Source organism: Lithobates pipiens, unplaced genomic scaffold (assembly GCF_037356315.1).
Source record: "Lithobates pipiens isolate NorthernLeopardFrog02 unplaced genomic scaffold, aLitPip1_a1.2 Scaffold_18, whole genome shotgun sequence".
Lineage (NCBI taxonomy): Eukaryota > Metazoa > Chordata > Amphibia > Anura > Ranidae > Lithobates > Lithobates pipiens.
This window is the reverse complement of record NW_027507758.1, coordinates 178,088,490-178,665,205: the sequence shown is the minus strand read 5'-3', so window position 1 is coordinate 178,665,205 and position 576,716 is coordinate 178,088,490. Positions and strand designations below refer to the sequence as shown.

The 576,716-nt window shown below is 41.5% G+C and overlaps 1 protein-coding gene across 5 annotated transcripts; it reads right to left on the bottom strand.

Annotated features, from left to right (window-relative positions):
* Positions 1-92,625: 92,625 nt before the first annotated feature.
* LTBP1 (latent transforming growth factor beta binding protein 1) lies at positions 92,626-559,494 on the bottom strand. Of its 5 annotated transcripts, XM_077486431.1 has the most exons (35): positions 559,156-559,491; positions 509,343-509,413; positions 451,529-451,820; positions 398,118-398,296; positions 341,044-341,211; positions 292,045-292,092; positions 285,363-285,587; positions 282,393-282,661; positions 258,313-258,415; positions 249,085-249,156; positions 222,024-222,146; positions 205,570-205,734; positions 191,966-192,157; positions 191,668-191,687; positions 190,261-190,342; positions 188,065-188,163; positions 185,686-185,811; positions 183,980-184,105; positions 182,963-183,085; positions 177,335-177,454; positions 170,769-170,894; positions 168,337-168,459; positions 163,794-163,916; positions 153,124-153,249; positions 145,182-145,307; positions 137,995-138,117; positions 135,326-135,469; positions 119,857-120,024; positions 119,495-119,581; positions 116,472-116,600; positions 110,730-110,870; positions 106,533-106,703; positions 101,021-101,146; positions 95,322-95,474; positions 92,626-93,652 (listed from the first exon to the last, which is right to left on the bottom strand). In XM_077486431.1, the coding sequence occupies exons 1-35, from the start codon at positions 559,422-559,424 to the stop codon at positions 93,480-93,482; spliced, it is 4,911 nt and encodes a 1,636-aa protein (XP_077342557.1). In that variant the 5' UTR covers positions 559,425-559,491; the 3' UTR covers positions 92,626-93,479. The 5 variants fall into 5 exon arrangements, with proteins under 5 accessions (XP_077342557.1, XP_077342554.1, XP_077342553.1 ...); XM_077486428.1 differs by lacking the exon at positions 137,995-138,117 and having other exon boundaries at positions 559,156-559,494; XM_077486427.1 differs by lacking the exon at positions 292,045-292,092 and having other exon boundaries at positions 559,156-559,492.
* Between the last annotated feature and the right edge of the window lie 17,222 nt (positions 559,495-576,716).

Genomic DNA, 576,716 nt, shown 5'->3' with positions numbered 1-576,716 from the left:
GGGGTACAAGTAGACAGCTACACTGACAGTCTGCAGGAGCCTGACACTGCACCAGCGATCTGCTGATTTTGGTTGTAATGCTTTCCTGGCGACTAAGAAAAAAAATTGTAAATCCACATGTTTTTACCTGCAAAAAATTTGCATTTATTCTTATTTTTTTTTTTTAAACAGTGAACTTATCCTTTAAACCAACAAGTGCTTTTTCCCCCCACTAATTTCAAATATATTATCTTTCAATATAAATAATGAATAATTTAGAGACTAGATATACGATTTATTATAAAGTAATACTTTTAAAAGGTAAACAATACATATTTTTTTATAGGGGTGTATATATCCCCCCCCAAAAAGGGAGAACTGAAGAGGAAGAGGAAAGAGGAAGAGAGGGACATGGCTCTGAAAAAGGGACAGTCCCTCCAAATGAGAGACAATTGGGAGCTATGCTGGTGCATGCAATCTGATATTATTCAAATGTATGGCAATTGTTTATCCATGCTAGACTTGTCCAGTATTTGTCGCTGTGAGTGATAAAACAAAACATTATCTTTTGTCCCTTAGTGCCATCTAGTGGGCATTTTAATTCATAATAATTAAGGAAGCATATGGTCTTTTCCATGAATTTTGGATCTACATAGTTAAACTTAAATAGATAAATAGGTTAAAAAACAGACAAATATTAAATAATAATAATATTCAGTCCCTAAAAACTCAGTTTTAGGGCTCATGCACACAGCTGTCCAGGGCTGCAGAATGTAAACTTTGGCTGTATTCCCTGCCCAGAAGCTGCAGGTGCTGCATAGAGCTGCGCACAAACATGAATGGCTGTACACATCTGTAGGTGGGTATGTGCTGGAACTTGCTTAAACCCACACATGCGTACAGATGTAAAACTCAGAACACAGTAAGTATTTGGGGTTTTACGTTTGTACGAATGTGCAGGTTCACACAGTTACCAGTGTATACAATGCAGCTGTATGCAGCACCTATGGCTCCCTGGTGGGGAAATACACCCAAACATTCCATTCCATGGCCCTAGGTGGTGGGGTACTTGAGCCCTTAGTCAACAGGAAGGCAAAACAAACAATTAGAAAATATCAGTTTGATGTTTGTAATGTCATCAGAGTGTGTTAATGCTTTATATATATATTTTTGGGTATTATTTATGTATTTTAAAGGTGGAGTTGGGCTATAAGAAGCAAAGTAGAGTGATTGTAAATTTAATGTTTGCTCCCTCTAGTGGTTAATCTACAAACAGCTGTGTTTTTTTTTATTATCTTAAAGTGGGGTACCCCCTAAAAAAAATAATTAAAAGTCACAAATACTGCAGCTGCTTACTTTTAATAATCGGACACTTACCTGTCCCAGGGTCCAGCGATGCGGGGGAACGAAGCCCCCCCTTGTTCCCCGCTCCACTCGCGGCGCCGTCATGCGTACTGTGCCGTGATACGCCGTACAGTCACCTGGGATACGTGACAGGTCCCAGGTGAATGTGCGGCGCGAGGGGAAGTGATGTCACCAACCCGGGAAAAGAAGAAGGCAGACTACGAGGGACCCCCTAGCAACAGGTATTTCGAGGTGAGTAAAAATGTTTTTTAATTTTTTTAACGAATTTTAAGCAACTTTTTATTTTTTGGTGGCAACACCACTTTAAAGTGGTTGTAAACCCACATGAAAAAAGAAAAAAAGACCTGCAAGACAAAGGCATAATGAACTAGTATGCATAGCATACTAGCTCATTATGTAATATTCACCTGTGATCGAAGCCCCTGCTGTGGTGCCCATACACAGCACCAGCCATTGGCTCCCGCTGCTGTCAATTACAGTCAGTGAGCCAATGAGGGGAGAGAGGGGGGCGGAGCTGAGCTGTGGCTTTGTCTCCTTATGTGCCTCTATTGCAAGCTGCTTGCTCAGCAGGAGGGAGGGGCCAGGAGTGCTGGCGGGGGCCCAAAAAGAGGATGATCTGGGCTGCTCTGTGTAAAACCACTGCACTCGCAGGTAAATATAACATGTTTGTTATTTTTATTTTTTTAAATGCCTTTAATATCACTAATGCATTCTTATTAAAGTAAAAAAAAAAACTTTAGTGTGCAGCTCTGCCCTCTCGCCCCAATACTTGCTGAAGCCCGATCTTGATCCAGCAATATGCACAAGACCCGAGGCTCTACTGGGTCTGTCCCTCCTGATTGGCTGAGATGCAGCCCAGTCAATTACACCCCAGTGAGGCGAAGGTGGGGCTGGGCCGTGCTCTCTGTGTGTTATGGACACAGAGAGCCAGCTCAGGAGAGAGCAGGCACGAGTGCCCCCACAGCAAGTGGCTTGCTATGGGGGAAAGGGGGAGGGACCTAGAGCACCAGCGGGGTACCCGAGAAGAGGAGGGTCGGGGCTTCTCTGTGCAAAAGTATGACAAATTTGTTTTGTTTTTTGTTTTTATAAAAAAGTTTCATATAGAATTAGTTTGACTTTGTTGCCATGCATTGTGACCATGTATCTTAGCAAGGTGTGTTGGGGTGTAAATAAGATTTAATGACACTGCCGTGTGCCTAGACAAGGAATGTTTTTTGTGCGTTGCAGGAACACGCATGATTTTGTATTAATTCCCACAAATTTGAACCCAGCTTTAGACAACTTCACTGCTTCTATAGAAAATTATAGAAGTAAACGTTTAATATTTTGCAACCTAAAGTGGATGTAAAGGCAGAAGGTTTTATACCTTAATGTATTCTCTGCATTAAGGTGAAAACCCCCAATCTCAATCTAGCGCTGTGCATGAGAGCAGCATCTCTCTCCTCTCTCTCCTTCCTCACTGGACATGGTTCCAGCTCCTGGTGCTGTCAGTCAAAACCTGATAGGAGAGAGCAGGGGGTGGGTCTGAGCCACACTGTGTGTGTCAATGGACACACAGAGCCCAGCTCTCTGTCAAGCCTGCTTAAGTTCCCTTATAGCAAGTGGCTTGCTATGAGGGCACTTGGAAAGGGTGAAGAGCCAGAAGTGGAGGATTGGGGCTACTCTGTGCAATACCATTGTACAGAGCAGGTAAGTATGACAATAACAGTCCTTTAGATGTGGTGGCTGCACGGGGCCTGTGCAGAGATTTGATTTTTGTCTACACCGGTAAAGGTGCATTTTGCTGCCCCCACCATCTCCCACCCACAATGGCAGTCCATGGTGCACCCTGAGGGAGACAAATTCAGTAAAAAAAAAAATAGATTTTTGTACATAAATGTATTTTATTACACAATATTTTGGTAAATAAAAAAAATGAGGTTGTACCGAGTAACTTAATACCCAACATGTCAAACCTTAAAATTGTGTGTGTGCTTGTAAACTGGCAAATAATTTCAGTACCCTGTATTTTATCATCGACAATGCTTTCAAAGCAGTTATGCTCTGGTGCTAACATTGTTGTGACATGTGAAGAGCAATTGCTGTCTTCGTACGTAGGCATCCCAATGCATGTGTTTTTGTCTGGGTGTGTGTGGCGTCCAACATTTTTTTTTATTTGTCACCTTAACTTTATTTGTCGTAACTTTTTTTTTAACGTGACTTTTTTGCAATCACATAGAGGACTGATAGTATTTATGTGACAGATGCTCTCTATGAGACATCTGGGGTCTATTAGACCCCGCATGTCTCCTCTGTACTTTACTGCAGGTGATGGAACACACATCGCGTTCCAGCAACCACTTCCCTGGACACCGTTCCTGGAGAATGACAGCACTGATGACGCATCATACATGTCACTTCCTGGTCTGTGCACAGGAGGGGGCTCAGTGGACGGATGACCATTGCGCTTCCGCCACCCTTGCCAGCGACACCTGCCCGGTGCCTGCAGGTGGAACAGCGGAGCACAGTAAACATGATGAGGGAGCAGTACATTGTGGCGGCTGTGTAAGTGATCAGCGGCTTCAAAGTCACTTGTATCACTTCCACTTTGAAAGCTTACAGTTGGCTATACAAAAGAACATACACTTCTAGCCGGAAGTGTGTTAAACACATGTCTGCAGTACAGGTAAATATCTGAATTCCCAGCAAATTTTACTGCCCCCTCCCCCCATTCCTATCCTGGCACCCTGAGGTGGCTGCCTGTGCAGCCTTATGATGGTGCTGGCCCTGGATGTAGGAGAGCTTACAGGCTCAGGTCCAGTCACTGGCCTGCACTGTGCAATAGAAATAACATATACTTGTGGTCAAACCTCTGTTAGGTTCTAATGCTTCCTGGGAAAAGAATGGGTTCTACTCATGTCCTTCTTGGTGACACCAGGAGCTTCACTCGTGCCTCCACCATTTACCAACAATTGCAGTATCAAATATTAGTGAATTAGCCCTGAGTTAGAGTTATATAGCCTTTGGCGGCTAAGCAATCCAAATCAGTTGGGGACATGATTCTGAGCAAATACAGGCATACCCCACTTTTAAGTATACAATGGGGTTTATTTACTACAGCTGAAAAGTCAAAAATCAGGCTGACTTCTGCATAGAAACCAATGAGCTTCCATGTTTTGTTACAAAAGCTTAATTGAACAAGCTGGGGTTAGAAGCTCGTTGGATTCTATGCAGAAGTGAGCCTCATTTTGCACTTTCCAGCTTTAGTAAATAAACCCCATTGTGTACTTAAAAGTGGGGTATGCCTGTACAAAATGCACATTAGCTTTGTAACTAACCAAACTTCCTTCACTGAGCAGAAGGCTTTATTTATCTGATTCACCAATTTATTAATAGATTTTATCCATCTAATTGCTCTGTAACAAGGATCTGCATTATAGCAAACCTTCATTCATTCATTCATTCATTGATTACATTCACTATAACAGGATCCGGTGCCAATATTCACAAAGCTATCACACAAGGACAAGGATCTTTCCAGTAAGTGATCATTTTGCTAGTTGGAAATAATAACATTGTAATGAGGGAAAAACAACAGGCTTACTGTCTGGATCATCAGGTGAAGCTAAAAAAAGAGCCTAAAAAAAAGAAAACAAATGCAGCCAGCACATCTAAGCCCTTGTACACGCGGTCGGATAATCTGTCGGAATGAGTCTTATCGGACCGTGTCGTCAGATAATCCGACTGTGTGTGGTATGCATCGGACTGATTCCATCCGAATCTCCGTCCGACCCAATTTTCCAACATGTTGGAAAGATTTCCTGACCAACTGGGCCGGTTGGACCTAATCCGATCATGTGTAGAGCATTTTCATCGGACCAAGTGCCACGCATGCTCACATTCAAATTCCGACACGGAAGTGCTCGTTCAGGTAAAACTACTGCTCGTAAGCGATATAGCACATACGTCACGCTGCAAAGTTAAAAAATCATTCATGAAGCGCATTCTCTTGTTCTTTACAATGCTGCAAGAACCAACTTCTTTTGATGCTCATAGTCTCACACACTTCTCCCGAACGGATTTCATTACTCTTTTTTAACCATTTCAGCAATACAATTTTAGTTTGCGTCACATCTACACAATGTTTTTTTTATTTTTGGGATGTTTTTTGGGGGGGGGGGGATTCCCTAAAAATCTCCTTTAAAGACACTGCTCATTTCTCCTTTTTTTTTACTTTTTATTTTTGGGTGTAAACTTACAACAACAACATTATTGTATTTTTTAGATTTTCTTTTTCTTTTTTAATCTACAGGAGGTTGTTTAGTGTTGGTACCCTTTGTTCTTTAGTTCACTTTGTATTTTGGAAATGTACCTGCCTGCTCACAAACAAACTGTACTTTTTGAAGGAAAACACATTACACAAGTATTTCATCAAACAAAAATAAAATTTATTTTGTTTGCTCGAAAATAAAACTAGGAACGCAGCACTGGAGAAACTTCTTAACTTTGGTGCAGCCTTTGGCCCCCAGGGCAGACATGAATAAATGAGATATAAAAAAATTGGTGGCCTGAGGAGTAGATATCTCAGGGAGAGAAGTCTGCTCCTGAAGTCCTAGAGAACAGGAAATTCAGATGCCATTTCTGTCCCCAGGATGGTGATCTTCAAGAGGCTGCATCTTCTGGCACACCTGACTCATCCCAGGCCATCACTCTATGGTCTTCCTTTGTGACTTCCCACCAGGCATCCTCCCAGGCTGTGGCTGGGCTCCTGTAGCTGGGGCAGGAGGAGAAGGAGGGCGTTGGTGGACCTCCTGGCTGCCACTTGCCACAGCCTCCCCCCGACTGAGGTCTTCCTGTGTATGAAAAGGGGACATAGTTTTAGTTTTTTGATCATCAATCACAACATTTTGTGCTCCTGGCTTTTGCTATTTGACTGTTACCAAATAGAACAGACTATCATTCTGACACCAGCATTTTTCTTTCCCGTCCCAATCATTTTTGGTCACTACTGTCTATTGAGATGTAAACCACTTGGAGAAATCTCAACTTACTGATCAATAAGAACATCTAGTTAACATCATTAAATGTAACACAAGAAATATGTTCAACAATGCAATACCTGTCTTAAGCTGGGCCCCACCACATGGTGCTGCCTGGAAGGCCCAGGTTGTACATCAGAAGCCTCAGCCTATTTCTGCCCTCTGTGTGCTAATTAATCTTTGTTTACATTCTCATAGGGGAGAGAAGACTCGGCAAGTATGAGGACACCAGGGACCATGAGGACACCAGGGACCACACCCCTCTCAAAGAAGGGCAACTTCCAAAAGAAGAAACAGAGGAGCAGGAGCAGGAGGAGGAGGAGGAGGAGGAGGAGGAGGAAGAAGGAGAGATTGTGGAGGTTGGCCAAATTGTCACCACAACAGGTGAGTGTCGGAGAACACAGCTTCAGGTAAGCTCATCAATGTATATCATCATATTTGGATTACATGGTGTGTTTGTTTGTTTGTTTGTTTTTCTAGGTCATGTGGAGGAAGATTCCCGTTTTACCAGTGAAAGTGCCCAGATCTTGATCGGGGAGATAATGGTGTGCAATAGGGATTTGGAAATTGTACAACAAAACATCAATGATGTTAAAAATAAAATGAAGAACATCATTGATGTTTTGGGGAGAGTGTGAAAATGAAAAAACTAGATAGGGTTTTATTTTTGGTTTAAAAAAAAAAAATGTTGTATTTTGCATAATTCCAAATTTGGAAGATGCACAGAGTGTGTAAACATGCGCTATCTCCCATCATGGGGGATCAATGTACATGTTTTGTGTAAAGTGTCTGAGATGAAGGGGTTGCAGCCCCAAAGCATGTACATTGATCCCCCATGATGGGAGTTAGCACATGTTGACACACTGTGTGCATCTTCCAAATTTGTATTTTTCAGGGGTCACACCCCATGTGATGAAGGCAATATCAGCCCAGTTTGTACATACTCATGTCTGATATTGTCTTCACTTTTCCAAGTTGAACTTTGTAAGTTCCTGTGTTCTGTATTTTACGCTTTGATACATGCCTGTTTACACAAAAAAACAAGTAAAAAATAAATATGATTAAACTCGGTTTTGGATACCCAAAATATCTTGGTTTGTTGTAAAAACCTTTACTAAACGCACATATGAATGTGCTTGTATTAAAAAGTTGAATTCTCAACAATGTGTAGCTTCCTTTTTCATTGGGCTTAAAATGTATTTGTAGTGAAATTTGAGTTTGTGCTGAGAAGGAGTGTGATTTACTAAAGGCAACTCCACTTTGCACTCCAAGTGCAGTTTCAGGTGTACTTTTGCAGTGCACTTGTAGTGCATAGTGGATGTGCCTTTAGTAAAAAGCACCCACAGTGAGGTGTAAATTTGGACAATCATGCCATTTTCCTGCCATGGTGCTGAAAATGAGCATGATTTAGATCAGTAATGCACTACACATTAGTTAACAAAAAGAAGATGTGTGTGTGTAGCAGACCCACAACATAATAAGATTATCTGAAGAAGAGATTGTCCCCTCATCTCACTCTGAACTTGGGTTTGCACTGTTGGTGAAAAAGCCACAACTTAAATAAAAAAGGCAAAGTGGGAGGCCACAGTCTGCCATTCCTGTTGCGTTGAAGGACACTGTGTAGTGACACAAGAAAAAAAACTAGTAATTTTACAAATCAACATTGCATGCAGATTAGACACCCATATTTTTTGACAAAATTAGTATAACATTTTTTTAACTGAGTATTTAAAGCCTAAAGTATAAGGTCCCTCTATGAGAGTCCTAAACCCCCCCCCCCATCTGATGGGCCCTTGATAAAAAATTAGGTGGGATGTTTAGGACAGGTAACCCTCTCTACTTGATTGAGAGCTGAATGCCTAAATAATGTGTGATACTTTGTGAAGCCCCTCCTTAGTTACACTATTGGCAGCCCACCGGACAGGTAAGAAGTGTCAGAGTAAAATCGAAGGACATTTTGACATTCTTCTATTACATAGCAAGAAAATTAATGTGTAAGAAAAATCAAAATATCATTTGAAAGTATTGAGGCAGGCCCTTACACTACATGCTTTGGTGAATTTGTCCATAAATGTTATCATGAAAAAGGTATTTAGAGTGTGTATTGGGTTGGGTCAAGTCATCAGATAGAAGATTGCTATCAGCTGAGGGGGTTCCTAATGAGTTTGGCACAACTCCAAAAAACACTAAAAAGGTCACTTTGCATGAATTGAAGCACACACATCACATTTGTAGAGATTTTAGGGGGTGTTTAGGGGAAAGCAATACTATGGAGCTGACAAAAGACATTGTCAAGTGACTAGACTATAGTTTTATGGGCCAAGAAGAGCATGGTGGGGAAGTTAGTGAGGCAAATCTGCATGAGGACAAAGGGGCAGAGCATATGAATTAGAGCATATTGCAATTATGGTAATTAGGGAATGAGGAAAGAAATGCAAGACATTAGCAATCATGAAATACATAGAATGTGATGTTTAAGGATAAAACTTAGCATAATATAGTCCTTCTGCAGGAGCTGAATGATGGCAGAACAGGTCTCTGGAATAATGATCCCCAGAGCCTGGGGGGAGATGCCTGTAGAGAACTTGAGGTCCTGAAGGCTTCTCCCTGTCGCCAAGTAGCGCAACGTGGCGATGAACCTCTGCTCCGGAGTGATGGCTTGCCGCATGCAGGTATCCTGCCTGGTGATATAAGGGGACAGCAAAGCAAGCAGACAGTGAAAAACGGGGTCCGTCATCCTGAGAATAATCCAGAAATGATCAGGATTATTCTCGCGGATCTCACGGAGCAAAGGCATGTGGGAGAACTGGTGACGCTGGCGCAACCAATTCTTGGTCGTCCAAACAAACTGTACGATGAGTACGTAGATGAAACATGTTTGGAAAACGGTCGGCTGGTCAGAACGGACACCAGAAAGCAACGCTAAACAGCAAGACCTGAAAGGACGACCTGAATAGCAGAAGCAAGCAGACAATAAAAAATGCCTTTCAAAGCGTATTATACCAAGATAGAGTCCACAATGAGAAGCAAATACTTAACGACTGCACGCACTGATTATCAGATACGCAAAGACAAGCACAAACTGAAGAGCAGTAGCGATCTGAATCACTAATCTGAAAAGCGTGAATCGTCTTTCACCAAACTTCTACTAAAACACGAGATCAGCAGAAGGAGCCCAAAGGGTGCTGGACGTGGTGCTGAACTTCCTTTTTCTAGTCCCCCCGTACACGGCTTACGTCACCGCGTTCTTGGCAACCGCGAAATCAGACAACTTGGCCCGACCGTGTGTATGCAACAGTTTCGGACACAATCCGTCGGACTAAATCTGACGGGCAAAATCCGACGGATTTGGTTGCCAAAATCTCCGACCGTGTGTACGTGGGCTAAGAATTGGTGAGCTGCAATCTAATAAATGTTTGCTTTTGGGTTTAGTACTGCTTTAAGAGCAGCTGGCTGCACAAGTGTTAGCTACTGGCTCTGAAAGGGAAAAACATTTATAAATGCATTCTCAAGTAACATTTATACACAAGTGATGGATAAGATAGGGTTAAGTACTACAGGATGGACACAAACATTTACCTGTCTATAGTATTCAGTTCAAAACAATAGTGTGATCATTAAAAAACAACCCATTGGGTAGAGCTGTAAATCTCCAATAAGTGCAAGTCATGACCTATAAACATCATAACAGCTTGTTCCAGTGGGGGTCATACAACTCTGGGTGATTTTCCACCTCCTGGATAAGAACAACCACATTTGTGTCAGCCATACTTAGAGGAGATCATGGATTGTATAAAAGTCACTTTCTGTGTGCTGACCACTATCATTTAACAGAGCATTCTGGTAGATTAGATTGTTCCAGCATTGTTTTTTGCATCATACTGACATTTTATAAATGTCTATCAAATGCTCCATAACCCCTTCCCGCCGAGCATATGCAGATGTGTGTACTCGGCTTCCGGGGGTTATAACGGGATGATGCCCGCAGCTGCAGGCATCATCCCATTACCGTTTTTCAGAGCTGGTGATCGGCTTTCCAGCCATAACAACCAATGCAGCTAAAAGCTGCTCGGCTGTTACCGGGGCTCCCATTCAATCGTTAGCCCCGATGAACAAACTGCCGCTTCTGGTGGCTAGGGACAGACTAGAATGAAGCCGTAAGAGGCTTCATTCTAGCCTCCTAATAGTACACAGGGAAGCGACATCATGACGTCACTTCCCGTTTACTCGGCTGCCAATGGCGCCGGATTTAAAAACAAAAACAAATACAGTATTCAGAATCGCCGAAAATGGCGATCTGAATACTTTGAAGTGTAAAGGAGGGATTGGGGGTCTTTTAGACGCCCGATCCCTCCATAAAGAGTACCTGTCACCATCTATTACTGTCAGAAGGGATGTTTACATTCCTTGTGACAGCAATAAAAGTGATCAAAAATGTTTTTTTTTTTAAACAATTTATTAATTTTAAAATAAATAAGAATTTTTTTTTTAAAGTGCCCCCGTCACCACGAGCTCGCACAACAAAGAAAACGCACACGGAAGTCGCGCCCGCATATGTAAACAATGTTCAAATTACACATGTGACACTGTAACCTGGTAAATGGGAAAAAAATGTAAAGCGTCGCCTATTGAGAATTTTAGGTACCGTAGTTTGTCGTCATTCCACAAGTGCATGGAATTATAAAGTGTCACATGTTTGGTATCTGTTTACTCGGCGTAACATTATCTTTCACATTATGTAAAAAAAATTGGGCTAATTTTTCTTTCTTTCTCTGTTTCGTTTTTTTAAAATGAATGAAAGTGTCCCTTTTTGCCAAAAAGTTGCGTTTAAAACACCGCTGCACAAATACAGTGTGACATAAAATATTGCAACAATCGCCATTTTATTCTCTAGAGTCTCTGCTAAAAATTTTAACTTTGGATTTTAACTTGTAAACACCAAATGTCAAAAATAGGCTTAGTCATGAAAGGGATAAACACTATTGTAAGCCATGTTTACTGAATGACCCAGCAGGAACAGGAAAAAGTACAACACAGATGCACCATAGAGTTGCATTTAAAGAAACATATCATCCATAACATCTCTCCCTTTTAGTGTTAATAAATGAACATTATTAAATTCAAAAGAGGCACAGCAATAACGCAGTCTATAGAATAAGTCTCATAGGTGGTTTTGAACATCTACCACTACAGGTGAAGACTGGCCCTAGTGCAAGGATTCCTTTAGCCCTCTCTGAAGTTACTAGGCTCCTCTCATCACGTACTGGCATGCTCTTCACTTGACAGCTGTCGGGTATACTTGCTTGCCCAGAACAGTCATTGCCGTTGGTATGAGGCATTGCCTCTGTACACGCCTCACTGTCAATGGGTGAATATGTACTTGTGATACTGAGTGAGTCTGATCTATCAACAGGATACTGAGATTCAGGCTGCTCTGCCACTTTAAAATCCACTCGATTGCGGTGATAGAGAGTTCCTTCAATGTCCACAAGATAGGAGCGTGGTGCAACCTTTTGCAGACAAGTACCTATTGTCCAACGGCCTGTTCAATCTCTAGGTAATGGTTTCATATGGATTTGTTCCCCAATATTCAATTCTGGCAAATATTGTGCCTTTGACATTTGTCTCTTAATCCTTAACTTTTCTGTAACACCTTTTATGACAGAGGGTTCAAGCAGCCTATTTGCTACCGGTAAGGAGGTCTTTGTAAAATGGCCTTCCATGGGTCTTTACCATCACATTGTACTTTCTTGCATACATTTTTAACAATCTTTACAGCTGATTCAGCTTTGGCATTAACCTGTGGATGACATGGTGAGAAAGTAACATGCTCAAACTTCCTTTCAGTGGCAAATTTTCAGAATTGTAGGCTTGCAAACTGAGGGCCATTGTCGGAGATCACTGTATCTGGTTGGCCATGAAGTGCAAACTGAGCCTTGCACCTCTTAATTGTAGCTTCAGTGGATAAGTTGGGAAGAAGGTCTATTTCCCAGAAGTCTGAATAATGATCAACTGCATAGTTGAATAAGTCCATACTGATAATCTGCCACGGACGTGTAGATATCTCATGTAACATCATGGTTTCTTTTTGTTGTAAATGGGCATATTCATTGCAGGTGGGGCAGTTACTGACAAAGTATCTTTGGAGTATCACAAGCTTGTCTGTAGCATGCTTCACCACCAATATGGCTGGCGTGTATGCATAATAACATCTCTGCTCTCAGTGACTTCGGCATGATGACCCTTGGACCTTTGTACAAGATACTGTTTGTATGCTGATCTCATCTCTAAAGGACCATTATTCCCTTACAATTCCAGGCACTACCTCTTTTTTATCTGGTCACCCACTCAAAACAATAGACTTCAAAGTTGCATCACTGTCAGTGTGCTGTATGAGTTGATGTAGTCACTGATCTGTGACATTAAGATAGTCAGCTTGATTGATATCAGCAAAGAAATTTTGTTCCTGTTGCAGCAGACAAATTGTATGCTGCTCATGCTCACCTCCAGGTGCCACATTATCTGACGTAGCTCTGCTCAGGGTATCGTTGATATACATTTCACATCCTGGCTTGTAGACAACATTGAGGTTGTAATGCTGCAATGTAAGCATTCATGCTCTTCAAACGCTTGGGAGCACACAAAAGGGGCTTTTTGAATATAGCTATCAGAGGTTTGTGATCAGTTTCAGCTGTAATTGAATTCCGTCCATAAAGATAATGATGGAAATGCTGGCAAGCAAATACAATGCTTAAACATTCCTTCTCAATTTGAGTATAATTTTTCTCAGCTGAAGAAAGAGCTCTGGACGCATATGCAACTGGCTGACCTTTCTGCAAAAGGCAACAACCTATACCATTGTTACTGGAGTCACTTTGTATCGTAACAGGCTTTGCGACATCATAGTATTTCAACACTGGGGCGGGGGTGACCAAGCATTTTATATCCTTTACTGCCCGGACATGCTTGGGAAGCCAGTGCCAAACTGCATCTTTGTCCAAAAGTCCCCTTAATGGCTCACACACCTCAAGTGTGTGAGCAGGAAGTGTGGCAGGAATTTTGCTAGGTATGTAACAAAGCCAATAAATCTCTGTACCGCTTTGGCATCAGCAGGCTGTTGCATATCAACAATGGCTTTAATCTTAGCCCGGTCAGCTTTTAAGCCTTCTGAAGACAGGATATGTCCATGGAAATTGACTTTTTCCATCTTTAACTGCAATTTCTTTACACTAAGCCCCAGCATCACGTGCCTACAACGATCAAGTAGCGCTGTTAACTTTTCGTCATGCGCAGCCTCCTAATCTGTATTACCGCAGCCAACTATAAGAATGCCATCAGCTATTGGCTCAATTCCGTGAAGACCACCTAATAGTTCATGCTGCTTTTGCTGGTATACCTAAGGTGCTACAGAGACTCCAAATGGTAGTTTGAGCCGTCTCTTTCTGCCCCAAGGAGTCCAGAACGTGGTCATGTAGCTACTCTTTTCATACAGTTTGCACTGTAAAAAGGCATCTTTAGCATTAACAAGTGTAAAGACACGTGCTTTAGGTAGTTTGTGCAAAATATCATCGAGTGTTGGCATTAAGTAGTGTGACCATTTCAGGGCCATATTCAGAAACTTGTGATCAATACATATTCTGAGCTTTTCAGGCTTTCTGATAAAAAACATGTTACTGATCCAATCTGTAGGCTCTGATACTGAAGTTAAATGTCCTTCAGCTTCATAATATTTATCTAGTTGAGCTTAAACCTGTGGCTTATTGGCGATATGCACATTGTTTGGGGCACATTGTACAGGTTGAATGGTAGGACCAAGTTCAAAATGAACCTCTCCTGGAACAAAGACTATCGGGACCTCAAACACATCACTGTAGGTATGAAGAATTTGCTGTTTTGTCAGTGGCCTAGTCAGAGATTTTGCAGGCTGATTATCAACATCATGTAGCTCAGCAGGAACGGTGAACAGCATCAGTCCAAGGCCTTCACGTGTTGAACCCGATAATATTGGTTTCTGATCGGTATCAACAATCCCAAAGTTGTTATCATCCATAACAACTATAGGTGTTTAAACACTCATGTATGCTGCATTCTGTTTGGAATAGCCCCAATGATTCCATTAGTTCCTCTGAATACTTGAACTAAAATTTTAGTTTGGTGCTACTAGGGTGAAGGGGTGCTCTGGGTGCCGGTTTCATTTTGTCCTTTATACTCGTGATATTACATGTTGCACCCGAGTCCAGCTGGCAGGGTTGGATTATATTGTTTAATCTGAGGTTTACAAACCATTTGTGTTTTCAGCAACACAAATACAACCCTTTGTGTTTACAGCAGCGATGCATTCTGAGGAGTAAAACATATCAGTGCTACGCAGGTGTGCGTCCTCCGGAGCTGACATTTGCTCAATTGTGTGCAGCTTCCTTGCTTCCATTTTACTGGAGACACGCACTCTTGCAAAGTGATTTGGTTTATCACATGCAGTACAGATTTTCCCATATGCAGGACACTTTTCTCTCGTACACGCATATTGCTACAATACTTGCATGATGCAGGCTTCCTCCCAGGTTAGTTGTGTAGGTGACCCTTGTGCTGGAACTTATGCTGGTGGTTTTTGAAGCTTTGCTGTTGGTTAGAGGCTGCATTGATATTGTCAATTAGTTTATCCTGCTCCATAGCTTTCATATGTTTGTCAGTAAGTTCTGCAGTGCGACATATCCCAATTGCTGTTTGTAGATCTAAATCATGTTTCCTCAATAGGTGGCGGCGTGTGCTTTCACTGGTGACACCCAAAACTATTTTATCATGAATAAGTTCATCTCTCAGAGAGCCATACTCACAGCTTGCAGTTTTTTCTCTTAGCCATGTGACAAACCTGTCTATTGATTCACAATCTTCTAGCTTACAGCAGCCAAATATATATCTTTCATATATGAAATTTTTAGAGGGTCTGAAGAAAGCTTCTAATGCATCCAGAATGGTTTTGATGTCACTCTTTTTCTCCTCTGTGAGGTTCAGATTATGCTTGAAAACATGGAGGCATTCACTGCCCATCACCCTTCTCAGTGTGGGTGCTTGCACTGCTGCAGGCTTCTCATTTAACTCTGTGGCTAGGGAGTAGTCCTCAAACTCAGCCCTGAAATGGTCCCAGTTGCTGCTGACATCTCCACTCACCCTCATTGCTTCAGGCAGTGGAATGCTGTTGGCTGCCATGCTGCTGTTTTCCTTGCTACAAATACTCAGCATCCAGGACAGGACTGCAATTGTCAGGAGGCACAATCAGTTCCAAGAACACTCACATCAAGGCTAGCAGGCTCTCAGCGACAATTGTGCAGAAAGAGCATGGATCCAGAAATCTTCTGACATCATGTTTGATGTGATATATATAAAGAGACAGCACAAGCCAACTGTACAGAAGCCCTGTTTACTGAATGACCCAGCAGGAACAAGAAACACCACGCAGGAAGAAGTACAACAGAGATGCACCATAGTGTTGCATTTAAAGAAGCATATCATCCATAACAACTATAGGTGCATTTACAGAGCTTTGGAATGGAAGCGGTTGACATTGACAAGCTTCACTGCCTCCCAGACTCAAAACAATGCAAATGTTAATCAATTTCTAATTGTGAGCAACTCTGTCCGCTGTCCATTTATACATTATAAAATGCATTGCTAGGCATTTGGGGAGCTGTAAAAAATGCATCCTAAATGCCTATTGTTAATGCCTTTATGAAAGTGGTCCAAATTTGCATATAATATCTGATTTCACTAAATAGCAGGCCCAAAGATAATGTCTTACATACAGACACCAGAGATCACGTACTTCATTAGCAAACAAAGAAATGAACAGAGTAGGCAACATCTCAATAAAAACGGGACAATTTTACAGTCAATGACAACTACATACAATTTGTCAGTGATATTCAATTCCTATGTCTAGAACAACAAACAAATGTATTCCTTAAAAACTTCAGCACAGACATACCTCAGAACACAAACTATTATGGTACATATAATTACTGTAATTGTGCCACTGCAATTTGGTACACATTTACAATGAGTATACTTACCATGACATTTTTGTGTGTATCTGTGCCCAGTGACAAATTCATAGGCCCTTAGAGAATCTAAACCCAGTGCCCCATTTGTTGGGGGATTCAGACCTCCTAAACTGTGGACATTAGAATTGAAATTCCCATATACGTTGACTTTAATATCGTCCTTTTTTTTTATTGGGATGTTGCCTATCGTACTATTGATTTCAAGGTTTGCTAATGATGTTTTGTGACTGCTGGTGTCTGTATGTAAGATATTAGTATCTTTTAGTCTGCAATTTACTGGAAACAGATATTACATTGTATATGTAATGGATATATACCCTTTGGCTTTTGTATTCATTATATTTTACTTGTATATAAATTTTTATATTCATGACATGACCATTTATAATCTTTGTTTTTACTCCTTGTTTTGTAGGCCTAATGACGGACAAGTGTCTCCCCCCCCCCCCCCCCCAAAAAAAAAAATATATATATGTTGGATTTTGCCTGCTATGAATTGGACTCGTGGATGTTTGTTTGGTGCTCTCATTGGATTGTATGACAACCCAGTATGACTTGTCGAGAATTGTCGGCTTCCCTCAAACCAGAAGAGCAATGCTCACGTTTTCGATAAGTAGGTAGAGGTCTTTGGCAATCTAAGGTTACGTGACCCCACTTACTCCTTCCCAGAACTTATCTGGCAGAGTGTTGGATCCATCTTGGCTACTGAAACCCAGTTATAGTTATATATACCTAAGCATACAAATGGCAGATGTCTTTTACTTTTATAATTTTGAAAACGGATGTTTACATTTTTAACTGGTGTTCTGAATTTACTTTGATGGACTGAGTTACCTTCTGGGGTACTCCCTGAATTTCCTTTGCTCATTTGGACAGATAAGGAGGAAGGAAGCTTAATGACCTATTTTAGATGCCTCTGGACACCCTAGGAGAGGTGCTCTAGTCAAATTATTTCATATCTATCTTCATATTGTGCAATGTTGTGGACTCATTAAACTGTGTATAATTTAGTTTGATGCCTGTTGATAGGTGTTGTGTTGCTTCTTTTGAAGTAATCAGCTGAATGATAAACTCAACTTTTTTTCAACTCTTCAGCAGAGCTTGGTTGGGACAAGCTTCTAATGAAAGCAATGACTATTCAGATGGCCATGATTTTTCTTGTGCTACAAGTCACAGGTAGAAATTAGCCCGCAGACTTTGTCTGCTTTAATGAATCTATGGTGCATTTTGCATTTCTGTATTGGATCTTTTTATTCTTAGCAATATCAATATGCGTTTCTTCTCTGGAATTGCAGGGCATCTTGTGGTGAAAATGTAATACTGCATGCATTTATTTTCTTATAAGGCACTGGTTTTTCTACATTACACAGCAAATTGCTGTTAAAAATTATGGGATTTATGAATGTACTGCTTAACCATAAATAGCATATGTTTAACTTTTCTAATGTGAACATCATTCTAATTGATTTAGAACAAGATTTACATTAAATATAAACCTATGACCCCATAATCCATCATTTTAACGTGCACTGTCCGTGCGAGACTAAACAGGCATGGCACTAGCTCACTTTTCAATTTTACATTTTCATTTTAAAATGAGAAGTGCAAATTAAGAATGACAGTGCTCACAAAATGTGCTATTTAAAGGCAATAATTTTGCTCATTGTAATTATTTTTTTCTCATTTCACTAATTAATATTACACATTCTTGGGTTCAGCATTTCATACCATTAGGATTTCTCTGTATTCTGTAATTTTTCAAACTATAATTTGATTTTACATTTTAATATTCGTAGTCTTTTTCAGACTGAATGCATCTACAGAGCTTTGAAAAATATTCACACCCCTTGAATTTTTCCACATTTTGTCATGTTACAACCAAAAACTTAAATGTATTTTCTTGGGATTTTATGTGATAGACCAACACAAAGTGGAACATAATTGTGCCTTGGAAGGAAAATGGTTAAATGATAAATGTTTTTCAAAATTCTTTACAAATAAATATCTGAAAAGTGTGGCGTGCATTTGTATTCAGACCCTCTTAGCCCTTGTACACACGGTCGGAGAATCCATCGGAATGTGTCCTATCGGACCGTTTTGTCGGATAATCCGACTGTGTGTGGTATGCATCGGACTGTTTCCGTCGGAATATCCATCGGACCAAATTTTCCAACTTGCTGGAAATATTTTCAGACAAACTGGTCCGATAGGACATACTCCGATCATGTGTAGCCTACTCCGACGGACAAAGTGCCACGCATGCTCACATTCAAATTCCGACACGGAAGCACTCGTTCAGGTAAAACTACTGCTCGTAAGCGATATAGCACATTCGTCACGCTGTAATGTTAAAAATTCTTTCATGAAGCACATTCTCTTGTTCTTTACAATGCTGCAAGAAGGAACTTCTTTTGATGCTCATAGTCACACACACACTTCTCCCGAATGTATTTCATTACTCTTTTTTAACCATTTCAGAAATACAATTTTATTTTGCATCACATCTACACAATTTTAGATTTTGTTTATTCTTTTTTGGATGTTTTTTTTTTTAATTCCTAAAAATCTCCTTTAAAGACAGTTTGCTCATTTCCCTTTTTTTGGGGGTGTTTTTTGTGTGTAAACTTACCACAACAACATTATTTTATTTTTTATCTTTGGTTTTTCGTTTTTAATCTACAGGAGGTTGTTTAGTGTTGGTACCCCTTGTTATTCATTTCACTTTGTATTTTTGAAATGTACCTGCCTGCTCACAAATAAATTGGCCTTTTGGAAGGAAAACACATACACAAGTATTTCATCAAACCAAAAAACCTTTATTTTGGTCGCAATAAAATAAAAAGAGGAACGCAGCGCTGGAGAAACTTGTTACTTTGGTGCAGCCTTTGGCCCCCAGGGCAGACATGAACAAATTAGAATATAAAAAATTGGTGGCCTGGGGAGTACATATCTCAGGGAGAGAAGTCTGGTCCCAAAGTCCTAGAGAACAGGATGTGGTTCTTCATGAGGCTGCATCTTCTGGCAGACCAGACTGAACCCAGGCCATCACTCTCTCGTCTTCCTTCGGCACTTCCCACCAGGCATCCTTCGAGGCTGTGGCTGGGCTCCTGTAGTTGGGGCAGGAGGAGGAGGGCGTTGGTCAACCTCCTGGCTGCCACTTGCCACAGCCTCCCCCGACTGAGGTCTTCCTGTGTATGAAAAGGGGACATAGTTTTAGTTTTTTGCTCAACAATCACACCATTTTGTGCTCCTGGCTTTTGCAAATTGAATGTTACCAAATAGAACAGACTATCATTCTGAGCCCAGCATTTTTCTTTCCCGTCCCAATCATTTTTGGTCACTGCTGTCTCTTGATATGTAAACCACTTTGTTAAAACACAACTTACTGATCAATAAGAACATCTAGTTAACATCATTAAATGTAACACAAGAAATATGTTCAAACGATGCAATAGCTGTCTCAAGCTGGGCCCCACCACATGTTGCTGCCTGGAAGGCCCAGGTTGGACTTTGGAAGCCTCAGCTGGCGGTGAAGGATGCCTTGAAGGAAGACTGGAGAGTGGTGGCCTGAATGGTGGCCTGGGTACCCCCTGGTCTACCATAAAATGCAGCCTCTCAAACTAACCCATCATGGGGTAATAAATTGCATCTGGATCTCCTGCTCTCAAGAACTCCAGGTGCGTCTTTCTCTCCCTGAGATATGTAATCTTCATGGCCCCAATTTTCCTATTCAGATAGGCCATGTCTGCCGCGGGGACCATGATCCGCACCGAAGAAAGAAGTTTCTCCAGCGCTGCGTTCCTCTTTCTTATGTTGTAGTAAAACTCATTGTGGAACTGCCACAGGCAGGGCATCTCCTTGTAGAGTTTGAGGAATAGCCCCATAAAATTTGGGTTTTTGAATGGATTCATATTGTCTGCAAGACACAACACAAGACAAACCCTCAAATACTAATAATGCCATTAAAAACCCTCCTAATCTTGTCCCAACATCAGCCTCGATAGAAGCAGTCTAGTCTAGTGATGCACCAAGTTAAAATTTTTACCTTCGTTTGCTCGATCGTCGTGTCCGCGCCTCACTCTCTTCACAGATCGTACGGACGATACACGCGTGTTGCGTTTTATATACAGTGTGCATGCGTGAAACTCCGCCCGCCACTGACGTTCTTTCTAGACTATTCCCTGCCCCTTCGCCTCCAGCGCAGTGGGGAGAGCACATGGTGGAGAGAACGCAGGTGCGCACTAATAATGGTTCCACTAACGAGGAGGAGGGTGAGGAATGCCCGGAGCCTGAAACGTTCCGATCCAGGAAGAGAAGATTTAAGGCCTCAAATATGTCTTTTGGAGAGATGTTGGAGATGGTGGACATATTGAACAGGACCGACTATGATGGTAAGTATGGACCTTACCCAAACCAAAATATCAGAAAGGCCAAGATCATGTCTAAAGTTGTGAAGAGTCTTCATAAGAATTTTGGGGTATGACGATCCAAGGATCAACTGAGAAAACGCTGGTCAGACCTGAAACTGAGGGAGCACGAGCAGTACCTAAGGATCAAGCATGTTCTTAAAAAAAGTAAGTAGTTGTCGTGTGTTCATATGATTATTCTTGCTTGCATACTGCTCCAATGTGCTTTGATTTCATGTTAAAATGGCCACTTTCAAGTTCATGGTTTCATTCGTTCGTAAGAAACATCGTTCTGCAGGGAAGTATTCCAGCTTAACAAAGTGTCCACAATAATGTTCTCACCTTGGAACTCAGCCAAAAAAACACAATTGTACAACACTTCCAAGCAATTTTTCATATTCCTATTTCCGCCCTCTGTGTGCTAATTATTCTTTTTTTACATTCTCATAGGGGAGAGAAGACTCGGCAAGTATGAGGATACCAGGGACCACATCCCTCCCAAAAAAGGGCAACTTCCAAAAGCAGAAACAGAGGAGCAGGAGGAGGAGGAGGAAGGAGAGATCGTGGAGGTTGGGCAAATTGTCACCACAACAGGTGAGTGTCGGAGAACACAGCTTCCGGTAAGCTCATCAATGTATGTCCCCATATTTTTATTACATGGTGTGTTTTTTTGCTTTGTTTTGTAGGTGATGTGGAAGAAGATTCCCGTTTTACCAGTGAAAGTGCCCAGATCCTGATTGGGGAGATAATGGGGTGCAATCGGGATTTGGAAAATATACAGCAAAACATCAATGATGTTAAAAATAAAATGAAGAACATCATTGATGTTTTGGGTAGAGTGTGAAACACAAAAAACTAGATAGGGTTTTATTTTTGCTATTTTAAACAAAAAATGTTGTATTTATCGAAATTACAAATTTGGAAGATGCACAGAGTGTGTAAACATGCGCTATCTCCCATAATGGGGGATCAATGTATGTGTTTTGTGTAAAGTGTCTGAGATGAAGGGGTTGCAGCCTCAAAGCATGTACATTGATCCCCCATGATGGGAGATGTGCATGTTGACACACTGTGTGCATCTTCCAAACTTGGATTTTTCAGGGGTGACACCCCATGTGATGAAGGCAATATCAGCCCAGTTTGTACATACTCATGTCTGATATTGTCTTCACTTTTCAAAGTTGAACTTTGTAAGTTCCTGTGTTCTGTATTTAATGGTTTGATACATGCCTGTTTACACAAAAACAACAAGTAAACAACATTTTGATTAAACTCTGTTTTTGATACACACAATTTCTTGGTTTGTTGTAAAAACCTTTTTGAAACGCACATGTGAATGTGCTTGTATTAAAAAGTTTAATTATCAACAATGTATGTCTTCCTTTTTCATTGCGCCAAAAATGTATTTGTAGTAAAATTTTAGTTTGTGCTGAGAAGTAGTGTGATTTACTAAAGGCAACTCCACTTTGCACTCCAAGTGCAGTTTCAGGTGAACTTTTGCAGTGCACTTGTAGTGCATAGTGGATGTGCCTTTAGTAAAAAACACCCACAGTGAGGTGTAAATTTGGACAATCATGCCATTTTCCTGCCATGGTGCTGAAAATGAGCACGATTTTGGTCAGTAATGCACTACATACATTAGTTACAAAAACAAGGTGTGTGTGTAGCAGACCCACAACATAATAACATTATCTGAAGAAGAGACTGTCCCCTCATCTCGCTCTGAACTTGGGTTTGCACTGTTGGTGAAAAAGGCACAACTTGAAAAAACTGGCAAAGTGGGAGGCCACAGTCTGCCATTCCTGTGGCGTTGAAGGACACTGTGTAGTGAAACAAGAACAAAAATTAGTAATTTGACAAATCAACATTGCAAGCAGATTAGACACCAACATTTTTTGACAAAATTAGTATAACATTTTGGGAACTGAGTATTTAAAGCCTAAAGTATAAGGTCCCCTTATGAGAGTCATCACCCCCCATCCCTCCCCCACCCCCATCCCCCCATCTGATGGACCCTTGCTAAAAAATGAGGGGGGATGTTTAGGACAGGTAACCCTCTCCACTTGATTGAGATCTGAATGCCTAAATAATGTGTAATACTTTGTGAAGCCCCTCCTTACTTACACTATTGGCAGCCCACCGGACAGGTAATAAGTGTCATAATCCCAAAAAGAAAACAAAATGGAAGCACATTTTGACATTCTGCTATTACATATAAAGATAATTAATAGGTTAAAAAAAAATATGCTTAAGTGAATTAATCCAGAAATGTGCTCATCAAAAAGGTAGGTATAGTGTGTATTGGGTTTGGTAAAGTCATCAGATAGAGGATTGCTATCAGCTGAGCTAGCAGTTGGGGGGAGGGGGGTTCCTAATGAGTTTGGCACAACCCCAAAATTTTTAAAAATGTCACTCTGCAGGAATTGAAGCACACACATCACATTTGTAGACATTATAGGGGGTGTTTAGGGGAAAACAATACCATGGAGCTGACAAAAGACATTGGTAAGTGACTAGACTATAGTTTGATGGGCCAAGAAGAGCATGGTGGGGAAGTTAGTGAGGCAAATATGCATGAGGACAAAGGGGCAGAGCATATGAATTAGAGCATATTGCAATGATGGTAATTAGGGAATGAGGAAAGAAATGCAAGACATTAGCAATCATGAAATACATAGAATGTGATGTTTAAGGAGAAAACTTACCTTCATATAGTCCTTCTGCAGGACCTGAATGATGGCAGAACAGGTCTCTGGAATAATGATCCCCAGAGCCTGGGGGGAGATGTCTGTAGAGAACTTGAGGTCCTGAAGGCTTCTCCCAGTCGCCAAGTAGCGCAACGTGGCGATGAGCCTCTGCTCCGGAGTGATGGCTTGCCGCATGCAGGTATCCTGCCTGGTGATATAAGGGGCCAGCAAAGCCAGCAGACGGTGAAAAACGGGGTCTGTCATCCGGAGATAATTCCTGAAATGATCAGGATTATTCTCCAGGATCTCACGGAGCAAAGGCATGTGCCAGAACTGGTCACGCTGGCGCAACTAATTCTTGGTCCACAAACGCCTCCCCTCCCTGTTCATGGACCGGGCTTGTGTCAAAGTAAGAACCCCAAAACGAAGCCCGTGCACAGCACAAACTCTACGACAAGTACGTAGACGAAACATGGTTTGAAAACGGTCTGCTGGTCAGAACGGACAACCGATAAACAGTAAGGCCTGAAAGAACGACCTGAATAGCAGAAGCAAGCAGGCAATAAGAAATGCCTTTCAAAGTGTACTATACCAAGATATAGTCCACAATGAGAAACAAATACTTACTGACTGCATGCACTGATTATCAGATACGCACACACAAGCACAAACCGAGGAGCTGTAGCGATCTGAATCACTAATCTGAAAAGCGCAAACCGTCTCTCACCAAACTTCTACTAACACGAGATCAGCAGAAGGAGACCAAAGGGTGCCGGACGTGGTGCTGAACTTCCCTTTTCTAGTCCCGCTGTACACGGCTTACGTTACCGCGTTCTTGGCAACTGCAAATTCTGACAACTTGGTCCGACCGTGTGTAAGCAACAGTTTCGGACTAAATCAGTAGGACAAAATCCGTTGGACAAAATCCAACGGATTTGGTTGTCAGAATGTCCGACCGTGTGTACAAGGGCTTACTCTGACACCCCTAACTAAAATCTGGTGGAACCAATTGCCTTCAGAAGTTACCTAATTAGTAAATAGAGTCTACCTGTGCGTAATTTAATCTCAGTATAAATACAGCTATTCTGTGAGGTTTGTTAGAGAACCTTAGTAAACAAACAGCATCATGAAGGCCAAGGAACACACCAGACAGTTCAGGGATACAGTTATGGAGAAGTTTAAAGCAGGATTAGGTTATACAAAAATAGCCCAAACTTTGAACATCTCATGTAACACTTTTCCATCCATCATCCAAAAATGGAAAGAGTATGGCACAACTGAAAACCTACCAAGACATGGCCATTCACCTAAACTAGCAGGCCAGGTAAGGAGAGCATTTATCAGAGAAGCAGCCAAGAGGCCCATGGTAACTCTGGAGGAGCTGCAGACATGCACAGCTCAGATGGGAGAATCTGTCCACAGGACAACTATTAGTCGTGCACTTCACAAATCTGGCCTTTATGGAAGAGTGGCAATGTTAGGTTCCTGGTGATGAGCCTGACTTGATGGAAGAAGACTTCTCTTACAGCTCTGGTTCAGGGACCACTGGAATGGAGACAGTGGACCCGTGAGCGCAGCGGGGTAGGAGTGTCTGACTGGAAGCAGCGGCTGGTGGCTTCTGGATGCTGGAACTGCAGAGAAGTTGGCAGACAGGCAGGCAGCGATCAGCAGGCAAGGCAGTGGCAGCAAGAACCGGGTGCAGCACACTTGAACAGCAGAAGAGTAGTCAGGCGGGCCGGGTCACAATGGATAAGCAGACAAGTGAGTACAGCAGGCAGAGAGTAGTGCAGGCAAGCAGAGGTTCGGCAACAGAGGTACAGTCCAAAGCAAGGTCAGGCAGGCCAGGGTCAGAGCAGGGGAGGTCAGCGAGGTCAGACGGTAGCTGGGTCAGATATCACAACAGCAGGCAGATAGCAGGTAGTTCGGGTACAGAGCTGCAGACAAACAGCACCGAGTAGATGCAGCAGCCTCCTTTATAGGCCCACTGGCGCCAAACTGCGCTAACACGCACGCCACGCGCCACGCACATCGCGTACGCGCATCCGCCCGTTCCGTGCGGGAGAAACCCTGACAGGCAAGAAGAAAGCCATTGTTGAAAGAAAGCAATAAGAAGTTCCATTTGAAGTTTGTGAGAAGCCCCATCTGGGGGACACAGCAGACTTGTGGAAGAAGGTGCTCTGGTCAGATGAAACCAAAATGGAACTTTTTGGCATAAAGCAAAACACTATGTGTGGCAGAAAACTAACACTACATATCACCCTGAACACACCATCCCCATCATGAAACATGGTGATGGCAGCAACATGTTGTGGGGATGATTTTCTTCAGCAGGGACAGGGAAGCTGGTCAGATTTGGTTGTGAACATGGATGGAACCAAATACAGGGCAATCTTAGAAGAAAACCCGTTAGAGTCTGCAAAAGACTTGAGACTGGGACGGAGGTTCCCATTTCAGCAGATGAGCAACCCTAAACATACAGCCAGAGCTACAATGGAATGGTTTAGATCAAAGCATATGCATGTGTTAGAATGGCCCTGTCAAAGTCAAGACCTAAATCCATTTGAGAATCTATCCAATCTGACAGAGCTTGAGCTATTTTACAAAGAAGAATGGACAAAAATGTCACTCTCTAGATGTGCAAAGCTGGTAGAGACAGCCCCAAAAAGACTTGCAGCTGTAATTCAAGTGAAAGGTGGTGCTACAAAGTATTGACTCAGGGGGGCTGAATGCAAATGCACGCCACACTTTTCAGATATTTATTTGTAAAAAAAGTTAAAAACCATTTATCATTTTCTTTTGACTTTGCAATTATGTGCCACTTTGTGTTGGTCAGGCATGTACTGGTCATTGGGACTACCAGGAGTTTCCCGGTGGGCCGATGGCTCAGTGGGCCACTCTGATGTAAGGGGGCTGCTGATGGGACACTCTGATGTAAGGGGGTGCTGATGGGACACTCTGATGTAAGAGGGCTGCTGATGGGACCCTCTGATGTAAGGGGGCTGCTGATGGGACCCTCTGATGTAAGGGGGCTGCTGATGGGACACTCTGATGTAAGGGGGCTGCTGATGGGACCCTCTGATGTAAGGGGGCTGCTGATGGGCCACTCTGATGTAAGGGGTCTGCTAATGGGACACGCTGATGTAAGGGGGTGCTGATGGGACACTCTGATGTAAGAGGTTGCTGATGGGACACTCTGATGTAAGGGGGTGCTGATGGGACACTCTTATGTAAGGGGGCTGGTAATGAGACGCTCTGTTGTAAGTGGGCTGGTGATGGGACACTCTGATGTAAGGGAGTGCTGATGGGACACTCCAAATATAAGTGGGCCAGTCTGGATGAAGTCCAGGGCCAAATTTCTGTCCCAGTCCAGCCCTGGTGTTGGTCTATCAATTTAGTAACATGACAACATTTCAAGGGGTATATATACTTTTTCAAGGGACTGTACATTTACAGTATGCATATGTATGCATACATGTATTTATTTAAATATTACATGTTTTAGTTTTGTTTAACTTATTTATAAATTATTAAATGTATTTATTTAAAAAGATGTATACATTTAACAAATTATGTAAAAATGTACAGTATGTATATTTAACATACATATACAGTATCTCACAAAAGTGAGTACACCCCTCACATTTTTGTAAATATTTTATTATATCTTTTCGTATGACAACACTGAAGAAATTAAACTTTGCTACAATGTAAAGTAGTGAGTGTATAGCTTGTATAACAGTGTAAATTTGCTATCCCCTCAAAATAACACACAGCCATTAACCACTTACAGACCGGACCATTTTGCTGGTCAAAGACCAGACCACTTTTTGCGATTCGGCACTGCGTCGCTTTAACTGACAATTGCGCGGTTGTGCAACGTGGCTCCCAAACAAAATTGATGTCCTTTTTTTCCCACAAATAAAGCTTTCTTTTGGTGGTATTTGATTACCCCTGCGGTTTTTATTTTTTGCGCTATAAACAAAAATAGAGCGATAATTTTGAAAAAACCTTCCAACTTTTGAACTTCAGGATGAGGGACACTTGAGGGAGGAAGCAACCAGCGGCATGCAACGTGCACATGCTACGCACACTACAGCATAAGTGGATGTGGTCAAATGTAACAGTGGGAGGGGCTTAATGGACATGTTAAACAAAAGGTTAATGCAGACGTTGACCTGGCCCCCCCTACTACCACCTGCCACTTCCACCGCATGCCAAGATACTCCAAGTGGCTAAATAATCATTTCAGATCTTTATTTACATATTGAGAGGATCATTCAAAAGAATTTGGAGGGACATGTCAAAATGTGGACAGTTTCTCCAAAATCTTTTGACTACTCTGGAGCAGGGGTAGGCAACAGATCAATCTGAACAAAATGAAAAAGATCACCGGGGTTTGGCGCCTTTTTTTGTTTTTATAAATTACACAGCAAGGCCTAAAATAGGGAAAAAATATACTAAAACAAAATATCACTGTTAAAATATAAACTTAGACTACCATAAAAGTGGACAGTGTCAGAAGGGGAGTGAACAGTGTCAGTAGAGCAGTGGATGGTGTCAGTAGGGGAGTGAACAGTGTCAGTAGAGCAGTGGACAGTGTCAGTAGAGCAGTGGATGGTGTCAGTAGGGGAGTGAACGGTGTCAGTAGAGCAGTGGGGAATGAACAGTGTGTGGACAGTATCAACAGAGCAGTGGACAGTGTCAGCCAGTGTATAGTGTCAGTACGGCTGTGGATGGTGTCAGTAGAGCAGTGGATGGTGTGTGGACAGGGTGAGTTTTCATTTTAATCACATTTTTTTGTTTACTATTTTATTTTTACATTTTTTTTTAGCAGCCATGTTGGGGGGCCTCTGATGGAATATCAGGGGTCTAAACAGGCCGCTGATGACTCACTTTTGAAACAGTGAAAGTGATTGAAGACACAGACCTCAATCTCCATCTATGCAGCCTCAGCTATACAGAATGAATGAACAGGAAGAGCTCTGCACTGTCTTCCTGTTCATTCATACACTGAAGCATAGTAAACTGAGTTCTCCATCCTGAAACATCCCTCTGCAGAAGCCATAGGCTTCATCATATAGTCACATCATATATATATATATAAAACACTTTAAAAACAAACATGAGGAATCATATTGCTTAATATTAAATTCCTTATATATATGTATATACCGGTATATATATATATATATATATATATATATATATATATATATATATATAATATATATATATATATATATATATATATATATATATATATATATTTCTATAGGCAGGGTTATATAGGCAAAACAAACTACCAGAGCATACCTACATGTTTAACTGCTTGCTGCCTGCTCACCACCAAATGATGGCGGAGCAGTGCAGCTCTCGTTCTGGGACGATGTCATATAACGGTGCCCCAGATCGGACGGGGGGCGCAGCACGGCGATCGTGGCCATGCCGTGTTGCTAGGACATGGCATGACCCCAATCCCTGCGGCTCTTTAACCATGTGATCGGCTGTGTTCAATCACAGTAGTCACATGTAAACAAGGAAGTACCAATAATCGCCTCTCCACACCTCATACTGACAGAGTGTGAGGAGAGGAGAGCCGATCAGCGGCATCTCCTCACAGGGGGATATGTAGAAAAGTATTCAGGGCACTTATCATCAGTGCCCTGATTACAATAAAGAAAAAAAGTGTCACCAATCAGTGCCCATCATTGCCCGCCCACCAATGCCAGCTATCAGTGCCCACCAGTGGCAGCAATCAGTGCCCACCACTGCCCACAAGTGCCACCAATCAGTGCCCATTAGCGATGCCAGTCAGTGCTGGCAATCAGTGCCACCTATCAGTGCTGCCCTTCAATGCCCATCACTGCTGTCAATCAATGCCCATCAGAACCACCCATCAGTGCCCATCAGTACCGTCTACCAGTGCAGCCTATCAGTGCCCACCACTGCCACCTATTAGTGCCCACCAGTACCACCCATCAGTGCCCATCAGTACCGTCTACCAGTGCAGCCTATCAGTGCCCACCACTGCCACCTATTAGTGCCCACCAGTACCACCTAACAGTGCCCATCAGTGCTCATCAGTGCCACATATCAGTGCCAACTATCAGTGCCCATAAGTGTGGCATATTAGTGCCTCCTCATCAGTGCCACCTAATTAGTGCCCATAAGTGCCACCTCATCAATGCCCACCAGTTCAGCCTATCAGTGCTCATCAGTGCTGCCTCATCAGCGCACATCAGTGAAGGTGAAAATGTACTTAGTTACAAAATTTACTGACAGAAAAAAAGTAAAAAACTTTTTTTTTCAAAATTTTTGGTCTTTTTTGTAAAAAAATAAAAAATCCAGCAGCGATTAAATACCACCAAAAGAAAGCTCTATTTGTGTGAAGAAAATGATAAAAAAATTGTTTGGGTACAGTGTAGCATGACCGTGCAATTGTCATTCAAAGTGTGACAGCGCTGGAATAATTTAAAGATTATTATTAATAAATAATGGGTACAGTAAAAATATCACTGGGGGGAAACGGGTTTGGGTAGAGTACAACCAGATAATCCATTTTTTCTTTTGCGGATACTTACTATGAAATGAAGTGGCCCACCACCCCCATGATCTGATATGTATGTGTATGTGAAATCACATATAGAACATCCCCTGAAAAAAGGGGGAACGTATGATTAGACATCATTTTATAATATAGTGGATATTTCTAATTCTTCGTTAATTCTTCCAGGATTTAAACTATCTAGTGATTATATCCAGTATTTCTCAGGCTCACATGGTCTATGGAATCTTTGAGCCTCAGGGAGATTTTTTCAGGATTTGTTCTATGATCCAGACTTCCAAGCCCTCTGTGGACCTGGTATGATGTTCAGCAAAATGACAGGGGACACTGTGTTTGTCCTTGCCTGTCTCTATTTTCCTTTGGTGTTCGCAAAATGTTTGTCTAAGTGTTCGTATAGTACGACTCCCATATAGTAAGTGGCAAGGAGGACAAACAAGGCCATAAACTACAAAATCTGAACCACAATTATAAAAGTCACCTATTATTTTTTACCATGTTTAATGAAAGAACATGTTTTACATAAAGGCTTTCTACATTGAAAACATACCCTTAAAGGGAATCAAACAGGTATGTGTGGATCAAGTTTTTTTAAGTGGCTTTAATTTACTAAACGCAAATTTGTTTTTTAGGTTGGGTGCCTTTCTATAGGTTATCCTGGGGGTACCTGGTAAGAGGGGTTTGAGGTGAGGATCTTCCAGTAGTATTTGCCAATGTTTTTTTAGAATCTCTTCCATTTTTCTTAAGTCTGTATGGAATTTTGTAATAATATGAGCAGACTAATAGGAACTTTCTTTTTTGGTTATGGGGAAATCGTATTGTAGATAATGCTTATATGCTTGATCCACTAAAGACTCCAGATAGCCTTTGTCTTTAAATTTGTTTTTGAGTATGAGACTTTGTTCCATGTAATCAGATGTTTTTGTGCAATTGTGTCTTAATCGGCAGAATTGTCCTTTAGGAATATTGCTGGTCCATTTACTGTATGGTAGTGACAACTTTTGTAGTGAAGCAAAGAGTTGCCAGCCGTGGGTTTAAAATAATTTTTTCCATGTATCTCTTCATTTGTGTAGTATAGGTCAAGATCCAGGAACGCAAGTTAGAGACAAATTCATCGATGACACCACCAGCGCCATCCCAGATGAGGATGATGTCATTGATGTATCTCCCGTTAAATATGAGGTGTTTTAAATGGGGGTTGTTTTGCCAAATATGTTCCCATAGGCCCATGGCAAGGTTTGCATAGGATGGTGCAAAATTAGCGCCCATTGCTGTCCTTGCACTTGTAAATACTATTGGTTCTCAAAACGGAAATAGTTATGAGTCAGGCAAAATCTGGTACAATCTAAGATGAACTCAGCCTGCCCGTGACTCATATAGGGATCTTCAGAAAGAAAATGGTCAAGGGCTGCCAGTGCCAGTCCAAAAACATGAGGGATAGACGTGCAGAGTGAGTTGACATCCAATGACATCCAAATATACTCACTTTCCCACCTGTATGGCTTGAGTAAGTCCAACAGGTGAGTTCCATCATGGATATAGGACTGTAAGCCCTGGGCTAAAGGTTATAGATGATGGTCAACATATTTGGATAGACCGGACCTAATACTGTCCATTGCAGCAATAATAGGTCTACATGGAGGGTTGGTCTGGTTTTTACGTATTTATTGGAATGTGATAAAAATACGGAGTAACAATCTCTGCGTAAAAGAGAACTTTCACCTTTTATTGATAATTTTTTGTTGAATAGCTCGATCAATTAATGAGTTGATTTCTATTTTATATTCGGGCAACGGGTTTGTGCTTAATTTACAATAAGTCAGGTGATCCACGAGTAGGCGGTCGGCTTTCTTAATGTAATCGATTCGATTTTGAATAACAATTCCGCCGCCCTTGTTGGCGCATTTGATAATCAATTCATTTTTAATTAAAGATTGTAAAGCTGTATGTTCTTGAGTGTTGAGGCGATCAAGTGGTCTGTGGTGTTGTGTAAGAACACATTTTTTTGAGATCTGAGAATACCATATTATAAAAAGTGGTAAGATGTGGGCCTTTAGATTGATACAGATAGAATATAGATTTAAGTTTTAGTTTGGAATGTATAACTGGTGGGGGTGTATGCAGATGTGGTGTGTGTGTGTGTGTATATAGTTCAAGTCCTGTATAAGAATCATCATGATAGAGTTGTTCTAACATCTCAATCACGTCGGTGTCAAAATCAAACTCATGTGACTCCAATGGAGGCTCAATTGTAGCAATGTTATCCACATTTTCTATGTTGAGAACATTTTTTGTATTTTTTATCTGAAAAAATCTTTTAAAATCTTTTTAAACATAAGTTTCTAATGTACCTATTCAAATTCTTGAATAATACAAAGGGATCAGGCTTACTAGATGGAGCAAAATTGAGACCCCGAATTATCAAGGATGTTTCTGCTGGGGATAGGGTGTGTTGGAACAGACTGAAGATTTTAACAGTTTGTGATTTTTGGACGGGTTGACATCTGTGTCTACCTCTCCCCCCTCTGCAGCCGGTGAACTTTCTTTTTATTTGAGCGGCTGGAGAGGTGTGGGACAATAAAAAAGAACCATCTAGGGTGGTATTAGATCCAAAAGTGATGGGTTCACTATTAGTGACCCCCAAGGCGGTAGTGGCCAATGTACTAATGTTGTCCTCGGCTACAGTAACATGTAGTTCACATATAATGTCTACTCCCATAGTGGTAGAGGTAATGTCTGATCCACTAGTAATAGAGGTGAAGTCTGGTCTCATGGTGATAGAGGCAGTGAGTGCTGTTTTAACTGGATAAACTGGATTTATCATTTTTGTTGGGTGAGTAATAGTTGGGGATATGTGCAGGGGAAGATCATTACAAGGCTGTCCAATTGTCATAAAGAGATAATGATCATCAGTTATCTGCATTGGAGTCACTCGTGTCATGCAGCAATGTACTATTCTTAATCTTGGTAGAGATCTCGGGACGGCAATTGTAAAAATGATTAAGGCCAGTCAATAGTTTATTCTGTGGTGGTTTTTGAATAGGAATGTTGTTTCTATGTGTATGACTCATAGGAGAATGGAGTCGTAGAACATTGTTATGGCCATGAATGATCTGTCCTTTCAGTAATAGAGGTGGAGGGTAGGGGGGTGGGCATTAGAGACAGAGGGTAATGGGGCATCAACTTGATACCTCTGGTAGGGGAATGGAGAGTAATTAGCAGGTAATGGGTTAGATATAGGTTTCTGCATCCATGTAAAGAAAATCTACCAACAAGAAAACCCCTCGAAATGGCAGGACTTTTTAGGCATAAACTGTGAGACTTGCAACACACGTTTAAAAAAGTTATACAATCATTTTATTATACCAAAAATCAACAAAATAAGAAAAAATGCATGAAAAAGTACAGAAATATAAAATGTTCCAACATCAAATGGAATAAATTCTTTCAATGTACAAATATGCTCAAATTACAACAGCATTATCTATACATATTCAATTATGCTAGTATTCTGCACATGATATATCCTACGCGTTACGGAGATTCTCTCCTTCTTCAGGGATCCATCATTTTTTGCAGCTCTTATTCAGAGATTTGATCTACAATAATAAACATAGATACATATGTACATGTGTAAAGGCAGAAAGAAAAGGGGAGAAAAAAAAAACCTTAATACTCACACATAACATATATAGATTTAATGTAGTTCTACACCTCCAGGTACCTCTAGATATATCTACCGGGAGGGCTCCACGATAAGGCCCAACACGGGGGGAAAAAAGAAGGACAATAGACGCCCCTCTTCTCAAAGTCGCAAAAGTCGCATCAAACGCTGTGTGGAACTGTGAGAAACGTGCGTGGTCCCGGGGTCCCCCACAAAGATGCGAACCGGGATCGCATGGACATTAGAGTCTACATATGGAGAGAAGAGGAAAACAGGAAGGTAGATGCGCATACCCAGAGTCCTGCCATTTTGAGGGATTTTCTTGTTGGTAGATTTTCTATAACATTGGGACGTTGTCTATATCAAATTAAAATACATATAGTACCTCCAAAACTTTTAGATTTTTATCAATTGTGGGCAGTAGATGCCAGAATCTTTTTTCCCCGTTCTAGAGGAGGCATATAGGTATATATACCAAATTAAATAGTAGAAATACACATTTTCTATAGTACATGTTGTTTCAGTGCTGTGGTGCACTGGAAGAAAGGTAGAAGGCTTCCCCCATTCTCCCTTTTTTTTTCTCTCTAAAAAATGGCAAACTTCAAAGGCAAAGACTGGGAAACACGAATGGCTGGATATTTAGCCAACTTTGGTCAAACTGAGCGTGTGGAATCAGACTTAAGTACTTTGTTTTTTAGATTGGGGAAATTGTTGGAAAAGAAGTCATCATTGTACTGGCATATAGACTCTTTTGAAAAGTATATTGGAGAAGATATAAATCCTTTTGGACAAATCTTTCCCACTTTTGAGGTCAAGGATACGGACTTCAAGGTCCAATGGGAAAAAATATTAAACAAATGTTCAAAGGAAATTATGTCATTACTAATAGAAGCCTACAAAAAACAGATGATTGATTTGGATAAAGAATTGGACCAAGTGTTTGGCCTATTACATCCTTTACAGAATCAACCATCGTATAGTGAATGAGAGAAAAGTATGACGGAACACTTGGAAAAATTCAACAAAGAAATTTTGATTAAAAAAGAAAAGAAAATAGTGAGGAATAGAAATGCCTTTAGAGAAGGGAAAGCCTATAAATGGCACAGTTACCAATCAACAAATAGAGGTATTTCTAATCTCTCAGAGACCTATGGAAGTAATGTGACTAATTCTGTCTCTAACACCTTACCTCCTCAGCATTTCTCTTCCACTTCTAGACATAAAGGAGCAGGACGCAATAAGAGACAAAGACACCATGACGACTCACAGGAAGAAACAGCGAAAAAATCGCTTAGAGGACAAAACGTGCATCCTAGACAGAGCTCACAAATTTCGGGTGTCTTTCACCTTTCGGTAACAAGTAACTCACAAGTGGGTGTGGCTACGGAACTATCCTTTATCTCTTCCTTCGAAGACATGCATGATCATGCTACTTCTAGACACCCTGTAGATAAGAGAGAGACATCTACTCCCGTTGCACCTATCTTCTCTTCTTTTCAGAACTGCCCTGTCACAAACATGACAAGAGGCAACAAGACAACTCATGTACCAACCACGACATAGGCAAAAATACGACTTTTGTACCCCATAACCAAAAAAATATAATAAATCTATCCTGTTACAAATTATCCGATCTTGAGGTGAATGTTCTCATGAGGGGATTGGGCTTCTGTCCCAAGGAAAACTTTAAGAAGTTCGATTTGATAAGGGACTTGAATCTCTTTGTGAGAAGGCTACTTCTAAAAAACATGCACAGTAAAAGTCTAGACCCGAACACTCTTTTGAGTAAGGAAGAAGAGACAGCCATTAACCGTCTCTCTCCTCGATGAGAATGACCAGTCTGAAGTTATTGATAGTTTTGACATTGAAAAACTTTTGAACGAAGTGGGAACTGAGCCGGATGACAAACCAGGGGCTCAGTCTCTACTTCGGAAAAAATCAAAACAGTACCCAGCACCTAGCTCCAACCCGAACGCGGCAACTTTTTTAAAATTAGTATCGAGGGATGTGAACAAACTCAGTAACAAAGATTGATAATATGACACCAGGGGAAAGACAGGCCCTTAGGAATCTATCACAGAACAGTGCCCTGGTAATTAAGCCCTCTGACAAGGGTGGCAACACCGTTGTCATGGACAACAACCAATATATGGCAATGTGTAAAAAGATCCTCAGAAATAGAAATTGGTACCGCCCAATCCCTAACTACATGATTGAGAAGTTTAATAAGGAATTTTATGATCTTATAGATTCAGCTGGCCAGAGAGGTATTATCAATGCAACTACATGGAAATATATAAGAACCAAGTATCCCAAAATTCCCACTTTTTACTCACTCCCGAAAGTCCATAAAAATGAAAAGGATCGCCCCATCATCTCGGGAAGGGGCTCAATCTCTGAGAATCGGCTAATCGATGAACATCTTAGGCCCTTTGTAACCAGCCTGCCATCCTACGTAAAGGACACGATACATTTTCTCAAAATACTGGATGATTTGGTCATCCCGGAACATTCCACATTGGAAACTATAGATGTGGAAGCACTGTATAGTTCGATACCACACTTTCTTGGTTTGGCTGCAATACGACATATTTTATCACAGCAAATCGAAGAGAAATGGCCTTATAGCGACTTTATCTTACAGGCTTTAGAATTTATTTTGAGTCACAATGTATTTTCCTTTGATGGTTCCCTCTACGTCCAGGTGGCGGGGGTGGCGATGGGGACTTGTTGTGCCCCATCGTACGCCAACCTGTACCTGGGGGAGTGGGAAAGATCCTTGATGGCGGACGAACAAATGGCGATGTACACTGACCACATTTGGATGTGGTCAAGGTACATCGACGATGTATTTTTAATCTGGGATGGGCCGGTGGAGATGCTATCAGATTTCTTGGTAAGATTGAACAAAAATGCATTCAATCTTGCATTTACAATGTCCCACCATTTGGATGAAATAACATTCTTGGATGTTTCATTCATTTGGGGCATGGGGAGCAAGGTCCAGACTTGTTTGCATAGGAAGTCTACGGCGGGAAACACAATCCTTCATGCCACAAGTTTTCATCCTCGCCCTTTGATCGCGTCGATACCCTTTAGTCAATATCTGCGTACAAGAAGGAACTGCTCAGATGACAAAAGCTTCCAAGTGGAAGCTAAAAAACTGCAGCTTAGACTATTAGAACGGGGATACTCGAGGTCATCATTGAAAAAGGCTTATAAAAAAGCACTGACAAAGACAAGACATGAATTACTGTATGGCCCTAGGCCAAAAACTGAGAATCAAAATGATAATAACACTAGGATCATAATATCGTATTCAAACCAACATAATAAAATCCGCAATATCATACAAAAATACTGGCATTTCTTGTCTATGGACCCGAGTCTAAGCAGATTTGTACCAAAGAGACCCCTGATCACCTTTAAGCGACCTACAGCGATAAAAGATCGCATTGTACAAAGTGAATTTAAGGGGGAAAACCGTGGCGACCCCTGCAAAACCAAAGGCACATACACATGTGGGGGCTGCACGTTTTGTCAATATATGCATGTGGGCCCCACATGTGTGTTGCCTGACAGGAAAAATTTAAGGCAGCTAATTTTGCCAATTGTAAAACAAAAGGTGTAGTATATCTGTTGATATGTGATTGTGGCTCATTTTATGTAGGGAAAACGAGGGTCGAACTAAGATCCCGTCTGTCCAAACATGTTTGGAGCATGAAAAAAGCTGTCCCTGAGTTGCCACTGGGCAGACATGTTCTGTCATTACATAACAGTATCTTTCCAAGAATCAAATGCCTGGTTCTTGACCAAATGCATCCAAGTAACAGAGGGGGAGATTGGAATAAGATCCTTTTGCAAAAAGAATTAAAATGGATTTTCCAATTAAAAGCCACAGTTTTCCCAGGCCTGAATGAAGCAACTAATTACAAACCGTTTTTGGAGGGTTTTGTATCTGGGGGAATCGAGAAATAATTTGATTAATCCTCCCCCCCCCCTTTTTTTTGTTGAAGTCCCACAGGTCAATGGTGTGTTTCTGCATACAGAGATGTGTGTGGAGGGGGGGTCCACCCTGATGCGATCCCGGCACGCGGGGGGGGGGGGGGCGGTTATTAGGCGGATGCTGCGCGGGGGACACTGGAGTGTCCACCTGCGGGGCTTGCTTTCTGCCATACCGGCCCCATATATTTTGCAGCTAATATGGCGCTCCATGTAATAGATCTCATGTGATGGGGGGTGCTTCGGCACTACCGGGGGTGCACTCGTGTATGGGTATCGGATTGCTGCCGGGGAGGTGGCCGGGTACTGTACGTGTGAGCGCACATCGGGAGTGGGTGACTGCGGTATTTACCTAATGCCCCACTCCCAGGATCATTGCAGGGCATTATGGGGATTGAAGTCCTGTGATACAGGACCCACCCCATACACAAAGTCAACGGGGAATCCCAGCGCATATGCTGCGCACGTGCGCCGGTGGGAGCGTGACGCATGACATCACCCCCCCCCCCGCACGGCCGTTTGGAGTGTGGGTGAGGGGGTGACGTGGAGCGCCGCGCACTCGGGGGACCGCCTCTGGACATGTTTGGAGTCAGCAGATGAGGGCGGCAATTATCGCTCTCACCTGCTGGGAGGGATAATGAGGAAGAGGAGGGATATTTAAATGAGCCATTGAACAGCACAAACAGAGGACAAGTGAGTGAAAGCCAAGCACAGTGCACGTAGGAGGGCTCTTCTCTGCCTGATTCCATCCACTCCTTTCAGCAGTGTGCCTGAATGGCAAGATTTTGGAGGTAAGCTGTTTTTGAACATTTAAATAATTAATGGCCCCCCATGATAGGTGAGGGCGTTTTTCGGTGAGGCTATAAGTGTGGTGGGTCTACACCATTAGTAGCACTATCTCTGGCTCTTTGTTTCAGGGACAAATAGAGGGGCGTCTCCAGAGGTGGTACTTCCAACTTGTGGTGGGCTCACATACTGCATTACTCCTTCTGCTTTTGATACAGAATGGACAGGCTTCCAAATACAAGGTAAAGGGAGACATGCCCATATTTATGTAAGAGACACATTTACTGGGATTAAGGGGGATCGTGCACTATGGTACACGGTCCAACTCCTCTCTGGGTATGCTCATCTACCTTCCTGTTTCCTCTTCTCTCCATATGTAGACTCTAATGTCCATGCGATCCCGGTTCGTATCTTTGTGGGGGACCCCGGGACCACGCACGTTTCTCACAGTTCCACACAGCGTTTGATGCGACTTTTGCGACTTTGAGAAGAGGGGCGTCTATTGTCCTTCTTTTTGCCCCCATGTTGGGCCTTATCGTGGAGCCCTCCCGGTAGATATATCTACAGGTACCTGGAGGTGTAGAACTACATTGAATCTATATATGTTATGTGTGAGTATTAAGGTTTTTTTTTTTTTTTTTTTGTTGAAGTCTCCACAGGTCGATGGTGTGCTTCTGCGTACAGAGATGTGTGTGGAGGGGGGGTCCACCCTGATGCAATCCCGGCACGCGGGGGGGCAGTTATTACGCGGATTCTGCGCGGGGGACACTGGAGTGTCTACCCGCGGGGCTTGCTTTCTGCCATACCGGCCCCATATATTTTGCAGCTAATATGGCACTCCATGTAATAGATCTCATGTGATGGGAGGTGCTTCGGCACTACCGGGGGTGCACTCGTGGGCTGTATGGGATGGGATTGCTGCCGGGGACGTGGCTGGGTACTGTACGTGTGAGCGCACATCGGGAGTGGGTGACTGCGGTATTTACCCAATGCCCCACTCCCAGGATCATTGCAGGGCATTATGGGGATCGAAGTCCTGTGATACAGGACCCACCCCATACACAAAGTCAACGGGGAATCCCAGCGCATATGCTGCGTACGCGTGCCGGTGGGAGCGTGATGCATGGCGTCACTCCCCCCCCCGCACGGCCATTTGGAGTGTGGATGAGGGGGTGACATGGTGCGCCGCGCACTCGGGGGACCGCCTCTGGACATGTTTGGAGTCAGCAGATGAGGGCGGCAATTATCGCTCTCACCTGCTGGGAGGGATAATGAGGAAGAGGAGGGATATTTAAATGAGCCATTGAACAGCACAAACAGAGGACAAGTGAGTGAAAGCCAAGCACAGTGCACGTAGGAGGGCTCTTCTCTGCCTGATTCCATCCACTCCTTTTAGCAGTGTGCCTGAATGGCAAGATTTTGGAGGTAAGCTGTTTTTGAACATTTAAATAATTAATGGCCCCCCATGATAGGTGAGGGCATTTTTCGATGAGGCTATAAGTGTGGTGGGTCTACACCATTAGTAGCACTATCTCTGGCTCTTTGTTTTAGGGACAAATAGAGGGGCATCTCCAGAGGTGGTGCTTCCAACTTGTGGTGGGCTCACATACTGCATTACTCCTTCTGCTTTTGATACAGAATGGACAGGCTTCCAAATACAAGGTAAAGGGAGACATGCCCATATTTATGTAAGATACACATTTACTGGGATTAAGGGGGATCGTGCACTATGGTACACGGTCCAACTCCTCTCTGGGTATGCTCATCTGCCTTCCTGTTTTCCTCTTCTCTCCATATGTAGACTCTAATGTCCATGCGATCCCGATTTGTATCTTTGTGGTGGAGCCCGCACGTTTCTCACAGTTCCACACAGCATTCGATGCGACTTTTGCGACTTTGAAAAGAGGGGCGTCTATTGTCCTTCTTTTTGCCCCCGTGTTGGGCCTTATCGTGGAGCCCTCCCGGTAGATATATCTAGAGGTACCTGGAGGTGTAGAACTACATTGAATCTATATATGTTATGTGTGAGTATTAAGGGTTTTTTTTTTTTCTTCCCTTTTCTTTCTGCCTTTACACATGTACGTATGTATCTATGTTTATCATTGTAGATCAAATCTCTGAATAAGAGCTGCAAAAAATGATGGATCCCTGAAGAAGGAGAGAATCTCCGTAACGCGTAGGATATATCATGTGCAGAATACTAGCATAATTGAATATGTATAGATGATGCTGTTGTAATTGGGGCATATTTGTACATTGAAAGAATTTATTCCATTTGATGTTGAAACATTTTATATTTCTGTATTTTTTCGTGGATTTTTTCTTTTTTTGTTGATTTTTGGTATAATAAAATGATTGTATAACTTTTTTAAACGTGTGTTGCAAGTCTCACAGTTTATGCCTAAAAAGTCCTGCCATTTTGAGGGGTTTTCTTGTTGGTATATTTTCTATAACATTGGGACGTTGGCTATATCAAATTAAAATACCTATAGTACCTCCAAAACTTTTTGATTTGCATCCATGTAAAGACTTTATTATTGGTGTAATCCTTAATATCACGCCTAAATTTTCCTAATTTGTTATAGATAAGGTCACATTGTTGTTTTTTAGTATTCCTTTTAAGGATTTCTAGCCAGGGTAGGTTAATTTTATGGCCCATATCGATTATCTCCTGAGACAAGGTTTGCACTGACTTCTTAAGTTGTTAACATTTTTGAAGTTCTGTGTTTCCCCAAAATATGTATCCATTTGGCCGTGCAGAATTCTGCCAGACTACTGCCCTCCTTGGCATCTTCAGATTCCTAAAAGGAGCCGTTTTTAGAATTCGGAGACCTCTTGTGAGATTCGTTTATCCAAATGCCTTTCTAAAAAATATTTGTCCCACCATTGTGAATTAACAGAGTGCATGAGGCGTTCAAGTTTTTTTAATCTCCCACATAACTTGTATGTATATATGCGTGTACATATGTATATGTGCATATATATATATATATATATATATATATATATATATATATATATATATATATTGGATTAAAAAAAAATATTTTCATAAAATAATGTCATTGTGCCAATAATGAGATTAATTTATTTCCTTCAAATCTTAACAAACATCACAAATATGCTTTAAACATGTATGTACGCTCTGGTAGCTTGTTTTGCCTATATAACCCTGCCTATAGTAAGATATACTATTAACAAACATTTATCTAACATCTTATCTTGAGCAATATGGTTCCTCATGTTTGTTTTTAAAGTGTTTATATATAATTTTATATGATGTTCTATTGATTTTTGCACTGAAGATCCATGTCTATTGTTTTATATTTTTATATTGTATTGTGAACATAAAGAAGGATATATATTTACATATCTTAATAATGGGCTTCCGTCTAATTAAGATCATGTAAGCCTCTATTTGTATGAATAGCATGATATTGCTTCTTTCCCCACTGGGTGGCAGCACCACCAAGGCACATAAAAAGGCTGATCACAACCTATTCAATTCAGCTTAAGAAGGGAGAGCGCTCTAAAGACATTCCCTTAGAGCGCATGCTCGGAAAAGCGTCGCCATTACGTCCGTGATGCCACGGATGTAATGGCGACGCTTTTCCACATGCTGTGTTCCAGCGCTTCCTTGTGATCCACCAGCTGCCCTCCAAGCCTCACTTTGAACTCCGCTTGCACACCGAAAGCCTCCTGCTGGTCAGGACATCGGCCATACATGGACTCACAGGACGTGACCCCCCCCCCCCCCCACCCCCACCCGGAAGCTGTATGTGAGATTAGTGTAACTGAACTCTACTGTGCCTAACTAACGATACTTAAATGTGAGTGATTTTAATGTGCTTTGCCTACTAAATTACTAAGAGGTGCCATACTCACAGTGAAGAATGGTGGTCCTAGTCAAAGTAGAGTTCCAAATACCAGTCAATATGGGCACAAAGCCTTCAGGCTTCTGCTAGAAAGCTGAACATGAGGAGGAACTTCATCTTTCAGCATGACAACGACCCAAAGCATACATCCAAATCAACAAAGGAATGGCTCCACCAGAAGAATATTAAAGTTTTGGAATGGCCCAGCCAGAGGGGGTTCAAAATTAGTTTAGGAGTGTGCATACTTATGCAACCATATTATTTTATTTTATGAGTTGTACAGTTTATAGGTCACTCTAAGGCTCGATTCACACCTAATGCCAATGCGGCTCCTAGCAGGGGTCCTGTGTGTCCTGGTTCTGAATTTTTCAACTTTCTGGTTCATTGAAGTATATATGAAATACTACATTTTCAATATTTCATGGTGTTAAACTCATGAAATTCATTTTCTAAAGAAAATATATGCAAAAATAAATTTTAAACTAATTAACAGATTCCATGTAGAGCAACAATTCTTTTTTCAGATCCTCAGAGAGTTCTTTGTCATGAGGTGCCATGTTGAACTTCCGGTGACCAGTATGAAAGAGTGAGAGCAATAACACCAAATTTAACACACCTGTTCCCCATTCACACCTGAGACTTTGTAACACTAGTCACATGACACCCGGGAGGGAAAATGGCTAATTGGGCCCAATTTGGACATTTTTCACTTAGGGGTGTACTCACTTTTGTTGCCAGTGGTTTAGACATTAATGGCTGTGTGTTCAATTATTTTGAGGGGACAGAAATTTTACACTGTTATACAAGTGTCATTTCTTCAGTGTTGTCACATGAAAAGATGTAATAAAATATTTACAAAAATGTGAGGGATGTACTTACTTTTGTGAGATCATGTTTGTGTGTGTGTGTAGCGGTGTAGTAACAGACAATCCACCAACTCCCCCTGCTGCCAGACTTCATACATCACTTAGGCCCCTTTCACACATGTGGACCGTATGTCCGTATTTCATCCATCCGTTTGCGGATGAAATACGGGCATACATGCATCCCTATGGGATAGCGGGTGTCTGCGGATAAACATCCGCAGACACCCACTATCGTCCGCCTCCGCAACTGTCCGATTCTGCAGACGGAGGAAAATCCTATTTTTCTATCCGTCTGCAGAGCAGATCGGATGAACACGGACAGACGGTCCCCATAGAGGAGAGCGGAGATCTGACAGGGCGGTCCCTGCACAGTGTGTGGAGACCGCCCTGTCTGCTGCCGGCTCAGCGGGGACAACGGAGCGATCCCTGCTGAGCGAGCGGATCATCACGGGGCGGATCATTACTGATCCGCCCTGTGTGAAAGGGGCCTTAAAGAGACAATGAACATTCTTTTGCTGGTTTTGTTTTTGTTGTTTTTGTTGTTTTATTGGGGGGGGGGGGGGGGGTACAACTTGGATGGGGGAAAGGGTATATGGGATGCCCATAGAATCTTTTAATTATCATCATATTTTAAAGATTAAGCACAACAGCACATAGTTAGAGTCAGAAGAAGTGAAGTGCATATATTATGAGTATGATCTCTCCCTGCACCTCCATGCAGACTGTTGCTCCTCCTCTGCTTAACTCCCACAGACTAGTCCTTCCAAGAATTCCCCATCCATTACCGTGTAAAGGATGAGGACATCACTCTTGACCGTGTAAAAATGATGGTCCCAGAACTTCTTTTCCTCCTGCACAAACTTAATTCCTCCTGCACAAACTGATTTCCCCCTGCACAAACTTATTAATACTGAGGTAAAGTAATATCACATCTTCTTTGGGCAAGAAGGACCCACTCTGAATGAGTCCTTAACCACTTGCTTACTGGGCACTTAAACCCCCCTCCTGCCCAGACCAATTTTCAGCTTTCAGCACTGATGCACTTTGAATGACAATTGCGCAATCATACAACACTGTACCCAAATGAAATTCTTATCATTTTTTTTCCCACAAATAGAGCTTTCTTTTGGTGGTATTTAATTCCAGCTGGGAGTTTTATTTTTTGCTAAACAAACAAAAAAAGATGCAAAAAAAAAAAAATCATGTTTCATAGTTTGTTATAAAATTTTGCAAACAGGTCATTTTTCTCCTTCATTGAAATGCGCTGATGAGGCGGCACTGGTGGGCACTGATAGGCTGCACTGGTGGGCACTGATAGGCTGCACTGGTGGGCACTGATAGGCACAGTTAAGGCGGCACTAATAGGCACAGATAAGGTGGCACCGATAGGCACAGATAAGGCAGTACTAATCGGCAATGATAAGGCGGCACTGATGGGCAAAGATGGGCACAGATAAGATGGCACTGATGGGTGGCACGGATGGGTAGCACTAATGGGCACTGATCGGTACCACTGATAGATGGGACTGATGGACACTGATAGGTGGCTCTGATAGGTGGCACTGCTGGGCACTGATGGGCGGCATTGATGGGCACTGATGGGCACTGGTAGATGACACTGATGGGCACGGATATGTGGCACTGGGGTGCAGCACTGTTGTTGAGGCAGATTGTGGGCACTGATATGTGGCACTGTGGGTACTGATGGGTGGCACTGTGGGTACTGATGGGTGGCACTGTGGGCACTGATGGGTGGCACTGTGGGCACTGATGTGTGGCACTATGGGCTCTGATGGGGGGCACTTTTTTTATTATTTAGGTGGCACTGGCAGGGGGCAGGAGGGCACTAATAAGCTGGCTGTGATCGGGACCACTGATAGATGGGACTGATGGACACTGATAGGTGGCTCTGATAGGTGGCACTGCTGGGCACTGATGGGCGGCATTGATGGGCACTGATGGGCACTGGTAGATGACACTGATGGGCACGGATATGTGGCACTGGGGTGCAGCACTGTTGTTGAGGCAGATTGTGGGCACTGATATGTGGCACTGTGGGTACTGATGGGTGGCACTGTGGGTACTGATGGGTGGCACTGTGGGCACTGATGGGTGGCACTGTGGGTACTGATGGGTGGCACTGATGGGGGGCACTTTTTTATTATTTAGGTGGCACTGGCAGGGGGCAGGTGGGCACTGATAAGCTGGCTGTGATCGGGACTGATGCCCCGATCATGGCCGCCGGTGATCGGCTTTTTTTTTCTCTTCGCAAGGAAAAATAGCCGATTACCGGCTCTGTTGTGTCACATGATCAGCTGTCATTGGCTTCGATCCATGATCAGGCGAGTCTCATAGACTCGCTAATCACAGAGCGCGCCGCACGTGCCCCTCAGGGGGCGCGCAGGCCGCTCGTGCATAGGACAACGTCAATAGACGTAGTCCCGGCAAAGCAGGTCCACTCTGTAGCCGTCATTCGGTTATAGCGCGGATCCCTAGTGGTTAAACAGGCTCTGATTGCTCACTGCTACTAGGCCTGAGGCCTGCAGTACCTCTCCATGGAGGCCCAGTAGTTTAAAAGCTTTCTCATGGATGGTGGACTACTGTTCCCAGCCAGCCCACCTTGCAAATCCTGTGCCCTCAGGCCACATCGATTTGACACAGTTGCCCACAGTCTCTCCTCTGGTCCAGGACTCCCCATCATTCACCGTGTAAATGATGAAGACTTTGCTAATAACCATGTAGAAGCAAAGTTCCCTCACAGACTTCCTGGCACATCCAGCCCTCCACTTAACACTCACCGACCTTTCACTACCATGAGTCTTTGATGAGGAACTTGACCGGACCATATGTTCTGACAGCTTCACCTGCCCCTCTGCTCCAGGAGTTCTTTATCACTGACCGTGTGATGACAAAAACAATGCCAATGACTGTATAGAGGCAAAGTTCCTTCACAGCTCTGCCTGGGCCACCTCCTGCCATCGGTACACCCCCCACCCCAATGGGGGTGCCCTCCTGCTGCTGCCTTGTATTCCATTCCTCACTTCACTCAGCCGACATTTCCCCGGAGTGGCATGTTACCTCAGCTTATATAGGAGGCCAGTCCCCTGCCAATACCAGATGGGGATTGGTCAGGGCTCCCACATGAGCTCCCTGCCATTCCAGTTCTCTTCTTGAAGGTAATTGCTCGCAACATATATAACATATACATAACAATATATATATATGTTCTGAGCAATTAGCTTCCAGAAGAGAATTCTCAGAGAGGTGATCCAGCCATGTGCAAGGTTAAGGGCTTCCTGCCCATGTTTATTTGGTCAGCAAAAAAGCAACAGTCAAGGATTCCCATGCAGGGGTAGAAAACATTACTTCAAAGCAAAAGTCCACCAAAACAAAATGTAAGCCTCCAGAATAATAAATAGACTTCACTGAGTCTGCTTCAGTCCTGCAGGCATGGTCCCTCACAGCCTCCCTCCTTCTCTTTCACCACCACAGATTAAACTCAGGTAAGTTAAAATTATACCCCAGGTGGATCAAGATGTGGCCAGTGATTAACCCCTTGCTGCCTACAGACCTCTCACTGCCACCCATTTACCTTAAGAATCTCAAGATTCTATGTGGCAGTCATACATCATCAATAATCGACAGGGGCTGTTTGTCAAAATAGATCAATATTAACCACTTGCCGGCCGCCGCACGACGATATACGTCGGCAGAATGGCACGGGCAGGCATAAGGGCGTATATATAAGTCCCTGCCTTCCCGCGGGTGGGGGGCCCGATCGGGCCCCCCCCGGTGCCTGCGGCGGTCGGCATTCGTTCGGGAGCGATCCGGGATGAGGGGGCAGCCATTCATTCATGGCCACCCCCTCGCGATCGCTCCCGACGAATAGAAATGCTCCACGACATCACTTCCTCTCCTCACAGGAGAGGAAGTGATGTAATCTCTCCTCCGTGTCGGTATTTTTCGTTCCGGCACCGAGGAGAGAGGATCGGTGAGTTGCACCAACACACCACACGTACAGTAGAACATGCCAGGCACACTCACACCCCCCCTTTACCCCCGATCACCCCCCCAATTACCCCTGCCCCCCCCCCCCCCCAGTCACAGTGACACCAATTGCATTTTTTTTTTGCATTGGTGTCATTTGTGACTGTAATAACTGTTAGGGCAGTTAGGGTTAGCCCCCTTTAGTTCTAATGTGCCCCCCTAACCCCCCCAATAAAGGTTTAACCCCGTGATCACCCCCCGTCGCCAGTGTCACTAAGGCTGGGTTCACATTGCAGCGGTTTATGAGAACGAATGTGATTCGCACCGCACTGCAGTGCAAATCACATCCGATCTCTGTGCGATTCGAGTTCAGCCATACAGATAGTATGGCTGAATTCCCGCCGCACCCGCCGCAAATTCGCACGGGACCCTTTTTTTGGTCCGCAGCAGAATCGGATCGCATGGGTGTTCACACCATGCGATCCGAGTTTGCAGATCGCACTGCGATATGCGAACTGATCTGGGGGTGTCATTAACATTTCACTGACACTCCCAGCAGTTCGCATAGGGCAGTGTGAACTGCCGCCGGGAGGCATGCGATGCGGGAACCCACCGCGGATTCGTGGCGTTCCCGCATCGCTCCAGTGTGAACCCAGCCTAATAAGCGATAATTTTTCTGATCGCTGTATTAGTGTCACAGGTGACGCTAGTTAGGCAGGTAGGTATTTAGGTTCGCCGCAACTTTTTATAGCGCCAGGGACCCCCATATACTACCGCATAAAGCCCCCTGATTGCCCCCTAGTTAACCCTTTCACCAGTGATCACCATATAACTGTTACAGGTGACGCTGGTTGGTTAGTTATTTTTTTATAGTTTCAGGGCACCCGCCATTTATTACCTAATAATAAAGGTTTAACCCCCTGATCACCCGGCGGGTGTCATTTGTGACTGTAATAACTGTTAGGGCAGTTAGGGTTAGCCCCCTTTAGTTCTAAGGTACCCCCCTAACCCCCCCAATAAAGGTTTAACCCCGTGATCACCCCCCGTCGCCAGTGTCACTAAGGCTGGGTTCACATTGCAGCGGTTTATGAGAACGGATGTGATTCGCACCGCACTTCAGTGCAAATCACATCCGATCTCTGTGCGATTCGAGTTCAGCCATACAGATAGTATGGCTGAATTCGCGTTGCACCCGCCGCACCCGCCGCAAACTCGCACGGGACCCTTTTTTTGGTCCGCAGCAGAATCGGATCGCATGGGTGTTCACACCATGCGATCCGAGTTTGCAGATCACACTGCGATATGCGAACTGATCTGGGGGTGTCATTAACATTTCACTGACACTCCCAGCAGTTCGCATAGGGCAGTGTGAACTGCCGCCGGGAGGCATGCGATGCGGGAACCCGCCGCGGATTCGTGGCGTTCCCGCATCGCTCCAGTGTGAACCCAGCCTAATAAGCGATCGTTTTTCTGATCGCTGTATTAGTGTCACAGGTGACGCTAGTTAGGCAGGTAGGTATTTAGGTTCGCCGCAGCTTTTTATAGCGCCAGGGACCCCCATATACTACCGCATAAAGCCCCCTGATTGCCCCCTAGTTAACCCTTTCACCAGTGATCACCATATAACTGTTACAGGTGACGCTGGTTGGTTAGTTAATTTTTTATAGTTTCAGGGCACCCGCCATTTATTACCTAGTCTCGCTAGTGTACCCCTAAATTTAGGGGTGTCTACTTTCCAAAATGGGGTCATTTGGGGGGGGTTTGTGCCATCTTGGCATTTTATGGCCTTCAAAACTGTAACGCCCTTAGAAAGCCTGAAGGCGGTGCTTGGATTTCGGGGCCCCGTACGCGGCTAGGCTCCCAAAAAGTCCCACATATGTGGTATCCCCGTACTCAGGAGAAGCAGCAGAATTTATTTTGGGGTGTCATTTCACATATGCCCATGGCATGCGTGAGCAATATATCATTTAGTGACAACTTTGTGAAAAAAAAATAAAAAAAAATAAAAGTTTGTAATTTTCCCGCAACTTGTGGCAAAATATAAAATATTCCATGGACTCAACATGCCTCTCAGCAAATAGCTTGGGGTGTCTACTTTCTAAAATGGGGTCATTTGTGGGGGTTTTGTGCCATCTTGGCATTTTATGGCCTTCAAAACTGTAATAGGTAGTGAGAAGTGAAATCAAAAATTTACGCCCTTAGAAAGCCTGAAGACGGTTCTTGGCTTTCGGGGCCCCGTACGCGGCTAGGCTCCCAAAAAGTCCCACATATGTGGTATCCCCGTACTCAGGAGAAGCAGCAGAATTTATTTTGGGGTGCCATTTCACATATGCCCATAGCATGTGTGAGCAATATATCATTTAGTGACAACTTTGTGTAAAAAAAAAAAAAAAATGTTTTTTTGTCATTATTCAATCGCTTGAGGCAAAAAAATAAAATATTCAATGGGCTCAACATGCCACTTATCAATTTCCTTAGGGGGTCTACTTTCCAAAATGGGGTCATTTGGGGGGGGGTTTGTACTGCCCTGCCATTTTAACACCTCAAGAAATGAGATAGGCAGTCGTAAACTAAAAGCTGCGTAAATTCCAGAAAACGTACCTTAGTTTGTAGATGTGACAACTTTTGCGCAAACCAATAAATATACAGTTATTGACTTTTTTTTTACCAAAGACATGTGGCTGAATACATTTTGGCCTAAATGTATGACTAAAATTGAGTTTATTGGATTTTTCTAATAACAAAAATTAGAAAATATAATTTTTTTTCAAAATTTGCGGTCTTTTTACGTTTATATCGCAAAAAATAAAAATCGCAGAGTCAGTCAAATACCTTTAAAAGAAAGCTCTATTTGTGGGAAGAAAAGGACGCAAATTTCGTTTGGGTACAACATTGCATGACCGCGCAATTACCAGTTAAAGCAGCGCAGTGCCAAAGTGTAAAAAGACCTCTGGTCATTTACCAGCAAAATGGTCCGGTCTGAAAGTGGTTAATATTATTGTAATATCATTAATATAATATTAATTAAATATATGCCATATCTGACCTGGTGACCGCATGGTTACCACACTAATTGACACTAATACTGCTAGGTGAAAGTACTACGCCACTGTGCTACCCATGTTGAAATTGAATATTGCAGCAAAATCCGGATTTATTATTTTAAAGATCAAATCATTTTTATTTGTGGCTGGAGTTCTGCTTTAACCGCTTCTGGACTGCTCGCCATACATATACTGCAGCAGGGGGGCCTGGCTGCGCAAAATCACATACCTGTTTGTGATTTTGTGCACGCGGTGTTGGGGGCACGACCGAGCCACTTCCGCTGTGGTTGGACACAGTGGGAGCTAATCAGCATGTCCGGTGATTGTTCACAGGAGACCCGGAGCAGCGGTGTGCCTATGTAAACAAGGCACACCGCTGATCTGTCAGTGAGGAAAAGCTCTAATGTTTCAGCTATGTTTCAGCTAAGCTGAAACATGATCTCTGTTTTCCTCCAGTATAACACTTCCCCAAACAGTTATAAACCACCTCCCTAGGACACACTTAACCCCTTGATTACCCCCTAGTGTTAACCCCTTCCCTGCCAGTGTCATTTATACAGGGATCAGTGTATTTTTTTTAGCACTAATCACTGTATTGGTGTCACTGGTCCCGAAAAAGTGTTACATAGGATCAGATTTGTCCGCCACAATGTCACAGACCCGCTAAAAATTGCTGATCACTGCCATTACTAGTAAAAAAATAAAATAAAAATAATAATGCCATAAACCTAACCCATAGATTTTAGATATGATAAATTTTGTGCAAACCAATCAATAAACATTTATTGAATTTTTTTTTACCAAAAATATGTAGCAGAATGCATATTGACCTAAACTGATGAAGCAATTACATTTTTACAAATTTTTTATTGGGAATGTTTTAAAGCAGAAAGTAAGGAATATTGTTTTGTCAATTGTCGCTCACTTTTTGTTTATAGAGCAAAAAATAAAAACCGCAGAGGTCATCAGATACCACCAAAAGAAAGCTCTATTTGTGGGAAAAAAAGGAAATAATTTTTTTTTGGGTACAGCGGTGCACGACCGCGCAATTGTCAGTTAAAGCAACGCAGCGCCGTATCACAAAAAATGGCCTGGTTGGGAAGTGGGTAAAACCTTCTGGTGTGAGAAGAGGCTGAAGGGGTGTTTGAGTCTGTCCTGCCACCCTGATCTAATCTGAGAAGGGGGGAGGTTGCTGTGTCCACCACCACGACCACCACCCAGGTATAGGGTAGCTGAGCTTATTGGATAGTGGGGGGAGGTATTGCTGTGTGTCTACCACCCACCTATATTAGTAGTAGTATAATATTAAATATTTAAGTACACCATTTGGTTCAGAATATTTTTTTTTCTGGTTTTCCTCCTCTAAAATCTAGATGCGTCTTATGGAGCGAAATATACGGTACCTGCTCTGTGCAATGATTGCACAGAGTAGCCCCAAATCGTATCTTATGGGGTCCCCAACTGGTGTTTTAGGCCCCTCCTCTTCTTGGTGCATCCACATAGGAAGCCACTTCAATGGTGATGCACCTGCATGCTCAACTCTGAGCTGGACTGTGTGCGTCCATTGATACACACAGCGGGGCTTGGCCCCTCCTCTGCGCTCTTCTCATGTGAATAGTTTGGCAGCAGCAAGAGCTAATGGCTCCCACTGCCTCAGCAAAGCCTGTGAGAGTGGGGAGAGGGGAGAGAGCTGCTACAAATAGGCACAGTGCTGGATCATTTGAGGACTCTGGTAAGTATTTTTTTGGGGCTGGGGGGCGATGTTATTTGGACATTGTTTAAAATAATGCAGGGAATGCATTAAAGTTAAAAATGTCTAGCTATTAGGGCCACTCTAACTTATAATATGCTCTTTTGACTTCATCTCTTTATAAAGAAAATGCATATTCTTGTTTTTTTTTAGTTTTGAACTCCTTACGCCAGGTTATTTTTTTTTATTTTTTTTTTCATACTTGACTTACGTGCAAGTAGCTATCCATACCAGCTTTGTGAAGCTCACAAAAGCAACAGCTTTTGCTAAGACTAAAAAACTGAGGAGCTGAGGGAAGGGGTGCTTTAGTTGGAGGCTGTACCTTTGTAGAGTTTAGCAACTATAGCAGGGATATGCAATTAGTGGACCTCCAGCTGTTGCTAAACTACAAGTCACATCATGCCTCTGCCTGTCATGCTTGTGACTCTCAGAGTCTTGCTATGTCTCATGGGAATTGTAGTTCTGCAACAGCTGGAGGTCTGCTAATTGCATATCCCTGAACTATAGTATCCTACAATCTCAAATCCTCCTTTACAGTGTTGTTTCTCTATATCTCCTAGATTGTAAGCTCTAACGAGCAGAGCCCTCTGATTCACCCTGTCTTGAATTGTATTGCACTGTAATTTCTACCCTAATGTTGTTAAGTGCTGCGTAAACTGTCGGCGCTATATAAATCCTGTATAATAATAATAATAATGATATATCTGGTATATGCGCGTATTATATTTGAAACTTACATAATGTATTGACATATTAAAGCCGAACTCCAGGACAAGAAAATATTGTCTAAATACAAGAGGCCAGTGTATTTTTATTTAACCACTTCAGGACCGCCGTATTGCCAATGTATGTCAACACAATGGCACAGGCAGGCACAATCACGTAGATGTACGTGCCTGCCTTCCAGCGGGTGGGGGGTCCGATCGGACCCCCTCCCGCTGGATACGGCGGACCGGTTCGCTCCAGGAGCGCTCCGTGATGAGGGGATGGCCGTTGGTTTTCGGCCACCCCCTCTGGATCGCTCCTGGCCAATGAGAAGCTTCCTCCCACTGTGTATTGTTTACACAGGAAGGAGGAAGTGATGTCATTCTCCTCGGGGCGGTCTTTTTGACCGGACTACGAGGAGAAGACTAATAGTAAGTGTGCACCAACACTACACTGACATGTAGGTACACACAGGCACACAAACCCCCCCCGATCCCCCCCCCCGATCGCCCCCCGATCGCTAGGTACCCCGATATACTACCCAATAATGGTTTTAACCCCCTGATTGCCGCTAGTTAACCCTTTCACCCCCTTTTGCCAGTGTCACTAAGCGATCGTTTTTCTGATCGCTGCATTAGTGTCGCTACAGTCGCTAAGTAGCTAGTTATTTTTTTAGGTTCACCGCCAGGTTTTTATAGCGCTAGGTACCCCGATATACTACCCAATAATGGTTTTAACCCCCTGATTGCCGCTAGTTAACCCTTTCACCCCCTTTTGCCAGTGTCACTAAGCGATCATTTTTCTGATCCCTGCATCAGTGTCGCTAGTGTCGCTAGGTAGCTAGTTATTTTTTTAGGTTCACCGCCAGGTTTTTATATCGCTAGGTACCCCGATATACTACCCAATAATGGTTTTAACCCCCTGATTTCCGCTAGTTAACCCTTTCACCCCTTTTGCCAGTGTCACTAAGCGATCGTTTTTCTGATCGCTGCATTAGTGTCGCTACAGTCGCTAGGTAGCTAGTTATTTTTTTAGGTTCACCGCCAGGTTTTTATAGCGCTAGGTACCCCGATATACTACCCAATAATGGTTTTAACCCCCTGATTTCCGCTAGTTAACCCCTTCACCCCCTTTTGCCAGTGTCACTAAGCGATCATTTTTCTGATCGCTGCATCAGTGTCGCTAGTGTCGCTAGGTAGCTAGTTATTTTTTTAGGTTCACCGCCAGGTTTTTATAGCGCTAGGTACCCCGATATACTACCCAATAATGGTTTTAACCCCCTGATTGCTGCTAGTTAACCCTTTCACCCCCTTTCACCAGCGATCACAGTATAAGTGTCACTGGTGACGCTGGTTAGCCAGTTAGTTATTTAGGTTCCCCGTCAGGTTTTTATATAGCGCCAGGGACCCCCATATACTACCTAATAAAAATTTGAACCCCCTGATTGCCCCTAGTTAACCCCTTTCACCACTGATCACCGTATAAGTGTTACGGGTGACTCTGGTTAGTTTGTTTTTTATAGCATCAGGGCACCCACCATTTATTACCCAATAAAGGTTTAACCCCCTGATCACCCGGCGGGTGATATCAATTAGGTTTTAGGGTCAGGGTCTGCGTCGCCCCAGGCAGCGCTAGGTTAGTGCCAGTACCGCTAACACCCACACGCAAAGCATACACCTCCCGTAGTGCTATAGAATCTGAACAGATCAATATCTGATCTGATCAGATCTATACTTTTTTTTTTTTTTTTTTTTTTTTTTTTTTTGCATCAGTATACAGCACGCCATAATCTCTCTTCAACAAATTGTGGCTAACTTTGCGCCCTTGTTACTTTAGTTCCTTCTTCTTATCGCCACCATTTTGCCTGTTGGCAGTGCTATTTTCACATCACATGCAAACCTTTTTTTTTACATTTTCCTCTATTTAATTCTTTGTTTATTTTGTTAAAGTTTCAGAGAAGAAGTATATTACAAAAGGTATGCTACCCATTCCATTTTCGTATCTATCCCCAACCCCCCCCACCCAAAACTCACTCCCTCCCTCCCTCCCCTCTCTCTCTCTCCATCTCTCCCCCGCGCTCCCTCCCTCATTTCCCCTCGGATCCACTCATTCTGAGATATTCCGTTGTTTTCTTGAACTCCAGCCATTTTCCCCACTTACTGAAGTAAGTTTCCACTTGGTCCCCTCTTCTAGATATTGATTCCTCCATTGATCTTACCCACTCTATTTTGCCTAACCATTCCCTCATAGATGGGGGTTCGGGGGTGCCCCATCTCTTTGGGATCAGGCTTTTTGCTGCAATCAATAAGTGAGGAATCAATGAGTTTTTGTATTCCCCCAGTGTTTTGTCAGTATCATGAAACAGACATGTCCATGGTTCCTTCTTTACCTCTTCCCCTGTTATTCGGAGAATATTTTCTATAATTTTCTCCCAGTATGGGCCAATCTTTCCACACTCCCACCATATGTGTGCAAAGGTTCCCACCTTATCACAGCCCCGCCAACATAATGCTGGTATACCTGCTCTCCGCTTATGCGCTCTTTGTGGGACAACATACCATCTTGCCATTAATTTAAATGACATCTCTAATGACATATTGTCCCTAGATATTGTACCTGCTATTCTTAAGATCTTCTTTCTACGTTCCTTATCCCCCACGGTGCCCAACTCTTCTTCCCATTTTTTCAGGAATAGTGGTTCCCCTGGATCCTCTTCCTCCTGTAGGATTTTATAAATTTTGGACATACTTTTTTTCTTGCAGCTCGAATCCGAGAGCATTCTCTCCATTGGTCTGAGATCTCCTGTCCCTCGGAGTGGCCGAGGCAGAGTCTGAACAAAATGTTTAATTTGTGCATATCTCCAGCTATCTAAGTTCCTACTTCCCCATCTTTGTCTTATTTCTCCTAAAGTGCAAAATCTATCCCCGTTCATCACATCTTTCAGTAAAATATCATCTTTTTTTGCCCATCTAGTGAAATATACAAATTCCTCCTTCCCTGGTTTAAAAAAACTTGTGTCTAATAAAGAAATTAAAGGTGAGTTGTACTGCCAGTGATTTGATTCACCCACTTTATCCCATGTTTTGAACAAATTAGTAGTTAGTGGGTTAGTGCTCCTCCCTAAATCGCGAAAATCCCGTGGTATCCAGATCCTTTTTCCTAGATTAACTCCGCTTTGTGTTTTCTCTATATTTACCCACCCTTTATCCCCTTTGTCATACACCCAATCCACCACTCGTGAAATTACTGCTGCCTGATAGTATCTTCTAAAGTTTGGGGCTGCTAATCCCCCTCCTGCTTTCCCCCTTTCCAGAGTCGCATAAGAAATCCTGGGATTCCTACGTCCCCATATGTATTTTAAAGTTAGAGTTTTAAGTCTCGTGAAGAACTCCTGCGGAACTTTTATTGGGATCATTTGGAACATATATGTCAATTTTGGTAAAATGAACATTTTTAACGCATTTACTCTCCCTATTAGTGACAAGGGTTTATATCTCATACTTTTAATACATTCTTTGACCTTATTTAATATATATGTATAATTGGCCGCGTATATAGATGACAATGTGGGCGTAATTCTTACCCCCAGATAACTCAGTTCCTCCCTACACCAAATAAAGGGAAAAGAGCTCTGGAGTTCCTCTTGTTCTTTTTTAGGTACTGTTATGTTCAGAATTTCAGTTTTTGACATGTTGATCTTAAAATTTGTCAACCTCCCATATCTATGGATCTCCTTAATTATATTTGGGAGAGTCACCCTGGGTTCTGAAGCATAAAATAATATGTCATCTGCATACGCAGACACCTTATACTCTTCTCTACCAATTCTCACTCCCCTTATATCTTCATTTTTCCTGATCGAGACCAACAAGGGTTCCAAGGCCAAAACAAACAACATTGGGGACAGAGGACACCCCTGTCTGGTTCCATTATATAATTTTACTACCGGGGAAAGGTTACCGTTAATTTTTATTTTTGCCGTCGGGTGGGAGTAAAATGCTTTTATCCATCGCAATGTTTTTTCTTTTAATCCCAGGTATCCTAAGGTCTCAAACATGAAGCCCCAGTCGACCCTGTCAAATGCTTTTTCAGCATCCACAGATAACAGGGCGACTGGGGATCCGCTGCTTTCCACTCCATGAATCAACATGAGGGTTTTAAGGCAGTTATCTCTACCCTCCCTTCCCATGACAAACCCCGTTTGGTCGCTATGGACCCATTGGGGTAGTAATGGTTTTAGCCTTTCTGCTATCACTTTTGAAAATATCTTCACATCCGTATTCAGAAGAGAGATCGGTCTATAGCTCCCCGGGGTTGTTGGATCCTTCCCCTCCTTTAATATCAAAGTTATGTAAGCCATCAGTGCTTCTTCCCTAAGTTCTTCCCCTTCTGCGACTGCGTTCATATACTCGCATAGTTTGGGCGCCAGTATTTTTTCAAACTTTTTATAATAAAGGATTGGGAACCCATCCGGGCCTGGACTCTTCCCGGTTGCCATCCCCCTTATTGCCCGCACCACCTCGTCTATCGTTACCGGGGCGTCTAACCTCTCTAACTCATCCTCTGGAACTGTAGGGAACTCTATTCCTGTTAGGTACTCGATAGTATCTTTTTTATTCCTACTTTTCTCCTTTCCCTGTCCTACCTTATATAGCTGGCTATAATAACCATGAAAGACCGTTGCGATTTCAGGAGTGGAGTGCTTCATTTCCCCCTTTTCATTTTTTATTTTTGATATGAAGGACACATTTCTTCTCTCCCGCACTACTCTTGCTAACCATTTCCCAGATTTATTCCCCTCCTGGTATCTTATACTCTCTACCCAGTGGTTGACTCGCACCCTTTCCTTCTCCATAAGTCCTTCTAATTCTAGCTTCTTATCTTTTAGTTCTACTCTCTCTGGGATCCCCTTTGGTCTTGTTCGTTGCTCCAATTCCCAAATCTCTTTATTTAACTCTTGTAACCTTTTCCCTGTTTCCTTTTTTTTCCCTGTCCCAATGCTTATTAAAATTCCTCTTATAAATGCTTTATGGGTCTCCCATATCGTACCCCTCATAACCTCTGGGGAGTCATTTCTTATAAAGAACTCTTCCAGCTCTGTTTCGATCCTACTTCTAGTCTCTGGGTCCTGAATTAGCGCTTCATTTAATCTCCATGTCTCTCTTTTGGCCTGGTCTGTTGCTAGCTCCAGCTGTACCATAACTGGGGCATGGTCAGATAGGGAGATAGATTTTATTACTATGTCTTTGAGTGCTGGGAGCATTTGATGTTCAATCAGTACATAGTCGATTCGTGTAAATGTCCCATGTACCGATGAATAAAAAGTATAGTCTCTGCTATTTGGATGTTTAATCCTCCAAGCGTCGACCAACTGAAATTCTAAAAGCATAGCCTTTATCTTTTTATATCTGAGCCCCGTCCATCGGGGGGACCCCGTTGAAGAGTCCACCCGAGGGTCGACGCACATATTCAGGTCCCCTGCCACTATCAATTTACCTTTTCTGAACTCTGCCAATGAATCCAGGACCTTCCTTAGGAATTTATCTGGGTCCCTATTTGGGGCATATATGTTCGCAAAAGTGTATACTCCATCCGAGATTCTTCCCCTTATGAACAAAAATCTCCCTTCCGGGTCGGCCATTTGTTTCTCAACTTCGAACCTGACACTTCTCTCGAATCCTATTGCTACCCCCCTAGCGTAGCGTGTAGTAGAGTCACCATAGAACCATGTAGGGAACTTCCAAGATGTCAATCTCCCTCTAGCCTCGTGTGACATATGCGTTTCCTGCAGACAGATCACATTCGCCCCATATAGTTCTAGCTCCTTGTTTACTCTAAACTTTTTTTGGGGAGTACTTATACCCCTCACATTGTATGTTATCAAATTCAACCTTGTCATATCTCACTCATCCTCCTCCCCTCCCCTCACCCCCCGCCCCCCGCCGGGGGGGCGGAAGCTCCCCCCCCGCCGGGGGTCGACGCGGGGAGCGAGAGGAGGGGGAGACGAGAGAGCGCGAGAGAGAGTACATGCCCCCTATTTGAGAGAGAGATTGCCCCCCATCCCACCCCCCCTTCCTCCCTCCCCCTTCCCGGCTACCTCCCTCCCCAACCCCCCACCCCCCTCCCCCCCTCCTCCCTTCAGAGGAGTGAACAAATTCCATTTTTGTTCCTCGCATAGGTGTCCCGGTGACCCACAGGTCACCTTTTGCCCGCCTAGCTTTCTTTGGGAGGGCCGCCTCAATCACAGCCTATCGAAGCGCCCGCGCCCCCCCCCCCCGCCCCCCGCCCCCACCCCCCGCTCCCCAGTGATGGTGATTATACCCCGTCCCTCCCCCCCCTGTCCCCGACCCTAGACCACTGCATAGCCCCACTGCTTCCATTATTCCCCACCCCCTCCTCCCATCCTGGAATTGATGGTGGGGGGATTTCTAACCTATTACAGAAATCCGTTAAGTCCTCTGGGAACCTTAATACTGCAGTGCGGCCGTCTCTCCTTCCCCTAAGACATGCTGGAAATCCCCATTGATAGGGAACATTTAATGACCTCATCAGATCTGTCAGGGGTTTAAGAAGCCTTCTTCTCCTCAATGTTTCCCCCGCCAGATCTGAGAATATCTGTATCTCCGATTCCTGAAACATAATCTTGTCCTTCCTTCGGATATTCTCCAGTACTAGCGCCTTTTCCTCGTAGAAATGAAATCTGATTATTACATCTCTTGGTTTTTCTGTGGCTTGGGGCCGATATCCCAAGACTCGGTGCACTCTATCTATTTTTAGTATTTCATCCTCCGCTCTTCCTAGAATGGGATTAAACAGGTCCCGCATCACCTTAGGGAGTTCTTCATTTTTAAATTTTTCTTCCAAACCTTTTATCCTTAAATTTTTCCTTCTTCCGCGATTTTCCTGATCCTCGATTTTATATAGGATTGCTCTATTTATTTTTTGGGCTGATTTCACTTGTTCGCTTAGGTCCCTCAGTTTCTGTTCATACCCATTCATTCTTTCCTCCATTTCTTCCACCCTACCTAGTACTAGACCAATGTCCGCCCTTATCCCAGCTATATCGGATTTAAGTGAAGTTTCCACTTTAGTCAATGCCTCTGTAAATATCTCTTTCAACATGCCCAGGGTCGCTTGTGGCTCCGCCAGCACTGGGTCTCCTTCTATATCAGATTGAATTTCAGGTTGAGTTTCGGGTTGGGGAGGGGCCTCTCCTTTTCTCCCCGATTCTTCCCTTCTTTTAACCTTGTCATCTTCTCGGGAGCTAACCCCCCCCATCCTAGTGCGAGTTGGGCATAAGTCCTTAGGTTTTTCCGCTCCCCGCCCCTCTCCCGTCTCCATAGTTTTACTGATGCCCGCGCCTGATTTTCTTAATGTCTTCTGGCTGGGGGTTTCCTGGCTGTTTTCCATCGTACTTGTCTCCCCCACCAGATATCGTTGTATCCCCCCAGGACTAGTAGGTCCCGCCCCTCCCCTTTTATTCGTTTTCCCCCGCATACTCCTTTTGTAGTAGGTCAGCTCCAGAAACTCAAGACCTTTTTCAGAGCTAAAGTCCTTTTCCTTTTCCTATAACTCTTTGTGGGGTACAGGTTGCTTACGTCCCTTTCTAGGAGCGGGGCACTTCTATCAATTAGGGAGGGGTGCTGAAGAGATTTATTTTGCATGGGAGTTTTTCCTTTCTTCCCCTTCCCCGTTCCTTCTTTCACAAAGTAGGGCAGCGCACAATGGTGTAGTTCTTCTCCCTTATGCCAGTCTGCCAACGGGCGACAGCAGATGCTGTTAACGAGCAGTGGACACCAGTCTGACTCTCTACCCAGATAACGCACTAGGATTCGCCCTCTTTTCTTTTTCTTTTCCTGCCCCCCCCCCCTTTTTTTTTTTTTTTTTTTCCCCTTTTAGTCACAGGTACATGCCGTAGTTCAATTCCCGCGTCAATTCCAGCATTTGCCACCTGTGTCTACCTGTCGATCCACGGTCGAATAGGCGAAGGGGCAGATAGTCGCAAGCGAACGCTAACCGGCCTCACTACTTTGTACCTCTGTATGAGAGATGTATGTAAAAGAAAGAGAAAACTCCACACTGCGTGGCTGTTTGTCTGCCCTTCATATATCCATCCACCTCACACAACTTCTCGTCCTGCAGGGTTTATATCCAACTGATCAGACAACATTAATAACAATCCGGTGGTCTGGTAGTGAGCGTCACACTGATAGCAGTCATTAGGAGGGTTATAGCTATACGCCTTATCACTTTAAAAAAAGGAACCATTTCATCGATAATTTTAGTCAGTTTTAGTGAGTAGCGATATACAGGTGATCAACTGTCCATCCCCCCTTCTTTCATCCACATTACTTGCTCACCTCACCGCTCCGCTGCTCCTCTGCTCTGTCACTGTTATCTGATCCGTGACCTTACCTACGCATGAGGGGGTAGAGATGTCCGTGGAGTCAGGTCGGCTCAGTGGAGAGGGGGGGGGGGCGCGGGGCTCCGCACATTGCTGCCGTCCTACCGTTGTGTCCCTGCTTCACAAGGGGACGCTCTCTCTGCCCGCTCTCTCTGCGCTGTCTTCACCTGGGGCGTCCGCTCTATCTCGTGCAGGCGAACAGCTGATGGCAGGCAGGCGGCGCGGTCGACACGGAAGGCGGGAGGCGGGGACGACTCAAGTTTCTGCCTGGAAACTTGAGAAAATCCATGGCATCCAAAAAGTGTCCCTCTACATCAAAAGCGGTTTTAGACCAGCTAGAAAACAGTGATGGTATATTAGAATCACTTGCAGAATTGAACGATAATGATTCGTGGGGAAATTTGTCGTTAGACGTTGAAAGTGACGACAGCGACGATTCTGCGAATGAGCAAATTTCAGTGTTTTTGATTTGATTACATTATTAAATACAATGTATTGTTATAATATTATTTGTTATAATTATTTATTATTCTATAATTTATGATTTCGTGTTTCAAACTTTATCATACCCGGGATGTCTACTAGTCTCTTGGACAGATTTAAGCGAGTTATTCCTAAGAATTAGGGGCCTACAATATAAAATGCCAAATATCCATGTGTAACAATGTACCACTTTGAGCTTCAAAAATCAGACATAATCATACCGCCAGAGAGGTTTAATGTCTACTGGATGCTTCTCATCTACTGCGCACAAATGTCACTGAGCCAACATGCAGACTTGTCTCGCCAGCAGTGAGCAGCTAGGGTACCCTCACAGGCCTTACAGACCTTTACTATCTGAATCTACTGGCAAACCACATCACTGTCTTCTGTCACCTCAGTCACTATAGACAGTCCTTGCCAATACAAAAATACATTTCAGATTTAAACCCATTCTGGAGATCTCATTGCAAGTCACTATATAGAACCAAAGGATTACTAGGATAGCTCAGCAGGAGAAGCGCTACTCTCTGGAGCATGACCCTTAAGGTTTTGATGACAGTGCTGAAGCTAATAAGTGGAACAAGGCAGCAAGGCAGTGTAAGAGTATGTATGTTGGTGTATGTGTATGTGGAGGGGCAATATATACTATAATGAAATCTGCACACTAGGTCAATGCAGATGGTGCAGTTGTGTCACTGTCAATTGACGCAAAATGCACCATTTCTGTTACTGTAGTTATGTTTCTTTCCACTGAAACTGAAAAGTAGCAAAGATGTGCTCTGTAAGTAGAAAATAATCCCAAAGTGTTGTCTGGAAGAAAGGTTGCGGAAGGTAGACGAGTTCAGAGAAGAAGTGATCAGATCTATACTAGCGTCCCCAGCAGTTTAGGGTTCCAAAAAAACGCATTGTTAGCGGGATCAGCCCAGATACCTGCTAGCACCTGCGTTTTGCCCCTCTGCCCAGCCCACCCAAGTGCAGTATCGATCGATCACTGTCACTTACAAAACACTAAACACATAACTGCAGCGATCGCAGAGTCAGGCCTGATCCCTGCCATCGCTAACAGGTTTTTTGGTAGCATTTTATATTTAAATCCGGAAGGCAGTGCTTGGTTTTCGGGGTCCCGTACGTGGCTAGGCTCCCAAAAAGTCCCCCACATGTGGTATCCCCGTACTCGGGAGAAGCAGCAGAATTTATTTTGGGGTGTAATTTGACTTCTGCCCATAGCATGTGTGAGCAATATATCATTTAGTGACAACTTTGTGCAAAAAAAAAAAAGTTTGTAATATTCCCGCAACTTTTGGAAAAATATAAAATATTCCATGGACTCAACATGCCTCTCAGTAAATAGCTTTGGGTGTCTACTTTCCAAAATGGGGTCATTTGGGGGGGTTTTGTGCTATTTTGGCATTTTATGGCCTTCGAAACTGTGATAGGTAGTGAGGAGTTAAATCAAAAATTTGCACCCTTAGAAATCCTGAAGGTGGTGATTGGTTTTCGGGGTGCCGTGCGCGACTAGACTCCCAAAAAGTCCCACACATGTGGTATCCCCGTACTCAGGAGAAGCAGCAGAATGTATTTTGGGGTGTCATTTCACATATGCCCATAGCATGTGTGAGCAATATATCATTTAGTGACAACTTGGTGCAAAAAAAAAAAAGTTTGTAATATTCCCGCAACTTGTGGCAAAATATAAAATATTCCATGGACTCAACATGCCTCTCAGTAAATAGCTTGGGATGTCTACTTTCCAAAATGGGGTCATTTTGGGGGGTTTTGTGCTATTTTGGCATTTTATGGCCTTCGAAACTGTGATAGGTAGTGAGGAGTTAAATCAAAAATTTGCACCCTTAGAAATCCTGAAGGTGGTGATTGGTTTTCGGGGTGCCGTGCGCGAATAGACTCCCAAAAAGTCCCACACATGTGGTATCCCCATACTCGGGAGAAGTAGCGGAATATATTTTGGGGTGCAATTCCACATATAACCATGGCATGTGTGAGCAATATATCATTTAGTGACAACTTTTTGTCATTATTCAATCCCTTAGGACAAAAAAAATAAATATTCAATGGGCTCAACATACCCATCAGCAATTTCCTTGGGGTGTCTACTTTCCAAAATGGGGTCATTTGGGGGGGATTTGTACTGCCCTGCCATTTTAGCACCTCAAGAAATGAGATCGGCAGTCATAAATTAAAAGCTGTGTAAATTCCAGAAAATGTACTCTAGTTTGTAGACGCTATAACTTTTGCGCAAACCAAAAAATATACGCTTATTGACATTTTTTTTACTAAAGACATGTGGCTGAATAAATTTTGCCCTCAATGTATGACTAAAATTTAGTTTATTCGATTTTTCTTATAACAAAAAGAAGAAAATATCTTTTTTTTTCAAAATTTTCGCTCTTTTTCCATTTATATCGCAAAAAAAAAAAATCGCAGAGGCAATCAAATACCATCAAAAGAAAGCTCTATTTGTGGGAAGAAAAGGACGCAAATTTCGTTTGGGTGCAATATTGCATGACCGCGCAATTACCAGTTAAAGTAGCGCAGTGCGAAATTGCAAAAAGACCTCTGGTCCTTAAGGTGTTTATTGGTCCGGAGCTGAAGTGGTTAAATAGTATCTTGGTTTGCTTTGTGTATTTCTCCAGATCTATGCAGTGCATCTGATGTAAAACTTTAAATGTTAAATTATAGTGTAGCGCTATATAAAAGAAAAAAATATATTAAAACCACTTAGTGATGTGACAATAATGTATAAGTGTCAAGATTAAATAACATTCCGTAGTGCTTCCCAGACTGCACCACGCTTACATGAAATAATGAAAAAATATGATAAACCAAAGAAATCAAATATTGTGAAAAAAGTCCAAAGAATTTATAATATGAAAAAATCCAAAGAATTTATAATATGAAAAAAGTCTATTATTTGATTCAAATTAAATCCAATCCACACGTGAGAGGGAAAGAGCCATCCACCTTCTTCCTATGAAGACCACATGCAGGCACCCTGTGGTATATCCATCACCAAATAGGATGTAGGCTTACCAGATAGAATGGATCCAAGCGAATATACATTCGAAGGATCAATCAGACTTCAGAATACTCTTATATAGAGTTTATCCAACATAAAAGACTCTCCAAGGAATTTTCAACCAAGTACTCAAACGATGGGAAAATCTTCCGCTTTAAACTTCAACGCACATTGTAGAACTCATATAGAAAAGAAATGAGGGCCACAATAGTGTAAATCCGTTTAAAAATTTTTTTAATAAAATAAGTAATGAACTTACATGTATCCAATGAATTAAGCGCTTATATCATATAAAAATAGAGCTGCAGTAGGAGTCCCGACGCGTTTCGTCCTCAAAAGACATCATCTGGGGTACTACTCCACTGCAGACCACTTACTTATATACTGAACATACTAATTTGGGCGAAAATTCGATCTGCCTGTGTCACCGCATGTTACTTCCGGTTTGACCTGGCATCCGGCGTGCGTTCCACGCCTCGTTGCCGTGTTATTTTATAACCGACCCCATAATTGTATATCGCCAGATAAAAAAATAAAGCCTTTCATAATAAATGTCAAAACCGGCCTTATGAGCATTCTATAATGCAGAGAAGTGAGTATTTAGAGACCGTAACGCTATACACAATACGTCACTTCCGGGTCACGGGTACCAGTGAGCTAGTTGACCAATCAAAGGGCTGACCCACAAATTATTCCAACATCACTTCCGGTCTTCGCTGGGCTGCGACGGAAGTGATGTCGACCAGACAGAGGCTGAGACGCACCATACCTCCAGTGCTCCCACGTGGGGATGCGTCAGATCCCGGAAGCAATGTGGATAGAAACGCCCCAACGCCAGCCAACAATGGAACGCAAATAGACGTGCGCCGGAGTGCACATTTCATGAACTAAAACTTTATTGTAAGGATACATCGGACATTAAAAATAACGTCAGATAATCACGCTCCACTACCAATTGCTAATGGAACGCAAATAGACGTGCGCTGAAGCGCACATATTCAAACAGAACCTATGATAATCCCAGGTCCAAAAAACAAATAAGGGGAAAAAAAGAAAAAGAAAAAAGAGGCAAAAAAATAATAAATTTGTTTAAAAATAGATAAAGATACACTATCCTCATATTAAAAAGGTAAAAAGATACAAATAACGTAACATATATATTTAGCAAAAATATTACATGCCAAATTATGCTTTATCGGAAGTGTCAAACTATACAGGATAAACAGATTTTTATCACGAACTCATTACAGTGGAACCTCAATCCCAGAAGTTACCAGGAATGGATATACACATGGTAATACACATATGTGCATATAAGACCCACCGTAATTCCTTGTATGCCAGTGAATACATAAGAACATAAGGACCAATGCGTTGACACAAAAGGCAGATAGAATTCTATCCCACAAACATTACGTTACATAAATAGCAGCTACACAGAAAATAAAATATACAGAAAAAAACATTGTTCACATAAGATGAACCCCAAAAATTCAAACAGCTGGAAACTAGAACCATCAGAACAATTGCCATTTATTTAGACCTACCCATCATTAATGAACACATTAATGTCCCATTCTATATTTAAACCAAACGGGACATAAGATCGAATCGTGTATATCCAGTAGGTCTCTAACTGGGAAACACCACGAGTCATGGCTCCACCCCTCCAAGGGGGTGTGTATTTATCGATAGCCAAAAATTGTGTGCCTGTAGGGTCACTATTGTGACATTCCCTATAATGTTTCGGGACAGTATGTTTAGAAATCCTACTTTTTATCAGGGATATATGTTCTCCTACTCTAGTTGCAAATGTTCTCGTGGTCCTCCCCACATATTGTTTCCCACATGGGCAAGTTATTAGATATACCACATATCTGGTACTACAGGTACAAAATGTCTTAATAGTATGTGTTCTATTAGTTGTTGTTGATGTGAACTCAGTTGTTTTGTGCCTACCAACGGTGATCGAATTTTCGCCCAAATTAGTATGTTCAGTATATAAGTAAGTGGTCTGCAGTGGAGTAGTACCCCAGATGATGTCTTTTGAGGACGAAACGCGTCGGGACTCCTACTGCAGCTCTATTTTTATATGATATAAGCGCTTAATTCATTGGATACATGTAAGTTCATTACTTATTTTATTAAAAAAATTTTTAAACGGATTTACACTATTGTGGCCCTCATTTCTTTTCTATATGAGTTCTACAATGTGCGTTGAAGTTTAAAGCGGAAGATTTTCCCATCGTTTGAGTACTTGGTTGAAAATTCCTTGGAGAGTCTTTTATGTTGGATAAACTCTATATAAGAGTATTCTGAAGTCTGATTGATCCTTCGAATGTATATTCGCTTGGATCCATTCTATCTGGTAAGCCTACATCCTATTTGGTGATGGATATACCACAGGGTGCCTGCATGTGGTCTTCATAGGAAGAAGGTGGATGGCTCTTTCCCTCTCACGTGTGGATTGGATTTAATTTGAATCAAATAATAGACTTTTTTCATATTATAAATTCTTTGGATTTTTTCATATTATAAATTCTTTGGACTTTTTTCACAATATTTGATTTCTTTGGTTTATCATATTTTTTCATTATTTCATGTAAGCGTGGTGCAGTCTGGGAAGCACTACGGAATGTTATTTAATCTTGACACTTATACATTATTGTCACATCACTAAGTGGTTTTAATATATTTTTTTTCTTTTATATAGCGCTACACTATAATTTAACATTTGGAATTTATTCACTATTGTATATCCTTGTGATCGTGTTAGCAGCTCCTTTTTGTATATAACTTCTGGGGATAGCGCAGTGTTGATTGTCATTGACAGTTTTTTTGGATACACATTGTTTGGATATATACATTGCTGCAAATTCCCCCCACTCTTCCCTCCTTTTTTTCTTTTAATAAGTCACTGTGGGGATGGATATTTTTGAATATCGAGCTTTACACAAAGTTAACACAGATGGTGTATTTGTTGCAACTGGTAGTAACACAGAGGTGGGAGGGATGTTTATGAGACTTAAGAATATTATGACATCTGAACTCCACCTACAATGGGATGTAGTGTTCCTGCAACAATATATTGCGGAGCACATGGTCCCAAGAAGTCTCAGGTGGGATGTAAACCCCCAACAAGGCGAAATTGATTTGGACACTTGGTTTAAATATTTTAATGAAGCAGGAACCAGTCTTCTGGGTTTCCTGATTGCTAGGAAGAACAGCAGGATGGCTCTCCTTGACCAAGAAATTAAAGAGATCAAAGATAAATTGGGAGTATATAAGGATACCCCGGAATATAACTCTCTTTCCGCCAATTTGCGGAATCATTTAGAAAAGGAAGACAGGGAACAAAAATATAAGAAACAAAAGAAGTACTCCAGAGATGTTAATGATTATAAGACAGGCACTGTCTTTGGGTGGCAGAAATTTAGCCAGAATACGCCTGCCATGGATCTACAATCTATGAGTGGATCTCAATCTGCAGGCCCTGCGGCACCTGAGAGGGTTGACATACCCCCCAGGTCTTATAGTGAAGCAGTACAAAGAAGGCCGTATGATGGCCCACCATCCTCCCAACAAAGGGTACTCCATTATACCCCTCATACCCCCAATAACCCCCAAAGAGGAAGGGGTAATAATCGAGGCAGAAGGGGAGGCCGTGGGTTTAATAGAGGACGTCCGTATAATCATAATGCTCATCAATATGGAGAATATAACAATTCACCATATTACTCTCCATCACCCAGACGTGCCCCCCCCAACCCACATTATGAGGGACCCCAATATACAAATATGGCTATGGTTTCTACACATAATAGGTTCTCCCCGTTGAGGGAGGTATACGACAGAGATAATAGGAATAACACATATGTACCATCTGTGTATAATCCACCTAATACCAACTATAGAAATCAGGATTTTCGGGAGGATCCACACGCCCGAAAAAGGGACCAAGATCCAAGAGAGGGTGCAGAGGGGGAGAACGAGTACAAAGGAGGAAAAAGAAGGCGAGTTTAATAGGACAGGGCGTTTTTAACTTGAGTAAGAAAACCTTTTCTCAAGCTGAATTGTCAGTACTTGACAAAGGATTGAAGTATGCACCTCCCAAACAACTTAATAAGTTTGGCACATTTATAGACATACATAAATTTATAAGAAAAATTAACATTCAAAGGTATTTAACAACTAACCCCTTTAGGACTGATTATCTAGCGGCTACATCAGGAACGGTACATTCAGGGTTGGCTAACCCATCTTTATTCGTACCCCCTATACCCACTGCGCCAGCTGTAAAAATATTTAAGGATTTGTTACTAAATGATCTGGATAAATTGCCCGCTAGACGTGTAAATCGACCTTCCTTCTCGACTATTGGTTTTAGATCCTTGTGTGAGCAAAGGGATGTCGTCATACGTCCAGCGGACAAAGGTGGGGGGGTTGTGATTTTAGATAGAGAACATTATGAAATGGAAATGCAGAGAATTTTGGATGAACCAGGTACCTACAAACGACTCCCCAATAATCCCACGAATTTATATAAGAGACAACTTAAAGATCTGATAAATAGAGGTTATGAATTAAAAATTCTGAATAGTAAAGAGAAAGCATTTCTAGTTCCCATCGCTCCTCGGATTCCCACAATCTACTACCTACCGAAGATCCATAAGAATCCAGTAAACCCTCCTGGTAGGCCTATAGTGAGTGGCATCAATTCGGTCACTTCACGCATAGGCCGTTATATTGACTTTTATTTGCAACCCCTTGTTAAGAAAACCCCTTCCTATCTCAAAGATACTGGGGCTACAATCAGGAGACTTGAAGGTATTGAGCCTTATGAACATTGTATTATGGCCACGGCGGATGTAGCGTCCCTTTATACATGTATCCCACAAGGGATGGGGATTGAGGCTGTTCGGCATTATTTAAATCTTGATGACTCTTTGGCATCATTCCAATGTGAATACCTTGTGGAGCTTTTGGAATTTGCCATGGAGCACAACTATTTTTGGTTTAACGATAATTTCTATTTGCAACAACAGGGGGTTGCAATGGGGGCAAAATTTGCCCCTAGTCTTGCGAATTTATTTATGGCCAAATGGGAGGAGGATGTCGTCTATGCCCAACGGAACCCTTCATTGGTCCTATGGGCTAGATATATAGACGACATCCTCCTCCTATGGAATGGCTCTCCAGAGTCCTTGGGGGAATTTTTCGATGATTTGAATCGCAATGACAGGGGTATTTCACTTTCAGTTGAAATGAGTTCCTCCAGGATTATTTTCTTGGATTTGGAGATAGAGATTGTGGATAGTAAATTTGTGTTTAAAACACATTTTAAACCAACAGACCGAAATAGCTTCATTTCCCTGGACAGCTGTCATCACAGATCATGGTTAAGTTCGGTTCCACGCAGCCAATTTTTACGTCTGCGGAGGAACTGCACTGACCTTGATATGTTTAAGACTCAGGCAGAAATCCTCAAGCAGAAATTCGAGGCTAAGGGATATGATGCCAGCATTCTAGATGGTGAAATACAGAAAGCTATTGACATCAACAGGGAAACTCTCGTTGCGGAAAAAACATATAGGGAGTCGGATGACACTTATAGATGGTCTATGCTGACATCTTTTTCGATACAGCATAGACAAATTAGGACCATTATAAACAAGCACTGGGATGTGTTGAGGAGTGATCCGGTTCTAGGCTCTAAGTTGCCAGAACGGGCAAAGGTTCTCTTTAGGGGAGCACCCTCTTTACGGAGTTTAATTGCTCCTAATGTCATCAATCCACCTAGGCGCCCATCGTTTTTCCATAATCTAACAGGCTATTATCCCTGTAAGAAATGTATTGTGTGCCAATTTAACACCGTTGGTAGGCACAAAACAACTGAGTTCACATCAACAACAACTAATAGAACACATACTATTAAGACATTTTGTACCTGTAGTACCAGATATGTGGTATATCTAATAACTTGCCCATGTGGGAAACAATATGTGGGGAGGACCACGAGAACATTTGCAACTAGAGTAGGAGAACATATATCCCTGATAAAAAGTAGGATTTCTAAACATACTGTCCCGAAACATTATAGGGAATGTCACAATAGTGACCCTACAGGCACACAATTTTTGGCTATCGATAAATACACACCCCCTTGGAGGGGTGGAGCCATGACTCGTGGTGTTTCCCAGTTAGAGACCTACTGGATATACACGATTCGATCTTATGTCCCGTTTGGTTTAAATATAGAATGGGACATTAATGCGTTCATTAATGATGGGTAGGTCTAAATAAATGGCAATTGTTCTGATGGTTCTAGTTTCCAGCTGTTTGAATTTTTGGGGTTCATCTTATGTGAACAATGTTTTTTTCTGTATATTTTATTTTCTGTGTAGCTGCTATTTATGTAACGTAATGTTTGTGGGATAGAATTCTATCTGCCTTTTGTGTCAACGCATTGGTCCTTATGTTCTTATGTATTCACTGGCATACAAGGAATTACGGTGGGTCTTATATGCACATATGTGTATTACCATGTGTATATCCATTCCTGGTAACTTCTGGGATTGAGGTTCCACTGTAATGAGTTCGTGATAAAAATCTGTTTATCCTGTATAGTTTGACACTTCCGATAAAGCATAATTTGGCATGTAATATTTTTGCTAAATATATATGTTACGTTATTTGTATCTTTTTACCTTTTTAATATGAGGATAGTGTATCTTTATCTATTTTTAAACAAATTTATTATTTTTTTGCCTCTTTTTTCTTTTTCTTTTTTTCCCCTTATTTGTTTTTTGGACCTGGGATTATCATAGGTTCTGTTTGAATATGTGCGCTTCAGCGCACGTCTATTTGCGTTCCATTAGCAATTGGTAGTGGAGCGTGATTATCTGACGTTATTTTTAATGTCCGATGTATCCTTACAATAAAGTTTTAGTTCATGAAATGTGCACACCGGCGCACGTCTATTTGCGTTCCATTGTTGGCTGGCGTTGGGGCGTTTCTATCCACATTGCTTCCGGGATCTGACGCATCCCCACGTGGGAGCACTGGAGGTATGGTGCGTCTCAGCCTCTGTCTGGTCGACATCACTTCCGTCGCAGCCCAGCGAAGACCGGAAGTGATGTTGGAATAATTTGTGGGTCAGCCCTTTGATTGGTCAACTAGCTCACTGGTACCCGTGACCCGGAAGTGACGTATTGTGTATAGCGTTACGGTCTCTAAATACTCACTTCTCTGCATTATAGAATGCTCATAAGGCCGGTTTTGACATTTATTATGAAAGGCTTTATTTTTTTATCTGGCGATATACAATTATGGGGTCGGTTATAAAATAACACGGCAACGAGGCGTGGAACGCACGCCGGATGCCAGGTCAAACCGGAAGTAACATGCGGTGACACAGGCAGATCGAATTTTCGCCCAAATTAGTATGTTCAGTATATAAGTAAGTGGTCTGCAGTGGAGTAGTACCCCAGATGATGTCTTTTGAGGACGAAACGCGTCGGGACTCCTACTGCAGCTCTATTTTTATATGATATAAGCGCTTAATTCATTGGATACATGTAAGTTCATTACTTATTTTATTAAAAAAAAATTTTTAAACGGATTTACACTATTGTGGCCCTCATTTCTTTTCTATATGAGTTCTACAATGTGCGTTGAAGTTTAAAGCGGAAGATTTTCCCATCGTTTGAGTACTTGGTTGAAAATTCCTTGGAGAGTCTTTTATGTTGGATAAACTCTATATAAGAGTATTCTGAAGTCTGATTGATCCTTCGAATGTATATTCGCTTGGATCCATTCTATCTGGTAAGCCTACATCCTATTTGGTGATGGATATACCACAGGGTGCCTGCATGCGGTCTTCATAGGAAGAAGGTGGATGGCTCTTTCCCTCTCACGTGTGGATTGGATTTAATTTGAATCAAATAATAGACTTTTTTCATATTATAAATTCTTTGGATTTTTTCATATTATAAATTCTTTGGACTTTTTTCACAATATTTGATTTCTTTGGTTTATCATATTTTTTCATTATTTCATGTAAGCGTGGTGCAGTCTGGGAAGCACTACGGAATGTTATTTAATCTTGACACTTATACATTATTGTCACATCACTAAGTGGTTTTAATATATATATATTTTTTTTTTCTTTTATATAGCGCTACACTATAATTTAACATTTGGAATTTATTCACTATTGTATATCCTTGTGATCGTGTTAGCAGCTCCTTTTTGTATATATAACTTCTGGGGATAGCGCAGTGTTGATTGTCATTGACAGTTTTTTTGGATACACATCTGATGTAAAACTTTGCCTTTGCACAGAAACTTCCTGTAACAAAGACCTGCTGTATCTGCAGGGTTATTGGTCTTTTATCCACCCCCTGTTGTTTACTATAGGCATCTTGTAATGGGCTGGCTTGCAGTTACAAGTTCCCACCCACAGCTCCATTCTCGGCACGCTGATGATGTCACCACCATGATTTCTGGGTTTCTAAAGGGATTCGGTGCATGCAAAGTAGATTTAATCTTTGTGGATACTGAGAAATATATTTAAATGAAAGAATTTTCAACTTCTATTTCTACTTTAAAACAATGACAAAAAAATTTTTTGCACAGTGTTTGCCTTTGAAAAGTTTTCCAGTATTCTTGACTAATGGACCTGTGGTTCGACAACTGACTAATTGGGGAAACAAAAAAGAAAAAAACCTGGCTAAGACCCCTTTCACACTGGGCGGTTTTCAGGCACTTTAGCACTAGAAATAGCCCCTGCAAAGCACCTGATAACTACCGCCCATTGCAGTGCGTCTTTTCACACTGGGGTGGTGCGTTGTGGGACGTTATGAAACGTCAAAGCATCTTTGGGGTGGGTTGGGAGCGATGTATTTAGCGCTCCCAAAACTACATGCCCATTGCAATGAATGGACAGCACTTCAAAAGCACCTGAAAAGCATTTTGAAAGCGCTGCAAAGGGTAAAAAACACCCTACTAGCGTCGGTGCCCAAAACAGCGCTAAAGCGCAGCAAAAATGAGCAGCGCTTTGGCGCTAACGGCCGGCGCTGCCTGTGTGAAAGTACTCAACAAAGCACCCCAAATCAGTATGGTGGGACATAACAATTATGAATATTCCAAATACACACATGTAAATGTCATATGTAAATTACAAAATAATTTTATTCAAATAAATCAAAAGAAAAACACAGGTATAAAAGCACTTGTCCATGGGAAATAAAAACAACCACAAACACCACTCCTCTTCTTTCCCCATAAATTGTACCTTACTCTTATGTATCCATATGTACATTATCTAACAAAAGTGAGTACACCCCTCACATTTTTGTAAATATTTTGTTATATCTGTTAATGTGACAACACTGAAGAAATTACACTTTTATACAAGCTGAACACTCACTACTTTACATTGTAGCACAGTGTAAATTTGCCGTCCCCTCAAAATAACTCAACACACAGCCGTTAATGTATAAAATGCTAGCAACAAAAGTGAGTACACCCCTAAGTGAAAATGTCCATTTAGCCATTTTCCCTCCCCGGTGTCATGTGATTTGTTAGTGTTACAAGGTCTCAGGTGTGAATGGGGAGCAGGTGTGTTAAATTTGGTGTTATCGCTGTCACTCTCTCATACTGGTCACTGGAAGTTCAACATGTCACCTCATGGCAAAGAACTCTCAGAAGATCTGAAAAAAAGAATTGTTGGTCTACATAAAAATGGTCTGGACTATAAGAAGATTGCCAAGATCCTGAAATTTAGCTGCAGCACGGTGGCCAAGAACATACAGCGGTTTAACAGGACAGGCTCCACTCAGAACAGGCCTCGCCATGGTCGACCAAAGAACTTGAGGGCACGTGCTCAGCATCATATCCAGAGATTGTCTTTGGGAAATAAACATATGAGTGCTGCCAACATTGCTGCAGAGGGTGAAGGGGTGGGGGTCAGCCTGTCAGTGCTCAGACCATCACAGCGCACACCGCATCAAATTGGTCTGCATGGCTGTTGTCCCAGAAGGAGGCCTCTTCTAAAGATGATGCACAAGAAAGCCTGCAAACAGTTTGCTGAAGACAAGCAGACTAAGGACATGAATTACTGGAACCATGTCCTGTGGTCTGATGAGACCAAGATAAACTTATTTTGGTTCAGATGGTGTCAAGCATGTGTGGTGGAAACCAGGTGAGGCGTACAAAGACAAGTATGTCTTGCCTACAGTCAAGCATGGTGGTGGGAGTGTCATGGTCTGGGGCTGCATGAGTGCTGCCTGCACTGGGGAACTACAGTTCATTGAGGGAACCATGAATGCCAACATGTACTGTGACATACCCAAACACACCTCTAAGAAGACCAGTGCCTTGCTAAATTAGCTGAGGGTAAAGGGGATGGACTGGCCAAGCATGTCTCCAGACCTAAACCCTATTGAGCATCTGTGAGGCTTCCTGAAATGAAAGGTCTCTAACATCCACTAGCTCTGTGATGTCATCATGAAGGAGTGTAAGAGGACTCCAGTGTCAACCTGTGAAGCTCTGGTGAACTTCATGCCCAAGAGGGTTAAGGCAGTGCTGGAAAACAATTGTGGCCACACAAAATATTGACACTTTGGTAATCCATACCCAATGAACCTGGGTATGGATTACCATTCCATATGTATGTGACCACCTTCTCCCATAGGAAGTTGAATCCAAGAGGACTGGCCATCATGCAGGGGATGCCTATTAGGCTGCATTCACACCTGGGCAGTTTTGATTTTGCACAGGTCAAAGGGTCGCCAATGTAAAAAACTGAAAAAAACCACCTGTGATCTGCCCAAAAAGAAGCTTGTGTACTTTGTTGAGCTTCAAGCATTTTACTTCAGAATACGAAATGCTCAGATGTGAACAGGGGCCATTTAAATGAATGGGATTTTACTTGTTGGGCGTTTTAGGAGCTGAAAACGCTCTGGTGTGAATGAAGCCTTAGGCACGGATAGTTATCCAAAGGAATAAGCAGATACAAGCTGGTTTCATCAATGAACATGATGGTTGTAGACTGGTATGTAGAAGACTACATGCAGGTATATGCAGTAAAGTAAATTTATTTGTAGGCCGCATTGCAAGGGAACCTATGAGTGTAATAAACAAAGTATACACACATAACAGGGGCTCAGCATCATAGACCTTCTATGCATACACAGTAAAGCTGCCCAAATGACATCCCCTGCAGTATATCCTGCTACAATTCACACATTTTCATGTCATGCAATCCAGCATATGGATTGCATGAAACCAGCTTTTATATGTCTATTCCTTTGGATAACTATCTGAGCCTGATAGGTATCCCCTGAGGGCTGGTCAGTGCTCAAAATATCAACTCCCTACGGAAGAATGTGGTAACATTCATATGAAATGGTAACCCATGTCCAGTATCTTTAAGTTACAGTTCCTTACATTGATTGAAATTATGGACTTAGTTGAATGAGCAGGTGTATCTGTACTGGATTGAATCATACTACGTATGACACAAAGAGAATCCCGTCTACAAGAATGGTTTCACCAGAATTCCCATACATACAGATACATAGAAGGAGGACACAATTTATGGGGAAAGAAGTGGAGTGGTTTTTGTGGTTGTTCGCTTTTTTTTTTTTTTCTTGTCAAATTTGTTTATTGAATTTTAACGTGGTTGTTCATTTTAATATCTGTGTTTTTCTTTTCATTTATTTTCTGTTGTCATAGTAATAATTATGAACATGCCGAATATATACCCGCTAATGTGTTATTACAATGTCCTACCAGATAGATTTGGGATGCTCTGTTGAGTCTTAGCAAAGTTTTTATTAATTTTTGGTTACCTTATAGTTTGTATACCGGTGACTATATTACCCCAGCAAAAATTATATATATTGTGGAACCTAGAAGAATTTTTCATGTATTTCCTGAACAGACTAATTGGCCCCTGCTATAGTTCCCTTATGTTATTTGAATACACACATAAATTATACATCTAAAAAGTAGTGTAGTAGTAATATGAGTAACAGATGCATATAATTCAACTTAATAGCTCTGCTTGTGATGCCGTTACCTCTTATCTTCATACAGGAGGTCAACGATTTTACATTTGATGTGTCAAAATTGAGGTAAAATGTAGTAAAGAGTGAAAATATTCATTAGCCGCTAAAAAAGTTTTATTTTTTTATTCACTGGGAAATTAAACAAGGAATATTGCTGACTGTAACGATATCACGTCTGAGCCAGGATATATTGTAACTAGTTGCCATTTTGTGTGGAAAGCAGCCATGACAGTTTGGCTACCTTGTAAACTTACTTACATCTGTAAAACTCCCCCCCCCTCCCTCGTCTTAGGAATTCCAAAAGCTTTTAAAATCTTCAAAGGGAAGAAAGGTTATCTTAGCAGAGAAAACAAGGCTCAAGTTGCCTGGCAAGATATTGCGGCCTGTCGTAAAACTGTCACTTTCTCCATTCAGAGAACTAACAGATCCTCGTCGTAAATACTTCCAACAAGATAGCGTGCAAACAGATTAGTAACGTGTTGAAACTTTAACATTTTTTATAACTTTCAAAGCCATCATAGCACAGCCATAATATGGATATATTTGGTTTCCTCGGATAATTTCTAACATTTCAAGTCCAAACACCCCTATGTCAGGTCATATGGGAAGCCACTGGGACCCCTTACTCCTCCTAGATAACCCTGAAATGGGAAACCTGTCATGTGTGGACTTGTTTTGAAGCAAATATCATGCTGATCACTAAAATGGATATCTGCAGTCTATAAACAATAGAGAGGCAGAGAGATGAATATGTATCATAAGTGTACCTGGGACAGGGTCATGAGTGTAGACACCTCCCAGCAACCAACCCCTAAACAAGATGACCAGACGATTGGTCACTGGTCGCTGTCAACACCCCCTTTGATTTGACAGAAAAGAGGAGAGGCCAAGGCAATAGTCAGTTCTCCTTTTACCATCCAAGCCGGAACATCTGCCAAGTTTGAGAACCGATTACCTTTGCTCATCGATTGAACTCTGATCAACTCTTGGACATTAATTGCAAGTATTCTACCTTCTCAATTCTACCTTATTTCTTTGTGGCTGTATATTGTCTTTATTTTTTGAAACATCCTTTTTCTGTAAATGTTTTATTCGCACCAACCTTGACCTTTTCATAATAAATCCTTATGTTGAAAAGTGTTAACCTTGTCTTTAAAGCTCTTGATGCAAACTATAAACGAACCTGTCTCTTAAAAGGGCGCTACTGTGGTAGAGTAAGGCACTGAGCAGACCTGTCTGTGGTGGCAGTGTGTGTTGCAGGCGCTTATTCTAAACTTATAATTGGTATTGCTAAAATTACGAGTCCCCCCGGCTCTGTCTATAAACGGGGGTGGTGGCAGTTAAAGGGTTAATTGTGTAATTAGCCCAGTGACAATCGCTCTCAGGCTGCCCGCACCTAGATTGTGGTCCCGCAAGCTGGAAAATCTTTGTGCTGGGTGCAGCTGAGTGTGGCATTGTTACGTAAGTGACAGCGTGGTGTTAGGTTGGCCGGTCCTTTGTCGCCAGTTAGCGAGGAGGGCAGGGATCTGACACCAGCGTTCGTCACATATTGGCTGGCAGCGTAGCGGGATAGTTTCGCATTAAGAGCATTCAGTGCATTGTTAGGAATTAGCTCTGCACTGAAGGATTGTAACCTTTGTGGAAACAGTCCTTAGAGACAAGCTGGTGCACATTATTTTTTTTTGTTTACTTTTTTTTAAAAAGAGATATACAGCAACAGCTCCTTTCTATGCCTTCTTCCTATCTCTGCTTTCTGTTCTATCTTTTCTGCTTGCAACATGTCTGGGTTATCAGCATATAAAAAGATGAGCAAAAATGATCTGACTGCTGAGTGCACAGAAAGAGGAATTGATGTCGGTGGCAAAAACCGTGATGGCTTGATACATGCCCTACATGAGTTTGATATCCGTGCAGACCAGAACCTGGGGGAAACTGGACCAGAAAGGGTTTCCGCTACTCCAGAGTCCAGTGGTTCAGAGGCGGCCTCACCAGATGGGCATGCAGAGACTGACACTGGACTACCACGGATTGTTACCTCCAAGCCATCGCCAGAGCAGGCCAGCATCAGATTGCCTGGAACCAGAATAGACTGTCCTCAAATGCAGGAAACACTACAACACCTCAGGGAGACGGATCCTGTGGCATACCTGCAGTTTCTCGAGCGCCAGGCTGAGAGAGAGGCTGCGGAACGCAGGGCTGAGCGAGAGGAACGCCAGGCTGAGAGGGAGGCTGCGGAACGCCAGGCTGAGAGGGAGGCTGGTCGTCGGCACGAACTGGAGATGGCTAGGCTCCAGCAGCAGCGACAGGTTCAGAACCTCGGATCCCTAGAGCACAGGGATGACTCTCTGCCAGTGACCCCAGCAGCCAAATTTCCAGTTATGGAAAAGGACAGTGACATTGACGTGTATCTACTGTCGTTTGAAAAAACTTGCCATCAGTACCATCTGCCCCCAGCACAATGGGCCCGGTACCTGACGCCAGGGCTACGAGGCAAGGCCCTGGATGCTTATGTTGAACTGTCAGAAGAGCAAGGCGGTGATTATGAGGCCCTAAAGGCTGCAATCATCCAAAAGTTTCAGCTAACCCCGGAAGTGTACCGGAAGCGTTTTAGGTCCTTGCAAAAGGGGCCTGGGGACTCATACCTGGATGTGGTAAGTCGCTTACGCACCACATTCCGGCAGTGGACTAAAGGCTTGAAAGCCGATTCTTTTGAGTCCTTGGAAGATCTTATGATTGAAGATCAACTTTTGCACATCTGTCCTACAGACGTCAGACAGTTTGTGCTGGAGCGAAAGCCAACCTCTGCCAAAGCAGCAGCAGAACTGGCAGATACCTATATCCACTCTCGGGTATCTGACCATCGCAAGGCTCCTCCAAATGGCTGGAAAGGAGGGAAATCACACCTGGCAACCCCTCCTCTACCTACCAACCAAGTTCCTCAGCGGCCGGAACCTGCAGCTCCTGGAGCCAAAGCCTTTGTGACTGACAACCGCAAATGCTATAACTGTGGGAAAGGCGGACATCTCCGGACACAGTGCCCTGAGCAGAAGAAGACGACAACCCCTGGCCATCCGGCCAGCAACCCTTCTGCTGTGCTGCTCGTCGGTGGAAAACCTCCAGGAACCAATGCCAACTTGCAGCCAGTCATTGTAGGCCAACGAACTGTAACAGGCTTTCGTGACACTGGAGCCGAAGTCACTTTGGTCAGACCAGAGGTGATAGAAAAAACAGACATCATCCCAGAGAAGTACCTTACCCTGACCGGAGTTGGGGGAACCTGTTCCCATGTACCTCGTGCCTATGTTTTCCTGGATTGGGGTGCCGGAAGTGGGATGAGAGAGGTGGGTGTCTCGGAGGAGATCCCCACTGCTGTGTTGTTGGGTTCTGATTTAGGTACCCTTGTTTCTTACTATGCCCCTGCTAAGAGCACCCTGGATGCTCCCACGGAACCTTCTGGACCTACCAAGGTACTGCTTACAGATGTTGGGGTAATATCTGGGCAACCTGTGGATGGGCAGAGGGAGGGGGAGGGTGGAGTTGAAGTGCAAGGTCCTCCTTCAGAGACAGGAGAGGAGGCCCCCTTGCTAGTGAAGGTACCTGATGTATGTTCCAATGTTGCTGAACTGATAAAGGTTAAATGTGATGATGATGATGACAATAATGATGATGATGATGCATTGCCAGTATTGGTGGTCACTCGCAGTGCTGCAAAGGCAGCCGAGGTGCAGGCACTGATCGCAGAACAGCAGGAGGAGGTCTCGGGGCCCTCTCCCTGTTCTGACCCAGTGGACTCCACCTCTGTTGAGCCTCAGCAGCCGTCCTCGTTTGCCACAGGACTGCTGGCTGAGAGTTGTGGTCCTGCCTTTGAAACTGCACTGCAGACAGACCAAACACTAGCACAGCTCAGAAGTCTAGCTGATCGCCCCCCTGCAGAGAATGACAAACAAAAGGTCTACTGGGACAAAGGGAAACTGTATAGAGAAAATTTGCTTGCAGAGGGGAATGAGGCTGACATAGGTGACAGACAGCTGGTGGTACCCAGTCAATTTAGGGGACAGCTGCTAAAAGTGGCCCATGAGATTCCCCTTGCAGGGCACTTGGGGATCACTAAGACCCGAGGGCGGTTGGTACATAACTTTTATTGGCCCAGGATGCTTGCTGACATAGCTGACTACTGTCGGTCCTGTGTTACCTGCCAGCGAGTTGGCAAGGTAGGGGATGTCCACAGGGCTCCACTAAAACCTTTGCCTGTGATTGACGAACCTTTTAAGAGGGTGGCAGTGGATATCGTTGGGCCTTTGGCCATCCCTAGCAGTTCAGGCAAACGTTATATCCTTACAGTTGTCAACTATGCCACGCGTTATCCAGAGGCGGTGGCTCTCCCCTGCCTCCGGACAGACAAGGTCGCTGATGCTCTCCTGGGAATCTTCACAAGAGTGGAATTCCCAGCCAAGCTCATTATCGATCAAGGCATTCAGTTTGTGTCTGACTTGATGCAAGCTCTCTGTCAGAAAATGCAGATGATGCATATCATGGCCAGTCCTTATCACCCACAAACCACCGGCTTGTGCGAGAGCTTCAATGGCCCTTTAAAACAAATGTTGCGCACCTTTGTGCACTCGCAGGGCAAGGACTGGAAACGATATCCGCCTCATCTGCTGTTTGCTTACAGAGAGGTGCCTCAGAAGTCCACAGGCTTTTTGCCATTTGAACTTCTGTACGGACGGAGGGTAAGAGGGCCCCTGAATCTAATCTGTGAGAACTGGGAGGGCAAGATTGCCGACCCAGAGGTCTCTGGTGTAGATTACGTCCTAAAGTTCAGGGATAAAATGGAGACGCTGCTGGAAATTGTGCGGGAAGAACACCTGGTGCACCTGTCACAGGTCCTGGACCAACTGACAGCTGCCAATCTGACCATCAAACCCAGTAAGTGTCAGATTGCCATGACCGATGTGCAGTACTTGGGACACCGGGTAGGAAGAGGCACCCTGAAACCCGAGACAGGGAAGGTTGATGCCATCCTGGCATGGCCTACCCCCCAAACCAAAAAGCAGGTTATGGCTTTCTTGGGGACCGCTGGCTACTATAGGAAGTTTGTATGTAACTATAGTAGCCTGGCTAAACCTCTGACTGACCTAACCAAAAAGAAACTGCCCAAGGTGGTGTCTTGGACACCAGAATGTGAGCAGGCCTTTCAGGCCTTGAAGGAGGCGCTGGCCTGCGCCCCTGTGCTACAGGCTCCAGACTTTACCCGCCGTTTCCTAGTGCAGACTGATGCCTCTGCCTATGGATTGGGTGCAGTCCTGAGCCAGGTGGATGATGCCGGAGAGGAGCATCCCATCCTCTACCTGAGCCAAAAGCTGCTTCCCAGGGAAGTAGCATACGCCACGATTGAAAAGGAGTGTCTTGCGATCGTGTGGGCTCTCCAGAAGTTACAAACATACCTTTATGGACGGCACTTCACTGTGATCACAGATCACAATCCCTTGAGCTGGCTAAATCGTGTGGCTGGGGAGAATGGCAAACTACTTCGGTGGAGCTTAATTCTACAGCAATACGATTTCACCATCCAGCATAAGAAAGGCAGCACCCATGGCAATGCTGATGGGCTGTCGCGACAAGCCGAGCCTGCAAGAGTCGGTTGCGTCAGGAGGGAAATTGTAGTTCCCTCCCATGCAACCACCTAAGGAGGGAGGTGTAACGATATCACGTCTGAGCCAGGATATATTGTAACTAGTTGCCATTTTGTGTGGAAAGCAGCCATGACAGTTTGGCTACCTTGTAAACTTACTTACATCTGTAAAACTCCCCCCCCCCCCCTCCCTCGTCTTAGGAATTCCAAAAGCTTTTAAAATCTTCAAAGGGAAGAAAGGTTATCTTAGCAGAGAAAACAAGGCTCAAGTTGCCTGGCAAGATATTGCGGCCTGTCGTAAAACTGTCACTTTCTCCATTCAGAGAACTAACAGATCCTCGTCGTAAATACTTCCAACAAGATAGCGTGCAAACAGATTAGTAACGTGTTGAAACTTTAACATTTTTTATAACTTTCAAAGCCATCATAGCACAGCCATAATATGGATATATTTGGTTTCCTCGGATAATTTCTAACATTTCAAGTCCAAACACCCCTATGTCAGGTCATATGGGAAGCCACTGGGACCCCTTACTCCTCCTAGATAACCCTGAAATGGGAAACCTGTCATGTGTGGACTTGTTTTGAAGCAAATATCATGCTGATCACTAAAATGGATATCTGCAGTCTATAAACAATAGAGAGGCAGAGAGATGAATATGTATCATAAGTGTACCTGGGACAGGGTCATGAGTGTAGACACCTCCCAGCAACCAACCCCTAAACAAGATGACCAGACGATTGGTCACTGGTCGCTGTCAACACCCCCTTTGATTTGACAGAAAAGAGGAGAGGCCAAGGCAATAGTCAGTTCTCCTTTTACCATCCAAGCCGGAACATCTGCCAAGTTTGAGAACCGATTACCTTTGCTCATCGATTGAACTCTGATCAACTCTTGGACATTAATTGCAAGTATTCTACCTTCTCAATTCTACCTTATTTCTTTGTGGCTGTATATTGTCTTTATTTTTTGAAACATCCTTTTTCTGTAAATGTTTTATTCGCACCAACCTTGACCTTTTCATAATAAATCCTTATGTTGAAAAGTGTTAACCTTGTCTTTAAAGCTCTTGATGCAAACTATAAACGAACCTGTCTCTTAAAAGGGCGCTACTGTGGTAGAGTAAGGCACTGAGCAGACCTGTCTGTGGTGGCAGTGTGTGTTGCAGGCGCTTATTCTAAACTTATAATTGGTATTGCTAAAATTACGAGTCCCCCCCGGCTCTGTCTATAAACGGGGGTGGTGGCAGTTAAAGGGTTAATTGTGTAATTAGCCCAGTGACAATCGCTCTCAGGCTGCCCGCACCTAGATTGTGGTCCCGCAAGCTGGAAAATCTTTGTGCTGGGTGCAGCTGAGTGTGGCATTGTTACGTAAGTGACAGCGTGGTGTTAGGTTGGCCGGTCCTTTGTCGCCAGTTAGCGAGGAGGGCAGGGATCTGACACCAGCGTTCGTCACACTGACTGCTCCACAATTTCTAAGTGCTCCACAGCAACAGACGCCAAGAAAGACAGAAGTTGATCAAGTATAAGATGTTGTTGCCTGTCGATCTAGAAGAAGAAAAAAAGCAAAAATTCTAAAAGTTATGTATTTCTACCACAGGATAAAACAAATGTTCCTCTCTTTTATTTGTCATTTCGATTATTGTATTGCATACGTGTGCCAAAGAACTAATCAGGCAATGTTCCCATATCTATCCCTTGGGGAGTTTGTTGGTGTTTAGACATATGATACTGTGGCAGACCCTGCTAAGGTAGAAAACTCTCTTGAGTGGAAATTTCTATCCCTTAATGTGAAGAGGCTCAACACTCCTGAAAAACATTCCCTGCTCCTCCTGAATCTGTTCAAGCACAGGGAGCACATAGTATTCCTGCAGGTGACAACCTTCCAAACAGATAAGGTCCCAAAGCTTTCTGACTATAGATTCCCTCAGGGATTCCACTCCACAAACGCTCAATCCAAAACCAAAGGTTTCGTAACATGCTGATTGTCAAAACTCAGTTGATTGATCAACACTGAGACAAGGACGGTTGATACCTGTTCCTTAACCACTTGCCGACCGCCGCACGACGATATACGTCGGCAGAATGGCACGGGCAGGCATATGGGCGTATATATAAGTCCCTGCCTGCCCGCGGGTGGGGGGCCCGATCGGGCCCCCCCCGGTGCCTGCGGCGGTCGGCATTCCTTCGAGAGCGATCCGGGATGAGGGGGCGGCCATTCATTCATGGCCACCCCCTCGCGATCGCTCTCGACGAATGGAAATCCTCCGTGACATCACTTCCTCTCCTGTAATGTAAACACAGGAGAGGAAGTGATGTATTCTCTCCTCCGTGTCGGTATTTTTCGTTCCGGCACCGAGGAGAGAGGTTCGGTGAGTTGCACCAACACACCCCACATACAGTAGAACATGCCAGGCACACTCACACCCCCCCCTTTACCCCCCGATCACCCCCCCAATTACCCCTGCCCCCCCAGTCACAGTGACACCAATTGCTTTTTTTTTTTTTGCATTGGTGTCATTTGTGACTGTAATAACTGTTAGGGCAGTTAGGGTTAGCCCCCTTTAGTTCTAATGTACCCCCCTAACCCCCCCAATAAAGGTTTAACCCCGTGATCACCCCCCGTCGCCAGTGTCACTAAGGCTGGGTTCACATTGCAGCGGTTTGAGAACGGATGTGATTCGCACCGCACTGCAGTGCAAATCACATCCGATCTCTGTGCGATTCGAGTTCAGCCATACAGATAGTATGGCTGAATTCGTGTCGCACCCGCCGCACCCGCCGCAAACTCGCACGGGACCCTTTTTTTGGTCCGCAGCAGAATCGGATCGCATGGGTGTTCACACCATGCGATCCGAGTTTGCAGATCGCACTGCGATATGTGAACTGATCTGGGGGTGTCATTATTTCACTGACACTCCCAGCAGTTCGCATAGGGCAGTGTGAACTGCCGCTGGGAGGCATGCGATGCGGGAACCCGCCGCGGATTCGTGGCGTTCCCGCATCGCTCCAGTGTGAACCCAGCCTAATAAGCGATCATTTTTCTGATCGCTGTATTAGTGTCACAGGTGACGCTAGTTAGGCAGGTAGGTATTTAGGTTCGCCGCAACTTTTTATAGCGCCAGGGACCCCCATATACTACCGCATAAAGCCCCCTGATTGCCCCCTAGTTAACCCTTTCACCAGTGATCACCATATAACTGTTACAGGTGACGCTGGTTGGTTAGTTATTTTTTTATAGTTTCAGGGCACCCGCCATTTATTACCTAATAAAGGTTTAACCCCCTGATCACCCGGCGGGTGTCATTTGTGACTGTAATAACTGTTAGGGCAGTTAGGGTTAGCCTCCTTTAGTTCTAAGGTACCCCCCTAACCCCCCCAATAAAGGTTTAACCCCGTGATCACCCCCCGTCGCCAGTGTCACTAAGGCTGGGTTCACATTGCAGCGGTTTATGAGAACGGATGTGATTCGCACCGCACTGCAGTGCAAATCACATCCGATCTCTGTGCGATTCGAGTTCAGCCATACAGATAGTATGGCTGAATTCGTGTCGCACCCGCCGCACCCGCCGCAAACTCGCACGGGACCCTTTTTTTGGTCCGCAGCAGAATCGGATCGCATGGGTGTTCACACCATGCAATCCGAGTTTGCAGATCGCACTGCGATATGCGAACTGATCTGGGGGTGTCATTAACATTTCACTGACACTCCCAGCAGTTCGCATAGGGCAGTGTGAACTGCCGCCGGGAGGCATGTGATGCGGGAACCCGCCGCGCATTCGTGGCGTTCCCACATCGCTCCAGTGTGAACCCAGCCTAATAAGCGATCGTTTTTCTGATCACTGTATTAGTGTCACAGGTGACGCTAGTTAGGCAGGCAGGTATTTAGGTTCGCCGCAGCTTTTTATAGCGCCAGGGACCCCCATATACTACCGCATAAAGCCCCCTGATTGCCCCCTAGTTAACCCTTTCACCAGTGATCACCATATAACTGTTACAGGTGACGCTGGTTGGTTAGTTATTTTTTTTATAGTTTCAGGGCACCCGCCATTTATTACCTAGTCTCACTAGTGTACCCCTAAATTTAGGGGTGTCTACTTTCCAAAATGGGGTCATTTGGGGGGGGGGTTTGTGCCATCTTGGCATTTTATGGCCTTCAAAACTGTAACGCCCTTAGAAAGCCTGAAGGCGGTGCTTGGTTTTCGGGGCCCCGTACGCGGCTAGGCTCCCAAAAAGTCCCACATATGTGGTATCCCCGTACTCAGGAGAAGCAGCAGAATTTATTTTGGGGTGTCATTTCACATATGCCCATGGCATGCGTGAGCAATATATCATTTAGTGACAACTTTGTGAAAAAAAAAAAAAGTTTGTAATTTTCCCGCAACTTGTGGCAAAATATAAAATATTCCATGGACTCAACATGCCTCTCAGCAAATAGCTTGGGGTGTCTACTTTCTAAAATGGGGTCATTTGTGGGGGTTTTGTGCCATCTTGGCATTTTATGGCCTTCAAAACTGTAATAGGTAGTGAGGAGTGAAGTCAAATATTTACGCCCTTAGAAAACCTGAAGGCGGTTCTTGGCTTTCGGGGCCCCGTACGCGGCTAGGCTCCCAAAAAGTCCCACATATGTGGTATCCCCGTACTCAGGAGAAGCAGCAGAATTTATTTTGGGGTGTCATTTCACATATGCCCATGGCATGCGTGAGCAATATATCATTTAGTGACAACTTTGTGAAGAAAAAAAAAAAAAAAAAAAAGTTTGTAATTTTCCCGCAACTTGTGGCAAAATATAAAATATTCCATGGACTCAACATGCCTCTCAGCAAATAGCTTGGGGTGTCTACTTTCTAAAATGGGGTCATTTGTGGGGGTTTTGTGCCATCTTGGCATTTTATGGCCTTCAAAACTGTAATAGGTAGTGAGGAGTGAAGTCAAATATTTACGCCCTTAGAAAACCTGAAGGCGGTTCTTGGTTTTCGGGGCCCCGTACGTGGCTAGGCTCCCAAAAAGTCCCACATATGTGGTATCCCCGTACTCAGGAGAAGCAGCAGAATTTATTTTGGGGTGTCATTTCACATATGCCCATAGCATGTGTGAGCAATATATCATTTAGTGACAACTTTGTGAAAAAAAAATAAAAAAAAATTAAAGTTTGTAATTTTCCCGCAACTTGTGGCAAAATATAAAATATTCCATGGACTCAAAATGCCTCTCAGCAAATAGCTTGGGGTGTCTACTTTCTAAAATGGGGTCATTTGTGGGGGTTTTGTGCCATCTTGGCATTTTATGGCCTTCAAAACTGTAATAGGTAGTGAGGAGTGAAGTCAAATATTTACGCCCTTAGAAAACCTGAAGGCGGTTCTTGGCTTTCGGGGCCCCGTACGCGGCTAGGCTCCCAAAAAATCCCACACGTGTGGTATCCCCATACTCAGGAGAAGCAGCAGAATTTATTTTGGGGTGTCATTTCACATATGCCCATAGCATGTGTGAGCAATATATCATTTAGTGACAACTTTGTGTAAAAAAAAAAAAAAAAATATTTTTTTGTCATTATTCAATCGCTTGAGGCAAAAAAATAAAATATTCGATGGGCTCAACATGCCACTTATCAATTTCCTTAGGGGGTCTACTTTCCAAAATGGGGTCATTTGGGGGGGTTTTGTACTGCCCTGCCATTTTAGCACCTCAAGAACTGAGATAGGCAGTCGTAAACTAAAAGCTGCGTAAATTCCAGAAAACGTACCTTAGATTGTAGATGTGACAACTTTTGCGCAAACCAATAAATATACAGTTATTGACTTTTTTTTTACCAAAGACATGTGGCTGAATACATTTTGGCCTAAATGTATGACTAAAATTGAATTTATTGGATTTTTCTAATAACAAAAAGTAGAAAATATCATTTTTTTTCAAAATTTGCGGTCTTTTTCCATTTATATCGCAAAAAATAAAAATCGCAGAGGCAATCAAATACCATCAAAAGAAAGCTCTATTTGTGGGAAGAAAAGGACGCAAATTTTGTTTGGGTACAACATTGCATGACCGCGCAATTACCAGTTAAAGCAGCGCAGTGCCAAATTGTAAAAAGACCTCTGGTCATTTACCAGCAAAATGGTCCGGTCTGAAAGTGGTTAAGCGCATGCTACATGGCAGACCACTGACTCGGCAAATATGTACTGTCCAAACACAGGACGGGTATCTTTTTTTCTGTCACAATAGCACACTCCTGCTAGAATTTACTCAAGGGACTGTGGTTTTTGGGGAGGATTTCATCACACCCCTTGCACCCACATTGGATACTTTGACAGGCATGTCTGCCCTCCCCTATCACACGCTTTGTGCAATTAAAAAATACCTTGCAAACCTTCATATTCTTGATTATTGGAATCTCTTGTACCCCTAAACTAAGGATTATACTTTTTTCTCCCCACATAAGTAATACTCCTGGATAGATTTCTTCTTTTTGACATAACATGAGTTACAATTCCTAATTGAGGCCACAGATCAACATCCTATTACCATGACCCTCATGATTCCTGAGCAGGTAAAACACACACAACTTTGACAGCTAAATGCTTTTTGAAAGATTCTCAAATTCTGGCATGTTCTAAGGGAATACATTGCAATTAATCACACAACAGATGTATCCCCTATTGTTTAGTGGAAAGCCCACAAGAATGTCATTGGGGGGGACTGATTGTCCAAAGAGGAGGCTTTGTGCTTGGACAACTCTCTAACTATGAAAGAACTTCATATGGCCTTGAAACAAATGGAATTGGGTAAAAGCCCCAGGTCGCACAAGCTTTCAGTTCAATATTATAAACATTTCAAACCTACCCTTGCTGCTCATTTTGTTAAGCCATTCAACTCCCTAGTGAAAATACAGCTGCCACCACATGTGCTTGAGGCACATATTGCCATAGGTCCAATGGAGGGAAAATATCTTAGCCAGGTCTAATTATCGTCCCATCTCCCTCTTGACTGTGGATGTGAAACTGTTTACCAAGATTCTGGCTAATTGCCTACCTTTTGATTCTGAGACTTATATCCCGAGACAAGTTGGTTTTGTCCCTGGCCAAGAGGCACGGGGGGTAATACCATGAAAACGATTAACATTTAACTTTTGGCAAAACGTTTGACTGACTGTGGCTTCTCTTTAGTTTAGTTTAGTCTCTTTAGAAGGCCCTTTATCAAGTAGTATGGGGCTATTTGGAGGCAGTCTTGCAAAAGTTAGGTTTTAAACCTCATGTTTTGCAAAAGAATCATGGCCTTATATACTAACCCCATTGCAAGGGTTAAAGTCAATTACCAACTTTCTGACGCTTTCCAGTTACATCATGGCATGCAACAGGGATGTTCATTATCGCCTCTAATTTAAATTTTGATGCTGGAACCCTTCTACATTTCCATCCTGACATTACGGGCTTTCCTATGGCAGATAAAGAATACAAACTGGCTGCCTACGCTGATAATATGTTGCTGTTTATCACGTAGCTGCATACCTTCCTCCCTAACCTCATGGACGCTTTGGATGGATTCTCACACTTATCTAATCTTCACATTAATTACTCAAAATCTTTGGCACTTAATCTGGGCATGCCTTTGGAAGACGTGGCCCACTGTAAATGTTCCTTTCCCTTTACTTGGCTAAAGAATGCGATAATGTACTTGTGGATTGTATTCCCTGCCGGCATGTCTCAACTTTACACCCAAAACTTCACCTCCGTAGTGCACCGGATTAAAGAAGACCCAAAACATAGGACCTCAAGCAGCTCTCATGGTTTGGATGTGCAACAGCATTAAAGATGGATGTCCTTTTGCGCTTACTGTACATCATGCAGGCAGAATTGTTCTACCCTAGGCGTTCTTTCAGGCAACTCATCGTTTATTTCAGAACATCTTGTGGTATGGCAAAACTGCAAGACTAAGAGCCCTTTTACACTGCTAGCGTAGCCACGTTAGCAGTAATGCACAGCTAGTTTTAGCAGTCCTGTGCGAGCTTTTAACCCCAAAAAAGAAGTTAACAGTGCCCGCAAATCGCTGCTGCCGAAGTGCTTTGCAGGCGATTCAGCAGCGCTGTCCATTGATTTCAATGGCAGGGGTGGTTTAGGAGTGGTGTATACACTGCTCCCACACCACCCAAAAGACGCTGCTTGCAGGATTTTTTTTTCCGTTTCTGCAAGCGCATCACCCCAGTGTGAAGACACTCTGGCTTTCACACTGGAGAGGCTCGAGAGGCACTTTACAGGCACTATTTTTAATGCTAAAACACCTGAAAAGCACCTTCAGTGTGAAAGGGGCCTAAGCTTATCCACTTTATCCTACCCAAAAGCAAAAGAAAGGGACTGGTCTCCTAGACCTGCAGAATTACTATCTAGAGGGTCACTTGACCAGAGTGGTCAACAGGGCCAATCACACTCCGTATAAAGATTGGGCTCACTTGGAACAGGCCTCCTTAGAGGCCCCACTGGCATATGTTCTGCATAGCTCTTTCCTGGTTACGGCCAGGCCATATGTTCATCTCTATGCCTATCAGTTTTTCTCATTGGGGTGGGTTTATTGACTGGACAGCATTGGCAAGCCATGTGCCCCAATTGACAGTGCCTTTTTGGACATATCTACAGCTCTGGCATTACCTGACAGGCGTAGCTGATAAACAGGTTTTTTTTCAGGGACCGAATTCCCTTTGAGTCGAAATATAAAAGGACATTTCCACAGAGGCACTTGGTTACTGATTTCTATTTTCTCTTACTTGTGGCTCATTCGTCCAATGCAGGACCAACTTTTGCCGCATGGGAGAAGAACCTTGACTGCCACTTGGAACAAGAGAAATAGGAATAGATCAATTTGCTTACTCAAAAAGGCATGTTTAATGTACACACACAGGAGAACATCTACAAAATTTGGTCACCTCTGTACTTCATACGATTTTCCTGTTGGCTTCTGACGATTGTTGGCATTGCGGAGACACTGAGGATACTTTTTTTCATGTCTGGTGGAGCTGCTCAAGCATAGTATTTGCTGCACCATATCAAACGTTTGGTTTGATTGAACAGCAAATCACTGACTCTACATATAATAAACGTTGCTTGGTTCAGTGTCCCCTTGCACTACAAAGATGCTACCCCAACGAGTGTGTGGGAATGACTCAAGTGCATGGAGGAGTTGGAGTAATTGACTATCTTTGCTCAAGACAGAATTTCTGCCTACATCAAAACCTGGGTTTGCTGGCTCCAATTCAAAACATCTGATGACTACAAAGCTATTATGGCTCAGGCGTAGACACAGGTGCTCAGACGTCTGAGGGGACCCCGAATTGTGTTGTAGCCTGCATGGTTGATAAGATTTTGGCTGCAGGAATTACTACGATATTGAGCCACAGTTGGGTCAATCCCTTCCCCCTTTCTTGACCCCCACCTGGCTTATTGTTCATCTTGCTCTACATTCCTCTCTTGACTCCCTCGCTACCTGGTTTGTAGTGGTTACCTCTCCTGGCCGCCCCCCTTTCTCCCCCACCCTTATTTTTCTGTTGTTGTTTTGTCTTTGCCAGAAATCCTGTGTATGGTCCCTGACTGGCTGTGTGGCTGCCTGGTATCTGGTGCAGTCAACGAAAATATCTCAGATGTGCGTTTTTGAGATCATGGGATACTTTCATAGGTTGGGCCTAGGCCCAATGTAAGTCCTGTTGTTTGTTTTACTTCAAGTTTGTTGGTGGTGATGTTTCTGATAGACTATATGTTTCAGAGTATTATTGGTTCGTTGGATATAAATCACTACTTTGTCTTTCATATGTATCGGTTTTACAGTGCTTTTGTAATGTACCCATTTTTTCCTTTCTCAATGAAATTTTTATTGTGAGGAAAAAAAAGACATGACACTGAAAATAGCCTGAATGAACAACTGTCATTTCGTGTTTATGGGTATATCTAATATTGAAGAAAATAAAATATTTATTCTGAAAAAAGGGAAATAGCCCAAAATCCCACCAAGCAAGTGTAGGTGAAAAAGCCTATTTACTGATCCCATTTGCAGCTTGTTCTTTGTGGATATTTGGGTCAATCTTTACCAAAAAAAAAAAAAAAAATCTTTTATTCTCCACTGACAAAAGAGTTACTCATACAAAAATCATTGTGAAATATTTCACATTAAGCATAAATTCTTCACACAATGAATAGCTACACTACTTCATCAGTAAAGTGTAGAAGAGTTGTGATATGTTCAAATTAATAAAAAAAAAAAAAAAATTAAAAATATTTTTTTTTTTATTATTGATGTTTAATATACAGCTTTAATATGTTAAGAAACTCAAACAAGATTTTTTTTTCCATATTCGATTTACAAATTACATTTATGGACAGGGAAACATGTATCCAATTTAATGTACATTAAGGGATGCAATGGTTTTCCAGCAGCTTTGAAACTTGGCAAGAAAAGTTCTAAAGAATTTAAGTGCAGTAATAAGACAAAAGGCAGAGTAAAAAATAAAATCAATATGATTTTCCAGCCAAGATGTACAAAAAGTTAAGAATAAAAAAACAAAAGGATGTCTGCTCCACAGGGCAAACAAGGAGGTTTAAAAGTCATTGAACAATATTTCCAAAGAACGGCAAAACAGTGTGAAAAAAGTCCATAGGAATTTGCCCTACAAGATATTTGCACCAAAATATAACAAAAAAAAAGTTCTCATCTCAATAGTTCTGATACAGTATCCAATGTGCTGCATCGTCAAAAAAGTGTTATAAAATGCTCCCACCTCTAATAAAATTGCAAGTTAATAAAGCGATAGTACAAAATAATAATAACCAGCTCAGTAACATCATTGCTTTTGGCTATTTTTTCCAATAAGTTTATGCAAGATCAGACTATATACTTGGGTGGTTTATTCCGTTAGAGAAAATGTGTGCTTTTGGTCTGTAAATCTGATGCAGAGTAACGTCCGACATTTTATTCCGCTTGCAGATAAAAAGAACTACTGTTGTTTCCCACAAAACTGTCATTAGAGGTTATGTTCCACCTTCATCTCAAGTAACATACACATCTTCCATGCTTTCATACAGTGCAGAGTATATGGGCTGAGAAATTGGAGCCAAAGTCCGTTCTACTCCAGTTCACTGTCGTCTCTATCTGAGTTTATTGCTGTGCAGTAGTTGGGTTTATCTGATGGTATGTAGCCAGGCAGACACACACATTTGTATGAGCCCTCTGTGTTAATACACTTTGCATTCTTGCACAGTGACATCCTGCTGTTCAGCTCATTGCACTCATTGACATCTAGAAAGAGAAAATACCAGGTTATGCTATTAGTTACATAAAGGCTTTTTCTTCTTTTACTTATAGATAGACTTCATGTTTTTCCTATAAAATACAAATACACGCCCCTCACATGAATATTAGATTTATAAGTAGGTTAAGATTTATGTGGTTCAATAAAACTGAAATGACTGTCTTTGTTTGGTAAGGAAAGGTCAGGATTTATTATAAAGTGTTATTTTTATTTTGGGTGCCACTTTGAGAACAACCTGTAGTCTTAAAGCACTGCTATGTTCATAAAAATATATTGTAAATATAAACTATATCTCCTATATGGCTTTATTAGGTTCACCCAGGATTGTCCCTTCTAGAGGAACACATTTTGAAATGCTTTAATTGCATTCAATTATGAGAGAACTTTTATGATACAAGTAGTAGTCCTAAAATCATTTCCACCGCCAAAATCTTTTTTTTATAAACAATGGGGGTTATTTACGAAGGGCAAATCCACTTTGCATTGAAAGTGCACTTGGAAGTGCAGTCGCTATAAATCTAAGGGGTGGATCTGAAATGAGTGGAAGCTCTGCTGATTTTATCATCCAATCACGTAAATACTGTTTTTTATTTTCCTTGCATGTCTCCCTCGGATCTACAGGAACTTTACTTCCAAGTGCACTTGCAGTGCAAAGTGGATTTTCCTTTAGAAAATAACCCCCAATGACTGTCAGTTGTACAGTTAATCAGAAATAAATCTGGAGGGGAAAGAATGTACTTCTAGAAATCCATTCTGCTCTTCAGTGAGCTTGTAGCATGCATACTGTATATACACAGATAAAATAGGTGCTGCTAACTGGCTGGGCCTTTTGGGGTTTCCAGAAAATGTCTCGGAGAGCAGGAAAAAAGCTATGAGTTATAATTTGCACTCTTGCTCGATTTGATTGGATATATTAGTGGGGCTGATGAATATTCAAAGTCACCCTTTTCTTCAGTCTTCTCACATTTCTAATTAGTGATGTTTGTTACTTCTCATATCCACTTTGTTATAATGTATGTGATAAAGCCCAAAATGGCATTTGAGGATTGTAACTGATGAGAAGTCCAATGGCAAGATATTTTACCTCTATGTCAGTCAGCCTCTGAAAACAAGCCACGCATGGAAGATAAAGACCCTACACATACTTAAAAAAAGTTCCAAATTTCAACTTGCTTTAACATTTTTAAACAACTAGTAAAAAAATTAATTTAAATAAATTTATGTACACAAGATAAGTTGTAGAATGAGAGAGCTTGTTTTCTAATTGTATTTACATCACTTAATTTATAATTAATTAAATAAATTATTAATTTAATTCATTAATTTAATTTATAATGATCCAATGGATTAGGTGACAGATAAAACCTTTTGCCACTTTAATAAAAGACAAGGCTTAGGAAATGACAAGGACATCCATTGAACAAACTCATTGATACAAATATTTTCCAAATAAAGCTTTGCATTTTTAAATAATAAAAATACAACTTCGGGTTTGTTTAATTTCTGATTTATACTTTGCTATTATGATATATTTACTCTGACAAGCAGAAGTACCCCGTGAACCCACCAGTCGCACCTCTTGGGACCACTTACTGCTAGTTAACAGCCTGCGATATAGCTTAAATGTCAGTATAATAGAGTGCAGGTTTTTCTTACCAACACAGGTCATTTTCATGATATCCAGGTGGTATCCATCGAAGCAATCGCATGTGTATCCTTCTTGTACTCGTACACATCTACCATTTTCACATCCGTTCAAGATGCCACACTCTTCTGCCTGTAGCTCCTCATATTGCCCACCTCCCACACCTGCACAGATAATATATACATAAAAAAAAAACAATTAAAAATGTGGACAGAACATTGCTGCTAGTTCATGTTTATTGTCAGTAAGCTGTATTCAAGGAATCCTTTATATTTTTATACACATTTTACATTACCTACCACCAGAGGGCAGCACAGCTCCACATTAAAATGTCATATTGACAAACAGTATATCTTCAAAAGTATAATTTACAAGTCAGCTATAGTTTGTAGATGTATAAACAGTATGTATATGCTGCCTCAAAAATAAACAGAAGTACTATATATATTAGGCCACCAAATACCGTTTTATAGAAAACATTCAGAAAATCAAAACATTGATTATATTTTAATAAATTATTTTGTTTGCTTTTATGTTGAAAACTGAAAAAAAAAATCTACAATAGAATTACAGTCAATTAAAGAGAATCATATTAGTCATGCCACCTTTTATAAATATATCAGTAATCATAAGTAATCATAAGTAAATAAGCTTTCTGCAAATCACTGAGACATAGGACGCTATAGATCAAATATAATTAAAGTTAATTATAACTTAACTTAAACTTAAGTTAAAGGAGGTGATATTAGGTACAGAACCTAGCCAACTGGTATCTATGAAAAAAAGCTCAATAGTCACATTATCATCCATAGCGTCCTAACATTGCCTGGATATGTTTGAATTGTGGACACTCAGTGAATGTGGCTTTGTAAAATTTGGTGCAGGTAAAAAATATTGGGGCGGGCCTGGTATAATAGTAGTTTATACATTTTCAAAAGCATATACATTTTCAAAGCATGGCCACTCCAGTACTGAGAATGTTTAATAAAAAAATAATAAATAGTATGACACATTTGATTTGACAAGTCAACAATGGCCCCATGGATACGAATGCTGGACATAGTGAAACCTTTATCATATATATAAAATATAAAGACTAAACGCAGCATTCCCCCACCCCCCCCCCCCCCAAAAAAAAACAACAATTAAGGGTCCATGCACACTGGCTTAAAAAAAAAGGCTGCTTCTACAGGAGCTTTGCGTTTTTTAATTCATAATTCTTTCCATATTTTATATAGGAATATTCGCCTTAAGTGTTTCATATGAAACTAAGTTAATCTGATTAATTATTCCAATTGGTTTCATAATTAGTCCCTCTAGTCTTATAAAGGGAGATTTTAATATATGTGTGTTATATACTTTTTAGCCACTAGATGACCTCAGTGGGCCCAAGGTATGAGGACTTTAGTACACTATTCCCCACTGACCACCAGAAATGGTGAGGGATTAGGCAGAAGCTTTGTATCAACAGATTGTTAGACAAGTTTAGTATATAGAATGGATCTGCTTTTGATTGGATTTGTTTTTTGTATAGGCAGTTTAGGAGGCATATAAATGGAAGTGACGGGTCGGGTCACGTGACCCCTGATGACGTCAGACACACATTAACAAAACGCGTAGGGTTGAATTTGCACACATCCCTTCCTGTTTACAGAACGCAGGTGGAGCGCAAACTGGCATTCCTTACTTCCTACTCAATGCACATTTTATTTGATGTTGTGTAAGTGCATATTTTAAATACTTTGAATAAAAGCACAGATTGGTGAAGATTGTCACCAAGTCACCATTTTTGTATTGATTCAAAGCAAGCACCTTTTTTTAATATTTACAGCAAGCACTTTATTGAGTGGCAAGCACTTTGTTGAGGACTTCTATTAATTATTTATGTATCACATGGAGCGCTTTTTAAGGACACTTCAAGCTGTATCTGAACAGGCACTTCTGCAACCCAGCTATCTGTTTTGGAATGTTTCATTCATGTCAAAGCCACTACGCACTCCTCTAGGACAGACCATTCTTGTGGAAACATATCATTCATATGCTAGAAGTTTGTTCTAGCTAAGCTCCCCTTCTCATTTCAGTGTGCTGCGGCTGCTGTAGAATCCTACATTTCCATTTTACACATCAAGAGAAAATCTATGCCCACAGTGAGGAACAACAGTTCACATATAAGTCAATTTAACACAGATTTTGACACCCATGTCATTACAAAGTACTGCAGTAAAGGCATGTGGGGGAGCTTCCAGATCTAGCAACATATCTCTAGACATATAAGGATTATTTATTATCTCAACAGATCTGTGCTGCATATGATGTGCTCATGGCTCCAGCCACAGCTTGACAATAGTGCACACCTGGCTACCCTGCCCATTTCCCCCCCGGGTGACAAGCATCACTATATTTTGCTGTGAGTGCACAATTAAAATGCAGATAGGAATGTCTACCACATTGTAAATTTGCTGCATATGCACTAAAATGACTACATTGTATGGCTAAGAATCTGTATTATATAGCACAGAGTTTGTATAGATACCTACACTGTGCCCTCTGATTCCTACTTTATTAAACTGTATCATAATTGTACTGTCTATGCAGCGTTTACAGCATAAAGGCAAGCTATTGGCACTATATAAATTCTGTATAATAATAATAATTGCCTATGTCCTATAATTTACCATATAGGTACATTAGAATTCTATACTTGTGCTGTGTATTGTTCTAGATGTTTGTATGACCAATATGATACAAACTACTGTCTTTCCTCCTATGCATCTCTGTGCCCAGTCTTCACTTCTACTGTGTGCCCACTTTCCAGTTCTTCTCCTATTATTGTGCACCTGCACTTTAGTTTTCTTCTCTATACTCATCTTATCCTCCTTTGTGCTAATTTTTACATTTTCACTCTCCTTTTTTTGCATTTTTGCTGTGGCATTAACTTTCTTCCTCTGCACATGCTTACCAGTCTCTATCTTCCGATTCCTCCTCACCTGTGCCCACTCACTGGTTTTCATTGTATTTGTTCTGCACACCCACGCTATAGTCTCTATTCTCCCCTTGTACAACCAATCCCAAGCCTTCTCTCTCTCTTCTTCCCCATTGCACTTATTTTCCCATATCTTCTTTTCACCTCTTTTGTGCCCACATACTCTATATGTTCACTCTTTCCTCTACATACAGTATGCATTCAGATCCCTGTTGAACTCATACTCTCTGCCGCCCATTTTGCCATATTGCTCTGGGCTCTCTCTGGTTCTTTCTCTCTTCCTCCTACTACATAGCCTCAGCTCTTCTTCTCTCCATCAATTTTCCAGGTCCTGCTTTCCACCGACCACAAGTCCATATGCCAATCCTGCGATTAGCATCAGTTCTGGAGAAGCTGCAATGCAGAGTTGACTAAATACGTTGCCTACAGACAACAACCTATTGGGATCTAAAGCTGTGCTCCTTGGTACCATTCCATCAGGGCTGGGCTCAGCCCTTCATTCTCTGAGCTGGCAGCTCAGCTGTCGGCTAATTGCCAGTTCCCATCTCTCTCCACAGGTACCCAGCTGTTGATGAACCTGCTTGTCAGTCCTCCCTATTTAAGCTGTCCAGTCCAAAGGAGCTCTGCCTTCACCTTGGTCACATCACAAGAAAGTATCTCCTGCATTCCTGACATCCCTTCTGGCTCCAGATCCTGCTTGCTGTTCCACTACTTTGATCCCTGACTTCTGCTTGGCTGAATATCCGTTCTGGTTACTAAACTTTGGCTATGTTTTGACTAAGTTTATTCTTTTTATCTTTATTATTAAACAAGTGTGATTTAACTGCACTTCTGTCTTGGTCTGATTTCATGGTTTCTGACACATTCATAGAGCAGCTTGTTCAAACTACACCGAAAAGGTCCTATCAAGTACAGGAGGAATCAGTTCTCAAAGAAATCTTAGTAAACCTCTTGGATCACTGCAAGTTCTTTGAGCTTGTAACTTTTTTTACTTACTAAAATTATCATGTGATCAGTGTCGATTTATACATTATTCAGGTTGTTAATGGACATGTTATAAAAACGTATACTGTTATTAAGATGTCCCTTACATAAATGGCCTATGATCTCTTGGCTTAGATAATTATGGTACTCCCACTAACTTTGAGGGTTCATTCACATCTAAGCATTTTAATGCAAGTCAACCCATGGACACAGGTACATTTACATTATAGTTTAACCAGACACATTACCTTTAAGCCTGAAACAGGTAGGTGTATACCCCCTGAAAAATTACTATGCTTTCTGATTTATATATAATAACTATTAGTTTCCAATAGCCAACAGTGCATCTGGTGTATATATATATATATATATATATATATATATATATATATATATATATATATATATATAGTGTGGCCATGCCCCCTATTCATAGAGTGGACAGTTGTTCAAATGACTGTAAACAGAAATGGTGCCAAATTGGCTTTCTGCTGAGTAAGGCAATTTTTTTAAACTTACTAGTTACATTGTAGAAATGTGTAATTTAATAAGGTACCTAAATTATACAATTTAGACTTGCTTGAAATGAGAAATACAGTATCCTCTTCAATTCTCGAACACAGTGTCTAAATGGTTAGCACTTCCACCTATCAGCACTAGGGTTGTTGGTTCGAATTCCAACCATGGCATGACCTGCCTGGAGATTGCATGTTCTCCCTGTGCTTGTGTGGGTTTCCTCCCACATGCCAAAGACATATTGGTAGGTTAATTGGCCACTGAATAACTTGGCCCTAATATGTGTATGTATGAATGTCAGTTAGTTACCTTAGATTGTAAGCTCCTTGAGGTCAGGGACTGATGTGAATGTACAGTATAAATTGTCAGTGCTTTATAAATGCCTGTAATAAATAAAAATATTAACCACTTTGACCTCGGCTAGATTTACCCCACTTCATGGTCGGCCAATTTTTTGGTGATACGGCGCTGCGTTACTTTAACTGACAATTGCGAAGTCATGTGACGGTGTACCCAAATACAATTTCCGTCCTTTTTTTCCCACAAATAGAGCTTTCTTTATGGTGTCATAAAATTATAATAAGCGTATATTGATTGGTTTACCCGAATGTTATAGCATCTACAAACTATGGGATATTTTTTTTAAATGCATTTATGCAAGTAATGGAGGCGATCAGTGACTTATAGCGGGACTGCTATATTACAGCGGACAATCGGACACTTTCCGGGAACCAGTGACACTAATAGGGTGATCAGTGTTAAAATATGCACTGTCACTGTACTAACGGCTGGGAAGCTAAACATCAAGGATGATCAAAGGGTTAACTGTGTGCCTAGCACAGTGTGCTGCTTTCAGTAAGGGATGAGATGGATTCTAGTTCCTGCTCTGCAGAGACACAGAATACATCCCTTTCCTCACAGGTGATGTCATTTGGTGCTCAGTGATTGCAGTATTTTAGTCTGCATCGGCCCAAGGTAATACATAAAACCTGGCCTGTTATTGGGCCCTAAGGACAGGGTTGATGACCATTGTATTACGTGACAACTTTATGCTTTCTATTAATTTATTATATGTGCATGTTGTTAATTGGTATGTATGTACACCAATGGCACAGTAATGTAGCCAGCCTGTATATAGCAAGTAGTGATCAAAACATTACAATATGTTAACCTAACATGAACAATCAGATCACACAGGCTATGCTATGCCCCTGCTCTTTTACTTACGTTCTTGCAGGTTGAAAGGATCTGGCTGTGGTTGTGGCATATAGTGGTCTGAAAAGTGAAGGGCATCTTCCCCATAAGGTTGCCTGAACCTTGGCACACGAAGGTTACATAGCTGTGCATAATCATCTGCATATGAAAAGATAAACAACGTTAATGTTAATCCAGATAGTAGGAACACAAAGTTCAAGATCTCTTAATGAAAATCCAGTTACCTAGAACAAAGCATCACTTGGCTTTGTAATGAAAGTGTGGGTGGAGAGTCAAAGCTGACATTTTTGCCAGCAAGATCTGACACTGGCTGTTGCAAATTTCTTTTGATAGTCAGCAAATTTGAATTTATGAAATGCATGTCTATCTGCTTAAAGATCAGCACATTTGAGTACACAAAAAATATTTTTAAATGAAAACAAGTGATTTTGCTATTTACTTTTACAGCGTTTTACCACCTCTGCAAGTTGAATATTCAGTTAATCTGATGATCGAGAATTCGACAAATTTAAACCTGTGGGGGTAGTCCACTCACCATATTAAAATGATCATCATAATGTTATAATGTTGGTTGCCCCCCCAAAAAAAAAATAGCCCCAAAAAGTATCCCTTGAGATGTATGAAGGATACTGAATCTTGACCTGTTCTTTTGTTTGATGTTTTTCAAAATATAGGTCTTTCTATTATAGGACTGCATATACCACATATGCCTTGTTTATGCATTGGATCTTTTTGTTGAATAGGATTCTACCTTTTGTCATGGCATTTAAATAACATGAGGATGTGATGTTTGCTGACATCCCGGCCAAATATGGGATAGCTATGTCATTTGAATTGTTCTGCTTCTCCCTTCTATCAGTCTATTTTTTTTTTCTTCCATTTTGGGTTTCCATAAGTTTTAAAAGCACCTTTAAGTTGTTTGTATTCCTTGGTCCTTGATCTTAGTGCTAGTTGTCACCTTATTGCCCTATGGTTCAGGGTTTAATTAACACCCAGTTTGTGTTCAGTAAGTGACTGGAGTCTAATGCCGTGTACACCTGATCGGAAATTCGGCCAGCAAAAGACCAATGAGAGCTTTTGGTCGGAAAGTTGTGTAATGGTGTGTGCTCCATCGGATTTTTGCTGGCCGGAATCCAGCCAGAAAAAGATTAAGAGGATGTTCTCAATTTTTCAGTCACAAAAAGTTCCGATTGGAAATTCCGATCGTCTGTAGCAATTCCGACGCACAAAATTCCTACGCATGCTCGGAAACAATTTGACACATGCTCGGAAGCATTGAACTTAATTTTCTCGGCTTGTTGTAGTGTTGTACATCACCGCGTTCTTGGCGGTCGAAAGTTCAGCGAACTTTTGTGTGACCGTGTGTATGCAAGCCAAGCTTGCACGGAATTCCGTCGGAAAAACCATCCAAGATTTTTCTGATGGAAGATCCGCTCTTGTGTACGCGGCATTACACACATCCTGGTCAGTATGGGAATTACCTGCTATCAGATGAACTGCCACTGATAAGCCACGCTGTGCCCAAACTGCAGCACAAGTGCATTTTAGATGTTTTTAGCTGTGGTCCTATTGACTTTTATTAGCTTGCACATTTTTTATACATTTTCTGAAAGCACGCCAAAGTCGCGGCATGCAGGACTTTTGGTGCGCTTTCAGAAAATGTGGCAAAAAGCTTGCAATCTAATGGAAGTCAACGGGACCATAGCTAAAAACGCACATAAACTGGGCATATAACCGTGCTGCGCCACTGTAAACTTAGACTTAGAGCGGTAACACCTGCCCCTTATTATTCAATAATAATCAAGCAAGTCTGGTTGTATTCAATTCACAGCCACTAAATATCTCATGTCTTGAATGACTGACTAAAAACCTTCATACACAAACACAAGTAACATCTGGAGAAATCAACCACTACTTTTGTGTTACTCAAAGTAAGCATTTTTTTCTTGCAGGATTTACACTTTGCTGAGAAGGGAGTCACTCCGAATTTAAGTTAAGGCATGAATACATAAACAATATTTTGTGGTATCTGCAAATGAAAAGTTTAGGAGCAGAGAAGATGGTAATTACGACATTAATCTCTAACCACAAAAGTACCATGTACATTTATTGGTTGCCAGAGGTCAGATTAAACGGCAAAATTTGATGGTGGATAGTACTCTGTGCATTTTCGTTGCCACGTGTGCTGTTGGCCATGGAGACTATGAAATTTATTAACACTTACAGTATTTATGTGCAGCCTATATTGTAACTCAGTTGAAAGCAGGTAGGTGGCCTCAGACTGGGGAAAACAGTTGAGTTGCACAAGTGTTACTTTTATCATAGTAGAACAAATGCACAAAACACCTCAAAAAGTAACAAAAATATTGTGGCTGGTTTGTAAAAACTAGATTAAAGGAGTCGCTTTTTTGTTGCGGCAGCTGTGATCTTGGTGGTTTTAGAGCTGCCTGATAACTTGTATTGGACTAAAAATACTTCTAATAGGCCCCTGATTTCTCCATAAAGAGGGCCTGTCATCTTCATTATGCTATACAGGGCTTGTTAGTTTAACTACTTCAGCCCCAGAAGATTTGGCTGTTGAATGACCGGCCCTGCATCGCTTTAACTGACAATTGCGTGGTTGTGCGATGCTGCATCCAAACAAAATTGACATCCTTTTTTCCCACAAATAGAGCTATCTTTTTGTGGTATTTGATCGCCTCTGCCTTTATTTTGTTGTGCTATAAACAAAAAAAGAGTGACAATTTTGAAAAGAAACACAATATTTTGTACTTTTTGCTATAAATATCCCCATTTAAAAAAAAAAAAAAAGCTAATTTTTTTCTCAGTTTAGGCCGATATACATTCTTCTACATATTTTTGGTAAAAAATAAATTTGAAACAAGCGTATATTGATTGGTTTGCACAAACGTTGTAGCGTCTACAAAATAGGGGATAGATTTATAGCATTTTTATTATTTATTTTTTTACTACTAATGGTGATCTGCGATTTTTATTGTGATTGCAACATTATGGCGGACACATCGGACAATTTTTACAAATTTTTGGACCATTGGCATTTATACAGCAATCAGTGCTATAAAAATGCATTGATTACTGTAAAAATGGCACTTGCAGTGAAGGGGTTAACACTAGGGGGCGATCAAGGGGTTATCTGTGTTCCCTGGGAGGTGATTCTAACTGAAGGGGGAGGGGACTGACTAGAGGAAGTGACGGATCGTGGTTCCGTCACTCAGAACAGAACAGGGAAGTGTGTGTTTTCTGTGTCTCCTACTCGCGATCGCTCATGGTCGGTGTCATTGAGACCATTGGCCACGAGCTTCGGTACCCCCGCTGTGCAGCGGGCACACATGCCTGCTATCCCGATCCCACGAGCCGACATATATGATGGCAGCTGGTTGGCAAGCGGTTAAAAAATTTAATTGACAAAAAAAAAGCAAATGCAAGCATGTGTCGGGTGTATGTACATGCAAAACAGAATAATTGCACCACACATGTTACATATCACTGCAAACTCTGGAGTGACAGCAATTATTCTAGGGCCATCATTCACTGTCATCTCTAAATTGATGGCTTTTATGTGTTGCCTATGGACAATTTAGGGTGGCTTTTTTTTCGGCATGCACAATATTAAGCCTTAGGATCTATTAAGTCAACACAACCTCATCTTTTATATTTTACCAAAAATGGATATTGTTTTTGTGAGCAATAAAATTCATTAAGTATTATGACAGTGGGGAAGGTGACAAGAAGGAAGAAATAGAGTCATCTGCTAACCACCTTGGATGGTATCTTTTTTAAGAATAGGCCGTTCTTCTACACATCAAAACATTGTTGAGATGAGATTTTGGAAGGAGAGAAGAACAATCGCCTTTCCTAGCTGCTATAAATAAAATGCTTGTAGATATTAGATGACAGACCCACAAATTGTCCCTTTTTTTTGGCCATATCAGGTGACAATCTAATGTCCATTGAGTCACCTGTAAGCATTTATTGTGGATGAAGTGATTGTTTAGATTCCGTTTCATATAAGTTGATGTTGGAATTGTTTGTACACTTCTCCTGCCCACCTCTATTGGCTTAACAGGAGCATTTGTACAACACAGGCAGGAGCTTTGTCTGCAGGCACTGTGGGGTAGTCATATCAGGCACATTTGCCCAATTCTCTAAAGTCTATAACCCGCTTCGTAACAGTATTTTCCATTCTTCCACGTTTTACAGTCATTGCCACTGCCTATAGATCTTATGGTAGCAAAACAAGTCTCCTAAAGGCTGATAATATTTTAAGTTGGAATGGAAAAAGCAAAAAAAAAAGCCCCACAGCTATTCTCCCATTAAGAATGAAAAGGTAAATTTACAGCTGAACTAATTTTGAGGCAAGACCCTGAAAAAAGACAATTTATAGCCTGTTTTCCAGATGGCTGTAACTTTGTTCAGACAGCCACGCATCCTTCCTCATGTCTGGGAGCTGCATCAGCACACTCTTGGGAAATGAACTGGTTAGGAGGGAGTGTGACCATTTTCAGAAACCTGAGGTTTTCTATTTCAACATTGCTACTGTACACTTTTGTCTAAGTAAACACTTTCCGGGTTTTATCTCCACGCTTCAGAAAGACAAATTATTCTTTGCTGCACAGACATTACGCTCTTGTCTGAAACCTATCATATAAATCTCTCAAGCAGAAACCATGATTAGGTATTATGGAAACAGTAAATATTACCAATGTCTATTGCGTGCTGGAGCAACTCCAGGATATATATGTACGATCCTATGGCTTCAAAGTGTGAAAGTTCATTTGAGAGCCAACGCATACACTTAAACCACTTCAAACAGGTAATATTCACCATAGACCTCAGTACATCATGAATAGGTGTGTTCTTTATTAGACTGCTGCTTTCTGGGATCAAACCATTGTACTAATTGCAAATGCATTCAATCGAAAAAACAAAGTTCTTGTGTACCTGTTCCCGAATGAAACTTTTTAAAAATACACAAAGGGCAAAAACTTTTTAGTAACGGTACTCATAGACATGAGATGACAGAAAACAGAAAAGTCATTACAACATGTATATGAAGTAACTACAGACAATTCTGGGCAAAACTTCCTTGAGAGGAACACAGATCTCCCTGTTTTACTTCTGATAAACTGAATGTTCAATTTACCGAGAGGGAAAGGTAAGGCAAACACCCCCAGAACGCCTATCCTGCCCTTCACCATAGTTTATAAACAGATAGATTATTAAAAGTAAAATAGGGGGTGTTTGAACTACCAACAACAGAATCAGATGCCTGAATGGCATAACACCCCCCCCCCCCCTTCCCAATGCACTTCACATGTAGATGTATGTACAGCAATACATAGGCTCTTAAGTCTAATAAAAACAAAAAAAGCATGTACAGATACCTGCAAGCATCTGTGAGATTGATAAGCTTTGCTCTGGCAAAGTGGAAGAAAAAGTTCAAAAATCTGTCTACATCAGAGCATCTACATCTACATCCAAGTCATTAATTTCACTGGCTCACCTGAGTCCTTCATTGGGCAAAGAGCACACTGCATGCCCCATGCTTCCCCATATAAACAGCAGCATTCTGTGTAAGTAGTCTGCCTTTCAACCAAGGGTTGGCTGCACACATAGTCTTCACTGAGATGCTGCCAGCATACATCTTGGAACACATCGGTTTCTTCTGTAGGTTCTGTGAAAAATCAAATTGTGCATCATTACCTAAATACGCACTGAACCACTGAATAAATGCAAAGTTGTGATAAAATGGCCCATATCTTTATCAGTACAAAACTCCAACCAAAAAAAAGTAGATCATCTTTATAGACAATACTCTAGACAGTGTAGTTTAAAGGATAGCTGTGTGTTCAGTAAAAACAAACATTATGCACAGAGAAGGTAGGAGTGGGCTTCACCCTCATAATGGCCTCGCTGCACAGCCAAGTCTTTGTGCTGTGTTCACAGCCTCCTCATGCTGCAGCTCCTAAAAACAGACCCAGCTGTAGCCACAGACTAAAGCTGGCCATACACCTATAGATTATCTGCAGATTTTCTATGGTTAGATGGAAAAAGTGCAACAGATTTCTCCATGTTCGCTAAACTGTGTAGATGGGGGAATCTCCCACTTTTTCCATCTAACCATAGAAAATCTGCAGATAATCTATAGGTGTATGACCAGCTTTAGAGCAAGTAGGCAGGGTCTGCATCATGATAGCTTAATTGGAATTAACCCTTTTCTAGGGCAAAATAGCAATAAAAGCTGTTCTAAAGCCTTAAGGTTCTTGACCTTAACCTCCCTGGCAGCATGATTATTTCCGATTTTTGATGCTCAAAGCTGTACGTTTTTCATGGAAATTTATATTGTAGGCTTGTAATTCTTAGGCCGCGTACACACGGGCGGATTGTCTGCCCAACTTAGTCCGCTGAACTGTGTTTCAGCGGACAATCTGCTCGTGTGTGGGCTTCAGCGGACTTTTTCAGCGGACTGTCTAACGAACCAAGTCTTACGGAATTTCCGTAATTTTGTCCGTCCAAACTTGGTTTTGTCCGTCCAAACTTGGTTTCAGCGGACAGTCCGCTCGTGTGTAGGCAAGTTGGACGGACTAAGTATGGCGCATGCTCAGAAAGGATTTACACGGCCGAAGGTTGCATTGCAGTGTATAGGACGTCGTTTTTCTAGTCCCGTCGTACGTGCTGTACACGTCATCGCGCACGCTTTCAGCGGACTGTCTGTTCATCGTGTGTGGTCAAGTCCGTTCATTCAAATGTTGGACGGACTGTCTGTCGGATTGTCTGACGAACTTAGTTGGGCAGACAATCCGCCCGTGTGTACGCGGCCTTAGGAATAACACACTTAAATCTGTCCAAACAAGAGTTTAGTAGACATCCCGGGTATGATAAAGTTTGAAACACAAAATCATATATTATAATATAATAAATAACTATAAGTAATAACAAATAATAATAAAAATTATTCAATAACGTAATCAAATCAAAAACACAGAAATTTGCTCAGTTGCAGAATTGTCGCTGTCATTACTTTGAGTTTTTGATGACGGATTTCCCCACAAATTACCATTGTGCAATTCTGCAAGTGATTCTAATTTATTATCACTGTTTTCAAGCTGGTCTAAAACCGTTTTTGACGTAAAGGGACACTTTTTGGTTGCTATGAACAATCTACAGTTTCCAGGCAGACAGAACAGTATTTATAATATAAATCTGCATGCAGGGCACTGGACAAACCACTAGGGAAAAAAGGGATGTGAAATGATTTAATACAGTAATGTAATCTGTAAGATTACAGTGTACTGTATGTATTGTGTGTTTTTACCTTTTTGAATTAGGCGCCGTGCTCCATCCCAGTGCGTTACAGCGCTCACAGGGAACGGAGCTCAGCACTATGATAGATACGGCGGAGGACATGGCTCACACACACAGCGGGAGACATCGCAGGATCCTGGGGACAAGGTAAGTAACTTTGCCTGGATCCTGCGCTGCGATCCCGTGTGGCTCAGGGTTACAGATTTTGGTACTGAAAATTCATCTTGAGCTACACTCTGGATTACAGCTAAGGAGGTTAAGGTATTCTATGCATCAGGGTAAAAACATTCTGCTGTAGAGGAGTCCCCCTGTTCCCCCATACTTACCTGAGCCTGACTTAAATCCAGCACTGTGCATGACAGCAGCAGCTCTCTTGACTCTGTCCCTCCTCACTGGGCAGATTGATAGAAGTGTTGGCCATTGACTCCTGCTGCTGTCAATCAAATCCTATGACGAGGGAGCAGGGGGTGTGGCCAAGCCCCACTGTCTGTCAATTGATGCAGGCAGCGAGGCCTCGAAATGAGCCCGCACAAGTGCCCCATTATCTGCTTTATATGGGAGCTCTTAGTGGGGAAAGGAGTCAGGAGTGCCAGCGGGCGACCTGAGAAGAGAATGATTGGGTCTGCTCTGTGCAAAATATGTCATGTTTATTATTTTAAAAGAAAGCTTTAATATGACTTAAACCTACTGCTTTAAATTCAGCCCTCCTCTACCTAATATGTGCCTAACATTTTTTACGAAAAACATTGAGCTTTTAAATTAAATTAAGAATTTTTAAAGGGAATGTCTCAGAAAGAAAACTGCGCGAAGTAGAAGTATCTGAACCAGTCATTTCTGATTATTTATAACCTCTAAATATCCATACAGATGATAAAAAAAATACACTCCACAGTCATCACAAAAAATGTTTTATTAAATTGGTTTTTCAGGTTATAAATTCATTCCAGCTATCACGGACAAATGGTTTCCAATAATGATGACTCTTTCACGCCACAAGAACCTTTTCAGCTATTTGATTCTGCTTCTTTTTTCGTCTCCTGTATGAATATTTAGACTGTTTCTGTTTTTAATTAGTGCTTCGGAGGAAGATAATTAAGAGTTAGCTAAGAAGCTGAACTCCGTCTATCTGTATTGAGCAAGAAGGTGGGGGATCCCCATCCCACATAAGTGTGGTTGTAAGGCCTAAGCCCATTTTACCACCAATGTAAGGTGGCACTTCTCAACTGACCACCAATATACAGTAAGTAGGCATTTTTTACTTTTACTGAATATCAATGTAAGTGAGCATTCTTCCTTCTACTGATCAAAAATGTAAGACAAAATATTTGTGTCCCCCAATAAAGGGGTAATGCATTACATATTATCCCTGCAATCTATAGATTATTTGGCACATTACATACTACAGACAACATCTCTATACATTATTTCATATGCTACATATAGCCCTGCACATGCTGTGTTATTTGTTACATGTTACTCACTCCTGCATACTATATTCTTTGTGTGTTACATGCCCAACAACGCTGCACTCTAAATGTTGAGGATACATAGTTGTAAGTAGTACATTACATAATCCTGTTTTCTGTAGTCTTTATGCCGGGTTGTAAATTACATATTACTGATCACTGCATGCTATTTTCCCACTTGCTGAACCCCCATCACAAAGCTGCTATTCACATGCAGGTCATTGAGGCTGCAACGTCTGAGCGGGCACATGATATATACTATATACACATCCCCCATTGTTACCTTCCTTCCAAAAAATGTTAGCTGCTCTGTACCGGTGGTTTCAATATTTTCTGATTTACTAACAGAAAACAAGTATGCAGGTCAAGAAAGTCATCAAAATATCAAAATTCTTAATTTGCATACTTTTTGATTATGCAACTTAGAGTATCCAAATGCCAGCTAAAAGCAATTTCTGAAGGAGAGTTTCGCAATGGCAGCCTCAGTAGTTTTCTAATAATAAATTACCTTTACATTCCGCAAACACCAGATTAATGGCATCATTGCAATTGTTGGCAGTTGAGCAATCCAAAGTACAACAGCTACATATCAATGAAAAATAGAAAGCAAGGTCATGTCTGCTGAATGCAGTTTCAAGGTGTCATTTTCACCATTAGATGAGCAGCATCTTTTGGAGTTTAGTTTGGTAATATATCTTGCGTTGTGGCATCTTACAAAAAACACAGCTGGGAAATGACCACTTGGTTCTCTGTCCACAAAGTAGGCAGCCACAGGTTGCCATATCTGAAACGGACCCCTCTGCCAATTCCTTCCATTTCTTCTTTTTAGGTTGTTGAACATTTTCTATTCTTCTTTCAGAATAGTACTCAACTTAGTACTCAACTAAAAGATGGCTATAGGTCATAATGTACAATTTTTGGTAACTTACCAATTACATCCAGTGGTCTGATACACCTTTTTCCTGTAGCATCCAGAACCATCGGGCGTGTGCAGAAACAGCTGTATGATCCATCCGTGTTGATACATTCACCATCAATGCAACTGCTTGGGTCATCACATTCATTGTTATCTACAGTAGATAGGAATCACAAATGTATTAACAGTACAGATGTTATTTCCAATTTTTATGAGCTACTGTTATCTGAAATGGGAGTATTTCCCGACAACTCATTTCCACTGGGCACAGTCAGTAGTAACATAAAGTTGTGCATTGTAGCTGTATTTGAATGCTTAGTAAATAATTAGATCAGGCTATGAAATTTGATATAGTAATAAAGGAGTGAATAAGCCATTGGATTCCTTTGTTGTGGCTTTAAAATTGACTTTTTGCACTCTGATACTTTGCTAGGTTTAAGGCATTTTTTGCTTACCTAGCAAAACTCTCAGACGGATTAGCAAGTGGTCTACACTTGAAGACAGAAGAAGGTGATTTTGTGAAGAAAGTGTGGCGTTAGGTTACACAAATTAGCTGGATAATCACCCTTCGCTAGAAAAGAATTCCAAAATGGACCTGCAAGTGAACTTTACAGGTGTGAGCAATTCGCCCTCATTAACAAAATGGTTCATATTTCCAAGTCACTCTGATTTATGGAAATTCAAGGATATTTTACCAAGGGCCATCATGTTCTTTGAAAAAATAAAGTGTGTTATCAACAGATTTGTTTTAAAGAAAGAAAACCCAATATATATATATATATATATATATATATATATATATATATATATATATATATATATATATGATGTTAACAAAATGCTTCATAATACTATTAACACAAGTTAATCTGTGCTTTTCATTAAAATTGCACAGAGTTCAGGCAGAAAGCAAGCCATATTCACTGATATATAACTGGCAATTTAAACTGCTTTTAGAGGCAACACTAGCATTTCTACATGGCAAAAGAACTGTTAACTGCAACAGCAATAAATGTGGTAGAAATTTACCATAAACCTAAATACCAATAGGTGAACAAATCAAGGTAGAAAACAGAATACTTAAAGAGGGATTCCACCAAAAAAAAAAATATTAAAAGCCAGCAGCTATAAATACTACAGCTGCTGACTTTTAATAAATGGACACTCACCTGTCCCGGGTTCCAGCGATGCCGGCAGCCGAGGCCGATCGATCGCTCGGCTCTCGGCTGCTGCAGTCACCATTCTAGGTGAGGGAATCAGGAAGTGAAGCGAATCGGCTTCACTTCCCGGTTCCCTACTGCGCATGCGCGAGCCGCGCCGTGCAGTAGGAAATCTCCGCGCTGTCACTGGGACCCGTGTGTGTCCCAGCAGACAGCGCGGCAGGGCAGGAAATGGCGTAGACTCCCACGGGAGTCTATGCCCGGAAGTGGGTGAAAATACCTGTCTTTGACAGGTATCTCTACCCCCTCCCCCCTGAAAGGTGTCAATTGTGACACCGGAGGGGGGGAGGGATCCGATCAGCGGAGGTTCCACTTTAGGGTGGAATCCCGCTTTAATATTTTTCTGCAAAAATAATTATATTTATGTAATGACTTTATTTATTTATTCATCACAAGGTCGGGATGGGGACCTGGATAAAAAACGATTACAATTAGAAACTAAATGGATCTACTCATTGCAAGTGACCCATTTTCCGGGGCTCAATGAGGGGATCAGCTATAAGGCATTTTTATAATTGGCTAGTATAGTGTGTACTTTGGTCCTAAGTATATTTTGAATGAAGTATATTCCAGGTCCTATTCCCACCATCTTAGGACATCTTTTGGGTTGTATGGGTCCGACAGCTCCACGGTGGAGATGACCTGAGTTTTTTGCTGCCTTCACCTTCCTCAATCTGAGGAGGTCTATGTTATTGTTTGATACGATGAAACATCTGTATTTTATATATGGCCACAGTCTCAGTGTGGGGCTCTGTATGAGATATATCTATGCTATATTGGTGCTGTACTTTGTGCGCTTATGTATTTTGTTTCGTGATGAAATTGTGTGGCTCAATGTAAAATAACATTTAACCCCTAAAATGTAATATATATATTTTTTCCTCTCGAATCCCGTGCCATGTGGTCTTTAGGCTATAGATACCGGTACGGACACCCAAGGGTGCATGGGGGGGGCATTGTTCCTCGTTTCTGGGAAGGTGTGTCTCCCTATGGGCCCTCTCTGGATGCTCCCTATGGGACATAGTTCTCCGGAGCCTATGTACAGCCTGGGTGGATACATTCTCCGCCTTCTGGCCCCTTTCTTTTCTAGGAGGTGTCTGCAAGGAGATGGTTTCCCCTTGCAGATCAGGCAGACGCACCGGAAGTGACATTCACTTCCGGTTCCGGTGGGTAAATCTGTGCCTCGTGGACGTCCGCTCTTTGCGTCCACGTGGCGTCATCACGCTGTGACATTACACGTCGCGTTTTGGCGCCATGGAGAGGGTTATTTAAACCCGGTTTGCCGTGTGCTAAACTGGGAGTGTTTTGGAGCTCGGGTTATACATGTGTATACATTCACAGGTAAAAATTCGTTTTGATTTTGGATTTTATTTTTAATTGGTTAGCTGTTTATTCTGTATCCTGATATGTTGTTATACATATATTATCTTTTAACACAGCACATATACTGGATTGTTGGTTTGAGTCTGGTCGGTGTCATATGCCCGCTCTTCTCTGGGGGTGTGTGTGGCCGTTTAGGCGGGGCAGATTCCCCCACCCCCGTCAGGTAGCTTTGAGGCATATTGTGTCAGCAACTCAGGGTCTTTGCAGGTGAGAGGCTATCTTTTTTGGTGCTTTTTGGGATATCTTATGCACAATGAAGGAGCGTTGAAGGAGCGTTCAAGACGGTGTTTGTGCTTTGTATGCTTCCTCGCTGATTTGGATTTCAACATCCTTTTTTCTTATTTTCCTCATAGACTTTATTACTATTATTATCTTTATTTTTAATTTTTTTCTGTCCATAGATTCTGGTGCCAATTACTAACTTTAGGCTTTAGTCCTTTACCCGATCTCCTGGTATTAACTTTTTGTCAAGCTTTTTTGAGTGGGAGGTAGGTGCAGTCCTTGAATTTTAACCTGGTTTGGGACTCTCTCCTGCCCCCCTCTCTCTCTATCTATGTTATTGTAATATGTGTCTTGGACCATATTGATGTTATTTCAGGTATGGATTTTTATCTTTCAGAGTTACATTTAGCAACTTTACCCTCTCTATGGGCTATCTGGCCTTCTATTGGACCCCTATTGGCTGTACGAGGGATGAGAGTGATGGGGAACTGTGCTGATGGGAATTAACCCCTTCGTTGTTTATCTCCTCTTTTTGGAGGTAAGGAGAATATGCGATATTATGTTTTGCATAAAAGCAGGGGGTGGGTTTCGGTCCATAAAGCCCTTTTATGTATGGGGTTTTGAGCCACACTTTTGTAGACATGATTCATATATCTTTAATATTATATGTAACAAACTTTACTAATTGTTTGATCTCTCTTTGTATATATATAGTATGCAATATGTCTCTTCTTGTTTGGATTGAATACTCCGTGTCCCTTGTTCCTGAAGAAGCCGATTAGGCGAAACATGTCGAATAAATCGGGACGGCGAACATAATTCTCTTTTACATGTTGGAATGCTGTGATGTTTGTTTCCTTGTACTAGGCTATATGTATAGACTGACAGGAACAGAAATAATTGCAGGTTTCATATGTCTGTGTTTTTATACTGTTCAAATAAATATAATCTTTTATTTTTAATGAGTTGTAATGTGCTATATGTTTGTAATTGGTACCTCAAAGTCCCCCACCTCCAAGCTCTTTGTATCCATGATTCTCTTTGGGATGTTGGTACTGTAATGTGAATATTGAGAACAGATCCGTATCCAATAATTTTTTAATAATTCTATTTAGGGTCCATGTCAATGTTTAGACTCCATGGGGGAGATTTACCAAAACCGGTGCTCAAAGAAACTGGTGTAGCTGTGCATCAGCATCTAACTTCAGCTTGTTCAATTAAACTTTGGCATTAAAAAAAAAACTAGAAGCTGATTGGTTACTATGCACAGCTTCACCAGATTCTGCTTTAGTACATCTCCCATATGTTATTTCTAATCTAGTATCTGACAGTCTGATAAAGATAAAGGTGTACATTTATCAAACAGAGAAGAGCCGAGATCCTGATGATCACGGCTGATCTCTTAGGTGTGCCAGTTTATGAAGCTGTGATGAGGCGTGGAGAACATGTTCTTCACTTCTCATCACAGGACACACCCTTCTGTCATTCACTTTTACACAGATAACCAGTTTATGAAAGTGAGATCTGAACATCTCACTGGCCATCTTGGTAAAATATCTCCGTCCCAGATCGTTCAGCTCAGAGGTGGAGAATATACCCCCCTTCTAGATTGTAAGCTCTAATGAGCAGGGCCCTCTGATCCCTCCGAATTGATTTGTATTGTAAGTGAACCTATGGCATTTTTTGTGCTTTTTGCATTTTGCAGATTTGCATTACAAAACATGTTCCGTAGGAAACCATGTTAAATGAACTGTAGAGCAAATCTGCAAAATTCAAAAAGCACTAAAAATGCATATGTGTGAATCAGGCCTTTAATGGGACCCCAAATGCAGATAGTAGACATGTATTTTGCCACATGTTTTGTTATTTGACAAATACACTACCAACGTATGCATTGAAAAAATGCTCAATGCCCAAAAAATTTTCAATTTGGCTTTTTGGGCATTTTTTGTGCTCATTTTGGTACTGTTTTTGGTGCACTTTTTGCTGCTTTTTTAGCATACATTTTGGTTTGTTTTTTTAAAAGGCATTTTAGCACATTTAAAAAAAAAACTGAGTTAAAAAAGCGCCATTGCTTATTATTTTCATGTAATCACATGGGGGTTGATTTACTAAAGGCAAATCCGCTCTGCACTACAATTGCACTTTGAAGTGCAGTCACTTTAGATCTGAGGGGAAGATCTGAAATGAGTGGAAGCTCTGCTGATTTTATCATCCAATCATGTGCAAGCAAAAATGCTGTTTTTTATTTTCCTTGCATGTCCCCTTTGGATCTACAACAACTGCACTTACAAGTGCATTTGCAGTGCACTTGTAAGGCATAGTGGATTTGCGTTTAGTAAATGAACCCCATGGTCTTTTTAGGCTGGCCATACATTATACAATTTTTTAATTCAATTTCCTTTAGTTTTACCTTCAACTGTGTAGTACAAGGGCCTGCCTGATTGCATACAAATTGAAAGTGTTTAGGTTTGACCTCATATTATATGGTTTTGGTAAAGCACTTAGGGCAGCGACACTTTTAGGGCGCAAAGTGCCACGCTGTACATCCCTGTTCTCCATTTCAGGGACAAATCAGGGCAGAATCTTTGCCTGAATTCGGCCCTGAAACAAAGGCAAAGACACACAGTGCAGTGTGCTCCACAGCCCCCCCGGAGACATGTGAACTGGCTCCATAGAGAGCCAGTCATATTCTCCTGCTATACAAATTTGATGCGGAGAAACCTGCATCCAATTCGCATAGGTGTGAACCCAGCCTAAAGTAAAAATGGTGTTTTGCCCAGTTCCAATTACACAGTAGCATTCATCTCTAACTCCGCAAGCATATTGCATGATGGATAGCCATTTAGCCATTGAGGTTAATTGTGGTACAAGCCTCCAACTTCATGATTTATACAAATTGATAGCTGATAAATACAAATTCGACTTACCAAAACACTGAAGCTTCACAGGATCATAATATGTGCCTTGTTTGCAATAACACTCATAGCTTGAATCAGTGTTTAAGCAGAAGCCATTTTTGCATATTTCTTTTCCAAATAATAGGCATTCATCAGCATCTGAAAGAGTCATAGATATATTAAAAACAGGATAAATATGTTGTGAAGTTTGATATCTTTATGCTATAACTATTGACACAAAAGAAAAACAAAAATCTACAATGAAATAAACCATCTACAACACAAAAAGCACCAGTCTAGATTTAAAATTAAAATAATAGAAATAGCCATCACTCATTAAACATTGTATTAAAAAAATAGGTGTTGGTTGCAAATATTTGCAGATCTATGTGGAAACCACGCTGCTTCATCAAGGCTATTCTGTATAGTGTGATCTCTAATCTAACAAAGTACCAATCTCAAGACATACACAACACTAAGATTAAAGATAGTTACTGTACATCTGGAAGTGACTAATTCCTCCTTTATTTTGGATTTAAAATTAGTCATGAAAGGTATAGGTCACTGAGAAGCTGCAAGACAAAGACAATTTACAGTCCCTTTTAGACCAATTACAGGCATACCCCACTTTTAAGTACACAATGGGGTTTATTTACTAAAGCTGGGAAGTTCAAAATCAGGCTCACTTATGCATAGAAACCAATGAGCTTCTAACCCCAGATTGTTCAATTAAGCTTTGGTAATAAAACCTGGAAGCTCATTGGTTTCTATGTAGAAGTGAACTTGATTTTGCACGTTCCAGCTTTAGTAAATTAACCCCATTGTGTACTTAAAAGTGGGGTATGCCTGTACCTGTTATTGATTACCACTAGGCATACATCAGAACAGATCAGGCTTCATATGTGAAGACAAATTTGTATGACATGTAGCGGTACCCCCATGGGGACTGCTGATTTTGTTCATTTACCTTTTGTTGATCACTCCACTTCTGATCCCCCCCATGCAAAGACATGACACCAAACAGTCAGAATTCCAGATTTATATTGCTTTATTTGGGAATAAATCTGTGGGGCTATCCAGTGAGGTATATGAGATGCCCCTTCTGACCCCATTTTCTTTAAAGCTGCAGCTTAATCTATAGCTGTAGCTTTGTTACTTAAACCCCCTGTAGCGATCCTTTCTTTGGGTCCATTTCTCTTTAGGATACAGCACTCTCAAGTTAGACAAATAAGCATTACTCTAAATAATCCCTTCTGCCAGACTGGTAGATATCCTATGGGTGTTGAACTCAAAGTCACAGGCCATCACTGCCTATTTTCCATGACTTATATATCAAACTTCCCTCAGTCCTTGAAAGCACTCAATACTGTGTTCCTTGGATGCACAGTATGAAGTTCTGATTTAGCTCCTCTGGGTTTGCACTCCCTTTGCTCTCTCCCAATCAACAGTCCATGTTCTACTCACAGAAAGTCGATCACCCAGTTCCCTTCTACCGCTTTGCTCCTACTTCCTACTCCTCCGACGCTGCCCGGAACATCCCCTGAATAGGGACGTCCAGTATTTCCCAAGCGCTACATGTTAGATTCGTCTCCAGGGGCCAGACTCTCGGGCCTCCCTGGACTCGCCTCCTTCTCAGAGCCTCCGAGATCTCTGAACTCCCGGGCCTCTGGACCTGAACCAACCAAACTCCGAACTCCCCAAGAGCATGTTAACTAACCATTGGTCAATCCTCTCACATGGGTTTCCTGACACTCAGGCCTCAGCCCATCCTCTCTTTCCAGCACAATCCACTGTCAAGCAGAGAAGGTATCCCTGAGCCCAAATGTAGGCGGCCACACCCCCTTCTACTCTGACACTTCCAACCCTGAATCAACAACCAGGCCTAATAAATAACATGGCCCTGGCTAAATTTGTCTCTATATCCTACACTATCAGAAAAATACTACCAAGCCCCTACCTAAAAGTAAAGGGCGCTATAGACATATCTGTGTTTATATCGGTTCTTTCAGCTTGAGTTTTATTACACATTCCAAAAAAACAACATATAAATTACCTGAACTCTGTATGAGCACTGTTTGCAGTAAATTGGATATTACGGTGCAATCTCCAAATGGGAAGGCAATGACATGAACAGTGAACTGTGTAACATGTCACTGCTAGACGAATATGTATAATAATAATAATACATATACTCTAGTAAGAATGGCAATACATATCTCAATTCCAGTCTGCATTTAAACTATGCTTACATTGGTTGAAATCTCAACAACAACTGTCATTCTATGGCAGACTTTAAATGTATCAATGAGGAAGAAATATGTTAGACCACAACAACATGTGTAGAGTAACAAATGTTGTTGAGATTTCATGTATATGGATGGTGCCTACATACTGAGTTGGATTCCACTCCCTTTTTTGTTTAGTGTATGGCAGTATATGGCTTGCAATTAATGGGTGTAAATTAAGCCATGTACAATTCCCTGGGGGTGGAAACAGGCATGCGTGACCATTGCAAGTGACTTATCACATGCAGAGCTTTTAGAAATCATCAGGCACACATTTTTGCTATATGGAAGAGTAAGAAGGCTGAACAGTCTCACTACAAAAATTCGACCATGATGTTGGTAAATCCTGGTAAATATAAGGCTGAGCAGATATCACACCATCCATCATTCTTCTTTCTGGATGGACTGCACTGCCACTCTGAGTTGCAGGGTTTGTGGTGGGGGGCAAGGTTATAAGACTCAAAGGAAGGAGAACTTGGTTAAGTTAATGAAGGTCAAGGAAGTGTTTTGCTCAATGTATTGTTTTTATTGTAGACCACAGTGTAACTGGATATGGTATGTGTCTGGACTGTCATACAGGAGCCTTTAGGTGTACTTAAAGCATGAAACTATATTAAAGAAAACTGGAGCTAATATTGAGCCGATACTTTAATCAACCAATTACATTTTTTGCTGCATTTAATAGTGTATATTGACGTATTTACTATAGAACTGCACATGTTTGTTTTCTGTTTCCAGGTTTGGAAAAACAGGCACAAATATTCTAACCTTCATAGGTCAAGCCATTGCCCTCATAGAGTGACTCCTTGGACGGGACATATCCTTTCCCTTCAGGGCAGAGTAATGCATAATCATCTGAAAAAATCAAAGAAAAAAATAATAAAATAATAATATATAATAATAATAATAAAATTGTTTTATATAAATAAGGTTGTGCCCATGTTTATGTATATGTTATTCATGCTTCATAAAATACTGTAGCCTCAGTTTTTCCATTCTCAAATACAGGTACATATATTATTGAATGAATAAAAGAGCGAACATGTATTTTAGACTACCTTATAGGGGTGACATGTGATTTATAAAAATGATATGCATACTGGCTTTTAATATGCACTTTATGTACATACCAGAACTTAAGACTGGACAAGGGAACATCTCGCAAGTGTCTCCCCAAGCAGCTCCAAGAGTACAGCAGCATTCTTGCTTAGTAATATTTATAGTAAGAACATTCTCACAGAAATTGACATTATTGAGGTTATAGTAGCATTGCTTCTCTTCTTCATCATAATGCTCATCTGCAGGAAAAAAATACATAAAAAGGGAAATATGATGTTATACAGCTTTTACTGTATAGAGTTCATCATCTCAGATATTTACTTCTTTCCAAAAGTTAAAATGAATAACTGGATTTCAAAACCAACTAGTAATAAACAAATATATGAATTAAAGAAAACTTTCCAGATATTTCCTACCAAAGCTGAGAGGTCACTAGGTTTTTGTAGCAGGTGCTATCTGGAAGGGCTGCATAATGAAAAAGCTGGTTACTTACCGTATTTATCGACATATGACAAGCACCGGCGTGTAATACGCACCTACACTTTAAGAGGGAAGTTTGAGGAACAAAACGTACATTTAAAAAAAAAAAACTGTGAAGCAAAGTAAGGGTCAGTGCCCATCTGCAGCCTCACCATTGCCACCAATGCAGCTTGATCAATGCCCATCTGCAGCTGCAGCCTCACATGTGCCATCAATGCAGCCTCACCTTGCGGCTACCTCGGAGGGGACAAGGAGGGGGCGGGACAAGCGCCTACAGACTACATAGAGCGAGAATCTTCTGTTTACTCAGCGGCCTCTTTAATACATAGTTCTGCCTCCTGTGCTGGCTATAATAGACAGAACAGTGGTCCAATGCCAGCCCAGGAGACAGGACTTCCTATTACAGATGATGCTAAAAAAACAGGAGATTCTCACTGTATGTAATCTGACGATGCTCGCCCTGCCCCCTCGCTGTCCCCTCTGAGGCAGCTCAAATGGAACGATTGGCGTATAACACAATAAATACGGTAGTTTTATTTATTTTTATGTAGTTTTATATAACAGAGGACTGCTATAGTGGGCGGCACAGTGGTGTAGTGGCTAGCACGCTCACCTAGCAGTAAGAAGGGCTGCTGGTTCAAATCCCAACCACAACACTACCTGCCTGGAGTTTGCATGTTCTCCCTGTGCCTGCGTGGGTTTCCTCCAGGTACTCCAGCTTCCTCCCACACTCCAAAGACATGCAGGTAGATTAATTGTCTTCTGTCCAAAATTGGCCCTAGTATAAGAATGGGGACCTTGGGTTGTGGGCTCCTTGAGGGTAGGGACCAATGTGAGTGTGCAATGTACAGGGATAGGGACAATTGCAGGCACGCACTCAGGTTGAACTAGATGGACTGGTGTTTTTATTCAACCTTACTAACTATGTATGTAACCTGCTTGCTGCAAATCAACTCATTTTATGTAGTCGTCTGATTTTTTTTTTTATATCTGATCTGATTTTGATTTCAAATGCACAACTGCTGTTTTTAAAAATATGCCAAGTCTTTTCAGCTCAATCCTTCTAACAAATCGGATTTCTTAAATCTGTTAACAAAAGGAATTGGTTTCTCTGTTATTGTGGAATACTGCAAATCATACCATTTTTAGTTGGTAGCTACAATAAATAGTTTATTGTGACTGAACAAAAAATTATATATAGATCACTGCAACTTTAAACACAAGTTGAAAGAATAGCAGCCACATAATGAGAAGGTTTGAAACAGAAGTTAAAAAATGCTACCATAATTTGCTGCAGGTTCATTTTATAGCAATGTAATGTAATGGTGAGGGAGGACAGAAGCATAGTCATCACTTACTCAAAATGATTTTAAGGTTAGACATTCATGGCCACTCAAGCTTATTTTGAATTGGTCTGCACTGATGCTCTGACCTAAAATATCCCTCCACACAGGGTACCTTTAGAGCTAATTAAACCATGCACATACTGTAGACATAGTCCTAGATGACATGTTAATAGCAGTGCAAAGAATCTAATTAGGATATATCTCTTTATATTGTGCTTAGCAAAGCAGTTAAGTACAGCCGTATCCTAGAAGCAGAGAGTGGTGGGAATGTTCTAGGTTGGCCACGCACATCTGCACTAGGGCAGACACATACAACAAATTATTATGTTTATCTTGATTAGAATTTTCTGGCACTTTGCATATTAGTAGTCCGCCAGGTTGCATGCGAGATTTTTTTTAGAATTTTATTCAGTTAGTGGAGCACTTGGCTTCTTTGTCTTGTTCCTTTGCCATCTGTTGCCAAACTTGTGAGAAATCTATCTATATGGTGCCTGAAAGGACATACGTTTGCTGTAATTTCTCTTTAGCTAACCCATAGGGCACTGTAAATCCTTTGACATGTACACAATGTTTATTTAGAAGCTTTATAAACTCATGGTTTTGGGTCAGTTTTTTTTTTTAAACATTTATATGTTTTTAAACTGTTTTCTACCTCTATTTAGCTAAATATATATACGTTTCAGTTTTTCCTTTTGATGGGTTACAATAGAAATCTAACCAGCTCAGCTAGAAACTTTAGAAACAGTTTAGAACCTTAGAAAGATTTTTTTCCCTCTTTGCTTATTGCAAGAAACATCATATCTGTTATACCCATTTGTGAATTTACAGATTTCCTGGAACACACAAAGGTGTCATGCTGTACAGTCTGATAGCCTGGGGAAAGACATATGGTAATCCAGCTGACTGTGTCTGATAACTTGCTGTAGTTGTAGGAGCAAATTTAAGGCACAAATACTCTGCATTCCTGCCTTCATTGCACTCTTTTTAAACTGGATTAGATGGGAGGTTTTGACAGTTGACATTACAAATGGCATAACGTACTCAGAGGCCCTAAATATATTAGTAATAAATGCAATGAAGAAAGTTGCTGAAGTGTAATTCCCTGCTGAAAGAGCACACATACCTCTATACATGGGCAATAGAAGTGTACTCGTTTAGGAATAGAAGTGTACTCACTGAAGCTGTCTCACCAGATTTGCTGTGTATTATTTTATCAGCAGCTGGTACATGAGGATTACCAGATTACAGAAAGAAGTGGGGAGAACTGGTGCAATACAGCAATGACTGGATGGAAAACTCAAGTTCTCTGTGTACAACTGAAGTTGCTGGAGGCATAGAACACAAAATTCATACTGCATTCTCTAAAGGTGTATAGAGACCTTACTTAGGTTATAGCATGCTTGGAAGGCCAATTTTACACCTGCTACAGATGTGCTAGGGTTTGGGAGTAATCTCTCTGTCAAATTAGTAGCAATAAGCACCCAACAGGGTATTTAGGTGCAGTGACAAAATTGTTACATGGTGAATGCATTACTGTATATGTCTACTTTGAAAATTTTTATTTGTGCTCAGAGCATTACCATGGTGTGTGAATTACAGCATGCTTTGTGTATGTAATTTATAAACTGCACCGTCAGGTTAAATGCTTGTGCTCACAATTCAAATATAAATATATTTTGCATAGAGAAGCAAATACTGTATGTGTTTCTTTGCAATCCATGTAGAGACACCAGAATTTAGTAAATTTAATGTCGTGTCTCAGCCTTTTGCTAGTGTCCCAGGAGAGTGGATCTCTTTTCCTCTACGGAAAAAAAATTAACTACCGTATTTATCGGCATATAACACGCACAGGCGTATAAAAATATAACATTTTAAATAAAGAATTTTGAAGCAAAATAAGGGTCAGTGCCCATCAATGCAGCCTCAACATTGCCCATCTGCAGTTTGATCAATGCCATCTGTAGCCTCACAATTGCCCATCAATGCAGCCTGATCAATGCCCATTTACAGCCTCACAATTGGCCATAAATGCAGCTTGATCAATGCCCATCTGCAGCTTCACAATTGCCCATCATTGCAGCTTGATCAATGCCCATCTGCAGCCTCACAATTGCCCATCATTGCAGCTTCATCAATGCCCATTTGCAGCCTCACCATTGCTATCAATGCAGCCTGATCAATGCTCATATGCAGCCTCGCCATTGCCATCAATACAGCCTGATCAGCATCTGCAGCCTCACCTCAGATTACTGCTGCCTCGGAGGGGACAGAGAGGGGGGCGGGACAAGCGCCGTCAGATTATATACAGTGAGAATCTCCTGTTTACTCCGCGGCCTCTTTAATACAAAGTCCTGCCTCCTGGACCGGCTTTTATGATATACAGAACACTGGTTCAATGCTGGCACAGGAGACTGAACCTCCTATTAAAGAGGCCGCTGCGTAAACAGAAGATTCTCGCTGTATGTAATCTGACGGCTCTCACCCCCCCCCCCCCCCCCGTTCCCTCCTAGGCAGCCCAAATTGCAGTATCGCCATATAACACGCAAACACTATTTGCGTCCGATTTTCAGCGTGAAAAAGTGTGTGTTATACACCAATAAATACTATAAGTATTTAGTTTAATTTTAGATTTTCTTCAATCAAGACACTGTACACTTCTGATATTTTTTCTTCACTGACTTCAACCATGACTTCAAAAACGTTGCTTGAGCTAGTCTCTACACAGCAGTTATCCAGATCGGAGTATCCTCAGCTACAGCTTTGGGAGGCTGTACCCAAACCCACTGGACTGAAATTTTGTGGTATTAACTTGGACTGTGACTTAGTCTCTGAAGACTTATTCAGAGCCTGGGCTCTGCAATATGGAGCTTTCCAGACCTCAGTGTACTAGTTTAGCCGCAGAGTGCTCTCCAGGTGCAGAGCCAGGCACAGTCTTTGGTGTGTCCCAGTCTCTAAGGACACAAATATTCAGTAAGGTTGGCAAGGCTGAATCACTGGGACCTATCGCACAGTTAGTACCTTTGGGCCACCACAATCCTACAACAGTGAAGGCTTAAAGTGGTTGTAAACCCACAGAAACAAAAAACAAAAGAACAAAAAAAACCTAGAAGACAAAGGCATTATAAGCTGGTATACATAGCATACTAGCTCACTATGAAATACTTACCTTAAATCGAAGCTCCCACAGCCATCCTGGGAAAACCTCTGTGGCAACGACATGTCTCCCAGAGTTATTTCCAGTTATCGCGGGTTCCGGTGCTCTGATTGGCCACAGCCATGATGACGTTTACATCAGTGCAATTTGAACTGTCAGAAAGCTCATGTTTTTGCTTCCATGAGAGCCAACAGAAGAAAAAGAAGATTTCTGGGACACTGACAAGCAAAAAACGTTAAACCAGCCCCTGTGCAACCCAACCTCCATGTCTCAGTTTTTTGAGCATGCAGTACATAAGGCTAAAATTACAAAAGGGTGGTACCTCTGTCCCTCAGATGACTTCAAAGAAAATTATTTTGTGGCAAGTACAAAGGTTTTCTTTTCTTTATCAACCATTGAGGAACACAGGAATTTAGTGTTGCTTGGACATTCGAGACATGCAAAGCAGTCCAGCTGAAGGGTGGCAACAGCACAGCAGCTGAAGAAACGGCACGAGCGAGCCATTTCTTCAGTGCGCACGTGCTAATGACGTCGGCACATGTTGTTATAGTGAATATCTCCTAAACTGTGCAAGTTTATGAAATATTCACAGTACCTACAGGTAAGCCTATAATAAGGCTTACCTGTAGGTAAAAATGGTGTGTAAGTTTACACCCACTTTAAGTAACTGAGCGCTGACATCATCTTGTAGGTGTTAGTGTTGTGCGTAAACTCCAGCTCCATACTCTTTCTCCCACTGTTCAGCTTAGAGGAAGCAATTTCCCACTTCTGTACCTGCTTTTCAAGTGTTTAACGGATCTGTAGCTCTCCGGTCTGGTTGCACTGCTCACCTACACTGATGTGGTCCCTTCTAGCTACAACTATCTTCAACATCTGCTGCTTGGGTTTGTAAATACATAAGGCCTTGCCCTGCTTTGGGCTTTTTTTCTGCTACTCCATGCAACATGTCTTTTAAAAAACATACAGAAGACAGTCTCACTGAAACGGGTGAATTTTCAAATATTGTCCATTTCTTTAGATATTCTTGTAATGAATTTCACATCTGTGAGATCTCCCAGTGGCTGTTGCCCACCCTTCAGCTGGACTGCTTTGCATGTCTTGAATGTCCAAGCATCACTAAATTCCTGTGTCCCTCAATGGTTGATAAAGAAAAGAAAATGTTTGTACTTGGCACAAAATAATTTTTTTCTTTGAAGTCACCTGAGGGACAGAGGTCCCATCCTTTTGTACTTTTGGCCTTATGTACTGCATGCTCAAAAAACTGAGACATGACGGTTGGAGATTGGGTTGTACAGGGGCTGGCTTAACATTTTTTGTTTGTCAGTGTCCCTGAAATCTTCTTTTTCTTCAGTTGGCTATCATTGAAGCAAAAACATGAGCTTTCTGACATTTCAAATTGCACTGATGTAAACAATATTACCACAAGTTAAGTGAATGCAGAAGTATCAGATATTCAAGTGTAAAGCCCTAACGAAAACACAATCAACACCCTAATGGTTACCAGACTATAAAATAAACAGGCCTTGGAGGGGGGAGATAGACTTTGCCAAACACTTTAATTTACCATTTGCATTTTGTCTGTGGAAAATAATACTGGATCAAATAGCACAGATGCTTCAAGTTTATAAGATTATAGAGGAACTATGTTTTTTTTTCCTTTAAGCCATCTCTTTAACACATTTATTTTCTTTCTTTGTCACGAATAGTACAGTTTTAATGCCAAAACCATGACAATCTACAAATCATTTACTAAGCTGTATATCACTTATTATATATAACATTCCTCCAGCAATTTAAAAAAAATTATAAGAAAAACAACTGAACAATCAGAATATTCCGTAAAAAGACAAAAGGAGAATCTGGACAAAGTAGCCATCAGACTGCTTTATATTAAGTTTTGGATAGGGGACTTTTTTATTAATAAGAGAACCTTACTTTATATTTTGTACAATTGCTTTGAGTTGCATTCATCAGAACTTATTGAAGCCCAAGAAGGTAGTGAAAATAGTAGTGATCTTTGTTTAGCATAAAAACCAAACACTATAAAGTTGATATTGTTTGAGCTCCACTCCCTGTGGGTGAAAAAAATCCCAAAGAAAGCCTATCACGTTTGAAAACGCCTCAAAACAAGTTGGTGACTAATGACAAAGCTCATGTGCTCAACCGAAAAATGATCACTAAAACTGGCTTGTAGTGTAAATTTAACCACTTCCAGCCCAAGGACGTCATATGGTGTCTTTAAATTTCAGTGGGGATATCTGAATGATACCTGCAGCCATTTCCAACAATAATATAAAAAGCGCAAAAACTTTTGGAAGATACCTCATAGTTAGTTTTGTTCAAAAAAGGCACCACCCCAATCCATTGATTCACTTACAGAGTTTGCAGCTTCTTTATCTTTTAATTCTAGCTAATATTCCAGCTTAAAGTGGTTCTATAGCCTTAACGTTTTCACCTTAATGCATAGCTGCCCCCCAGACCCCCCCCCCTTTTCTTACCTGAGCCCGATCCAATCCAGCGATGTGCACGAGCACAGCGGCTACAGTCGCTGCCTCATTCCTCATTGAACAGATTGATAGCAGTGGGAGCCACTGTCGCCCGCTGCTGTAAATCAAATCCTATGACACAGGGGACATTGCCGAGTCCCGATGTCTGTGTCAATGGATGCAGCAGGAGTACTCGGGAGCAAGCCCGTAAGGGTGCACACAAGGAAAGAGGCTAACCGTGGGGGCACCCAATGAAGCGGAGGGGCCAAGAGTGCGGGCGGGGGACTCCAGAATAAATATTGGGGTTGTTCTGTGCAAAAACATTGCACAGAGTAGGTAAGTATTGGCCTGTTAGTTATTTTTATTTTTTAAAAGAAGAAGGTTTACAACCACTTTAATATAGTGCTGTCACTGCTGCCTTAAGTTTCCTGTTTCAAGGTGGCTCCTTTCTCATGCAGCATCCTATGGAACCCCCCTTGTATGCAGAGTCTACAGTTGTGTTTCCCTACATGGTGTTCATCAATAGAAACACACAGCCCTGTAAGAGCCCTTTCCCACTGCCAGAGTGGGGGCGTCAGTGGTAAAGCACATTTTTGCGACGCTTTTCGGACACTAGCAGGGTGCTTTTAACCTCTGCTAGCGACCGGATAAAGGGTTAAAAGTGCCCGCAAATTGCCACTGCTGAGGCGCCTTGTTTTCAATGGGCAGGGGCGCTTTAGGATCAGTGTATGCACTGCTCCCTAAAGTGCCTCAAAGAAGCTTCTTCCAGGACTTTTTGTGACATCCTGCCAGTGCAGCACCCCTTTCACACTGGAATTGCAGATAAGGATTTTTTCAGGCGCTAATTTTAGCGCTAAAGCGCCTGAAACATGCCTCCAGTGTGAAAGGGGTCTTAGTTGTAAATTGCAAGCACTAGGTTGAGAATTTCAACAAGTAGTTTTCTTAGTAATATTTTTTGTGTTCAATGATTTAAACTAAAAAAATGCTGATTGTGAAGAAAGTAAACAACTTCTAAAGTATAATCCATGCTGCTCTTGTTAGATAAATACATTTCTTCGTGGCCCATAAAGGCAACAGAATAACTAGAATATCTCCCTGGATTTGCATTTTACTATTTATTACTGGTAGCCATTTATATTTTATGTTATTAGACAGGACTAAAACAAAAGGCTATTTCACATTATTATATTTCACATAGCTCTAACATTGAAGAGTCCCCTTTGTATACAAAGGATACACTTTTTTCAGTTGCAAGGAGTGCCCTTATATAATCCCAACAACCCTAAATTGATTGCATTTTCCATAAGGGCTTATATTTACGTTATATATTCAGTATTTATACAAAGTGATCATAACACCCCAATAATTGACTCTTCTCAAGGGTGAATACATTCAGTTTTAGTAAATCTAGGCCCATTCACAATAGGTGAATAAGGGAGAGTCTGATCCATCACAGGACTCTCTCCTCCATTCACAGATCATGTTATGGCCAGTGTAATTAATAACATAACTTTCCTCAATGGAGGAGGAGGAAGCGGGTTTTGTCCCCGCCAGACCAATCTGTTCTGTCTGAAGACCTGGAGATCTTAACCACTGCAGCTCCAGAAGTTTGGGAGATCACATATATCTGCAGTGAAGAGTTCTCCAAGATATGGCTGCTCACCCATTGTGGGACATACTTCATCACAGGTGAATGATCTGACTAAAGATGTGTGAATGTTTTACACTATGGAGCATCTTCAGCTTTTTTTTCTTCTCTGCAATGTGGACTGTTGGTGGTAAATTGCCCCTAAAGAGAATTGATTGGCTGAATGAGGCTTGGAGGGGTTAAAAGACCACCTGGAATATCTTGGTTATAGCATGGTTTACATTTGCGGTGGATGATTATTGGTTGCTGCTGGATAGCACACTGAATACTACTGGATACTTCACTGAGATTTATACTTACATGGACTGCACTTTGTATTAGTGGTTATTATTGGATACCACATTTAACCTCCCTGGCGGTACGATTATTTCAGATTTTAGGTGCTGAAAGCGGTCCAATTATTTTGAATGAAAATTTGCAGTTTTATATTGTAGGCCCGTAATTCCTAGTTATAACTCACTTAAATCTGTCCAAACCAGAGTCTAGTAGAAATCCCGGGTATGATAAAGTTTGAAAAATGAAATCATAAATTATAACATAATAAATAACTATAAATAATTATACCAAATAATAATATAACAATAATAAAAATTATTCAATAATGTAATCAAAAACACTGAAATTTGCTCAGTTGCAGAATTGTCACTGTCATTACTTTTCAGTATTTGATGACGGATCTCCCTACAAATCGCTATCCCTCAATTCTGCGAGTGATTCCAATTTATTATCACTGTTTTCTAGCTGGTCTAAAACCATTTTTGACATAAAGGGACAGTTTTGGTTGCTATGGACAATCTCTAGTTTCCAGGCATAAAGAACAGTTTTTATAATATAAAACTGCATGCAGAACACTGGAGAAACCACTAGGGGATGTGAAATAATTACATACAGCAATGTAATCTGTAAGAGTACATTATACTGTATGTAATGTGTGTGTTTTACTTTTTGAATTTGGCGCCGTTCTCTGTCCCTGTGCATTGCAACGCTCGCAGGGAACGGAGCTCAGCGACGTGATAGATCGAGCGGAGCACTGCTCGCTCGTACAGCGGAGGGACATCGCTGGATCCAGGGGACAAGGTAAGTAAGCTCATCCTGGATCCAGCGATGCAATCTGGCTCAGGGTTACCGCTAATGGTACTAAATTTTCATCCCGAGCCAGACTCGGGAATACCGCCAGGGGGGTTAAAATTTACATGTGCTTAGTTTGCATCTATTGAATTTTGCCATTTTGTTTGCTTACTTTCACATTTTCATGGTTCACAAGGTTTGAATTAAGAAGGATCTATTTGTTTAACTGACTTCATCTGCAGATCATCCCTTTGATTTGCACATGAATGAAACAGAGTAAATAAAAAAGTAACAATGTTACTAATTATCTCCTTAACTTATATCTGAACAGTGTTTATGTATGAAGATTTGGTAGTGTTTTTAGAGTCTATGTTTTTGGTATGCTGATATAAAAGCTTCATGTGTCAACAATTGTTAATCGCTCTGTACTATTCACTTATTTATTTGTAACATGCTCTCCTTATGAGTTCAATATACACAATTTGTATCACTTGGCACCTGGAGATGGATTTGGCACTATTGTCTTCTACTGTATTGTTTTCTTGTTCTTATAATGTGATTTCTTTCTCTTTGGAAAAAATATTTTTCTTCTTCAATAAAAAGATTATGAAACTAAGAACATTGCAATAGCAGAAAGAAGAATGTTAGCTGTCTTCTGACAGTTCATCATCCTTACACCAGGCCTGACCTGGCAGGGATCTACGGAAGTTTTTTATTCTGAAAACTGCATCAATCCCATTAGAAACTGGTGCATTGTCTGCACTTGATTAATATTACATGCTGACATAGAACGGTGCAGATAGATCTGAAATAGGGCTATCTGCTTAGTTATTGTGGAGCACACCACAAGGGCCAGGCTCCCTGCTTTAGGTTTAAATTTAAAGTCATAGCTCTCTTTAGGATTCCAACATGGCCCCAATAATGCTATACTGAGAACATTAACAAACATCCTTGTAAGTCTCCATTTGTCAGGAATCCAAATTTAGTCCCTGGAGCTCTATTTTCTCATCACTTAACCTCCCTGGCGGTATGATTATTTCAGATTTTTGGTGCTGAAAGCAGTACAATTATTTTGCATGGAAATTTGGGTTTCATATTGTAGGGCTGTAATTCTTAGGAATAACTTAAATTTGTCCAAACCAGAGTCTAGTAGACATCCCGGGTATGATAAAAGTTTGAAAAATAAATTATAAATTATAATACAATAAATAATTCTAACAAATAATAATAAAAAGTATGCAATAATGTAAGATTAGATTTAGTGTTTGATGACAAATTTCCCCACAAATCATTATCGCTCAATTCTGCAAGTGATTCTAATTTATTATCACTATTTTCTAGCTGGTCTATAACCACTTTTGACATAAATGGACACTTTTTGGTTGCTATGGACAATCTCCAAATTCCAGGCAGAAAAAAAAGTATTTATAATATAAAAGTGCATGCAGAGCACTAGATAGACCACTAGGGACAAAGGGGATGTGTATTTTTTTGATACAGTATTGTAATCTGTAAGATTACATTGTACTGTATGTGTACTGTATTTTTACTTTTTTGAATTTGGCGCCATTCTAAGTCCCCAAGCATCGCAGGGAACAGAGCTCAGCGGAACTTGGCAATGTGTGAATCGAGCGAGGAGACAACTCGCACACACAGAGACATTGCAGGATCCAGGGGACAAGGTAAGTAAGCTCATCCTGGATCCAGCAATGCGATCCAGAGTCTGGCTCGGGGTTACCGCTAATAGTACTGAAATTCCACCCCGAGCCAGACTTGGGAATACCGCCTGGGGGGTTAAAATAGCTCCTTTTTCTGTCCTCCTCAAAATTCACCCCACAGAATCTCACATATAATGTAAACCACAAAGAAGTGTTTCTAATAGTGAAAAACAATATGACCCATGAAAAAATGTGTGATACTCTTTATAACTTGCCTTTTACATACAAAATAAGAAAAACACTGTTATTATAATGTAAGAGATTGGATTATCAGTGAAAACATTACAGGGCATGGGAGGCTCTAGTTTGTACCCTATACAAAGACTGGCTTTGGGAAGATTCAGAACCCTAAACTACAGCCGTGGCCAAAAGTTTGGAGAATGACACAAATATTAATTGTCACAAAGTTTGCTGCCTCTTTGCCATGAAAATGAATTTAATCCTATACAAAAACATTTCCCCCTGCATTTGTGAAGAAGGCTTTAGGGGGCCCAAGAAAGTCCAGCAAGTGCCAGTACTGTGTCCTACAGTTGATTCAGTTGTGGGATCGGGGCACGGCTAGTGCAGAGCTTTCTCAGGAATGGCAGCAGGCAGGTTAATTGTATCTGCCAGCACAGTGAGGCGAAGACTTTTGGAGGATGTCCTGGTGTCAAGAAGGGCATCAAAGAAGCCACTTCACTCCAAGAAAAACATCAGGGACAGACTGATATTCTGCAAAAGCTACAGGGATTCGACTGCTGAGGATTGAGGTAAAGTAATTTTCTCTGATGAATCCCCTTTCCGATTATTTGGGGCATCCGGAAAAATCCTTGTCCGGAGAAGAAAAGGTGAGTGCTACCATCAGTCTTGTGTCATGCCAACAGTAATGCAACCTAAGAGTATTCATGTGTGGTGTTGCTTCTCAGCCAAGGGAGTGGGCTCACTCACAATTTTGCCTGAGAACACAGCCATGAATAAACAATGGTACAAAAACATCCACGAGACCAACTTCTGCCAATCATCCAAGAACAGTTTGATGATGAACAATGCCTTTTCCAGCATGATGGAGCACCTTGCCATAAGGCAAAAGTGATAACTAAGTGGCTAGGGGAACAAAACATTGACATTTTGGGTCCATGGACAGGAAACTCCCTGTACCTTAATCCCATTGAGAACTTGTGGCCAATCCTCAAGGAGCGGGTGAACAAAAAAAACCCTGACAAATTCTGACAAATTCTAAGCACTGATTATGCAAGAATGGGCTGTCATCAGTCAGGGTGTGGCCCAGAAGTTGATTGACAGCATGCCAGGGCAAACTGTAGAGGTCTTGAAAAAGAAGGGTCAACACTGCAAATATGGACTCTTTGCATTAAGTTAATGTATTGTCAATAAAACCCTTTGACACTTATGAAATGTTTGTAATTATACTTCAGTATGCCATAGTAACATCTAACAAAAAGATCTATAAACACTGAAGCCGCAGTGAAAATTCATATTTGTGTCATTCTCAAAACTTTAGGCTACAACCATATAAATCAAATATTGTAATTCATTTAATCTAGAACAAACCACTGGTATTTTCCATGGTTACAGAAGGGATGTAATGACTAAGTTACTGTTTAATTCAAAATAAAGAAAGTAAAATCTTGTTCAATTAAAGCGGCTTTTGATCTAAATACTGAATAGACCTTCCTATGGATCCATTGTTTTTAATGCTCTTAATTTCTAAATTCCTTCTTTCCATGTGACCAGTCCAAGTTTAATTATTAGGAATTTTGAAATAAATACCATACTGGCAGCAGCTGCAAAGAAAGAATTTCACAATATCCAATTAGTCTATACGGCAAACAACTGCTCATTTCCCAGCAGAGTTACCTTAACATGACTGAATAGGTGCCCATTGTGTTATTTTTTTGGCAGGCAAACTATACTCTGGGTAAGATCAGTTTATCTACTTTTCTACTTAGGAAGAAATGATAAACAGCATACCACTTCAAACTGTCCTTAGTAAGCTTGCTTTGCATATAGGCATCTAAATAAAAACTTGAACATAGACATTAGATAACAGCCTATATGGGGAACCTACATACCCTGTCATCTACATACACTTTAACCTGGCTTTACACAGTAAACCCTAATACAGGCATACCCCACTTTTAAGTACACAATGAGGTTTATTTACTAAAGCTGGAAAGTGCAAAATCAGGTTCACTTCTGTATATAAACTAATGAGTTTCCAGGTTTTATTACCAAAGCTTAATTGAACAAGCTGGGTTAAGATGCTCATTGGTTTCTATGCAGAAGTGAGCCTGATTTTGCACTTTCCAGCTTTAGTAAATAAACCCCATTGTGTACTTAAAAGTGGGGTATGCCTGTATTGAACTTCTCACAATTGCTCCCTTTTAGTCTGTTACATATACCATTAAAAGTAATTTATCTGTTCAATAAGCACAAAAAATAGTTATGGCAGATATATTTTAATCTAATAACTTACATTGCTTCCAGCTATTTTTGTGGGCTACAAAACACCTCACTTTATGTTGTGGTGATGATGGTGGAGGTGTTCTGTACTTCTGTCCTAGGTTAACAATTCTGCTTCTTCATAGATACAGTACAATGAGTGAGCATTGTTACCCTAAAACAGGATGCGTGTTGCAGACATGCTGTTTGGTGCACTACTTTTCCCATGGTTTAGTAAGTTATACAGTCCATTCAAAAGAATGGGCTGTCAACACGCACTGCACAGGAACTACAAAACACGCACTGCACAGAAACAAGTTGAGAATCGCATGGAAACAGTGGGGTTGATTTACTAAAGGTTAAACAGACTGTGCATTATTCAAAGTGCAGTTGCTAAAGTAAATGAGGTAAAGCTTCGCTTTGCAAAGAATTCCCCAATCATATGCAAGGAAAATAAAAAAATAAAAACGCATTTTTGCTTACACATGATTGGGCAATGGAACTCAGCAGAGCTTCTGCTCATTTACTAAGCTCTAGAGCAGCTGCACTTGCAGAGTGCACAGTCTATTTGCCTTTAGTAAATCAACCCCAGTTTTAACAGGATATAAGAATAGAAGGAGACACTTTACGAAGTGTCAGTTTGTGAACAGAATTCGGAGGATGATTTCTCCTCATCAGATTTGCTTTCTTCTTTACAGGTGACTCCTCTGTTGGTATTTCTGTTTAAGTGTCAAAATCACTTTAGGTCAATCTCTATTAAAATGATGGATTACCACTGGTGTCCATTGGTGCAAATAATCTGCAAGATGTTTGATGAAACACCCATTTTATAAAAAACTTTCTGATGTTTTTATGTTATATGTATAATAGGCTTTGCTCTGGTAAATTGATCTTATTTGAAATACTTTGAAGACATTACTCGGGACAGCTTTATAAAGAAGTAGGAACATATTTTTCCCTAACAAAATAGTGAAATATATATTACGACCTTGATAAATAGGCCCCAAAGAAATGCAGGCTTGTGAAATAAAGCAATGCAAAAACAACAATGACATGAAAAGTGCAGTAACCAGATTCCACTTTGTGGAAGTCTGATCCATACAAATTACTTTGGAGTGGTTTCTATAGGTTACTCTGATTTGAAATTGGCTTTTTTTTCCTTTTCGAAAAAGTCAAACAGAAATGTAATTATTTGCTTTACCTGGCATGCTGCGGTATCTGCATTGCCCAGTCATCGGGTCATATTCCTGGTTATCATCAGCACAAAGGCAGAGGAATGAGCCTTCTACATTTTCACATCGGGCCTCACCACAGACTCCACTCAGCATTTCACATTCATTTACATCTGGAAAATGGAGAATTGTTATAAGGATACATTCCTTCTTACTGACAGCTCTTCACAGAACTGCTCTTTTTATGCCAGCAAAGTTGCTGGCACAAGCAAACCCCCATGTGCACAATTAAATCCTATAGCTGGTGAGCTGAATTAAATAAATACTAGAATTTCCTGACTGTGGAGAAATGCTTATTGTGCACTGTTGGTGCTAAAGTATCAGTCCAGGAAAGTATGCAGTATGTCAAAGCAAAATTCTCAAACTTCCAGCAATCAGGACTATTTCCTTTGCCCTGTCCCTATTCACAATGGAATGCCAGACAGCTACAAAACACTATTAAAGCACATTCTTACCTGCCAAAATATTCATAATCAATTCAGCAGGAACCGGATGACTTTCAGTACATGTGAACTGCTGCCTGTTCAGCAGAATGGTCTGACGGTTTTGCTGGACAACCAGCATTCGATCAGCGCTTGTAGCCAATGGGTGCAAACGCTGATCAATATATTGTGAATACAGAATACTTAGCAGGAGAGATCCCTGCATCACACATTACTGTTTTTTTTTTGTTTGTTTGTTTTTTGTTCATCCTGTGGGTTGAATGAAAAAAAAACTGATATGAGAAGATTGTTCTCCAATCATATAAGAAATGAAATAGCTATAGAATACCTCAAAGCTCAGCAAACAGCCTTAGGCTGCTTTCACACTGGGGCTGTGCGGGCGTCGGCGGTAAAGCACTGCTATTTTTAGCGGCGCTTTACCGTCGTTTTAGCGGCAGTCTGCGGGCGGTAGCGGGGTGGTTTTAACCCCCGCTAGCGGCCGAAAAAGGGTTAAAACCGCCCGCAAAGCGCTGCTGCAGCGGCGCTTTGCCGGCGGTATTGCCGCGCTGTCCCATTGATTTCAATGGGTAGGAGCGGTTTAGGAGCGGTGAATACACCGCTCCTTCACCGCTCCAAAGATGCGGCTAGCAGGACTTTTTTCACTGTCCTGCCAGCGCACCGCTCCAGTGTGAAAGCCCTCTGGCTTTCACACTGGAGTGAAAGGGGCCGGTTTTTTTCAGGCGCTACACAGGCGCTATTTTTAGCGCTGTAACGCCTGAATACCGCCCCAGTGTGAAAGCAGCCTTAAAGACAATTGCAGAGGCAAGAAAATATAACCTATTGTTCCTTCAAAACAAAAGTGGAAATGAAATTAGGACATAAGTAAAAGCACTCATTATTATTATTATTATACAAGTTTTATATAGTGCCAACAGTTTGCGCAGCACTTTACAACATGAAGGAAGACATGAGGAATCAGAGGGCCCTGCTCCTTACTTACTCATACAACAAAAGACATGGTTATCTGGAGAAAAAATATCTCACTCAGATTTAGACATTAGATATCTTTTAGATGTTCCAAATACCATATGATACGCTGCATAAATAGTCCTAATGTTATGGGGCCATAGAAAAAATCTAGCTAAAACAGTTCAACCTGGTTGATCCTTAAAGTGGTATTAAAGGTTCGGCTTTTTAAAAACAAAACAAAAAACAAAACACAGAGCACCCCCGATCCTCTTCTTCTCAGGTCCCCCTTTGCTCCTGGCTCCTCCCCTTTGACCAGTGCCCCCAATAACAAACCGCTTGCTATGAGAGCACTGGTGTGTGCTCATTCCCGAGTCCTGCTCTGTGTGTCCATAAGACACATAGAGCCACATCTAGGCCCCACCCCCCACTCTGTCCCAATGGCTCCCACTGCTGTCTCAGCCAATAAGGAGAGGGAGTACCAGGACCGCCGAGGCTCTCGTGCACATCGCTGGATCAAGAGGGATCCCAGGTGAGTATTAGGATGGGCTGTGTCCCTGAAGGGTTTTCACCCTCATTCACATATATGACTGTATCACTGGCTTTAAATCTTTTTTTTTTTGATCAGCAAGCCAGTTGATCAAAATAATAAAAAAAAAATTCCCCCAGGCACACAATTAAGGTGGATGAATGAATCCTGTGTTATTGTATTCTGACAGCAGGGACTCATCTGCTGCCAGAATACGCTGATCAGTGCTGCAGTCTTTTGGATGCATGTGCTGATCGAGTGGAAATTTTCCAACATTCTCGTTCAAGAGCAGTTGATTGTTAGACTCACTTCTCTTTAGCAGAAACGGCCATAGATGGATCGGAATTTGGCCAGTCCCTGCTGAACCTGGCAAATTTTGATCCATCCATAACCATCTTTAATTTCTCTAATTATGGTTGACTTGTGTCTCCTTTGGACTAAGTAACTTCACACCTTGTGTCTTTGGTATAGATGTCAGTGTTGTAAAATCAATATGCTTTGTAACTTCAAATTTACTTTCCTTTTACTGTTACTTCTTTACCCCTTTCAATGCTGCATGAAAATATATAGTTACCTGTGAAATACTCAAATTGATTACGAGACAAAATTTGAGATCGTAATTATTAGATATAATACAGAGAGTATAATATATGGCAATGTTGCAGACATGCATGCTTTTTCATTCCAGTTCTAAAACAGGGGTTAGAAACTGACAACTTACCCACACACCCTTGCCCATCTAGTGAGTCTTGGTACCCCTGGTAACAGAGGCAACGATATGAACCATTGGTGTTTTCACAAAACCCTTGAATGCATAGCGTGCTGTTAGTACATTCATCAACATCTGAAAATGAGACATGTTTTTGATCAAAGGACATGACACAACTATAATAAGACACCCTATACACTGATTTGTGACAAAAATCAACAACAAGCAAATTATGCATACATAAATGGTAGCTCCACACTTCTTTCAATATGTCTCCATAAGTTAAATAAATGTCTAACTTATTTTCAGGAACAAAAAGATTTTCAATGTATTTTTATTTTGTGCTCCGTTTTGTTTTCTGAAATATTTATAATTGCAGGGCCAATATCTGAGGTGTACAGGAAGGACCACTGGAATATCTTGGCACCATAGGTCAGTAGGGTGTGTGCAATGCAATACAGGATATTGGGGAGACACCAACACATTGTGTTCAGGAAGAGGAGCTATAGAGAACAAAGTTGTATTTGCAGGTACTACATGGGGTCTGGTTTTAGTTGAATATTGTGCTGATTGGAAGATGGTAACATGACTGGTGGATGAAGAAAGATACCTTTTCCCAAGAATGCTCCCATATGGGTTCTGACAATTGATATAAACGTGAATCATTTATTTTAGCCGGACTGGAAATAACTCAGACTGGACCATGTCCTGGCTTTGAGTGTCCCAGGTAGTCTCCTGGATAGGGCTGTTCATGGTGTGCAAGAACACCCAAGAGGGATTATTATTTAGCCCTCCTCCTAGGCGAGGGGTGGAGAGAGATCTTGTCAATTGCTGTGACTTTGGTTGAAACTTCTTTTTGTGAACCTGCATCAATGGAAGTTTTATTTATGCTGAATCTACTGCTTGACTTGCATAAAAGCGTAGATTGTGATAATGCGTAGTGTACTTTTTTTAAAGCTGATTTATTAAAATTCCCTCACTCCACTGGCCTCAAATGATTTTTTTGAAACATTGTGGCACAAAAGATTATTACCACGTTAGATGAACACTTTAACATCTGAAGCAAAAAGATGAATTGACTGCAAAGTGAGTGTTTAATGCATGATTGAAGCAGCTCAGTTTCTTCTGCAGTTTCTCTGGAACTATTGGCATTAAAATGTGTCTGTAGTCTCCTAAATATAACTATGTAACCTATATACTTTTTTAGCGGTCTAATATTTGATTTAGTCCACAAGCAACATGGTGGGCTATGCAGCATGTAAATGTTTTTAACTTAAGCATTTTTTTGTAATATTTTTAAGCTTCTCTAATTTTTTTCAAATATTGGTGTTCCCAACGTTATTCTATTTTGTATTGTCTTATAATGCTTCATTTGGTGGGTAATATAGAATATCCCTGTGTACCATGGTTCCTGACAACATGTCTAGCTATATCAATCAAAAGCTCAGTAATCACTTTCCAGGAACATTCTCCTCTCTGTTTTCTATTAAATTTCATTGCTTACTTGTAGTTTCAAGTATGTGCACACAGCTAAGTTTGCATTGGAATATATTCACACATATTGGTGCATGCAAAAACATTCCATAAATTAGAAGAAAACTGAGCATTTTCTTTTAACACATGCAAAGCTTTTGTGCTCTCCAATTTAGTAAATCATGATACATTTCTCTAAAGTTTGTGGTTACAATTATTTACAGAGAAAAAAAAAGAAAAAAAAAGGACAATGATGTAGATCAAGTTTATTTATCCTGCTGATCACTTTTTACCTCTATATATATGTTTAAAAACTAACTATGATCACATTCCCAGAGGACTAGCTGAAACTCCAGTATTTTTATATTTTATATGCTGTGCATTACAATGCAATGCGCATAAATATTGAAAGAGGTCTATATACCACATTTAAACTTTACATTGTACCATCGCAGTGTTATACACACCATAATATATCTCCAGTATTTATTCAAAACAATTCAAAGGCCCCACAAAATAATGTGTTAAAATTGGCAGCATTACCCCTACAGTAGCTGTTAATAACTTGCACTTCTCATCTGTAGTCCCAGCAGTAAGTGAACCGTTCTTACATAATGTGTCTGTTCCACAAGAGCTGTATTATTTTACTTGTTGTGCACAGAAGGATTTAAGATGTAAGACAGAAGTCTGCAGGAGCATCAAATATATTGTTTAATGCAGATAGCAGACCTGCGGTGAGAGCCTTTTAAAGACTGAAACGTATCCACCAGATGGTAACAAGATCAACATTAAGTCAAAGTGTTTCTTTCCAGCAAACCTCTAGTGATTCTACAGTCAAAACCACTTCACAACAGTTCTTGAAATACCAGCCAGAATAGATAAATATTCAACAGGAATTCTCTGGTCAGTGTGGCTGAATTCAGCTTGAGAAATCGCCAGATTTTCATAAAAAAAAAAAGTGAAAACCCGTTTTTATTGGTGTTAGGGGTCAGCTTTAAATGTGGAACTTGCAGAGAGGTACTCCAGACGCCAAAGTGCATTTAAGGGCTTCCTGCTTGTGTTTATTCATCTCCGTTGCATCACATACAATAAAAGAGATTCCCTAGCTGGGGTCGGAGTCAGAACAGTCCAACTTACAAGAAAATATTCATGGCTAGATGTGAGACAAGGACCTGCAGGCCTGTTCCAACATAGTCTGCATGCAGTCTCTTAATGAAACAGACCCCCCCCCCCCTGCACATCTCAAAAAAAACATTTTAAATGTTTACGCAGATTGGGAAATGGTGTGACCAGTGGTTAACCCCTGTCTACCACATAAAACATCAAACATTAGAACCTAGGCAGCAGGTAAACCCAATCTATGACTCTGTCCTGGACTGAAAGGGGCTGTTAGTCACAATGGGTAATCATATCAGTAACTGTCACAAACTGATGGAAATCAGGTCTGGCATGCATCCTTTTATGCATGTCTACACCTCTTAGAGTAGGCAAATATCTTTCAGTCACAATTCTACTGTCACAATCTAGAGTCAGGCTCAGAGGCCAGTAGCTATAGCAGCAGTGAGGCACTTACTGACCAGCTAGATAAGTACAGAAGCAAGTCACCCTGGTGGATACCTGAGGTGCGGAGTCTAAGTACTAACCGATGTTCACAAGAGCTCCTGATGGTGGAGATAGGTTTTGTTGTGTGTTAGCACCAAGTCCCAGCCCTCAGGATCATCCCACCAGGAGGTTAGCAAGCCGGGGTCCAGTAACTGATATAGCCAAAAAAGTGGTTTTAGGTTGGGATCAAGCAGAAGCGTAGTCAAGGAACAAGCCAAGGGTCAGTAACGATTGGTAGCAAAGATACAAACAGCAGCAGGAGTGACAAAAGAGGGATATTGGCTGGAGAGAGCACAATAATCTGGCACACAGGAAGAGCAAAGGTATGCATTTAAGTTCATGAGAAGAGAAAAAGGTTCAAAGTTCAAGACAAACAAGGTTCAAGGCAGGATCATTTAAGGAATTGTCCAGTGAGCATTCCAGCATTTCAGGTGGCTCAGCAAGAAAAGACATCACCTGACACAACAGAGTTCGCAGGTTCATATCTGGGCCCTGACACCTACAGAATCATAGGGTCTGACATATATTTTTATTACCTATAGGGATATGTCAGGATCCCACAGAAATAATTAGAATACAAATTACTCAGATTACTAGATACAGTTGTCATAAACAAGTGATTAATTGAATGTAGGATGAATAAAATATCCCTTTAGATGGTGGGCAATCCAATACCTCCCAATAGGGCTATAGGGGAAGACTGCTGCTTGCGACATCCTTTGACTGTCTTCAGGCATGGACTACTGACTGACCTTCCTAAAGCCTGACAAACCACTGCTTTAAATTCCAGCCTGTGCATACCCCCCTATATTTGTGTCATGACTCATATTTACATATGGCATCATTATGTCGGTGAGCTACGTCATCACATTTTTGCATAATTGACTTCCCTAAATCCCATCCAGTGATCCCCAATCAACTGTGGACAGGGCATTCCCTGCCTCGCAGCTACAACGATCATGGTTGGATCAGACCCCAGTCCCTCTAGGCATGCAGTCCACACCCATGCACTTCAAATGCTGTCAATGACAACTTAATGATGATCTAAGTAGACAGGAATATAGGTGGGTGTGCAGAGTTAATGAATACAGGGCAACATGTAAAAAAACTTGGTGGGTATCATCAAAAATTAAATATGAAAATTCTAATCAAAGCCAGCGTATATATATATATATATATATATATATATATATATATATATATATATATATATATATACAGGGCAGGACTTACCATTGGGCTTGACTGGGCTCAAGCCCATGGGCCCCGCCCAATAGGGGGCCCCGCAGAGATACATAGCCAAGTGTACTCGGCTCGGCTCCGCTCACAGTCCCGCCCTATGATGTACATAACACAGGGACTGGGCATGACTGTGAGCCGAGCCGAGTACTCTCGGCTACTCTCGGCTCCGCTCGGGACTGCGAGAGGACCCAAGAGCCGCCGAGAGTCGTCAAGAGGACCCGAGAGCCGCCAAGAGGACCAGAGAGCCGCCAAGATACACAGGACTCTGTATCTCGGCGACACCATTTTTAAACTTCAAGACTGCAATGACAAGGTTGCAAATGACAAGGCTACACTGACAAGGCTGCAATGACACTGGACAAGGCTGAAGATGGACACTGACAAGGCTGCATTGATAAGCATTTAAATGTAATTTTTTTTCCCTTAAACTTCCCTCCTAAAAGTTTTTTTCCTTAAAATTCCCTCCTAAACTTGGGGTGTGTGTTATAGGCCGGCGCATGTTATACGCTGATAAATACGGTAATGTATAGACGGTAGGGCCCAAAAGTGACTCAAGCCCAGGGGCCCCCACCACCCTAAGTCCTGCCCTGTATATATATATATATATATATATATATATATATATATATAAAATCACTGGTTTCCACTTAGTATATTTGAAAATAGTACTGTATATAAGGTAATGCATAGGTGTGCACAGCCTATAGCATTAGGGTGTGCACCCCAAAGCTCAAACACACATGCCTGTCTCTGCAGCCTCAGTTGCACGGGACAGTGAATACATTTGGAAGTGCTCTGTGCTGAGTGGCTTCCTGTTCATTCAACATTATGAATAAACACAGTGAGTGCTTGTTTTCACTGTGTTCATTTAGAAAAGGAAGGGGCCGGAAAATTACATATTTACTGGCCCCTTCCCCCGCTCTCCATCCTGAAATGTCCCCACAGCAGCAGGGAGGAGAGGAGGGAAGCCAGCAGTACTCCAGGGCAGGTGAGGGCAACACAGGGGGAAGCTCAAGCAGTAGGGGGATTCTAAACCACACGTAGTGATTAGGGTGTGCCCAGGCCCACCTGGCACACCCCCTGCACGCACCTATTCTATTCTAAATTGTTTGATTGATTTATGTAGTAACCTGTAGGTAGCTGTCCTAAATTTGTAATACAAGTTCTCTCACCCACAGTTTAAACAAAGCTATATACATAAGCTCTCATCACAAAATCTAGCACAGATGACTAGATATTTCTAAAATTTGGCTTAAGCTTTGGAAAAATCAGAGACAGCTGGTCCTGACTGTGTGGAAAGAATGAAAGCTTTTGTATATGGACTACAAATACTGAAAGATGTGCTCATATTGTAAATAAACTCTTTTCACCTGATCAATTATCAGCCAAATGTGGCCGGTACTTAGCTCCACACTTACTACAATACATTTCAAGTGAAGAAAATGTCTGTATAGCTTAAAAAAATATGGTAACTGCTTTGAATCGGTTGCTGGACTACCGAACAGTCAGGTATGGCGACAGAAGACTAGAGAGGCAGCAGACAAGTTAATCATAGAGATAATTGGAATTTCTAATCGTGACAGCATTAAAAAAAAATCAAAAACCACAGAACAGCTATATGAAGGCTATATGAAAAACATATTACAAAGCAAGTTCAGTTTTGTAAATTTTTTATAAAGTGTCTAGGATTTTATGCTTTCTTGTATTGACTTTGGGCTGACAGTAAGGGTGTTCCCTTGGACTTGAGGTTTCTTACTTTTAACACCTGGCTTTACTAAGCTGATTCTGTTTCATTTTTACAATTTTCTGGGAAAAGATGTAGGGGTTTTTGGGGTAACGTTAGGATTAAACTTGGACTGTGCAGTGTGAGAATTGCATTTGAGTGCAGATATATGGACACCAGTGTGCTTACTGCTTGTAATTGCTGTTTTAGATTTAAGATGGAACACACTTGTGGTCTGGATATCATTTAGGCAGAAATACAATTAATTATGAACCTTTGTTTAAGACCTGTCTGTAGAAAGCCAAATGCAAACATTTAGTCAGTACTTACTTTCTAAAATTTTGTTTTAAAGAATTATGTTCTATGTTTATATAGGGTTTAGCTATACAGTGCAGGCAATTTTTTATATTTTTTTAAAGTTGTGCATTGCTGCCATAGACTTATTATTGGCATCCGATCAGTTTTGTAGTGGTCAAGTGTTAATTTCCATGCTTTATTTTCTCTTTTTTGCCAGTGAAAACACAGATTCACAATTCTGTGAATTTAGAACTTGCTGAATGTTAAATTAGGGAGAGAGGAAATGGATCAACTAATATTAATACACTGAAATTTCCACTAAGTGGAATCAGAGGCCTACAAGCCTTACCACCTGTACTCTTAAATATAAAAAGTAAAAAAAAAAAAAATAGATAAAAATGTGTAGCCCTAGAATAAATCACAAGATTCTCTGAATAAAACCTACATAATAGGAGAATAAAAATATAATTATGACTATGGCCAACAAGAACTGTTCTTTCAAATGTTCCATACAAGAGGATTGTAGTATCATTTAGAGATCACTATACATGGGCTTTATATAGAGAAACAACCAGTCAGACAAAGGGGTTGATTTACTGAAACTGTAGAGTGCAAAATCTGGTGCAGCTGTGCATGGTAGCCAATCCGCTACTAAATTCAGCTTGTTCATTAAAGCTTTGACAAAAAAAAAAAACTGGAAGCTGATTGTTTTCTATGCAGAGCTACACCAGATTTTGCATTCGTCAGTTATTGTAAATCAACCCCATAGAGTTACAAAAATGTACAAAGTGCAGTGACTGATATAAATTAGTTTAGTATTAGTCCTGAGTATCCAAGTGGTGCCTCAAAGTAAACAGCATACCATCACATGATCTTCCATCAGGAGTTGTAGTAAATCCTTGTTCACATATGCAGTGGAATGAGCCAGCAGTATTGAGACATTCTCCATTTGGAGAACAGAGCTCTGGATTTTCACACTCAATAATATCTGAAACAATAAATCAAAGAGATTATCAACACCAAATGTTCAAACATATAATCAGGGTTCCAAAGTTGGAAACACCTATGTGTTATGTGCAAATGTGTTATGTGCAAACACCTTCAAATGTCTTTTGCATTTAGATTGTTACTGCTTTTACCGTAGGGAGAAGAAATTGTTTTTTTTATATAAGTCGACCTCTCTGCAATAGATAGATATATATATATATATAGTTAGATAGGGCACTCTTGTGTTGGCCACATGTCTGAAGGCCTAGGCACATATTTATGAGACTGAGATACTGAAGGTGCAGAACAGATCAAGAGGATCAAGGTTTCAGATGGCCAGCACAGAAAGGGGTAGAATGTTTAATCCCAGAAAGGATTATCGGGCCTTTCAATTACTCTGTTTTGATCTACGCCAGAAACTTTGTTAACTTAAGTTTTGTTTTTGATATTTTAATTTATGTCTACTTTAGCATTTTTTAAATGCCCGCTGTACACCTGCAAAAAATAACTTTGGCCTACTAATTAAGTAAACTGACGCTCTTAAGTAAGCTTACTCTGTTGCGACCGACATTACCACTCAGACGGAGTGGAAACCCTGGAGGAGTATCTACAGCCCATTAAACGAGAACAGACACATTTCCAAAACCATACAGTCACACATGCCACTGCATTCCACAATACTCATTGACATTTAGAATATGTGAACAACAGAAGGTGGAACGATATACGTGTCTGTGGACTACTAGAGGTGACCAAGGACAAATATTTGCTGCTCATGCTAATAAAACAGGCATGTAATATGAAATCCATGAAATTTAACAGTGCACTTACACAGCTTCTTCAATCTCCTCTAACAACGGCATTCAGTTTTGGTGAGATTCTCCCTTTAGCCCTACAGCCAGAGCTGGTAATTACACCCCCTTGTGCTTCCTAGAGGACCAATTTACATTCTACAAAGATTTAATATACCAACCCTGCTATTCCCATGTCTGGTACCCCCTCTCTACAGCTCCTCCTCAACAAGACTTGTGAATCTCGGTATCTACCAGAAAACACCACTTGTAGTTCACTCCATTCCACACACTCTGACCACCAGGCTCACCTATTATGGCCAAACAAGGCAGATTGTCGTTCTGTCAGAAGGGAAGGCACAGATCCTGTGTTTCTGCCAAGCAGGAACACAGATTTTTGCCTTCCCATATTCAAAACACCACAACCTAGGAACATAGTTAACTCTTTGATCACCCCTGATGTTAACCCCTTCCCTGCCATTAGTACAGTGAATATTTTTTTTAGCACTTATCGCTGTATTAGTGTCACAGGCCCCTAAAAAGTGCAAAACTGTCAGTTAGGTGTTCGATTTGTCCCCTGCAATCTCGCAGCCCCGCTATAAGTCACTGACCATCAGCATTACTACAAAAAATAATAATATATATATATATATATATATATATACATATATAGCTATATACATATGTATATATATATATATATATATATATATATATATATATATATATATATATATATACATATATATATATATATATATATATATATATATATATATACACACACATATATATATATATATATATATACCATGATTTGTAGACACTAAAACTTTTGCGCAAACCAATCGATATACACTTATTGAGATTTTGGATATGTATTATAGCAGGAAGTAAAAAATATTGCTGTTTTTTTCAAAAAATGACAAAAATTTTATTTGGGTACAGTGGGTATTGCAAAAAATCTCCTGGTCAGGAAGGGGGTAAAATCTTCCAGAGCTCAAGTGGTTAAGGTAAAAAAAAACTTCTACCTTTACAACCACTTTTTAAGTTATTATGGCATGTCTGTTTATTAATCACTAGATTCTAAAATAAGCTAGACAGGCCTGTTGAGCATTGCAACAAGTCAATCCTCATGCCTGCTTAGCATGAGCTCGGGTTTGGTCCAAACTTGGGCGCGGACCAAGCCTGGCAGGAAGCTGTCACTCCCATCTACTGCTGCCTAATCAACTGTGGCCAGGGCATTCCCTGCCCCACAGCAACATTGACCATTCAACCTATTACATGGTTGAACCTTCCACCAATTACTCTAATCATTCTGCTCACACCTATGCACCTCAAATGTTGTGAATGGCAACTCAATGACTGCCTTCTTAGACAGAAACACACTAAATTTACTCTCAATTTGCACTTATGAAAATATTTTACAAAAAAAAAAGTCGTTGAGCCAGATATCCACCTTCTGAGAAGCATGCAAAGCATTCATGTGACAACATTGTATTTCTTTAGCTTCTCAAAAAATGCAGCCATTTCCTTAAGACAGGACTGGAGTCTAAACTTAGAACACTTGAAAATAATTCGTATCAAGGCCCTCCTTTTCTGCTTTGAATATACAACACCAACTAAAAGTCTTGGTGCTGGCAAGAGCTGAAAAGGCCATTCTAAGACTTAGTCACCCTTATTGTGATAAAAGAAAAAAAATGCATCATCTCTTACTGCACTGCATTCCATATATAACTCAAAGGGACCACTAGAGTATGCCCCATAAAACATTGCAGATGCTTTGAAACACTTTTATAATTGTCTATAAAAATTGTGTACAATGTCCAAGCCCAAGAGCTGCACACTCAGACTAAATAACAATATACCTATCCAAGCTCAATATCACCAAACTCTCCCAATGATGTCACCTTCCTAACCAAATCCATCAAGACTGGGTAAATAACCAAAATGGTACAATTACTGCCAAACAACAAAGCCCTTGGCCCAGATGGACTCCCATTCTTCTACTACAAGACCTTTCTCCCCATGATCCAACCTTATTACTATCCCTCTTCAATATCTTCTTAAAAGACAACCCTATAATTCTTCATTCACACATCATTCATTATACCTAAAGTGGAGAAGGGCCCCTTATATTGCTTCAGCTATCTCCTCATTGCCCTACTAAATTTGAACCTAAAGATTTTTACCCAAATCCTTACAAAACAGACTCACTTACTCTGTTGCCTTCTCTTTTTTTCAGACCAGGTGGGTTTTATTCCCTTTAGACAACACTAGACATACCTTTGACCTAATGAAGGTGGTCAATAAAACTAACTCAGAACCTTCCCTTCCATGTCTAGATGCTGAAAAAGCCTTTAATAGGCTTAGCTGTCTTACAACACTCATCTACACTGGAATATCTGGCAATTTTCTTACAGATATTGAGGCTCTTAATTCATCCCCCTGCTGCAGTAAAGACCCCGCACTCCACCACCTTACCATTTCAACTATACAATGACACACCATGGTTTCCCTCTTCACTCCTTAGCTTTGCTTTCTATATTGAACCCCTAGCTTCCCCCATTAGAAATAAAAAGTAAACAGGTAAAAGATAAACCCTTTGGTATTTTACTGAATCTGACCAAACTGCTAACAACCCCCCTTAACCTATCGTTTCATTATCAAGCTACAAAGTTAACACCTCTAAGCCCTTGTACACACGGTCGGACATTCGGACGGAAAATGTCCGATCGGACTGTGTTGTCGGAATGTCCGATGGACAAAGTTTTAGCTGGGCTATAAAACTTTCCGACATGATCTGATCGGACTTTGTCCGATTGTGTGTAGAGAATTCCGATCGGACAAAGTGCCACACATGCTCAGATCAAATTCCTAGACCAAAGCTATTGGCTACTAGCCTTAACGTAGTCCTGTCATAACTAAATAACGTCATCACGTTCTGAACGATTGGATTTTCCGACAACTTTGTCCGACCATGTGTATGCAACACCAGTTTCGGACAAAATCCGTCTGACAAAATATGACAGATTTTGTTGTCGGAATGTCCGACTGTGTGTACAAGGGCTTAGACAGAATCCCACTCAATTAATATGGCCAAATCTATGATTCTTCAGTTAAAACCCTGTTATCCCTACATGTAAAAATGTGCTTCTCTTAATTATTTGGGGGTTTACATAACATCGATATTCCGCAGTTTGTATGAGCACAACTTCCCATTTTTAGAGAGATAACTGCTGAACTGGCCGAGATTCAAACCTCGTATTGCCTTCCTAACACACATTCTATGATTCAGCACTGGAGTGAGCATTCCCTAATAAAACAACGACACCTGGTAGATGGAGTGAACAGGAGACTGCTTTCTTTTTTTTGAAATTCAGGATAAATACTCTGGGGAAGCATAGTGGCTTAGATTTTAGTATTTCTGTCTGACAGCACTGATAACGCATTATTTTTTACTTTTTGTTATAATAAATATCCCCCAAAAATATATAAAAAAACATTTTTTTCCCTCAGTTTAGGCCGATAAGTATTCTTCTACATATTTTTGGTAAAAAAAAATCGCAATAAGCGATTATTGATTGGTTTGCGCAAAAGTTATAGCGTTTACAAAATAGGGATAGTTTTATAGCATTTTTATTAATAATTTTTTATTATTTTTTTTTACTAGTAATGGCGGCGATCAGCGATTTTGTATTGTGACTACGACATTGTGGGGGACCCATCGGACATTTTTGACACATTTTTGGGACCATTGTCATTTATACAGTAATCACTGCTATATAAATGCAGCGATTCCTGTGTAAATGACACTGGCAGTGAAGGGGTTAACCAGTGGGTGGCAGTGTAGGGGTTAAGTGTTCCTAGGGGTGTGTTACTAACTGTGGGGGGGGCGGGCTTTCATTTAGTGAACACTGATCTCTGCTCCAATCACATGGAGCAGAGATCAGCGTCACTAGTTGCTAGGCAGAATGGACAAATGTTGTTTACAATGGCACTTCTCCATTCGGCCGCTCCGTGAGACGATCGCGGGGATGCCCGCGGCGATCGAGTCCACGGGTCCCGCTACCGGACTCACGGGGGTCCCGACCAGCGCGGGAGCGCGCCGGCGGTGGCGCGCTCCCGATGGCAGGGCGGCAAATTTAAAGGGACGTACATGTACGCCCATTTGCCTGCCCGTGCCATTCTGTCGACGTACATCGTCGTGCGCTGGTCGGCAAGTGGTTAATATAAAATCCTAATGTGTAGTACTAGGTAGACATGCTATCCAAAACACATCCAGCTGCTGAACACTGCTCCCTCCTTCCTGTTCTTAACCCTTCCTCTTCTCCCCCAACCATGCCTTCTACAACACTACTCACCTCTGATTCCTTCCACATTGTCTGGAATTCAGCAGACATAACAAAATAATTTATATACAGGAGAAAGAAAAAAAATGGGAAGGAGACTCAATGTCCATATGGATTTACTGGTACCACGCCCCCTCATAAAAGACACTAAAAGATAATAGAGACCCTACTATTTTATTGCAAGCTAAGAAGGCATGCATGCAGATCTTTAAAGGTAACACACCCAATTTAGTATAAAAAATATAATTTTTATTGTACAAAAAACTTAAAACTAAAAACTCTTATAAGTTTTTTTTTGTACAAAAAAAAAGCTTTTTATATATTATATTGGGTGTGGTACCTTTAAAGACCTATTAGCTTGCAATGATAGGATTCATTTATATGCATGCCTTCTTTGGGTAAACACTCACAATTTAGATCCACAGAAGGCCTCTTCCTCTCGCAACATAACCTACCTTTGGCTACATAGTGTCCTGCTTCATAAGGACCTTTACAGTATTGTTTCCTAGAAAGTTCAACTTCTCCACCATGAGCAAGCTGATTTTACTGTTTTCTGAACCTTCACCTCCTTACCTTCTCTCATCTTAAGCTGACATAGGGAACACTATTCCACTATTGTTCACTATTTACATCATGTCTCCTGTAATGTTGATTTATTCCTATCTATTTCTAAAATAAAATGTTATAATTGAAAAATTAAGAACCCTAATGTTTAAGTTCGTTTTTTTTTATGCAAGAAGGTTTATATATTTAGCATCGCATAATTGTAGTTATACGCACTTCTCTCTGGTTTTCTTGATATTGTATGAAATGCATGGCGCTGCTCTGCATATCCTGAACTTAAGTCTGTTCACCACAAGGTGGAGTATATTACCAACTATATTTCATAAGAATACATTAAAGGTAGAACATTTATAATGTACACATAAAAACAATTTAAAGAGTGCCTCCATCCAAATGTATTGCGGTTTTGGACAAAGTGGGGAAGTGTTAGTCTTTGCCAGTTTTTTTTTGTCATCAATTACATTTCCTTCGCTATCTGTCCTAATAACAATATTTAGACTAGGATAGGAAGGGAGGGAAACTCTTAAAAAGGAACAGAGCACAATATAAATCAGGTAGTTATTTAAGATGTCCTCTACTAAAAATTATGTTTGTATTGTTATCTGTGTCACTTTTAGATATTAACCCTAACCCTAACTTCCTGTCCCAATGTAAATTTTATAAGCAGTAGGATATAAAAATATATCACTCCAATCAGGCCACAGAAAGTAAAAAAAAACTGACAGAGGCTCTAACCCTTGTAAATAAGCAGTCTGTGCACCACTATTATATATACCATTTAGCAACCAACAAAGGTTTTTTTAGGGTGCTTAAACCAATTTCTTAGTACAATAATTTTAAATATATTGAGTAAGCACACTAAATTGTAAAAATGTTTCAGCAATAAAGTTATATTAGGCATATACATACAATTTTATAGGTACACATCATACATCAAGCATGATAGAGCATAGGTATTCGCTCCACTGTTAAATCCAACTAAAAAAAAATGCATGCATATATACAGGTACAGTGAGCCCCACTTAAATCACATAGCAGCGGATGTTCAGAAATACATGTGCAGCCAGGTGTTGGGCTACAACAACATGGAGAAGGAGACCTAGCTCTCTATTCACCTCTCTCCTGCTACTGTGATATTAATGTTATGCTGCACCATCCTCCTCTAGCCAGCAGGGGGTGAGCTAAAGCCAAGTAAGCCCATAGATTTCTCTGCAGACCGCTGAGAATGTCTACACTATAATAGTTACACTACAGACCCCAATTTGCACTGGGCAGTAGGAGTGAAGAGCTGATTTTTTTATTAAACTGCCTGGGAAAGTTCTTCCTCTTAGCACCGAGGGAGTTAGAGGGAGAACACCTCTGTCTGGATATTCGCTAGCCAGCTGGAGACCATAACAGTAGAGATCCGAGCCGGAGACTGGGAGTGAGGGCACCAAGGGGCAAGGCAGTGCCGCCCACATCACAGCACCTGAACCACTGCAGTAAAGAGACTGGAGCGTCCACTCACCCTCTACTTCCCACTGCTGATCACTGGAGGTTTTTTTGGGGAGAGACGGAGGAGGCCCCCTTCTACAGTAAGTGGTCACATGCATCCCAGGGACTGGTGAGAGGGCTATTTACCCATTGCTGATACAGCAAGCAGGGACTGAGCCACTGAGAGCAGGACACCAAGTGTACCCAATCCATACTGCACCTATAATGTACTCTACCATTCTTATTCCAAATCTTGATGCACCTATATCAACCCTATACCAAATTATACCATACTTGTACCTTTTTTTTAACATCTGAACCACATCTACCTTGCACCTGTGTAGAGACTATACCAAACCTACACTGTACCTATGTGTGCAGGTTAACTGGGACATTCGTTAAGTGCAAAGACCCTCTTAAAGGGCCCCAATGATAGTCAGAAGAACATCCCAAAGCACTGCCCCTACCATAATTATTAAGCAAGCTCCCTTTGTTCCTCTGCCCCCTACCCTAACAAGGGGTCCATGAAGTCAGGGCCCAATGTGCTTGGTAGAAAAGACATTAGAAAAGATTTCTGTTTATTATGAAAAGGGAAATTCTGCCTGAAAAGGTGAACTTAGCCTTTAACAACCCTTACCTTGACACCGCCTTCCATCAACGAGCAGGAAGCCTGGTGGACAAATGCATTCATAAGAACCGATTGTATTAGAGCAGCTTCCTCCTCCCTGGCAAGCTTCATCCATCTCTTGGCATTCATCAATGTCTGCAATCAAAGTTTTGGCAAACAAAGCAATTATTCCATGATTGGATGGCCCATTATTTTTAAACCATATTACTCTCCAGCTTGACAGAACATAGTTGCTTTATTGTATCCCAAGGAACAGACTTTAAAATAGCAATTTTAACAAATGATGCCTAGTGTGGGCATATTTCTAACAATCGTCTTACTATGATGCACAAGCTTTAATTTGGGACAGACAGAATTCCTGCCTTCAAAAATGTGAACAGCCATTGGCAGGAGCTTAAAATGCATGTAATGTTAGTATAAACAAAATACGGCAGATTTACATTATTTGGACTGGTAATATAGGTTGCAAAAGGCTACAATATGTTTTACTTTTCAGAATGTCATAGAATACAACACAGCTTTGTGTTATTCATAATTCTATTATTACAAGAAATACTATCTGCACAAACTCAGAAAAGTTAAACTTTTAATAAGAGGCCTTTTCAAATTCAATTGGCTTCATAAAGTAGCACAATAGCTAAGCAATTAGCATTTCTGCATTGCAGTGATGGGTTGTCTATGTGGCTTTTTCCAAGTGCTATTTGCTTTCCTCCCAGAAGCATGCAAGTAGATTTACCCACCCATACTGGCGAATTGTGCTATATGGAAGGGTTAGGGAAAATGCAGGTAAATTCCTTTGGTGCAGGAACTGTTGTAAATGGTTAAAGTAGAACAACAGGCATTTTGCATAGAGTTAGGGAGAGTTATATCCCCCATCAGTTTTGCCATCTGCGTCCCATTCGGGAGATTTCTCTTCATTTCCTACCCCATAGCCAAACCAGGCTTAAAAAATTTAAAAAGCAAATTAAAATCCCTGCAAATTAAGGGAATATCCTGGGTCCCTCCAAGTCAACAGAACTAGTGTTCCCATTGGAAGATTTCCCCCCCTATTATTGTTTTGAGGACAACCCAAAATTTGGGATTTATTTATTCTTTCACATTCAATGGTAACGGTAAATGGGACAAATAGAGAGGGTGAATATTCCTAGCAGGGGCAGAGGTAGCAATAAAAACCTGCCAGGTATTCTAAGCCATCTCCACTCTGTCCAAAACAAAAAAATAAAAAAATAAAAATAAAGTTATACTTTAAACTTTTTATATTAAATTCTCTGAAACAGTACATGCCAATAACTACATTATTGAATACATGAGAAGTAATATTACATTATACAAGCTTTAGGACTTTTTTAATATGGAATTATAAGTCTACTACTTTAACACTGGACTCCAGTGCATTTACATGTGTTTATCACACAAAGCTGAAAACACACGGCAAGCCATGTAAATGCTATGGTATGTAATTGGTATGCCAATTTAAATGCTAGCATTTGTAGGTGTAGAATTGGAAAATTGACCCCTGTGAATGGTTAAGGTAGATAAAGTAGCTAAGCAAAAGGTGATTTCTGATTAAGTATACCTAAAGACTCTTGAATGACAGCATAAACAAGTACCCAATGTCATATGCACAAACCTCCTAAAATAGGCAAAAACATCCTTTCTTTTCCCTGATGTCAAATCTTTCTTAATTTGTGTCTCACATGCTCACCCTCCCAGACACACCAGCTTACAGTAGGACGGTTTCCGTAACAGAGGCAGTGCTGTAATTCAAGAAGCAGTGAGAAGGACTAGGTGTGGCCAGCTGCTGATTGACAAGCTACAGGCTTCTGAACCAGCAATGACAAGATGATGGGACCATCGCCACTGCAACACTTTTCATCCCAGTATAGTGCAGGCAGGCATTGGTCTACATGAAAATGGAAACTTTGCTGTAAATTCAGGAGTAGTGCAATAGGTTGGGTTCACATCTCTATGCATTTTCCCTTGCTTTTGTTGTTTATGTTCTTTAACACACATTCCTGATGCATTTTACATGCATTTTTTCATGTTTTTTTATGCTCTTCCACAGACTTCAAAGGGCTATAAAAACACAGGTAAATGCATATAATATCAGACATGCCTCATTTGTTACAACATAGCACAGAGATGTGAATGGCCTTAATGCAATCAAAGTATTTTGTGACTAATGCATTTTTACCTGTGCACAATGCACAGGTGTAAAGAGAACTGGCGGGTTCAATAGGTATTTGTGGGACTTTTCAGGAGAAAACTGTAAGTGAAGATGTTCTTTCAATTAAGCCCCCGTACACACGGTCGGACATTCCAACCAAAAAATACGTCTGATTTTTTTCCGACGGATTTTGAACGAAACTGGTGTTGCATACACACAGTCGGACAAAGTTGTCGGAAAATCTGATCGCTCGGAACGTGATGACGTTAGTTCGCTACGACGGGACCACGTTTGGGCTAGTTGCCAAAAGCTTTGGTCTCGTAATTTGATCTGAGCATGCGTGGCACTTGTCCGATCGGAATTCTCTACAAACGATCGGAAGTCCAATCGGATTTTGTTGTCCGAAAATTTTACATCCAGCTCTCAAACTTTGTTGGTCGGACATTCCGACGGAAAAAGTCAGATGGAGCCCACACCCGGTCGGATTATCCAACAACAACAACAACACGGTCCGATCGGACATTTTCAGTCGGAATGTCTGACAGTGAGTACGGGGCTAAGAGCTGAAGCACATATATTTTGGTAATATATAAACGGTGTGTTGCAGTTTTTCAGTACTATCATCATGTAAAGCAGAGCCATAGCCTTTAATTAAAAAATATAACTGACTAACTTTTTGATGAACACCTGTTTATGTTCAAGCATAAATCTAAGACATTACAGAGATTGTCCAACAACAAACACCTACTACTTGGTATTAGTACCCAAAATGGTTTCCGGGGGGCCCTTTGATCTAGCGATGTGATTCCGCTCTGAGACCGCTCTTCACTCCCATCTGTTGGTGGTATAATGGTTAAGGCAATGGACTGCTAATCCATTGTGCTCTGCATGCGTGGGCCTGTGCATTTTCCTCTATAATGACAGGACCCTGCTGCAGCCCATCCAATAGGAAGTGTCCATATCAGACAGGCACTGACACTGAGGACACATGGTAGAGGCTACAGGTAAGTGAAAAGGACTTTTAAATAAGGTTCTTTTTTTATATAGTGATTAATTACGGGCTGGTGTGGGGGGAACAGGACTTTAAATGCACACATATACTACGACTGGTAAGATGCAGCAGTTTAGCCCAGCCACAGTGCTGTGCTATTAACACACATAGAGATGTTAGATAGGACCATGCACCAGAGGAACTATGGATGATAAATTCTGATTAACAATATCATTTAACAGTATCTTCTTTATATTTACTGGTATTATGCAGTAAGGTTTAAAAGCATCCCTTATGACCTCCAAATGGAGGTACTATTGCAGGACCATTCAGTTTAGTATCCATCAAGCGTGAAATTTTGAAAGCTTTAGATGGGACATTTGTTTTTTTGTGCCAAAAAGATAATCCTATCAAGTGTTAAAATTCATTTCATTTCTTGTATTTTTTTCATTTTTATTGCGCAACCTTCTGTCCATGATTTCTTTTAGCCGCCATTAGAAGACTGTGACAAGATAGCAGACCTCACACTAGATTTAATTCATTAATCGGCATTCCAATGAATTCCCCATACCACTAAACAGCCCGCCCTAAAGCTTTTATATCCAGCCATAAAAAGTTTGTTTAACAAAAATATTTGTTTTACATAATTAATCTGTCATTTTTTACATTTCAAGTGGAAAACACATGGGAAACAAATGGAATATCACCATCTATGCCCCACAAGCAGATGTTTATAATACATGTTCTGTCTGTTTTCATTAGGCATCATACATATTGAAAAAAAACTCTGGGTAGTGTTAACCTAATTGCTGGAACACATTTGAGGCTTTTTGTTACTTTTGATCTATTTGTTAATGTAAACTGGCCATATGTTTTCAAGATTTTCAAAGTGCTCCAACTATAAACAATGCCTTTTCAGAAAGTAGTTTCAGAAAGTTTGATATGGATCATTTAACAACATTGGAGGAAATAATTTTTCAGAGAACCATAGCATCAAAATAAACGTATATTTATAATTTCATGCTGTGATAAAAAAATGTCAAAATAATACTGTAACCAAATTGAAACATATAAGAATTGAATGTCCATGACCAATGTTAGGCATAGGAAGCACCTGCATTGGGTCCAATCCAAGTCTGAGTTTCTGGGTGTAATATTTAAGAGTCTGTGTATATCACTATTCCGTATCATCTTCTGCAGCTGTTGGCCTCTTCTGTACTATCAGTAATATACTGTATATATATATATATATATATATATATATATATATATATATATATATATATATATATATATATATATATATATATATATATATATATATAATTTTGTGTGTGTGCGTGTGTGTGTATATTTATATATATATGGGTGGTGCTAAATACAGGGATATTCTTGAGCAAAACCTGTACCACTCTGTGTGTGATTTGAAGCTAGGAGTGAGGTTCATCTTCCAGCAGAACAATGACCCCAAACACACTGCTAAAGCAACACTTGAGTGGTTTAAGGGGAAACATGTAAATGTGTTGGAATGGCCTAGTCAAAGCCCAGACATAAATCCAATAGAAAATCTGTGGTCAAACTTAAAGATTGCTGTTCACAAGTGCAAACCATCCAACTTGAAGGAGTTGGAGCAGTTTTGCAAGGAGGAATGGGCAAAAATCCCAGTGGCAAGATGTGGCAAGCTCATAGAGACTTATCCAAAGTGACTTGGAGCTGTGATAGCCGCAAAAGGTGGCTCTACAAAGTATTGACTTTAGGGGGTGAATAGTTATGCACATTGACTTTTTCAGTTATTTTGTCCTATTTGTTGTTTGCTTCCCAATAATAAAAAAAAAAATCTTCAACGTTGTGGGCATGTTCTGTAAATGAAATGATGCAAATCCTCAAACAAACCATGTTAATTCCAGGTTGTGAGGCAACAAAACACTAACAATGCCAAGGGGGTGAATACTTTTGCAAGGCACTATATGGCAGCTCTATCTTTCCTTCTGTGACTTCAGGTTAACAGGAGAAAAAGAACCCCTCTATAATCTTAGTATATGAGCACCAGTGGAGAAGATAAGGAGTGTCTGGATTTGTGCTCCTAGGGAATAGATCAGGTAGAGAGTAGGGAAAATAACTTATATTTATATAGAACTGCAAAAGATTCTCATGCATATACTGACAACATCAACTTGGCAGGACACTGCAATGCCTTAACCCCTTTTTTTCTGTCACTTTCAGAGAGGTGGCAGCCTGAGACACTAACAGGGCTCATCTATACCACATCTTCAGTGGTTACAAGCCCACTTGAAGGATGTCGTAGCCCAGGTCACTTCCATCGATATCAGACCATACACCAGTCCAATGCTGTCACACACACATTGAATTAACAGTACTTTTGTCCTTATGTGGGCATTTCTCCACAATTTTCATTTATAAGCCTCCAATTTAAAGCATCATCACCACAGTAAGGAAGTTTGTTTTATTAAAAACACTCAAAATTAAAAGAAAAGGGACAGTGATATATTACCATTACTGTACACTATGCATTTTTAAGAATGATTAGCCTAAAATGTATGCAAGACCTTTAAAATGTTATAAAGATGGCAGGAATTGATTTCAGCATGAAGAAAAAAAATATTTTATAAAGCAAGCAAGAATTTTTAAGTAAAACTTTTTTTTAAGTAATTTAGAACTTTCTAAGCATAACACTTTCTGGAAAAAATCTGAAGACCAAGGTGAATTAGCAGGTATCAGCCTTCAAGCCCTCACCCTTGCCCCAGTAAAAGAATATGGAACTCTGTGATACTTAGTGGGCACTAACTATATCAAAGCTTAGGCTGGAGATATATTGTCCCGCTTCCAATTTTATATGTGTGTCTTATTGAGGTTTAAAAAATCAAAGGTAAAAAATAAAAATGAATAACTAGCAAACAAATATACAAATACAATTTCTTCTAGCTTTAAACAAAATGAATGTAGGCTATTTTCTGAAATGTTTTTTTCAAAAACAATGGCAATAAAAAAGAAAATGTATGAAAAGAGTGCTATAGGTGCTGGGGAAAGTATTTGAGGAGCAACTCGGATTTTTAGGGCTCTTGCACAATGCTGCCCAAAACACGCCATTTTATCAGTACTTTATATTTTATGTCTCTGAATGCAATTATTTTGTTATCTATAGGCAGATGCATAAAATTAAAATAGAAAAATCTGCATCCAAAGTCAGTAATTTACACTAGTATGCATATAAATGCGTGTAATTGCATGCACATTCATATACGTGTATGCGTGTAAGTTAAAAGGAATGGAAGTAAAAATTTATGTGCCTATATACGCACTGTAAATGAAGGCACTAAATTTCTGTATCTAATGTCATGGAAAAAGATACTACATTAAAAAGATGTGACTACATAACCCCATTCAGTAAGCAAAGTTTTAAAAACAGTGTGAGCATTTCAATAGATCTGACTGATACCAAAAAATTCATCATAGGTATATTTCCAATAAAATAAAATATCTGTTCAATTATGTGCTATTTATGTGCTGGCTGTAACCACTTGCCGACCGCCTAACTGGAAATATACGTCATGATTTTGATGTTAAATATTGGGGTCATGGCGGCCGATAGATACCCTAACCCCGGTATAATTGTTTCCCCTAGGCGGCCGGCTTTCTTATAAAAGTGAACCCAGCAGTGGTTTTGCCATGGAATCACTTTTGGAAGCGGCAGGAGAGCTGTCCACCATCCTGGGCTACCTTTATCGATCGCTGAGCCTGGGAACCATCCAGCGTTGGCAAGGTCTTTGCATAGAGATAAGCGATTGCAAGTATTCACCATTCATCTCTATGTCATTAGAGGACTGGAGTGACATGTTTTCTTTTTCTTAAAGCATAAGTGAACGCATACGTAGGTCACGCCCACATATGTAAACGGTGTTGGCACTACACATGTGTGATGTCGTCTTGAACATCTGAGCGAGAGCAATAATTCTAACACTAGACCTCCTCTGTAACTCGAAACTGTAGAAATTTTCAAAGCAGAGATTTTTAAGTACCTTAGTTTGGTACCATTCCACGAGCGCAAACAATTTTAAAGCATGACATGTTAAGTATCTAGTTACTCAGGGTAGCATCATCGATCATATTATACAAAAAATATGGACTATATATTATGTCTTTTCTTTTTCATTCATTAAAATTTATTTTTTCCCCAAAAAATTGTGTTTGAAAACCGTTGCACAAAAACCATGTGACATAAAAAATGTCAGCGACTGCCATTTTTATTCTCTTGGGTCTCTGATAAAAAAAATATATAATGTTTGGGGTTTCTAACTAATTGTCTAGCAAAATTTACTGATTTAATCTTCTGAATAACAAATGGCAGAAAAAGGTGTAAGCTTTACGCAAAAAATGAAAAAGTGAACCAAAATCCTACACCCTCCGCACCCACTCAGACCCTGTTGCACTGACCTCCTTGGGTGATTATCTGTCACTTTGTGTGCCACTGCAGCAGTGTGGCAATCTGAAAGCCTTGCTCTTCTCTGTCTTTCTTTTGGGATGGATCAGTGCAATTCTGATTAGTCATTTATTTTTTATTTATTTCAGGTACTTATGTAGCGCTGTCAAATTGCGCAGCGCTTTACATATACATTGTCATTCACATCAGTCCCTACCCTCAAGGAGCTTACGACCTAAAGTCCCTGGCACACATCCATACATATACTAGGGCCAATTTACACAGGATGCGATTAACCTACCAGCATGTAGGTTGTGTCTGTGTGGGAGGAAACCAGAGTACTCAGAGGAAACCCACGCAGGCACAGGGAAAACATGCAAACTCCAGGCAGATGGTGTCGTAGTCAGGATACAAACCAGTGGCCCTTTTTGCTGCTAGGCGAAAGTGCTATCCACTACACCACTGTGCTGCCCAGTCATAGTGGTCACGTGCCAGCAATTTAAAATTTCTCTGATTCCTCTCAGAAGCCCAGAAGGAAAGGCAAGGCAACATCTTCCCCTTCAGTTGCCACAATGCCAATGATTAAGATGATCCCTATAATTAAGCCCTGCTGTGGGTGAAATATATTGGGGCCTGGCTTTGGGTGGGAGTGAGCAGTGCACTGTGATTGCAATAAACATTGGCTGGAGTTGAACATCTTTAGTATGCTGCCCGTTATTTGGTGATGGTTTACATTTATATAGCCTAAATCTCCATCTACATTCTATTACAGACCTAGGCACACAACATTTTGGAAGTAGTATTTAATTTAAAGCAGAACCCTGGGAGGAAAAAATATCCATGCAGTGGGGCTGTGCCCGCACTGCATGGGTTAACTGCTTGTGTTGTCTAGGGTAGAGGATTGCCAAGATGTACTTACTAATTAGCAAACAGCAACTGTATGTACAACAAAGTATATGTACTGCTGTAGTAAACAGTACATAATGCACAGTGTGCAGGATTCAGGCATACCTAACACAGAGAGTACAGAAGGCAGGACTAGTGGGCACTGTTGCTGTCACTGCTACAACCTGCAATGTAGTCAAAAACCAATAAGTAGCAGTCCATCACCTGCCTGGCAGCAAGCCTTAAATGGTTACAAGCAAGCTCCTAAAATAAAATATAAAAATACTCTCCCTTAAAGAGGAACTGCAGTTTGCTCACATAATTTGTAATAAAAATATATTTGCCATTCTAAAGCTTCCCTCCAACTACTTTGCATATTATTTTATATATACTCTGATTTTGCACTTGCCAAATATGCTGCAGAAATATCCCTCCACCAAGTCTGCCTGCATCCATTTTATCTGTGGGCATCTGAAGCTGGTGCCTGTTCACTTCCTGGATTTACACATAGAGGCACACCTCCAGCTCTGCATCTTTCATTGGCCCTCTTATGACTCACCCTCTCTCTTCCTGGCAAACTCTCACGAGAGTGAGAGAGAGAGCCGTGCATGATGTTATAATCATAGGCTAATGACCAGAAAAGAAACAGGAAGTGGGCTGTATAAGGTATTTACTGGCAGAAAAAATAATGGTTTCACTATCCAAAGTCAAAACAACAAGGGCAGAAGATTTAATAGATGGAAAGTTGAAAAAAAAATACTGAAGGTCCGCTTTAATGTGCATTTTTACCCTACAAAAATGGCAGATATACTGACCTGACCAGTGAATATCAGCCAAGTGGTGACTGCATGGGCCACCAGTTGGTCAGGCCTGCTTTATATGGATAGGTAAAAAATTACAATTATTGGGTGTGTGAGTATCCATGCCCTCAGGAGAACATACAACACAAGCATGATGATATCTTTCATAGTGATTTCCTACTACTGAGCATTTTAGCTTTAGTAAATCAGAAGCCCCCCAATTCGCTGGGACAGAAAAAAGTAAACAGATCAGCAGTGTTAACATTTCTGGTAGCAAGCTTGTTCTGGGTTAGTGATTCAGAAAATATTCAGAAAATATTCAAGCCAGAGTTAGTTAGGCAACTAGTTTTAGAAGGATGTTAGTGAAGGCACCTTACGTATTTCTCAGGACAGGTTTTGACATACCAACGTTCCTAAACCATATTCCAAAATGCTGACTATAAACTGTAAAAGTAGTTCAAGTATTCTCTAGTAATAAAGGGAAACTTGCACTTAGAGAAACATGAAGATTTCCATTGTGGCCTCTGCTTATGAAAAGGCTAGGCTAATCAAATGGTTTCGATATTCATTGACCTGCAAATGATGACTTAATTCTGGTTTGGGCTGTTTCATGCTTGTGTTAAGTCACAAACTTGGAAAGTATTGAAATCAGAGACAGACAGGCAACTAGCATTTTCGTATAGGAGATAAGCAATAACAGGCAAAATGTCTAAACCTGCAAAGGTTTCCAATGAACTGCATTTGAGTCATTAAACATAGGCTATTCACTTTGCAAGGGAATTCAACCCAGAGCTTAGAGAAAAATTCACTTTGTGAAATTTCACTTTGCACAAACATCCAATCATATGAAAGGAAAATAAGAAACAGCATTTTTGTTTGTACATGATTGGATAATGGGAAGTCAGAGGAGCTTAATTTAATTCACTAAGCTCTTGGTAAAATGTATTTTCAAAGTGAACTATCTTTAGTAAATCCACTCCAATGAAACAAATGACAGTGGAATAAAATACTTCAATAGTAAGAAGAGCCGGCAACACTGTAATCCTCGTAGGTACGACTAAGGCTATTGCCGAAACGCATCAGTTTTATTGTTTTATTGTCACTCTGATGTACCAATAAACGACATTTCAAGGATTACAGTGTTGCCGACTCTTCTTACTATTGTTGCATTGGAGTGTGTTGGGACACATTGTGAGTGGACCTGGTGTATGGATTGAGTTGTCCCTGCAGAGAGCGCTGTTACCTTTCTTCTTTTCCATAGTGGAATAAAATACTGTCACAGCCAAATGGGGAGGGCTATTGTTTTATATCATAGGGGGGTCAAAATAAATAATCTACTTTTTCTTATTTAAAAAAAAAAGTAATTCTATAGAAGTAACATTTCTATTTCAACGTTACCTTCACATTGGTCTCCAGAAGATAATAGCTTGTAGCCTTCATTGCATATACAAGTGAACGATCCCCTGGTATTCCTGCACTGTCCATTGTCACAAAGGCTTTGAACTTGGCATTCATCAATGTCTGATAAAATAAGAGTCAGAAAACAGAAAATAAATGTATATCATGTCCAATTTATTTTTCTTATTATTATATTCCTGCTATATTGCAAAGTAGTATATAAGAAAATAAAGAATAAAAAACACTATAATTCTGAACTAATGTAATCAGAGAAAATCATATAACATGAATGGTTAGCCATAGTATCTTCTTGGTGCTTAGTAGGCCTTACACTGTTAAATGATCACTATGACTAACCCTTCTCTTTAAAGAAGCCTATTCTGCTTCTAACTAATGCACTGTGTTACTTCCTCCATCAGCTCCCTGCCCCAGTCTGTCCGATCAGCCCCTACCCCGTCCACCTTTAGGAGTTCCCTGAAAACTCATTTATTCAGGGAAGCCTATCCCACACCCACCTAACTGACCACCCCCCATCAAATCATTCTCTGCAGCTATTACCTTTTGTACCACCACCCCCTCCCTTTAGAATGTAAGCTCTACGAGCAGGGCCCTCCTGTACCTTTTGTATTGTACTGTAATTGTGTTGTCCCCCCTATACATTGTAAAGTGCTGCGTAAACTGTTGGTGCTATATAAATCGTGTATAATAATAATAATAATAAGCTCATCCTCCACAGCTATTACCTTTTGTATCAATTGACCCTCCCTTTTTAGATAGTAAGCTCTAATGAGCAGGGTAGATAGTAAGCTCTAATGAGCAGGGCCCTCTGATTCCTCTTGTTATGTAACGTTAATATCTGCCTTAATTTTGTTAAGCGCTGCACAAACTGTTGGCGCTATATAAATCCTGTATAATAATGACTATATTATAATTACATAACCAAATTCTGAATTTCAGGAATTCTGTGCATAATTAAACCAACCACTTTAAAGTAAACCTTTGCCAAGACCACTAAAACATCAATGACTGCCACAATACTGCTAGTAACATACCGTTTAAAATCTTTAACTTTTAGAACTCTGCAAAGGACTGTTAGAGTGTAATGTTAGATGTAAGATTCATTTGGGAGAGCCAGGGACAGATAGTAGATGTCAATCACCACTTATTCTCTCTACTTTTGGTGTCTACACCTTTCAAAAGTGTAAGTGCCTTCTGAAAGGTAACGTGTCTTCCTGTATCACTCAAGAGTTCACTTGCAGGTTTAGATACCATGTCAAGGAAAAAAAATGCACAACCAGAGCAGATCTGCACCCTCCTGTGGGGTACATTCCACAGCCCGACAGGAAGACCAATCAAGATTATAATCAGACTGAAATTGAAATACTGCAGTGTCACAGATGTGATATGGCAAAGAGCAGGGTGAGCAGATCAGGCACAAAGGCAACGTAAATGCTTTGGCTGTGAAATTTCATGATAAACTGCTTCTCTAGTTCTGGTCTCTACTAATAATCCCTTAGGGATGAAACATATCAGAGGGAGGCGCTCATGTGGTCTGTTGTTTAGATCAATAAAGTTAACCAGGATCAGATTTGGTGTGCAGCTACCATCAATATATATTTGAACATTTTATCGCTTAGAAAGCCAGAAACAGTGGAGGAGTAGACGGAGCCGCCTGCAGAAGTGTCCTATTACTTGTCCCATTTCCTGTGCCTCTAATTATCGCTAGGGATGGTAGTGATGTAGAGGCCACAGTGCAAATAGGGGAATTCATCTGATACACTCAAGATTGTCAAACCGTGCAGCTCTGCAAGAGAGTACAAATCTAAGTCATGGGCTGCTGGACAGCAGGTGTTTTTGTCTCTTCATTTGCAGTCGCCTTAAGCACGTGTAATTCGTTTGAGGTCCATAGCCTGGCCACTGGTTCACTTTCATTTCAGTTCTCTTGATAGAAAAAAACGCTCTTATAGAGCATTTTTGTACACAATTTAGGAGAGTTTAGCACTTTTTCTGCCAGAAAACTCTGAGCCCAAAGTATGCCTGTAATCATCCTAATGTGCATAGACACATAGGATAACATTGAGCTGCTTCTACAGGCAAAAGCAACCATTTTGAAGCCAGTGTGCATGGAGCCTAAGGAATAGGAATCCTTTTCTTAAATATACAGTATATTTCTTTTTGTTTTAGTTTAGATTTATTAGATGTTAAAGGTCACTTACAACATTGTATCTAGTTACATTAAGTTATGTCTGTTGAAAAATCCCAAGGGTTATAAAATAGTTATTAAAACGTCAAATATAAGCTTAAAGGTTTGATGGAGTTTAAAGTTTAAAGAAGTCTGATGTGTGCAATGTATTAAAATACAATTTAAAAGTATGTTGTTTTAGCCTGCTATGATAAAAAATAAAAAGTTATGACCCTGACGTGTTTGATGACTTAAAGAAAAAAACTTTCAGAATTACTATGGAACCAGGCTTCTATGGACTATATTCTACTATGAAAAAATTCCTGTTATTTAACAATTGTTTAAACAATCACAGACGTCATGGAACATTAAAAAAGTGTTTTATGTACAGTATGTCTAGCCATGTAATAAAATCAATGGTGTATTAGACTTAGACATAGACATTAAGTATGCCTTGTTAACAGTAAAAAAGAGTGCAGAGCTCATAACTTGAAAAAAATGCTAGGCAGAATAAAAACTGCTAGTAATACAAACAATTTCTTTCCAGTTTCTGAACTCTGGAAGCAGTGACAAAAAAGACAGGTACAGGGTTAGCACTGCCTATTGTCTCCCTTCAGCTGATCTTTTCCCATTACCGACCATGCTTTGTTCTGTCTTGTGTGTCTCTGTTTGGAGGTGGCTATCTTGGTAAGGGCAGAGCTTTTCTTCTTCATATCAGGGCTTCTAATGCTGCGTACACACAACTGGACTTTCCGGCAGACTAGATCCGACGGTCTTCCCGACGGACATTCGGCAGAGTTCTGACGGACCTTTCCCAACTAATGGACTTGTCCACACACAAATGGACTAAATGGTTCCTTTGAAAGTCCGTTCATTTTGAACGTGATGACGTAAGACGGGACTAAAAAAGGAAGTTCGATAGCCAGTAGCCAATAGCTTCCCTTGCGTCGTATTTGGTAATTCGGACCAGCATACAGAAGAACAGTTTTCCCGATAGAAATTGAAGCAGTCGAACAGATTCGACACATGTTCTATTTCTAGGTCCATCAGATTTCTTATGTGAAAAACGATCAGATTAGCCCACATGCGATCAGATTGTCCGACGGACTGTTTCCGTCGGACCTAGTCTGTTGGAAAGTCCGGTCATGTGTACGTGGCATAACAAGAACAGTGAGTAGCATAGGAGTGGAATCTCCAAATTTAATTTCAAATCTTCTGAGACCAGCATTCAAAGCAGCATTACCTTTGATCTCACTCTGCAGATATACAGTTATGAGGCTGTAGGCATCCTCCCATACCAGAAAGCACACTAATATTTTTTCAGGAGGCATTCCAGACAAAGAGTAAATTTTTTAAGGTGTTGTTTAGGTACAAAATTAATTCCTCAATTTTCCGGTATAACATATAGCAAAACTTCACTTTTTGGGTTAATTTGCTATATGTCCAAATTGCCCTAAAAAGGAAAGTATTCCCTAAATTTCTGCAAGGTTACTTGTACACATAAATAACCCTTTATATTTAGAAATTACCTAATATTAATGAGGAATAAAGTACTGAAAAAAACCCCCTCTGTATTCTGATGAGTACCCTGTTAGCATGTTAGAAGCTATACTATGGAACCTGTATTACCACTTACAGACTTGTAGATTGATATTATTATTATTATTGATATTATTATGACCTACACATTAAAGTGGATGTAAACCCTCATATATACCCAATGAAGTGTACAGCCTCAGATGATACACAGAGATGAAACAAATCTCGCTACATACATTTTGTCTTCTGCTTGCTATATTCTTCAGAAAGTACATATCATGTTAGAGATTTTTTCTTCCTGTTCACCACTGGGTATGGATTCTTGGCATCTACTGTGTGACAGCTGATTGACGGCAATTCACCCCCCCCACATAGGTAAAGGCAGGAAGGAATGTGCAGAGCTGTGCTGTGACAAGACAAACGCTCTGCTAATCAATTCAAAGCACCCACCCCGACACAAAATTCAGGCTGGTTTTATCTCCATTGCCAGAGAACTTGTCAGAAGTTATCATGCTGATAACAGAAGAACGGAGCAGCAGAAAGACACAGGACTTAGGGCTTTGGAGAAAGATAGGAAACACTAAACATATATGTGCTTAGGTCAAATTTCATGAATCAGGTTTATATCCACTTTAAGGCTTGAAAGTTTTATTCACTTTTTAAAGCGGGGGAAACAAACAATGAAATTTACAAGACTGTAAATACAAGGGTCATGTAAAAATATAATACTTAAAAAAAAAAAGGAATAGCAGCTGCATGATGTGTATTATACTGTAGCTGTATTAAAGCAAGCAAACAAACATTCAGTTGTATTATACATACCATCACACTTGTCGCTGGCTGGGCTTAGCTGATATCCTGAGTTGCAGGAGCAGACGAAGGAGCCTTCAATGTTATGACATTTACCATTCAAGCATAAATTACCAAGCCGACATTCATCTATGTCTGTAACAAACAACATTTGCCAATTTACAGCACTTCTAATGAATTCAAAGTGCTCCACATAAGAACATGCACTTCCTTTTGGTTGCAAGCAAATTTCAGCTCAACTCTTACTTTCATCAGATAAAGAACTGCATTGTACTTCTGCATATTTTATGGTTCATAAATCATTTTATGTTTTGTCTGCTGAAAGCATAGAGCATTTCAACTGACAACTGTCCCAAAGGTGCCCATACGCAAGTATTATTGTACTTGTTTCCAAACATTTGTTTCTACGACTGCATCTTTGAGACACCACCACTGGACTGGTTCACTGAAATTCTGTAGCTCATACCTGTTCTTCAGTGTAATGACTGCCAATGACAAAATATTCATTTCACACCTTTATAGAAGTCAGTGAGAAGAAACCTTGTTGTAATAGTTTGCTAGCAAACAAGGTGATATGTTATAAGTATGGATTTTGCTAAATCTGATTTTCATTATTTACCTAGTTGCTGTTTACCATGTTTGATTAGTTGCCTTTATTTCCTGCATGGATCTCTTGACCTAGCAACACCCAACTATACTGACAACACTGGGTGCAGTGAACTCCATCTAAATGATGCCTGCATACTTTGAGTGTGGGGAACTAGAAGCCACCAACATGGGACCTGTGGGGCTTCTCCTCTCTCAGGTAGGCACTGATGTCAATGATCCAATACTAAGCTCCCTCAAATTTAAGGGGAACTTCACCACTAAACAGTACTGTTGGTCACTGGTGACCACTTACCACCAGCCACGAGCAATAGGAAACAAACGAATAACCATAAGTTAAAAGGGGCACTTACTTCTGACCATCAATGAAGAAGTGCACTTACCAGTGACCACCAACATAAGAGTTACTTACTACAAGTGTGGCAATTTTCACAGGCTATTAATTTAAGGCAGATTCTACCATCTAAGGCCGCGTACACACGGGCGGACTGTTCATCCAACTTTGTCCGCTGAACAGTGTTTGGGCGGACAGTCCGCTCGTGTGTGGGCTTTCAGCGGACAGTTTCAGCGGACAGTTGGACGGACAAGGTTTTTCGGAAATTCCGTAAAACTGTCCGCTGAAACCTTGTTTCAGCGAACAGTCCGCTCGTGTGTAGGCTTGTTCGTCAAACAAAGTTGCGCGCATGCTCAGAAAGGATTTTCACGCCGAAAGCTATAATGCAGTGTATAGGACGTCGTATTTTTCGTCCCGTCGTACGTGCCGTTCACGTCATCGCGCACGGTTTCAGCAAACTGTTCGTCCGTCGTGTGTGGCCATGTCCGTCCATGCTAAGTTTGAGCGGACTGTTTGCCGAAACTGTTGGACGGACAAAGTTGGGCGAACAGTCCGCGCGTGTGTACGCGGCCTTAGAAAGGAGATGCTGAACACTAATGAAACGAGGCACTAATACCAACGTATGAGGGAACTTCACCACTAACCACCATTGTAAGGGGGCTCTACACTGACTATCAACATAAGTGGGCACTTCAGCATTGACCAATGGTGTAAGGGAGCACTTCGCTACTGATCACCAACATAAAGGGGTACTTCTCTAACTGATTATTAATGATCAATATTGTGGATACCCCAGACCTACTCCTGACAGATGCACTCAAACGCCTGTTTTACTCTGTAAACTATGCTGTGCAATACATAATTCTGAATGCTGCATTCTTTGGGCTATGCTTTACAATATGACAACTGCTTAGTGTATACCAGTGACATACAACATTGTCAGAGCAGTCATACTACGCTACATAATACTGCATATTGCATTGCCATTATAGCAGTAAAGTACTAGGTGTCTCAGGACCACACCCCCAACAACAATAAGTCTAAACAAAGCAGGTTCCTTTGTCCTTTTTTATGCTCATTCAGGATTGTCTGTGTGAGCTTGTGAGTAGCTTTATGCTCCCCACTACTGCCTCCATGTGTAGTGCTGGGATTATTGGATGACTTCCCACTTGGCCTGTCTCTTTTTCCTTTGGGACTTTTCTGCTTGTTTTTTCCACCAGTGTTTTACTTGTTTTTTCTCTCCCTTTACTTTGGGGGTGTTCCTATATCATGTGGTTTACTTATGCAAGTACGAGATGATATATTTTTGTAATATTATAATATTTATATGTATTTTCATTATGAAAAAGTGCACACTTGTGTTTTTCATAGACTGTTGCAATTGACAGTGGGCATCTTTTCAAGCACTCTAGGATACAAGAGTTCCTGTTTCTATCCAAGACTAATTCTGAATCCAGCAGAAGAAACAAGACAAATGTAAAATTGTACTGGAACATTTAATTACCAATGCACTGTTTGCTGTCAGAGGTTGATTCATATCCTGTTCGGCATGTGCACATGTATGAACCCTCCAGATTGGAGCAGTCACCACCGGCACACAGAGATGGGTCTTCTTGGCATTCATTGATGTCTAAAAATTTGAGAAATGCAAATCAGTGTACATAAAATAAAAAGGTAAAAATGTGCAGGAAATACAATACATAGATGAGCACAATAACAGTTTTACTCATTCTACCTGCATATGGAATCTGCTTTTAATTTACATATTTTCTATGCCAATTATCATAGAAATTTAATAATGATGCCTATGTTTATTCACTTAACTGATGCATAAAAATAGTTTAAAAATAGTGATTTCAATTAAAGAACAGGGTGTATGAAACCTTAAGCCCCCATTCAGACTATGTTGCACAACATCAAAAGTCAAGCATATGTGCAATTTTTGTTGTTGTTACACTACATGCATACAGTGCCTTGCAAAAGTATTCACCCCCTTTGGCATTTTTCTTGTTTTGCTGGCTCACAACCTGGAATTAACATGGATTGTATAAGGATTTGCATCATTTAATTTACAGAACATGTCCACAACTTTGAGGATTTTTTTTTTTTTATTGTGACGCAAACAACAAATAGGACAAAATAACATAACAAGTCAATGTGCATAACTATTCACCCCCCTAAAGTCAAAACTTTGTAGAGCCACCTATCACAGCTCCACGTCGCTTTGGATAAGTCTCTATGAGATTGCTACATCTTACCACTGGGAGTTTTGCCCATTCTTCCTTGCAAAACTGCTCCAGCTCCTTCAAGTTGGATGGTTTGCACTTGTGAACAGCAATCTTTAAGTCTGACCATGAATTTTCTATTGGATTCAGTTCTGGGCTTTGACTAGGCCATTCCAACACATATACATGTTTCCCCTTAAACCACTCAAGTGCTGCTTTAGCAGTGTGTTTGGGGTCATTGTCCTGCTGTAAGGTGAACCCCCGGCCTAGCCTCAAATCAGACACAAAGTGGTACAGGTTTTGCTCAAGCACCATCCATATTTCCTTCAACTCTGACCAGTTTCCCAGTCCCAACTGCTGAAAAACATCCCCAGATCATGATGCTGCCACCACCATGTTTCAATGTGGGGATGGTGTTCTTTGGGTGATGTGATGTGTTGGGATTGTGCCAGGCATAGCGTTTTCTTCGATGTCCAAAAAGTAAAATTTTAGTCTCATCAGACTATAATACATTTTCTTCCTCAATACATTTGAGGAGTCTCCCACATGCCTTTTCCCATTTAGTTTTTTTGCTAAAAGTAATGGCTTTCTTCTGGCCACTCTGTCATAAAGTCCAGCTCTATGGAGCGTATGGCTTATTGTCGTCCTATGTACAGATACTCCAGTCTCTGCTGTGGAACTCTGCAGCTCATCCAGGTCCTTAGACCTTAGGTCTCTGTGCTGCCTCTCTGATTAATGCCCTCCTTGTCCATGAGTTTTGGTGTGCGGTCGGTTTCTTGGCAGGTTTGCTGTTGTGCCATGTTCTTTCCATTTGGTTATGATAGATTTTATGGTGCTCCTAGGGATCATCAAAGATTTGGATTTTTTTTATAACCTAACCCCCGACTTGTACTTCTCAACAACATTGTCCCTTACTTGTTTGGAGAGTTCCTTGTTCTTCATGGCAGTGTTTGGTTAGTGGTGCCTCTTGGTTAGGTGTTGCAGCCTCTGGGGCCTTTCAAAAAGGTGTGTATAGGTAATGACAGATCATGTGACACTTAGATTACACACAGGTGGACATCATTTCACTAATTATGTGACTTCTGAAGGTAATTGGTGGCACCAGAGTGCACATGCCAATTCAATTTTTTTTTTTCCTTAAAAAATTGTTTTATGTATATATTTTTTACTTCACCAACTTAGACTATTGTGTTCTGATCCATCACATATAATGCAGATAAAAAAAACACTGAATTAAAGGCTGTAATTTAACAAAATAGGTAAAAAGCCAAGGGGGTGAATATCTTTGAAAGGCACTGTAGGGCAGCCAATTTGGTTCAATGGGCAAACACATGCAAACACGACAAGCTCATGCACTTTTTTAAGCTTGAAGCTTTTTGTGGTTTTTAACCATACGTTTTACTGAGTTTGCCAAACTTTTTGTGCATAAAAATGTGCATCTCACTTGCCATGTTTGGAGTGCCATTAACAATAAATGTCACCACTATTTTGAAATGCGTTTTTGTGCATTTCACACTACTGTAGTGTGAATGCAGCCTAATAGCTGCTCTGAGCAAGTCGGCTCTTCTTACACCCCTTTCACACCAGGGTGTTTTGCAGGCGCTATAGCGTTAGAAATAGAGCCTGCAATCCGCCCTAAAGAAGCTGCACTATTCTGTGTAGTGTGAAAGCCCCGAGGGCTTTCACACTACAGTGGTGCACTGGCAGGACGTCAGAAAAAAGTCCTGCCAGCAGCTTCTTTGGAGCGGTGAAGGAGCGGTGTGTTTACCGCTCCTCCACTGCTGCTCCCCATTGAAATCAATAGGGCAGCACTGTAATACCGCCGGCAAAACGCAGATATTGCGGCGTATTGCCGGCGGTTTTAACCCTTTCGCGTCTCCTAGCGGGGGGTAAAAGCGCCCCAAATGCGTGGTAAAACGCCGCTAAAAATAACGGCGTTTTACCGCCGACGCAATGGGCGGTATGGTGTGAAAGGGGTCTTATAGTGCACGTATAATTCCTTTGTTATATGTTAACTGCTAACTGCATTTGCTAAATTGCCCTTCATATGCCCCTTTTGCTTTTTAGAAGTCAATATTCAGGAGGACACTTTTCAGTCAAATGCTGTGACCCTTTCTTTTTATTATTTTAGAGAAACAATCTATACAAATCCTGAACTCACTGTTTTTAACATGTTTTTACTTCATACGATTATATTGCTATGAAACTTTCTTTGATTAAAGGGGTTATCAACTCATATATAAAAAAAACTATGCCAGCCCCTCTATTAGAGGCTGGCATAGCACACTATGTCTTTAATTTTACAAAACGTGCAGTATAAATACCTAATTGGAGCTGTCTTCAGGCTGGTGACATGACTCACAGACGCTTTCCAGCTCTGATGGATGGCCTCTAAGGGAGGGGCCGTGATCTCCCTCTTATGTCAGCCGGGGAGATTACATGACTGCTCGTCTCCTACACAGAAGCCCTGTCTCTGAGCTGTAAAGCGGCTGTGAGTCATGTGACTGGCCTGAAGACAGCTCAATTTAGGTATTTACACTGCTCGTTTTGTAATACTAATGACATAGTGTGCTATGCCAGCCTCTAATAGAGAGGCTGGCAGTGAAAATGTAATGATTTTATTTTACAAGCAATAGTGGCGTGGGGGCAGGGCCCGGGCCAGAGACATACACAGAGGCAGATGACAGGGAGGGGGGTGAAGGGGGAGAGAGGAGAGAAAAGGGGACAGGGTATGATGGAGGGATCCACTTAGACCACTGTAATCAGGGCAGAGCTACCCAGGTTATCGTGGTCTTTTTAGAGAGGGGATACCGAAAGTGCAATGTTCAGTTTTTTTTTTACAGTTTAGAGGGGGCAGATTACATAGCACAAGTGCTCTGCTGTGTAATCAGCTTTAAGGGACCAGAATCTACATGTTTTTGGGGTTAACAAACACTTTAAGGATCCTGAAGTGCACTTGTGCTCAGTCTATGGGCATTAAAGTATTTAAATATTCTTCAAATATTTAAAATGACTCTGTCAAGAGTAAAGTATGGGGTTGCCATTGCTGATAACTGTAGTTGCTGAGCAGTATCTGACTTTTGCATCGCAGGCCCAGAACAAGTATGCTTTAAAGGAGAAGTGCAGCCAAAGCTTGTTTGTCTGTACTTCTCCTGTGGATCAAAGGAGTGTAGTTCGTTTTGCACTCCTGAAGCTCCCTGTCGACTGACATCACCAGTGGCGGCTGGTGAAGTTTTTGGATGGGGAGGTGCCAGACCCCGCCCATCAATTTGGGCCCATACCACTTCTCATAAACCACGCCCCTTATATAATCCACCCAATCCGTCCCCTGTATTCCACTTCCTTCCACCCATAGTTTAAAAAATTCTACAGGTTGCATCTTTTACGTTATAGAGGAGGTCTAGGGCTAGAATTATTGATATCAGTCTAATGATCGCAGTGATACCTCACATGGGTGGTTTGACCACCGTTTTCATATGCGGCCGGGCGTAGTACTCATGTATGCGTTCGCTTATGCACGCGAGATCGTCAGGACTGGGTGCTTTAAAAAACATTTTTTTTTCTTATTTATTATATTTATTTTTTCACAGTTTAAAAAAAAAATGGTGTCACTTTTATTCCTATTACAAGGAATGTAAACATTCCTTCTAATAGAAAAAAGCATGACAATATGAGATCTGGGTCAAAAAGTCCTCAGATCTCATATTTACACTAAAATGCAAAAAAGGTTTATAAAAATGTCTTTGTCAGCAAATTAACTGTGAGTAACAACAAGCAACAGAGCAGACCATTACTTTGCACTTTGCTGAATAAGAATACCGCATGGCATGATGTGATCCTCCTGCAAGAAGCATGAAATCATATTGTTTCTTTTACAAATTGCTTATTGCTCTAATAATAATTCCTGCACAGCACACGACAGAGTGGTCTAGTAAAGGCTTAGGCCGGCCGGGGTGCATTTGGCAATTAATTAAATTAATAATTAAATGTTTTTCCCAGAGACAGCAATTATGCCACTCACCTCACTGTCTTGCAGCTCCGCTCGGGCTGAGGAACGGAGCTGCCGACATCACTTCCGGGTTTCGTGAATCAGCCAAAAGCCAGAAGTGACCTGCCTGTCTTTGAATGACAATGCTCCCGACCATAGAATCACAGTGATTTTATGGGCGGAAGCTAGTCGGCGTTCTACAGTGCGCCGCAAGGCGGGTTTTTAACCCGCAAATGAAGCGCCATGGATGCAATCTTGTGACATCTCATAGTGCACTGCGACCGGCGCCACAGTACACTATGTTAAATAAAAAATTTTTTTAAATGTCTTAAAGGGCCTTCTGGACATCACATATGGTCAGGATTCATCTACATGCCTAGACTAGCACCCGGATCAGTCTCTCAGCAAGCTGCAGAGAGACTGAGCTTACCGTTCTTGCCCACTCCACAGCCCAGCATGAGTGGGGGCAGAACAGAGAGCCAGTAACTGACAGTCACCAGCTCTCTGCTAAGGGAGCTCTGAGAACCGGTTGTCAGTAATAGAGCCGGCGGGAGACAGATGCAGCATTGTTCCGATGTTGCATCCAGCTAGGTAAGTATGATTCTAAAAGAAAGAACATTCCTATACTTTTCTGTTAAAGTGTTACTAAACCCAGGGGCCCTGTATTCACTATATCTGGTCTACCACAGTACACATGGAACATGGAAAAGCAATTATTTTAGTAAATATAAACTGCTAAATACCTTTTCTCATCAGCAGTTAAGCAGTCTTGTGACTTCTAGCAGTGTCCAACAAAGCACTGGTTAAAGCTTGTAGGAGAAGTTTTCTGACTGCCTTATGAAACTGCAAGACCCCTGACTCGCTGTCTGGACAGTGCTACTTGGCCCTGTGCTGATCACATGCACTCTCCCAAGAAAAACTCTCTAGCAATACACACCAAACGGAGCATGTGCAGCCTGACTCCATAGGTTCTGTCGTATCAAGAAATTATCAGGGGACAGTGGAGGGAGGGAAGGATCTTTGCATACAAGATCCAACAGCCTTTTTACACAATGCAGAGGATTAACCCCTTAAAGAGGAAGTAAAGTCTCCTTGTTTAATTGTACCTACAGGTAAGCCTATGATGACAGAAAAGAAACGCTCCTGTGCACGAGTGGATTACCAGACAGTCTATATAATGTCACAGGCCTTGCTCAAGGATAGGGGTAGCCTAACAGTCAAAGATATAAAAAGAAAAGAAGGGGCGAAGAATTCTGAATTGCAAGAATTCTACAGTTGTTTGTGAGTAGTTTTCTTTTTTATCACTTTTAATAAGTACATATCCAAAGGATAATGCACCAGGCTGGTGCGCCCCTTCTTTTCTTTTTATATCTAAGCCTATGATAAGGCTTACCTGTAGGTACAGTAAATATCTCCTAAACAGTTTAGGAGATATTTACTATATACCCTGCCGCTGACATCATCGGCGCATGCGCTCTGAAGGAACGGGTGCTTATGATGTTTCTTCAGGGCCCTGTATCTATTCCTACATATAACAATGATATAACAGTGAAGTATGCTTTGTTTAAGTTCAACTTTTCTATATCACGACAGGCCTAAAAAATATACGATGTAATATTTATTTTGTAGATGTCTGGAAAACCCTCACAAAAAACAGTAAAAACCTTTTCTTATATATATTGATGATTATCGATAGGGTTTTCAAGATAACGAGACTCAAAAAACGATAGAACTAAAGCCAGTTAGTAGCTAACAGAACCTATTGTGTGTTCTTTTGGAAAACAATAAAGTATGGACATGGATGCTAAAAGTCCAGATCCTTCTATTTGAATACACATACTATGAAAGCAAACTTACCAAAGCATCTGCCATTCAATCCTCTATACCCTTCAGGACAGGGTATACATGCATACGATCCTGGGTTATTGACACATCTGTCATATGGACAAGTAGTTGAAGTCAGACATTCATCAATATCTGTTAAAAAAACAAGTTAAGATGAATTAGTATACTGTGTTTCAAAGAACTAATTAAATGATACCAGGTATGGCTTGAAAAAGCTAATAAAGCTCATATATCTGCTGAAAATGTATAGTAAAGATTTTAAAGATTTAAAAAAATGACAACATGTAAAATCAGTTTGTAAATGTCATTTTTTTTATATGTAACTAAACAAGTCATCAGCATAATGTAATTTAAATAATTTAAAATATTATAAAGGAGTATAACTAAGGAGGGTTATAGTTTCATAATTTTGTAGAACTATGCTGGTTCTGGAATGATCTACATTCACCTTAGGCCGCGTACACATGGGCGGACTGTCCGCCCAACTAGGTTCGTCAAACAGTTAACAAACAGTCCGTTCAAAATTAGCATGAACGGACTTGACCACACACGACGAACGAACAGTCCGCTGAAAACTTGCGCGATGACGTGAACGGCACGTACGACGGTACGAGAAATTCAACGTCCAATACACTGCAATGCAACCTTCGCCGTGTAAATTCTTTCTGAGCATGCGCGAGACTTAGTTTGTCGAACAAGCCTACACACGAGCGGACTGTCCGCTCAAACCAAGTTTCAGCGGACAGTCTTACGGAAATTCCAAAAAACTTTGTTCGTCAGACTGTCCGCTGAAACTGTCCGCTGAAGCCCACACACGAGCGGACTGTCCGCTGAAACACTGTTCAGCGGACAAAGTTGGGCGAACAGTCCGCCCGTGTGTACGCGGCCTTAGAGTCCATTCACACAGGGGCAACTTTGGATCCAACTTGAAGTCGTCTCAAGTTGCCTCAAGTCACGCAACATGATCAAATCAATGTAAGTGAATGAGAGCCGTCTTAATGCACACTACTGAAGTTGCTCCGACTTCAGAAAAGGTTCCTGTACTACTTCAATCTGACTTTTAGGCAACTTGTACCCATTGATTTCAATGGAAGTTGCCTCCAAGTCGAATCCCCTGTCTTAACTGAAGCAACTTTCCAGGAAGTAAAAATAGTTTTCTAGGAAAACCCCTCCCTCCCACAGAGCTGATTATTATGTGATTGGCCACTGGCAAAGTCCCCTGTCCTGGAAGCAACTTCAAGTTGCCTTGTAAGTTGCCTAAAGTCATGCTGTGATTCATACTCAAGTCGTGTCCAAGTTGCCTCCCGAAGTCATGTTGCCCCTGTGTGAATGGACTCTAAGGCTTTACACCATTAAGAAAGTTTAAAATGCTGGCAGATAAGCTTCATTACAAAATCGAACAGCAGCTTAAATTGTCACTAAACCCATTAAATAATACTCATATTCAACACCTTTACTGGAAGCCATATGATGACAGCCTAGGACAGCAAATCATTTCAAATAACTTTAAATCCTGCACAACCACATCTTCCTTTCGAAGAGTGGCTATGTTTACTTGAATGTAGCCCTCATCTGCTCACTCCCTTAATGTACTAGAGTAATATGTGCTGGTGACGGAGACCAGCCCTTGCTGACGATTGCCCACAAGCTTCAGATTGACAGCAGGAACATGAATACAACCATTGGGATGTAGTAGTTGAGCCTCTGGTTTGTCCCTGTACCTTTAAGGGCGAGCGGGACCCCTCCGGGCATACCTGCCCTTAATTTTTTATGTATTTATTGCTGTGTGCACCTTACTCTAAAACTATGTTTTTAATTGGAGGTGGTTTACATTTTTGTATAGCTATGGATCACTCCAGACTTATTGAATCATATGATTCAAAACAATTAATGTGACTTACAATTTTACTGAATTATATCACAGCAACTGGTTAGCAAAAATGTAGATAGCACTGCATATAGACAAAAGCTGACCATTCTAAACCCTCACAATAATGGTATATGTTTTTTACAACCCATATATCTCTCACTTTTGCTATACAGCTTGGCCTGTAAAAATTAAAGAACTGCTAGAGGATCAACAGGTATAAAGGGGGGGAAGAAAAAATGACAGTGTTCATTTTATTGAGCGACCACGCAATCTACAATATATTACCAAAAGTACTGGGACGCCTGCCTTTACACACATGACCTTTAATGGCAGTGTTAGTCCGTAGGGTTCAATATTGAGTTGGCCCACCCTTTGCAACTATAACAGCTTCATCTCTTCTGGGAAGGCTGTCTACAAGGTTTAGGAGTTCATCTATGGGAATGTTTGACCATTCTTCCAGAAGCGCATTTGTGAGGTCAGCCACTGATGTGGGCGAGAAGGCCTGGTTCGCAGTCTCCACTCTAATTCATCCCAAAGGTGTTCTATCGAGTTGAGGTCAGGACTGTGCAGACCAATCAAGTTCCTTGACAGCAAACTCGTTCAACCATGTCTTGCTTTGTGCACTGGTCCAAATCATTTGGTGAAGGGGGGATTATGGTGTAGGGTGGTTTTTCAAGGGTTAGGCTTGGCCCCTTAGTTCCAGTGAACTCCCACTTCAGTGGATGGTCAAGAATAATGGTCAAACGTTCCCATAGACACACTCCTGAACCTTGTGGACAGCCTTCCCAGAGGATTTTAAGCTGTTATGGCTGCAAAGGGTGGGCCAACTCAATATTGAAGCCTACGGATTAACACTGGGATGTCATTAAAGTTCATGTGCGTGTAAAGGCAGTTGTCACAATACTTTTGGTAATATAAGGTATGTAATTTGTTTAAATTTGGCCATAGTTCCACAATAATTATAAATACACAAAAGTGCAGTCCATAGACTAGTAAAGAGAGGGCCCACACTGGGAGCCAATGAGGCTCTTCGGCAGTGCTCATGTGCTTGTAGTTATCATGCTGACAGTAAGCAATATAACCCCATCCTTGTTCTGGCTATGATGTCTGGCAGTGGTACGTTCAATGCATGGGAAAATGAAAATGCTATATATTCTGTTTCACAGTTGTGTATTTTGTAGAAAAGTAATGCAAGCAGTTATTTCAGCAGATTGGCTATTGTTCTGAAAGTGCCCCATATTAAAACAATATACAGATTCCACAACGTGTCATTAAATTAATGTAGACAATATTTAAAAAACATTAGTTTTGATGGTATATTCTATGCAACAGTAAAGTTTCTTATTGAAAAACTTTCATCTTCACATATAAATATTTAAACTACTGATAAATCATTACCAAATAACTTTGTGAGACATAATACAGATAAGATTGTGCTAATAAGCGCTAAGTAGGTGTGATCTCTGTGGCATGGTGACCATGTAGCATGCACATAGTAGACAAGCACTGAAACGTCACATGAATAGAGCAGTCACTGTGAAATTTGCCAACCAGCAGATCAAGGGAATGTTGCAAGGATAATCTTCAGCTTCCAACAAGTTAGTTCAAGATTACAATCATCAGAAAATCCAGAGAGCCTACATTTCAAAGGGTAACTTTCAATTTATTTTCAGCACCTGTCATATGCTTATTTAGCGTAGATCAATGAATAGCCAAAATGCATTTACATTTACTCATTTTTCAGATATTTTAAGGTAGGCATACAAAATAGCATAAAAGTGAAAAAAAAAAAACAATGAGAACATTTTTCTATGACAAGCAGCCAGTGTATATAATCTGACAAGCACCATGATAGGTCACTAACATACAGTATAAAAGAAACATGCACTTAGAGATGAGCTCGGTGTTCGACTCGAACGCATGTTCGTCTCGAACATCGGCCGTTCGTCTGTTCGGTGAATTCAGAACTTTGTGGACCGTTCGCACCAAATTCATGTGGCATGAACGGCCCACAATGCACTACGCCATTGCAGTGCATTGCTGGCTCATGATTGGCCAAGCATGCACTGTGACCCTGCATGCTTGGCCAATCACAGCGCCGGCAGCGAGGAGAGCCATAATTGGCCACAGGCAGGATGCCTGTGGCCAATTATAGCTCAGGGGGTTTAGTACATGCCCCACACTATATAAGGCCACCAGCGCGGCGGCCTTGTGTAGTGTGTTCAGGCGTGCAGGGAAAGAGCTAGATAGGCAGGAACAGTGTGCTCTTTTCTCAGGCATCTTAACGTTAAAGTGGTGCTGTGTGCCTCCAGCACAATATACACCTGTATCTACCCTTTATTGCTGTTTTCTCTAATACAGCCATCTGCAGGACTTAGTGGGTGTTGTGTGCCCCCAGCACAGTATACACCCGTATTTACCTTTTATTGCGGGTGTTCTATAATACAGCCATCTGCAGGAGTTAAAGTGGGTGTTGTGTGCCTCCAGCACAGTATACACCTGTATTTATCCTTTATTGCTGGTGTTCTCTAATACAGGCATCTGCAGGAGTTAGTGGGTGTTGTGTGCGTCCAGCACAGCACAGTATACACCTGTATCTACCCTTTATAGTTGGTGTTCTCTAATACAGGCATCTGCAGGAGTTAAAGTGGGTGTTGTGTGCCTCCAGCACAGTATACACCTGAAGATACCCCTTATTGCTGGTATTGTCTGTTGCATATCTTGCATATTAGCCTTTAAAATTAGCACTTTTGATTTCGAACATTCGAGTCCCATAGACTTTAACAGGGTTCTAAAGTTCGTACGAATTTTCATTCCGTTCGAAGGTTCTGGTGCGAACCGAACCAGGGGGGTGTTCGGCTCATCCCTACATGCACTAAACAAAGCCCCAGTCCCAAACAATGTGTACACAGAGCCATCTTATTATGCCAAGCAAGTAATGCAGGCCATAGATTATGAGATTTTCTTTCCCTCACCACAGGTTGACTGTGTTGATGAGGGAATGACTCCTTTGGAGCTATTATGGGGAGGTGGGAAGCTGTCCCTGCCAGGAGAACACAGTGATGACTGCTAGCGGCTGTAGTCACTGGCAATAATCACACACTTCAACTCCTAAATGCTGGTTGTACCAAAGACAATTGATGAATCGACTTGGGCACAATCAGCCTGCTCATAGATGGATTGAATCTTGGCTGGTCCTTGCTGACTTGCTGAGATTCATTCCATCTATAGCCTGCTTAATACTTCATTACAACAAGTATATGAAATCAGTGTGCACCTCATGCTGACATTGTTGCTTTATGACATGCTAGTGCAAAATAGATAGCAGATGGCATGGCACTATTTAGCTAATGTGTAGTTGGAAGTTGGAGAATGTGCTGATTAGTGAATAACAGTATTGTCTATTGAATTAGCCATACGTATACTATCTCAGCTAAGCCCATCTCCACAAGCACCATGTGAAAATAGTAAATCCTGTGATGATACACTTTGGCTGTTTGAGAATTTTGTGTGCACATCAATATGCAACAGCATATGTCCATTTTCTTTAGTAAATCAAGCCCCTGCTGTGTCGGTATGGGAGAACAAGCCTCAAGCCATGCATTACACACACAGGGATTTCTTTTTTACTTATTTGATCATTGATTTGAAAGCCTTGAATTATATGAATAGACGTTCCACTTGAGAAGGTCAAAGTAGCAATGTATTTGCAAAGTCAAACAAATATGTCAAGCAGAAACTAATGATTAATTTCATGGTTTTCCATTTACCTTCACATTGACGTCTTCTATTCATGAGGAAGCCGTTGTCACAGTATTTACATTGGAAAGAGCCAACAGTGTTAATACAGAGGCCATCGGGACATGCATCTGGTCTCAAACATTCATTTACATCTAAAGAAAAGAAAATGATACATCTTTAAACAATAATATCATAAGACCTTTCAATTTGGTTTCCAGCTGACATGATTTTTTACGATTGCCAAAAAAAAAGTCAATGTTTTGTTTCAACATGGCAACCTGAAGGTTTTCTCTACACTGTTTGTATACAGGACATCCCCCCAAAATTTTCTTCTAGTTTGTGTGATTATGAAATTGTGTTCACCAACAACTAAAGGCTTCTGTATGACTATTTAAACAAGTACCCAATCTAGTTACTAAGTGATCCACAAGCCTCATAAACTAAACAAAAGAAAAAAACTTTCTTTACCTTTCCTGATCCAGCCAGGTCCTCTTTTATTTGTATCTCATATGTTCCCCCTCCCAGACACTGCAGCTCATGGTAAGAGGGTTTGAGCACCACGATTAATTATGCCAATTTAAAAGGCAGTGGGCAGGACTAGGTGGGGCCAGGTGCTGATTGAAAAACGAAAGATTTAAGAATCAGCAGTGATAATGCTGATACCCAGAACCTACATGAGAGTGGTGACTCTGCACTGAATTCAGGAGCAGTGCAGCATCATTGCGACACCATCACAAGAAGCTGCATTAGGTGGAATTCATTGGCAGGCTCGTCAGTTATTTGAGGAGCATTGCAAGGACACTAAAAGAAAACTCTAGGTAAAGAGGCACTTGTGCTGCAGCATAAATGTTATTTTTAACAGCGGGCCATAATTGTATGCATTTGCAAAAAGATACAGAAGATCATGATCCTTCTTTGTCCTAATGATCCTTCTTTGTCTTTTTTGTAACAGTTTATTTTGCTTAGTCATAGTTTATGCTACTAGTATAAAATAAACTCATTCTTTTGCTGACCATTGGTTATCCCTGTGACATCATATTACATACCAGTGCAATCAGTTCCCTGTTCATTGGCCATGTATCCTGCTTGACAAATACATAGAAAACTTCCATCTGTATTTTCACATCGCCCCTGTGAGCAAAGCACGCGATCCTGAGAGCACTCATCAACATCTAAACAAAAAGATATTTATCAAAAAGAGAAATACATAAAACATGTTATGTGCACATTTTGTCAGTTTCCCCTTTAATTGAGCTGATATGCTCCCTGGCACACAATGTGAAAAAAAATAAAGTGAACCTGTCAAGAGTAAAGACTATAGAGGCTACCATTGCTGACAGCTGTAGCAATCTTTAATAGTTTGAGTCACTGACCCAAAAAAAGTACGCAAATCAAGGAAGTTATAATCAGTCTGCATACTTTCCGGGCCATTGATTTAAAGTATTGAAGCAAAAAGAGAAATGTAATAGTCAGATAATTTGCATTTTCAGAAGAAGAGTATAGCAATTGCAGCCTCCCAGCTTGTCTAATGACAGAATTCCGTTAATGCTAAAGGATAGCTGTACTTTTTCACAGTATTCCAATGTAAATGCCATGATGTCAAAAACGAATATGCCTATGAGATTTCTAAACAACGTAACTCTATAAAGTAGAATCTACAACAGTGGCTACTAGATAATTACTAGAAATACTTACTAGATACATATGGTTTCAAATATGGTCTTTGACATCACCAAAAGGTTGCTCAAAATATTCAGTAATGCTACAGAACACTGTCAGAACTACGGATAGGGGGTTATTTACTAAGGGGAAATCACTTCGCACTGCAAGTGTACTTGGAAGTGCAGTCGCTGTAGATCTGAGGGGGACATGCAAGGAAAATAAAAAACACCATTTTAGCTTACACATGATTGGATGATAAAATCAGAAGAGCTTCCACTCACTTCAGATCTACCCCTTAGATTTAGAGCGACTGCACTTCCACGTGCACTTGCAGTGCAAAGTGGATTTGCCTTTTGTAAATAACCCCCATAGTGTGGGGGTTATGGACAGATGGACAGAGAGCAGAGAGGTGTGGTTGGTGATCAGGGCATATGCAGAAGAAGGCAGTGCGAGACTGGGGACATATTGTGAGAGACTTTGGAAATCTGGAGATCATTGCCATTATATTCTTTTTACATATGCTTCCTTATCTGTGCTCCTTACAGGCCCTTATAATTTAGGGCTCTGCATAGGAAGGGCCAGTATGGATGGATTTTTGTCTGCTTCTCTCCCCATACATGTCTATGGGAAGGAAAAAGTAGCTGAATCAGGTAAAATGCAGGTCAACTGCACATGCAATGAAATCTGTATAATCTCAAAAGCATTTCAAATTGTTGTCAAAATCATAATCTTGCCTAAAAAATGCTGCTAAATTCCTGTAGCAGAAAAAAAATGGTTTTATTATTTGTTTAATATGTTGATTATCACTGAAGATAATTTTATCATATAGACTGTTTAAATACTCTCCATCCTTTTTCCTGTCATTATCTGCTATCTACAACCTACTAATCACACAAATGTGCTGCAAACTATAAATAAACATTTCATTGGGGGATCTCTGAGATCTGCAAGTTTTTCAAAGGTTCCTCCATGGTCAAAAATGTTGAGAAAGGCTGGACTAGGTACACATTTATTATGATTCTTGCATCCAAAACTTTACACTCATGAACGCAGTTTTGTTTGAAGATACAGTGATCATAGAGTGTCTTACCCACACATTTGGTCTGATTGTTATTCTGCTTATACCCTTCATGACAAACACACATGTATCCTACAGGTAAGTTGACACAGAAGCCTTCCCCACAGATATCAGGATCCACTACACACTCATTGACTTCTGCAAAATTAAGCATAAAAAATGTTAAAGCTGCATATGCATTATAATGATTTTTTATACTTCTTTCTTTCATGGTGACATGGACATTCATAGATAGGCAACTCCTATCCTCATATTAATTAGTGGTTCCAAATTAATAATAACTACTGCAGTAGGGAACAGACACAAAATATACACCCCGCATTTTTCCAAAGAACTGTTCTGCTTTATTATTGATGCACTTGAAGGTTTTTATACACATTATTACGTAGGTATCGCATTAATATTACAATTGTACTTTTATGGTAACAAGGGACGTAACATAGACAGGCTAATTCTAATCAGGACTTGAAAGAATGCAAGCATGTACTGAAAACATTATTAGTGCTGTGTACACAGTGAGGGCAGTGTGCAATACTTATAAAATATAATACAATTATTTACAGAACTTACAAATTTCCTTTACAATGGATTCCTGTATTATATACCATCCCTATTAAGTGCTTATGGTACTTCCTGACTAAACATATTAGTGTTACAATTACCATTTAGCATTTACGTACTGGAAAAGATTTACTAAACTGGGTATTCACCTTGCAAGCGAAACTGTACTTTGAAAGTGAATTTTCCCCAGAGCTTAGTGCAATCATCCAATCACATGCAGGCAAAAAGGCTGTCTCTTTCCTTGCAAAATAAAATTTCTTTTGCAAAGTGAACAGCCTATTTTCCTTAAGAAAATCAACCTCATTGTCTCATGCAAGGTGACACATTGTAGGTAGAAATGGGGCCAGCTGATCAATTACCTATTTTCTCCATGTTTTGTTCTGTTATGGTTCTGTCATTTACCTGCATAAGATGCTTAGTTGTCACAAATACTTGTGCTCCGTTTATACAAAATACAGGCAAGCAAAACACATTTGGCAGTCTAACTAAGATGACTTAAAGTAGAACTATAGGCACATTTGTTTTTCTTTTTCGGTTTTAGAAAGAGAAAGCATTTACCTTCACTTCCTGTTCCATAGCCAAATAGGAAGTGAGAGGAAATCCCTGCAAATTAAGGGAATTCCTTAGGGGCCCCCAGCTCGCCAGAACAAGTGTCCCCATTGGAAGATTCTCCCTCTATTACTTTTATGGGGACAACCTCAGAAAAAGAGAGGGCAAATCTCCTTAATGAGGCAATAGACAGCAATAAAGACTGACAGGGCGTCTAACGTATCTCCACTCTATCCAAACCTAAAAAAAAAAAGTTATGTCTTTAGTTATACTTTAAAGTGGAACTTTAGTCACAAAATTAAATCCTGCTAGACCACTTTAGGCTGGACCCTTTTGCAGGTATAGTTATATAAAACATTAAAATTAAGTCCCTATACTGTTTAAAACCCAGTAATACACTGCCACACCCTGCTCTGCACATGCTTAGTTGCCTCCCATTTTGAGGCATTTTAGGCACTGCTGAATTTGTAGAGGCTGATTTGCTGAAGTGGAATTAAACCCTCCTATATCCTTTACAGACAAGGAAGCTGCTTCTGTTTGATCTAAAACTGCCACGGTGCTGCATGTGTTATCAGTTATGACAGGTAATTACAATTCTGGAATTGCTATTTTTTAAACCGTTAAATTGATGGGTTTAGTTCCCCTTTATGATTTACTGCTGTTCAGGAGCTGTGGGCTTCAGCAAAATGGCAGCCTCCAGCCAGAAAAAAAACAGGAAAAATGTTGGTGACAACTTACAACACACACTAAATTTGGTAGCATAATTATTAAATGCGGAATTAATTTTCCTTGCTAAAGAACATAACATAAATCATTTTTATCAAGTTGTTATGGATAAAGTTCAGCCCTAATAAAATATGAAAACTCAACACATGGACCATGAGCAAAAGGGTGTTATGGGTTCCATAAGGATTTATTTACACTACTCAAAACAAGTCAATGTCATCCAACAAATTCCTATAAAATTATATGTAGCTGTGGCACCCATTGGAATCTGCCATAAGCATTGCGTAAGTTTGGATTTAAAAGCAAGAGAAATAAAATAGAAATGTGTTTTCAGTTAAACTACATAACAAAAGGGTGTTGTACTTTCTTAAGTGCATTAAAATGTATTAAGCTGCTGGAAATGCTTTACGAAATTGCACAGAGGAGGAAGATAGTGCATTTAGTTTAGAAAGATATAACTGTTATTATGAGATATGCAAAGCTTTAGAATTTGTTTTTACTTTTAATTTACCTATATGGAAATTCAATGAGTTTAGATCAACAATTATCACTTACCTGTAACTTGAGTTGGAGCAATAACTTGACTAGCACTTGACTTTGAGACATCAGGGGCTATTTCTACAGGTACAGGTGGGGATGACTTCTCAACAACTTCTGCAAAATGCAATGAAACAATATTATAAGGAAATTCATTTGTAGAATACTGGCCACACACACAGCTACCATTTCAAAATGTAAGTTGCTTGACCGTTTCTTTTTATTAGTTTCTGTGTCACATTCACATCTGTTCCTGCCTTCAAAGAGCTTACAATCTATGGACCTTAACTCACATTCATACATACTAGGGCCAATTTAGACTGGATCCAATTAACCTACTAGCATGTCTTCAAAGTGTGGGAGGAAAACCACACAGGCACAGGGAGTACATGCAAACTCCAGGCAGATGGAGTCATGGTCGGGATTCAAACCAGTGACCCTTTGTCTGCTAGGTGAAAGTGCTAATCACTACTCCACTGTGCTGCCCAGTTAGAAATAAGTAAACTCCTACTCTGCAAACCTGTTCCAGGTCAGTTACTTAATAAGTACCAAAGCCAAAGAATTTGCATGACAGCCAGGAAACTAACATTTTTACAAAGATGCCAACACTGGCAGCCTCCATATTTCTCTCAGGATAGGTTTTCTAAAAATGATTATAAATGATCACTTTGTAACAAAACCTATTCAGTTTAAAATAGAAATAAAAGACAAAACATTTTTGCATAGATATAAAAGAAAATGATAAATACCTTTTTTCCCTGTTTTTAAGTGATCACATTCCATCTCTTCTCAGCTGCATAAGAGCAGCACACTGAGCTTCCCAGTGAATGGCTGTGCAGTGGGGGAGTGTCAGGGCAAGTCTGATCATTGAAGGAGAGCACACTAAGTTCCTAGCATAGCTAGAGAACTGACCACAGTGTGCTCTTCTGCTTAGTGTGGTCTGTTTTTAATAGGAAAGCAAGGGGACTGGCAGGAACACCAGGGATTTCACACAAATGAAGCAATACAAAGATAACTGGATGCTTTCTCATACAAGTACATGGTAAAGCAGGCACACTTTAGGAATTTGAAGTGCTGGGGTAACAAACACTTTAAGTTTATAAAATCAGGGAAAATATTTAACACACACACACGCACGCACACACACACACATTTAAAGGCATTATAAACCTTCTTGCTTCCACCTTGTGTTTTTCACCTGCATAAGATGCGCAATGATTAATGTAGTTTCATGGTGTCACAGCCTGTATGCACAGCCTAAAGTATCTACATTCCGGTGTCAGAAGTTACTGTTTGTGTTTAAACATGAGACCTGATATGGCACTGTACAGGTTAATGCATGATCCCTGTCTGCAGTCCAAGAACTGACACTTTCTGTGAAGAAACTAAATATCCCACAATCCACAGGGCTTTCAGTCTAGCACTAGTGCAAATGCAGTAATTAGATGTGACAAGGCCACATACAGGTAGAACATTCACAGAGAGATGTGTTTTTATCACATTAGCACTACCATATTTGTGATGCAACACAAAGGAAATAGCAAGGCTTGCACATTGCATGACCTAGAACAGAAAGTTGTTTGTCTTTTTAGTGAATAAGGAAAGGTAGATGAATGAATACATGGACATAGGAGAATCGATGAACCATGACACTACAAACTGCAACCACCACATGTGAGCCCATCATTACAAAGTAAGGCAAACACATGAGACAGGGAATATAACTATATTAATACCTAGTGAAAACAACAAAAACATGTAAAATTGCAAAATGGCTTTAAAGAAGAGCAGCATGTCAGCTGCATAGGATTGTGCCTTGGTTAACTGATGCATTAAGCGGCCATTTTTGAGGCCCCTGTGCACTTCCCTGTTAACTAAAAAAACTAATCGGCAACATCTAACTGCTGATTCAGTGTTCAATGAGCAGGTAGATGACACAAAAACTGTGTACACATATGGCCATTCAGTGTGGTAAATATCTGAGAATCTCAAGAATGGATGAACAGATTTTTTCAGGAAAAGTAGTTTTCATACATGTATTTTGAATGTGAATTTAGCTGTTGGCTTGCTTTATCATTTTCTGCACTTAACCAAACCTCTTTCAGTGTGTTCATTGCCTAAAATCTGAGGAAAGACAAGCCTTGTTCTCTTCCAAAAGCAGTCCAAAAGCACAGACATTAAAGCAGAACACTTCATGCACAAGTGATGTTTTACCTGGGTACTGAGAATCTAAGGTTATTGTTGAAATTCCAGATGACAGCTGAGGTTGCCCCTTATCAACTCCAGTTCCAAGGTACTTAGAAAGGACAAATAAACATAATAAGTACAGCACCGAATAATACTGTGAAGTCTTGTTGATGACTCTACTAATCCAAGACCTATTCCATATTTTAAATAGCAACTGCCTTTAGAGGGACTATTTATCTGGCATAGCTGTGTCACAATTATACAGTAAATGAATACAAAGCGTCCTCTAACTGACTGAGATGAAGAGCTGGGCTGATGACATCATGATCTCCAACTTAGCTAATCAAAGGAAGCTTTGCATTCACTCACAGAATACAAAGCTGCATAAGAATTAATGACCTATTTTGTTTTGTGTGTGAGGTGGGAAGTCTCACAGCCGATACCCAGCAGTGTGTAGTGTATGTAGCTTCAGCTACATACAGTTCATACAGTACTTAGAGCCAGTGCAACAGTTAGTGAAGGAAACAGTTGGTTTGAACCAGCTTGGTCCAATCTATTTAAAGTGACAGGAAACCTGGAGATCAGCTTTAAATTAGTGATTTACAATCAAACAGCACAGCTCGATCTGATAAAATATTCTCTGTGCTCTATTTGCGCAGAATTAAATTACATGCACTTTCATTAGGGCAAATGGCCCAAATAAAAACTCTTTATAATTCAACCTCCTGATCTGTAGATAATTTTTAAAATATTAAAACACTGACTCATTTAGTGCCATCAGAATTACTTGATGAGGCATCTTTGAATTTAATGGCCTGATAGGGAAATTGCATATTCCTTATAAAGATTGGCTTCACAAATATCTAATAAAGCCTTTAATATCTTGGTTAAGGAGGCCATATAGGGATGTACGCATAACTTTACCTTATACCAAAGGAATGTTATTGTTAATTGAACAAGTCCTTGAGGAATCCTATTGCAAAGGGAGTTGGCTTGGGGGTTGTCGATCCCTTATACAAAATTCTAAATATCACAGACCAAACTGGAATAGGTTTGTCTCACACCAGAGCTTGCAACCATGCAAGCGTCTGGTCTGGTCTGATCATCTGGCCATGTTGCGTAACAGCAAACGGGACCCATGGCGGAAACAGCATCTTTAGTTAAGTATTCTTGTCATATTTTCTTTATCTTTATCTGTATCAGTCATTACTTTTAATAAAGGTTATACTTTTAAGTATTTGTGTGATCTCTCTTTGCACATATCGGACACAACCTCAAACACCATACTACTTTAATATTATAATTGTTATATCCATACTGGTGTATGATTTAAAAAAAAAACTGTTAATAAAATAAAATTCAGATACTCATGTGAACCATTAAATCACCTACTTGTTTATGGAAATAAATAATAAAATATTCTGAGATCATTACCTGATCTGTTGTAGCAAAACCTGTGAGAAGGATAAAATAAAATAAAGTCAATAGACACACTAGATAAATTAGCATAAAATCTAAATACAGTGCCAAAACACAATAACTAAATTACCAAAATATAAATAGTATGTAATACTAGACTTAAACTTGAAATTTATGTTGGCGAATGAAAAATTCAAAAGAAAGCTATTTGAAGTATCTTAAACACTTGAAAAATTCCAAGATAAGGGCTTAATATTTTTAAAATGTCCGCTTAGTGTTGTGTAAATATACAAATGTACATATCCTCACTTACCTTCTCTTCCATTGTGATCTGGAGCGTTTCTCTGCGAAACAGACAGAGCTTCTACTGGTTCTTCTTTTGTTATGACTGCTTGAAGTGTTGTCCTGACTGGAGGTTGCACAGTAAATGGTCTAACAAGTGCTGGTCCTCGAAGCACAGGGACTGTGTAGCCCATTCCACCAGGACAGATTTCTTTGAAAGCAGCTTTAATAAAGAGAGAAAAGTATACAGTACATAATCACTATGGTGGACCGAGGATTTTGGTGAGGCACTAAGAATGTCTCCTAATAATCATGTGTGTAATGTAGTGCTCTGAACACTAGAAGACCCTACAGAAATGTGTATAGTGGCATTGGTTGGGGTTTGAACCTCTTCATGTTAGACGTTGAATATATATATATATATATATATATATATATATATATATTAATGGGTCAAGCATGTCTACTGTACTTTCACTGTTGTCAGATGACAAGCACAAGAATTTACCATAAAGAAAGCACTGAAATGATATGCTCTAAACTTGTAGAGCGTTGATATCTGTAAAAAGCCACATAGCCAAACCAAGGAAATGCCTAACTACTGGATTTGTTTAAATCTGGGCTGGCTAAAAACATTTTTTTACAACCTTGTTTGTAGCATGGAATTAACACAAGCCCATGTTCATGGGTGCAAGGCTCCTCATTGATGTCTATGAATTTTGCGACATAAAAACCAATGGTCTCTGAGCCTCGGGCAACCCCCTCCACCAACTCCCCGTTCAGCATAGCAAAGATTCTGAATTTGTTCCAGCCAATGTTTCTGACTTAAGCCCCATACACAATATCAGATTTTCTGCAGATTTTTTGTCTTCAGATTTACCAAAACCATATAATATGAGAAAAGGTTTTTTAAGGTAAACCAAGCCTAAGGGAGTGGGATGTTAACGGTGCAATGAGTCAAAAACTGTATTCTTATTAAAAAAATTACAAAATTTATTTATACATAATTCATAAAAGCAGAACAATGATCTGTATAATCATACTGAGGTTATATACAACTTTGTGGTCCAATAGATGGTAAAGTTGAGGTAGTTGCGATTGATTTATCCCGACATGTTTCGCTTAATGCTTCATCAGAGGATAAGCCAACTACCAACATAATAAATTCAAAAAAGAGAAAACATAAATTAATTTCACAAAATACATTTCTTTGTACATAATTCATACAAGTAATCGACATATATAGTGTTTAAAGGACACGAGTGAGGTTCAAAAAAATGATGGAAATATGCTCACCCCCATTTTACCGACCCATTCGTACCCCAGGAAAAGTTATATGACTACCAGATGGATAGAGGAATGCAGGGCAACAAGTACAGCAGCCAGGCAATATAGCTGAATTTCAAAATACTAAAGATCCTAAGATACCTACCTTTTATGCGCTCCCGAAGGTTCATAAATCTATATTAGAACCTCCGGGAAGACCAATAATATCTAGTTGCCAATGTTTAACGGAAAACAGTAGTTCACTAATTGATAACTATCTACGTCCACACGTTACATCATTATTTTCCTATATTAAGGATACGATAGACTTACTTAAAACAATTGAGGGAATGTCTTTACCCCCAGATTGCTGGCTTGTCACGGTCGATGTGGAATGTCTCTACAACGCCATCCCCCATGATAGGGGGGTGGGAGTTGTGCGGACATTCCTCAGCGAAAGAGGCCCTCGAGGTGCTAGATATACGGACTTTGTAGTTGAACTGTTGAACTTTGTGCTTAGACACAATATTTTCCAGTTTGATCAGACCCATTACCTCCAGGTACAGGGGGTTGCGATGGGGACCAAATGTGCCCCATCGTATGCCAACCTGTACCTGGGGGGATGGGAAAAATAACTATTCTCGCGAGAAGATATGATACCCATGATTGAAAAGGTCCTTGCCTGGTATAGGTATTTGGATGATATCCTTATTTTTTGGTCTGGGACTGAAATTGAATTAAATCAATTTTTCCAACAAATTTTGATTAATGACTATAACCTCTACTTTACTCTTAAATATGATAGAAGGGAGGTTGAATTTTTAGACCTAAAGATTCATGTTGACTCTGAAGGCCTACTGACCTCCTCTATCTTTAGGAAGCCGACGGCTGGAAATACCATTCTACATGCCAAAAGCTCACATCCACCATCCCTGATAAGATCTATACCGTATAGTCAATATCTCAGGCTCAAACGAAATTGCAGTCAGGAATCAGATTATAAATTAGCAGCTAGAGAGCTACATGATAGACTAATAGTACGTGGATATACCCACAAATGCCTGAAAAAAGCATATAATCTAGTCCAGCAAAAAGATAGGAATACCCTTATTTTTACTAAAAAACCTGTTAAAATAACCAAAACTGTAAGATTAATTACTCGACATTCTAATCAAAATAAGAAATTTAGAGATATAATACGGACATTTTGGCCCCTACTATTAGCCGACCCTGTGGTGAAGAAATATGTTAATGAATGTCCTGAGATTACTTACAAACGCGCTCCCTCCTTGAAGGACCGTTTGGTACATAGTCATTATATTGACTGTGATAATGAATCCAAAATAGGGAAATATGGTTCCTACCCATGCGGACATTGCGATATGTGCAGATATATGGCTAGCTGTAGTAGATTTAGATTACCAAATGGAAATTGGCACCAATTGAAATCCTGTGTGAACTGCTCCACACCTGGCATAGTGTATTTGGCGCAGTGCCGGTGTGGAGGATTTTACATAGGCAAAACAAAAAGAGCCTTCGCAATAAGGATGAGAGACCATATAAAACCAATCCTTAATAAAAAAATGACCACAGCAATTGGTAGACATATAGGCCTACATCATGACTTTAACCCAGACTATATTAGATTCCAGGCTTTAGATCATGTCCCACTCTCTTCAAGAGGGGGGAGTGTTGACAAAAAACTCTTACAAATAGAAGCAAGATGGATATATAATTTAAAAGCAATAATATTTCCTGGGTTTAATGAAAATTTGAGTTATCGATCATTTCTTTGAGGACCTTTGGTCTGGGGTTTTTGATTTTTGGGGGGTGGGTTGGGGGGATGATATTTGCTGTGTTTTTCCCTTGTTCAGTCTTGTTTTGTCTCGTCCTGTTTTTTATTAATTATTGTTTATATGGTTGTATATCATTTTGATATGTCAAATATATTAATACTTATCTGTGATACTCCATATTATTGATATTCAAAGTAGATTGTGAATTCTGTTTTTGGGACACGAAATTAAATATATATACGGATTTCGCGATTGATTTGGTCCATTATCGCGATTGTACCGATTGATATATTGGGGTATATATACATATATTTTTCTGCCCCCCTTATCTATTTGTATTTTTTATCCCCCATTGGTTTTTATTTATAAATCTTTTCCATTCCCCACGTGTGGTCTGGCATGCGATTCATGATTTGTTCGAATATCGCATGTAATTATGATGCATGACTCCTGGTCGGCAGCTTTTGGCACTTTGGCATTGGAGAGGAGCATATGGACGCCCGAGGGCACCTTTGCTGGATCGGATTATATCTGATTGAGCGGGCTGCCCATTGGTTAGCGGTGGTCCCTACGTGCGAGAATGGGGAAACACACACTCTTGGAGCAATATGTGGGTGCTAGCCAGAGCGTTGCTTTAGCTGCGCTCTGGCGGCCCCCTCCTGTACGTTTCCCTGAACACCAGTGTTTGCACCGAGGCCTTGTGGGAAATGTAGTCTCCAGATTCCCCTAATGGCTCTCTCGCGCAGGCGCACTGCCGCTGTTTACGTCCGCATCGAGCCGCTGACGTCAGACGCCGGCTCGATGGACGGCGGTATATTTATTGGGACACAAAACATTCGGCTCTATTGTGGGGGAGCCGCGCTAGGAGGAAGTCCACGCTTGCTGGCTGGTTAGTAGCTTTAACATTTGATTGCTGAGAATGACTCTCTTTCTTTATCCACACTTCAATTAATGGTAAATGTATTTTTCTTTCTTAGATATCGTGTAAACAGGTTGTAGAGCCCATGTGAGTGTGCTATCACTCTGGGCTTGTCTTAACCTGAAGGAGAATTCCTTATGCACTTTGGTGGATATAATATAATATCTGGAAATAAAATATATTAAGGAAATTCTACTTTATCATCAGTAAATGTAAGTGGATGTATTTAAATAAATAGTAATTGGGCCCCACCAGTATAAAATATTTGTTAAATTAAAAATGCAAAAAATCTTGAAATGATTGCTATATTAAAATATAATTCTCTTTTTTTTAAAAAGGCTACAGATTACTCCTATATACTGACTATAGTATAAAATATAATAACAACATAGCTCTTATTTATAAATAGTATGCTGATATGATACAATTTTTCTGTCCCAATTAGCCGCCGTCTATGCCCTCTCCAGCTATATTGCCTGGCTGCTGTACTTGTTGCCCTGCATTCCTCTATCCATCTGGTAGTCATATAACTTTTCCTGGGGTACGAATGGGTCGGTAAAATGGGGGTGAGCATATTTCCATCATTTTTTTGAACCTCACTCGTGTCCTTTAAACACTATATATGTCGATTACTTGTATGAATTATGTACAAAGAAATGTATTTTGTGAAATTAATTTATGTTTTCTCTTTTTTGAATTTATTATGTTGGTAGTTGGCTTATCCTCTGATGAAGCATTAAGCGAAACATGTCGGGATAAATCAATCGCAACTACCTCAACTTTACCATCTATTGGACCACAAAGTTGTATATAACCTCAGTATGATTATACAGATCATTGTTCTGCTTTTATGAATTATGTATAAATAAATTTTGTAATTTTTTTAATAAGAATACAGTTTTTGACTCATTGCACCGTTAACATCCCACTCCCTTAGGCTTGGTTTACCTTAAAAAACCTTTTTTGATATTTCTAAAAAGGGATGAGGTGTCAATTAATGGGGTACTGATGGAGGTTTGAATCATTTCTTTGTTTGACCATATAATATGAGGTCAAACCTTAGGAGTTTCAATTTGTATGCAATCAGGCAAGCCCTTGCACTACATGGTTTTGGTAAATCTGAAGACAAAAAATCAGCAAAAAATCTGATAGTGTATATGGGGCTTTAGACTTTACTATTGTAGATTGCTGTGAAGAAATGTGATGGGCTATGTGGTGTATTTTAGATGGCCATTCTAGTTTTTTTTTTTACCTTTGCCAATGGGTTTTATCAACATTTCCCCTATGACAAAAACTGGAATGTAAACTAAAAAGGCCAGCTAAATTGTATCTGTAAATCATCAGTAAGCAAACTGTATAAATAAGTAAAATACATTTCCCTTACTTGCAACAACCATTTTACAACAAGCCCAATATAAAGAGGATGTATATTTGTTCAAATGGTCCATCAAGCATACGCTATGAAAATATAAATATCACATAATGTCTCATGCGGGATTGTTCTATTTTAACAAACGCAAGAAGAAATATTTTCATTTCAAAAGAAATTCATTATATAGTTGAAGTAAACATAACTTTCTTTTGATTAGTACATGCATGCTAACACAAGTTCTAAACATATCACTGCACTCAAAGTAAAAAATACAGTACAGTACAAAGAACATTCAACTGCTGAAACTGCATACAAAAGTAGCATACCTAACAAATGTCACACAACATAATTCATTATTGCTTAGCTAGAAGGGCTAACACCAAAACACAGCAGACCATATGGCCCTAAAATCGTAATTATTACAGTCATATTTAGGATGAAATTGCTTAAGCTTAAAGCTAATGTAGAACTAAAGCAAATCAAATGAGAAAGTTTTAGAAAAAATAAGAAGAAAGTACAGAAAGAAAACTACAACCCCAACTAACTGTGATACGTTAAAATACATCTTCACAAAATGTCCACAACACCCATGTAACTGTGTTCTCCTTGGACAGTGATCAATCGGTAACACACTACGTTGTAAAGGACTGAAATCCCTGATCAAGAAAGCACTTGTACAGGCCCATTTGAAGTTTGCTAATGAACATTTGAATGATTCAAAGTAGAACTGGGTGAAAGTGTTGTGGTCAGATATGACCAAAATCACACTCTTTGGCATCAACTCAACTCGCCGTGTTTGAAGGAGGAGGAATGCTGCCTATGACCCCAAGAACACCATCCCCACCATCAAAACATTATACTTTGGGGGTGTTTTTCTGCTAAAAATGGGTCGTGGATGGGTATTCCAGCATGACAATGACCCAAGGCAACAAAGGAGTCGCTCAAAAAGAAGCACATTAAGGTCCTGGAGTAGTCTAGCCGGTCTCCAGACCTTAATCCCATAGAAAATATGTGGAGGGAGCTCAAGGTTCAAGTTACCAAACATCAGCCTCGAAAACTTAATGACTTGGAGAGACTCTGCAAAGTGGGACAAAATCCCTCCTGAGATGTGTGCAAACCTGGTGGCCAACTACAAGAAACATCTGACCTCTGTGATTGCCAACAGGGGTTTTGCCACCAACTACTATGTCATGATTTGTGAAGGGGGTCAAATATTTATTTCATTCATTAAAATGCAAATCAATTTATAACTTTTTGAAATGCATTTGTCTGGATATTTTTGTGGTTCTTCTGTCTCTCACTGTTAAAATAAACCTAATACAATTATCGACGGATCATTTCTTTGTCAGTGGGCAAAAGTACAAAATCAGCAGAAGATCATATACTTTTTACCCTCACTATATAGTCATAGTATGTGCTGGACACACCAATCTGTAATATTTCACTATCCTTTTCTCAATACAAGTCATTCATACAATTTTTTTGAACACCAAAATCACTGCACAAGTTATAATGAAGTTACTTGGGAAAGTGCCTATAAATGCATGATGCATATTGGAATGAAACTACCGCCGGTAACTCTTTCCATTGCCTAGCAGGTCTAATTGTCAACACTACAGAAGCTTTTGCAGAGAATCTTGCAATACTGCACACATTATATATATATATGCTTGAGGGAGTTTATGATGAACACACATACGAAGCGGTGTCCTTTGAAGCCTACCTAAAAGCTCCAGTTATGCCTAATGCCGTGTACACAGGACCGGACTTTTCGGTAGAAAGGGTTCCGACGGAATCATTTCATCAGATATTCTGATCGTGTGTGGGCTTCAGCGGACTATATTTTTTAAAAAGTATGATAGACCTAGAAATAGAACATGTTTTAAATCTTTCCGACGGAATCAATTCCTATTGGAAAAACTGTTCGTCTGAAGGACCAAATACGACACAAGGGAAGTTATTGGCTACTGGCTATTGAACCTCCTTTTCTAGTCCCGTCGTATGTCATTACGTTCTAAATGAACAGACTTTGGCGTGATCATGTGTAGGCAAGTCTGTTCGGACGGAACTCTGTCGGAAAGACCGTCAGAGTTTATTCTGATGGAAAGTCCGGTCGTGTGTACGCGGCATAAGTGATAGTGTTAAAGGTGCAGCCTCAACAACGTCAGTGTATCCTTTCAAAGACTTTGTTTTGCCCATCAAATTATTTGAATCAGAAAGGTAACAGGCAGCCCAAGAGTAATGTCATCTTGCATCTAGAATTGTATACAAGTCCTGGGCAAATATATGGAAATCCATTATAATCAAAATGAAATAATAAAAACTGATTGAAAATTTTTCAAACTTTAAATTAGACTGTACACTGGGTTTCCTGTATGTACTAGACATGTCCGATAGCTCTATCAAATGATAGATTTTCTTTTTAAGTGCATGCAACCAAACTGTTTAATTTGGGCAACAGCAGACACCTTACTTTTAGTCCTTTTATAACAAATGGAATCCTATATAATACAGTAGTTCTGGGATGCAGAAGCTAGTCACTCCAATTTAGAAGCCAGGAATATCTGCAGAAACAAGAATATTTCCACTGACGTCAATAGAGCAGTTAGGAGAATTGGCTACTTGGCTCCATGGATTTGCCCAGATTTGCAGTACAGATGCCATACTCCAATAATCACAACTTTAAATAACACTAACTACGTAACTCAGAGCGTAACAAAGGTATCAGGAGCAACTGTAGTTTACAGTCTCTAGGATTAATAAGGAATGCATTCAATTATACACTTAAAACTGAACTCCCGGCATAAAAAAAAATAAACAGATGAAATACATTTGTGGTTTGATATGGCAAATGTTTTATATCTCTGCCTATCCAGTTACAAGATTTACACAGTTCTGCCAACACAGTATAACCCTGCCTGGGCAGAAGATCAAATTTTCTCTGCTGCAGTTAATATGGTGGTCTGCAGGTCTTGTCCCCCTTCCAGCCTGTGAAAGGAAAAGCAGCACACTGTTGAGCCCACCTTTCTATTACAGTAAAACCTTGGTTTAAGAGTAACTTGGTTTGAGAGTGTTTTGCAAGACAAACAAAATTTTTAAATAAATTTTGACTTGACATACAAGCGATGTCTTGATTTATAAGTAGTGTCATGTCACAACCGAGTATAAAAGAGAAGAGAGGTACCTCTAAGTGTAGCAATATGGTTACATTTAGTGAAGGTACAACATTTAGCAACATATAGCTACACTAAAGCCCCATACAGATGATCAGATTTTCTGACGGGAAATGATGAATGTCAGGCTGTTGGCAGAAAATCCCACCGTGTGTATGCTTCATTGGACAATTGTTGTCGGACTTTCTGCCAGCAAATGTTGGCTACCATGTCTTTACATTTTCCGCCAACAAATGTGTGTTTTCAGATTTTCCGATCGTGCGTACACAAGTCCGTAGGACAAAAGTCCAAAGTACAACCACGCATGCTCCGAAGCACAAGCAGTCAGTCTTGTAAACTAGTGTTTGTAATGGAGAATTGACATTCGTGACGTGGAAAATTATGAACTCTCCAAATGCAGCGCACAATTCTCTTCTTCTTTAATGGGATAAGATGCTTTGCTGGTGATACTGATAGAGTTATTGTAAACAAATTTTCAAAGGCTTTTTTTTCTAGTGATATCAAGAATAATATTATTATGTTTTTTTCTGGGTTTTTTTGTGCAAGTTACCACAACACCACTATCCCTTAGTTTATAAGATCAAAGATACAACTATGTTAATGTCCCTTGTCAATTTTACATTGTAATTTTTTAAATGTAACTGCCTACTCCCAAACTGTCATTTGAAGTAAATCATTATTTAACCAAAAAAATAATGTCAAAGCAATAACTCCAAGGCCAATAATAAATAACATGTTATCCCCTCCGATTCCGCAACATGGCTTGTTGATCAAAAACGAACTGAAAAATGCTAAATGAAAAACACGTAAATAAAAGCGCAAATCAATGCTCACCAAACTTCTACTAACACGAAATTAGCAGAAGGAGCCCAAAGCCCATAGTACCTCTAGTATACACTAGGTTCGTAATTGTTGCCCAATATTTGTGTGACCATGTATATGCAAGACAAGTTTGAGCCAACACCCTTCGGACAAATTTACACGGTTTTGTTGTCGCAAAGTCCGATCGTGTGTACGGGACTTTAGAGGCGCATCTCTTCACTTTTATACTCTGTAGATCCTGCTGGATTTTGCTTCTAATCCCCCTGTGGAGGCTGCCATTTGTGGATGGTTTTTATGGTTACACAACCTGGTTACATAGCTATAATATTTTTATATGGACTATACACTGAATAACTTATGAATAAGTGGAATGAATCATTTGAGTTTCCATTGAGTTTTTATGGGTAAATTCATTTTGATATACAAGCATGTTTCTGGAATGGATTATGCTCACAATCCAAGGTTTTACTGTATTCTGTTTTCTAGTCCTAATAGCATGTCCGTTAGTAGCACAGGAGTACTGCTGCACAACTGATGGGTTCCGTGTGCTGCTTCTTCCTCTCCCTGTCTAATCACTGTTGTACATTGGGTTGCAAGAGACAGATATCATATCAAAAGTTAGATACTTCCATTTCTTACATTTAAAAAAACACATTTTAACATGTTAAATAGCTGGTATGGTTGAATAAAGACACCAGTCAATCCACTTCATCCTGAGTGCCTGTATCTACTATTTAGAAGCACATCTAAACATTTTTTGAACTTATCTACATTAATGAACACAGAGCTGTGTTAAATTATGTATTTTACCACTGCCTGGATTTCAGCTTTAACCTAAAGTTCTAAGCTTCTAAAATGGGTAAACTGTATCTTGTGGAAATGTGCTTGCAGCTCTGTGTCCATAGCTTGATGTCTTCAACTGACTCATTAATTAACATAACACTTAAAGCGCTTGTCAAACACTTACCGACTTTGACCTTTAATCAATTTAGAAAACTAACTGTGTGACCAAAAACAACAAGCTACTCAGCCCTGATTTTTCAATAAAACGAAGAACCGCAAATATAATGCTGTTTTTGTATACACTGTTGCATAATGTGATAAGGCTTAATTACAGTAAGTAATAGTACTTATGATTTTTATGGCATATATTATCAATGGTATTTCATGGAAGAGCTCTACATAATATAAACTCAAAGTACTGTTAAAAGTGATTCTAAAAAGGTAATTTTTTTTTGCTTTAAAAATAAAAATTGGTATTACCTGCTCTGTGCAATGCTATTGCATAGAATGGTCCATTACCTCCTCACCTGGATTCCCCCAGCAGCCCTGTAGGCTAATCCTTCCTGCAGGGGCCCCCTCAAGCAAATCATGTGCATGGGGCACCCATGTAGGCACACACCTGATCTGGATTGTGTGTGTGTATAGACACACTCAGTGCTGTTAAGCCACGCCGGGGGGGGGGGGGGGCGACTTTAGAACTACTTTAAAGTCAGACATTGTTGTCAATCTAACCAAACCTGCCATTTTAGGTGGACCTTGGTAGCTAGAGCTAGAGATGCCACAGGTCTCTTGTAGGCCTTACACAATCTGACAGCAAAATCTTTCATAATTGTCAGGTATTTTAGCCAGAATCAGAAACTGAAATGTCAGCTGTTGGTAGGTTGACCTTAAATAAACTGACTTTTTTCCTAAGTTCCTAATATGCAGTCCTGTAGCTAATACCCTAGAATTCTTCTTGCACCAATCCCCCCTCAAATGCATCATGGTAAATTAATAATACAGTTTACACAGAGCAAGATAGCGGAGACACTATTTTATTGTGTTCCTAGTTTCTTCCACATCCTTTAAAGTGCATTTTATGGGCTATGCCATGTCCATTAAAGTAGTACTAAAGGCTTTATGCTTTTATGCATTCACAGCATACAGGTAAAACATGCTCCAGTACATGTATTACATCCTGTCCCCAAAAACGTACCTTCTGTCTCTGTCACCACCACCAGCTTCGGGATCGATCAGGCCATTATCTGAACTTCTTTCATGTGCAGGAGACACTGAGGGCAGTGGAGCAATCAGTTTCAGCTGCCATCAATCAAATTTTGGGAGGGCAGGTGGCATGGCAGGGCCTTTCTAGCGCTGGGTGTGTCTCTGGACACACACAGCACCAAAACAGAGAGTGTATGCACAGATGTCTCCTTAGCACCCAGCTGGGTAAAGGAGACACCCACAAACAGGTCTGGAGGATCTAGCAGCTTTGGGAACCCCGAGGACAAATAAACAATTTTAAGAACAGGTAGAAATGTCAAGTGATAAAAATAAGTCTAGATTGAATCTTTTAAACTTAAAAAAGAGAGTTTCATATCACTTTAAGCTATGTCTAGCCTGCACTGCAATGACAGTGCTTCAGTGACCAATAAGAGTGCTCTCATTAGATGGAGGATAATAGAGACAGATCTGGTGGGTGGGGCATAGGTCAGAAGTTGGTGAGGTCAAGGCCCTGTTACCAAACTAAAAGCAGTGGTAAACTCTAAATGTCTTTCTGTCAATGCACTATATAACTAAAGCCGTATATAACAATTCCATTCTTCAGTGAAGTATACCATAACAATTTTTGCACCAGTCTGACCTTGGCAGCATTCTGATTGGTTGCTGTGTTTTAAAAAACCTAAGTAGCGCTTAAGATTTCCAATTCGAAGGACTGGTTTATTTTTCAAATGCAAGCAATATTTACATATGTGTTCAAAGCAGATATTTCATGCAGTTTTTTTTTTTTTGTATTTCTAATGCACGCTGGGTGAAAATACAGAGATGTGAATAGAAACATTTACTTTAGTTGTACAGATCTCAATGTGTATTTTGTGTGCATCTTTTTTAAGCACCAGAAATGTACAAGTGTGTACAGGGCCTAAGACCACTGACAATTTATGTGCTTGTTAGTGTCATGGAGATCACATACTAACTAAATGATCACATGGGGATTACATACTCACTTAATGTTCAAAAATCTACAAAATGTGATATTGTCTTTTCAAAGCTGAACTGGGGTTATGCTGTGTTGTTAGTTATTTACAATTTTAATAAACCATCAGTATTTTTCTAAACACTTTAAATGCAGGGGCTAGAGTTGTGTCTCCCTACCCTGTATGCATTAATAGAAACACATAGCCCCATAGCCAAGGATGTCACATAGTAGGTGAGGTTGAAAAAAGACACAAGTCCATCAAGTCCAACCTATGTGTGTGATTATATGTCAGTATTACATTGTATATCCCTGTATGTTGTTGTCGTTCAGGTGCTTATCTAATCGTTTCTTGAAACTATCGATGCTCCCTGCTGAGACCAGTGGAAGGGAATTCCACATTCTTGCCACTCTTACAGTAAAGAACGCTCTACGTAGTTTAAGGTTAAACCTCTTTTCTTCTAATTTTAATGAGTGGCCACGAGTCTTGTTAAACTCCCTTCCGCGGAAAAGTTTTATCCCTATTGTGGAGTCACAATGTCCTTCTAAGAATCCCAATATCTTTTTAAGGTTTACATCCTTTATTAAACATGAAATACATTCTGAAAATGTATTGGACTTTTCATTTACTCAGTGTATCATAGATCTACAGGTTTACAGTTAATGTAAGAAGGTGGGACACTGGCACAGAATATAATGTAATGTACTGTAACAGATAGTTAATAAGTAACATTTTACATTTTATACTATAATATATTTAACCACTTCCAAAAACAAAAATAACTTCATTGTATCCTAACATTTATGAAATAGGCAGTTATTACAGTTAAATAACCTAACTTTTTTTTTGTAAAATTACCATCTACCCCAATTGCAGCTGAAGGAAAACCATTTTCATTTCTGTAAAAGAAAGTTGCAGGCCATAGATGAGGCATTTTTTTTCCTTTTAACCAGCGGGTTGAATGAAAAAAAAAAAATAATAATAATAATTTGATTACCTCATTAACACACTTGGTGTTGATCAGGAAATTGATCAGGGACTCCCTACTGTGAAGCTATTGTATTATGACAGCAGGGAAAATTCCCTGCCATCATTATATAATGATCAATCATTATCATTATCATTAATTTATTGGTAAAAAGGGGTATTAAGGCTATTTTAAACTGGTTATATCCATCTATGCTCCCAAAATAGATTTTATTAAATTAGTTTTACCTTTGTAGAGACATAGAACAAATGAGTAAAGACGTTCCTAAAACAGTTTTATAAACAGGCAACGCTGTCAAAACTGATACAATATGTCAAAAGCATCAGTTCTTAGACTTACCAGTTCCAATTACTGGGCACTTTTCACAGTTGGGCCCCCAGGCTTTGCCTACACTGCAACAGCAGAGCTGCCTAGTAAGTTGAACAGACAGAGGATGCATGCACTGCTTTGTAGTGCTCACAAGCCGGTAGCATGGTCCCTTCTCAGACACCAAAAGATTTTCAGCTGTGGGAAGGAGGACAAAAGAAAGTTAATGGAGAGATACAATCCATATTTACAGAACAGTTTAGATATTATTCTCACAGATACTAAGCAACAGAAGATTGTCTACTGGCATACTGCTAATACTGGCATGCCTTTTATACCAAGCCATGGGCATATTTTCTATTTGTCATGTAGGTATCTCAACCTTAAGCTAGATGAATCTGAGAAATGGCTTAACCCTTTACTCACTTAAAAATTAAAATGGCAGCAAGGACCTTATTTTGTGTTGCTGCATAATGACTAATCTTTCCATATTTCATTGTTTTATTGTTGAGCAAAACCTGCTGCCACGCAGGTCCTCTGAATCAATAAAAAAAAAATCACAAAAAGTTACATTGTAAATTTAGGATAAATCCTATGAAAAACAGTGGGAAGAACTCTGAGAGCCAGAACTCCACGATTGCGTTGGCTTGCCCAAAGTTATTATAGCCTATTCCTTAACTCATATAATGAATGATTTGATTTGCAGCAATGAGTCCACAGACAAATATAGATCACTGTTGTATTAAAATTTACAGCCATGGAACTGTACAATTCATCAAACAAAGACTGTGGGATTGATTTACTAAAGGCAAGTAGACTGTTCACTCTGCAAGGGAATATTCACTTTGCAAGGGAATTCTTCCCTTAGCTTAGTGAATGTGGTGCAAATTCCCTTTGCAAAGAATGACATTGAAAAAAAAAAACTGAAGTTTTGCTTGCACATGATTGGATGGTGACTGAAGGTCAAAAGAGCTAAGTTAAGTTGATGGCAACTTTCAGTCTATTTGCCCTTAGTAAATCAGTTCCACGGTCTTTGTTTCCAGCATAAGTCATGTGTTATCCATTTGACAGACTCTGCTTTTCTCAGCAGGAATCGCTCCGTTGATCACCGCTGAGCCAGTGGATGACAGGTCCGTCTCTGCTCACTGTGCAGAGGCGGACCTGTCAGATCTCCGCTCTCAGCTATGGGGGATCGGATGAAAACGGATCTGCCTGTCCATTTTCATCCAATTCGATCCTCCAGATGGATGGAAAATAGGGTTTCCATCCGTCTGAATTTAGCGGAGCGGATCAGATGCCTACAAGGTCCCCATGTGTGCCCCTTTTATACCTGCTTTCCGATCAGGTCCACCTGTCAGTTTTTCAGGTGGACCTGATCGGATGCTCCATTCAGCCCTATGGAGCAGCGGATGTCAGCGGTGACATGTCTGCTCACTTCCGCTGCTGTCCGATCTGATCCTGTCAGTGAAATCCAGATGGATGGAGACCCTATTTTCCATCTGACTAGTGCATAGGAACGGAAGAAAAGGTGGTCAATTTTCATCTGATCTTCCCATAGAGGGCAGCAGGGCTCTGACAGGTCCATCTCTGTACAGTGAGCAGTGATAGATCTGTCATCTGCCGGTTCAACGGGGATCAGCAGAGCAATCCCTGCTGAGCAAAGTGGAGTCCCCCGGGTGGATCGCCCGTGTGAAAGAGCGCTTAGGATCAAATGTTAGAGAATGTTACATTTACCTGCCACACATATTACAAACATTACAGGTAGTAGTTATTACATTGTAGGAATGATGAGACATTCGCAAAGCAAATTTTTCATAAGTAGATCCAATAGTACGTTTCTTCTGCACTAAACGGCCTGCCTGGCCACCTTTTTTATTTTTTTACTTCAAGCTTCAGTATAACTGCTTTAAACTAACCACAGGCTTAGCAATTTTTAAAAATTTTCAATAGCTTTTATTTATAAAAATGTATAAAGGTAAAAAAGATGGTAATGAGCTCACCACATAGGTAACAATCTGATTTTACAATCTCCTTTAGATCATCAACTATAGAGTACAAGGGCCTGTATGATTGGATACAACTTGATTGGCTAGTTCAGACAGGACTTTATATTGCACAGTTTTGGTAAATCTAAAGTTATTTATACAAAGATTGTACAGTCAGATTGTAACGTGTGTGACAACCCTTAAGTGATTCACAGTAATCTGCCAACTGATGCTACCTGCAACCTGGAAATCCTGGTGTTGAATTTTGATAATGATGGCCTTACACCTGAAGAATTTGAATGTTCGCTCGTCCTACCCCTTGAAGTGGGACTTTGATATGTGCATGCACATAAGACTATGATTTTTCAATCCCGGAAGCACATTTATTGACTAGAAATTAGTTTGTTCCCCTTTAGATTAGACAAAAAATTTCAATCCTTGTCCTTCAATTTATTTTTTTTTGCTTTGCTTTGTTTTTTTTTGCTTGCTCTGAACAAAACTGACTGTTGAGTCGTCCCCTTTAACTCTTAGACAATCAAAAAAACTTTCTGAAAACAAAAATATTCTAACAAAATTCTACAGGTGTAAGGCCAGCTTAAGAAAGAGGGAGTAACAACTCATCATCATAATGGGATGGTTCAAGAAAAATACTTATTTAGGACAGATGGTATAAAAAGGAACAATTCTAGATGTAAAACACCGTACTAGAGTTAACGCTATGTAGAAAGAATTTTACAAAGTTCTCTTCACTTGTTTATTGGCATTACACCAGCTGCTTGTTAAGGGGTAATATTTCACCCTTCCTGCCTGTGGTACATATTTCTGATCGTAGAATGCGTGAAACAGCCTGGCAGCAGGATCCAGGACTTCGGGCGAAGGCAAAGTGCCAGTCTCACTTCATGAGACAGCAAAGTGATGCTGAGGTCTGCCAGCCATAATACATTATAAACTACATATTTCAGTTCCAACTTATGGAAGTAAAAAAGACTAAATAAACATGACGGAGAGGAGAAATTTTTATAGGCCCAATAAAAAGAAAGATATTGCCACTTTTTGAATTTTAATAATGATACTGTACATAAGGATAAATGCTTTGTTTTGATTGCAGCTCCTTCCTTTTCACATTAGAATTCATTGCACTAAAACCTTCTGTATACAAAAATATTTATTTTCCAGGCATTTATTAAGTGTAATTTAAAGTTATCCCGTCATGATGGCTCCCTGGGCCTTAGTAAAAAGCAGCCCTGTCATCTGGGAGTGTGGCATTTAAAAATAGTGTGCAAGACTCTGTGCATTTTAATTCTACTTCATTTTAATTGTGGATTGATTGGGCTGTGGTTTGAAAGGTGGATTTGGGTTTCTATATATAGGTTACAGCTCCTGACCTTAAAGCAGTATTAACCACTTTACCCCCTTCCTGACCAGAGCACTTTTTGCGATTCGGCACTGCGTCGCTTTTACTGACAATTGCGCGGCCGTGCAACATTGCACCCAAACAAAATTGCTGTCCTTTTTTTCCCACAAATAGAGCTTTCTTTTGGTGGTATTTGATCGCCTCTGCATTTTTAATTTTTTTGCGCTATAAACAAAAAAAGAGCAACAATTTTGGAAAAAAAACCCACATTTTTGGGACCATTGGCATTAATACAATGATCAATGCTATAAAAAATGCATTGATTACTGTAAAAATGTCACTGGAAGTGAAGAGGTTAACACTAGGGGGCGACCTAGGGGTTAACTGTGTTCCCTGGGAGATGATTCTAACTGAAGGGGGAGGGGACTGACTAGAGGAAGTGACAGATCGTGGTTCCTAGCTAACAGGAACACACAATCTGTCACCACTGTCAGAACAGAACAGGGAAGTGTGTGTTTACACACACTCGCCTCTGTTCTGTGTCTCCTGCTCACAATCTCTCGTGGCCAGTGGTCATCGCAACCGTGGCCATGAGCATCGGCACACCCTCTGTGCAGCGGGCACGTGACGGGGTGGGGTATTATAGGCTTACCTATAGGTACAAGTTGCACAGAGGGGTTTACAACCACTTTAATACTGTTTCTTACTAAAAAAAATTTTTTTATTAAAGTAACAAACATGTTATACTTATCTGCTCTGTGCAATAGTATTGTACAGAGCGGCCCCTGAACTCTTCTGTCTGCCCCTATAGCAAACCTCTTCCTACGGTGGAACACATAGCCTGGCTTCGGATCAAGCCTGCACGTGTCTCTATAGACACATATAATATGCATACCTCCCAACTTTTTGAGATGGGAACGAGGGACACCTATTAGCCAAAGTATGTAGGCATAGGAACACCTCCTGCCATTAAAGGAGAATTATACAAAAAAAAAAATAGTTCAACCCACCAGTGTTTTTTTTAGCACTACTATTCCTTTATACTGGCTTTTGAAATTTATAAATGCAGTCATTTAGAAATTGGATGAAAGGTTTAGCACTTGGAAAAACAAAAAAAATAAATAAAAAGTGCATTTTATATACATAGATCAGACCAAAATGAGGGACAAATGGGGAGGAAAGAGAGACAGAGGGATTTTGATACAAATTAGGGACAGTCCCTCGAAATCAGGGACAGTTGGGAACTATGAGCTTGATCCTGCCCCCATCTGCCTCCTCACTGGATTTGACTGACAGTAGCAGGAGCATATGACTCCCACTGCTGTCTCCATATCTAGGGAGGAGAGAGAGCAGCTTAGTGCAGCAGCTCTTGGGTACAGCTTTGGATTGATATCGGGTTCAGGTATTTGTAGAAAGCGGAGCGGAGGGGGGCGGGGCGGGGCGGGGGGGGGGTTGGAAGTTTTTTTTTTATATTAATGTATCTTAATGCAGAGAAGGCATATAGGTAAAAAAAATAAAAATAAAAACTCTGCCTTTAGAACCACTTTAAAGATTTCAGAAACCTGATGGAGCAATTTGTTGGTTTTTAGCTGTATTCCCTAATATACACAATACGGAATGAGTGAAATTATAAAGACTGAATTAAGGCTCTATTCACACTTGTGTGACATGACATGTTGCAGCAAATTTGTGATACGACTTACATCCAGAGAGTGTTCAAATCAAATCAAAAGTCAAACTCAAGTCATGCTCCAAAGTCACACTGGAAATCGTGCGACTTTGGAGTAACGCAAGTGTGAATGGAGCCTAAAAGGATTTTTGCTAGCATAAAATTGGCTAATTTAAAGTGATGTTGCACACAAAAAATGATTAAAATTCCTTAAAAAATAAAAATAAACATTTGGATTTTTTTTAAACTTACCTCTAAATGTCTGTTACTAGTGGGTCCCTCGTAGTCTGCCTCCTTCAGTGCCTGGGCTGGTGACATTACTTCCCTCCGGCGCAGGAAGTGCTCAGCTCTGCCCTCTCAGTCACCTGGGTCCCAGATGACTGCGCGGCCAATCACAGCGCCCGGCGTCGCAGGCGCATGCGTAGTGGGTGCCCGGCTGTGGCTTCACAGTTGAAATGGCGCCGCCGCCGAGTGGAGGGGGGGACGAGCGGAGCTTCGACCCCCCGCATTGCTGGACCCTGGAACAGGTAAGTGTCTAATTATTAAAAGTCAGCAGCTGCAGTACTTGTAGCTGCTGACTTTTAAAAAAAAAAATTCAAATGGAAACTCCTCTTTAAGTAAACACAGTTTAACTTGAAAGTGAATGTTCACTGAGATCAGTAAATAAGGTTAAAGTGGTTTTAAAGGCATATTTCTTTATTAAAATAATAAACATGTTATACTCACCTGCTCCCCGAACCTCCACCTCTGGGGTTATTTCCCCACCAGTGATCTTATTTCCTCCTCTTCTGTACCACCCCTATAGCAAGCACTTGCTGTGGGTGCCGATGTGCGGGCTCGATCCTGAGCTGGGCTGTTCCAGTCCATTGACACACACTGTGCAGCTCACCCTGCCCTTGCTCTCAAGGTTTGACTGGCGGAAGCAGGATCCAATGGTTCCCGCCACTCTCAGCCCAGCTTGTGAGAGCACAGAGACAGGAGAGAAGAACTGCAGAAGGACACAGCGCTGTATCAATACAAGACAATGTGTGGGGGAAAGGGGGTAGTGGTAAAAGAACACAGCAAATGGGAAAATGTTTTTTACCTCAATGCAAGGTACGCATTGAGAGCCCTTTTACACTGAGGCAGATTGCAGGCATTTTAGCACTAGAAATAGCGTCTGTAAAGCGCCTGAAAACTGCCTCCCATGCCGCCCGAATGTGAAAGCCCGAGTGCTTTCCCACTGGGGCAGTGCGCTTGTGGGAAGTTAGAAAAAGCCAAAATGCCCCTGCCCGTTGCAATGAATGGGCAGTGCTTGCCTGAAAAGAGCTTCGGAAGTACCGCAACACGGGTATTTTTAACCCCATCTTTGGGGTTAAAGTGCACCGCGAGCAGCCGAAAAAAGCCTGCTTAAACAGCAGTAAAGTGCCGCTAAATCGAGCAGCGCTTTACAGCTAACGCATGGCCGGCCCTAGTGTGAAAGGGCTCTAAGGTAAAAAACATTTTACCTTTTAGAACCACTTACCCCTTTAGTAATATGCATCTTACAGGCTACACTCAGAATGGCAGAAATGAGCAACAGTAATACCTATAAGCAGGATCAGAGAAGCAGATGGCAAATTTTATGAACATATACTGTATGCTAAAGACAGCTGTAAGTATTTGATCAACCATTAGCAATCTGTTAAAAAGTATTGCTGAGATTACGGTGTTCTGTTCATTTGGAAAACAATGGCTGCTTGAGAGCGAAATAATACATCACTATTAAAACCGTAGGTAATTGGTTATAACTTATATATTATACAATGTTTTTGACCTGTTAATAATGTCCTGATCTATAAAGCACAGAACACGGCCTTGTACTAATTTAAGCACTCGATTTATTTAAATACAACAGATGTTTCAAACATGCACTTATGTGCTAGAGATATAAGTTACCTAACTATGTTCTTACACCATCAATCAAATGAAAATGAGCTTTGCTCTGAATAGTAAAAGTAGACTGCTCTACAACATAAATTCTCTGTATAGCAGGCTGCATATATCTCTTAATAATGTGGTATGCAGCGTAAATGTCTCTACTTCTCCTGGGAGAGAACATCTTGTCTCTCTGACATTTTATCTGTTGCAGCCAAGTAGAAAGCACTCAACAAGCCAAAATAAACAGCAATGGTGGCTAAAAATGACCCTGTCTAGGGTTCATTATATATAGCAAAGTGCATGGGACACAAAATAATGCCTTAAGTAGACAGAGAATATTACTCCTACACATAGTCTGAATATAGAAATGCCTCCAGACAACTCCACGGCACTACTAAGGGCTAGGAACTTGAACAGAGCCACATTTCATATTTAACCACATTTCATTATCTATTTTTGATTTAACTATTTATAAACCTCTGATGTAAATAAATATCTGTCTAGCTACACACTGTATCAACTTGTCGTTCTCATTTGATAAATGATATCAATATTACATGACAAATAATATATGTAATTGTGTATCCATAGCCAAAATGTTATTATCAACTTGGAACGGATTGTGGAAGGGTTTCCTGAGAGTTACAACAATGGACCATGCATGTGTAATATGTGTACATATGGTCATCCGTGGCCTCCACTGTGAGAGCGTGAGACAGGGCAGCAACACAGGAGGGACAAAGGATCACCATGACAGGAGAGCCCATCATCAGATATTATTACTATTATTTAAGGTACAAATGTTTAAGATAAACTTTGAAACAATAGAATTGAGTAAGGGAGGCTTACCATATTGATTAAATACCATATTAATTTGGTGCCGGTTCACACTAGCGCGATGCTGGAACCAGCGCAATTCCAGTGCCGGTTCCCGCATCGCATCTTCTAGAACTCGCAGGCAGTTCACGCAGCCCTATGTGAACCATTGCGAGTCTCAATAGAAAGTTAATGACACCCCCAGATCAGTTTGCATATCGCAGTGTGAACTGTGAATTTGGACAGGAATCGGTAAACACCCATGCAATCCGATTCTGGTGCAGACAAAAAAAAGGGTTCTGCACCATTTTGGTCTGAATTTGCATTGCACAGACATCGCATGTGATCTGCACAGCAGTGTGGTACTGATCTGATGTCTGACATTGCTCTGGTGTGAACTGGCACTAAATGGGAAGCTAGTTTTAATTTTGTAACTACAACTAAAAAAAATATGACAACTTATAATAAAATAGCATAACTGTATAAGAAAATGTACTAATCAATACCATTTATTTAACACCTACAGCCCGGAAGATTTTACCCCCTTCCTGACCACAGTACTTTTTACAATTTGGCACTGCGTTAGGGGGTTGGTATGGTTACAAATGTTTGTCCGGAGGAGTGGTTGTAAACCTCAAACATGAAATATGAACAAAGCATATCCCTCGAAAGTGTGTACTTGCCTCAATTAAGAGCACAAAGTGTTGTCCTGTTCCACTGCTATCAGCATGAGTCCTTTCTGACAATCTTTCCTGACACCAAGAGAAAAAATGGTGACAGGGAGGGACCTCCAGCAGATTGACAGCCTCAGCTCTGCTACCGTGAGCTGTGTGATAAAGTGTGTTTCTTCCCTCAAATCACCAAAAGCTTTCCTCATTGAGCTCCGTAGAGTGTAACTTCAACTCTCTGCCCCCTTTTTTCTGCACTCTGACAAGATTTATAAATCCTGGACTTTAGTTTACTTGTTTGTCTGCAGTCTTCTCTTCTCTACATCTGTCTAAACAAAGGATTTGTTTAATCTCTGTTCATCATCCATGGCCAGTCACTTCACTGGGTATATGTAAGGGTTTACAACCACTTTAATATATTACTCCAGGGCCATTTGTAGATATCCAAAGGAAAGCTACATTTGACTTGCTTCTACTGTACATCTCTCATGTACAATTAGTAAGTTCTGATTCATAATGCTTTTACTTCTAACTGCCAACCATACTGCACTGGATACCCTAATAAAATCCCCCCTTGAGTGCCACCAGATGCCAGGACAGCTGGTATCTCGCATTTAAGTCTGTCATTGACAGTTTGGGTCCCTAATGAGAGAAAGGGTAAGTATGAATGTTGTGTGTATGGTTGTATCAGTGTTGCTTGCTCTAGTTTTTCTTTGTTTTTGAACCCCTCGTGGCCCTCATTTTTTATTTATTTTTTGTTTCCTTTGGATACAGAGCTCTGTGTCACTGTTTTACTAATTATGCAAAACCTAAAATAAACAACTTTAATCTTTTTTGGGCCTGGGCATCTAGACATTAATGACTTCAGAATACAAAAGGGTTAAGGGAAAAATGGTTTGCATTTGAGATACACCCCAGTTCCTTTTTGCATTCTCAGGGGAAGAAAATCAGTTCAGAAGCCGAATAGGATGTACAGTACAGGGTTTACCAGACAAGGAAAGCAATCGTACTCCATGAAATCCAAATGTAAATTAAAAACATTTAATTCCAAATCTTTCCAAACTGCTTCACAAATATGTATCAGAAAGAAAAAACAAACGCATATTTGCTCAAGCACTGATGTTCTGGTCTGTGCTACAACATTTCTACTGCTTAGCTGCCAGGTGTTGAAAGGAAAAATATACTCAAAAATGTTCTTGCATATAATATCTGGTACGAAGAAAGATATATGATTTGAAATTTTATGAGAAAATTGGGGTTTGAAACTTTCTTCTGTTTCTGTGTTTATCTATATGAATCTGAGCCAACCTAGTCGTGTCTACAATTATAGAATAACCCTTCCACGGCATGTCACATATACAGTATCCTACATATATTTGAAATAAGGCATGAAAAGGCACAGGAACTGGAGACATGCCAAAGTAGAAGGTGCAAATTACTGTCGTTGACTGAGAACATATAATTTTACCTTGGTCACTTGCCACATAAACTCCTTTCAAAAAACCATAGTACTGCTTTTGCCAAAATATAGTACTTATTATTGTAATTTCAGTAAATCTAGATCACCTATTAAAAAAAGGTTTTTGCAGCCAAAGACATGTGAATGAAATTGAAGAAACTCAAGAAAATCTGATACAGATGGTGACAGGAACTACCTGTCAGAACACAGCAGATTGATCAACTTCAGCACAACCAGCCTGTCCATAGACAGGGCTGGCGCTACCAATAGGCAAGGTAGGCATATGTCCTAGACCGCACATCAGTAAGGGGCACCATGCTGGCTACATGTGGCGGTGAGGAATGAGCACTCAAGCTGTGCTGCCAGACAGACTGCCAAAGAAATCAAAGAGAACTCGCTTCCCAGCCCCAACCTCCACCCCCAGGTTGCTTGAAGTTCATTTCGGACTCAATGAGAAAGTGCTGTCGCTTCCAAGATGACAGTGCCCGTCCGCTCTCTCTGCTCAGGTATACGAGGAGGCGGCACTGCAGTGGTAGTTCCAGTGCTGGCTGCAGAGTATCACTGCTAGAGAGAGTGAGGGGGGAGTGCATGTGCAGGAGACAGTGAACTTGTAGAACTACCTGTCTGGGTGTGTTCTCCTCCCCGTGTGAATCCTCCTTCCCCTGCCGCCGCTTTCATCCAGCAGGTAGAAGACAGAAGGTCTTCTGAGGTAAGCAGCGGGGCTGTGGAGGAGACTGGTATACAGGGAGGGGGACAGTGGAGGAGACTGGTATACAGGGAGCAGGGCTGTGGAGGAGACTGGTATACAGGGAGCAGGTCTGTGGAGGAGACTGGTATACAGGGAGGGGGGCTGTGGAGGAGACTGGTATACAGTGAGTGGGGCTGTGGAGGAGAATGATATACAGGGAGCAGGGCTGTGGGGTAGACTGATATACAGGAGGAGGGGGCAGTGGAGGAGACCAGTATACAGGGAGGGGGCAGTTGATGTTGTGCACCTTGGTACCAATGATTTGTGCCAGATTGATGTGTGCTCTGTACAGAAAGATTTTCTGAATGATTAAAGAGGCATGGTTCAAGGATTCAAATAACTGAGACATAACTATACCAGGGTACACACTATATAGGAAAGACAGAGTAAGAAAGAGGGGAGGTGGAGTTGCCATATATGTCAAAAATAGCAAAAGGCTAATGCTAATTCAAAAAAACAATTGAAATACTTGAAACTCTCTGGGTCTGCCTTCCAACCAGAGAGGGACTTTCCCTTATAATTGGAGTAACATACAGACCCCCACAGACTGAAGACTATGATAATCTGTTGAATGATGAGATAACCCAAATGGCAATGACGAGAGAGGTTTTAATTGTGGGTGACTTCAACATGCCTGACATTAACTGGAATTCAGAGATTTCAATAGTCGTGCTTTTTGATCTCTATCTGATAGAGTGTGTATCACACTAATTACAGGTAGCGCAGTGTACATATTTTATCTATTTATCCTAGAAGGAAAAATATGATAGGATCACTAAAGCTAAAACTGGACATAACACATGTTGAGGGATACCTGAATGTAACAAACCATTTAAACAATTACTTTTCTTCAGAAATAAATGAAAAGTTGGGGCGTCATATTGGTTCTTGTAACGATGGCACATTTTCAGGATTTCTAGAGACAGAGGTAGCAGGTTAACTGGTTTGGTTAAAGCTTATTAACCTCCCTGACGGCATGATTATTTCAGATTTTTGATGCTCAAAGCGGTACAATGTTTTGCATGAAAATTTGCCGTTTTATATTGTAGGCCTGTAATTCTTAGGAATAACGGTGGCACAGTGGTGTAGTGGTTAGCACTCTCACCTAGCAGTAAGAAGGGTCGCTGGTTTGAATCCCGACCACAACACTGCCTGCCTGGAGTTTGCATGTTCTCCCTGTGCCTGCGGTTTCCTCCAGGTGCTCCAGTTTCCTCCCATGCTCCAAAGACATGCAGGTAGGTTAATTGGCTTCTGTCAAGTTCCTCCACCCAAAACTTACTCACCCATGTCTTTATAGACCTCACTTTGTGCACTGGTCGAAATCATTTGGTGGAGGGGGATTATTGTGTGGGATGTGACTTATTGTGTGGAATTGTTTTTTCAGGGGTTGCATAATTGTGCACACCCTTGAACTAATACGTTGTTGAAGTAACATTTGATTTTATTACAGCACCCAATCTTTTTGGGGTATGAGTCCATCAGCATGGTACATCTTGGCTTCTGTCCAAAAAAAATAAAAAATTGGCCCTAGTATATGAATGGGGACCTTGGATTGTGGGCTCCTTGAGGGTAGGGACCAATGTGAGTGTGCAATGTACAGGGATAGGGACAATTGTAGACGCTCACTCAGGTTGAACTGGGCGGACTGGTGTCTTTATTCAACCTCACTAACTATGTAACTATTTAACACACTTAAATCTGTCCAAACAAGAGTCTAGTAGACATCCTGGTTATGATAAATTTTGAAACACAAAATCATAAATTATAATATAATAACTAACTATAAATAATTATAATAAATAATAATATAATAATGATAAAATGTATTATATAATGTAATCAAATCAAAAACACAAATTTGCTCAGCTGCAGAATTGTCGCTGTCATTACTTTCAGTGTTTGATGATGGATTTCCCCACAAATCACTATCGCTCAATTCTGCAAGTGATTCTAATTTATTATCGCTGTTTTCTAGCTTGTCTAATCTCCAGTTTCTAGACAGAAAGAACAGTATTTATAATATAAAACTGCATGCAGGACACTGGACAAACCACTAGGGACAAAAGGGATGTGAAATAATTTGATACAGTAATGTAATCTGTAAGATTACAGTGTACTGTATGTATTGTGTGTTTTTAACTTTTTGAATTTGGCGCTGTGCTCTGTCCCCGTGCATCGCAACGCTGGCAGGGAACGGAGCCCGGGGGGTGTGATAAATCAAGTGGAGCTCTCACACACAGCAGGAGGACATTGCAGGATCCTGGGGATAAGGTAAGTAACTGTACCTGGATCCTGCAATCCGATCCTGAGTGTGGCTCAGGGTTACCGCTTTTGGTACTGAAATTTCACCCCGAGCTACACTCGGGAATACCGCTAAGGAGGTTAAAGCAATGGGCCCTGATGGTATTCATCCCAGAGAACTTTGAGATATAGTTGTTGGACCATTAACTAATCTTTTTAATTAAAGTTTTTTACCAGAAGTTCTCCATAACTGTTAGACAGCTGATATACCTATCAACAAGAAGGGCAGTACGGTAGAAGCTGGCAATAACAGGCCAGTGAGCTTAAACTGGTTCTAAAGTCATAACATGTTTTACCCTAATGCATTCCCTGCATTAAGGTAAAAAATGTCCCAGTAGTAGCACCCTCCCATCTCTTTAAATACCTACCCGATTTTCACTTAATCCAGCGCTGTACCCACCTGCAATGGTTCTTTCCTCTATCCCTGAATTCACAGGACACAGAGGCAGCATCAAGAGCCATTGGCTCCATCTGATGTCAATCAAATCCTGATAGCAGAGAGAGGGTGCCAAGCTGCACTGTGTGGGTGTTTATGGAAGCATGCAGCCCAGCTCAGGAGCAAGCACACATGTTTTCCTTCATAGCAAGTGGGTTGTTACGGGGGTGTACAGAATCTGGTGCAACTTGTGCATAGTAACCAATCAGCAAGTTTTTTTGTTAAAGCCTATGTTGACCCAAAAAAAAGAAAAAACCCCGATCCTGTTATCTTAAAGCATGTCATACAGCACAGTGCTTGTGCTGTGTCATTTGGCTGTATAACCTAAAAAACCTGGCTGATCCTGCCTGGCAATACCCTCCCCCCTGACATCATAGTCTGTTTGCATGATTCCATCAGCCGCAGCTTCCCCGACTGCAGCTATCCCTGTGTCTGTGTTTTCTGTCCTCCACCCCCTCCCCTCCCTGCTCGTACTTGGGCCCGCTCCCCCTGCTCCTCTATTATCTATCATAAATCTTTTTATCTCCTCTGTATCATTAGAACATCTGTCCCTGTGCCTGTGTAATGTAAAAACTCAGCCGATCTGTAGCTGTATAAACGTCTCTCAGCGCCCAGCTGATTGTCGGCTCTCTTTCCCCCTCCTCCCCACTGACGTCAGCGGGGCGGCTCGGCCCCACCCACTGCAGCTGTGAGCCGAGACAGAAGAAAGGAGGGCAATCAGTTGTGCACCCGGAGAGGAGCTTATATCGTTACAGATCTGCAGAATTTTTTATATTACACAAGCACAGGGACACACGTTCTTATGCTACAGAGGGAATAAGAAGATTATATTACAGTGGCTTAACAACCATTTTAAAGCTTAACTGAACAAGCTGAAGTTAGAAGATGATTGGTTACTATGCACAGCTGCACCAGATTCCGTGTGCACTAGTTTTAGTGAATCTCCCCCAAATGGTTGATATCCCTTGAGGTGTCTGCAACATGGAACAACATTTGGCACTGCATTAAGATTGGTCAAAGCAGTTGAACCTTCAGTTCAATGTTTCTAAATGTAAAAAAAAAATTCCTAGGGAAAAAGAAACCCTTATTTCAGAGAAAACAATATGGCTATGCAGTGGGAAAAGCAAAAATACATCTAGGATGCATCACTAGAGGGATAATCAGCAGGAGGAAAGAGGTCCGGATTCTCCTATACAGATCTTTAGTCAAACATCATTTAGAATGCAGTGTCCAGTTCTGGAGACCTTGCTTAAAAAAAGATATTGATAAGATAGAAGGAGTCCAGATGAAAGGTCTGAGGGATCAGGGAACAGGACTAAAAGCTTTACACATTTGAAGGGAGTGAATAAAGTTCAGGAGGGCAATATTTTCAATATGATGCTAAGATCAAGAACACAATAACATTATTATAATTAGCAGGAAGTAAGTGGAAAGTTTATGTTAGAGGAAAGCATACGATGTGCTTCCTTAATATTTAATTTGTGTTTGTTGTTTAAGATCGAAGGCAGAATCTTCATTATTTATTTTGTTTTATTTATTTTTATAATTTTTTTAAGTAGGCAGAGTGCAATTATGTTTATTACTGTTTGCCACCACTTTTTTTTGGAACCACTCCTCCACAGAGTATTGTTGGGCAAAATGTTTTTGAGTAGCAAAGACTTTTTCCGGGGTAGGGTAATCACTACACAAGACAGATTGCAATGCACATACAGTGGTTGTACACCCTGTACATACACTTTTACCTACAGGGAAGCCTATATTAAGGCTTACCTGCAGCTGCTTGAAATATTTACCAAAAAGCCAGCGCTGATGACTACGGCATGTGCACTGATGTCTACGGAGCATGCGCACTTTAGAAAGGGCATATCGTGAGAGCTGGAGTTTGCGGCCCCGGAAGGAAGAGGGGTGAAGATGCATAGTAGCCCATTATGCTTTACCTTTGCAGGGAAATAAAGAGGAAGTAACACCCACCAGAGTTTAAGTCAGTCTTAACATGTTGAGCACTTTTTAGAGAAAGTTAAAAGACCAGTAAATTTAGGTGTGGCTGATGCAGGTAGTTTCAAGTCCACAGCCTTGGACTTGTAAAGCATGTTGCACCTAACAGAGATGTTATACCAGGTGTGTCTTAGCCCTTGTACACACGGTCGGAGATTCCGACAACCAAATCCGTAGTAATTCCGGAAGAGGTCCGGAAGTGATGTTGCATACACACGGTCGGACAAAGTTGTCGGAAAATCTGATTGTACATAACATGATGACCTATTTTCCTTACGACGGGACTACGTTCAGGCTAGTAGCCAATAGCTTTGGTCTAGGAATTTGATCTGAGCATGCGTGGCACTTTGTCCGTCGGAGTAGGCTACACATGATCGGAGTATGTCCGATCGGAGCATTTTGTTGGAAAATTTTACCGGCAAGTTGGAAAAGTTGGTCCATCGGATATTCCGACGAAAATAGTCCGATGCAGACCACACACAGTCGGAATATCCGACAAAACGGTCCGATAGGACACATTCCGTCTGAATCTCGGACCGTGTGTACAAGGGCTAAGAGTGCACCTAATGCAGAGTCTAGTGCAAAGATAGCACATTCCAGTTCTTACAGCAGAGTCCTGGTATGTCTTTCAAGATTATGCAGTGAATCAGCCAATCTGGGAAGCTACAAAATAAGCCCAGAGACTCTGCAACAATGGAAGAATCTTGCTATAAAAAAGTCTTTAAATATCGTGGAAAAGGTTTGTTTTTCCTACAAAAGAGAGAAGCTGTCCTTTCTCCTAGGACACTGGAAAAAAAAGAATGCTGGTAGTAGGTGGGTAATACCAGTTTGTCCTTACAGCTGTGTTTGCAAATGTCCAATCTACTGAAGGTAGAAGCATAATCCGAGGTACCTAAATACTAAATTCTGTGTTCTATTCTGTGTTCTGTGTTCCTTTACGTATGACTAGTAAAAAGATGTTTCACTTCCTTGTGGTACATACGCAAGAACATTTATAGTCTATCATGTCTACGTTTTATTTAGTACTCAGTGCTAAAATGCTCAGCAATGGAAGGAGCAGAAAGAAAGAAAATAGGATGTCTTTCAGCGTTTTACTAGTGAGTAGATAAGGTTCAGTAGAAGGTAAAAAAGTGGGATGAATTAATGTTCTTACTTACCAATGCAAGATGAATATGTAGGATCTGGAACAAACCCTTGTTTGCAGGTGCACCTATAGCTTCCCGGAGAATTTAAACAGTCCCCATTTGGACAAATACCCTGCATGTAGCATTCATTAATATCTGTAATTTAAAAAAAGAGGTGATACTGAATGTATAATAAATCAACACTGAACTTGTTAAACAAACCTGATCATTATAAAAAAAAGGCAATGGAACAACAACATAATTACTGATCAATAGATATAAATATAGACAAGCACTATGTTACTAAAAATAAACAAAAAAAAAACATATTTGTAATCTAACGTCATAATGATGAAAAAAAATGTCTTTGCCTTGGTCAACTAACAACTCTTTCTAAAAATATTACATAAATTAAAAAAATGCGCTGAAATGTGTGAAAAGAATGAAAGAACAACTTGGTAGGCATGTCTATTACTTCCAATGAATGATATGAATTGGGGTGGTTATGAGTGGCTGGAAACCACAGAACATTGCAGTATTGACGTCACACTTACATCTTGAGAAATGGGCACTTTCCTAACTGCTTCCTTGGGTATGGTCTAATTTGTTTATAATAGAAATGTACGTATATAGTGAGCATTTTTCTTATCTTGGAATAGCAGAGTTATCTCCTGAATTCCAGAATTGAGAATGATGCTGACTGGGTTTATATGACCATTTTGTTTGTTGTTTAGGTCGAGTCTGGCATGCAAACATTATCGATCCGTATTTTTCTTTCTGTGCATAGCCAATTTACCCTCTTTTGCCTAAGCTTACAAATTTACTACCAATATCTATCTATCTACAATTATATATAAAATAAAGGTAAATTAAGCACTTGCCCCAGATGGCTTACACCCATGCATCATCAAAGAGTTGAGCTCTGTGTTTTGCAAAGCCATTGTTTCTAATTTGTTTGGAGACTCTTTAATAACAGTCGTGGTACCACTAGATTGGTGCCTATATTTAAAAGGGGATCAAAGTCTTTACCAAGTAACTACATACTGGTTAGTTTAACTGGAGAGTTTAATAAAAGACTGGATAGAAGAATTTTTGCTGGAAAAAAATATTTTAATAAATGCAAAAGAAAGTATGAATTTACAAAAGATTGAAGTTGTCAAATAAATCTGATTTCTTTTTAAGCAAAAACGTAGACAATTGAGTGGCTGTGGATATAGTATACATAGATTTCGCAAACACATTTGACAGTTTCTCACACATGGCGAATGTGCAAGTTAAAGTCTACCAGCTTAGAAGTTTCAGTTTGTAAATGGATAGAAAAATGGCTAAAAAACATATTCAGAGTGTTTACTGATTAATGGTCTAAAGGTTATTAGTGATGTACCCCAAGGTTTAGTGTAGGGACCCTTACTTATTATAAATGATTAACAGTACTATTTCAATGTTTGCAGAAAACCAATGAAGGTCTACTAATCCAAGCAGCCACAAAAGCATTCATTGCCTCCTCTAGAGGATCCTTGTACCTGGAGACAAACTTGTCCAGTTTGTTCTTGAACCTGGAAACCAGCAGGTTCACATCTGGCATCCTCCACACTGATCCTGGAACAACTACATGGCACCCCTAGGTCCGGGTATTGCCAGTTGAGGAAGCCTGTCTGCCAATTGTCTAAACCTGGAAAGTACACAGGACAGGATACAATCTACATTTACTGCAGCAAGACTTATCGATGACCCCCAGTAGAATAGTCCATTGCTGTAGAGACAATCAAATTGCTCTGAAGTTTCAGAATGTTGATTTGGAGAGGAGATCCCACCAATGACCAATTCCCCTGCACAGACGAGGTGCTCGGGGTGCCTTCCCAATCTGATAGACTGGTGTCTATTGTGAGGATCCTCTAAACAACAAGAAGGACTCTCTGGATTCTAAAGAAGGATTACTGAGCAACCAGGCCAGGGACAGCCCGATCCATGCTGATAGATGAATCTGTCTGTCTAGACACTGGCTTGACTTGTCCCATCATATCAGAATGTTGCATTCTAGATGCCTGAAGTAAATTTGGGCAAATGAGACGGCCTCAAAAGAGACTATCATCAGACCTAAGGCATGCAGAAGCAGATAATTGTACGGCTCTTGGTAATTTCCAACAACGAACTCTGAGGACTCAGCATCCATTGGAATCACTGTAACTTCTGAACAGGCAATTTCACATTGTATGAAAGAGCCTGCGTCACTTAACAGGGCATCATCTAAGTATCCAAAATGGTGATCCCAAGAGAATGGACCAGGGCTAGCATAGCGGCCATCCCTTTACTGAACACCCAAGGTGCAGACAAGAGGCGGGATGGGTAGACTACAAACTTGTAGTGTAGGGGCCCCACAGCAAAGGGGAGGAATAGCTGATGCCCTAAAAAATAGAGACATGTAAGTATGTCCACAGTCAGAAAGTCTTCCTGGTGAAGGGAAGCAATGACAGGTTTGGTATATTCCCTGCAGAATTTTCAAACTTGAATCAAGACATCCAAAGGTTTCAGATCCAGAAATGGGTGAATACCCCTCTTGGTCTTGGGGACAGGGAACAGTAAACAGGTTTGAGTAAAATCCCTGGAAACACTCTACCACTGAATTAACAGAGTGGGATGTATGGAGATCTGCTCATTTTTGCAGTGACACAGGAAGATTGGAGGTTAGAAACCGAAGAGGGGGCAGGGAGAGAAGCTTTGCTTTATAAACCTGGGATACCAACCCCAATACTGAAGAGTTTGCGCCACATGCTAAGCACCTGTTAACAATCATCTCCCTACTCTGGAAAGTGTGGGCCCACCTTCATTTACAGGAAGACTTGTCTGAAATTTGGCAGACCTTAAGTGCCAGACCTCAAGGGAAGACAGGGAGCCCTGCTTTGGGGCTTGAGGCATTGGAAAAATTAAGGGGATGTTTCTTAAAAGATAAGGAGAATAGGAGACTTTGAAGTTTGTTCCTTAGGCTTCTTCTGTTGAGGAAGTTGGGTGCTCTTGCCACCAGTAGCATCCCCGATGATGTTGTCAAGAGCTGGTTCCACGGTCCAGTACTTTACCCAAAGTGTCCTACCTATAGAAACTGAGACGCATGCAGGAAATGAGACAGGAGGTTTCCAGCAAACTTTCCACCTGGTGGAATCAGTCACTGAGGAATCAGTATTGGCAGGAGTTCTATTTCATTTAAGGCCTTTTGACCAACCAGAAATGGTTTGACAAAGTAGGGTCAAAGCTGTAATCCAATGAAGGGGAGGAACGAAGTAAGAATGAAGCTTTAGAAAGTGCTTCAAACTGCCTATCGGTCGAGTCCCTAACCACTTGCTATCCAGGTCAATTTTAACATTTTTCAGATGTTAACGTTAATATGTTAAAATCAGCATTTTTGGTAGAGAATTACTTAGAACCCCCAAACAGTATATATTTTCTGAAAGCTGAGGCCCTGGAGAAAGAAATGGTGGCTGTTACATTTTTTCTATGTCACACAATATTTGCGCAGCCATTTTTCAAATGCAAATTTCCAGGAAAAAATACAATTGTACAAAAGAATTTTAGTGCACATAAACATACTGTCATACCCAATTTTTGGGTAAAATATAAAAGATGATGCTGCCTCAAGTAAACAAATACCAAACATCAAGATTTTAAATTGTGCATGCTTGTGAAATGGCGACAAACTATGGTACCTAAAAAGAGCTTGTCAGAATGCTTCCACTCTTCATAGAGAAATAGTTGGAAAAGCGGGTGCAAAGTGTAAGTGTTTAAGGCCTTACAAATTTTAAATGACCCAAGATTTGAAAAAGCACCAGGAGAAGCAACACAATGATCCTTTAGTTTTAGAGTGGTGTGTATTGCATCAGTAAGAGCTGAAATTATTTCATTTTATTTGGGAGTGATATCAGTACACTGCGACTCCTCAGGGCAAAGGCCATAATTCAAGCCCAGAAGCAACTCAAAATCACACTCTCTGCAGCCAATGGCTCAGAAGCCACTAAGACTATATACAAATCAATATAAAATCTTCAGAAAAGAGAAAGTAAACACACTTATGGCCTCTGCGATCAGAGGCAGCTAACAACTTTGTAATTTGGGTCACAAAATCTTGTATGATCATGGTAAAAATCACAGTTGAGAGGGGAGAGGGTCCAGCCACATCTAATCGAGCCAATAAGGACTGGAATAGAGAACAAAATTCCAGGATGCAGACATCAGCACTATCAGAAGGCGCATTGCAAGCAACCCCAGAACTATTAGTAGAATGTGAGCTGAGGGGACCCAGTAGAGTGGGACTCAGAATCAGACATGTTGCGACCATGTGGCTGTAAAGCAATGTATAGATTCAGGCTAGGAGGAAAGGCCTCAAATACTCATGACAATAAGATGGCTGATAGCAGATGAGGGTCAGATAGCTGGAGGTGAACACATTTACTGTAGGTAGGCAGCAGGAACAGTTAAAAGATTAAAGTTTCCAGAAACCCTATGGAAGCTGGCGTAGCCGTGTGAAGATACTTTTTTGGTGCTGCATGGTGGGACATAGAGCATTGAACGTGCATGCGACACTAAACTCAGTGGATGATGTCAGTACTTGATCCCACAGATTTAAACCCTATTGCAGCAGAACCAATGGGAACTGGCTATAAAGGCGCCAAGTGACTCTAATAACTAAAGTAGCTCTCTGTGCATATTCCAACTGACTTACTCACTGAGTGAGTCTTCAGAGACAGGGTAAGTGTTACGTTTAAGTGGGTTATCCTGGGCTGGCCTACAGCTTTTTGTTTGCCCATGTCCAATCTACTTGTAGACAGCCATATGAGCAGAAGGTTAAACACTTTCTGTGTCCCTCAATGGACAAGGAAGAAAATGGGTGCTTTGCAAACTACAAAATAGCAAATCAGGTTTCAGATACACATACACAGGTTGATTTACTAAAGGAATAACATGTATGTTAACTCCATTGTATTATTTACTAATACTGTTGAAATGTAAAAACTTGGCTGTCACAGTATGCAGACAAATTAATCTTGACATGAGCCCTTATTCACATGGGCAGTAAATGAAAACACTAACCAAGCCAAGCATGCCTTTAGCCATGCAGTTTGGCACAGCTTGAGTAAAAAAAAAAGGTGATCTATGTCCTGACTGAACAAGCAAAGATTTGAAAGTGGCTGCCAAATTTACGCTCCTGGAGACATCTGTGGGCCTCAGACATGCAGGGTCAAAGTGATCAAGTTGAAAAAGGGGGAAATTCCTGGATTAGCTCAGCAGTGTATTTATGAAAGATGAAACTTTGGCTGGAATGACTCACATACGATAGCAAAATATGCTGGTAATGAGCTGCAATATTACATCATGTAAATGATAAATAACTCACAAAGAATAAGGCTATACTGTATATATGTTTTAGGGGAATTGGAATCTGCAAAAACTCTTTACGGTAAAACATATGTTTATAAGTGTGCTAATTTTATTGTGAATATATATATATATATATATATATATATATATATATATACACATATATAGCATATATAACTTCATAGCTAATTGGATACAGGTTCTGCATGTTTGTGAAAGGACTACCAAATTGTATCCTCACACCATTTGCCCTCAACCCATGATGTGGACAGATAGGCATGCACAAGCTACAGCTTAAAAGATAAAGATAAAAAACCTTCAGTATGCCGCCCCCCGGGGCCAACTTATACATACCTAACCCCAATCACAATCCAGCGCTGTGCTTAAGAGCAGCGGCTTTCTTGGCTTTCTCTCCTCTCTGGACAGAGAGGCAGATGCGGGAACCATTGGCTGCTGCTGCTATCAATCACAACCAGTGAGCAGAGAGTGGAGCGTGGTGCTGAGCCACGATCCGTGTGTCAATGGACACACGGGATCGAGCCTGCACATGTGCCCCCATAGTAAGCGCTTGCGATGGGGTGCACTTGGCAGTGGGGAGGAGCTAGGGGCACAAATAGGGAAGAGGAAGATCAGGGCTGCTATGACCACATGTAGTGCAGAAGGTTATCTGTAAAGGTTACTGTAAAAGAGCACTAAAAGTAAAAATGCTATAATGGGAGTAAGATGGTGTGCATGTTAAAATATGTTTGCCAAGTGCACATACACAATTTCCAACCCTGCTGCTTGGCACAAAGGTTCCATTAACAAATACCTGTATGTTCAGGTTTTTTGCTTCAAATGCATAGCATATGGGTCTTCTGACCTGTGGCTTTGATTAGTGTTTGCCAGTTTCATAATTTCATAATGAGCAATTGTGATGCATGTGATATTTTTTTTTAATTTTCAGATTTTTTTTTTAAACATGTCTTCCACAATGCACCTTATCAGAACAAAAGGCACACAATCAGCATTATTTGGAAGTGCAGTGCACACTGCAATTTAGTACTGCAACACATGCACAAAAAATCATCGTACAACCAGTTAAGTTCTGGGATCTTGTTTTCAGTCATTTCCCCTGCCAACCTCTATTTCACTACTGTGTCCTATAGTAGCATGGAGGTTGGCAGGAGAAACAACTATACGCAGAAGGGTTCAGTTATTGTCACTTTCTCTGAAGATCTCAGAGGAAGACTTTTCTTCAGCAGAGAAGGGTCCATCAGCACAGGCAGCAGGAGAGATAAATATAGGGAGGGAGTTTGGGCAGGTTTATTTTCCTACTAGGCTTGGATAAATCAGGCCCAGTGTGTATGTCCAGTTATTATTAAACATCTAGTTTGTTAATAAGTACTGTATATACATACAATACAAGGTGTAGCACCCCTAGAGGAAAATGGAGATACAAGAGGATTTGAAAATAGCTGAAATGTGTCAATACTTTAACGTTTTCTAGAGAAAAAAAAAAACCTTGCATTGCAAGAGTTTTTTCAAACTTACAAAGTCCTATCTTTCTCTGTTCTAAAGAAACTGTTGTTTGCCTAAGCATTCCTTTTATCAAAATGACACATAAATGGTAGGATTTGCCTTTATTAGCATCATCTGAGTAATCTCAAATTCGTCAGAAGAAAATAAATATCAACAGTATCCAATTAGCTATGAAGAGGTTCAGGCTGGGTTCACCCTGGAGCTCATGACGTGTGAAAAGCAATGTTTACCTATGAGATCCACCTTAACTGGTCTGACACAAGTTGGTCCGACTTTGAAAATGCTGCCTGCACTACTTTGGTCCAACTTTGATCCTACTTCAGCCCATTCAATATCACTGAAGTCGAATTGTGGTCTTAACTGATCCGACTTCGGCATGCGACTTGTGCTCTGAGGATCTCGAAGGGGAACTCCCTGCCAAATGTAAAAAAAACAAAAAACGGCATGGGTTCCCCTCCAAGAGCAGACCAGGCTCTTCGGTCTGGCATGGATTTTAAGGGGAACCCCCATGCCCCCATGGGGCCCCCGGAAAATCCATACCAGACCCTTATCCGAGCACGCAGCCCGGCAGGTCAGGAAAGGGGGCGGGGACGAGCGAGCACATTGCCCCCATGTTGATGGGAACAAGAGCCTCTTCCCATCAACCCTGGCCGTTGGTTGTCAGGGTCTATGGGCGGGGGGCTTATCAGAATCTGGAAGCCCCCTTTAACAAGGGGGCCCCCAGATCCCGCCCCCCCCCCCACCCTATGTGAATGAGTATTGGGTACATTGCTCCCCTACCCATTCATCTAAAAAAAGTGTAAAAAACAAAACGTACTGTAGTACACGTTTTTAAAGTAATTTATTAAGGCAGCTCTGGCCTCTCTTCCAATCTCTTTTGCCCTTTCCGGCTCTTCTGCCTCCACCGCTGATGTCTTCTACCTTTGCCGGTTTTTCTCCCCTCTCTGGGTCTTCTAGCCCTCTCCGGTTCATCTCCCTCTGTCCACTGTCTTCTGCATCTGCTGGGTCTTCTCTGTTATCTTCTCACTCTTTTGCCGGCTCTTCTCCGTTGTCTTCTCCCTCTGTTCTTCTTCCGATGTTGACTCAGCGATCTCTCCCGCTCTAATGCTGGGTGCACGGTGTGCCACTACTTATATTGGCATAGGACGGGGTCACCAGGTGATGTCATCCAGAGGCCCCACCCCTGAGACTACTTCAGCCCATTGAATATCGTTGAAGTTGAATCAAAGTCGGATCCTCATCCTAACTGATCCGACTTTGGCATGCGATTTGTGCTCTGAGGAACTTGAAGGGGAACCCCACACCAAAAAAAAAAAAAAAAAAAAGAAGAGTCCCCCCCCCCCAATTCCATACTGGACCCTTTGGGTCTGGTATGGATCTTAAGGGGAAACCCCACACTAAAATTAAAAAAATAAATAAACTGCGTGGGGCCCCCCAGACCATTATTTGGCGTTGGGGTTCCCCTTAAAATCCATACCAGACCGAATGGTCTGTATTGAGGGCGGACCCTATGCCATTTTTGTTTTCTATTATTTTGGCAAGGGGTTCCTCCTCAAGATTCATACCAGACTCAAAGGGCCTGGTATTTGTCGGGATTAAAGACAAATCCCGTTCTTTGAAGTCGAAGGAAGTAAGACATGAAATAGCAGGGCAAAGTCGGATCCACAGTCGCACAACTGTCGTGTCGTACCAGTGTACCCGGCCTCAGTAAGTAAGAAAATATAAATTTTTGACAGTTTGACTGCAAATTTTTTATTTTTTTTATAAAAGTAGAATTTTTTAAGGAGATGGCTTCACTAATGATAACCAATCGATGATTGACATGATAATTGACTAAATTCCAATCTGTATTATATCTGTATTAGACAGATATATTATTGGATGTCAGATATTTTCTTAAAGGGGATTTAGAGTATAAATAGGAAAGCCTTATTTTGCTTCTGATCCCTTCTGACTCTGCTCTACAAGTTCCTATTGTCTATCATTTTAGGGGTTCTAACACTCTATCTGCTAGTGAAATGACGAAAAGAATCATCCACCTATAACAGTGCTTTCTGTAGGCCACATGGCATTAGAATGGTAAGATTCAGTCAATAGAAGAAATTGAAATGACAAAGATGTTTATAGGGGGTATAGGAAGTAGGGACCTCACTGCTTTACAGTTTGCAAAAGTCTAAGGCAGAAAGTTCTTATTTTGTGAGCGATAGCTTCCCTAAACAAAACTTGGATGAGATGCTATTAAGAACCAATTATAAGGGAGCTTAGAACTAATTAGGCCCCTTTCAACATGGGCCAGATCCAGTTTTGTTCAGCAGGGGATCTTTCTGCTAATCCCCTTCTGAAATGAGCGGCCGGATAACAGGTCTGTGTCCACTCCGCTTAGGCAGAGCAGACACGGACACAACCCCCTCTGCTCTATTTGTAGCCAAATGTAAACAGACTGGCTGTCCGTTTACACCTAACTGTCCTCCAATCAGATTCGCCCAAATGGAGGGGAATGGGTCCCCTCTCCTTCCAAGTCCATTTACACCTGATTGCCCATAGAGGAGAATGGAAAGTCTAATTGGCTAAAAAACAGACAGCCAGACCCAATCACACCTCTCGTGTGAAAGGGGCCTCAATATCACTTCTATGCCAAGATATAATGGAGGGGATTCAATAAAACTGCTGTGCCACTTTTCTGCCGATAACTGCTCTTGTTAACCACTTAAGCCCCGGACCATTTTCCAGCTAAAGGACCAAGCCCCTTTTTGCGATTCGGCACTGCGTCGCTTTAACTGGCAATTGCGCAGTCGTGCGATGTGGCTCCCAAACAAAATTGGCGTCCTTTTTTCCCACAAATAGAGCTTTCTTTTGGTGGTATTTCATCACCTCCGTGGTTTTTATTTTTTGCGCTATAAACAAAAATAGAGCGTCAATTTTGAAAAAAATGCAATACTTTTTACTTTTTGCTATAATAAATATCCCAAAAAATATATAAAAAACATTTTTTTCCTCAGTTTAGGCCGATAAGTATTCTTCTACATATTTTTGGTAAAAAAAAATCGCAATAAGCGTATATTGATTGGTTTGTGCAAAAGTTATAGCGTCTACAAAATAGGGGATAGTTTTATGGCATTTTTATTAATAATTTTTATTTTACTAGTAATGGCGGCGATCAGCGATTTTTATTGTGACTGAGACATTATGGCGGACACGTCGGACAATTTTGACACATTTTTGGGACCATTGGCATTAATACAGCAATCAGTGCAATTAAAAATGCACAGATTACTGTAAAAATGTCACTGGCAGTGAAGGGGTAAACCACTAGGGGGCAGTGTAGGGGTTATGTGTGTGTTTTTTTAACTGTAGGGGGGTGTGGCTTGGTGTCTGATGTCACTGATCGTCTTTCCCTATAACAAAGAACAGATGATCAGTGACAGCATCAGTAGGAAGCACGAGGAGAGGTTTGTTTACACATACCTCTCCTCGTTCTTCAGCTATGTGACCCAATCGCGGGACACCGGCGGCGATCGGGTCCGCGGGTCCCGTGGCCACGGTTACAGAGCTCAGGACGGGGTCGCGAGTGCGCCGCCAGCGACGGGGTCGCGAGTGCGCCGCCAGCGGCGCGCTCGCGACCCATGGCTGGGCACTTAAAGGGAATGTACAGGTACGTGATTGTGCCCAGCCGTGCCATTCTGTACATCGGCGTGAGGCGGTCCTTAAGCCGTTAATGTGTTAATTCAAAAAACAACTGCAACAGTTTTGGTTCTGACAGCAGCTTATGCACCAAAGTCAGGTAGTTCTATTTTTCTCCACTTCTACATTACGGTGTAACACCTGCACCAAAATCAAGATAAGAGAAAATATTGACAGTTTGTATCTTACAAAAGTATAGCTAGTTCAGACCAATTTTCTATTGACGTACAGAGACAGATTTTGCAACAGTGTCTCACACGCATTCTAAAAGTGGCACAGTATGCACCAAATTCAAGTCCAAGTTCTAGACAGATACATGAATTTAGAGCGCGTTGTGCCTTTTTAGAGAACACTCAAGACACTTTTGCAAAAGCTGTCTGCACCAATCTTTCTGAATTCCAGGTAAAGTATTTAAAATAGCACACCTATTTTTAAATTCTTAAAATTTTGCTTTTTGCAGACTTTCATCTTATCAGATCCATGGTGTCAGTCTACTTTCCACCACTAAAATTCTAGGGCTTTAGAATCAGCTTTTGTGAAGAGTCCAAGAAGGACTTCATTTAGAAGGATCAACTAATGCTGAGTCGTCAGGATCTTGCCAAAAGTAAATGTTCTCTGCAGGTCTCTTTCCTTGCTAAACGTGTCCTGGAGTCTTATTTACTTCTACCTCTTTTCATCTGAGATGATATATACATGTGTGCTCACATACTCACAAATGGAATTTCATTCAATCAAAACAAAATCCCCAAACTATGTGCATGAGTAATATTGTAGGTATGGCAAAAAAGCAGAGAAATTGTTCGGCTATGACAGCTCATATTTCTCTGACACATAGCTGTATATAACCAGTAAAGTCAGACATTTAAAGAGCCACAATCCTTTAAAAAAATCCACTAGGTGAAAAATCTCCATTTGATAAAAATAAATCTTCATTAGATACAGTAGACAGAACATGAATAACTGCTTACTTTTCAAGGAATCCAAAAGACAGAGGAAATGAGGTACTGAATTACAAACACTTGAGCCAAGGTCAGTGACTCAGAAAACATTAAAATGAAACGGATCTGAATGACAGCCCTGCAACATGCATTACAGAAAAAGAGGTCAGCATCACTAAAAAAATGAAAGCTTTAGTTTTGGGTGGACATGTCAAAAATAATATGTTTAGCATTTTCTTCCAAGGCATCTTTGTAATTTATTTTTAAGTGAATGGACTAAAAAGGTTGTCAGAGATCAACCATCCAGTAGCCGTTTATACAGAACATAGGTTGCAAAGCTCTATAATTCATCTTTTGAGAACTTATTACCAAATGTCCTACTTTTCACTAGCATATACAGTAAAACCTTGCATAATTCGTTCCAGAAACATGCTTGTAATCCAAAGCACTTGTATATCAAAGCAAATTTCTCTATAAGAAATAATGCAAATGATTTGTTCCACAACCATTTACTCATAGGTCTTTCAGTTTATAGTCCTGTAGCAGAGCGTCCCACAGAGAGCCAGGAGTCCTGTTCGGGGTTTATACGTCTCCCAGGCTCCTCTCGTAACACATTCAGAAATCTCTGATCCCTGATCCAGTTGGTCTTGGTCCTCTTCCCCAGGCTAATTTAAGCTCACCTGAGCAGACAGCCTTGTCTCTCTGCCTGGGACATACAGACAAAGTTGGTCCGTAAAGAGAGAAAGGATGGTAAAAGCTGTTAAGCAGTTTATGTAGAGACTGACAAGCGGTAGGCTTGTTCAGCCTGGTAGTTAGCGGCTGCATATTGTATAGTTAGAGCCGAGACACGGCTAGGATTTGTGTTTTAATATTTTTTTAGCATCACAATTCACAGGTTCAATCATTTCAGCTGTAACCAAAGTCACTAGACTTCCAGAGTCCAGCAAGGCTGTAATAGGCTTATCATTAACAGTCATTTGGTTTTCCCATATTTGGCGCTGAAGTGCATGAAACAGCTGCAAATATAGACTGTCTCCTAATGGAAAAAACGCACTGCATCGGTTCATCTGTCAATGGACAATTTGCTGCAACATGTCCCAGTTCTTGGCAACGAAAACACCTGACGTTTCCCCAGTTTGGTTTGCTGCCAGGCAGTGGCTTCCCTTGTTTGGGACGCCAAACTTCAGTCCTGGCACCAAAATTTCTCCCCCCTATTTCCTTGCCATATTTACCACCCACTTCCCCGGAACAGTCTTACCGGTTGCCTGGGGAGACCGTGGCAGTTGTAGGGGCGGTGACCAGGTTTTCTGCAGCAAAGTACCTTTCAATGAGTTCCACCAGGTTGTCCGCTGATTTGGGGTCTCCTTGACTCACCCACTTCTGCAGGAGAATTGGTAGTGACCTCAGGAACCGGTCCATGACCACACGCTCCACTATTTGTGGCCCAGACAGGGACTCCGGCTGTAGCCATTTCCTCACCAGGTGAATTAGGTCGAACATCTGCGATCTTGGGGGCTTCTCACCTTGAAAGAACCAGCTATGGACCCGCTGTGCTCAAACTGCCAAAGTAACACCAAGTCGTGCCAGGATTTCCCGTTTGACCTTTTCATAGTCTCCCGCTTCTGCTGATTCCAAATCATAGTAGGCCTTCTGCGATTCTCCAGAAAGCAAGGGAGCAACCAGTCCTGCCCACTGAGTTTAAGGCCAACCTTCCCTCTCATCGGTCCATTCAAATGTTAGCAGAAAGGCCTCTGGATCATCATCTGCGGTCATCTTAGAGAGAAAGCGACCCACATGGATGACTGAGGGCTTATCTCCAACATCATCAACTTTAGCAGGTGACCACTGTGCTAGCATCTCCACAACCTCAGCCTAGGTTTTCCTATCTGCTTTTGCATCAGTGGCTAGCTGTTCAAACAGCCTCTGTGATTGCTCCTGTGCAATAGCATTAGCTTGCTGTTGTGCAGCATTGGCTTGCCATTGTTCAGCGTTTACTTGCTGTTGTGCAGCGTGGAGTGCAGCGTTTGCTTGCTGTTGTGCAGCATTGGCTTGCCGTAGTTCAGCGTCTGTTTGCTGTTGTGCAGCGTTGGATATCATCAATTGTTTTAGGATTTCCTCCATGTTTAGTCACTCTAGGTACTGGCCTTTTAAGTAGTAACTTACTACAGCTGCCCGCATTCTCCACCATATGTAACCTGGGGGACAGGTAGCAGGTACAAAGCTCCCTGGGATGAGCAGTTGCTCAGACACAGATACCAAATCCAGTGATGTAGTGACAAACAGTGCTATGTTTATTTGTGTTATATACAAGTCCATATATAGGTGGTGTACAGTGTTCCAGAAAACAAATAAAGGACAAAAAATAGCAAAACACAAATCCTAGCCATGTCTCGGCTCTAACTATACAATATGCAGCCCCTAACTACCAGGCTGAACAAGCCTACCACTTGTCAGTCTCTACATAAACTGCTTAACAGCTTTTACCAACCTTTCTCTCTTCACAGACCAACTTTGTCTGTATGTCCCAGGCAGAGAGACAAGGATGTCTGCTCAGGTGAGCTTAAATTAGCCTGGGGAAGAGGACTAAGACCCAAACTGGATCATGGATCAGAGATTTCTGAATGTGTACGAGAGGAGCCTGGGAGAGGTATAAACCCCGAACAGGACTTTTCCTGGCTCTCTGTGGGACGCTCTGCTACAGTCCATATAAAAAGATTATAGCAATGTGATACATTGTGTAACCATAAAATGTCCATCCACAAATGGAAGCCTCCACAAAAGCACAGAAGAGGCACACAAGAAGAGGAGGATCCAGGCTGCTCTGCGCAAACCCAACTGCACAGAGGAGGTAAGTATAACATGTTTGTAAAGTCTTGTTTAACCGCTTCCTGCCCGCTGGCCATCAAATGACGGCTGGGTGGCCGGCTCTCGTTCTAGGTCGGTCTATGACGGCCTCGCAGAACGACCGCTCTCACACACCCCCGGGGGCACACATTGCAGCGATCGGTGGTGCGGTGTGTCAGTCGGACACACTGCTACACCGATCTCAGTAAAGAGCCTCTGGCGAGTAGAGGAGAGCCGATCGGGGGGGGGGGGGGGCTGTGCTGATTGTTTATCAGTGCAGCCTCCCCTCGGATGCTCACCCAGGACCACCAGGATGCCACCAGGACCACCAGGGATGCCATTGCACTAGACCACCAGGTATGCTACCCTAGACCACCAGGGAAATGCCAATCAGTGCCCAGGCAGCTGCCAATCAGTGCCCATCCCCAATGCCTGCCAGTGTCAGTGCCATCAGTGATGCATATCAATGCCATCTATCAGTGCTGCGTATCAGTGTCATGTATCAGTGTCCAGCAGTGCTGCCTATCAGTGTCCAGCAGTGCCACCCATAAGTACCCATCAGTGCAGCCTTTCAGTGCCCATCAGTGTCGCCTATCAGTGCCCACCAGTTCCACCCACAAGTGCCCCTCAGTGCCGACTATCAATGCCCATCAGTGCTGCATATTAGTGCCACCTACCAGTGCCAATCAGTGTCACCTATCAGTGCCCATCAGTGCCACCTCATTGGTGCTACCTCATTGGTTCTGCCTTATTAGTGCCTGTCAGTGCCACTTTATCAGTGCCCATCAGTGAAGAAGAAAACGTACTTATTTACAACATTTCATAACAGAAACAAAAGAAAATCTTTTTTACATTTTTTTTTATTTAGGGCTTTTTTTATTTCTTTAGCAAAAAATAAAAAACGCAGGGGTGATTAAATACCACAAAACTAAAGCTCTATTTGTGGTAACAAAACAACAAAAATTCTGTCTAGGTATAGTGTAGCATGACCGCATAATTGTCATTTAAACAACAACAGCGCTGAAAGCTGAAAATTGGCTTGGGCAGGAAGGGGGTGTAAGTGCACTGTATTGAAGTAGTTAAAAAAAAATCACTTTAAGTAAATAATGAAAAGCAGCCCAAAACACAGAACACAGATGTAAGCTCATAAAGCAGAAAAGCAGGCACCCCGTTTAGCTACATATATTGGAAACATATGCAACTTAACACATTTTTGTTGGAAAGCATATTCCAAAAAGACACTATCTGTAAAGGAGAGCTCATGGGAGCTGGTAGACATTGTGATGTGCGCCAGTAATACATACAGTTAGAGCAATATTTTTTAAGAAGCTTTTTTTTTTTTTTGGAACACACTTTTTTTTTTGGAAGACATAATTCAGTACCTATCACAAGGCAATTATCTTTTGTATTCTGGGATAATGTATGTTTATGCCATTTTCCCGCTAAGTGTTGCTAAACCCACTACAGTAAAATCAGTCTGTATATGCAGTAAAGCATGCTTGTTATACTCACTGTGAAACCTAAGGGGTTAATCCTCTGCATTGTGTAAAAAAGGGCTGTTTGATCCTCCCCTCCTTCCACTGTCCCCTGATAATTTCGTGATAACACAGAGTCTATGGAGTCAGGCTGCACGTGCTCAGTGGTGTGTATTGCTAGAAAGGTTTTTTTTTTCTTGGTAGGGTGCATGTGATCAGCACAGGGCCAATCAGCACTGTCCACACAGAGTGTCAGGGGTCTTGCAGTCTCATAGTGCAATCAGAAAACCCATCCTACAAGCTTTAACCAGTACTTGGCTTGACACTGATAGAGGTCACAAGACTGCTCTAACTGCTGATGAGAAAAGGTATTTAGCAGTTTACCTTTACTGAAATAATTACAGCTACCATATTAATCGCGTATAACACGCACTTTTTTCCCCTTAAAATCAGGAGAAAATCGTGGGTGCTTGTTATACGCCGATTCCCGGCTGATTTTGATCGGAGGAGCGAGCGGCGCCGATATACATACATAGCCGAGGGTACTCGGCTAGTCCCGGCTCCGCTCACAGTTATGCCCATGATGGACATAATACAGGGACTGGGCATGACTGTGAGCGAAGCCAAGATTAGCCGAGTACACTCAGCTATGTATGTATATCGGCGCCTCTCGGCTCCGCTCACAGTCACGCCCAGTCCCACCACTGGACCTGTGTTATGTCCATCATAGGGCGGGAGGAGCCGAGATGCACAGGACGGCTCTGTGTATCTCGGCGGTGCCATATTTAAACTGCAGTGACACTGACAAGGCTGCAGTGTCACTGAGCAAGGCTGCAAAGTTACTGGGCAAGGCAGAAAATTACACTGACAAGGCTGAAATGTCACTGAGCAAGGCTGCAAATGACACTGACAAGACTGCAAATGACACTGCCAAGGCTGCAATGACACTGACAAGGCTGGGAATGACACTGATAAGGCTGAAATGTCACTGGGCAAGGCTGCAATTATTATTATTCAGGATTTATATAGCGCCAACAGTTTGCGCAGCGCTTTACAACATGAGGGCAGACAGTACACTTACAGTACAAATCAATACAGGAGGGACTAGAGGGCCCTGCTCGTTAGAGCTTACAATCTAGAAGCTGCAATGACAAGGCTGCAATGACACTGGACAAGGCTGCAATGACACTGGACAAGGCTGAAAATAACACTAACAAGGCTGCAATGACAATGACAAGGTTGCAATGACACTGGACAAGGCTGAAAATGACACTGACAAGGCTGCAATGACAATTACAAGGCTGCAATGACACTGGACAAGGCTGAAAATGACACTGACAAGGCTGCAATGACAATTACAAGGCTGCAATGACACTGGAACGTCCATCAGAAGGAGGGGGATCGCGCGCGCGTTCCCACGTGCGTGCGTGCCCACGCAGCGGCGCGATCTCGATGCGCTTGTGTCACCCGGACACGGCGCATCTCGGATCGGAAGGAGGGCTCTGTGATTGGCCGTCCTGATCACATGACGGCCATGTCTAATCACAGCCGTCATGTGATGTAAACAAACAGACGGTTGCTAGGCAATCGGCTCTCCTCTCCTCACACGGAAGTCGTCGCTGAGGAGAGCAAATCGCTGCAGCCGGCTGGGGATCAGTGAGTATGAGCTGTTTTTACAGCTTTTTACTCACTGATCACTAGTCTAGTGTAATACACACATGTCCCCACACATGTCCCCAAAACACACATGTCCCCAAATAATAAAAAGACATGTCCCCAAATAATAAAAAGACATGTCCCCCACATATGTCCCACTAAAATCACATGTTCCAATGATTATCTGCACACATATGTCCGTGATCACCTGCACACATCTGTACATGATCATTTGCGTACATATGTCCGTGATCACACAAACCAATTATTATACACTTAACGGAATTTTTTTTACCAAAAACATGTAGCAGAATACATTTTAGCTTAAATCTATGACAAAATTAGATTTCATTGGATTTCTTTTAAAATAAAAAGAAGAAAATATTTATTTTTTCCCAAATTTCCACTTTTTTTGCGCTTATATCACAAAAAATTAAAAACAGAGTCGTGAATAAATACCACCAAAATAAAGCTCTATTTGTGTGAACAAAATGACAAAAATTTCATTTGGGTACAGTGTAGCATGACCGCGCAATTGTCATTGAAAGTGCGAGAGTGATGAAAGCTTAAAATTGGGCTGGGAAGGAAGGGGGTGAAAGTGCCCTGTATTGTAGTGGTTAATAATACATGCTTTTTGAGCTTGGGGAGGGTCTATATGATGTTATCGTTACAAACGCTTATAGACGCAAACGCGGTAAAGTGTGGCTAAACGCGGTATGAAAACGCGCCAAAACGCGCATTTTTAAACGCAGGTTTCTGCTTTTTAAAACATGCATTCAGCAGAATTTGCATCGGAGCGTCTCGTGTGCATGGGGCCTTACATATAGATTCAGTTACACATTTGGATCTATTTATATTTTATTTTTATTTTTATTGGGTCCACTATTTGTTGTTGGTTGAATAGAGAATACAATACTGTTTACATTTCTATTTAGTTGAAGTGGCAGCTGCAGGTATCACACTAGTTTGATCCAGGAGCGCAGTGGTTGGAATACAAGTAGAGGAGGGCTCAACTTGCTTACCATCAGTTTTGGTAAATGGTTTATCTCAAACCTCAACAGCTACATCTGCAGGACAGGTTGTTCTGTTGGAAAACAGCAAATTTACCAGGTGAAAATAAAGGAAAGGAAGCCTATAAAAGAAAATTAGTGCAGCCACTACGTCTAATGCCGCGTACACACGTAGCGGACTATCCGGCGGACTTAGTCCGGCGGACTTTCCGAACGGGCTACTTGCCCACACACGGCACTTTTTTTAAATGAACGGACTCGTCCACACATGCGGAGGAAAGTCCGCTCATTTTGAGCGCGTCTCCAGGTAGGCGGGGCCCGCGAAGGAGACGTAGCTGGCCCCATCACCTGGTATGGACTTAAAGGGGAACCCCAATGCTGAAAAAATCGGCGTAGGGGTCCCCCCCAGGTCCACATCAGACCCTTGTCCGAGCAGGCCAGGAAAGGGAGGGGACGAGCGAGCGCCCCTCCTGAGCCATACCAGGCCGCGTGCCCTCAACATGGGGGGTGCCCCCCGAAGTCGGAAGAAGAGGGCGGCGGCGAGGAAGAAAGCCGGGCTCCTCCGCTAGTAAAAGAGCTAGAAGAAGATAGCGGAGGAGTCCGGCGAGAAGACCCCTGAAGATGGAAGACCCCCGGAGCTGTGCAGTAAACTATTTTAACCCTTGTGTGTTGTGTTTTTTTTAACTTTTTTTTACAGGTGAATGGGTAGGGGTACATTGTACCCCATACTTATTCACATAGGGTGGGGGGCCGGTATCCGGGGCCCCCTTATTAAAGGGGGCTCCCGGATTCTGATAAGCCCCCCCGCCCACAGACCCTGACAACCAACACCAGGGTTGTCGGGAAGAGGCCCTTGTCCTCATCAACATGAGGACAAGGTGCTTTGGGTGGGAGTGCCGCGCGGCCCCCCCTTCCCCAAGGGACCCCCCATGTTGAGGGCATGCGGCCTGGTACGGCTCAGGAGGGGGGGGCGCTCGCTCGTCCCCTCCTTTCCTGGCCGGCCGAGTAGCGTGCTCGGACAAGGGTCTGATGTGGACCTGGGGTGACCCCCACGCCAATTTTTTCAGCGTTGGGGTTCCCCTTTAAGTCCATACCAGGTGGCGGGGCCAGTGACGCATCCTTCGCGGGCACCGCCTACCTGGAGATGTGCTCAAAATGAGCGGACTTTTCTCCGGGCGGGAAAAGTCAGTTCATTTCAAAAGTATGGCGGACTGGCATATGCACTGCCGGATTGTCCGCCAAAATGCAAGTCCGGCGGGAAGATTGGAGTGCAAAACTACTTTCTAAGTCCGCCGTACTTTCAGGTAAAAAAAAGTCAGACGGAGGCACACGGGGGGATTGTCCGGCGGATTTGAGTTTGCCGGACTTTTCCACCCGATTGTTTGATCGTGTGTACGCGGCATAAGAATTGGTAAGCTGAAATATAATAAATGTTTGCTTTTGGGTTTAATACAGCTTTAAGGTCAAGCTGTATATACAGAAATAAACATGCCTAATTTTTTATCTGTTGCAGAAGGGGATAAAACTCTGTGTTGGTAGTCCTAGGAGAATCAAATCAGCTTCAATATAGGGTAGACTCGGGTCGCAGAGTGCCCACCCAGGTGTGTTACAACAGCAAATGAATATTCGCTGTTGTAACACTGATCCTCCTACTGGCCAATCAGGAAGCCGGGTTGACACCGGACACCTGACTGGCTGAAAGGACAGGCGATCTTATTGGATGCCTAGCAGGAGGAGGGGAGAAGCTGGAAGCTGCCATGGAGAGTGGACTTGAAGATACTGCACCAAGCTGCCTGCCACCCACCACCTCCACCGATGGGGTAAGTGCCGGGCCGTCTGGCAAACATCGGGGGTGGGTGCCGCTCGGGAGGGGGGGGGGGAATTGATGGGTGGTTGTTTGCTGCCCCCCCCAAAAAAACCCCACCAGCTGCCACTGATCAAACTGATCTTCCCTACCCAAGCAGCAGCCCAGCTCATTTGCGGTATATGCCTCCCAAACACTGCCCTAATCAACAGCGCTGGTCAGAGAGGGAGAGTGATGCTGATTAGAGCAGTGCCTAGTGGGGAGTGCTGGTATGTGAGAGCTGTCAGCCTACTTTTCTACGTGCTGAATACAAAGGGTTTTTAACCTAATGAGAAAATAGGAGAGAGTTTTTTATTTCTTTTAGCTTACTAGCTTTATATTAGAGTTTTGTACAGAAAAATACATAACGTATACATATAGCAATGGGTTACTGTTACATACTTCTGACCACTGCACTCTGTATGACTTAATGTGCTTAAAGACTACAGTCTACTGTATGTTGTTAATTTTTAATAACATTAAAGTAATTGTATTGTTAAAAAATACAATATGGCTTAGGTAGCAATTAAATATGCAACTTTTTATTAAAATAGGTGTTCTTAGCTTGGCATTACAAGCTGATTTGAGGTGAAAAACTATTAAAGTGTAGTAATATGAAAATAGTTCATCTGCCCCCCCCACAGTGCACAGTGCCCACAGCTTATAAATATTATTTATAAAATACTGCCACTATATACCTTTTTTGGCTGAGCTGTATAGTGATAAAATGCAGTTTATCCAGTGCTGAGAGTTCAGGTAGGAGGGGATTTCCCCTTCAGCCTATATACATGCCCACATGTATGATGTCAATATCATGTGACCTGGCTAGCTCTGAGAACAAGTAATTATTCTCTCCAGCATAAAAAACACAACTGAGCATTGGCACTTTTTTTTGGGGGGGGGGGGGGTTACTCTGTTTTCCTTACAATTTTTTTACACAAGTGTGTGGGGTTTCTTTCAACTTAAATTTAAGAACTTATGTACTATTTTGCCCTCACAAAACATATATTAGTTTCTTCATTTGAGTAAGTACTCCTGCTATTTCTCTTCACAAAGAACCTTTCCAATCATACTAAGCATAGAAGCAGATCCCCGACAGCACGATCAGTTCCCTGCTTCTTCCTTGGGACCTACAAGACTCTGCGCCGACAGATGGCATGCCTGTATTCCCATAGCCTGTCAGCTTGAGTAATGTAGATCTCCATGGAGAAACTAAACTGGAATCTGTGACATTGGTGGAAGCCATTGATGTTAATGTTTAGACACTGCCTCCAGCCTTCAAAGCTGTGAGAAAAAGAGGAGAGCCAGTGGTCAAGTGACCACAACTAAAAAAATAGACACAAGAAATGTTTTGAGAGAGTAGTAAGAGTAGAGTGTTATTATGGTTTTTCAAGCCAAGACTTAACAAGTACTTGAATAAACTTGCTAAAGCATTTTAGTGTGACTTGCACCTTATTCTTTACACCCACTACATGCCAAGGCACTCTCCTGAGACTTATACCTAGTACACAGGATGAGAGAATCAGACGAAAAATACGACTTTTGAGCGATTGTCCGATAATCTGATCATTAGTACACAGCTTTCGAGAGCCGATCATCAAATATTTGAAGGGACAGAGAGAATTTTTGTAACTTTAGTAACCTATAGGTTTTCAATATTAAGACTAGCATGCAAAAAAAAAAAACAGACGATCATTAGTCCGATATTTTTATAGTGTGTACTAGGCTTAAATGCAGCCTGGAAACTTCTTTATAGTAAGTGGGCTCGGGCATTCAGAACGCATCTTACTTGGTTGCCTGGGGGTCATCTCATTTTAGCGTTATAATATTATATATCTCATTTAGCGATAATATGGGTACACACCAAAGAAAGGAGCCTTGAATTATAACAATCTCCCTATGCCACTAAAATGTTAAACTAAAGGGGAAATGAAAAACAGTAAAATACACTTGAAAAAGTGTATGTAAAGCCAAGATGTTTTGTTTTGTTTTAGATGGTATGGATGGTAGGGTATGAAAAGTCTAAAACCCTAACCCTAAAAAAAAAAAAATGTTCTGCCTGTGTCCCATAGTCAACAGGAAGTTGAAATCTCAGATTGAACAGAAATTCAATTTTTGAGAATTGCTAAAGGAACAGGTAAACCTATTGGAGGATTTTCCCTCATCTCTTGCTGTGGTGACAACAAAATGTGAGATTTCCCCTCACTTTCTGTCTTACGATGATCACCAGGACAAATAAAGAGGATGAATCATCTTGAATAAATGGATGAATATGGGACACATAAAGCAATACAATCTATAAAAAGAGTCTAAAGCCGTGTACACACGAGCGGACTTTTCAACGTCCAAAGTCCGACGGACTGAGTCCGTCAGACTATTCGATCGTGTGTGGGCTGCAACGGACTTTTGACTCGCCAAAGTCCGAAGGACTTTAGAATATGGAACATGCTTCAAATTTTCCAGACGGAACTCCGCCGGACCCGGGTCCCTTCGAAAACTCCGCTCGTGTGTGTGCTATTCCGACGGACTAAAACCGACGCTAGGGCAGCTATTGGCTACTGGCTATGAACTTCCGTATTCGAATCCAGTCGTACGTCATCACGTTCGAATCCGTCGGAGTTTAGTGTGATTGTGTGTGGCCAAGTCCGCTCCGCCGAAAAGTCCGTCAGAACTCCGTCGGAACTCCGGCAGAACTCCGACGGAACTCCTTCGGAAGTCTGTCGGACATAAGTCCTCTCGTGTGTATGGGGCTTAACACTTCTCTGCTCTGTTCCAAACCAAAGAACAAAATGCTGCCTTTACATGCATTTTAAGAAATAACCCTGAGAAAGTAACTGTAGTTTACACAGAATTTTTAATACTGCACAAATTTCCCATAACAAAGGCAAGAAAATTATATAAATCATTGCAACTAAAGCTCATTAAATAAAAGTTCTTCAAGGTCATTTATAAAACAGACTACCTTGTATCTTAGTAAACTAACCCACAATAATTTAATGACGATATATATAATACACTAAAATTTGAATAAATTAGCATTCTTCTTCAATTTTCCCTTGAAGATACTTGCGAGAAAATACAATAAATCATAATAAATCATTCCTTTGGAAAAAGATAAATATTGCTCTAGAAGCTCTACCAGTTTCCCAAATAATCCAGTGCCACAGATGGTCCTTTGTTGCTACTGAATGTAATAGAGGTAGCTGGTTTCTCGTATTAGCTACCAAGAAACAATCAAGCTGTACCTATTAATCACTTAAACATCTCAGACTGAGATTAGATTTTAAGAAACATTATCATTTATGGAACAAAATAAATCCTCACATTTAAACCAATGGTGTCTGAGAAAATTTTAAAGCAGCCCTACATGCCTTACAAAGATGTAATCTTTATATAAGGTTTATAAGGTCCTATGTGTGTGTATATATATATATATATATATATATATATATATATATATATATATATATATATATATATATATATATGTAAAGGGCTATTTTTCAGCAGTAACTAGGGGGAACTCAGTTTCACCACAGTTGGCTCAGGTCTTCAGCTCCCTGCTCACCACTATCACTTGGTAACACTGAAGTCCAGCTACGTTTACAAGTGGTAGCTTATCTCAGGTGCCCAGGGTTCAGTGTAGTCATGGGCAGGAGAGGCTGCGTGGTAGGCTGCACCCTCTGTGGTCTCCATTTTTTTCCTGGTGACCAGTTGTTGATGCTCCTACTGCATGATCTGCATATGACAGATGGTGGAGCTTTTAAAGAGGGGGAGAAAATGAGGGAAGTGGAGGGAGGGGGTTGAATGCAGAGGGAAGAGCACCTTTTTTATGCCATTTGGTAGGTATGAGTGTGTGGCGGGCATGGTTGAGTTCCTGCACCTAATTTCTGAGAAAAAAAGCCCTATATATATATATATATATATATATATATATATATATATATATATATATATAATATCCCCATATGAAATTGCCTGTGAACTGGAAAAGGAAAATTAAATTAGATTGCTGGCCCAGAACAGGTGGAGAAGATTTAACGCTTTGACAAAGCCACGAAAATATATGTTTTAGTTGAGAGGCCTTGTGGGTGTCTATAACAAATTCATGGGCGGTGTGGATATGTTGGACACATTTGCAGCAAAATATAAGTTTCCTTTGAAATCCCGCCGCTGGTACATTTACATCTTATAGCACACCATCATCCTAGCTGTGATCAATGCATGGCTGCTGTACAAACAGGACTGCAAAGCACTGAATTCTCCCAAGAAAAAGATACTAAACAAAAGGCTGTTTCAAGCCCAATTAGTATCCTCCCTCATCCTAGTTGGTACAACTGTCATAAAACCAAAGCGAGGTCGACCAGGTTCAATCCATGGGAGCCCAATTCCGCAGACAGGGAGCCCCTTAAATGACAGGAAGAGACCATCCACAAAAAAAGGGAGTCCTTCAAATGGCACCCCAGTCAAAAAGTCACCTGTACATCCACCAAAAGACATTTGCAAGGACATGTATGGACACTTCCCTATAAAAACAATTAGAGGACGCTGCAGACAATGTGGTAAAGGATATACAGTACCAACACACTTTGCAGCAAGTGAAATGTCCGCCTCTGCTTCTCAGAGGACAAGAACTGCTTTTGGGACCATCATAACTAAGCATAACTAAACATGGCTATAAACACAGCTAAATATAATATGTGTCAAAGTTTTCATTCAATGCATCAATGCAGTAGGTTTGTAAAAACAGTTTGAACATAGTTTTATAATAAATGATTATTAATAAAAAAAATGACTTGCATCATTATTATTTTGTGATAATTAGTGTATAGATATATAGGCTACTGTTGAGGGACTTAAGCAGAAAGCCCTTTAAATAAACTTTTTATTGGTCTATACATTTATTCTGACAGTATGAGTAAAATTACTGAAATTCTGCTACCAAACAGGCCCAATGTTGCAAAATTACAACATTCTCCAAAACATGTTCTAAAACTTCAAAAAAAATAAAACCCAGTGATTTCTACATTAGAGGCCTCCTACAACAATATCTAAAAGGTGAAAAAAAATGTTTGTCTTGTCAATGATATTCAAAGCTCCTGAAGAAACTAGTTTATGAGTGAAACATGTCGAGCATCATACTACATCGACTGAGTTCACAAATGATTCTTCTCGATCTCTATGTATTGTATGGATGTATATCTGTATTTATAGTGCTGTTTTAGCAAAATTTGTTATTTTTTTGTATAATAAATTTCTATGAAAATTTAAAAAAAAAACTATTTTTGAGTTATTGCTATGTGATCTTCTTTAATGTATGTAATGTTTGATACCGTTAAAAGTCCCGCTTAGGCTAGTCACCTCTAGTCACCTCTCCTCCTGCTTCCTTTTTTTAAATTAAATACTTGGGATTTGGTATCATTTTGTTTGGTTGGCTTCACGTCATCCTCTAAATTAATTAAACTAACAGCTAAAGCTAGTTTAGTGCCCCTGGTCTCTTTCAGATAGCACGGAGAAATTTCAGAATTTCTTGCTGCCTATAGGATCCACTCTAGCCTGTTGAGTGGACAATAAAGGGGCAGTCGCACAATAATAAGGTCATTCCTCAGCTCTCCCTTCCTGGGAGTGCCTCTTTGTTGTCTGAGGTGGCAGACACTTGAGTGAGGAGCAGTATAGAAAGAAATTGCTGGTACTTGCCAGTAGTTAGTCAAAGCTGAGCCCCTCATAGATCTTGATTTGCAGAATAGGCAATATTAACGTTGTTAATAAATCAATGATGATTTTGATTTATTAACACTTTTCTTGTTGTAACATGATATTAAGAATTAATGTTGATTTTGATCCGTTATCAATTTTCTTATTTTCATTATTTTAAAAGCTATGGCCATTATTCTGCATAAATATAACTTGGGCCTCCATTCACACCTGAGTATTTTGGAGCTTGAAGTTCACAGTTCCAAAATATTTAACAAGCCATGCTTCTGAATGGTCCCTGTTCATATTTGAGTGTTCAGGTGCTAGCAGTTCAATGCCTAAAGCTCTAAAAGGTACAAGAGCTACTTTTAAAGCAGAATGGGCCGTTTTTTTTTACGAAAAAAGGATTAAGAATGTGTGTTACATATGTTTTTTCAGATGATACTATAGTAAAATTCTACTGGGCCAAAAATGTGTGGTCCTGCTCCAAAGAAGTTCCTATTCTGCATCTCACTACCTAAAGAAAGTGTGAAAAAGTTCAGAGAGCTCTGATTGGGAGCTGATCAGCAGACCTTTTTCAGTCATGCCCCTTCAACAGCAGCTGGAAGAACAGAACCTGTGCTAATCACATGCACACTCCCAAGAAAAAAAAACTCTATAGTAATACACACCAAACTGAGCATGTGCAGAGTACCCCCAAGGCTCTGTTCTATCAGGAGATGGGATTGGGGACAGTGGAAGAAGGGGAGGATCAGAGAAGAAAGGATCACACAGCCTTTTTACACATTAACCACTTAGGTTCCACAGTGGGTATAGCAAACATGGTTTACTGCATATACAGACTGATTTTACTGTTTACTGTGGGTTTAGTAACACTTTAAGTCACATAGAGGATAATAACATTCCTATTCAATTCTAATATTTCATAGTACCGGTAATAAAGAACTAGTGTTTTTCACCAAAATAGAGTAACCATTGCTAATGACATTTTTTGCTTCAGCAATACAACTGCACATCAATGTTTGTAAATATATATGTAATGTAAACTTCGTTTCTGTTACTTACCTTGGCAATATGTGCCATTGATGCGTTTGTAACCTTGAGGACATTCCATATACTGGGAATATGCTGGATGACCTGAAAAAAAATGTACGCCTTCAGTAAGTTGTTTTTAAATAAACCTAATCATTAGTTTATATTATTGATTCCCCATGTTGCCCATTAGAGCGCTCTCATGCAACAGTAAATCTATAAGTAATATTTAATATATTTTTACAGCGCACCAGTAATAGCCAATCAAATAGACGTGAAAACACTTTTTATAGCTTTAGTTTACCTAAGCTTATTTATGGTTGCATGTGATGTGGCTAGCATAGCAGCAATGTCTGTTCAACCTCAAAAGAAAGTAGGACTTGCCCTGGGCTCATTTAAATACCACAGCCCTTCTAATTGCAAGTTGTATCCAAGACAGCTTTCACACATCTCTGCAATATGCACTGAAAAAATGTCAGATGCAAAAATAAAAGCTACTACACACCAGCTGTATCACAAAAGTCTTCATTTGTCATATACATTATCCACAAGCATGGCAATGCAGGCTTGGAAAAACCCGTTTGTAAATGGATAGAAAACTGTCTAAAAGACTGTATGCAGAGAGTTGTGGTTAATGATTCATACTTTGAATAGTCTAAAGTTATCAGTGGTGGACCCCAAGGTTCAGTGTGGGGACCCTTACTTTTTAATATATTTATAAATGATATAGGGTCTGGGATTAAAAGTAACATTTCAGTTTTTGCAGATGACACCAAGGTATGCTAAAAATATGCATGTATCATACATACTAGGGGCAGTACAACTGGGGGAATCAATGGTGGAGAAGGATTTGGGTGTTCTGATAGATCATAGGCATGCAATGTCAAGCTGAGGCATCAAAAGTGAGCAAAATCCTTTCTTGTACAGGTGATATTCGAAAAATGTGAATATCGTGCAAAAGTTCATTTATTTCACTAATGCAACTTAAAAGGTGAAACTAATATTATGAGGTTAGACTCATTACATGCAAAGCAAGATAGTTCAAGCTGTCATTTGTCATAATTGTGATGATTATGGTTTACAGCTTATGAAAACCCCAAATCCACAATCTCAGAAAATTTGAATATTACATGCAATCAATAAAACAAGGATTGCACATAGAACAATATTGGTCCTCTAAAAAGTATAAGCATGCATATGTACTCGATTTGGTCCCCTTTTGCAGCAATTACTGCCTCAATGCAGCGTGGCATAGAAGCTATCAGCCTGTGGCACTGCGGAGGTGTTAAGGAAGACCAGGAGGCTTCAATAGTGGCCTTCAGCTTTTCTGCATTGTTCGGTCTTACGTCTATCATCTTTCTCTTGGCAATGCCCCATAGATTCTCTATGGGGTTCAGGTCAGGCGAGTTTCGTGGCCAATCAAGCACAGTAATCCCATGTTCATTGAACCAGATTTTGGTACTTTTGGCAGTGTGGGCAGGTGCCAAGTCCTGCTGGAAAATGAAGTCACCATCCTCATAGAGCTCGTATGTGGAAGTAAGCATGAGGTGCTCCAAAATCTCCTGGTAGACGGCTGCGTTGAACCTGGACTTAATGAAGCACAGTGGACCAGCACCAGCAGATGACATGGCACCCCAAATCAACACAGACTGTGGAAACTTCACACTGGACTTGCAGTGTATGCCTCTCCATTCTTCCTCCATGCTCTGAGTCCTTGGTTTCGAAATGAGATGCAAAATTTGCTCTCATCAGAAAAGAGGATTTTGGACCACTGAGCAACAGACCAGGTCTGTTATTCTTTAGCCCAGGTAAGACGCTTCTGACGTTGCTTGTTGTTCAAGAGTGGCTTGACAAGAGGAATATGACATTTGAAGCCCATGTCTAGGATCCGTCTGTGTGTGGTGGCTCTTGATGCAATGACTCCAGCCTCAAGCAACTCCTTGTGAAAGTCCCCAAAACTTTTGAATGGCCTTTTCACGATAATCCGCTCCAGGCTGCAGTTATCCCTGCTGCTTGTGTACCTTTATCTTCCACACTTTTCCCTTTTACATAACTTTCTATCAATGTGCTTTGATACAGCACTTTTGGGAATATCCAACTTCTTTTGCAATTACCCTTTGAGGCTTTCCCTCCATATGGAGGGTGTCAATGATGGTTTTCTGCACAACTGTCAGGTCAATAGTCTTTCACGTGATTGTGATTCCTACTGAACCAGACTGAGAGACCATTTAAAGGCTCAGGAACCCTTTTCAGATGTTATGGCTTAATTAGCTGATTATAGTGGGATATTTTGAGCCTAGAATATTTCACCTTGTCACAATATTCTAATTTTCTGAGATTGTGGATTTGGAGTTTTCATGAACTGTAAGCCATAATCATCACAATTATGACAAATCAAGGCTTGAACTGTCTTGCTTTGCATGTAATGTAATGAGTCTATCTCATATATTAGTTTCACCTTTTAAGTTGCATTAGTGAAATAAATTAACTTTTGCACGATATTCAAATATTACCTGTATTAAGAGAGATATAGACAGCAGAGAGGGAAATATCATTTTCCCTTGTACATGTCATTAGTAAGACCTCATCTGGAATATGCAGTTGTTTTGGGCACCAGTTCACAAAAAGGATATTGAAGAACTAGAGAAAGTGCAGAGAAGGGCAACCGAACTGATAAGAGGCACGGTGGAGCTCAGCTATGAGGAAAAATTAGAGGAACTGAATCTATTCCCTCTTGAGAAGAGGAGATTAAGGGGGGGTATGATCAACATAAATAAAGACATAGGTGGTCCATATAGTGAACTTGGTGTTACATTATTCACTTTAAGGTTATCACAGAGAAAAAGAGGGCACTCTTTATGCGTATATCTAATTGCCTCTTGGGGGATCAGAAAGGATTTTTATTTCCTCTGCTGGAGCAAATTGGATCATGCTTTTGTTTTACCTGCCTCTGGATCAATTGTGGGTATATGATTGTGTAAATAGGATTGCATAACGTTTTTTTTTTCTTCTATTGGTTGAACTTAGTGGACTTGTGTTTTTTTCAACTAGACTAATTATGTAACAATGAAAGTCCCTGCCCTAGAGCCGCCCTGATGCATTTCACCCAATCAGGGCTTAGGCATGTCATTTCCATGCTCGTGGAAGATTTATACAATAAATTAAAGCTTTTGTGATACATCTGGTGTACACTGGCTTTTCTCATAGCTTCTGGTTTTTGAGTGTAGAAGGCTTAGCTTGCCTCTAGCACATAGTGTTTGAGTGGCCGAGGGGGAAAGCTGCATGGAAGAGAGAGTTATTTCTTTTTTTGATGTTAGAAAAAGATTGCGATACATAATTTTGTTCTCTGAATTTCCCCGCACATGTAACAGGAATCTAAGTAAGTGGATTTGGTTTACCTGCAAATTCCAGGCTTGCGGCATTTAAAATAAACCTTTGGCTGTAAGGAAAGTATGGCTACACAATTAAACACATGCAATACCCTGGTCCAGAGAATATTCCCATAGAAGGGAGAAAGAGTAAAGCACTTCTTACACAACATAGCAATTTAGTGCCTTCAACTGTTTATAGTATGTATCCCAGGGCTCTCACATTAGTTCTGCATGATATACCTTATTTTGCAATGAAGCATATACAGTATAGTGTGTCTGTCCTGTCAATGAAGGCAAAATAAATTGTTAAACTTTGATTACTTTTCTTTTCAAATAAACCCAGGGCATAGAAGGAGAGTACATTATGAATAAATTGTAGAAGGGTTAAGACAGCAGTGTATTGTTAAATGAACCAGTTGTGCTGCCTTATTATATGTTATTAAAGTACATGTGTAATGAGATAAATATAAAACTTTATACAATTAAAAACACGTCAGACTCCCATCCAGCCAACATAGTGTAGGCTTGAAAATGGCCTCGGCCCATGAGTCTGCCCCCTGACATGTTCCGCTCTGCCCATCGGAGTTTAATCATAGGGAATGCTTAAGCTCCGGTGGGCAGAGTGAAACATGCCAGGGGACGTGGCTTTGGTGGAAACTCATTGGCTGAGGTAGTTTTCAAGTCTACACCAGGGTTCACTTGACGGGAGTGTGGTACTTTTTTGATTTTATACATGCATCACTTCAGATGAGCACCTTTGGCAGCCTGCACCTTTCTCTCTGGTGTCTGCAGGAGTCTGGCTTCAAAATCTAGCAACAAAATATATAACTGTGTTTGCTGACCCCCTCATTCTGTATGCTGAAAATTGCAATGCTTTCTAAAGTCACTAACCCACAAAATGCATTGGGCAAAAAGAATCAGTTGCCCCTGGCCTCCACCAGACTGTGTCCTATTGGTGGTTCAGTGAATTCTTCTTGTCCTAATGTACCACTCTTCACTAAAGTCACTTCTTTCCCTCACTACCACGGTTGAAGAAGTGATAGTCGAGGTGAGTGGTGGAATGATCACATGTCCCAGTGCTCACCTCTATAGTCCCTGAGGAATTCTGATTACATCAATTTCACAGGATCTACCTAGAAGTTAGAAAGTGAAACTCCAAGCTATTAAAAAAACACTCTATTTATGTAATTATTTAAAAAATCATTGAATGTATTTTTAAAAAGGTGCTCAATTACTTTAAAGTCCATTGGCCTTACATTAGATATTCCAAATCCCTGGCATTGGAAAAATAAGGCTGAGGGAATTTAAATTACTAAACAGATCACACTATGCTATACTAGAATGTGCTGCCTTCCTAATGTACCAGGGACTGAAAGAAGGGAGATGGTTGCTCATTTTCAAGGGGGTGCACAGAGGACCTCGTCAATGTGCAGAAGTTCTTTAGTAGAGCAAAGAGCATGCTGGAGTTAGGGAAGTGACACAAATATCTGAAAAACTGCAGACCCTGAGGAGTAAAGTTATCCTCTGGTTAAACAATGAAACAGGAGGGTGGAAATCTAAAGTGCATATCCGTTGTGCTTTGGCTGTTTGGCTGGTATTCTCAATAAGAATTTACAGAGGAGCAATAATTATATATTAAACTTATTCATAATCAAATTACTGAACACAGGATGTCAGGGGAATTAAAGTAAGCAATTCCATTGACAGGTTTCTGAAAAAGAGTGTTCCAGGAAAGTGCTAGCCTGCCTCTCCTAATCTGTTCCAGTCATATGTCACTTTATTTAAGGGCAGGCTTGGTTTTTGACACTGACCTTTTCACACCTAGAACGTTCCCTTTCCAAGAAATGAAATTCTCTATGCATTCATATTAACAACGTTGGTTCCTAGAAGCATTTTACTGCATTTGGCATTTAAATCAGACATTTATAGCCAGCTTAAACGTCATCCTGGTTTCTGGTTTCCAGAAATAAGGACCTGGACATTACAGTGGAGAGCTCATCCAATTTGTGATCTCAGAGTGTTCAACACATTAGCTAAGTTTGTAGGATCTCTTGAGCATCATGTCAGATAGTGTGCTGTACCAAAAGATTTTCTGCTGAAGATCAACGTAAGAGAGTGGCTGTCATGAAAAGCTTCAAATGTTAACATTTAAATATTTCACCTAAATTAGACATTAACAGTGAAATAGAAGCTCTCATTCAACAATAACTATTTTCAATCCTTATGCTGCTAGCCTTAGTAAATAGATAGGAAGGTATATTATACAGACACTCCTAATTTCTTCACCCTAGAAAACTACTGCAGCTGCTGACTGTTAACAGTAGGATACCTACCTGTTTAGGGATCCAGCGCTGTCCTCACCCAGGTCGATCCTTCGTCGGTCATCGGTCCCACCACTGGCATGTTTACTTTGGAAAGCTGGCTATAACTGCTTGCAGGCTTCGGGGAAGTGGTAGGCCAACTTCCGGTAAGATTGCAGTGGATACCTGTCAAAACCAGGTACCTGCATCGTGTCAAAAAAATAATAAAGTGTGAAAACTTAAAGAGGAGGAGGGGAGGAGGTGAGGAGGCTAAGAAGTGGAATTTCCCCTCTTTAATGACTTAGTTCCATTCCTATGACTAGGTCTTTAAGTGAATTGGTTACTAAATGAGGAGCAGCCCCTTACCAACATATCAAGCATAATGGACTGGTAGAGGGTTTGTGTCAATCATCTTTAGATATTGTTTTAATGTCACCTTTGTACTATTTATAACATTTGTGGTATATATATATATATATATATATATATATATATATATATATATATATATTAGATAAACATTTAAACAGTAGTGTACTGCTGTTTCCATGATCAAAGTTCTGATACAACATACAATACCGACTGATGTTGGAGCTGGTCATAAGTCTGAATGGTCATTAAACAGGTAGGTTGCTAATTGAGAAGGGTCTGTATTTACTGGCCTAGGCCAAAATGATGTTATACATCCTCAGAGTCCTCATTTTTTCTTTTCATCTGGAGGAGCTTTCTCATCTAAACACACCCTTCTGATTGCATGTTTGAGCTAAGGGCAGAGCCTAAAAGTGCTAGGGGGAGTATTTTTCTAATTAATTTCTCAACAAAATAAAACCTAGAGACATAGATAAAAGGGAGAGTTTGCTTTGAATTTTAAAAATGAATTAAATACATGTTTCAGTTTAAGGTGCTCTCTGCTTTTATTAAGAATGCTACAACCAACCTGTACAATCTAGCAGGTTGGAACAAATTACAATCCCCATAATGTAGCAGCAGCTCCTGGAACACCTGGGCATCGAAGCAGATCACAGTGGCAGAGGCCTGGAAACACTTGGAATATTAAATGTACTGGTAGTGCTTTCACCATTTCATCTGTGCAAATCTAAATGTACAAAATCTAAACCATTCAGATATAGATAGTAAGTAATGCCAGCAGTGAAATATATATTGCAAGGGATTCTTGTTTTTTTACCATAGCAGAGGCGGGAAAAAACACTGGGTTCTCTCTCCCCTGGGCATGATGGATGGTATGTTACTGCCTTAAAAAGAGTACTGATACGTTTGTCAAAAAATAAAATGTCAATGAAGAAAATCAGCCTAAACCAGATACAGCACTATTCCTGAAAAGGAAAATTCAATTTGATGCCTTTTTATATAACAATAAACACACAATCTCATTACTTGCATAGTCTGGTAGCCATGTACAGTAAGTTTCGTTTTTCATTATTAACTAGGCTGAATAGATTTTTTCCAGTAAAGTTCCAGTCTTTCAGAAACAACTCTGGCAGTTCTGATGCCAAGCCCCGTGATTCCAAGAGACATGTACCCTGTGGAGACTTGCACTGCTGGCAGATTAGAACTAAACACTTGCCGTGTCCTGACTGGAAACTTACAAAATGGGAACCTGCAGGGAATGTGCAAAAATAACAAATGATGTGCTGGAATACATAATTGTATTATTTTCTCCCAAGTTGCCCTGGAAACTTGATATAAGTTTGAGAATAAGCCATGAAAGTGTGTCCCACTCCCAGACATACATAATGAAAATGATTCATTGTGAGGAGAGAACGCTGTACCTTAGTGCTGTTTGCCCTAAACATGATTCATTCTCTTTGCCATGTTGGAAACTTGGAGAATGAGTCAGGTCCTTGGGGTTGCTTAAATATTAAATGAATCAGCGTTCATCAGTCAGAGCCGCCTCCTCTCACTTCTTCATCATCATCAAGCTCCTGCTAAATTTGTATGTGTCTGCACAAGTATATCTAACAAAGCAAATTGAGCCTGTGACTGCACATATTTAACCTTTTACATGTAATTAGAGGTTCTAAAAGACACATATGAGAATTACAATTGAATATAGAAATACAAATGTCATTTAAAAGGTCACACACCCTTATACAGAGCTTGTCTACCATTTTAAAGGGCAAAACTTTGGAGTTTTAGCCAGACTCAGACAATGTCATAGTCTTATTTGAATATAGTCTGCTTTATATGTTTAAAAACCTCTTGCTAATTGCATAATGCTTATATGCAGTGGCAAAAAGGTGGGCTTTAAGTCCCCACTGCCACAGCAATGTGAGCTGGAGCTTGGAGCACACGCTCATGGTCCGCTCCTAGCAGGACAGGCTCCATATCATGTGACCATTGTAAAAGCCAATCATGGTAGTCAAATTATACAAAAGCTGAAATGCCCAGTGCTGCCAAGCATCTCTGGAACAATATAACTCCAGCATGCCCCCAGCCCAGCCCCCCATTATCTTGTCAGAACAATGGAGAAGAGCATATTATACATTTTCTAAAGGGGTGGTCGGTTAGCTGTTAACACTCCAAACCTTAGTTCTTTTTCCTCTTTGTTGCACTAGCCCAAAGATTTTTCTCATACATGCTCCCATGGTCTCCATGATACTTAAAGGAGAGGTAGGGCCAAACATCTTTTGAACCTACTTCTCCTGTGGATCACAGGAGTACAGTTAATTCTGCACTCCTGTGATCCAGATTCTGCTGTCAGTTGATGTCACTCAGCCAGTCCAGGCTATGGATCGATCCCAATTTGAATGTCGGGATCCACCCAAATGCCTGAGCAGCTGGCTCAGCCTCTCAGAGTGCTGCTGGGAGACTGAGCTTGTCTCTCCTGCCCACTGCACAGCCCTGCGCTCCAGTGAGCACTGGAGGGACAGAGCAGAGAGCCAGTGACTAAAAGCCACTGGCTCTCTGCTCACTGAACACAGGCAACTGAGAAATCAGCTGTCTTTAATTGCTCAGTTCACAGTCTAAAGGGGCAGGGGAGACATGCAGCATCCACCTAGGTAAGTATGACAGCTTGTCCCTTTTTATTACTACATCAAAAAGAGCTTCTGCTTAAAAGAGAAGTGTGGGAATATAAAAAACAAAAAAAACAAACGTAATGGGAATGCATAGCTTGTTCATTGAGTTTGTTCGCTGATGATACGACACACAACTTCTAATCACAACAGATGTTATGAACCATATGACCTTTCTCATAGGCTCTTAGGTCGATAATCTCCATTAGAGAGAATAACATATGCCCTGATGGAACAAGGTTGACACTACTGCTCTTTGTTTTGATGAGGAGTACATGACATGTAAAAAGAATGTCAATAATCATTCTGCGATTAATATGAAATTATCAGTCCTAATAATCTATAGTAATTATTTTCCTTTTAAGGAAAATTTAAATTTTCTGAATATCTCTAAACAAGGAGGTGCTTGACTGTATGGTCAGCAAAAATGGAATTCAACTATCCCTCTATATTTGACTGTCACCCTGCTCTATGGTGCACTAGTATGTTTGATATGCAGAGTGATAGTGTGGATTCTGTAGCATACATGCAGATAACATTTTTGACACTACTTACTAGCTTTTTTTGGACATTTCATGCATTTGCCAAAGCCCCAGGAAGTACCCACTGTTCCACAACAATCTTCTTGCTTTGAAAGTCCTGGAAGTGGCTTGCCACACTTTAAAAAGAGAAAAAGAAGACAAACGATTATCAGTGACTGTATATAACAACATACCGCTGACCACAAAAGAGTGGTAAAATACAAAAATGTATAATAAAACAGCAGAAAGTAAATAAACTCCATGCAGACATGAGAATACATTTGCAGCTTAGGTGTGATATTAAAAGAAACCTGTATTGAAGGAATTTGTAGGTTACCATTGACTCTACTTGTAAAAAACATAGCTGCTTGACTGCCATACTGATCCAATAGTCAATAACCCCAAACAAGTATGCAGATTAGAGTTCTGACTGCCCTTTGACTTTCTAATATGCATGTGTGTTCCAGGTCAGTGGAAATCAGAGAAAGCTGGGCAACTAGTGTTCTTGAGATGGGGTTAGCCAAAGCACCCTCTCTCACCCAATTTTTTTTAAATTAGTGATTGATTTTAAAAGGTAATCTAGCTCAGATGTTACACATTTCTTTTATCAGGTTGCTAAATAATCAGTCACACTATTTTCTCTACCTTTGTAAATTCACTTTAGTGGTTGCCTAAACACTAGAGAATAAAATGTATGCAGCCTATTTAGATACTCTTATCTGGAAACCCTGAGACTTCAAAACGTATTTGTTTGTGAGGAGGCTGGGGAACTGTTTTTGCTATAAAAGCGATCCTGCGTGCACTGTGCAGGCAGATCTCATTATCAGCTGTAAACTAACTGTTTTTTTCTGTCATTGGGTTAAAAATGCAGAAATTAAAGTGGTTGTTAACCGACTGTATACATTACATGCAATCCCCTATGTTAGAAAATGTCCTATGCTGCAGTGTCTGTGCTTTGTAAAAAAAAATATGCCCATTACTATCTTATTCACAGCGGCACTCATGTGACTCCTCGCTGCTCCCTCTCCCAATCTGACAGCTAGAGCAGGAGGGCCGAGAATCCCCCGCTGACATTAGTTGGGCGGAGGGAAGGAGAGGAGGAGAGAGCCGAGATGTCAGCCGGGGAGGAGGAGAGCAGCGGGGAGTCATGTAAGCGTTGTGCGGGGCTGTGAAATAAGGTAGTAATGGGCATATTTTTTACAAAACACAGACACTGCAGCTTAGACAGTTTTCTAACAGATGGGATTGTGTGTACTTTTTACTGTTATTTCAATAGGATGGGGGGGGGGGGGGGTCCTGACAAAGAGCTAACAGGCAGGGAAGGAGGGGGGACAGAGTATAGAGGAGAGACAGGAGAGCTGTGAATAACAGAGGCACGTAAACTGACCATGGTGTCAGGGCTCAGCAGCCATGATAAACCGTGGTCAGTTTACAGGAGGGAGGGCATAGCCAGGCAGGATCAGCCAGGTATTTCAGGTGATACAGGCGGCCAAATTACACAGCAGAAGCACTTTGCTATATAACATGCTTTAAAGGAACAGGATCCAATTATTTATTTTTAGGGTTACAAATGCTTTAAGCCTCTACATTGTATATTAATGTGAGGAAGTGCAGCCTGTCTCGAGCCTTGTTATTGAGACAGACTCACACTAAACCTGTTTAGAGATGCCTGAAGTCTGCAATGACACCTTCAAAGAAGCATCTATAAAGGTGAGAAATGCATTTTTATTAATTTGTGTTGGTATGCTGTATAAATGGGAACCTACAGTTTAACAAATGTTTAGTAGGATTTTCCCAACTTTGACTACAAAAGTGGAAATATACTTTAGGCAACTTGCCCCATTTATTTCAGCCTATTAACATTTCCAAAGAATAAAAAAAAAAAAACTTGGATTCAGTCATGCAACTTTGACATTTTAGAGTTGTCTGCTAGCTCTGCACCTCTAGATACTAAAAATACAGCAGGTTAGCCTAGTCTATAGAAAATAAAGCCAGGTTTCCAATTTTAATGGAAAAACAAACGTCAAATTGTAAATCCTTGGGAGTCACAAAGGAAAAAAGTGTTACATAAATCTTAACATATTATATATTAAATAGGACCAGAATGGAAATACCATTCCTAGGCGTAGGGGTCTACATTTTCAACAACGTAAAGGCAAATTTTGATAATTCCAAGACTGTACAGGTCAAAATATAATAGAAAATTTCTATACAATTTACAAGAGAGGTATTGTAATTTTTATAAATAATTGCAGATGCTCATAAGCAATCATACATTAGACAGAAACAATAAAACATTATTAAAAAGTTTCTGAAAAAAGAGAACTACATGGAATTAATCATTTTCCAGAGAAAAACTTGGACATGCATGTGTTCACCTATGGAAAGTCTAGCAAATATAGTATGGTATCCACTGCAATCAGTTACATTCTTCATTTTATTTTCAGTCAGCACTGCAGAAATGTTAGAGACTGGTTGGGTGTTAAGGGCAAAAATAACACTATTCTGTAGATCACCATCATGCATAAGACCAAAGGCCTCACACAACTGTCATACTCAAATGACGAGTAAACATTGGATACTGTGGTGGGATCCCTGGGTACTTTTCTGCCTCCTATGCTTCCGCAGTCTCACCTCATTGTAGGTGGTGGAATAATGGATGTCGGTGGGTGGCGTGGATTGGCCACGCCGGCACTTACAATATGGCTTGTTACCGGTTAAACTGTTACACGATGTCTTGTACTGTTTGCCTTATGTTTACTTATAATGTTTTGGATGTGGTCCATGTTGGTCTACCATCTGTACTGTGTCTTAATTGATTGCAATAAAGGAACATTCTGGTTTGTAAAAAAAACATTGGATACTGGCATACATACTAGGCATCCACCCCCACTCCCCCCCTTCACATGTTCATGAGGCCTTACAATGTTTATCTCCAACCCACAGCTATTCACACTCTACTGTATGTATTCATACTGCTTATAAGCAGTGGTCAAAATTACTTGACACTGTGGTATTGATTTACTTAAAATGAACAGTGCAAAATTTGGTGCAGCTCTTGTCAAAGCTTAATTGAACAAGCTGAAGTTAGAAGCTGATTGGCTGCCATGCAGAGCTACACTGGATTTTACACTCTCCAGTTTTTGTAAATCAACCCCTATATGTTTCTGTACTGCTAGACAGGTGATGAGGTAGAGACTAAATTCAGCTTCCTCGGGAGTATGATTGAAGATAATTTCTACACTAAGCATAAAACACATATGAGTACAATGACCTTCTGTAAATGAAACTCTATAGTTCCATATATTCTAATAGTTCCAAATATTTACATTATCATTGCTAAAATAGAAGCTTTGGGGAGTGCATATGGGTACCAAGGACAGACACTAACGCCCTGTACACACGGTCGCAAATTCTAATGGAGAAAATCTGATCGTGTGTGGGCTATTGGCTACTGGCCCGTTTATAGTCCCGACGTACGTGTTTGATGTCACCTCGTTCAGAACGATCGGATTTTCCGACAACTTTGTATGCAACACAAGTTTCGGACAAAAACCGTCGGATAAAATCAGACGGATTTTGTGGGCAGAATGTCCGACTTTGTGTACAGGGCATAAGTCCTCAACTTCCAAAGACAACTACAAGCTCATATGGTATTGTATACGAGATCTAAAAAGAACAGAAATCAGAACAGATATAGTATATGTTATATATTGTCCCCTCCAGTTTTAACAGTCACAACAAAGGAACTTAAAGGTATACAGACATCTCTTGAAATATTTGTTAATGTCAAAACTGTATATGACAGTAAAATGTATATAATCTGTACTAAGTATTGAGGCATTGCATAGATTCTATTTTTATTAGAAAATACTTTGTTGGGTACCTTAAAAGTCTGCCTTTCTCTGACTTCCCATTTAAAGTTATCATAATCTGGATGTGGTGCACTTAATAGATAAGCCCACGCATAGGTTGTTATATAGTTTGTTATTGCAAACTTTGTCCCTGTTGGGCCTTTCTTTCACCCCCTTTCAGAACCAGAGGTGGTAAAAAAAAAAAAAAATATATATATATATATATATATATATATATTAATCCACTGGAAACTAAGACTTTACAAAATATTTTTGTCAGTAAAATGGATAAGTGTTACAACCTATTACTAATGGTGTCTTCCTTTCCTTATGACAACTGTCATCTACCCAACGCCCCCCACCTCCATTCTCTTGCCCTGCTGTCACAGGCACTCACAAGGTTAAGAAGTAAGATGAAATATATTCAAGGTTGTGACAGACAGCAATACAATTTCCTAATTCGATCTAATAAAAAAGTTTGGATAGAGTTTAATAGTGAAAAGGATGTTACTACCCTGGCCACCCCCATGGTTACAACGATACCACATTCCTAGGCAGTCTGCACGTGAGGTCTATTGTTCTTAGTACTATTGTTATGAGGAAGGCATATGTTCATTTGTTAGCTAAAAATGTATCCATTCTTTAAGAAAAAGTCCCATAGAATTGGATCCACTCTTACTGAGAATGAAAACTGGCTTATATAGTTTTCTAGTATGTTGCTAAGAGTTACTGTCCTTTGCACATTACTTGTTGGGGTCCATTTCACTATCCACTCTCCATTATTCTTTGCAGTACTACCGCATGGCAAAGTCTATATTTGGGACTCATTGAAAAATGCAATTTGTGGCATGGAGCTTGCAATATCTGACACAGTTCTCACTGGCTAACCTGATTGCAGGAAAGCCTGTCATTTGGAGTTGAGAGGCTACACGACCATATTCCCCACCAGGCTTTAATTTAAACAATTACTGTTCATTTTTACGGATCTCCTTTCGCTTCTAATGTTCAAAACTGGAGCTAAGACAACTTACCGGAATGAATCAGCTTTTGTATGAATCTGAGCAGTAGTCAGATCCACAGGAGAACTTTTAATTAATTTTCTCATTCCATGTTGTGTCCATCACAGAACATTTCATAGAATTCTCTTTTGTGGTAGTGGACTGAGGTAACTAAACAAAAGAGTTTACGCAGCTGGGCAACACTGCGCCAAGGAGATAAATCAAATGTACAATTCCTGAAAGAACCTTCCAAAACTAACACCACTAATATTTGTTGCAAAGTATGACATTCCTACCCTATTCTACTGTAGTGTGTGAAAGAAAATTTCCAGAAAGTCTGCCTGCTGATGTTACCGGGAGATGCTGTTTTATATATTCATACTATTAACTTGGTAAAATCGTTTCTATATGCATATCACCCTTCAAAGTAGTGATTTTTATTTCATTTGCTTGCCATATAAAACATCTGAGCTGCTCAAATTTGGATATCAAATATTGTACATACATACATATTGTATATTACATGCATATTGTATGTAATGTAGCCTCTGTTTTGCATTTTCTAACATAAAATATACAGCATATTTTTACTAAACATGATTAACAGTAATTTCTTTGCAATGCAGCCCTGGCCAAGAGATATATAAATTCAAAACCAGAGGACATTTAACACACACAATGAATTATTTTTACATTTTCTATAAGACATATGGTTAAAATGAGTCCTACAGTATTAAAAGGTATGCGTAATCTGTTCAGTGTGTTTGAAAAATAACTGCAAAATAGTCTAACTTGAGGAAAAAAGTGTTATCAATCTAGGTAAATGTTTAATAAACCTTTCTTTCTGTGTAAAGTTCCTAACTAGGTGTATAGGAGCAGACATATTTGCTCATTGCACATATATATTTTGTTTTATGCTCTGCAGCGCTACACATAAGTCTAAAGCTGGCCATAGATGGTTCACATCTCCTGCTGAGCCAGGCAAGATTCGAACCATGTAAGGGGCAGGCTGAATGTACCCAAGTTGATCGATCGACCAACTTGGGTACAATCAGCCTGCCGGATTTTCCATGCTATTATTGCTAGTGGCTGTTATAGCAATAATCACTGTGTTCTCCCAGAAGGGAGGGACAGGAGAAGCCATCCCCGCCAGGGGAACACAATGGCTCTGTGGGAGGGATTCACCTATCTACACTGTCTGAACCAAATGATATACTCACTGAAAGTACACTATAGTTTTCGTTTGGGAACATAAAAGAGGAATTTCAAATAGGTCAATCCTATTTCCCAGCATAAATATATGGCAAATAATGTTTAGACTGACTTCTGAGTTCTTATCTGTACTATATTTGTTCTTGGTAAGACAATGTATATGCAATGTTAATATCATCTTTAGAATTACATAACTACCATCCAGCGGAGTCCAGTATATGATCACTCTATCTACCTATGTGGTACTCCCCAACAGTGAACTCACATCCTATGGCATCAATAAAAGTCTACCTGATCTAAAATCTGTGCACTCATTAATATAGGTACTGTATGTTCAGTGTGGCACTGGTATATTCACTGTGGCAATAAACTAGTAGAGCAGAAATCTTTCAACAAGCTACATTTACAGACAGATGCCATTAACTTTTTATATTTTAAGATAATTCTTCATAAGCTAAACACCAATTGCAGATAAAGCTGACGGGCCTAACTTGGGAAGATAACTTCAGTAAGTAAAGTATTGCAATCCAAAGGTGCCTATGATAATTTTGCACCAATCATTTGTGCTTAGAGTTTATGATTTCCTTAGGTTACCAGGAGAAAGGAAATAGCTGTCTTAAAAGGTAATAGTTTAGTCAACTTATCTAAATGCGCATGCTTTGCTGGGGTTTTTTGCCTTCCTCTGGTGAAGGATTGTGTATATGGGGTTGTATTTTATTAGTTTTTGGTTGAACTAGATGGACTTGTGAACCTGACTATCTATGTAACTATATGCAATTGCAAATACCCATTATACCAACTGTAAAGTGATTGTAAGGCCCTTTCATACGGACTGACTTATCAGATCTGGCTCTCGTTTTTTTTTTTTTTTTTTAATTGGATTAAGTATCATGACATTTATGCAGGCATAAGTGGTAGTCTTACCAATTCAGAATTGAAAAAAAGGAGGTTTGCCTACCATATGTAGCTCCATATAATCAGTGAAAAAAAAAGAGTAGAAAAAAAAAAATGGAAGAGAAAAGAAAACATTGTAAAGGAGTAGGGAAATGGGGAAAATCGAACTACTGGATGGACAAGGAGGAGACAGACGGAAACCATTACCGTTAGATTCATCAATAAACTGATGTTAACATGCTTACAATCGCAATCAATAACATTAAAAGACATCTATTCAATCATTGATTCATTTCAGACCAATCAACCCAAACTTTCCATTGGTTGTCAAAGCTCACTCGGGTCCCATTTTTGCCAGCTAATAGTGATTCTAAAATGTAATTTTGTCTGGTAATGTCAAGTACCTCTGAGATATTGGGGGCTCTGTTGGATTTCCAATTTCTGGTGATCAATAATCTAGCCGCCAATAGGATATGTGTGACTACTGTTCGGCAACAAGGAGGGAAGCTCTCAATACCTAGGTTCAAGACCGCTAACTCAGGGTTCAGTGGTGTCAAAATCCCTGAAATGCGTGAGATACACAGAAACACACTACCCCAGAAACTGGAGAGGTGTTTACAAAACCAGAACATGTGCGAGATGTTGCCTACCTCTCCACAACCTCGCCAACACAATGGGGAGTTGGATGTTGAGATTTTTGCCATGAGGTACGGTGTTAAGTACCATCTCAGGCTATTTTTTGTGAAAGCTCCCAATGGTTCATGCATCTGGAGGCTCTGTATATAGTTTGAAATGCTTTTTGCCACTCAGACGGAGCAAAATTCTTATTAAAGTCTGACGACCATTTAATGTAAGGATGGGAGTTAGTGAATGTAAGTTTGTTTTGAAAAGCAGAGTAGAAAAGGGATATCCCTTTAGGAGGGGGAGGAGATTTTGTGTAGAATTGCCACAGTTTGTCAAGAATATAAATGTGAGGGGACCCTAGTGATTTGAGGAGATGCGTTGCTTGTAAATATCTGTAATGGTCCGTAGGGAGCAGGGCAAATTCTTCTCTAAGTGACTCGAATAGTTTTGGTGAATTGTCCTGGTATAGGTTAGCAATGTGGGAGATACCGCTAGCCTTCCACATTGAGTAGTCTGTGTTTGGGATTATATGGTGCAGAATCTCTATAGGTACAGGGACCTCTGTAATTTCAGAGGATGTATCCGATAGACTATGCAAGTCTCTCCAAGCTAGCAATGAGGCCTGAAGTGTAGGTGGAAGGTGGCGTAAGGAGAAGGGTCTCCATGTGTCCAACAATAAAAGTACACGCAAATCATTTGTTGGGCTAAGGGCCTGTTCTATGCTATACCAAAGAATATCTGGTGAAGGGGAGTGGCTCTCAGTTTTTCAGGTGGAACCGATCGTACCAATCATTGCTCTCTAGGGAGCGGCGGATGTCAATGGACTTGTGTCCGTTGACACCTGCCAACATGCGATCCAGTCCCATCTGCCAAAAAATCTGCCAAAAACAGATAATTGGGGAATCGTTCCCCATTGGTTTGGCAGATCTGATGACAGTTGAATGGAAATGGACAGGCAGGTCACCTTCCAGCCCATAGAGGACAGTGGGCTGTTTTCGTGCTGCAACAGCAGAGCAGACAAGGACCTGTCAGCCCCCTGCTTATGTTTAATAACAAACATGTTATACTTACTTTCTCTGTGCAATGGTTTTGCACAGACCATTAGCCTCTAAAAATAGTGTTATTACTTGAGCTTTTAAGACTTTCTGACTGAAAAAACATGGTGAGAGAAAGGAATATTTGAAAATGACTTTGGCTCCATTAAACCGTGTTGAAACTGGAAAGTTAAGTACTTAGATCTAACCAAGGTGAGGAGAAATATAAGGAAGAATTTGCCCATTTTCCCCTTTCATTGTAAGAGCCCTTTTACACTGTCAACTGGCCGCGTTAGTGACAAAGTGCCGCTAGTTTTAGCGACGTTTTTTCCATTGTTTTAGCAGCGCTTTTCAGCCACTAGCAGTGTGCTTTTAACCCCCACTAGTGGCCAAAGAAAGGGTTAAATGTGCCCGAAAAGTGCCGCTGCCAAAGCTATTCATTTCCAATTTATTGCCTATTAATTTCAATGGGCAGCGGTGGTGGAGGAGCAATATATACAACGCTCCTCCACCGCTCCAAAGATGCTGCCTGCAGGACTTTTTCTAACGTCTTGAAAGTGCACCGCTCAAGTGTGAAATCACTAGGGCTCTCACACTGGAACTGCAGGGGAGGCATTTTTCAGGTGCTTTACATGTACTATTTTTAGCCCTTTAGCGCCTGAAAAATGCCTTCAGTGTGAAAGGGGTCTTACTGTGTTTGCAAATGTAACCTGCAAATTTTAGGACTGCAGTATACAGAGGAGCTTTGAAGTGGGCACTGTGGATTGTGCATACATTTGCAAATGTGTGCAATTAAAACCCTCTGTTTTAACGTAAATTATTAGACAGGGTCAATTTGGTTGTTTTTCAGGCTGCCTAATAGGTGTACTGGAAAATATATATTTTTCTGTTTGTGAACTGTGTAGGGATGTCAGAAGAAATCAATAATGGCTTGCGTGATTCTACCTTTCATCCTCAATTATCACTGTGACTTAAGAACAGAAACAGTCAAGAGCTCAGGAAAAATGAGTTCCTTTAAAGTTTTTACAGTTAGGAATGTAACTCTTTGCAAACAGATCGCAACTTTTTTTTTATCAAAACAGTATACTTTGATTGGTTGAAATGGCATATTATATTGTAAAAAATAGCCACTATATACTATGCGTAACAGAGTTATTACAGAAAACCATAAATCCCACCAGAATAGAGCAATGCTTTAAAAACAGTTAGATACTGATGTCATATAGTTAGATACTAATCTTGTTAAAATTCAATATCAAAAATGAATCATAAACATGCCAGATCTCTGAGAAATGTAATGCTGATGCCTATGGCAGTTGAGTATGGTTTGCCTCATGAGAGAATTGCTTTAATTTATAAAACATAAAACTTGGCTTAACAGCTCTAAGTGTCATTTTTGAATGAGCTTTATTCCTACCATTTGCCAGAAACTTTTGGGAATACCTCTCCCTCCTGGCTTTCCAATGGCTTAATACATGTCAGAAAGCATTACAAGGCTGGTACATAGTTAGTGAAGTTGAACAAAGAGACAAGTCCATCAAATTCAATCAACAGAAATGCAAAATAAAAAAAACCCATACACAGCACCCTATGCCCACAGCTGATCCTGAGAAAGGCAAAAAACCTTCATAAAGCATGGTCCAAATTGTTCCAACAAGGTTTAACATCTTTTCTGTCAGGCGCAAAGAGTGGACCATTGTTCTTTGCTATGTCCTTACAGTAAATAACTTTGTACCACATTTACTATATCAGCCATGTAAGCATTTACTGTATACATGGAGATCATACCAACCTTGTTCACCTCTCCTCACAGGAGAATACATTTAGTTCAGCTAATCTTTCCTGATAGCTGAGCTCCTCCATGCATCTTATCAGTTTATTTTCCCTTCATTGCCCTCTCTCTAGTTCCCTAACAATCTTTTTGTGAACTGGTACCCATAACCGAACTGCATATTTTAGACAGGGTCTTACTAATGCTTTATACAGGGGCATGATTATGTGTGTCTCTCTCTCTTGAGTCTATACCTCTTAAGACAAGAAAGTATTTAGCTAGCTTTAGAAACCTGCCATTGCATGATATTATTAGTTCTATTATCTACCAGAACACCCAGATTGTTCTTGATTATTGGCTCCATCAATTGTTCTCCCCCTACAGAATGTATGATGCATGTTTTTAGCCCTCAAGTGTAAAACTTTACATTGATTAACATCAAATCTCATTTGCCATATAGTTGCTCACTCAAACGGTTCATTCATGTCTTCTTGTGAATTAGAGATATTCAGTAATGACTTTATTCAACTAAACAACAAAAAAAGAAAACACACTACACCACTACATAGAAATGGTGCTTTAAGCCTCAAACTCTATACAATTTATGAATACTTTACTAAATAAGTGTACCAACAGTAAAACTTGGGTTACACCATCAACAACCTTTAGACCATCATCAAAGTATGAATCATTAATTACTACTTTCTGAATACAGCCTTAATAAAGTCTTTAAGCTAGTCAGAATGTTTGATGAATGTTGGGTTAACCACTTTATACATATACAGTATACTCTTAATCAGGGTTGTGGTTATAAATGTGGCGCCCTGTACAACCTATTTGACAGCCCCCCCCCCCCCCCCCCAGAAATCATCAAAACAATAGTTTCGCTAAAAATACACTAAAATCATTATTAGCGGACACAAACACAACAAACACAAACACAACACTTACAAAATTCCTGCTAAATCTATCAAATTAGGACCTGCAGCATAACAGAGTGACTTCGGCCATATGAACAAATCACTCATTCACACAGCCAGATCACCTATATGAATGAGTCCTTAGGACTTGTTCAATTGTGAGTTGGGGGGGGGGGGGGCGTTAAAACCCAGTGTTGAGCTGTGGTTGTATAAAGCTGTATACAGCAAGACACAGAACCTTGCTGTATACAGCTAAAGTAGTGTGTGGGAATTGCTGTTGGAAAGTGAAAGAAGATTATCAGACCCATTCTGGCTGAAAACATCTTGGAAATTAAACGTTTTTGACCTTCCTTAAAAAGGAGTCAATATTTGGGGTGAGTGCGCATTTTATAAGCACATGTGGTGGAAGTGGAAGGAATAAATAAGAAGTGTATCTGATTTTTCAGCATTCTGTGGTGTGGGGAAAAGTTTGGCACTTGGATTATTTTTGGACTTTAAATGTGCACATTATTTTGGACTTTTATACTGTATTGGATTAATTGAGTATTTAGTGGCACCGGAATTTTATTTATTTTTGTTTTTAATCCAAACATTAAACAATGTAATTTTCACCATTTTCATTAGCTGTAACTTGATTGACACAGGACAGCATTTAGGCTTATACAGCATAGCACTGTAGATAGGAGTCTGTGTTCCGATCTTTTTAGCTTTACAAATCTGGCTAAGCTGCGGGTCCTCTGCAGTCAATGCCGAGACGGAGTTGTAAAGATCAAAGATCGGGACACAGACTTCTATCTGCAGCACTATGCTGTCTTGTGTAAAGCAAGTGAAAGGGCCGGGTTCTACTGACTTATCAGCGGCCCTGCTCTTAGTGCCCATACTGCTAAATAATTCAAATAGTGTAGCCACATACAATATATTCACCATGCCTACAACAATAAGTTGTTACTGTTCCTCCAAACAGAGCAAGATGAACAACCTAAGAAGGCTGCTTGTGTCCATATACACACAGACAGGGATATTTAAAGGCTAAGCTCACTTTTTGAAAAAAAAATAACATTTTTAGGAAACAAATTTACATTTATGTTTTTTTCACAGGAGTCGGTAAAGGATTGCACCCGCAATCAGTGGACCACAGTGCAATGTCAGGCTCCAGCAGACACTGCCTACAGCTCTGTGTCTCTGTATGGGCTGTCAGTTTCAGAGCTTTAGGAACTGAAAATGGACTGGACACACTCACAGTTTTAGAGAATTTCCATTATTTAGGACCTTCACTGCTCATAAGTTACGTAGACATAAGGGCCCATGAAGCTTACCCACCTCTCATGAAACCAACAACTGTGATCTTTATGATTAAGGATCTTAGATCACAGCCAATTTGAAATAGCTGAGTCATTTGTTCCAAGAGCAATGTAAACAGCGCTAACACTGAGCTCAAGAGACAGGGAGGGTATTTCATGAAAACCACATTTCAGTGCAACAGCACACTGGCGCTTGTGTATCAAGTGTCTTTGTTGGCAACTAACAGATGCTTTATGTGGTCTCTGGTGTTAGGACAAATCTGTGAACCTGTCCTACACCAGTATAAGTCATAATCTTTGAGAAAATATAATTATTTTATTCACTTATGCTGCTAGACACTAAACTGGATGTATGGCACAAGATTTTGATTTGCAAATATCTTCCATATCTTTTCACTAATGGTGCAAAATATATTTTCATCATTATTGTTATTAATATGATCTACAAAGTACCAATATTTTTAGAGTGATATACATTTTTGCATTACAAAAATATATCTTTTTACTGTTGGTGTAGAAGATATTTTTATTATTGATATTATTGTTATCTATACAGTACCAATATATTTAACACTGATGCACAGGCATGCAAAGACTGTCAGAATAAGATGATAAAATATGAATGCATTAAAGTAAAGTTAAAGTAAAGTATATCTAAACCAAACAAAATATATTGCTGTACATGTATCTGTTAATTAAAAAACATTAATCCTGCTTTTAGTTAAAACATATCTGGTGGTCCAAACAGCAAGCTATATATTTGAGGGCACTCCATCTTCATTCCTGCCTACTCAATTCACCATCATCCTTGTCACCCTTGCCTGTGCAGAAGTGGACTGTAATGCAACCATACCACTCCACGGTGAGTGTTCTACCATAGTCACTTCATTAAAGCTGTCACAAAACATGCATATATTCACAGGAAGCTCATGATTTACTAAATGCTAATAGGCTGTTAATTTTGCAGGGGAAATTGCACATTGCATTGGGATTTCTCACGGAGCTTAATAAATGTGGTGAAATTTTACTTTGCAAGGTATACACTATCAGGGGCAAGGAAAGAAAGCATAAAAAAAAAACATTGTGCATACACAAGATGTTGGAAGGCAACAGATCTTCATGTCATTCACGAAGCTCTGAGGAAAATGTATTTTGAAAAGTGCAAGTTCCCTTGTAAAGTGAACAGGCTATTTGATTTTAGTAAATTATTACTAAAGAGTCTAGATGATGGCACACAGTGAAGGGAGAAAAAACATCAAAGGAGAATAAAATATATCCATAAATATAATATTTATCCTGTTTTCTTTACAATATTCTACAAAACAGATTATTCTTTTTGTTCAGTCATACTTTAAAGGTGATATCAAAAATTGTATTATTATTTTGGCTATTTTCTCAAGCAACAAATTAAGCGTGTTGGCTGTAATCTTTGATCCACATTTGTATAGGTATTGCTGGGCAACAAATATTGGGGTAAGTACTAAAGCTTACACAGCAACAAGCACCATGTCCTTTGGTAGTACAAGATATAACATCTGATGGTCTGTATTCAAGACCTAATATCAGACCTGGTAAAAGACTTGGTACCAATAAAACAGTTTTTCTTGTTAGAATATATTTTACACTTGTGCTGATTAGTAATACTAATTAAAGTGTCTTTAACCACTTCAGTTCCGGACCAATAAACACCTTAAGGACCAGAGGTCTTTTTGCAATTTCGCACTGCGCTGCTTTAACTGGTAATTGCGCGGTCATGCAATATTGCACCCAAACGAAATTTGCGTCCTTTTCTTCCCACAAATAGAGCTTTCTTTTGATGGTATTTGATTGCCTCTGCGATTTTTTTTTTTTGCGATATAAATGAAAAAAGAGCGAAAATTTTGAAAAAAAAAGATATTTTCTTCTTTTTGTTATAAGAAAAATCGAATAAACTAAATTTTAGTCATACATTGAGGGCAAAATTTATTCAGCCACATGTCTTTAGTAAAAAAAATGTCAATAAGCGTATATTTTTTGGTTTGCGCAAAAGTTATAGCGTCTACAAACTAGAGTACATTTTCTGAAATTTACACAGCTTTTAATTTATGACTGCCGATCTCATTTCTTGAGGTGCTAAAATGGCAGGGCAGTACAAATCCCCCCCAAATGACCCCATTTTGGAAAGTAGACACCCCAAGGAAATTGCTGATGGGTATGTTGAGCCCATTGAATATTTATTTTTTTTGTCCTAAGGGATTGAATAATGACAAAAAAAAAAAAAAAAAAATTTTTTTTACAAAAAGTTGTCACTAAATGATATATTGCTCACACATGCCATGGTTATATGTGAAATGACACCCCAAAATACATTCTGCTGCTTCTCCCGAGTACGGGGATACCACATGTGTGGGACTTTTTGGGAGTCTAGTCGCGCACGGCACCCCGAAAACCAATCACCACCTTCAGGATTTCTAAGGGTGCAAATTTTTGATTTAACTCCTCACTACCTATCACAGTTTCGAAGGCCATAAAATGCCAAAATAGCACAAAACCCCCCCAAATGACCCCATTTTGGAAAGTAGACACCCCAAGCTATTTACTGAGAGGCATGTTGAGTCCATGGAATATTTTATATTTTGCCAAAAGTTGCGGGAATATTACAAACTTTTTTTTTTTTGCACAAAGTTGTCACTAAATGATATATTGCTCACACATGCTATGGGCAGAAGTCAAATTACACCCCAAAATAAATTCTGCTGCTTCTCCCGAGTACGGGGATACCACATGTGGGGGACTTTTTGGGAGCCTAGTTAACTAGCTACCTAGCGACACTAGCGACACTGATGCAGCGTTCAGAAAAATTATCGCTTAGTGACACTGGCAAAAGGGGGTGAAAGGGTTAACTAGCGGAAATCAGGGGGTTAAAACCATTATTGGGTAGTATATCGGGGTACCTAGCGCTATAAAAACCTGGCGGTGAACCTAAAAAAATAACTAGCTACCTAGCGACTGTAGCGACACTAATGCAGCGATCAGAAAAACGATCGCTTAGTGACACTGGCAAAAGGGGGTGAAAGGGTTAACTAGCGGCAATCAGGGGGTTAAAAACATTATTGGGTAGTATATCGGGGTACCTAGCGATATAAAAACCTGGCGGTGAACCTAAAAAAATAACTAGCTACCTAGCGACACATGCAGCGATCAGAAAAATGATCGCTTAGTGACACTGGCAAAAGGGGGTGAAAGGGTTAACTAGCGGCAATCAGGGGGTTAAAAACATTATTGGGTAGTATATCGGGGTACCTAGCGCTATAAAAACCTGGCGGTGAACCTAAAAAAATAACTAGCTACCTAGCGACTGTAGCGACACTAATGCAGCGATCAGAAAAACGATCGCTTAGTGACACTGGCAAAAGGGGGTGAAAGGGTTAACTAGCGGCAATCAGGGGGTTAAAAACATTATTGGGTAGTATATCGGGGTACCTAGCGATATAAAAACCTGGCGGTGAACCTAAAAAAATAACTAGCTACCTAGCGACACTAGCGACACATGCAGCGATCAGAAAAATGATCGCTTAGTGACACTGGCAAAAGGGGGTGAAAGGGTTAACTCTAGGGGCAATCAGGGGGTTAAATCTTTATTGGGGGGTGATAGGGGGCTACCCTGGACCTAACACTAACTGTCCTGACAGTTTTTACTGTCACAACTGACACTGAATGCATTGATCAGTAAAGAAATGATCAATGCAATCAGTGACACTGTGACTGGGGGGGGAGGGGGGGCGGGGGGGGGATCGGGGGGCGATCGGGGGGGGGGATCGGGGGGGGTTTGTGTGCCTGTGTGTACCTACATGTCAGTGTAGTGTTCGTGCAGACTTACTTTTACTCTTCTCCTCGTAGTCCGGTCAAAAAGACCGCCCCGAGGAGAATGACATCACTTCCTCCTTCCTGTGTAAACAATACACAGGGGAGGAAGCTTCTCATTGGCCAGGAGCGATCCAGAGGGGGTGGCCGAAAACGAACGGCCATCCCCTCATCACGGAGCGCTCCTGGACTGAATCGGACCGCCGTATCCAGCGGGAGGGGGTCCGATGGGACCCCCCACCCGCTGGAAGGCAATCACGTAGATGTACGTGATTCTGCCTGCCTGTGCCATTGTGCTGACGTACAATGGCAATACGGCGGTCCTGAAGTGGTTAATGTGGATTGGCATATGCCCAGTGTGTGTTGGTTCTCTATTTTTTCCAATACATGAAGTACAAAGCAAAGATAACTTTGAAGCACCCCTCTACCACTGCGGGTGTGGTTCAGGAGCTCTATAAGGAAATCTATTGAGGCTTTGGAGATGCAGTGAAGCACCAAAAAAGTGACATGGGAAATAATTTCTGAAGCAAATCAGAGCAAACTCAAAATTGTGTACAGGACTGTAAGGACTGTAACCATTTTATTTAGTGATAGCTGCTTTGATTGGCATTCAGGGTGCTTAAAAAACACAGATCAAATTCCACATTTTCAAAAAAGTGTAAATACGGCTTTAAAGTGATTCTTTTATAAGGCAAAAAAGGTCATGCCCTGTACCCTTAAGATAGAAAGTTTCTAACTAAACTCACAAAGGCAAGATAGATAAATAATGCATTGGCAGTTTCTGGGACATTTTAGCCAGGAAGGTCTCTTGGCTGAATTATGCCGCGTACACACGATCAAACAATCCGGTGGAAAAGTACGGCAAACTCAAGTCTGCCGGACAATGCGCCCGTGTGTAGCCTCCGGCGGACTTTTTTTACCCATTTCGGCGGACAATCCGGCCGTGTGTGTGCCAGTCCGCCGTACTTTTGAAATGAGCGGACTTTTCCCATCCTCTGGGACTGTGACATCATAATGGGCGGGGACATCATCCGGTGATGTCCCTATATAAGTCGCCGTGCGCCACGTCCCCGACATTGTGAGCGGAGAGAGTGATGAGGCAACATCTGAAGAGAAGAAGAGAAGAACAGAAGACGGCGACAGCGGCGACAGAAGACCAGGCCACTGCCTGTAAAAGAGCTAGAAGAAGGTGCGGTGGCCCGGCAAGAAGAACCGAAGAGGGGGACAAGACCCCCGAAGAAGGGGGCGTTGGCGAAGAAGAAAGCCGGGCTCCTCCGCTAGCAAAAGAGCTAGCAGAAGATAGCGGAGGAGTCCGGTGAGAAGACCCCCGAAGACGGAAGACCCCCGGAGCTGTGCAATAAACTATTTTAACCCTTCTGTGTTGTGTTTTATTTTTACTTTTTTCCATAGGTGAATGGGTAGGGGTACATTGTACCCCATACTCATTCACATAGGGTGGCGGGCCGGGATCCGGGGGCCCCCTTATTAAAGGGGGCTCCCAGATTCCAATAAGCCCCCTGCCCGCAGACCCTGACAACCAATGGCCAGGGTTGTCAGGAAGAGGCCCTTGTCCTCATCAACATGGGGACAAGGTGCTTTGGGGTGGAGGGGCCGCGCAGCCCCCCCCCTTCCCCAAGGCACCCTACCATGTTGAGGGCACGCAGCCTGGCACGGCTCGGGGGGGGGGGCGCTCGCTCGTCCCCACCCCCTTTCCTGGCCGGCCGGGTAGCGTGCTCGGACAAGGGTCTGATGTGGACCTGGGGGGGACCCCACGCCGATTTTTCGGTGTAGGGGTTCCCCTTTAAGTCCATACCAGGTGACGGGGCCAGCAACGCCTCCTTCGCTGGCCCCGGGTACCTGGAGACGCGCTCAAAATGAGCGGACTTTCCTCCGCGTGTGTGGGCGAGTACGTTCATTTCAAAAGTACGGCGGATAGTCCGGCGGACTTAGTACGCTGTATTAGTCCGTTGAAAAAGTGCCGTGTGTGGGCAAGTAGCTCGTTTGGAAAGTCCGGAGGACAGTCCGGCGGGAAGTCCGTCAGACTAAGTCCGCCGGATAGTTGGCTACGTGTGTACGCGGCATTAGTTATACAAACCTAAAGACTTGCCTGTGTTTGACTTCTTCCCAACCCTGAGAATACTTTTTCAACATTTTTAAAAGGTTTATACAGAATCCAAAACCCTGATTTATTTCAATAAAAACTAATGTTTGCCACTGGGCTCCACACATCAGCAACAGTAGCCTAGGGAAACTGGATCAGGATTTGGAGTGCTAAGCCAGAAATTTTAATAAAGAGGTCCCTGGAGAATTCATCTATCTGTCTGTATAAAGTATGTAACTCTCTTTTTATCGAAAAATAACTAAATATTTAATCAATCTTAATCATCATTTTAAAGCTAACTCAAACCATGAAAATGGCTCCTTGTTGACAGCTTTCGAGGTATGACTAAAAAGTTTGTTGAATGCTCCAATATCTCAACGGCATGTTGAGAAGTGTCACCTAGCATGGAGTACACGTGACTGTCAGGATAAACCCACTATGGGCAGTCGAACATAGTCAGTGTGAGAGGTAGGGTCATGGTGTAATGGAGCAATGAGTGAAATATCAAGTTCAGCTACAAATTGGGGAAAAGACGCATGAAATGTTGGTGCACGTGTACGGGTCGGAAGCCATGAGCAGAACATGTTTACAACTCATTCAAACGCTTTTGTGACTGGAAGGAAATGACTGAGGATGAGCCTTCGTTCGGGTTGGCCATTGACACGTAGAACCCCAGACATGATCGAGAGAGTGCGACAAATGCTGGCACGAGATCAGTGGCTGACTCTACGATTAATAGTGGAGGAATTGGGCATTAGCAAGGACATGGTGTGTACCATCAGTCACAGAGATTTGGGTAAGTGGAAGATCTGATCCCAGTTTGTGGCTCACAAGCTGACAGACAAACAGAAAGCAAAATGGATGGAAAACTCTGGAGATTTCAATACCGTGTGTGATCAGGATTAATCCTTTCTGGGGACCATTGTCCCAGGGGATGAGACCTGGTACTACTAGTTAGATCCAGCATCCAAGTTGCAATCGATGGAATGGCGTTCACTGTCTTCCACGTGATCTTGATGACTTCTTTCTGTTTCCCCGTCTGAAGAGCGCCATGAAAGGTGCCCATTTTGCGAACATGGTGGCAATCCAACAACGTGAGACAGCAGTTCTGCGATCAATTACTAAAGTGGCCTTTGCTGACAGTTTCCAGAAGCTTTATGAACATTAAGTGTGTTGTGAAGGATTTTATTTTATTTTGAAGGCCAAAAAAGGTAGTTGGCATCTTCTGTTTTGTTTGTTTTCTGATACCATTCACCAGCTTTTTTAGACACACCTGGTACATCTACAGCATTTTATCTATAAATGTTGTAAATGTGGATTACCATTGTAAGAAGAACAACTAAAAGCATCAGGCCTCTGGAAAAAAAATCTGCACAGGCACCTTGCCCAGGGCTGCATTTATCATGTTTATCAGTGGCATCCACAATATATGACTCTGTTATCCTTTACCCAGGTTACCCGAAAATTAATGTTTATGCATATCAAAAAATATAGCTGCGCTAAAACGTATAAAACAAAATTATAAAGTGACATAATTTTTCTAATTTACAAAAAATCCCAAAAACATGCAAAAATAGTGCCAAAGTAATGATTTCCAGGCATATAAGCAGTCCAAAGAAAAGGAAAGATGGATAGGATGCTGAATCTTAGTCCATTTTCGGTGACTCTCAAAAACCACCCTTTACACACGTAGCAGGTGCACCCAGAGTAGAAAGAGATTATCCACCACCAAATTAGAGGAGGCTTACCAGCTGTCAAGATCTCTTTTTAAGGAGATCATACGGGCTTGTAAAATGTTACGTTCCTGGTCCCCACACTGGGCTCTGTTGGTAACACCAATCTATCTGCTCCCTCTTTATGGTATATCTCGTTCCACCACATTCATTTAGTACGGCAAAGAGAGAAGAAAAAAAGCTCCTCTCTTTACCGTACTAAATGAATGTGGTGGAACAAGATATACCATAAAGAGGGAGCAGATAGATTGGTGTTACCAACAGAGCCCAGTGTGGGGACCAGGAACGTAACATTTTACAAGCCCGTATGATCTCCTTAAAAAGAGATCTTGACAGCTGGTAAGCCTCCTCTAATTTGGTGGTGGATAATCTCTTTCTACTCTGGGTGCACCTGCTACATGTGTAAAGGGTGGTTTTTGAGAGTCACCGAAAATGGACTAAGATTCAGCATCCTATCCATCTTTCCTTTTCTTTGGACTGCTTATATGCCTGGAAATCATTACTTTGGCACTATTTTTGCATGTTTTTGGGATTTTTTGTAAATTAGAAAAATTATGTCACTTTATAATTTTGTTTTATAAGTTTTAGCGCAGCTATATTTTTTAATTGTTGTATATTGTGTGTGTCTCGCATTGGGTTGCAGCAAGAACTTACTACTGTCAGTATTAACACTTATATCAAGTTTTTGTTTTATTTACACTTGATTTTTTCATATATATTTGTCTAGCACTTTGTTTAGACCAGCGCTGTTTTTCAAAGGTTTTATATGTTTATGCATATGCAGAGGGGAGAGGAAAATAAGAAATTTAAACAGACCATGCCAATGGGTCTTACAGCATTCAAAAGCATAGCTATTATATAGTTTTGGAGGAAGTATAGAAACAAAAATAGCTTTCCTGACATGTTCCTTCCCTGGCAACATGTGTCTTATTTCCATAGGTCTAGTAGCTTAAGTAAAATAACTACAGGAGAAACGAATGAGCAGTAATTTAGAATTTTCTGAATGTACAGGGCAATGCTTACCAAAAGTTTCCTGCTGCAGATAACCTGATTAAAGCACTCCTTGTCATGATTCTATTCATATTTACACCTTCTAATTAAGACCACTCTAATAAAATGTTGACATTAATAAAATGTTGACCTAATACAAATGTGGAAGTTGTCTTTACATCCACTTTCTGTAATCCCATGCACAGAGGGACCAGTAAAAAGAGGACAACAGCGATAGAAGCCAATAAGTCTTTGCTGCAGTGCACAGAGCTGTCAATCTAACACAGAAAAGCCACTGACAAGAGAAGGGAGTAGATTGAAGACTCTGGGGTGTCATACAAGACAAAAATGCAAATCATGTGACAGGTAAAACATACACATATATGTAATGGAACTGTGTATTTAGCTGATTGTGTGGAGTTAAGCTTTATGTCAAGCTACACTAGTAAATGTGTGCTTATTGATGAGCAGGTTAATTTAGGCTGAATAGTTTTTGGACTTAAGCTGGCCATAGATGAAATTTGTGCAGTTCAGCAGGAACCAGCTGAATTCCCATCTATCTGTGGCCAGTCCTGTTTGAGAGCAGTCAATCTACAGATCGATTTTTCATGAATGAGCTTGCTGGAAAACTTTAGTTCAATCAGCCTTGCAGCCCATAGTTGCAGTGTTGACCAGCTGACTCCTCTGCTGTCAGAATACAACACAGCAGGAGAGATTACCGTATCCACCTCAAACGTGTGGACAGGGGAAAAGTTTCAGGGTTTTTTCGTTTTGGCTTGTAATTTAGCCATGTATGGACAGCTTCTGAGTATTTAACAACATTGGCATGCATTAATGGTAATAGCAACTTGGAACGGGTAGAGAAGGCTGAGGAAGGCTATTGCAGAGAAATAGAAGAGTAGGGACTGAGTGGGGAGGAAGGAGAGCAAGGGCGTGAACTGATAAAGTAATGGGTAAAAAGAGAGATGAAGCTATGCCAAAAACCAGATGATTATAGATGGGCATAAGGAAGAAAAGGAATTGGGATCTGTTCAAGACATAAACAATTGGGAGAACAACTAAAATGGGGGTTAGCATTGTTGGAGGTCAAAGGGAAAGATGCTTGTTCCTGTAGAAGATGATTGTAGCTAGGTAGGAGTTGACGGTTGAATAGTGCACAGGGGAGAGAGAAGCCAGAGTAACCGGAGTGAGAGATGATTGTTTCTGAGTGGTAGAGGAGAGAGAGGATTGGCAGCTGATCATGTTCCACAGAGAGTATGGTGGAGGTGAACTGGTTATAGATAAGAAAGTGAAGAGAGGAAGCAGAAAGAGAGCTGAGAGGTCATGTAAGATCTTTAATTTTTCTCTCTGAGGTAGTGAAGTTTTGAAGTTGCGTTGCTACTTTATTATGTCAACAAATGTACTAACAGCCTTCTCTGGCTGTGCTTTAAAGAACATCTTGATATTACATATTTTGGCACAAGATTTGCCTGGGAGTCTCTCTTCTCTCTCATTCAACACCTCTTCAACACTAATCCTGACTTTATCGCCTGCTGAGCTCTCTTTTTGTCATGATCAGAGAGATAGCAGCTTAGGTCCACCTACACTATACCTTTGTTTCGTAGCAGCTCCTTTGAAGGAAGATGCACTCCATTGTATATCCTTCTGAACCAAGCTTCACGTCTATTAGTCCAGCTCTATCACGCACGCATCAGACACAGACACAAAATATTTTTTAGGACTTCTTAGGAATACGCATTGGGGTTTATTTTACTAAAGAAAAATAGACTGCGAGTGTTGTAAGTGCAGTTGGACTCTTTTTTTTTTTTTTGGTAAATGTATGTGTGGTGAAGCTTCACTTTGTAGAGAATACCCAATCAGGTGCAAGGAAAGTAACAAAAAAGCATGTTTCCTTGCACATGATTGGGTGAAATCAGCAGAGTTTCAATGTATTTACTAAGCCCTGGGGAAAATTCTGCTGCATCATAAATTTCCCTAAAAGCCTAAAACTAAACAAATATTGCATAATGGACAGTAATAGTTTCCTTAACCTCCCTGGTGGTATGATTATGTCAATTTTTGCTTCTCAAAGTGGTACAATTATTTTGCATTGAAATTTGGCGTTTTATATTGTAGGCCTGTAATTCTTAGCAATAACACACTTAAATCTGTCAAAACAAGAGTCTAGTAGATATCCCGGGTATGATAAAGTTTGAAACACAAAATCATGAATTATAATATAATTGAAAAAATAATTTTTAAATAGCCAAAAATGAAAAACGCCTGTAAACAAAACATAGCTAAACACGAGTTACCGCATTTAAAGTGCGCTTGGCACTTGAAATGCCTCTAAACGCAGCTTTTGAACCCATTTTCTTGCGTTCCAAAAAAATACTTTTTTTTTTGTTTTATGCAAGTTAGATATGACTCTCTGACACTTGTTGTAAGTGAATATGGTTAATATGCTAACAGAGAATTTAATTGTCATTGTTCATTAATACCAGTCCCTAATGTTTTGCCAGTGCAGAACTGAACATAATAGAAGGAATACAACTGGCTAATAAGCAATAAGGACACTTCTTTCAAGTACTTTGTACACATTAAACCTATTACTTCATAGCTGGATCACCTGCAAAGACCCCTAAATGAGTGTGTTGGGTTAACTGAGTGCACAGAGGGCTTAGCTGCAGACTCTGTAGAAGCGCCTGCATCCAGACATGACTTTGTTTAGGTCGGCTGTGTTAGCATAGACCTTTCTCAATGCTGTCTCTGTACACACAACTGTAACAAATCTATATTAAATTCCATGAATTCGGAATATTTAAAAATGCCATCCCAGATACTAAAAGGAAAGTCTTACCTGTGTTCCGGTGGTTTCCTGGAAACAACGTCCAAGCTGTGTTTTAGCTGAAACTGGATACACGTGGGATACGGTCTGCTGATGTGGGTATATGGAATGGGGTAGTTGATGCTTCTGTACACCGTGGTAGGAAACGTGTGTCTGCCCTAGCTGACTATCTTTTTTCTGGATAGATGAAGAACTTTCAACCCGGGACACCTGGTGAAACTGTACAGAAGCCTCAGGTGGGTGCTTCACATGAATGTTAACCATATTTGGTGGGAAATTAACTAGAAAAAAAAGAGATGATTTAATATTATAAGCAAATTATATTATTTTATTGGTAACATATAATGACAAACAAATCAGCCTTTACTATCACTTTAAAGTAATTGTAAAGCTTTGTTTTTTTTTTTTTAAATAACAAATACGTTATACTTACCTCCTCTGTACAAGGGTTTTGCACAGAGTGGCCCTGATCCTCCTTGTCTGGGGTCCCCCGCGTGCTCCTGGCTCCTCCTCTTCTCGAGTGCCCCCACAGAGAGTCGCTTTCAATGGAGGCACCTGTGCGGGCATGCTCCCAAGTCCTGCTTCTTCATCCATTGACACAGACACCATGACTTGGCCCCGCCCCACTTATCACTGTATTTGACTGACAGCAGCAAGAGCCAATGGCTCCTGCTGCTATCAATCTATCCAATGAGGACCTGAGACAGTGGCTGGAGCTTCTGTGCTTGTCCCCGTCACTGAAACGATTGGGTTCAGGTAAGAAAAGGGGGGGGGGGGCTGAATTGATGCTGCAGCACAAAAGGTTTTTCACCTTAATGCAAAGAATGCATTAAGGTGAAAAACAATGAGGATTTACAACCCCTTTAACTACAATGTCATTAAATATCTTGTTAGCAGTCTTGTAAGAAACAATGTAACTATTCTTTCGACTGTTAAAAAAGGAAGCACCTCAAGCAAGATCTCAGCTGTCAAACTGAAAAGCAGGCCCTGCTGGTAAACACATTAAAGTGTTTCTGAAACCTTAAGGTTTATCACCTTAGCCACTAGAGATCCACTAGAGATCTCCTTTGCCGGGACAACGTCTATTGACGTCGTCCCGTGCACGAGCGGCCTGCGTGCGCTCTGTGATCGGCGAGTCTATGAGACTCGCCTGATAACGGATCCGAGCAAGGGGTCAATCCCGACCCCTTACCACGTGATCAGCTGTCAGCCAATGACAGCTGATCATGTGATACAACGGAGCCGGTAACCGGCTATTATTCCTCCTCGCGCTGACAGCGCGAGGAGAAAAAAAAAGAGCCGATCACCGGCGGCCATGATCGGGACATCAGTCCCGATCACGGCCAGCTTACCAGTGCCCACCTGCCCCCCTCAGGAATAAATAAGTGCCCCCCGTGAGTGCCACCCAGCAGTGCCCACAGTGCCACCCAACAGTGCCCACAGTGCCACACATCAGTGCCCACAGTGCCATCCATCAGTGCCCACAGTGCCACCCACAATCTGCCTCAACAACGGTGCTGCACCCCAGTGCCACATATCCGTGCCCATCAGTGTCATCTACCAGTGCCCATCAGTGCCGCCCATCAGTGCCCAGCAGTGCCACCTATCAGTGCCACCCATCCGTGCCATCTTAGCTGTGCCCATCTTTGCCCATCAGTGCCGCCTTATCTGTGCGCATCAGTACTGCCTTATCTGTGCCTATCGGTGCCACCTTATCTGTGCCTATTAGTGCCGCCTTAACTATGCCTATCAGTGCCCACCAGTGCAGCCTATCAGTGCCCACCAGTGCAGCCTATCAGTGCCCACCAGTGCAGCCTATCAGTGCGCCTCATCAGCGCACTTCAATGAAGGAGAAAAATTACCTGTTTGCAAAATTTTATAACAAACTATTAAACATGATTTTTTATTTATTTTTATTTTGCATTTTTTTTGTTTGTTTAGCAAAAAATAAAACTCCCAGCTGTAATTAAATACCACCAAAAGAAAGCTCTATTTGTGGGAAAAAAAATTATAAAAATTTCATTTGGGTACAGTGTTGTATGACCGCGCAATTGTCATTCAAAGTGCATCAGCGCTGAAAGCTGAAAATTGGTCTGGACAGGAGGGGGGTTTAAGTGCCCAGTAAGCAAGTGGTTAATGCATTCTATGCATTAAAGTGAAAAACCTCTGCGGTAGATGCCCCTCTGAGCCCCCCCCCTTTTTGCTTACCTGAGCCCATCTGATCTAGCAATGTGCTCCCGCCGTTTCCTCTCCTCATTGGACAGATTGATAGCAGCTGAAGTGACTGGCTCTGGCTGCTGTCAATGAAATCACGTGGCGGGGCCGAGTCCCACTGTCTGTGTCTATGGAAGCAGCAGGGGAACTCAGGAGCAGGCACACACGGGTGCCCCCAGGGAAAGCTGCTTTCCCTGGGGGCATCTGATGAAGAGGAGGAGTCTGGAGTGCAAGTGGGGGACCCCAGAAGAAGAGGTTTGGGGCAAACTACTGCATAGAGCAGGTAAGTATAGGAATGTATGTTATTTTCATGAAAACAAAAACAAAGCATTTACAACCACGTTAAGGCCTCATCCACATTGTAAGCTTTTTTGTTTTGTCCTACAGGTATTTGCAGCATCAAAAATGTGGTAAAAAGCCACATCTCACGTTAATGCATTCTACTGGCCAGAATTCTGAGCACCACAGAATATTTGAGCACCAAAACATATTCTATGAAGGTGCCGCCTCACATTAGCAATGCATATTTTTTCTTCTCTACCAAAAATTTGGCACATTTAGGCTGCCTACCCAAGAGTGAAGAAGTAGTAGCTACACACCTCTCAATACTTGAACTTCTTTTAAGAACCAAAAGTAACAGTGCTCTCATTGGTACATGAATACATTGATAACTATGAGTCATTTTTCATTATGAAATCACATGACACTAAGTTCTCTGCAACTTAATTATGAAATTGAGTAAAAAGAACATATAATTCTATCACATACCTTTAATTCCTTGTTGCCCTGTGACAGTGAGAGGTAACGTGTGGGTGGAATGAATTACATGAGATCCAGCTGATTTTATTGAATTCTGCTGGTTTGTATACTGTTTCTGTACATTTCCATTCTGTGTTGGTATCTGACAGAGCTTGCCGGTAAAGTTGGGTGGACACTGGCATTTGTCTCGAGCTGTACACTGTCCCCCATTCATACAAGGAAGATGGCAAATCACTGAAACAAAAATATGTTTCCATTTAGAGCTATGAAAATCATTGAATACATTTTATAAAAGCTGTAAACAGGATGAACCATCACCATCTTTGACTATCTCTTAGGGACCTTGGTGGTAAGCTATGCCCAACTGAGTGTTCAGATATGGCAAACTGCTATTAGGAGATGTCTCCTCACTGTTGTAGCTTTAATGTTTGTTCATGGAGCATGTCACTGAGACTTCTTCACTTGCAACAAACTTAGTAGGACTCCACGGCTGCAAAGCTAGGAAATTTAGAAGAGATAGATTCCAGTAAAGTCCCTGAGTGATATAAAAAGTCATGGGTATTTCTGTCTTTAAACCTGCAATTATAATATTAATTAGAAACTAGTGAAATAAAGAATAATGTCTATCACTCTAACCAAAACGTTGCACTTGGTCCTTTGTTATGTGATCATTGTTCAATAAATGCTTTGGACGAAACTTGATGAATCGTGATGTGCTGGCAAATTTGTCCATTGTCACTAATGTTAGTGTCGCGCTTGCCATCCTGTTGCAAGTGAGAGTTTACCAGTAACAGGATTGCTAGAAAATGTCGCTCAAATGCTGCACAATTAATCATTAAAGAATCAAAATCGCAATTCTACTCCCCTCCCCATCTTAAAAAAAATTTTCCCTGTTTCCATGCAACAAGTGCAGAGTTCTCTCCTCACTTCTGACAGCCGACAAAAAAAAAAAAATCCAGGCAGCCTGCCAAGTTTATCTCAATTTCGGAGATAAGGAGAAACATTGTAACACTTGGTACATTTAGATCAAATGGATGACCTTTGGTCTGTAAATGAGGTCAGCTTAGCCACCTAAAGACTAAACTTTTTTCTAACAAGTTAAAATCAGTATTTTTTGCTAGAACATGACTTAGAACCCCCAAACTTTATATATAATTTTTTTAGCAGAGACCATGGCGGTTGTTGCACTATTTTGTCACACTGTATTTGCGCAGCGGTCTTTTGAGCTCAATTTTTGAGGAAAAAACACACTTTAACGAATTTTAAAAAATGAAATATTAAAGCTAGCCCAATTTTGTTGTGTAATGTGAAAGATGATGTTAAGCCATCTTTATTCTAAGCAAAAAAAAAATTGTGATTCTCATTATAGACAGAATCGTGCAGCTCTATGTCGCTCCCTTGCAGAGTTCAGCAGTGAGGCATCGCTCCCTCATTTCCAAAAAAGCTTGAAAATGCTAACTGTCCGTGAGAGAAGGACACCACACTCATCCCTCTGGAAAGAGAGTTGGTGAGTATTTCACCTCCCTGCTTTGTATTCAATAGCAATCCTGACACTGGTTATTTATTTATTTTTTGACAAGGGCAGAATCACAAGTTTTATTAACAGTGTTTTCTCTGCTCTTTACACCTGAACGCCAACAAGACATACACACCGTGGCAAATGCCTGCACATTAAAAAGAACCCATCAGAATAGAGATATATAATTATCTGGGCCTGTAATCCTTATCTCTGCCTTACTATTGCTAGATCAGTGGCAAATGCAAGGAAAAGAGGCAAGGATATTAGCATAACAATCAAGGCACACCAGCAGATGATCATCTTTTCAACTTTCAAACAATAACAAAAAGCATTTAATTTCAGGGTACACCATATGTATCAAAAAAGCTTCAACACACAGGGCAGCAGTTCAAAACTATTATTTCGGTGTGGACTCCTTCTGCTGGCCCCAGGAGCCTTTTCAAATGTTAAGAGTCAAATGTCCAATCAAGAAACTGTGGCATGCAAGCTAGGTACCCATTCAAGACTTGACCCAAAGGCTGTTTGTCACATAAGCCAGGGGTAGGGACATAGGTCACAACTAGGCAGTGGGTCCAGGAAAAAAATGAACTATGTTCCCCTGATTCAACCAGCATGGTATTCCACAGGGAAATTTAAATTTTGCAGGAACCATCTAATCAACCTGACATATGGTCAGAATGGTCAATAATGAATGATGACCTAAAAGACACCAGAAGGCTTCTAGTGCCCATTTTATCACTAGGCACTCTAGCTCTTTAAAATTGTATTTTTCTCTGCAAGTTTAACCTTTCTGTTCAGATGACCCTCCTGTTGTCTACTGATGTCAAATTGGGCTCATAGTGTCACAAAAAATATCGGTCTGAACAATTACCTCTTTTCTGAAATGGGAGATCTAAGTGCGTGATGCTACCACAGTACTATCTTCTCATGAAATTCATGAAATGCCCTCTCAGTACAAGTGCTTCACTGACCATTGCTGCATTCCTCCCATCAAGTATGTTTGATAAGGGAGCCATCAAGATGGCAACATTGGGAATACTCACTTATAGCATGCAAGTATGCACTGGAAGGTGTTTATCATTTTTTCATGACCAGTTGAGGTAGTTTTAGAGAATCATTAATTTGGGGATTAAATACACCTCACTCTATGGTGTACTAAAGATATTTAGCTTTCTCCAGGCCAATGGTGCATTTATTTCAGGTTCATTTTAAAGACTGCCTTGTAGATGATTTAAACACAGTCTGTATCCAGTTACTGCTACAGATCACTACATCATCTAACTAAGCACAATGCTCGGGACAATGGATAACATCATCTATAACAAGCATACACTTCAGCCCTCAAGTGGACAGACCCTAGTTGGTGTATCACTATTCATTCTAAAGGGCCCTCAATGTGAAATAAATAAATAAAGGACCCTCAATTACCAAGACTGTACACTACACCTCCAATAAGCAACGTGTAGCCTCTCAGCCAGAATCCAAAGACTGGGCACATTATAAACCCACCCTGAACCTGAAAACTGATGACCGTGAACCCAACAAAACGGATAAACACACACATCCTGCATTTGCTCCATTGTTTGCCACTGACATTGTCCATGCAAACAAACACTTGCATCTTCTTTACAGTCTCAGTCACCTGTATCCAGGAAATATCTAAGTCACATAGGCCTAGTTACCTAGTGTGACAGGTTTACTTAAGTAGGTCCTTGTACACAGTTTCAGCTATAGCATTAGCGTTCTTAATGTGTCTATGTAGATGTGATTACTTAAATTAAAGACTGATTCAATCTTCACAAACATGTTCCAGCTTGGGTCCACTGTGTAAGATTATTTCCTAACATGCATGTGGAACAGCTCACATTGTGTGTTTGGAGGGAAACACACAGAGCCACTGTTACCCACCTCGATTTTGTCCTCCATGCCCACAGTCAACTGCAGCCCTCCATGGATTTACAGGCACTAGCAAAATCAACCATCATTGATGAGTAACCACAAACCTGATGATCTGAGACCACTGGATAGCTGGATATGACAAGTGTACACAGGGTCCTAAGATATTCTACTATGACCCAGGTAAAGAAGAAGTGTTCTAACACTGAAATGTTAGATATTTTCCCTTACTGTTTTGACTGACTTTGCCAGGCACATTTCTTTAACCTCCCTGGCGGTATAATTATTTCCGATTTTTGGTGCTGAAAGCGGTACAATTATTTTGCACAGAAATTTGGCGTTTTATATCATAGGCCTGTAATTCTTAGAAATAACTCACTTAAATCTGTCCAAACCAGAGACTAGTAGACATTCCGGGCATAATAAAGTTTGAAAAATGAATCATAAATTATAATATAATAAATAACTATAAAAATTATAGCAAATAATAATATAATATTAATAATTAATTATTCAATAATGTAATCAAATCAAAAACACTGAAATTTGCTCAGTTACAGAATTGCTGCTGTCATTAGATTTAGTGTTTGATGATGAATTTCCCCACAAATCACTATCGCTCAATTCTGCAAGTGATTCTAATTTATTATCGCTGTTTTCTAGCTGGTCTAAAACCACGTTTGACATAAAGGGACAGTTTTTGGTTGCTATGGACAATCTCCGAATTCCAGGCAGAAAAAAAATTATTTATAATATAAAAGTGCATGCAGGGCACTGGACAGACCACTAGGGACAAAGGGGGTGTGTAATTGTTTTATACAGTACTGTAATCTGTAAGATTACAGTGTACTATATGTGTACTGTGTTTTTACTTTTTTGAATTTGGCGTGGCTCTCCGTCCCCGTGCGTCGCAGCGCTCTCAGGGAAGGGAGCCCGGCGGAACTCGGCACTGTGTGAATCGAGCGAGGAGACAGCTCCCACACACAGCGGGGAGACATTGCATGATCCAGGGGACAAGGTAAGTAACTTTCCCTGTATCCTGCAATGCAGCCCCGAGTCTGGCTCAGGGTTACCGCTAATGGTACTGGAATTCCACCCCGAACCAGACTCGGGAATACCGCCAAGGGGGTTAAAAGAGATTTATTTTGAAAAGTCCATTTTCTTACATCTGACATTGATAGCTTGTTGTACAGGATGAAGGTACACATTTTTTAAAACTATGTCTACAAGTGCATCATTCAGGCAAAGGTACACATTTTTCTTCAGTTAGAGATCCAAGTTTTCTTATGTGTTGTGTTTAAATTGTAGGTTATGACAAAGCATAAGAAAGGTTTGGTAGGACATCCCCACCATAATGATTGGAGACTTTTAGTATCTAAGAAACAACATTGATTGCTTTTTCAAAAAATTATATTAAAACCTAAACAAGGACATGCGTAAATTGTAGGGTGTTTGTTAAAATGTATCTAAATCCCAAAACAAAAATGTAATATTTGTAGTTTTTTTCCCATTTTATTTTCTGTTGGTAATCCAGTGAATAATACATTTCCTTTCCCATAGTGGCTATCAGCGGTGTCACTAGGGTTGGTGTCACCTGCTGCGGCAAAACATGGTGTTACCCCCCTCCTGTCCATCCTGCCCTGCAGGCAGTGCAGGCAGCGCACGGTCACGGGGCGCACCCCCAAATGGCCCCTGTAAATTATAGTATAGGGTGATATAGGGCAGACTGGGGTGGCATAGGGCAGGTTAGGGTGGTATAGGGTAGGTTGGGGTGGCATAGGGCATGTTGTGGTGGCATAGGGCAGGTTGGGGTGGAAAAAGGTAGGCTGGGGTGGTATAGGGCAAGTTGGGGTGGCATAGAGCAGGTTAGGACTCTCTGTAGAGACAGACAGTGTGCCGTAACAGCATGTTACGGCACGCTGTCAACCCAGAGATGAAGACACCCAGGGCATGCCCAGTGTTTTCACCTTTTTCTCCTCCAGCTGTGGGAACAGCCAGAGTGAAGGAGCCTGTGGGAGGAGTGGAGGAGGCAGCCACACCCCCAGCTCCGCCCACCAACTCCGGCTGCCTCCGGAGATTTTGGAGATCCGCTTAAAACGGGGGAGTGTTACAGGCAGCTTCCCCCACACGCCACGCCCCCCCCACACCTCCATAGCAACGCCACTGGTGGCTATATGAATTCTTTTACTGTATCTATGTGCCCCATCTGATGGCCAAATGTTGACTACAAACACATTTTCTTCTTCATTTCCAATAAATGGTTGGAAGAATAACTAGTTTACAGAAGATAACTTGGAAGGAAGATATGATTTCAGTCAAGCTCACAGAAAGACACAAGGAAACTACGTTTCTGTCAAGATCACCAGGTATTTTCTGCGTTTTTAGTCTGAAAATTAAAGCCAATGCAGCCAGCACATTTAGGCCTGCTTTACACTAATGTAACTTCAGATGTGACTTGGATCGCACTGTGGGCTCCTGGAGGGTAGGGACCGACCTGAGTGTGCAATGTACAGGGATAGGGACAATTGTAGACACTCACTCAGATTGAACTGGATGAAACTATGAAATCACATGACAATGAAAATAACATTGCTTCCAATGGTGCCTGTCTACATCAATGCAGCGCAGCTGCGATGCAACTTTGGTGCGGTGCAATCCGATTTTGTGGTCCTTAGACGTCAATGAAAGTGCATCAAAATCACATCTACATTTGTTTTTTGATGCATTTTTGTGTGCGATTTTGCGCTGTTGTTTAGGAGCAGGCATCATAACAACCAGTGACTTATCCCCACTGTCAGCAGTAGGGATGAGTCATTGTTTGTTAAGGAGCCGGAACCTGGCAGTGCCCTAAATACCAGTAACTCGTCCCTGCTGTTAGCAACAGGTATGAGTCATCAGTTGTTAAGGAGCTGGCACCCGAATGCGTCCTAACAATGATGAGTCATACCTGCTGTTAGTGGGCAATTCCCCAATGACAGCAGACAAAGACCGTGAACAAAAGAGCCAATATAAATTTTTTTTATTATTAAATGGCGTACTGGTCCCCACCCCCCCCCCCCCCCCCCATTCCAACCCCTGGTCCTTCGAGTCTGGTATATATTTTAAACCCCATGTAAAAAAGAAAATGAAAATAATTGTGTGGGAGTTGACAAACTTTAATATATTACATTTTTGTTCTTGGGTTTTGGTATCCTACTACAACTGTTAATAAATCAAGAAGGATGGAACACACCAGACCAAAAAATATGAAGCAAATATGAAGACACACAACAGTACCTGAAGAGCAGGAAAAGGGTCTGAGATGGGGAAAGAATGAATGAGAACCTGCAAAGAGGAGTGGATTCAGGCAGATTCAAAAATACAGCAAGTGAAGGAAACAAACATTTGCAACATCATGAGACGAGACCCCTGTGGAATTAACATGGCAAAAAAGTTTACCATTGTGTACCACTGAAGAAGTGAAAGATATACACACAATCCACTCAAGGCTCCACTGACATCTACCTAACAATGGCAGCCAGCATGCTTCCTTTTTCAAGTTACACATAATTACTGTAGCAATGACAGCACTAATCAAACCGGTTTTGTAAATAAGGGGAATTAGTGTAATACAATTTGTAACTGATGTGATCAGATTATCTATGCAAATCACTGTGAATACTGTGGAGGATGAACAACAATTCAAATAGTTTAAAACATTTTTCCACGTTTGCAGTCAAACTTGAGATGACCCCACTATGTGTTTATGTGTTCCCATTCACACAGCATGTCTAATTTTTTTTTTAATAATTTAATATTTCCAGCCCTCTGATAAAGCGAACTCTGTAGCAATTTTTCTTGCTGGAGGGTCCAGAATAGAGCATCTAAAAGATAAAACGATAAACTGCAATTTTAAAAAAGAATTTCAAGTTAGGGGGGCATGTAACAAATATAAATTAGGTGTTAACCCGATTTGGCTGCAAAAATGCCTGCAGTGGAAATACATGGTAAGAAAATGTTGAAGGAAAGACATATACAACTGTTCTATAAACGTGCATTTTGATAATAATAACAATGCACTATTAGTCGAAAAATAATAACTTCTTTATGGAAAAGTTTTTGCACAGGAATGGAAAACAGGGTACAATAAAGTAAAGTATAAAATTGCATAAACGGTGACACATGAGGGTTCATTTACTAACACTGGAGAGTGCAAAATCTGGTGCAGCTGAACATGGTATCCAATCAGGTTCTAAAGGCAGTTTGTTCAATTAAGTTTTGACAGAGCTGGTGCTCTGGTGCACCAGATTTTGCACTCTCCATAGTAAATCAGCCCCATGGCACTTCAATACATAAACACCCAAGTGGATTGTGCAGAGGTTAACACTACATTGTACATACACTGAGCAAAATTATAAAAGCAATACTTTTGTGTTTGCCCCTATTTATCATGAGCTTATCACTTAAAGATCTATGACTTTTTCTACGTATACAAAAGGCCTATTTCTCTAAAATATTGTTCACAAATCTGTGTTATGCAGGCCATACATGGTCGCATTTCGAAAAAAAAAATTATTTTTAAAATCAGAAAGTTAGTTTTATTTGTGATCCGATGGTTCCACCATTGATTTTCAAAATTCGGCCAACCAAGCCTTTAATTTCACCTCTTGGTGCTACAGATAAGAATTTTCATGGCCGGGAATCTTCTTTTCTCTCCGTAAATTTTCTTTCCTTGCACATACGCATTTTTTTTCTTATTACATTTCTCGCACAGTTCTCCCATCATTGATTAGAAAATCGTTTTGTGATTGACGCACGAAAATTGTCTGTTCCTGCAGCCCACTAATGGTGCGAAATTCTTAGGAAAATTCTTAGATATGATTTTCGAAAGAAAATTCTTTCGAATTTCGAACAGTGTATCGGCCATTAGTGAGCACTTCTCCTTTGCTGAGATAATCCATCCACCTCAGAGGTGTGGCATATCCAGATGCTGATTAGACAGCATGATTATTGCACAGGTGTGCCTTAGGCTGGCCACAATAAAAGGCCATTCTAAAATGTGCAGTTTTACTATATTGGGGGGATTCGAAAACCAGTCAGTATCTGGTGTGTTGACCATTTGCCTCATGCAGTGCAGCACATCTCCTTTGCATAGAGTTTTATCAGGTTGTTGATTGTGGACTGTGGAATGTTGGTCCATTCCTTTTCATTGGCTGTGCAAAGTTGCTGGATATTGGCAGGAACTGGAAAACGCTGTCGTATACGCCGATCCAGAGCATCCCAAACATGCTCAGTGGTAACATGTCCGGTGAGTATGCTGGCCATGCAAGAACTGGGATGTTTTCAGCTTCCAGGAAAAGTGCACTATATATATAACAAATGTTGAAGGTGGAGTGCCCTTCCACAGGTCATATATAGAAAAAACGATCAGATGAGATTGCTGCACTTAAAATATATTTAGAAAAAATTATCAAATGTGATAGGAAAAGTGATAGCACCTGATGACCCATGATCTCATATATGCCTATATGTTTTTTTTGCATTGGTTGATTTGTCCCATTAGTACAAAATGATTGATTGATTGATTAATTGATCCCACAAGTGTACAAATATACTTGTAAAAACCATTATGATTGTATATGTAGAAGGGCACTATCTGTATAGCCTGAAACCGTCATGCCTTTGACACTGAATGGAATTTTAATTTTTCTAAATACATTTTAAGTGCAGCAATCCCATCTGATTGTTTTTTCTATATATGACCTGTGGAAGGGTCTGGTTTATTTATTTATATATGTATTATACACTAGGGAAGCAGTAACAGGAGCGACGGAAGCATTGTTGCTGATAGATGACACCTAGCAGTAGTTCTGGATCTTACCATTAGCTTTTGTAGGCCTGTGCCTAAAGTTAGAAGAAGTAAAAATGACTTTTTGCTTAATAGTTATCAGCCATACATTTTTCACATCATCTGGAGAAATAGTAATTTCAAACTTGCAAGATTAATAATGCATTAATAATATATTCCAAGCTAAAACAGGACTACTAAATCAAGAAAATGTTTTAGGCAATATATATATATATATATATATATATATATATATATATATATATATATATACAGGTATATATCCTAGTAGGTCATATAGGGTGCCATAGGCTGTGCTCAAGCGATGGAAATCCTGCCCAACTTGGCAGATTTTGTTATTCAGTCAGCATTCAGACTTCCTAAAGGTTTAGATTACTATTATGAATATTGCCCTTGGTTAAGCAGCTCAGATCTGGTGTTATGCTACATGTGATAATTACTATATAAGGAAATAGAAAAGGGCCTGAAATATTGTTCAGGACAAGTAATGAGTACTGCTGCAAGATAGGCATCAGCTTCAAGACTGAAATGTGATAAACACCTTTAATGTTCAGAAATTGGAAAAAAAAATGTCAGGATGTGAGAAGTGGACTCATAGTCAAACAATATTTAGATTGGGTGACAGCTAGTTTTCCTTAATATTAATATCAATATATTAATATATTAATTAATGTATATATGTATATAATAATTAATTAATATATTAATATTTAATATCATTAAAGTATAACTAAAGGCAAAACTTTTTCTTTTAGGTTGTACAGAGTGGAGAGGGATTAGAGCCCCTGTCAATTTTTGCTGCCTGTGCCCCTGTTCAGGAAATTCACCCGCTCTATTTGTCACGTTTACCATTATCATTAAAAGTGAAAGTAAAAACAAAACCCCAATTTTGGGTTGTCCCCAAAAAAAGTAATAGATGGGAACTCTTCCAATGGGGACACTCGTTCTGGTGAGCTGGGAGCCCCCCAAAAAATCCTTTCATTTGCAGAGATATTCTCTCACTTCCTGTTTGGCTATGGGGCAGGAAGTGAAGGGAAATCTCCACAATGGGACAGAGATGGCAAAAAAATTAATCTGACAGGCGTTATTACCCTCCCTTACTCTATCCAAAATGAAAAAAAAAAGTTTTGCCCATAGTTCTACTTTAACGCCTAGAAAAAAGCAAATAGAAAAAATATTTTGCTGTGAACTGCAGCTTTTTAGAAGAATGAGGCCATATAATCTATTTTACATCAAAACATACACATCCATTCTAGCACAAGACTGGCATACAGCACAGTTTAAGGAAGTTGAGCTAAAGGCTGCATGTGATGAGAAGGCGCAGCAGAGATTAGAGGCTGCAAATGCAGAGGAGGCACAACAGAGGCCTGAGCCTGTGGATATAGAGGTGGTGCAGCGGAAGCCTTAGTCTGCTAGTGCAGAGATGAAAGCACAGAGAAGGCAGAAGGCTGCATGTGTAGAGGTAGTGCAGCAGAGGTTTGAGGCTGTGGGTGCAGAGGTGGTTCAGCAGAAGCATAAGGTATTGGGTGCAGAGGTGGCATAGCGGAGACTTGAAGCTGCCAGTGCAGAGGTAGCACAGCAGAGGCTTAAGGTTGCCAGTGCAGTAGAAGTTAGCCTGTGGCTGAAGCAGGGAATGTGGGTGCAGCTGAGGCTTGGACTGGGGGTGCAGCGAAGGATACAGATGCTGCGGAGATGCAGCAGAGGTACAAACTGTGGATGCAGTGGAAACTGGAGGTGCAGCAGAGGCTTAAATTGTGGATGCATCAGAAGCTGATGTTACAGCGGAGGCTAATTCCCCATACACACGGTCGGACATTCCGACAACAAAATCCGTCAGATTTTTTCCGACAGATGTTGGCCCAAACTTGTCTTGCATACACACGGTCGCACAAAGTTGTCGGAGAATCCGATTATTCAGAACGTGGTGACGTATAACACGTACGACGGGACTATAAAGAGGCCAGTAGCCAATAGCTTTCGTCTCTTAGTCTATTCTGAGCATGTGTGGCACTTTGTCCGTCGGAATTGTCTACACACAATCGGAAATTTAAACAATCAGATTTTGTTGCATGAAAATTTTAGATCCTGCGGAAAATCCGACGGAAAAAGTCAGATGGAGCCCACACTGGAAGGGATTTTCTGTCAACATGATCTGATCGCACATTTTCCGTTGGAAAATCCGACCGTGTGTATGGGGCTTTTTTGCAGTTTTATTGCAGGTTGAGATAATGGCTGCAGCAGAGACAGCAGATGCCACAGATGCTTGGCTCTGAGTGCAGCATAATTGTTGCTGTGGGGCAGTGAAAACTTTCTTGAGGTGTAGCAGAGGCTTAGTGGTGGGTACAGTGGGTTGCAGGAACTAAAGCTGTACCTGAGACACAAATAGCCTTCTGGAGCTCAGGAGAGAATACTTAGGCCGCGTACACACGGGCGGACTGTTCGCCCAACCTTGTCCGCTGAACAGTGTTTGGGCGGACAGTCCGCTCGTGTGTGGGCTTTCAGCGGACAGTTTCAGCGGACAGTTGGACGGACAAAGTCTTTCGGAAATTCCGAAAAACTGTCCGCTGAAACTGTGTTTGAGCGAACAGTCCGCCCGTGTGTAGGCTACTTTCGAAATGAGCAAACTGTTCCCGCTCGGAAAGTCCGCTCATTTCGAGCGCGTGTACAGGTAGGCGGGGCCCGCGAAGGAGACGTCGTGGGCTCCGCCGCCTGGAATGGGCTTAAAGGGGAACCCCAACGCCGAAAAAAATCGGCGTGGGGGTTCCCCCAAAGTCCACACCAGACCCTTGTCCGAGCACGCTACCCGGCCGGCCAGGAAAGGGGGGCGAGCGAGCGCGCCCCCCCTCCTGAGCCGTACCAGGCCGCGTGCCCTCAACATGGGGGGTGCCTTGGGGAAGGGGGGGCCGCGCGGCCCCCCCACCCCAAAGCACCTTGTCCCCATGTTGATGAGGACAAGGGCCTCTTCCCGACAACCCTGGCCGTTGGTTGTCGGGGTCTGCGGGCGGGGGGCTTATCGGAATCCGGGAGCCCCCTTTAAGAAGGGGGCCCCCGGATACCGGCCCCCCACCCTATGTGAATGAGTATGGGGTACAATGTACCCCTACCCATTCACCTGTGAAATAAAGTACAAAAAAAAACACAACACAGGGAAAAAATATTTTATTGCACAGCTCCGGGGGTCTTCCGTCTTCGGGGGTCTTCTCGCCGGACTCCTCCGCTATCTGTGTGTAGCTCTTTTGCTAGCGGAGGAGTCCGGCTTTCTTCCTCCCCGCCGCCGGCCTCTTCTCCCGACTTCGGGGGTCTTGTCCCCCTCTTCGGTTCTTCTGCCGGGCCACCGCGCCTTCTTGTAGCTCTTTTGCAGGCGGTGGCCCGGTCTTCTGTCGCCGCTGCCTTCCGTTCTTCTGTCGCCACCTTCGGTTCTTCTGCCGGGCCACCGCGCCTTCTTGTAGCTCTTTTACAGTCGGTGGCCCGGTCTTCTGTCGCCGCTGTCGTCGCCGCCGCCTTCCGTTCTTGTTCTTCTTCTTGTTCTTCTTCTTCTTCTCCTGGAGATGTTGACTCGACGAGCTCTCCGGCCGGAATGCCAGAGCCGCGCTGTGCGGTCACTTATATAGTGACAATGGGGCGGTGTCACATGGTATATGTCACATGGGTTGGTCACATGGGTTGATGTCACATGGGGACTATGACATCGTAAGGGGGCGGGGTCACCATGTGACCAACCCATGTGACATATACCATGTGACACCGCCCCATTGTCACTATATAAGTGACCGCACAGCGCGGCTCTGGCATTCCGGCCGGAGAGCTCGTCGAGTCAACATCTCCAGGAGAAGAAGAAGAAGAACAAGAAGAAGAACAAGAACGGAAGGCGGCGGCGACGACAGCGGCGACAGAAGACCGGGCCACCGCCTGTAAAAGAGCTACAAGAAGGCGCGGTGGCCCGGCAGAAGAACCGAAGGCGGCGACAGAAGAACGGAAGGCAGCGGCGACAGAAGACCGGGCCACCGCCTGCAAAAGAGCTACAAGAAGGCGCGGTGGCCCGGCAGAAGAACCGAAGAGGGGGACAAGACCCCCGAAGTCGGGAGAAGAGGCCGGCGGCGGGGAGGAAGAAAGCCGGACTCCTCCGCTAGCAAAAGAGCTACACACAGATAGCGGAGGAGTCCGGCGAGAAGACCCCCGAAGACGGAAGACCCCCGGAGCTGTGCAATAAAATATTTTTTCCCTGTGTTGTGTTTTTTTTTGTACTTTATTTCACAGGTGAATGGGTAGGGGTACATTGTACCCCATACTCATTCACATAGGGTGGGGGGCCGGTATCCGGGGGCCCCCTTCTTAAAGGGGGCTCCCGGATTCCGATAAGCCCCCCGCCCGCAGACCCCGACAACCAACGGCCAGGGTTGTCGGGAAGAGGCCCTTGTCCTCATCAACATGGGGACAAGGTGCTTTGGGGTGGGGGGGCCGCGCGGCCCCCCCTTCCCCAAGGCACCCCCCATGTTGAGGGCACGTGGCCTGGTACGGCTCAGGAGGGGGGGCGCGCTCGCTCGCCCCCCTTTCCTGGCCGGCCGGGTAGCGTGCTCGGACAAGGGTCTGGTGTGGACTTTGGGGGAACCCCCACGCCGATTTTTTTCGGCGTTGGGGTTCCCCTTTAAGCCCATTCCAGGCGGCGGAGCCCGCGACGTCTCCTTCGCGGGCCCCGCCTACCTGTACACGCGCTCGAAATGGGCGGATTTGCCTCCTCCTTACGTGGGCGAGTCCGTTCATTTCAAAAGTTGAGCGAACTGTTTGGCAAACAGTTCGCTGAAACAGTCCGCTCGTGTGTGGGCAAGTCCGCTCATGCAAATTTTGAGCGGACTGTTTGCCGAAACTGTTTGACGAACAAGGTTGGGCAAACAGTCCGCGCGTGTGTACGCGGCCTTACTCCTTGCTCAAACAAACTATGGGGTGATTTACTAAAGGGAAATAGACTGTTCACTTTGCAAGGGAAGTTGCTCCTTTCAAGGGAATTTAACTTAGTATACAGGGTGAAGCTGTGCTGACGCCCATTATCCAATCAAGATACAAACCCTGGCAAACAGTATACATTTGAACAGATATACTTGCCAATGGAATTGTAGTTCTGGTCAGCTAGTCTTGGTATTTGCAAACCAATGACAAACTGCACAGCCAGGCAACTGAGACCACTATTTCTTATTTGAGATAGGCAGCTCAGAGAGTTTTTACCTTGTTCATTAGACGACGAATCAGTAGTGTTATAATGCTGATTACGTTTTCAGAGAACAGTCCAATAACCAAGGAAGCTGCCAAGGTGAAAGTGACACAGGAAGAGGTAAAACTAAAGTAGGAAACAAAGATCTCACCTGTCTGTCTGACATAGTTGTGTACATCATAATGGACTTTCAATTAAAGTATCGTTTTTTTTAATAATTTTTTTTATATAGAAGATGAGGTATGTTTACCGATTTTTAAGTATTCTATTCTCAGCTATCTCTAATTGTGTGTTCAAACATTAAAAAAATTGGGCAACTGTAGACATTCTTTGATTCTTTGTGTTTTTCTCTTTATTTAATTATTTATTTATTTATTTATTCTTTGTGTCTTCTTTTTACTTAAACTCTACCATCATTAGTATCAATGGAAGGAATAATGCCTCATATCAATGAGAGGAACGATGTCCCAGGGGCCAGATAAGAGCAAGCAAAGGGCCGCATTCAGTTTGGAGACCACTGGTCAATGGGAACAACTGAAAAAAGGATATATTTTCCCACTCCACCGCTCCTCCCTGAAGCTAGACCGTTGCCTACACACTCTTCTTCCCCATGCCCCAGCAGTCTAGGGTCCTGACATCATCAGGAGACCAAAGCAGGGTCCGCAGCCCAAAATTGTACATGATGACACCAAGGGATAGTCTATGCCGAAGCATGGGGGGCCACCATTACATTTTCCTGCTCCACCGCTCCTCCCTGAAGCTAGACTGTTCCCTGCACCCTCCTCTTCCCCATGCCCCAGCTGTCTAGGGTCCTGAAATCATCAGGAGATCAAAGCAGGGTCTGCAGCCCAAAATTGGACATGATGACACAGAGGGATAGTCTACTGCCGAAACATGGGGGAACACCATCTGCCATGAGGAGGTGAGGATCAGTTAAGTGAAAGTTTCTCCTAGAAAAGAAAAATCTATTAACCCTTGAAGTGCAGGCATGGTTCCACTGCAAGGGATCATTTTTTAGTTGCCCAGAGTTAAAGTGTTACTGAACCCACAACAGTAAAATCAGTCTGTATATGCAGTAAAGCATGCTTGTTATACTCACTGTGTGACCTAAGGGGTTAATCCTTTGCATTATGTATAAAGGCTATGTGATCATGGCTCTCTGATCCTCCTCTTCTTCCACTGACCCCTAATTATTTCCTGATAATACACAGCTTGGGTACAAGCTGCACGTGCTCAGTTTGTACTCAGTGTGTACTGCTAGAGTTTTTCTTTTTTGTTTGGAGAGTGCATGTGATCAGCAAATGGCCAATCAGCTTTGTCCAAACATGTGCAGACAGAGGGTCAGGGGAGAATGAAAACTCCTACAAGCTTTACTAGGAATTGATACAAGTCACACGAATACTATATACTGCTGATGAGCAGAGGTATTTAGCAGTTTATATTTACTAAAATAATTGTATTCCCATGTTCTGTGTACTGTGGGAGATCAGGTATAATGAATGCAGGTTCTTAGTTTAGTAACACTTTAAGCTTTAAAGCTATATTGCTGTCTGTGCCCCCACTGTGATCACTATAACAGAACTGAGGGGAAATTCTGCATTTTAGAGTTGTTCCAAGAATAAGAGGAATTCTTCCAATGGGGACAATTGTTCTGGGGAAAAAAGTCTAAGCCTTTGTACACACGGTCGGACATTCCGACAACAAAATCCGTCGGATTTTGTCCGATACTGGTGTTGCATACACACGGTCAGACAAAGTTGTCGGAAAATCTCATCGTTCGTAACGTGATGACGTTATTTCGTTACGACGGGACTCCGTTCAGGCTAGTAGCCAATAGCTTTGGTCTCGTAATTTGATCTGAGCATGTGTGGCACTTTGTCCGATCGGAATTCTCTACAAACGATCGGACAAAGTCTGATCAGATCATGTTGTCGGAAAATTTTATAGCCCAGCTCTAAAACTTTGTCGGTCAGATATTCAGATGGAAACAGTCCGATGGAGCCCACACACTGTTGGATTATCCGACAACACAGTCCGATCGGACATTTTCCATCGGGATGTCGACCGTGTATACAAGGGCTAAGAGGGGAGCTCCTCTAACTTTCTGAGATTCTCTCCAACGGTCTAATTACATCTCTGGGGCAGGAAGTGAAGGGCACATTGATCAATGATACACCGACTGGCAAAAGTGTTAACTTAGGTTAAACTATACTAAAAAAAAAAAAAGTTTGAGCAATACATACACTTTTACAAAAATGTAATACATCATCTGCAGAAAATCTATGAACACATGGTAAATGTAACATCAAGTATATCCTTTACTAAAGATGAGAAGAGCACTCAAACATGGATAAAAATATTGTATGAATATTTGTGCCCGAAGGGTCAAGCTGTTATGGAATTCACACAATGTGACCAATACAAGCTTCTATTCATTTCCTGCTTGGACCAAGTGGATAAGCTAGATCCTATGACAATATCTAAATGAGGATGACATCAAGTAGAAAAACAAAAACTAGAAACAAAAACAAAAGAAAATGACTGTTATTCGCAAGCACGCAGTTACAGGATAATGAGTCTTGTCTGAACTAAGAAATTCTCATAGTCATATCATCTGCCAGTAAGTGATGAAGGCTCAAGCAAAGAGAAATAATTGAAGCAGGCCATGTATGAAGTCATATTTTTTCAAGATCAGTACTTCAATTAAATTAGCACAGTGAATAAGCAACTAAATCAGAAAATACACTCTTGTAAATTGAACAAAACTATTTTGTTATAGGGAACAAAGTTCACCCAGCATTACAAAAATTCTGGTAAAAAAAATCCAGCTCTGATTAGATCTTTTGTTCATATGCTATTTACTAGTTAACAAATAAATGGCAGGTGCACTTTAAATTCAATGTAAGTCCAATTACTAAAATTGCACATGAGATTTAACAGTTCAAAAGTAATTTTAATTATTTTTTAAATCTGCGACTACCATTAAAACAATACCTGGTGATCCTGTCATCAAGGTCATCAAGCAATGTAGGTATGTATGTGCCATACCTGTGGGACCATGTGGAAGGTGGAGATCACGGTAGTAGACACCACTACTAAAGTGACCTCCATTAGCTTCCGGTTCCTGTGAAGGTTGCTTGCTCGGCATGGGCACCATTCAGGGATTTGCATTTTTTTTTCAATTAATGCAAAATTCTCTGATTGGACGAGGACAAGAGATGGGTGGATCTCCATTCTGTCCTATCACAGAACACTTTAAATTTATTGAGAAAATGCAATGTGTTCTCCAAATGGCGCCCACGCAGAGAAAGAGACCTCCTTTATTCAATAAGTAGAAGGGCAGCCACTGGGAAGCTAATGGAGGACACCTTAGTAGCCATGCTTACTACAGCAGTTTACAGCTTCCAAACGTATGACATATACATACTTACATTGGTCCAAGCTGTACCAATGTAACTATGTAAAAACTGGCATACCTAAACTTTGTGTAGAACTACAGTATAGGCAAAACTTGTTTTTCATTTTGGATAGAGCAGATTTTTTTTTGTTCACCATGTGTCCTATTGCAGATATTTTCCTTTGCTTCCTGTCCCATAGCCAAGCAAGAGGTGGGAGGAAAACCCTGCAAATTAAGAGAATTCTTTGGGTACCCCCTGATCACCAGAACTAGCGTCCCCATTGGAAGATTTCCCCTCTATTACTTTTCTGGGGCAACCCAAAATTTGGGATTTTCTTTTACTTTGTCCTGTTTACTATTATCATTGAAAGTAAAACTAGAGAGGGTGAATCTCCTTAACGGGGGTACAGACAGCAATAAAAGCTGTCAGGTATTCTAATTCCCCTCCACTCTATTCAAAGCTAAAAAAAAAAAAAAGTTATAGTTATACATTCAGCTTTAAAATAGTCATAAAGGAAAAAGGTTTTTAGGGCATTAGGGAAAGACTTTCTGTGTTCAGTTTTCCCTATTGCTATTTCTGTTATAGAGGGAAAACAATCTGCCCATGTCTTCCAACTGTCCTCCTGCACTGTTTGCAAGTCACATAGGCTCCCGAGGCTACAATAGATTATTTTAACACAAATTATGCAAGCATGCTCTGTTGTAACCATCTGGAAACCAGTCCAGGAAAACCCCAAGCAATCATAGCTGCATGCACGTAGACAAGATGCGGATGCAAAGAGACTGCTGGAGATCAAAAGGGTGAAAAAAAGATGATGACAGTATTTATTTTTCTAAATTGCCATTTTAATAATAAGCTGTGCTTCATCAAACTGATGTCAATCAGTTAGGCCTCACATCTACTTTAATCATAAACTATTATCATTATTATTATCATTATTATACAGAATTTATATAGCACCAACAGTTGCGCAGCGCTTTACAACATGAGGGCAGACAGTACAGTTACAATACAATTCAATACAGGAGGAATCATTAGAGCTTACAATCTAGGAGGGAGGGTCAAGTGATACAAAAGGTAATAGCTGTGGGGGATGATCTGATGGAGAAAGTAAAAGTACAGTTGTTAGGTGGGGGCCGGATAGGCTTCTCTGAAGAGAGGGGTTTTCAGGGATTGTCTAAAAGCAAGCAGAGTAGGAGATAGTCAGACAGATTGGGGTAGGGAGTCCCAGAGGATGGGAGAGGCTCTGGAAAAGTCCTGGAGGCAAGCATGGGAGGAGCTGACAAGGGATCTAGAGAGCAGGGGGTTTTGGGAGGAACGAAGGGAACGAGTTGGTTGGTGTTTTGAGGCTAGGTTATAGTGATGTAGCTGGGGGCTGAGTTGTGGATGGCTTTGTAAGTTGTTATTAGAATTTAGAATTTAATTTGTTCGGTGAGTGAAAGCAAGTGGAAGGATTGACAGAGAGGGGTAGCAGGCACTGAGCGGTTGGTGAGTCTGGCAGCAGCATTCATGATAGACTGAAGGGGGGGATAGCCTGTGTAAAGGTAATTCCGTGAGGAGGGAGTTGCAGTAGTCGAGGCGGGAGATGATCAGGGAGTGAACTAGGAGTTTTGTGGTGCCATTGGTTAGGAAGGGGTGTATTTTGGAGATGTTGCAGAGGTTGAGATAGCAAGATTTGTAAAGTGTTTGGATGTGGGGCTGAAAGGGTAGTTCAGAGTCCAGAGTACACCTAGAACCTTGGCAAGCGTGGATGAGCTGATAGTAGTGCTGTTAATTTTGACAGAAAGATCAGGTTGGATAAATAGGATGAGAAACAGTGAAGAGTACAGTCATGGAGACCAAAGACGTGGAGTTTTTTGAGGGGGGGGGGGGGGTCCACTGTGTCAAAAGCAGCAGAGAGGTCCAGGAGTACAGAATAGTGTCCATAGGATTTAGCTGTTAGCAGATGGTTTGTGAGTTTTAGGAGAGCAGTTTCCATGGAGTGTTGAGGGCGGAATCCAGACTGAAGGGGAGTCGGTTGTAGACTAGACATTTAAGGAGTTTTGATAACAAAGGGAGCAAGGAGAAAGGGCGTAGGTTGTTAAGATTGGCGGGGTCTAGTGAGGGCTTTTTAAGAATGGGGGTAACTAATGCATGTTTTAGAGAGTTTGAGAAGCTGTCTGAAGAAAGGGAGAGATTGAGTTAGGGAGTGTAGAATAGAGGTCCAGGGGGCAGGTGGTAAGGTGGATGTTAGAGAAAAGTTTAGCAACCTCATCTACAGTGGAGATTTCCTCACAAATTGCATCAATCTTATGTTTGAAGTGATTGGCAATCTCCTGGGCAGTGAGTGAGTTAGTGGGTAGAGGCAGTGGAGGATGACGTAGAGAGTTGAAGGTAGAGAAGAGTTGAATAAGTTGTTAATGAGAGTGGTAAAATAGGACTGCTTGGCAGTGAGGAGGCAGGAATTGTATTTTTGGAGAGCAGATTTATAATGGTTGTAATCTTTCTGAGACTTAGTCTTACGCCACAGGCACACAAGTGTGCGGCTATGTTTTCCAAACTTCTAGTGGCATCTGTTTGGCTGGAGGATAACAGTGAAGTGTTGTAGACAGAAGTGGCTAAGTTGGGGCAGGACAGAGGTGAGATTTTGTCATAGAGGTGGTCAGTAGCAGAGTAGAGCAGAGAAGGGTTGAGGAGGCAAGGGTTTCTACAGGGTAACTGTAATGCCGCGTACACACGAGCGGACTTTTCAACATCCAAAGTCCGAAGGACCGAGTCCGTCAGACTATCCGATCGTGTGTGGGCTGCAACTGACTTTTGATTCACCAAAGTCTGACGGACTTTAGAATATGGAACATGCTTCAAATTTTCCCGAAGGAACTCCGCCGGACCCAGTCCCCTTCGAAAACTCCGCTCGTGTGTATGCTACTCCGACGGACTAAAACCGACGCTAGGGCAGCTATTGGCTACTGGCTATGAACTTCCTTATTCGAGTCGGGTCGTACGTCATCACGTTCGAATCCGTCGGAGTTTAGTGTGATTGTGTGTGGCCAAGTCCGTTCGGCCGAAAAGTCTGTCAGAACTCCGTCGGAATTCCAGCAGAACTCCGACGGAACTCCTTTGGAAGTCTGTCGGACTTAAGTCCGCTCGTGTGTACGGGGCATTAGGCTGTTGGAGGGAGAGGAGGTGGTAGAGAGGGAGAGAGAGAAACTAATAAGGTGGTGGTTAGAGAGAGGGAAAGGATAGTTGGAGAGGTTGCATGGAGTGCATAGGTGGGAGAAAACAAGGTCAAGGGTGTTTCCATCAGAGTGTGTAGAAGCGGGTCAAAGGAGGAGGATAGACTGAGAAGTTTGGAAGTAGCAGAAGTGTTAGTATTAACAGGGATGTTAAAGTCACTGAGAATGATTGTGGGGATTTCAGAAGAGAAAGTAGGGGAGCCAGGCATAGAAGTCATCAAGAAAGGCTGATACTGGTCCAGTGGCCCAGTAGATCACAGCTATCCTTAAAGAAACTGTAGAGAAAAGACAATGGCAATGTGCTTCAAATGAGGAAAGTGACAGAGAGAGAGGTGGGTGAAGTACCTGAAAGGTGATATGTGGGGCTAGAAGGATTCCCCCTCCCCCTCCCTTCTGACCATTGGGCCTGGGGGAGTGAGTCTAAAGAGGGCCACCATGGGAGAGGACAGCAGGAGAAGTAGTTTCAGATTCATGAAGCCATGTCTCAGTAATGGTGAGTAGATTAAATGAGTTAGAGATAAAGAGGTAATGGAGAGAAGTGAGTTTGTTGCAGATAGAGTGGGCATTGCAAATTGTGCGTATTATGGCTGCTGCAAGAGGGTGCAGAGTAATGGATGTGTTGTGTACAGTTAAGTGATGGAGGCCCAGGGTTTGGTGATATATCCCCAGAGGTTAGGAGAAGCAGAAGGGTGAGGGAGATAATATGGGAGTGTGATTTATATGAAGGGACATGTCCCAGGGTCCTGGAGGTTTTATTACTGTGTGGATTTAGAATTAGCAAGAGTTGGGTAGTGCAGTAATAAGGAGAAGACAGAAGTGAGGGTGATATATCTAAAGTGTGGGGTGGAAAAGAGGGGTGAAGGAAAGAGAGTTTAAGGACAGAGGACACAAGTGTCAGAAGGAGTGGTAGATAGAGCATGTTGAGTGGAAGGAGAGCTGAAAGGGTAAACAAGTTCACCTGCATCCTGTTCAAAGTATTTTCCTGTACACATTCGCTTAGTGCATTCGCTGACGTGCAGAGTCAGAAGTGCTCCCACTTAAATAAATACCCCGACTTATAGAAAGAACCCCTGCAGCAAATGTGCACCCCAGAAAATGTGCTCTCCCTATAAAGATGCTTACTCTTATACTGTTACAGGTGGGGGTAGTGCTTGTTAATTCACTAATCAGTAAAGGAGAGCTGTCTGGCAGGGCAACATTTCCACTTGAGATTCTGACTTGCAAGGGGCATAGTTGTAGAGATAAGAAAAGGCCATAATTTAGGTGAGACAAGGGAGAAAAAACAAACATGAGAGTGGGGAGAGGGCTGCAGATGGTTAACAGAAAAAAAACTTAGAGACTAATACAAATAAAGAAAACTTTCACTTTTCAGTTTTCAATTCTGGGTGGTTGGCATTCAGCTGCAACATACCATAGCAATTTAAAACAGGGAAAAAAATGAATAGAATAAATTACATGAAATAGAAAAATCTTGGCTCTTTTTAGACTATTCATATTAAAATAGATATCAAGCTGTACTTATTTTCCTGCACTAAATTGCAGAAATGGTATCATTCACTAGGAAAGGAAACCATTGTGCCACAGATGAAAATAACTCATAAAACACTTTATTTATAACTGTACTTGAAGGATTGACAAGAGTCACCTATTCCTGCCTTCCACAGTTCATTCTTTGGACTTTCAACACGTATTTCTAGGATTTCAATTTGGCTTACTTTACACAGTACCTTACTACTGGAAAAGCCGACATATAAACTGTTTAACTTTCAAAGTTTCCCCTGGCACTGGTTTCTATGCCATAAATTAATCAACAAAGTTCATCTGATGGCAGCCATCTGCAACAGAGACCAGGACGTCTACATGGGAGCCGGCCAAAAACACGAGCTTCCGAGCAAAGCACCTTCCGTGGCGATATTCAGACACTGAATTTTCTTGGTGCATTTTAAGATGGTTGTGTTATAGCCACAAAAAAAAGTATTCTAAACCATAGTAATCCCATAAATAGCTAGAAATATGAAGTATGATTCTATATCCTAATTTATAAGGAAATAAATACTCATGACAAAGCTTTTCTTGCTGTAAATACTGGATGTATGTTTTAGATCATACTTCCATGTCTGGCTTTTTGTTATGTGTCTGGGCTCTGAACCAGAAGACCCAATGATAAACTTTTTTTATACACTTCAACAGAAGAACAATAATGAACTAGTAAATTTAGATGAGGGTACCATATATTGAGGGAACGTTATGCTCAAGCTGGAGAAACAAAAAATGGCTTGCTTACATTTTCTTTGTTACATTTCCAAGAATAAGTTTTACGTCTCAAAAATTAAAGCAAGCTTTTCATTTATTGTGGACCGATGACATAACTGCCATTAAAATGAGATAACCATGAAGCTTACAAAGGTAAAGTAAAATAAAGTAAATGATCTTTTTTTACAGCAGTTATAATGTAGCTCTGCTACAAGCATCATCTGCCTACCAACCTGTTTTTCATCATGCTAAACAAAATGTCTAGCAAAATACACAGAATTCTGACTGACTTAGGCTAACTATAAATTAGCCTTTTTCAACCAGGGCCCTTGGGTGACTTTAGGTTTCTTCAGGGGTGCCCTGGCAAAATGTCAAAAAATTGCCCTAAAAATGTATACAAGCCAGCAGGTAGACCGATACTGTCTTTAAGTTACAGGAAGGCACAGGTTTTCTCTGTGCACCATTACAACCTTCCTGCCACCGGTGTCCTAACAACCAATGACCTCATCCATTGATAAGGAGGGCATTAGGGGCCTGCACGGCATCCTTGTTTGCTCCTCCTCTGTCCCTCTCTATCACCACTGAGGTCACATTAACTGTGTGAGGGAGAACATAAAGAAAGAGGGTCGAGACTTTAAATGAGGTGTGTGAAGTAGTCAAAGTAAAACATGAACAAATATTTATTTGTTTGCCATGATTGAGTAGGTACATGGCAGACAATACATGCAATGGTGGCACATAATATAACAAATCATATATCCAAATCATTTACATGTTAAAAGTATAAATAGAGTATACAATAGTATTATCCTCCATAATAAAAAAATCACTATAATATAACAGTTGCTAATCCATTATATTGCCTGGGTCCCTGAGTTATGAACCTCCGACGTGCGAACAACTCCTACTTACAAACGGCAGGTGGTGCCGGCCCACACATTAGAAAACACCGGAAAACATCGGAAAATGACGCCGGAAAACACAGTTCTGCGGATGTGCGTTCGAATTACGAACAAATCTGACTTAGAAACAAACAGGCAGTCCCTAACCCGTTCACAACTCGGGGACCCCATGTATGTATGCATTGCATCTAGGTTAAGCCCAGCGCGTTTCATGGGATCTATCCAATCATCGGGGGCAGATGCATGATACATCTATATAAAGAGAGGTAAGTATATCAAAATCAATCATTCATAGACAAAAATTGGCAAAGAATAAATATACATACAGGGAGGATCACATATCTGCTTAGTGTGAAACAAACACACCACCAGGGTGCTTTTATTCACGGCCAGTTCTCACATTGATACATAATTTGTGCAGTCTGCACCTGTTACTACTAGTTTTCACTCCCACTGGGCAAGGTGTGGTGCTCATTACAAAGGGAGCATTTAAACACACTTCTTTCATTCACAGTCAGTTCTCTGACTGATACACATCTTGTGCAGTCTGCACCAGATATCACTGGCCTTTACTTCTATATCAGCAACACTAGGTATCTACCACTATCATTTTGACATTTATTTCATATGTGGTTTCAATTTCAAGACTTTACCAATTTCTGGGGACCTATGCTGCCTTGATATCAGTTCATACTCAAGCTCCTTTCTTTGATTATCTTACATCTTTATATCTTCAATACCATTGGGTATTCATATTCCACAGATACTCTGGGTCACACCTACATTTATGCTCCCTATCCTATCCTCCCTGTATGTATATTTATTCTTTGCCAATTTTTGTCTATGATTGGTTGATTTTGATATACTTACCTCTCTTTATAAATGTATCATGCATCCGCCCCTGATTATTGGATAGATCCCATGAAACGCATCGGGATAACCTAGATGCAATTCATACATACCTACATGGTTTTTGGATCCAGGCAATATTGTGGATTAACAACAGTTATGTTAGAGTGATTTTTTTTTTATTATGGAGGATAATACTATTGTATACTCTATTTATGCTTTTAACATGTAAATGATTTGGATACATTATTTGTTATATTATCTGCCATTATTGCATGTATTGTCTGCTATGTTCCTACTCAATCATGGCAAACAAATAAATACTTGTTCATGTTTTACTTTGACTCCTTCGATTAGCCACAATATACACACCACATTTAAAGTCCTGCCCCTCTTTCTTTATGTACTTGAATAGGGATGGAGATGCATGTTACCATGCGTCTGATTGAATGTTCCAAAAGCCCCCTCTATTGTGTGAGGGAGAAATTGAGGGAGAATAGAAACATTAGAATACTAGTCAGTAGTGTACAAAGGTGTATCTGCTTTGGAAGAATAAATCACCTCTAATGTTGGAAGGCCTACGTGTGTGGATGTTGCTGCGTTACGTAAAACTAGTGGTTTCGTTGTAATATTTTAGAATGGGCTGCCTTGAGATAAAAAGGGTTGAGAAACACTACCAAACAACTAATTTCCTTCTCAATCAGCCAGCGGGCTGATCAAAGAAAAACATGCGGATTCTGCCATCCACACAAGTTAGGTGAATGGAGAAATCCTCCCCACTGTGCCACTGTATTCTAACAGCATTACTCTCCTCTGTCAGAAAAATTTCCCAACATTTCCATTCAACAGAAGTTGATCGTTACATAGATATCTGTAGAGTGGGAGCAGCTCCATATTGATCTAAATTTGGTCAGTCCATGCTGAACTGGCCAAATTTTGATCCACCTTTGGTCAGCATTAGTCTAGAATCAGTGCTCCTCTTTACACTTTAGTATGAGTCTATAAAAAATATCTGAACATAATATCTAGACAATTGGGATGAATTTTTAAACCCCTTTCCGCAATCTAAAGTTAAACCTCCTTTTTTCTAACCTCAAATCTTGGCCCATGCCCTCTTCAGGAACCTAGGGTAAACAGTTTCTTACAGTTACTAAAGTCATCTTTGATATATGTCTACATTGTAATCATATCCCCTCTTAAGCACCTCCTCTGCAGAATCAATAACTATAAGCTATGTAGTCAGTCCTCATACTGTAGCCTGAGATCCTCCATCCCTCTTATTCAATTTGGTTGCTCTTTGTTATTATTATTTCAGGTACTTATATAGCGCAGAGCTTTACATATACAGTGTACATTCACATTAGTCCCTACCCTCAAGGAGCTTACAATCTAAGGTCCCTAACTCACATTCATACATTACTGTACACACACTAGGGCCAATTTTGACAGAAGCCAATTAACCTACCAGCATGTCTTTGGAGTGTGGGAGGAAACCAGAGTACCCGGAGGAAACCTACACAGGCACAGGGAGAACATGCAAACTCCATGTAGGTAAACGCTTTCTAATTTAACAACATCTTTCCAGAAGATTGGGGACCACAACTAAGCCGTATACTCAAGATGAGGGTGAACCAGTGTTTTGTAAAGGAGTAGAATTATTGATTTATCTGTGAATTGTATGCCCTTTGTAATGCGTGACAGTACTTTGCTGTTTGCAGCATGGCATTGCATGCCATTGCTACGTCTCTGATCTACAAGCACCCCCAGATCCTTTTCCATCACTGCTACTCCCAGGGGAGTTTCTCCCCATGTGTAATTTGTATGTGTATTTTTTGGCAAGTGAATAACTTTACATTGCTCAATTTTGAACTTCATCGGCCTTGTACTGCCCAACCTCCTATTTTAATAGGGTCTTCCTGTAATGAGGTTACATCCTGTGTAATTAAAAATGAATCACATATCATATATGGGGTATATATATATATATATATATATATATATATATATATATATATATGTATATGTATGGGGTACAGAAAGGCATGTGGCCTAAAGACACAAAGGCGTGTGGCCTAAACTTTATTTATCTAGAGTTTATTGTGTAGTTCACATATTTTCATGGCTAGGTAGTTCTGCAGTTGGCCTTGGATGGCTCATTAAAGGTGCAACACTAATCAAGGTTTTTTTCTCATATGTTAAAGTCAGATACTTTTAAGATCTAGAGAGTAAGGCGTGAATGGCCCCTGCATAAAAGAGATATGACAAAAAGGTTTTATGGCCACCTCTAGGCCAATCTGCATGCTGTAGATGCAGGTGGTGTCCATAAACCTGTCAGATTCTTTTAAGAAACACTCTTTCATATTAAACAACAAGATATCAGCCTTGAGCCACCCGGGGACTTTAGTTGTCTAACAATCTTTACAAAGAGAACAAAACACTAAAGAATAAATGCCTAATATCTCTCCTGTTTCTGTATTTGATGACTCTGCCTGCCCATGTAATATTAAGGAACTAGCAGTCAAGCGATCTAGCTCAAAACATTGGCCTTGCTTCAAACACTGTGAATAATATGTAGATGAAGCATGCTTACTTAAATTTATCATGAATTCAAGTTTTTTTTTTTTTGCCTAGGACAGCTCTGTTCAGAAGGTAAAATGAAAACTGCCGTATAATGAATGAAAAATAGAAAGACAGATTTCCCTCACTACTTGTGAATACCTATCACAATCAGAGCAAGCATGCACTCCAATGTGACTCGCACAATACTGAAATACACACTGATCAGTCACAACATTATGACCACACCGTCAAGGAATGAACTCAACAAGACCTCTGAAGGTATCTGGCACCAAGCTGCCAGTAGCAGATCCTGTAAGTTGTAAGGTGTAACCTCCATGGATCAGACTCGTTTTTCCAGCACTTCCCACAGATGCTCGAATGGATTAAAATTTAGAAAATTGGAAGCCAAGTCAATATCTCAAACTTGTTGTTTTCCCTTAAACCATTCTTCAGCTATTGTTCCATGATTTAGTTCTGATGCTCACATGCCCATTGTAGGTGCTTTAGGCTGCGAACATGGGTCAGCATGTGCACCCTGACCAGTCTGCAGCAACCCAGCCCCATACACAACAAACTGTGATGCAATGTGTGTTCTGACACCTTTCTATAAGAACTAGCATTAACTTTTTTAGAAATTTGAGCTACAATAACCTTTCTATTGGATCGGACAACACGGGCCAGCCTTCGCTCACCACATGCAATAGAGCTATCCATATCTTCAGTCTCTCAAATCAGTGCACCAGTGATAATCTTTTGTGTTATCACACAACCATCTTAAAGTGGTTGTAAACCCTTACAAACAACTTTGACCTACAGGTAAGCCTAGATTAAGGCTTACCTGTAGGTTCAAAGAAATATCTCCTAAACCTACACGGTTTAGGAGATATTTGTCGAAAGACAGGCACCGCTGTCTACGGCGCATGTGCCGTAGATAGCGGCGCGCAGGCGCACTGAGCGCTCCGCGGTCAACGGTGTGCATGCGCGGGAGTGACGTCATCGCGGCTTCGCCGAATGACAGCGGCGGAGCAGCGAGACCCACCAAGAAGATGGAGGCTCCGTACTACAGGGGATATCGGTGACTCCGCTGGCTCCTGTGTCAGGTAAGTGACACATAATGGACTGCTATGCGATGCATAGTTAGTCCATTATGCTTTACCTTTGCAGGGGATCAAAGAGGAAGTAAACTCATCAGGGTTTACTTCCTCTTTAAGAGCTCCTAAATTGCCTGCAGTGCTATAGATAACTCAATGGGGTTAATTTACTAAAGGCAAATAGATTGTCCACCACAGTGGGCAGCACAGTGGTGTAGTGGTTAGCACTCTCACCTAGCAGTAAGAAGGGTCGTTGGTTTGAATTCCAACCACAACACTACCTGCCTGGAGTTTGCATGTTCTCCCTGTGCCTGTGTGGGTTTCCTCCAGGTACTCCAGTTTCCTCCCACGCTCCAAAGACATGCAGGTAGGTTAATTGGCTTCTGTCCAAAATTGACCCTAATATATGAATTGTGGGCTCCTTGAGGGTAGGGACTGATGTGAGTGTGCAATGTAAAGGGATAGGGACAAATGTAGACACTCACTCAGGTTGAACTGGATGGACTGGTGTCTTTATTCAACCATACTAACTATGTAACTATGAAAAACTTTGAAAAGTGCAGTTTCTCCAAAGCAAATGAGGTAAAAGCTGCACATAATTGGAGCTTCTGCTCATTTACTAAGATCTGGAGCAAATTTGCAAAATGCATACTCTATTTGCCTAAATCAACCCCAATGTGTGTGCGCTCCATATGGTTAATAAGGTCAGATAAATCTTGCACCCCTCTATCTGGGTTAAATCAAGACTCAGTTTTGATATTCATTATCTACTCATAATTGCTCAGGAAGAAACATAGACAAATCCCATAGTATCTTCCATAAATTAAAATGCTTTAGGGCCGGTTCACACTGCAGGCGCAGCGAGGCGTCTCCGACTTGCCTCGCCGCGACCTGCGGCGACCTCAGCGGCGACTTGCAGAGGACTTCTGTATAGAAGTCAATGCAAGTCGCCCCCGAAGTCGCCCAGAAGTAGTACAGGAACCTTTTTTCTGAGTCGGAGCGACTCGAGTCGCTCCTCTCAGAACGGTTCCATTGTACAGAACGGGGGCGACTTGCGGGAGCGAGGCAAGGCGAGTCGTGTCGCCTCGCATCGCCCGCTGTGTGAACCGGCCCTTATTAAAATGCTAAATAAACGCTTACATCAATTAGTACAATTTCACTAGTGCTCAAATATCAACTGCATATATTGTCAAAGGCACAATGTTTGGACACCACTGCTGCTGTGGATTCCCACTAATGACCAGACTCCTCCCAACCTAATGATGTCAGAGCCTCTGAGGAAGTCCATAAATGTAACACATAGGTGTTAATATACTAAAGGCCAATAGACTGTGCACTCTGCATAGTCTTAGGTGTCGTGGCTGCATTTGTTTTCTTTATTTTTAGACTTTTTCCTTTATTGTCACCTGATGATCTTTTCATTAAGTCTGTTGTTTTTCAACAGAACAAGCTATCCTGCATATGCAGCGGTTAGAGGGTTGAGACAAACCATTTATACCTGGTGAGCTGGAGTTTGGATTGAATTTGTTAGTGTATGTAAATCTGCTAGTGGCGCTGACAGACAATGCTGCTGTCCACAGGTGCCCCTGTGCTCCTTCATACAGAGTGGGGACACTCTAATGCCCTGTACACACGGTCTGAAATTCCGACGGAAAAGTTCCGATCAGATTATATTGTCGGAAAATCCGATCGCGTGTGGGCTCTATCGGACTTTTTCCATCAGAAATTCCGACAGAAAAAAATTGAGAGCTGGATCTAAAATTTTCCGACAAAAAAAATTCGATCTGACTTTTTCCGATCGTTTGTAGAGAATTCCGACGGACAAAGTGCCACGCATGCTCAGATCAAATTACGAGACCAAAGCTATTGGCTACTAGCCTCAACGTAGTCCCGTCATACAAAATGAACATCACCACGTTTCAAATGATCGGATTTTCTGACAACTTTGTCCGACCATGTATATGCAACACCAGTTTCGGACAAAACCCGTAGGAAAAAATCCAACGGATTTTGTGGTCGGAATGTCCGACCGTGTGTACAAGGCCTTATACAGGAGGTGTGTTGCCTGCTAGATCATCTGGTGAAAACAGAGGGGGCAAAAGGCCTAAAAAAATAAAATGAATGCAGCCACCACTTCTAACGATTGGTAAGCTGCAATATATCAAATTTTTGGTTTTGCGTTAATGCCACTTTAATTTGAATGCCTTGGTCTCTTAAATACACATATCAGTGGAAAACTCCTTCCAATAGTAACACTTTAGATGGGAAAATATTTAGTTTCAGCCTACCTGAAAGGAAGAACGTGTTTAATGTGAGAGTATTTTTTCCAAAAGACTGGGGGTCATTGCACTGACTGTACTGTTATTCAGCAAGTCGCTGCATTGTTTTGCAGTTTTAATCAGTCTTGCATGCTATGTTTTGCCCAGTGTGTTGCCATTCAAGTGGGTTGTAAAGGATCCTTTATAGGGCAGAGCAATACATATGAAAACACATTGCAGCACATGTTACCACAAAGCATAGTCTTGCGTACAGGCCCTGAGACAGGGTTTATGTTGATAACAGTCAGGTAATTTCCAGAATATTGTATGTCATCATCACCGTATCCTATTATTCAGTCATGTTCTGGGTAAATAACTTTAATAACTGAGAAATAAGTTATTTAAAGTTGTGCCAAAGAATATTAGAAAGTTATCGCTATCGCTCGTCACTCATCTGCCCCCGCCGCCATCCTCTCTCAGGGAATCGGAAGTGAATCGTTGCGGCTTCACTGCCCAGTTCCCTACTGTGCATGCGCGAGTCACGCTGCACGTCTCCACTGGTCCCCGCTGTGTCCTGGGAACTGTGTGTTTCCCAGAACACAACGGGGGGGGGGGGGGGTATCATCTGCGGCTAGCTTGTCTCGGAAGTAGGTGCAGATACCTGGATTATACAGATATCTGCACCCCCCTCCCCCCTGAAAGGTGCCAACTGTGGCACCGGAGGGGGCGAGGGTTCCAATGAGCCGACCTTCCACTTTAGGGTGGAGGTCCGCTTTAAAGAGGAGTACCACCTTAAAATAAATAGTGCAGCTGCTGACTTTTAATAAATGGACACTCACCTGTCCAGGGTGCCCCTGATGTCGGCAGCAGATGACAAGAAATCTCTCGCATTTCGGCTGCCCCCTCTGCCATCCTCTGTCAGGGAATCAGGAAGTGAAGCGTTGCGGCTTCACTGCCCGGTTCCCTACTGTGCATGCACGAGCGCGCTGCACGTCTTCACTGGTCCCCATTGTGTTCTGGGAACTGTGTGTTTCCCAGAACACAATGGGAGGGGGGGGGGGGGGCAGTGGTCATCTGCAGCTAGCTGCGGCTAGCTATTCCCGGAAGTGGGTGCAGATACCTGGATTATACATGTATCTGCAACCCCCTGAAAGGTGCCAATTGTGGCACCGGAGGGGGGGGGGGGGGGATTCTGATGAGCAGAAGTACCACTTTAGGGTGGAACTCTGCTTTAAAAACAAACCATGTAGTAAATTTGAGTCTATCGATACAAGTGTAAAAAGAGGGCTATGATTACAATCTACAGATATAGCAAAGGTGACTTCAGTGGCTGTAATAAACTGTTTACTCTAAGGTACCTGATGAGAACATGTTGCCACGATTTGAAGTTAGAAGAAAGGAGGTTTAACCATAGATTGCAGAAAGGGTTCTTTCCTGTTAGAGCATTAAAAACATGGAATAACCTCCCCAAGAAAATGGTACTGGCTGAGAGTGTGGACAGGGCTATGGGAGAATAAAAATCACATACACATAAGTTGAACTGGATGGACCTGAGTCTTCTTTCAACCTTATAAACTATGTAAATATGTATCATCTAAAAACAATTGAAAAACCAATGCTCTGAAAGTGACAGAAAATAAAATATAACTGAACTGCCAGCCCACCAAGTATAGAATACACTATACCAATAAACAATAAAAATCAAGAACTGCAGCACTTAAAACAAGTGAAATACAAATAAATGATCATATGATAGTCCACTGTAAAGCAGTGAAGTAGATGAAATCTACCACGTAATATTCCACAGCATCATCCGTGAATGATTTCCACCAGTGAGCTCTTAATAAGCAAATACTGTGTGTGTGGTCTTCCTCTTTAGATCCACAGCAAGTGCAAGCAAACCCCAACTCATGCTCCTCCAACCACTCCGAGGCTTAACAGAGAGATTGTGACAAGGAAGAAGAACAAACGCTTCATCAATATGAAGCACCATGGAATGAGATAGATCATAGGCCCGCTTTAAACATCCATACAGTCCAGGCAAGGCATATAAGCATAAAAAACAAAAGAAGACCACTACCCATAGTGTAAATCCAGTATGTAGTTAAAACTGACCACTATGCATAGAAAGACATGTAAACTACAACTCCCAGAATCCTCTGGGGTATGCGCACATATGCACTGACGTCACAGCTTCAGGCTCTGCCAGATGTGTTTTGTCATAAATTACGTCATCCGTGGCATGTCAAATATCATATAAAATGTGTAAATAAAATTCTCCATATGAATTTGTCCATGTCTATTCCTATACTGCCAAACAGTAAAATACTACACTCATTAGAATCTGTGAGACCTCTAAACAATTAGATGGTGTGAATAAACAGCATTATCAATACTCCTCGATTGTCAATGACTTTACTTATATTCTCCCTGTTTCCTATGTGTGGTCAAAGTCGTCCAAACATTTGGTGACCTCATTAAATAAGAAGAATGGAAAAAGTGGAAGGAGGGAGCACAGCGCTGCTTTATCACTACACACTACTTATTTTTGGTGTTAATAAGTTTTTGCATTTTGTCAGTGTTTTTGTTTATTAAAGAGGAAGTAAACTTCCTCTGTAGACATTTACCTACAGGTAAGCCTATAATAAGTGTTAACTATAGGTAATGTAAATATCTCCTAAACGTGTACAGTTTAGGAGATATTTACATTATATGCAGCCAGTGACCTCACTGGTGCATGCGCTCTGAAGGAATGGCCATGGGTGCCGTTCCTTCCAAACCCCGTGCTGTGAACGGTGGCTCCCATGCGCATGTGCATGAGTGATGTCATCGCGGCTCTGGCAATCACAGCCCGCAAACGCAGAAGAAACTCCAGGAAAGATGTCGGCCTTCTCAGGGGTGCAGCGCCGCTGCATCAGACTCGTTCCAAGGTAAGTATTTCATAATGAGCTAGTATGTGATGCATACTAGCTCATTATGCCTTTGTCTTGCAGGGGGTTTTTTATTTGATTTTTTTCTGAGGTCTACAACCTCTTTAAGCACTGGAATGTGTAGATTTGACTTTGTTCTTAGCAATACCTTATTAACTAAACCTGATTGCATTTAGTATAATTAATGTCAGCAAACATGCTTCTTAAGAAATAGATGAGTAAGACAGAAGACTACAGTTTTTGAGCGCTTCTTTTGTAACTTTGCTCTGACAGATTTTTCTGATTTTTTCCAATTAAATTTATGCCCAGAAATGACATAGTTGCAATAACAGAGTTCAGTGGAAATGACTCAGCATGTGTCTAGCCCTTTGTTAGTTTTCTTGCTTGTTGTACAAAATGATGTACAGTCAGACTGCTTAAAAATACCTTATCGATGTCTGCTCAGTACTTGAGAATCTTGTAAATTTTAGCCAATCTAGTTTGTGACTTCATTTATTTTGTATTTCATTGTCCTTTGATTGATCTTTATCCTTTACCATCTATATTTAACATGGCAAGGTAGTCCTTGCCCTCAAGTAAGAGGTCGTTGATTACACCGGAATCCTGAGACAACAGAATGTAGGATTTACATGACAAGGTAGTCCTTGGTCTCAAGTAAGTGGTCTTTGATTACACCCTCTAATTTTAACATGACAAGGTAGTCCCTGGCCTCAAGTAAGAGGTCGTTGATTACACCGGAATCCTGAGACAACAGAACGTAGGATTTACATGACAAGGTAGTCCTTGATCTCAAGTAAGTGGTCTTTGATTACACCCTCTAATTTTAAAATGACAAGGTAGTCCTTGGCCTCAAGGTAGAGATTGTTCATTACACCAGAATCCTAAGACCACAGAATGTAGAATTCAACATGACAAGGTAGTCCTTGGCCTCAAGTAAGCAGTCTTTAATTACAGCGGAATTCTGTGACCACACAACGTAGGATCGTCCAGATCACCCTACCAAGCTTCGAGTATGACCTTTCTCTGCGCAGGGATAGTCATATTCCTTGCAGGCTTTCACTCCAGGTTGTCTAATCACCCATTCAACAACCTCACAGATGTCAGTATACCATTGCATTTTACCTTCTCTTTCTATATTTTATCCAATTATCTGTTAAACCACTACACCATAAGGGACTCTCCTGCGGCCTATGTTTCTTTTTTCTCTTCATCTTTGGAGCACCCAAGTCTTGGACTCAAGTGACTGCCTAGCTTGAGAGGTTCAATCTAAAAGAATCATGTCACACAACGTAGGATCGTCCAGATCACCAGATCTCCAGATCACCCTACCAAGCTTCGAGTATGACCTTTCTCTGCGCAGGGATAGTCATATTCCTTGCAGGCTTTCACTCCAGGTTGTCTAATCACCCATTCAACAACCTCACAGATGTCAGTATACCATTGCATTTTACCTTCTCTTTCTATATTTTATCCAATTATCTGTTAAACCACTACACCATAAGGGACTCTCCTGCGGCCTATGTTTCTTTTTTCTCTTCATCTTTGGAGCACCCAAGTCTTGGACTCAAGTGACTGCCTAGCTTGAGAGGTTCAATCTAAAAGAATCATGTAATTAGTCTACTGCAGGCAGGAGAGAAGCATTTTCCAGTTCCCCCTACCCCCAGTAATCACTAAAATCAAAGCCATAGATGGCTTGAATTTTGACTGACTCTTAAATGGGCTGGAATTCAAGCTGTGTGTAGTTCTGTAGGCACCACCCCCATCAACATAATTATAATGAAAAGTCTAAGAACTGGGTGAAAAATGTATTGCATCCAATCCGATGAGGTTACTGTTTGGTTATTCAAGCAGCCATCAGACTCCTCCATCCATGCTGTTTAGCATGGACAGAAATGTATTTGTTTCTCCTCATTAAGCCTGGGGGCTGAATGAGAAATCTCTAGCCAAGAGTGGCTAGCTTAACTTAACTAAATTACACAAGGTGGGAGACAAAAAAGAAGGGGTTGATCTGTGTGAGATGTGTGCACATAGCCCAGAGCATAAAGACTACTGCACATGCCCTAGGGTTTACATCAGACCTGGGCAAATTGCAGCCCCAGAGCCATATCCGGCTCTTTGGCTGTCCCCCAGCTTAGCCACTTGTTTATACCACCCCCTGACTGCCCATCATAAAGAGACCTATTCCATGAGCAGTTGTACCTATTATTCCTAGTGCCAAGTGTTTATTTCTATATGTTTATGTACTTACACATTTCCAAAATTAATATTGAGCAGAATTAAGTTTGACCCTCCTCAACAGTCCCAGTTTCTCATGTGGCCCCTTGGGAAAATGAAAGTGGTTGTAAACCTTATACATATACTCAGTGAAGTGACTGGCCTCTGATGATACACAAAGATGAAACAAATCTTCCTTCATCAAGTGTACCTGTCTATCTGCAGCCTTCTCTTTTCTACCATCCTACAAAGTCCAGAATTTATAAAGCTTGTCTGAGCTGCGAGAAAAAAGGGGGCTGGGGGCTGAAGTTACACTCTGCAGAGCTCAATGAGAAAAGCTCTGTTAGCTGATTGGAAGGAAGGGACACACACCCCTCCGCACAGCCCACGGGAACAGAGCTGAGACTGTCGAAAATGGAAGCTCCCTCCCCTGTCACCTTTTTTCCCTTGGTGACAGGAAAACTTGTTAGAAGTGACTCATGCTGAGCAGAGGAACGAAGCAGCAGACAGACATGATGCTCCTAAATAAGAAAAGTACACTTGTTCATAGTTCATGTCTGAAGTTTACAATCACTTTAATTGCCCACCCCTGGTATACATGATTGTGAGCCTGAGAAAGAAATCTGCATATTGAGGAACAGGGGCACATTTCAGCAGGTGCAAATTTACTAAATTCACACTGATGTATATTATTGTCATACCTATGTACATTTATTTAAGGACCACAACAATAAAGTAAATTACACTATTCTAACATATGTTTCACATAGACCAAACATATTCTAAGTTATTATTTGTGACTTACGGGCGTTGTGTGTGTCTACGGACACACACACACAGGTGTCTCCTTAGCACTCAGCTTGCTAAGAAGGAACCCAGAGGAAGGAGAAATGGACAGCGCAAGCGGGGCACTGCCAGAAGAGGAGGTAAGGGAGTTTTCTGTACAATATAGTTACACACAATAGGTTAGTATGGCCTTTTTTTTATTTTAAACTGAAAAAAAAATAAGGATCAATTTAAAGCGGTGTTAAACCCAAAAGAAAATATTTATTAAATCGCAGCTTACCATTTCTTAGATGTGATAGCTGCATTAGTATTCTTTTTTTAGGCTTGCTTTTTTTTATTTTCATTAGGTGATCTGCCCTAGTAAGTCTGGTTTTAAAAACAAAACAAAACAAAAAAACTGGCTCTCCATCAAATTGTATCACTTACAGAGATGAGACAAACCATTTAACACTAGCAGGGATGCTTACAATGGTCAGCTTTTATTTATGTATAGTCAACCTTTATCCCAACAGCCAGGGTTGTCGGGAAGAGGCCCTTGCCCTCATCAATATGGGGACAGTGTGCTTTGAGGTGGGAGGGGCCACAGGGTGCCCCCCATTCCCAAAGCACCCATCCCCATGTTGAGGGCATGCGGCCTGGTTCAGGAGGAGGGATGCTCACTTGTCTCCACCCCCTTTCCCGGCCCGGCTGGGCTGCGTGCTAGGATAAGGCACTGGTATGGACTTTGGGGGGACCCCCGCACCATTTTGATGGCGTAGGGGGTTCCCCTTAAAATCCATACCAGACCTGCAACGAGTAAGCTATGAGTAAGCACTCTTGGTAGTGTGAAACGCGTTATCTGTTGTTGCTTTGCTGTGATCTACTTTGTGTGATCTTGTTATATGAATAAAAGGCACTAGGAAAATGTGTTTTTCCTATTGCAGTGAGCGTGAGATGTACAGTACCCTGTAGCCGAGAACCAGCCTGATAGGATAACGCTGCAAACATTCTCGCAGTCAGGTGCTGTAGCTGCCCTTGCGTCAAATTTGGTCCAGCATACAGACGAACGGGTTTCATGATAGGAATTGGGTCCGACGGAGTTCCGCTGGGAAGATTTAAAACATGTTCCATTTCTAGGTCCGTCTGATTTTTTGAAAAAAAAAAATATCAGATGAAGCCCACACAAGAAAAGAATGTCCGATGGGATCGTTCCTATTCCGGCGGAAAGTTTGGTCGTGTGTATACGGCATAAGTGATTTGACCCATCTTTCTTACCACACATATAAGTTGATATATTCATATAATGCAAGCAGACTTTATCTCTGCATTTACTGATTGTTTTTACCAGATTTCACTAAAACTGGTCTCTTTATTTTTTCATTACCAGATCAGGTTAAAATACCTTCTTTTTTGACAAGTTTGCTGTAGCCTCCCTGGCCGTATGAATATGTCAGATTTTTGCGCCTCAAATCGGTACATTGTTTTGCATAGAAATTTGGCATTTCATATCGTAGGCCTGTAATTCTTAGGAATAACACAATTTAATCTATCCAAACAATAGTCTAGTAGACATCCCGGGTATGTTAAAGTTTGAAACACAAAATCATAAATTATAATATAATAAAAAAAACTATAAATAATTATAAAAAATAATAATATAATATTAATAAAATGAATTTCCTCGCGATTCACTTTCGCTCAATTCTGCAAGTGTTATAATTTTCTATCGCTATTTTCTAGCTGGTCTTTTATTCATATAACAAGATAACACAAAGTAGATCACAGCAAAGCAACAACAGATAACGTGTTATCACACTACCAAGAGTGCTTACTAATAGCTTACTTGTTTCTCTCTATAGTGTGTACTTGTCTCTATCCATAGCACTAAGTGTCATTTCTGTCTGCTGCTTTGTTCCTCTGCTATCAGCACAAGTTGTTTCTTACCAGGTTTCCTGACACCAAGAGAAAAAAGGTGACAGAGGAGGGACCTCCAGCAGATTGACACCCTCAGTTCTGTTCCTGTGTGCTGTGTGAAGGGGGGTGTGTCTCTTCCATCCAATCAGCTCTCCAAGCTCTCCTCACTGAGCTCTGAAGAGTATAACTTTAGCTCTCCGCCCCCTTTTTTCTCGCAATTTGGACAAGCTTTATAAATTCTGGACTTTATCTGTGATCTTCTCTTCTCTACAGTCCTATAAACAGTTACAACTTATGTTGGAGGATTTGTTTCATCACTGTGTTTCATCTGAGGGTATTCACTTCACTGGGTGTATGTAAAGGGTTTACAACCACTTTCACTGCCCGCACTTGGCAAGAAGGTGAGAATATGCCTTAGTTTTTAATATATGCAAAGATATATCAGACTGGGCTGGTCAGCATATCTCAAAAATCATTATCTGAGTAGCATGCTCTGGCCCCAAGAGATCTTAAAGTGGATTCTGATTGTGTGCAGAATCCTAATGACGGATCGTTATGGAGGGCCTAATAAGTTAAATAAATAAGGAGATAATTTAGGAAGCTGAAGCCTAGATGATAAAATAAGCACTCATGTTTCTGGTATTTGCCAATGATTATGTAATAGTCATACAAAAATGCTTTCATTTGGAAAAAATGTCCAGTTAATAGAATAAAGTAAACTAAATGGGTGTATGCACCAGTCATTGTTAGGTTTTAATGTGAAATTGAGGATTTTTTTGTTGCTAAGGAGCTCTAAAACAGGATATAGCAACTGGAATGTAGTAGATTAAATATATTATTCAACCACCATTTTCATGGCAGATATAGCATACATATAGTATACACCGCTCCTAAAGCGGCCCTGCCCATTAAAATCAATGGGCAGCACCACCGAACCACCGACAAAGCACCACTGCATCGACCCTTTAACCCTTTTTCGCCCGCTAGCAGGGGTTAAAAATGCCCCGTTAGCGGCCGAATAGCGCCACTAAAACAACGGTAAAGTGCCGCTAAAATAGAGGCGATTTACCGCTGATGCACCCAACGCCTCATTGTAAAAGCAAGCCAAATGGCAGTGACAGGAAAATGTTGCCAGCATAAAAATATGGTTGTGACTGTTACACTGTTATTGTCTGTTTGGGCGGGGCTGGCGGGGGCAGGTCTGGCGGAGGTGGTGCCTGAGCATGACGTGTGATGTCATGGTGCAAGGGAGCCAAGCGGAGCGGGCAGAGCCTTGTGTGCAGCTCTGCGGGATGGGAGCAAAGCAAGCCAGGAGTGGGACTGTCAGTGTTGTTTGGTCTGGAGTGGACTGAAGGGACCACCAGGCATGGAAAGAGACTGCCATTGTGACTCAGGAGGGGACATGTCTTGTCAGTGATCTTTTCCCGATAGGAATCAAGATTTGAAACATGTTCTATTTCTAGGTCTGTCTGATTTTTTTTAATGAAAAACGATTGGATTAGCCCACACATGATCGGATTGTCCGACGGACTGATTTAGTCAGACCTAGTCTGCCGGAAAGTCTGGTTGTGCGTATGAGGCATTAGGCTTCTCTTTCAAATGAATGAGCTGCCTTAATGCAACACACATAAACATGTGACGCAATAACACAATCACCTTAACCCCTAACAACAGTGTGAATGAGACCTTATCACCCATAAGGCACTGCGCGTTAACATCTTATATGCATTAGTGTATTGCAGATCAACTCATATCAAAATGTAACACATTGTATGTTTAAGGAACAGGTGGAAGTGTAATCAATGATAACATTAAATGAAATGAGAAAAATACCAGTACTATTTAGGCACCTAAAATAAATACCATTTATTTTACCACTTCAGCCCCAGTAGGATTAGCCCCCTTAATGACCAGGCCATTTTTTGCGATAGGGCACTGCGTCAAATTACCTGACAACTGCACGGTCATGCGACGCTGTACCCAGAAATCACAATAAGCGCATATTGATTGGTTATAGTGTCTACAAAATAGGGGCTATATATATGGCATTTTTATTATTATTATTTTTGTTTTACTAGTAATGGCAGCGATCTGCGATTTTTAGAGGGACTGCGACATTGCAGCGGACAGATAAGATGCCTTTGACACATTTTTGGAACCACTGACACATACAGGAATCAGTGCTATAAAAATGCACTGATTACTGTGTAATTGTCACTGGCAGGGAAGAGGTTAACACTAGGGAGCAATCAAGTGGTTAAGTGTTCCCTAGGGAGTTATTTTCTAACTGTGGGGGGGATGTGACTTAGAGGAGGCGCCAGATCGCTGTTCCTAACTAGTAGGAACAGACGATCTATCTCTCCTCTTCTAACAGAATGGGGATTTGTGTATTTACACACACACATCCCCGTTCTGGTTCTCGTGCCCACGATCGCGAGTGGCAAGCGGACATTGCACCCAATTGCCACATGCATCGGGTCCCCCGCCTTACAGCACACGTTCCTACTATAGCTGTTTAAAGGGCTGACGTACAGCTATGGCGATTCACGTAGGAGAGCCGACCTGCCGCAGTAGAATGACGGCAGCTAGTCGGCTAGTGGTTAAGGCGGACCTTCAGTTATTCTTTCATATTTCCATCTATTAAATCTTCTGCCCTTGTTGTTTTAACTTTTGATCGTAAAACATTTTTTTTCTGCCAGTAAATACCTTATGTTTATTGTCTGGTCATTAGCCTGGGCTTATGACATCTTGCACAACTCTCTCTCTCACCTTTGTAAAAGTTTTCCAGGAAGGGAGGGGGGATGAGTCATAAGAGGGCCAATGAGAGTTGCATGTGTCTGTGTAAATCCAGGAAGTGAACAGACAGCAGCTTCAGCTGCCCACAGTTAAAATGGATGCAGCCAGACTCAGTGGAGGGAGATTTCTGCAGCATATTTGGCAAGTACAGAATCACAGTATATATAAAATGATATGCAAAGTGGTTGGAGGGAAGATTCAGAATGGCAAATATGTTTTTATTACAAATTATGTGAGCAGACTGCAGTTACTTTTTAAGTTACAAAACCTTTATTAACATACAATTATCATAAAATTAAAAGGCCACACAAAGGGCTACATAAACACAAGAAAAAAATGGAAATACAAAGATAAAATCACATAAAATGGTAGTGCACCATCACTAAGGCCTGGTTCCCACCTATGCAATTATTTTGTGCATTTTCAGTTTTGCAGAAACACACTACAGTCCATTTAACATGGTTTCCTATGGGTTACATTAAAGCGGAGGTCCACCCTAAAATGGACCTCCGCTCATCGGAATCCCCCCCCCCTCCGGCGCCACAATCGGCACCTTTCAGGGGGGAGGGGGGTGCAGTTACCTGGATAATCCAGGTAACTGCACCCACTTCCGGGCTAGCTCTCTGCGGAAAGGGGCGTACGTTACGCCCCTTTCCGCAAGCGCCCGCCCCCTTCAGCAAGTGCCCCGCTGCCTGCTGGGAAACACACAGCTCCCAGAGGCAGCGGGGACCGTCCGGATTGCGCCGCGCGGCTCGCGCATGCGCAGTAGGGAACCGGGAAATGAAGCCGAAAGGCTCCATTTCCTGATTCCCATACCCAAGATGGCGGCGGCACGAGCGAGCGATCGGCTTCGGGTGCCGACATCGCGGGCGCGCTGGACAGGTAAGTGTCACTATTTAAAAGTCAGCAGCTGCAGTATTTGTAGCTGCTGGCTTTTAAAAAAAAAAAAAAAAAACGCGGAGTCCCGGTGGACTCCCGCTTTAACATCTGTGCATTTTATGGAAAGGACCAGGGACTTTTTTTCAGATTTTTGGTTCCATAGACCAGTGTTTCTCAACTCCAGTCCTCAAGGTGCCCCAACAGGTCATGTTTTCAGGCTTTCCATTATTTTGCACAGGTGATTTGACCAGTTTTATTGCCTTAGTAATTACCACAACTGTAATGGGAAATGCTGAAAACGTGACCTGTTGGGGCGTCTTGAGGACTGAAGCTGAGAAACACTGCCATAGACTTCAATGGTTTAAGGCTGAATTCACACCTATGCAGTTGTAGTGCTTTTTGCATTTTGCAGATTTGCCCTACAGAACGTGTTCCATAGGAAGCCATGGTAAATGGACTGTAGTGCAAATCTGCAAAATGCAAAAAACACTAAAATTGCATAGGTGTGAATCCAGCCTTAAAATGTGTATTGAAAAACACAAAATGCACCTGGAATATGCAAACTGCAATCTGCATAGGTGTGAACCAGGCCTTAAACCATATCCATAATACTCCACAGGGAGTGCAACGTACATCACAGAGCATAAGATAGGTAGGAGTGTCTTCAATCAAATAACCCCCAAAGACAGGGGCGGACTGACCATTGGGCCACTCGGGCACTGCCCGAGGGCCCCATACCACTAGGGGGCCCCATCAGGGTTGCCAGCCTTAGTAAAACCAGGGACAGTATGTAAAAATTTGTGTTTTTTTTTTACATCTGTCTCTGAAATGTCCCTTACCGACATCCTTTTGGTCTAAAAACCCAGAGATTATAGCTGCCCCGCCTCTCCAGTACCTTCTCAGCCAATAGAAACATGTCTGTGTATACTGTGTGATTGTATACTGTGTGTGTGTGTGTTTGTGTATATTGTGTGGCCCCATAATTTCTGATATCCTGGGGGACCCATAATCTCCTATTGCCCGGGGGCCCCATGAGTTGTCAGTCCGTTCCTGCCCAAAGATATACCCAAGACTGTACAAGGGGTAACAAGAGGCTGCGTAATGAAGTTTAACCCAACATCTGGGCTCCCACAGCAAAGGATGGAGCGTTAACATTCCAAGAAAGGTTAATAAATGGGAATACATCGAATGGAAGAGGGTCCCAGAAAGCCAAAGGTAAGAGGCAAATACTATCCCCGAGAATGGTGGCGGCAGAGAGGTCTTTTTAATCTTATGAGGTTAATAAAGGTTTGTTTTAATGTAAAAAAAACAAAAGGCGTATTATTTTTTTTTTTGTGCCTAAAAAGACCCGGTATTTCCTTTAATGCTATATAACAGTAATGGTTAGTCAGAGTAGAAGAGATCTGTAGAAAGTAAAGAACATACAGTAACATTCTTCCAATCAGTGAAAGCTTGCTTTTGAATGAATATTGTTCATTGCTTTGAGACAGGGATCTAGGAGAAAGCGTGTGCTGTCATCATGACTCACACATCCTTTCACTGAGATTTTGTAACCACGCCACACAGCGTGTGTTTACGGTGGGAATGATCGGAAGATAACTAAATTCCCATAACATGAGAAGATTAGACTTACTGCCACCATGTAAGGGGAATTCCTTACTTATTCATCTTCCCATACCAAGGGATGAGATATACAGTAAACGCTTGAGCTGGTACAGATAATTGATGTAGATAATCAGACTAGTAAAGTCATACATTGTACAGTATATAGAACAAACCAGGGTTGTCAACATATAAGCTATAGGGGGCCTCAACTGCAACCCCTATCATCATCAAAGGTCTTCAAAAAATGTTCAGTATATTGTATGTAATGCTAGCAGGGACTGTCAAGAGGCTGTAGAAATAATAGAGTAAGTTATGGTGAGATATTGAGAACATGACACAGGTTTGGTTGGAGACTAGAAACATGCTGAACATGAATGCAGAAACATGTAACATGTTATATGAGGTTAGCAGTGATCACTATAGACCTATAGACTGGGGCCAGAGGCCACTTAAGTCACTCCCAATAGCCAGGGGAGGCTCAGGAGTTGTAAGGATTAAATGACAGCCTGCCCCTGGCAGTAGAAGTATGAGAAGTACCATGGGAATTCAGGGTTAAATATAGTGTAAACTTTGTGGGTGAACCAACTTAACATGTATTACATACATGTACATACATAACATGTATGTAGTACATACATGCGAAGGAATGTTTGTATGCATTTTCAGAACTACTTACATCCCCGTCATGGGATGTCAGGCTCTGGGAAACTCTTTTTGTAATGGGTCTCACATATCTCCTCTCACTCCACATCTATAATGCCCCATACACATGGTTGGACTTTCTGATGGAAAATGTGCAATCGGATCGTGGTGTTGGAAAATCTGATCGTGTGTGGGCTCCATTGGACTTTTTCCGTCGGAATTTCCGACATACAAAGTTTGAAAGCTGGATCTAAATTTTTTTGACAATAAAATCCGATTGTTTAAATTCCGATAGTGTGTAGACAATTCCAACGGACAAAGTGCCATGCATGCTCAGAACAAATTAAGAGACGAAAACTATTGGCTATGGGCCTCTTTATAGTCCCGTTGTACGTGTTGTACGTCACCCTGTTCAGAACGATCGGATTTTCCGACAACTTTGTGCGACCGTGTGTATGCTAGACAAGTTTGGGCCAAAATCCGTCTGAAAAAATCGGATTTTGTTGTCGAAAAGTCCGACCCTGTGTACAGGGCATAAGAGCAAAGCTGAACTATCTGTAACTGCAAGATATGTGCTGCAGTCTAAAAGGATGGCTTTATGTGAATATCTTTGCTATTATTTATTTAGCAAACCCCTAGAACGGCATTCCTAGTGTGGACTCCTCCTTCACCTAACCTCTATATTAGGACACCTCCTGGAAATGAAACTTGTATCCAAGGATCAAAGCAAGGTCCGTTGGTGCAGGTGGGCAGAGTACAGTTAACAGGTACCAGTTTTAACCAAGGTAGGTCACCTTGCAAGTGAGCTCACATTCAAGGGAGATTATGCTATTTCCCCTGGAAAGCCCTGTACCCAAAAGTATGCCGCCAAAACAAGGTCACCTGTTCCTGGCAGAAAACAGGTTTAATAGAGGACATGCTCCCCTGATACACAGCGAGACAAATAAACTCGTGACAAATAACTCTTCCCATTTTTGCTAAACACATATGTTTTACTGCTCCCGTTGGACAGATTTCCCCTTAAAGTGGTTATAAACCCTCTCATATATCCAATGAAATGACTGGCCTCGGGTGTTACAAAGAGATGAAACAAATCCTCCTATATAAGTTATTCCTGTCTATCCTGCAATCTACAGAATTTTAAAGATTGTCTGAGAGGTTAGAAAAAAGGGGGCAGAGGGCTGAAGTTACATTTTGCAAAGCTCAGTGAGGTGAGAGCAGAGGAACAAAGCAGCAGACAAAAGTGAGTAATTGAGACAAGTATATACTATAGAGGGATGTGCTTTGTTCATTTTTCATGATTGAGGTTTACAATCACTTTAATTTCTGTCCCTGGTGTACCCAGTCACTCAACTCTAAACGCTAAAGTTAGGCAGGAAATGGCTGAAAAGAGGCCGAAGAAGATCAGCAGTACTGGGATGAAACAAAGAATGAAAACAGGCGAAAATAAGTATTGCAGTTTACAAAAGTCAAATGTTTCTGATACACGGAGCTTTAGCTAGATGTCTACATCTACTTATGGAAGGGAGCCTGCAGACTGAAAAGTCAGTGGTTAACTTTAGGTCCATTTTAATATAATGAATTTGCATAAACAGAAAGCACAGACTTCCTAAAAGCCATATCAAATTAAGCATTTTTTATAATAATAATAATAATAATAATAATAATAATACTTTATTTTTATACTAGTTCAAATACAAGAGGATGGGTGGCAATAAAGGTATCCATGTAAAATAATGACTTCATAAATCTAAAGTGTAATCTTTCTAAGAAGCTAGCAGGGTAAAAGAAGACAACATTGCCCTGGGTGAAAACATCTGGTTCACTTCCAGAAAATAATAAGTTGTTACAAGTTGTAACAGGTAAATTCCTTCACTGTTAGTCAAACCCTCAACATAATTTAAAGAGCAATCATACAGCAATGTAGACAAAAAGGACTAAAGACAAAGAATGTAAACATGATTGGAGGAAGATAAAAACTTTTCTTTACTTTTTCGGAAATGGTTTAAATCAGTGTTGGGTTACTTATTGTGTAATAATGCCGTGCCTATCTTTGAACAACGCCTCAATATTTCCTCTGATTCTCATGCATTAGTCAGGCAGAAGAAGTGAATTGAGATCCATATATCCTAGATTGTAAGCTCTAACAAGCAGGGCCCTCTGATTCCCCCTGTATTGAATTGTATTGTATTATATTGTATTGTAATGTCTGCCCTAATGTTGTAAAGCGCTGCGTAAACTGTCGGAGCTATAAAAATCCTGTACTGTATATAATAAAATGTTTATGAGCTACTAAGTAAAGTGAAACAAAAAGTCTTGTTATATATGTATAATAGTGTCAAAGATACAAATACAGCAAAATATCCAACCCAGCACTAAAATATCCAAGAACAGGATGGGATCTGCAAAAAACGTAAGTGATCTTGACTATATGCCCTAAAATGTGACTACAGCCAAAATGTTTTTGGGAAAGCTTAGATCAGGGGTGGCCAACCAGTGGCCCGCAGAGCCCTCTAATGTGGCCCATGACCTCCTGCTCTGGAATGGCAGGTTAGCAAGCCCAGACCGCAGGTTGCTGACCCGTCATACCACAGCATCGGTGTTGTGAATGAAGCTGGTGGTAGAGGAAGAAAACGGCTGCAGAGCAGAGCCCCATAAGCTGATGCTTCCTGTACAGCGTCAGCTATGGCAAAGTTCAGTTAACCCACAGGATAGACACAGGGGCACTACGCTGCACTTGCGGTGTGGGTAAACTGCAGCACATCAGTGTGAAAGCAGTTTAGGCCCTTGTCACTCGATTGACCCTTCCCAATCGGACCCTCAATTCACCTCTACAGAGACGTAGATGTGAACAGGCTTTTGTCCATTTACTCCCACCTGTCTCCAATCTGGTCCTAAAAAAATGATAAAAAAATAGAAGGGAGTTTGCCCCCTTCCATCTGGGATGGATTGGAGGGCCTATAGAGTAGCCGTGACCTGTTGGCTTATTGTGGCCCACGACTGATTACCAAGTTGCTTAAATGGCCCTCGCTCTTAAAAGGTTGGGCACCCCTGGCTTAGATCCCCAGTTTCATTGTTATTGCTATCAGTGATTAAATTTTGATTTCTCTCCACTTCCTATGACATTACCACACTAAGAAGCAAAGGAAAATGTCCAGTAAAGACACAGACAATAATACTAAATGAATGGAGGTTCTAGCTCCCACTTTAAGAAAGGCATTTTCAAAGAGATTTCTACTTAACACCAATTTCAGTTTCTAGGCTGCCACTGGGACAAGAAGCATGCTAAAGTCTCACCAAAGGGATCATTAAAACCATTTAAAGTGGATGTAAACCCGATTTTTTTTTTCGTCTGGCACAATATAGAGTATGGGATTTCAGATCAGCTGTGCCCAGTCTTGCCACAAAGAGTTTATCCAGCTTTGAGCAATCCTCATATCTTTTTTTCAGTGAAATAAAACGGACAAACTGAAAACTTTGACCGTTCTTCCCCCTTGCTGTGATTGACAGGTGATTTACATATCTTGTGCACTAGCCTAAGACATGCATTATTTTTTAATTCCCACCCCCACTCATTTCTTCAGCAGCTCTGCAAGCATTGGCTGTTCCACACTTCAGCATGATTTGGCATGCTGAAGTAATGTGGAGACTTTTCTGGGTTTTGACTGGATGTTAGTGATCATAGCAGATGTTCAGTGTAAGAAATACACAGAAGAAAATGCATATTGATAAGGGGAGTGTAGAGGTGGGTGGGGAGTCTACTCACATCACGACTCCACCCACTGAGCCCTGGATAACAGACCCACCCACAAAATCTGCAGTTTTTCAGGTCTCATAGCAGACAGAGGGGAGACATTTAACAGATAAGTATACATGCAGGAGGCATGTATATCCTTCTTGATAACCAATATTGCAGTAGTTTAGAAAGGATGAGAGTGGGTTTACATCCACTTTAAATCATTAAACCCAACCAAGCATCTGTGGCAGATGTGATATGTGTCCGTGGATACATCAAGGTACAGATTTCGTACTACAATGGTCAGGTCTTTACTCCTCGTTTCTACATGGATTGCGACACACCCGGAGTCGTCTACTTGATGCCCTGTGCGTGTGAAGCTTTCTACGTGGGAATGACCATTAGACCAAAAAAGAATCAATGACCACATATAATATTCATCGAGTGGTAAAATGATTACACCTGTCAGTAGACATCTTGATTTGTTCTTGAAAAGGTCCCTAAAGACCCTAGGGGGGGAGAGTGGGATAAAAAGATCCTCCAGAGGGAAAAACTTTGGATAGAGAGACTCAATGCTACGCAACCATCCGGAATGAAATCTGAATGATTTGAATGAAATCTGTTCATATAAACCTTTTCTCTAATTACCCGGTGCTTTGTTTCATATGCTAGCTATTTATCCTTTTTAGTCCTTAGTTGCAATGTATTCAACCCTTATGTTTTGATAATGGGAGATGAAGTTGCTGCCCCAAATAAACCCCAGATATCCATATATAATAAGCCCTTGTTGTAAGTGTTACATATACGGTAACCATTGATTTTACTATGCAGTTCTAATTTCTATGCATAAACTCTGAGAGACAGTGCTGTTTGTGTTTGTGTTTGTATAGTAACACTATACCTTATATGCTACTTACATAGGTGAAGCCCCATTTCTACTTGTAATCATATGGGGGGTCATGCCTGCCACTGGCTCTGTTCCTCGCTCTTTTGTGGCCCACGCATTTTGCTTGTAAGTACTTTAAGTTTATGGTTTTTGAGTATATAGTATATTAATATATGCGTTGAAAATGGTATGTTTTGAACTCTGTTTATGTTCTCTTTTGAACAGGGTTTAACACTATAATTAACCCTTTACACTCCAGAAGAAGCGTTATTTGTCAACGTGAAACATGTTGAGCACAGCACTGTCCACCTAGTGTGAGGCGACACACCCCTCCACAGAGATAGCCCCCACTATATTATTTGTCCTTGGTGATTGTATTTGTTTCATTACATATGTACCAGTGTCAATACTTTGGAAGGGGTGTGTATACTTCCACACTAGTTCGGGTTAATACTATCTAATGGTTTTAATTTATTTTTAATTCCATTTTCTAATAAAAGACAATATTTACATATACATACAATTTTGTGTGTTCGATACGGTGCCAAAAAAAATCAATTTTCTGTGGTCTCTATTTTGTTCTGAATTATTTAGGGATGAAGCATAGTGTATCACTTTTTATGTCCATGATAGCCATGTCATGGTGCCAAAATTTATTTGTTTCAACTAAGCATCTAAACCTTAATGAGATGGAGATCTACCTCAACAACATGGAAGAAGTCAAAGGTCACTGGGCACGGTGTCTCCTCCTCAAACCTGATTTAAACCTCTATTGCCTCTGTGTCACAATCACATGCATTGCATGGCAATTATGGGTTTAAACCAGCTTTATACTGATCTGAAGATCTCCTCTTTCCTGCTGGCTTCACTCTGGAGACTGCTAGCCGGGATAAGAAATCGGCTTATCGGCTTATGTGGCTCTTTATCCCTACAACAGTTCCAACTTTACAAGTAGTACCTCTGCATTTCACTCTGTTTAATGCTCTGGGGTGGCGGGTCAGCAAGCCAAGACCGCAATCTACCAGTCACCTGGCTGGGATCTACTGGTTTCTGACCCCTGATCTAAACCTTCACTCTATTTAAAACAAGATCTGGCTTTACTTCCACATTAAAGATGTCCTATTTCCTGACCATTCATTTCCATAAAAATGTTTTATAAGAATATATGTTTACATAATATATTTTATGAATGCTGTAAAATCTTCCTTCATGTAGACATCCAAAAGTCCTCAGACTAGAGGCTCCACTATCTTGGATGTGATGTCAGCAGAACTGACAGATTCAGGGATGTCACTCTATGAGACTATATAGTATTCTCCTTCCCTGCTCCCCCAACAGCTAAAAAAAGGTTCTGTAGGAAGGTGAATGGAGAGGTGGAGGACCTTGACCAGCACAGACAGCAATTAGACACTCCCAGAAAAGAAGAGGGCTATGTCATGGTAGGAGGCTGTGCTAGAGAATTGACTAGTCAAATTTTCTATCAATTTCAAAGTAGACTGCAAGTCAGTAAACAATAATTTATGGAAAGGAAAAACACTGCAGGTAAGAATGTAAAATACTTGATTTGCATGTGCCTTTACTGGAATGTTTTGGGTGTCTTTAAGCACGGGATAACTGTATTTAATATTAATATAAACTGTCATTAGCAAAGGGAAGTAATCTTTACCTGGATATAGATCAGATCCCTACTAGCCTTCAGCTAGTAGCTCAATATCTTGTTCTCACAGATAACCATCTGTGGAATTATTCTCATACACTATACACCACAATATCTTCTTTCCTAGCTATCTCTGTAGACTACCAACTGCCCTGTCATCCATGTAATTGACATGACATGATACAGACATGATTGCAGCCCATATCAGAAGAGCAAACTAGGGTGACAACCATGGCTCCCTCCATAAATTCAGTGGAAGAGCGACTCAGGGACAGCATAATAAAGCATAAGAACTTTGGGAAAAAAGAAAATAAATGCAGCCACCACACCAAGGAATAGTAATCTGCAATATATTACACTTTTTGGTTTTGGATTTAGATACACTTTACGGTAAATTAGCAGCTTTGGGGAAACTGGGAAACAAACGGACATACACACGCCCGGACTTTCTGGCAGGACTTCCGAATGAACGGACTTGGCCACACACGAACGGACTAAGCCCATTCGAAAGTCCATTAGTTTTGAACATGATGACATAAGACGGGGCTAAAAAAGGAAGTTCAATAGCCAGTAGCCAATAGCTTCCCTTGCGTCGTCTTTGGTCCGTTCGACCAGCATACAGACGACCGGTTTTCCCGATAGGAATTGAGTCCGTCGGACAGATTTGAAACATGTTCTATTTCTAGGTACGTCACATTTTTTAAATGAAAAATGATTGGATTAGCCCACACACGATCGTATTGTCCAACAGACTGATTCCGTCGGACCTAGTCTTCCGGAAAGTCCGGTCATGTGTACACAGCATCAGTTTACCTGATTTGTACTGAATTGTAAGACAACCAACTGATGGCCTAGAACAGTGGTGGTCAACGTGCTAGATATAGTAACTTAATGGCTATGTCTAAAATTGACTATGTAGTCAAGGTGCCCAGTAGGTAGTCAGCTTTAGGAAAAAGAATGAACTTAGACTTAACCAATTGGTATAGATATATAGCATGTTGCCTAATGGCACCAAAGGATTGTGTGTAATATTCAATATGTATATAATACTAGAGAAAACTGTCAGGCTGAGCACATGCTAGGATAAATGGTCAGACTATAGACATGCTATAGGAAGGATTGGTGACTGAGGACTTGCTGCAGGAGATGATCAGAGGATAGAGAAATGCTACATGACACTTTAAGGGATCATTGCTAGTACAGTCCATTTGTAAACCAAATGCTCTTACATTTGTGCCCCCTATACCCCCCCCTCCCCTCCTCCTGAAAAAACATAGCAGGGAAAAGGTGAATAGCCAGCACAGAATATTAAGAAAGTGTTAAATCAAATTATTTACCATAAGCCTACTTCATATATTCCTTTTACTGGTGTGAAGTAAGCATATTGGCGGTAAAAGATTGACTACTGGCTTTTGGGGCTCACAGATCACATCATAGGGCTATATGCAGTCCTTGAGCCAAAAGCTGGGCACCATGTGGCCTACAACATAAAATGAGCCACAGCTTTACTACATTAAAGTGGTATTACAGGTTTGGCTTTTTAAAAATAAATAACAAACATGATATAGTTACCTGCTCCATGCTGTGGTTTCGCACAGAGCAGCTCCAACCCTTTGACCAGTGCCCCCAATAGCAAGCCATTTGCTATGGGGGCACTGGTGCATGCTCACTCTTGAGCCCTGCTCTATACATCCATAAGACACATAGAGCTGTGGTTCGGCCCCGCCCCTCATTGGCTCACTGGTTGTGATTGACAGCAATAAGAACCAATGACTCCAGCTGCTGTCTCAGCCAATGAGGAGAGGGAGTCTCGCAGCCAAGGTTCTCATGCACATTGCTGAATCAGGGAGGGGGGCTTAGGTGACTATTGGGGGAACTGTTGGGGGAGCAGAAAACATGTTTTTTACCTTCATGCATAGAATGCATGAAGGCAAAAGAGATTCAGCCTTTACTACCACTTTTGCATAGTCATGGTTGCAAACAAAAAAAAACTGAACGGGTCTTAGTAGGACCAACTGTTCCAAAGACATACAATGCAAGCCAAATAGACTCAGAATGATTGTTCATACTTCACAAATTAAAGGAAATCTGTAAACTTACGAGTCAATTGTACAAAAACATAGCCCATTTGCATGAGCTGTTACCATAATAGGTTATACAGAACACATACATTAATGTTTCAGACCAAAGATCTGAGAGCAATGGTGAGCTGTGACAACCAATCAGAAACTAGACTTAGGTCTTTGCATTTGGAATCTGCATTTTTAACACATTTGGGAAGGTTTTTCAAAGATTTTGAATGCAATGGAAGACCTTTGTGTTGAATTTTGCAGTGAGCGCGTTCTTTGCTGTGGAGGCCATTGCTGTTTTTGGGATGTAACAAGATTAGAATAGGACAGGACGCATCTGCTTTTTTTTTTTAATCTGTTGCTGGCAATCAAAATGAAATGTACACATTTTTAGATTATAAGCTCTCCAATTCCTCCGGTATTGTACTGTAGCTGTACTGTCTGCCCTCATATTGTAAAGCGCTGTGCAACCTGTTGGCGCTATATAAATCCTGTATAATAATTATACCCTTTTAGAGGTGCTTATACTACTACAGTTCTGCAAAAGTCCCACTTTGAGTTTGATGCATTTGACCTGCACTTTTTAAACACATGCATTGTAAAGGAATGATCATTTTTCCCGAACATGACTATCACTAACGCTGGTGTACGCACACCCTTATAGAGGTTTTCCTGCTCCGCTCTATGAAGTGTAAAGTCCCTGCACCGCCTCCTCTGTAATGACCTGCAGGGGTGGTTCCACTTGAACTTCCGCCAGTCACCCTATATGCACCGAGCTAGCAGTTCCACAGTTACAACAGGCTCAGCGCTTAAGTCTTACGTTTACTCTATTAAGACCAAGGAAAACCGAACAGTGAGTGCTTTTCGCCAATGTGGGCTTGTTGCTTTATAAAATATAAAAAGCAGGTGGCTGGAAAGGTTTGGATTCAATCATAATTTAACTACTATAGTAGCTCGAAAAGGCCAAAGAAGAAAAAGTAACAAATGCAGTTTTTCTGTATATTGTATTCAAGTGTCAGTGATTTTTTTTTTTTATTTCGTACGCATAAACATATCGTCTGCATTCAGTTATTTTTTTTTTTCCTTTTTATGAAATGCAGTAGCTTAGAGGGGTCTGGTTTTATAGCAAACTTCTGCTACATGGAACATGAGACACGGCCTGCCAGTGCCAGAAATGTCTTTAGCAAGTCTACTTTTCTAGTCGTTTCTCACTAATGTTAATGTTGAACTATTTGAATGTTTCAAGTGCGTGCTACTTTTGCATGAATGGCACACTATACTTATTTCGCTTGAAAGGCAAAAGCTTCATTAGGCAAAATGAATGAAGCAAATGTAATAGGACGTTTAGAGACAGTGCCAGTGAAAATAAACCGATTTCCTCCATGCTTACTTTAACATAACCTCAAGTTAGGAAAGTTTATTTACTAACATAATGTGAGTTCACAGTCTGGCAATACACAGGCAGATCTCAGATTCATGAAAGATATATTTGTTAGAGTTGCATTCGCCTAAATCACAGCAACTTTTCCCCCGATCTGTGCATGTTTTTTCTCTGTTGCGTGCACAATAAAGCCATCGCTTTCTCTTGTGGGACACACGTGGAAAGATCATTAATGAATCACACAGATTTTAAAATAAGGTTAAAATTCTCGGTGGCACGCCACGCTGACTGCTACTGCATGTAACCCTCTGCTAGCTGCTTATCAGTAGAGAAAACCTCATCAATTATATTACTAATAAAAATGAACCTAATTTATGACGGTCAGTCTTGTCTTTATCATATATACAGCAAGCTACCAATGGAATAGTTGCTATGGGTTACTGTACATTTACACTTTGTAAGGATGTATGTAAGAGTAAATGTTAAAAAATATTAAAAAAATTATAAAATTACCGGCCGGCCACTCTCCGGAACATTGATCAGATTTGAAAAAAAAAATGAAAATCTGTCCCGATTTCCACTGCCCAACTCCTCCATCCTAGATAGGTAACAACAGCAATGTTTGCCCGCTTAGCTCTCCCTTCCCATCTCTTTCCAATCGCCTCGCCTAAACGATTGGCTGAACCAAACACTGTATAATGTCAGCCATACATGGCCAAATTTACAAGCAATTTCAACAACCAGCCTTTTATAGCCACTAGCGAACAGCAGTTTTGATTGTTTGTTTAACTAGGTAGTCTTTTAGTTTGAAAGTGTTTGAAATGGGAACTTAGGAAATAAGATTTACACAGCACATTCAAACTATTGTGTAACCTCTATGTGCTTTTCATTAAACTTTTGCAAAGAACGATGATAACGTGCAAAATGTACTAATCCAAAGTGGACCAAAAAAATTAATTGGATGCTACTTTGCACATACTGAAAGCATTACTAATGAAGCACATTATACAGGGATAATTAATATATATATATATATATATGTCCTTTAATTAAATTAAACAGAAATAGCTGCCCTGGTTTTCTATGCTCTTTTATTGTATTTATCTATCTGTTATTTGTATTTAGCTTGGAAATAACCCCAACACCATACTGTTAAAGACTTGCATTATTTACAAATTAGGATAATAAATACATAGCTAGTGGTATCTACTGTTGTACTTACCTACTCTGAAGTTACTTGATGTCAGTGTATCAGCGGCATGACCGTTTTCACTAATAAGTGTAGTAGTATTTCCTTTTTCGCAGTTGTTATGACAGCGGCCTTTGGTGCAGGTGACTTTGCATATGCTGGGTGTGAAGACCACCTTGATGCGCCCTGTCTGGTTTCCCACTGCCAGGGGAGGCACAGAAAAAAGGAAAAATAGACAGATCAGCTTGGTATCCATTGGTATCCTCCCAAGGTATGGACAAAAATAAAATAAAAAAAAAAGGTGTTAAAGTGACAAATATCAGACAGAAAAGCGACAATTTTGTCAGTAAGCTCTGCGCTATATCCAGTGATGTCTCCGAAACAGCAATCGGAAGATTAGCAAACAGAACTCCGGGATCTAATCCAAGACCACATTAAAGTCAAGTCACCAGAGTGGGATTAGTAATCACAATGCTGCACTTTATTCACAGGCAGAGTGAAAGTGTGAAAAAAAAAAAGAAGTACAGCACGCTGTATGACAGCTTAAACAGCCAGCTCTGACAGGCAGATGTAATGTAAAGAGGTTGGCCGCTGTACACCTAGGGGAGAATAAACTCCTGTTTCTTCCTGCATACTCCAGCTGTTTCTGCCGTTATTAAGTCACTCTTTTCTCCCTCTCTCTCTCTCTCTCTCCCTCTCTACAGCCCGTCCCCTAGAAATGTTTTAGGCATGCGGCATGTCTGAGAACATCTGTCTCAAATCTTTTGGCACACTAGACGGGAGTGATCAAATCGAGTGTGCGACGCAGCTGCCCTGGTCCAATTTTTTACACTAGCTTTTGGCACATGGCCTATTGTCGGATTTAGGAATTATATAGCCATAATTCATTATATTTATCCAGAGGCATAAGTCAACAGCTAAGGCTAATAATTTATTCGACTTTTATCGATTAATTTATTTTCCCTGTCAGTTTGGCTTAACTTTAACAGTCTTGCAATGAAAACTTACGCTTGGAGTGGCATTTATTTTAGTAACTGAAAAGTTAACAATAATAAAAGAAAGGAGAAATGTACAGTACATGCTGCTTTAAACGTATGTCAGTGATGACACCTTTTTCCTCTTCTGCCTTTCAAGTCATGGCATGTAGTACCATAGCAATTAACAGCACTTAACAGTATAGCAATATGACTAAAAAGTAAAAAAAGTTAGTGATTGCTGTATGTAAGATCCTGGGCGGTCAGCCCTTAGCATAGGCATGTCAAACTCCATGAAACAGTGTGGGGGGGGGGGGATTACTAAAACTAGAACACTCAGAATCTGATGCAGCTCTGCGTGGTAACCAATCAGCTTGTTCAATTAAGCTTTGACAATAAAACCTCAAAGCTGATTGGTTTCTATGCAGAGCTGCACCAGATTTTGCACTCTCCAGTTTTAGCAAATTTGCCCCTATGCAACTGGTAGAAATCTTCAAGAGCCCACATTCTTCTTCCTGAGGATCATATCTACTTAAAGCGGAGTTCCACTCAAAAGTGCGAGTTCCGCTTTAAATTGACTGTAAAGCTTTTTGAGGGTTTTTCGTTTTTTTTTTTAATAATAAACATGTTATACTTACCTCCTCTGTGCCAGGGTTTTGCACAGAGTGGCCCCGATCCTCCGTTTCTGGGGTCCCCCCGCAGCACTCCTGGATCCTCCTCTTCTTGAGTGCCCCCATGGAGAGCCGCTTTACATGGGGGCACTTGTGCGGGCATGCTCCCGAGTCCTGCTGCTGTGTCCATTGACACAGACCGTCACTGGAACGATTGGACTGAGGTAAAAAAGGGGGAGGGGGATCTGAGGGGGTGCCATAGCACAAAAGGTTTTTCACCTTAATGCATATGCATTAAGGTTAAAAACTGTGAGGGTTTACAAACCCTTTAAGCGCTAATTTTGACAAATACTCAGCTCCTACTTCCGCTCAGGCCACCTAGGCGACTCGAGGGGAAAATTCCCCCCTGCAATCTTTCCCGGCCATTGAGGAGGCACAGCACAACTCACGCATATGCAGTGAAGCTGTCACAGCCGGGTGCCCACACTTGTGATGTCAGCACCAGGGGGTGGGGGAGAGAAGCAAGGGTTTGGGCGGCCACAATGCTGGATCGTGGGACAGGTGTGTGTTTATTAACTTTCTGTAGCTGCTGACTTTTAATAAACACAAAAACGAGTGGAACTCCGCTTTAAGTGTGAGCTCACCTTTACATAAGAAATGCAAAGATCAACTAACACCGTACACCCTGGACAACCTCCCACAGTCCCCACTGTACTTACCTCCTGGGATACTGAGCTGTCAGTGCGCATGCAGCCAGCCCAGCGGTCCAGGGACATGAAATCTCCACTCTTCAGATCAGAGCAATCCTGATTGGTCAGTGTCATCAAAGAGCATCACTGTGATCCATCCCAAAAGAGCTACAAGGAGAAGAGCAGGGATATAAAGTCCTGGGACCGCTGGAGAAGCTGCGTGGGCACTGACAGCTCAGTATCCAGCAGGGACTGGGGGAGGGGAGGGGGTTGTATGGTGTTACTTCACCTTTAAACACTTTACCACATTTAAAGTGGTTCTAAAGGCTGAATGTTTTTTAACCTTCATGCGTTCTATGCATGAAGGTAAAAACCTGTTAGTGTGCAGCTCTGTCCGCAGTCCTCCCTTATACTTTTCAATCCCGATCCAGTTATGTGCATGGGAGCAGAAGCTCTCCTGGGTTTCTGACTCCTCATTGGTTGAGACACAGCACTGGGAGCCATTGGCTCCTGCTGCTGTCAATCACAGCCGGTGAGACGGGAGCAGGGTGGTGGGACAGAGCTGCGCTCGGTGTCTCATAGAAACACAGAGGCGGCTCAGGAACGAGCATGTACAAGTGCTCCCAGAGCAAGCAGCTTTTGTTTCTCTTTCTGTGCATGTGCAGGCAAGTGCCAATTATGTTAGGTGTGTGCCCCCAAACTCCCACTGTCTGCATTTGGGGACACTTACCTGCATGCACTTGCACCCACATGGATGTCAAATAGACATAAATGGGACTGCCTGTATGTGGATGCGCAGACCACCTGTGCATCCTGTGTGGGAAAACATGGCCCTTTGCACATAAGTATGCCCATATAAACAAGGCCTTATGTTAACTCTTGTCCGTATTCTATGGAGATGCTTCAGCTGAATGTGCTTGCAGTATTTTCTCTATTGGTTTGACTTGAATGTGCTAATAAAGAATCCAACATCAAGAAGGGAGGGCACAGGCTAAAGTTTAACATTTTGAAGCATTATGGCTGACATGCATATGTGAATTATGTGTATGTTTAAGCAATCAGCTCTCAGTGAACCCTTCTATCAATAAGAGGCTACTTCTGTCATTGGTTTTTACTATTCAGTGCCAATCAAAGACAAAACAAATCCACCCAGCCATTACCACTGTCCTTGGAAGTGCTATTCTGTTGTAAATAAAATTATATCTCAGCCCTGTATCATTTCTGATCTGGACCCCAATAGACATAGAGATAGATAGTATTATAAGTACTAGATGGTTGGTTAATCTATTATTACATGGGTCCGCATTTCCCCTCGCCAACGGAGAGAAGAAGATTTCTTATGTCTTTTCTCCTTCTGCCAACAGTGGAGGGGTTTACATTTTTAAACATGTGAGTACCAGCCTGTATATATCTTTTCATTATCAGGCCAATTTAAAATGTATAAAAAAAACAATTTCCCTTACTTTCCCTATCCCTTACTTTGTTATAAAAACAAAGCAAATAATGGCAGGGCAGTATGAACAGCCCCAAAATACCCAATTTTTTTTATTTAATTTTTTTTGTCACAATTTTTTGAAAATTATTATTAAGGTGTTTAAAAGTGGACCTTGGTAATGATGAACTACAGAAGCATCATAGGTCATACCCAAAGTGAATAGGAGGTGAAGAGGTTAATTTACAAGGTCACATACATTCTGCATAGAAACCAATGAGCTTCCAGGTTTTATTACCAAAGCTTAATTGAACAAGCTGGGGTTAGAAGCTCATTGGTTTCTATAGAGTAGTGAGCCTGATTTTGCACTTTCCAGCTTTAGTAAATAAACCCCATTGTGTACTTAAAAGTGGGGTATCCCTGTATTAAAAAAAATCCGGTGTCCCCCATTGTAGATTCAGTGTCAATCATAATGATGGCTGCTCCGACGTCTGATAGTTCTTAAATAGATAAGGAGCAGTGCCCAGCAATATCAACGGGTGACCCCACCCCCTGTGACATCATCAACCCAGCATGCACCAGTCGATGATCTAGTGAAGACGGCAACTCCTGATCACAGTTCCTCCTGGGTCTTGGTGCACAGCTCTGTACACAGAGTCTGTAAACTGTGTAGTCCAACTACTTCTGAAGTGACTTTTAGGGCTCATTCACTCACATGTGTCAATACCCTCTTTTCCTATGGCATTTATTCAACATTTTTAAAGTCTTATAACTGCCCTGCGATGCCTGCCATGAATTGTACAATGGCAACACCCACTGCTGTTCACACAGGAGCGGTAGGTAGTGTTGTGTTAAAAAATGAAGCAGCATGTTGCTTTCACAAATGTATATTATGTATATTATTTAAAGCACTGTGTAAATTGACAGTGATATATAAATATCTGTGATAAATAGACTTCTGGGAGTGCCCATCTCTTGCTCCTCTGCTACACTCTTTTCTCCTGCAGACCCCTATGTTACTACTTTGCTGTGTTAGGCTGACCATACATTATACAAGAAAATTGTATAATTTCCCTTTCGATTTACCAAGACCATAAAATACGAGGTCAAATCAAAACACTTTCAATTTGTATGCAAATAGGCAGGCCCCTGCAATAGTTGAAGGTAAATCTAAAGGAAATTGAAAAAGAAAATAGTATAATGGTTGGCCAGCTTAATAAAAGAGAAAAAACGCTGAGCGCAACAGGAAACCAGGTTGCTGACACCCAGTGCGGGCAGTGCTAGAGGTATGTATTTCCTTTTCTTTTTTTTGCAGGGAAAGCTTTTATTCAAAGTTTCAGTCCAATGATAGAATTGTTTTGAGCTTCAGTATCAAACAAGACATTCTGTAGTGGCATTGTAAGCAATATGCATGGTATAATGGGCCATAAGGCCTCTTTCACACGGGGAGGATCAGTAATGATCCGCCCCGTGAAGATCCGCTCACTCAGCGGGGATCGCTCCGTTGTCCCCGCTGAGCTGGCTGCGGACAGGCCGGTCTCCGCACACTGTGCAGGGACCGCCCTGTCAGCTCTCCGCTCTCCTCTATGGGGATCGGACGAGCACGGACCGTCTGTCCGTGTTCGTCCGATCCGCTCTGCAGACGGATAGAAAAATAGGATTTTCCTCCGTCTGCAGAATCGGACTGTTGCGGAGGCGGACGAAATCGGGTGTCTGCGGATGCTCATCCGCAGACACCCGCTATCCCATAGGGATGAATGTATGTCCGTATTTCACCCGCAAACGGATGGATGAAATACGGACATATCGTCCGCATGTGTGAAAGGGGCCTAATAGTCAATTAAAGAATACTAAAGTTGTGTATAATGGTGGATAGGTGGTAATTGTGCATTGTGGTCATGAAAGGCAACACAAGTTCTTGTCTAATGGTTTACCATGACTGGTAACATGCTGACAATAAATTGCATCGCTTTGCTGACTTTGTTAATATGGGAAGAATGAATATAGTAACTTGGTCCTTTTCTTTCTGATTGCTACTGGATCTTGCAATACAGCTTGTCTCTACATCTGGTATCAAAACACTTCTACTGTAACATATCACAGCTGTTCCCTTGTTACTGCTCATCTGTTCTTGGTGCTGAGTGCAAGATCAGTGTGCAGCTAAACCACCTCACATTATATCACTCACATTCACCACAACTCCTTATCCCCATACATATCAAAATGGATATGGTCCAGAAATATTTAGACAGAATAAAGGTGAAAACGCACCTGAAAAAGATGGCATTCATACCCATGGATCCTAAAAGAATTTAGATCTTATTTCATAGTACCACTGGATTGGCAGAAGGCCAATGTGGTGCCTATATTTAAAAAGGGATCAAAATTTTTACTAAGTATTAGTAACTATAGACCTGTTAGTATAACTTCTATAGTTAGAAAGATACTGGAGAGTTTAATAAAAGACCACATAGATGAGTTCTTGCTGAAAACAAATATTTTAAGCAACAGACAGCATGGATTCATGAAAGACAGAAGTTGTCAAACAAACCTGATTTATTTTTATGAGGAGGTAAGTAAAACCTTGGACAGAGGGGTGATGGTGGACGTGGTATAGTTGGATTTTGCAAAAGCGTTTGACACAGTTCCACACACATGGCTAATGTGTAAGCTAAAGTCTACAGGCATGGAAAGATTAAATGGTTCGTAAATGGATAGAAAACTGTCTAAAAGACCAAATTCAGAGAGTAATGGTTAATGATTCATACTCTGAATGGGCTAGGGTTGTCAGTGGTGTACCCGAAGATTCAGTTTTGGGACCCTTACTTTTTAATACCTTTATAAATTATATAGGGTCTGGGATTAAAAATAAAATGTATGTCTTTGCAGACGACACCAAGATATGCATATAACATCCTAATAGGATGTCTCCAATTTACAACAACCTCAATTTACTGTTTAAGTGGGAACTATGTGGCAAATGAGGATTAATGTTGATAAATGTAAAGCTATGCACTTGAGGGCTAAGAATATGCATGCATCATACATACTAGGGGGAGTACACTTTGGGAATCAATGGTGGAGAAGGATCTGGGTGTTTTGATAGATCATAAACGTAATAATTGCATGCAATGCCAAGCAGTGGCTTCCAAAGAAAGCAAAATCCTTTCTTGTATTAAGAGAGGTAGAGACAGCAGAGACAGAGATATAATTCTACCCCTGTACAAATAGTAAGACCTCATCTGCAATATGTAGTTCAGTTTTGGGCACCAATTCACAAAAAGGATATTGGGGAACTGGAGAAAGTGCAGAGAAGAGCAACCAAACTGACCCCCATGGCACTACCCAGTTTCCTATGGCATTTTTGACAGCAGTTTGCCGATTAGCCCTACAAATGTCCAGGATTTAACAAGATACACCAAACCCTTGGCGAACTGAAACAGGGCAGGCTCTCCTCATACTATATATAGAACAAGCACTAAACTAAAATACATTATAACACTACTTATAAAATATATTTATAAATGAAGCCTGCAAAGAGTGTAGATTTGTAATGCTATCACTTCCCTATATGTGGATTTCTTAGTGCCTGCTCATTTGGTTCACATTTATACCCAGAATATCATGGCAGCTGTTCTGGTTGGTAAGAATAAGGCTGGCCATATATTCATCATTTTTTTTTCAACAATTGAGTTCTGATTGAGCAAAATAAAACATCATAATTCCTGCTGTGCTATTGTCTTCTGACAGCGGGAAGCCTTCCCCACTGTCAGAATACAAAGATCAGTTCCGCTGTCTATAGCCGGCTGCACTGATCATTGGTCCACGACTGAGTGGCTGTACACAACTTGGATAGATCAACTTGTGTACAACCAGCATGCCCATACACAGATAAAAGTTTGGAAAGTTCCTGCTGAACTGGCCAAATTTCAATCCATGTATGGCCATCCTTACCTCTGTGAATATACTGTAGATGTTTCAAAAAATTGAAAAGGTAAAACTCTCCTGTGACATGCAAATATATGCATGAATATGTTTAGAAATGAGCACCTGGTTTGACAGCTCTCATGATTGGCTGGCAACCATTCAAGGGTACATCACTAGGATAGAGAGGGTAAAAAGGGGGGAGGGGTATGCCTATATATCAAGAATAATGTACAAGTGAACGTGAGAGATGACATCACTAAGGGAGCTAGGGAGGAGGTGGAATCCTTATGGGTAGTGCTTCAAAGGGATGATGCTAAGGGGAAAATGATACTGGGAGTATGCTTTAGCCCCCCTAACCTGAGGGAGGAAGTGGAGACAGATCTCCTATCACAATTTGGATTAGCAACAAGGATGGGAAGTGTTATCATAATGGGGGATTTTAATTATCCAGACATAGACTGGGTGGAGGGAACCACGCATTTATCTAAGGCTTGCCAGTTCCTAAATGTCTTGCAGGACAATTTTATAGGTCAGGTGGTAGAAGCACCAACTAGAAATAAAGCGTTACTGGATATACTGATTACCAACAATACAGACCTGATCACGGATGTGGAAATACGGGGAAATTTAGGTAACAGCGATCACAGGTCAATTGGCTTCAGTATAAAGCCCACAAATAGGTAACATAAAAGCAACATAAGAGGAATACAAAGACACTGGATTTCAAAAGAGCCAACTTCCCTAAACTACAAACCTTGCTAAAAGGCATAAATTGGGATAAAATCTAAGGAACAAAGAACACGGAGGAGAGATGGGTTTGCTTTAAGAGCATATTAAATAAGGGCATTAGCCAATGCATCCCATTGGGTAATACATTTAAAAGAGCGAACAAAAGTCCTGGATGGCTTAACTCCAATGTAAAAATGCATATAAAAGCAAATGAAAAGGCCTTCAAAATACAAGGTAGATCATCATCAGCATTCAGAATTTATAAAGAATGCAATAAGAAATGTAAGGGTGCAATAAGGACGGCTAAGATAGAACATGAAAGGCACATAGCGGAGGAGAGCAAAAAAAATCCCAAGAATTCTTTAAGTATGTAAGTATGTTAAGTAAAAAAGGTAGGACGGACCATATTGGCCCCATAAAGAATAAGGAAGGGCATCTGGTTACAAAGGACTGGGAGATGGCAAAGGTATTGAATGTATTCTTCTCCTCAGTCTTCACGAGGGAATCAAGGGGCTTCAGTAACCAAAACTGCAGTTTTTATCTTCATGACACATCACAGGAAGCACCTCCATGGTTAACAGAGGACAGAATTAAAATTAGACTTGGGAAACTTAACATTAATAAATCACCAGAACCAAATGGCTTGCAAGCGAGGGTACTTAGGGAACTCAGTCAAGTAATTGCCAGACCATTGTTCCTAATTTTTACTGACAGTCTACTGACTGGAATGGTACCAGCTGATTGGAGAAAAGCCAATGTAGCACCAATATTTAAAAAGGGCTCGAAATACTTTCCTGGGAATTACAGACCAGTTAGCCTAACATTAATAGTATGTAAACTCTTGGAAGGAGTGATAAGGGACTTTATACAAGATTTTAGTAATGAGAACAGTATCATTAGCAGTAATCAGCATAGATTCATGAATAATCGTTCTTGCCAAACCAATCTATTAACCTTCTATGAGGAGGTGAGTTGCCATCTAGATAAAGGAAGGCCCGTAGACGTGGTGTATCTGGATTTTGCAAAAGTATTTGACACTGTTCCCCATAAATGTTTAGTGTACAAAACAAGGTTAGTTGACATGGACAATAGGGTGAGTACGTGAATTGAAAACTGGCTACAAGGGCAGGTTCAGAGGGTGGTGATAAATGGGGAGTACTCGGAATAGTCAGGGGTGGGTAGTGGGGTCCCCCAGGGTTCTGTGCTGGGATCAATCCTGTTTAATTTGTTCATAAATGACCTGGAGAATGGGGTAAACGTTTCAATCTCTGTATTTGCGGATGATACTAAGCAAAGCAGGGCAATAACTTCTCCGCAGGATGTGGAAACCTTGCAAAAAGATCTGAAGAAATTAATGGGGTGGGCAACTACATGGCAAATGAGGTTCAATGTAGAAAAATGTAAAATAATGCATTTGGGTGGCAAAAATATGAATGCAATCTATACACTGGGGGGAGAACCTCTGAGGGAATCTAGGATGGAAAAGGACCTGGGGTTTCCTAGTAGATGATAGGCTCAGCAATGGCATGCAATGGTCCGGCTGCACCTAGAGTATACTGTTCAGTTCTGGGCACCAGTCCTCAGGAAGGATGTACTGGAGATGGAGCGAGTACAAAGAAGGGCAGCAGAGCTAATAAAGGGTCTGGAGGATATTAGTTATGAGGAAAGGTTGTGAGCACTGAACTTATTATCTCTGGAGACGCTGGAGAGGGGATATGATTTTAATATACAAATACCATACTGGTGACCCCAAAATAGGAATAAAACTTTTTTGCGGAAGGGAGTTTAACAAGACTCTAAGAAAAGAGTTTTAACCTTAAACTACCGTAGAGGGTTCTTTACTGTAAGAGCAGCAAGGATGTGGAATTCCCTTCCACGGGCGGTGGTCTCAACGGGGGGCATTGATAGTTTTTTTAGTTTCAAGAAACTATTAGATAAACACCCAAACGACCGCAACATACAGGGATATACAATGTAATACTGACATATAATTATACACATAAGTTGAACTTAATGGACTTGTGTCTTTTTTCGACCTCACCTACTATGTAACTATGTAACGAATAAAAAAAGACGAATTTGAAGGTGAAAGTCATGCATTAAATGCTCATGCCGAAGACAGATTTTGTACATGTGATATTCTGTTTCAATCGTTTTTATTCAGTTTTAACAAGTGATTAATATTCAAAAGATCTATCCATGCAGGGCCTCCTTTAAGTTGGAACAGGTATTAGCTCAAAGAAGAAGAAAAATAAAGTGACACAAATAGAAAAAATGCCACAGCAGTAAATTCAAGTGTAGAGGATACGGTCAGGATCCAGGGGTCCCAGAGATTTTCCCCACAACTACCGGGGTACCCCCTAGGCCCCTCAAAACCCAAAAGGTGGTGCATTGTACAGCCACAACTGAACTAAAAATGATAGAGAGGCAAATAACAGAAGAAAATTAAGCAGACAGGAGAAGCTGAAGAGAGGGAGGTCGCTCACCTACTGAGTAGCTAGAGGAGGGATAGGGGAGTCTAGGAAAGAAAGGGACCAGAAGGATGGGGAAAAGGTGAGGGCTTGGGAACATCCGGACCTTCCATCACAGATGACCCAAGCTAGCTGGGGGGAGAGTAGGAAAGGCATATGGCATCCATGGTTCCCAAATTTTGAGGCATGAGCGTCCCCGAGGATGCTTGACATCTGTTCATTAAGCATCAAACTGGTCATGCGATCCTTCACACCCTGAAAGGGGACAGATGGCTTTTTCCAGGCTTGGGCAATAGTTATTTTGGCTGACAGAAATAGGTAGGAGGCAAGTTTTCACTGATAAGAAAACAGACCTGGAATTGAACAGTGTAATAAGGCAAACTTGGCCTCTTTTGGTACAGGCAGGTGAAACAACGTAAATGGGAGGCCAAATACCTGAGACCAGAAGCCAATTAGTCTAGGACATTTCCACCATATATGTATAATGTCCCTCCTAGATGGCCACAACCCTGGAAATAGTGATCACTGTAGGATGGATTGGCATGGGCATTGCGAGCAGGGACCCAATACCAGCATAGGAGCACCTTATATGCCACCACCAAGGAGGCTGTATCAAATGAGCATTTGGCCACAGAAGACCAGGCCCCGCTCCATTCTGCCAAATTCATTTTGGTCGCCAAATCTTGTTCCCACTGAGCTACATAAGTGAGAGTTATTGGGTTAACGATTATTCAGAGAAGCATAGAGAGCCGAGATGAGGCCTAGGGATCTTGGGGAGTGCAGGCAGATGTGTTCAAATACATTCTGGTATGTAGGAGTCCTGCGCAGAGAGGTGAGCCAATGCTGAAGTTGGAGGTAGTGGAAGAGCTCCTCTTCTAGTACGTAATGAGTCTCCCAAAGCGAAGCCCACGTGGGAAGTGCTCTGGTGATTAGAAAGTGTCGAACGTGTGAGAACTCCTTAGCGACCCACCAAGAGAATGCCGTGGTTGGTCCAGAGGAAAGAGGATTGTTAGTGATTGAGAGCACGGCAGAAAGGGTGACATGAGGCAAGGGAGTGCCAGACTTGTAAGCTATGATGCATGAGCGGGCTCAAAGTTAATGAGCAGAGGTTATGAGGTAGCCAGAGGAGGGTTGGCATGGCAATGGGAGCACAGTTAGGTAATTCCAAGAGAACCCATAAAGGATTAACAAATTTAGCATGAAGCAGGGATAATCGGGCAATCTGGGTGGCCAGGTAGTATCTGGCGATATTGGGAACTCCCAGGCTCCCTTGTACCCTTTGTGTCAAAAGGATCGCTCTGGAGATCCTGGGGTGCTTATTGGCCCAGATAAATTGGAAGATTCTATTTTGGAGCAACCAGAGAAAATGAAAAGGATTTTGCACTGGTAGAGTGCGACAGTAATATAAAAGTTTTGGCAAGATAGTCATTTTCATAGAATTAATACGACCGATCCATGATAAGTGTGGGAATTGCCAAGACTGCATAAGGAAAGATATAGAGCATAGCAATGGGTAATAATTACAGGCAAAGAGGGAGGAGTATGAGGGGGTCAGACAGATCCTGAGATAATCAATGTGAGAGGATGTCCATTGGAAAGGGAAGTGAGACTATAGTCGAGTGACCAGGTCAGGGGCCAAGGTCAGGTTAAGAGCAACCGTTTTGTTGAGATTAATACATAAGCCCAAGATTGATGAGGTAAATGTGTTATTCATACAGTTTTTTTCTATTCACTAGCTAACTGCATTTGTTTTTAATAACTCTCCCATTATAAAGTGACTTCAAACCATTTTATGATACAAGTAAGCATTAATGAGTTTATTACACTGTAATATATTAAAATCCTAGCCGTACACATTCAGCAGGATGATGTGATATTATAAAATCAGTTCTGTAGATACATCAAGAGAAGAAAATCCTTAATTCATGTTTAATAATGTTTAGAGAATTGGAATGTAAAATAATAACTAACATTCATGTACAATAGGACAGGGATGGGCAGCCTCTGCATTCCGGTTCTGACCTGTGTCTACTTTCTGTTACATCTGCCTATCCCTGTTAGAAGACATTCAATTCACTGCAATACATTTAATACTGAGTTAGTTGTTTCTAACTAAATCTTGACCTTAAGGTTAGAGTGTTTGACCTTGATCTATGGAGGAAAATATTTAATATCGTCAATGGGATTAAATGAACAGTCAGCCCTTGAAAGCGTAGCCATCCATGTAATGGACGATCCAACTATTTTAAACATGATCATTGTCTGGTCATAGTCTAGTGTGCTCACAGGTTAAAGAGCACATCCATTAGTTTTAGCTTTCAAAGGAACAAAAGGGTGTAGGATGTGTTGAGGAAACGATGAGATGTTTAGAAAAAGGAAAAAGTGACTCCTCTTTTCAGCCATTTACTCATTTCCTCCCCTGTATGCCAAACAGTTAGAGAATCCAAATATGAATATTTTGTGGGTGACCACCGGAGTGGATATCCTGTACTGAGGCACAGCATGTTAGAGCACAAGACTCACAAGTGCCTCTTCTACCCACAATTTACAGGCAGCTCCACATAACTTCAATGTGTCCTATATGCCCTGTATAGTCCAAGGATCAGATCTAACTTGCACCTATTTCAATTATTAATTATTTAGGACCTACAGAGGCAACAATGCTTGTGTATTTGTGGAACAGCTATGACTGATAATCTTGTGTATGAAGGATGACTGGCTGTATTAGATGACAGCAGATATCCGAACAACATATAAAATGATATACGTTATTCAACTTTGCCAATGATGCAGAAATTGATACTGATAATTTGATATGTAGTAATGAACAATTGCCCAAATTGAACTGAATTGCACATCTGGTGAAGAGAAGCCTATCAGTTAGTTTGATAATTTATTTATAATATTTATGCATGGCCAATATACGAATGTACGAATTGTATCTGTTTGCCATGGTATATACAACTGATTAAGGATTTAGAAAATATTTTACAAAGAGGTTATGGCCCATGACTATTACTCTACAACTTTTTTTTTTTTTACTTATGTCAAATTTATTTTGACAATATTTAAAATACATAAAAAATTACTATCAGAATTTTGAAATGCCAGAACTAACCACTTGCCATCTGGATAAATTCTGACATGTCTCACATACATATAAAAATCTGTATTTTTTTTGATAGAAAATTACTCAGACCCCAGGATTTTGGAGAATAAAATGGAGGCTTTTGCAATTTTTTATTTCCTTATCAATTTTATTTAAATCTATTTTTTACACTGCTTACGTCACAGGAGGGGGAGCCACGATCCTGGCATAACTGATTCCCAACAAGGACATATTTATGTGCCTTGATTGTGAAGTAAATCTTGGTTTGATCGGCTGCTTTGCAGGGCATTGGAGAATTCTGGGGTCCCTACAGGGAATACATAATCTCAATAAGTGAATCGTTAATACTTTCTAGGAAACAATGCAGGTGAATATAAGGCTGGCCATACACTAAGCAAATTTTGGTGGGTTCCAGATGAATCAGCCAAAATCTGATCATTGGCAGTGCTGTTGGCACCACTCTGCCAATACCAGCCTCCTTCAATTTTTCCTGGAAGTATAACAGCTGAATAGTGCCTTCATACAAGCAGTTTGGGCATTCTGATAGCGGGCAAAGCCAGCTACCAGACTACAAGAGTAGCAGCCCAAAGTATATGGCCAGCTTCCCAGCTACTTAATCCTTTACTGTACATACACAGTGATAAGAGATCTATTCAGTAAGCCAGGGCAAAGAGAAATCAGGATATACCACGTATATCAACCAATCTAGAGTCAGTTTACTATAGTCAAATTGTTCAAATCTGTTCTCACAGTTGGCGCTATGACTTCCAGCACCATGCACATTGTTATTTGCCTCATGAAATCATCCCTTAGGAGCTTCTTATTGAGGTCATCCAGCCATCACCAACATTATTACCAAGATCTGACAAACTGAGAATGGAAAACTGGAGAAAGTATTGGGAAGCTTATAGGGATGGGGGTAATCAGAACAATTATAAATAGTGGTAAAATATGTCTGTGCTTTTTTATTCATTGCTTTCCATTTCATGTTTTTTTTAACTTTATTTTGTTTCCACTGAATTTAATTTGGAACATTATGCTTCAAACTGTATGTAGGAATGTTACTGTTAAAATGGGGCCAGTTCTCACCAATGCCTTGTCCAAGTTTTTACATGCCAACAGTGACTCGTACAGTATGCTTTCTGGTTCTCAAATACATTGCTATGGTGAAGCAATGTATTTTAGGAGCCAGACATGATTTCAAACAATAGCATGTCAGCATTTAAAGTGGATCAAACCCCTAACTGGATAACATTTAGGTTTCTAAAGAATTACGTGTCGTAGGTATGTTTTTTTGTTTTTTAATAAAATATTTTTTTTTCACTTTTTTTAAACTCTTAATGCTCATAATATTTTCCAGCCTCTCTCAGCCACCTCCTGTTTATATGTACTCTCTGCAGCGTCAGGTACCCATCATTGTTCTAGACTGACTTCCTGATAGTGCCAGAAGATCACTGCTGTGGGGAGTATCTGGTGTCAATGGAGGGAAGGGCACACATTTCATTAGAGGTAAGGTATGTCCCTGGTGCTATATCTACAACAAAACTGCGGTTTTAAAGCCCAACTCCAGGCACAAAAAAAAATACCACTGCAGTGTTGACCCTTCACTGCAGGGGTAAAAATGCTCATTACATCCAGAGGTTCACAGATAAGGAGCAATATTTACCTTACTCCTCACTCCAGCAGGGTCCCTCCAACTGTGCAATCAGTCCTGGAAAGGCTCCACTCTAAAATACTCCTGGCCATGGTTACATGTCTGACTCTATCACATACAATGCAGGGTTAAGGTCCTGCATTGCACATGATTATACCGAGGGTCAGCTCAGAGGCCAGAGCTTTGAAATGAATAGGATATTTGTAAACGCTGTGCCCCCCCTTCTCCTGAGGCCCTTTTCGCCAGAATTAAGGATGTCGAACTGATGTAGAAAATGACGGCTAGGATGCAGGACAGACTGGAGGCTCATAAAAAGGTCTGGGAGCTGTGGCACCTTCGGGAGGACCCACCATGATCAGGTAATTTAAAAAATGTAAAAAAAGCTATCTCAATGATTTCTTTCCTCCTTTTTCCTCTTTCCCCCTCCTTCCCTTCATATTGACTACTCTTGTGACTCTTAAACCAACATACAAACTGTTAGCCCTTGTACACACGGTCGGAGATTCCGACAACCAAATCCGTCGGATTTTGTCCGAAACTGTTGCATACACACAGTCGGACAAAGTTGTCGGAAAATCCGACATGATTACGTTATTTCGTTACGACGGGACTACGTTCATGCTAGTAGCCAATAGCTTTGATGTAGGAATTTGATCTGAGCATGCGTGGCACTTTGTCCGATCGGAATTCTCTACACATGATCGGAGTATGTCTGATCGGAGCATTTTGTCGGATAATTTTACCAACAAGTTTGAAAACTTGGTCCGTCTGAGTATCAAATCAAACATTCCGATGTAGACCACACACAGTCGGAATATCCGACAAAACGGTCCGATCGGACACATTCCGTCGGAATCTCCGACCGTGTGTACAAGGGCTAACAATTTATTAAATGAATCAGCGATGTATATTTGAAAAAATGATAACGCAAGATAAATAATTACCTCTGTCCTTAAGCATAGCATCAGTATTCATGAGTAACCATCGGAAAGTAATGATGCGTACTACGATTCGCACCTTTGAAATTGTGTACTTCTTTATTTTGTATCACAAGTACAAATAATAATAAAATGTTATTTGGAAATGAAAAGGATAGTGCAAAAGCCTACTGGAGCAGGGATTAGGGTAAGTAACACTGCCTGTTTGTGTATCCCCTGGTCCAGGGGTAGGTAACCTTGGCCTTCCAGCTGTGGTGAAACTACAAGTCCCATGAGACCCTGACAACCACAGGCATGATTCCTAGAAGCAGAGGCATGATGGGATTTTTAGTTTCATCACAGCTGGAGGGCCAAGGTTGCCTACCCCTGCCCTAGACATAAGAAGAATTGAACTTTTACAGTGTGGGGTGGGACACTACAAGAGTAGATGTTGTAAAATGTGCAGAGTTGGGCTCTAAATCTAGGCTTCCAAATGCCCTATGTAGTAAAAATAATGTACAGATATACAGCGTCTGGAGAAGATGTATTTGAATAGTGTTATGTAGCCATGACATTGTGGGTTTTGGATTTGTACAGTGACAGTGCAAGAGGGATTTAAAATCTCAACTCTTCTTACTAGAAGAGAAAAGTGCTGCTTAGGCACTGTTGGGAATATCACACCCTGCTGCACAGAATTCCAAAATGCATAGTGTGGAATAGTGTGAGTGTAGTCATATAATTATAAGGGAGTTATATTATTAATGGAGTTCTGGTTTTTGTTTGCTGAAATGTTGCTATGCTTCCTAATAACAGTCCCGTGGAGCAAAAAGTCATTGCCAGCACCATTTCAGTATGCAGTTAATTACTGATTCATATGGAGCAAGCATTTCTATCCTAAGCAGGTTTCCAAATGAAATGAAATCTGGACCTCTGTCAGAACACTCAGTACAGGTAACAAAGAACATTCCCCTCCTTTGCTTTCTCTGCTTTTTATACTAATCAAGTTAAGGCAAGCACAAGGGGAGGAAATAAAATAACCAAAGTACCAGCAAGTCCAGATAGCTGACAGCATAATCCATAGCATCAGCATTCAAATAATTTTAGTCCTAACAAGGCACAAACCCTCTGTGTTTCTACAAACGTACAATTGTTACAATGAACCATTCAGTTTCAGTTAAATTATCTTTTCAGAAACTATCCTTTAGATCCCTTTCATACTGAGGCATTTTTCAGGCGTTTTTTGGGCTAAAAATATCGCCTGTAAAGCGCCTGAAAAACAGCTCCCCTGCAGTCTCAGTGTGAAAGCCCAAGGGCTTTCACACTGAGGCGATGTGCTGGCAGGATGTTAAAAAAACTCCTGCAAGCAGCATCTTTGGAGTGGTGAAGAAGCGGTGTATGCACCGTTCCTAAAGGACCCCGCTCCTATAGGGCCCCGTCTATTGAAATTAATGGGCAGCACCGCCAAACCGCATTTTGCCCTACCTTAGTACCCAACCTTGAGTGAAAAACCTCATGCAGTCCTGCATGTGTAAAGAGAATTCTCTGGCTTCAACTTTCATTGCAAAACCAGGAATCTCCTATTCAGTCTTTTCTTTCAAAAAATAGACCACCACAGCATACATCAATATATACAAAAAGAAGCAGGTAAGTGTTGGTAAAAAAATTGCCAAAATCCCAGCAATATACAGGGTTATTCATAAAGATGGAGCGGATTTCAACTTTTTAATTTCAAACAAACTGTAAAGTTTAGAAGTGCATTCAACACACCACTAGATAAAGGAAGGTTCACAGTTTTATGGTCCTTGAGGTTGTAACCCTCAACATGAGTAACATGAACACCCTGGGTTGCAAGACAAACATCAAAACGGTGGATCATTTCTTGCATAGTTACATAGTAGGCAAGGTTGAAAAAATACACAAGTCCATCAAGTCCAACCTATGTGTGTGTGATTAAATGTTGGTATTACATTGTATATCCCTGTATGTTGCAGTCGTTCAGATGCTTATCTAATAGTTTCTTGAAACTATCAATGCCCCCCCACTGAAACCACCACCTGTGGAAGGGAATTCCACATCCTTGCCGCTCTTACAGTAAAGAACACTCTACGTAGTTTAAGGTTAAACCTCTTATCTTCTAATTTTAATGAGTGGCCACAAGTCTTGTTAAACTCCCTTCTGCAAAACGTTTTATCCTTATTGTAAGGTCACCAGCATGGTATTTGTATATTGAAATCATATCCCCATCTCTTCTCCAGAGAGAATAAATTCAGCACTCGCAACCTTTCCTCATAACTAATATTCTCCAGATACTTTATTAGCTTTGTTGCCCTTCTTTGTACTCGCTCCATTTCCAGTACATCCTTCCTGAGGACTGGTGCCTAGAACTGGACACCATACTCTAGGTGTGGCAGGACCAAAGTCTTGTAGAGTGGGAGAATTATCATTTTATCTCTGGAATTAATCCCCTTTTAAATGCATGCCAATATTCTGTTTGCTTTGTTAGCAGCGGCTTGGAATTGCATGCCATTGCTGAACCTATCATCTACTAGGACCCCCAGGTCCCTTTCCATCCTAGATTCCCCCAGAGGTTCTCCCTCCAGTGTATAGCTTGCATTCATATTTTTGCTACCCAAATGCATTATTTAAAATTTTTCTACATTGAATCTCATTCGCCATGTAGTTGCCCAACCCATTAATTTGTTCAGATCTTTTTGCAAAGTTTCCACATCCTGCGGAGAAGTTATTGCCCTGCTTAGCTTAGTATTGTCCGAAAATACAAAGAAAGAACTGTTTATCCCATCCTACAGGTCATTTATGAACAAATTAAACAGGATTGGATCCAACACAGAACCCTGGAGGACCCCACTACCCACCCCTGACCATTCCGAGTGCTCCCCATTTATTACCACCCCCTGAACTCGCACTTGTAGCCAGTTTTCAATCCATGTACTGACCCTACAGTCCATGCCATGCCACACACAAATCAACGGTTATTGAAATCACAGTTTCAACAATTCAATGCCTCCAGATCTTGAAGAGTAGCAAGCATTGGCAGGTCATGTTTGATGACTATGCAAGGATTTTCACTCCCTCAAATTAGAACATTGTAGCGATTACCCTAACCAGAGAGATGACACGTTGAGTCATGTGAAAAAAATTGTTCTTCTAAAAATTTTCCTCTTCCATATCTTGCAGAATTGCAGCACAAAATGCAAATCTTCTATTATGGTCACCAGGATGCAATGCCTGCAGTAACTGCAACTTGTACAGCTTCATATGCAGGCGGTTTTTAAGAGCACACCATACCATTGTTTGAGAAATTCCAAGGTTCAACGCTTGCCTGTGTAGTGAGCTTCCAATGGCTACAAGCAAATGCACCTTGGATATGCTCAACATTTTCATCTGACATGCAAGGATGACCAGTGCTTTTCCCTTTTACATATGCAAACATCTTCAACAAATTTTTTATGCCACTCGTAAATTTGCTTATGACAAAAGCGGCTGTTGAACCGACAGCATAATTTACATTGCACTTGAACAATGCAGCACACAAAACGACTTCTCCTGTGGCATCGCCATATTCCTATAAACAAAAAACAGCGGCGCTGTGTGGCAATGCATGGAACTTCTAAGCAAGCTTTCAATTTTAACCTTCCTCCATTCAATGATGTGTAGAATATGCTTCTATCCCTTTCAGTTTGTTTGAAATAAAAAAGTTGGAATCTGCTCCATCTTTTTGAATAGCCCTGTATATAGTTGACCTGAAATGGGTTATTTCACAGCAAAATTGGAGTTTTAATGAAATAAATAGACTGGAGCTGTTTCACCTACAAAATAATTTGTAATATAGTTTAGCACAGTGGTCATCAACCCTGTCCTCAGGGCCCACTAACAGGCCAGGTTTTATGTATTACCTTGGGGAGATGCAGACTAGAATACTGCAATCACTGAGCAGCAAATTATATCACCTGTGATGTTATTTTGCAAATCTGGCCTGTTAGTGGGCCCTGAGGACAAGGTTGATGACCACTGGTTTAGAAAGTCCTGTGATCCAGGCATTCTGGTAAAAAGCATCCCCATATTCTCAATCTTGACTGCAGTAAGGTCTCCGAAGGCAGTAAGGTCTCGAGTGCGGGTGTGCGTCCGCCAAATGTGTGTATTTTAGAACATGTACCTACACCTACATGACTGTCAAATTGGGACCAGCAGATGTGTCCATGCAGTCCAATAGACCTGAATGGGACTGCCTGCAGCGCTTCTTTTTTCCCCTTGATGTTGGTGTATATGTTTTGATCAGAGGTAGCATCTAAAAAGTCCATGAGCATGTTTTATACTTCTATCAATCAGTTCATGTGCTGAAATAAAGAGAATGCAGACAGACAGGAGATAAGCTCATCACTGTCCTGTTTCTCCTTTCAATATCGAATCATAGGTTACAGTGGTTTGAGGACACCCTGGGTTCAGAGAAAACGAATTGTATAATTCTGGTCATGATAAAAAAATGAATAAAAAAAATACAGAGGGAATCTCTGGACTAAAAGTGAATATTGCAGAAAAGCTGTTTTTGTTGTTTTACCTTTTAAAGGACTATTCGTTTTTAACTTGTTATTTTCTTCAGTGGCTTTGGTTTAAATGTACAGTACACAGCTCAGGCAAAGGTGCACGTTAAATTACAGTGTCAGAGTCTTTTTACTTTCTAAGGCTTTGATTGCTCTTCTAGACGTTTCAAACTTAACAAGGAGCCGTTTGTTCTGTTAATGATTTTATTAATAAGTACAGTCCACGTGTGTTTCTTTCTTGTCTTCCTGGACTGGTTTTTCATTCAAGGTCCAGAAGGTGGCAGAGTTTTACGAAGCATTAGCCTTTCCAGAGCTACTAAAAATCCTATACCATTGTCATTCTATGCATAATGCTGTATATTATTCATTATCTCTTTATTAATGTTATCCATATTGATGAATTTCTCTTAAAATATATATATATATATTTCCTATGTGTTTGTTCTTACTTTATTAAACACATACGTGTATGTACAATAATTGTACAGGGGTACACCTAATACCACTGTTTAGCTACTCAGTGTGTTGTTAAATCAACCAGCTTCAAGATCTCTACTGACATATTTGGCTTTTTTATAACATGAGGTTTATTTACAGTGATATAAAATGTATGTTTCTAGAGATAAAGTGCTGTGTACTTTCCTACAAAGCTTTCCTGGCATCAGGAATATTGAGCGTGTCGTCTAGTTGAACATATTGCATTAAAGTCATGTTTAGATTATATCATACCAATGAAATTAAACATACTACACAATGATTTTAAGAAGAGTCTGGTAGAAAAAAAAAAAAAACAAGCTTTGCATTTCGTGAGAAAGCTGAGGCCATAGAGTGAACCATGTGTCTCTATTCAATTGGCTGACAGGGATTATTTCCACATGTACTGATTAGCCTTTTTTTTCCGTATTGATACAGAAACGTATGTGTTTGGACACTGATAAACTCTGCAATGCTGAGTAAGAACACAGAAAAAATATACTTAGAACTATGAATGCAACAAAACACTAATATACTATATGTATACAGTGGACTATGAAGTAGGTAAATATGGAAATTGCGTGTAATATATTCTGGTACAATTACCAACACATATTGGCTAATGGACGGAAAAACTGTACTATGTACAGTTTTATGTTGTCTAATTGCTTACATCCTTTATTTTAAAAAATATACTGTAATTTTACTGTTCTCATTGTACCTTGGTTGCCTTAGCTGTTCTGGTTTCATATCATGATGAGTATTTTAAAATAAAAACTTAGTTTATCGTTTATTATCGGGCAGCACAGTGACTAAGTGGTTAGCACTTCTGCCTGGCAGCACTAGGGTTGTCAGTTCGAATACCAGCCATGGCACGACCTGCCTGGAGTTTGCATGTTCTCCCTCTGCCTGCAAGGGTTTCCCTTCACTCTCCATGCTGCTAGGGTAATTGGCTCCTGTCTAAATTGGCCCAGGTATGTGTATGTATGAATGTGAGTTAGGGACCTTAGATTGTAAGCTCCTAGAGGCAGGGACTTATGTGAATGCACAATATATATGTGAGAAAGGTTGCGCAAATCAACGGCACTATATAAGTATCTGTGATAAATCTCATGCAGGAAGGATAAAGGCTTCAATGTAACATTTTGCATTCTCATTACATTAATGATGTAATCGTCATACCATCTGTAGTCGTCCATACTATACGCAAAACTGTGTTATAGTTCTTGCAACCAATAAACACTAAGCTTTCAAAAATGTCACAGCTCTTGTATGTAGAAAGCTGATTTCAGAATGGTTGGTGGTATGGAAAGCAGCACTGTTCTTGGAATTTGCATACCACAGGAAAATCCCATCTTTTGACATCCATCTATCCTTGTGTACAGGTGCAGATAGTGAAGCTATGGGCTATATGTATGATTGAATGAAGTGGTTGAAAAACCTTAAATTAAGGCTTACCTGTAGGTCCAAGAAATATCTCCTAAACCTACACGGTTTAGGAGAAATTTACAAAAAGACAGGCACCGCTGTCTATGGCGCATGCGCACAGGCGCACTGACCATGTCGCTGCTAACATGGATATGGCGTTAGTGGCGGCTCCCATGCGCATTCGCGGGAGTGACGTCATCGTTGCTCCGGCGCTGTGAGTGGCCAGAGCAGCGATACCCGGAAGAAGATGGACGCTCCGTGCTACAGGGGACAGCGGTGACATCGCTGGCTCCTGTGTCAGGTAAGTGACATATAATGGACTACTATGCGATGCATGCCCATTATGCTTTACCTTTGCAGGGAGACAAAGAGGAAGTAAACCCATCAGGGTTTACTTCCTCTTTAATGGTGGGTAAATATCAGAAAAAGTTGCCTTTGGTTGTATGAATGGACAGAGGTGTCCTGATAGCAGCTGTCATTCAACAATAATCCCCTTATAAAATAGGGTTACCTTAAAGTAATCATAAACCTATGTTTTTTTTTTTTAATAATAAAAAAAAGAGGTTATATTTACCTGCTCTGTGCAAAGATATTCCACAGAGTGGTGGCTTAGTTCTTTTTTTTTTCGGTTCCCTGTAAGCACTGTCTGCTTTTCCTCTCCTCCAAGTGCCCCATCAGCAAGCCATATGCTGAGAGGGCCCCTATGCAGATATGCTCGCGAGCTGGGCTGTGTGAATCCATAGCCTCCCATAGCACAGCTTGACCATACGTCCCCAGCTCTCTTCTTACAGCATTTGACTAACAGCAGTCTCTGGTGAGTCTCCTGTGAAACCAGGAAGCGGGAAGAGAAGAGTTGCAGGTGGGACAGTGTTGGATCGGCCGGGGAGTGTGGTAAGTGTTTTAGGGATGGAGGGGGGCACAAAAAGAGGTGGGATCTTATTTTATTTTAAAAGAGACGTATAGCCAAAGATTTTTTGGCTTTACGTCTCCTGTGGATCTCCTGTAATCCTGAAGCCCCACTCTCAGCTGACAGCACAAAGCCTGTGCGGGCACTGGAAAGATCCCAGCCATATTGTCGGAAGCCACCCAGAAGCCTGAATCAAGACCTGACCCAGCTTCTCAGCAATCCGCAAGGGTCTGAGCCAGCCCCTCCTACCCCCTCCACTGTCCAGAGCTCAAATGAGCGCTGGAGGGGGGAACGGATAGCCGCTGACTGACAGCCACAGCTCTCTGCTCAGAGCAGAGGGGGAGAACTGAGCGATCAGCGGTGTTTGATCGATTAGTTCTCACTACAGAGCCAAACGGGAACACCTATGTGAGAATAAATGTTTATTTTTTTCCAAACCCATGCTTCTCTTTTAATGCAGGGAGTGCTGTTTTAACTTTAGAACCACTTAGAATTATATTGCTTTCTATATTATTTATTTGCATTCTTTATTTTTTTAATACTGGATAAAATACAGCAGGAGAGGTACACAATGGGTGTTATTTACTAAAGGAAAATCCACTTTGCACTGGAAGTGCACTTGGAAGTTCAGTCGCTGTAGATCCGAGTGGGACATGCAAGGAAAATAAAAAACAGCATTTTAGCTTGCACATGATTGGATGATAAAATCAGCAGAGCTTCCCCTCATTTCATATCTACCCCTTAGATTGAGAGTTATTGCACTTGAAAGTGCACTTGCAGTGCAAAGTGGATTTGCCTTTCGTAAATAACCCCCATTGTAAAACAATGCAAAAAAATCAAGGCTTACCTTCGGCATATTATGAACTAATGTAAGGAAAAGAAATAACTTTCTACATTAATTATTCAAGTTATATCCCACATACAGAATAATCCACCCATATCATATCTGCCTTAAGGTCACTAAAAAGTACAGTGTATTCTTTGGCGTTTTGTAAGACGTCCTAGGAAATTATTAATACAAAGCTGCAAATCCCCATCTGGATAAGAATCTTTACATAACATATTGAATGACTCAACAACAATTTAATGTGGAATATCTTATTGAGTCATTGCATGCATTTAGGAAAAGAATTGCATAAGAAAACTATTACACATGATACATTTTGTCCTTTGTGATCCTACTTGACCATTACATGATTGATTCTTCCAAATGGAAGACACTAAATAATAAATATGAAACAGTCAAGATAGCTGTCTATGATATGCACCAAAGACAAAACAGAGAGAGTTATATATCAAGAAGTATGACATGAAGGGCAAATTGAAAGAAGTTGGAGAATTTCTAAGTTGTGTCATTTTTATTGTTGTAGCACCAGAACTGAATGCTAATAAATTTCAGCAAAATGGAATGTAAAGGAGAATTCTCATCCTGAGGTGTTATTGACCAGATCTTCTTTCCAATTCACATGACACATGTGAAGCTGGCCATAAACATAAATTCAAGGGCACTGAACATATAGTACTGTGCAAAAGTTTTAGGCAGGTATGAAAAAATACTGTAAATTAAGAAAGCACAAAAAAGGGAGGAATTGATGTGTGTATACCAAATAACTTTGTCAGACCAATCCAGAAAATTTAAACAATTGGTATATACGGTGCAGAAGCACTGGAGGGAACCCCTATTGCAGTGATGGCGAACCTTGGCACCCCAGATGTTTTGGAACTACATTTGCCATGGTTCTCTAGTACACCACAGAGTGCATGAGTGTCATGGGTAATATAGTTTCAAAACATCTGGGGTGCCAAGGTTCGCCATCACTGCCCTATTGGATCTATTATAGACAGACCAAGTATTGTTATCATTTTTGCTTTGGGTTCCTGGCTTCCCACCTTTGGTTCCCCTACTCTACACTCCGCTCTGTCAGCTACGCGCGCGACAATGGCGTGATGATGCAGAACGTGACTCCGCCCCTACAGGCGGGCTTGCGCTGCCTGTTATTACGCCTAGGGACTTAGCTGGGATGTGTTCAGCATCCATCTGGGCATCCATCTGGGCGCTGACACTACCAGCTGTTCCTGCCATCCCAATCAATCTCACGATTGGTCAGGATACCCTTATCTACCTGCACCTAAAGCAATAAATTGAAATGCAGAGGAAGTACAAGATGGAAGCTGGATGTACTCACTTTATTATACTTTCAGGTATTGTAACTTTTTATTTATATGCTTTTTTTGTTGATGAAATTCAATGTTCTAATTTGCTGCTCAAGCAATTTGAGCAGCTTTATGGACACATAGATACCCTTTTTTGAATTTAGATTCATATAGCTTTTCAGGCTTACCATTAGCATGAACTTTATGTTTCATAGATAAGAGTCCTTGTAGTGAAGCAATTGTTGCCATACCTCTTGGGCCCTCCAGAATCTTACTGAGGGTCGAAGCTCTCCATGTCTCCCATATAAGGGATTTCCATCTTTCCCACCGGCTCTTCAGACATATACACTGTTATATGTATGACTTTGTAAGTATAGCTATCTTATTTGTACCGTGTATAATTAGAACTGTTCATTTTATTAAACCTTTGTACCTTTTGTATAGCAGTTACCTAAATATTACTATGAGATATTTTTTGGCATTTCTTGTATTATAGAAACCCTGTACCCAACTTGACTTAAATAACCTCTGAAGAAGGACTGACTTGTCTGTAACATGTAAGGTGTCAACGCCTGTATGCATCACCACTGGCCTGCCTGTTCTCAGGGCACTGGGTTTACGCTCTTCCGGGGGGTTACCTTGAGTGCGCGTTCCTGAGTCCAGCATTCGGTGTCCATAGACGCCAAATGCAGGAATCGCCCCCCCTTCCCTGTGGCTGCATCATTGGATTTGATTGACAGCCAATGGCTGTGCTGCTATCAATCTAGCCAATCAACAGACGAGAACCCCCTAGCAGAGAGAAGGCGTGTCCCCGTGGGAAAAGTTTGAGGGTTCAGGTAAGTAAAACGGGGGGGGGGGCGGTCACTACCATGCATAGAATGGTTAAGGTGAAAAAACACAAACCTTTACAACCCCTTTGATGTTGTTAATTGATAAAAATAAACATTTCTAAGTAAATAAACAGATGAGAAATCCAAATCAAATCAATATTTGGTTACATAGGCGGTGAGGTTGAAAGAAGACACAAGTCCATCAAGTCCAATTTATGTTGTGACCACCCTTAACAACGCATCAGTTCTTCTAGATACAATTGCACAGAGTTTTTGAAGGACCTCAGCAGGTAGGTAGTTCCAAACGTCTTAGAGAACTAACCACAGATCTGCGGATGTAGGCTGCCTCAAATCTTTCTGTCTCTTCAAGTAATTACATACAGACTAAATGATGTTGATAGAAGGGCTCCGTGGGGGCCAAGCCATAACTTCCAGGACTCCCTGTTCTTCTTTATGCTGAAGATCGTTCTTATTTCATTAGCTGTATGTTTGGGGTCGTTGTCCTACTGCAGTATAAATTCAGGGCCAATCACATACCTTCCTAATGGTACGGCATGATGGCTAAGTATCTGTCTGTATTTTTAAGCATTGAGGACACCATTGGTCCTGAACAAATGTCCAACTCCATTTGCAGAAATACAGCCCCAATCTTGTAAAGAAACTCCATTATGCTTCACTGTTGCCTGCAGGCACTCCTTATTGCACTGCTCTACAGCCCTTTGGCAAACATATTGCCTCCTGCTACAGCCAAACATTTCAAATTTTGACAATGATCAGTCCACAGCATCTGTTACAATTTTTTTTGCACCCCAGTTCTTATTTTTTAATTCATAGTTAGCCTTGTTTCCACATTGTTTTTGTCTGCAATTCCTCCATTAAGACCACTTCTGGCCACTCTGTTCCAGACAGTAGGTGGGTGTATCTGGATCCCACTGCTTTCCACCAGTTCTGTGCTGATGGCACTGCTAGGCAGCTTCCGATGTCAAAGGGAAGTAGGTATGATGTGCCTTACATCAGCTGCATTAAGTTTCCTTGGCCTTGAAACGTTGCCTGTTTCTATGTGTTTTTTTCAAAAGAGCTTGAATAGCATATGGTGAAACCCCAGTTTGCTTTAAAATCTTTGCCTGAGAGAGACCTTGCTGATGCAGTATACATACCTTGTGTGTTCAGCCTAGCCATGGTGTATGACCTGTGACAAGACTGTCTTCCACAACCTCACCTTAGTAGCAGAGTCTGGCTGTTCCTCACCCAGTCCTGCCTATTAGTGCCACCCATCAGTGCCGCCTATCAGCGCCCTTCAGTGCAGGATCATCAGCGCTCATCAGTGCTGCCTATTAGTTCCACCTATCAGTGCACATCAGAGCAATCTCATCAGCGCACATCAGTGAAGGAGAAAAAAATTCTTATTTACAAAATTTTATAACAGAATAAAAAAAAAATTTTTTTCAAAATGTTCAGTCTTTTTTCATTTATCTAGCAAAATATAAAAAACCCAGTGGTGATCATATATCACCAAAAGAAAGCTCTATTTGTGTGAAAAATATCATAAAAAATCAGTTTGGGTACAGTGTTGCATGACCATGCAATTGTCATTCAAAGTGCAACAGCACTGAAAGCTAAAAATTGGCCTGCGGAAGAAGGGGATGAAAGTGTCCAGTAGGCAGGCGGTTAAATTAGTAACTCCCAGAGAACCCCCCATTAGATCAGAGTCCCCTTATATCAGCGACCCCCCCTTACAGACTAATTGGTCTTGGCGGGGGGGGGGGGGGGTTGCTGATATAAGGGGCGTCAGATTTAAAAAATAAATAAATATGAAAAACTCAAGGATCAGGGGTGGGGCCAGTTCAGGGGGTGGCAATGAGATTCCACCTAAGGTGTCAAAAATCCTTGCACCAGCCCTGTCCATGGTACTTTATTTCAGCTTAAAAACATATAAAGGAATGCTATGCATTGTATTATTAAAATAATGATGCCTTATATTTGTACTGATGCCCTATATTTGTACTGAAAAATATCTTTGACAAATTTTCTTAGCACACTTTTGCCTTCAACTAGTAAAACTTAATTGTGATACCATAGATTCAAATACCTTTGGAAAACTGACTCTAATGTCACATACACACGGCCGGACTTTCCGGCAGACTAGGTCCGATGGTCTTCCTGACGGACTTTCGGCTGAGTTCCAACGGACTTTCCGAACGAACAGACTTGGCTACACACGAATGGACTAATTCCGTTCAAATGTCCGTTTGTTTTGAACGTTCAATAGCCAGTAGCCAATAGCTTCCCTTGCATCGTATTTGGTCCGTCGGACCAGCACACAGACGGACGGTTTTCCCGATTTTTAGTCCGTCGGAATTGATTCCGTCGGATAGATTTGAAACATGTTCTATTTCTAGGTCCGTTGGTTTTTATTTTTTGAAAAATGATTGGACTAGCCCACACACGATCGGATTGTCCAACAGACTAATCCCTTCGGACCAAGTCTGCTGGATTACAAAGCTATAATTGTTTCCTTTCAAAGTGTAAAAATGAATTCTAACTCACGTGAATGTATAATATTTTAGGTTCTTTTTTATACTCCATTATCAATACTGTGTAAACTACTTAAACAGCTCCTAAAATAGGACTAGGAAAAAGCTACACATCTTTCATATTTACAATATAAATCCAATGGTGCAGACATTTGACAGATTCTAGAGACACTAGCCCAGAACTGCTAGGTCAATAAACAATCTGTGCACTATAATTTATAAACTAGGCTCCACAATATATACCAATTAAAGGCTTTAGCTTGGTAACTATGACTATTCCTTCAGAAGTAAACAAATATTTCTTCCTTTCAATTTTATTTTGGAAGCAGGTCCATGGGCCATGATATCAGCATTTGGCAATGCCTTATTGGAGCATTTAGTAAATTTGCCACAATATTAGATTTCTGGACAAATGTATGCCCTGCTGTGACTGCCTTATTATTTGGAGTCATGCTTTAAACTATCACTTATTTTGAATGTGTTTTTATAGCTACGAATATATTTTTTCCACGAAAAACTGAATACTTAGAAATAATACCAATCTGTCATGCCATTTTTCAGGGTTGTAAAGGAAATGAGAAAACTGAAAACACATCACTCAAATTTAGAGAAGATGTTTGCAATTGTTTTGTTTGCAATTTACACTGTCCCGTTATTTTGGATGTCGCTAACACCTAATTCATACAAGGTAATTCTGTTGGAAGTGATGGGAACCACTAATTAGTTTCCTGTGAAAAATAGAAAAAAGGAAACAAACATAGATCAAAAGGTATTGCCATTGGTTTCTTCTAAATTATCTACACATAAAAAATAAAATACTGGCCCTTCTTAGGGCTCATATTTATGGATGCCAAACGCTGACCACATAAAAAAAAAATCCAATGGTCTAACACAGTGTTTCTCAACTCCAGTCCTCAAGGTGCCCCAACAGGTCATGTTTTCAGGATTTCCCTTAGATGAAATGGCTGTGGTAATTACTAAGGCAGTGAAACTTATCAAATCACCTGTGCAAAATAATGGAAATCCTGAAAACATGACCTGTTGGTGAACCTTTAATAATTTGCAGTGACTTAAATGACAAGTTTAAGAATTGAAAAATAGTCACAAGACGCTAACCCGTGTCAACCATACACCCTGCAGATCCTTACTAACCTCCTCTGACACTAGTGGTCTCCTGTGCTTTGTACAGTCCTTAAAAAATGTAGTGGCGAGCAGCCTGTGCCTGCAAAGACTTGAATGGGACGTATCTGTACTGCAGAAGCCATGTCCCTTTCAAGTCTATGGGATGTTAGTGCACAGGTGCGGGCAGCCCGGCACTTAATCAACTGCTGTCAGTGTGACCAAGCAAACAAGTTCAAGAGACCAACACAATGTTTCAAAGGAAAGGGAAGAAATTGCCAGTTTTAGTACGTGTATGTGTTTTTTTAACGCACAAAGTCATTTCTTGACCTCTGCAATTAATGGTACTGTGGGAAGGACAGTCCCAGTGTCAATACTGGTGGCACTTAATGCAACATAGAAAGAATATCAGACAAGGCTCTTATAGCAGCAAAAGAGAAGTGCTTACAGTGTCTTGAAAAAGTATTTATACCCCTTGAAATTTTCCACATTTTGTCAGATTACAACCAAAAACGTAAATGTATTTTATTGGGATTTTATGTGATAGACCAATATAAAGTGACATATAATTGTGAAGTGGAAGGAAAATGATAAATGGTTTCAAAATGTTTTACAAATAAATATCTGAAAAATGTGGTGTGCATTTGTATTCAGCCCCCCTGAGTGAATACTTTGTAGAACTACCTTTCAATGCAATTACAGCTGTAAGTCTTTTTGGGATGTCTCTACCAGCTTTTCACATCTAGAGAGTGACATGTTTGCCCATTCTTCTTTGCAAAATAGCTCAAGCTCTGTCAGACTGGATGGAGAGTATCTGTAAACAGCAATTTTCAAGTCTTACCACAGATTCTCAATTGGATTTAGGTCTGGACTTTAAATGGGCTATTCTAACACATGAATATGCTGTCATCTTAACCATTCCATTGTAGCTCTGGCTGTATGTTTAGGGTCGTTGTCCTGCTGGAAGGTGAACCTCCGCCCCAGTCTCAAGTCTTTTGCAGACTCTAACAAATTTCCTTCTAAGAATTCCTTATCCACTTAAGGACCGCCGTATTGCCAATGTACGTCAACACAATGGCACAGGCAGGCACAAGCACGTACATGTACGTGCCTGCCTTCCAGCGGGTGGGGGGTCCGATCGGACCCCCTCCCGCTGGATACGACGGTCCGGTTCGCTCCAGGAGCGTTCCGTGATGAGGGAACATTCACAGTGTCACTGATTGCAGTGATCATTTCTTTACTGATCAATGCATTCAGTGTCAGTTGTGACAGTAAAAACTGTCAGGACAGTTAGTGTTAGGTCCAGGGTAGCCCCCTATCACCCCCCAATAAAGATGTAACCCCCTGATTGCCCCTAGAGTTAACCCTTTCACCCCCTTTTGCCAGTGTCACTAAGCGATCATTTTTCTGATCGCTGCATGTGTCGCTAGGTAGCTAGTTATTTTTTTAGGTTCACCGCCAGGTTTTTATATCGCTAGGTACCCCGATATACTACCCAATAATGGTTTTAACCCCCGATTGCCGCTAGTTAACCCTTTCACCCCCTTTTGCCAGTGTCACTAAGCGATCGTTTTTCTGATCGCTGCATTAGTGTCGCTACTGACGCTAGGTAGCTAGTTATTTTTTTAGGTTCACCGCCAGGTTTTTATAGCGCTAGGTACCCCGATATACTACCCAATAATGGTTTTAACCCCCTGATTGCCGCTAGTTAACCCTTTCACCCCCTTTTGCCAGTGTCACTAAGCGATCATTTTTCTGATCGCTGCATCAGTGTCGCTAGTGTCGCTAGGTAGCTAGTTATTTTTTTAGGTTCACCGCCAGGTTTTTATAGCCCTAGGTACCCCGATATACTACCCAATAATGGTTTTAACCCCCTGATTGCTGCTAGTTAACCCTTTCACCCCCTTTTGCCAGTGTCACTAAGCGATCATTTTTCTGATCGCTGCATTAGTGTCGCTAGTGTCGCTAGGTAGCTAGTTATTTTTTTAGGTTCACCGCCAGGTTTTTATAGCGCTAGGTACCCCGATATACTACCCAATTATGGTTTTAACCCCCTGATTGCCGCTAGTTAACCCTTTCACCTCCTTTTGCCAGTGTCACTAAGCGATAATTTTTCTGATCGCTGCATCAGTGTCGCTAGTGTCGCTAGGTAGCTAGTTATTTTTTTAGGTTCACCGCCAGGTTTTTATAGCGCTAGGTACCCCGATATACTACCCAATAATGGTTTTAACCCCCTGATTGCTGCTAGTTAACCCTTTCACCCCCTTTTGCCAGTGTCACTAAGCGATCATTTTTCTGATCGCTGCATTAGTGTCGCTAGTGTCGCTAGGTAGCTAGTTATTTTTTTAGGTTCACCGCCAGGTTTTTATAGCGCTAGGTACCCCGATATACTACCCAATTATGGTTTTAACCCCCTGATTGCTGCTAGTTAACCCTTTCACCCCCTTTTGCCAGTGTCACTAAGCGATCATTTTTCTGATCGCTGCATTAGTGTCGCTAGTGTCGCTAGGTAGCTAGTTATTTTTTTAGGTTCACCGCCAGGTTTTTATAGCGCTAGGTACCCCGATATACTACCCAATTATGGTTTTAACCCCCTGATTGCCGCTAGTTAACCCTTTCACCCCCTTTTGCCAGTGTCACTAAGCGATCATTTTTCTGATCGCTGCATTAGTGTCGCTACTGTCGCTAGGTAGCTAGTTATTTTTTTAGGTTCACCGCCAGGTTTTTATAGCGCTAGGTACCCCCATATACTACCCAATTGCCCCTAGTTAACCCTTTCACCAGCGATCACAGTATAAGTGTCACTGGTGACGCTGGTTAGCCAGTTAGTTATTTAGGTTCCCCGTCAGGTTTTTATATAGCGCCAGGGACCCCCATATACTACCTAATAAAAATTTGAACCCCCTGATTGCCCCTAGTTAACCCTTTCACCACTGATCACTGTATAAGTGTTACGAGTGACTCTGGTTAGTTAGTTTTTTATAGCATCAGGGCACCCACCATTTATTACCCAATAAAGGTTTAACCCCCTGATCACCCGGTGGGTGATATCAATTAGGTTTTAGGGTCAGGGTCTGCGTCGCCCCAGGCAGCGCTAGGTTAGTGCCAGTACCGCTAACACCCACGCGCAAAGCATAAACCTCCCGTAGTGGTATAGAATCTGAACAGATCAATATCTGATCAGATCTATACTAGCGTCCCCAGCAGTTTAGGGTTCCAAAAAACGCATTGTTAGCGGGATCAGCCCAGATACCTGCTAGCACCTGCGTTTTGCCCCTCTGCCCAGCCCACCCAAGTGCAGTATCGATCGATCACTGTCACTTACAAAACACTAAACACATAACTGCAGCGATCGCAGAGTCAGGCCTGATCCCTGCCATCGCTAACAGGTTTTTTGGTAGCATTTTATATTTAAATCCGGAAGGCAGTGCTTGGTTTTTGGGGGCCCGTACGTGGCTAGGCTCCCAAAAAGTCCCCCACAGCAGAATTTATTTTGGGGTGTAATTTGACTTATGCCCATAGCATGTGTGAGCAATATATCATTTAGTGACAACTTTGTGCAAAAAAAAAAAGTTTGTAATATTCCCGCAACTTGTGGCAAAATATAAAATATTCCATGGAATCAACATGCCTCTCAGTAAATAGCTTGGGGTGTCTACTTTCCAAAATGGGGTCATTTTGGGGGGTTTTGTGCTATTTTGGCATTTTATGGCCTTCGAAACTGTGATAGGTAGTGAGGAGTAAAATCAAAAATTTACACCCTTAGAAATCCTGAAGGTGGTGATTGGTTTTCGGGGTGCCGTGCGCGACTAGACTCCCAAAAAGTCCCACACATGTGGTATCCCCATACTCCGGAGAAGTAGCGGAATATATTTTGGGGTGCAATTCCACATATAACCATGGCATGTGTGAGCAATATATCATTTAGTGACAACTTTTTGTCTCAACATGGCCCTCAGCAAATAGCTCGGGGTGTCTACTTTCCAAAATGGGGTCATTTGGGGGGGTTTTGTGCCATCTTGGCATTTTATGGCCTTCAAAACTGTGATAGGTAGTGAGGAGTAAAATAAAAAAATGTATGCCCTTAGAAATCCTGAAGGCGGTGCTTGAATTTCGGGGTCCCGTACGTGGCTAGGCTCCCAAAAAGTCCCATACATGTGGTATCCCTGTACTCAGGAGAAGCAGCAGAATGTATTTTGGGGTGTCATTTCACATATGCCCATGGCATGTGTGAGCAATATATCATTTAGTGACAACTTTTTGTAAAAAAAAAATTTTTTTTATTTTTTTGTCATTATTCAATTCCTTGGGACAAAAAAAAATATTCAATGGTCTCAACATGGCCCTCAGCAAATAGCTCGGGGTGTCTACTTTCCAAAATGGGGTCATTTGGGGGGGTTTTGTGCCATCTTGGCATTTTATGGCCTTCAAAACTGTGATAGGTAGTGAGGAGTAAAATAAAAAAAATGATGCCCTTAGAAATCCTGAAGGCAGTGCTTGGATTTCGGGGTCCCGTACGCGGCTAGGCTCCCAAAAAGTCCCACACATGTGGTATCCCTGTACTCAGGAGAAGCAGCAAAATGTATTTTGGGGTGTCATTTCACATATGCCCATGGCATGTGTGAGCAATATATAATTTAGTGACAACTTTTTGTAAATTTTTTATTTTTTTTTGTCATTATTCAATCCCTTAGGACAAAAAAAATAAATATTCAATGGGCTCAACATACCCATCAGCAATTTCCTTGGGGTGTCTACTTTCCAAAATGGGGTCATTTGGGGGGGGGGTTTGTACTGCCCTGCCATTTTAGCACCTCAAGAAATGAGTCGTAAATTAAAAGCTGTGTAAATTCCAGAAAATGTACTCTAGTTTGTAGACGCTATAACTTTTGCGCAAACCAAAAAATATACGCTTATTGACATTTTTTTTACTAAAGACATGTGGCTGAATAAATTTTGCCCTCAATGTATGACTAAAATTTAGTTTATTCGATTTTTCTTATAACAAAAAGAAGAAAATATCTTTTTTTTTCAAAATTTTCGCTCTTTTTCCATTTATTTAGCAAAAAATAAAAATCGCAGAGGCAATCAAATACCATCAAAAGAAAGCTCTATTTGTGGGAAGAAAAGGACGCAAATTTCGTTTGGGTGCAATATTGCATGACCGCGCAATTACCAGTTAAAGCAGCGCAGTGCGAAATTGGAAAAAGACCTCTGGTCCTTAAGGTGTTTATTGGTCCGGGGCTGAAGTGGTTATATTTGGCTCCATCCATCTTCCCATCAATTCTGACCAGCTTCCCTGTCCCTGCTAAAGAAAAGCATTCCCACAAAATGATGCTGCCACCACCATGTTTTACAGTGGCGATGGTGTGTTCAGGGTGATGTGCAGTGTTAGTTTTCCGCTACATATTGAACTTTTTGGCCTAAAAGCAAAACTCTATTTTGGTCTCATCATACCAGAGCACCTTCTTCCACATGTTTGCTGTGTCCCCCACATGGCTTCTCACAAACTGCAAAAGGGACTTTGTATGGCTTTCTTTCGACAATGGCTTTCTTCTTTCCACTCTTCCATAAAGGGCAGATTTGTGGAGTGCACAACTAATAGTTGTCCTGTGGACAGATTCTCCCATCTGAGCTGTGGATCTCTGCAGTTATCATGGGCCTCTTGGCTGCTTTTCTGATTAATTCTATACTTGCCTGGCCTGTCAGTTTAGGTGGATGGCCATGTCTTGGTAGGTTTGCAGTTTTGCCATACTCTTTCCATTTTCAGATAATGGATTGAACATTGCTCTGTGAGATGTTCAAAGCTTGGAATATTTTGTTATAACATAAACTTCTCCACAACTTTATTCCTGACCTGTCTGGTGCGTTCCTTTGTCCTTCACTATGCTGTTTGTTCACTAAGGTTCTCTAACATACCTCTGAGGGCTTCACAGAACAACTGTATTTATATTGAGATTAAACTAAACACAGGTGGACTCTGAAGACAATTGGTTCCACTAGATTTTAGTTAGGGGTATCAGAGTAAAGGGGGCTGAATACAAATGCACGCCACACTTTTCAGATATAAATTTTTAAAAATATTTGAAAACCATTTATCATTTTCCTTCAACTTCACAATTATGTGCCACTTTCATAGTTAGTAAGGTTGAATAAAGACACCAGTCCATCCAGTTCAACCTGATTGAGTGTCTACAATTGCCCATGTACATTGCACACTCACATTGGTCCCTACCCTCAAAGAGCCCACAATCCAAGGTCCCCATTCATATACTAGGGCCAATTTTGGACAGAAGCCAATTAACCTACCTGCATGTCTTTGGATTGTGGGAGGAAACCCACGCAGGCACAGGGAGAACATGCAAACTCCAGGCAGGTAGTGCCGTGGTTGGGATTTGAACCAGTGACGCTTCTTACTGCTAGGTGAGAGTGCTAACCACTACACCACTGTGCCGCCCGTGGCAACTTTGTGTTGGTCTATCACATAAAATCCCAATAAAATACATGTACGTTTTTGGTTGTAACATGACAAAATGTGGAAAATTTTAAGGGGTATGAATACTTTTTCAAGGAACGTCTTTATGACAAACCTATCTATTATACATGGACAGGAATATAACAAGAAATTCTGGGAGAGGCAAAAACATGCTGGATGGAGGGCAGGACCCTGAGCTGCTTTAGTTAACTTTACAAGTTAACTAGAAGATAATTGGTTGCTAGGCAGTCCTAGCAACCAACCATCAGCTTGTTAACATAAAAAGTTAACGAACGCAGCTCCCAGTCCCTCCCTCCATCGAACACCGTGCAGCCTCTCAACTCCTCTGTCGTGTACAAGTGCTGTAAGGTAGGAGAGAGCTACCTACAGCTGGGTGGTGGGAGCGATGGGGGGGGGCAGAGGAGAGGACACTACTGTGGGGGGGTTTGTTATGAAGGGGGGCAGAGGACACTACTAGGGGAGAGGGGGTTTGGGGTAGAGGACATTGCTATGTATTGACAGTGGGGACTAGAGGGGGCAGAGGAAACCATTGTGGGGGGGGGGTAGGGGGCTGCAGAGGACGCTGCTATCGGGGGCACTACAGAGGGGGGTACAGGACACACCTGTGTGTGGGGAGTGCAGAGGACACTGCTATGGGGGGAAAAGCACACTACAGCGGAGGGGGATGACAGAGGACACTGCTATGGGGGGCAGAGGGCACTAGAATTGGGGGAGGGGGCAGAGGACACTGCTTTGAGGGGGCACAGGACACTACTGTTTGGAGGTCAGAAGACATTACCATGTGTGGGAGGGTCAGAGGACACTACCATGTGTGTGTGGGGAGGGGGCCAGAGCACACTACAGTGAGGGGGGCATAGTATATTACTAGGGAGGGGGGGATGATGTGAAAGGAGGCAGAGGACACCGCTGTGGATGAGGGGATGGCAGGGAATACTACTGTGGTGGGGGAGTGAGTTGAAGCGGGGCAGAAGACACTACTGTGGCACACCATATGTGTTTTTATTGAATGCTTAATTTATTTTTTAAAAGGGCGATGCCGATGCCCAACCCCCTCCCCCCTCCCGCCAGGGATCTTTGATTTCCTACATGTTGCCCAGGTAGATCTCAACCTCTGAAAAGTTGCCTACCCCTGATTTAAAGGAACACTCTACTAATAATTCACCCTTTTCTAGCAATACAAAGTTTTTGTATATTTGCTAGAATTTCAGCTACAGTGCAGTAATTTCAACTGACCCTTTGGGATCCATAGAAACATGTTTACTGAGTGGAATTATATAAAAAAGCAGAGCCTGGAAAATTCAAATGATCACATTTCAATGTTATTTGCTAGAGCAAGTGATGAGTTTGACACGAAAATGGCATTGGCTGTCTGATTCAAATGATAAAGAGCAATAAAGTAATATTTGGGCATTAGACTGAGTTATAATCTCCAGACTGCTATTTTGTGGAATTTACAATGTACAAGTGGGCGGAAATGAGGTTTTTATTGGCTGTGATTCAACAACTATATCTTAATTCAATCCTGCAACCTTTAGTTGGCTTGAAACACTGTGAATCTCACAGGGCAAGAAAAGAACATTTGTACCACACATGAAGCTCTCTGCATATTTAACTATTTCATTTCAAGATGAAATGACCAAATATGAATTTCGGAGGCAGAAAGAACCAGTGGTTAACCCTATATAACCCAATTGTAAGCTTACTAGTTTGCATGTTCTTGTGCTATTACAAATCAAACACCCTGCGTTGCCACTAAACTCTAAATATAAAAAAACCTAACAAAGTCGCCCAGCAGCTGCCAGCATTGAATTGCTTTATCATTGCTTTAAATAAACTGTTTTAGAATTTTTATTTTTTTCATCATTCTTGTTTTTTGGAAGTAGCCATATTTTTACCTAATAATCATTTGGCTGCACTGTATGGACCTTTAATGTGCCCTAATCAATGTTAGTTTAAAATAAAAATCTAGAAAAATATAAAAACATGGAGCAGGAGATAAATCAGATCACCTGGTCTACAGCAACATGTCTTCCTCCTGCAACTGTTGAGCTAGGAAAAGAATGGGATGCCCAAACCTACAGAGTCCTGGTCAGGAAAACGCAGCCAGAACACATAGTACCGTGTGATGACTTTTCCTGCTGATGGACCACCGTTGCTTCTTTTAGTCCCTTCAGGGTCCCATTGTATAGGTCAGAGTTAGAGCTTATTCCAACAGAGATCGACATTGTAGAAAACTAGCTTTGAGTAGCAGAAATTGCTTAATGCACATTACTTTATTCTGCAGATGAGTTTAGGAGCAGTTCTTGTTTACCATCACAGCCAATCATTTAGTTTGAAAATGGACTTTGAGTGAACATGCTCCAAAACATGTACCTAAAGTACCTACGTAGGTTTAACAAGTATTAAAAGACCTTTAAACAAGCCCTCAATGATCTCTGTAGCTGCATGCATTGAAAATTTATTCAACCTCAAAGACCAAAACAGAGACTCTGAAGCCAGATTTCACTTGGTATAACACAGTCTTCAAGCACTTTGTGTATGTTTACATCAGAAGGATGGTAGTTTGACATGTCTTTACTGCAAAATTAGGGGAAAGGAGCGTGCCTTAGCTTTGAAGATGAATTACTTCACAATTCCTGCAGCTACAAGGGTCAGTTAGGGCTTATTTCAATTGCTTTTATTGCTTGTTCATAATATACAAACATTTAATGCTACACTCTGGGCAGATATAAGAAACAAACTAATGCAGTTCTATATTCATTAATAGCAGCGTAAGAACCTGAATTTGACCCTGTATCAATCTCTTGCAGTCCCTGCACAGCAGGGCTAGAGTGTAAGCAACAGCACAAGCAATGCTTCATGTGCTGAAAAAGCATGCGATAGGAAGATAAAGCAGAATGTGCTGTTTCATGTTTCACTGGTACAGGCCGTGGTTTGAACAATGCTGGCCATCAGACTGGGGATATAGTTACATACGGTATTTATTGGCGTATAACACTCACTTTTTCACCATGAAAATTGCGTGCAAATAGAGTGTGCGTGTTATAAGCCATTACTTCAATTTTAGCTGCCTCGGAGGGGACAGGGAGGGGGCAGGACAAGCGCCGTCAGATTACATACAGTGATAATCTCCTGTTTACTTGGCGGCCTCTGTAATAGGAAGTCTCAACTCCTGGGCCACCATTGGTCCACTCTTCTGTCTATCATAGGAGATTCTCACTGAATGTAATCTGTCGGCGCTCATCCCACCCCCCTCCCTGCCCCCTTTAGGCTGCAGATGGGCATCGATCAAGCTGCATTGATGGCAGTGGTGAGGCTGTTGCATTGATGGCAATGGTGAGGCTGCTGCATTGAAGGCGATGGTGAGGCTGCTGCATTGAAAGCGATGGTTAGACTGCATTGAAGGCACTTGTGAGGCTTCATTGATGTGGACTGATGAAGCTGCATTGATGGCATTTGTGAGACTGCAGATGGGCATTGATGGCAATGGTGAGGCTGCAGATGGGCACTGACCCTTATTTTGCTTCAAAGTTCAGTATTTAAAATTTTTCCTGAAACTTCCCTCTTAAAATGAATGTGCGTGTTATACGCCTGTGCGTGCTATACGCCGATAAATACAGTAGTTAGTAAGGTTGAATAAAGACACCAGTCCATCCAGTTCAACCTGAGTGAGTTTCTACAACTGTCCCTCTCCCTGTACATTGTACATCACACACTCACATTGGTCCCTACCCTCAAGGAAAATTTAGTGACAGAAAAATGTACTGCAATAGAACATTCTGTATTTAAGTTGAATATTACACCAAAAGCTGGTTTTGCTATTTTGTCTTTTAATCGGTTCTTTCTTTTTATGTTGTTATCTTTGTCTGGAGTTCTGCTTTAAATGTGCACATCCCAGGCAAAAGTGCACTTTGAATTACGATGCTTATATTGTGAAAGAGACTTTTCACTTTGTATGACTTTATTTGATTACCCTTCTAGAAAGTTCACACTTAACAAAACCTTTTAATCATTCTTTCTTTTCTGGAAAGATTTTGGAGTCAGGATATGCTGTAATTTCCACATGATATGGCCATATGAGGAGGGAACTTCCACTTCTAATATTCCATTTTATTGAAATCTTAAGTACAGTAATAGCTGGTAGCAACTTGCAAAGCAATTTGTTTGAGCTTATTAAATAGTAATAATCACACCTCAGTTCCTGGCATGCATCTAAGCGGTGGTATTGTAATTTGAAAGTACTGCAATAATAATATGAAGTGTGCATCCAATTATTTTATCTGGCTACGTTTTTTAATCTGAATAATTTTAAAGTCAGACAAGGTCAAAATGTGTGATAGCAGTTCATAAGTAGATGAGGGAAACATCTGCATTTCTTGCCAAAACTGCTGCCAAAAGGAACTGCAAAGGAAATTTGAAAAAAAAAGTTTCAAGTTTGCAAAAGTACTTTGTCACAAGAAAATATGTTGTGCCCAAGAACTGTGAACTCTCCTCAATATGTTAAACTGTGCAACCTGAATACAAGTGCAGCTAGGAACAAAAGAAGTGTTGCCTATGACAACCAGGAAAATCATATTAGTTCAAAGTCAAGGCCCACATAGCTCTCTGTGGAGTTATATAGTGGTAATATGGCCTCACTTCCTCATATATTATGACCAACAGATGTTCGATCATTATGAAAAGATGCAGATAGTGCCTGTTTCAGCAGTGAAAGGGTCCCTGATCAGGTTTTATTTACCCAGGGCTTCTACAGGAGACCGATTGCTGCAGGAGCAGTGCCTGTATCGAAGGACAAGTAAAGAGAGTATATACAGGCCTGTCTGGGCTTGCAGAGAGACACACTAACCAATAATATGCCTAAGGAAAAGTTCAGACTTAGTGGGAATCTATGCAGGCCAAATAGTCGTCTGAATACTTACTTTGTATCTGTGTGATGTTGAGTACCCCATCTGAAGGTAAACCTTGTGTAAAGGCATTTCTGTTGACAAATAAAATTGGTCAGGAACGCTAATGCCGCGTACACACGATCAGACTATCCTGCAAACTTAGTCCGTCGGACAACCTGCTGGACTTTGCAGCGGAGGTCTGCCAGACTTTCTGAACTAGCGGACCTGCCCACACACGCCCACACACGACCGGACTTTTGAAATGAATGGACTTGCTCACACACGGAGTAAAGTCTGTTTATTTTAAACATGGCTCCAGGTAGACAGAACTAGAGAAGGTCAAGTCAATGTCGCCACCTCCATCAGCGAGATTGACACCTCGCTAGCCCCATCACCTGGTATGGATTTAAAGGGGAACCCCTATGCCAAAAAAACGGCATGGGGGTCCCCCCAAAGTCCATAGCAGACCCTTATCCAAGCATGTCACCTGGCCGGTCAGGAAAGGGGGTGGGGACAAGCGAGCGCCCCCCCCCCTGTCATGAGCCGTACCAGGCCACCTGCCCTCAACATGGGGGGGTGCTTTGGGGAAGCCCCCACCCCAAAGCATCTTGCCCCCATGTTGATGAGGACAAGGGCCTCTTCCCGACAACCCTGGCCATTGGTTGTCGGGGTCTGCGGGCAGGGGGCTTATCAGAATCCGGGAGCCCCCTTTAATAAGGGGCCCCCGGATTTGGTCTTTTTTGGCAGCTAGTGGGGGGTTAAAACCGCCCCGCTAGCGGCCAAATAGTGCCGCTAAAACAATGGTAAAGCGCCGCTTTACCTGCCGACTCCGCCCCCGCCCCAGTGTGAAAGGAGGTCTTAAGAAATAGCTTGGATGGTTCACATTCATAGTTTAGTATTCCATGGTAAGTGATGACTCCAAGCATAATTTTTCTAAATGAGTAACACAATTTCTTTTCCTACCAGAGACCTTTGAGAAATAAGGCAGTGTTTATTATACATGGATCAAAATTTGGCCGATTCGGCAGGGACATGCATACCCCTGTGGGACTTAGGGACTTGTGATCTATCGATCGACCTGTGTACCCCCAGCCTGTTGGGTTTTCCCCATATGATCAGTACTTTGAAAGTGTGGATGGGGGGTATCTGCTAATAATTTTTTTTGTTTAACCCACTGATTGAACGAAAAAAAATAAAGAATTATGTATGGCCAGCCTTAGATGTAGAATGTGGACAGATAAAAGGCTCAAAATGACTTTCTCCTTATTAATCCACTGTAGTTCACTATTTTGGTGAACTACCAATGCAAAGAGGGGGGCATGTCACCACTGACACCAACATGACAGAGGCCCGTCAGGGATACGTCAGGGATGTAAGGGATATCGTCCTGCCAGTGTAGTGGAGGCACTTCTCAACTAAACATTAATATAGTGGGGAACGTCAACACCAACCTTCAATGTATAAATGTAAGGGGCACTAACTACACTGACAACACTACACAGCGCATCCCCTTGACGTACTGATTATTACACGTCTATTTTACATACTCTAGACCACTGCACACTTTATTGGTCATGCTGAGAATCCCTGACCTGCCAAGTCATAGGCTTAGCATTTGTGTTTTCAAAACATTAGATTAATGACAACCAAAAGAGTGTACAGGCATACCCCACTTTTAAGTACACAATGGTGTTTATTTAATAAAGCTGAAAAGTGTAAAATCCGTCTCACTTCTGCATAGAAATCAATGAGCATCTAACCCCAGCTTGTTCAATTAAGCTTTGGTAATAAAACCTGGAAGCTCATTGGTTTCTATGCAGAAGTGAGCCTGATTTTGCACTTTCCAGCTTTAGTAAATAAACCCCATTGTGTACTTAAAAGTGGGGTATGCCTGTACTCTGGTGTACTCACAGTGCCAGAAGGACAACATGACAACCCTGGAAAAATTGCCTTTGTCGCTCCACTCGTATGTGTATTTAGTGTAATGAATGGTGGATGTAACGCAGACTACAGTAAGTGGGTTTTACATGAATAGCTCACATTTACCCAAAAACTGCCTATGCAGGTAAAAGGCGTCTGTAGATAAAAACAAACTGTGAAGCTTTGACCAAAGTTAAATAATGGACTTCCTATAGTTCTCTTTGCGTACCTCTAAATGCCTGACAAAGAAAAAACTCACAAGGATCACATCATCCCACCCTACATTGTTGCTAGGACATTGCTAAGACACTCCCAGCTTATTCAAACCCCTTTTCCATACATTCTCACTCCTTTGCTGCAGTGGCTCTGAGCTCAGCCATGCTGTGATAAAGATAATAGTGGGCACACATGCTGGGGTTTGAGAGCTTACTTCTGTAATGATGGGGGTAAGAACTAACTGTTGGGAGCGTCATCGCTACGTCCAAGCAACAAGGCAAGACGGGATGACACCATCTGTGGGAGTTTTTCCACCAGGCTTCAGGAAGGTACATATATGGCCTACACTTATAGCAAGGGCAATTATTTAACTTTGGTCAAAGCTACACAGTTTATTTTTACTGTTTCTACTGTACAGGCAACACTTACCCGCATAGAACTTTTTTGGTAAAGTGAACTATGCCTTTAGGTTGAAAAGAGTTCATTCTGACAGGGAATACCATTAATACGTTTTCCACATCCCAATAAGCCTTTAGGTTGTATTTAGCTTTAGTTAGAGTGGAGAAGGGCTAGAACCTCTGTCTGTTTTTTATTGTGTTCCCATTAGGAGATTCACTCTATTTGCCTTTGTGGCCTGGGGCAAAAAATGGTAGGAAATGAAAATTACAGCTGTCTTCAGAGCAGGAAGTGAAGGGAAATCTTCCAGTGGACACCTGTTCTAGTGACTGTCTTAGCCCTTGTACACACGGTCGGAGATTCCAACAACCAAATCCGTTGGATTTTGTCCGACGGATTTTGTCCGAAATTGTTGCATACACACGGTCGGACAAAGTTGTCGGAAAATCCGACGTGATGACGTTATTTCGTTACGACGGGACTACGTTCACGCTAGTAGCCAATAGCTTTGGTGTAGGAATTTGATCTGAGCATGCGTGGCACTTTGTCCAATCGGAATTCTCTACACATGATCAGAGTATGTCCGATCGGAGCATTTTGTCGGAAAATTTTACCAACAAGTTGGAAAACTTGGTCCGTCGGATACTCCGACGGAAACAGTCCGATGTAGACCACACACAGTCAGAATATCCGACAAAACGGTCCGATCAGACACATTCCGTCGGGATCTCCGACCGTGTGTACAAGGGCTTAGAGGGTTTATGCCCAATTTTGGAGAGGTTTTCCTCTTGCTTTGTGTTGTATTTCTGGTGCAGGAATAAAATGAAATCTACCCAATGTAATACAGAGAACAGAAAAAACTTACATTGAGTTTAACCATCTCCTACAAATATGTGAAAATATAAGAAATGGTTTCATATGGTTAACTCATCAACACAAAAGTAGCTTATCTCAGTAATTGTTAAATGTTTTAAACAGGACCAGATACCAGTGCAATATTCGGTGAACAGCTCAAACTCAAACTAATTTCCATAAGATACTTGGCATTTTTATTTTGATGCTTAACCACTTCCATACTGGGCTTATTCATTTTTTTGCTAGAAAATTACTCAGAACCCTCAAACATTATATCTGTTTTTTAGCAGACACCCTAGGGAATAAAATGGCGGTCGTTGCAACTTTTTATGTCGCACAGTATTTGCGCAACAATTTTTCAAACGCGTTATTTTTGGAAAAAAACTGTTTCATGAATTTAAAAAAATTCAGTAAAGCTAGCCCATTTTTTTGTATAATGTGAAAGATGATGTTACACCGGATAAATAGATACCCAGCATGTTGCGCTTTAAAATTGTTCACACTCATGAAATGGTGCCAAACTTCGGTATTTAAAAATCTCCATAGGCGACGCTTTAATTTTTTTTACAGGTTACCAGTTTACAGTAATGCCCTGTGCACATGGTTGGACATTCCAACGACAAAATCCGTCAGATTTTTTCCGACGGATTTTGGCCCAAACTTGTCTTGCATACACACGGTCGCACAAAGAGGTGACGTAAACTACGTACAACGGGACTATAAACGGGCCAGTAGCCAATAGATTTAGTCTCATAGTTTATTCTGAGCATGCGTGGCACTTTGTTCGTCAGAACTGTCTACACACGATCGGAATTTAAACGATCGCATTTTGTTGTCGGAAAATTTTAGATCCAGCTCTCAAACTTTGTGTTTCGGAAATTCCGATGGAAAAAGTCCGATGGAGCCCACACACGATCGGATTTTCCGACAACACGATCCGATAGCACATTTTCCGTCAGAAAGTCCGACCATGTGTACAGGGCATTACAGAGGAGGTCTAGTGCTAGAATTGTTGCTCTCTCTCTAACGCACGCAGCGATACCTAACGTGTGGTTTGAACTGTGTTTACATATGTGGTGCGGGACTTAAGAGTACGTTCGCTTCTGGGAGCAAGCATATGGGGAGGGGGGTGCTTTAAATTTTCTAATTTTTTTGTTTATATTACCTGCCCGGGCCTCCGATGGTCATAGAGATGACTGGTGATTGTCTGGTCACCAGAAATCTCTATGCTCATCATCCGGTGGCTTCGGATTATTTCTCCGGGTCCCAGATGGCATTGGAGAGACCAGAGAAGCACCGATGGGTGGCAGGAGGGGGGGGATGTCCCCTCTCATCTCCTGTAAGAACGATCAAGTGGCAGAACCTATGGTGCACAGAATCGCCGGCTCTAAAAGATGTTACCTGAATGTTGCCTGTAGCTGCAGTCATCATTCAGATATCCTAACTGAAAGGCAAAGACGTCATATGATATCCTTGGGCTGGAAGTGGTTAAAGTGATTGTAAAGTCTTTTTTTTCTCTAAAAATAACAAACACGTCATACTTACCTACTCTGTGTGGTGGTTTTGCACAGAGTAGCCCAGATCCTCCTCTTCTCGGGTCCCACTTCTGTGCTCCTGGCCCCACCCTCCTGTTGAGTGCCCCCATAGCAAGCAGATTGCTATGGGGATGCCCGAGCCGAGCCATTCACACACAGAGCTGCAGTTCGGCCCCGTCCCCTCTCTCTCCTGATTGGCTAACTGACTTTGATTGAGAGCAGTGGGAGCCAATGATGTCAATTACTTTGTGCAGGGATATCTGAATGATGCGTGCAGCTACAGGCATCATTCAGATATCAGCTTTTAGTGCCGGCGATTCCCTACACCATAAGAATGATCATAGCGGCTGTTTCGCCACTTGAACATTCTTGGACATCCCCCCTCCCGCTGCTTCTACCGACTCACAGCTGCCATCGGAGAAGGGATCTGCACCCCCCCACCCCCCCTGGATGGTGAGATGGTCCTGGAGTCTCTATCATCATTCAGAGGCCAGGCGTGATGTTATGACGTCACACCCAGCCTCTGCATTCAAACAAATAGTGCCGCCTTGGCTGGGATTTTGATTTTAGGCTTCCCAGCCTAGAGGTGATATGTGGGTTCTTATTGACTCCATATCTCACTGTAAAGAGGATCTGTTATGCTTATTCCTATTACAAGGGATGTTTACATTCCTTGTAATAGAAATAAAAGTGATCAGAAAATATATATATATAAAAAAGTGCCAAAATAGGAAAATGTAAGTAAAATTAACAAAAAAATATATGTAAAGTGCCCCTGTCCCCATGTGCTCGCACACAGAAGCAAACGCAACGTAAGACCCACCCACATATGAAAACAGTGTTCAAACCACAAAGCGAGAGCAATAATTCTAGCCCAAGACCTCCTCTGTAACTCAAAACAGGTAACCAGTAAAAAAACTTTAAAGTGTCACCTATGGGGATTTTTAAGTACCGAAGTTTAACGCCATTCCCCGAGCATGTGTAATTTTGAAGCGTGACATGTTAGGTATCTATTTTGTATATAGCTGGTTGCTAAGGGGGGGGGGGGGGCCCGGGAAGTTGGCTGCCGCATCCTTAACAACTGATGAGCTATTAGCTGTTTGCGGCTTCCCCACTGAATGCAAAAAAAAAAGAATTGCCGGCTAAAAGAAAAATTTGTGAAAAAAAACTATGTGGGTACACCACCAGGTCCATACCAGCCACCCCCCCCCCCCTCAACCATACCAAGCCACATGCTCTCAACATGGGGGGGTGGGTGCTTTTCCTGACATGGAGACAAGGGCCTCTTCCTGATAACCCTTGCCCGGTGGTTGTCGGGGTCTACAGGCGGGGTACTAATTGGAATCTGGAATCCCCCTTCAACAATCCCCCCATGTGAAGGAGTATGGGGTACATTGTACCCCTACCCATTCACCCAAAAACTAATGTAGTGTGAAAAAATACAGTAGACAGTTTTTGACAAGTCTTTTATTAAAAATATCTTCTTCCCTGCTTCCTCCAGTTCTTTCCTTCTCCCACTCCCACTTCTTCTTCCGCTCTTCTTCTTTCTCCTATCTTCTTTGTCCGGTATTCTTCATCAAGCTGCATCAAGCGTGTCATAAATAATAATGGGGGCGTGGCCATCGGATGATGATGTCTTCCGGAGGCCCCCACCCTTGTGATGTCACCGGCCAGGGCATGATGGGTCCATGACATCACAAGGGGGCGGGCCTCCACATGGCATCATCCGATGGCATACAACCCCATCATTATCATCATCCCATGTCAAGCATTTCATCGTTAAGACATGCTTGACATCGGCGTGGACAGATCAGAGGGACGCAGCATCGGAGGAGGGTCGTCAGTGAGAGCAGTGGCAGAGGAAGAAGAACACCGGACAAAGAAGACAGGAGAAATAAGATGAACGGAAGAAGATTCGGGAGAAGATGGAGGAAGACCAGATGAAGAAGCAGGGAAGAAGATATTTTTAATAAAAGACTTGTTAAAAACTGTCTACTGTATTTTTTCACACTACATTTTTTTGTGGTAAATTGGTACCCCATACTCATCCACATGGGGGGGTGGGGACTGGGGGCCCCCTTGTTAAAGGGGGATTCCAGATTCTGATAAGCCCCCTGCTCACAGCCCCCGACAACCACTGGGCAAGGGTTGTCAAGAAGAGGCCCTTGTCTTCATCAACATGGGGGCAAGGTGCTTTGGGTTGGAGGGCGCAGAGCAAAGCTCCCACCCCCCATGTTGAGGGTATGTGGCCTGGTATGGTTCGGGGGGCAGCACTCGCTCGTCCCCTCCCTTTGCTGACCTGCCAGGCTAAATGCTCGGATAAGGGTCTGGTATGGATTTTGGGGGACCCACGCCATTTTTTTTTTAAATTTTGGCAAGGGGGGTCCCCTCCAAATCCATACTAGAACCAATGGCCTGGTATGGACCTGGGGTGATCCCACGCCGTTTTTTTTTCCATTTTTTTTTCCATTTTTTTTCGGCAATTCTATTTCTTACAATAAGCAGGGAAGTCGGCTAACAGCTGATGACTCATCTGTTGTTAAGGACGCAGCGGCTGGCCCCCTCCTTAGCAACCGGTTATATACAGTGAATGTACAGCTAAAAAAAAAACTATTTGTAAAATGCAAATTGCAGCAAAATTATGTTAAAATTCGGTACTTGCATTTTGGATGCGTTTATGGATAATGGTAGCAGCAACTAACAGGAAGTTCCTTTACCTTGGGACACCTCTTTAACATCATCAAAAAATTAAATATTCATATTGAACATGGGCTGCTATAATCATGTAAATATTTTGATTAGGTAGCCCACGGTCAGGGTTCCTTTACAATTGCGGATGTCCTTGCTAATCTTATGAAAATTGATGTGAAGTGGATTGCTTTCAGATGCATTTGATATAGCATAAATATCATATTGATGCAAACGCAAGTACAGTAAACATAATCGTACCTAAGAAAATTTACCAAAATGTATATGAAGGGCTCACAAAACAGCCTTTTTTGAGCCTCCTCTAGTTCGACATCAGTCGCCACAGGTGGCCACAGCCTCTTCTCAACAATCTAAACATTTTCCTGGTGGGATGGGAGAGCCCGGAAAGGCACTGGAAGATGGCAAGAGGGGGTTTAGCCAATAGGATCTCTTTTACATAAAAGTGCATCACTGCCAGAAAAAAAAAGATAGTGGTATGATGCCTGGTATATTTGCCCTCTGTAAATGAACCCCCTTATATGTAATCTGCCATGAAAGAACAACATTGGTCACTCAACATTCCCACGCTAACATCTCAATGCACTGTATTGCAAAGACATCACTACAGTCACAAGCAAAGAATAACGTTAATCAAAACAAATATTTCAAAGCAAAGATCAAAGTAAAAGAGATCAACAGTCCAACAAACCGCAATAAGAACGATGCTTTGCTTTTCAACCTAAACAAATGCCCTATACAGTAAAAGGTTTTACATTCCAAATTTTTGAGATCATTTGTTTTCTCCCGGCTTAGAAAAGTAAACTATTTTATCATAATTTAGGTGGATCCAGACGTACTTCACACTCCCTCAAACTTTCTGACTCAACAGTATAACGTCAACCTCTAAATGTTATCATGAATGCGTTCACACGGTAAATATTCTTTTTATCTTGAAGAATTTGGGCATGGAAAGTGTGAATGGGAAGCATTTTTTGCTGTAAACAAGGGTGATGAATTGTGGTCACTGACTCACCAAAATTATACCTACACAACTCCATGTAGACAGTGACACTTATATCCATAAAGCTGGAAAATCCGTTCAATCTAGACTATACCTTTGCCAAAGGAAACGCTCTTGGAACTGACATAAGCAGACACTCTGTAATACTGCATGTAAACCGCAATTTATCATGCCATGCAGCATGAAATCCAGAGATGACCATGAGCTTCCACACCACTGGCTGTCCTCCAACAAACACCACAGCCTGGGCAACGATACAACATTTCTTAGCAAATACTAAACCCATACTGCACTGTACCTCCTGCATGGACAATATTAACCAGAACACACAGCACATTAACTGTGTAAAAATAAGAATGTCTATCAATGACTATGTCTGCTTGTTAAGCTGTCTAGAAGGGTATTCATGTCAACTTGGCAGGTTTTCATGTGCCACCTTTTGAGAACACTGTAAGAAAATGCTTTATTTTACATATGCTTCAATAATTGTGCAAATCCAATAAACTGTAGAAATGGATCAGGTCAAAATAATCTTGCCAAGCATAAATAGCATCAACGTCATAAACTGTCAGACATTCACTACTAATGCCACTAGCAATATCACATTATGGAAAGTTTCAAATAAATACCATGATGTGTTTTGTTGATAATTTTTTTTCTCTAATAACTTTTGAAAGAGAGAAAAGCAGAGGATAATCACTGATGATGTCAAAGCTCAGTTTACCAAAGTGCAGTCTTAAGTGAATGGCAATGGCCAAAGGCAATGTTGATATTCATCGGGGAATTAAATAATAATCAAATGGGTTGTAAACCCTTGTTTTTTTTTTTTTTTTTAAATAACAAACATGTCATACTTACTTCCACAGAGTGGTCCCGATCCACCTGTTCTGGGTTCCCCCCGGCGGCACTATCAGTTCCTCCCCGCATCGGTAAACCCCCTAGGAGAAGCACTTTCCCTGGGGTTTACCATGCGGGCGCACTCCCGAGTTCAGCATTTGTGTCCATAGACACAGAATGCCGGACTCGGCCCCACCCTCCAGGCACCCAAGTTATTGGATTTGATTGACAGCAGTGGGAGCCAATGGCTGTTCTGCTATCAATCTATCCAATCAAGAGCCGAGACAACGGGCAGAGAGTTAAAGCGCACCTCCGCCAAGGGAACGAACGGGCTAAGGTTAAACAGGGGGCTGGGGTCGGTCAGTGTCAGAAGTTTTTTTAACTTAAACCATAAGATGCATTAAGGTGAAAAAACACGAGGATTTACAACCCCTTTAAATAGATATAGTAGATAAATAATTTAGATTTTCCTGTTTTGTGCTGTATCTCTATAGAGTTGTTGATTCACTCTATGGGGTGCTGCCACTGATGCTGCTAAGTCGCCTTTTTTATTATAGGAATTTTTATCATGAACTTATATTAGTGGGCTTTGTTTTATAGAAGCTTGTAGGGCAGGGGTAGGCAACCTCGGCACTCCAGCTGTGATGAAACTACAAATCCCATCATGCCTCTGCCTCTAGGAGTCATGCCTGTGATTGTCAGGGTCTTGAAATGTCTCATGGGACTTGTAGTTTCACCACAACTGGAGGGCCAAGGTTGCCTACCCCTGTTGTAGAGTATCCCTGACTTCTCCAGCGCCATTTATACTTACTTTCATAAATAAATTTTAACCTCAGGTGTCCAAGGAAGACAGCGCCACACAATGAAGTTGGATGACAGACAGTTCAATCACAAACTGCAATTCTTTACCGTTAGAGCATGGTGTGGAACTCCCTTCCACAGTTGGTGTCAGAGGAGAATTTAGATAAATCCCAAAAACTTGTAGAAGTGTTTCTTAGCCACCACAATATACAGGAATATGGGGAATTATAGCGACATAAATACACACTCAGATTGAACTGGATGGTGTATTTCTCAACCATGTAGTCAACAGCTTTGAGGACTTAAACGCACATTCATTTTGAGAGTTTAGCACCTAACTTATAGACACATAAAACTCAATCCATGCAGCTATGTCAGTTTCAAAGTACACTTTTACTTGTCCACAAAGACATCACACCAGGCTTTCAACACAGGGGTACATCCAGCAAATGAACACAAATAAACTTTTCAGCCAACTTACCCAGTCTGTTTTGCATCACAAACAAACCTACACATGCCAAATACAATCCTGTCTAAAACAATATCTTCCTTTTTTAAAGCCATAAAGTATGTAACTTTTTCCAGATTTTTTCCAGGTTTGCAGACCTCAGTATGGAATGGTGGCCAGAACGTCTACACTTACTCTGTTTGACCAGGCTCCAGATCGCAGAATAGACAGCATAGAAATTTCTGTCATGCCAACCATCTTCCTTTTGTAGACTTTTTAATGCAAAAAATGGCATAATGTGAATGGCAGATACATACCAACCCCTGGGCTGTTTCCCACAACACATCTATTGAACCATTTTACCTGCCAAAGAATTTGTAAATCTGTGCAAATATTATTGCGCCTCGGGCATTTCTGCCAAACAATATAGTTAGATCAATAGTTGTCCCAAAGTCTGCAATCAAGAAATATAGCCTGTATTATATATTGTATCTGTTTTTCTACTGCATGTTGATATCAGTCAATTCTGTCTTTGACAGGAATGTTTGCTTCTTTTACCTAACTTCAGTTCTTTTACTGCGGTGGCTCCTAAAACTAGTGGCATTACTATGAAGCCATCCCGCACCTCATACCTAAAGACTAATTCCACGTACACACGATCGGATTTTCCTAAAAACAAAACCATGCATTTTTGTTCGAAGGATGTTGGCTCAAACTTTTCTTACATACAGACGGTCACACAAATGTTGGCCAAAAATTCCAAATGTGAGAATGCGGTGATGTACATGTACGATGAGCTGAGAAAAGGGAAGTTCAATAGCCAGTGTGGCTCCTTCTGTTTGATTGCGTGAACTTTTGTGCAACGGATTTGTGTACACACGATCAGACTTTCCGTCAACAAGTTTTGTTGCCAGAAAATTTGAGAACCTGCCAGTCTCAAACATTTGTTGGCGGAAATTCTGAAGCAAATGTCCCATGGAGCATGTACACATCGAACATCCGACAACAAGCTCACATCGAACATAATCCATTGGAAAATCCGACCGTGTTTATGCGTCATAAGTATTTTGAAAGAACCCTCTGCACACTACTATACACCCTTTCTAAGCAAATTTAGCAACAAAAAAAAAAATAGATTTTTAGTTCACATACATTGCAAAACCTATTTAAACTGGCCAACTGCATCAAAGTAATCCATCTCTGGCCAGTCCCTACTGTGCTCTGCAAAATAAAATGCTCCAGTGGCTATAGTGTCAATATCGGACAAATAGACACAAGTTGTAGGGGAGCTACTATAGCAAGAAAAATAGGATAGAAAGGGTGTATAGCAGTGTGCACAGGGTTCATTCAGAATTTTAGTGTTAACATGTGGTTACACCAATTTAGCACCTGAATGATTATATATTGTATGTGTATAAGCTATTGGGATTTGAGCACAGGTATATCTTATCCCTACCTAACGACTCCACATCTACTTGCAGCCTCTTTGTGTGCCTACACACCCAGGTGGCACAGAGAGGCTAAGGAAGAAGAGGGCATGTACTGTATTCCGCCCACCTGCTATTGATTGACAGCTCAAATTAATCATACAAGGTCAATATGAATGCACACACAAGGAACATGCAGTCCCACCAGCAGCTGAAGAGGACATAATTGAATATTAATTGAATGTATTATATGCTTATAAATACAGAACAAGGTTATTTTAAAAGGTTAAATATTATTTTAACTATGTTCACAGTGTTAGACTGACAACACTATTCCAAGCAATAAAGTCTTGATTGGTCCAGATTTCTGACCCTTTATTTTCTAATTCTGCTGTGCAGAGAATTAGAGAGATTGCGGTAGACTAAGTTGGTGTTAGTACCTTCTCTCTTCTTTGGTAGTACAGAGAACTAGAGAGATATTTATACTAGCTACATGTAAAAATACAAAAAAATTATATTTTTCTAGTAAATACATAGTTGATTAAAAGGTATACTACTTGATAAATTGTTAGGTAAAAATTAGGTGAAGTAATGAATGTATGCTACGCTTCGCACTGAAATAGTTTTGTGAACTCACTCTCCGATTTGGTTGCAACCACCAAAATATAGTTGACATATAGCTGACAAAATAAGAAAAGTACTCTAGAGCAAGATAGGGTACTGCAAAATAAGAATAAGAATGTATTTATTGACTAGCACCTCCACACCTTCAATGAACCTTTAAAGAGAAATGAAACCCTCTAAAAAAAAACACCCTGCAGGACAAAGGACAAAGGCATAATGAGCTAGTATGCATAGCATACTAGATCATGATGAATTGCTTACCTGAGATCGAAGCCCCCGAATCGACCCTCGTTCACCTCCTCAGTCGCCGCCATGATACCCGGAGTGCCTTCCGGGTAACGCCGCTCCGGCGCTGTGATTGGTCGGAGCAGCGATGACGTCACTCCGGCGTATGCGCATGAGAGCCGTCAGTGACGGCATGATCGCCTCCACTAATGGAACACTCAGTGTGCCTGCACCGTTGTCTACGGTGCGCATGGGCCATAGACATTGGTGCCCGTTTTTAGGAAAATATCTCCTTAACCATGTAGGTTAAGGAGATATTTCTTGCACCTACAGGTAAGCCTTAATCTAGGCTTATCTGTAGGTTAAAGTGGTCTGTAAGGGTTTACAACCACTTTAAAGGAGAAAGTTGGGGGTTTAATAAAACAAACCTATATACTCACCTTCATGCTGCAGCACTGGTCTGATGCTGCAGCTGTCCCCTGTCAGCTCTAAGCCTGAGAACTGAGCGATCGCAGTGTCAGTCACTGCTCTCCGCTCTGCCCCTGCATTGTTCACTGGAGCACTGGGCAGGGGAGGGAGCAGGAGCAGCTGGCTCCAGCTCTCAGTGGAGTGCTGAGAGGCTGAGCCAGCTGCCGATCAGGAATCTGAGTGGATTCTGACAATATGGTTGAATAGCATATCACTCTACTACACTGATAGGTGCAGTCTTCTGGAACTCATGTTGAGTGACTGTCCTGCTGCGTTATAACCACAGGGGGTTGATCATTCAGAAAGGGTTCGGTGACTGTAGGAGGTGGGGAGGAAAGGCACTGATGTCACAATCTCCACATGCTCCAGTATTTTCTTTTACTTTCAATGATAATGGTAAATAGGATGAATAGAAATGAAGAATCTCTCTAACAGGGGACACAGACAGCAATATGAACCAAACAGATGTTCTAATCTTTCTCCACTCCAAAATTAAAAAAAAGTTATGCCTTTTAAGCTTCATACACACGATCGGACTTTGTACAAACTTTCCTGTGGACTTTAGTACAAAGGGCGTTGGCCATAAATTTGTGTTGCATATACACAATCAGACTTTTTAAGCAACAAACACGAACGTAGTGACGTTTCAACGTACTGACAACACCTCAAAAGAGGACATTCAATTACTCCAGCGCCACCCTTTGGTCAGCTTCTGTATTGTTGTCTGATCTTTTGCAGTGGTTCGGAGCATGCGTGTTTGTACTTTGTACAAAAGATGGTTTTGTGTACACACGATCAGACTTTACTCCTATGTAGTCAAAAAGTTTGTCCGTTCGCACAGCCAACAAAAGTCCAATGAAAACCGGAAAATGTTGTCCGATGGAGCGTACACATGGTTTGATGTTGCCTTAAAACAGCTAATTTGCATGTTTGTTGTCAAAAAGTCTGATTGTGTGTACGGGCCTTAAGTTACACTTTAAGTAGAATTACACTGACTATAAAGCCTCATACACACGATTGGACTTTGTACAAACTTTCCCGTGGACTTTTGTACAAAAGGCGTTGGCTGTAATTTTGTATTGCATACACACGATCTGACTTTTTAGGCAACAAACACAAAAGTAGTGACATTTCAACGTACTGACGACACTTCAAAGTCACTCCAGCGCCACCTTTGATCAACTTCTGTATTTTTGTCTGATCTTTTGCATTGGTTCTGAGCATGCCTGTTTGTACTGTGTACAAAAGTCCGATGGTTTTGCGTACACACGATCGGACTTTGCTCCATCGGATTTATGTTGGCAAAAAGTTTGTCCATTCGCACAGCCAACAAAAGTCAGATGAAAACCCAAAAGGTTTGTCCGATGGAGCGTACAAACGGTCGGATGTTGCTCCAAAACAGCTAATTTGCATGTTTGTTGTCAAAAAGTCAGATCGTGTGTACGATCCTTTAGGCAATACTCATTAGACATTTATATGAACCTTAAAGCCAATTATCTTGGCAACTCAGCTTTCACCCATGTATTGATATCATCCACTTACCATGAACATTTCTCATCACAGAGATGTTTATAGTTCATCCCAGGTAATTAAATGCTTTGATAAGATGCTCCAAGTATTATACAGTAAGCACCTTTTACTTTAAGGAACATAAACCCGCATAATATTCTCTGTGAACTGTCTGTCTAGTTCAGAAATAATAACAAAAAAAAATAATAATAATAATTTGAAAACTAAGATACTCACAATGACTGAACTGTGATGACAATTGATCCAGAGCAGCGGTCCTGAGTGGGAGAGACCCTTCAGTGGATTGCTCACCAAGAAGTATTTTCTTAGAGCTGGAGAAATACTTTGGCTTAATCTGGAATTGCTGAGTATGCCCATGTTGGAGGTTCATGGTTCGGGGCTGTGGAGGTATCATCCTGTGTAATACAAAAATGGTGTTATATTACAATAATATGATAAAACTAAACAGTTTGAAAAAAAATAGTATTACTTCTAATAAAATAATAATATTTCCTTGTCTGTTGAACTCTGATCTTTCTTTGCTACTAAGGATGGCTGTACCCTTTATACCGCCAGTGTATCAGATTTGAAGCTTTAAGTGCTAACAACATTTAGGTAATGAAAAGAATTATGGCCCCAAAAAGGGATATACTTGAAAGCCAGCGCAAAAGGAGCAAGACCAGTATACAACCCTCAGTGGTAAAAGGACAAGGGGTGATTACTAGTAAATCTCAAGGCAATGTTCATGAAAACAAAGTCCATGTAATATAATGAATCCATTATAGAGGGAATACACTGTTACAGTGTCAGCAGTACCGAGAGGTACCGTCAGAGGTTTCTCCTTTAAGCGAGTTCTGGAGTTTTCCTACCAAAAGCAAGAAAGCAAGCAAGCAAGTAAAAACAGAAATAGAGAAAGGTAGAGAGAGCACCAGTGTCTAATGCTACATACACATGACCGGACTTTTCGACAGCAAAGGTTCGACAGAGCGAATCCGTCGGACAAGTCGATCATGTGTGGGCTCCATCGGACCTTTGCTGTCCACAAATCTGACGGACTTTAGAAATAGAACGTGTTTCAAATTTTTTCGCAGGAACTCCACTGGACCCAGTTCATACAGAGAAATCCGTTCAGTCCGACGGATGAAAACCGACACTAGGGCAGCTATTGGCTATTGGCTGTGAACTTCCTTATTCTAGTGCAGTCGTACGTCATCACGTTCAAATCCAATGGACTTTGGTGTGATTGTGTGTGGCCAAGTCCATTCATTCGGAAAGTCCATCGGAACTTTGTCGAAAGTCAGTCGGAAAGACCGTCGGACCTAGTCCGTTGAAAAGTCTGCTCGTGTGTACGCGGCATAAGTGTAGCGATGTTAGGAAAATCAATAAAAATACTACTACACTTAGACAGCAGAGCTCTCTCTCCCCCTACTTGTTTATTTGATAGATAATGCCCAGTGACCTCTCATCCTTTGTCCCAACATCACAAGCAATTATATTTAAAGTGTATCTAAAGCCAACACTTTTTTTTTATTTTGGATAGAGTAGGGGAGAGGAAGAACAACTCATGTCTTTTTTTTTTTCCCATCTGTGTCTCATTAGGAAGATTTCCCTCCAGTTACTGTTCTGTAGACTCAACAGGTAGTGACATGAATTCCTTTTAAAGTGAAGGAAATGCGTTCTTAGACAGCTGTCACAGGAACAAATGTTCCTTAGGAAGATGTCCCCTTTGTTCCTATTCTGGTGGCATCTCAAAAATTTGGATTAACCTTCACGTTCATTCTTAATGGCATTGGTGATCAGGACATTTAAATTCCAATTGAATATGACTAACTGCTACTAGCTTTTTTGATCAGAGTTTCACAGCTGCTATCTAGACCAGCCTTCATCAACCTTTTAACATGGAGGAACCCATAAAATAACATTCTAGTCTGAAGGAACCCCTACTAATTATTACTATACCTACAGTTTTACAGTACGTTAGTGTTATGATCACTGGAACAATTCTCCTTACCTTTGTGGGATTTTTTTTGGAAGAATCCCCACTTACAGATAACTTAAAGGTTCATTGTTGTCACTTGGAATTAATCTGAGAGGCATATTTTGCATATTGCTCAAGGAACCCCTAGAAACCGCTAGAGCATGGGTGCCCAACCTGTGGCCCCACCAGCTGTTGCAGAACTACAAGTCCCATGAGGCACTGCGAATTTGTGACTCCCAAAGGCAGAGGCATGAATGGACTTGTAGTTTTGCAACGGCTGGAGGGCCACAGGTTGAGCACCCATGCGCTAGAGCAGTGGTTCTCAACCTCAGTCGTCAAGTACCCCCAAAAGGCCATGTTTTGGGTATTTATCTTAGATAAAACAGCTGTCCAAAATACCAAGCCACTGACTCTGATTTAGCCCCGGTTCCCACTATTGCGATGCCAGACATCGCATGTAATGTGCAGCTCACTGCTGTTCACATTACATGCGATGCCTGTGCGGGTGCGATGTCAGCCATACAGATAGTATGGTTGATATTGCACCACATTCGTTGCAAACACACACAGGACCTTTTTTTCAGGTCCGACCAGAATCAGATTGCATTTCTGTTCACACATATGCAATCCGATTCATGTCCAATCTGTCAATTCGCAGTGCTATATGCGAGCTGAAATGGAGGTGTCGACATGGCCTGTCGGGGGTACTTGAGGTCTAAGGTTGAGAACCACTGCACTAGAGGAATCCTGGTTGAGAAAGGCTGATCTAGACATTAATAGAGAGCTGCATGAGGAGAGAGAGTGCAAAAAGAGCTTTACCAGTCTATACTGGCATTGCTAGATGGAACAGCAAAGAGCATAGCAAGGGTTTTTAACCTTTTTCGCTGCTTGAGCGGTGTTTTAAACACACATGCAAAAATCTACTTTTTTTTTAACATGCAATCACACTTAAAGCAGAGTTCGACCTGATTTTACTGCTTTACATTTACAGCATTTACACAGTTCCATCGTTCTAAAATGGAAAATTATTATTTTTTTCTCCTAAAGGGTTACCTTGTTAGGTTTTTCAGTGGCCTTTCCTGTCTCTGCCACCCGCGGTTATGGCAGCCATATCCGGCGGCGCCCTGTCTCCTGGGAGCTATGTGTCCTTATTCCCAGGAGTCAGTGCGGATGGCCACCACTCATTCTCGCGAGAGCTACGAAACCCTTAAGTGGCACAATTCTCTTTCTTGCCATCACAATGGTGTGGGCACTTCTGTCGACGATGCCAGTTATGATGGCAACGTGTACATACTGAGCATGAGTGGGAACACGCGGTGCATGCTGGTAGCTCAGCATCAACATATCCAGGAACTGTATGCTTATGGGCTTCACATGCCCACAAGCAGTAAGAACTTTTAAAACGGTTTTTCATACGAAAAAGGACACCGGAGGATATACTTGATAAAAAAAGTGAGTGTTACATTGAAATTATATAAACTGAAGAATTGTTTAAAAAAGAAAAAAATTACAATTGTCCTTGGAACTCCGCTTTAAACCCCTAAACATGATGGGGGTTATTTACTAAAGGCAAATCCAGTTTGCACTGCAAGTGCACTTGGAAGTAAAGTCGCTGTAGATCCGAGGGGGACATGCAAGGAAAATAAAAAACAGCATTTTAGCTTGCACATGAGTGGATGATAAAATCAGCAGAGCTTCCACTCATTTCAGATCTACACCTTAGATTTAGAACGACTGCACTTCCAAGTGCACTTGCAGTGCAAAGTGGATTTGTCTTTCGTAAATAACCCCCTATATATTTTCTGGATTAATTCGTAAGGTTATTTGTGCTTAGAATTCTTTGGTGAACGCAGATATTTTAATCTGTTCAGAAGTTAGTTATTTTGAGCTGTTAAATTTGAGAATTTTTATCAAGAGGGATCAATGTACAACACAAGAACAATGCATTGATACTGCAGACTATACTATAAAACTGGTAGATTTACAAAAAAGTCATATTTCTTCTGTGTGTATAAACAAGAAACTACTGAAACTAGTGGATTTATATAGCAGCAAAATAATTTCAGATGGAAATTATGAGGCTGACTATATATTTAATTTAAGAAAGGTTTTCTTTAATATGCAAAAAAGAAGATTAAATAAGAAAAAATAATAGTTAAGTCCTAGAAAGGTGCTCCAGGGGCTAAGGAGTTTTTCCTATTTTCATAGATCAATATATGCAGCAAACTTGGAAGGCGCATGCACTATAAAACTGTTGTGTAAAAAGCATGCCTTTCTTTAAAAAAGTGTTTTTAAAAGAAACCAGTAAACCGTTATTTGGTATTTCACTTTAAAAGTGCAATATGCAGAACTTAACAGAAAATAGCCTCATGGCTTGTTAATTACCACACTGAAACTAGTGTGGGAGCTGCATAAACAGATGCCTAAGCAATCTTCACTAACATAATCCCCATGCCAATGCATGCATAAAGATGAAATAGCACTAATAATGTTGTCTCTATCAAAAATAATGTTAAGGAGACACTGGCAGCCTACTAACATTCCAGTCTGTTACTTTTCTTATCTCTTATTCATATGTGTAACATTTGACCAATGAAAAGCATAACCTTAATGATACCAAATTAAGATTTTAAAATCATGTTCAAAACACGAAAATCCATTGGGTCTGAAGTTCCCAACTACAAGATCATGAGTTGCATTGTGGCCCCCTGACCCCTTTAGAACTATAAACCTACAGTATCTAACATTATCCTTTCATAAGAACAGTTAATAAACTGATAGCAGTTGAAGAATTCTGTTTAAAGATCTATACGGAAATCAAATTCTGATTGTTCGTTTATTAATCATAAAATGTTCACTTTTGACAATTACGAGTACCTGGAGCCCTTGCCAGACAATCCACACTATCCAGGATGGAAAGCTATTACCAGATAGCAAGGAATTGTGCTGCAAGTTTGAAAATGGCTTGCTAAGCTATGGCTAGACTTGCCAGGCTTCATAAGTTTGTTGCACAATTGCAGAAAGTCCACATTGCATTACCCTAAAATCAACTTTCTTTGCATACATTCTACAAGTCTTCTGCAAGTTCTGGCTGAATTTTCATGCTGTAGACTTTCCGAGCTCTTGCTGTAGACTCATCACTACAACTTTGCTGTTGCTGGAGAATCGCCATGCAAATTTGCTACAGATTTGGAAAAGTGTCAAGCAGAACTTGTGCTTCAAGTGCACAATTTCCGAGTGAAAATGTGCAGAAGTTAACAGACTTAAGGCCCATACACGATACGAAAATCGAAAGTAAAATTTCATCCAAACGATCTGCTGATTTTCGGATCGTTCGTATGGTGCTTTTGACAGCTGATTCTGTTTTTTCGTCAGACAAAAGCCAGATGTGCAGACTATAAAATTTTTATCGTACGTGAACTCAACGTCTGATTTTCATTTAATTAGTGCGGTTTATGCACGAAAAAAAAAATGGTTAGAGCAAGACTACGCATGCTCAGAAACAAAAGAATACAGACAAAACTATTCAACATATAACATCACTTCTGAAGTTGTATTCTGTCATATACGAGAATTTTCGTATAGTGAGTAATCTCTTCCCTTACGACATGAGACTAGCATGCAACAAAAAATGGAGGAATGGTAGTTCCGAAAATCTGATTGTGTGTACGAGGCTTTACAATACAACACTGCCACAAATTTGTGTCGAGTTATCCATGCTATCTGGGTTGTTCAATGCGATAGAGCTACAAAAAATATGAATGAATCATTTGAGGACACATATGTAATCTGTTGAAACTAAACAAAATGACTCAGCAGTTAGATTGTTCTTGTGCTATATAATGTTAGTTATGAAAGTATTTACAATATAGGTTAAAGTAAACAGAACCATATTATTGAAAATACTTGTATATATATCATTTTATTTAAAGTAGCAGCTTCTGCTGTGTGGCGCAGTGGTGGTACCTAAAGAGTGGGTGCATGGATCTTTTGGACCAGCTGTTTTTTTATATAATGTTTTTTGTCTGCTTTGTTTTTTTTTTTTATTGTGGAGATCTAGCTGCAGGCATGCGCTATACTTTCTCTAACTGAATGCATTTCTTCTTGCAGATACTTCTCTTGCCTTTCCCCTTTTTATCTGTTGTATGTCTGTACATCATCTGCTGAATACAACGTTTCTGCCCTGTTCTGTCCCATTCTGTCTCCTGTGTGGTTTTTCCACTTTCTTCTTCATGCTGGAATATGCTTATCTGACATAGGTGTGCAGCTCCTTGTTTGCAATACATATAGCATTATTGTGATCTAATTAGTCTATTCTTCTTGAAACCTTCTGTTCCTGCACAAGTTGTAGGGTTGCAACTGTAGAGCAGAGATAGGTGTTGTCTTATAGAGGAGGAGTGCATAGGACCATTGAGAAAGTAAATCCAGTTCTGATTTGGACATATGCATAGCTATTCCCTGGTGGAAAACCAGTGACTGTGATTCTCCATCAGGCTCTGCCCCACAAAATACAAAACTTTGCAGACAGTGTGGTGGTGTTGCACTGAGGCCAGAGTGTACATATGGACGCAACAACAGGTATATCTACAACAGGTACATTGATCTGTAACCTGCACATTTCTCACATTGAAGTATGACAGAATTCTAGAGTTTCTTAGACATTCTTTATGAATTCCACTGATAACGTTTATTCATTCCCCATCAATAATGTGAACAATTTTACTAAACCAGGGTTAATTTATATAACCAAGATACAAAAGTGCTCTAAAATAAGTAATCCAATAGTGGTGAACTAACCAAGCAAAGTTTGGCTTGCTGGACTTTCGCCGAACACTTGAAAAATTTGTAATCCCCAAGCAAAGCATTCAAACCCTATTGAAGTCTATGCAAGCTAAATCTTGCAATGTTTTTCTGGCTTTTCTCAAGACCAGCTTGCAAGCTTTTGGAAGAAAAAGGCATGGGTATCTGGACACTACCATGGAGGATATGTATAAATGCAAGAAGAAAAAATACCCGTAAGGAGTGGGTCTTTTATTGTGGATTAAAGGGCAACATTAAAAATACATAATTTCCTCAACCCCTTAACTGCCACTGGTAAGGCTTATGACAGTAGTTGTTGGTGGTTTTACACACCCTCCTGTCGGCTGCAGTGACCAAAGTGTTTGCACATTCCAAAAGCCACCTGTCAACTTTTTTAGGAAAATACAGCCATCCAATTGCTTTGTGTGACCCCTGACCTGTGCCTCCACTCTAGTGCGAGCCCCCACCCTCTTACCATGCTTCCTGTCCCACCTGTGAACCTGGGACCAACATTGACAAGTGTCGCCGGGTGGAGGAAAGGGAGACGTGCATCTGCTGATCTCCCCTAGCCAGTATGAACCGGGAAGTGACATGTAAAACATCACATCCTGTTTCCAGTGATACTTTACCTGGCCCTTGCCTTGCAACCAGGGAAGAAGCTAATGAAGCATGACATAGGGTATTGAAGTTGCTGTTTTGCAGGGGCATGCAAATTTAAAGCTTGACATGTTTGTATCTATTTACTCGGTGCAACCTTGTCTTTTATAATTTACCAACAAATTGGGTAATTTGGGTAATTGGGTAAGTTTTTGTGCCCTAAAATTAACTTTAATGTATTTTTACAAAAATTCTGCGTTTGATAAAATGTTGCACAAATGTCGTGACACAAAAATTGGAACTACCATTTTATTTTCCAGGGTCTCTGCTTTCAGAAATTGTATAATGTTTGGTGATTTTAACTAGTCTTCAGGATTGAAATGCAAACATGGCTCTGGCAGCAAAAGGCTTAAATAACATGCCCAGGAGATGTCTAAAACCTGCATGTGAATTTACATTACACACCTGTGCAATGTACTCCTGTAAAAGTGATACAGTATATAAAAAACAAACAAATGCAGATAAATAACAGTTCCTGGCCAGACTTCTTCTGTTTATAAAAAACGATATGGGATGCCCCTCAATATCAATACCAGGCCTCTATCCAGTTGACCCCACCTTCAAAATCCATACCAGAAACTTATCGGTATGTGGCACAGTACACATTTATTCTAAACAAGACCCTTTTAATTTTGAAGGGGACCTCCCTCAAAAAAACAAAAATAAAATCGCATTGAATCTCAAAATCAAAACAAAAGTCCCTTCAGTCAGTTATAGATTTTAAGGGGAGCTCCACGTAAAAAAAAAAAAAAAACAGGCAACAGCATAGAATCATGTTTAACGGCCACTTTTCCAGCTTGTTGATGGGGACATGGGCATTCTTGGGGATGTGGGTGTCTGTGGAGGAGGACTTGTTAGGATCATATAGTACCATTGTTACCCATTCACAATTTTTTTTTTAAATAGTCAGTATATACACAAAAAAATTTAAAATAAACATTATTCCTCAATTTAAATCCAACTTTAATCATATCGTCCAGCGATGTAAATTCTGGCGAACATGAAGCTGTCATTAACTGGTGATAGTTATACTTCCACTAAATTAATTACTTTTGGTTGCAGCATCTGGAGGTTTGGTCAGGTGAACTAGCTAAATCTGGCCATTTAGTTCATTCAGCAAACTGCAACTCATGGTTGACTCAAACTCAAAGCTTATCCCTATAATGTAATATACTTATGTGTTAGAATTTAAAAACCACATCATACTACAAAATCTCAAATTATTTTAGTCAAATAATAAATGTGTTCCACATTCCATAGCAGATCTTCGTAACTATTGTGTGTAAATCTTTTGCTAAATATACAAGGAACCAATTTATGTCTTACACAGCTGGCAGCCCAGAATCTCCTCGATTTTTATGTAGTATAGTAGCCAGTTGTATGCAATGTTCTGCTTTGTTTCTTAAAGAGTTTCTAGATGATGACCACCAGGTTTTTTAGACTGAGAGATTTAGTTCAGGATGTAGCTTGGTAGTCAAAAATGGACCACCCACTGGAAGCCTCCTTTACTTTAAGATTCTACCATTTTTTGAATGGCTTAAATGCAGTTTTAAACGCAACTGTAATTCAATTCCCAGCAGTGAATTTTGCAGAAAGGGTTACTTTACAATAATTTATTGCAGGCTCACAGCAATGAAAGAGATTAACACATCTGGTAGAGAATCCTTCAGTTTCATGGTGATTTAGATGGTAGTAAAACACATACAAGAATGGCTTTGACTACAATGATGCCTACATTCCAGTACTGTCTTACACATACACACACACACACACACACACACACACCCAATCTCCTAACATATTTCAAGGAAATAATGAGAGACATATGTGACAGGCTTAGATATTCTTACATACATAGAAGCTGTAAAAGATCTGACCCAGAAAGGGATGCATTCTTTGCACTGTAGCTTACATGGAGAGGAGTCTTAGCATTACATTTTGTTTAAGACACAATTATTAATATTATTATTAGTCAGGATATAATTTTTTATAGCACCAACATATTATGCAACAATCTAGTAGTGTAGGGCAAGTGGTACAAAAGGTAATAACTGTGGGGGGTGAGCTGATGGAAGAATTAAAAGTTCAGTTGCTAGCTTAAGACAGGATAGACTTCCCTGAAGAGATGTGTTTTCAGGGATTGCCTAAAAGTGTCTGGAATAGGAGATAGCCAGATTGAGGTAGAGAGTTCCAGAGGATGGGGGGCTATGGAGAAGTCCTGGAATCAAGCATGAAAGGAGGAGGCAAGAGAGGTAGAGAGCAGTAGGTCTTGGCAGGAGCGGAGATGATGGTTTGGATGACAACTGGAGACAAGGTTGGTGATATACCTCAGGGCAGAGTTGTGAATGGCTTTGTATGTTGTTGTTAGTATTTTTAACTTAATTCGCTGGGCAGTCAGAAACCAGTGAAGGGATTGGCAGAAAGGGGTGGCAGGCACTAAGCGATTGGCAAGGCTGAGGAGTCTGGCAGAAGAATAGATGATAAACTGAAGAGGGGATAGTCTACGTAATGCAGAGGTAGGCCTATGTGAACGAAGTTGCAATAGTCAAGATGAGAGATAACAAGTAGTTTGGTGGTATCATGCGTTGAAAAGGGGCAAATATTAGAGGTGTTACAGAGGTGAAATCTACAAGATTTTGACAACTATTGGGGGGATATTACAATCTTGGTTTTAGAAAGATTTAATTTGAGAAAGTAGTGTGACATCCATGTTAATATGTCAGTTAGTAACTTAGTAATGCGAGAGGAGGCTGAAGGAGTGAGGTGAGGAGTAGAGAGATAGATTTGGGTGTCATTTGCGTAGCGATGGTAATGGAAATTGTGGAAGGTTATCAAGTGACCAAGAGAGGAGTTGTAGACAGAGAATAAAATCTTGTAGAAGTTGTAGGTAACATTGAAGGAATGCTGTGATAGATAGGAGGAGAACCAGGAAATAGCAGAATCCTGGAGACCAAGAGAGTGGAGTATATTAAGGAGGAGCAGGTGGTCAACAGTATCAAAGGCTGCAGAAAGGTCTAGTAATAAGATTATGGAGTAGTTAGTGGCTGTTGGTTTTAGCAGTTAGTAATTAATTTGTGAGTTTCAGTAGGGCATTTTCTGTGGCATGCTTAGAGTGAAAGCCAGACTGTAAGGGATCAAGAAGGTTGTTTTCAGTGAGGTAGTAGCTCAGACGGTTGTTGACTACGTTTTCTAAAAGTAGAGGTGAATGGGAGCAAGCAGATAAGTCTGAAGTTGCTTTGGTTGGTGGGATCCAGTGAGGGCTTTTTAAGTGTGTGGGTGATCTGTATATGCTTTAGAGGGGAGGGGAGGGTTAGGTGCAAGTAGAGAAGGAGTTTGAAGATGTGAGTAAGAGACCATATGATAGAAGGGAATAGGAGCCAGGGGACAAATAGGTAAGTGGGCATCTGAGAAAAGTTTGGTAACCTCTAGTCGAGTCAAAAGAGGAAAGTGCTGAATGTGCTGGTATGTTAAGTGGGCAAGATATCTGTACAGGGGAGATGTCCTTGCAAATTGCATCAATCTTATAGTGATTGGCAATCTCTTGGGCAGTGAGTGAGTTAGTGGGTGGTAGTAGTGGGAGACTAAGTAGAGAGAAAAAATAAAAGAATCAATGAGGACTGGATGACAAGGTATTAATAATGCCGCGTACACGCGTAGCCGACTATCCGACGGACTTAGTCTGGCGGACTTCCCGCCAGACTGTCCGTCGGACTTTCCGAACGGGCTACTTGCACACACACGGCACTTTTTCAGCGGACTAATACGGCGTACCAAGTCCGCCGTACTATACGCCCTACTTTTGAAATGAACGGGCTCGCCCACACAGGCAGGGGGAAAGTCCGCTCATTTTGAGCGCGTCTCCAGGTAGGCGGGGCCCGCGAGGGAGATGCCGCTGGCCCCGCCACCTGGTATGGACTTAAAGGGGAACCCCAACGCCGAAAAAAAACGGCGTGGGGGTCCCCCCCCAAGTCCACAACAGACCCTTGTCCGAGCACGCTACCCGGCCGGCCAGGAAAGGAGGGGCGAGCGAGCGCCCCCCGCCTCCTGAGCCGTACCAGGCCATGCAGCCCCCCACCCCAAAGCACCTTGTCCCCATGTTGATGAGGACAAGGGCCTCTTCCCGACAACCCTGGCCGTTGGTTGTCAGGGTCTGCGGGCGAGGGGCTTATCGGAATCCGGGAGCCCCCTTTAATAAGGGGGCCCCCGGATACCGGTCCCCCCACCCTATGTGACTGAGTATGGGGTACAATGTACCCTTGCCCATTCACCTGTAAAATAAAGTACAAAAAAAACACAACACACAAGATAAAATAGTTTATTGCACAGCTCCGGGGGTCTTCCGTCTTCGGGGGTCTTCTCGCCGGACTCCTCCGCTATCATCTTCTAGCTCTTTTGCTAGCGGAGGAGCCCGGCATTCTTCTTCGTCGCCGCGGCCTCTTCTTCCGACTTCGTGGGTCTTGTCCCCCTCGTTGGTTCTTCTGCCGGGCCACTGCGCCTTTTTATAGCTCTTTTACAGGCGGTGGCCCAGTCTTCTGTCACCGCCGCCGCCTTCCGTTCTTCTTCTTCTCCTTCTTCTCCTGGAGATGTTGACTCGAAGCTCTCTCCGGCCGCAATGCCATGGATGCGCTGCGCGGCGACTTATATAGGGACAATGGGCGGGGTCATCGGTTGATGTCACATGGGTTGATGTCACATGGGTTGATGTCACATGGGTTGATGTCACATGACGACAGTCCCAGCTTCCTCCGGGACTGTGACATTGTAAGGGGGCGGGGTCACCATGTGACATCAGCCCATGTGACATCAACCAATGACCCGCCCCTTGTCCCTATATAAGTCGCCGCTCAGCGTGTCCCTGGCATCACGGCCGGAGAGAGCTTCGAGTCACCATCTCCAGGAGAAGAAGGAGAAGAAGAATGGAAGGCGGCGGTGATGGCGGCGGCGACAGAAGACCGGGTCACCGCCTGTAAAGGAGCTATAAAAAGGCGCAGTGACTCGGCAGAAGAACCGAAGAGGGGGACAAGACCCCGGAAGAAGAGGCCGCAGCGACGAAGAAGAATGCCGGGCTCCTCCGCTAGCAAAAGAGCTAGAAGAAGATAGCGGAGGAGTCCGGCGAGAAGACCCCCGAAGACGGAAGACCCCCGGAGCTGTGCAATAAACTATTTTATCTTGTGTGTTGTGTTTTTTTTGTACTTTATTTTACAGGTGAATGGGTAGGAGTACATTGTACCCCATACTCATTCACATAGGGTGGAGGGCCGGTATCCGGGGGCGTTCATTTCAAAAGTACGGCGGACTTGCATACGCACGGCCAGATTGTCCGCCGAAATGCGAGTCCGGCGGGAAGATTGGAGTGCAAAACTACTTTCTAAGTCCGCCGTACTTTCGGGTCAAAAAAGTATGCCGGAGGCTACACACGGGGGGAATGTCCGGCGGACTTCAGTTTGCCGGACTTTTCCACCCGATTGTTTGATCGTGTGTACGCGGCATAAGGGTGACAAAGTTGGATTATCTGGTAGCATGGAGGCAGGAATTGTATTTTAGGAGAGCAGATTTGTATAGTCCTGCAGGGATTTAGTTTTACGCCACAGTTGCTCAAATGGTTTTTTTTTGTTTTTTTTAGGTATTATAATCTTTTTTTTGTGTGTGTGTGTGTGTGTGTGTGTGTAACACCACTTTAACTTGTTTTAAACTTTTTTTTTTTTTTTTTACATTTTGTCAGTTGCTTCCTGGTTTCCATGCCTAGGCAAATAATGTCCTACATCCCATGAGTCTTTAGGAGAGGAAGAGGAGCTTTCCCAGCTAAGCACACCCTCCTGTCTGCATGCCTAAGGTAAGGTCAGATGGATTCCAGGAAGTAAATGCTACATGAATCATCTGTCCTTACTTCAGGTAGCCGTGGCCAGAAATGCTAGGGGGTGTTTTTCACAGTGATTTCTCAGCAAAATAAAGCATGAAGACATGGATGTATGGGTGAATTTTCTTTGAATATTAAAAATCCATTAAATAGCGTTTTTGGTTTATAGTGCTCAGTTGCAGAGAAGTTCTGCCTTAGGTTAACAGGGATGGTAAAGTCACCACAAATGATAGTGGGTATTTCAGAGCAGAAAAAGAAGGGTAACCAGGCAGAGAAGTCATCAAAACAGCATGATAATGGAGGAGGCCAATAGTACACTGTAATGCTCAGAGAAATTGGAGAAAACAGATGAATACAGTGTATCTGAAAAGAGGAGAGGGATAGAGAAGGAGGGGTAGGAAGGACTTAAAAGGTGCTCAGTGTGGATAGAAGGAATGCAACTCCATTTATTTTCCCCCACTAGGTCTGGATGAGGCAGTCCAGTGGAGGCCACAATAGGAGAGGGCAGCAGTAACTGACTAAAACAGAAGAGATGCAATACTTTTCAATGCTGTGCATTATTTTATCATGGTTTTAAAACATATATTTTAAATACTGTTAGTTAGTAAATGTTCTATTGTACATATTAGCAGAATTCATTACATGAAAATTATATTATTGATTTTTGCAAAATATTTTGTATATAAAATTTGTATCACATGTTATTGTGCCTTAAAATACCACTAGTTTATGGCTGCCATTAATTGCTCTAAAATATTATGAGGAAAGTAGAAAATAGAGCCATTTTATGTTTGAGATAAAAGTAAATTTTTTCAACGCAAAAACTAATAACTATTTATGTATATAAATGGTATAATTATAATACACATAATTTACAAAGAATGTCGACTGAACACCTATACAGTATTTATGTGAACTTAACATTTTAATAAGAAAACTACAGTGAAATTAATTTTAAATATACAGCAAGTGAACACTATTGCAATGTTGCATATGAAATATAGATATTAGTAATGCTGCAATATGTCCCCATAATTTATCATGGGATTTTTACTAATTCTTTTTACCAACAATTATTTGTTATCTACTACAACGTTTTTCCTAGTATGTGTATGTGCTAAATCATTTTCATATCCACATGCACAAGTGCACATAAAAATGCATGAAAAAACACTCCTTTCATATGCACATGTCTGCACAAAATGGAGAATAGGTACAGAGCTGCCAGAATCAACAGTCACTAAGTCAAAACTTAGTGAGAATTTCACCTAACCAACTTACAATTACATTCCAAAATCATTGGCGTGAGGTGATCAGTACAGTCAAGCACCTGACCAATGTTGACCTGGAAATGAACATGGAGGCCTCTCTGCTTCATCTTTCAGAAAGACCGTTCAGGAAATATAAGGCCTCCCTCGCAATCTAGTTGCTGAATGCAGCCAAGGCATGCATCCCCCTTTGTTGGAGATCGGAAAACCCCCCCATGAAAATCTCTGTGGTTCTCTAAGGTAAACAAATTGAGAGACATGGAGGATCTCACTGCTATTTTGCACAACTGGGAGGAGACCTTCCGAGAGACCTGGCAACCCTGGAACCACTTTGTGTACACTGATGCATATATACAGGAGGTGGCACAAAGGAGCTAACCTTCCCAGATCCAACTCTACTCCCTGGGCGAGAGGCCCTCTATGCTCTCTGTTTCTCCTCTTCTCTTCCCCTACATCCAGCTTTTCATTCTCTGGGGACATCCACTCCTAACATCTCCCCCCTCCTTTGGTTGTTCCCTCTTTCCTACAACCGAACCCTTTTTTTTATTTAACTTTTTGAGACCCAGTGATTGGATATACCTTTCAGATATGATGTATATCCTTATTTATATCTTGCTTTCATATTGCCCCATCCCTGGGCTTATTAGGCCTAAGGGAAGCACTATCTTCATGCATTAAAGCATATATGCCTTGATCCTCTATATAAATGTATGATAGATATCCCAGCGTGATGCACTGAGCACTATCTTCACAAACGTATTCGTTGTTATGACCACATACTCCGTGCAACTCTGGGCCTGTTGTTCTCTGACTCGGCTCTTGATTACCTACGTATTTGTTATCTGATTGAGATACTGTAAACACTGTTTCTTTTGACTGTTACATGTAAATTTCTTTGGCAAATAAAGGAATTACAAAAAAAAATTTAAATTCCCAAATTACTGGTAAATGTCCCTGTTAAACAAATAAAGATAAAATAATATAGCAATTTTAATTGCAACACTAATCATATTGCAATTGAATGTTATTAAAAATGACCTCTCCCTTTCAATCTGCAGCCACTGTAATTTTCTGAGAATGCATTGCAATATGGCTACCTGGAGTTGTCTGTACACAAAGTATGTACTGACCACTCCCCAGAAACATCCTTTCCTGCTTGTGTGATTGGCTCACCAATTTTCCCACAAGTCTGCTTTCAGGCATTCCCTGCAACAAAAATTACATTTTTGGAGAGATACTTTCAATAGGGATGCAAGCCCAGGAGATTTCCTGACAGTTAATTATGAAACCACTCCCATTAGACCCACTCAGAACAGAGACACAGACAAACACACATGGATTTCTTCAGAATAACAAAAGGTATCAATATTCAACAAAGCTTCTTATAATCCTTGCATAGATTGAATCTCTTTTGCTTTTCCTGCTTCTTCTCAAGAAATGATAAATTCAGTTTAGCTAAACTTTTCCTATAGAGGTCTTCCATGCCTGTTATCAGTTTGGTTGCCCTTCTCTGCCCTTTCTCTAGTTTACCAATAACCTTTTTTGAACTGGTGTCCAAGTGAACTGCATATTCTAGATAAGGTCCAAATAATGCTTTTTAATGCATGACAATTGTTTGTAAAAAAATGTTTGAGTCTTAACATGATACATTTTGTGTGTAGATTCTCAACTTATTTTTTAACTCCTTCCTGTCAGCTACACATACAAATGTGGGAGCACAAAGGTGTGTCTGTGCTCTCGCATATATGCTTTGCTGTTTCTCGTCAGACACAATAGGCAATGCCTACTGTAACTGAAGCAGCCCAGAAAAAGCCCCACGTTCGTGCTGCCAAATATATGCTTACAGTTGTTGGAAAGGGGAGGACCAGCACTAATTTAATGTTGTAAAAAAGTCTATACAAATAACTCATATATGTTTTTTCTCATCTTTGACAATCTTTTGGAATGCCGAGACCAGACCTTGAACTGTAAGACCCAAAAAACTGGAAGGCAATGTCACTCACAGAGCATCTGCTAGTTACACTTTGGTGAGTAACCTCTCCATTGCCTCCCAAGCTACATTTTTTAAGCATTAAAGCATTAAAAAAATAATAATTTGTTCTTTATTTTGTTTTTGAAAACAATAATTACCTCTACTGAGGTACATTCTATGACCAGATCACCACTTTATTTTTATTTACACCAAATGGTAATGTCCCCTCACTGTACTTTCATCATTGGGAGGGTAACTTTCAAGGCACTTTTCCCCCAATGCTAAGTGGATAAATACAGGGTACACCCCTCGTTACTCACTCAGAAAGAAATCGAAGAAAGTAAAAACATCCGCGCTGTGAAAAAGTAATTTATTCGAAAAAAAACAATGTTTCCCAATCATGTCATCAAGCAACATAGGTCCACATCAATCATGGTGATTTGCCTAAAAATGTTGACCCACCTCTACTCTCAGTGACAGATCCTGGTGTGCTCTCTCTCCCTTTATCTTGTCTACAGAACTACTGATTTTCATAAAGATTCACTTCTATTTGAGTGTATCCCGCTATAATAAAAGCAACGAAAAAATGTGTTATACTAAAGCTAAATTCTATCCTTAGGCGTCCCACTGCCCCAAAAGACCCCCCAACCTTTTGGTCTGGCCATGTGATTTCTCAATGTCCTCTTTTGTCTGCAGTGGGCAAAATGCTAAATAGATCAGTACTCATGTAATGAAGTGGTGCTGTTTCTTCAGCATTCTCCTGTTTGTCCAGGGTGGCTTTGTGATGTGCCCCCCAGGGGTTTTGTCCTTGATGCACTGGACTTACAATAAGTGGGGTTGAATGACACTCAGTGGCATTCCACCAAGAAGAGGACCCTGAGAGCTGCTTTTTTATTTTAATGGGAGAAAAAAAGAAGAAAGGCTACCTGTAAGTACAAAAAAAAGAGGTGGTTTGAGGTTAGAAAAAAATGTATACACAAATTGTATTTAATTAGTAATAATTTGTGTATATTTTTTTCTAACCTCAAACCACAATGGGACTTAATGATGTAACCTTTTTGTTGTCATAGTCTGTGTAGGATAAGAGGATCCCACCATGGTTGGGACATTGATTTTACCACGGTGACTCTCTGGGAGAATGAATTTATGGGCAAAGACTCTCAATTTTATATTGCTTTCAGTTTTTTTTGTTTTTTTTTTTTGTAGCTGCTGGTCAAAATATATATGGAAAAAGAGTAATGCTGGAAGTTTGGCTTTAATATACAAAAAAATAAAAAAATTGTATATGGTTGAGTTTGATAAACATGTGACCTTAGCGTACTGTACAACCATGTAACAATGAAGATTCCTATAAACCAGGCTATAGTAAACAGTAAAAATATAAAAGCACAAAAGCATAAAGCACTGTATAAATATGAATGCATTCTAAAAAACAATGATAGATAAAGATAAATGTTTAAACCAAGACCAATAGTTAAATAATATCTCCATGTTTATATGATTAATTATAGCCAACACAAACTGCTCAAAAGTTATTTTCATTAACAAAGTGCTTACCCAACGGTAAAAATACTGAATACAATTTTTTTTTCATCTGGTCAATGGTCAAGAATATTCCAGCACACACAAAACACAAGAACATTTATCATTTTCAAAGAATGTGCTGAAAAATGGTGCATTTCAATAAAAGAACTGGGAGGACTCTAGTGCATAAGCAGCATGGGGCTGTAGAGAATAGCTGGTGACCAGCCAATTAATCATACCTAGAGCCCTGAATGATGGTGAGTTTATGATCAGGAGACCTACTCTGGGTAACATGAACAAAGGAAAACTGAAAGTAAAAAGATTAATTGTCAAACCAAAAGTTACAATTCTTTATTCCTAGGAGTTTCAATGACTTCAAGAGAATATTGTAGAGCTGCATATCCTAACAGATTTTAATAGACTAGCAATTACATTGTTAAAATGATAAAAGGCAAAAGTAAATATTTGAATGGTATACATGTTGTGTATGTTAAACACAAAATTAATGTATAAAGACTAGAAGAATGTATTTTTGTTACATATACACTGTAATCTTTTTATTTTATTTTAACATGCAATGGAACAATGGTATGTGAAGTTTAGTTTTTTACTGGCAACACATTTTGTAGGAAGCCTAAAAAGTAACTCTAAGCCCTTGTATACGCGGTCGGACAACCCGACAACAAAATCCGTCGGATTTAATCTGACGGATTTTGTCCGAAACTGGTGCTGCATGCACATGGTCGGACAAAGTTGTTGGAAAATCCGATCGTTTGTAACGTTGATGATGTTATTTCGTTATGACGGGACTACATTCAGGCTAGTAGCCAATAGCTTTGGTCTAGGAATTTGATCTGAGCATGCGTGGCACTTTGTCCGATCGGAATTCTCGACAAACGATCGGACTTTGTCCGATCGGATCATGTTGTTGGAAAGTTTTATAGCCCAGCTCTAAAACTTTGTTGGTCGGATATTCCGATGGAAACAGTCCGATGGAGCCCACACACGGTCAGATTATCCGACAACGCGGTCCAATCGGACTAGGGGCGGCACAGTGGTGTAGTGGTTAGCACTCTCACCTAGCAGTAAAAAAGGTCACTGGTTCAAATCCCAACCATGACACTACCTGCCTGGAGTTTGCATGTTCTCCCTGTGCCTGCATGGGTTTCCCCCAGGTACCCTGGTTTCCTCCCACCCTTCAAAGACATGCAGGTAGGTTAATTGGCTTCTATCCAAAATTGGCTCTAGTATAAGAATGGGGACCTTGGATTGTGGGCTCCTTGAGGCTAGGGATGGATGTGAGTGTGCAATGTAGAGGGATAGGGACAATTGTAGACACTCACTCAGGTTGAACTGGATGGACTGGTGTCTTTACTCAACCTTACTAACTATGTAACTATGTAAAGTCCAACCGTGTGTACAAGGGCTAAGAAACAATTAGCTCAATCAGCAAGTGAACTACTATGCTATGCAGCACCCCACCAAAAGTCAATTTACAGTTGCTAAGAACTGAGATTTTTGTTATCTATTTACTTTGAGACTTTGTAAAGTCACCACAAGGTAAAGAAAGGGAAGTCAAAATTCAGCTTAGACTTTTTTACCTCAAAAGAACACTTGAAAAACCATTCAGATCTTGCCCTGCTAAAAATTGTTATATCTACAGCTCAAGATACATGAGCATAATCAGTAACTACAGATATAATCATAGAATCAAAGCAAACAATAACATTTAAATAAATATAGTGACAAGGAAAGAAAAGCCGACAATGAAAATGGTAATGTCCCCTTCCATTGGTTGTCAGTGAAGAAATGCCCCTTATATTGATGTTCAGTGCAGAAGCAGCTCCCTTACATTGGTGGTCATCAGAAAAAGGCCCCTTACATTTAGGTTAGCAGGACAAGGACCCTCACATTGATGGACATTTATAGGAAAAATCCCCTTTACATTAGTGGTTTCATTACAGGTTAGTTAAGGAACCCACAGCAACCCCTGAATGAACCCTAGAGTTAAAAACCCTGGTTGAAAAAAGGCTGGCATAGAGAAAGCATTGCCAGGGCTCATGTCTAATGGCCGAGCAGCCACATCTGAACCTCACCACGACTATATAGTGTCAATATATCCTTTACTTTCCACTGAGCAGAGATGAGCGTGACCCATTAATATGGCAATTGTATTTGTTATAGCTTATAGGAGAAATTCATATTAAGTGAACGGGTTTAAGATAAAAAGATCTTTCAGGTCAGTTTCTAATGTCTGACCACAATAAAATGTGTATTTGTGACCAGCATTAACAGTTTAAATTGATTGTAAAGGCTTGTGTTTTTTTTCCTAAAAGAACAAACATGTTATACTCACCTGCTCCGTGCAACAGAGCAGTCCCTTTCCTCCTCTTCTGGGGTCCCCTGCCAAAGGTCTCAGATCCTCCTTCATTCCCAGTGCTTGCCATGGGGGCACTTGTGTGGGCTTGAGCTGGGCTGTGTACATCTTTACGCTGTGAAAACACAGAAAGATATAGCAGCGCTGCTGCTTGTGGGCACTGTGCTAGATCAAGGTCAGGTTGTGGTATATATTTAGGAGGGGCTGGGGAGGAGATGTTCATGGAAGTTTTTTTTTTTTTTCAATGATGTTCACATATGCCTTATTTTTGTATTGTAAACATAATAAAACTTTTTCCAGACTTAATAATCTAATAATATCACCCCTATTTCAGGTTGCATGTAAAAAAATAACACATTTTAACCACTTGCCACCCACCCACAGTCAAATGAGGGCTGAGTTGTGCGGCTCTCGTTCTGGGTGGACGTCATATGACGGACTCCCAGAAAGACAGCTCTCGCAAGCCCCTGGGGGCGTGCATTGCATCGATCGCAGCCTCGCCATGTTGCCAGAATATAGCGTGACCCTGATCTGTGAAAAAAGGCTCTTTAACCATGTGATCAGCTGTGTCCAATAGCAGCCGGTCACATGTAAACACAGAGATGCCAGTGATCAGCGTTCCGCGCCTTACACTAACAGAGTGTGAGGAGAGGAGAGGAGAGCAGTTCAGCAGCATCTCCTCACAGAGGACATCTAGGGATGTAATCAGGGCACTGATCATCAGTGCCCTGATTACAATTAAGTGCCCACCAGTGCCAGCAAAACCACTGCCAGCAATCAGTGCCAACCAGTGCCCACAATTGACACCAAACTGTGCCCACGGATGCCAGAAATCAGTGGCCACAATTGCCAGCAATCAGTGGCCATCAGTGATGCAAGTCAGTGCTGGCTATCAGTGCTGCCCATCAATTCCCATCAATGCTCATCACTGCTGCCCATCAATGCCACCCATCAATGCCCATCAGTGCCTCCTATTTGTGCCCACCAGTGCTGCCTATCTGTGCCCACCAGTGACGCCTATCTGTGCCCAGTGCCCACCAGTGCCACTAATCAGTGCTCATCAGTGCCACATATCAGTGCCCATAAGTGAGGCATATTCATGCCTCTTCATCAGTGCAGCCTCATCAATGCCCATAAGTGCCACCTCATCAGTGGCCATCAGTGCTGCCTATCAGTGCCCATCAGTGCTGCCTCATCAGCAAGCACCCATCAGTGAAGGAGAAAAATTACTTATTTACAAAATTTACTGACAGAAACTAAGAAAACTTTTCTTTTCTTTTTTTAAATCTTTGGTCTTTTTTTTTTTTTTAGGAAAAAATAAAAACCCAGGAGTGATTACATACCACCAAAAGAAAGGTCTATTTGTGTTAAGAAAACTATAACAATTTTACATGGTTACAGCGTAGCATGACCGTGTAATTGTCATTCAAAGTGTGACAGTGCTGAAAGCTGAAAAATGGCCTGGGCAGGAAGTGGATGTTTAAGGTTATAGAACACACAAATAACTGTATTATCACAGTGAAGAAGAGGTAGTTTTATCCCCCACAGGACCTTAACATTATGGTGTTTTAAGTCCCTTTTATCATGTTTTGCTCAAACAAGAAGTAACACAGTCATTACCAACAATGTTGTATCCTTAGATCCAGACCTAATGACTTGGACAGAGACACATTTATTTAAGCCCTTTCATAATGTTACTATAATTATTTTGATTCTAGACAGTCATAATAATTGCATTCATATTGTCTCTTTCAGAGCCAATAAGAAAGTCTGTGACTGCATCTATTCCAAGACACCAGATAAATCATAGTTCTGGATGAATTCATTTGAGCTCTATTTTCCTGCTGACATTAACTAGGTGTCCTCATTCCTTAGCAATGTTCTGCTGTTGATAGGACATATAAGCTAACATTTACTATAAAATAGGCAAATAAATACTATTTCACCTTCCCAGACATAAGCTGCAATGTCTATTGTACGGCCAAGCACAGTGGGATAATTGATATGTTGCTGGCCAGCAGACAGATCAAACAGCTATCCCTATGTGCCCTTGTACAATATAAACAAGCAAATTAATGAGGATTTAATAAAAAAAAAAAAAAAAATCGCAAAATCCTCTTACAAGCACATTTTCTAATGTCAATGTGCTTTAATAAATTTGTGTTTGATTTATTTTATTACTGTCCTATTGTGCTTGCATTTTTGCACTTTTATGCCCTGTACACACGACCGGTTTTCATACCGGAATAAACTCTGAAGGTTTTTCCGACGTGGTTCTTACAGAATTCCGCTCAAGCTGTCTTGCAAACACACGGTCACACCAAAGTCTGACCGTCAAGAACGTGGTGACGTACAACACGTATGATGGGACTAGAAAACGGAAGTTCAATAGCCAGTAGCCAATGGCTTCCGTCTCGTACTTGCTTCAGAGCGTGCCTCATTTTTGGTACATCGGAAGAGCATACAGACGAGCGGTTTTCCCGATAGGAATTGGTTCCGTCTGAAAAATGTTCTCTTTCTAGGTCCATCAGAATTTTCCAAGTAAAAAGTCCGATGGGGCATACACATGGTTGGAATATACGATGAAAAGCTCCCATCTGACTTTTTCTGTCGTGTGTACAGGGCATAAGGTCCCATGCACACGTCTCATGTATTGAAGCTGCTCCTAGGGGCGTCTGGCATTTTTCTCCTTCCTTAAGTACCCCGTTTTTAGCAGCGCGGCAGGAGAATATAGAGGCAGGAAAAAAAACACGGCTAGTGTGTCCAGCAGCAACAGGGTTTTGGTAGAAAAAACACTTGACGCACATTAATGCTTGTATATGCACGTTAATGCTGGACGCATTTAATGCTTGTGTGTTAATTCACTTCACTGGCCAGAATAAATGTTATTTATTTTTACAAATGTCAGGCATTTTTCTTCCAAAATCACTGCTGCCTGGAGGAAGGCTTCTAGGAGAATTTTGACAGTGTTTGGTATGCATGAGGTTTAGGAGGGTCAGTCAATTCAAAATGGATACCTCAGTTGTGACTGTGTATTGATAAACTGAATTGCCCATTTGCTTATAATACCTATTATTGACTCCAGCACCAAGACCTGCCTGTCTGAGTTCCTAACTTTACCCCTTAGGCTGGCGATACACTGTACAATCTATTTGTACAATCTCCATAAGATCTAATATCAGCTATAAGGGCCTGCTTTACTGGCAACAAATGTAATGGGTTGTTTAGGTTTGTCCTTTATGTAGCACCCTCTACCTTGGGTAGGTTGCTAAAGGTAGCTGTTTGTGTTTTTTACAGTCAGTGCAGTACATTTAGACAGGCTTAGCTGTGAGCTAGGCTTGTTTGTTATTGATCTGGAGGCTGGGGAGTGGTTTAGTGTAGCAGCAGGTGACTGACATATACTTCATCTCTCTGGAGCCTACTCTGTTACTAGAAGGTTCTGAAAAAGAGGCAGGGCAGATGAATGGAGTGTACCTGGGAGCCCTGACCAATCCCCAACTAGGATTGGCAGGGGGCAGGCCTCCTATATATACTCATGATCAGCCTGTTGTGGAAGAACTGAGTGATGGAGTGTTAGGATGTGGTGGCCCTTGAGGAAACCCCCTTTCTGGGGGGGGGGGTGATCTCAGGCCCGGAGATCAGGAGCTGGGATGGAGCCTTTCTTTACACCGTCATTGAAAGGTGTCCAGGGCAAGAGCAAGTCAGTGGGGAGCAATGCTGGGAAAGCTCTGAGAGACATGCCAGGATTGGATGTGAAGCAAGAGGGAGAGACTGTGGTGTCATTGAAGTTGAAGTCAAGTTACTGCAGCCAAGAGGGTTGGCAGGATTTGCACAGGACTTACTGGGATCAGTAGTTCACCAAGCTTCAGTTAGCACAAATGTACTTTTTATTCGCTATTGGTTGCTACCCCAAAGGGGATTGCAGACCCCTGCCAGCAAGTGGGTGATATTGAACAGTTGGGAATCACTCAAAGTGAGGCCTAACCATGTGTTAACAGTGTCAGTAAACTAGGATTGCGCAGTAGAGAAAGTGAAGTGATCTTAAGTAGTGTGCTGGTGGAGTGTGGAGCTTTAGAGACTGCCAAGATAGATTCAGAAATCTTTTGTTCAAGCAAGCAAGATTCATTATTTGGGCAGCTCATGTCCCTTTTCCCCATCCAAGTTTAATCCCCTAAAAAAAAAAAAAAAAAAACAAGCTAAAGGACTGTTCATTGATTGGCAATGTGTGTGGGTGACGAGTGGAACTACTAAATTCGGCGACCCCACAGGGGGCACCGCTACATTTATTTCACACAGTGTTGATAAATCTACGGGGGACACTTCCAGAGGACCTCACAATAGCAGTGCATTTTCTTGCACTGCATACATTTTGACAGCCTCTCACAAAGTACATTGAAGAACTTGGTGTACAATAACCACCAGCACTGGTATCAATGGACTCAATAATACCCCCAACATTTGTGTCAGTGAGTGCAATATTAGTTCCTAACATTGGTGCCAGTGAATGCAATAATAATCACCACTCCCGCCCCCCCCCCCCCCCCCCCTCCGCATAGGTGAGAGAGAGTAAGATTAACCTCCAACATTGGTGTCAGTGGAAGCAGTAATAACACCTAGAATTGATGTTAATGAGTGCAATAATAATCTACAACATTGATCTTAGTGGACACAATAATAACCCCTAGAATTGGTGTCAGTGAGTGCAATATGGTGTCAGTGGAATCAACAATAGCTACCAGCACTGTTGTTTATGGATGCAATAACAACCCTCCACATTGGGGTCAGTGGACTCAATATTAAATCCCCAACATTGTTGTCAGTACTATTTACTGGCAGTAAATATGTAATCCCCCACCCCCTGCATTGGTGGCCAGTGGCAGAGAAAGGTAAGCCCCCATTCCCCTCCTGCCTTCGTGGTCATGGCAGAGAAAGTTAACCCCTGCATTCCCCCCACTCACTGGTGGTCATGGTAGAGAAAGTTGACTCCACCATCTCTTTACCTGCATTAATGGTAATTGTGGTGAAAGTCTCCTCCTCTCCCATGTTGGTGGTCATGGAAGAAAAAGTTAACCTCCCCAACATTGGTGTTTATGAAAGAGAAAAGTAAGCCAGCGGGTCGCATCATGAGCACCAGGGCCTTAGATGTTAAAACGTTTATATATGTGGAAGACAGATAATGTCAAAGGCCCCCACCACTGTTCAATGATGGTTGTTCCAGTTTGACACATATGGCCTCTTTCACGTCTCTTGCGAACCAGTTGTCCTTTCTATCCATAATATACACCTCATTGTCCTCAAAAGGTCATAATTTCTCCTTAAGGTATACGAAAACTCCTTATTCTTCACCGGTAGGAGTTGGGGTCATTGAATTTTTGAGAGGCTCCCTCCTCTCCCCAATGTACCCAAGGAGTAAGACAGTAAATCAATATGTATCTTGGGTATCCGAAAGGATCTTTCACAAACATTGCATTCTTGTGTCCTTCAAGCCCAGCAATATGCCGTGACAGAAGCGTGCACAGCCAAAGGACACACCACCTAAACACAAGCAAAGTGACTTTTTATAAGCAGTGCAGTGTAGTGAAAAATGCAAAGACCTGTAAATTGGGGAGACAAGAGTATGCAATACAACAAAATTGTAATAAATTAACAATGTTACATGGAACCATTTATGGTCAAGGTGTGGATGTGAAAGGCCACACAAGAAAGGCCATATACTCCTAAATGAAAATCAGTATGCTTATCCAATGCAAAGCTGTATTGACTCGCCCCATAACACAAGCTTGGAAACAATCCATTTAAAAAATCCTGGGATAAATACATATTTTATATGACAAGTGGTTGTGATTTTTAAAACCGTGCAAAGCTCATATAATAAACCATTGCAAGTTTCAGTAAGGAAAAATGTGACATGTAAAGTTCTCTTGCGACTGTACCATAGGTTTACTCTGATCCAACATATACCTTAGTTCAGTTGAAGCTTTGCTTGTTTTTTTTTAACTGACAAGCAGTTAGTCGTTACTATGCGATTTTCCTTATTACTAGTCCTAGAGTCATTTTTTTGATAACAAGCACCAGCCATTTCAGATGACTGAAATCTTCCATGTACACATTTTATCTACAGCTCACTTATGTAGAAGTGCCAGGAATCCAAAAATGTGGCTTACTTTAAAGTAAAACATTCCTGCCTGCCTTTATCAAACAAATCTGACAGGCGGCCCAAACCTAGCAATTCTTGGCATGGAAAAGGCCTGTCTAGACTAAATAAGCTCAGCCTGACTTAAGCAGACAGCTTTTAAATTCCAAGTATTTACTGCAAGCCCCAAGTTTCTTACTTCAACTCCTACAGCTAAGCCATATGTGATTTGCAAAGGCTGGAGGGTGAGTATTTGATACTTTTAACAGTTGTTATGGACAAGGCCTACAGGAATTAGGGATTGTATCATTCATTTTAAATATATATACATTTGATGGTGGTGAGAAACATAAACTACAACCTTATAAGCAAAGTTTAATAGCACAACAATAACACGCATGTATGTCTAAACATAGTCAATGGGCTACCCTGGAAGCTTTCCTGCAGTCCTTAAAGATACTTTTAAAATAAACATAGAGCTGGTAGCAGTAGGCATAAAGTGCAGGAACCTAGAAAAGATAGGGAACATGTTCTGACATTGCCCAGAGGTATCTGTGTTTGCCTGTTCAGAACGACCATCGTTCGGTCATAGCAGGGGTGAAAATGAGGAGGGAAAACATGCAAGTGAATGCGAATATGCATGAAGAAAGGAGAATCTAGGGGAGAATTACTAACATTGGTACACACTAACTGGTGCAGCTGTGCATAATAATCAGCTTCTAACTTCAAAATTGATGTCCTTTTTTCGCTATAAATAGAGCTTTCTTTTGGTGGTATTTGATCACCTCTGTAGTTTTTATTTTTTGCGCTATTAAAAAACAAAAAGTGACAATTTTGAAAAAACAAACTAATATTTTTTACTTTTTTCTATAATAAATATCCCCAATTTAAAAAAAAAAATCTTCCTCAGTTTAGGTCAATATATATATTCTTCTACATGTTTTTGGTAAAAAAATTACAATAAGCGTAAATTAATTGGTTTGCGCAAAAGTTACATAAATAGGGGATAGATTTATGGCATTTTTATTATTATTTTTTTCACTAATAATGGCAGCGATTTTTATTGGGACTGCTACATTGTGGCGGACAGGTGGGACACTTTTCACATTTTTTTGGGACCATTGACTTGTATACAGCAATCAGAGCTATAAATATCCACTGATTACTATATAAATGTCACTGGCAGGGACGGGGTTAACACTAGGGGGCGATCAAGGGGATAAATGCATTCCATCAGCATATTCTAACTATAAGGGGGAGGGGATTGCCTGGGGGAGGAGACAGATCGTTGCTCCTTTATACTAGGAACACACGATCTGTCTCCTCTCCCCTGCCAGAACGTGGATTTGTGTATTTACACACACAGATCCTTGTTCTGGCTCTGTCGGCTCCTCAGTGATGCAGCGTGCACGCCCCCCTATACCCCTTAAGCCCCATACACACTATCAGATGTTCTGCTGATTTTTGTCTTCAGATTTACCAAAACCATGTAGTGCAAGGGCCTGCCTGATTGCATACACATTGAAACTCCTAAAGTTTGACCTCATATTATATGGTTTTGGTAAATCAGAAGGAAAAAATCAGCAGAAAATCTGATAGTGTGTATGGGGCTTTAAAGCTACGACAATTCACGCAGGGGAGACATGTCGGACTTGTCGACCAACGGCGGGCAGTCAGCAAACAGTTAAACACACCACACTAAGCAGAAAAAGACACCGTGGTCAGTTCTCTAGCTATGCTGGGAACTTAGTGTACTCCATTCCAATGATCAGACTTGCCCTGACACCCACTCCCCCACCCCCACTGCACAGCCATTCACTGGTAAGCTCAATGTGCTGCTGCTTGTCCTCCCCCAGCTCTTATGAAGCTGAGAACAGAGGGAATGTGGCCACTTATAAAAAAGGGAAAAAAACGTTTTTTTTTTTAATATCCATACAATAATACTATTTTAAACTGAATGGGTTTTTTCACAAGGTGATTGTTTACAATCACTTTAAGCTTTTCCAATAAATCCTAGAAGCTGATTGTTTACTATGCAAAGCTGCACCAATTTTAGTAGATCTCCCCCTATATCTAATTATTTTATGTCCAGTCCTCATCTGAATCTGGGGGTCTCTAACCTAAGATATGCCTGCCCATTCCAAGTCAAATTTTCTTTTCACCATGTTGCAGAATCATGTGCAAAATTACCCATACAGTAGTTCAACAAGCATTAAAAGCTTGGTCTATTCAAGGCCCCCTTTGTGTTTGCTATGCTTAACATCAGGGATGTTTCTAGGTCTACAAAAGATCTGGGGCTAGAGCCCATAGCAGTGTAGTAAAGAAGGTCATACACTTGGGCCAGAATACACATGTATATACAGTAATATACGCGTGTGTGTGTGTGTGTGTGTGTGTACCGGTATATATATATCCCCAGAGAGCCCCCCCACTTAAATCAGAGTCCCCAGAGAGCACCCCCCTTACATCAGGGTCCCCAGAGAGCCTCCCCCTTGCATCAGGGTCCCCAAAGAGCCCTCCACTAGCATCAGGTTTCCCAGAGAGCCCACTTACATTAGGGTCCCCAGAGAGCCTCCCCTTAAATAAGGGTCCCCAGAGAGCCTCCCCCTTGCATCAGGGTCCCCAGAGAGCCTCCCCTCCCCTTGGGGACCCCTACAGGGACTCTGGGCTATGGGCCCCAGATTCAGGGCTATAGCTCTAAAAGCCTCCTCTCCTCAGGTCCCGCAGCAGAACCTGTGAATCGGTAAAAACCTGCCTGAGCTGCCCCGAACACCCTCAGCCACCTCTGGGTTCCCCCTTCCACAAATGGACCGCTTTGTAGAAAAAACTGGCTCACGCAGCCAAATGGCCCTGACGGTGCTGCCGGACCGGCCGCAAATCAAGGCCCCCGGTCTCGGCCTACCCGGAACACATGGCTGAAGCACAAGCAGCAGACAGGGAGGTAAGTGGCTGCTCGGCCTCTCAACCCAACTCTCATGCCTCATCCCCACAGGCATTATCTACACCTGCCTCAACTCCTCTGGCCATATCTCCACATACCTCCACCCTACAGTATACAGGAGACAGTAGCATGGAGCGCATAGCTCCGGGAGTAGCAGCCCTCCTGACCCCCACGATAACTGCCTCTGTGGAGAAGGCAGTAAACGCAGGGATGAACCAAAACAAGACCCAGCTAGGGGAACACTCCACCAGGCTGAACAATCTTGAACATCGCTTGGCTAGTGTAGAAGAGGAATTGTACCAGGCACAGGCCACTGAACAAGCGCAAGACAAGACCAACCAAGATATCATCCAAAAATTGGACGATTTGGAAAATAGGTCCAGAAGGAGCAATTTGCATTTTGTGGGCATCCCAGAATCACTTCAAATGCCGGCTGTCTCCGAATGCTAAACGAATTAGGCCTTCCAGGAACATGCACCGTGGAACAGGCTCACCGCATGGGGTCTTTTATCCCAGAATGCAAATTGCCCCGACCAATTATTGCCAAATACTTAAACTATTCGGATAAGGCACTCATTCTACAAAAAAAAAAAAAACCTCCTCTCTCTAGATTGACGGCATCAGAATACTAATATTTACTGATTATTCAATCGAGGTTTCAAAAAAAGCCTTCAAACAGATTTGTTCAGAGGTCTATAAATGGCGAATCAAATTCACGCTGGCATTTCCAGCGATATTGCGCCTCTAGTCCCCAAAGGGAGAACAACTGTCCTTCCAAGACCCTTCTAAGGTAGAAACCTTTATCTGGTCTCTACATGCTGACCCACATCCGCACACACCGTCCAAAACCACTTCTTCTCACCACTCCCTGGACCAAAGGAGCCCACGAAAAGACTCTCCCAAGCTCTTCAGACCCTCAGCACCAGACCATCGCAACCTCGCTGAAAGGGAACCCATACTCCAGGATTCGGCTATTCACCAACCCAAGGTCATGTACCTGTAACACCTTAGGTCTGACTATACTTACTTTTGACTAATCATCTTGAGACTCTCTCTTCCTCACCCTCATTGGATACCAACTATATCTGCTGGCATCTTTATATTCTATCTTTTGGGTGTCCATAAACAAAACAAACTGCCATGTTCTATGTTTGCGAAATCAGTTAATGTTTCTGTCAATGTTCTTATTATATATTGCCTCCCCCAATTGCCTCACTGTGTAACGTCTCTTGCATCCCCTCTTTTACGTGACCTGAGGCAGCCACATGGTCCTGTCCTTCTACAAAGGGGTACTCATAGAACATACTATCAGTGTCCTGTACTGGGAGCTGACCTACACAGTGATCCCATGCGGAAAAAAGAGAGTTCACACAAATTTATTTTTTGCTTTATTTTCAGGTTTTCGCCCCAGCACCTCCCTCCCCTCTCTTCCCTTTCCCTCCCCGGGGCTCATATACTCTCCCCACGCGTTTATCAGAAAAACTGTATTCCCTTCCCTAACGCAGCATTATACGCACGGTATTACTCGCATATGGTTCAAGATACAAGTTCGGCCCACATTCCTCCCTCGACCCCTCTGGTATGAAAGTAGTTTTTTGGAAAGTAAAAGGTCTTAGATACCCCAATAAAAGAATGAAAATCCTCAGACATCTCAAAAGACTCAAAACTGACATAGCCCTACTTCAGGAAACTCACCTACAGACCCCTGATTTTCACCATATGCAGAGACTTTGGGTAGGCACAGTCTTAGGCTCAGACGCAGTAGGACGGAAAGCTGGTGTCCTCCTACTAATCCACATGAACCTCCCTTGTGCAGTCCTATCCTCAAACACAGATAGACAGGGTCATCTTCTTTCAGCACATATTAAAATAGGATCCAAAGACCTAGTAATCTTTAATGTTTACGCCCCTAATAACCCCAACAAACAATTCTACAGCAAGCTCTCCACTTGGCTTCTCAGCAACACCCATCTCCCACATTTGGTCGGTGGTGATTTTGCATAAACGATGGACTCACTCCACCTCCATGACCTTTGGCACCTCTCTCACACAGTTGATAAAGAATTTACATTCTATTCCAACCCACAGGGTGGCACAGTGGTGTAGTGGTTAGCACTCTCACCTAGCAGTAAAAAAGGTCACTGGTTCAAATCCCAACCATGACACTACCTGCCTGGAGTTTGCATGTTCTCCCTGTGCCTGCGTGGGTTTCCTCCGGGTACTCCGGTTTCCTCCCACACTCCAAAGACATGCAGGTAGGTTAATTGGCTTCTGTCTAAAATTGGCCCTAGTATACAACTGGGGATCTTGGATTGTGGCTCCTTGAGGGTAGAGACCAATGTGAGTGTGCAATGTAAAGGGATAGGGACAATTGTAGACACTCACTCAGGTTGAACTGGATGGACTGATGTCTTTATTCAACCTTACTAACTATGTAACTATGTAACATAATATCCTAACCAGGATTGATTATTTCTTTGGCTCTGATAACCTTATCCCGATGATGTCTGGAACGGACATTCATGATATAGTTATTTCTGACCACGCTCCAATAGCAGTGTCTCTTGACAATCTGGATCTACCTCTCCATCCCAAAATCTGGCGTTTCCCCTCCTACCTCCATAGCGACACTGATTTCCTGAAATACATAGAAAATTGTTGGACTGAATTCTCCACTGCCAATGCTCCCCACACCGATGATCCAAATCTCTTCTGGGATGCCGAAAAAGCATACCTCAGAGGACGGATCATTTCCTATGCCACCACCTTCAAAAGAAACACCTTAACAAATGACAAACTAGCCAGCGCACGATTACACCGCGCACAACGATCCCTGACCACCAAATACTCCTCTGACAACAGGATTGAATGGCAGGCAGCCAAGAGGGCTTTTGATACATGGGCAGACACCCTTGAGTTAACCAAAAAGGCCCCAGGAAAGCTCCTAGCCAGGCTTTGTAAAGGCACTTTCCACCCGACCCACATCACTTCGCTACGAGGCACAAATGGATCCCTACACTCCCCACCACAGGCAATAAATAAAACCATGCTTCAATTTTATTCGGAGCTGTATGCCCATGACCCCATAGACAAACAAGTAGAATGCTCGTTTCTAGAGAAAGTAGACATACCCACCATCCCCCCCTACAATTGGAGGTTCTTAATGCTCATATCTCTCTCTCCGAAGTCTCAAACACTATCCGCAACCTCACCCCCTCCAAGGCCCCTGGTCCCGACGGATTCACTAGTGAGTTCTACAAAACCCTACAAAACATAACAGCACCCACACTCTACAAAGTCTACAATGGTATTTGGTCCGGCGGCTCATTCCTCCAAACAGGGAACCAGGCCATCATTAAGTTACTTTCTAAAAAGGGCAAGGATCCCCTTGAACCGGGGTCTTATAGACCCATTTCATTACTAAATTTGGATGTCAAAATCGTATCCAAAATAGTCCCCACTAGACTTGCTACCATCCTCCCCGGCCTTATACACCAAGCCCAATCTGGCTTTGTGAAAGGTAGAACTACTTCTCTGAATATTCGTAAAGTCCTATTGGCTTTAGAGTATGCTAAATATGACCCAGACGGAGACTATGCCATCATCACTTTAGATGCAGAGAAAGCCTTCGATAATATCAGCTTTGAATGGCTCTCCCTAGCCTTATCAAAAATGGGATTCACGGGCCCCTTCTGTCATCTCATCGACACCATGTACACAGCACCTACGGCTAGGCTAGTGGTGGCGGGCCTACTTTCAAATGACTTTCATCTCCATAAAGGGACTAGGCAAGGCTGCCCCCTATCCCCGCTTCTATTTAATATAGCCCTAGAACCCTTCCTTATCCAGATACTTGACCCTGGTAGCTCCCTTACATGGCGTCAAGATTGGTAAACATGATCTTAGCACTTCCCTCTTTGCAGATGATGTCCTCATATTCACAGCTAACCCCTCCTCTGACATGTCCCCTATTAAAAGGGTATTCGATGATTTTAAACTGTGCTTGGGCCTTCGCATCAACTATGGCAAAAGCAAAATCCTTCCCATAGGTACCCTATCCACCCCTCCCTGGGACCATCACTCTATTTTCTCTGTAGCCAAGTCCCACATCACCTACCTGGGAATTAACATTGGGAAACTACCCTTCTCTTTATATATTCTCCCCTGATCGCAAAAATATCTCAAGAATTATCTAACTGGATGGATCTGCCCTCTCGCTCCTGGGAAGATGTCATCTGGTAAAAATGGTCAGTTTTGCTAGATTACTATGCCCATTGAAAACCATTCCTTTAGTTCTACGACACAAAGATGTCAAATTCCTTAACTCAATCATCTCAAAATTCCTTTGGCAGAACAAAAGACCTCGCATAGCATTAAAAAAGCTATATCTTCCCAGGAGCAAAGGGGGTATCAGTCTCCCAAATGTCAGGAACTATAACTTGGCATGCTTGTTGAGAACTAGTCTAGACTGGATAGCCAAATCTTCCCGCTTTTCTAACTATCATATGGAATCCGAAATGGCCCACCCATACTCCTTAGTAGCCCTTCCTCACTGCCAATGGAAGTCAATTCCCACTCCCCTTCAACACAACCTCCTACTGAGGGACACAGCTATTGCCTGGAGGGAAACCAGGAAACTCCTCAAGCTTTCGCCTTTTATGTCTAGCCACCTATCTATACAAGGAAATCCCAGTTTTCCCCCTGGTCTGGATTACAAACCCTTCACCGTCTGGGAAGAAAAGGGGCTCAAAAATTTTTCTTTCTTATGTAATACTGACACAGGGAGGCCTTTGCCCTTTTCGACCATAGCGAGTACCTTCTCATTCCCCCAAACCCATGCTCTCTACTATAATCAATGCATCAGCTTTATAAATTGTACCTGCAAGGAGGACCACAAAAGATTCAAACCAAATGTCACGGATCAAACGCTCCTAGATGGCTCCTATAAAATATTAGACATCCACTCCCCCTCTGTCATCCTCATTGGTGGCCAATTGGGGCAAAGACTTTCCGGATCCAGACCTCATGTTCAAAATTCTGCAAGGTCTAAAAAAGGTACTGCAACTAACCCTCAATGAAATATGGAGAGAATCCCAATTGAAGATCACTCACCAAGCCTACATACCCTTCTTATCTTCTAAAACGGACCACAGCAAAGCCTCCTGCCCCCTATGTCACCAACTGAGGCCATCCCTGACCCATCGCTTCTGGACTTTTTCATTCATTTCCACCTTTTGGGATCAGGTCCTATCCTTTATCTATGAAGTCATCCTACTAAAGCTACCTAAGGATCTGCTACTTCTTATCTTCGGTCATTGGGACCACCAACTTCTACCATGGTCCCAAACTACAAATGTAACCACCACTGAAAAATCCGAGGGAAACCCCTCCAACAAGGAGTGGGCCCTGATTTGCCTTCTAGTCGCATGGAGAACTATTCTCATAAACTGGACCTTACCACATTGCCCTCTAACTTCTCAAATTAAGAGAGAGCTCCTTCTCCTGTTATCGAAAGACCGACTTTACATTTCAATCAAGATAAATCCAGAGCCCGCTACTATTTCTAGTGGCATGCCTTCATTCTTAAATCACTCTCTCCAGCTGAATTAGCCACCTTTGACTAATTTTCATTCTCATACTTCGGACCCCCACTGTCAAACTCAGAGGAGTCAGATTCCCCTACTGGATTACCTACAACTAATGATCCTTAACTTTAACCTCAACTGCTCGTAAATTACACTTCAAACCTTTCCACAAGTTTAACCACAACGGATCAAGAACCATTTCGCGACAGGATTCAATATTAGCCATGCTGCCCCCCCCTTTATAAGGAACGTTTCCACATCAACCATCCCTCCTCCTCTCCCCCCACTTACCCCGACGTCAGCTCCTGTTTCTGTTGCTTTTTTGTTACACCTTCTTGAATTCGTAGGGAACTCTTGTAGATGGATCCTTCCAGTTTCACTCCTGTTATTGTTAACCTCTGCATAGTCTGATGTATCCCATTAGCTTGTCTGAATGAGCTACCTCAGCCTGTAATATATATCTACAATCCCTTGTTCACTAGTAAAAAGGCTTCATTTAAGTCAATATTTTTTAAGAGCAACTGTCATCTCTGTTCTGCATCAGCTCCTCCTCAGACCCGCTGTTGACTCACTGACAGTCCCATTCACTTTAAGCGAACGACTGGTGATGCAGCAGTTACACAACAAGGTGAGGGACGTGGCGGCAGTAGGATGGATCTGAAATGACAGGTGCTCTTTAAATGTAAGGACTTATTCTTGCTGGTAGTTAAAATCTTTAACCACTTTAATACCAGGCACTTATACACCTTCCTGCCCAGGCCAATTTTCAGCTTTCAGTGCTGTCGCAAATTGCGGGTCATGTTACACTGTACCCAAACAATTTTTTAATCATTTTGTTCCCACAAATAGAGCTTTCTTTTGGTGGTATTTGATCACCTCTGCGATTTTTATTTTTTGCACAACAAATAAAAAAATACCGAAAATTTAGAAAAAAAATACGTTTTTCTTTGTTTTTTCGGTTAAAATGGCCAATTAACCTACCAGCATGTCTTTGGAGTGTGGGAGGAAATTGGAGTACCCGAAGGAAACCCACGCTGGCACAGGGAGAACATGCAAACTCCAGGCAGGTAGTGTCGTGGTTGGGATTCAAACCAGTGAACCTTTTTACTGCTAGGTGTGAGTGCTACCTACTACACCACTGTGCCGCCCCTTGTGTGCCTCTTTCCTGGCAGCAATTCCCTCCTCACCTTCCCACCAGCTGCTGCACACATGGGGATTGTTTTAGGATAGATGAACACAGTGTATGGTTGGTCCTAATTGCTCCAGGACTCATTCATAACTGAAGCATAGTAAACTGTTTTTTTTCTATGCTTCAGTTTGTAAATCAACAGGAAGCCCCTGTACAGAGGGTTCCTTAGCTAGTTATACAGCTAAGGGTCCTTTCACACAGGCTAACTGCCTGTCATTTTTTCAGGTGGAGCCAATCAGACCCTCCAGTCTTCTCTATGAAGCAGTGGGTGTCAATGGACATCTGCTCCCTATTTGACTGGCTGATCAGATTGGATGGTAGTTGGGTGTAAATGGACGGGCAGTCTGTTAAAATCCTACTGGCTATAGAGGAGAGCGGGCTGTGTCTGTGTCTGCTCAGCATAAGCAGAGCAGCCATGAGCCAGCCATCCACCTGCTCAGAGGGGATCAGCACACTGATTCCCTGCTGAGCAGGTGAATTTCAACGGAGCCCATCCCTTGTGTAAAGGGCCTAAGGTGGCAGAGAAAAGATTGGGGATCTATGTCCTTAATTCCTTTGTCTAAAAGATGAGACACCAGGAATCTGTTTAGCCCCCTAAAATTTCACAAAGCTTCCCCAACTCCTTTGTGAAAATAAATTGTAAACATTAATTTAAAAAATCTAAAAAAAGAAAAAAAAACAATTAAGGGCTCATTTATATGGGTTCATTGGCCCATACAGTGTGAATGAGCTGATTGTGTGGCCAGAGCTTCCTGTTACTCTATGGGGACACAGCAGCTGTTGGAACATAGCCACAGGTCCTAATTTGACAGGTGTGCAGGTATGGGTGAATGGCCCTGAATGAATACTGTGTGTCTTCGGGGCAGTACACACATGCCCACAAATTAGGACCTGTGGCTGTGTTCAAACAGCATAAGATGGGCTGCCTGTCCACAGCTCCAGCTACATAAAAAAACACAGATGCAAACTGTGCAGGCCACGGTACCCCTGTGAATGATCCCCAAGACCTCATTAACACAGACTTTTAGATTTAGCAGACTTTTTGTAAGGTATGTTATGTTTGTGCACGCTAATAATAATTTTAGTGTATTTTTAGAGAAAAGTATTGTTTTGATATTTCCGGAGAGGGGGCGGGGGGTTTCAGACAGGCTATTTGGGGGTCCTGTGATTTCTAACGGCAGCCCTGCCTTGACATTTATTTTACATAAAGTATTAAAGTGGACAATTCACATTTATTTTTTATTAGTGTAGCACTCTCTAGGGTGTGCTAGTTGTTAAGTGTAGATTGTTAGTGTAGGTAAATTTATTTTAGCTCAGGGCTAAGTCTGAGCTGTGTATCTGGGTCAGAGTTCAGTGACTCATGGCTGGATGACTCACCCTAGCAGCCTCTCTGGTGCCTTCCCCTGTTTTCTGGGACATTTGAGAATGTTCTGGACATAGTGGGTGAAGGCTAGGAGGAGCTGCTTGGAATATTTCTGAGGACCTCAGTAAAGGGCTGGAAGGGGGCAGGCCACTTCATAAATAGGCATGAGTAATGCTAGCAGGGACAGTCGGGTGGAAGATGGGGATGGAGTGCTGTGGAGGCTGTTGGTGGCCTTTGAGGGTGCCCCCTAGTCTGGGGGGGGGTGACCCTGAGCCAGGGCTCGGGTTCTGGAAGGATCCTATCAAAAACAAACAGAAAAAGCCCTTCCTGGAGGCACAGGAGCAAGGAGAGAGGCCAGCAGGAGCAGGTCAACACTGCCGGGAGATCTCCTTAGAGTCAGCCAGGTGGGCTGGAGAGTGTCAGTCTGGAGAACTGTGGAGAGACGTTAGCCTGGAGGGCTATTAAAAGGGGCAGCTGCTGCCAGGTGGCTTGGCAGTGCCTAAAAAGGTGGTGCTGGGAGCAGTAGCCACAGGAGTGATACAAGCTGGACACTGTTCTTTTTGCTACACAGACAAGAGGCTGTAATGGCCCAACGCTAAAAAATCTTACCGAAAGCCTGTCAGATCTTCACAGTGATCAAGCTGAGTTCTGCAAGCAAGTGCTGGAGGAATAAGTGGAGCTGTATATAGAGACTGTATATAGGAAGAGTTGTCCCTAAAGTTTGTTGTTGAAGTCAGTGGGTATGCCATAACCTCCCATTCCTATCCAAGTTATTACCCTCAATAAATAACAAAAACAATGACACGGACAGTTCTCTGACTTTGGAGTGCCTGTGAAAATCTTGTGTGTTGGGCAGGGGATATCATTTAATCTGGGGCCCTTAAGGGCTGTGCTACAGGTACTTATACAGCATCATCAATTTACACATATACTGTACATTCACATTAGGGAACTTACAATGTAAAGGCACTAGCATATCTTTTGGAGTTTGGAAGGAAACCAGAGTACCGTCACATGGGCACAGGAAGAATATGCAAACTCCAGGCAGGTAGCACTGCGGTTGGCATTGGAACTGACAACCCTAGTGCTACTAGGCAGAGGGGCTAACCACTTAGCCACTGTGCTGTCCATCAGATAGCTCTCATTACACCAACCCTATCACGCTTCAAAATGAATAAAATAAAGAGTCCTGCGCAAATCGTGCCACTGAAAAAATTGATGATGAATATAAAAAAATATAAAAACAGTCAATAAAAAATCAAAAAATAAACACACCGATGAGTGAAGGTATAAAGTGGAAAACAAAAGAAAGAACGGGACCAAATGTTCCAAAATATATAAATCCAGGCTCTCAGAACTCTCACCTCAAGATGGAATAATCAGACAAATGAAAATAACCCCAAAAACTTCTCCTTTGCTTCTCTGTATACAATAACCAAGGAATTGCAGATAAAGCATGTAGTATACACTTTTGCCACTAGAGGGCCATTTCCAGCTCTTGTATGTTCCGCCAGTCTTACGCTACTTCCGGTTTGTCCTACGGCCACTCCCTACGCGTTACGTCATACCACGTGACTTCTTCATGGATCCCCATGAAGAAGTCACGTGGTATGACGTAACGTGTAGGGAGTGGCCGTAGGACAAACCGGAAGTAGCGTAAGACTGGCGGAAGACGCCAGATCTCCATCTTATTCTATCTGTTTAATTTTTTCTTTTAAATGTGAGAGTCTATTGTTATCGCTTAATAAATTTGTTCATTTATTGAAACCACTACACGATTGGAGTCCCCTCTCTCTCTCCCTTTCCCCCTTCCCTCTGTGTTCTTTTCAAGTTCCACACCACGGAAATACAAGTCCATAGCTGCAGTATTACATACAACAGCTGGAAATGGCCCTCTAGTGGCAGAAGTGTATACTACATGCTTTATCTGCAATTCCTTGGTTATTGTATACAGAGAAGTAAAGGAGAAGTTTTTGGGGTTATTTTCATTTGTCTGATTATTCCATCTTGAGGTGAGAGTTCTGAGAGCCTGGATTTATATATTTTGGAACATTTGGTCCCGTTCTTTCTTTTGTTTTCCACTTTATACCTTCACTCATCGGTGTGTTTATTTTTTGATTTTTTATTGACTGTTTTTATATTTTTTTATATTCATCATCAATTTTTTCAGTGGCACGATTTGCGCAGGACTCTTTATTTTATTCATTTTGATGCGATAGTTTGTGTTAAATATTTTGTCCCGCTGCATTTTGCATTATTTAGTAGCACTTGCACTTTTGTATCACTTCACTGGTTATTTTACTTATATTGTGTATTGGTACATTTTCCATTTTTTACACGTACTTAGATACATTTTCACGTTTAGCACTTAGTGGCGCGAGGGTCCATTTTTTACATTTTAAATCCTATCACGCTGCTTCGTTCAATAGAAGTCTTCATCTGAAGTCCAGGGGGAAACTGACTCTTAGGAAAGTGTGATCTTGTGGGCTCCCACAGCTCTAATTGCTTTCTCCTGCTGGTGTCCATGTCACTTATATCTCCTGTAAAAAGTGGAGCAGCACCAAATTTAACACATTTGCTCCTCATTCACACCTGAGACCTTCTAAGCCCTTGTACACACGGTCGGAGAATCCGTCGGAATGTGCCCTATCGGACCGTTTTGTCGGATAATCCGACTGTGTGTGGTAAGCATCGGACTGTTTCCGTCAGAATATCCGTCGGACCAAATTTTCCAACTTGCTGGAAATATTTTCCGACAAACTGGTCCGATCGGACATACTCCGATCATGTGTAGAGAATTCCGATCAGACAAAGTGCCACGCATGCTCAGATCAAATTCCTAGACCAAAGCTATTGGCTACTAGCCTGAACGTAGTCCCGTCGTAACGAAATAACGTCATCACGTTCCGAACGATCAGATTTTCCGACAACTTCGTCCGACCGTGTGTATGCAACAGTTTCAGACAAGATCCGTCGGACAAAATCCGACTGACAAAATCCGTCAGATTTGGTTGTCGGAATCTCCGACCGTGTGTACAAGGGCTAACATTAACGAGTCACATGAAACCTGGGGAGGGAAAATGGCTAACTGGGCCCAATTTGGATATTTTCACTTAGGGGTGTACTCACTTTTTTGCCAGCGGTTTAGACATTAATGGCTGTGTGTTGAGTTATTTTGAGGGGACAGCAAATTTACACTGTTATACAAGCTGTACACTCACTACTTTACATTGTAGAAAAGTGTCATTTCTTCAGTGTTGTCACATGAAAAGATAGAATAAAATATTTACAAAAATGTGAGATACTGTAGTTTGCAGGCACATTTTTTTTTCAAATGTAATGATAGTGTCACTTTAAATAACTAATGAACACGCTTTTCTACCTTTTTTATACTATAGGGCAGCTTCTGTTCATAGCACAAGCTGACAAAACATGTGTTAGACAGTACTGGAGAAATGTGTAAAGCATTTCAGCGTTTAATAGTGCCAAAAGAACAAAGTAAAAAAAAAAAAAAAAAAGATCTAAAGATCTTACAATTGGGGATATTACATACTGAGTAGTATAATATCACAGTATAAGTCACTAGTTCACATTTGTGCTGAGCCCCTAGGCAACCTTATCTAAAAACCATGTGTACTTCCCCTAAAGGGTTTACTGTATATTATATGTTGTCAAGTCATAACGCATTTCCTTATGTGAACATGCAAGGATTTACAAATACAATCAATTTTGACTATATTTTCTGGAAATCCCCTGCCACTCTCTCTATCATTTGCATGACTTGCAGCAACAGTAGAGGGTTTTCAGTTAAAATCCTACTTTTCAGTGTGTATCACATGTGAGGTTATATAAATGCATATAATGGCATTTATTTCAGTGTGCTGATCATTAATAAAATCAACAATTTGCCAATTCAATGTAAGTAATCACTGCCAAGGAAAATAACACTGGCAATATTATAAGCATGACCATTGTTATACTGTGACCTAAATTTTCATTGAGCAATGAAAAATTTAAATGATGGTCGATTATTGGTAAATGTGACTCAATTAGGTGACTGCGTGGGGAAATGCATAAAAGGAATTTGTTTTCTACATACGCTAAATCTCCCACTGGGTGCAAAAATGATGGCCATTTTTCTGATGGTTACCAATGTAACAATAACAAAAAAAAAGGAAATCCAACGTTTTACAGTTGTCACCATAGTAGGAAATCTTTAAGTGGAGACACCTGTTGTGGTAACAACTGTCTAAGCCCTTGTACACACGGTCAGACATTCCGACGGAAAATGTCCGATCGGACCATGTTGTGGGATAATCCGACCATGTGTGGCTCCATCTGACTTTTTCCGTCGGAATGTCCGACCAACAAAGTTTGAGAGCTGGATATAACATTTTCCGACAACATGATCTGATCGAACTTTGTCCGATTGTTTGTAGAGAATTCCGATCAGACAAAGTGCCAGACATGCTGAGATCAAATTACAAGACCAAAGCTATTGGCTACTAGCCTGAACATAGTCCCATCGTAACGAACGAACGCCATCACGTTTTGAACGATTGGATTTTCCGACAACTTTGTCCGACCGTGTGTATGCAACACCAGTTTTGGACAAAATCCATTGGAAAAAATCAGATGGATTTTGTGGTCGGAATGTCTGATCATGTGTACAAGGGCTAAGAGGTGATTTCCCCCAACTTTAGAGATATTTCAGTTCACTGCCTGTTGTGTCTCTGGGACAGAAAGTATAGGAAATCCACCCAAGAAAACACAGCACACAAAAAAAATGATTGCGAAGTTATATATTTTTTCTAACAAACATATTATACTTACCTGCATTGTGCAACGATTTTGCAGAGGGCAGCCCCAATCCTTCTCTTCTGGGGTCCACCACTCCTGACACCTACCCCCAGCCGAATGCCCACCATAACAAGCTGCTTGTTATGGGAGAAATTGTGCAGGAGATTTGAGAGTATAGCCTCAAATAAGTGAAATTTAAAGAATGTACCATCATCCATGAATTAATTCGAAAATTGAGTTTTTCTGTTTTTACCTTGCCCTTTTCCCTGAATTTCTGGGTGAGTGAAATTTCCCTATATCCCCTTTACCTTTTTGATTTCATTATCTATTACTTCTACTGGTTTCATAATGCTTTATCTGTGCAATTATACCAATTGTTAATTATTTATGAATTGTTTATTATTTGTATAGACCTCCTCCTGAAGAAGCGGACAATCCGCTAAACTAGTAGAGGAACTCTTCATCTACGCCACCAGAACTGAACTCTATTATGAGTATTTGTACACATTAATCTGGGGTGTATTAGAATTTTAATTGTTATACTTTGTATTTTGTTACTTTTGTTAATTATTAAACTTGTGTCAAATTTTATTATTATCTTCAATTCTTCTCTTACCTTTATATATAAAGTAACGGTATAGTCCAACACCAACCCTTTGGTTCTGATTTGATATGAATGGTTAGCATGCACAACTATCCTAGTATCTCCATAACCAAAAAAACTCAATTTTAGAAATTGTGCAGGCTCGCTCCCAAGCCACACTCTTTGTATCCACTGACTCACAGAACGAGGCTCGGCCCCGTCCTCTGCTTCCTCCTCACTGGTTGTGATTGACAGCAGTGGAAGCAGATGGCTCTCTAAAGCCTATGAAGAGTGAGAGACAGAGCTGAGAGAGATGCTGCTCTCCTGCACATCGCTGGATCGAGATCGGACAAATTGTATGTAATTTTTAAACTATTCCTGTTAATGGTACCTGTCAGAGGATTTTAACTTTATTTTAAGAAGTTTATTTGCAATGAGGAAGTATTCCTGTTTTGGGTGTATTTGAGGCCGACTACACCCAAAGTGAAATGAGAGCATGGTCATGGGACCGGGTTCAGTCCGCGCATGTCCATGGCTCTAAAGAGGATGTTATTATGTTTTTGAGTGGAAGGAGAATGTATCCTCGTTTGGGAGTACCTTGAGACTGAGTACACCCAGAGGGAAATGACATTATGGTCATATGAGTCCGCGCGTGGCTATTTATTAATCTGTTTTATTAAGCTATTTATTAAGCTGTGTTGCCGAGAGTCTATATCTTTGATAACACCCTGTGGGAGGGGCAAAACGCATCAGTCGCAGACTCCAGCACCCTAGTGACATCACGTCCAATGAGCGGAATGCAGGGGAGGTTGTGAGAGAGCCCAGCTGCTTCCTGTAATGAACAGAACACTCTTTTTATATTTGAACATTGTAAGCAAGTTTTTTACTAAATAAATCAAGACATACTGAAAGTTCATAATGGGGATAGTATTGACAAAAGCTCCAAAAGAACCACATATCCTCAAAGAGTTGTTATTTCAAAGCCATTGTTTCAAATTTTTAGACACTCTGAAATGGCCTTGTGCCAATCCAGTAGTACCACGCCAGTCAATGTGATGCCATTTCAGCCTTTGCAGATGACACCAAGCTATGCAGTGGAATAACGTCCTGACAGGATGACTCCAATTTGCAAGCTGACCTCAATGCTCTGTTTAATTGGGCAACTATGGCAAATGAGGTTTAATGTTGATAAATGTAAAGTTATGCACTTGGGAGCTAAGAAAATGAATGTATCATACATAATAGGGAGAGTACAACTGACAGATTTCATAGTAGAGAAGGATCTGGGGGTTTTGGTAGATCATAAGCTTAATAATAGCATGCAATGCCAAGCTACAGTTTCCAAAGCAGAAAAATACTTTCTTGTATTTACAGAAGTATAGACTCCAGAAAGGGAGACATCATTTTGTCCTTGTACAAATCATTATTAAGACCTCATCTAGACTATGCCATTCAGTATTGGGCACCAATTCACAAAAAGGATATTGGGGAACTGGAGAAAGTGAAGAGAAGGCTGACTAAACTGATAAGAGGCATGGAGGAGCTCACCTATAATAAAAGATAGGAGGAACTGAGTTTATTTTCTCTTGAGAAGAAGAGATTAAAAGGGGGGTAAATGATTGCCATGTATAAACATATAGGTGGTCCATAGACACACTTTTCGCATCTGGAGAAAAAGGGATTTTCCTCCACATATGCACAGGCATCTTCACAGTAAGAGCTGTGAAAATATGCAATAGACTCCCTCAAGAACTAGTTCTGACCAGCTAACTAGATTGTTTTACAAAAGACCCAGATGCATTCCTAAATGCAGAAAACAAAACTATATATTAACACCAGGGATTGCTGATCCAGGGAATATCCGGTTGCCTTATCAGGGATCAGGAAGGAATTTTTGTCTCCTGCTGGAGTAAACCAGATAATGCTTTATAGAGTGTTTTTTTTCCTTCCTCTGGATCAGCTGTGAGTATACTATATAGACTTGTGTCTTTTTTTCCATCTAAAGCCCCTTTCACACATGCGGACTGTATGTCCGTATTTCATCCATCTGTTTGCGGATGAAATACGGACATACATGCATCCCTATAGAACATCCGCAGACACCCGATATCGTCCGTCTCCGCTATGGTCCGATTCTGCTGACGGAGGAAAATCCTATTTTTCTATCCATCTGCAGAGTGGATCGGATGAACACAGACAGACTGTCCGTGTTCATCCGATCCCCCATAGAGGAGAGCGGAGATCTGACAGGGCGGTCCCGGCACAGTGTGCCGGGACCTCCGGCTGCGGATCATCACGGGGCAGATCATTACGGTAAGGGGCCTAACTATGTAACTACAGTATATGTAACTAAGATATATGTCCATTTGCATTGTAGAGTTAAAAAATTGGTGTAAATAGTGCAATACTAAACAACCTTCTATGGTTACTGTAAATTTTAGGCGCTAAGCTATCCTGTGTGATTATATTAATTGCTGGATACTTGCCACACATTTTACATGCTTGTTTATTTTAATCTTGCCTCTGTGTCCAATCAGCAGTCCATTATTTCTATATCAATTTGCTCCATGCAGAGTAGCATAATAATGTTCGGTAGTGTGACAAGCATACAGTTACTATCCACTGATTATCACTGACATGATGTTTGCAAATAATCTCTTATTTGCAAGATGTTATTTTTTTTTCTCTCAACTGAATAACCAATTTATTTATTTTGTGTATGTCCAAATCAAGCTGGCATTGCAATAAACTGAAAGGACAAAAAAAACAGTTTTCAATTCCTATAACTCCTGGAGAATACACTCAAAGGCATGCCTACAGACAAATGAACCTGCAGATGCACAGCAGAACAAACTTCCACAATACTGTCAGGGGTATTAAAGATATTTCTTTAAAAAAGATGTATATAAAAAAAATCCCAGCAGCTAAGTGTGAACAAGTATTTAATCTGATAATACAATACTCGCTGCGTGTTACAAGGTCAAAGTCCCTTGGGTCTTTTTTCTCCATATGTACCTTTATGCCGCGTACACGCGTAGCCAACTATCCGGCGGACTTAGTCTGACGGACTTTCCACCGGACTGTCCGCTGGACTTTCCGAACGAGCTACTTGCCCACACACGGCACTTTTTCAGCGGACTAATAGGGCGTACTAAGTCCACCGGACTATCCGCCGTACTTTTGAAATGAACGGACTCGCCCACACATGCAGAAAAAGAAGAAAAAGAAAAAGAAAAAGAAGAAAAGAAGAGAACAAAAGAACAGAAGACGGCGACAGAAGACCGGGCCACCGCCTGTAAAAGAGCTAGAAGAAGGCGCGGTGACCCGGCAAGAAGAACCGAAGAGGGGGACAGGACCCCGAAGAGGGGGACAAGACCCCCGAAGTCGGAAGAAGAGGGCAACGGCGAAGAAGAAAGCTCATCCGCTAGTAAAAGAGCTAGCAGAAGATAGCGGAGGAGTCTGGCGAGAAGACCCCCGAAGACAGAAGACCCCCGGAGCTGTGCAATAAACTATTTTAACCCTTGTGTTTTGTGTTTTTTTTACTGATGAATGGGTAGGGGTACATTGTACCCCATACTCATCAACATGGGGACAAGGTGCTTTGGGGTGGGAGGGCCGCGCGGCCCCCCTTCCCCAAGGCACCCCCCCATGTTGAGGGCACGCGGCCTGGCACGGCTCAGGAGGGGGGGGGGCGCTCGCTCGTCCCCACCCCCTTTCCTGGCCGGCCGGGTAGCGAGCTCGGACAAAGGTCTGATGTGGACCTGGGGGGGACCCCCACGCCGATTTTTCGGCGTAGGGGTTCCCCTTTAAGTCCATACCAGGTCACGGGGCCAGCGATGCTTCCTTCACTGGCCCCTGCTACCTGGAGACGCGCTCAAAGTGAGCGGACTTTTCTCCACGCAGGAAAAGTCCGCTCATTTCAAAAGTACGGCGGACTAGCACACACACAGTCGTACTGTCCGCCGAAAAGCGAGTCTGGCGGACAGATTGGAGTGCAAAAATACTTTCTTAGTCCGCCGGACTTTTGGGTAAAAAAAGTCCGCCGAAGGCTACACATGGGCGGATTGTCCGGCGGACTTGAGTTTGCCGGACTTTTCCACCGGATTGTTTGATCGTGTGTACGCGGCTTTACTCTCATTTCTAAAGAATCCCTCCTTCTATCTGGCCTTTGTCTCCCCCACTTCATTTTAATTCTAGGCTGACCAAAATCTCACTGGGATACATTGATTGACAACCTCCACCACCTTTATGGGCCCATTCACACTATGTGCAGTTACCTGCATTGTTCTTCATAGATGAACGCAGGTAACTGCAATGACACAAAAGAATACATATGCAGTAAACACCCGCATGATGTAGAACTTATCTCATGTTTATATTCAAAGCTGATCCACATGACCACCTCGCACTCCCCAAAATATACGACCCTATGGACAACGGACTGGGGAGTCACTATTGATGATCACTACTGATGGTTGCTGATGATCAGAATGAGATTTGGATGTCGACAAAATCTGCCTCAAAAACCATTGTAGCGTTGGAAATGAACTATAAGATCCTAACTCATTGGTACTTGGTCACAAATTACCCAGCAACTTGCTCTCAGGGATGTGGAGAGCTGGGCATTCATCTACATGTGTTCTGGTCCTGCCCAATTGCTAATAGCTTTTGGCTAGGAGTGGTTTCAAATCTTGTCCTTGCTCTTCCTTACCACCATCAGCCCTGACCTGCAGATAGCGCTTCAAAATACACTCCCCCAAATCTCATGTCTGACTAATTCAAATTACTACTACACGTTACTACAACCTCTAAACAGACAATTACAAAAGCCTGGAAGACCAATGCAATAAGAATCACAGAAACCAAATATAGGATTACCCAGGTCATGATACACAACAAAATCAAGGTTACCAGAACAGATAAGATTCTGAAATACATGAAAGTGTGGCAACGGTGAGTTGACCACTTCCTACCCTCACACTTCTTCCTTACTGCCACCTTATGGCCGTACACACGATCCAAAAATCGGACAAAAAATATCGCTTTCAGCGCGATCCTACAATACTTGGATCGTTAGTACAGAGCCTACCACCCCAACCCATCATCTTCAGTCCCCTGTACCCCACTTTCAGCTTCCTACCACCCCACCCCGTCATCTGCACCCCCTCTGTACCCCACTGCCAGATTCCTACCACCCCAGCCTCTGTCATGCACCCCCTCTGTACCCCACTGCCAGATTCCTACCACCCCAGCCTCTGTCATCTACAACCCCCCCCCTATACCCTACTGCCAGGTTCCTACCACCCCAACCCATCATCTTCACCCCCTGTACTCCACTGCCAGCTTCATACCACCCCACCGCCTGTCCTCTTCACCCCCCTGTACCCCACTGCCAGCTTCCGATCCTGAGTCCAATCACATGCAAGAACCCCAGTGGGGTTCCCATGATTAGCTGTGAGAGGCAGCCCCACTGAAAGCTTGGGAGGCTGCTGGCTCCTGCAGCTAATCACGCCTAGTCGCATATAATTTCTCATGCAACAATCACATCTGATGCCCTGGATGCAAAATCATGGGAACCCCCACTGGGCATGTATTGGGACTGCGGGTGCAATCCCAAATGCACCCTTAGAAGAGCACCTGTGTCTGTAGAAGAATCAAATCTACTGTATACTGCTAGGCACAGCGCATGGTACATGCCTTCTTCACATTTTAAACAATGTTTCAGTTACCTCAATATGAAGCTACCTCGTTTTTAAAAGGGCAAAGGGATTTTCAATGCTACTGACAAAAAAAATAAAAAATGTTTTCCAAACCACATATTAGTCACTCACATGCACTGACATATTTTGCAAGCTCTGAATATTCTGTGTGCCTGTACTTTGTACTGAGATAATCAAGCACAGACTAAAGAATGCCATCTGCTGTCCAAAAACATAATGCAATCTCCATGAAAAGTAAGAATTGATTGTATTTACAACAGTACAAATTTTTTTGAACTAATAGGCAAATGTGATAATAGATTTCCTTTTTGTGCAACGTGATCAAAAAGCAGCAGTAGATTTTCACTAGAGCTGGCCATACATAATTAACCGATTCCCCCATCCACACATTTGGGATGGAAGCAATAATCCTCAACACAGTGTTATTGTATTCTGACAATCCTCCATCATCAGAATACACTGATCTGCGCTGCATACGATTGGCGGCATGCGCTGATTGAAGAAAAATCTTCCAACAAGCCGATTTATGAGTTGCTAGTTGGCCATAGATGGATCGAAAATTCAGCTGGTTTCTTATGAACTGGCCAAATTTCGATCCATGTATCACCAGCTTAAACTATCAAACATAGGTTAAAGAATAACTAAAGGCAAAACTTTTTTTTAGTTTTGGACAGAGTATAGATCAATTAGAACACCTTTTAGATTTTTATTGCTACATCTGCTCTCGTTTCACCCTATCTGTCCTGTTTACTGGTATCATCAAAACTGTAAGTAAAAGAAAATCAAAATTATAAGCTTCAATCTCTTTGTACTTTTCCAGGTAAATATTCTACAGCTGCCCCATATTCCCGATGCTTAGCCACATTTATTTTTTATTATATTTTCTATGTGAAAGAGAGAGTCGCTTCCTTAAAGCGAAACAACACTGCGTCTGATCTGAGCTCCACACACCAAAAACACTTTTTTAGTTCATTTATAATATTCAAAGAAAACTCAAGAAATCACTTGAGTGATTTCTGGTCATGACCATCTTGAGTAAGGGTAGATGTATCATGTAGCATTTACTTCCTGGAATCCATCTGTCCTCAGCTCAGGCATGCAAGCAGGAGGGTGTGCTTAGCTGAGAAAACCCCTCTTTCCCTCCTGAAGACTCCTGGGATGTATGACATCATTTGCCTAGGCCTGGAAACCAGGAAGTAACTGCAAAAATGTAAAAAAAAAAAAAAAAGGTTTAGAAAAAGTAAATATGACATGTTTTCCTATTTACTAATACTAGCAGCATAAGGATTAAAAAATAGTCAATCTTAATTGAGAGGGTGAAGTTTGACTTTAAATTGTAGAAGATACATACTTATCCAAGGAGCAATCTATATTTACAGAAGGTAAAATGGTATTCAACTTTTTTTTTTTTTTTAAATAACCCAGTCCCCTGAAGGTTTGTGCTAAAATTTGACACATTATGGTAGACTTACCTGTCATAATGTGTCCCTCAAGTATGCACTGTTACCACACCTGCTAGTCCCAGGCACTTCCATCTTCGCCTGATCTTCCTTCTGGGTTCCATCTGTTCGGCTGCTTGAATGGCCCACAATGACGTCATTCTCCCGCATATGCACAGGAGTTGCATCGCCACGGCACCGAGTAGGTGCTGTAAATGTGCACATGCGCATGCACAGGTCAGTGTACATGACAGCTGACAGGCAGGGGGTGGCATTTATGACAGAGAGACCAATAGAGTCTTTTCTGTCATAAAAACCTTACCCGTCAGCAAATTTGCAAGAGTTCAATACCAATTTAGGTGAAACCCACCCCCTACCACATCTAGTGAGTTAGTATTTTGGCATAGAAACAATAAACTTTGGAAGATTTTGTGAACATTATAAAACTAAGCAAAGTGTTAACAAAGCTCAAACACAGTTTTTTTTTTTGGAGACAAGCTAAGAAGAGGAGAATGTCCTGGATCCAAAAGTTAGTTGAATAATAATTAGTCGGATCATAACGTATATGCTGAAGTAATAAGAATAAACAGCGCTAGCGGACTAAATTAGTGACATCTAGTGAACCAAATGAAAAAACCCAATCACATATGTATTTCCGGCTTATCGAACCAGTGACGCTACTTCCGGGTCTCTTGGAACGCACACCGCTGATTTGCAATCCATGGGCAAGATGATGTCTGTTTTTTACCTACTGTCTCGTGAGTGACGTTAGTTAGCAGCGCAGTTTTCATTATAGACCGGCAGTACTTCACATGTATATTTTCTTTTTCCTTTTCTCCATTACCTGGATATCTATTTATACCTTGGAACCTTCCGAGTTTTATATCACCACCTCCACAAGAAATGTTATGCTTTGTCAACAATAATCCAAAGCTCTTACTGACTCCTGGACTGCACAGATAGGGGTCCATCATATTTGGTGAGTGGGGACACCTAGAGGGAGACTATCCAACTGAAATCAAATCTACTGAAGTACCATCAAAAAGCACTTATTATTACATGAACTTAATTTCCTTCTGGTTCAATATTTCATTCACTAATGCTGAATTATTATTGGAAAGCACCTACCATTGTTTGCTAGCATTTATCACTGTTTGAATGCGTTTTTCATATTTGGCACCATTTGATTGTGGTATTTTTATATTTGGCACCATTTGATTGGGTTTTTTCATTTTGTTCACTATATGTCACTAATTTAATCTGCTAGCGCTGTTTATTCTTATTACTTCATTATTTAGGGTTTTAGTACCTTTGCAACAGCTGCTGCGGTCTTAATTATTTATTTTTATGGTAGAATATTTTTGTTGGATTATTTTCATTAAGCACAAGTTTTAGTTTTGTTTTTTTGGTTATAAAGTATATGCTGTTGTTTCAGCATTTCTGGAAATATAAGCAAACATAAACTATATTTTTTTGAAGATTATAAATTTGCCCAGAGTCTTATTATACGTGAAAGCCATGCCTACCATCATATGCTATTGAGATGAACAGCATTAATCATTTAATGTCATACTGACCCTCAGATACATTCTATTAGATTTTAATATAATTAAATGTCATACTACATTCTCTGCCAACATAATTGTTCCCTGCATGCCAGCACATTAAAAAATGGAAAATGCAGATGTTTCAGGTACATGCACGCACAAATGTGGATTTATACTGCTGCAAACTCTCAAACATAAATGGTAAAGCATTAGAACTAGTTTACACCACAATTCATGTGTTCAGTGTATGTTTCCACATGTGTTTTTACTGAGTGCTGAGGATCCCTCTCACAATTATGTACATTCCAGTACATTTACACGCTTTTGCAAACATTTTGGTGCAAAATAAAAAATTGCATGCTGCTTTTGTTTTAAAGCCCTGGAACTGAACACACAGCTCCGAATAAGGCTGATTGGAAAACATTTTATTGTGTATGCGTTCAAGATGCGATTAAAAAGCATTTGGGGTGAACAAGTCCTTAGTCCACCCATGATTGATCTACAGTTCTCTGGGCAAATGTCGACAGGTTGAATCGCCCACAGGTTTATAATAGCCTATAGTACGTTGTATCTATTCTAGATTCCATCAATGAAATATCCACCTGAGTTGTTAGCTCCAGCAATCTGTCCTAGTCATAATGAGCAAGGTTCCTGCATCCTCTTGATTTCTGAATTTATTTGACATTACAAAGAATGCAGCAGTAGAGCCAAGACCTGTGCCAGGTGATGTAGCAGTGTCAGCAATATTAGCAGGGAGACTTTGCAAAGGACATCGCTAAGGCAATCTAATTAAACTAGGATACAAGAAATTGTGCTGTACATCTGACATGTATCATTCTTTGTACTGGACAAAGAAACTGTGCCTTGCCTTTATCCTGCATTCAAAATCAAGAATAAACAGGTAAAACACATCTGGAGTGTTTATGGCTGGAAATTACAGAATGATGAAAAATGATATGTTTAGCACCTAACAAGGGGTAATTATTATTTAAAACCCAATATTGAAAATTCACAAAAATAATTTTGTTTAATACTGAAGGGAGATTACCAGTCAGTGAAAGGCCATTGGCATCCAATTAGCCATCATATCATTGTCCCATAATATAATTCAAGCAGAAGGCAAGCTGCACTACTGTATCTTGATTCATTCTCTTAGTCCTTTCAGTAGATAATTAATTAATTATCGTATATACTCAAGTATAAGCTGGGTTTTTCAGCACATTTTTTAGGCTGAAAAATCCCCTACAGCTTATAATCAAGTGAGGGTGCAGCCTCCTTGTCCGTGATAGACGGAACACTGATACAATGCTGAGAAACTGTATCAGTGTTCCGTCTATCATGGATGAGGAGGAGACGGAGCTTTGTTACAATGGACGGCCGCCAAACAGACTGCATGATACAGTGGGAGACAGTCGCTGTTTTAGTTATCAAAGGTACAGCTGCAAATGGGCACAATGAGGCTGCAGATGGGCACAATGAGACTGCAGATGGGCACTGTGAGGCTACAAATGGGCAAAGTGAGGTTGCAAATGGGCACAGTGAGGCTGCAGGTGGGCACAGTGAGGCTGCAGGTGGGCATTGTTTACCCAGTAGCTGCTGCATTTCCCACCATAGGCTTATATTCGAGTCAATACGTTTTCCCTGTTTTTTGTGGTTAAATCGGGTGCCTCAGCTTATCGTCGGGTCAGCCTATACTCGAGTATATACAGTATTTTATTGTAGACTAGAGGTTGTATGTCTACAATTAAGCCTTGTAAAAGGCCAAAACAGATCAGGGGAATGGAGCCTGGTGAGGTTATATTACTCTGTAAGTAACACTGCTTTCCATCAAGTAAAAAGGCAAATTATAGGTTTTTGCAAATTTTAAGTCTTGTTTGTCAAAAAGAAAGGGTATGAATTTCTCATTTATACTTACTGTGGTTGTGACAAGATAATGTGCGGCTTTTGTTTAAGTGCCAGTGTAACTTGTCCACCTTGGCTTTGTTCTGGAGAGAACTGTACTTTCCTTGGTATGGGCTGCCGAGCAGCTTGTTGAGGAATTGGACGTATGGGTGGGGCTGGAGCACCTGCACCTTGGTTTCCTGTTCTGGAAGATGTGCCTTGGGTTGCTCTTTCTTCACAGACTTTACCTTTGGTACCAGGTTTGCACACACAGAGATGTGGGCGTAAGCACATTCCACCATTTTGACAAGGCGGAGAGCAGTTTGCTATTGAAAAAGACAACAAGAATATAAAGATCAGCATATCAGAAAAAGGGGGAAAATATTACATTAAAGAACCCTAGCAATACAATTACAATTGTCAGATATAAAGCGAAGGTCAAAAAGTAGAAAAACAGCCCAGATCCAGCAACTTTCAAGGGAAAATAAATCACAAGCTTTTGCTTGTTGTATTATTACAAGTATTTTTTTTTAAACAATAATAAACCCTTTAAACCACAAAAATACCATAGTCTTGCTTTTCATTTCTTATTAGACACACCACCAATAAAAATGCATTGGAGCTAGGAAATATGTTGATAATGGCTTTTTACACATTTGACAGTTGCTATATGTTTAAATGCTTCAGTCATGGAAATACATAACTAGTGCCATTTTGGCAATGAATAGAGCAAACACTGTACTTAACTAATAAAATATTAAGCAAAGGAAGAATAGGACCTATGGCATATAAAATGAGGTGTCCTTTTTGTAACCTTCAAAGCAGAACTCTAAAATTTGAGGTTGAAAATAATGCTACCTATATTTGTACTAGAATTTATTATTATTATTATACACGATTTATATAGCGCCAACAGTTTACGCAGCGCTTTACAATGTATAGGGGGGGGGAAACAACACAATTACGGTACAGTTTAACACAAAATGTACAGGAGGGCCCTGCTCGTAGAGCTTACATTCTAAAGGGAGAGGGTGGTACAAAAGGTAATAGCTGCAGAGAATGATTTGATGGGGGTGGTTCGGGGACAGTTAGGTGGGTGTGGGATAGGCTTCCCTGAATAAACGAGTTTTCAGGAATCTCCCAAGGGTGGACAGGGTAGGGGCTGATCGGATATACTGGGGCAGGGAGTTCTAGAGAATGGGAGAGGCTCTGGAGAAGTCTTGAAGGTGAGCATGGAAGGAGGTAACAAGGGAACTAGAGAGCAGGAGGTCCTGGGAGGAGCAGAGGGGACGATTTGGGCGATATCTGCAGATGAGGTTGGTGATGTAGATGGGGCAATGTTGTGAATGGCCTTGTATGTTATGGTTAGCATTTAGAATTTTACATGGTGGGGTAGGGGGAGCCAGTGAAGGGATTGGCAGTGAGGAGCAGCAGTCATGGATCAGTTAGTGAGGTGTATTAGTCTAGCAGCAGAATTCATAATAGACTGAAGGGGGGATAGCCTGCTTAAGGGTAGGCCATTAAGGAGTGAGTTTCAGTAGTCAAGGCAGGAAATAATCAAGGAGTGAATAAGTTGCTTTGTGGTGTCATTAGTCAGGAAGGGTTGAATTCTGGAGATGTTGTGGAGGTTAAGGCAGCAGGATTTAGCCAGTGATTGGATATGGGGGGGCTGAAGGAGAGGTCAGAGTCAAGGATTACACCCAAGACCCTGGCATGTGTGGAGGGACCAATGGTTGTGTTGTTGATATTAATGGTGGAGTCACGGGGGGGACCGTGAAGGAGGAAATATAACAAGCTCAGTTTTAGAAAGATTGAGTTTGAGGAAGTGGTGTGACATCCATATCGATATGTCATTCAGTAAGTTTGAGATCTGTGCGGAGATCGAGGGGGGGTGTTGAGGAGTGGAGAGATAGATCTGGGTGTCTTCAGCATAGAAGTGGTATTTGGAAGCCATGGGAGGTTATCAGCTGTCCAGGGAAGAGGTATAGAGTGAGAATAGGAAAGGCCCGGGATGGAGCCTTGGGGTACCCCAAAAGAGAGAGGAAGGGGACTGGAGGAGATGGAGTTGTAAGTGACACTGAAAGTGCGCTGAGATAGGTAGGGGGAGAACCAGGATAAAGCAGAATCATGGAAGCCAAGGGAGTATAATTTGCTGAGGAGGAGCAAGTGGTTAACTGTGTCAAAGGCAGCAGAGAGGTCTAAAAGTATGGAGTAGTGCCTATTGGTTTTAGCAGTTGGTAGGTCATTGGTGAGTTTGGACAGTTTCAGTAGAATGTTGTGGGCGGAAGCCAGACTGTATGGGGTCGAGAAGGTTGTTGTCTGTGAGGTAGCGACTCATTCGGTCATGGACAAGGCGTTCAATGAGCTTGGAGGTAAACGGGAGCAGGGAGATGGGTCTTAAGTTATTCAAACAAGTGGGGTCTAGTGAAGGTTTTTTGAGTATGGCGATAACCAGTGTATGTTTGAGCAGGGAAGGAAAGATGCCGGAGGAGAAAGAGAGGTTGAAGATGTGGGTTAGGGAGTTTAGGATAGAGTGGGAAGGTGGTCGCAGTAATTGAGAGGGGACAGGGTCCAGGGGACAGGTAGTGAGGTGGGCAATGGAGAGGAGTTTATCAACTTCATCTGTGGTAACTGGGCAAAAGGAAGAGTGTATTGAGTGTAGTGTTGGACACGATGTGTTGGGTAGGGGAAGAATTTGAATGCTGGATATCTCCTTGCGAATTCTGATGATTTTGCTATTGAAATGGTTGGCAATCTGTTGAACAGTAAGCAAGTTTGTGTGTGGGAGCAGTGGGGGTGAAGTAAGGAATTAAGGGTAGAAAAGAGTTGGTCAGGTTTGGATGAGAGGGTTTTTATGAGAGTGTTGTAATAGGTTTGTTTAGTGTGGAGTGCAGTGTGGAGGCAGGAGCTGTATTTGAGCAGGGCAGATTTGTAGAGGGTAAAGTCTTGCAGGGATTTAGATTTACGCCATGCTTGCTCAAGAGCACGGCTGTGTCTCTTGAGACTTCTGGTGTTGTCTGTTTGCCAGGGTTTTGGCAGATGGGGCCTGGTTCTGCATGTAGAAAGAGGAGCAAGCATGGAGGATGACAACGTGGTGTTGTAGATGGAAATTTATATTTATAACTCAAAACTCATAATATATTAGGGATAATACACACTGAAGGTTTTTTACTATCTCTCCTAGATGCTTTTCCTCCTGACAGCAGTGTTTAGGCAGAAGAAAAAGTTTGACGCTTGTAAACCTGTGTAACACCTTTAGGCACATTTTGGGCATGTCAAAGTAGTTAGGCATCAATTCATAGTAATTTATTTTGGCCACTGAAATTAAATAATGCACATTTAAATGAGGTTAACATGCATCAAGTGTTTTTTTCTGCCAGAATGCCGCTGCTCCTGGATGCACTGGCACTGTTTGTTCTCTGCCTATAAACTTCTCTAAACACCTATGTGTGAATGGACACATTGGGGTTGATTTACTAAAACTGAAGAGTGAAAAATATGGTGTCAGCTGTGCATGGCAGCCAATCAGCTTCTAACTTTAGTTTGTTCAGTTAAGCTTTGACACGCTGGAAGCCGATTGGTTTCTCTGCAGAGCAGAAACTGATTTTCCAATCTCCAGATTTAGTAAATTAATTCCATAGGCTAACATGCTAACATGCAGGTGTTTAGAGGCAGAACAAAAAACACAAAAACACCAGACACCCTTAACAGTAGTGTCAAAAAATGTTCTGTGTGCATTATTATTAATATATATTAGTATATATTAGTTATATAATAGTATATTACAGAGTCATAATGTAACATATTGCTTCAACAGAGATACATGAGCATTTGGGTTGAAGCACTTTTAGAAGGAATCAGCATTGACATCAGTGACTGGTCATGGACTCAATTTCTAAAAAAAGAAAAGGGCACCTATGGGCAGAAATTATAGTGATTAATATACAAGCCTTGTACACATGGTATGATTGTTGGACGACCGAGCGACAGATTTTTGTCAAAAGGGCATGTGCAGTATTTTGTCTAGCATGCTAACTATCCGCAAATTGTCATTTTACAAACACGAATGTAGTGAGGTACTATGAGAGTATAAAGACGAAGTTAATTTCTCAAGCGCCACCCTTTTGGCCCCTTCTGCTAATTTCATGTTAGTAGAAGTTTGGTGAACGTTGATTCACGATTTTCAGATCGTACAAAACAAATGCCTTTTAAAATACGTTCGCATAACTACATCAGTATTATCAGCAAAGCAGCTTCACTATTATCCCATTAAAGAAGATGAGAATTTTGACATTTCATTAATAGCCACGTCACAAATGCTAATTCTAGATTACGAACGGTAGCTTACAAAACCGAACTCTTCCCTGTCGTTCCTTGATTCCGAGCATGCGTGTTTGTACTTTCAACTTTTGTGTGACGGATTTCTGTACTGACCATCCGAAAATCAGACGTTGAGTTCACATGAGACAAAAGATTTATAGCCTGCACATCCAGCTTTTGTCTGATGTAAAAGTCAAATTGTCTGTCGAATGCAACAATCCGAAAATCCGGTTCATCTTCAGACTTTTCCCTTCTGATTTTCGTACAGAAAAACAATCCTGTCTAGGTGATTAATGTACTGTACATTGCAAAAAATTTTAACACATTTTGTTGCAGATTCCAACCGCTTTCTGTTCTGAAGGACACTCTTTTCTTTGAATATATCAATGTGCAGAGTGAATCTGAATGTGAGTGACTTTTTCACTATTACTCAGATAAAGCACTTGCTTTCCTCATTAGACAGACAGCAATAAAATCCTACATAAAAATAAAGTGCAGTGCTAAAACAAAGTGCAATCTGTGTATAAACACATTAATGTAATTAATGAAAAAATCAATCAAAAATCACGAATCACAAATTCAGAAATTAGTGACTAAAAATAAGTCTCAAACATATGTAACAGTGTGTTATATAAAAAGCAGTGCAATTCCGTGCATCAAAAAGTTCATGAGGAATCCATAGAAGGAAGTTGTCAGAAACCATGAAAGCAGACTGAGACAGAAGTACAGTTAAATCACACTTATCTAATAATAAAAATAAATAGAAAAAATGTAGTCAAAACATAGCCAGAGTTCAGGAACCGGAACGGATAGTCAGACAACCCAAACATCAGGGAGCCAGAGATGAGCGTAGTCAAACAGCAAGCAGGATTTGAAGCCAGAAGGGATGTCAGCCAAGTCTTTTAACCTGCCTGTCTACAATAAAGGCACAATCACTCCCTCCTCCTAAAGGATCTCTCATCCGCAGAGAGGCACGTGAAGCCAAAGTGCATGAGTTCATCTTCACTGACCGACTCGGTACCAGGAGGCATGGGAGGTGAGGGAAGCACGGGTGAGACTGCAAAGCTTGGAGGCAAACATACAGGAGGCTTCTGCAAGTGCTCCTTAAAAGAGAGTCTTTCTCTGAGTCTGGAGTCAATGAGGATAGCAAACATGGTCAACCTCTCCAGCTCAGTGGGTATATCTTAGCCTTGATGGAATTCAAGAAACCATGAAAAAAAGCAGCCACAAGGGCCTCATTGTTCCAAGCAACCTCTGCTGCCAGAGTATGGCATTCAATGGCATAGTCAGCAACAGTTCTCATATTCTGTTTGATGGACATAAGGCACTTGGCAGCAGAAGCGGAGCATGTAAAAACATCAAATACCCTTTTAAATGAGGCCACAAACTCAGGGTAACTCAAGACATTTTTTTGCATCTCCCATAGAGGGTTTGCCCTGGCCAAAGCTCTCTCAGAACGCAAAGATATCATGAAACCTACTTTGCTTCTGTCCATAGGAGACGCCTGGGGCAGTATCTCAAAGTATATCTCAACCTGGTTGAGAAGCCCTCTGAATTGAACTGGATCGCCCCCAAATCACTGGGGAAGCGGAGCGAAACCAGACATATCTCTTATAGAGGTAATACTCGAGGTGGGTGCCTGCACAGAGAATGGAGCAGCAACAGGGACAGACTGCAACAAAAGTTGTATTGGAGCAGCCACAGTGGGTGATTCCACCGGGCGACTCAGGAGCGTTTGTAACACCATGGCAAACTGATCCATGTGGTGATCTTGCTCATCCAATCTGGAAAAAATATTACCAACAAGTGGATTGATTGTATCTTCTGAATTCATGGCCTTCGCCTACTGTCAGAAACCATGAAATCAGACTGAGACAGAAGTACAGTTAAATCTCACTTGTTTAATAATAAAAGTAAATTGAACAAACATAGTCAAAACATAGCCAAAGTTCTGGAACCGATACAGATAGTCAGACAAGCCAAACGTCAGGGAGCCAGAGATAAGCATAGTCAAAGTCTTATTTGTCATGCACAACTGATGACACAAATTGTATTTTAATCAGAATTTGTGATTCATGGTTTTTAATTGAATTTTTCATTAATTACATTACTGTGTTAATACACAGAATGCACTTTATTTGTTTTAGTGCTGCGCTTTATTTTTATATTTTTATTGTGCCTGGTATCTAGGTTATAGTGCATAGCTGCTTTCTGTTTTAGTTCCTACCGCAGGTATATTTTCACAATATTTTAAGCAATAAAACCCTGACAGGTATTCTATCTAAGCCCTCACTTCCCCAAAACTTAAAAGTAACACGTTTTGGATTTACATACATTTTAATCCTTTGCTGATCCAAACGTATTTGCAAAATTTTGTGTATTTTGCAATACAGAAAACAAATTACTGACTAGCAGACACAAATAATAAAATAATTGGGCTATCAGCAGTGAATTGCAGGAAGAAAGTACCATGTTGGTCAATAAATAATAAAAGTATACACTCTAATTATATTTATAACAGTGCCATTTCTCAAGTGAGCATACACAGGGGGCAAAAGTCAGTTGGCACAGACGGGCAAAAAGTATAAATGCAGCCTTATTTACAAGGACTCTCTAAAACAAGAATTACAACATTCAAAATACCTCTGGTTTTTGTAAAAGACCATTCATACAAATGATAAGCTGACAGTGCCTGTCTCCATAACCAATCTACATGCTAATGTATGAACTCATCAGAACTTGCTCACACTCTGTAATATTTATAAAACTAGACAGTTAAAAAGTTTGACCGCAGTTTAGCCTAGCTTCATATGCTCTTCACTGCTATTATCATTGTGCGCATAATGCTTTGCTCACATGAGTAGCCCACGATAAAGATAAAATGTTTCCAGGGTTCACTAGTTGAAATGATGCACCTGGGAACTTTATACTGTATTCCCACTCTGCTCATTTACAGCGAAGGGGTATAGGAAGAGAATCATAGTTTATGAGCATGTAAGGCACTGGAATGCTTCTCTCTTCTCTAAGGAAAGTAGAGACCAATTAGCAGTTCCAGGATTTTTAACACTGTCCTGCAGTACCTATTTCCCATGAGATGTCCGACGGGGCCCTTGGCATTTGGCAGTAGTGGGTAGGGTATTAGCAGTGCCACTGGCACCAATGCTGTGGTTTATTTCCTTTCCCACTGACACCAACGATGGGGGTTATTATTGCTACCACTGACACCAATGCAGTTGGATATTGTTGCAGCCACTGACACCAAGGCTAGGGGTTTTTATTGCTACCACTGATATCAATGCTATGAGTTATTTTGTAGCCATTGGCACAAATGCAGGGAGTTGTTAGCGTAACCACTGAAACCAATGCTGGGAGTTGTTACTGTGACTGCTGACATCAATGCTGTTGGTTATTATTGCAACTACTGACACCAATGCTGTGGGTTATAACTGCTGCCACTGACACCAATGATGAGACTTATTTTACTCCCACTTTTTCTTCAGTATATCTCAGACCCTATTTTATCTAAATTACAGCAAAGTAAAGGGGAAAGCGTGCCACACTACAAGCCAAGATGCCACACCTACTTCACTGATCACGCTTACGTTTTGACCACACCCACAAGTGCTTTAGCACGTGGTGCACTTCTCTTTTCAATCCCATTAGGGTCTCCATGCAAATTATTTTAAATGTTGGCCACAATGTTAACATCTAAAAAAAGTCACACATTTAAACCTATAGACTATATTTGCCATAAGTCAGCCTCAGAAGAAAAAAACAGTACCCCATGAATCAAACTGGTAAGTCCAGACAGGGCTGGTGTAAGGATTTTTGACACCCTAGGCGAAACCTCATTTTGTCGCCCCCATTGGCTCCACACCTGACTCCACCCACTTTACCCTGCCCATGTGACAGGAGGCGGGGCTATACAGGAAGGACTCTACTTCCTCTAGCGCTGGCTCCAGTGCTGGGCTGCGTCTCTAATTACACTACCGGAAAGACGGGGCAGCTGCCTGAGACTGAGTTAGTTACATGCTGCAGCCTGCAGACCATGCAGACATGGAGGGAAGTCAGCGGGAAGGCGCCCCTAGGCAGCAGTGTGCCCTAGGCGGCTGCCTAGTTTGCCTAGTGGTAGCACCGGCCCTGAGTCCAGATAAGAACAAATAATTGCACAAGGAGTAACTAAGTGTGTTCCCACCATGTCAGCAAGCCATTACAATAGGAACCTTCTCATTTTGTTTAACATAAACATTGTATGAAGTTAGGTAGCATGATGTAGTGGCACTGATGGGTATGAACAAACCTTTTACAAGTTGTCAGGTCCTGAACCACATAATAGCATCACTCCCATTAGGTAAGTAAAAGTACAAACCGGAGGCATTTTAAAACAACATTGTGCTTCTTCATTAAACTTTGGTCTTCTTTAACTGATAATATCTAACAATTTCAAAAGCTCCTCACTTAAAACAATATCCTGCTTTTTATATTTGTATTTTGTTTCTCTTCTTTTTTTTATTAGAAGAATGGCATAGAAAGTGAACAGGTCAGCAAAATTCATGTGCATGTTACTGACAGGTTCATCTCAGGACTCTTTTTAAGAGAATGCAAAAACAATTCTGGTTTTGCAATCCTGACACACACTCATAAGCCAATAAGGAAGTTTGGTTTAAAAACACAATTATTAGCCCTCCACTAATGGCAGGTATCCTACTGCAGTACTTTGTTCCAGAATCACAGTATTCCACTATGGAGCTGGCCTTATAAACCTTCTTGAATTACGTTTGTAATTATTTTAAGAACCATATTGAGCTAAGAAGAAAAACATTTGAAGAAAAACTCTACTTTACGTTGAAGTAAAACCTCTAGCGAGTATGCTTTGGATAGAGTTAACATTAGGCCAGGTTTTGTTTCTCCCTGGATTTTCCTTCACTTTCTATCCTTGTGACACCCGTACAAGTAAATAAGGTACTGCCTGTCACCCAAGAAGGCAGTAGCCTTCTATAATGAAATAATAGTAGCCTTCTATAATGAAATAGCAGAGAGAACGAGACTAAGCGTGGTAGTATGAGCACAGAGCACAGTATGAGCCAAGGTAATGCCAAGAACCAGGCTGGAACACACAGTGGCACTGTACCAGAAGTGTCTTCACTGTGGGTGGAACAGAAAGCAGAGGGGCGTGGTTACGCATTTCAAAGGCCTGCTGCTTCAGTTTGAGGAAGAAAAAGAAGGGCTTTGAAACCCGTAATCATCCCCCTCTGCTTCCTGTGCCCCCGTGTGTACCAGTCTGGTTCTCGACCTTACCTGGCTCATCTTACAGCAGCATCTGATCATGCTGGTGGCTACAGCAGCATCCTGACCATCTACCTTGTGGACCCATGGTCTTTAATAAAAACGGTGCTCATACTACTGCACTTAGTCTGGCACTCTCTGCTGTGCCATTTTATTTTCTTAGAAGTCATTTCATTCTTATGAGCAGCAGCGGCTGGTTTTGTGTGGAACCGAATACAGGCTTTATTAACATAGGCTTTCTGGGGTTAACAATTGATCTATAGATTCATTTATAGCTTGCTCATTCACTCTGCCTTTCCCCTTTTCTTTGTACACTGGTTGATGAGTGGGAAGCTCCTGTCTTGCACCATTTGCTTGTTTTTGAACTGACAGTAGTATAGCTATTATCGGGCATTCTACCCCTTACTATTTGTGCAAAAAAAATGAGTCCTCATTGGAGAGATTCCTCATCATATCCTGTCCTGATATGAAGTGAGGCTAAATCTTCCAAATAAGGACAAAAAATAGCAACAAAAACCTAAAAGGAGCGCTAAACATTCCCTACTCTATTGAAAAATAAAAATAGTTTTGGGTGGAGTTGGACTTTAAAGCCCCATACACACTATCAGATTTTCTGCTAAGTTTGTCCTTCAGATTTACCAAAACCATGTAGTGCAAGGGCCTGTCTGATTGCATACACATTGAAACTCCTAAGGTTTGACCTCATATTATATGGTTTTGGTAAATCTGAAGGAAAAACTCAGCAGAAAATCTGATAGTGTGTATGGGACTTAAGAGAGGTAAAACCATAAACCACTCCTAGATAAAGTGTGTATTCTAAAACACATTGCTTTTTACTCTGCTATAAAACATTTCAATAAAATTTTTAGGGTTTAAGATAAACCTCTGTAAAAATGTAATGGCGTCTGTACATGAAATGTTTATTATGCTAATATTTTTCTTTATTGGAAATAGATTTTTTATATATATTTTTTTTTTGCGTTGCCGAATTATAACACTGCTCTGGGCAATGTCTACATTTATGTTGCCCTATATTGATGAGGTTAAGAATAGCTCAGCAAAGTTTGTTTTGTAGCTAAAATGTATAGAGTTTCTTATAATGTTTGTCTAAATTTAACCAGTAATTGGCATGAATCTAAACCTGGCATTATCCTTTTTTTTTTATGGAGGAAACCAGGAAGGGAACTTCTCTTAAGTTCTTTAGCAACTTCTCTTAAATCGATTTTCCATCATTTTTTCTACATTGTTATTCATACACGTAAATCATTTGGAAGCCTATTTATAATGACATCTACAAACAGAAGCAGCTTAGTAATGTCTTGCTTTGCCAGTTTACTGCAAAAATTCACTGACTTAATTTTTTATTAACCCTAAAATCAGTAGCACAGTGCACTCAGGCCGATGTCCTTTGTGTCTAGTCAAAGAAAGCGTATTTTTAGGTTTCTCCGCCAAACATGCTTTACTTATGACTTTTTTAGGTTATAGTTTAACAATTTGGCATTATTTTCAAAACTTGTATCTCCATGTATTTTCTGTTTTTCAAGCTCCAGGGTGGAGTTGGGAAGTCAAGGCTTCAAGATTAGTTTATTTTGGATTGCTTTTTTGTCACTGATAGATAAAAGTTTTATCCAAGCACAACATCACATTTCTAACATTTTTTCCATGATCGAAAATCTACTTTTTTTTTTTAACTGGAGGAAATTGCCAAGGAATAGGCCTACATCAAAAGCATCATATCTATCAGTTTGTGTGGACACTATGCTGTCAGCAGTTTTTATGCTACAGTTAAAAGCATTATTAGGTTTTGATATTTAGAAATAGAGGTTTGGAATCAGGTTAAGTATTCTAGGTGTGTGACTTAAAGTGGAACTAAACTCTCTCAATCAACATTAACTTTTTTTAATTCTTATGCTACCAGCCTTAGTATAGAGATAGGAAGGTATGGTATATTTTCTTGGTTTCACCTTTCCTTTTTATTTATTTTTTTACTTTTCTTCTGGTGCTTCCTGGTTACTGACCTAGGCCAAAATTATGTCATACATACATTACAGAAGTCTTCATGAGCTTTTTGTTTTTCATCTACAGGAGGCGAGAGGGGCTTTTTCAGCTAAGTATACCCTCCTAACTGCATGCTTGAGCTTAGGGCAGATGGATTCCAGGAAACAAATGCAACATAAATCATCTTTTCTTACTCAAGATTGCCACAGCTTGAAATAGTAGCTGGATGTTTTGCAAAGTATTTCTCAACAAAATAAAGCAAGCAGGCATGGATTAATGGGTGAGTTTGCACTGAATATTAAAAATGTATTAAAAAGCGTGTTCAGTTTGTGGTGTTCAGATAAAGTTTAGTTCTGCTTTACATTTCGAGGCTCGTTTTTAGACTCAATGTTAAAAGATAGGTTAGTAGATTTTTTCTTTTAACAGATCAACCAAGCACACGTAATTTTCCAAAGATAATTTGGAATTGATTATTTAATTAAAGTGAAGGCTTAAAGTGATTGTAAGGGTTTATTTTTTTTAAAATAACAAACATATCATACTTACCTCCACTGTGCAGCTCGTTTTGCACAGAGTGGCCCCGAACCTGCTCTTCTGGGGTCCCCCGGCAGCTCTTGCAGCTCCTCCCCACATCAAATAACCCCCTCAGAGAAACGCTTCCCTGAAAAGGTTACCTTGCAGGCAAGCTCCCAAGTCCAGCATTTGGCGTCCATAGCCACTGAATGTATGACTCGGCCCCGCCCCCAGGGCCCGCTTCATTGGATTTGATTGACAGCAATGGGAGCCAATGGCTGCACTGCTATCAGTCTAGCCAATCAAGACACGAGACACCGGCTAGAACTGGTGTGCTTGTCCGCAGCAGGAGAAAAAGAGGGTTCAGGTAAGTAAAACTGGGGCACTGGGGGGCTTCTGCACTGCAAGAGGTTTTACACCTCAATACATAGAATGCATTGAGGTGAAAAAACATAAACATTTGCAACCCCTTTAAGTTAGCTTATCTTAAAAGAAAACATGTCTGCCAATGTTGATATTTTGTCCCACAATTTTAGCTGCGTGACTATTATGCTTACCTATTGGTGTCATTACGCACTAAAATCAAACAAGTGTGCAGCTCAGGATTTATGGATTAGTGGCTCAAGGTATTGAACTACAACCAGAAAACAAGCATGTACACAGTAAGAAATCAGCCTCCATATTTCTGTCAGGAAAGGTTTATTTTAACTTCTAAGTCCAGGTTAGAGTTTACCAAAACTGGATCAGAAGGGGAGGATTTATGAAACTATATGTTCAGAGTTACTAGTTTTAGCAGACAATTATAAAAGAAGTCTGGTATGTTAAAGATAAGTGGTAATTGAACATAAACATGCTTAGCCAAGGTAATTTATTATTACTTGATTGTAAAGAATCAAGGATGTTCATTAAATTGTACCAAAAAAATAACTACTGGAAACATGTTAAGAATTTATTTATTATTTTTTTGGGGGAAATGGTACAAACTACAGCAACATTGTAATGTTTTAAATATAATTACTAAAGTGCTGATAAGAGTAAAAACTACACACCTAAAAAATGTTGCAAATTATATAAATGAAAAACAGCTGCAGCTATTTAAAATGTGTTCTGGCACAACATATAACAACGAATAATAGTGCGCTAAATTTCAAATATATGCTTCATAATAAACTCCAGTGAATAAGTGACAAAATGTGATCTTAAAAGATATATACAAAAAGTCCACATGCACAATTATATAAATGAAACTCTTGAATGCTGGAGAGAGATGAATAAAATGAATCCGTGCTCCGTGACAGTCTGCAGGGAATAGGTGTTGACAGATAATCACCACCACCTCAGTGTGCAATGAAAACCCATGGATGATCAAGCTGATACTTGTGTGGATTACCATTGAAAGTGTCAATAAATCCAAGGAGTTCTTTATTTGAGGTGAGTAGGCATTGCACATTGAGGTGGTGGTGATTATCTGTCAACATTGTAATGTCCTTTATAACAATTGGCCACAGATATGTACAGACTAAGAAAGACATGGATTTCTTGGGGATCATTTGGGGGATTTAAATTTGGGGTCATGTGAAACATATGTCTTCTCTGGGGGTACCTACCTTAGAGACCAAAGAGACAGATCCCATCAAAATATGTAAGAGAATCGGCCGTTGTTGTGATTGTTATTTACACAAGCATGTTGTCCAGACAGAGATGCTGTATAATTAAATGTGACACAGAGATCTTCATGCACCGGCCACAGGAGACCCGTAAAAAGAAGAAATCTGCAACTGGCAGTGGGTAAATTTACTACAGCCCCTCTCTATACTGGAAAGCAACATTGCAAGAACAGCAAAAGTACTTTTGTAATATCTTGTGATTTCGGGTGATTAACACTGTGGAACTGCTCAAAGAGCACTTTACACTCCAACAAGTTTACCATTCAAAGACAATATAAATTTGTTGAACTAATGATTCTTTTTTTTTTTTTTTGAGACTTGTGATGAGAAATGTTGCAGTGCATATAAACTTGGTCCCCATATATCTTACATTAAATTTTATTTGTTATAGTTTTATAGATGGATTGAAAACTGGCTACAAGGGCCAGTTCAGAGGGTGGTGATAAATGGAGAGTACTCAGAATGGTCAAGGGTGGGTAGTGGGGTCCCCTAGGGTTCTGTGCTGGGACCAATCCTATTTAATTTGTTCATAAACGACCTGGAGGATGGGGTAAACAGTTCAATCTCTGTATTTGCGGATGATACTAAGCTAAGTAGGGCAATAACATCTCCGCAGGATGTGGAAACCTTGCAAAAAGATCTGAACAAATTAATGGGGTGGGCAACTACATGGCAAATGAGGTTCAATGTAGAAAAATGTGAAATAATGCATTTGGGTGGCAAAAATATGAATGCAATCTATACACTGGGGGGAGAACCTCTGGGGGAATCCAGGATGGAAAAGGACCTGGCAGTCCTAGTAGATGATAGGCTCAGCAATGGCATGCAATGCCAAGCTGCTGCTAACCAAGCTAACAGAATATTGGCATGCATTAAAAAGGGATCAACTCCAGAGATAAAATGATAATTCTCCCGCTCTACAAGACTCTAGTCCGGCCGCACCTGGAATAGGCAGTCCAGTTCTGGGCACCAGTCCTCAGGAAGGATGTACTGAAAATGGAGCGAGGACCAAGAAGGGCAACAAAGCTGATAAAGGGTCTGGAGGATATTAGTTATGAGGAAAGGTTGCGAGCACTGAACTTATTCTCTCTGGAGAAGAGCCGCTTGAGAGGGGATATGATTTCAATATACAAATACCATACTGGTGACCCCACAATAGGGATAACACTTTTTCGCAAAAGGGAGTTTAACAAGACTCGTAGCCACTCATTAAAATTAGAAGAAAAGAGGTTTAACCTTAAACTACGTAGAGGGTTCTTTACTGCAAGAGCGGCAAGGATGTGGAATTCCCTTCCACAGTAGGTGGTCTCAGCGAGGGGCATTGATAGTTTCAAGAAACTATTAGATAATCACCTGAACGATCACAACATACAGGGATATACAATGCAATACTGACATATAATCAGACACATAGGTTGGATTTGATGGACTTGTGTCTTTTTTCAACCTCACCTACTATGTAACTATGTATAGTCTATTTATGTATTATTTTATTTTTCAGGATAAAAGGCATACTGAAACAGAAACAAGCCTATGAGGGCTATAAATGGTGAATGATAAATGAAAGTATGAATGGGATATGGGTGCATACAATAGAAAATAAGAAAAACATCCAGCAGTGGAATGCCAATATCGGAAGCGTTAAAAGGATTGACCTAAAAGAGGCTTAAAGATGGACCAAGAGTTCTAAGGAGATATCAAGAGGTCAAGGCAAAGCTGTTTATGATCTTTTGTTTTGTTAAAGTTGGTAAAGTATCAATTAACCATTGCCACACATCCAAAAAGTTGCTTCAGTCCAGTCCATTTAGCCCTTGTACACACGGTCGGAGATTCTGACAACCAAATCCGTCAGAGTAATTTTGACGGATTAATCCGGAAGAGGTCCGGAAGTGATGTTGCATACACACGGTCGGACTAAGTTGTCGGAAAATCCGATTGTACATAACGTAATGACGTTATTTCGTTATGACGGGTCTACGTTCAGGCTAGTAGCCAATAGCTTTGGTCTAGGAATTTGATCTGAGCATGCGTGGCACTTTGTCGGTCGGAGTAGGCTACACATGATCGGAGTATGTCCGATAGGAGCATTTTGTCGGAAAATTTTACCGGCAAGTTGGAAAACTTGCTCCGTCGGATATTCCGATGGAAACAGTTCGATGCAGACCACACACAGTCGGAATATTCAACAAAACGGTCTGATAGGAAACATTCCGTCGGAATCTCCAACCGTGTGTACAAGGGCTTAGAACAAACATTAGTTTATTCCAGAAAGATATTAGGGAAGGTGGCTTGGGGTAAATCAATTTGTGGAGTATCACTTTTTTCACTATAATGGATACTATAGTCAGTCATTTTCTACCACCCACTGTGATTTTGACTTCATATAATTCCAAAAAGTCAAAACGCGCCCAGGATGAGGTGAGGGTGACATAGTTCACCAAGTGGTCAGTGACATATCAGGAAACAGTTCTCCAAAAGAGCTTTACACATGGGCAGGCCCAGAACACATGATATAGAAATGCTGAGTCTTGTCCACACTTGGATGTGGCAAGCACTCTTGATATATAATAAAGAACATTGTTACACAGTGTGAGAAACACCGTAAAGTAATAAAAAAACTGTCATCTAAAATACGTTAGTAAAACATGTATGTTAAAGGACTTGAAAATGTTAATATACTTTGCGAACGGAAATGTGCATAATTATTTTGAGACCAAGTTTTAAAGGCTGATTTCACCTTTTTTTGTTGTTCTAAAATCCAACCCCCTATCTACCAATATACCATTAATGCACCTCTGTTGCAGAAAAATAAAAGCTTTCTTTGATTTTTAGAACAAGGTCTTACCTAAGCCCCTGCTGTGTTCATAGAAAACTTCATGATTTCCTGGTATGTAGATTTGGGACATGAAAGCCAGTAAGACACAGGAAGCAGTTTACCAGCTGACCTTATTAGCACACACATCCAGCACCCATCAACTAGGTTTGCATGGCATACCCGCCATCTCTCCAAGCATGCATTTGCCTGGCTTGTCAATGTAAGCTGCCGCAGCTGCTATGTTTGCACAGCATCCACAGCGTCCCTCCAGACAGGCCCAGGCCGCATGCTTTACTCTCTGGGGCTGAATGCGGGTTGGAAACCCCTGATGTAATGCAAGCTTGATGGGTGCAGGTTGTGCGTGCTAATGAGGTCAGCTGGTAAACTGCTCCCTGTGTCTTACTGGCTCTCACGTCCCAAATCTACCTAACAGGAAGTCATGAAGTTTTCTATAAACACAGCAGGGGCTAAAGTAAGACCTTGTTTACAAATTCAAAGAAAGCTTTTATTTTTCTGCAACCGAGATACATTAACCACTACAGATCCGCGCTATTGCCAAATGACGGCATCAGCGCGGACCTACATTTCCGGGACTACGTCTATTGACGTCGTCCCGGTTACGAGCGGCCTGCGCGCCCACTGAGGGGCGCGCGCGGCGCGCTCTGTGATCGGCGAGTCCGTGAGACTCGCCTGATCACCGATCCGTGTAAGGGGTCGATCCCGACCCCTTATCACGTGATCAGCTGTCAGCCAATGACAGCTGATCATGTGATAGAACGGAGCCGGTAATCGGCTATTATTCCTCCTCCCGCTGACAGCGCGAGGAGAGAAAAAAAAAGCCGATCACCGGCGGCCGTGATCGGGACATCAGTCCCGATCATGGCCATCAATACAAGGGACCACCTGCCACCTGCCTGTGCCCACCTGCCTCCCGCAGTGCCATCCTGAAGTAAAATAAAAGCAAAAGTAAGTGCCCCCCGTCAGTGCCCATAGTGCCCACAGTGCCACCCACAGTGCTACCCACAGTGCCACCCCACAGTGCCACCCACAGTGCCACCCACAGTGCCACCCAATCTGCCTCAAAGGTGCTGCACCCCAGTGCCGCCCATCAGTGCCCAGCAGTGCCGCCCATCTGTGCCCAGCAGTGCCGCCCATCAGTGCCCAGCAGTGCCACCTATCAGAGCCACCTATCAGTGCCACCTATCAGTGCCCATCAGTCCCATCTATCTGTGGTACCTATCAGTGCCCATCCGTGCCACTTATCCGTGCCACCCATCTGTGCCATCTTATCTGTGCCCATCTTTGCCCATCAGTGCCGCCTTATCTGTGCCCATCGGTGCCGCCTTATCTGTGCCTATTAGTGCCGCCTTAACTATGCCTATCAGTGCCCACCGGTGCAGCCTATCAGTGCCCACCAATGCAGCCCATCAGTGCCCACCAATGCAGCCCATCAGTGCCCACCAATGCAGCCTATCAGTGCCGCCTAATCAGCGCACTTCAATGAAGGAGAAAAATGACCCGTTTGCAAAATTTTATAACAAACTATTAAAACATGATTTTTTTTTTTTTTTTTTGCATCTTTTTTTGTTTGTTTAGCAAAAAATAAAACTCCGAGCTGTAACTAAATACCACCAAAAGAAAGCTCTATTTGTGGGAAAAAAATGATAAAAATTTCATTTGGGTACAGTGTTGTATGACCGCGTAATTGTCACTCAAAGTGCATCAGCGCTGAAAGCTGAAAATTGGTCTGGGACTGAGGGGGGTTTAAGTGCCCAGTAAGCAAGTGGTTAAGGCGGCTATATTGATATATAGGGGAGCTGCATTTTAGGAAGAAAAAAAAGGTGAACTTAGCCTTTAGGCACAAAATGTGAATTGCACAAAAATATTGGGTATCGCTGCTATTAAAAAAAAAGAATGTTTACAAAATGTGGTTGAATAGTTAATTGAGATTTTACAAAATGTTTACTTCTTAATTTTTTTGCAGTATTTTTCTGAAAAATAAACAAGCATTACAATGTTATAAACCAGTCAACCAAAAGAAAGACAGAAAATACAGCACAACTTGTGTAAATACAAAAAGGGGTTAAACATCATTAGAAGCTGAATCTAAATACTGAGAAATACAAACAAGAGAAAATATTGCTAACATATGAAATAGCCCCAGTCATGAATAGGTTAATGCTTGACCAGTCTTTTTTTTTTTGTTAGTGTTTTAAGGCTCCTGTTTACATATTGAAAATAAGTATCAGTAGTTTTCGGTCACTTGGTGACATCAATAGACCTTCCCTAACATCTGGAAAAATAATCAGCTCCCGGACTTATCTGCCAAATAGATCACATGGTATAAGGAAACTTAAAAAAAAAAACAGACACAACAACGTCCCTTCGACCTATTGAAATAAATCTCACACCATAGATAATAAAGTCCGGTGACTTCCACTTGGCTTCTGACACAGCTCTGGCTGCCAAAGAACTAATGGCTTTAGCACTTGATGGTCTTATTTACTTCTTGGAGTTGTGTTATTTTTCTCAGAAGACATGTATACTGCTGCTGTTTTTCCATGTCATTTTTCTACAATGGGTAGGCTGTCCATAGATATGTCGGTGTTGTAAGTGTCTATGAAATTTGCCAGTTTTCATGATGCTCATTATGTGTATGATGTGTTTCAATTAATTAATTACAGGATGGCAGTTTAAATTGCAACACTGTATTTCTTGGCTAGTAATGAGTTGAACTGTGAGCAGCATAAACTATTACATTTGCATGATTCATCTCAGTTTGCACAAAGTGTGATTTAGCAAGTGACCTGATGGCTATGGCTTGGTTACCTGTGTCATACAGTACATTACATACTGCCAAGAAGAGTGGCAAAAGTTCTAGATCTGCTGTGCCCACTGACCTCATACTGGGCCAAGTAAAAAAAGGCTTAAAGCGGTCCTTCACCCTCTTGGAGATGACCCCACCTCTCCACCCCTCCTCTGCAGGAATAGGGCATTGTTTTTGCTTTAATGTAAAGTACACCCGCCTCCCCATGCGTGTTGCTCACCTTGGGCAAATGACTCATACACAGCTCACTGTGCCTCCCAGGATATGTACGTTACATATCGCAGGAGGCATAACCTTTCATTCAAGAACAGAAGGAGGGGACAGGCTTATCGGCACATCATGGAGAGGACCGTCCACTGAACACGGAAGAGACAGTGGGTCTCTCGATGATGTCATAAAAAACATGGCCGCACGAGAGGGAGCTGTGGATTGGGCATGAGATGATCTCAACGGGTCAATGCTGAATCCACCAGATGGGTGAGTATCTCAGATGTCCAAATACCACCATCAGGTAAACAGGGAAAAAAAATAAACAAATGGGGAGGTAGGCCAGAGTTCCCCTTTAAATTGTTATGTTGCAACAACTAGACAGACTGTGGCAAATAGTGTGAATTATACTCTACCTTGCAGCACTGGAGTCCTCAGTTGCATTCCAACCAGCGCCCAACCTGTATGGAGCAATTTCAAGTGGCAAGTATCTACAGATGCCTACTACTGGGATTGACAGCTGTGTACAGATAGCTTCAGCCACCAAGCATGTACATTCAAATGACAGTCTGTCAGCCGTGCAGTTTTTAGAGACTGTTTGCACAACCAGTAATTTTCTGTAGTGATCGCAACTGGATGACTGTTCCCCCTGGGAAAAGCTTTCTTATGAATCTAGAGCCTTCTTGGATGACTGCTCCTGCAATATCGGTCTCTCTTTGTAAATATTCATCAAGTAAAAAGAAGAGAATGCTACACAGCACTCACCATAAATTTAACCACTTGCCTACTGGGCACTTAAACCCCCCTCCTATCCAGACCAATTTTCAGCTTTCAGCGCTGATGCACTTTGAATGATAATTGCACGGTCATACAACACTGTACCAAAATGAAATTTTTATAATTTTTCCCCCAAATAGAGCTTTATTTTGGTGGTATTTGACCACCTGTAAGATTTTTATTTTCTGTTAAAAAAAATGTAAAAAGACCGAATTTTTTAAAAAGTCTCAGTGACTCAGTGATCACAGCGCGCGGGAGGGAGCGTGCACAGGAGAGGCTGTCATATGACGGCCCCCCGGGAATTCAGATCTGCGCAGTGGCCATCATTTGGCCATAGCGTGGATGTCAAGTGGTTAAAATCATTGATTAACCACTTGCCGACCGCCGCACGACGATATACGTCGGCAGAATGGCACGGGCAGGCATATGGGCGTATATATAAGTCCCTGCCTGCCCGCGGGTGGGGGGCCCGATCGGGCCCCCCCCCGGTGCCTGCGGCGGTCGGCATTCCTTCGAGAGCGATCCGGGATGAGGGGGCGGCCATTCATTCATGGCCACCCCCTCGCGATCGCTCTCGACGAATGGAAATCCCCCGTGACATCACTTCCTCTCCTGTAATGTAAACACAGGAGAGGAAGTGATGTATTCTCTCCTCCGTGTCGGTATTTTTCGTTCCGACACGGAGGAGAGCGGATCGGTGAGTTGCACCAACACTCTACACACACAGTAGAACATGCCAGGCACACTCACACCCCCCCTTTACCCCCCGATCACCCCCCCAATTACCCCTGCCCCCCAGTCACAGTGACACCAATGTAATTTTTTTTTTTTTTTTTTTTTTTTTTTTGCATTGGTGTCATTTGTGACTGTAATAACTGTTAGGGCAGTTAGAGTTAGCCCCCTTTAGTTCTAATGTACCCCCCTAACCCCCCCAATAAAGGTTTAACCCCGTGATCACCCCCCGTCGCCAGGCTGGGTTCACATTGCAGCGGTTTATGAGAACGAATGTGATTCGCACCGCACTGCAGTGCAAATCACATCCGATCTCTGTGCGATTCGAGTTCAGCCATTCGCCGCACCCGCCGCAAATTCGCACGGGACCCTTTTTTGGCCCGCAGCAGAATCGGATCGCATGGGTGTTCACACCATGCGATCCGAGTTTGCAGATCGCACTGCGATATGCGAACTGATCTGGGGGTGTCAGTAACATTTCACTGACACTCCCAGCAGTTCGCATAGGGCAGTGTGAACTGCCGCCGGGAGGCATGCGATGCGGGAACCCGCCGCGGATTCGCGGCGTTTCCGCATCGCTCCAGTGTGAACCCAGCCTAATAAGCGATCATTTTTCTGATCGCCGTATTAGTGTCACAGGTGACGCTAGTTAGGCAGGTAGGTATTTAGGTTCGCCGCAGCTTTTTATAGCGCCAGGGACCCCCATATACTACCGCATAAAGCCCCCTGATTGCCCCCTAGTTAACCCTTTCACCTGTGATCACGGCCCTTTCACCTGTGATCACCATATAACTGTTACAGGTGACGCTGGTTGGTTAGTTATTTTTTTATAGTTTCAGGGCACCTGCCATTTATTACCTAGTCTCACTAGTGTACCCCTAAATTTAGGGGTGTCTACTTTCCAAAATGGGGTCATTTGGGGGGGGTTTGTGCCATCTTGGCATTTTATGGCCTTCAAAACTGTAACGCCCTTAGAAAGCCTGAAGGCGGTGCTTGGTTTTCGGGGCCCCGTACGCGGCTAGGCTCCCAAAAAGTCCCACATATGTGGTATCCCCGTACTCAGGAGAAGCAGCAGAATTTATTTTGGGGTGTCATTTCACATATGCCCATGGCATGCGTGAGCAATATATCATTTAGTGACAACTTTGTGAAAAAAAAAAAAAAAAAAAAAAAGTTTGTAATTTTCCCGCAACTTGTGGCAAAATATAAAATATTCCATGGACTCAACATGCCTCTCAGCAAATAGCTTGGGGTGTCTACTTTCTAAAATGGGGTCATTTGTGGGGGTTTTGTGCCATCTTGGCATTTTATGGCCTTCAAAACTGTAATAGGTAGTGAGAAGTTAACTCAAAAATTTATGCCCTTAGAAAGCCTGAAGGCGGTGCTTGGTTTTCGGGGCCCCGTACGCGGCTAGGCTCCCAAAAAGTCCCACATATGTGGTATCCCCGTACTCAGGAGAAGCAGCAGAATTTATTTTGGGGTGTCATTTCACATATGCCCATGGCATGTGTGAGCAATATATCATTTAGTGACAACTTTGTGAAAAAAAAAAAAGTTTGTAATTTTCCCGCAACTTGTGGCAAAATATAAAATATTCCATGAACTCAACATGCCTCTCAGCAAATAGCTTGGGGTGTCTACTTTCTAAAATGGGGTCATTTGTGGGGGTTTTGTGCCATCTTGGCATTTTATGGCCTTCAAAACTGTAATAGGTAGTGAGAAGTGAACTCAAAAATTTACGCCCTTAGAAAGCCTGAAGGCGGTGCTTGGTTTTCGGGGCCCCGTACGCGGCTAGGCTCCCAAAAAGTCCCACATATGTGGTATCCCCGTACTCAGGAGAAGCAGCAGAATTTATTTTGGGGTGTCATTTCACATACGCCCATAGCATGTGTGAGCAATATATCATTTAGTGACAACTTTGTGTAAAAAAAAAAAAAAAAATTTTTTTTTGTCATTATTCAATCGCTTGAGGCAAAAAAATAAAATATTCAATGGGCTCAACATGCCTCTTATCAATTTCCTTAGGGGGTCTACTTTCCAAAATGGGGTCATTTGGGGGGGTTTTGTACTGCCCTGCCATTTTAGCACCTCAAGAAATGAGATAGGCAGTCGTAAACTAAAAGCTGCGTAAATTCCAGAAAACGTACCTTAGTTTGTAGATGTGACAACTTTTGCGCAAACCAATAAATATACAATTATTGACTTTTTTTTTACCAAAGACATGTGGCTGAATACATTTTGGCCTAAATGTATGACTAAAATTGAGTTTATTGGATTTTTCTAATAACAAAAAGTAGAAAATATCATTTTTTTTCAAAATTTGCGGTCTTTTTACGTTTATATCGCAAAAAATAAAAATCGCAGAGGCAATCAAATACCATCAAAAGAAAGCTCTATTTGTGGGAAGAAAAGGACGCAAATTTTGTTTGGGTACAACATTGCATGACCGCGCAATTACCAGTTAAAGCAGCGCAGTGCCAAAGTGTAAAAAGACCTCTGGTCATTTACCAGCAAAATGGTCCGGTCTGAAAGTGGTTAAAAAACAAATATTTCACTCACATAATACCATGCACCCAAATCATGCACAATTGAAAGCATGCAGACAAACCAGATTAATATAACATTTGTGGGAGCCACCGTTGTGAAACCTTCGACGCATCACATAGATTCACTGCAATACAACATAGAAACTTGTTACGTCTCCTAGCTCCACCCTAAGCTTTGCACAATGGATGACGTTATCAGAGAAATCGATGCACCTGATATATTCACCTGATTGAAGCTACTTTGTGGAATTTAGTTTTAGCAAACAAGACCCCACACATATTGAATTAATGTGTGGGACAGATTTTTTTTGTAAATATTTTATTCTATCTTTTCATGTGACAACACTACAATGAAATGACACTTGTAAAGTAGTGAGTGTACAGCTTGTATAACAGTGTGAATTTGCTGTCCCCTCAAAATAACTCAACACAAAGCCATTAATGTCTAATTCGCTGGCAACACAATTAGTACACCCTTATGTGAAAATGTCCAAATTGGGCCCAAAGCGTCAATATTTTGTGTGGCCACCATTATTTTCCAGTATTGCCCTTTACCCTCTTGGGCATGGAGTTCACCAGAGCTTCACAGGTTGCCACTGGAGTCCTTTTCACTCCTCCATGACGACATCACAGAGCTGGTGGATGTTAGAGACCTTGCGCTCCTCCACCTTCAGTTTCAGGATGCCCCACAGATGCTCAATAGGGTTTAGGTCTGGAGACATGCTTGGCCAGTCCATCACCTTTACCCTCAGCTTCTTTAACAAGGCAGTGGTCATCTTGAAGGTGTGCTTGGGGTCGTTATCATGTTGGAGTACTGCCCTGCGGCCCAGTCTCCAAAGGGAGGGGATCATGCTCTGCTTCAGTATGTCACAGTACATGTTGGCATCCACGGTTCCCTCAATGAACTGAAGCTCCCCAGTGCCAGTGGCACTCATGCAGCCCTAGACCATGACACTCCCATCACCATGTTTGACTGTAGGCAAGACACACTTGTCTTTGTACTCCTCACCTGGTTGCCGCCACACACACTTGACACCATCTGAACCAAATACGTTTATCTTGGTCTCATCAGACCACAGGACTTGGTTCCAGTAATCCATGTCCTTAGTCTGCTTGTCTTCAGCAAACTGTTTGCAGGCTTTCTTGCGCACCCTCTTTAGAAGAGACTTCCTTCTCGGACGACAGCTATACAGACCGATTATGATGCAATGTGCGGTGTATGGTTTGAGCACTGACAGGCTGACCCCTCACCCCTACAAACTGTGCAGCAATGCTGGTAGCACTCATATGTCTATTTCCCAAAGACAACCTCTGGATATGACGCTGAGCACGTGCAGTCAATTTCTTTGGTCGACCATGGCGAGGCCTGTTCTGAGTGGAACCTGTCCTGTTAAACCGCTGTATGGTCTTGGTCATCGTGCTGAAGCTCAGGGTCTTGGTAATCTTCTTATAGCCTAGGCCATCTTTATGTAGAGCAACAATTCTTTTTTTCAGATCCTCAGTGAGTTCTTTGCCATGAGGTGCTATGTTACATAGTTGGTAAGGTTGAATAAAGACACCAGTCCATCCAGTTCAACCTGATTGAGTGTCTACAATTGTCCCTATCCCTGTACATTGCACACTCACATCAGTCCCTACCCTCAAGGTGCCCACAATCCAAGGTCCCCATTCATATACTAGGGCTAATTTTGGACAGAAGACAATTAGCCTACCAGCATGTCTTTGGAGTGTGGGAGGAAACCAGAGTACCCGGAGCAAACCCACGCAGGCACAGGGAGAACATGCAAACTCCAGGCAGGTAGTGCTGTGGTTGGGATTCAAACCAGCGACCCCTTTTACTGTTAGGCGAGAGTGCTGAGCACTACACCACTGTGCCGCCCAAATTGAATTTCCAGTGACCAGTATGAGAGAGTGAGAGCAATAACACAAAATTTAACACACCTGCTCCCCATTCACACCTGAAACCTTATAACACTAACAAGTCACATCACGCTGGGAGGGAAAATGGCTAATTGGGATCCATTTGGACATTTTCACTTAGGGGTGTACTCACTTTTGTTGCCAGTGGTTTAGACATTAATGGCTGTGTGTTGAGTTATTTTGAGTGGGCAGCAAATTGACATTGTTATACAAGCTGTACACTCACTACTTTACATTGTAGCAAAGTGTCATACCTTTTAATGTAACAACACTGAAGAAATAATAAAATATTTACAAAAATGTGAGGGGTGTGCCCACTTTTGTGAGATACTGTATGTACTGCACATCCGGGACCATTTTTTTCTTATCTCTGATATGTGTGCAGTGGCAACCATTGGATATTATATATATATATACACACACACACACACACACACACACACACACACACACACACACACACACACACACACACACACACACACACACACACACTTTATTGTCAAAAGTATTGGGACACCTGCCTTTATACGCACATTTAATGACATCCCAGTTTTAGTCAATAGGGTTTAATATTGATTTGGCACACCCTTTGCAGCTTCAACTCTTCTAGGAAGGCTGTCCACAAGGTTTAGAAGTGTGCCTATGGGAATGTGTGACCATTCTTCCAGAAGTGCATTTGTGAGGTCAGGCACAGATGTTGGACGAGAAGGCCTAACTCACCGTCTCCGTTCTAATTTATCCCAAAAGTGTTCTATCGGGTTGAGGTCAGCACACTGTGCAGAAAGGTCAAGTTCTCCCACCCCAAAATCACTCATCACCCCTCCAAATCATTTGGTGGAGGGGGCTGGACACTTCCTGTTCCAACAAGACTGCACAAAATTCAGCAAAAACTGACTGTCCTAAGAATTGTGACACAGATGTGGCAAAATCTGCCTTTGTCAGGTAGGCCACTTGTTGCATGGCTGAAATGGAACTAGAATTGGATGCAGAGACAGGTGTCCAAATCGGATCCTACGCCAGTGCAAGGGAAGCATAGTCACTCTAAGGTTGAGTGTTGTGCAGGCCTAGTAGTGAAGTTTCTCCTGAGATTTTGGCATGGCTCCCTTTTGCCTGGTTTCCACCAAAGGGTGAATGTTTCCTAATGGGGTACTCACAAAATAGAATGTAGAATAGACACCAAGTATGTTCAGAAGGAGAATGCAGCCACCTCGGTGTAGACCATATTTTAGCAAAGTCCCCATGGTGAAAAGGTGGGAGGAAGCGCCTGAGAACCTTATAACAGCTCGAGTCAGAAGCGGCTGGTAATGTGTGTGATAAGTGGTGTAATGTAATACCTGGTCATCCACCCAAGACTAAGCTTAATGGGGTTGAGTTTTAGCACCAAGTTTTTACAGTGATGGTCAAAGATACAGGTGACCCTTACCTGTCTTACCTGTCCATAACATTGAATATTATATAGGCGCTCCCCATCACAGCAGGCATACCTCAAATGAGTCTTCAGGGTCTGGGTTCCATAAGGGTGGACTATGGCCCTAAACCTGTATATAGCACCCTGTGGCTGACTACATCCAGATGCATTGCTTTTCTTGTGGTATTGGAACACAGTGAAGGAGTTGATAGCTTAACTAATGTATTATTGTATCAAATAGTGATTTTTCCATAAGGGAGAAGAGGTCCATCACCTTAGGACACTAGCAAAAAAACTCACAGGGTGGGGTAGGAGTATAGGGGAGGAGCCCAGGGGGGTGTGTTACCAAAAGATTGCCAGTGTCCAATTACCTGAAGGTACAAGTCTATAACCCCAGGTCTGTAAATACTCAGGCTATGTCCTGTATTGTATGATTAAGATGGTTATTTTTGCTATATAGGATACAGATATAAAGATCAGAGAGAACTAATTTATTAAAGTGGTTGTACACCCACTTTTTTTATTTTTTTTACCTACAGGTAAGACTATAATAAGGCTTACCTGTAGGTAAAATGAATATCTCCTAAACCTATACGGTTTAGGCGATATTCGCTCTGCATGCAGCCGCTGACGTCAGCGGCGCATGCGATGTGAATGCCTGGCTGGGAAGAAGACTCTTGTGAACATGCGTGGGAGTCACGTTATCACGGCTCCGGCGCTGTGAGTGGAAGACATGCCAAGGGCAAAATGTCAGTTCCCTCGGTGTGGACTGGCCTGCGATACGGGGACCTCGTTCTAAGGTAAGTATTTCATAATGAGCTAGTATGTGGTGCATTCTAGCTCATTATGCCTTTGCCTTACCGGTTTTTTTTTCTGAGGGTATACAACCACTTTAAAGAAAAATAAATGTGTGCATTTACTGGAACAGGGCAATGTGGCTAATGTGCACTTAATAAATAAAGACAACTTCATAACAATTTGTAGATAGTGTGCGTGATTTAGTACTTAAAAGGCCTCATGGAAAAAAGCTGAAGGAATGGAAAGTGTATTTTCCATAGCAATCACTTAGGTGCTTGATTTAGGTTTCTAACTCCTGAAAAAAATAGGCACTTTGCTTTCCATTTCTTCCGTTATTACACATAAAGCTCAGTATTCATTGTCTAGCTGGTCTCTATAGTAAATATTATATCATGGAGTTAAGAATGCTTTCCTTACACACCATCTGAGTGGGCCTCTTTATCTGTGATCTAACAATCTAAATATCCTTTTAAAATATTCTAACAACAGTTTATATAATGTTTATATTGCCAAGGGATCTAACATTCTAGTAGCTACAGTTGTGTTCTGTGGCTTAACTCTACAGAGACTTCTCCCATCATGAAACCACATTGAGCATCTCTTTCTTCTTCTTCCTTTGTAAGATAGGTCATAAACATTATTTGACATATTGGACATAATCCATGCCTCTGCATCTTTTCAAGGGCTTTTCTGTCGTTCCTTATGGGGAAATGAATCTCTTTTTATCGCCAAGCTGGATGTTTAGAATCACACTGCTTGCTGAGGTGGAAAGTGCTTGAGATTCTTGTTTGTAGATGAGGAAAAATCGTTTTTAACCATTTATCCGAGGATAAATGAAAGCATAATGATTAAGAATACAGGTATATTCTTTTTGTTGACCCCCAATTAGAAGTTTCTTCAAACTACTATGCAAAATCATAGACACTTACTCAACCCTTGCTATAATCAGTAGTATGCAAAATATGTTGTTTCTCTCTTTCATAATTTATTGCATTTTTTAGGTGTGGACAGATTTATGTAGAATTTAAGAGTCATTCAGTCCAAAGAAGAAAATAACTTTAAGGAGCCAGCGGTACCTGGTTCTTAGGTAAATAGCCTGACATCACGCCGCTGTGCAATTCCGGATTGGCAGCAGCTTTACATGCACATTTTTTTTTTAATTCATTGACCTCTTTTTATACTTATGTACCTGCTGTGTGGAGCTTAAACTTACTACACTATAATGCTAAAAAGAAAAAAAGATTCTCATTGCGCTCTAAGTTCAGGCTTATCAAACCTTAGATTCGGGAATGAGGATCCAGGGTCAGAAGGGAACCTTAAGGTATAAGAGAGAGGATCTGAGTCCAGTACTAATATGGAGTCTTGGTTCCAGTGGAATGGATCAGGGTGGAATACATCAGTCAGCAGCCTTAGAGAAAGTCAATGTGGGATATATCTGTGAGTGGTGATGGATGGATGATGATTGTGGTGTAGCAGGTCTCATCAGGTCTGGGCTCAACAACATGGCAACAGCGCAAACATCAATATGAATATAAATCATTTAATAAAAGCATAAAAGCAGACTTATGCTGGTCATACACTATACGAAATATCGTCCGAAAATCGTCATTAGACCGTTCATTCTTTTTTTTCAGCCAGTTAGTGGGCACAACATTGATAATCGTTTGGACATTTTTGAGCCAAAAAAAAGAAGGACAAGTTTGTAAATTTTCTGCCGAACGAATGATAAATTGAAAGGTTAATGTGTTTCCCGTCCGACCTGTCTGCACTAGGTATATGTAAAAAAAACGGTCATTACATGATGGCAGCATTGTTTGCGCTCACGGCCGAACATTCGTTGTTCGAAACTGGGTTTGGCCGATTTTTCGTATAGTGTATGGCCAGCATTACACATGAGTAAAACAAAGGGCTGCAAAACTGTGAAGATGATGAAGAGCAGCACAGCCAGCCAGCACATATAGTTGTCATGCACGGACTCCAGTACTGCCAGAAGGAGAAGGCAGCATCTGCAGGCTAACTGGATCAATGCAGCAACCATCGTACAACACGCTTCAGAGGACTTGCCTCCTTTTTCAAGTATGCCCAATCATGGGACGGGGATGTCCCAGTAGCTGGAAGCTGTTAATGCAGATGGGAGAGTGAATTGATCATGACAGATTAAAATGGGCCAATCAGCTGGCGGGGAGGGGAATCAGTGCATGTCAGAGTACAAAAACACAACTAAATCTCAGCATATCTGAGAGAACCTGAAATAATGTAAAAGGGGAAGATAATTGTAAACTGTGAGGAAGATGTTTGTAGGTATTTTTTCACATGATTGGATAAGCACATTGGAGTACTGAAAGCAAATACCAGGAAAGAACACATTAAAATATTCCCATGGATCTCAGATCATTGTTGCTCCCATGAGGGATGCTAGGCAGGGGAGCACAAGGGCAGAGAACAAATGGGCGACAAAACAATACTACCAATTAGAGCTGCATAATTAATTGTTAAAAAAAAATTGCGATTTCAATTCAACCCCTCTGATGATCTCTATTGCAGAGGTTGCCGATTCTTTCATATAAAAAGTGGAGAGACTTATCTGCTCTCTCAGCTGTCAAAAGAAAACGTCAGGGCAATCTGCCAAGTTTTTAATATGAAACATTGTAACTAACTCTTCCTTCTTAGAGCAAAGGGATAAACTTCTGTTTGTAAAGAAAAAATCCAGGCAGTCTGCCAAGTTTTTAATATGAAACATTGTAACTAACTCTTCCTTCTTAGATCAAAGGGATAAACTTCTGTTTGTAAAGAAAAAATCCAGGCAGTTTGCCAAGTTTTCAACAAGTGTAAATGCAGGAAGTTTAACCACTTACAGTCTAAATCTTTTTCTGAGACTTCTTTCTTAAGTTAAAATCAATATTATTTGCTAGAAAATTACTTGGAACTCCCAAACATTATATATATTTTAGCAGAGACCCTACAGAATAAAATGGCAATTGCTGCAATATTTTATGACACAAATTTGCCCAGCGTTTTTTCAAATGCAATATTTTGGGAAAAAATTAACCTCAATGAATAAAAAAAAAATGAAAACGAAAACGCAGCGAGAATCGTGAGAGAATCCTGAATATATCTTCTAAGCAAAAAAAAAAAATTGATTCTCATTTTATCCAGAATTGTGCAGCTCTGCTACCAATGCCTACTGGATTGAATCCCAACCAGGTGTCAGTGAATAGACCAAAAAATAATACATAATAAAAAAAAAATGAATTGCTTTCCTTTTCATTTGTGAATATTCAAACACAATTTCTCTGGGTCCCTGCATATCTAATTCATATTTCTTAAAAATTTCACTTTTGTTCATTTATTTTCGAATGGCCACCACGACCTGCTGATTGTTCACAGGATAAACAAAGCACACTGCTGATCTATTAGGCTGGATTCACACATATGCATTTTTAATGCTTTTTGCATTTTGCAGATTAACATGGTTTCCTATGGAACAAGTTCTATAGTGCAAATCTGCAAAATGCAAAAAGCACAAAAAATGCATAGGTGTAAATCCAGCCTCAGGGAGGAAAAGTGAGAGATCGTGATTCAGCTAAGCTGAATCACAATCTCTCTTTTCCTCCAGTGAATCCACTCCCTCCACAGTTAGAAACACCTCCCCGGGAACACATTTAACTCCTTGATCCCCCCCTAGTGTTAACCCCTTCCCTGCCAGTGCCATTTATACAGCGATCAGTGTATTTTTATAGCCATAATCACTGTATTGGTGTCACTGCTCACCAAAAAGTGTCACTTGAGGTCAGATTTGTCCATCGAAATGTTGCAGTCCTGCTAAAATTCGCAGATCGCCACCATTACTAGTAAAACAAAAATAAAAATAAAAGTCCCTAACTCTATTCCGTAGTTTGTAGATTCTAAAACGTTTGGGCAAACCAATTAATATACACTTACTGATTATTTTTTTTCCCAAAAATATGTAGCATAAAACAGATTGGCCTAAATTGATGAAGAAATTTGTTTTTGTTTTTTTTTGCATATGTGTTATAGCAGAAAGTAAAATATATTGTTTTTTTTTTTCAAATTGTCTGTCTTTTTTTGTTTATAGCGCAAAAAATAAAAACGCAGAGGTGATTAAATACCACCAAAAGAAAGCTCTAGTTGTGGGAAAAAAAGACATACATTTTATTTGGGTACAGCTTCGCACAACCGCACAATTGTCAATTAAAGCGGCACAGTGCCGTATCGCAAAAAATGGCCTGGTCAGGAAGTGGGTAAAACCTTTTGGGGCTGAAGGGGTTAAATGATATATGCATATATTGATGTTACACTTTTCTTTTTTACTACACTATGAGACATTCCTCTTGACTCTTGGCAAGCTTTATTTATCCTTAGCTGGATTACCAGAATTACTGGGGTCACTGGGAGCGAGTTGCCATACCGATCCCTGTTTTATCTACTTTGACTACACATGGTGCTGGTGATCGGACTCTTGGGCACTGGCTTACTCTGTTTTTACACAGGCTGACATGCTGCTGGAATGGTAGCCTTTTGTACTGGTGAGCATTGAATCTACTTAATGTTGGTGACTGGTTATTTGAACAGGTCTTTGGACTCATATCCATACGCGCTGCCATCCATAGTCTTAAATGTCCCAGTTGTTGTTGGTGTTTTACCTGTCAAAGGATTTGTAAATCTGTACAATCAGTCTTATGGTTTACACATATCTGCCTCAACCCACAGCACGGCAGGTGATTCACTTAGTTCATGGATTAGCGGTGAAGTTTTCTGCATCACCATCTCTCTTCTACCTGCTCACTAGACTATGAATCTGCATCATCATCTCTGTCCAAGGAGCAGGGAGGTGATCCAGAAATGGTCTACCTGGCTGTAGAAAGCAGAAATGTGTAAATCACAAAAGTAGCTAAATAAAATGACTTGGCAGGTTAAACAGTAAATCTACAGTATATGCATTTTGGCTTTTTATCTAGCTGACAATCTGGCTTTAATACTATATAGCAATGGTAAGCCTTAGACGTATATTTAAAGTTCAACATTTCACTAACTAAAGAAAGTTTCCATATGAATAGATTCCAACATGTATTCGAGTGTCTAATATATACAAATGCATCATTTTGGCAAACTGCTAAGTTAAAGTCTAGCTAAGATGTAATGTGGAATTCAAACTTGCTGTGCCTTGGCTGTAACCTAAATCCCAAGGCAATATCATAATGACTGAGAAATAGAAACAATGTGAGGCTTTGACCCTTTTACTCAGGAGATTTCCTAAGACTTGGGGTCGCAATTCCAATTTAGCTAAACCTGGTGAGATGAGATGCTGTTAATTAATGTACTTAATACAACTTCTCCGCAAACAATGTAATGAAATATGATTTACAGTAATTAACCTCTGCTAAAATGTTATTGCGCCCCAGTGAATCAATGGAGAGTTTACAGGAAAAAAAAACCTTGACTGTTACTAATGGCCTGTGCAAATAACCAAATAGTTGTAAGCTCTGTAAGCTCTGTAATGTAATACTGTAAGCTCTGTCATGCATCATGGCATGTCCAATAGTATTCTGTAGTAAATTGTTCTATATGCATAATGCAGCTCAGCTGAGTGCTGTGCAAAGCTAGTGTTTCCCAACTCCAGTCCTCAAGGCAGGTCATGTTTTCAGGCTCTCCATTATTTTGCAGGTGATTTGATCAGTTTCACTGCATTAGTAATTATCGCAACAGTTTCATCCGAGGGAAATCCTGAAAACAGGACCTGTTGGGGCGCCTTGAGGACTGGAGTTGAGAAACACTGGTCTACCCTACTTAATGCATCAGAGTGTTCATCAAAGGCTTTTGCAGCATTTTCCAGCAATACATTCTCCAATACACATCAGGGCATAGGCAGCTAAGTTGAACCTCTTAATTACATATTTATATGCCCATAGGCACATATATTATCTATGTTCTGTTCCTTTATTTAAACTTTATTTTAACTTTTCGTTTTAATTACTTTAATATTGTAGGGACCTGCATTCTCACCCAGCCTGCAGGTCTCCAGTAAGACCTGGACTCTTGATTGAAGGCTTTGCCCCAACCAAGACTCTTGGAAAGTCTTGAGACTCCAAACACAGCACTCCAGAGACCATTTAAGCTTTATCTCACTGCCACACTACCTAAGCTTAACAGAACCCCCCTTTCCTCTTGTACCTTTGTTTACCATTTATTCCATCTTGTACATATCTCAGTGCAGGAGCTGCAGCCTATCCCATGTGGCATTCCTGTCCATTTCTGAAGTGACAGGACCTCACAGTACATGCAGCATTTCCTTTAAGGCCTATGGGGAAAAGGCACAGATGGACAACACCGCAAAGGCCAACTGTTTTGTGAGCAGCTAGCAAGCTAATGCACTAGGTTGCCAGCTGATCAGAGGTATGTACGAAATGGTATCAATAGAATGTGAGGGTGAAGAGTGCTCCTAAGCTTTTGTAGTTTAACGTGTAAACAGTGGCACATGGGACTCTGCAAAAGAGGGACATTTCAACATGCCGCCAGCCAGAAAGAAAGTTGACAGATTTTTTTTTTTGCATGCTACTTTCTGTTTTATTTCTTGAGGCCCTGAAATGTCAGGACAGTACAAATACTAAATACCATGGAGGCATTAGGCCCCACAGAAAGCTGCTTTCCATAGGGGCACCCACGCAGGCTCGCTTTCGAGTCCTGCTGCTGCGTCCATTGACACAGACAGCCGGACTCTGCCCTGCTACCCGTTCCCGTGTCATAGAATGCATTAGCTGAAAAACCTTAAGGCTTTACAACCACGTTAAATAAAATTGCTGGAAAATTGCTTCGCTCAGGTGTAAACGCAGCCTTACAGAATCTAAGAAGTAGTGGTGGAGGGGTGCTGGACACCAATTTTCACAAGATATCAAAATGCAGTTAAAATAATTATTTGAGTCCAAATGGTCTGTGTTTAGCAGCTCACCACAAAGATGAGGACTCCTTCAGGAGAGGACGTTCCATGGAATCAAGGAATACAAGTGTGATAGATCAAAGAAAACACCAAATGAAAAAAGTCTTTAGTGTTCAGCTGGTTACAACAATCAGGGCAAAAGGCTGCCAACATGTTTCAGGGGCCACAAAACCCCATTCATAAAGGAAAACATTAAAATAATACACATAATGATGACAAGGGAGAATTACTACTACAAATACATGCGATGACATGTCCATTAAAAATAATAACTACAAAAAACAAAATAATAAAATCCGGTTACAGGATTAGGGCTCCCTGGAGACCCCTGCCTGTGCAAAGCAGCTTGCGCTTACAAAAATAGTGATCAGGGCCATTTTGAATGTTTCAACATACTTTATAACTTAGGATAGGAATCAAACTGTGTCTCGTTTAGAAACAAACACAAAAAAATGGCATCTGAAATCTGTCAATCATTTTGTATCTGCACTACTATCAACAACAGAAGAACAAAAAATTGGGTATTTTAAGTCAGACTAGTATTTGTCCACATCAGCCACCAGAGGGCGAAATGTGCACTTGTAAGATTAATCCTTAACATTTACGTGCTTTGCTGAAAAATACTGTCTGGGCTTCTTCAGATAATTAAAGGCCATTCTGTGTTTGTGTATGTGTTTTATAAAGCAGAGAATGTGCTTTTCTGTATAGATTTATCTATGGCTTTAGTAAGGGAAACATTCAATTTTCAAGCAACCACCCGCACATTGCGGAACCTATGACCCAGTTGTTCTGAAGACTATCGCAAACTTTCTATTCTTGCAGACAGTAAAATGATTAATGGTGTAGCGCTGTAAACATGGGCAGAAAGGGAAAAACTGATAAAAAGAGACATGATGTGCTTTTCTGGAAAAGATATATAAAAAGAAAGCTTTGGTTTATCAGGATACGTGTTGAAAAGAAATGTAGGACAGTATAACTTGTAAACACGCAACTGAGCTTATTATTTATGGCAGCACAAAATAGTGATGACAGGTAAAATGCAGTATTCAATGGCAATTATTTAGCTTTTAGCAATCAAACTAAATAAAAATGAAATCTTGAAGCTTTAGAACGTGCTGAGTCATTTTGAAATTTCCAAATAGCATGGAGGGAAGGATAATAGCTCCCACCCTCATCAACAATTTCCCCATATGTCCTCAGGTTGCATATGCACCATTCATGTGAAATCTCAGTTCTATGTTACATAGTTACATAGTAGGTGAGGTCGAAAAAAGACACAAGTCCATCAAGTCCAACCTATGTGTGTGATTATATGTCAGTATTACCTTGTATATCCTTGTACGTTGCGGCCATTCAGGTGCTTATCTAATAGTTTCTTGAAACTATCGATGCTCCCCGCTGAGACTACTGCCTGTGGAAGGGAATTCCACATCCTATGTGTACCTCAAGTTTCCAGGATAAACTCAGGTAGGTACCTTCTGCTTATTTACATCTGAGCTATTGGAATGTACCCTGTCATGATGTCTACTTATGTGTCTCTCTTGAATGTTCTGCCTATGACCCACATCATGCAGCCATGTGGACACTGTACACATCGAATGGTCACTCTTTTGTAAAAAAAAGCCAATTCAACTATTGAAAAGAAAATTCCAAATAGTACAATTAGACAGAGCACAGAGACTACACATACAATTGTTTATGTGACCTGGATCATGTCAGATGAGATCACAACCAACATCACCTACCATTCACGCAAAACAACAGCCCCATGGTGTGAGGGCTAAAAGGTACCTTGCTGACAACAAATTACAGTTCTTTTTGGCCAAACTCGAGTATAATCTGTGGAATATTTTCAATGCTGCAGTTTGATCAAAAAGGTGATTAAACAGATCAGAAAATAAACTGATAAATTGGCACCCTCATCCTACTTTCTGCTTTTCTCCTCTCCCTATTTACATTGAATTGTAAAGTCAACATAGCCAGCATTGCATCTTCATGAAACTCTCTACAATGAATCCACAGACAGCTTGCCCTAGAAGTTGTCATATCATGGTCATATTTGACCTGCACAAATGACTTCCATCTTAAAGTGGTTGAAAACCTCAGACATGAAATATGAACAAAGAATATCCCTCTATAATAGGTACTTGCCTAAATCCAGAGCACTAAGTGTCATTTATGTCCACTGTCTTTTTCCTCTGCTATAAGCATGAGTGACTTCTGACAAGTTTTCCTGACACCAAGAGAAACATTGAGACAGGGGAGGGAGCTCTAGCTGATTGACAGCCTGTGGGCTGTGTGAAGTTGGTTTGCCCCTTCCCTCCAATAAGCTCTTATCACCGATGTAACTTCAGCTCTCCGCCCCCTGCTTTTCAGAGCTGAAAGAGTCTGTGTAAATTATACACTTTAAATGTATGGAGGGGAAATACGACTCGGAAATAAACAGATACAACTTATGTAGGAGTATCTGTTTCATCTCCTTATATCACCTAAGGCCAGCCATTTCACAAGGTATATGTGAGGGCTTACAACCGCCTTTAGGCTATGGGTTGTTTTATTACATTTTCACAAGCTAGATATTATTATAACCAAAAGAGGTAGCATGAATAAGGACAATTCATGCTCCACATTCAAAAAAAATTCATAGCAAAGGTTCTGTGTTGTGACAACATACAGCTTCAGAGGTGTTGCCTACTCCCAGTGTCCTGATGTTGATCCCTGAAGCTGACATGAATGAGGTCAGGATAGGAGATACAAGAACGTACATGGTACCACTGTATTTTACATAACACCATTTCACTGTGCACTGCCTTACTGAAAAAGCTTGTACTGTCTAATATTAAACTCTCTCTAAGGAAAGTTTGTTTTCTTAAATACACCTCAGTTTAGATATTCCTGGAATTCTCCACTGGTTCACTTCCAGACATCTGGTACATTCCTGCAATGGCAATAATAGTGATTGTGCAAACATGACCCCGACATGGGGACACTTGAGAAAGAATACAACTCTTCCAAGGATTTTCCTTTTTTGGAAAATAAAACCATTTACAATGAAGGTATTTACTATTTATTTGAATATTCACTTACTGTCATTATCAAAGTTCAACTATTCATCTAATATACAATTAGTATTCACTTTTAAGCGAGTATGATTAAGCCCCCATTCACACTTGAGTGCTTTTCCGCGTGTTTCCCTATGCCTGCCTATGTTTTACTACACCTGACTATGCAGCGGCTCATTCTTTCTAATTGTCCCTATTCAGATTTGTACGCACAGTTGCCAAAAGCTCTACCCTTTATGCTCAAAAAATGTACATGTGCTTTTTTTTTTTTTTTTTTTTTTTTTTTTTTTGCATTTTCAGACATTTTTTTGTCCCATAAATCTCTATGGTAACATCTGTAAAAGTGTGATGCATGCATTGCAAAAATGCATTATATGATTTCTGACCATGCAGTAAATATGTAAAAACCTATCACAGTAAGAATTGTTTGTATTTGCTGAACTCTGCCCAGGTCCTCAATATGCAAATGAATGCCCCTGGCAAACCCAAAAAATAATTGCTGCTAGTATACGAGTCATAACTTCTCCCTGGGGATATGAAATAAAGGGATTAAAGTCATATTAAACCCTCTAAATCAGCTGCTGAAAGCGCTTTAAAACAATCACTTACTAAAAATGCAGCTTCTTTATTCACTTACTAAGAATGCAGCTTCTTTATCTTCTAATTGCTTATGTTCCAGTTTAAGCTGGTGCCATGTCTACCACCCCAGGTTCCCTGTTTCAGGGTGGCTCCTTTTTCTTGCAGCATCCTATGGAGCCATCCTTGCGTGTATGGGCTAGTTGTTTCTCTACACTGTGTGCATCAATAAACACACACATCCCCACAGACTAGGAGACACTCCCCTGTTCCACCCCCTCCTATCTCCAAGCTAACAGATTGGCTGGAAACTACACTCGAGTGGTAACGCTTTTCTGTAAATGAAAGTTGGAAGAAGTGGAGGGGAAAGAATTTTAACAAACTGTTTACTGGAAACAGAAACAGGCCACTGGAATTATAGAGTATCTTTGTTTACTTTAGTAGTGACTCTGTAGTGAATGCAGAAACAATAATAATGTATTAAAGCCCACATTTAGTCCAAAAAAAATCAGCACAAGGGATATTACTTACAATCAATGGTATGTATCCCTTGTTCTGCTGGATCTTGCCGACATCCTCCTCCAATTCCCCCACCCCTGCCATCATAATCTTCTGATGGCAGTGGTTGGGGAGGAATGAGTTGTGTTAATAGCTCCAGGGGACCGGCCATATGCACTCATTGGGAGTTCTGATTATGTCTGACCTTCCCTCCACCTCCACCATTTATAAAAGATGTACTATAGCTTAAATGAATAAAATGTGATCTATGAATGGAAGTGGACCTTTCATTCACTTGCCCGTCCTCCATTTATATATTATTTTCCAATCACAGATGCTGTAATACAGCTTATATGAAGTCAAGATGGGGAGGAAAGAGTGGGCAAGTTACATAGTAGGTGAGGTCAAAAAAGACACAAGTCTTACAAAAAAGAATTAGGTCTCATATGCTAGGCAGACAGAATTCAACACATTAACAAAAAGGGCCCTCTGATTCCTCTTGTAGCAAATTGTATTGTAACTGTAATGTCTGCCTTCATTTTGTAAAGTACTGAGCAAACTGATGGCATTATATAAATCCTGTATTATAATAATAATAATAATAATTAAACAGAAGCAGCAAAAGTAAGTCCCTGAAACCCAAAAACCAATGACTTGTCTTCTTGGACTTCCTTAGGTCATGTATACAAACATTGGTAAGTGGGCTGCTTTTTTAGTAGCACACAGTTTAATGGATACCAATAAACTGCTTTGGTCCACAGACCTATGTTAGAGGTTAGCAAATTGTGTATACAGATTTTAAACCTAATCCAATGCACATATCGCTCTCCAGTTGTTATGGAACTATGCGATCCAAAATAATAAGGCTTGTAGCTGAATATTGTACAGACTGATGTGTACAACAGTTTAAAAATATGCAACTAAGTAGAATGGCCTTGCCATGATTCTTCCTCACAGCATAAAGCAATAACATTTACCTAAAATCAAAGTATATGTTGGATTTAATGATTAGGGAGAAGTTAGAAGGGTGGGCAGGAGTATTAGAAGTAACACAAACTGCCCTCTCTAACCAGGAGATCCTACTATACTCCAGTTCCTGGTTGTATGACCTAAACCACTTTTTATATCACACAAACCTACAGCAGCTCTGCAATGTAGACACTGTCAGTTCATTTTGAATGTAGACTGCTCAGGTTACTTCCTCACTGCACACAGCATTAGGCCAAGACTGGATCTCTGCAACATCTCTTTGACAGTACATTTAATAGGCCTCTATTACATTACAGGACAACTATTTTGCTTTTGCTGAATGCCAGTGGTCAGGAATTTCACAGCATTAATAAAGATGCAAACAACCAGCTGCTGATGAACATGTCTGCTAGCTGCCTACGTCAGTTTTAAAATTTCACTAAGACTTTGAGTTCCCCACTTGCTATTCCATTTGGCTTTTACGCCCTGATGAAGGGTACCCTTTAGATCAGGGGTCAGCAACCTTTGTCCACTTAAGGGACAGATTCAATGTATATGAATGCATGGAGGGGCGCATTCACCTAGTAATAAATTAAGATAATAATCTGGACCCCTTTACAGTACACAGACCCCCGAATTTCTGGACCCCTTTACATTACACAGCCCCGTAACTCTGGACCCCTTTACATTACACAGCCCCGTAGCCCTCCTGCACATCACACAGCCCCCCCCTGCACATTACATCCACCCCCATGTAATGCTTTAAAATTCCCATAAGCAACGCTTTTAAAATTTCTACAGGTTACCAGTTTAGAGTTACAGAGGAGATCTTGTGCTAGAATTATTGCTCTCACTTTATTGATTGCAGCGTTATCTCACGTGTGTGGTTTGAACACTGTTTACATTTGCGGGTGCGACTTATGTATGCATTTGCTTCTGTACGTGAGCACGGAGGGATGGGGTGCTTTAAACTTATTTTTATTTTTATTTATATTATTTCATTGTTTAATTTTTAGACTGTCCCTTTAAAAAAAAGTTCTGATCACTTTTATTTCTGTCAGAAGTAAACATCTCTTATGAAAATAATAGGTAGTGACAGGTATTATTAATGGAGGGATCCGGGGTCTATAAGACCCCAAATCCCTCCTTTGCACTTAAAAGCATTCAAAACGCCAAGTTTGGCTGACTGATTTTTTTTAAAGTCTTCTGTAAACCAGAAGTGATGTCATGACATCGCTTCCGGGTTATTCCATCCGAGACCCGATCAAAGCAGATTCCGGCTTCATTCGGGGTGCCGGTTGGTTGCTCGGCTTCCCGGTGGGACTTGAGAGCCTGGGCGAGCCGTGCGCGCGGGGGGGTGTCCCTTCCCGTTGCTTGAGATAACAGCCGAGCGGCTTTTTAGTAGCATCGGTTGTTATCCCAAGAAAGCTGACCAGGATTAAAATATCCGCAGGCCGGGTGCATGTAAACTGACCAGGTACAATGACGGGCCGGACATTTAGCAGCGGTGGCGGCCCCTGCCTTAAATCTTAACTACTTAAGGACCGCCTCATGCCGATATACGTCGGCAGAATGGCACGGCTGGGCACAATCACGTAGATGTATGTGATTCTTTAAGTGCCCAGCTGTGGGTCAGGAGCGCGCCACCGGCGGCGCGCTCCCGACTCGGTCCTGTGCTCCGTGACCATGGGACCGCAATCGGGTCACAGAGCTGAAGAACCAGGAGAGGTCTGTGTAAACAAACCTCTCCCCATGCTTTCCTGTGTGGCTGTCACGATCGTCTCTTCCCTTTTATAGGGAAGGACGATCAGTGACATCACATGCCAAGCCACGCCCCCTTACGATAAAAAAAAAACACATAACGTCATACATAACACTACAATGCCCCCTAGTGGTTAACTCCTTCACTGCCAGTGTCATTTACACAGGAATCAATGCATTTAAATAGCATTGATTTCTGTATATCTGACAATTGTCCCAAAAATGTGTAAAAAATGTCCGATGTGTCCGCCATAATGTCGCAGTCACAATAAAAATCGCTGATCGCCACCATTACTAGTAAAAAAAAAAAATATATTAACAAAAATGCTATAAAACGATCCCCTATTTTGTAAACGCTATAACTTTTGTGCAAAGTGAAAACCAATCAATAATCGCTAATTGCGATTTTTTTTTACCAAAAATATTTAGAAGAATATATATCGGCCTAAACTGAGGAAAAAAAATGTTTTTTATATATTTTTTTGGGGATATTTATTATAACAAAAAGTAAAAAATATTGATTTTTTTTCAAAATTGCCGCTCTATTTTTGTTTATACCACAAAAAATAAAAACCGCAGAGGTGATCAAATACCACCAAAAGAAAGCTCTATTTGTGGGAAAAAAAGGATGCCGATTTTGTTTGGGAGCCACTTCGCACGTCCGTGCAATTGTTAGTTAAAGTGACGCAGTGCTGAAACGCAAAAAGGGGCCTGGTCCTTTGGCTGCAAATTGGTCCAGGGCTTAAGTGGTTAAAGCATGTTAGATAGATATGCAGGTTTTTCTTGAACCTTTTATTAAAGAAGGATTCTAGATACGGAGGTTTGTTCGCCGCCTCCTCCCCAAAAAAATTGAGCACCAGCTGCCACTGCTCTCTACCTCTACCTACCGAAAATACCGGAACGAAATGGAAGGCATTCTCTGAACAGTGCCTATTCCTCCGCATCCAAACTCCTGTGTTCACAATGCAGTAGGGCAGACACTAGGCATGGGACCAGGAAAGCGATTAAAGATCACTGTGGTAAGGGGCACCTTCTACAGTAATTTATAGCTTCTAATGGAATCCCACGGACTTGGTATATACATAGTTAAATTGGTCCAAATTGGACAGTGAATCCAGTCAAATGGCAGTATTGTGATTCAACTAATTCTTGCTATAAGACTAGGTGAGAATCTTAGGTCTGGGAGTAGGAAAAAGTTATTAATCTGACTTTTTCTGTCACAATACCTTAAAAATGTTTCAAACTGCCTGTGCAATAAATATAACATGAGTTAATAATTAAATACTGCATTTCTAATCTGTTCGGTTTAGTGCGTGAAAATATAAATTTCGATCATTCAAAAATGAGTGCACAGTAATAAAAATACTGCATACCTTATAGTTTTGGGAATTAAGCTTAATATGGTTATTATTATTTTTCATTATCACATTCAACAATTGGTGTAGTGTGTCTAATTGCATACAAATGAGAAATTATGCTCAGTGTATCTCTTAGGGGGTCTATTTTTTAAATTTGCTTTGCAAATGTCTCAACATTTGTGTAAGTGTAAGAAAATATATTCTTAATGTCTGTACGGGTGCAATAGAGTCAGTGTTGCCTTTTTCTGGGCGAATGTAACATTCAGTCCTTGGAGAAAAGAACATCTAACCATGAGAGTTAACATTCACCAATATAAAATAGCCTAACACTGCACAGGGGAAATAATGGGGGTTATTTACGAAAGGCAAATCCACTTTGCACTACAAGTGCCCTGAAAGGGCACATGGAAGTGCAGTCTCTGTAGATCTGAGGGGAAGATCTGAAATGAGGGGAAGCTCTGCTGATTTTATCATCCAATCATGTGAGAGCTAAAATGCTGTTATTTTCTTTTTTATTTCCCTTGCACATCCCCCTCAGATCTACAGCGACTGCACTTCCAAGGGCACTTGTAGTGCAAAGTGGATTTGACTTTTGTAAATAACCCCCAATGTGTACTGTCTACAGAGAATCTTGTGCAAACAGCCAAACAATGCTCCAGTTGCAGTATAAAGTTAAACGTTATAAGCGGTATTATTACCGCTGCTAAATGTGACAGCTTTCTCCTGTCTGTTAGAGAGCCAGCACCTGACATCCTAACAAGCAGTGTCCCATCCCCATCCTGCACATTTAGTTGTCAGCTGGGATTCCCAATTGACAGGTGATTGTGAAGAATGGGGATAGTGTTAAAAAAATTCTGGTATGAATTTTAAGTGGGACCCCATAAAAAAATGCCATAGAGCCCCCCAAATTTCATACCAGACCTTTTGAGCATAGTATGGATTTTCAGGGTGACTCTCACGCAAATAACATGGGGGTATGTTTTTGGGTGAACCCCTTAGCAAAGGACTTTGTTCCCATGTTGATGAGGCGATTCAGTTCGCATTGTGCGCTATATAAGTATTTCATTCATTCATTCATTCATGAGGACAAGGACCTCTTCTCCACAACATTGGCCTGCTGGTTGTGAAGGTCTTTTTAATGAAAAGGGGACCCCCAGATACCCCCCCCCCTTGTTAAATAAGTAAGGGGTATTTATTACTCCTAGGCCTTCACAAAAATAAAGTGTAAAAAAACAGTTTTTGACAAGTCAATAATTTTTTAAAAAGTGCTACAATGTAAATCCACCATTAGTCAGGTAGTCTAGTGGTGCAGATCAATGTCAATCATGATACCCGATGCCCACAGGAAGAAAAACAAAACACAGCCTTGCACTACATCTGATCCCGTTGCTTGACTCTTGACAGCCTCTGCCACTGTAATTATGCAAAGGGGAAGAGTTTTGGGGTGATGTCACTAATCATATATGGGCATGACCATATTTGGTCAGTGACCTTGTGTGAATCCCACACAAGAAGGACTTGTGTCTATTTTCAACCTGATTAATACAACCTGATAAACACGAGAACCCCCCCCAATAAATCATACTCACCTAGATGGTTGCAGATCTGGTCCCAGCTGCACCTGTCCCCTGGAAGCTCTACCTTGAGAACTGAGTGATTAAACACAGCTGATCACTCAGTTCACCCCCTCTATGCTGAGCAAAGAGCCATGACTGTTAGTCAATGGCTTTCAGCCCTCCCCTCCAGTACTCACTGGAGCGTTGGGCTGTAGGGCGGGCAGTAGGTGATGGCTCAGGTTCTCAGCGAATCGCTGAGAGGCGAAGCAAGGTGCTATTCCAATCATCTGGGTGGATCCATAACATATGGTCGGGATCTTTCTTGAGCCTGATATCAGATGACAGCAGGCTTTAGCACGCTGCTGGCTGATAACAGGTCACAGGAGCGCAGACCGAATTTCACTCCTGTGATTTATAGGGGAAGTATAGCCAAAAGAGCTTTAGCTATCATCCTCCTTTACCTATGTAATATGGAAACTATTGCAAACATGGTGTAGGCAATGTACTGTGGGCAATGTACAATGTACAGGGATAGGGACAATTGTAGATACTCACTCAGGTTGGACTGGATGGACTGGTGTCTTTATTCAACCTTACTGACTATGTAATTATGTATATTACAAACATTATGGATATTATTCATTACTCTTGTACAATTGTTGATATATTTAGAAAGCAAATTTTTTCTAACTAGAGCCCTAAATAACAAAAATGTAAAGCTGGGTACACACTATTAGTTTTGAGCAGTTGTGTTCTGACAGGGGGATGACCCCTTCACCAGAACACTCCAATCAGCGATCTCTGCCATTGGCTGAGAGAGCTGATTGGGAGTTGGTCGGCTGCTGGTTTTCCAGCATGCACATCCAAAAGGCTGGCTTCTGACAGACCAACATGCACACGGGCAGAATGTCGGCCGACATTTTTTGTACTGTCAAATATCTCCCGACATTCTGTCTATGTGTATGAGGCTTAAGATAGTGTACATGTTAAAATATGTTTGCCGTGTGCAGTGGGCATAGATGTACAAAAAAAACACCTATACATAAAATAAAATCCACCAAGTTTGTGCATTGCCTCTGTAGCTTACCTGTCCTACACTAAGTAAGTTCACATGACCTTCTTGAACTTGCTTACAAGCTTAAAATGTGACCTTCTGTGAGGACTTGCATAGTGCAGAACACACTGTGGGCGAGCCACAAATCAATTTAGACAACGGCACACTAAAATGTGCCAAGGGTGTTGGGGCTCAGTACAAATGCCCTTTGAAGCCCCCCATTACCTTACTTGTATTACATCACATAATACATAACTGAAAGCTCTTTTTTTTTTTAACATATTCTGCGAAATAAATTGAAGTCAGATATCTACAGGAAATGTGCAAAGTAATTAAAAAGTAGATATTGAACAAAATGAAAAATGAAAACCTTATTTAGTAATCCTCATTAATTTGGCAGCACCAATATAGCTTGTTTCTTTCTCACGTACTACTTAGTTCCAATAAACAAGTAAAGACAGATAAGAATTTATCTCGCAGTGCAGTTTCCATAATGCCCTGTGGTCTGTAATTAGGGATTTAAAATCCTTGTTCAAGTGTTGTTTAAGTGTGCATTTCTACTTGCTTGCTGCAATCAATTCTAAGTCATAATAAACAATTATTAATTGAGATGTAAACTCCAAGATGTTTCTTCTAAAGGCATTGCCAGCTTCTGAGCGTACAGTAATAACGGTTTAGTATTCGGTTTCAATAGACAACCTAAACAACAGTGCCATCTGCAGGTCACTATATTATATTGCTGGAAATCATGGGAATTACAAGGCTAGGTTCACTTTATAAAGAACATTGCCTATGCAGTCAAGGGGCTCCAAGCTGTGAGCTGTGCAGCTCTGAAAAATGATGATTAATGCAAGTGCCATATGTGTAGGCCATATGGTTCCACCTCCCTGGATGCCTGGCCAAAATACCCTAGCCATATTAATCATTCCCCCATCCTGTCTTGTTGCTAGGAGGCTCCAGCCTTCGGCTTTCACCCCCTGACATCACAGTAGCAAGTGTTCTCCCTCATTTAAAACCCCAAACTCTCTTTCCCCAAGCTGCACCAAGGAGGAATGAGGGAGAGTGCTCACTCCTGTAATGCAGGGGGCAAGCGCTCAATGGATGGAGTGCCCAGTCAAAAAGGCAGGACAAGGGAATGCTAATTATGGGAGGTTTTCTTTTAGGACAAGGTTTAGAGAAAGCTGCAGAGCTTTTTTTACCTGCTTAGACCCTTAGAGTGCATAGGCAATTGTCTTGAAAAGGTGAATTTAAGTCTTTAAATCATTTCTCAATAGGTAAGCAACTTTTTGCTCCTTTTTGACCTAAGCTAGTATTGTAGCTTGCAATTTAAGGAAGAATTCCAATTAAATGTAAAGGAAAAGTCTAGGACTTTCCTGCTGCAGACAGCTGCTAGTCTCTGATTGATGATCAGGAATTGAACAGCATGTTTCTCAATCATTTGATCACCATGACAGACAATTATGGAGGTCATTGCAAATGTTTTTTCTGCTTCACTTGTCTGCAGATTTGGCTGCACCCCTCCCCACCCTGCAGCGCATGAGCATCCAATGCACTTAGGCCGCGTACACACGCGCGGACTGTTCGCCCAACTTTGTCCGGCAAACAGTCCGCTCAAAATTAGCATGGACGGACATGGCCACACACGACGAACGAACAGTTTGCTGAAACCGTGCGCGATGACGTGAACGGCACGTACGACGGGACGCAAAATACGACGTCCTATACACTGCATTATAGCTTTCGGCGTGAAAATCCTTTCTGAGCATGCGCGCAACTTTGTTTGACGAACAAGCCTACACACGAGCGGGCTGTTCGCTGAAACAAGGTTTCAGCGGACAGTTTTTCGGAAATTCCGAAAAACCTTGTCCGTCCAACTGTCCGCTGAAACTGTCCGCTGAAAGCCCACACACGAGCGGACTGTCCGCCCAAACACTGTTCAGCGGACAAAGTTGGGCGAACAGTCCGCCCGTGTGTACGCGGCCTTAGAGTCCTTAACAGATAAGTTCCCCTTTCATGGAAAAATAATAAATGCACATATTTTTGCAGGAAAAAAAAAGAGCATTTAGCATTTTGTCCCGCAGGAGCCTGGAAAGCACTGCACCAGTTATCAGTGGATCAGGAGTTCAATGTCAGGCTTCTGCAGACAAACGCTGCAGCTTTCTGCCCATACCTGCATACGGGCTGTCTGTTAAATGCTGTAAATAAACATCAGCACCCTCGCAGTTCATTCAGAACTCCAAACTGTCAGTCATGGTGTATGGCGGTACTGTGAATGAATGATGCAGCCCCACACAGTCACATTTTTTTCAAAAAGTGACAACGGGTGCAGGGAGAAAAACCCCACAGCGGCAGGAGCTGCAACATCTTAAATATTCCACCCTAAATACAGAAGGAACATGTAACATGTTCCAAAAGATGAATTGAGTCTTTAAATCATTATATTTAGATTTGTTGGCTAATTTACCTGTCCCATTTTTCTTTTCTTTTTTAATCAATCAATTTTCTTCCTTTGTTGTTTAGTTTCTTAAAGGTTAGTTGTGGTTATTTAATTGTGTGGTTATTTTTTTAGGTTTATTACAACTTATTCTTCCTTGTATTATAAGTATTTGATTCGGGGATTCATTTGAGGTAGTTTAGGTTTTCTGCAATTTTTTAAAAATCAAAATGGAGTGCAAATTTCACATAGTATAACAGGTATAGAATCTGATGACTTCTAATAGTAAGTAAGTTTCAAGTTCTTTTTCAGATTCTTTTCTTAGTTTTTTCCTAAAGTATCACCAACATTACAGAAAGCAGAGTGCAGTCTGGGTGGGCTGCTACAGCTTCTAGGCCCAATGTCAGTGCATAAATCAGAAGGACTTTTCCAGTACTACTGAAGAGGCACATGGTGAAACACAGGAAACAAAAGTACATGATGTCTATTTTTCATAAATGACAGGTCTAAAAAGAAAACCTTTAAATATCAAAACCCCTTCGTTTCTTAAATTGCTCAAGTGTAGTACTGGTTTTAGTCTCTTCCAGCTTTCAATCTTTTCTTGCATGAAGCCAAAGAAACCTGTAGGCCGCTCAGCATATTGCAAAAACCTTTCCTCCTGCTACCCCAGACCGGGGGAACGCACACCAACAAATGTTACCAAATGTGGAACTTTTACTGGTCCACGACCCCTACTTATGCCCAGAGCCTGATTTTTACATTATAATGTTTATACAATATTAGGCAGCCTCAAAACAACCTGTCTAAGGCTTGAGAGATTTAAGACATTTTCAAAGTGTTACTAAACCCAGTACTATGAAATAGTTCATCTGCCCCACCTTCAGTGCCCATAGCTTATAAACCTTCTATTTACATTAAAATACTGCCACTATATACCTTTTTGGCTGATCTGTATACCACGGTCACATGACAAACTGCAGAGTCTGCTCATTCAGGTAGGAGGAGATTTCCGCTATAGCCTGTGTCCTCATGCTGTTATGGGAGGCAGATCATCCATTAATCAAGATGTGAACAACAAAATTGGAAAACAGACTCAGGAAGTGGCAAAAAGTACAAATGGGATGACACCATTAAATCCAGACACCACAGTACTCCTCCCCAGCCTCGTCAGACACTCTGACCACAGAAGACGTCGGTAAAGCCTGATTAATCATAGGAATCAGAGCAGGAGATGTGAAGAGTGTCAAAGCAGGTGCCGGAGCTTGAGCGGCACCTACTGGCACCTTGAGCGGCACCTGCTGGACTAATACCGCTCAAGCTCCAGCACCTGCTTTGACACTCAACCTCGCTCTCGCTTCTCCTCCAGCATCCACCTTTGGTTTCACCGGCTGTTGCAGCGGATCTGCCACCCCCACTCTGGTTGTACAAGTGATCATGCACCCCGGATCTATGCTGAGCTTTTCTGCTCCCTGATGGTCACTGCTCCCAGTTTCTGGATGTTTTTTTTTATCAGGCTTCCCATTTTTGGTCAGTAGCCCCCTCCTTCTATAGGCCCCACAGAAGTGGGACAGCCATCTCTTCACCCTTTGGCTCCACAATATCACAGTGAGTTTGGCTCTTCTGATTGTCATCCCTATTTGTACTGTATATTGGTTACATGATTTGTCAAAAATAAACTGTTTTTGAATCTTGCATGGATTCCATCTCCATTTGATTTTTTTGCCACACTTTCCAATTTTGTTGTTCTCGTCCTTTTCTCATTTTCATTTGCTCATCTGAGTGCAGTAGCAGCAGTCCAGTGTGACTTCCTTTTTAATTTTTGGCTCCTGAATTATCAATCAAGATGTGGCATCCTGCCCACTGTGTTCTTTTTTAGTTACTGGGCATGGAGGAGGAGGGAGGGACTGGGCTGTTATTTAGGATCTGTATACACTCCCACATGTGTGATGTCAATATCATGTAACCTGGCTAGCTCTGATTAACCAGGAAATGTTCTCTCCAGCAATAGAGACCAAACTGAGCATGTGCAGCAGTACCACCCTCACAGTGTCATATCTGGCTTATCTGGCTTTGCCAAGAGAGACCTTGCAGGTGGGGAGGATCTGTCCATACAGGATCAAAGAGCCTTTTTACACAATGCAGAGGGTTACCACTTAAGTTCCACAGTGAGTATAACAAACATGCTATTCTGCACAAATAGAAAGATTTTACTGTTGTGGGTTTAGTAACACTTTAATTAAAATAGAGTTTAATAGAGTTAATAAATAACAAATATTTGTAAATTTTAAATTGTGTCTTTTTGCAAAATGGTGAAAATGGAACGTACCCAAAATTTCTCAAAAAATCTGGAGGTTTTAATTTTTCACTTACAGCTTTCAGAATTTGAAAAGACCCCTCAAACTATACATTTTCTAAAAGCACATGGCCTGTAGAATAAGAAAAGTTCTACTGATTTTTTACGCCCCGCAATAATTGTACAAATGATCATCATATCGCTATTTTCACTAAAAATACACAAAAATCATGAATATTGCACATAACACAACATAACTTTAGGGCCACAACTAACGATTATTTTCATAATCGATTAGTTGGCCGATTATTGTTTCAAATAATCGATTAATCTGTTAATAACCTTAAAAGTATGGTGTATAATTTAGTTAATAAAAATATGTACAATTAAAAAAAAAGGCATTTTATTCTTAATTATCTATATTCTATGGTAAATATAAATAACCAACTATATGGTTAGAGAGCAAAATCTCGAATCCACTCTGAGAATAACAGATAGAAGAGATATACCGTATATACTATTAGCCCATGTACACACGGTCGGAGATTTTGCCAACCAAATCCGTTGGATTTTGCCCGTCGGATTTAGTCCGACGGATTGTGTCCAAAACTGTTGCATACACACGGTCGGGCCAAGTTGGCGAAAAATCCGATCTTTCAGAACGTGATGACGTAATTTCGTTACGATGGGACTACATTCAGGCTAGTAGCCAATAGCTTTGATGTAGGAATTTGATCTGAGCATGCGTGGCACTTGGTCCGATGAAAATGCTCTACACATGATCGGATTAGGTCCGTCCGGCCCAGTTGGTCGGGAAATATTTCCAACATGTTGGAAAATTGGGTCGGACGGAGATTCGGACGGAATCAGTCCGATGCATACCACACACAGGATTATCTGACGACACGGTCCGATAAGACTCATTCCGACAGATTCTCCGACCGTGTGTACAAGGGCTTAGAGGTTGAATCTGGTAAATATCATCAGACTCAGAGATCTTTTATTATTTAAAGAAAAAAAATGTGACTGTTTTGCAGATCTTCAAACAGAACCATAATATATTATATGCTGGCCATACAAAAACAATGTCTTCCTTCAAAAAAAAATTTAATTTTAAGAACGTTCATTAGATTTTCAAATCGTTAGTGGGGTCAAAGGAATTTTCAGACAGTGTATGTGTTTTTTGTTCAGAAATTGCATTCATTTTAAAACAGAATGTTAAAAGCAAGTGAAAATTTCAAACAACATTCTTTCATTCAGCGATCGTACAAAGATTTTTTGTATGAATATTCTCATCTGAAAATGGATCTTTGTGGCCAGCATAAGGCTCGGTACACACCTATGCAGTTTGCTTTTGATCTGTTTCTACAGTGCATTTTGCTGTGCGTTAAGTACAGTATAGAGTGCCCCAATAGCAAGGTAAAGAAAACTTCTGCCTTTAGAACCACTCACTTCTTGCCCAGGACTACATGTCCCATGAGGCATTGCTCCTCACACATTCACAAGTTCTCAGGCACTTACTGACATGTATGGACTGTGTACTGAGCTGTATGTGTGCTGCACTGTATTTCCTGATATGTAAACAAATAATGTATTCTGTATGTAAGCCAACTAATCGGCTGGCAGATTAATTTGATTATGAAAATAGTAGTTGATTAATTTTATAATTGATTAGTTGTCAATTAATCGATTAGTTGTTTCAGCCCTACGCAAATTACAAAAATCCTGCTAAATTAGTACTAAAGCATCGTTCACATGTGTAATACTCAAGTGTATGCCCATGGGGGGCCATGTTTACCCACACAGGGATACACAGGTGTTCCATGCATCCCCTTACAGACAGTCCCATTCATGTCAATTGGGATGCAACGGTTGCAAGGCATAGCTGCTGTTCCCAATCTGACATCCATGTGGGTACATGACCCCAAACGCAGACAGTGTGAGCTCAGGGCAATGCATATGGGCCTACATGGATGTAAAATTGGGAGCAACGTCTCTGATCGTGCAGTTGCTACATCCCAAATTACACCAATGGGACCGCCTGCACAGAGATGCACAGAACACATGTGCGTCCCTGTAAAGGTACGCTGTGTATGCCCTGTGTGAACAAGGCCTTAGGCCCCTTTCCCACAAGCACATCGATCGAGTCTGCCTGTCCGTTTTTCAGGTGGGCCCAATTGGACCACCCATTGTTCTCTATGGAGAGGCTGATCTAAATGGACATGTGTCTGTTTACACCTTCCTGGATCCGATCCAGTCCGCTCTAAAAAGACAGATGGAGATTCTATTCCCCATCCATCTAGCAGATCGGATCGGATGGTATCCAATAGAACTGGGCATTTCCATCTGACTGTCCCATAGAGAATAGCGTGTCCACTCTGCATCAGTGGAGCGGACACAGACCTGTCATCCGCCTGCTTAGTGGGGATCAGCAGACAGATCCCCCACTGAGCAGGCAGATCTGCTTGAAAAAGTCCACTCCATGTGAAAGGTGTCTTACCAGGAACTTATGGTCCATTGGGGCGCTGCGGCGCTACCCCCCTGCACAGCACCGGACTCATACATCTGTATGAGTTTTTCTTTTCTTTTTTCAAGCCACATGATTAGAGCCTGAGGCTCTAATTGGCTTGAAAAAGGTTGGGCTTGGGGCGCAGCGCATTGCACCCCAAACCCACCAACTTGTGACAATAGCGAATTAATATTCGCTACCGTCTTTCGGCTTCTCCTCCTGGCCAATCAGGATGGATTGGCTTGGCCGGGAGGAGAAGCTGAGGTATCCGTGGAGGGGTGAGTGTGGGGGGGGGCATCACCGTGGAGGGGTGAGTGACGGCGGACCTGGGGGTCTTACTACGTTTATGTATTTTTTTTGTTTTTTTTTACTTTTTTTACAGTCATTTTTTTTTTGCTTTCTCTTCTTCTCGGGGGTGGGGGGTCTTTGGTGAGATATCAGAGTCTAAACAGACCCCCATATGTCTTTTTTTGAGACAGGGAAAGGGACTGAAGATAGTCCCTTTCACTGTATCACTTTACTTGAATGAATGAGAATCTGTATAGAAATTCCACTCATTCAGAATTCATTCAGCGGTTATAATCCGCTGATCAGAGTTATAGTCTGCTAAACAATTCTGATATAAGATTATGGTCATTGCAAGTGACCATAAGCTTATAGAAGAGGGAGAACGGAGGTCCATATGCCGTACTGACTTGGCAATCGGCGGGCACTTGACAGTGAAAGGGTTAAGCAAAATCTGAACATGGTGTGCTTGTGATATCTTGGATTGGCTTTGGTAGCGCCATCTGCAATTTAGCCACAACATCCTCTGGTGCTGTATGGCTTGCACTGGACTCTATATTTAAGGCTCTCAGGCCGCGTACACACGCGGGGACTGTTCGCTGAAACTTTGTTCGTCAAACAGTTGCCGCAACAGTCCGCTCAAAATTTGCATGAGCGGACTTGCCCACACACGAGCGGACTGTTTCAGCGAACTGTTTGCCGAACAGTTCGCTCAACTTTTGAAATGAACGGACTCGCCCACGTAAGGCGGAGGCAAGTCCGCCCATTTCGAGCGCGTGTACAGGTAGGTGGGGCCCGCGAAGGAGACGTTGCGGGCACCGCCGCCTGGAATGGACTTAAAGGGACACCCAACGCCGAAAAAAATCGGCATGGGGGTTCCCCCAAAGTCCACAACAGACCCTTGTCCGAGCACGCTACCCGGCCGGCCAGGAAAGGGGGGGCGAGCGAGCGCGCCCCCCCCCCCCTGAGCCGTACCAGGCCGCGTGCCCTCAACATGGGGGGTGCCTTGGGGAAGGGGGGGCCGCGCGGCCCCCCCACCCCAAAGCACCTTGTCCCCATGTTGATGAGGACAAGGGCCTCTTCCCGACAACCCTGGCCGTTGGTTGTCGGGGTCTGCGGGCGGGGGGCTTATCGGAATCCGGGAGCCCCCTTTAATAAGGGGGCCCCCGGATACCGGCCCCCCACCCTATGTGAATGAGTATGGGGTACAATGTACCCCTACCCATTCACCTGTGAAAAAAAGTACAAAAAAAAACACAACACAGGGTTAAAATATTTTATTGCACAGCTCCGGGGGTCTTCCGTCTTCGGGGGTCTTCTCCGGACTCCTCCGCTATCTTCTTGTAGCTCTTTTGCTAGCGGAGGAGTCCGGCTTTCTTCCTCCCCGCCGCCGGCCTCTTCTTCCGACTTCGGGGGTCTTGTCCCCCTCTTCGGTTCTTCTGCCGGGCCACCGCGCCTTCTTCTAGCTCTTTTAGAGGTGGTGGCCCGGTCTTCTGTCGCCGCCTTCCGTTCTTCTTCTTCTTCTTCTTCTTCTTCTTCTTCTCCAGGAGATGTTGACACGTCGCTCTCTCCGGCCGGAATGCCAGAGCCGCGCTGTGCTGCCACTTATATAGTGCCAATGGGGCGGTGTCACATGGTATATGTCACATGGGTTGGTCACATGGGTTGATGTCACATGGGGACTATGACATCGTAAGGGGGCGGGGTCACCATGTGACATCAACCCATGTGACCAACCCATGTGACATATACCATGTGACACCGCCCCATTGTCACTATATAAGTGGCAGCGCAGGGCGGCTCTGGCATTCCGGCCGGAGAGAGCGTCGTGTCAACATCTCCTGGAGAAGAAGAAGAAGAACAAGAAGAAGAAGAAGAACGGAAGGCGGCGACGGCGACAGCGGCGACAGAAGACCGGGCCACCGCCTGCAAAAGATCTACAAGAAGGCGCGGTGGCCCGGCAGAAGAACCGAAGAGGGGGACAAGACCCCCGAAGTCGGGAAAAGAGGCCGGCGGCGGGAAGGAAGAAAGCCGGACTCCTCCGCTAGCAAAAGAGCTACACGAAGATAGCGGAGGAGTCCGGCGAGAAGACCCCCGAAGACGGAAGACCCCCGGAGCTGTGCAATAAAATATTTTTTCTCGTGTGTTGTGTTTTTTTTTTTGGGTACTTTTATTTTACAGGTGAATGGGTAGCGGTACATTGTACCCCATACTCATTCACATAGGGTGGGGGGCCGGTATCCGGGGGCCCCCTTATTAAAGGGGGCTCCCGGATTCCGATAAGCCCCCCGCCCGCAGACCCCGACAACCAACGGCCAGGGTTGTCGGGAAGAGGCCCTTGTCCTCATCAACATGGGGACAAGGTGCTTTGGGGTGGGGGGGGCCGCGCGGCCCCCCCTTCCCCAAGGCACCCCCCATGTTGAGGGCACGCGGCCTGGTACGGCTCAGGAGGGGGGGGCGCTCGCTCGCCCCCCTTTCCTGGCCGGCCGGGTAGCGTGCTCGGACAAGGGTCTGTTGTGGACTTTGGGGGGACCCCCACGCCGATTTTTTTCGGCGTTGGGGTTCCCCTTTAAGTCCATTCCAGGCGGCGGAGCCCGCGACGTCTCCGTCGCGGGCCCCGCCTACCTGGAGACGCGCTCGTAATGAGCAGACTTTCCTCCGAGCGGGAACAGTTTGCTCATTTCGAAAGTAGCCTACACACGGGCGGACTGTTCGCTCAAACAAAGTTTCAGCGGACAGTTTTTCGGAATTTCCGAAAGACTTTGTCCGTCAAACTGTCCGCTGAAACTGTCCGCTGAAAGCCCACACACGGGCGGACTGTCCGCTGAAACACTGTTCAGCGGACAAAGTTGAGCGAACAGTCCGCCCGTGTGTACGCGGCCTCAGAGAGACACATTGGGGGTTATGTAAGAAAGGCAAATCCACTTTGCACTGAAAGTACACTTGGAAGTGCAGTCGCTCTACATCTAAGGGGTGGATCTGAAATGAGTGGAAGCTCTGCTGATTTTATCATCCAATCATGTGCAAGCTAAAATGCTGTTTTTTTATTTTCCTTGCATGTCCCCCTCGGATCTACAGCGACTGCATTTCCAAATGCACTTTCAAGTGCAAAGTGGAATTTCCTTTAGTAAATAACCCCCATCAGCTTACCCAAAATCAAAAATATACCCTTTCTCAAAGCAATAAAAAAGGACCCACATTATTCCACCTTTAAAAGACTTACCGTATGTGCTTTCTACAGCATTGCTGAGTAAGCAACTGACATAAAATTATATCTGTCAAGTGCTGCTTCTACCTTTTTTGCTTTGTATTAACTATTTAAAAATGATTACGTATAAAGGAACCAAAAATGCAATTTAAAAAAAATATTTTTGCGTATTTGTCAGGATATGTAGGATATATTCTCAGAAGGAAAAATTTGTAGGATATTTATACCAAAAAATAAATATTATGTTCCTTAAGGCCGGCATTATTATTATAATTATAATGATGGTGTTAATTTGACATGAATTGAGATGTTTCTCAGACCGTTCATAATTCACTGACAAGTGCATTTTACCCACTTCATTTATGTTGGTTGTGCATTGTCATAGAGTTGTATAAGAATGCAACACCAGTCTGAAGCAAGCAAATGTCCATCAACAAACACTCTTAAAAGCACTGCAAAAATGATTTATGCAGGCAAATGTCATAGTCATAGTGTGCATTGGTCTATTAGAGGAGATATACTGTATATACTATTAGAGGAGATATACTGTATATACTATTAGAGGAGATATATACTATTAGAGGTTGAATCTGGTAAATATCATCAGACTCAGAGATCTTTTATTATTTAAAGAAAAAGAAAAGTCAGACTGTTTTGCAGATCTTCAAACAGAACTGTAAAGCGCTGCTGGTTTTATCGGTGCGTTTTTAAACCCCCTCCCCCCCCAGGGTTAAAAAGAGGTTAAAAGCTCCTGCAAATCGCCGCTGCCGAATCGCTTTGCAGGCGCTTTGCCAGCGCTGACTTTTCAATGGGCAGCCCGTTTTTCAAGCGCACCGCTCTAGTGTGAAAGGTGACAGGAGAGGCACTTTACAGGTGCCATTTTTAGCGGTAAAACGCCTCAGTGTGAAAGTGGCCTAAATATTTCTGAGTATTTAGGTTTCAATGACCTCTGGTCATGTGTGGTTTAATATACTCTATGATGTCTTTAGAATATTAATCTACATGTGTTAGTTTGCATGTAACTCTTCCAATGGTGTTCTAGTGACCCTGGTGACACCCCGTGATTCCCTCACTTTGGATGAATTTACTCTCACTTTCTGTTTTGGCTATAGGATAAGTAGTGAAGGGAAATCTCTTCAATAAGAAACAGACGGCAAAAAAAAACCTGACTGGCGCTATAACCCTCACTTACACTATCCAAAATAAAACATATATATCTTTTAATAAAAAGTATATATACTGAAATTTTGCATTTCCTAAACAACTGATGTCGTGTGACATAAAAAATTGGAATTACCATTTTATTTTCTATGGTGTCTGCTCTCAGAAAATGTATAATGTTTTGGGGGTTTTATGTAATCTTTGGGTTTAAAATTATTTTTCAAACATGTCCAAAAAAAGCAAAACAATGGAGTTGGCTTATTATGTTTCACATCTAAAATGTTATTATAGCATATTTATATGATTGGCATTCCAATGATGATAAGGGGTGAATTTGGAATTGAATACTTACGTTTTGTACATCGTTCAGATCCAGCTGATTTACTCCAACCATGACAGCACTTGCCTCCACAGACATTAACCCTGAAACAAGCAGAGTTGACATTAATGGTTTTTACATAGTATGTAGACTATACTTTCTGTACATATGTATACTATATAATAACTTCAATTCCTGTTAAGCACAAGGAACCTTCTCATTTCTGTACATCTGGGTAATTTCTATGGGATTTCCTGGAAAAATAAGAATACCCTATGGGGTTGATTTACTAAAGACAGATAGGCTGTTCACTTTGCAAGGGAAGTTTCTCCAGACATTGCAAAGAATACCCAAGCTTCGCCAGCAGAGCTTCACCATATTCACTAAGCCCTGGGGAAAGTTCCCTTGGAAAGTTTAACTTCCCCTGAAAAGTAAACATTCTATTTGCCTTTAGAAAATCAACCCCTATGACTATGTGTTAAGACTCTTTCCACATAGCATTTAGAGTTATTCCAACATATCTCTATTATTGTTTTCACTGGTGCAAAGTGCTGCCATTCAGATTTCACTTGCCAGTTGCATGTAAACTCTGGTGTTGAAGTCTGAGGTTAAAATTGTTTTTTAACAAGATTTATTGTTTTGTTTTAACAAAAAAACATAAAATTGAGCAAGCCCAAAATATTCTATTCAGTCTAAGCCTAAAAATATAGTCTGCATTTCAGTGGTTGAAGCCCACTGCAATAAGTAATGTAATAAATAAGAGGATGGAGGGTGCTATTTAATGGGGTCTTGTGCAGGCAGAAGACTCTTTCATGTTGATACACAAAGATCCCCCTTAAAATGTGGAATCTCATTTTTCTTGAAAATCCAGTTTAAGGTGTATTTGTCATTAAAATATTTTGAGTCGATATGTCACTTAAAAGGAAGTCAAAATGTTTTAATAAAATGGTGCATCATAGATGATAAGGGATGATTATATAGAATATGAACTTCAAAAGATCTGATTACATGGTACTAGTGTTGATAAGTCGGTTATGCATTTAACAACATTACTGGAGAGTAGATGCCTAATATTCTCATTTATTAATTTACACATATATTAAGCTTGTGGGCATGACATCAACATTGCTAGAGGGTCAGAAAAAGAAATCTAAGTTTGTGCATGGTGTACTCACATACCAATGAATGACAAAACATCAGCTGAGACCTCTCCTTCCGTTATAGTCATAAGAATTCACGCATCAAAACATAAACAAGATTAAAATACCAACCAACCTCTTAAGGCCTCATGTGCACCAGGCTTAAAAACATTACTTTTACAGGCACTTGCCATTTTTTTTAGCCTGTGAAAGCATCTCTATACATACTGTAGGTGTTAATAGGTGTGCTAGAGCAGTAGTGTTTACAGCAGTGATTCTAAACCAGTGTTCCGTGAAACCCTAGGGTTCCTCCAGAGGTTGCTAGGGGTTCCTTCAGCATTGGACAATTTCTGCCTCTCAGATAAGTTCCCACTGACACCATTGATCTTTTTAACTATCTGTTAGCCCTTGTACACACGGTCGGACATTCCAACGGAAAATTTCTGATCGGACCGTGCTGTCGGATTATCCGACTGTGTGTGGGCTCCATTGGACTGTTTCCGTTGGAATATCCGACTGACAAAGTTTTAGAGCTGGGCTATAAAATTTTCCGACAACATAGTCCGATGGGACTTTGTCCTATCGTTTGTAGAGAATTCCAATCGGACAAAGTGGCAGGCATGCTCAGATCAAATTCCTAGACCAAACCTATTGGCTACTAGCCTAAACGTAGTCCCGTCGTAACGAAATAACGTCACCATGTTCTGAACGATCGGATTTTCCGACAACTTTGTCCTACCGTGTGTATGTAACACAATCCGACGGATTTTGTTGTCGGAATGTCCAACCATGTGTACAAGAGCTAAGGAGGTAATTCTTCCCAATGACCATCACACTAATGTATCACAAGTTGTAGATTTCAAATTTTTAGCAGATTTTGCTAGACGCATTTAGGCAGGCTTGAGCTTAAATGTATTCTGATAACCAGAATAAACAAATATTCTGACCAACAGAATCCATTAACGCTCAAATACTTGATGTGTTTAAATGCATGTGCAATACATGGTTTAGGCCGATTTTTTACGCAAGTTTTTCCTGACAGAAGTTCTGTCGTTTAGAGGAGCAAATCAAAAACCTCATGTGTAGGAGGCCTAAAATTTAACAGTCTATCAAAATATTGTAGAATGAGTAACATGGTAATGGCTTTAGTCCAGGGGTCCCCAGGCTCTTCAGCTCATCAACTAGAAATAATGGTAATAATAATAATAATAATTGATAACAATAATATGATTGTGGGCACTGTCAATACTTCCTCTTGGTATCAGCAGCTGCCATTATGACTGTTGAGTTTTTCGTAAATACACAGCAATAAGTTTATGGCACCACTTCTATTGCTGAGTGTACTCACAGGCTCTCCAACAGAATTTGAGGTAGTGGAGTAAGCTTAGTAGAAAAAGTGAACACATATGTATCTCCTCCCTGAAAGAGGGACAGACACAGCCATGCAATGCAAAGCATGCTGGTAAACAAGCCCAGAAACAAAATAAAGCTGATTAATACAACTCAAGGCAGCTCTCATTGGCAGCTGACCATCCAACCTTTGGTAGCACTGTCTCGAAACTGGACACCTCATCTACAGAACTAGGGCCTGGGGTGGAGGTTTACCGGTACCTCAAAATATTAATTGACCCCAATTAACCTTCCATCATTTATCAACAACATGACTCCCAAACATTTTCTGACCCTTTTAACCTAAGCAATTTTATTAACCCCTTAGATAGTCCCATTATGTCCTGGTAGTCAATACTGACCAATTTGGGGAACCCTACTTTGGTCCCATGTGAATCAAGCGATGCTTAAGGTAACATATTAGTATATGGGTGACAACTAATTAAAATCAAGCATTTCTAAATAGACAAATTTTGTAGCACTGGTGAAACATGATTGATTCTTTTTATGAAGACTTGAACCAAATAAGATTGTTCACAAAATTTCCTATCGACCAAGTCACACTAAACTATCATTTTAAAGACATGAGATCTCAGAGATCTGAAGTCTGAATTGCCAGAAATCCATTTGACAAACCACTTTTTAAAGACCCACTTCAAAAGATCAGAACTATAAATTTTTTACTGTGTCCCTATTTGGAAGATTTTTTTTCTCCCTTCCCATATATTTTGAAGAAAAAAGTGAACAAAAATCTTCTTATGGGGACAGCAATAAAAACAAATGTTCCTGTAGAATAAGGAAAATGCAGAATCCCTGTAAGTATTTTATGTCCTTTGCAGCTGAAGAGATTTACCTTCATTTCTTGCTCAGGTGTCAGACATAACAAAAAGATAAATGTCTTGGGGACACAGACAGTATTTCAAATCTGCCTAAATATCTTTTCTACAGGGATACATACAACCCCAGTTCCGAAAAAGTTGAGACACTGTATAAAATACATACAACCCCAGTTCTGAAAAAGTTGAGACACTGTATAAAATATAAATAAAAAAAGAATGCAATGATTTGTTAATCTTTTAAGCCAATATCTTTTTCACAATAAAAAATAGAAAACATGGAATTTGTTTGACTGAGAATGTATCATTTTAAGAAAAAAAATAAGGTCATTTTGAAATTGATGGCAGCAACATGTCTCAAAAAAGGTGGGACAGGGCAACAGAGAATCTGCCAAAGTAAGTGTTACTAACAAGGAAGAGCTGGAAGAACATTTTGCAACTAATTAGGTTGATTGGCAACAGGTCAATAACATGATTTGGTATAAAATTAGCATCTTAGAGAGTGTCTCAGAAGTAAAGATGGGTAGATGTTCACCATTTTGTAAAAAGCTGCGTCTAAAAATGATCTAATGCCACGTACACATGAACGGATTTTCCGGCAGACTAGGTCCGACAGGATCAGTCCGTCAGACAATCCGATCGTGTGTGGGCTAGTCCATCCATTTTTTATAAAAAAAATCAGACGGACCTAGAAATAGAACATGTTTCAAATCTATCCGACGGACTAAAAATCGTGAAAACCGTTTGTCTGTGTGCTAGTCCAATAGACTAAATACAACGCAAGGGCAGCTATTGGCTACTGGCTATTGAACTTCTTTGTTTAGTTCCGTTTGCGTCATCACGTTCAAAACGCATGGACTTTCGAATAGACTTAGTCCGTTCGTGGGTGGCCAAGTCTGTTCGATCAGAAAGTCCATGGACCTAGTCCGTCGAAAAGTCTGGCTGTATGTACGTGGCATAACACTTTCAGAATACTGTTCCTCAACATAAAATTGTAAAAACGTTTAATATATCATCTACAGTACCTAATATTATCAAAGGTTCTAAGAATCTGCAGAAATATAATGAGGACATCTGGTATTGGACGAAATATGTCGGTGCATGTAACTTCTGGTTTTCAGCTTTCTGGGTAACGGAATGCACACTGGCTCAGGGGACAATTTAAGCAGAGCCGTGGCGCTGTTGAACATACAAGCAATCTGTATAGTGCCTAGAGAGATCGGCACCTGAATATTGCAGCACTGGGAAGAGTACCGAGAGCACCTTTATTACATGTGTTAATCAAAGACTGGCATATTAAGAATATTTACTGAAGAAGCACAGATAATGTGCATATGCAATTAAACTATTTAGCACTTTATTTTTTGCAGAATTTTGATTTGATAGACACTTTCATGTTATATAAATGTATTGCACTTTGATCAATTGCACATTAGTATATATATATATAGCAGGAAGCTGAGCAATCACATATTAGCACTGGTATAAGCAAGCAGCTTAAGGAGTTTTTACAAGCGCTGATGTGTTATATTTTCATAAACATTTGATATGTTTTCTATTTTTCTGTTCTAAATAAAATATGGGTTTATGAGATTTGCAAACGTGTTGGGTGAAAGGTTGTGTGTATTTCAGGACTGAATGGACAGCTATACAAATAGCAGATCATATTTAGCTTGTATATTTAGCTCCTTGTGGAGTTATTTCAGCTTACATCTAACTATCCTTAAAACTGCCCCTCCCTCTCCCAACACCTATGCTAACTAACCTGTGTGCAAAGATGTGCAGTCAGGTCCATAAATATTGGGACATCGACACAATTCTAATCCTTTTGGCTCTATACACCACCACAATGGATTTGAAATGAAACAAACAAGATGTGCTTTGGATCTCATATTGAGAGTTGACAGCAACAGAGTCCAAATGCAATTAGCACACTTGAAATGAACTCTGGACCTTTTACCTGCTCCTTGTAAATGGGATAATGAGGAAATAACACACACCTGGCCATGGAATAGCCAATTGTCTCATTACATTTGGTCCCTTAAAAAGTGGGAGGAACATATACAAACTGTTTTGTAATTCCTACACCGTTCACCTGATTTGGATGTAAATACCCTCAAATTAAAGCTAAAAGTCTGCAGTTAAAGCGCATGTTGGTTGTTTCATTTCAAATCCATTGTGGTGGTGTGTAGAGCCAAAAAGATTAGAATTGTGTCAATGTCTCAATATTTACGGTGCCAGACCTTCCGATTTTTGATTAATCAGTACGGCTGTCATTTGAAAACGCAATACAAATACATTACAATACATGACATCACTTCTGAATTATTATTCTGTCATATGCAAATTTTCGTGATTTAAACTCATCAGATTCGATCTAAGATTAATATGCAAAAAAAAAAAAAAAGGAAGATCATTCGACCAATAATCTCATTGTGTGTACCGGCTTTACTGTAGTAAAAAAAAAATGATGTTTTCAATATGTTTATACTGGCAACAATTCTCTAATTAAAGTGGATGGAAACCTGATTCGTGAAGTTTGACCTGGGCACATATACCTGTAGTGTTTTCTTATCTCTCTCCAAAGCTCTAAGTCCCGTGTGTTTCTGCTGTTTCATTTCTCTGTTATCAGCATGATAACTTCTGACAAGTTCTCAGAGACTGGAGATAAAAGCAGCCTGAAATTTGTGTCGGGGGAGGTTGCTATAAATAGATTAGCAGATAGCATATCTTGTCACAGCTCAGCTCTGCAAGTCTCCGCCTATGTGAAGGGGGGGTGCCTGTTGTCCAATCAGCTGTCTCCCAATGTAATCCAAGACTACGCTCACAGTTCAGAACGAGGAAGTAAAAGAATATAGAAAGGAAAAGACAGCAGATATACATGTAAAACTTATTAAAGGAGAGTTGTTTCATCTCCGTGTATCATCTGAGGCTGTTCTCTTCACTGGGAATATGTGACAGTTTACATCCACTTTAAGATACTCCACTATTTCTCAAGTGATATGGGGGTTGATTTAATATCAGCAAATGGACTGTTTACTTTGCAAGGGAAGTTGCACTTTACAAAGGGATTTTCACTAGAGCTTAGAGAATATGGTGAAATTGCAGGGAAATTTTTAAAAATGCATTTTTGCTTGCATATGATTGGATGATGGAAGTGAGCCAAGCCTTCCCTCATTCAGTAAGCTCTGCAACTTCCCTAGAAAAGTAAACAGCTTAGTTGCTTTTCGTAAATCAACTTCTAGTCTTCTGCACCTGTACTATATTCAAAATGAGCAAATCTGCTTCCTTCTCATGATCAAAGTCAAGACACATAAAAGAAAAACAGATGGTCTTTGACACAGACATTGACACATTCCTTTGTAATAAGTACTGGCAGGGTTTCCCTTGTTTTATTAAGTAATACAGTATTGGCCCTTATCTATAATAAGGAGATAAAGATCAGACTTCAAGAAGTAGATTGCATGAGAAAAATAAATACTGCAGTGACTTGTACTCATGGCCTAGAATATGTGAAAATAGCACTAGTCCACTGATGTTACAGTATCTACTGAATAATAAAATATAACATTAATTAAATAGAACTTAATTTCTTCTAACTATAAATGTAAATGTAAAGAAAAAGCATAAATGATTCTGAATTACTTCACCTATCCAAATAGCACATATTGATGTTTAACTAAGTAATATGGCACAACATTTGTTCATTCATCTCTAGGGGTTCAGCTATTGCATAGCCTAAAATTACCCATAAATATGGAGACTCTGTGCTATTCAAAGCTGACTCGCGATTGGTTGATTTACTAAAACTGGAAAATGCAAAATCTGGTGGAGCTCTGCATAGAAACCAACCAGTTTCCAGGTTTTATTGGCAAAGCTCAAAGTGATTGTAAAGTCTCCTTTTTTTTCTATTAAAATAACAAACATGTTATACTTATCTGCTCTGTGTAATGGTATTGCACAGGTCAGCTCAGATCCTCCTCTTATTGGGTCACTGGCTGGAGCTCCTGGCCCCTACCTCCTGTTGTGTGCTCCCACAGCCGGCAGCTTGCTATGGAAGCATCCAAGCTGAGCTGCAGCTCCGTATGCCCATTCAACACAGAGCTGCGATTCAGCCCAGCCCCATCTCTCTCTCTCCTGATTGGCTGAGTTTGAGTGACAGCAGCAGGAGCCAATGGCGCCGCTGCTGTGTCTCAGCCAATCAGGAGGGAGAGTCCTGGTCGAGGCACTCATGCACATCGCTGGATAGAGAGAAGGTTTTTTTAACTTCATGCATAGAATGCATTAGGATAAAAAACCTCTGCCTTTACAACCACTTTAATTCAACAATCTAAAGTTAGAAGCCGATTGGCTACCATGCACAGCTGCACCAAATTTTGCACTCTCCAGTTTTAGTAAATCAGCCCCTAATCGGTCTAGTTCTTAAACACATAACACATCATACAAGCGTGCCTACACTGCATTTCAACTGTCACTTTCCCTTCTTCACCCACTTTTCTTGTCTGGATCCTGGTTCTACTTTGAGGCTGGGTTTACGTTAGTGTGAATTGGATTCCCTGCATCCAATTTGCATGTCTGAGATTGTTACCGGCTCTCTATGGAGCTGGTTCACACATCTCTGGAGCGGCTCTGGTGTGAATTTTGTGTAGGAGCCCTGTGTGTCTTTTAGTCCCTTTCAGCTCCACATTCAGCCCAAAATTCGTGCTTAAATCGGACCTGAAGTGGTGAACAGGGTGCTGTGAGACGCTCCCTGGCGTGCAGTGTGAACCCAGCCTTAAACAGAAGCAGGTGAATAACCGTATCAAGCTCCCCTTTGAGAAGGATGTTAAGGGATTCATCCCAAGATATAGAGGCTATAGGACAGCTACTAGGTGATGACCAAGGAAAATGAAGGAGGCAAAGTGGAAACTGTTTACAGCAGGGGAAAGAAGAGGCGAGAAACGGCTAACAGGGAACACAAAAGGGGCAGAGATGGTAAAATAGGAGCAAAAAGGTCTGGAAAGTCAGGAGGCAGAGTGTGAGTTAATCAAGTACTGGGGAGAGTGATGGAAAGAAAAAGCAGAAATAGAAAGATCATGAATGGGGAAGGTGAGGACCAAGGTAGACGAAGAGCTTGAGCTGTTTTAGCTAGCAAGGATAGTAAGACAAACATAAGGCAGAGAAGAAAGAAATGGTATCTGATCGTAGACAGGAGATAAAGGGGGTCAACCTTGATCTGATCATGGATCAGCTGGAGAATAGGCAGAGTGAAGCTAAGCATACTTAGGGGACAAAGGGGAATATGACTGATTAAGATAAAGGGTAGAACAGGAACAAATTGTGCACAGGTCAAAGAGGAGACAGAGGGGTTGATTTACTAAAGGCAAATAAACGGTGCACTTTGCAAAGTACAGTTGTGCTCTACTGACTTCTATCATCCAATCATGTGTAAGCAAAAATTATGTTTTTTTTATTTTACGTGATTGTACGTGACCAGCATGTGGATCACATGCGATTGGGTATTCTTTGCAAAGTGAATCTTTACCTCATTTACTAAGCTCTGGCGCAACTGCACTTTGCACAGTCTATTTGCCTTTAGTAAATCAACCCCTAAATGAGAAATGATTGTAGTTAAATGAGAAGTGTGGGATTAAACAAAAAAACAAACTGTCATACTCACTTATGTGGATGCAGCATCAGTAGGATGCGGCATCTGTCCCCTGCTTTCTCTAAGACCAAGAACTGAGCGATAAAACACAGCTGTTTGCTCAGTTCTTGGTCTTTAGTGACTGACAGTCAACAGCCCCTCCAGCACTCACTGGAGCACCAGGCTGTGGAGGCGGCAGGAGCAGCTGACTCTCAGCGGCTTGCTGAGAGGATGAGTCAGCTACCAGTCCAGGCATCTGGGTGGATACAGACATTAAAGTCGGGATCGCTCCAGAGCCTGGACTGGCTGAGTGAGGTCAGCGGACAGCAGTAGGCTGGCAAGAGAAATGGGATAGAATTAGACAGTATGTAACCTGGTAACATATTTCATTATCAAAATTTAAGGGTTAGTCAGGGGACCAAATGTAGAAGGTTTCGTTATCGGTCAGAGAGCATACATGAAGACTGCATAGAAGTTTGTCTTTGAAATGGGAGGAAGGCCCAACAGTCTCTGCACCAGTGCTTGTTTCTGGCCTAGGTCAACAAGGCCCAGGCTTAGGGCAGCATCTTGCGGGGGGGCCCCCTCTCGAATGAGAAAAGCCCCCCCCCAGTCCCGGCTCCTGCAGGCGCATCCCGCACTAATACAGTGGTCGGCTTGCTATAGCGGGGCGCATGTAAATAATATTATGGGAAGTAAGTACGCCGTGCTTGGCCGAGGGGGGCGGAATCTGACTGGCAGAGGCGGAACCTCATGCTCTGCCTACCCTCCTCCATGCAGCTTTCTACTCTGCATTGTCTACCCAGTGCGGGACGGGGTCTATCGAGGAGAAGGCGGAGAATATCATTATAATCACCTCCCTAATTATCCCTGGGGGGGCCAGGATGATTCCTCTCACTCCTTATGGTGAAAAATGCCCCATGGCTCCTGACTGCAAAACTTTTGTAATGTGTGCCAAGCAGCCAATCACATATAAGTGCTCAATATGGAAATGAATATACGGATCTTGTTGCAATAAAGTGAGCTGTGCTGAAAACTCAGTAAACAGTCCTCATTCAGTGAAAGTTCATGTACTGCAACGTTTGCATTGATTATAGCATGCATGGAGCACTTTGCACATGCTGAAATAAATACAAACTTTGCAGTACATGAACTTTCACTGAATGAGGACTGTTTATCGAGTTTGCATTGATTTCAGCATGTGCAAAGTTCTCCATGCATGATGAAATCAATGCAAACTCATTAAAGAGGAGGTCCCATCCCCCTCCATGAAATAATTTTTTTTTAAATATTAGAACACTTATTGGTCCAGTGTGACTGTGATGTCTGCACCCCCAGCTGATTTTTGGATCAGCTCTCGTGTGCTGCTGCCACCATACATGTTAAGGGAAAATGGCAGTGAAATGTCACAGTTGGTTCCCTACTGCACATGTGCAAAACAAGCTATGCTTTCTGAATGGCTTGGAGGCAGAGGAAGGAGGAGGAGGGCGCGGTCTCCTGGAAGTGGGGAAGGGTACCTGTCAAAGACAGTTACCTGCCCCCCCTGAAAGGTGCCAAATGTGGTACTGGAGGGGGGAGAAAGCAGATAAGCAGAGCTTCCATGTTTGGGTGGAACTCCCCTTGAAACAGTCCACATTCAGTGAAAACTCATGTACTGCAAAGTGCTCCATGCAATAATCAATACATAATACATATACACTAATAAGCTGTGATATTATGAAAATGATGAGGCTGCACCGATAAGTCGGCACTGATATGCTGCACTTATAGGCACTGATAGGCTGCGCTGGTGGCCCCAATGAAGCTACACTGATAAACTGCACCACTGGGCTGGGCACTGATGGGCACTGACATCTACTAATCAGGCAGCATTCTTAAACTGCACTGATGGCCACACTGATAGACTGCACTGATGAGGCGGCACTCTTAAGCTGCACTGATATAAGGCACTGAAGTGGTATGGTTTACAGATGACAAGGTGGGTCTTAAACAGCAAGGGGTGTGGCCTCAACAGGAAGAGGTGTGTCTGATTTAAATTAAGGAGTCCCAGCATTTATTTAGGCCTAGGGCAGCACAAAACCTAAAAACCTAAATACACCACTGCTTTGCACAATTCAAGATCTTTCAGGTATCTGAGGTCTTGACCATTGCAGACAAACTGAATTTGTTGGGAGGCCTGAGGACTATAAATTGACAATCACTTTTAATGAAGCACAAGAGCCATCATAAATGATAGATGTTCCCTTTGTTAGGGAAGGTCAGTGAAATATCTGAACCTAGCCAGAAAATGAAATCAAATTTTTTTGTACCACTGGAAAGTTTAGGGTGTTGTAGTATCAGTGCTTTGGGTTTAGTCCATCTTCTGGTAGATCTGTGTAAGAACAGCTGAAAATAATAACCACAGAGGGGTGGGACCTGTGTCACTTAATGAACTATAAGAAAAGGATTTTATGGGCAGTCTAAAGCCTCGTACATACTACAAATTATTATTTTTTTCTTTCATAAAACTTTACTTAATTTTAGGACAAAAAAAGTACCGTATTTATCGGCGTATAACACGCACCCCAAGTTTAGGAGGGAATTTAAAAGAAAAAAACTTTTAGGAGGGAAGTTTAAGGAAAAAAACTTACATTTAAATGCCCATCAATGCAGCATTGTCAGTCGTATGCAGCCTTGCATTTGCAGCCTTGTCAGTCATTTGCTGTTTAAAAATGGCGCCGGTAGTTCTCTGCCCTTCTTGGTGGCTTTCGGGTATTGTCGGCCGCACTTAGCTGTTCTCGGCTATTTTCAGCCGCACTCGGCCATTCTCGGCTATTTTCGGCTACACTCGGCCGAGTGCGGCCGAAGATAGCCGGGAACAGCCGAAGATAGCTGAGAACGGCCGAAAATACATGGAAGCCGCATATAGCGGCAGAAAGCTCTAGCAATAGCGGGGGATCACCGTATAACACGCACCCCCCGATTTCCCCCTGATTTTAGGGGGGGAAAGTGCGTGTTATACGCTGATAAATACGGTATGTCTTTTTCCCTCTCTGGACTCTACCTCTTTTAATACAAGCTTGGCATTGCATGCTATTATTAAGTCTATGATCTACCAGAACACCCAGATCCTTCTCAGCCATTGACTCACCCAGATGTACTCCCTCTAGTATGTATGATGCATGTATGTTTTTAGCCTCCAAGTGCATAACTTTACATTTATCAACATTAAACCTAATTTGCCCATAGTTGCCCAATTAAACAAGGTATGCTGGTAAGCTGGCGACATAGATAGATAGATAGATAGATAAACAGATAGATAGATAGATAGATGGATAGATAGATAGACAGATAGATAGATAGCCTAATTGTTTTCAGATATTATGTGACTGTTTGGTTTATTTTAGTATGAAACAAACATAGCTTGCAATGTGAACCCATACGGGTCATTTTATTAAAATTCTCTGAGGACGCTTTTCAGCACGTACTGATCTGGCACTTGCTAATATCTACATTCATCAGATAGCTTGTCAAATTTTTGCCCATCCCTATACTCTGTGTAAACAAATTCTCCCCAGGTTTAGTTAACTATTTGAAGCTGTGCTATAATAGGTACATACCAGAACCGAAAGATAAAACTGCAGCTGCACAAATATAAAGGGTGAGGGACGGCAGGTAACTCTATATCATTTTTTATTAATGGTATGAACAAGTTGGCTTGGTTCTGTTAATTCACACATGACAAACCATAGCAATAATTTCATTTTTGAAAGTTGTCTAAAAATATTTTAACATTTTAATTTGGTCTGCATCAGTTCATTATTTATTAGCGAAAGATATCAGCAAGATGATATCACAAATCTACTGGTTCCATGTCTGAACAATTTGTACTTTATTTAATCTGTGTGCCTTGTTCAAAAATAACAGGTCTAGTAATCTTATTATATCAATTCACATAATTTCTCATTTCCATGTATGGCAAACACTTTGTTACTTTCAAAGCTGTTAACTGTATTATTGATTTCTCAATATTTATTTGATTTTTAAAATGTTACCATTACTTTACCATTACTTTAAGAGCCGTTTCAAACTGGGGTGGTTGGGCGTTGGAGGTAAAGCGGCCCTATTTTTAGCGCCGATTTACCGTAGTTTTAGTGGCACTATTCGGCCGATATCAGGATGGTTTTAACCACCACTAGCAGCCAGAAAAGGGTTGAAACCGCACCCTCACAGCGCCGCTGCCCCATTGTTTTCAATGGGCAGGGGCGCTTTAGGAGCGGTGTATACTATTTTTATTATAGCGCTATTTTTAGCGATATAGTACCTGTAAAGCGCCTCAGGGTGAAAATGGCCTTAATAATGATACCTGGTCGGATACCTGCACATTGCTCCCATTCTCTTCTGTATCCTACCCCTTATGAGCCTTTGTTTAGCATTGTGACACATAAAATAATGCTTCTTATGCAAGCACAGGATTTGCACAGGAAAAAAGGGCACACAAAACATCTGATAAAGTGGCCCTATGAGTGGACTCCAGCAAACATGGTATTAACAGCCACTCTGGGAAGCCAAAAGCATGGATCTAACCCAGGCATGGATCACCATTTGAAGGCAAATTGGTTATCTGGGGATCCAGGAGGCAATGCCCTTAGTTTTTAAAAATGTACATTTGATTAGTCAGTCTTTAGGTAAAAAAAAAGTTGAACCACGGTAAGGGGGTGGTTTAAAAAAAGGCAGCCATCCTCAGAGTGTGTCCAGCAACTCTGCAAAACATATAAAAGAAAAGGGGGGGGGGGGGGGGTGGAATCTTGTACAGAGCCTACCAGTTGAAAATTTTCTTTGGTTGCACCTATGTTACATAGTTAGTAAGGACACCAGTCCATCCTGGGTGAGTGTCTACAATTGTCCCAATCTCTGTACATTGCACACTCACATCGGTCCCTACTCTCAAGGAACCCACAGTCCAAGGTCCCCACTCATATACTAAGGCCAATTTAGCACAAAAGCCAATTAACCTACCTGCATGTCTTTGGAGTGTGGGAGGAAACAAGAGTACCCGGAGGAAACCCACGCAGGCACAGGGAGAACATGCAAACTCCAGTCAGGTAATGTCATGGTTGGGATTCAAACCAGCGACCATTTTCACTGCTAGGTGAGTGTGCTACCCACTACACCACTGTGCCGCCCAATATGTATGTATATATCTACTGTATCTGGTTCAAATTTTTTATTTATTTTTTTTAAACTTAAGATTTGTATAAATTAATATACACATTTGTATCTACTTATTAGAGAAAAATGTCCACGCATGTTCCTGAGGAAGTTGCATGGCAAAACATGTTGAACTCATGTGTGGAAAACTGAATAGACATGTGGATACACTACATAGAATAAGCGACGTCTGTTCCTTTCTATGTGATTTCTGCACACAACTACAAAGAGAGGCTGCCACTGATAGCTCAATGGAGCAGCCGCAGAAAAAGTATGTATAGCGATTTTCTACAGGGTTGGATAGATCAGTCTTAGAATTGTTGGAAAGAACAACAGCATGGTTGCTTATAAACGGACAATACTTTCTGCATTATACCTATCTATGCAGCAGGTGGCGCTGTAGTATTATAATGTATAGTTCATGTATTATATGATATAACAGGATGTATTGTCTATCTATGTTCAGTGCACTTTGTTTGTATTGCATTCCTCCATAAAAGCAAAGCTTTTGCTGCAAACAAGAAGATTTCAGCACATTATATCAATACCCTGCCAACGAGAATGTGGCTGCCAGTAGATTAAGAGTTAGTTAGTTCTTGGCTGAACTTCTACTTTAGCTAAATCAACCCCAATGATTTCCATATTTAGGTTTCTGTGCATTACTGTTGAGAGAACTGATCCAAAAAGGTAGAGACTACGCAAAATTGGCTATTATATTTTATATATATCTTTAAATACCACATGCCTAGGATCTACTTAATTGCCGCATTCATTTCATTATTTATTTCCTTCTGTGAATTGAGTTTACCGCCTTTTCATGCTATATTTACCAAGCGTTTTTAGTTTTTGTGGTAAATACCGCAAAACGGCATTGTGAATTGACAGTTACAGGATTGCATGCGATATTTAACCACTTAAGAACTGCCCACCGAATATATATACTGCGGCAGGGCGGCCCTATTGCGCAAAACAGCGTACCCGTACATCGTCTCGTGTATCTTTCAATACTTTTTTTTTTCAACAAGAAAACAATACTTATTTTTTAACCTGGTATATGACATTTTATCACTATAGGATGGGCACAGCGTCAGCGCTGTAGTGTTTTTTTGGTCATGTTTTTTTTCTGGAACTGGAATGCACTGGTGTGAACTATGCCACTGAAAACCATATAACCTACATTCCATGTGTTTTTGATGCAGAAAAAAAAAACACACTGGCCTTCATGTGGCGTAGGGGCGCCTACCCAGGGGCCTATTTATATAGATTGCCACTACTATGTTTTGTTTTGACACATGGCATAGAAAGCTGCAATAAAGTGAAAAATTAAGAAAACCCATTGTTTGAAATTGCAAAAATGAGCGCAGAAGTTGCTCAGAGTTTCATTATAAATAGATAAACAGCTGACAACAATATTATTCACAAAATGGAAACAGATCAGTGTCAATATTCCTATCTTGTTAGTATAATACAGGCTGGCCAATGAACAAGCTATATGTCCTCTGTGTCACCATAAACATCCGGACATTTCCAGGGAGCACCAGAGGTGTTGCTACACGACACTTACAAGTGTGGGGGGGGGGGGGGGGGTTTATTGACATTAGGGGGTGAAATTGTACAAAAAATAACATAGAAACTTGATCTGTGAACAGTGAAAGTGCATGTACATTTGTGCAAATGGGGCAACATAACAAATGTTAACCACTTGCTTACTGGGCACTTAAACCCCCCTCCTATCCAGACCAATTTTCAGCTTTTAGCTCTGATGCACTTTGAATGACAATTACGCGGTCACACAACACTGTACCCACATGGCATTTTTATCATCTTTTTCCTCCAAATAGAGCTTTCTTTTGGTGGTATTTCATCACTTGTTTGATTTTAATTATTTATTTATTTTAATGTAAAAAGACAGAATTAAAAAAAAATATTTTAAATTTTGTTATAAAATTTTAAAATGGGTAATTTTTGTGCGTCATTGATGTACGCTGATGAGGCGGCACTGATGGGCACCGATAGGTGACAGTGATGGGCACTGATGGGTGGCAATGATGGGCACTGATGGGTGGCAGTGATGGGCACTGAGCGGTTACACTGAGGCAGCACTTCTAGGTGGCACTGATTGGCACCACTTGTGGGCACTGTTAGATGGCATAAATGAGGCATAATTGCCTCTTCCTTTTCGGGATCAATGTTCTTTTAAGATGAGCCGTGATCGCCTTTTTTTTTTCCTCCGCTGTCAACGTGAGGAGAAAAAAAAAAGATCACAGGCTTTTGTTTTGATCATGTGACCAGCTGTCGGACCGGTGATCACCCGAGTCTCATTGACTCGGTGATCACAGCGCACTCCGCGTGCGCCCTACAGGCAGCATGCACAGGGGAGGCCGCCATATGACCGTAGCGCGAATGTCAAGTGGTTAAAGGCTACTGACTGTGCTGGATGAATGTGTTTCATTGAATTAAGCTCCATTCACACTTATGTGACTTTGAACACATAAAGTCACATGACAAGTGACAGCCCATGTATTTCAATGGAAGCCGGTCAAATCCATGCAGTCAGAGTGACTTTAAAAGGGTTCCTGCAGTACTTTGATGTAACTTTCATGCAACTCGAGCGTCATAGACTGCAATGTAAACTCTCAAAAGGCGCATGAAAGTCACATCTTAATGTTATCAATGTGACAGTTGTGCAACAAAGTCACACCCAAGTCACACCCATCCAAAGTTGCATCCAAGTCGCACCCATCCAAAGTCTCACCCAAGTCATACCCAATGGAAACTGCATGACTTTGAAGTGTGAATGGAGCCTTAAACAGAAATAACTGCATTTTGGCCACTAAGTATCATAGTAATCCACCTAGTGGGCAAATGCAGCATTTTCCACTTTAAATTAATAAAATAAAATAAAAATAAAAAACATTTATCCAGCACAGGAAATAGCCTAAAAACCTTTGTTTTCCCCTAATAGGCATGTTAACTGGGCGAATAGCTATACAGTTTATTTTTTTCATTGAGCAATGCAGGATCAATGCAAGACCACCTTAAAAAGAACTGCAGTCTGGGAGTAATTAGTGTACAGGCTATAAAATGGAGTGCATGGCAGAAAGCCTTCAGTCAGAGTCATATAAAGTGCAGAAGGTGGAATACAGAGGCAGATAAACAACATGAATCAGAGACAAGCCAGGATCATAACCAGAGTATCAATTAGAATCAAAAAATAGGATAGCAACATGTTTAAAGTGGTAGTAAACATCACTTTTTATCTTGTACCTCCAGCTAATCCTATAATAAGGCTTACCTGTAGGTACAGTAAGGTGCAGATTTTGACATGTGTAGCAGCCAGTGACATTACCGGCACATGCCCATTGCGCTCTCAATGGATGGCTCAATGGAGAGCTGTGCCGTGCCCATGACTCATGTAGTGACATCATCGCAGCTCAGCCATTCAAATGGCCGGAGCACTCAAATCCAGAAGGAAGACAGATGAAGATGGATTCCCTGTCAGCAGTTACAGCTCAACGCTGGAGGGATCTGTTTTTTCAGGCAAGTCTGTCATAATGTGCTAGTATGAAGTGAATGCTAGCACATTATGGCATGAGCCTGCAGGGGGGACCAGTTTGTTTTTTTACATTGCTTACTACCGCTTTAAAAGGATCAGTAGGAACCTGAACACAGGGCGAAGTCTCAATTTACTGAAGAGAATCTGAATCTAGTAGCAGATGTCATTTGCATGCTGACATATGCCTACTGCAATATTCTGTTTACACCAGCAGATAGTGCTCTTCTGTGGTCAGTCATGCCTTCAGTAGATGTGCACCTAACAACAGATTAGCAGTTGGTTCACAGCATGGAAAGCAAGCTACTGAATCCTAGCACTGTATGTAAATGTAACACACATTGGGGGAGATCTACTAAAACTGGTGCAATCAGAATCTGGTGGAGCTGTGCATGGTAGCCAATCAGCTTCCAACTTCAGCTTGTTCAATTGGACAATAAAACTTGGAAGCGGATTGGTTTCTATGCAGAGCTGCACCAGATTTTGCACCATCCAGTTTTAGTAAATAATCCTCCATTATTTAACCGGTCCTTCCATGACTGATATTTGTAAATGAATAACATTAACCACTTGAGATCCGCGCTATAGTCAATTGACGGCTACAGCGCGGATCTCCTTTTCCGGGACTACGTCTATTGACGTCGTCCCGTGTACGAGCGGCCTGCGCGTGCCCTGAGGGGCGCGCGCGGTGCGCTCTGTGATCGGTGAGTCCATGAGACTCGCCTGATCACCGATCCGTGCAAGGGGTCGATCCCGACCCCTTATCACGTGATCAGCTGTCAGCCAATGACAGCTGATCAGGTGACATAACGGAGCCGGTAATCGGCTAGTATTCCTCCTCGCGCTGTCAAAAAAAGCCGATCACCGGCGGCCGTGATCGGGACATCAGTCCCGATCACGGCCAGCAATGCAAGCGCCCACCTGCCCCCTGCCAGTGCCCACCTGCCCCCTGCAGTGCCACCCAAATAAAAAGTAAGTGCCCCCCGTCAGTGCCACCCAGCAGTGCCCATAGTGCCACCCAGCAGTGCCCACAGTGCCACCCAGCAGTGCCCACAGTGCCACCCAGCAGTGCCACTCACAGTGCCACCCACAGTGCCCACAATCTGCCTCAAAGGTGCTGCACCCCAGTGCCGCCCATCAGTGCCCAGCAGTGCCGCCCATCAGTGCCCAGCAGTGCCACCTATCAGAGCCACCTATCAGTGCCCATCAGTCCCATCTATCAGTGGTACCTATCAGTGCCCATCCGTGCCACCCATCCGTGCCACCCATCCGTGCCACCCATCCGTGCCATCTTATCTGTGCCCATCTTTGCCCATCAGTGCCGCCTTATCTGTGCCCATCGGTGCCGCCTTATCTGTGCCTATTAGTGCCGCCTTAACTATGCCTATCAGTGCCCACCAGTGCAGCCTATCAGTGCCCACCAATGCAGCCTATCAGTGCCCACCAATGCAGCCCATCAGTGCCCACCAATGCAGCCTATCAGTGCCGCCTAATCAGCGCACTTCAATGAAGGAGAAAAATGACCCGTTTGCAAAATTTTATAACAAACTATTAAAACATGATATTTTTTTTTTTTGCATCTTTTTTTGTTTGTTTAGCAAAAAATAAAACTCCGAGCTGTAACTACATACCACCAAAAGAAAGCTCTATTTGTGGGAAAAAAATGATAAAAATTTCATTTGGGTACAGTGTTGTATGCCCGTGCAATTGTCATTCAAAGTGCATCAGCGCTGAAAGCTGAAAATTGGTCTGGGACTGAGGGGGGTTTAAGTGCCCAGTAAGCAAGTGGTTAAACATTAGCAGATGATACTAAATGGTATATTATATGAAAGCTTATTTTGGATAAAACTTCTCCTAGGAGAACAAGGGATAGGAGGTAAAAGATGTTCCTGCCACTGTTTCTGGTCTAAACCTCCAACTACCAGCACAAATTCCTTTAAAAACCCTGTTTACGCAACCCTGTACAATGCTATCAGTTTTAGCACCCTCCTGGTCCTTGGGCTCACCTTCCTCTCCTAAGCAGCAGCGGTTTAACAGAATTCTCAAAAGAGGAAGCCCCACCTTAGCCACTGCAATCAGAATTTCTAGCATTAGAAGTAACCACCTAGCACCTGGTGATTGGATATTAAAAGAGAAGTATGGCTTTCTAAAAAAAAAAAAAAAAAAATTATACTCACCTAGGTGGACGTAGCGTTGATCCACTGCTGCATCTGTCCCCCATCGCTCTTAGTGAGAACTGAGCGATCAAACACTGTGATCGGTCAGTTCTCTGCCTCCACTCTGACAGCCATGGCTCTCTGCTCTCCCCTCCAGTGCTCACTGGAGTACTGGGCTGTGGAGGGGATGGCTCAGGCTCTCAGCGGATCGCTGAAAGCCTGAGCCAGCTATAGGTCTAGGCTTCTTGGCAGATCCCTACCATATGGTCGGGATATTTTTAGAGCCTGAATCAGCTCTGGAGAAGTGAAGAGGAGGTGAGTATATGCAGCAGGAAGGGTCACAATTTGAGTGAACCTGTTTCTTTGCCCTGCAAGTTTAGACATGAACTCCAGGTAAGACAGTGCTCCCCCCAAGACTGCAAGGGTTAAATGCTTGTTAATATCCAGGGTACCCAACAAAGTACTATTGCTTACCTGATCCCCTGCTCCCACAGGCTCTTTCAATGCCAGGGACACCTGAATGGTACCAAGGCCATGAAGCCTTTTCTCCCTGATGGTCCGAAGCCCTGTGACATAATCATGTACAACAGCCCTGCATTGTACGTGAAGATGCCTAAGGAGCACCCACAGACCTGAACATAAGGAAGTTGAGCGCCACCCACTGATGAAGCTGGGTAACTAAGTAACTAAAAATGTTTTTACCTATCCTCCTAGGTATAAATACGATTTAAATGTATCCCTTGCAGTGCAGAAGGGCCTCGCTCAGAGAGAAAAAGTAAAAAATATAAAAATCCATTTAAAAATGTATTACACACAGAACAAAAATGACACTACATACAACATTCACAAACATACATGCTATTAGGAAACATGTATGTGCATGCTTATTATTAGGTAACCCCAAACTGTCAATTTACAATTTGACCAATGTGTTTTTTTTTTGTTTTTTTGTTTCATTTCTATTTTAAACTGAATGGATTGTTTACAAACACTTTAACTGGTACTTTGTGATCATGGGTTCTGACTTCACACCTTTTCTCTAACCCCACTTTCACCCCAATAAACAAAGACTTCTAGACACCAGGACAATTCTCCTGCCCCACTTGATGGCAAAATACTTTTTAACAGGAAACATTTTTTTGGGGGGGGGGGGGTTTACAGGTTTCTAAACTTTTATATCATTTTTAATTAATAACTTTATAGATTTTTTAAAATATTTATTTTAGAAATAAACAGAATGTAACAATGACATTGCTCTTGTAGAGCATTTTGGGCTTCCGAAAGAAAAACATGCTGTACATTTTCTGACTTGATCATTGTAACTGAAAATCCAGGCAGGGCTATACATACATGCAGAGCACAGGGAAAGCTATGTGCCTCTCACCTTATCTGTATTTCTATGCTATTAAGTACTGTATATTCACAAAACAGGGTAGTTAAAGTGGTAGTAAAGTCTGCCAATGTGACAACATTTCAGCAATATATCAATTAATCTATTTGCTTTCAATCAAAATGCTACAAATAGTATGCTCCAAAAACATCCTTACTTGCAGTAATAAAGAATTTGTGAATGCTCCAGCTTGTTCATCGCTGCCGCCATTACCACTCCTGCCTTCCACGTCTGTACTGTACTTTATTTCCGCCCTCAGTATGTTTCCCTGGCCATAATCCCACACATTCACATCATTCACTGAAGCCAAGCCTTGTTTTCGTCTCCAGTTACTATGGAAACAACTCCTTTTAAAGTAATTCCAAGTTCTGTGTTCCGAATTCCAAATACCAAATTCCAATTTCCCTGTTCCGAATTCCAAATTCCGTATTCCCAATTCCAAATTCTGTGTTTCAAATTCCATGTTCTACGTTCCGAATTCCAAATTCCATGTTCCGAATTCCAAATCCCATGTTTCGTGTTCCAAATTCTGTATTCCTAATTCTGTGTTCCAAATTCCGTATTCCAAATTCCATGTTCTACGTTCCGAATTCCAAATTCCATGTTCCGAATTCCAAATCCCATGTTTCGTGTTCCAAATTCTGTATTCCTAATTCTGTGTTCCAAATTCCGTATTCCAAATTCCGTGTTCTGAATTCCAAATTCCAAATTCTGTGTTCGAAATTCCGTATTCCAAATTCCATGTTCTGAATTCCAAATTCCAAATTCTGTGTTCCAAATTCCGTATTCCATGTTCTATGTTCCGAATTCCAAATTCCATGTTCCAATTCCAAATCCCGTGTTTCGTGTTTCAAATTCCGTATTACAAATTCTGTTTTCCAAATTCCGTATTCCAAATTCCGTGTTCTGAATTCCAAATTCCAAATTCTGTGTTCCAAATTCCGAATTCCAAATTCCATGTTCCAAATTCCAAATTCCATGTTCCAAATTCTGTGTTCCATGTTCTGAATTGCAAATTCCATGTTTTCCGAATTCCAAATTCTGTTTTTCCGAATTCCAAATCTAGTTTTCCAAATTCCAAGTTCGGTGTTCCGAATTCTAAATTCCGTGTTCCAAATTCCAAATTTCATGTTCCAAATTCCAAATTCTGTGTTCAGAATTCCAAATTCCGTGTTCCAAATTTCCATATTCTAAATTCTGTGTTCCTGAATTTCGAATTGCAAATCCCATATTCCAAATTCCAATTTCCAAATTCCGTGTTACGAATTTCAAATTCCAAATTCCGTGTTCCGAATTTTAAATTCCGTGTTCCAAATTCCATGTTACGAATTTCAAATTCCAAATTCCGTGCTGCAAATTCCATATTCCGTTTTCCAAATTCCAAGTTCCGTGTTCCAAATTCCGTGTTCCAAATTTCAAATTCCATGTTCCGAAATTCCTTGTTCCAAATTCCCTATTTCAAATTCTGTATTTCGAATTCCAAGTCTCCTGTTCCCAAATTCCAAATTCCGTGTTCTCGAATTAGAAGTTCCGAATTCCATGTTTCATGTTCCGAATTCCGTATTCTGAATTCCAAATTCCGTGTTCCAAATTTCATATTCCGTGTTCCAAATTATTCAGAATTCCAAATTCTGTGTTCCGAATTCCAAGTTCCAAATTCCAAATTCCGTATTTCAAATGGCAAAATTCTGTGTTCCAAATTCCAAATTTCGTATTCCATTTTCCAAATTACAAGTTCTGTGTTCCAAATTTGGTATTTCGAATTCCAAATCCCATGTTCCCAAATTCTAAATTCCATACTCCCGAATTCCAAATTCCATGTTGTGTGTTCCAAATTCCAAATTCCGTGTTCCGTATTACGAATTCCAAATTCAGTGTTCAGAATTTCAAATTCTGTATTTCGAATTCCAAATTCCGTGTTCCCGAATTCTATATTCCATGCTCCCAAATTCCGTATTACAAATCCCATGTTCCGTGTTCCGAATTCCAAATTCCAATTTCCGTGTTCCAAATTCCATGTTCTATGTTCCGAATTCCAAATCCCGTGTTTCGTGTTCCAAATTCCGTATTCCAAATTCTGTGTTCCAAATTTCGTATTCCAAATTCCGTGTTCTGAATTCCAAATTCCAAATTCTGTGTTCCAAATTCCGTATTCCTAATTCCGTGTTCTGAATTCGAAATTCCTTGTTCCATGTCACAAATTCCATGTTACGAATTCCGAATTCCGAATTCCAAATTCCATGTTCCAAATTCCGTGTTCCATGTTACGGATTCAGTATTCAAAATTCCATTTTCCAAATTCTGTGTTTCATGTTCCGTATTCCGAATTCAAATTTCCGTGTTCCGAATTCAAAATTCCGTGTTCCGAATTCCATATTCCATTTTCCAAATCCCAAGTTCCGTGTTCCGAATTCCAAATTCCGTGTTCCAAATTCTATGTTCCAAGTTCTGTATTTCGAATTCCAAATTCTGTGTTCCCGAATTTCAAATTCCGTGCTCTCGAATTCCAAATTTCGTGTTCCCGAATTTCAAATTACGAATTCCAAATTCCATGCTCCCGAATTCCAAATTCCGTGTTCCGAATTCTAAATTCTGTGTTCCATTTTCCGAATTCCGTATTCCGTATTCCAAATTCTGCATTCCGAATTCCAAATTCCGTGTTCCATGTAACGAATTCTGAATTCCAAATTCCGTGTTCCGAATTCCAAATTCCGTGTTACGAATTCCGAATTCCAAATTCCGTGTTCCGAATTCCAAATTCCATATTTTGTGTTTTCCGAATTCCAATCTCCACGTTCCAAATTGCGAATTCCTTATTTTCTAATTCCGTATTCCAAACTGAAAATTCCGTATTCTGAATTTTGTGTTCCAAATTTCACATCCCGTGTTCCAAATTTCACATCCCGTGTTCCAAATTTCATATTCTGTTTTCCAAAATCAAAATTCCGTGTTCCGAATTCCAAATTCCGTATTCCATATTCCATGTTCCGTGTTCCAAATTCCGTGTTCCAAATTTCCTATTCCGTTTTCCTAATTCCGTGTTCCATGTTCCAAATTCTGTGTTCCAAATTTCATATTCCGTTTTCCAAATTCCAAATTCCGTGTTCCATGTTCCAAATTCCGTGTTCCAAATTCTGTGTTCCTTGTTACAAATTCCGTATTCCAAACTCCAATTTCCGTGTTCCCAATTGCAAATTCCTTATTTCGAATTCCAAATTTCATGTTCCGAATTCCAAATTTCATATTCCGTGTTACGAATTCCAAATTCTAAATTCCAAATTCCGTTTCCGTGTTCCAAATTCCGTGTTCTGAATTCCAAATTCCAATTTCCGTGTTCCAAATTGCAAATTCCGTATTTCCAAATTCCGTATTCCGTGTAACGAATTGCGAATGACGTATTCCAAATTCCGTGTTTCAAATTCGAAATTCTGTGTTCCAAATTCTGAATTCCAATTTCCGTGTTCCGAATTGCAAATTCCGTGTTTCGAATTCCAAATTCCAATTTCCTTGTTCCGAATTGCAAATTTCGTATACCAAATTTCATGTTACGCATTCCAAATTCCGTGTTCCAAGTTCCAAATTCCATATTCCATGTTCTGAGTTCCAAATTCCATATTCTGAATTCCAAATTCTGTGTGCCGAATTCCAAATTCCATGTTCCAAATTCCAAATTCTGTGTTCCGTATTCCAAATTCAGTGTTCCGAATTCCAAATTCTGTATTTCAAAATCCAAATTCCGTGTTCTAAATGCCAAATTCCGTGTTCCGAATTATAAATTTCAGATTTTTTTTTTCCAAATTCCAAGTTCCGTGTTCCAAATTCCATGTTCCAAATTCCGTGTTCCGGATTCCAAGTTCTAAATTCCAAATTCAGTGTTCCAAACTCTAAATCTCTGAATTTGTTTTCCAAATTCCAAGTTCTGTGTTCCAAATTCCAAGTTCCGTGTTCCAAATTCCAAGTTCAGTGTTCCAAATTCTGTGTTCCGTATTCCAAATTCCATGTTCCGAATTGCTATTCCGTATTTTCCAAATTCCAAATTCCATTTTCCGAATTCCAAATTCTGTGTTCCGTGTTCCAAATTCCGTATTCCGTGTTCCGAATTGCAAATTCCGTATTCCAAATTTCATGTTACGAATTCCAAATTCCGTGTTCCAAGTTCCAAATTCCATATTCCGTGTTCTGAGTTCCAAATTCCATATTCCGAATTCCAAATTCCGTGTTCCGAATTCCAAATTCCGTGTTCCGAATTCCAAATTCTGTGTTCCGTATTCCAAATTCAGTGTTCCGAATTCCAAATTCTGTATTTCGAAATCCAAATTCCGTGTTCTGAATGCCAAATTCCGTGTTTTCCGAATTCCAAATTCTGTATTTCGAAATCCAAATTCCGTGTTCTGAATGCCAAATTCCGTGTTCTGAATTATACATTTCAGATTTTGTTTTCCAAATTCCAAGTTCCACGTTCCAAATTCCGTGTTCCGGATTCCAAGTTCTAAATTCCAAATTCAGTGTTCCAAACTCTAAATCTCTGAATTTGTTTTCCAAATTCCAAGTTCTGTGTTCCAAATTCCAAGTTCAGTGTTCCAAATTCTGTGTTCCGTATTCCAAATTCCATGTTCCAAATTGCAAATTCCGTATTTTCCGAATTCCAAATTCCATTTTCCGAATTCCAAATTCTGTGTTCCGTGTTCCAAATTCCAAATTCCGTGTTCCGAATTCCAAATTCTGTGTTCTGAATTCCAAATTCTGTTTTCCGAAATCCAAATTCTGTGTTCCGTTTCTATGCATTAAGATAAAAAAAAGTAATACTTACCTGAGCGCCATTTCTGTCCAGCGGTGTCCATGAATGTCTCGGCTGTTCAAGACACTCCCTCCTGATTGGCTGTGTCACAAAAGCAGAGCCAATCAAAGTCAGTCAGCCTGAGCCAATCAGGAGAGAGAGGGGGCAGGGCCGCAGCTCCGTGTCTGAATGAACAGGGAACTGTGACTCGGCTCGGGTGCCCCCATAGCAAGCTGCTTGCTGTGAGGGCACTGAACAGGAGGGAGGGGCCAAGAGCACAGAAGAGGAACCTGAGAAGAGGAGGATCTGGGCTTTTGTTATTTTAATAGGGAAATAAATGAGACTTTAAGGCTAAACTCCAGGTTTGATTATTTTGCACGCTTCCACTGGTCTAGCTTGGATAAATGTAAGTATGCATATCTCATACCTGATGGGCCATTGGGGAAGCTGACACTCACTCTAGTAGTTGGCACAGTGATAGCCAATATCATCGGGAACCTATACTGGGCAGCTTTTCCTCTGCACACTGAGGTTGCACGTTCAGCACTGTCGCCATTCACTAAATACCTTGTGTTTCTTTTAGTGAATTGCAAGGCATTCTCTAAGTGGAAAAGATGAAAAAGGAGGGGCAGTGATGTCATGATCTCCACCTTGTCCAATCAGAGAACACCTTGTAATCATTAAGAAATACAAGGTGCTCTGTGAATGGCAGTAGTGCCATGTGAGTGACCCCCTATGGTCTGCATGCAGAGAGAAAGTCGCTTGGCACAGCATCTGAAAGACAGAGGCTGCCACTATAAACGCACTGTAGATCCTCAGGTATAGGATATGCATACTTACATTGATCCAAGCTGGACATATATGAGCATGCAATTAGGATCATACCTGGAGTTCAGCTTTAAGTAAAGTCAGCTTGTCAAAAATGAGACAGCTGCTAGAATTGCTGGCCCCAAGTGCTAAATCATTTACAACATTTCACTTTTATATACATTTCTAAACGCATTACGCACAAACTTACAGAATGACCATATATTTGCTTTAAAATCTCCCTTTAAAAATAAATGCTATATACAGCAGAGTTGTATAATCTATGGTGCTTAAAATGAATAGCCCAAGGAAACACTTTGATCTTAAAAGCGAATGGTAACTGTCAGTTCCTCTGCTTTCCCTGAATACCAGATTGATTGGCCAAAGATTTGGCATTTACATGTCCGGTCCTGCCTCTCGCACATCCTAGAACGCAGCACACCCCAGTGATTGGCCAATAGGAAACACTGTATAGGAGAAGGCAGAAGAGAAAACTCTGACACTTGCTTAGCAATTACCTTGGGGTGGTGTTTAGGTAAAAATCTTAAAACTAAAAATATAACAGGTTCCTTCATTCACTTTAGCAGCTATTGTATTCTGACAGCCAGTTGTCAGAAAACTCGAACAGTGTCTGCATCTCTTTGGATGCAGGTGCTGTTTGTCTGACACTTTTCTGTCTGGCTCCTTCGATTTCTCAATTGAGAGAAGTTGGGCGGAGTGGTGCCAACAGGGCCAACCACTGATTTCGGCCAGTTCATTAGCATTGCATTGCATTTCTGTTTTCAGACACTATTCTTCTTCTGGTAGAGTCTTGTATTTATAGTCATATCAGTGGGGATTGTTGCTTTTAAAGCGGACCCTCCAACACTAAAAATCCCCATGCATGCAGTTCTTACTCCGGGATGGAGATTAAATCTGTACCTGTATACTTAGTTAAGCAAAATCGCTAATGTGATTTTGATTAACCGCTTCCCGACCGCCTCAAGCAGATATACTGCAGCAGTAGGGCACGTACGGGCAGATTAACATACCTGTACGTTGTCCTTTAACAGGCGGAGCTCCGTGACCGCGGGTCCTGCGGACCCGATGTCCATGGGGATACCCACGATCCTCTCACGGTGAGGAAGAACGGGGAGATGCTAATGTAAACAAGCATCTCTCCGTTCTGTCTAGTGACACTGACTCCCTGTGATCAGGAGCAGTGATCAGTGATGTGTCACATACAGCCCCCCACAGTTAGAATCACTCCCTAGGACACACTTAACCCTTACAGCGCCACCTAGTGTTAACCACTCCACTGCCAGTGAAATTTTTTACAGTAATCAATGCAATTTTTTAGCATTGATGGCTGTATTAATGCCAATGGTCCCAAAAATGGGTCAAAATTGTCCGATGTGTCCGCCATAATGTCGCAGTCACGATAAAAATCGATGATCACCGCCATTACTAGTAAAAAAAAATTATCAATAAAAATGCCATTAAACTATCCCCTATTTTGTAGATGAAATTGCAATTTTTTTTACCAAAAATATGTAGAAGAATACGTATCGGCCTAAACTGAAGAAAAAAATCGTTTTTTTAAATATTTTTGGGGGATATTTATTATAGCAAAAAGTAAAAAATATGTGTTATTTTCAAAATTGTCACTATTTTTTTGTTTATAGTGCAAAACATAAAAACCGCAGAGGTGATCAAATACCACCAAAAGAAAGCTCTATTTGTGGGAAAAAAAGGACGTCAGTTTTGTTTAGGAGCCACGATGCATGACCGCGCAATTTTCAGTTAAAGCGATGCAGTGCCGAATTGCAAAACTTGTTCTGGTCAGGAACGGGGTAAATTCTTCTGGGGCTGAAGTGGTTAAGAGCCTGAATGGGTGGCAGGGTGGGTAGGACTGTGGACATGTATAGGATGAATCAGACTCCTGGCCAGTCCATCCAATAATGCTGTACAGTAGGCAGATCAGACCAGGAGTCTGAGAATTTTGGGGCCTCCCACTGCAGGAAGCAGGGAATCATATAACTGCACACTTTAATGAGAACAAGTGATCATTTCATTGACAAAAATATTTTCGTTGACTAAATTAACACTATTTTAGTCAACCAAAATACGACTAAAACTAATATGTCATTTTAGTCAAAAAATGACTGTCTCATTTTTCCTGTGACATGCATAGGGCAGCCTGCTGATTTCAATGGGCTGTGCTATATGTGGTTTATGGGACATGTTGGCGTTTTGTGTGATGCGTGTTTTTTACTGTGCATTTTGCATTATTTGCCACTTGTTTTTTCACATGGCAAAATGTGTGTTTGCTTCTGTGTTTGTTGTGCCGTTACCAATTAACAGACCTGAGGAAGGAGGCCACGCCTCCGAAACATGTTGTCGTTTATGGCATTGGTAGCTTGAAGTTTCAGTCACGTTTCAGCGCTTCCTCTCTCCCTAAGACTTCGTGTGACGTCACACAAGCGCCGGCGGGTCCATGTGAGTGTGTAGGATGGAAAGCAGGCTAATAGGAGGCTTAGACGGGCTGTATGTTTTCTCATGCCGCAAGCCCAAGTGAGCCAACCATTCAGTACGGAGCAGGAGAGGAGGCAACTGTGGAACTGAACATGCTAACAAACATCGGATGTCAGTGAGTGCAAACTTCATATGTTACGATTTTATTCTTCAAAGAAACAATAATACACTAGGGTAGGCATGCGCTTTCTCTTTGCTCTATATACTTTCCGAATTTTGTCCGCCACCCAGTGGATACATGGGAAAGCTGCAACACCCTTAAGCTGATTATATGTATATGTAACTGATTACTAATGGAAGGAGAACTATGGGTGGGGACAGCGCTAAACTTGGTTTGTTATATATTCACATTACCAATTAATGGCACCGAAAGTGCAATTAGTCATTTTAGGTGTATAAAGGTGGCCAAACACTATACAATCTGATTGTACAATCTTTAGATTTTAGATTTACCAAATGTCTATAATAGGAGGAAACCCCTATCTAGCCAATCACTCCGTATCCAATCACGCAGGCAATTGCACTACATAATTGATGGCGGATCTAAAGGAGATTGTACAATCAGATTGTATAGTTTATGGCCACCTTTATACACCTAAAATTACTAATTGTGCTTTCAGTGCCATTAATTGTTAACAACATACCAAACACAGAAGCAAACATACATTTTACCATGTGAAAAAACGAATAGCAAATGCTGCAAAATGCACAGTAAAAAGCACGCAACCCACAAAACACCAACATGTCCCATAAGCCACATATAGCACAGCCCATTGAAATCAACAGGCAGCCCTATGTGTGCCACAGGAAAAACAAGACACAAAACGTTCACTCTATGCTAGATGTGAATGGGGCCTGGAAGTGAAATTGATGCGATAACACAAGAACAATGAGGCTCCATTCACATCTGTGCATTCCTTGCATTTCAGAAATGCGCTGCACCAAAAATTTCAGTAAAAAAACGCACCAAGCTTCGCTCTAAAAAAAAGTTCTAAAGCTTCTTTTCAACAATTGCTGTGTGTAGGGCAACACATTCAGGTGGATGTGGAGGCACCGGCAAGGTAACCCCCTCGGGATAGCACTTTTCCTAGGGGGTTATCTGATGCTGGGAGGAGCCGCGAGACCCCAGAAGAGAATGTTCGAGTCAACTCTGTGCAAAACGAGCTGCACAGTGGAGGTAAGTATGACATGTTTGTTATTAAAAAAAAACAATCCTTTACAATCTCTTTAACTAGTGCTGTCAAGTTTAACATGGGGGAGGGTCTACAAACAATTTGCTTTGTTCAAAGACTGTCTAGCTACACAGGCACAAGCAATTTATCCCCTTTGGAAGTAATACAAGTCACTTATTTTACTAACCACTTGTACTAAGCACTGCTGAACACAATGTGGGTGAGTTACTAAAGGCAAATAGACTGTGCACTATGCAGTTGCAAAGTTTGTGTTAGAGCCCAGTAAGTGGGGTCAAGCTTCACATAGCAAACAATACCCAATCACATGGAAGAAACAAAAACAGCATTTTTGTTTGCACTTGATTGGATGATGGAAGTCAGCAGAGTTCCCCCTCATTTACTACACTCTGGAGCAAAAGCCCTTGCAGCGTGCAACTGCACTTGCAAAGTGCACAGTCTATTTGCCTTTATTAAATCAATCCTAATGTGTTACATGATGTGCATTAGCATGCACCCCCGGCGAGGCTCGCGCACGTGCAGTGGGTGCCTGGCCGTAAAGCCACAGCTGGGCGCCCACAATTAAAATGCCCGTGCCACCACGTGGAGGGGGAGACAAGCGGGGCTTCGATCCCCCGCATCGCTGGACCATGGGACAGGTAAGTGTCCGATTATTAAAAGTCAGCAGCTGGAGTATTTGTAGCTGCTGACTTTTTTTTTATATTGTGAACTCCGCTTTAAGGCCGCACACATGATCAGAAAATCGTACAAAATATACCGCTTTTGAATCGATATACGATATGCTGATCGTTCATACACAGCTTTTGTCCGAAATGGGACGAAACACAAAAAATATTCCCATACAATACCAGATCGTATGATTTTCATTTAATCAGTACAGTTTTTCATCTGAAAATATAATACAATACATCACTTCTGCATTTTTTTCTGTCATATAAGAATTTTCGTATTTTATTAACCCCCCTGGCGGTATTCCCGAGTCTGGCTCGGGGTGAAAATTCAGTACCATTAGCGTTAACCCCGAGCCAGACTCTGGATCGCATCCCTGGATCCAGAATGGGTTTACTTACCTTGTCCCCTGGATCCAGCGATGTCTCCCCACAGTGTGAGCGGCTCGTCCTCCGCTCGATCTATCACATCGCCGGGCTCCGTTCCCTGCGAGCGTTGCTGCGCACGGGGACGGAGAACGCCGCCAAATTCAAAAAGCGAAACACACACATTACATACAGTATAATGTAATCTTACAGAATACATTGCTGTATGTAATTATTTCACATCCCCTTTGTCCCTAGTGGTCTGCCCAGTGCCCTGCATGCAGTTTTATAATATAAAAACGGTACTTTCTGCCTGGAAACTGGAGATTGTCCAAAGCAACTGTCCAAACTGTCCCTTTACATCAAAAATGATTTTAGACCAGCTAGAAAGCAGCGATAATAAATTGGAATCACTCACAGAATTGAGGGATAGCGATTTGTGGGGAGATCTGTAATCAAATTCTGAAAAGTAATGACAGTGATAATTCTGCAACTGAGCAACTTTCAGTGTTTGTGATTTGATTAAATTATTGAATCATTTTTATTATTGTTATATTATTATTTGGTATAATTATTTATAGTTATTTATTATAATTTATGATTTCATTTTTCAAACTTTATCATACCCGGGATGTCTGCTAGACTCTGGTTTGGACAGATTTAAGTGAGTTATTCCTAAGAATTACAGGCCTACAATATAAAATGCCAAATTTCCATGCAAAATAACTGTACCGCTTTCAGCACCTAAAACCCGACATAATCATACCGCCAGGGAGGTTAACCTCTTCCTTTTCAATATGGAGACAAGCATACATAAAAAATGGAGGCTTTAGAGAACACAAAAGATAATGACAATTTCTTTTTTTAGTGTGGCCCCCAGAAATGAAATGAAGCCCCATGACACTGGTGTCCACATTAGTTTGTAGGGAGTTGCGTTTGTAGTGTATGAACGGTAACTTTTGGTGAGAGTTACTGTCACACCTCACAAAACCACAGCTTGTACACATAAAAGTGATATTTTGCCAGTTGGCTGGGTAATCTTATCTTCACAGTAGTCTTCTTTTAATGCCCAGCTGCAGCTAGAATAGGTGAGGTGTAAGGTTTCTTTGGCAGAGCTTCTACTAAATCCACTTTGAGGCTGTATAAATCTAACACCTGTAGTCTGTTTGCCAAGAGATGTTTGCCAACAATCACTCTCCACCGCTTGAAGGGACAGGCAGAAGTTCAAACAACTGATGAAACAGTACCTTCAAAGTACACCTTGTGTGGTCATTGCAAAGAGGGCAAAATGTCGGAGGTCATCGGATCTACCTCATCTATCACAACATCATTTCTTTCAGATTCAGGATCCAACTACATGTCCAGCCAGTTTATGGAGTTAAGTCAGAGCTAAATGTTTTTACCATTTACTCGAAATTTCCACTTGTATTATTTAAACATCCCTTACAAAAGGCAGCCCTGAGATAATCTCTCAAATATCACATCTATTTTTTTTTACATACTTGTCCCCTTTTAGGGCAGAAATACCCGTTGATCGGATCTAAAATGTAAAACTGCCTTTTGTCCTGTTCATTCTGCTTGTGCTATCCTAAAGTGATACTAAAGTTCATTTTGTTTTCATTAAGGAGGATCTTCAGCCTAAAAATCAAAAGTGCCTCCTGCCCACACCTCCTCTGATCCGCTAACTGTATAGCGGCTTTTTTTTTTTATTTTTTTGCCCTTTTTTTTTTTTTTACAAAAAGGTTGTGGACCTTTCTTCCTATTTTTTTACCCTTTTTTTTACAAAAAGGTCATGGACCTTCCTATGCACGTCATTCGCCTAGGCGATTGACCTGTACTGTGCCCGCTGTGGCTCCTTGGATATGCACATCACATATCCCAGGAGGCCATACTGTTTCATTCATAGAGGAGGGGGGCGAGCCTAGTGGCACGTCATTGGGAGACCTGTCCACTGTACCACTGTACCACGACAGGCCAACGGGCCTCTCAATGACGTCACAATCTACAGGGAGGCTCTGAACCAAGTGGTGGCATGCATGAGAGTATCTCAACAAGACAACGTTGGATTCAATGGATGGGTGATTATCTGAAATGTGCAGATCCCACTTCATGGTAAGTGGGGGTGAAAGGGGGTGCTTTTCTGGGGTCCTTTGGTGGCTCTCCCAGCTCCTCCTCACATCAGATAACCCACTGGGAGAAGCGCTCTCGAGTCCAGCATTCAGCGTCCATAGAGGCCAAATGCAGGACTCGGCCTTGCCCCCGCATCATTAGATTTGATTGACAGCAGTGGGAGCCAATGGCTGCGCTGCTATCAATCTATCCCATCAAGAGCCGAGAACCCCGGGCAGAGAGAGAGTGCGTCCCCGTGGTGGCACGCATGAGAGTATCTCAACAAGACAACATTGGATTCAATGGATGGGTGAGTATCTGAAATGTGCAGATCCCACTTCATGGTAAGTGGGGGTGAAAGGGGGTGCTTTTTTGGGGTCCCTTGGTGGCTCTCGTGGCTCCTCCCCACATCAGATAACCCCCTGGGAGACGCGCTCTCGAGTCCAGCATTCAGCGTCCATAGAGGCCAAATGCAGGACTCGCATCATTAGATTTGATTGACAACAGCGGGAGCCAATGGCTGTGCTGCTATCAATCTATCCAATCAAGAGCCGAGAACCCCAGGCAGAGAGAGAGCATGTCCCTGTGGGACAAGTTTGAGGATTCAGGTAAGTAAAACGGGGGGCATAGGATGCATTAACTCCTTAGAGCCAGTGACTACTGGCCCTTTAAGGGCTTCAGAGTGGGCAGGGCGTGCTCTTGGCACAGTTCTATAGGCACGATTGCACGCAAATATGCGGCTGCTTAGAACCAAGTCCCGGCCACCGAGAGGACGCATATTTACTTGCATTAGGCACAAAGAAGTTAAGGAGCCTAATCAGCTCTCCTAGTTCTTCCTTTGGACTACAAAACTCGCCTTCCTGTGGTGTGGATGAGGAGAGGGGGTGCTCTTTAGCTCAGGATAGGACAGCTAAGTTTTCTTTGCATTTTCAATCTAGAAAAGGATCAATGTTGTCAGCCCAAAGTAGGAAGTTGTGCATTTCTGTCACAATCAATAGATGCACATTGCTCATTGAATTCATGTTTACAGCTACAGCCTGCCTTAACTAGGCCTTAAGGGTCAATTAATTTACGGCATGCACATTATATTATCAATTTTGCAGTATGTCCTATATAAAAGTCTGTTCACAGAGCTTATCAATTTCGACACTGCTAAAGTTTAAATGTGAACCTGTGGCCAGGCTATGAAGTCAATTCCATCCAAAGTCATGCAGGACCTGTTTTAGTGTCCATTGACAGCCAATTCATTCCAAGTAGGTTGCCTAATAGAGCTCGCCTCAGCACATGCAAAAAACCCCAGTGTACTGTGTTAGCCTGGGGCTACACTTGGGATGAAATTCCTTTGTAATGATAAAACTACATGCTGACAGTCATATTATTAGCACTACAATAAAGTGGAACTTCAGCCAAAAGGGAAAGTTCCACTATTCAGCCCCTACTCCTCTTTAACTTTAGAGTACTAGGGTACCTAGATTTGATAGGCACACGCTTCCCAGGAAGTTTGTCCCTCTCCTACAGTATGTGTGACTACAGCTGGGCATACACATACTGAAAGCCACCCAGTTCAGCGGGAAACGTTCAATTTTTGGTGTTCCTGTGCTGTCTGTTCAAGAGAAGCTGGTCTAATAATTGGCTTCTGCTGGAAAACATTTGATCAGCCCTTGCAGCTAATGGCTGCAGCACTGATCTGTGCATTCTAACGGCCATTGGGGGATTGGCAGAGGGAAGCTCCCACTGTCAAAATACAATAGTGTAGCTAGAGAGATCCCTGCATCAAAATCGCTTGTGTTAAAATGGGAATCTGAAAGCTTTTTTCGTTCAACCAGCTGGTGGAATAAAAAAAGACTCAGTGTGTGTGTGTGTGTGTGTGTGTGTGTACCAGCCTGAAAGGCATTTTGACAAGGCTAGGGGCCTAAGGAAAATAAATATTCAGGAGGCTGAATCGTTTTTGTTGAGTTGATGCTGGGCGAAGTTGAAACCCCTGCCTAGGAAACCTGATATAAGGACCTTTTACTTTTCTTTTTTCAATTAAAGTGCACTGCAAGCCCTAAAACTGAACTTCCCAGCTGGAGTGGACTTGCTTACAAGCAATACACTTGAGCAACAGTCAGCCCCCCCCCAAACGTCACAGTATCTACACAACCAGCATGTAACTATAGTTAGTGACAGATGTTCAAGCCTGGAAACATCAGTCTGTGTCCAAGATTACTCATCTGTGCTGAACCACAGATAAGCAGGTAAGGCACACACCAGTGCAAATTGGATGTGGGATCCCCACATCCAATTCACAATAGCAGGAGATTTTGACCCGCTCTCTATGGAGCCGGTTCACATATCTCCGCAGCAGATCCAGTGCGTTTTGCAGAAAAACGCTGTGCATCCTTTGGTCCGTTTCAGGTCCGAATTCAGCCCAAAATTCAGGCTGCAATCAGACCTGAAATGGTAAACCAGCACGCACCGGACCCCTGCTGCTATATGAACCTAGCCTTACTGCTTATTGTACAGATACATTCTAAAGCCCCATACACACTATCAGATTTTCTACTGAGTTTTTCCTTCAGATTTGCCAAAACCATGTAGTGCAAGGGCCTGCCTGATTGCATACACATTGAAACTCCTAAGGTTTGACCTCATATTATATGTTTTGGTAAATCTGAAGGAAAAAATCAGCTGAAAATCTGATAGTGTACGTACGAGGCATAACAGTAGGGCGGCAACTAACGATTATTTTGATAATCGATTAGTTGGCCGATTATTGTTTCGATTAATCGATTAATCAGTTAATAACCTTAAAAGAAAAAGTGGGTCAAATTGATGTTCATTTTCAACCACAGTGACAGGAAAATTTAGAAATAATAGAAAACTTCTTAGTCAAAGGAATTTTAAGACAGTGTTTGTGGTCTTCGTTCAGATATTACATTCATTTTAAAAACAAGTGAAAATTTCAAACAAAATTCTTTCATTCAGCGAATGTACAAAGATTTTTTTGTCTGAATATTCTCATCCGAAAATTGATCTGTGTGACCAGCATAAGGCTCGGTACACACCTATGCAGTTTGCTTTTGATCTGTTTCTGCAGTGCTTTTTGCTGTGCGTTTTTGATTTTTGCGCACGTGATTTTACTGCAATTTGCATTTTTGCATTTTTTTGGGGCAGATTAAAAAACACAAATTGCTGCAAAAATGCATTACATGCTTTTCTGCAGCTTCTCCATTGAAATACATTGAACCAATAAAGCACAATTTTACGTTAAAAGTCCCTGACCCTTTCAGATGTGAACGTGTCCCATAGGAAACCATGTAAATGAACTGTAGTGCATTTCTGCAAAAGCACCAATAAACACATAGATGTGAACCAGGCCTAAGACATTTAGTAACATAATGGGGTTAAAAAATGAAACTTGGCCCTTTATAGTAGAAGAAGCAGATAATCACTACTATTCATTAATTTTTTTACTGTGGAACAGTGAAAGTAATATTTATAGTAGAGATTATTTGCTCTTTTTGTACTATAAAGGGCTCATTTTAGTTTTTTTATCCCCATTATGTTACTGGCCGATTAATCGATTATGAAAATAGTAATCGATTAATTTCATAATTGATTAGTTGTCGATTAATCGATTAGTTGTTTCAGCCCTACATAACAGTGATGGATCTTCTCAGCTTGTCTTCATACAGATTGACCGGCCTCTGTTATCCCAGTCACAAGGATCCACTGATTCTTGCTGCTGGAGACCTATGTGTGCATGTAGTTACCCCTGTGAAGGAGGACTTAATTTTCTAGCTGTATCAGTCCTACGTTGTCTGCATCCCTTGCTACAAATATGCTGACGCTACATGTATCTAATATACGTTAACTCTCTAACTACATGTATCCAAGAACCCTCCTTTCCATCTTTCACTTCACCTATACAAGGTATCTATTTGTATCTACTTTTTGCCCTGTTAAGATGTACACTACTTGCAAGCTGTACTCCCTCCATTCCTTGCTGCACATAGTGCTGCAAGATGTATGCACACCACACTTTGCTACAAGTATCTGAGACTCCTGCTCTCCATTAGGGTGGACTCCCTAAAACTGGTACACTCAGAATCTGGTGCAGCTGTGAATAGTAACCAATCCGCTTCTAACTTCAGCTTGTTCAATTAAGCTTTAACAATAAGCCCTGGTTCACACTGACAGTGGGGAATGAAATTGTGCAAGTTCAGCTGAACTTGCACGATTTTATTCCCGAATGTCAGTCCTGACTTCAGGGGTGATTTTAGAGTTCCTGCTCAGATGTCTATGGAAATCACACCCTAAAATCACCAAAAGTAGTACAAAAACTAAAAAAAAAATTGGTGCAGTGCCGCAAATGCGGACAGTGCCATTGCCGGCAATTGCTGCCAATTTGGAATGTGATCTGACATGTCAAATTGCATACTAAATCACATCAACGTGAACCAGGGCTAAAACCTAAAAGCTGACTGGGTACTATGCAGAGCTGTTATCTGTACACCCCCTTTTCCTTCATTGCTCTCTACATGCATCTAAGTGGAATCCATTCTAATCCTAGTTATATGCATATAAAGCTCCATATATTCTACCACTCGCTCATGTGTCCAAGCTGCACTCCCTTCATCCCATAGGCCCCTTTTCACATGGGGCAGACTCCACTGAAATCATCAGGGGATCAGTCCAGTTATCCCCTGATGATAAGAGCAGAGCGGGCAGATGACAGGTCAGTATCCACATAGTTTCTGCAGAGCAGACATGGACACAGCCTGATCTGCTAACTGGGCAGCCAGGAATAAGGGACTGCACTGTCCATTTATACCCGATTGCTATCCGATCCCCTAGATGGAAGAGGACAGATCCCCTTCCATTCTTTTTTAGTGGATGGAAAAGGATCAGAGGTAGGCATGAAACAGACACAAGTCCATAGGGATTAATGGACTATCCAATCAGGTCTGCCTAAAAATCTGACAGGCGGACCTGATCTGACCTTTCATGTGAAAGGCCTTACTACATGTATCCAAGCTACATCCAAACCATTCCTCTTTCAAAGTTCTGATGCTGAATTTACTATATCCTTCTGTACACATAGCATCAATATAAAAAATATCATTACACTCCCATAGCACCCAGATGGTTAAATGCAGTTACAAGTATTTCAAAATTCAAGACTAGGCACACATTGTCTGAGAAATGTGATACTTTACAAGGAAAACCACAGGGCCATAACTCATTGTACACACTATTCAGTATTGGGGTCGTGACTTCTAAAGCTTAATTTCACTCATTTCTTCCTTATCCCCCTACTTAATGTCCACAGGCAAAATAAATGATCCTACAATGAACCTAGTGTTATAGTGCGCAATTAACACCTTTTGTTGATTCTCACAGCCAGCAAAGTCCCACCAACAAAAAGAATACCCACAACCATACCTAAAAACAAATACAACTCAAAGAGACCAGAGAAAGTGAACAAATCCTTTCCTAATTCCTCTTTCCTGACATCCTTGCCTTCTCTCTACTATCACAACCAGATATCCATCAGTTTGACTATCTCCCTTGGCAAAATGTTCCCTTTCGTCGTCCTATCAAAACTTCCATAGGACATCTGTGCTGTCTCACCTAGCTGTGATAAACACTGCAGTCCATCAGAAGATCCTGGAAGGGACCAGGGCTTTTTTTTCTCAAACAATAGGTGCTGGAACTCAACCACGACCCCCAAAACCCCTCCCCCACACACACCCTCCAAATCACATCAAATAGTGGGTGTGGTCATATTTCACAAACAGTAAAAGGGTCATAAAGGGGCATTAAATATCAGGATTGCATTACATACAGAGTGCAGAGTTCATGGGGGTTACACACAGAGGGCATAGCTGTCACTTGTAAACACAGAAACCAGACTTCTGTGTTTACAAGTGATTGTGGTGAGCAGGCACCAAAGAGTCTGAGCCAGAGGTGGTGGAACTGAGTTCCACCAAGTTCCCCCTGAAAAAAAGCCCTGAAGTGGTCACCCCAATGACATGCAAAACAGAAGCCCCAGAGGGGTTTGCTGGCTTTTTTTAGGAAGCTTTTTGTCCCTTCTGCCTTGTTACTACCTTCATTTGGTCCAATATGGCAGTATAGCATTAGAAAGCAAACTGTGTGTTATAGTGGCCTTCTTCCTGTCTTCCTTTGACTGCGTGGCATGACTTTTTTGCAGCAGATTTAAGTGTTCAGATGCTTTGTCTTGTTGATGGGACTTTCAGAGGGCAAACACATTTCCACCGGTTCCCCTTATTTATACATTTTTGAAGAGGCTAAGGAAAGAGTAAGACCCCATACACAGTATTAGATTTTCTGCAGATTCTTGTCTTCAGATTTAATATGAGGTCAAAGCTTAAGGCCCCTTTCACGCTGACGTCCCGTTCAGGCCCGCCTGTCAGTTTTTCAGGCGGACCTGAACGGGTGCTCCATAGAGGTCTATGGAGCGTCGGATGTCAGCGGTGACATGTCCGCTGACATCCGACCCGCTCCGATCCGAAAAAGTGTAAAGGAGGAAAAAGCTATTTTTCCATCCGTCTGCGGATCGGATCGGGTGACGACGGGCACTGCGGTCCGTCGTCATCCGATCTCCCACAGAGGAGAGCGGCGCTGTGACAGGTCTGTCCGTGCGCAGTGTGCAGAGACGGACCTGTCACCTCCCTGCTCAGCGGGGATCGACGGAGTGATCCCCGCTGAGCAAACGGATATCCACGGGGCGGATCAGAACTGATCCGCCCCGTGTGAAAGGACCCTTAGAGTTTCAATTTGTATGTAATCAGGCAGAACCTTACACTACATGGCTTTGGTCAATTCTAATAGTGTGTATGGAGCCAGAAGGTTTCCATTCAGTGATTAGCTACTGGCTGAAGTGCCAGTGTTTCCTATTGTCACTTCAAATGAACACCCGCCACCCGTACCCTTCATGACTGAGCCCATGCATACACTCTGCTGTACGCAGGAATGAATGAGAGCGCAGTGTTTCTCAAACTTTTTTCAGTCAAGGCATCCTGTAAATTTAATGACAATCTCGAGGCACTCTCCAAAATTATGGACAGTCTTCAGGCCCCCATTCTAAAATGTAAAAACGATTCTGCTAGTTTTACATAAAGCAGCAACATCAATACACTGAAGATACCCAACTTTAAGGGTCATTTATTCTTCCAAAGCTAATACTCTTTTGCAAACTGGTACTGACTAGTATTCCAATGTTTCTCTTTTCCCTCAGTTTTTCTCCATCATTTAGCTAATGTGACCCCAAAGCTGATGGAGAGAGGCAAAGGAGGGTCAAACAAGAATGATATGCAGGCAACTGATATCCTCCTTATCAACTGATGTTGTCATTGGTCATTAGAAGGTTGGCAGCTAGAAGGTTGTAATGGTGTACAATGAAAACCTGTGGCTTTGTGTAAATAAAAGGCAGATTTCATCTACCTACCAGCTTGTATATAATTTTTGGGCAATTTTTAGGCATTTTGCCAAGGCACCCATGAAGAAACCTCAAGGCACTCTGGTTGAAAAAGGCTGGCGTAGAGTCATTCTGGAATACAAGCTCTTGCTCCAGAGCTCTTTGTAGGAACAGATTTACAGGCATACCCCACTTTTAAGTATGTAATGGGGTTTATTTACAAAAAAGCTGGAAAGTGCAAAATCAGACTCACTTCTGCATAAAAACCAATGAGCTTCCAGGTTTTATTACCAAAGCTTAATTGAACAAGCTGAGGTTAGGGGCTCATTGGTTTCTATGCAGAAGTGAGCCTGATTTTGCACTTTCCTGCTTTAGTAAATAAACCCCATTGCGTATTTAAAAGTGGGGTATGCCTGTAGTAAGTATCAAATCCAGCTATATCTCACTAGATTGTGGACAAATGAATATGACTGGTGGAGAGAATGACGCTAGGGTAGAATGTAAGTGTAACTGCAGTTACACTTTAAATGAATGAGAAATATACAATAGCTGCATTTCATTTTGATGAATTTGAGTAAAGCCACATGGCTCTGCTTTCAATTAATGCCTCCTTTGTTATCAGACATGTATAGTGTACTGGTAACATGGAGCAGACATTCCTAAATACCGCATTACCGTCTGACATAATCATAACCAAAACTTTCTAGGATAGATACAAAAAATGAAAACTTCAAAATGTGAACAAAAGTGCTGCATCAAACACTTTGTAGTTGTGGAATCCAGCATCTTCTGTATACATTGATAAAAAGAAACCTCGAATAAACGAAATCTGATCAGTGCACAAATTCATTAGTGAACATATTTACGCAGGTAACTGGACCATTTTTTGTTTTTTCTTAATATATATATATATATATATATATATATATATATATATATATATATATATATATATAGTAGGGTTGCAACGGATCTGCACCGATCTGTGATCCAAACGGGTCGCCCCACTCGGATTGGCACACGCCGCGCTCCACGGAGCGTTCCACGGTCTCGGCCTTAGGAAAGGCTGCAGCTTTGGCCTAGTTTCCGGAGCGGCGCCCATCTTGGTGCACCCGTCTGCGTTTACAATGTGATCACTTCGTCAAACGACGGAGCGATCACCTGTAAACAAACCAGTGTCATGATGATGCCAGTTCCTCTCTCCCCTCTCTATACAGATCTGTACAGCGGAGGGGAGAAATCGGATGGCAGCAGCGCTGTGGGCTGCATCTGTAGTGCCCACAGCGCTGCTCTGTGACAATTGTAGTCACAGCCATCCCTCCATACTCTGCAATACCCTGCCAATACCGTGCCAATACTCTGCAATATCGTGCCAATACTCTGCAATACCCTGCCAGTAACCTGACAATACTCTGCAGTACCCTGCCAATACTCTGCAATAACCTGCCAATACTCTGCATTACCGTGCCAATACTCTGCAATACCCTGCCAAACCCTGCCAATACTCTGCCATACCCTGCCATACTCGGTAATACCCAGCCATACTCTGCGATACCCAGCCATACCCATCCATGCTCAGCCAATATTACATTGGGGGAGATGATGTGGATATTACAGAGGGGAGATTGTGGATATTACAGTGGGGACTATATGGTGGTGGAATATTTTCACAGGTTTTTGCAAGTTCAATTATTATTTGCTGATCCCACAAATGATCCGATCTGTGACTCTGATCTGAGGAACGATCCAATCCGTGAGTTTTTTGATCCGTTGCACCCCTAATATATATATATATATATATATATATATATATATATATATATATATATAGATAGATAGATAAATATATATAGATACATATATCTATCTATATGTCTATCTATCTATCTATATATATACATATATATATATATATATATATATATACATATATACATATATATATATACATATATATATATATATATATATATATATATATATATACACATATATATATATATATATATATATATATATATATATATATATATACATATATATATATATATATATATATATATATACACATATATATATATATATATATATATCAATAAGTATATTTTAAAGGATTGTGAACTTACATAATGGGTAACTATGGCAAATATAACAGGCATATTGTATATGTAAAGCATTTAAAATATGTTAATGAGGAGTGTAATTCCCTGGCACCTGCTGGTATATCTGTAATCTGGAAAATAATGCGGTTCAACAAGTGTTGTGAAAGACTTGGGACTTCATTGCCTCAGGTACAGAAAGACACTCTCACTCCTTAGCCTATCTCTTAGCCATCGGGCACATTATCGGCGGATGCAATGGATACAGTATGCAATCCCTTAACAGCACTGATACACATGTTAAGAATTGTGCTTCGCTGATTACAGGATGCTAGAAATGATACCCAGATGTCTGAAATGCAGACTTTCTTGGTTAGGTGGAGACTTTAAAAAAGACATCAACCCTTAGAATCTCTGTGTTCCTTTCAGTGTCTCCAGTCTGCAATTAGTAGAAATCTATACAGGAGCCCATTGAGAATAAAAAAGTCACAATTAACACAATCATTTTGATGGTTTCATCTACTTATAAAGGGGAAGACCAAAATGTGTCCACTAACTTTGGCCTTATGTTGACCAAGAGTAAACATTTGGCTGCAAATTTTTTTTTACTTTTTTTTTCTTTTGCTGAAAAAATTCACATTTCATTGAAACTCCCATGAAGAAGGAGCTTGAATAGAAGCTTCTTCAAGGTGGCAGATTTTGGGTTGGATTTAGTTTTTTGCTCATTCTTTAAGCTGCTTGTCCAATTGCTATCAATTGTTTTCACTGCAGTACTACGTTCCGTATTAATCGTTTATAGAATTGCAAAAGTGTAAATTTCCCTCAAAGTTGGGAAAAGTGCAGCAAATAAATAATAATTTTATCGAACTTTCAGTAGAGCTGAATCCGTCTAAGGCCCCTATTGGCACGTGCATTACCATTATGTGGCATTCAGTGTATCAGCATCAATTGCGTTAAGACAGCTTATTCACTTGGTGCATAAAGCATCAAAAACCAGAAGCATGTTTTGTTTTTTTAATACACAACAATACACAAATGGTTCCCTTCTGTATGTTGTGGGGAGCTGTAGCACAAGCATATTGGGGTGCGTTTGTGTGCCATTTAAAACAAATGGCACCACAATGCACTGCACCACTGAGAGTGTAGTACCATGCACTGCAGTAACATATGGTAAAATGTACCTTCTACAATGTGCTACTGTAACTCACAGAGAGTGCTGGGAAAAAGTCACCCAGAGTCCGGGGCAAACATGTCATACTGCACCCCCCCCCCCCAAGATGTATGAGCATTATGTGTCAGCAATAACCCCCCCCCCCCCAAAAGAAAATTTGGCACTAAAGCATAAATTTCCCCCACTCCCAGTACAAATCACCCCCCTGCTGAAATCCCCCTTCCCAATACAAATCTTTGCCCCTTCCATCAGCCAAATACCCACAGTACAAATGCCCCCCCTCCCCGAAAAATCTCCCCTCCAATCACAAATCCTACACCCCTCAAAGCCCCCCCCCCCCACACACTCCAAATATCACTCCTAGCACAAATATTCCCACCCCCCAGCACAAACACAAATCCCCTCTCCCTTACCATTTAACCTCCTCCAGCACATACCCCCCCCCCCCAATCTCGCCTCCTAGCACAAATCCTACACCCCTCAAAGTCCACCCCCACACTCCAAATCCCCCTCCTAGCACAAATATTCCCACCCCCCCCTCCTAGCACAAACACTCCCCAATCATCCCTACTTGCACAAATACCCTCTCCCTTACCATTTCGCCTCTTCTAGCACAACCCCCCCCCCAGATGCCCCTCCTAACACAAATCCTCTTCTCCCACCCCCTTCATAACACAAATCCCTCTGACTCACCACTCCTAGAAAAAAATGTTCCCTCCTCGAACAATTCTTTTCCTCTGCTGCCCCCAAATTGGTCCTCCTAACACAGATCTCCCTCCCTCAATCACCACGCAGTGCCCCCCACTTCACATGATACCACAGTGCCCAGGGCAGCCTCCCCTCCTGCCCACCCATTGTCCCAGCGCTGATGTGAAGCCAGTCTTAAAATGGCAGAAAGACAAAGTAACTGTAAAAGAAGAGGTTTTATACCTACCTAGCAGCGGTTCGTGTGCTGCACCCTGGCTAATGAGAGTAATCCACACTTCATGTGTGTGGAATATCTGCTCTCCCACCACATTCTATGGTTCCTACCACTGGGTTATAAATCACTAAAAGTGTGGTGGGTGGGTTGACGGTTTTCAAAAATCTCGAAGGACCAGATATTTGCAAAGACCAGAAGCGGCATCATGGCAGCTTTTCAACACACAGGCCAATAGAATGGAAAGACAGAACTCTACTTTTACAAGTAATTCTTCTTTCTGTGTTGACCTTAAAGTAACAGGGTCATTTAAGAATAAAAATTACACATGTGAACAACACACACCCAACATCAGCTTATTGTTTTAGTAAGACATTGCACAAGATGATTCAGTATAGTAACCAACCATGATATTCAATCAAAAATCTGATTTCAAGACCAAGAGTAAGCAGACTCATGAAAGGTGATTTGTGATTGGCTGTTATAGATTACATGTTTCTTTCAATAGTATAAATTAGCGGAGGTCCACCCAAACTAAAAGCCAGCAGCTACACATACTGCAGCTGCTGGCTTTTAATGGACCACCTACCTGTCCTGGACTCCAACAATGTCGGCACCGCAGCTGATGTTACCATCAGCTGTCGGGTGTTGCCATGGTCATTGCGAGTAAGGTAACCCGGCAGTGTAGCCTTACGGCTCAACGCCCGGAACCCTACTGGGCATGCGCGAGGCCCCGCTCCTCTCTCCTATTGGCCCGGGGACAGGGAGAGGAGGAGGGAGCACCGCGGTGATGTTATGGGCCGTAGCGCAGACTCCCGGAAGTGGGAACAGGATACCTGTGAAAGGCAGGTATCCTGTCCCCCCTCCCCTCTGAAAGGTGCCAACTGTGGCACCGGAGGGGGAGAGGAGACAAATGAGCGGAAGTTCCACTTTTGGGTGGAACTCCACTTTAAAGAAAAAGTGATTAGACAAAAATAAATACAAACATGTTCCTTCTGGCCCTCTCTAATCTAAAAAATACTCATCTTCTGATGCAGAACCCACTGTATGCTCCCCAGCAGGTCAGAAATCCAGATTCCATAGAAGCATGATAGCTGAGATGTCTTCATTCTTGGAGCATGAGCAGAAAGAAAGTCAGAGCAATGCATTTCTATGGCAACCTGTTCATTGACTTGTTGGACAGTGTACAGCAGTTTCTGCATTGGAAGGTGAATTCTGGGAGGGAACATATTTCTATTTTATGTCTAACCATAAATATTGTGGTAGAGAAGTCTCAGAAGACATAAGTGTACATTTCTATCCTTCTGCCTGCAGAATCCAACAAAATTCTGAATCTACACCAGCAGCGCCGATGGACAAATCAGCCACCTAACTCTGAGGAACGGGGTGCGCCCCCAAAATGCGTTAGAACTGTGTTTATGGACTTTTGTCAGTTGCATTTTGTACCCGCTTTTATACAAAAATGTCTTATTATTAAATTATCTCTGGTAATGCAATAGGTGTGCGCGCCTTTCAGTTTTTTTGTAAATCAGCCACCTCCAGCTGACGGCATACAGTGCCTGCTTCTAGCTGGATGCAGGGGCTGTTCAGCTGACAATTTTTCCAAAGGCTCCTCCGACAAAGTTTGATTGAACAATCGACCTTTATTGAACAGAGCGGTGCTGCCATGGCCATACAATGCTTTCATTTCAGTTGAGCTGGCAGAAATTGGCTAAAATTCAAGCAGTATATGGACAGTTTAGGGGTCATGAACACGGTCAGGAAAAATGCAACATGTTTTATCAGTAAAGCTTTTTGTACAGATCTGAAGACAGATGTATAGTTTTCTATGGGCCATTACAGACAGCTGTGAAAAGATCGGTATACTTTGTTCCAGCATATGTTGGGTATTTCATCTGTAAGGTTTACATGCATACAGTGCAAATACAATCTATTCCAGTACAAGAGCTGCCTGTGCCCCGGCAGTGGAGGACACTAAGCTGCAACAGCCACCAGTGTTCTACCAATGGATTAAGATATAAGACAATAGCCGCCTGTGTCCTAGCAATGTGGAGAAAGCTAGTTGGCAGTAGCCATCTGCGTCATAGCAACAGACTATGCTATGTGGCAATAGCCACCTGTGTCCTAGCAATGGAGGATGCCAAGTGGCAATAGCCACCTGTGTCCTAGCAATGGAGGATGCCAAGTGGCAATAGCCACCTGTATCCTAACAATTGAGGATGCCAAGTGGCAATAGCCACCTGTATCCTAGCAATTGAGGATGCCAAGTGGCTATAGCCACCTGTGTCCTAGCAATTGAGGATGCCAAGTGGCAATAGCCACCTGTGTCCTAGCAATTGAGGATGCCAAGTGGCAAAAGCCACCTGTGCCCTAGCAACAGATTATGCTAGATGGCAATAGTCACATGTTTCCTAACAACCAAGGACGCTAGGAGGCCGTACCAAACTGCATCCTAACAATTAAGTACACAAGGCATAAACAGACATCTGTGTCCCAGCCATGGATTATGCCAAGTGGCAATAGCTGCCTGAATCCTAGCAATGAAGAATGCCAGGAAGCAAAGGCTACCTGCATCCTAACCACAAACACTAGGCAGCAAAAGGTGCCTGCATTCTAGCAATGGAAAGCGCAAGAGGGCAATAGTTTCCTGTTTCCTAGCAAATGGGGAAACTAGGCAACAACAGGCACCTACATTCTAGCTATGGAAGGCACAAGGGGACAACAGCTGCCTATATCCTAGCAATGTAGTACCCTAGGCAGCAGTAGCTACCTGTGTCCTAGTAATGGATTATGCTAGGTGGCAAAAGCTGCCTGATTCCTGGCAATGGAAAATGCCAGGAAGCAATGGCTGCCAGCATCCTAGCAATGAATGATGCTAGGCAACAATAGGTAACTGCGTCCTAGCAATGGCAGGTGAAAGAGGGTAATGATCACCTGTGTCCTAGCAATTTAGGAAAATAGGTGGCAACAGATACCTACATTCTAGCTACAGAAGACACAAGTGGGCAATAGTCAACTGTGTCCTAGCAATTTAGGAAACTAGGTGGCAACAGGTACCTACCGTACATTCTAGCTACAGAAGACACAAGTGGGCAACAGCTGCCTATATCCTAGCAATGGAGTACGCTGGGCAGCAATATCTGCCTGTGTCCTAGTAATGGATTATGCTAGGCAACTATGTCCTAGCAAAGGAGGATGCTAAGTGGCAATAGCTGCCTGCATCCTACCAACAGAGAAGGCTAAGCATCTATAGCCACTTGTGCCTTAGCAAAGGAGGACACTAGGTGGCAATAGTGTCCACTTGTTGTTAGGATGCAGACAGCTATGTGGCAATAGCTCTCTTTGTCCTAGCAACAGATTCTGCTAGCTGGCAATAGCCACTTGCATCCTAGCAACAGAGGATGCTAGGGGGCAGCTGCCTGCTCCCTAGCAACCAATAGTTATAGCCCCGCTTTCATAAACTGCAAGCAGGCGGAAACCTACCTGCCTGCTTGCAGTCTGCTTTGGAATGTAGATGAAGCTGCCCAAGCATAGCTTTATATTCCAGCACAGCGCCTATGTGCTGGCATGACCACGTTCTGCAGAATACAGCCACAGCATGGCACATGGAAGAAGCCGGCAGAAGATGCCAGCACCAGATATTGATAGAAGTGCTGAAGGAACGGTAAGTATTTGGAAATTTAGCTCAGCTTTAATGCTGTCCTCTTGTATGTATGTCAATTTTGCCCAATCGCTCCACCGCTGTGTTCAGCGCTTGTCTTACGCAGGGCCTTGCACACTAACTGTTGCGTTTTCATTGGGTCATGTACCCTCAAGTCTGGTGGTGATCATAATGATGCCATAGAAGAATGTGATAGAAGAACATCATCTGCCCTCTTAGAGAGGATGCTTGGCTCTATTCCTCCATTCACAACTTTCCCAGCACCTCCCCCATGCCCCTGGAGCCAGATCCCTCCATTCACCCACCTACCCACCATAGTCCCCTCCATTCACCACCCTGCCCCCATAGTCCCCTCCATTCACCACCCTGCCCCCATAGTCCCCTCCATTCACCATCCTGCCCCCCATAGTCCCCTCTGATCCACCTGCCCCCCATAGTCCCCTCCATTCACTCACCTGCCCCCCATAGTCCCCTCCATTCACTCCCCTGCCCCCCATAGTCCCTCCATTCACCCTCCTGCCCTCCATAGTCCCCTCTGACCCACCTGCCCCCCATAGTCCCCTCCAGTCACCCTCCTGCCCCCCATAGTCCCTTCTCACCCCCCTGCCCCCCATAGTCCCCTCCATTCACCCTCCTGCCCCCTGTAGTCTCCTCCATTCACCCTCCTGCCCCCCATAGTCCCCTCCATTCCCCCTCCTGCTCCCCTAGTCCCCTCCATTCACACTCCTGTACCGTAGTCCCCTCCATTCACCCTCCTGCCCCCCATAGTCCCCTCTCACGCACCTGCCCCCCATAGTCCCCTCTCACCCTCCTGTCCCCCATAGCTCCCTCCATTCACCCTCGTGCCCCCCATAGCGCCCTCTCACCCCTGGATCTTGTGCTGTAGATGTTGGAGGTTGGCAGTCCTGTGTACGTCCTGTCCGGAGCTCCGAACCATAGAGAAGTGCCGGGCTCCGCTGTCCGCACTGTGTATTAGAGCCGGGCTCATCCTCCTCGTCCTCTCCTGAGGGGGGATCCCCGGGGGTCCCGGATGTAGTACATAGGTGATCCGGGAGATTCTCTCCACATTGGCCAGTAGTGGGGAAGAAAGGTAAAGAAGAGCGCACACTACGACCCCCCACCTGTTCGGAGCCATGGAACCAGACTGTGTGTGACTCCTCAGTGTGTGGATGGGATGCCTTCTCCTCTCCTCACACTCTGTGCCCCCCTCCTCCTCCTCTTCCTCCTCCTCCTCCTCGCAATCCTCCAGCCAAGAAAAGAAACTCCTCTTGTCCCAGGAAAACTTCACAGGCGGCTGAGCTCTTGTAGGCAGCTAACAGGCATGACTGGAGAGGAGTGGGGGGACAAAGGGGAGGAGAGAGAGGAGGAGAGGGGGCAGATCAGGGGATTCTATGAGGAGGGGGAGGGGGCAGATCAAGGGGCTTCTACGAGGAGTGGTAGGGGTATTCAGGGGATCCTATAAGAAGGAGAGGGGGCAGATCAGGGGCTTCTATGAGGAGGAGAGGGGACAGATCAAGGGGCTTCTATGAGGAGGGGGGGCAGATCAGGGGCTCCTATAAGGAGTAGAGGGGGCAGATCAAGGGCTCCTATTAAAAGGAGGAGGGGGCAGATTAGGGGCTCCTAGGAGAAGAGGGGGCAGATCAGGGGCTCCTATTAGGAGGAGAGGGGCAGATCAGGGGCTACTATGAGAAGGAGGAGAGGGGCAGATCAGGGACTCCTATGAGAAGGAGGAGAGGGGCAGATCAGGGGCTCCTAGGAGGAGAGGGGGCAGATCAGGGGCTCCTGTTAGGAGGAGAGGGGCAGATCAGGGGCTACTATGAGAAAGAGGAGGAGAGGGGCAGATCAGGTACTCCTATGAGAAGGAGGAGAGGGGGCAGATCAGGGGCTCCTATGAGAAGGAGGAGAGGGGGCAGATCAGGGGCTCCTATAAGGAGGAGTGGGGGCAGATCAGAGGCTCCTATGGGAAGGCGGATGGGGCAGATCAGGGACTGCTATAAGGAAGAGAGGGGGCAGATCTGGGGCTCATAGGAGGAGAGGGGGCAGATTAGGGGCTCCTATTAGGAGGAGAGGGGGCAGATCAGGGGCTCCTATGAAAAGGGAGAGAGGGGCATATTAGGGGCTCCAAGGAGGAGGAGGGGCAGATCAGAGGCTGCTATAATGAGGAGAGGGGGCAGATCAGGGGCTCCTATGAGAAGGAGGAGGGTGGCAGATCAGGGGCTCCTAGGAGGAGAGGGGGCAGATCAAGGGTTACTATGAGAAGGAGGAGGAGAGGGGCAGATCAAGGACTCCTATGAGAAGGAGGAGAGGGGCAGATCAGGGGCTCCTAGGAGGAGAGGGGGCAGATCAGGGGCTACTATGAGAAGGAGGAGGAGAGGGGCACATCAGGGACTCCTATGAGAAGGAGGAGAGGGGGCAGATCAGGGGCTCCTATGAAAAGGGGGAGAGGGGCAGATCAGGGGCTCCTATGAGAAGCAGGGGGAGGGGACAGATCAGGGGCTCCTATGAGAAGGGGCAGATCAGGGGCTCCTATGAGAAGGAGGAGAGGGGGCAGATCAGGTGCTCCTATGAGGAGGAGTGGGGGCAGATCAGGGGCTCCTATATGAAGGGGGTGGAAGCAGATCAGGGGCTGCTATGAGGAGGAGAGGGGGCAGATCAGGGGCTCCTAGGAGGAGAGGGGGCAGATCAGGGGCTGCTATGAGGAGGAGAGGGGGCAGATCAGGGCCTCCTATGAGGGGGGAGGGGCAGATCAGGGGCTCCTATGAGAAGGAGAGGGGGCAGATTAGGGGCTCTTATGAGGAAGAGGAGAGGGGGCAGATCAGGGGCTTCTAGGAGAGGAGAGGGGGCAGATCAGGGGCTTCTATGAGAGGAGAGGGGGCAGATTAGAGGCTCCTATGAAGAGGAGGCAGATAAGAAGCTCCTATGAGGAGGAGAGGGGGCTTCAATTAGGAAGAGGATAGAAGGCAGCTTAGGAGCTTCTATGGGGGGGGGCAGATCACGGGTTTTTATGAGGACGGGGCCTATGAGGACCGCCTATGAAGAGGTGGAGGGGAAAAGGGGGCAGATCAGAAGCTCCTATGAGGAGGAGAGGGGGCACATTAGGTGCTCTTAGCAGGAGGGGGAGAGGAGGCAGATCAGGAGCTCTTTTGAGGAGGAGTGGGGCAGATTGGGGGCTCCAATCAGGATGAGGAGAGGAGGCAGCGCAGAGGCTTCTATAAGGGGGTGGGGATCAGGAGCTTTTTTTGAGGAGGGGGGCCTATGAAGAAGAGGAGGGGAGAGGGGGCAGTTTAGGGTATTCTATGAGGAGGAGGAGATGGGGCAAATAAGGGGCCCCTATGAAGAGAGGAGAAGGTGCATATCAGGGGCTCCTATGAAAAGGAGGGGAGAGGGTGCAGATCAGGGGCTCCTATGGGGGGGGGCAGATCAAGGGCTTTTATGGGGAGGTTGGCCTATGACAAGGAGGAGGGGAGAGGGGGCAGTTTAGGGGCTTCTATGAGAAGAAGAGAAGGGGCAGATCAGGGGCTCCTATGAAAATTAGGGGAGAGGGGGCAGCACCATGTGACTCGGTGTGGTGTGATTTAAAAAAAAAAGTCAGGGTTAATTCACATCATCCAGTACATTACTTGTGTGTGGTGCAGTCCGGTGGGATCACTACAATGCCGATGTACCGGTCTCATTAAGTTCAGTGGCTGACCTTGTGATGGGATTTGGTGGATTGACTCACACTGCACTGTGCTGAAAACAAGTACTGCATGCAGTCATTGTTTTTCAGTGCACAGCACACCGCCTGCACACTACTACATTACACTACTACACGAGCACATAGGGGAAAAGGCATTTTGCCTTTGCTTGCAATGGGACTGTGCTGGAATAGCCATTCAACACAGTCTCACTGCATTTGGTGTGACTGGACCCTTAGGGACTTCTTTCCCTGCATTGCTGTGGGGCTGTTTACGTTTTTCTGTTGCATATCTAGAGCCTTGAGCTCCTGCCTACTCTTGTTCCAGCAGACAGTCAGGGGACATAAAACCACAGCTCAACCACCTAATTTTGCCCCCCTCCCTCATGTGAATGAGCCCTTAGGCTTGGTTCATTCCTGTGCATTTTGTGTCTGTATGGCAGCGCCTAAAAATGAACGTGCCATGACAATACATTCTTTTCAATTCGGCTGTTCACATCTGCACACTGTGTTGTAAAAAATGAGGCATGTCCAATATTTTATGCATTTACCGTCATTTTCTGGCCCCACTGAAGTCTAATAAGGTGCATGTAAAAATGTTTTTGTTTCATAGTATCAGTCTCCCGTCCGCCCATATTTAGCAGCAGTGCTTCTCATTTCTGTCCTCGCCTCATCACAGTAGCGGCTCGTCCATAGAGGGCGCACGAGCGCTGCCTCCTCTATCCGTGCATCCAGCTCCAATCTACATATCAGTTTTTTTTAAGCACCTGATTAGAGCCAGAGTCTCTAATAGGCTTCAAAAAAGGGTGACCTTGGAGTGCAAAGCATTGCGCTCCGAGCCCTCCCAGTAGTGTGATGATAGGGAGTAAATTTTTGCTATTTACACACTAAAATTCCTCCCCCGCCAATCAGGAGGCAGGTCACGAAACGTGTTTCCCAATTGCCCAAAGTGTCGGGTGATCCTATTGGATGCCTAGCGCTTTGGAGGAAGAGGAGACACACGACGGAGGAAGCTTGAGGAGCGGACACCAGAGCCGCTCGCTACTGCACTCCAGGAGAGGACACCATGGCCCGCCACATGAGCAGGTAAGTGCCGGACCACCCGCGTGGGGGGGGGGGGTGGGTGCTGTCTCAATGCCATGCCACCGGGGGGTTGCTTGTTTCCCGCCCCCCCCCCCCCCGGAGAAGAAACCACAAGCCGCCACTGGTATTTATACTGATTTCCAAAATCTATAAGCAACCTCCCTCAGCTAAGCACTGGTATGAAAAATAAAACAAAACTATCCAAATGCCCATTGAGGCTACGTTCACTTGCTGCTGCTGCCCTGATCTTTCTCCCACCTCCCGCGTACCTCCTTCTTAAGGTGTCCACATCACTGCTTGAGTCCATTGACAGAGGTGACACTTCCAGTAGCCAAGTTCCAAAGCCAGGTAAACTCATAGGGACTGTGAGGGGACCAGTGTTCAAGAAAATAACGAGCACAGAAAGATGGCTGCTCCTCAGGGCAAGATATCAGCTTGGATCATAGAGAAAACTGTGACTTTAATCCATTAGGGCTCATTCACATGGGCACTGAAAAGGCCACATTTGGATGCCATATGCACACCTGTGTCTGCAAATGAAAATGTGTGTTGCATTTAGCAGCGTACAAAAGTAGGACACAGCTGCATCGGGAGATTACTGCTACCTGAAGATTTTATGTATGTAAATACAGATACACGTTCATTTATTTTTTTCAGGTACTTATATAGCGCCATCAATTGATGCAGTGCTTTACATATACATTGTACATTCACATCAGTCCCTACCGTCAAGGAGCTTACAACCTAAGGTCCCCAGCACACATTCATACATACACTAGGGCCAATTGTAGACAGGATCTGATCAACCTACCAGCATGTCTTTAGAGTGTGGGAGGAAACTAGAGTACCCGGAGGAAACCCACACAGGCACAGGGAGAACATACAAACTCCAGGCAGATGGTGTCGGGGTCGGGAATCGAACCAGCGACCCTTTACACATAATGTCATTAGAAGAACTGTATGTGTCTATCGAGTATTTTAGATGTGTATTTTATGTAGTGTGCAGAAAATACACATATGCCCGTGTGAATAAAGCCTTAGGCCTAATTTAGATACTTGTGCCTCATTTAGACACAAGTAGACCATAAATGAGTGCTTTGTTTATGTGGCTTCAGCTTCCAGGTGCTGCATGCAGACAGCTCATTCGTGTCTAATGAGGCCGTACATTGCGGGATCGCTTAGGAAGAGGTGCATGGAATCAAAACTGAGAAGTAAGGTAATTAATGTACTTTTAACATTTCATTTTTGCCTGGAGTTGGGCTCTAACCTCTTTCCACCCACGTAACACATATGTACGGCGGTAAAGAGGTTGGGGAGCATATGCTGCACAATTGTGTTCATGGGCAGCAGAGCTTTCTGTGCTGAGCACATACTCATTGTGCTCCTCCCAGCACAGTGCGAAAGCTGTCAAAGTTTCTGCTCATAATCGGTAGCTGCCAGGACCAGTGGTCACAGGACGAGGCGGCATGAGCATGAGTTATGAAGCTCCAGCCAGTTGCAATAAACAAAGCAGCTTTTACATTTTTTTGTTAAAGTTGAGCTTGAGGGTGTGTTTTTATTTTTTTCATAGTTACATTGTTCCAGCTTAGACTAATATAAGTATATATATATATATATATATATATATATATATGTAGCACTAACCCCCGTAGGAGCTGCTGGGTTTATTTGGGCTTACCGTCACCTCACCTGCTCGCTTCTCTGTCACAGGGGTCCCGTTGGAAAGTAGCCCAAATAATGATGAATCCAACACTAGTCCTTTTTTTAACATTTATTTAGGAGAAGCACAAAGGTCCTTCATTAGAGGATCAGAGGATAAAGGGGAGTTCAGGCACCTAGTAATTGCAGGTTAGAGGTATTGGTCAGAGCCAGAGGACAAACAGCTCCACAGGCTGGATCCAGCAACCATCAGATAGGCCCTTCTCACTTGACCTAGCAACCAATGAGATGCTCAGCAAAGTCTTGTCAATTGAACTCAGAGATCTTACATAGTTACATAGTTAGTAAGGTTGAATAAAGACACCAGTGCATCCAGTTCAACCTGAGTGAGTGTCTACAATTGTCCCTATCCCTGTACATTGCACACTGGTCCCTACCCTCAAGGAGCCCACAATCCAAGGTCCCCATTTATATACTAGGGCCAATTTTGGATAGAAGCCAATTAACCTACCCACATGTCTTTGGAATGTGGGAGGAAACTGGAGTACCCGGAGGAAACCCACACAGGTACAGGGAGAACATGCAAACTCCAGGCAGGTAGTGTCATGGCTGGGATTCGAACCAGCCACGCTTCTTACTGATAGGTGAGAGTGCTAACCACTACACCACTGTGCTGCCCAAGAAAATTCTTGAGAGTATTAAAGAACTACCATAGAGTACCAGATTCTTTCAGCCGACCCGGCGATACTGTATGGGTATTGATCCGGGTTGCGTCCTCCAACTGAGTTTCCAGGCTCCTCCAGAGACACCAGCCTTACGCTTGGTCCTGTACTAGAAAATTCCCCCCTTAATCCTCCAGTTTTCTTGGCCTCTCCCCCAAGGCGAGACAGCACAGGGCCACCCCTGGATCTGTAGGCCCCAAGACTGCTGTGGGCCTACCCTCTCAGTTGCAGAGCCTCGGGCCAGCTGGCCCCAAGGTGCAGGACCATACGACACAGACCCCAGGCCAGGAGGGCCATGAGGTCGGGATAGCGGACCCCGGAAAACGAACCACTAAAAATGGCATCTCCCAGAATGCACAGCAGGGAAACCACTCCCACTGAGCCATTTCCGAGCAAGAGGTGGTATTCAATACATCCAGCCTGCTGCTTTTCCACACCTACCGGCGGTGACAGTGACACCTACGGTCAAGTGGGAATCAGTGCAACCCAGCTGGACTGGTACAGAAACCAGAACTTTTAAAGAAAATTAGTCTGAGCCAACTACCACTTCAGACAACTAAATTTGAAAAATAATATCGTCTGCCCATCAGGAGCAGGGCGCTACATATATATATATATATATATATATATATATATATATATATATATATATATATATATATATATATATATATATGCCATACCTGTGGGGTTCCTGCATAGGTCAGAGATCAGTCTTCTAGGTCCAGTGCAGAGCAGCTGCCCTACTGCATAGTAACCACAAGGGAGCGCTCACTCAGCAAGGACACCATTCACAGAATGCCTTGTAATTTTCTCAAAGCGTTCTCCGTTTGCATGAGATTAAAGTGGAGTTCCACCCAAAAGTGGAAGCTCTGCTTATTTGATTCCCCCCCCCCATTTGGTGCCACATTTGGCACCTTTCGGGGGGGAGCGGGTACCGGTTTTGGACAGGTACCTGTCCCCATTTCTGGGAGCTTGCGCCGTGGCCCCTCTCCTTCATCCACCGCCGGGCCATTTAGAAAGGGCAGCGCACTTCATGAATGCGCAGTAGGGAACCATGCTGGATTCCCTTATTTCAAATGGTGGTGGCAGCACCCGAGAGCCAATGAAAACATCGGCTGGGGTTCTGGCATTGCTGGATTCCAGGACAGGTAAATGTCCTAATATTAAAAGTCAGCAGCTACAGTATGTTTTAATGTTTTGCTGGGGAGCAGACCTCCTCTTTAAAGGGTGGGGCAGTAACATCACAATCTCCACCTTTTCATTCATTGAGAAAAATGTAAGTGGTTCAATAAATGGCACCCATACTAAGTAAGCTTCTCCATGTGGTCACAATGCAGTAGGATAGCCACTCACCATGGTACCTGGAAGACCATGTCAATCTCTGTAGTAGTGGAGATTATTAGTCTTCATTCACATTGGAGTGACAAGTCGCACTCTATTGCCAGCAATCACACTGTTCAAACACCAACTTTGTGGTACTTATCGATTTGAAAAAGTACTACTTTTGTCGATTTAGGGTGCGACTTGCATAGACATCTGTGCATGAAACCATACAGATGTCTTCCAAGTCACACCTGAAGTTGCACTGAGATGAGGCTTTGAAATTGTGTGATTTCAGATGAAGTGGCACGATTTCAAAGCCGCAGTCAATGTGAACAAGGACTAATAGTGCTTTCCAGCTTCCAAAGCAGTCCCACAAGTATGGCACATTTAAACTTACATTGATTCAAACGGAACTCATGTAACTATGCCCTAAAATCCATACCTGGAGCTCATTTTTAGGCACGTTTCACACTAGTGTGACGTCAGATGCAACATGAATCACACAGAATCGCATGACAATGGAAATCATATTATTTTCAGTTGTGTCCTTTCACATCAATGCAACTCAGCATGGTATGATTTTGGAATCACTCCTGTACTACGTTGGTGTGATTCCAGCAGTGTGAACCTAGACTTAATATATCCGCCACATCTAGTGGCCATTTGTGCCCCAACTGTAACCTGCCCAAAAAACTCTCCATATTCTGCATAGCTCTATCCTGCTGCCAGGACAAACCAGCCATAAGACACCCCAAACCACCCCCCGCCACCAGTATCACACGAGCGAGTGTTGTTTTTGTTCAGTCCTGTGCATGCGCAGTTTCTACTCTCTCATGTCGCTGCATCTGAGCTCAGCACTGTCCCTGCTGATAATCCTCCCTGTTAATCATGGCAGGACAATGTATGAGCTGGAATTGGAGCAGGGATCCACTTAGATCCCTCTTCCTGACTCTACAGAGGAAGATGGACTGACAAATAATGTCACAGAGATACTTTAATGCATGTCATCAAAATAATTACATTGTTGTCGTAAATATCTTTTCTTACAAGAGTTTTTATTTTCTAAATAAGCTTTTGGTTACCTAAATATTTGAAAATGCTGAATAAATAAGAAGTATAATGGCCCATGTAAAAAAAGGTTGTCTGGAAATAGGTAAATCTTTGAAATCATACATTTTTATAACTACCCCTGTCATTATTACCCATAAATATTAATATTGTGTGCATTTAGGAATGCATCCATCTCTTTTTTTTAAGTAATCTACTGAGCTGGCCAGGACTAGTTCCTGAAGAAGTCAATTGCATGTTTTCACAGCTCTTATGTCCTGTACACATGGTCGGACATTCCGACAATAAAATCTATCTGATTTTTTCCAACGGATTTTGTGCCAAACTTGTGTTGCATACACACGGTCGGACAAAGTTGTCGGAAAATCCGATCATTCTTAACAAGGTGATGTAGAACATGTACGTCGGGACTATAAACTGGCCAGTAGCCAATAGTTGTGGTCTCTTAATTTATTCTGAGCATGCGTGGCACTTTGTCCGTCAGAATAGTCTACACACGATCGGAATTTAAACGATCAGATTTTGTTGTCAGAAAATTTTAGATCCTGCTCTCAAACTTTTTGTGTTGGAAATTGTGATGGAAAAAGTCAGATGGAGCTCACATACAATCGGATTTTCTGACAACACGATCCGATCGCACATTTTCCATCAGAAATTCCAACCGTGTGTACAGGGCATTACTGTAAAGAAGTCTTTCTATATATGGACTGTAAATCTCTTTTCTGAGATAATGAGCCAACTGGTGTGATTTACTAAAGGAGTAGAGGAGTAGTTTACTTTTTTTTTGTAACATTCATTTTGCAAGTGAACATAACTTTACCATTTTTGCCAATTCCTTTATTTTTCATAGAAAGTGCATGTTACAGCCAAAGTAAGTAAAAGACATATAGAATAAAATCAGGTAGCAAAATAGGACCACACAATGAGATCAGCAGGCCTGGCAATGCACAGTATGGTTGGCAGAAAGAATTGCACGGTCTTGAAAATATTTATAGGTGCATAGACCCAGGAAGGTATACAAGCAACTACACGAGACCCAAAACATAGATTCATAGATATAAAACTATGCAAAATAAAACTCTTACAGTATATAAGGGGGCTAGGCCTCCTGATGGCCATCTAAGCTCAGAGATGGGACATGGAGGTAGGGATAATGGAAGCAAGGATATTCATGGTATCTGAATAAAAGAGCCCATAGCTGAGCTAGGTATACGAAGAAGGGGGGCTGTCAGAAGGGAAAAGAGTAGGGGGTCAGGTGTCTCTAGTGCAAGAGAGAAACAAGATTAAGAGTAGTGAGAAAGGGAGTAGAAAGGTAGTGGTCAGCCAGACTGCAAAACCTCCAGGAGGTATCCGTCAGTGTACACAAAATAGTGCAGGTCTCACGAACGGTCTCCTCTTGGTTGTGCAAGGTGACGGTGAGATCCTCCATATCTCAGCTCATTCACTTTAGAAATCCACAGTCTAGCGCAGTCTAGCTTTAATTTTCACAACAGTAATCACATAATCTAGGTACTAACAAAAGACTTGCTGTTGTATCACAAGGTGTCATCATGCATACAGTATGCCTAAGGCAGCATGATCTCTACTTACAGCCCTGCCTTACAAATGGGGAGGTTGTTACACAGCTGCATAGACATTTGCATTATATGGCATTCTTGCTTTGTTTATGAGGTAGCTTTGTCACTTAGCCCAAGTGACAAAAAAAGGGTGATTACTTGTAGGTCCTGTCTAATATCTATATACAGCAGAGGGCCAGAGTGAGTATTCATATGCAGGTCTGTCCATTTATGTGCATTTTGTTTTGTTTTAAAAAGAGTGGGAAGAGTTCGAGCCTCTGTCGTTTTTTTTCTTTTCCTCTGCTATCATTATTTTAACATTTCCCACTATTTTGAATGTAAATCTTTATAAACCATTACTTTAAGTATATATATATATATTTTTTTTTGGATAGCAAAGGTTCGCCTAGGTCATTTCTTTTTTTTGCCATCTGTGTTTTTTTGCTTTTTACTGTTTGTCCCAGACTCCAGTTCTAGTGTGACAACATTTAAAAAAGAAAAAGTTATTTATCATTTACAGTCATGTATCCTAAATCATATTTACAATTAATAGTTTCCAAACTGCCGTATTCCAGATATATGTTTAAATTAGGGATGCACCAATAGCACTATCGGTATTGCTGCCGATAACGAGTATTTTCAGTGTACTTGTACTCGTGAAACTGCTCCCGATATCCGAAACCGATACTTTGTAGTCTTTCATGGATTCATGAAAGACAGAAGTTGCCGAACAAACCTGATTTTTTTTGGTGGACATGGTATACTTGGATTTTGCAAAAGCTTGACTCAGTTCCCCACACACAGCTAATGTGTAAGGAAAAGTCTACAGGCTTGGAAAGATCCATTTGTAAATGGATAGAAAACTGGGTAAAAGACAGAATTTAGAGAATAGTGGTTAATGATTCTTACTCTGAATGGTCTAAGGTTATCAATGGTGTACCCCAAGGTTCAGTGTTGGGACCCTTACTTTTTAAAACCTTTATAAATGATATAGGGTCTGGGATTAAAAGTACAATTTTAGTGTTTACAGATGACACCAAACTAAGCAATGAAACAACATCCTTACAGGATGTCTCCAATTTACAAGCCAACCTCAATGCACTAATTAATAGTTGAATTGGGCAACTATGTGGCAAATGAGGTTTAATGTTGATAAATATAAAGTAATGCACTTGGGGGGGCTAAGAATAAGCATGCATCATACATACTAGGGGGAGTACAACTGGGGGATCCATAGTGGAGAAGGATTTGGGGGTTTTGGTAGATCATAAGCTCAATAATAACATTTTTTTTGTTTCCAAAGCAAGCAAAGTCCTTTCTTGTATTAAGAGAGGTATGGACTACAGAGAGATATAATTTTGCCCCTATACAAATCTTTTTAGTAAGAGTTCATCTGGAATATGTAGTTTTGGGCAACGGTTCTTAAAAAGGATATCACGGAACTGGAGAAAGTGCAGAGAAGGGCAACCAAACTGATAAGAGAAGTGGAGGAACTCCACTATGAGGAAAGATTAGAGGAACTGAATCTATTTCCTCTTGAGAAGAGAGGGGGATATGATCAACATATACAAATACATAAGTGTTCCATATAGTGAACTTGGTGTTGAGTTATTCACTTTAAGGTCATCACAAAGGACAAAGGGGCACTCTTTACATCTAGTTGAAAAAATATTTAATCTCCAAATACGGCAAGGTTTCTTTACAGTAAGAGATCTGAAAATGTGTAATAGGCTCTCTCCAGAGGTGGTTCTGGCCAGCTCAGTAGATTACTTTAATCTCCCTGGTGGTATGATTATGTCAGGAATTTTGTACCAAAAGCGGTACAATTTTTTGCATAGAAATTTGGTGTTATGTATTATAGGCCTGCAATTCTTAGTAATTACTTACTTAAACCTGACCTAGTAGACATCCCAGATGTGATAAAGTTTGAAACATAAAATCATGAATTATAATCTCATAAATAATATAATTTTATTCAATAATGTAATGCAAAATAATGAAATTTGTCAAACAAAGAAAATTCAATAAACATCCTGAGTGTGATAAATTTTGAAACAAGGTACAGCACAGTCCGGCATCACAATCCGGACGATGGAACCTGCTTTCTTTTCAGACTTTCTTTCTATTGCTATCTCTCTTTGAACAGCAAACCACGCACATCCTGGTAGGTGCTGCCTTTTTTGCGGTTGGCGGTATGTAGTCCATAAAGTGACAACTTGTTAGGCGTTATGGGTTAGCAACGTCAACAGCATGTCGTCCAGGTCTGTTCACAGCTACTGGTCCGCTGGAAATTGGTCACAATAATTTGGCATACCTCCCAGATTTTTTTTAGCTTGGGTGCAGGATGCGTGGCCTCACCAAACTCTTCATTGTTCGTGAAGTGGAAATACTTCATGATGAGGGAAAACCGGTATTCGGACATCACAGTGCCAAAAAACGGAGTGGCCATTAATTTATTGGTGGTCCAGTACCATTTCTGGAGCGATTTCCCCACCACCCCCTGAAGAATAATGAGTCCCAGAAACTGACAGATGTCCTCTTTGGTCACCGGTTGCCACTTTCTGCTTCTGGAAAACCTGGCATGCAGTGTAGCAGATTGCTGCTCTTGGTAGCGATTTGTCTCTGTGACAATTTTTTCAATTACCTCCTCAGTAAGGAATAACTGCAGGTATGCCAGAGGGTTGTCACATTCAACATCTACCTTCATCCCATGTGATCCAGTGAAGGGGAATCTTGGCGGGGCTACCTGGTCCGTATCACAGACAATAGGGCACCAAGTGCGCACATCGCTGAGGTCAGGTGCAGAATCATCCCCGCTGTCACTTGCCAGATCAGTGTCAGATGACAAATCTCCCCATGACTCACTATTGCTCAGTTCTGCGAGCAACTCTGTGTCACTGCCGCTGTCACTCAGCTGGTCCAAAGGCGATTTTGTAGCAAAGTGGCGCTTTTTTGATGCCATGTTAGATATATTTTATTGGGAAAAATTGGAGGCAAGGGGCACTGTACATTTATTAGTCAGATAAAGAGATGATACAGTGTAATCCTCTCAGATTACAGTGTATCACCTCTTTTTATGTGTTTGTGTTATGTTTCACTTTTTGAAATTCCCACCCAGTTCCGCTCCCATGCGTCGCTGCTGCTCGCAGGGAACGGAACCAGGAAGTCAGATGCCATGATCTCACCAGCGATCGCGCTGGCGATCACAGGGGAGGACAGCAGAGGACATCGCTGGAGCGCCAAGAGAAAGTAAGATCTCCGCTGGCAGCTCTGCAATGTTACCCCGAGCGTGACTCGGGGTTACCGCTCCTGGGAGAGAAAATCAACCCCCAGTCACGCTCGGGGATACCGCCAGGGAGGTTAAAAATGGCCAAGATTCTTTGCTCACACAATTTCATTCCCGCATTTCAGTCTGACTTTCAGAGACATCTGTGCGGGTTCCTGCACAGATGTCTATACAAATCGCACCCCAAAGTCGCAAAAAGTAGTACAGAAAATAGATTTGGGAATCAGTGCAATGCCTTAAATGTGGCATTGTACCGAATGGATGATGCCATTGCCTGTAATAGCCGGCAATTTGGCATGAAATTTAATTTTTTTTTTTTAAAGCCCATGGTGTGTGAACACACTCCCAAAAAACTCCACCCGGTGCCAAAAAAAGTTCACACACATAAAGAGTGATACACAAAATATGCAACGGGTGTACACATAGTCCTACAAAATCGAAGGACCATGCCCTGATCTCCCAGGGCGTTACGCTCCAGACGGGGTCTGGTGTACTTACACTTGGTCCATCTTGCCAAAAACAGATGGACCCAATTCTTTGGAGGGTCTGCTGAAACAGAACCACCCAAGTACTAGTTGTGGCTCCCCCAAAGGGAGACCTCATGAGCAAGGGCGAACTAAGCCTGAAGGCTATGTCCACCCCCTCCCAAGACTTTCAGGGCAGGCCTGAGGACCTGCCAGTCACACGTGAAAAACTGTGTACAAACCAAAAAAAAGTGACAAACAAAGGGGCTTAAATAAAATAAGTTGGGGGAAGGAACTGGAGAGAGAGAGGAAGTAAAAGTGGCATTGTGTGGAACAATGGCCAACCCTTCAGTCAGGAATAAAGAATTCCTCTGGTCCCAACCAAAAGGCCTGGTCCAAGAGACAGGTGTGAAAAAGAGTATATTTTTATTTTCATTTGTATTGTTTTTATTTTATTTTTATTTTCACATTTATTTGTATTTTTATTTATTTTTTGTATTTATTTTAGTTTTACTTTTATGTTTCAATTTTATTTTAATGTATTTTTTTCTATGTAAACAATGAATCTTTAATGAATTATATGCATCGTTGCCTTCTTTTTGTGTAGTTTTAAATGTAATGAATTTAATTTCTTTGTATTTTTTTTTAATCTAAGTACTAGATGTATAGGCAATAAAGTTTTTTTTTTTTTGTTATCACTTGGCAATAACAGGAAGTGATGCTGATTACACCAGATGAATTTGGTTATCCACAATTGGCTAATTGGAGAGGAGGCAACCGCTCCTTTGTATATAATCTGCACCATCCGAAACTGGAAGTGATGTCCTTGATGATGCCCTGGAGGAGGTGCGAAATGCGTTGACACATTTCCGGTTTCTCAAACCAGTGACGCAACTTCTGCCACCCGTGGAAAAAGCACGCCGTCCTAGTGGTGGACCCGGAACATACACTGTTTAATACAGATGTCTTGTGAGTGCTGTTGTTTGATTGAGCAGCACACACAGTATTAGCAGTACTTTACTATTGGCTTTTTTTAGTTTTTTCTCATTATAATTGATCTACCTCGGTTCATCCACGTGAACACCCATATGAAAGCTTCTCTCAGAGTCCATTCCTTATACACCAGATCTTGTAGATCACAGCTTTTTGGACCCCAGACTTCAAAGCTGAGGGTCCATTAACTCTGGTGAGTGGGGTCACAAGGGGGAAGTGTGAACACTTTATCCTGGTCCACAGAAGCACTTTATTTTGGAGCACTCAGCACTCTATTATACTGTATATATATATATATATATATATATATATATATATAGATAGATAGATAGATAGATAGATAGATAGATAGATAGATAGATAGATAGATAATATTATCATGGTTAATGTTTTTGAGCATATTATCAATTTGTTGTTCAATATTCCGCTAGTTAATTCACATATTAATTTTTGAGGGTTTAGCACCTTTTCTAATAGTTGCTGTGATTTATTAATTGTTTATGCATTCATTATTCCATTTAGCGCAAGTTTTATTTAGTATATACACATTTGCTGAGGTTTTGACTTATTGTATATATGAGACTGTATCATATATATATATATATATATATATCTATATATATATATAGATATATATATATAGATATATATAGATATATATATATATATATATATATATTTTTTAATTGGTTGAACTAGATGACTTGTGTCTTTTTTTCAGCCTGCCAACTATGTAACTATGATTTGCACCCATACAAAATGAATGGCTGCAAATTGCACTGCAAAGAATTGCATGTGTGTTGAAAAGAAATGCAAAGCGATTCCTGTCCGAATTGTATGTGGCTTCCCCCACCGCTCATGTGTAAACCCAAGCTTGTCGTAGTGATTTTGAGCCTGAGTTCACACAGGAGCTGTGCGGGAAGCCTCCCTGCATGATAGCTCCGGCTCTCGATTCAACTGTGGACATCAGTAGCTGTGAATTGGGCTCTCTCCCCCAGCTCCCAGCAGTTCAAGCCATCCACTGGATCCCACCCCCCCCCCCCCCCAGTGGAGGAAGCGAGGGGCGAGTCTGGGGTGGAGGTACTTGACTGGCCTGTATAGAGTCCTGACCTCAACCCAATAGAACACCTTTGGGATGAATTTCATCCCAATCACAAATCCACTTCTGGGAGAATGGTCAAACATTCCCATAGACACCCTCCTAAACCATGTGGACTGCCTTCCCAGAAGAGTTGAAGCTGTTATAGCTGAAAAGGAAGGGCCAACTCAGTATTGAACCTACGGACTAAGACTGGGATGCCATCAAAGTTCATGTGCATATAAAAGCAGGTGTCCCAATACTTTTGGTAATATAGTGCTGCTGTGACACTGTGCTAGTCAGGACTAAAGAAAAGTAAGCTTTTCTTTATATTAGACACTAGTTTAGAATAGTATGTGGCATGCATTGAATTGAGTATCTGCAGGGGTGAGACTTTAGTGCACTATCCAAACTGCGGGGCAGGGTATATATTAACAGCAGGGTTTTATGAGACCATTCATTGTGCTACAGGTTTGTTTGTGCAATGGATTTCCTTGGAGACATTCCTACTGTGCACATGCCTTTCACCACATACTGTGCCTGCCTACATTACACAATGCTTTCACCAATGACATAACCAGCTACGGCATTAAGATCAATACCACCTTAGGGCACTGTTAGTTTCTCAAATACAGCCAATTCTACTTAACATTTTCATTTAAGGTAACGATTTGTCATTGTATCCTAGTGTAGACACATTCTTGTGTATTCACTTTCACTGTATGCTACAAAGTGCAATTATCAAGTAAGAAAAAGACACATGAAATATTCATTTGTAGATATTTACCTACTGGGCCAATTCAGACATTTCTCTCCTACGTGTACAAATCATCATTTGTTTGCTAGAGAATAGTATATATTTTTAAGCAGAGACCCTAGAGAATAAAATGATGTTTTTTTCAATTTAAAAACAATACACTTTAATTAATTTTAGTGCACACAAATACAATATAATACCAATTTTTTGGTATAAAGTTATACTGAGTAAATAGATACTTAACATGTCATGCTTTAAAATTGCATACACCCGTGGAACGGCGCCAAACTACAGTTCCTAAAAATGTCCATAGGCAAAGCATTTAAGTTCTTTACAGGTTACCAGTTTAGATTTACACAGGGGGTCTGGATCTAGAACTATTGCTCTCACACTGATGTTCGCAGTGATACTTCACGAGTGTGGTGTGAACACTGTTTACATATAGGTTCAGGAACTTATGTATTCATGTGCCTTTGGACACAAAAATGGGGTAGGGGGGGGGGGTGCTTTACTTTTTTTACATCCTGGCCAAACCGTGACACATTACTTGTTGCTTCTGGTTTCTTATACCATAGAGATGATAAGGGACTTTCTGGTCCTCGGTCATCCCGATGGTAATCTGGCAGAACTGTTGGACTGAAGAGCCCAGAAGGGCGGTGGAAGGCGGAGGTCCCACTCTCGCCTCATGTAAAAGCAATCCAGTGGCTACTTCATTGCTGGGTTCAGGGCTTTTTTTCAGCTGGAACTTGGGGGAAATCA

Coding starts and splice junctions, on each gene's coding strand:
- LTBP1 (XM_077486431.1), bottom strand. CDS start 559,424: ATGGCTCCGAACAGGTGGGGGGTCGTAGTGTGCGCTCTTCTTTACCTT. Junction 222,147..249,084: donor CAATGGCACATATTGCCAAG/GTAAGTAACAGA, acceptor TTTAAATTACAG/ATATTAATGAATGCTACATG. Junction 188,164..190,260: donor CTTAGATTCTCAGTACCCAG/GTAAAACATCAC, acceptor TGCATTTTGCAG/AAGTTGTTGAGAAGTCATCC.